The following is a 454,746-nucleotide window of genomic DNA, read 5'->3' on the forward strand; positions in this document are numbered from 1 at the left end:
AAGGAGGATGTATTGAGTATCTTAAATTGCATTAAGGTAGACAAGTCCCCGGGTCCGGATGGCATCTATCCCAGGTTACTGCGGGGGGGGCAAGGGGAGCAATAGCTGGGGCCTTAACAGATATCTTCACATCCTCTTTGACCACAGGTGAGGTTCCAGAGGACTGGAGAATAGCAGGGACAATCCAGCCAATTATAGGCCGGTGAGCCTGATATTAGTGGTGGGGAAGCTTTTGGAAAAGATACTGATGGACTGGAGGAATGCACATTTGGAGGAAAATGGACTAGTTAGTGACAGGCAGCATGAGTTTGTACGGGTAAGGTCATGTCTCACCAACTTTTATTTTGTTCATTACACAAAAGTTTATTAACTTCTTATTTCTTCTTTAACTCTTTGTTACATTTTTTCTTTAAATCTGTTATTAGTACAGTAAATCATAACCATGCCTATTTCTTCCATTGGCTTCCATCTCCCCAATTCTTTTTTTAAGAAATATTTTTATTCTCCTTTTTCACATTTTCATCAACATTTACAACAAATAATTAACAATAACAACAAATACAATGGCAATCCTCTAGCCAACAATCCACTCATCCCACCCACCCTCAAACAGCTCCCCACATTTTGAATACAGAACGCCAATGAAAATGAATCATCATTAATTTATACATTTAAACATCCCCCCCTCCCAACCCCCCCTAATGTTCGATGTCATCCAATTCATGAATATGCATGGTGAACAAGGCCCATGAGTTGTAGAACCCTTCCATCCTCCCCCTCAACTCAAGCTTTACTTTCTCGAGCGTTAAGAACTCCAGCAGTTCCCCCCACCACGCTGAGGCACAGGGGGGAGAAGCCGATCTCCACCCCAACACAATCCGCCTTCGGGCAATTAGCGAGGCGAAGGCTAATGTCTCAACAACTTGATTGAGTTTTATGAAGAGGTGACAAAGAAAATTGATGAAGGAAGGGTTGTGGATGTAGTTTATATGGACTTTAGTAAGGCATTTGACAGGGTCCCACATGGCAGACTGGTACAAAAACTAAAATCACATGGGTTTTGGGGTGGGCTGGCTTGATGGATACAGAACTGGCTTGGTTATAGAAGACAGGGTAGCGGTGGAAGGGTGTTTCTCTGAATGGAGATCTGTAGCTAGTGGTGTTCCACAGGGATCAGTGCTGGGACCTCTGTTGTTTGCAATATGTATAAATGATCTGGAGGAAAATGTGAATTGGCTGATTAGTAAGTTTGCAGATGAGACGAAGATTGGCGGAGTTGCTGATAGTGCCGTGGATTGTCAGAGGATATAACAGGTTATAGATAGATTGGAGACTTGGCAACAAATATGACAGGTGGAGTTTAATCCGAACAAATGTGAGGTGATGCATTTTGGAGGATTAAATCTAGGTATGAATTATATTGTAAATGGCAGGACCCTTAGGAACATTAACATACAGAGGGATCTGGGTGTGCAGGCCCACAGTTCCTTAAATGTGGCAACACAGGTGGCCAAGGTGATTAAGAAGGCAGATGGCATGCTTGCATTCATCATTCGGGGCATTGAGTACAGGAGTTGAGAAATCATGTTGCAGCTGTATAAAACCTTGGTTGGGCCGCATTTGGAGTATTGCGTGCAGTTCTGGTCACCGCATTGTCAGAAGGATGTGGAAGCTTTGGAGAGAGTGCAAAGAAGGTTCACCAGGATGTTGCCTGGTCTCGAGGGTGTTAGCTATGAGGAGAGGTTGTATAGACTAGGATTTCTTTCACTGGAAAGACGGAGGCTGAGGGGAGACCTGATAGAGGTCTACAAAATTATGAGAGGCATAGACAGGGTGGATAGTCAGAGGCTTTTTCCATGGTTGGAAGTGTCAATTACGAGGGGGGCACAGGTTCAAGGTGAGAGAGGGAAAGTTTAGGGGAGATGTGCAGGGTACGTTTTTCACGCAGAGAGTGGTGGGTGCCTGGAATGCACTGCCAGAGGATGTGGAGGAAGCAGGCACATTAGCAACATACAAGAGGCATCTGGATGGGTACATGACTAAGGAGAAAATAGAGGGATACGGACCGAGTAAGGGCAGAAGGTTATTTTTTTAGTTAGGGCATCATGATCGGCTCAGGTTTGCAAGGCTGAAGGGCCTGTCCCTGTGCTGTACTTTTCTTTGTTCTTTTGATCCCCGCCATGGGTTCCCTGGCAGCAGAGAGTGTGAACAACGGGAAACCCCATCGGCAACAGCAGGACCGGGAGATCCCTCCACTAGCCAATGGGGGGCTGCCTCTGCCACGCCAATGTGGTGGGTATGTAAAATCCCACTCTAACAGCGTAAAAATGGACGTTTTCTTCAATTCACTGATTGCATATGTATTTCACTCGGGGAAACTTTGAGAGTACATCCTCCAGAGAAACATGGAGGGTTGCATTTTTAGCCCCTGCTGCGTAACCAATTAACCTTATTAAAGGCCAATTAAGGTCCATTAATGGAGGCAAGCTGGGATTTTCCATTCACACTCCAGATTCCTGGAGATGGCAAGGAGGGGGGAGGACAGTTTAGCTGCCTGGTGACAGACTGAGGGAGCCAGCGTTCTGAGCAGGCTTAGGGTCCTCGCATGCCTGCGTGTGGCAGTAATTGCAGCCCACCCTGCAGAGGGATCCTCCTCCCCGCCCCCACACCAACTCAGTATGGTCTGGAGCACCCTCTCCTTTACCTTCCATGGCGTCATCTGCTGCTTTCAAGCTGAAAGGCTTCTGATTGGCCCTCCAGCTTAAGAGTCCACCCACCACCCTTAATTAGATGGCAATAGACAGGCAAAGGCCATGACATCGGCCCCCTTTCCCTCCAGCAGCCCCAGCTCCTCCAAAACCCCAAAGATCGCCACCATAGGATCCAGCATAACCTCGGCCCCCACTATCCTGGATAACGTCCCGAACACCTCCTCTCAAAAACTCTTCAACTTCTCACAGCCCCAGAACACGAGAGCATGATTCGCTGTCCCCTCCCGTCCCAACCCCCACACATCTCACACCCATCTGTTACCCCCTGGAAGAGCCCCCTCATCCCAGCCCGAGTCATGTGTACCCTGTGCGCCACTTTGAACTCAATCAGGAGGTTGAGTAACTGAATGAATATTAACAGCCTTGCCTGACCCACATTCACGGTGGCACTAAGACTAAATTACTCCAAAAGGAATATAATACTCTCCTCTGACTCCTGTGTAGTACTATAATAAGATTAACACACTTCTACTCAGAGCAGTACTTTTGTGTAATAAAGACTCAACAAACCGGGCAGCATCTGTGGAGAGAGAAAATAGGACTAATAGTTCAGGTCACGGTTTTTCTGGTCCTCAATGAAGAAACCTAATGCTCCATAAATATAAAATTAGAGTTTCAGAGTCGGTGAGGGTGTTTAGCGTAATTCCGAATTAGGCACGCTGTTAAACATCCAGTTACATCACATTCTGAGGCACCCAACTAATGAATTAACTAATTAGCTCGGAACGATTATGAAGCGTTATTTTCAAATTATAAATTTCCTTGTTCACATGACTCCGTGTAACGTCATATATATGTCATGTGGAACTCAGTTGAGGTTTTGCAGTTAATGCACCTGAGAGTCAGTCTAACGGTAACATACTCATCTGCCATAACTGACTGCCATTTAATGAACCTGTAATTTACTCAATTAGCAACAGGTCCAGCAAAACTGGTAGCACAGTGGTTAGCACTGTTGCTTCGCAGCACCAGGGACCCGAGTTCGATTCCCGGTTTGGGTCACTGTGCGGAGTCTGCACGTTCTCCCCGTGTCTGCGTGGGTTTCCTCCGGGTGCTCCGGTTTCCTGGCGACGAGGGGATTTTCACAGGAACTTCATTGCAGTGTTAGTGTAAGCCTACTTGTAAAGATTATTATTATTAAAACGAACAGAATCAGCTGTCAAGAAGACAAACCTCACACGTGGGCCTCCTTTGCAAGCACCAGCAGCCCAATCTCTCTCAATCACCTCACTCTGAAGAAATATGAATAGGACGCACCCAATCAGACTGAATGCTGAAATGACATGTGAGGCATGTAAGCACCAGTGAAACATTTTGCAGACACCAAGAGAAGGAACTTACACACCTGTGCCCCAGCAAAACCTTCAAGTAAATTTTGTTCAATGCATAGCCGAACTGAGGGCTCTAAAACATCATCATTACCGGAGAAAATACCTTCTGCTGTCTCACGTTTCGAGGTATTATATTCCCTCGGAAATATGCAATCATGTCCAGTCAGTTCTGGATGCTCTGATTAAAGAGTACTATCATCAATAATGCAGACCATACAGACAGTGAGGTGTTGTGTGGGAGAGGAAACTGACATTTCTCAGCAGTTACCATAAGAGATAATGGAGATTCAACCTCCCGTTCACCAATGCTGACAAGGGATAGAGTCCATCCATACAGGAACATTAAAATAGCCTTCAGCGGCCCTGTAGCAATAGGAAGAATTCACGTTTTGGTGATATACACTGTAGAAAGCAAACTGTTCATTGTAACACACCATGCACTGATAGCACAGCATGCAAATTATAACCCAAACATATAATTCTATCTTCACACTCAATTTCCTTGATCTCGTCAGCTTATGCTTATTAACGCAAATGTGTTGGGTTTGATTTAATTATTCGAGGGACTTAGTTTAATTTAATTATATGAGGCACTATCAGTAAGTAAAAACAGCTGGGTCTTTGCATTAAACCTTTTCACCTCTGCAGCTGACAAACATCAGATGCATCATCTTTCTGAACACACTCTTTAATATTTGTCATCTGCCCTTAATCCCGAGTTTTGAATAAAGAATGCTTCTGGACAGAAATAGCGATTATTGGTTACACAACCGTTTTATATTCCAACAAACGATCAGGTTTGGACTGGTATGACGTGGATTGATCAATGATGAAACAAAATTATCAAGTGAATGGCCGACAATGACCCAACATTGACCAGACTGAGAGTTCCGTCATCACGCCAGTTTACACCAAGTGGTTTGCAAATTGAGTTTATTTTGGTATCTTTTCTCCTTGTGTGAGAAACCCGTTTTCGCCGTCAGTGAGAACGGCCACGCGGATGGAAAATCGGGAGAGAATCGGGAAACGCGATTCCTGATTTTTCCCACCCCTCACTGGTGACTTCACGAGGCCCACAAAGTCGCGGCCGATGGCTGGGCGGAGAATCCAGTTTGACACCGTAATCGGACAGGCGCCAGTTCACCGATTCTCCGGGAACCGAAAGTCGGCGTCACCAGGGAGTACGCCGCGCCGCCGGGGGCCATTTCCAGATGCCCGCTCAGCAATCTTCCGCCCCCGACCGGCCCGAGTTCCCGACAGCGTGGAACTAACGGGTTGTTACCGGTCGGGATGCTCGTGTGGAGGCTGCGGACTCAGTCCGCGGCCGCCCTGGTCCAGGGCAGGCGGATCGGAGGCCAGGGGGGGCCTTATAGGCAGCCGGAGAATTAATGTGCGGAGTTTGAGGGTCAGACGCGCGGCCGATAGGGGGTCTTCTTTGTGGGTCTACCTCCGCTGTCCGAGTCCGCCATGGAGCACGGCACGGCCGCTGGAGACCACCTGACTCGGAGGTGTGTGGTCCCGTATCTGCAGCAAAAACTGTGAGATTCCTTCCAAGTCCCTGTTAGCCGCCTGCAGGGCTGTGAATTCATTTCACGTTTTTGCAGGATTTTCAGGAGTAAAACTCCACCAATTTGACGATGGCGTGGATACATAGTCTCAATAATGGAGAAACCAGCCCCTCATTTTAATTGATTTGATTACATTTAAATGTCATGACCAAGCCGCCGGCCACATGATCCCACCTCACTGAATATTCAAACCTCATGACGAGACGTCACGTTGGTGAGGTTTACAACAGCTTTTGGAAAACCAGATTCCGTGGAGGGTAAGTATAGTCCCCAAAGGGGGAGGGACAACACTGCCCCCCGCACTGCCCCATCACAGGTTGGCACTGCCAGGTTGGCACATGCCAGGCTGGCAGTGCCACCCTGTGACAAGGGGCAGTGACAGGGGGCAGTGGCAGGGATGGGCTCTCGTGAGATTCCCCTTGGGTGGGGAGGGGGTGGACTTCCAGTTATGTGTGGTGGTGGAGGAGAGTGGGCAGTGAGGGGGGAACTTGCAGGCAGGGGAGTGGGGATTGGGAAGCAGCCACTGATTCTTCCACGGTGATGGGGAGAGTCCCTGATGATTGTTGGGGTGGGGGTGCAGGAGTCCCCGATGGTTGTTTGGGGCGAGGGAAGCAGAGCCCCGATACCTCTGTGGTTGGGGGGTGGGGGCTCCCGATGGTTCTCTCGGTGTGGGGGGAGGGGAGTTCCACTTCAGTGTTGATCGGGGTGCCCGTTGCAGATGGCGTCCCCATCCCTGTGGAGCCGGGTGCCAGCTCCATCTGGGCCCTCCCCGCCAGAGTGACAGCATTAACCAAGCCCAATCTTTTTTTTCTCAGCGAGGCCCAAGGTCTGGAGAGAAAACTGGTCCGTGCAGCTGGAGAGCTACATGCCGGTTTTCAGCCGGAGTCTGACACTTTGGAAAAACTGTGGAAAAATTGTGTCCTGCATTTGCGTCGGTGCTTGATGGCATTCACCTGTACCACTGTGGGGCATTGGCGGGGGTTGCGGGGGAGGGTGTGTGTGGGGGTCAAGATCCCTTCTCACTTGCCTGGAGCATCTACAGTGTGTTCCTGAGACCCTCACACAAAATCTGGCCTGTGAGATTGTTGAGGTCAGGACAAGGTTCTCCCATCATCCCTCATGCACTAGTGCCCAATATTCGTAACTGGGGGAAATCTGAGGCAGGGGACCAGGAATTGCCTCTCTCCCCTCATTATAATGACAGCACCGGTCATCTTGTCCACTTACCGCATTCAAGTGGGGAAAATCTGGGGTAGGACAATGCAGCCGGAGGCGTAATGCGATGGGCCTCTGCTCTTTTTTGCCTTTTCACCGTAACTGGGGGCAAGGCGGCGGCGTCAGCTCTCAAGATAGAAGGAAGGGGAAAAATCTACCCCACAAATTATTTTCATTCTTTTTGGCCGCCATGTATCCCCCCTCAACATTCTCAAACTTGGGGCGACCTCAGTCAGTCTTAGCCCTTCGATGGGTGAATTCACTGGGGGAAGCTGAACTTCTCTCTCTCTCTCTGTGCTCCAGTGTGCTAATGGAACAAAACGCTTTCAAGATGCCTTCCAAATGGAAAGTCAGGTTAAAAAAAAAAGTCATTGGACGGTCCACCTTTTGAACCTGGGTGCGGCCTGCGATGGTGTGGAAAGTGTCTTTGGCTTTTCACAGTCTGCATTCTTGTTTAATAAGGTTAACTCTGCGAGCCCTCCCCCCCACCCCCTCCCCCTCCCCCCACCACCGCCACCCCCCCTAATTTTATCCAGGATTCAACAATTCTGACCTTCTTTTGACTTCAGCCACAAAGATGTGGAAAGTTTTTTGCACTCCAACATAGCTAAGCCTCGTCCTGACCTCCTGAAAACCCTCCGCTCTCTGTTCCCACATCGCCACATTAAACCCATGCTACAATTTCCGTTTATTTTTTCAGGTGAGCAAACTTTGTATCATGTACCAGAATGTCAGTTGCTTTTAATTAGGCTTCTGAGATCCCGCTTTCATCTTGAACTCTTTCTGCGTCAGTCCGCTCGGTCCATTTTTAGTTGCAAAGGCAATGTATTTACACTCAGCTAATTTGGGGGAATGCTGAACAAAAGATAAAAGGCTAATTGCTGCAATTTGGGTTCTTCATTTGGCGATACAAAACCAGACATTTTGGTCCAAGGTGACCACATCAAAACATTGCCATGGTGACGACCAGTTAATTGAGCAAACTCATTTTGTTTTTTGGGGGGGCGGGGGGAGATACGAAAATGCAAATCGCATCCTCAAATTAACTATTCATTAAAATAGCCACTTCCAGTGCACTTGACACAATTTGCTTCTTATGACACTCCCTCTTTTATGTATGGCTTTGAATTATGAGGGAATATGCGGTTACAGGCCACGATCGAAACCAGTAGCGGAGATTTGTGTCAGAAACAACAACTTGCATTCCGATGGTGCCTTTAATGGAATGAAATGTTCCAAGGTACTTCACAGGGACTGTGAAAATTTGCCACTGAGCCACTGAAGGCAATATTAGGGCAGAGGGTCAAAACCTGTTCAAAGAAGTAGGCCCTAAAGAGGGAAAAGTGAGGTAGAGAGGTGGGAGGTTTAGGGAAGGAATTCCAGAACGTAGGCCCTGTCATGATATTCAGGTAAACATCATGGTGCAAACATACATACATACTGATGGACAGATCAACGGACCAATCAATACACACACTACACCACAGGCAATCACAGGCAAGAGCATACACACTATAAAACAGGGAACACGACACTCCCCGCTCATTCCAGCAAGAGACAGCTCAGGGCACAGCGCTCACAGCAAGCCACTCAGACACCACCATGTGCTGAGTGCCACTCCAAGATAGTGTTAGGGATAGGTCCACAGATTCAAGGGTAATGAACGAACCACAGTAACCAGTTTACCATTGTAAACATTATTAGTAATAAAACTGAGTTGTACCATCCGCAACCGTGATGGTTCGTCTGTGTAGCAGAGCACCGAACACAACAGGCCCTCGACGGCTGAAGTCTCGGCCGTTGGTGGTGGGACGACTAAGTTGGATGCTCGTGGAGCCAGATTGAGTATCCTTTATCCGCAAATCTGAAACCCAAGTGCATCTGGAAATTGTAGTTATTTTAACTTCGTCGACCTTCGGCACGGAAAGTCTAGTTATTTGTGTGCACTGCTTACCTTGTGAATTTTATGGTGAACCTGTCAAAAATAAACTTTTTCAGGTATTTATTATTCAGTGACACATCTGACTTTTTGTGGCGATTTTCCCTTTACGGGCAACACAGCAGAGTAAGGGTCACCTGGTCTGGGTGGTCAATCAGGATGTTAGATTGGGGAATCACCCCAGCAGCAGGAGTTCTTTTAGTCAACGGGCCTTCCGGAACTAGTTGCAGATATGTTGCTGCTCTTGTAGACACTCGTAAACAAATCCTTGTTGTTCACTAAAGAAGGCGTTGAAAGTGCCCCATTTCACTTTTCCAGCCATTTTGTTTACTTTAGACTATGGCTAGCCTAGGCTTAGGCTTTCGTGTTGTAGGATTATATGTGGTATCTGAAAACCAAAATGATTGGCGGCAAGGTGGCACAGTTAGCATTGTTGCTTCACAGCGCCAGGGACCTGGGTTCGATTCCCAGCTTGGGTCACTGTCTGTACGGACTCTGCATGATCTCCTCGTGTCTGCGTGGGTTTCCTCTGGGTGTTCTGGATTGCTCCCACTGCCTAAAGATGTGCAGGTTAGGTGAATTGGCTGTGCAAAATTGTCCTTTGTGTCCAAAAAGGTCAGGTGGGGTTACTGGGTTACAGGGATAGGGTGGAGATGTGGACTTGAGTAGGGTGCTCTTTCCAAGGGCCGGTGCAGTCTCGATGGGCCCCTTTCTGCACTGTGAATTCTATGATTCAATGATCTGAAATCCAAAATGTAATTGGCCCCGAGAGTTTTGCATGAAGGATACTCAGACTGTATCTTGGATGGCTGAGGGCTTGGAGGGGATTACAGAGAGTTAGGGAGGGGCAAAGTCATGAAGGGATTTGGAAAAGAGGATGGGAATTTTTTAATTGACCGAAGTCAATTTAAGTTAGCAAGCAGAAGGTTGATAGTGGAATTGGCATGCAGAAGAACACAGCTGCAGAGCCGTGAATGAACCCAAATGGCTAAAGAGAAGCTTGAATGTTTTTAATCTAGCCTAAATCTTCAGGTTGGATCGTACCTTTGCTGACAGCCGATAGCTTTAATGTAGAAGCAAAATTCTGAGGTGCTGGAAATCTGAAAGAAAGATAGAAAGGGCTGGGAACGTTCGGAAAGTCTGTTAGCATCTGTGGAGAGAAAAAGAAAGTTAATGGGTGTGATTCAGCCAGAAAAGAATTATATCCGGTTTCGGGTGCGATTAGTGGGGTGTTTCTCGAGGGCTGCTGTGCCGAGGAACACCCTGTTATTCAACGGTACTTTGCCGTGTTTTTGGCTTTGGAGAGTTTCTCTCCGCCGAGGCCGCATTTGAGTCATTTCCTGCTGGCAAACCCAGCAGGAAAGGCTCCTTGCAAATCGGGGCGTCATTTTGTCTGGCTGCCCCAATTCCACCCCCCCCCCCAATTTTCAGCCCCCCCCCCCCCCCCGTTTTTTGCCCCCCCCCCCCACTTCCCCCCAACCTCAGTAAGGCCCCCGAGAACACCCACTGAGCCCCTCTCTGCCTGGTAGGGACCCCGCACCGTCCCAGACCTGATTCTCAGCAGTGCCAACCTGGCACCCAGGCACCTTGACACTTCCAATCTGATCCCCTATCAGTGCCCTGTCAACCTGGGAATGCCAAGGTGTTCGGGCACCAGAAGGAGTGCCAGGATGCCACCTGTCCTGTCCCCCAGAGGACTCTAATGGCCTGGGAGCTACCCCCCCCCCCGCCCCAGGTTCCATTCTAACTGGTCCACATTTGTGGAAACCAGTACTAAATAGCGTCCCAGCGGTTAGGTCCCGGGCACTGGGAGAATCCACGAACGATATGAAAATGATCCATTCGGAGATTTGGACCACGCCCTCTCGTGAGGTTCAATAGCCCCATCCTGACACCCAAGTCGGGCCCGAACCGCGCCCAAAACATTTCAGGTCGATGAGCTTCCGTCAGTTTTCAGTTTTACCCTCTCCACAGAAGCTGCCGGAACTGTTGAGACTTTTCTGTTGTTTTTTTTTTAATGTGTTCAGTTTCAGCTGTTCATCAAATATTGTTGCTGCACCAACTATGGATAACGGTGTCTGAAAAGATTATCATCCAAATAGACACATTGTACTAACAATCTATTGATAGGAAAATGAATGCAGTTGAATCAGTGGCATAAATCTTACCAAATGTTTCCACCTTCCAAACTGATATGCTGCAATTGGAAGCATACATGGTCAAACCAGAAGCAGCTGGAAGACTAACACATTCTCATTGTTCTTAGGTGTGAATTCGGATGTTTGAAGAACTTCTGGACCCTGAAGCCTGACAACAATGAGCTCCTGCCCCTTGACCATTGCTGTTTTTCTTGGTCCCTAGTTCTGCTTTCAGGGGCTCACAGGGTGTAACTTGGTGTTTTGTGTATTCGTCTTGCATTCGAAAATCCAAAAGAGGAGTAGATGTTCATGGAGCTGCTTATGTTGAGCTCTGCGCACCAACTCCCACTGGAGGGCGCAGAGAGGGCTGGCTGCCAGGTTTCAGCCTGGCACATGGACGGAGGGAGAGAGAGCACACAGTTTTATTGAAAGCGACACAGGGGGCTCTGTTGGAGGATGCTCAGAGGGGGGAGATGGCACTGCAGGGATGAATCGGTCCCCTTAATTGTCCCTCCCGTCCATCTCCGCTGCAGCCTGGCCTCATTGTCTCCTCTCACCTCTTCTTCTGGTCAAGGGGGACCCCTAATAAGATCCTCCCTTCTCCTGTTGACACCTACAAGATTCCCAATAAGGTTGAGTATCACAGCTCTCACCCTTTTTATCTAAAGTACTTGGGGAATTTCTGAGTTAAATGTTGACAGACCATTGGTGACGTCTTGACAAAGTGCCGCACAACTTCTCCTGATGTGCTTCAAACGTTATCTTCAAACCTCCCATAGCAAGTAAATAGGATCCATTTATCCTGACTCCCTGGCAGGAATCTCCAGTCCCGTCAAAGTCAACTGGGATGTAATTGCTCACTGTCACTGCGCAAGGATACTTGCCAAGGCCAGGCCGGAACATCCTGGTGTCTTATTCCCATTAGTTAACTAATCCTTTATCTGTGCTAATATATCACCCCCAACACCACGAGTTCTTATCTGATACGGTGATCTTTTATGTGCCTTTTTGAAATCCAAATACATTACATCCACTGGTTTCCCTATATCCATCCTGCTTATTACATTCTCAAAGAACTGTAATACATTTGTCAAGCATCACCTCCCTTTCACTAAACCATGTTGATTCTACCTGATTCTATTATGAATTTCTTAATGCCCTTTTCTACCTCCTTGATAATGGATTCCAGCATTTCCTCAATGACAGCTGTTAGACAAACTGGCCCATAGTTTCCTGCTTTTTGTCTCCCGCCTTTCCTGAATAGTGGTGTTGCATTTGTAACAGTGGTAGAGATGGAGGATGAGGTGGAGGCAGGAAGGATGTATCCACAAATTCCTTTAATTGGGCTGTTTGTCAGAGAGCAGATTATTGGACTCAATGGTACAATATAGATTCATCATTGCCACATCCATCTCAGACACTCCATCACAGTGCTCTTCGGCCAACATCCACCGTGAAAAGCCATTACAAAACCTCTCCAGAGCATCCTTATCCCGCAACACATGCAATTGCTGAAGGTGTACCCATAGTGATGTTTGAGAGGTGTTTCCAGGATTTTGACCCAGCAACAGTGAAGGAAAGATATATATTTTCAAGTAAGGGTAGTGTGTGACTTGGTGGGGAACTTGCAAGTGGTGGAGACCAATTTGTTTGCTGTCCTTGTTCTTCTAGATGGTAAAGATTATGGTTTTGGAAGGTGCTGCCAAAGAAAGCTTGTTAAGTTATTACAATGCATCTAAGGTACACTGTAATGGAATCTGTGATCAAAGCTTGCATTTCTTTAGACAGATTCTAACATAAAAGGGAAACTGAAAAGCGAAAGTGAGGAAGGAAACAGAAAGGAAACTGACCGTCCCCCTAAGTTGCTTAGGAAACAGACTGAAACTGAAATTGGAAACTAAAACTTCTGATTGAAACTATACAAAAGTAGACAGAGCCATCAGAGCTTTATTGATTATGAATCCTATGGTGCAGTACAGGCAGGCCAAAGATGACAGAGGCTAGGTCCAGAAGCTGAGAAAAAGCAAAGCGATAGTTGCTGCAGCTGTTTCTGTGACCTGAAGAAAACACTGGGGATCTGGACCATCCAGGCATTACAAACAGAGTTGAAGAGGTTGTGCAGATGTGTACCATTTCTGTTGTCCAGGGATTAAGTTCAATCTTATAAGAAGAGGAGCTGAAATTCTTTCTGAGGAAGACAAAGTTCTGAAGAGCTTTGCGACTGACATTGAAGACCTATATTTAGACCTATATGCTGAATGCACAGCCAAACCATTTACTAAGATCTCTCTTAATTATATCTGCCATTTAACGTGGATTCGACTATAATTGGCTGTAATTTGTCTGGTAATTCATATTTGACTTATGTTGATTCTGGATTTTAGAGTATAGTTACATTTAGTGTTTGCTTTGTTTGACTATTGTATAGTTAAAAAAAAAATTTAAACCATGAAACTTTGTAGCTTCATTCTTTCAGTAAATAAATGAGATTTTGGATGTTTTCTTTTTTTCAAATTACTGGCCTCGACTGGGATCATGACACATTACTGCCATTTGGGGGGGGTCAGTGGTGAAAGGAGTAATGGTGTAAGGTGGAGGATGGGGTGCCCGTCACGTAGCTGCTTTGTCCTGGATGGTGTTAAGCTTCCCTCATCCAGGCAAATGGGGAGCATTATATCAGGCTGCCTTGAAGGTGGTAGGCAGACTTTGGGTAGTCAGGAGGTGAGTTACTCATTGCATCCGCAATATTTTCTTTTATTTTCCCAATCTCCGACCTGCGCTTGTAATAACTGTATATATGTAGTTGGACCAGTTAGATTTCTAGCCAAGTGGAATATGATGGTGGCTGATTCAATGATGAGTGTCAAGCAAAGCTGTTTAGATGCTCCTTCGTTGAAGATGGTCATTGCCTGGGACTGATGGGGCATTAATGTTCTTTGTACATTTTGTCCAATTTTGTTTGACAATGTTCCTGTGAAGAACCTTGGACTAATTTATCAAGCTGGAGGAATTGCACATACACAAGTTGTTGGTATTGTTCATTGTGCTGCGATTGAGAAAATGATTCTAGCACACCCCAATTAACGTTTACCTGGACAGGAGGTGACATACGCCATCCGTTGCTGAGAATGCTACATTGAAGGATGTACCTTTACCCTTGGAGTCAAATCCACTAAATGAAGATTTAACCTTACTCATGTCACTAATGATGCTGGGAAGCCTCGTAGTTCTATGACTTTTTGAATTTGCCTTCTCAGCCTTCAGTGTTCAGTGCTCTTAGTCACTTCCAGTTCATGTCCACTCAACAGAAAGGCAGATTTAACTTTAAGATGGTCGGCCAACCAATGGTATGACTCATTCCAGCTGTGGCTCACTCTGGATTGGATTGGATTTGTTTATTGTCACGTGTACTGCGGTACAGTGAAAAGTATTTTTCTGCGTGCAGCTCAAACAGATCATTTAGTACATGAAAAGAAAATACATAATAGGGCAACACAAGGTGCACAGCTAGACACTGGCATTGGGTGAAGCATACAGGAGTGAAGTTTTAATCAGATCAGTCCATAAGAGGGTCATTTAGAAGTCTGGGAACAGCGGGGAAGAAGCTGTTTTTGAATCTGTTCATGCATGTTCTCAGCCTTTTGTATCTCCTGCTCAATAGAAGTTGTAAGAGTGAGTAAGCCAGGTGGGAGGAGTCTTTGATTACGCTGCCCGCTTTCCCAAGACAGTGGGAGGTGTAGACAGAGTCAATGGAATGGATGCGGGTTTGTGTGATGGACTGGGCGGTGCTCACGACTCCCTGTAGTTTCTTACGGTCTTGGGCCGAGCAGTTGCCATACCAGGCTGTGAAGCAGCCAGATAGGATGCTTTTTATGGTGCACTTGTAAAAGTTGATAAGAGTCAATGTGGACATGCCGAATTTCCTGAGTTTCCTGAGGAAGGATAGGTGCTGTTGTGCTTTCTTATTGGTAGCGCCGACGTGGGTGGACCAGGGCAGATTTTTTGTGATGTACACACCTAGGAATTGGAAGCTGTCATCCATCTCCACCTCTGCACCACTGATGCAGACAGGGGTGCGTACGATACTTTGCTTCCTGAAGTCATTGACCAGCTCTTTAGTTTTGCTGGCATTGAGGGAGAGATTGCTGTCCTTACACCTGGAGGCTGTGGGTTGACGTCTCACTCCAGAGAGGTGAGCACACAAATCTAGGCTGGCAATCCAATGTTACTTGCATTCTGATTGTTACGTTAAACTGAGGTCCTATCTGACCTCTCAAGTAAATGTAAAATATTGCGTGGCACCAGATTGAAGAAGAAGGGAAATTATTCCTGGTGTGGACCAACCTCTATCCCTCGACCAACATGACATAAAACAGACTATGTGGCCACATATTCGTGTGAGCCTGCCATGTATAAATTGGCTGCCATGTTTCCTGCATTACGACAGGATCAATGCATTAAAAGTGTTCATTGGTTGTAAAGTGCTTTGGGATGTCCTGGGGCTCTGAAAGGGGCTGTAAAAATATAAGCCTTTCCTTTCTTTTGAGTGAGAAGGCAGGAGCCATTTAAAAAGCCTGGCCCCAATTAAATAGGAAAGGCAAACTGCGGTGAATGGGCATGTGGGTGCAGCCCACTGGATAGACTAGTGGCTATCAGACAGCCATGTGCTAACCTAGCCTGCAGTAAGCCAGAGTGAGAGGCTGTGATCATGAACCCAGTTTATCCACCTGACACCTGTCATGTACTGCATTTCTCAGCTTCATCTTACTTTCTCTATTTATTGCCATCCGGGGAGCTCTGTATTTGTTTGCCACAAGTGGGAATATACCTAGACTACGCCCAAATGATGTTTTCTTTAAAGGGAGACCATTGTTCAATTACAGTTTTTCCTGTGAATGTTTGATTTCAATTTATCTGGGTCATTGCTGTTCTCACACCATTGAAGTCCTCCACCGCCCGTCACCCCCATTCATTATCCTCATCCTTGTCCTTTTCTATAGACATCCTAAAACTTACGATACAATGATCACTCTCCCCTAAATGTTCCCCCACTGACGCTAGATCCTCGTTCCAAAGAATCAGAGACAACATTGCCTCATTTCTCATTGGATTGTAAATCTTTTGGTTAGACTGGAACTGATTTTACAATACCTCCATAATTGTTTCATTGACTTAAAGCAGTAAACCGTTCGATGCTTCCATACAGATAAACAGTCGAAGGACTGTGTACAAAAACTGCAACAGAGAAATGGGCTCCCTTTAAAGAAGAGATAGGATAGGTGCAGTCAAGGTACATTCCCACAAGGGGGAAACGCAGGGGAAACAACCGCAGAGTACCCCAGATGACAAAAGACATGGGGCGAGATTCTCCGACCCCCCACCGGGTCGGAGAATCGCTGGGGGCTGGCGTGAATCCTGCCCCCATCGGTTGCCGAAGTCTCCGGCACCCGAGATTCGGCGGGGGCGGTGATCGCACCGCGCCGGTTGGCGGGCCCCCCCGCGCGATTCTCCGGCCCGTATGGGCCGAAGTCCCGCCGCTAAAATGCCTGTCCCGCCGGCGTAAATTAAACCACCTACCTTACCGGCGGGACAAGGCTGCGCGGGTGGGCTCCGGGGTCTTGGGGGGGCGCGGGGCGATCTGGCCCCGGGGGGTGCCCCCACCGTAGCCTGGCCCGCGATCGGGGCCCACCAATCCGCAGGCGGGCCTGTGCCGTGGGGGCACTCTTTCCCTTCCGTCTCCGCCATGGTCTCCACCATGGCGGAGGCAGAAGATACTCCCTCCACTGCGCATGCGTGGGAAGCTGTCAGCGGCCGCTGACGCTCCCGCGCATGCGCCGCCCGGAGATGTCATTTCCGCGCCAGCTGGCGGGGCACCAAAGGCCTTTTCCGCCAGCTGGCGGGGCGGAAATTCGTCCGGCGCCGACCTAGCCCCTCAATGTTGGGGCTCGGCCCCCCAAGATGCGGAGCATTCCGCACCTTTGGGGCGGCGCAATGCCCGTTTGATTTGCGCCGTTTTGGGCGCCAGTCGGCGGACATCGCGCCGTTACCGGAGAATTTCGCCCATGGAAAGTAATGGCAAAGCTGAAAAGGGCTCCATCTGACAGACAACGGGTAAATAATACAATTGAGAATCAGTTTCAAAGGAGAAAGCTCAGAGGGCAATTGAAAAAAAAACAAATCAGTGAAGCAAAGAGAGGGTATGAGAAGAGGTCGGCAGCTAACATAAAAGGGAATTCAAAAGTATTCTACAGGCATATAAATAGTTTAAAGGCAATAAAAGGAAAAATGGGATTGAACAAGGACCTAAAAGGGGAATTACACATGAATGAAAATCACTTATTGTCACAAATAGGCTTCAAATGAAGTTACTGTGAAAAGCCCCTAGTCGCCACATTCCGGCGCCTGTTCGGGGAGGCTGGTACGGGTACATGGAGACACGGGCATGACAGATTTAATAAATTTGTCCTTTGCATCAGCTTTTACTATGTCACGGTGAAAGAGGTGGTAGTTTGAGACACTTGATAGGTTTAACATTGAAAAGGAAGAGGTATTAGATAGACTGGCTATACTTAAAAGTTGATCATTCACCAGGACCAGATGAGAATCATCCAACGGTGCTGAAGGAGGTGAGGGGTGACGGTGGATATTGTGGAGACACTGGCCATAATTTTTACAATCCTCCTTAGACACTGGGTTAATGCCACCACAGGACTGGAGAATTATAAACGTGTTCGAAAAAGGGTATCAGGAGAATCCCAGCATCTTCAGGGCAGTCAGTTTTACCTCAGTGATGGGGAAAGTTTCATAACCGATAATTGAGGACACCTGGGAAAATGCAAGTAAATTAAGGAAAGCAAGCACAGGGTTGTTAACGTCAAATCCTGTATAGCCAACTTGCTGAAGTTTTTTGATGAGGTAACAAAGAGGGCTGCTAATGTGGTGTACATGGACTTCCAAAAGATATTTGATAAAGTGCCGCCCAAAAGACATGTGAGCAAAGTTATAGCTCGTGCAATAAAAGAGACAGGAACAACATGGATACGAAATTGGCTCAATGACAGGAAACCGAGTTGTGGTAAATGGCTTTGCTTTTCAGGCTGGAGGAAGGTTCATAGTGGAGCTCTCCAACGCTTGGTGTTAGGGCCCCTGTTCTTCTTGTGCCCATGACACAGCTGTGGGCGACATGAAAATTGGGAGTACTGCGAACTGTGAGGGGGCGGTTATGTTAATATTCACAAGTTCACAGACAGGTTGGTGAAATGGGCGGACAAATAGCAGCTGATATTTAATGCAGATTTGTGTGAAGCGATTCATTGCGGTCAGGAAATCGAGGAAAGGCAATACAAAATAAAGGGTACAATATAAGGGGCTCAATTCAAAAGGTGTAGAGGAACTTGAAGGTGGCTGGGCAAGAAGGTGGTTAATAAAGGATACATGATGTCCATGGGGCATAGAGACGAAAAGCAAAGAAGTTGTGCTGAACTTTTATAAAATATGGCTTCAGCTGGAGGATTATGCCCTGTTCTAGGCACCACACATTCGGAATAATGTGTAGATATTCAGGAGGGTGCAGAAGAGATTCACCAGAATGGTTCCAGGGATGAGGGACTTCAGTTATGTGGAAAGATTGGAGAAGTTGAAACCGTTCCTCTAGGAGAAGTGGAAGCTGAGAGGAGGTTTGATTGAGGTGTTCAAAATCCAGAGGAGCCTGGATAGGGACAAACTGTTCCCATTGGGGGGAGGATTGAGAACCAAAGGGCACTGATCTAACGTGATTGGCAAAAGCCTCCATGGCAACGTAAGGAAAAGCCTCTTTGCGAGGCAATGACTAGGATCTGGAGTATGGGGCAGGCAGATTCAATCGTGGCTTTCAAAAGAGAATTATCTAAAGAGGAAAACTTTGGAGGGCTACAGGGAAAAGATATGGGGGTGGCACGCGGTTCGTTGCTCTTGGAGAGAGTCAACACAGACACGATGAGCAGAATGGTTTCCTTCTGTGCTGTAACCACTCAATGATTCAATGATTCAAAACAGCGTTTTCACAGAATGGACTTGTTTCGGCTTCACAACTTGCTTCCTGTCGACTTCTATATACGTTACACTTCAGAGAAACACTAAGAAATTCATGGAAAATCACTTCAGCCCTTAACAGGAGTGCTCTGTACTCAGCATCTCCGCACAGTCCATATGGCTAAAAGCCAAGCTGCTTTTTTTTTTCCAAGTCACAGATATAATGGCCTGACTTTGAGAAGTGCTGTGCCAAACCGGTGCCAAATTAACCAGGTGGATAAGAGCTGCAGTGAAAATCTAAACACTGAGCCTCCTGAATACGGTTCATATAATAGAAAGGAACAAATTCCACAGAATTCTCCAAAGGCTGTATGACCTTTGAGAACTTTCATGATAGGCTCCCCCAGTATTTCATATCATTGTGGTGAAAAGTGTGGTGTTGGCGGGGAAAACAAATAGCAAAAAAATACGTTTCAAGCAACAAACCCCAACGCAAAGAGAAAACGACATTCTGAACAAGATAGCAAGTAAGCTATTTTATTGGAAAGCACCGCTGTGCCCCTTCAATATCGGCCTGTTCATTTGTCAGGTGGCATGGGGCGAGCGTGTGTTGGAATTCAGATGTGCTGCGCCATGGCAAAGGGGCAAACATATCTGGTACCCCTGTGAAGGTGGATTTTTAATATCAGTTGTTTTGCCATGGGGAGGCATGAAATGATGGTGGGGGTGGGCACTCACGTACTGGCGCACAGTTCCCAGCTGCTGGTTTACAGTGTGACAATGGGGTACCGGGAGCTGGTTCTGATAAGAAAATGAGAACATAAGCAATAGGAGCAGGATTCGGCCTTCTGGCCCCTTGTTCCTGCTCTGTCACTCAGTAACGTCACTGCCGATTCTCTGCCGCCATTTCCCCACCTTAGCCCCAGAGCGCTTGATTCCTTTAGTGTCCAATTTCAGTGGTTGAATCTTCCTACGATGGAGAGCCTCTCCGTCATGGTGAAAATACGGGAAATGGCCTGGTTCTTAGCCTTGCCTCCGAGCATGGTATGTTCCATTTTCACGGAGGCAGGAGTGGAGACCGGCTGGGGTTCCCGCGCCTGGGTGGTTTAAGAGGGAGATGGCCATTTAAATCACCGGCCGATCTGCTGAAATGGGATTTTGGTCGGCCATGCGTGTGAAAGCTGGAGTGTGCAGATTGACGACCTTGGTTGTGGGTTGATCCATTTTCGTGGCCCCCATCTCCTACAAAATTCTGGTGAACACCAAACCGGCTCTGCCAGGTATCTTTACTTGGTCAGCGTTTGTGGGAAGTGTGGTTGGGGGAGGCAAATTCCCATGGCTCCATTGTAGAGCTGAGCCACATGTTAGTGGGTGGGGGAGGGGGGGAACAGTCACGGGGAGAGGTTCATGGGCAGGAGAGCAGTGGTACGAACAATTCACTAACACAGACGCCTACCTGGATTTAGTGAGGTCTGCTTGCCATGGTTCCTTCAGGAACTGTCGATTAGGCAGCTCTGTGCCTCATATCAATGGGCTGAACATGCACAATCCTCTCGCCAGGACCTCAAAATTGCTTCAGGGCCCGATTTGTGAAGGCCCTTGTGAAGGCTGTGATGAGCGGGCCAGTGGGAAAATTGAGATGAGGAATGGGCTGGCAAGTTTAGTCCCGCGTTTTCTGAATCGCTGCCAACCCATTCCTGACTGATCGAGGCCTTGGAAATCGAGCCCTACATGATTTTTCTTTCTGGTTTAGTTGCACTGTTGACCTCTAGTGGCAGAAAGAACTTGCCATTGGTCAGCCAAGGTGGGTTGAACAAGTCAAAATGAAATGAGAGTCCGGCTATTATTTGCAGTATTTTAAGAATTAAATCCTACAGTTTTGTCCGCTTTTCTGTGAAAGCTACAAGTCTTTGCCTTGTACCTGGCACTTCCACGTGCGGGCCTTCTGGAGAGCCCCTTATGGGTGGGTGGGGGGGAAGCATTTTTTTAAAAATGCAGATCAGCTCTCTGCACAGCTGGCAACTGGCTCTATCAGGCCCACACCGACAGCGTGACGGTGTCAGAGATGCCTGCAGCATTTTATTTCTCCAAATAGAACCGTAGAATTCCTACAGTGCAGAAGGAGGCCATTAGGCCCATCGAGTCTTGCGCTGACCCTCTGAAAGAGCACCCTACTGAGGCGCACTCCCCCAACCCATCCGCATAACCCCACCTAACCTGCACATTTTCTGGACACTAAGGGGTAATTTTTAGCATGACCAATCCAAATCAATGACTGGGAAAAAGGGGCTGAAGGAATGGTAGCTCAATTTGCTGATGACGCAAAGATAGTTAGGCAAGTAAGTTGTCAAGAGGACATAATGAAAATCGCTTATTGTCACAAGCAGGCTTCAAATGAAGTTACTGTGAAAAGCCCCTAGTCGCATGGTACAGGAAATGAACCATGCTTCTAGCCTGCCTTGGTCTGCTTTCAAAGCCAGCGATTTAGCTCTGTGCTAAACCAGCCAAATTATCTACAGAGGGATTTAGAATAGTTCAGTGTGTGGGCAAACATTTGGCAGAGGGTGTGCACTCTGGGAAAATGTGAATTTGTCCACTTTGGGAGGAAGAATAGAAAATCAGTATATTATTTAAATGTAGAGAGATTGCAGTTCTCTTCAGTATAGTGGTATCTGGTTGTCCTGGTACATGAACCACAAAAAGTTGGTATGCAGATGCAGCAAGTAATTAGGAAGGCAAATGGAATGTTACAAAGGAAATGGAGTATAAAAGTTGGAATTTATGCTACCATTGTACAGGCGTTACTGAGGCCACATCTGGAGTACTGTCTACACTTTTGATCTCCTTACTTCAGAAAGGATATAATTGCATTAGAAGCAATTCAGAGAAGGTACACTCAATTCATTCCTGGGATGAAGGATGTATGAGGAAATGTTGCCCCTGTACTCTTTGGAGGTTACAAGGATGGTACGTGATCTTGTTGTAACAGCTAAGATCCTGAGGGGACCTTGACAAGGTGGATGCTGAGAGGATGTTTCACCTCGTGAATCAGGGATATAACGAGTAATTCAAAATCTCTTGTAAAATTGTTGTAGAATTTATTTGTTCTTATTGAAATAATTTCAGGTGTAACCAATGACCAGTGATGGGGTTGAAATCATCAACGATGATGCTATTTATGTACCCATCACATGTAGCAGCATAGTTTTTGTTGTGTCCATATGGTTCCACGTGTGCGGCTGTTGTGCGCAATTATCAGCAGCTATATAATCAGTTGGTGGCTTTTGTCACCCTGTAGCTACCATTTCATTTGCATTGCAGCTGAAATGCGGTTGGCCCTGTGGACTGCAGCAGAATAAAGGCATCACGACTGCTGCCAGAATACCAGGCATTGACCTGTATAATTCCCTGCTGTTAAGAATTTGCCTAGCAACAGCAGTAAATCGAAGTGAACAAAGCATCATAGGATGTGAGATATCCAGCAACAGGTAGAAATCTGCCTAGAGACAGTAGTAGATAGTATTCAAAAAGCTCCATTGATATGTGTCTCTCCCAATAACGAGATTAGAAGACTGTTCAGTTAAGAATTAGGTGTGAATGTCTTGAGGTGAAACAACTTATAGATGATTTGGAAGGATTTGGATATGTTAATGTATAGTAAAGAAAGCTGATAGGGGCAGTCAGCCAAATACACAGAAGGCATAATCAAAGAGGAACAAAGGTATAATTGACCAGACCCTAATAAGCCTGGGAGGAAGTTAACATTCAGCAGGCTCGGAAAGCAGACAGGCCGGATTTCAGCCACCCAGCCTGAAGGCCAAAGTTTTCCAGCTAGCAGCCGAGGGGGCAAGTTTACAGGAACACGCCTCCAAGTCTCAGAGCCAAGGCAGTGCAGAAAAGCTTCGTAACGGCAGTTTTAAATATCTTCGCTGGACCAGGAAAAGGCGTTTACCAGACTTGAGTATCATCCCTGCGTTCTGCGGTAACCATAAGCTGGTTATTTAATTTGGATGTTGTTTGGGGAAATGGGGGAAATCTTACAGAGTTCAGGAGCGAAATTCTCCATCCCGCCCCGCCACATTTCTGCCCCAACCCGCTGGCGGGAGTCTCCGTTACACCGGCCGGTCAATGGGGTTTCCCATTGTGGGGCAGCCCCACGCCGTCGGGAAACCCCCGGGCGCCGGCAAAACGGAGACTCCTGCCAGCGGAGAATGACGCCCCAGGTATCATGGATATATCTTGGAACAACGGGAATGTTCTATATAAACTGTGTGATTAGTAATTCATACATCTTAATTGCATGAGAGTGGAATAGCCCTGTTTGCGTGCATTTGTCTTTTCTTTAATAAATAGTTTTTAATAATTGTTACACAATGACTGGGCTGTGTATTCTCACTGCAGTTTCACTGATTTCCTCACACCAAAGTAAAATAAAACAGTGCACCCGACCCATGAACCAGTGTTCGAAGTTGGGATACACTCGCAGAAGGCATCAGTGTGCTTAGTGACACTGTCTATAAATCAAACATCAGTGGTAAGCTGCGGGAATGGGATCCTTTTGCTCCCAATGTAGGACACAGTTGACTTGCATCGCACTCCAAGGTGAAGTCAATGGCACCCTTCAGCATGAGGAAACACATTATAGCAAAGCCCAATGCTCCCTTCACCTGCTTACTATGGATAGAATAACAATGTGTTTTGTTTTCAATTAATAATTCTCAATGAGCTATGAGAAATTATAAATATCTCCAGCATTAGCCTGGAAGAAGTTAAATGCAGAAAGTTCATTGCCGCAGTCACCTTCACTGCCGTTGGCAATACGGTACTTGCCCCACTCTGACGTTCAACAGGTACCAGATTTCAGTGAGGCCAAATCAGCTGAAGCAAAGACATCTCATACATTGTTGGCTGCTGAGGCTTAGGTCCGGGTATTGCTCCCTGAACACCCCGCGCAGACGTGCCCTCCTGAGAACCCTTCACCACCCCTCGTCCTCCGTCTCCCACCAGCTCGTCTCGCTCCGCATGGTCTCTGTTTATTTGCCGAGTCAAGTTACAATCCCAGGGGAGCACCTGACGGTGCATACAGACGTAGGAACCACTGATGTCTGTAAAGGTTTCTCCAGAACATGCCATACCACCTGCTGCAGACTTTTGCAACTTGAAAAACTATGGAAAGCACCAAATAAAGGGGGGGGGGATCCTTCCTGCTGCGAATGCTTGTATAGCTGTGCAAGGTTAAGCGAAGGTGTTGGCTAGAGTGTGAAGCTGCAAGAGTGTTGGCATCAAGCCAGCATTGCATGTCAATTGGTGTCATGATCTGTCCGCACTGCCTTCCTCGAGTCGTTCACTGTGTGCAAGCTATCGCACTCCTCAACGGTGCCTGACACGGTTTGCCCCAAAATTGTTCTGCAGATGCCACTTTGAAGCTCTAAGGGTACAACAATCAGGCACAAAAAAAATTCCAATTTCTTGCCCCAGAAGGTTTATTCAGAACAATCATACTGCTGTAAAAAGCTTGGCTCCTCCACCTCAAAAGAGAAAACCTCACATGGCTCTGAAATGTGTACATTTGAGTAGTCCACTAAGCTGGTGACATAAAGGGCACATTACAATGAGGGTTCAGTGTTGAAGTGACATTTAAAAGTCTTGAAACCTGACGCCAGTATATCCTAAAGGGATTGCACAGTCGGTGCTGCCAGTTATGAAACACCATCAGCATTTTAACTATGACATATAAGCAGCACGCCCGGCACTCACTTGCAAGTAACATTTTATACGAGACAGTTATCTGTTGACAGCCTGGCCTTTATGGCAAGTGTACAGAACGCTCTCCAGTTTCTCAACTGAGGCACGCAACATTATTCACATTCAGAAGATATTTTGAATAAAGATATCAAAAAAACATGCAATATTGTAACAGAGGCTGGCTTGGCATGCTCCCTCCAATTTGACTGAAATAAAGTAAACATGGCAAAAAAACCATAAAATAAAACACATTAATGACCTTTCAGCTCCTGGAGGCGCTAAATTAACCCACTTGTTTCCACAGATTTCAAGTGTTTTCACTATTTCTGTTTATGCTTTCCTAAAATTCATTAAAAGCATTGCTGGACAGAAAAAAGTCAAAAGTCTCGGTCTACATGATATCGATAACACCCAAAGTCTCGGTCTACATGATATCGATAACACCCAAAGTCTCGGTCTACATGATATCGATAACACCCAAAGTCTCGGTCTACATGATATCGATAACGCCCAAAGTCTCGGTCTACATGATATCGATAACGCCCAAAGTCTCGGTCTACATGATATCGATAACGCACGTTCAGCAGACTTCTTTCAATATCAGGATGCTAATACTAATCTGTTTTCACAGCATTTATATTGTCACATCAATTCTACTGGTTTCATTAAATGTACAAAAAAGGATGCAGTTATTCACACTTAGTAAATAGATCTGTGCACTTATGAAAAAGAAATGTAACTCTACTATGTATTAAGGCGGCACAGTGGCTAGCACTGCTGCCTCATAGCGCCAGAGACCTGGGTTCAATTCCGACCTTGGGTGACACTCTGTGTGGAGTTTGCACTTTCTCCCCGTGTCTGCGTGGATTTCTTCCTGGTGCTCGGGTTTCCTCCTACAGTCCAAAGATGAGCAGGTTAGATGGATTGGCCATGCTAAGTTGCCCCTTAGATGGCTCTTTAGTCCAAAGATGCGCAGGTTAGGTTATGCGGATAGAGCGGGGTGGATGGAGGAGTGGACATGGGTAGGATGTTCTTTCAGAGGGTCGGTGCAGGTTCGATGGGCCGAATGGCCTCATCCTGCACAGTGGGGATCCAATGATTTTTTAAATCAAACTATGCAATAATCAGTTTAAACTGCAACAATCATTTTGCAAACACTTGCAAAATGTATATAGCATGCCTCTACATACAAAATAAATCTTTAAAGCAGCTTTTAGCTATCACAAGAACTTTGCCATATTACTCAACAATTAAAGATCTAAATATTGATTTGAGCATCTCAACGAAATTGCAAACGGGAAAAGGTAAATTGATAATATTTGTACAACTCCATTAACACCCTGGTAAGCAACAGGGTTCACAGAGTCAAAATAATCAGATAATCCGCAGTTAAAATACAGTGAGATTAGAGTGGAACGTTGAAATATTATATTTCAAGCCAATTGCTCTTCACTAACAATGTCTCACGTTACAGTAGCTTCGAAAACATTGTTACAACTCAATTTGCTTGTTTCAGTTTGAATTAGAAAGAAAATATGAAGCGGGGACTTTAATTTCTTTTTCAAATTGAGGGGGACAAAATAGCTTGCAGAGGGCCAGACTTTGCACTTTATGGATACCTGTATGAGATGCAAATTGGATATATAATACATTTAAAATAAAATATCAGAAGTATAACTGTTTTTATACCTTTTAAGAGCCAGGCGCTAAAAATTATGTTGTCGTAAAGACACTTGCACTAAATACAGTTAAAATGTTTTTAAAAATTAAAACTATTCAAAGTCGCAAATTTCCATTTAAGATTTTACATTAAAAAACAAAAAAAATTGAACGATGATATTTTATGACCTTAGTGTACTTCAAATTAATTGCATTTCGCTCACCCGCTCACCCTTCCAACTTTCCTCAGTGATGTTTCCCCATGTGCTCTACATCATTTCACAGAGGTAAACCTGCCAGGTGAGCAGCCCAGGATGACCCAGGTCAACTCACTGCCTCATTTCTGATCCCTCTCAGTGGGGAAGGGTATTTCATCATTCTCACAAGCAGACAGGCTACGTGAGCAATCACCGCACCTTACAAGACCCAAGGTAGCACTGTGAGCGGTATAATTTGAACAAAGCCGTCCTCGCAGGGATAAAGTAGTAACATTTTCCACCCACTGATTCGGAATGGGCAGATAGCACGGTTTAATGTCAAAGTCATACTGCCTTTAGTGCAAACAAATCTTTATTTTCATGATATCCCATTCATGGAGTGCATATCTTAAGATTGATACTGGTGCAGCTTTCTTCTTAATGCCCACTTGCACCAGGGCGGGAGAGAACGTCGCGTTTCACATTTTAGAATTTGTGTACATACTCAGTTCTGAATATTGTTGAGACTTCCAAGAGTTGGTTTGCAAAAAGCTGATCCAATAGCCCTTTTCCTGTTGGTTACATTCGTGGAGAAGTCTGCCTTAGTGTTTTTTAGCTGAAACTTTAAGATTTAAGTTTAAAATGTTGGGGGCAGCAGGCAGAGAAAATATTGGCAGCTCATCATTTTCAGGTAGCCCTTTTCCCCCAAAGATAACACAGTGGACTTTTGACAACTAGTTTCAGTGGCTCTCTTCATGCAGCATGCAGTAACACTGCGGCGAAAGAGCAACACCGCAAGATCAAACAGCTTTACTTCAAACAAAAATCACAAGGAGTCTATTCAGCTACTTGCTAATGGAACTGAGAGTCCAACTATCTGCAAGTGTCTCGCATAACGGGGCTGTAAAACAGTAAAATCGAAAAGTACGGAAATGTACAAGAGGGTAACAGTACCCCAGTCCGACTGCTGTCAACTGCATTATTCCAAGGCACAGAATTACCCTCGAGTCGACGAACTGGAACTTTGAAAATATATTTGAAAAAAGCCTTGCGGGCAATCTATCTGTTTGAAGGTTTTCCAGATCCACAGAGAATTAAGCCAAAGAAATTTAGGAATCATAATTTAAAAAAATATATATTTCATGGGATGTGACATCATTGGCAGGGCCTGGCTTTATTTCCATCCCTAATTGCCCAAGGCGGCAGTTAAGAGTCAACCACTTTGCTGTGGGTCTGGAGTCACATGTAGGCCAGACCAGGGAAGGACAGCAGATTTCCTTCCCTAAAGGACATTAGTGAGCCAGATGGGTTCTTACGACAAATGGCAATAGCCCCACGATCGTCATTCGGCTTTTAATTCCAGATTTTAATTCAAATTTCAACACCTGCAATTCATTCAATTAATAGCTTCTCCAACCTGATGTTTCACTGTTTTTTTCCCCCTTCATTGTTTCACGGGACATGAGCGTCGCTGGAAAAGCCAGCATATGTTGCCCATTCCTAATTACCCTTGAACTGACCTAGGCCATTGCAGAGGGCAGTTAACATTGCTGTGGATCTGGACTCGCCAGGCCGGGAAACACCTCAAGGGCACCAGTGAACCAGATGGGTTTAAAAAAAAAATCACAATCGATGGTAGTTGCCATGGTTATCATGGCTGAGATTTGCTTTACAACTCAGATTTATCAATTACATTAAAATTCCACTCGCCACTGTTGTGGTATTCAAACCCACGTCCGGATTCAGTGACATTACTGCTACACCACCATTGCCCGTCCCCTAAAGGATAAGAAACCTTAAATACTGGGGTGTTTCGAATTTGATGAAAATTCTGCTGTCTCTTGCGCTTAATGTTCGACGTCTAAATGATAAATACACTTTACACTGGCCATGAAATTAATATAGACATTGAGATCTTAATAAAATAGCTACAATCACACCACAACTGCACCCCCTTCTTAGAAAGATTTTTTTTTAAATCCAAAAGACACCCATAAATTTTTATGAATGGCAGTTCTGTTGCTCAAACTTGGCATCTCTAAAGCAGAACCTGATTGCATTGAGAGTTGAAGAGTAAATGAAGGCATTTTGGCAAAGGCTGCGAGGAAAATCCTGTGTGCTGCTGTCCTGGAAGGAAAGGAGCACTTTGGTCATTGGTCCAGTCACAGACGCTCAGAATTCAATGGAGGCCAACGTCCCAGAATTGAGCTTCTTCAGTCGATTTGCAGCGGTTACCGCATAGTAGTTCTTCTACACAGAAAGAAGAATAAAATGAGATTTACTTGTTTTCCCCCCTTTTGAAATCAGTCCGTGCCAGAACTGTGAGAAGATAAGACCCGTGGCTCATTATTGATGTGAAGATGTCACATTTTGGCAATCACTCCTGACATGAACTGACTGCATCGCCGTGTATTAAACTACAGATATCACGCGACCCCCTTTAAATAGGTCCACAATCATTACAGCTCAGCTATATTGAAAAAAACACAATGGCGCATTCATTCAAACTGGAGTGCACCTGGCAGGATGAGAACACAGGCTGGCATCTCAATCTGTTCTCCTCTCCATTGTAACCTGCTCCTTGCTTGTTATGCAATGATATATTTTCTTGTGGGGTGGCAGTGATGAGTGATAGATCACTCGGGGAGTCTGGGTTGTGTGGCAACATACACTTTTGTAGCATATCATAGTCTGGACTTAGGCATAGGGATCACATGGACAATCAGAAATCGCTCCCACTCTTCCCACCTGCTATTGGCACGTGTTGAACCGCTTTGCAGGTCAATAGTCAACCTGCTTGACCACATTATGACCTCACCTGCCTTGGCCAAACCCAGAGCCTCTGACCCAGAGGTCGAGATGCCCCCCCATTGTGTCACAAGACCTCCACTGGGCCCACTGCACCGCAAAACCTCCACACTAATCAAAAGGAGAAGCTAATAAATAGTCTCCCTTTTCCTTGATATCTGCGAGCTCCGAGCTGCCCACCTAGCCTGGTAGCAGCTGTGTAACCTATTCATTTGATTGATTCTGCCTCGACCTTCTTCCGCAAGACTTTTGGTTTAAAAAAAAATAAAACAGGATTGCCAGAAACTTCAATAAACTTTCCATTCACTCGATCAGTTCAACCTCCAACAACACGCAAATGTTCCTCAGTCAGAAATGTAGGACAAGTCGCTCATCAACCAGAAATTAGGAGGGCTGTGTTAGAATACTTGAATTCATGAATCTTGGAAAATGTAGCCAATACTTTACTTCTAAAGGTAGCCCTTTTCAAGGAAGTAATGATTTCTGTTTCAAATGGCTCAATATTCCTGCTAAAATAATGGGTGGAGGTTGGTCCTCAAATGATTTAATCATTTATCTGCTAATATTGGCCACTGTAAATTCTAATCTGTAAGAATGTTAAAGGTAACTTTGAAAGCATAAACTTTACAAGACATCTGGGAAGATAGATGGGATTCTCCGATAATGGGGCTATGTCCCCACGCCGACGGGAAAACCGGTGCCAACCACTCCGGCGAAAACAGCCCCCGAAGAATTCTCCAAATGTTCAGGGGCTATTTTGACGCCGGAGTGGTTGGCGCCGCTCCAGTCAGCACCGCAGGGCAGGCGCGAGTTCACGCATGCGCTGACCGGCTGGCGTATTTCCGCGCATGCACGGGGGGGGTTCTCTCCTCCGCGCCGGCCCCCGGGCAATATGGCGGAGCCCTACAGGTGCCCGGCGTGGAGGAAAGTAGGCCTCCACGGAAACAGCCCGCCCACAGGATTCGTAGGCACCGATCGTGGGCCAGGATAACCGTGGGGACCCCCCCGGGGTCGGATCCCCAGGACCCCCCCCGCACACTTACCTGCCAGTTCCCGCCGTGCGTGAGGTGAGTAATTCACGCCGGTGGGACTGGCCAAAACTGGACGGCCACTCGGCTCATCGGGGCCCAGAGAATCGCCGGGGCGGGGGGCGCTGTCAACGGCCCCCGACCGTCGTGGCGGGAATCCCGCCGGCCCCCGAAAAATGGCGCCGGAGAATAGGGCAGCCGGCGTCGGGGCGGGATTCTCGCCTGCCCCCGGGGATTCTCCGACCCGGAGGGGGGGGTCGGAGAATCCCGGCCTTGGTGATCAACAGTGATGATTCTTGATTCCCAATGTTGAAAGCCATTCTCCCATTTATCTGCATTGCAGTAGAGCCAAGGGGTGGTCTGAAACCATTGTGTATTCGTTGGAAGGGCTTATCAGGCATAAATGATGGCATAAAGGTGGAACTAAGTTGGCTTGAGTTTGACTTCTGACCTCACCCTATGTTTAAATTTACCTTTATTCAGGATCAGTTTTGGCAGTTCTCGACTAAGCCTACAATGAAAGGCTGAATAAAGCTTTGCATAGGGAGGAGATTGGCAGGCATTAATTTCAAAGGGACTGAACCTGAATCTTAGGCAAGGATGCTGAGGTGCTACCATTTTGTCATCTAAGTTTTATGCCTCAGAGACATTTTCAAAAAATTAATTTACGGGATGTGGGTGTCGCTGGTTAGGCTAGCATGTGTTGTCCATCCCTAATTGCCCTTCAGAAGGTGGTGGTGAGCTGCCTTATTGAACTGCTGCTGTCCTTCAAGTGTAGGTACACCCACTGTGCTGTTAGGGAGGGAGTTCCAGGATTTTGTCCCAGCGTCAGGGAAGGAACGGTGATATATTTCCAAGTCAGGGTGGTGAGTGACTTGGAGGGGAATCTCCAGGTGGTGGGGTTCCCAGGTTTCTGCTGCTCTTGCCCTTCTAGATGGTGGTGGTCATGGATTTAGAAGCTGCTGTCTAAGAAACCTTGGTGAGTTACTGCAGTGCATCTTTTAGATGATACACAAGGCTGGCACTGTTCGTCAGTGGTGGAGAGTTTGAATGTTTGTGGAAGGAGGAGCAATCAAGTGGGCTGCATTGTCCTGGATGGTGTTGAGCTTCTTGAGTGTTGTTGGAGCTGCACTCATCCAGACAAGTGGAGAGTATTCAATTACACTCCTGACTTGTCCCTTGTACATGGTAGACAGGCTTTGAGGGGTCAGGAGGTGAGTTACTCGCCATAAGATTCCTAGCCTTTGACTTGCTCTGGGAGCCACAGTATTAATGTGGCTAGTCCAGTTCAGTTTCTGATCAATGGTCACCCCCAGGATGTTGATTGTGGAGGATTCAGCGATGGTAATGACATTGGAGGACAAGGGGCGATGGTTAGATCCTCTCTTGTAGGAGATGGTCATTGACTGACACTTGTGCGGTGTGGTAACTTGTCACTTGTCAGCCCAAGCCTGGATATTGTCCAGGTCTTGCTGTATTTGGACAAGGACTGTTTCGTTATCTGGGCAGTCGCGAATGGTGCTGAACATTGTGCAGTCATCTGCAAACATCCCCACTTCTGACCTTATGATAGAAGGGAGGTCACTGATGAAGCAGCTGAAGATGATTGGGTGATGGATAACAAACAAAGAAAGAGACTACTGATAAGCTAAAGCCGTGCAAGATGTACATATACTGGAGGATGTTCTGTGTATCCTTCACAGGTAGAAAGACAAATGAGGAAGTTCTGAAAATGGCTGGAGGGAAGAGGAAATTCATGTATGACCATTAAAGACAGAAAGATACAATACTTCAATCACATTATTACAACAACACATTATTAGATGGTGGAAGCATGGGAGAAAATGGATGACAGATATAATGGACTGGATACTGTTGACAAATAAGGAATAGGGGAGAGAAGCACAGGACGGGCTGCTTGGAAGAAAATGACACCAATGGACAATGAATAATTGGGTTGGGAGTACAGAAGTAAAATTAATCCCAAATGCAAGTTTACAAAAGATACATTTGTAATGACATTGTAAGCTCAGAAACAAATTCCATTCAACATTCATTAAGATTGATGAATGTTGTAATGCAAGAAAAGTTCCTAGAATATATAAAACCTAAAATTACACAATTTGCCAAATTTGTTACTATTGGTGCGAGGCTTGGAATATAGTTTAAAATATAATGTGAATAATACAAGAGCCAGATAGTAATGCAGGTTGAAGTATGGCCCATAGATTTCAACATGTGCTTTTTTCCCCAGGTGTTCAGATTTCAGTACTGAAATTATTTAGGTTAAACATTAGAACATTATGTTACCAGCATTTTATTTGGAAAAGTAAGCTACCCCGAATAAACCACAGACACTTGCAAAACAGATAAGTTAGGGGGTAGAAATTATTGTTGGTCATGTTATTGCATCAACACTTTGTGTGCTTGTACTAAATCCCTACTTTATTGAAGCCATGGCTCAGTTAGTAGCACCCCCGGCTTCTCATGGGGTCAAGTCCCATTCCAGGGCATGAGCTCAGAAATCAAAAGCTGACACTCTACTGCAGTACCAACAGCATGCTGCACTGTCAGAGCTGCCGTCTTTCGAATGTAGACGTTAAGCCAATCAAGGCCCTGTCTGCTCTCTCAGGAGGTTGTAAAAGATCTCATGGAACTATTTCAAAGAAGAGCCAGAGGAGTTATCCCTGGTTTTCTAAACAATACTCATCTCTCAATCAACATTGCAAAAAACAGATTTGGGTCATTATCACATTGCTGTGTGCGAGTTGGGTGCTGTGCTTCCCACATTACAGCAGCGACAAACGTCCTGTGGTCATGAAATGTGCCAATATAAATGCTAGGTTTTTTTTAAGATGCAGTGGGAAGAATTCGCAAAGAGTCTGATGATGATTTCTATGATAAGGCAGCCAATTTTCCGGATCTTTACCCCTACGGAAAGCCCAATTCCTGACCATAAAGTCAGGAAAAATGGTAGGGACCCATTTTGCTGATCTCACTTTCCTTCACGTTGGGTGTTTCATTGAAGAGCAACTATAAATGGGAGTTGTGACCACTGCCAAGTCCCTGGGGTGCTGCAGTACTGTCCCAAGGACAGTCTCAAGATGCTTTGATTCAGTTCAGACTCTCCTCTTCCCCATTGATAATGTTTCAACTTTATGGCCTTCTGGCTTCTGCTCCCCAAAGGCCTGCACCTGTGCTAGAACTTCCACCAGCTGTTGGCGGTACTACGCCCTGCCGGGAACAGGTCTGCCCTGCGGTGTTCCTCGGCCATGTTAATCGTTTTGAGTCGGCAATAGCAGAGTTTCTGAGCATTGACAGGAAGAGTGGACTTGTGGAGCGCCAGTCAGGGCGGAGAGGAGAGGGAAAATCAGCAGCTGAAATCCCGAAAAATAATTTCTGCGCCGTAGCCTCTTGAAAACTTGCCAGAACAGCTGCACATGCCGCCCACTGAGACACCCTAAAAAGTACAAAGCATTTTCGTTTTGGCTTCTAACAATTTCAAATCACTTTTTAAAATGGGCCACACTTCAGATCCGTACTCCGGTTTGGAAAAGGGGGAACACAGAAATGGAAAATGCTTCATCTAATGCCATTGTAAGCTATCGTTGTACCTTCCACAGCCGTCGCACCATGTATTTCTGAAGAAGGATCTGGGACTTGAGACGAACCTTACATTGTTTAGCTTTCTCTGCTACGTTATTTAGCCATGGTTGTTTCAGGCACTGGGTGGCGCTGGCTCTTGCACTGTAAAGAGAAGACAAGGATCCATCATGTTTCTGTGAATTGGGACATCTTAGGATGCAGTTGTGGCAAATTTAATCAGTGCACTTAAAGGCTTTCAGCTGTAGTAACGATAAAAGTAACAAACTCACACATGCACACCCCCCCACATGCACACACGTACACACAAATTCCCATGCATCAGGTCATATCGATGCCTCCATGGTGATTCACAGAGTTCTAGTCAAGGCATGTAAGCTAAGAACAAGAACGTTGTGTGTCTTTAATACATGCCTAACTGGTGCCCTCAGCCAACCTCGGGAGAAGGTAACTGATGAGTGCCAGTAACACAAGCAATTACTTTCCTACACGCACACCTTAAAACCAAAATAACCTCAAAAATGTCTATGGCCGGGAACATTTTGTGATATATCTATTTCCAATATTATTTATTTCCAATAGGAAAAACAGTAAAAAGAAAAAAGGGTAATAAGAGTCCAGGCCCAAACTGGTAAATTCTGCCAGGCAGCTTGAACCAGAGGGTCTTTATCTGACCGTTAACATTTGTATGTTCACGATTTTCTTGGCGTGTCTCCCACTCTGCCATCAAAACCAGGCTGGAAGATAAAATAAATATTGATACATTTCCATTGCATTTGTGGTGATCTTGCAGCAGAGGGGGAGGGTACAGCACCAAGGTCCCACAATCCAAATTATACCAAGTTAATAATTTTGGGGTTTCTTTTCTTGTGGAAGAAAATCAGTTTTCCAGGTCATTTACTCGTGGTTAGCATTTTGGGAACTATAGAGTCATCGGCTGGAATTTTCTCGGTTGGCTCACAATCCTAACATCGGGACTATATACAGGTCCCGAGACCCCACTTACCAGCATGGCCTTAAGGGTGGCAAGCCAGTTAAATGGTTGCTTCCATGTTCACTGCCCTGTTAAGGACGGCAGGCAGGAGCGCACCCGAGGCAGGAAGCCCACAGCATAAGATGGCTGGCAGCTCCACTGGAAGAGACGGGGCGAGGCTGAGGCAGAGAGGCAAGCCTGAGGGAGCCTCAGTAGGTGGGCATTCTCTTCTGTAATAAAGAGGCCACACGCTGGTAGGACTGCCTCCCCAACATTGGTTTTGGCTGCAGATATAGCTTTTAACCTTGGTGGCCCCTTAATTGGGGAAAGGGGCCTCTGGCTCCGGCAACCCCCCCCGGCCTGCCACTGGGAGGCAGCCCCCGTAGAGCTGCAGGAGTCCCCACTTAAGGGACTGCTCCGATCGTGGGAAACTGCCCCTAGGTGGGGCCCAATTGTCTTCCTGTCTTTATAGAGCTAGCTGCCAATGTTGTTCCCAGTCCTGGATCCCCTGGGAAGTTCCTCCATTGGAGGATGACATTGGGGAGCCAGCCTGACTCGCCTTCCCACTACACTATTTTCCCAATTCCAACCCGTCTCCAAGTGGTCAAGAAATCTCCCCCCCCCCCCCCCCCCGCACAAAATCGTACAGCAATGATTGAGGCCATTTGCCCCATTTTGCCCAGAAAGAGCGATCCAATCGTGTCAACGCCCACGCCATTTGTCCCATTGCCCTGCTAATATTTTCATTCCAACTCTACATTTCATTCCCTTTTGAAGGTTGCAGTTGAATCTGTTCCATCGCCTTTTCAGCCAAGCTTTCGTGAAAAAAAATACTTTCCAGTTTTCAAAAAACGATGGAAAATATGAAATCGACCCATCTAGTAAATCTAACTGTAAATGTCCTCAATAAAAGTGCTTTCAGGTTTATGGGAATTCTTGAATTTAATGAGAAACCTGACACAGACCCTTAATGCAGCAGGAAAATGGAAGGCCCTTATTAAACGTGAGGTTTCATGCTGCCATTCGCACTGCCTGTTAGTCAAAATTACGACAGAGATTCTTCAATTGTCATTTACATAGACCGCTGCGCTAAGGAGCAGTACAAGCGCTGACATGTCCAGCTACGCAGACTGAGGGAACAAGAATAGTAACAAAAGGCAAAGGAAAGGCAGTGACAAATAGCAAAAATCATGCTTTTGTGAGAGATATGAGTGAGAAGAAGGAAGAGAGAGAGAGAGAGAGAGAGAGAAACAAAAGCAACAGATGAAAAAGTAGATAGCATCCAAAACCGATTAAATATCGCCAAAGATTAGGTAGTGAGGCTTTTATAATAAAGGATTCTGATAAACTAAACCTACTCCTGTCTCCAGTCTTCTCTCTGGCTCATTCAACTAACAAGAGTTGAGTACACTGTGTGGGGAATGTATAGTGCTAATAATTCACCAGTGCATTTGTATCATGTTCTGCTGTTGTGATATGTTGTTAACCCTGTGGGCTCCACCTATGGGCCATTGTGTGGCTTCACCCACAGGGGGATATGTTGGGGCATGTACAGGCTCCGCCCATGGCTCCTCCCCTTAAGAGGAAGTATAAAGAGCAGCTGACCTGCAGGTAGTTCCCAGTATTGTACCCGTCGCAGGCAGGCACTGTTCTAAGCTGATTAAAACCACGGTTTACTTCTCCTCGTGTCTTTGAGTGAGTTGATGGTCGCATCACAGTGTAACCCTATTGTACTTTGCCTCTCTATTTCCAGAACAACAAATGTTTAGTTAAAAAGAAATTCCTCCAGAAATAAATATCACAACAGAGGAACAAGGATGAAAGACAGAGCAGAGAGGGAAACTTCAGTCAAAACAAAGAAAAAAACCAAGTAGGTTAAACTATGTGAGCAGAATTGAACATTTTATGTGCCTTACTCATTGACTCATTTTCAGAGTTCTCCACAGTGATTAAACCACTCACTGACATTGCTTCGTATAATTTAGACCCTACAGCAAACTGGAACGCAAAAACTGCTTCCCAAATTTACCAACAGCAACTTTGGGCTGGATTGTGCGCGCCCCGCTTACAGGTTTGAAGGTGAGGGGGTGGGGGTGCATCCAGCTGATGATCCTCCTGCCACCTACCCGCCCTTGACCTGCATTGTGTAGCCTACCCACCCCCGAGGCTATTGAGGCCTTTAAGTGGTCAATTAATGAACTCTTAAGGGCTGCATTTCCCCCCTCCCCTCTCCCTCATACCAGTATTTTCCTGCGGGGGTGGTGGGGAGGAGGGGGTGGAATGGGCCCACACCCTGAGCGAAGCCTGGAAGCTCCAGCTGTGCAGGCTGGTGGTGTTGAGCAAGTGGTGGGGAGGACCTCCTTTGGGCCCCCTTGGCCCTTTAACCCTCTCCCAGGCTCTGGAACCCGGGCACCAACCCACTCACCCATTCTTGTCCCCAGTCATCCCCGCCAGACCTACTTGTCAATCCTGGCTCCTCAACATTGGCAACTGTCTGTAGTACCAACAGTGTCCACCGCTCCTGGTGGTGCTGCTGGAGCCAAAGAACTTCCAGGCAATCAGATCAGGCAGCTTTCCATGGAAGGCGGGGGGCGGGGAGGGGGGGGGGGGCAACTCCCCCACAAGAATGGGGTGGAAGTGTTGCCTTGAAGCTATTAATGATGCTCCCACTGTTAAATTTTTGCGTGGGGGGGGGGCAACTCCCCCCACAAGAATGGGGTGGAAGTGTTGCCTTGAAGCTATTAATGATGCTCCCACTGTTAAATTTTTGAGTGGGGGGGGGGGCAACTCCCCCCACAAGAATGGGGTGGAAGTGTTGCATTGAAGCTATTAATGATGCTCCCACTGTTAAATTTTTGAGTGGGGGGGGGGCAACTCCCCCCACAAGAATGGGGTGGAAGTGTTGCCTTGAAGCTATTAATGATGCTCCCACTGTTAAATTTTTGCGTGGGGGGGGGCAACTCCCCCCACAAGAATGGGGTGGAAGTGTTGCCTTGAAGCTATTAATGATGCTCCCACTGTTAAATTTTTGCGTGGGGGGGGGCAACTCCCCCCACAAGAATGGGGTGGAAGTGTTGCCTTGAAGCTATTAATGATGCTCCCACTGTTAAATTTTTGCGTGGGGGGGGGCAACTCCCCCCACAAGAATGGGGTGGAAGTGTTGCCTTGAAGCTATTAATGATGCTCCCACTGTTAAATTTTTGAGTGGGGGGGGGGGGCAACTCCCCCCACAAGAATGGGGTGGAAGTGTTGCCTTAAAACTATTAATGATGCTCCCAGAGTTAAATTTTTGCGTGGCTGCCGTTGCGATCGTGGGCAGTTTACTCCCAGACGGTTTAGCTGGAGGTTGAGTGGGGTGGGGATCACAGCTCCCAGTAAAACATACTCCTTCATTCCAGTGCAATGCAGTTCTGTGAAATTTGTAGTGATCTTTCAGTCTTAAGTGTAACAGAATGGGGCAGCACGGTAGCATTGTGGGTAGCACAATTGCTTCACAGCTCCAGGGTCCCAGGTTCGATTCCGGCTTGGGTCACTGTCTGTGCGGAGTCTGCACGTCCTCCCCGTGTGTGCGTGGGTTTCCTCCCACAGTCCAAAGATGTGCAGGTTAGGTGGATTGGCCGTGATAAATTGCCCTTAGTGTTGGGTGGGGTTGCTGGGTTGTGGGGATAGGGTGGAGGTGTTGACCTTGGGTAGGGCCTCTTTCCAAGAGCTGGTGCAGACTCGATGGGCCGGGTGGCCTCCTTCTGCACTGTGAATTCTATGAGAACTGCAGTTATCAATTTTTATCATGAGCGGAAAGCTTCTGAGGTCCTGCGGAAGTCCACTGAGTTGGTTGCTATGGTATATCTTGCTGTAACAGGGGTCTGAATGTTTCACACGTAGCTCATCAATATTTACTGCGCTTTCCATTTAAATCAAACAACTTTCACGTGTTCCATGATATGACATAGGAACAGAAGTAGGCCATTCTTCCCATCGAGCATGTTCTACTATCTAATGAGATCATGGCTGACCTTTTTCCGAATTCCATTTACCCGCCTTGGGGTCTTGCAAAAATCTATCGATCTCAGATTTGAAGTTGTTCATTGAGCTAGCGCCCACTGCTTTTTGGGGGAGCAAGTTCCACACTTGCACCATCCTTACAAAGAATAAATGTTTGATAACCATCGTCCCAGATAACCTAACTCTGATTTTAAGGTTCTCAACTCCTCCAGTGCAAAATGTTTTGTTTTAGCTTTTTAATCATTTCGTTTCATAATCCTGAATGTCCCCTATCTATCCAGTCCTGAACCTTCATATATTCCAGGACATACAAGCACAGGTTATGTAATCCCTCTTCATAACCTAACCCGTGGGGACCTGCTAATAGTTACAAGTGCCAGGCAATGGCCATTTCTAACAAGGGAGAATCTAACCATCTACCCTTGACAGTCAATGAAATCACCATCATTGAATCCCCTGCCATCAACATCCTGGGAGTTGATCAGAAACTGACTGGACCATAAATGCTAGAGCAGGTCAGAGGCTGGGAGATCTGAGGCGAATAAGTCACCTCCTGATGCACCAAAAAATGTTCACCTGCCAATAGGCACTAGTCAAGAGTGTGATGGAATACTCTCCATTTATCATGAGCTTGGTGCAGCTCCAACAAGCATTTGGGAAGCTAGATATCATCCAGCCTGTTTTATCAACACCCAAGGCACCACCTTAACAATTCACCCCCTCCACCTCTGATGCACAGTGGCAGCAGTGTGTACCAGGTACAAGATGCACTGCAGCAATTCATAAAGGCTCCTTCAAAAGCACCTACCAAACCCGCCACCTCTACCACCTAGATGAAACATAAATACATTCCATAGAATTTACAGTGCAGAAGGAGGCCATTCAGCCCATCAAGTCTGCACCAGCTCTTGGAAAGAGCACCCTACCCAAGGTCAACACCTCCACCCTATCCCCGTAACCCAGTAACCCCACCCAACACTAAGGGCAATTTTGGACACTAAGGGAAATTTATCATGGCCAATCCACCTAACCTGCACATCTTTGGACTGTGGGAGGAAACCGGAGCACCCGGAGGAAACCCACGCACACACGGGGAGGATGTGCAGACTCCGCACAGACAGTGACCCAAGCCGGAATCGAACCTGGGACCCTGGAGCTGTGAAGCAATTGTGCTATCCACAATGCTACCGTGCTGCCCCATAACAATCGCTTATTGTCACAAGTAGGCTTCAATGAAGTTACTGTGAAAAGCCCCTAGTCGCCAAATTCCGGCGCCTGTTCGGGGAGGCCGGTACGGGAATTGAACCCGCGCTGCTGGCCTTGTTCTGCATTACAAGCCAGCTGTTTAGCCCACTGTGCTATTTATCCAGCCCCATGACAAAGGTGTCATGTATAGGGCTACCACCTAGACGAATAGGGGAGCAAACCATGGGAACACTACCACCTGCGAGTTTCCATCCTTGCCACAGACTATCCTGACTTGGAACTATACCGCCGTTCCCGCACTCGATCAAAATCCTGGCAGTCCCTCCCTAACTGCGCCGTGGCTACCCTTACACCACATGAACTGCAGTGATTCAAGATGGCTGCGCACCACCACCTTCTCAAGGGAAACTAGGCAAGTGCAACAAATGATGGCCAAACCAGTAGTGGCAACATCCCAGGAAAGTATTTGTAAAAATTCTGATGAATCTGCACTCCTTGCCTTTTCAAAGTTGTAAAGCCCAATGCAATACATTATACTCCAGAAGTGGTCTAACCCGGGTTGTGTATAGCTGTCGGAAACATCCTTTATATTCTAATCTGCATGCATTAAAATCCAACAATCTATTATCCTTTCTTATTTTTTTCTTTCTTCCTGACCGCTGCATTTTGGTGATCTGTGCATATGGGTCCCGAGACCCATTTGGGCCTCACTGTTCCTCGTGTGAGACCATTTAAAAATGATCAGAACTATCCTAGAACTCCATTTGCTGCGGTTTCTCCCATTCCCTTAGTCTGTCAGTGTCTGTGCAAAAAACACAGAAAATGCTGGATAAACTCAGCAGGTCTGGCAGTATCTGTGGAAAAAGAAACAGAGTTGATGTTTCGCATCAGTATGACTCTTCTTCCGAGCTGAAGACGGGTTGAAATGTGATGGATTATATAGTTGGAGATGGGGTGGAGTAGAATAGAAGGTCAGGGATAGGTGGGAGCTAAGGAGAGATTGACAAAGACGTCATGGACACAAGACAAAGCTTTTCCTCCACAGCTCTGAAGAACAATGATCTGGACTTGAAACATTAAAGGTGGCCCAGTGGTTAGCACTGCTGCCTCACAGCGCCAGGGACCCAACCTTGGGTGACTGTGTGGAGTTTGTATGTTCTCCCCGTGTCTGCCTGGGTTTCCTCTGGGTGATCCGGTTTCCTCCCACAATCCAAAGATGAAATGAAATGAAAATCGCTTATTGTCACAAGTAGGCTTCAAATGAAGTTACTGTGAAAAGCCCCTAGTCGCCACATTCCGGCGCCTGTTCGGGGAGGCTGGTACGGGAATTGAACCGTGCTGCTGGCCTGCCTTGGTCTGCTTTCAAAACCAGCGATTTAGCCCTGTGCTAAACAGCCCCTGCGGATGTGCAGGTTAGGTGGATTGGCCATGCTGAAATGCCCCTTACGGTCCTAAGACGTGCAGGTTAGATGACAAGGCTGCGGGGGAGTGGGCCTGGTTAGGGTCCCCTTTCGGAGGGTCGGTGCAAACGCAGTGGGCCAAATGACCTCCTTCTGAACTGTATAGATTCTATGATTAACTCTGTTTCTCCCTCCACAGATGCTGTCAGATCTGTTGGGTTTGTCCAGCATTTTTTGCTTTTATTTCAGATTTACAGCACCCACAGTATTTTGCTTTTATTCAAATGTTTCTTTGCAATTACTGCTCCCAACCAATCCTGTGTCATCAGCAAACATGGATGTATGTCTCTCTATTGTGTTACCAAAGTCATTTGTCCCTAGCACAAATCGTAGTTGGACACCTCTAGTGAGTTCCTTCCAATTCAACGACATACAAATATCCCAACTCCCTGTCCTCTATCATTGAAGCAACCTTCTAACCAGCCCAGCAGTTTGACTTCAGATTTAATTTTAGCTAAAAAAGCCTTTAATGTGACAGGGTGAACTCCACTTGATCCTGTGCCAGACTGAGTCTTATTCAGTTTAAGGTATTGCACAGAACGCATTGGATCAAGGCGAAGATGAATGGGTTCTTCCAGGATGTGAAAGACAAGTGTGATTGTTGCTCGCTTGCATTAGCTAACCACACTCACATGCTTTGGTCTTGTCCCAAACGTGCTAGCTACTGGTTTCCTTTTTGAATATGATATCTAAGATTCTACGGGTAGCCTTAAAATCATGTTTATTAATAGCCATATTTGGGATCCTCACCGGCATTTCATTCTGGGGTGTGGGCAGACATTCTCGCCTTTGCCTCTTTAGGGGTCAGGAGGTGAATATTGCTTAGTTGGAGGTCTCCCACGCCGCCTCGTGCATCCGCCTGGTTGGGCGATTTGATGTCATTTCGACACTTGGAGAAAATCATCAAGGGATCGGTGGAGAGATTCTACCTGAGGTGGCAGCCATTTATCTAATTTTTTATAGACCTAGACACCTTCAACTGTTGGGGTGGGGAGGGGGATGTTAGTTTATAGTAGGGTAAAGTTGTTTGTTACATTTATAAGGACAGATGTATAGATAACTTTTGATTCTGTGTTTTTAGTTCTTGGCTGTACAATTGTTGATAATATGGTTAATGTTTATTTATGAAATTCAATAAATACATTTTTTTTTGAAAAGCCTTTTATGTGGAACCTTATTGAATGTCTTCTGGAAGTTCATATAAATGGCATATAAATGGCATCCAGAGACATCCTTTCCTCTGCCTTAGGTACTTCCTCTTCAAATTCAATTAGGTTCATTGGAGATAGAATATCCTTAGAAACCCAGGTTGGCTCCCTGTAATCAGCTCAAATTTATCCTGAGTGTGCAGTTCTTAATTATAGATGCCAATAAAGTTCCACCAACAGAATATTCGACTGACAGATATGTAATTTTTTTAGCTGCTTTCCCACCAATCTGGCTGGCTGTAAGGCTGGAAAGTGTTTGAAAAAACAAAGAACAATACAGCACAGGAACAGGCCCTTCGGCCCTCCAAGCCTGTACCGGTCATGATACCAACCTTTGCCAAAACCCTCAGCACTTCCTAGTGCCGTATCCCTCTATACCCATCCTATCCTTGTGTTTGTCAAGATACCTTTTGAACGCCGTTAATGTATCTGCTTCCACAACCTCCCCTGACAATGTGTTCCAGGCACTCACCACCCTCTGAGTAAAGAAACCTGCCATACACATCTCCTCTAAACTTTGCCCCAAGGACCTTAAACCTATACCCTCTGGTGACTGACCCCTCCACCCTGGGAAAGAGTGCCTGCCCATCCACTCTATCCATGCCCCTCATAATCTTGTAGACCTCTAACTATGTCCTGCTATATCTACTGAAAATCCTCAACACTATCTGACACTCCACCAACCTTGGTGTCATCCGCAAACTTACTAATCAGACCTGCTACATTTTCCTCCAAATTCCTTATGTATACTACAACCAACAGCGGCCCAAGCACAGATCCCTGTGGAACACCACTAGTCACAACATTCCATTCAGAAAGACACCCTTCTACTACTACCCTTTGCCTTCTGTGACCGAGTCAGTTCTGTATCCATCTTACCACCTCACCTATGATCCCTTGTGACCTTTTGTACAAGGCTGCCATGAGGCACCTTGTCAAAGGCTTTACTGAAGTCCATGTAAACAACATCCACTGCCCTTCCCTCATCAATCATCTTTGTCACCTCCTCAAAAAACTCGATCAAGTTAGTGAGGCACGACCTCCCCTTCACAAAACCATGCTATCGCTTATGAATCCATTTGTTTCCAAATGGGTATAAATCCTGTCCCTGAGAATTCTCTCCAATAATTTATAAACTACCGACGTGAGGCTCACCCGCCTATAGTTTCCAGGATTATCCCTGCTACCTTTCTTAAACAGCAGTACCACATTAGCTATTCTCCAGTCTTCTGGGATCTCACCTGTAGCCAATGAGGATACATAAGAACATAAGAACTAGGAGCAGGAGTAGGCTATCTGGCCCCTCGAGCCTACTCTGCCATTCAATGAGATCATGGCTGGTCTTTTGTGGACTCAGCTCCACTTTCCGGCCCAAACACCATAAACCTTAATCCCTTTATTCTTCAAAAAACTATCTATCTTTATCTTAAAAACATTTATTGAAGGAGCCTCAACTGCTTCACTGGGCAAGGAATTCCATAGATTCACAACCCTTTGAGTGAAGAAGTTCCTCCTAAACTCAGTCCTAAATCTACTTCCCCTTATTTTGAGGCTATGCCCCCTAGTTCTGCTTTCACCTGCCAGTGGAAACACCTGCCCGCATCTATCCTATCTATTCCCTTCATAATTTTACATGTTTCTATAAGATCCCCCCGCGCATCCTTCTAAATTCCAACGAGTACAGTCCCAGTCTACCCAACCTCCCCTCATAATCCAATCCCTTCAGCTCTGGGATTAAGCTAGTGAATCTCCTCTGCACACCCTCCAGCGCCAGTACTCAGGTAAGGAGACCAAAACTGAACACAATACTCCAGGTGTGGCCTCACTAACACCTTGTACAATTGCAGCATAACTTCCATAGTCTTAAACTCCACCCCTCTAGCAATGAAGGACAAAACTCCATTTGCCTTCTTAATCACCTGTTGCACCTGAAAACCAACTTTTTGCGACTCATGCACTAGCACACCCAGGTCTCTCCGCACAGCAGCATGTTTTAATATTTTATCATTTAAATAATAATCCCTTTTGCTGTTATTCCTACCAAAATTGATAACCTCACATTTGTCAACATTGTATTCCATCTGCCAGACCCTAGCCCATTCACTTAACCTATCCAAATCCCTCTGCAGACATCCGGTATCCTCTGCACCTTTTGCTTTACCACTCATCTTAGTGTTGTCTGCAAACTTGGACACATTGCACTTGGTCCCCAACTCCAAATCATCTATGTAAATTGTGAACAATTGTGGGCCCAAGACTGATCCCAGAGGGACACCACTAACTACTGATTGCCAACCAGAGAAACACCCATTAATCCTCACTCTTTGCTTTCTATTAATTAGCCAATCCTCTATCCATGCTACTACTTTACCCTTAATGCCATGCATCTTTATCTTATGCAGCAACCTTTTGTGTGGCACCTTTTCAAAAGCTTTCTGGATACAAAGATGTCAGTCAAGGCCCCAGCAATTTCCTCCCTTGCTTCCCTCAGTATTCTGGGGTAAATCCCATCCGGCCCAGGAGACTTATCTACCATAATATCTTTTAAAAGACCCAATATCTCCTCCTTTTCGATGTTACCATGATCCAGACTGTCCACACACCCGACCCAAGAATCATCTTCCACAAAGTCCCTTTCTTTGGTGAACATTGATGCAAAGTGCTCATTTAGTACCTCGCCCATTTCCTCTGGCTCAATACTTAGATTTCCCCCACTGTCCTTAAGTTTCCCTGGCCACCCTCTTGCTTTTTACATATGAATGAAAAGCTTTGGGATTCACCTTAATCCTACTTGCCAAGGACTTTTCATGACCCCTCCTAGCCCTCCAAATTTCCCGCTTCAGTATCTTCCTACTTTCTTTCTACTCCTCAAGGGTTTTGACTATTCCCACCCTTCTAGATAGTACAAAAGTCTCCTTTTTCTTTTTGACGAGGTTCATAATATTCCTTGTTATCCAAGGCTCCCTAAACTTCCCATATTTATCCTTTGTTCTTTCAGGAACATGACTTTCCTGAATCCTATTCAAGTAGCGCTTGAAAGATTCCCACATGTCCGATGTTGATTTACTATCCAACAGCCGCACCCAATCCAAATTCTTCAATTCCTGTCTAATGTTATTGTAATTTGCCTTGCCCCAGTTTAGCACCTTAATGTGAGGGTTAACCTCATTCCTGTCCAAAAGTACCCTAAAACCTGCTGAATTGTGGTCACTACTCCCAAAATGCTCCCCATACTGAAACCTCAACCACCTGTCCAGGCACATTCCCCAATACCAGATCCAGTACTGCCCCTTCCCTAGTTGGACTATCTACATATTGCATCAAGAAGGCTTCCTGGATACACCTTACAAACTCTGCCCCATCCAAACCCCTAGCACTAAGTGAGTCCCAGTCAATATAGGGGAAATTAAAATCCCCTACCACAACAACAACCGTATTACTATCCAAAATCACACTACCTATCTGCTCCTCTATCTCTCACTGGCAGTTCATCAAAAGATGTGCTGTGGTTAATTTCTGCAAGAGAGCCCCTGGGTGCCTCTGGCTCTGCTCTTGCCAGTGGCACCCACACGCACAACAACCAGCATATTAAATGGTTACATGTCTGTTATAATCTGAAAAGTGGGAGTTGTGCCAATCAATTTCTGGGCCTTTCACTTTCAGCTGTCGGTAAACTGGATGCTTTGAAGACGTGGATTGCCAGCAACAACTTCTGTTTATCTAGCACCTTTCACGGAATAAACCATCTCAAGGTGTTTCACAGGAGCATTACAAGGCAAAATATAGTATAATATGCAGGTTAGATAAGGAGGTGTTAGGGTCAGATGGACACAAGCTTGGTCAAAGTGATAGGTTTTAAGGAGTGTCCTAATGAAGGACAGTGAGGTAGAGAGGTGGAGTTGGGGGGGGGGGGGCTTCCACGAAGGCGGAGGGGACTGGTGGGGGGTAGCCAGGGGATGGCCAGGGTTGGCCAAGGGGGCACTATCTGGCAGGTCGGGTTCGCGCACGGCCTGCGCCACGTTTTACGGCACGGCCGCTGCAGGTCATCACCATGCACGGCCACGGACCCGGCCATTCTCCAGCCGTTTTTATCACGGGAGCCGGGTGTTTTACGCGGCAGGGCTGCTAGCCCTTCACCGGTCGAAGGATCGGTGAGGGGGCGCCGTCGATTTTTTGATGTAAAACTCCATGGATTCTCCGCATTTAGGCTCAAAAACGGTGAAACCAGCCAGTGTTTTCGATACGATTACAGAGGGTGGAATGAGGGTAACAGAGGCATGAATGAGGGTTTCAACGGCAGATGAGTCGAACCAGGGGTAAAGTTACGCCATGAAATAGAGGTGGAAATAGGCAGTTCTGTGATGGCACAAACTGTGCCAACCGAACAGGCGGCGGAATGTGGCGACTAGGGGCTTTTCACAGTAACTTCATTTGAAGCCTACTTGTGACAATAAGCGATTTTCATTTCATTTCATTTCACCTGAAGATGGAAACTCGTCTTGGGGGTCAAGTGTGGCATCAAGGTTGGGAACAGACTGGCTTAGTCATTAGTGAGTGTTTCCCTCACTATTGCCAGATAAATTCACTGAAGCCACCGGTTGTGCACCTGGGGTGATGGTTTGAGCCTGGAGGGGGTAACGAAACTGCAGCCAAAGTGTTCCCTGGCTACAGGATCATAGGTGAGATACCCCACCTAGTGGTCTGGCCGATGATGAACATATTAATGCTCATAGATTGCAATAAATTCAAATCACATTCACTGTGAGCAGTGAGAGAAGTGCGATTTAAGTTTGAACATGGGGACACATTTTTGAGTGCTGTTGTATTGCAAAAAATGTAAGTTTGGATTTGCGATGCATCAGACAAGGAAAGTAATTAAAGTCAAAAGACAGCCTCACAGTAGTTCAAAGTCTGTTCTGAAATTGACACGCATAATCCCCAGACTGTAAAGGAAGATCTGTAGGCTGTTGTGGCATACATGCTTCGCAACTGGTAACTTTAAAAAGGTACTATGTGCCCCATTCATAAAGTTTTCAATGTCATGCAAACAGCAATAGTGGAAAAACTGCAGCTCAGCCACAATATGAATGGGTCTCTATATGTTTCTTTTAGCTCATTAACGTCTCGTCCACAACTGGTCGAAACCCCATATCTTTGAGTGGGCTTACAGGATGTTCAGTTCGCAGGCCACATTTAAAGAGAAATCTGAATTTGAAAGAACACACCACCCATTTCTTAACATTTCAAATGGAAACCTTTCTTCAAACTACTCTTTCTTTCTAAATTGGCGCGCTGCCATGCTGTATAATGCGGCATTCAATCAGTTCAAAAGGTCAATCACAATCATTGTAATTTTATAAACATGGATGAGCTGAAATATGAAGCAGAGTAAAACCTGTTCCGTTGAAAGATGCAACGGCAGCAACATTGTGCAATTTATAACATGTCGAACTGCATGCGGGCATCAAGCCGCTAATGGTCCTTGATGGTAATATTAGACTTCTTTTGCTATTTTATTTACGAGCTTCATGAACGCCATCCTCAACCATCACTCATGCCAGATCATCATGCATGCTATGCAAGATAGGGAGGACCAGGGCATCAAAAGTAACATAGCCCTGCTTAAGTAGCAAAACAAAGTTGAACATGTTTCCTTGCGTCGAGGCCCACATTCACGAGACACAGGAATGAAACAAGAGTATCTCTGTATTCGCATTAAAGTCCATGATCATGTGCACCATGCAACCTTCAATGAATGTGGACAAGGCCAGCATGACAAAGCCAAAGGTGCACAGTTTTCATGATAATTGTAAATAAGACAAGGACCTTGGAACTGAGCTTGTAGTGGAGGTTGTAGTCTGACAACCAGGGATCTTTAAGGGCCACATGTGCACTTATCCTCCAGCTAAAGGAAAATAAAAAATAAAACAACAGCAGTTTATGCACAGTCGATGTTGACTAGAGCTAAGTAATTTGACATCGCTGGGATGGTTACGGGTGCAATGTATTTATCAGACCTATTTCATTTTATTTGGTTCTTGCAAGAAGATTAGATAATTCTCAGATTTCACATTTCCAGTATTTTTGTATTAGATCACTCTTCTCACGTTTAATTTTAATGAATTGTTAGACTCGACACTTTAAGAGCAAATTAATACCGATCCCAAAACAGCAATGGAGCATGCAATTCAAAAACGTTAGTTACACTATCGATACGAGGGCCTGATTCTTCTTCATCGAACTAGCAATATAACTTCCCCTGAAATCTAGCATCAACTGCCCTCCATTTCTACAGGGCAGTTTCACCAGAGCTAATTCATTCACGGTGTGTGAATTGTATAAATTGTACAGATCTCAAAAATATTCCATCCGCCACTTGCTCCTTGCGTATGTTTCAGTGACCTGACCATTTTGGTCTTACATATGCTGCCATTTTAAGTTAATTCACGTTTTTCTGCTATCTTCACAAACTGCACCTGTGTTCCACTTTGTTTGGTTTAAAAATGCTCCTTTGCACTGGTCATTTATTCGGCCATTTCGACCTCTCGATGTTTCGTTCTAATTCTCTCGTTAACTTGCTGGTATTCAATGCTCCTATTAAGAATTGCATTTATTCTCGCCTTAAGCTTTTTTTAGCCTTCGTTCAACTTTAGGGCTTCTTTCATTGGCCATTTTATTTTCATAGCCAGATTAGTAATCTAGTGCATTTAAATTGCATGTAAATATATTGCAGAATTTCATTTTAAAATGCCACTCATGGTCAAAAAACTATGAACAACAATATGAAGAGAACGAGTGTGATGAACGGTTACTGTATTACTGCACCCTTGTCATCATGTAAGGTGATGTCCCCTTTAAGACCGGGCTTGGAACCCTGGGGGACTCCGCCTCTGGCTCCGCCCACCTGGGAGCCGTATATAAGGGGCCGCCTTGTGAGCGGCAACCAGTTAGCACCCGTCTCGGCACCAGACTAGTTCTTAGCTTATTAAAGCCTTCTTTACCATTTTACACTCTAAGCGTCGTTATTGAGGGGACAACAATGAGCATGTGAAATGTAACAGTTTTAGTTGAAGCTGTAGCACAAGCAATGCGTACCCCTTTTCCTTGACGAGGAGCTTTGATATGAATTCTTTGGCATCTTCAGAGACATTTTCAAACTCCTCCTCATTCAAGTCCCACTCGCACGCAAGAATGTTATTGAGGGTTTCATTATCGTCTTCCCCAAGGAATGGAGACAATCCACTCAGCCTTCAGTTAATAAAAACAGGAAACGCATAGTTAGGATTAACTAATGGCCGATGGGAAAAATACCAGTCTGACCAAACAGAATAGAACATTTGAAATTTTTTTTTGTAAACCCAATACACACTCAGCTGCAAACATTTTTTTAAACCAAGGAAGGATGATAAAGGTAACTAGAGAGAAGATTAAAGAATTGGAATATTTGTCCAGCGATTCACACTGAAATGATTATAGATCATAGAATTTACAGTGCAGAAAGAGGCCATTCGGGCCATCGAGTCTCCACCAGACCTGGGAAAGAGCACCCTACTCAAGCCCATGCCTCCACCCTATCCCCATAACCCAGTAACCCCACTTAACCTTTTTGGACACTAAGGGCAACTTAGCATGGCCAATCCACCTAACCCGCATATCTTTGGACCGTGGGAGGAAACCGGAGCACCCGGACGAAACCAACGCAGATACGGGGAGAACATGCAGACTCCGCACAGACAGTGACCCAAGCCGGGAATTGAACCTGGGGCCTTGGAGCTGTGAAGCAACTGTGATAACCACTGGGCTACCATGCTGCCCACGTCCAGCGATTCCATCGTGGAGGAAACAGCAAAGTCCTAACCACTCACAGTATCGCACACTGGTCTATTTTATTCATCAAGCATATATATCAGTGCATGAGAGCTCTCAGGCAACACAATAACACATGAGGATTAGACATGGGGAGTTCATTTTGTCACCTGGTATAGCAAACTCATAAATGCAAGCGTAAGGCCTCAGTTAATCCACAGTTAACAAGCAGGGTGTATTCTCACCATTGTGAAGAAGGAGTACTGGGAAATGTTGAATAAATTAATAAACAAATGCCCAGAAATGGAAACCAAAGACGCTCTGTCACCAGCAAGGTTCTAGTTCGATCAAAATTTCTTTGGGGACTACAGGAAATAAACTTAATTCCTCGATGTACAGAAATTGAGGACCCCAGGAAGGATAATGGCCATGAATTTACTGTCCAAATGATGGTGAGTTTAATGGTCCTCACCATTATTAGTGTGTAAATTGTTCAGCTGCTTGTGATGAATCGACACCCTGTGAGCTGTGAATCATCACAAGTTGTTGGATGATTTGACGGCCTCTATTATTTATTCTCTTATTGCACCTTTAGCTCAATGACTAGCAGCATATCCTCAACTTCCTCTATTAATGACCTATTGCACTCACCTGCTGGGGCCGGTTTAGCTCAGTTGGCTGGACAGCTGGTTTGTGATACAGAGTCAAGGCCAACAGCACGGGTTCAGTTCCCGTACCGTCTGAGGTCATTCATGAAGGCCCCGCCTTCTCAACCTTGTCCCTCACCTCAGGCATGGTGACCCTCAGGTTAAATCACCACCAATCATCTCTCCCCCCTCAAAGGGGAAAGCAGCCTATGGTCATCTGGGACTATGGCAACTTTACTTACCAAACTCACGACAGAAAGCCAGGGCTAGTACTTAATCCTTTTGATTGAGGAGAGTGGCGTTCCCATAATGGCAGTCAAATTCTCCAGTTCATAAAGGGATTTGTTAAACTAGAGTTTCACGCTGGAGTTTTGTCTTCCAGATTTTTTTAAAAAGCTACTTTTCTATTTCATTTCTTTCCCTCTCATTTATCTTCCTGCATCTGATTTGAATCGAATGCACCCACCTTATCTATTGTTCTTTTCTAAATTGTTAAATCTCATTGGCTATGGAGAGAGGTGTTGTTTGCCAAGCTCCCAGAAGCCCCTCTGTCCTTTATTATCAGCTCACACTCCCAGCGACTTACAGGACACAACACGTCCAAATTGAAGAGTGAGGCAATTCACCTAATTAACGGGGCACTCTATCAGATATATTGCTCTAGCAAATTCTCGCCCTTTATATAATAGTCATCCGGCTTCTTACCCCTGGCTAGATTCCTCCAAGGATTTCTGCAATATGAAAGCTATTCACAAACGAGTTGAACAAGCAAGTTATGGTTGTAACCAGCCCTCTAAACACAGAAATCTGCTAACTCACAGTGAGAAGTGTCTGAGAAGCCAGGTATTGAGCGAGCAATTGATGAGGGTTTTGGTAGTTAGGACTGTTGATGAAAACTAACACCAGGTGATGGCACTAGCGCCACAGAGCAGATCCTATATTTTCAAAGACATCAAGATATTATGAAGGGGGAACATTTGCTCCTGGCGTGGAATAAAACAGCATGTGTGTTTATAAAGTGCAGGTCTATGCTTCTATTTTCATTGTTCTGTTTGCCGACATCCTGAGCTCAGGTCTACACAACTCTTACTCATCCAGAGGTCCATTGCCCACATCCTCTCCCACATTATTGCTGGTCATTCCTTTTATCCCTGTCAGTATGATCTGCTCTGGTTCCCCACCCTCAATCGACTGACCCCTAAATGCTTGCCCTCATCTACAAATCCCTCCCTCCCTGGCCAAACCGTGGTCCACCTCCGATATTTCCTTTAACCCTACATCCGCGTTTGTGTTCTCCCAATGCGAGGCAAGGGGGACAGAAACACGTAAAGGGCTAATTCAGAACAGGTAGCATGATATTCTCGATCATACCAAGGAAAACCTGGAATGGTTCCTAACTCTGGAATCGTTCAAGGAGACAGGTAAATGCTGTGTTGTGAGGATATAATTGTAGGTTTCCACAGAAGTATGGGTTAGATGGGCCAAATGGCCTCCATCATTCATATGTATCCTTGTGATATTTGGGGTGAACAGCATAAGAGGGAAAAACTTTATACAGGAAGGCAAGATCTAACAAAATAAATGCAGTTCACAAATATTTTAATCCCTTCTCCTCTCCTCTAACTCCTTTAGGGCAGCATGGTAGCTCCTCAGGTCCTTTAGGGAAGTACAGTAGCACAAGTGGATAGCACTGTGGCTTCACAGCGCCAGTGTCCCAGGTTCGATTCCCGGGTTGGGTCACTGTCTGTGCGGAGTCTGCACATTCTCCCCGTGTCTGCGCGGGTTTCCTCCGGGTGCTCCGATTTCCTCCCACAGTCCAAAGATGTGCAGGTAAGGTGGATTGGCCATGATAAATTGCCCTTAGTGACCAAAAAAAGGTTAGATGGGGTTATTGGGTTACGGGGATAGGGTGGAAGTGAGGGCTTAAGTGGGTCGGTGCAGACTCGATGGGCCTGTACTGTATATTCTATGTTAACAACCATTTTGTGTTATACTTACAACATGTAGGTAATCACCCCAAGGCTCCACATATCCGTAGGAAATGAAACAAAGTCATAATTCACAACTTCAGGAGCAAGGAATTCTGGAGTTCCAAAATGTATTTTTAATTTCTCTCTTGGTTTGTATCTAACAGAATAAATGGAAAAATTGTAAATTAGGTTGCTTTTTACACCTAAGTTCATTCATTATTGCGAGACTACATAAAGGTATCAACACGTAATTCAAGCATTCCGGCAAAACCCCTGCAAAATCAATGTTGAAGGACTGGACACTAATGTCCGGATAGTGGAAAGGTCTCTCTCCTGCCAGGTCCTGTCTTCTCAACTGGTCAGTGTTCCAGTGAGGACAGAGAAAATACTTCATAGACACTCTGAACCTCTCCTACATGCGTGGCAGCATTGGAATTAATGACTGGCAGGAGCTCACTACCAATCATATAAAGTGGCAACCATTTTGTCTATCAGGCTCCATCATGCTTTAAGTCACAACATCTTAATGATGAGGCTCAGTGAAAAGAAAAAGAAAGACAAGGAGGCAAATCCTGCACATTAAATCCCATGACCTCATGGGGCATCCTGCCCGTGTGTCCAAAGATTTGCCAGTCGAGAATTGGCTTGTTCGCTCTCAGGCAGACCCTTGGCAGACCCCCTACAGCCCTTTTTGCAAGCCAATCTCAGCTAATTCCACTCTTTTGCCTTTTCCCTGCAGCCCTTCAAACCTTTCTTCTTCAGATAACTATCCAATTATCTTTCGAAAGCCACGATTGAAGCTGCCTCCACCACGCTCACAGGAAGTGTATTCCAGATCCTAAACAGTCACGGGGAAAAAGCTTCTTCCTCAAGTCACCTTTGCTTCTTTCGCTACTCATCTTAAATCGATGTCCTCTGATTCCTGACCCTTTCCCCAACAGGTACAATTTCTCCCTGTCTACGCCAACTAGACCTCTCTAGATTTTGAACTCCGCTATCAAATCTCCTGTCACCCTTTTCTTCTCTAAGTCCAGCCACACCTAGAACCACTCTTGTAAATCTCTTTGCATGCTTTCCAAGATCTGTACATCCTTTTCAAAGGTACAGTGGCCAGAATGGGACACCATACTCAAGTTGAATCTGAACCAATGCTTTATCAAGGTCCACCATTACTCCCCTGCTTCTGATAAGGCCCAGGAACCTGTCTGTCTTATCAACCCTTTTTATTCAATCTGCCCAGCCTATTTCAATGATTTGTGCACATATACCCTCAGGTATCTCTGCATCTGTTTGCTGATACCTTGCAAAAACAAAAGCGAAGATGTCATCTTGGACACTATAACGTTTCATCAATTTGTCACACTAACCAACTCAATGTAATATTGAACAAGGCTGGACCATATCGTGTCTTCTGCACAAGGGCAGGTCCTTGGCCCATTGCCTGCTTCAACCTCAGCTGTTTTTGGCAGTGGTGGCTCACCATTTCCTTCCACTTTCAGGGGCTGGGTGAGGTAGCAGGTTCCAAGTTTACCTTCGTCAGTACATGACTTAAACCCACGCTGCTGGTGCTATTCTGAACCGCACTCTCGGCATCTAGCCAACTGAGCTACCAGCCTGTGATGAACGGTTACTGCCTTATCATCATGTAAGGTGGTGTCCCCTTTAAGACCGGGCTTGGAACCCTGGGGACTCCGCCTCTGGCTCCGCCCATCTGTGAGCCATACATAAAGGGCTGCCTCATGGGCTGTGCAGCAGTTAGCACATGTCTCAGCTCTAGCATAGTTCTTAGTCTAATAAAGCCTTCTTTACCGTTTATACTCTAAGCATCGTTATTGAGGGTACCTCACAGCCCCATCAGAAAACAACTGAGTTTGAAAAAGCTCCCGAGAGGATGATAATCCAAGCTTGGATAGATTAGCCACCCGCATGCAACAGTATTGATCCAAATTTAAAAATTGGGCGGGGGGGGGGGGGGAGGGGGAGCTCAGAGTGATTTCTCTGCATCTCTCGTTCAACCAAATAGAATTTTTAAAAAGTATTGAAGCTTACATTGAGACTTTGGAGCATTTGTTTTCTTTCTAATACTCTCCCGAAGCAATGATAGAAAATCGAATTTGAGAATGCTGCTGATTTGTCACACTGTCAGCAGGCTACAGCCAGCGGGGGATGACATCCGCGCCACTTAAAACTACTTTCCATAACATACATTCTTTTCCACCCCCGTCGGAAACCCTGAGACGTGGGCCTGCGCAGATTAGAAAGGAGGGGGAAGGGGGTTCATTATCCACAAATCATTTACCTTCTTGCTAAGCCAAAGTCGATTATCTTCACTTGGTTTGCTTCCCGGTTGACACACAAAATATTCTCAGGCTGAAAATGTATAATCGAAAAAGTCAAGGATGAGAAAAAGGTATTTGACTGACCTGTCAGAGCTCACTCCTCTACGAAATTAACCATTCATACATGAATTCTAAATTATGCATTCTTTTTGGCCCTGTTGCATTCCTTGATGGAAGTATCAAAATGAGCAAAGAAGCTTTTGCAGATGGGTGCGGTGGCATAACGGTATTGCCACCGAATAAATAGTCATTCAGAGGCCCAGGGTAACAGTCTGGGGACCCTGGTTCGAATCCCACCACAGCAGAGAGTGAAATTTGAATTCATTAAATATCTGGAATTAAAGTCTGGTGATGATCATGTCAAACTAGTTCACTTACGTCCTTCAGGGAAGGAAATCTACCACCCTTACCTGGTCTGGCCTACATGTGACTCCAGATCCACAACAATGTGGTTGAATCTTAAATGCCCCTTCGAATGGCCTCAGTTCAAGGGGCAATTAGGGATGGGTAATAAATGCGGGTCCAGCCAGTAACCATGAATTTAAAACTTACACTAAATTCCTTTAAAGTTCTCCAGTTCTATAGTGTTGGTGTAATACCTTGGCTCCACCAGTTAGGAGAAACAACGAACGTTTATTTATGCAATTGCTATTTGCAGAGTAGTGCAGCCTTGATGCTGCCAGTCTGCCTCCCAGATCGAAAACGGAGCCAAAGCCAGCGATCTGCTTGGCGATTTCGTTGGGTACCGTGGGATGAGTGGGTCACATGACCTTTCAGAAGGTCACCCCTTAAAGGGGCCAGCTAATACATCCCACCCCCTCGAAGTTCCTTAATGCACAGAATGATAGCGAACTTATACAGTTCCTCATAAATTTCCAACAATGGATACTTTTAATCAGCCCATCAAAACCTCAGTCTCTCTGGTGACTGCCGCTTCCTCGTAGAGCAGCGTAGCTCCACCGGCTGGGGTGCTTCTGTCGAAATGGTCATACTAGATCACTCTTCTGGAACTATGGCTTCAACCTTCTCTGTTTCAGTCGGACCAATACTCTCCCCCATCACAGGCTGATTGGAAATTTCACTCCTCGGGCAGTCAACAACACCTCCAGCTGGCAACAATGAATCAGGCCGTAACACGGGCTCCCGGAACGACTCTCGACCAGGCAGATGGCCCACAGGTTTCCTCATAATCCTGTCTTGTAGACTCACTTCTGTCATGTGAGAGTACCTTTAAGAAATGGGTGTTTATAAATGAGTCTGTAAATAAATATCTGCAGTGAGAGTACCTTTAAGAAATGGATGTTTATTACTGCAGTAGTGTCAGAGAGTGAGTGGAGCTGGGCTGTCTGTTAGCTTTTTACTTTCGTTTTAGGCTGTTTGCTGCAGGGTGTTTTTTAGTTTCGTTTTCAGTGTTGGAGCTGAAGCCAGACAGAGCAGGTGTTCTGTTGTTCTCTCTGCCATGAAAAGACTATCTCTTGATCATTTGGTGAATTCAGAATTATAAATGTTTTCAGTAGTGAATGTAAACCTGATGTGCTTCTGTTAAAAGTTGTTTCTTTGGTCTTCTGGGTGTTTGGGAAGTTATTAAGGATTCTTTGGGGGTTGTATTTGAATTGATGGTTGCTACGATGTTCACTGTATGTTTTAAAAAGGTTAACTGCAGTTCATAGAATGAACATTGTTTTGCTTTAAAAAATACTTTTCCATTTCTGCTGTACCACACCTGTATGGGGAGCACATGGGCCATGTGCTCCCCATACCACAATCTATTAAAAGTTGTGGGTCAGGTGAACTCCATGATACACTTTGGGGTTCTCTTAACCCTGGCCCATAACAAATTGGGGGCTCGTCCATGATAAAAGTCTATCTATTGGATTGGCTTAGTGAACTTAAAGACAGTGAGGGGTGAGCATATTGTGGTTGCTTATCAGGTGTGGTATTCTAGGACTTCCGATGGCGGCCATGGAGGGGTAGGTCGCACAATTGATAGCTCCCACCTGTAACGGACTTTTGGACCTTTTTCCCCCGTTTATTTTTGGATTTTATGGGATAAAGCAGTGAAGCGTGAGACAGTAAGGAGAAATCCCCCTCTGGTGTGTGGAGAATTGGACCAGAAGTGGCCGTGAGAGACGACAAAGTCCTATAAGGGAGACGCAAGCAGAGCTGGTAACACGGGACAGCATGGCGGAGGGCAAGGGCCGCGGGGAGATGGCACGGTGGTCGACGGAGCAGCTGGTGAAGTTTTTCGAGGATTGCTTCGCCAAGCTGGAGAAGGACACACTGGATCCGATTAAGGCTTCGATTGATCAAGTGGTTCAGAATCAGGAAACCCACGGGAGAGCGATCCAGGAGGTCGAACAAAAGTTGTCCGAGCATGAAGAGTATCTAACCGTGCTGGAAAGCAAGGTGGGGATGATGAACGACCGCCAGAAAAGAATGCAGGAGAAGCTGGAGGACCTGGAGAATAGGTCCAGGAGGCAGAATCTCAGAATTGTTGGCCTCCCTGAAGGCAGTGAGGGATCGGATGCGAGGGCCTATGTGAAGGACATGTTGGAGAGGTTGATGGGGGCTGGGGCGTTCCCTCAGCCCCTGGAATTGGACAGAGCACACAGAACCCTCGCGAGGAAGCCCAAAGGGAACGAACCGCCGAGGGTCATGGTGGTACGTTTTCACCATTTCCTGGACAAGGAACATGTTTTGAGGTGGGCCAAGAAAGAACGGAGCAGCAAGTGGGAGAACTGTGATTTGCACATTTATCAGGACCTGGGAGCGGATTTGGCCAAGAGGCGAGCTGGGTTCAATCGGGCAAAAACAACCCTCTTTAAGAAGGGGGTGAAGTTCGGGTTGCTGTACCCAGCCCGTCTGTGGGTCACACATGAGGAACGGGACTTCTACTTTGAAACGCCAGACGAAGTATTGACCTTTATTAAAGAAATGAAGCTGGAGGTGAATTAAAAGACACTTAAGCCTTGGAGAAGTACTGTGGCAGCAATTTATGGTGCTGGATTGTAAAAATTTAAGCAGCTATGTGAAATAATGGGCTGTGTGGATGGTTAAAGGTTGATCTGTCTTGCAGGGACCTATTTAAAAAGGAGGAAGGACTTTGAATTTAGTTCTGCTTTTTGGGTGACTATTTTTCTAACGTGATTGTTTCTTCACTGTTTTTTCTTTCCGTTGCTGGTTTACTGGGGAATGTGATGCTTTTAAAATGTTTATTCATGTGGGGGGGGGGGGGGGGAAGAGAGGAGAGTACAATAGGGAGACAGACTGCTTGGTGCCAGGGGCGGGAGCTATCGAGTTAGCATGGGTCAGCTGACTCTCGGAAGCGCAGTGGGGGATGGACAGGTGTTAAGCTGGAGCTTGACTTGGGGGATTGGGTTTTTAGTGTTGTTGCTAGGGGGTGAGGAAGGGGCGGGGGGAGATGCTTTGCTGACAGGGGAGGAACTGTTACTAGGGGACGAATGGGATGTCGGGAACGGCGACAGCCCGAGTGGGGACTCGAGGAAGCAGAGGGCTCGAGCTCGAGTCTGGCCTAAAAAGGGTGATGGCTAGTCGGCAGGGGGTGGTTGAAAGTGCCCCGTCCAGGCTGACCACATGGAACGTGAGAGGACTGAAGGGGCCGGTCAAGAGGGCTCGCGTGTTCGCGCGTTTGAGGGAACTGATGGCGGACGTGGCAATGCTACAAGAGACACGCCTAAAGGTTACAGACCAGGCGAGATTGAGGAAGGGGTGGGTTAGCCAAGTGTTCCACTCAGGACTGGACTCAAAGACCAGGGGGGTAGCAATCTTGATCAGCAAACGAGTGGCATTCGAGGCAGGGAGAATCGTGTCAGACAAGGAGGGTAGGTACATAATGGTGAGTGGGAAGCTGGAGGGGGTGCGAGTGGTACTTGTGAACATATATGCTCCGAATGGGGACGACGTGGAATTTATGAGGCGAGTGTTAGGTAAGATCCCAGACTTAGAGTCACATAACCTGATCATGGGAGGGGACTTCAACACAGTCCGAATGGACATCGCGTGACAATCACCAGGCAGGAATGTTCCCTTCCAGTCGGGGAACACTTCAGCAGTCAAGGGCATTCAGCCTCTGATCTCCGGGTAAGCGTTCTCCAAGGCGGCCTTCAGGACGCGCAACAATGCAGAATCGCCGAGCAGAAGCTTATAGCCAAGTTCCGCACACATGAGTGCGGCCTCAACCGGGACCTGGGATTCATGTTGCATTACATTCATCCCCCACCATCTGGCCTGCGAAATCCTACCAACTGTCCTGGCTTGACACAATTCACACCTCTTTAACCTGAGGTTACCCCATCTCTGGATCTGTAAAGATTTAATCACCTGCTAATGCTCGCATTCCAAGCATTGTCTGGCATCTTTGAATCTGTCTATATATATGTTTCTCGAACATACCTCTTCATTCACCTGAGGAAGGAGCAGCGCTCCGAAAGCTAGCGACATCGAAACAAACCTGTTGAACTTTAACCTGGTGTTGTAAGACTTGAATACAAAAGGGAGGAAAAAGAGAGAGAGCGGAAAAAGAAAGAGAAAGAGATAGAGAGGAAAAAGAAAGAGAGAGAGAGGAAAAAGAAAAGGAGAGAGAAGAAAGGAGAAAAGAAAGAATAGCCTTAGCAGAACAAAAAGAAAGAGAAAGGGAGATACAGATCAGGGAAAAAGATAAAGAGAGAGAGTTTGAACTTCAGAAAATGGCTATGAAACATGACAGTCAGTTAAAATTGGCAGACGTGAAGGGAAACGTACAGTTGGTGGATAGTGATGAGGATTGTGAGAAGGAGCGTCATAGTCGAAGGCTTAGTGGGGATCTATTTAAATATGTCCAAGCATTGCCAAGGTTTGATAAGAAGGAGGTAGAAGCCTTTTTCATTTCATTTGAGAAGGTAGTTAACCAAATGAAATGGCCACAGGACATGTGGGTATTATTGATTCAAACAAAGCTGATAGATAGGGCTAGTGAAGTGTTTGCATCACTACTGGAGGAGGTATCTGGGACGTATGAGGAGGTGAAAAAATCCATCTTTGGTGCATATGAACTAGTGCCTGAAGCCTACAGACAAAGGTTTAGAAATTTAAGGAAAGAATTTGGTGAAACATACATGGAATTTGAAAGGCTCAAACAGAGTAATTTTGATAGGTGGATAAGGGCTTTGAAAATAGACCAAACGTATGAAGCTCTCAGAGAAATTATGCTTTTGGAGGAATTAAAAATTCAATTCCTAATGTAGTGAGAACTCATGTGGAAGAGCAGAGGATTAAAACTGTGAGATTAGCAGCAGAAATGGCAGATGATTATGAATTAGTACATAAATCAAAGCTTAGTTTCCGACATCAGTTTCAGCCTGTGAATGTCGCAAAGTCACAGGTTAAGACAAGAGGAGAAATCAAAGAATGAAGATGAAGTTGAAGTGCAATTATCAGAAACGATTTTTGGTCAGATGGTTGTAAAAGAACACGAACAGTTGGAGGATGAGGTGGATATTTTTAGTTCAGGAAAATTGGCGGAGTTACAACAGAAAGATGTAGAAATAAAACGGATGTATCAGAAAGTATAGACGGGACAGGAATCTGAGTGTATACCAGAGTGTTATTACCGTAAAAGTGATGTCTTAATGAGAAAATGGAGACCTTTACATATGCAGGCGGATGAAAAGTGGGCAGAAGTTCATCAAGTAGTATTGCCGGTAGTGTATAGAAAGGAGGTGTTACGAGTTGCACATGAGGTACCAGTGGGAGGTCATTTGGGAATAAGGAAAACTCAAGCTAAAATCCAGAAACATTTTTACTGGCCTGGACTAAATAAAGATGTAGTTAAATTTTGTCAATCATGTTACACATGTCAAGTGATAGGGAAACCTCAAGCAGTGATAAAACCAGCGCCCTTAATATCTATTCCAGCATTTGAGGAACCTTTTACAAGGGTTCTAATTGATTGCATAGGACTGCTTCCGAAACAAAAAGTGGGAATCAATATATTTTGACTATAATGGATGTGTCTACTAGGTTTCCAGAGGCCATTCTAGTACGTAATATTACGGCTAAAAAGATTGTGGAGGAGTTACTTCAATTCTTTACTCAATATGCACTACCCACAGAAATACAATCGGATCAAGGATCAAATTTTACCTCAAGGTTATTCAAAGACGTTATGGTTAGCTTAGGAATAAAACAATTTAAATCAACTGCGTACCATCCAGAATCGCAGGGAGCGTTAGAAAAGGTGGCAACAGACATTAAAGACAATGTTGAGGGCTTATTGCCACGATATTCCAGAGGATTGGGATAAAGGAATTCCATTCGTACTGTTTGCAATTAGGGATGCACCTAATGAGTCAACCAAATTCAGTCCTTTTGAACTAATTTTTGGTCATGAGGTAAGAGGACCACTTAAATTGATTAAGGAAAAATTGGTGAGTGAGAAATCAGAACTTACATTATTGGATTACGTGTCAAATGTTAGGGAACGATTAAATAGAGCAGGTAAATTGGCTAGACAACATTTAAAAGTTGCACAAAATGTGATGAAACGGGTAGCGGACAAGAAATCCAAAGTTCGTAGTTTTGCCTGTGAAGATAAAGTTTTAGTATTGTTACCAGTGGTAGGTGAACCTTTAAAAGCAAGGTTTTGTGGAACTTATCAGATTGAAAAGAAATTAAGTGAGGTGAATTATGTGGTAAACACACCAGATAGAAGGAAGACACACCGAGTGTGTCATGTGAATATGCTTAAAAGACACTTTGAAAGGAAAGGAGAGAAAAAGGAGGCGGTATTAATGATTCTAACTCAAAGTGATGAACCAAATCCAGATGACTGTGAACTTGACATATCTCAAATTAAATTGGAAAATTAGGACGTTCTTAAAAATTGGAATAAATTGTTGAAATACCTTCCAGAGGAAAAACAAACTGACCGGAAGGAGTTATTGATATCACGTGGGCAAGTTTGTCGAGATAAATTGGGAAGTACTAAAATGGCTATACATGATGTAGATGTGGGAAATGCTGTTCCAATCAAACAACATCCAAATAGACTTAACCCTTTAAAATTGGCTACGGTTAACAAAGAGATTGAGAGTATGCTTAAAAATGGCATATTTGAAGTGGGTTGCAGCCAATGGAGCCCACCTATAGTGATGGTACCAAAACCAGACGGTACCCAACGGTTGTGTGTGGACTATAGAAAGGTTAATGCAGTTACAAGAACGGACTCTTATCCTATCCTACGTTTGGAGGATTGCATTGAGAAAGTGGGACAATCAGTTTTTATTTCCAAACTGGATTTACTTAAAGATTACTGGCAGGTACCTTTATCCGAAAGGGTGAAGGAGATTTCAGCTTTTGTGACTCCAGATGTTATATACCAATTCAAAGTTATGCCATTTGGCATGAAAAGCTCCCCAGCCACATTTCAACAGTTAACTAACAAAGTTGTTTCAGGATTACCCAATTGTGTGGTATACATCGACGATCTGGTAATTTTCAGCCAGACATGGACAGAACATTTGAAACATCTGATGGAGTTATTCGATCGACTTCAGGAGGCAGGTTTGGTGATAAACCTACCAAAAGTGAATTTGGAAAGGCCCAAGTCACTTTCCTTCGCCATACAATTGGACAGGGTCGAATGGTCCTACGGGCAGGGTCAAATGGTCCCACGGGAAGTGAAAACAAAAGGTATTGGGGAATTTCTGATACCCTCGACATGACGGGAAATAATGCGATTTCTTGATATGAGTGGATTTTACCAGAAATTTGTCCCGAATTTTAGCAGTGTGGTCGCTCCACTGATGGACTAGCTCAAGAAGCGCAACAAATTCCAGTGGACAGCAGAGTGTCAACAGGCATTTGACGGCCTGAAGGCTGTGTTAACCACTGCTCCTGTGTTAGCCATCCCAAATTGTACGAAACCATTCAAAGTTGCGGTTGATGCGAGCGATGTGGGTGTAGGTGCGGTGCTTCTAGATGACGATGACGAAGGGCTAGAGCAGCCTATTGGTTATTTTTCAAAGAAATTGAATTCTCACCAGAAAAAGTATTCCACGATTGAGAAGGAGACTTTGAGTTTGGTGCTGGCCTTGCAACATTTTCACATTTATGTGACCAGCAATCCATCTGACACCGCTATATATACTGATCATAATCCGTTTTTGGAGCGATTCCGGAATAACAATGCACGGCTGTTTCGCTGGAGTTTATTGTTACAGCCATTTCATTTAAAAATAGTACATGTGGCAGGACGAGAAAACGTGCTAGCCGATGCTTTGTCACGAATGTGATGAACGGAAGCAGTTTCAGTTGGAGGAAGAAGAACGGGGAAAAAAATGGACTATATTATTATACCTGTTTGCGTGTGTTGTTCTTTGAAACGAAAAAGTATATTTACTGTGTGCATTTGTTAAAGGATAGTGAAAAGGTGAAAGATGAAACCATCTTGAAGTTGATGGTTTATTTTCTTTTTCTTGGGGGGAGGTGTCATGTGAGAGCACCTTTAATAAATGGGTGTTTATAAATGGGTGTGTATATAAATATCTGTAGTGAGAGTACCTTTAAGAAATGGGTGTTTATTACTGCAGTGATGTCAGAGAGTGGGTGGAGCAGGGCTGTCTGTTAGCTTTTTACTTTCGTTTTAGGCTGTTTGCTGCAGGGTGTGTTTTAGTTTCATTTTCAGTGTTGGAGCTGAAGCCAGACAAAGTAGGTGTACTGTTGTTCTCTCTGCCATGAAAAGACTGTCTCTTGATCATTTGTTGAATTCAGAATTATAAATGTTTTCAGTCGTGAATGTAAACCTGATGTGCTCCTGTTAAAAGGTGTTCATTTTGTCTTCTGGATGTTTGGGAAGTTATTAAGGATTACTTAGTGTTGTATTCTTTGGTGGTTGTATTTGAATTGATGGTTGCTAAGATGTTCACTGTATGTTTTAAAAGGGTTAACTTGAGTTAATAGAATAAACATTGTTTTGCTTTAAAAAATACTTTATCATTTCTGCTGTACCACACCTGTAGAGTGGGCCCGTGTGCTCCCCATACCACAATTTATTAAAAGTTGTGGGTCAGGTGAACTCCATGATACACTTTGGGGTTCTCTAAACCCTGGCCCATAACACTTCGTAAGATAGCGGTCCTGTCTTGGCCACAACAATGGCCTGGAAAGTGCATTTCTCTCTTGTTAGGTGAACGCCTGCCTCTTGAATTCTTCTTAGTACTTCTTCAAGATTATCCAGGTATTCTTCTCCAGTTGCACCGGCAGTCGATACGTCATCCAAATATACAAGGCATGCGGCAATCAGTGTAATGAACTTTCCATGGTGCTTTGAAATACGGCGCAAGCTGATGAAACTATGCAAGGCATGCGTGTATACTAATATGATCCTGTATGGGCATTAATAGTCAAGTATCCTCTGGAAGCATCATCCAACCCCAACTGTTGATATGCATGACCCATATCCAATTCGTATATGTACGTCTTACAGCTAGTCTTGCATATAAATCCTCTATCTTTGGGATAGGATATCTGTCCAGCTTTGCTGCTTGGCTTAGTGTTAATTTTTTGTTCCCACATGTGCAGACCTGTTTATCTGGTTTAACCACAGGTACTAAAGGGGCTGCCCATTCAGCGAACTGGACTGGTTGGACGCTACCCAGTTCTTTCGTAAGCTTTTCTATGTAGGTTACAATGGTCTACCCTGGGGCTCTCTCCGTGGAATTGAATTTAAATCATTGCAAAATCATGGGGCGCTTTGGGTGGTATATCATTTTGCTAAATTGACAATCTCTATTATCAAGCTTGCATCAGGCGCGTTTGAGGCTATGGATTAAATTATAGGTTTGGCTTCTACACGCACATAACAATAGGTCCTTCTACTTCCCCTCCCCCTCAACTCCATTTGCTCTGAAGAAACATTCTAATCGCTCAACGTTCTACACCCAATCTTCAACAGAGGCATTGAAGGGATCCAGTCTACCAAATACAGGCATCTCTGCAGCTTGCAATCCACTTTGCAAGCTTGACTTCGACTGGACCAGGTTCTGAGCTGAAGATCTTGCAAGAGCACTTGCTGGTTTTGCTTTTTACCTCATCGCCAAATGTAGTAACTTCGCTCCACCAGTTAGATACAAACATGAACGCTTATTTATATAACAGGCTATTTACTATTTACAGAGTCGTGCAGCCTCAGTGCTGCCAGACTGCCTCACACATGGAAAACCGAGCAAAAGCCGATGACCTGTTTAGAAGTTCTGCACGCTAGGTACAGATTGGACAAGCAGGTCCAAAGACCCTTCAGAAGAGCGTCCCTTAAACAGGCCAGCTACTACAGTTGGCATATTTGGAAGTGATGATTAAGAGTTTACCTTTCTTACTAGAAAATAGGGACAGGAGTAAGCTCTATGCAGCCTCTCGAGACTGTTCTGCCATTCAATTAGGTTATCTCTGATCTGTACCTCAAACACCATTAACCAGCATTTGCTCCTAATCCCTGAAACACTATAGGTGCGATCTACCGGCCACGTCCTACCGGAGGTGCAACGCAATGCGACCCGTAGATCTGGGAGAGGCTTGGCTCATCACGCCTCATGAAATCCAACGGGAGTTACCACAGACATGGAATCTAACTGGTTATTACTGGTCTCCACAGGGCATCACGGTGGCACAGTGGTTAGCACTGCTGCCTCACGGCGCCGAGGTCCCAGGTTCGATCCCGGCTCTGGGTCACTTTCAGTGTGGAGTGTGCACATTCTCCCCGTCCTTGCGTGGGTTTCACCCCCACAACCCAAAAGATGTGTGAGCTAGGTGGATTGGCCACGCTAAATTGCCCCTTAATTGGAAAAAAAGAATTGGGTACTCTACATGTGTATTAAAAAAAAAAGTGCCGGTCTCCACAAAAGTGGAGCTGGCGCACCGGCACTTGGTGGGGTCTCCCATGGGACTGGGGGGCCCTGGTTGGCTGGGCACTGGGCAGGGTGACACTCTGGCACCCCCCCGATGCCACCTGGGCATCCGAGCGCCGCGGAAAACCCGGCTAAACGCACTTGAGACGGGACTCATTTCCATTAGATCGCGCCCTATATTATTTAATATTTAGTATCCTTAATCATCTTTCTTACAGTCTGCCAAACTCCTGTCTATCAGCTCAGCAATGACTCTTTCTTGATTGTACTCTTTAATCATCTAGCACTGGGATTACCCCTTGTTCTTCTTCCAAGCATCTTAGGAATGCAGATCTCCCACACAGAGGGAAGAGGAGTATTTATCTCTCTCGAATAGTAACTTTAAGCATTTAAAATTTGCTTTGAACGACAATTTCTTCAGATAAACTACATAATTTTATTTCACAAACCTCCTGTGACAGGCTTTACCTTCAGATCTAGGTGAAGGATGTACCTCTGATGCATATATTGGAGTCCTTCACAAATCTGTCGAACAAAGAGGATTGTGTCCATTTCTGTTAAATTGTAGCTTTCGTCTATGATCCTGTCAAAGAGCTCCCCCCCATCGATACTATGGAGAGAAAAAAAATAAACAGCACAGAATTAATCCCTCACAATTTATTGAACCATTTCCTGTGATAATTGAGGGTCAGAAAAATGGGGGATTCCTGGGTTTTGACTAATTCGCAGACAGACTGATTCTCATTGAGTTGAATGGGATGAGTGCAGCTGGACACTGATTAGAATCAGACCTTGCTGCACATTGTCCAATTAAAATGTCATTATATTGGCCGCCCCTCTACCTCCCACTGGTTAGACACATTGAGGGTAATTTTCACTGTTGCCCACTTACATAACCTGGAATTTATTTCAATGCAATTGGCTGGCCCTATCCTGCCCACCCGATGCAATTTTTACCCAATATTTTACAGCTGATAAGCGAAAATGTGGAAAGGAAATATTTTTAAAAAGCAATATTTATAATACCCTAATGATTTTTCTCCCAGATTTCTCATAGTGCCTTGAAATTAATATTCAGTTTATGGAGTCTCCAGCGCTGACGAGGAGGTTGGCAGCTCTAACTGTAACTGCTTATGGATGTCCTGATTACTAATGACTTAACAGTGAATTATAAATGGGATATTTCTGTCATCGCTCACTGAAAATAACCTACTGTATGAATGAAATATCTTTCTGTGTAACAACATGGAGGAATGTAGGAACATAGGAACAGGAGGAGGCCATTTAGCCCTTGGATTCTGCTCCACCATTCAAAAGACTCCAAATCATCACTTCTCCAATGGGCCTACTTTGGCCTCCCTCTTCCTTTTTATATGTTTAAAGAAATTCTTGCCATCCATTTTTATATCACTTGCTAGTTTACCCTCAAAGTTTATCTTCTCCCTCTTATTATTATTTTGGTCATCTTTTGTTGATTTTTAAAACTTTCCTAATCATCTGGTTTACCGCTAATCTTTGCCACATTGTATGTTTTATTCTTTCAGTTTAACCTTTTAGCATTCCTTTGCCTTACAGGCTTCTCCACACACTTTGAGATCCATCCACTGATTTCCATAATTATTTTAACTCATGTTCCACAGACTGTAGTAAAATCTCACAAACCTGAAAAACACTTCACATGTCTTTCTGGTGTCTCACCTTTCCTCTTAACTCTGTGTGTCTTTATTGAACAGATCTTTGTTCTAGAATCTTTTGCCTCAGACTTCTTGGAAACTCCCTCTAGTTTCCTTAACTGGCTGACCGTTACTCCATGATATGGTTTTTATTGTAGCAAAGCTGAGAGAGATGATGCCGCTCTCGCATTCTAAACCAATTGCATCTAGTAGAGCTATGAGAGCTGTCTTCTCACTCTTTACATATCTCTAACTGCTCTGGCTTTCAGTTAAAACTAAGAACAAAGGGAAACCCCACCCTCTGAAAAGTGGCCTCCTATTGCTATGCAACACCACTACTACTACTATTTATTCTTCACGCTGCAGCCCTCTCTCAACATAATAAAAATACATTTGTAACTTAATCAACCCAACACATCAACACCTTTGTCCAGCATGAATCTAACTATAGGTTTTACCTTTACAGGCACAGATACATTAAATTAAACGCACTTAAAACTTATTTCTAATGTTTACCAATACAAATATAAATCCCTTAAACTGACCTTTGTTTTCTGAACCTGGTAAAGTTAATAAAATATATAATAATCAAGATAAATAAGTGCATAATATAATTAAGAAATTAATTAAGACTTTTATGTTTGGTCAGTCAGGCGATGTGTCAAGGCTGCAATATGTGGGACCTCCTGGATATAATTGTGATCCAGGCCAAACACATCTGCAATAAGTGTTTGTAGCTAGAAGAACGTCAGGTCAGAGTCATTGACCTGGAGGCTGAGCTGCAGACACCGCAACACATCAGGGAGGGAGAAAGTTACCATGATATTTTGTACAAAGAGGCAGTCACACCACTTTGCATATAGTTTTTTGATTTATTCAGTGGTCAGGGACAGAAGGGTGAGTCTGAAAATGAAGCAGGTGAGGGCCTGAAAAAAGAGTAAGGATTTTATGCTTCTGTTATACAGGGCATTGCTGAGACCATATCTTGAAGACTGTGTGATGTTTTTGGTCTCCTTATCGGAGGAAGAATGTAAATGTGTCAGAGGCAGTTCAGAAGAGGTTTACTAGGTTCACACCTGGAAGAAACAGTGAGGATAGGTTGGACAGACTGGGCTTCTTCCCACTGGGGTTTAAGAATGAGGGATGATTTAATCAAAGTATACAAGATAGACGTGGAAATGATGTTTCTACTTGTGTGGGAGTCCAGAACAAAGAACACCAGAGCACAGGAACAGGCCCTTCGGACCTCCAAGCCTGTGCCAATCATGATGCCTGCATAAACTAAAACCTTCTGTACTTCCAGGGTCCATATCTATCTATTCCCATCCTATTCATAGATTCGTCAAGATGCCTCTTAAACATCGCTATCTGCTTCCACCACCTCCCCCGGCAGCGAGTTCCAGGCACTCACGACCCTCTGTGTAAAAAAATCAGTCTTGCATTTCTCCTCTAAACTTTACCTCTTGCATCTTAAACCTATGTCCCCTGGTAATTGAATTTTTCACCCTGGGAAAAAAGGTCTGACTATCCGCTCTGTCCATGCCACTCATAATTTTGAAACATCTATCAGGTCACCCTTCAACCTCTGTCGTTCCAGCGAAAACAATCAGAGTTTATCCAACATCTCCTCATAGCGAATATCCTCCAGACCAGGCAACATCCCTGCAAACCTCTTCTGTACGCTCTCCAAAGCATCCACATCCTTCTAGTTGTGTGGTGACCAGAATTGTATGCAATATTCCAAATGTGGCCTAACTAAGGTTCTGTACTGCTGCAGCATGACTTGCCAATTTTTATACTTAACACCCTGACCTATGAAGGCAAGAATGTCTTCTTGACGACCTTATCCACCTGCATTGCCACTTACAATGATCTGTGGACCTATACACCCAGATCTCGCTGCCTGCCATTGACTGTATGATCCCACCTGTATTAGACCTTTCCAAACTGCATTACCTCACATTTTGTCCAGATTAAACGGCATCTGCCATCTCTCCGCCCAAGTCTCCAACCAATCTATATCCTGCTGTATCATCTCACAGTCCTCATCACTATCCGCAACTCCACCAATCTTTGTGTCATCCACAAAATATACTAATCAGACATACTGCATTTTCCTCCAAATCATTTATATTCTAGGGAACCCCATTGTAAAATTAAGGGTAGCCCTTATAGGGCAGAGATGAGGGTGGAAGCGGGATCACTCCTGAATATCTTTAACGCTGAGGTAGGTCGATTCTTGTTAGGCAAGGGAATAAAAGGTTGTTGGTGATAAATGGGAATGGGGAACATAAAATACAAACAGATCAGCCACAATCTTATTGAACGGCATCGCAGGCTCGAGGGGCCAAATAGCCTACCTCTGGTCCTATTTTATATGTTCAAATGTTCATCAGACAATCCCTTCATTGAAGGAATAATGAGACAACTGAACCTTTTTTTTTTAAACAGAGGCCAAAACTCTACTCCAGATGTGGACTCACCAAGGCCCTGAATAACTATCTGCAACTTTTATATGCCATTCCTCTTGCAATAAATGCCAACATTCCAATTGCCTCCCTAATCACTTACTGTAGCTGTGTACTAATTTTACTTGATCCATGTACAAGTACATCCAGATCCTTCTTCTCCATTTAAATAATTTATAATATAAATAATATAACTATTTAAAACAAATATTATTGATTTAATCCAGCAATCTTTCATTAAAATTCACATCCCTGTTCCCTTATAGTTAAATGTTTCACTGACAACAAACTTTCCACAGTTCAGAGGTCTTGTGTTGAGGCCCCATGCTAGAATCTGAGTGCATAAGCTAAGCTGACACTTCAGTGCAGCACTGCCAGATGTGCAGTTTCTGGATAAGACATTAAACTAAGGCCCAAGTTGCCATTTTAGGTGGACGTAAAAGATACCACTGCATCATTCAAAGAAATGCTGCAGAACTTTCCTGTTGTCCAATCCAGCAATCACATTTCATGCAACACCACTAAAGTAGATTGTCCAGTCACATATCTTATTGTTATCTGTGGGAACTTCCTGTGTGCAAACTGGCTCCTTGAAGTTCCTACATTAAAATACCAACTACACTTTATCATTATGATGCGACTTGTGCATGAGTATTATTCATCTTTAATTTTAACGACTGATCAAACATGTGTGCGGAGTTTGCACATTCTGCCCTTGTCTATGTGGGTTTCCTGTGGGTTCTCTGATTTCCTCCTACACTCCAAGGATGTGCAGGTTAGGTGGGTTGGCCATGACCAAGCAACTTTCCCCTTTATAGCTTGTAGTTCTGCATGTGTGGTGTGTATTACGAAGGTCAAGCATGGGGGTTCATCTTTTTCTTATATCTTTCCATGGTAAATTTGTTAATCTCACAAAAAGTAACCCCTCTGGCATGTTAAACTCAGGAAAGATGGCCAGACTAGTTTCTTTACAATCAGCAGGTAAATAGTTACGCACAGACACGGAGTACATAGCTTTGTCCCCTCTAAATGCTAAAACAAACCTTGTCACAATCAACCAAGGAGTTCTGATACATGTCCTCAATGGTCGTAACAACTTTAAAAAGCAATTAACTGGCTGGGATTTAGAGAGGTTCATGAAAACCTCCATATAAATACTTTTCTTTTTCCAATGTAGGCAAATGTAAAGGGGATTCCAGGGACAACCTATGTAGTCAATAATTAACGGAATTTATTTTTGGCATGGCTGAAGATGTTAGGTTGCTCCTAAAGCTTGGATAAGATTCTGTTGCATTGCCCGCTGAGACGTTTTGCGTTGGCTTGACTTTGTTTTATAATAAAGATTTAAAGGACTAAATAGATTAGGAACATTAGGGTTACCAACTCTGGTTGGACATATTCCTGGAGATTTGCGCGCATGAGTTTGTGTTCCCCCCTCCCCACCTTTCCTCTGCTTTTCGTCCAACAACATGTGCATCCCTGCAGCACCCCACTTTCCATTTGTCAAATGAGAATTTTTTTTAAAACCTTCACTAAACCTGGTTGGATGATTCTCCTTCAAACAGCAATTTAACCGTCCTTCGATTTTAAAAAAATTGCAACTTAGAGATGAAAGAAGATTTTAAAATGCAGACAATCCTTTTTGTCCCCCCTATCTTATTTCTCCTCCCTGGGTTACTCACAGCAGAGCCCTGCAGATCAGTCTTCAGTTCCTAATGATTCCTGGAGGGTTGGCAACCCCAGGGCAGATGCAGTCAATGTTCTGGTCGCATAATTGAGCCTGCTACCACATCCATAAGACTACCGTTGTGAATAAACTTTCGAAAATTGTTACTTCAAACGATGGCTAACACCAGTAAAAATCGCTGGTACTTACTATTCCATGATGAGAATTATATCATTCTTTGACTCGAAAGCATCGTAAAGCTGGATGAGGTTGGTGTGATTGAGCTGGTTCATGACTTGGATCTCATTCTTTACCTCCTCCTGCTGACCAATAACAATGTGTAGAATGATACAAGAAAAATCAAACCATCTCCATGGCAGAGGACCAGTGTTAGTCAGAATGACCATACCTTTTGCTTTGCTGCTCTGGTTTTAATAATTTTGGCGGCTAAAGTAAGACCTGTAGATTTTTCTACACATTTGTGGACTTGTCCAAACCGTCCTCTGTAACAAACCGTTAAAGACAGATGTACAATTTTTAAAAAATGATAGGCCAAGCAGCAGCTACATTTTTACTTAAAGAAGCATTTCCACAATAGGAACATTATTATCACTGAAAGAGAGACATGTTTCCAAAGGACAAATGCAAGAATGCAGCATTTCAAACAACCACACTTTATACTAGATGAGGGTAGGATGCTGATTACCTTAGTATTACTTAGTAAATCGAACATGACTGCAAGAACAATGGCAAAGTGTACATTCACCTGGGTTTAGTGGTATATGTTAAAGAAAACATTTCTAGCTGACCTATTTCAGAAACAAAATTGCAATATCAAAGGACCCTTTCAATGTCCACCCACAGTCTTATTTTATTCATATAATTGATGAATTAATATACAGGCAACAACCATAACAGTCCGCATATAGGACTTTATTTGTATTAACTATAGTGTTTTTATCCACCCAGGCGACAGTCTCCGCAGATACTTGAAAAGCACAGAACTCATTGAAGTGGGAAAGTGGAGATCTTCGGGCTGATGGGTTTTGAGCTGTGTGGATGATGTAACATAAAATATATTCTGTACTGTGCTGTACAGTTCTATGTTCTATGTTCTATATTATCAATACTGTGACAAAATGATGTAGCTCCAAATGAAAAACCATCACCACATTCCCGCACAGCTGTTCTCTCACTAACACTCCTCTGATACAGAGATAATTGTCCCGATATTTCTGGAAGGTAGGGAGGGTTTGGGGGAGCCCAGTAGCTTAAGACATATCCAACAAGGTCAAGGACAGGGAAATCCTGCTTAATTTAAGGACAGATCTTATTCATTGCAGTGTTAATGTAAGCCTACTTGTGACACTAATAAAGATTATTAGATTATTGCCCAATTTGCCTCTGGTTCCTGCTCTGCAGCTGCCCAGGTTGAGAGGCAGACTGACCGTTAAGTGTGAGAGGCTTTGGTAGATGATGGCAACTGGAGACCATTGGGGTCTGTCCTTGATAATTGGAAATATTTCACGTTGGTTGGAACTGGACCGCTAATTGTGAGAAAGTGTGTACTAGGAGCAATTACTGCTTTGGAGGGACATGGTGCCCGGGTGTTCGATAAATGTGGCAGAAGGTTTGCCTGACAGTGTGAGTGAAGGAGCACTCCTGCTCCTTCAGGCCCACAAGCAGAGCTGGAAAAGCACCCACCAGCTGGATGCAGCTGCTTTTCCCACAGCTGAAAATTTCCCGAGCCCTGAGCAATCTGGCCGGTCATATTAAATTCAACTGCCTGCCAAAATATCAGGAGTGGAGCCGCATTTACATCTTATAAATGGTGAACTTGCCTCTCCAGAATGGATTGGATGCCCGAAAACTCACTTGGGTTAAGACAAGCAAGTTTGGCATTGGGTGTCGCAAATTGCCCAGATATTACCCCCAACCAGCTCTCTTCCACTCATCGTGGAGATGTTGGGGGGTGGGGTAAAATTACCCCCAGTGCATTCTTAACAATCGATCATTTTCCGATGAACATGAAACAGAACTGACCCTCCAAGGATTTCCGATTTGTGTATTGTATAGTAATTGCTGATTTGGGCCGTGTTTGCTGACACAATCCGATGTTCGAATGGAGCAGGTGGCGTAGGACCATCATCTAGACCAGGAAGGATAAAATACAGAAATAGTTTGCCACTTGTGCATCTGTTGTAAAGAAAGAGGTCATAGGACACAAGAAGATTGACATTAACTGCTCTTAGATTGTACCGTAATGTTAACGGCCAAATTAATAAATCAAAGACTTATTGGATTACATTGAAAACTTTCGGAACAGTTGATAAGATATTGGGCAAAATATGGCCATAGGGAATGACTGTAACGCTGTCTGCAACACAGACCCATTGTAAAACAGGAGGTACAGGAGCAACTGTGGCATTTCCTCCATCCATTGCCATTTCAAAATATTAGCCTCGATTTTAACCAGGGATAGAGATCAGATGGGCAGAGGGCATGGTGTCCATAAAAACCCCTGCCTTCAGCAACAACAATTGCCTGTTGCCCAAAGCGGGCAGGAATTGTTAGCCAGAGGGTGGGTGGTGGGGAAATTTGGGGTGGCAAGAGGCTGCCGGTCAGCACCACATATTTCATCACCAGCAACAAGAAATATCACAGGGCAGGGTTTGGAAGGGCCTCGTGATTCAAAAAAGGGTGTAGCTGAAGTGGGGCGTGCTAACCTTTCCTGGCCAAACCCACAGGAAGAGCTCTCCAGCTCCCTCTGGTCCTACAGGGAAAACCTAAAAGTAAAGAACTTACTTATGGCCACCTCCAGCCCAGACTTCTCTTCCCAATGTTTTCACTTGGTCGGAAAGCCACAATGGCTTCCCCAATTAGGTCATGAGTTCAGATTGCAGGGGAGCCCACTCATTACATCATTCCGTTATTTAGCAAGGAAGGTAGAAGCCATGAAGCTACAGATGTATCAGTTCCATGTCAGTTTCGGGGGAGTTACTAGAATCTATGATTGATACAGATTTGCACATATTTAAGGTGTTGGCTTAGTCTGCTTGTGTGTGCTTCATGAATAAACAACTATTATTAATAGTCGTTTGGGAGTACAGAACTTGAGTGTTACTGAAAAAAGGACATTTTATCAAAGTTTTTCATCTTGCACCCATCAGGACAATCGCAATGTCAGGGGAAACAATTTTTTACCGCGTGAGAAGAGGGTGCTGATTGGTTGGTCAGTGAACTCTAACCTGGGAATTTGGGGAAGCAGATTTGGGGTAGTCTGGAAGTCCCAGACTTGGGATTGGTGAGGGGGGGGGGGGGCGGTATGAGGGGATAGTTGTGGGGAGTTGAGGGTGTCATCTGGGGAATTGGGGGTGTCCCTTGGGAGATCAGTGTGGGCCTGTGCAATAGTCACCCAGAAGCTAGAAGAGGTTTTTATTCTTCGAACTTCTTCTGGGTAACTATTGACGTAACCACAAAGATGTGCTGGGGATGCCCCCCAGACATTTCCTGGTATGCTTTGCACAGCTGTTGCCTGGAAGTGCAGACTTCTCCTGGGCAGTTTCCCAGCACTGGGAGCCAACTGAAAACCATCCTACTTTGCCACTTGAATCACATTTTCAGTTGGGTCCCAGCAGAGCAATTGCCCAGGAGAAGTTTGCACTATGGGCAGACAGATGTGCAAACCTTATCAGGAAACCTCGCCTCTCCAATACTACAGCCTAGAGTTCAGTTAACCTATGGTCCAGTAACTCAATCTACTTCTCAACTGATTGCCATAAGAACAGATATTTAGTAATGAAATGAGGCAACTCGAACAGATTCGGTCAAACCAGTTAAATGCAAACAGTAGGAATGGTGGAAGATTGGATTGATTAGACATTTTGGATGTAGAGAAACAGAAAAGATCAAGTTGAGGGGATCACATAGAGAGAGAGAGAGAGAGGGAGAGGAACAGCATCAGAGATTAGAACTAAATCAAAATAAAACAGAACTAAATGGAGAAATAACTCAAAGGGAGACGCTCCGGGAACAGCAGCAGGTTAATGAATTGGTTAAGAACATGAAGATTTCCGATGTGTGCTCGAAGTTGTGAAATCATGAATTCATTGGGAACGTTTTTACAATTTCATTATACCTTACAAAGCGGAACTTCCTCTTGGATATCAAATTTTTATTCATAACAGTTTGTAACCCAGGACGTAAGATGTAATGCTATATTTTGCAAACCGTTCAGGGCTTAATTATAATAGAAAAAGCAAATAATACAGCGAATGCTGAAAATATGAAAGAGAACCAGAAGATTCTGGAAACACACAGCAAGCCAGTCAACATCTGTGGGAGCAAAGTGAACTCCGCAGAGGACTTTACCTCGGTCTTCACATTCAATTCGCATTCCACAGGTTTAGCGTCAGTTAAACTAGTTAACACCAGTGCTAGTCTTGTACAGTGAATGCACTGTAAAATGCTCAGTAAATATTTATTTATGAAGCACATATTAAGGCCCCAATTTCCCTCTCCTGTGAACTTGGAAACTGCTCACACGAATGGAAGCGGAATATCGGGGCCTAAAACTCTTGGTGGCGTGATGGTTCAAGTGCGGCCTGAATCCAGAGTTAAAAACCCACCTGACATTGGACTGAAGAGCAGGAAGTCTCCTGAGAGGAGCTCGTCCTATTCCGCTTCAACTCAGTGTCAGATTAGGCTTTGATACCTGATTTATATTCCAGGCGTTTAGCACTTGTGCCACTTCGCATTGGCACTCACCTTCTCAAGCTCTCAGAACAACAAGATATAAGTCGGTCTCTACTTGCCAATCACAGTGTGTGGATTCTCCTCTTTAGTCTCCTGATTATTTTCTTGCTGGGCAGCAGTGGGGGTGGCTGTGCTCTGACACGCCGCAGATTCGGACGTGTTTTCCTGGGCAGCAGAGGGGGTGGCATTGCTCTGACACGCGGCAGGTTCAGACGCGCCTTCCTGGCCTTTTTCCTCCACTCTGCTCTTTTTGGTGTCATCTTTAAGCGAATCTTCCCCACTCCCTCTTCTTTTATTGGCGGTGCTCACATCTTTGAATTCATGTTGTTCAGTATTTTGTGCTGTTCCTTCCTCCAGGTCTGCTGCAGCCGCCAAGAGAGCTTCAGCCTCTCTTTCACTATCTTCGTATCTTTCAAAAGTAACAAAGTTAGACAAATATATTTTGTTTCAAAAGCAAGGACACGATTGAGTATGCAAGCCTTAATCTTTTGGGTTCCAGCTCTGGAGTGAGACTTGAAACTTGTCCCTCCCAGGCAAGAGGACTATGAATTGATACTTAATCAATGCTTGGCAAACAGTGAAATCATTCCCATTTACGAACTGAACAAAACAAGGCGATCATTTAAGATTTGGTTTGTTTTCAAAATTCAATTCAATTTGTCTTTCTAAAAAGAATGCGAATTAAGATGAAGAAAGACACTCTCTATAAATTTCTCTCCTTGTTTCTTTTCTTCCTCCTCCTCTCAGCCTCCCCCTCTCTGTCTCTTACATTTCCTGCTTTCCTTCACCTTTCCAATGTTTCTCCTTGCCTGAAAGGCATGGGTAATTAGAATGCTCAGGGGATAGGTTGAATTACATTGTCGTGAAATGTGTAATTGAACCAAATTGTTTAAAACCTTATTTGGGACATTTGAATTTTTAAATGCAGAGATTTAAAAAATGGCAAACATTTTTTTCCAAAAGGTACATTCAGTAATTAAATTCATTCACCGACAAATCGTGATTATGACTATTTATATATGGTTTTACCATTAAAAAGTCTTTACTCCTTTATATGTGGTTTACCTATTACAGGTTTTACTCCTTAGCAAGAGATTGGGAGGCCCTGATGTCTGGAAAAATGGTGCGGAATGGTGTCCGGTGGGTGAGTATGGAATCTTCCCACCGCAATGCCATTTTGCCAGCAGCTGGAAGAGTAGCCGCTTACTGGGAGCCCACATGAGCCACTTCAGTAGCCAACTAATTTTTTTTCCAACATCATGTTGGGGGGTTATGTTATGTACTCGTTACGTCTACTGCCACATGGGGTGACCACCCTGTGAATGAATCCCTGCCTGGCTCTGATATGCTTCAACCCCACCTCCCCACCCCACCCCCACCCTTCTTCAAGGGCGCCTTGGCCATTGAGGCGTCCTCCCCTCACAGTTGTAGCCTCAGCACTGGCCACCACTATCAGTGGCGCTTTTGAGATTGATCACCTGCCTGCCCTCCTATTGGGTCAGAAGGGTCTTGCAGGTGGCCTGCCAACCTTAATAGAGCCAACAGCTCTGGCAGCAGCCATTTAATTGGCCGGCAGCACAATTATGTCTCCTTGGGTTCCACTGGTGGCCAAAGTGGGGCTGCTTCCCTCTTTCAGCCCCAGGAATGGTGGACTTCCTAGTCCTGACCAAACTCAGCACAGTGTTCTTTTTACCCCGTTAATACCATTTTCGTCGCTGGATTATTCCCAGTGGCTGTGCCAAGTGAAGTTGGGGACAGTGAGGTTTAAGCAAATTAATTCATGGCAGACAAAATGGTGCAGGAGCGAGGGTTTCATTTTCCTATGGCATTGGGACCTGTTCTGGGTCAGGATGGACCTGTACAAGATGAATGGGTTGCACCTCAATAAGGCTGGAACCAATGCCCTTGTGTGAGTGCTAATTAGCGCCATGGGGGCAGCATTTAATCCCGATTACAGTGGGGAGGGGAACCGGGACGAAGCAGCAGAAATATGCACCACTGTCTGGGAGAGGCAAACTGCATTATGACGAAGAGCAATTCACAAATCAGAGGGCACAGACAGGGAAGAAATTCAAAAGAGACTCCGATGGGTTTGGAGTGCATGTGTGTAAATGTACAGAGCGTGGTGATTAAGGTTGGGCAGCTGCCATAACTAGTTGTCCCTTAGGACTGTGGAGTAATGGCATTGCAGAGACCTGGTTCAAACAAGGGGGAGGAATGGGAACTTAACATTTCAAGCTACAATGTAGTTTGAAAAAAATAAAGAAGGAACGAAGAAGGGGCAATGACAGTACTGATTAAATGTATCGTTAACAGCTCAGGAAAGGGACGATACACGTGAGATCAAGACGGACTCTATTTCGGTAAAAGTATAAGGAACAGAAGGAAAGTCGGTCGGCTGCTCTTTGTATGTTATCGGACGCCAAATGCTGTAGTATGAAGGAGATAGGGGAGCAAATTTGCAGATGAATTTTAGAACAATGAAGAGTATAGTGGTGTGGTCCTGGGGGTTGGTGTTAAGACCACTGCTCTTTTTCCGATATATTATTTGCATGGACTTGGTTTAATTGGGGATTCAAAGTTTGCCCTGGCAGTAAACCTCAGAAAAATAGTCAACAGTGAGGTGGGCAGTCTACAAGAGGGCAGGACCTGCTGAAATGGACAGAAACCTGAGAAAATGAAATTTAGGACAGGGGTGAAGGGTTTGCACTTTGAAAGGAGGAATGAGCAGAGACCTAGATGCGGGTACAATATTAAAGGGAATGAGAACAGTGCCCCCTCCAAGGCACACACCATTTCGACTTGGACTGATACCGCTGTTCCTTCATCACCACTGGGTCAAAAGCAAGGTGCCTGTTCTCTCTGCCTACCAGCATCACAGAGCACTTACTCCATACAGACTGAAGTGGTTCAAGAAGTCATCTCACCATTCCAGGGACCTGTTGGGGGCAATAAATTCTGGTCTTGTCGGCGACGCCCACACCCGAGAATGAATTTTTTAAAAGAATCAAAAGCAGTTCAAGAAGCACTGCCAAGGTCCTATGAAAATAATCAATTAATAATCAGCAATTAATAACAAAGGCTTGCACCAAAAAAGGAGGCCGATGAGGTTTTTCAAAGTAATTTGTGAAAATCCTTTCACCCTGCTGATTGTTTACCTCCTTATCCTGAAAGAGAATTTGCAATATGAAAGACATTGAAAAATATTGTTCGCAAGAAACATACTTTTTTTGCTTATGAAATGCCTTCAATGATTTCTGTTGAGGCCTGCACCTAAGAGGCCTGAGGCTAGAGTTTGTGGTGCGTCCGAGAGCTATTGGATGGAATTCTTTGGCCACTCGCTGGCAGCAGGTTTTCTCTGGTCCCGTCGTCAGTGCACCCCTGTCCCCGGTTTTCCCGGTGATGGGGGGTAGTTTCAATGGGAATTCCCACAGACAGCGGCGGGAGCAGAGAATCCCGCCACCAGCGAATGGTGCGCCGCCTCCCGCTGCCGAGGAGCACGCGCCCTGGGAAGGCCGGAGAATCCCACCCGATCTCATTTTCAGCTGAAGAGTTTGCCCCTCGGGTTAACCATGCACATCTGTGCCTACAACGACCAGAGCTAATTGATGATTGATACCCAGTTTAGCATTTAAAGGAGCATGTCAGAAGCAGCAATTAGTGTGGCTGCTTCCTTCGCTGCAGCCATGCATGAATGGAAAATCACTGAAGACTAAACCTGCCGGTGAATCAATTTTGATGAGCAGCGAAAATAAATAGTCGTTAGCAGGTTTGTACAAAATATTAAAACAAGTAAAGTGTCTACTTTTGTTTGGATCACACTGCTGAAACAAGGATAAAGGTTACAAGGTTTAAGGGTTGTTTATTTAGGAAGTGTCTCACGTTAAATCAGTGGCAAATGAAATTCTGCACTTGGAAATTTTGAAACATGCGTTTCCGTAATATGTGTTAAATTGTCAAATTTTGTAACCCGTCATCGAATGAGAAAATTACTGTTATCAATGGTCAGTTTTGAAAGGGCTGTATTGTTATTGAAGTTGTAAAGGGGGATGGTGAAAAAAATCGTGAACTTACAAAGTTACTCATTGAAGCAAAGCCCTTTGAGCAACATTAGTGTCGCCAGCTCCTGCTGGAACTATTCTGGGAGCTGTTGGCAGATGTGATGCCAGAGGATCCTGGCTAGTGTGGAGCCCATTCCGGGGGGACGGGGTCAGGTCGAAAGCCCTAGGGCCGGGTCTCTCCAATCCCGCGGACACGTTCTGACATCGGTGTGAAAAGGCGTCAACGGGAGTCGAGTGTGCGGTATTCATCCCTTCCTAGGGGGCTGGTACAGTGTCAGAGTGGTCTCCGCTGCTCCGGCGCCCTAAACCCAGTGCGCCACGGCCGGCGTGAGTTTGCGCATGCGCGTGGGTTCCCGTCTCCACGCCGGCCCCCAAGCAATATGACGGAGCCCACAGAGGCACGGCGCGGAGGAACATAGGCCCCCCGCAGAACTAGCCCGCGGAACGGTAAGCCCCGATCGCGGGCCAGGCCACCGTGGAGGCCCCCCCCCCGGGGTCGGATGCTCCCCCCCCCCCCCCGCCCCCAGCAGGACGGCCCCCGCAACATAAACTCCGAGGTCCCGCGGGGTAGGACCATATGTAACCTACTCCAGCAGGGCTCGGCCTAACTCGGAGGGCACTCGGCTCGTCAGAGGCCCGGAGAATCGCCGGGGGGGTGGGGGCACTTCCAACGGCCCCCAACCAGCACGGTGGCGATCCTGCGGGCACCGAAGAATCGATGCCGGAGAATCGGCGCAGGGTCGGAGATTCCTGGCCCTGGACACTAATGGGATTGGAATGGGAGCTTTGGTTCACATAAGTGAACAAAAGTACTTTGTGTTAGTACCCTTGTTGAGAATTGGCTAGTTTAGCCAATTCTGTGCCCGGGCGCCCGCTGAAACTGATCAACTGCTACCGAATCTTCACACCCCCCTCACCCCTCACCAGCTCAAACCACCGTCTCTACATTTGCCCGTCTCCCTCTCTTTCACACACACCTGAAGGATGGTCCTCTCACGCACAGAGGTGAGGTGAGAGTGATTGCTCCTGACACCAATGCAACATTTGACCGAATATGGCATCAAGGAGCTCCAGCTAAACTGGAGTCAATGGGAATCAGGGGGAAAACTCTCCGCTGATTGGAATCATACCTGGCACAAAGGAAGATGGTTGTGGTGGTTGGAGGTCAATCGTCTCAGCCCCAGGACATCTCTGCAGGGGTTCCTCAGGGTAGTGTCCTAGGCCCAACCATCTTCAGCTGCTTCATCAATGACTCCCTTCATCAGAAGGTCAGAAGTGGGATGTTTGCCGAAGACTGCACAATGTTTAGCAACTTTTGCAATTACTCAGATAATGAAGCAGTCCATGTCCAAATGCAGCAAGACCTGGACAATATCCAGGCTTGGGCAGACAAGTGGCAAGTTGCAATCGCGCCACACAAGTGCCAGGCAATGACCATCTCCTACAAGAGAGGATCTAACCATCACGCCTTGACATTCAATGGCATTACCATCACAGAATTCCACCACAATTAACTTCCTGGGGATTACTATCGATCAGAAACTGAACTGGACTAGCCATATCAATACTGTGGCTACCAGGACAGGTCAAAGGCTAGGACTCCTCCGGCAAGTAACTCACCTCCCGACTCCCAAAGCCAGTCCACCATCTACAAGGCACAAGTCAGGAGCATAATGGAATACTCTCCTCCTGCCTGGATGAGTGCAGCTCCAACAACACTCAAGAAGCTCAACACCATCCAGGACAAAGCAGTCCGCTTGATTGCTACCCCTTCCACAAACATTCAAACCCTCCACCACCGACGAATAGTGGCAGCTGTGTGTACCATCGACTTCAGATGTATGTGTATGAGTGTCTGAAAGGGACCATCCTTCAGGTATGTGTGCCTGAAAGAGACCATCCAGTAACTCACCATGGCTCCTTCGACAGCACCTTCCAACCACACCACCACGACCATCTAGAAGGACAAGAGTAGCAGATACCTGGGAACCCATCACCTGGAAGTTCCCCTCCAAGTCACTCACCACCCCTACTATAACGCTGTTCCTTCACTGTCACTGGGGCAACATCCTGGAACATCCTCCCTAACAGGACATGAGTGTACCTACACCTCAAGGATTGCAGGATTTCAAGAGGGTAACTCAGCACCACCTTCTGAAGGGCAACACGGGACAGAAATGCAGGCCTAACAAGTGACGCCCACATTCCATAAATTAATTTAACATGTTTTTTAAAAGTACACACGACTGAAGGATGTCACACCTGAAGGAAAATCTCTCTCAGACACACACACACCTGAAGGATGGTCTCTTTCAGACACACACACACCTGAAGGATGGCACTCACACATACACCTGAAGGATGGTCTCTCTCAGACACTCACACCTGAAGGATGGTCTCTCTCAGACACACACACCTGAAGGATGGTCTCTCTCAGGCACACACACACACACCTGAAGGGTGGTCTCTCTCAGACACACACACACACACCTGAAGGGTGGTGTCACAGACACACACACCTGAAGGATGGTCTCTCTCACTCACACACACCTGAAGGATGGTCTCTCTCAGACACACACACACCTGAAGGATGGTCTCTCTCAGACACACACACACCTGAAGGATGGTCTCTCTCAGACACTCACACCTGAAGGATGGTCTCTCTCACTCACACACACCTGAAGGATGGTCTCTCTCAGACACACACACACCTGAAGGATGGTCTCTCTCAGACACACACACACACACCTGAAGGGTGGTGTCACAGACACACACACCTGAAGGATGGTCTCTCTCACTCACACACACATGAAGGATGGTCTCTCTCAGACACTCACACCTGAAGGATGGTCTCTCTCAGACACACACACACACACACCTGAAGGGTGGTGTCACAGACACACACACCTGAAGGGTGGTCTCTCTCAGACACTCACACCTGAAGGATGGTCTCTCTCACTCACACACACCTGAAGGATGGTCTCTCTCAGACACACACACACACACCTGAAGGGTGGTGTCACAAACACACACACCTGAAGGATGGTCTCTCTCAGACACTCACACCTGAAGGATGGTCTCTCTCACTCACACACACCTGAAGGATGGTCTCTCTCAGACACACACACACCTGAAGGATGGTCTCTCTCAGACACACACACACACACCTGAAGGGTGGTGTCACAGACACTCACACCTGAAGGATGGTCTCTCTCAGACACACACACACACACCTGAAGGGTGGTGTCACAGACACACACACCTGAAGGATGGTCTCTCTCAGACACTCACACCTGAAGGATGGTCTCTCTCACTCACACACACCTGAAGGATGGTCTCTCTCAGACACACACACACACACCTGAAGGGTGGTGTCACAGACACACACACCTGAAGGATGGTCTCTCTCAGACACTCACACCTGAAGGATGGTCTCTCTCACTCACACACACCTGAAGGATGGTCTCTCTCAGACACACACACACCTGAAGGATGGTCTCTCTCAGACACACACACACACACCTGAAGGGTGGTGTCACAGACACACACACCTGAAGGATGGTCTCTCTCACTCACACACACCTGAAGGATGGTCTCTCTCAGACACACACACACCTGAAGGATGGTCTCTCTCACTCACACACACCTGAAGGATGGTCTCTCTCAGACACACACACACACACCTGAAGGGTGGTGTCACAGACACACACACCTGAAGGATGGTCTCTCTCACTCACACACACACCTGAAGGATGGTCTCTCTCAGACACTCACACCTGAAGGATGGTCTCTCTCCGACACTCACACCTGAAGGATGGTCTCTCTCAGACACTCACACCTGAAGGATGGTCTCTCTCAGACACACACACACACCTGAAGGGTGGTGTCACAGACACACACACCTGAAGGATGGTCTCTCTCACTCACACACACCTGAAGGATGGTCTCTCTCAGACACTCACACCTGAAGGATGGTCTCTCTCAGACACGCACACACACACCTGAAGGGTGGTGTCACAGACACACACACCTGAAGGGTGGTGTCACAGACACTCACACCTGAAGGATGGTCTCTCTCACTCACACACACCTGAAGGATGGTCTCTCTCAGACACTCACACCTGAAGGATGGTCTCTCTCAGACACACACACACCTGAAGGATGGTCTCTCTCACTCACACACACCTGAAGGATGGTCTCTCTCAGACACTCACACCTGAAGGATGGTCTCTCTCAGACACACACACACCTGAAGGATGGTCTCTCTCACTCACACACACACCTGAAGGATGGTCTCTCTCAGACACACACACACCTGAAGGATGGTCTCTCTCAGACACACACACCTGAAGGATGGTCTCTCTCAGACACACACACACCTGAACGATGGTCTCTCTCACTCACACACACCTGAAGGATGGTCTCTCTCAGACACACACACACACACCTGAAGGGTGGTGTCACAGACACACACACCTGAAGGATGGTCTCTCTCAGACACTCACACCTGAAGGATGGTCTCTCTCAGACACTCACACCTGAAGGATGGTCTCTCTCAGACACACACACACACCTGAAGGGTGGTGTCACAGACACACACACCTGAAGGATGGTCTCTCTCACTCACACACACCTGAAGGATGGTCTCTCTCAGACACACACACACCTGAAGGATGGTCTCTCTCACTCACACACACCTGAAGGATGGTCTCTCTCAGACACACACACACACACCTGAAGGGTGGTGTCACAGACACACACACCTGAAGGATGGTCTCTCTCACTCACACACACACCTGAAGGATGGTCTCTCTCAGACACTCACACCTGAAGGATGGTCTCTCTCAGACACTCACACCTGAAGGATGGTCTCTCTCAGACACTCACACCTGAAGGATGGTCTCTCTCAGACACACACACACACCTGAAGGGTGGTGTCACAGACACACACACCTGAAGGATGGTCTCTCTCACTCACACACACCTGAAGGATGGTCTCTCTCAGACACTCACACCTGAAGGATGGTCTCTCTCAGACACGCACACACACACCTGAAGGGTGGTGTCACAGACACACACACCTGAAGGATGGTCTCTCTCAGACACTCACACCTGAAGGATGGTCTCTCTCACTCACACACACCTGAAGGATGGTCTCTCTCAGACACTCACACCTGAAGGATGGTCTCTCTCAGACACACACACACCTGAAGGATGGTCTCTCTCACTCACACACACACCTGAAGGATGGTCTCTCTCAGACACACACACACCTGAAGGATGGTCTCTCTCAGACACACACACCTGAAGGATGGTCTCTCTCAGACACACACACACCTGAACGATGGTCTCTCTCACTCACACACACCTGAAGGATGGTCTCTCTCAGACACACACACACACACCTGAAGGGTGGTGTCACAGACACACACACCTGAAGGATGGTCTCTCTCACTCACACACACACCTGAAGGATGGTCTCTCTCACTCACACACACCTGAAGGATGGTCTCTCTCAGACACACACACACACACCTGAAGGGTGGTGTCACAGACACACACACCTGAAGGATGGTCTCTCTCACTCACGCACACCTGAAGGATGGTCTCTCTCAGACACTCACACCTGAAGGATGGTCTCTCTCAGACACACACACACCTGAAGGATGGTCTCTCTCACTCACACACACCTGAAGGATGGTCTCTCTCAGACACACACACACCTGAAGGATGGTCTCTCTCAGACACACACACACGCACCTGAAGGGTGGTGTCACAGACACTCACACCTGAAGGATGGTCTCTCTCACTCACACACACCTGAAGGATGGTCTCTCTCAGACACTCACACCTGAAGGATGGTCTCTCTCACTCACACACACCTGAAGGATGGTGTCACATACACACACACACACCTGAAGGATGGTCTCTCTCAGACACACTCACACCTGAAGGATGGTCTCTCTCAGACACACACACACCTGAAGGATGGTCTCTCTCAGACACACACACACGCACCTGAAGGGTGGTGTCACAGACACACACACCTGAAGGATGGTCTCTCTCACTCACACACACCTGAAGGATGGTCTCTCTCAGACACTCACACCTGAAGGATGGTCTCTCTCAGACACACACACACCTGAAGGATGGTCTCTCTCAGACACACACACACGCACCTGAAGGGTGGTGTCACAGACACACACACCTGAAGGATGGTCTCTCTCACTCACACACACCTGAAGGATGGTCTCTCTCAGACACTCCCACCTGAAGGATGGTCTCTCTCAGACACTCACACCTGAAGGATGGTCTCTCTCAGACACACACACACCTGAAGGATGGTCTCTCTCAGACACACACACACCTGAAGGATGGTCTCTCTCAGACACACACACACGCACCTGAAGGGTGGTGTCACAGACACACACACCTGAAGGATGGTCTCTCTCACTCACACACACCTGAAGGATGGTCTCTCTCAGACACACACACACCTGAAGGATGGTCTCACATACACACACACACACCTGAAGGATGGTCTCTCTCAGACACACACACACCTGAAGGATGGTCTCTCTCAGACACACACACACACATGATGGACAGTCCCCTGAATGCATGCACACACACAAGCATGCACACCAGGTGCTGACACGCTGCCGCTTTAGGTCCCACTCTCTGACCAGTAGTGACATTGGCCTGCTCCCTCCTGATGGTCACCTTAGCAGACTGGCCATTCTGACATGTACTGTGTGCTATCCATCTCTGCGAATAAGTAACATCTTCCCGAAAAGAGCCCCTGCTCACACCACGCTGACCCCACAAGTCAGGAGCAGCAGCTAAGCAGCCGCTGAGCCCACTACAGAGGAAACCAACACCCAGGGACATGATGGTTGCTATTCTGTCATGTATACTATACAACTACACGTGAGAGATTGGTCTTTAACCTTCTCAACAGGAGATAACTGGCAATGATATTTATGAGCGTGGTACACATATGCGACGCACGTCAGCACCGATTTCTGGAATATTAATCTCATTGCATAAAATTATATTTCAAACCCTGACGGATTGCTTTCAATAGCCACCAGGAGATTGATGCCAATTCCTGGAGATTCCTGACCATTCCCAACAACACTAAGCTCCATCCAGTACTGTTCAGAAATACTTTAAAAAGGAAAAATGCAAAATGGAGGAACACTTTCTTAGATTTCCGTATCTGTTGTCTCTCACTTTAAAAACCCCATTTTCTAAACTGGTGTGCCAGAGGATCAAGCAAGTACTCTGGTAAAGGTTTGGGGCAAGATCTTCCGGCTGTTCACACACCGATGGGTCTTCCGGTCCTGTTAACGGCCTTCCCGGCGGCGTGGGGTGGATTCAATGGGAAATCCCAATGACAACGATGGGACCAGGGGCCAACGGTGGGCTACCTCCTGCTGCCGAGAAACATGCGGGGAGGCCAGGGAATTTCACCCTTGATATCCAATGTGGCTTATTTATTGACCTATCTGTGCTACGCAAGGGGAACTCATTTATTTCTCCATTTGCTATGGGGTCAGAAAATTACTCTTGTTTTCCAAGGAAAGAATCAAGAAGCATTTCATTCCTTGCCACTGAGTTCTCTTTAAACCTTTTCAGCAGCGATAATGCACTGGTTTCCCACTCCGAGACACCAACACTTCCATTTTACAACAGAATAAGCGTCAACTCATTCTGAATAACATCATGGGAAACCTGCCATCCTAATCACTCTCCCCTCCTAATCACTCGCCCCCTCATTCATCCGGCATTTCAAAACAACTGGATGTGTCTTTTTAACCTCTTTTCATAAATGGAACAGGAAACTGAGTAGGTGAGGAGTGCTCCTTCCCAACTAGATGAGAGACTGAGGAATGTCGATAACGTGGATACTATTGTCCCTTCTGGAAGTGGTTTTAGCTCTGGGTTGAGGAGCCAGGGGCCTATTTTCTGATTCCAAAATAATGGGATGCCCTTTCTCGGATCGGGAGAAAATCAAATAACTCGAATGGGAAAATAACTCCTCCCTCTCAGAGCATTTTGTTCCTCTGAGGTACTTGTCTGGCTATGTATTTTCATAATGCTTTTCAAGTGATCCACCAGAAATGTGATTTTCATAAAATGTACACACTGTGGATAACCTAGTTTGATGGAGTTAAATTACCTGTTCAGCAAAACAGTGCAGTTCTTGCCATGACAGACAATATGTTGTTCTTCAGGTTCTTCTACCTGTGGCACGATGACTTTGGGGTCCTCAGTTATAGTAAGCTCTGTACCTTCAAGGCTGGCGTCATCAACCACTCCAATGCTTTCATCAACTTTTAGATCATTTTTTTCTATTTCTTCGTTTTCTTCACCGATTAATTCCTCCTTTCCATCTCCAGGCTCTGGTTCAGTCATTACGTCTTTCTCAACTTTTTCATCCTCCTCCTTCTCTTGTAATTTTTCCGGGAGCCTGTTCTCTCCTATTTTTTCACACAAGGCATCGCTTTTTTCCGTCCGTTCGTCATTTTGCCCATTGGCCCTTGATTGGTCCTTCGCCGTGGCAAAAGCCTCCCTCGGCTTTCTGTCACTTTGTTCCTCCACGACTACACCTTCCTTCTTTTCATCACTGGCGGAACTGTCCGAATCGGCTTCAGCAAACTCTGGAGTAAGAGCGGAGGAGGAGGTGCTCTCTGCTGCTCTGGGAGGCTGAGGTTCGAAGGCTCCAGCATCTTCTTCGATTGGCTTTCCTTGTAATTCCGATATGCTTGTGTGCTCTGCTGGGTCTTTGACACTGCTCTGATCCTCAAAGTCACTTGAGTTGTCCGCATTTTCTTTATTCAAGCTCTGGATCTTTTGGTGGGAGAAGACGTCGAGATCCTTCTGAGTGGATGGCTCTGGGAAAGCAAGATGGAGATATTAAATGGAGCGTTCTTTATTTTGTGTACCGTGCCATACTGACGAGGTATTTTTGCATACCTGTAGAATCAGGAGGTTTTGTCTTCTGATGGGACTTTATTTCTTTAATATTTAAACTTTGTTTCACTTTCACATCACTGGGCCGCTGATCTTTCACCTGCACAACGAGAAGAATTAATTAAACTTCCATCAAACTGGCGACCAGGGGAAACCTGTGCACTTTACAAAAGACCTCAACATTATAAGCTTTCATGCACGGTAATCTATTATAGCCACATTGATCATCAAAGATAAACGTCTAAAAACCTGGGGCAAAATTCTCCGGAAACGGCGCGATGTCCGCCGACTGGCGCCCAAAACGACGCCAATCAGACGGGCATCGCGCCGCCCCAAAGGTGCGGAATGCTCCGCATCTTTGGGGGCCGAGCCCCAACATTGAGGGGCTAGGCCGGCACCGGATGAATTTCCGCCCCGCCAGCTGGCGCGGAAATGACATCTCCGGGCGGCACATGCGCGGGAGCGTCAGCGGCCGCTGACAGCATTCCCGCGCATGCGCAGTGGAGGGAGTCTCTTCCGCCTCCGCCATGGTGGAGACCGTGGCAGAGGCGGAAGGGAAAGAGTGCCCCCACAGCACAGGCCCGCCCGCGGATCGGTGGGCCCCGTTCGCGGGCCAGGCCACCGTGGGGGCACCCCCCGGGGCCAGATCGCCCCGTGACCCCCCCCAGGATCCCGGAGCCCGCCCGCGCCGCCTTGTCCCGCCGGTAAGGTAGGTGATTTAATTTACGCCGACGGGACAGGCATTTTAGCGGCGGGACTTCGGCCCATTCGGGCCGGAGAATCGAGCGGGGGGGGGCCCGCCAACCTGCGCGGCGCAATTCCCGCCCCCGCCGAATATCCGGTGCCGGAGACTTCGGCAACCAGCGGGGGCGGGATTCACGCCAACCTCCGGCGATTCTCCGACCCGACGGGGGTCGGAGAATTTCGCCCCTGAATCAGAAAAATTACAGTAGGTTTCCTTGAATGTTTTGGGTGACTTGGCCAGAAATGCAACAACAGAATTCAATTTTCCCGTCTGACGTTTGCCTGAATTTTGTACTCAGGCAGATGAGAAATGTGCAATTTGCCCTGTTTTGGGCAATAAAGTTCAGCACCAAACATTCCTGACTACGTGCAGAGCAGCAGTTCCTCTGTCCCAACACTTTTTAAAAATTCTTTCATGGGATCTGGCCGTCACTGGCACAGCGATTGTGGCCCATCCCTAATTGCTCTTGAACTGAGTGCCTTGCTCGGCCATTTCAGAGGGCAGTTGAGAGACAACCACATTGTCGTGGGTCTGAAGTCACATGTAGGCCAGACCAGGTTGGGAAGGCCAAAAAAACAGATTTCCTTCTGTAAAGGACATCTGTGAACCAGATGGATTTTTACAACAATCAACAATGGTTTCCTGGTCACCATTACTGAGACACCCTTTTTTAAATTAAATATTCCACATTATTGACTGAATTTAAGGTCCATCAGCTGTCATATGTCCCCAGATCTTTACCCTGGGCCTACGAGATTATTAACCCAGTTTTGTCAGGGCCATGAAGAATCCAGCAAGTAACTTTATTTCCAACGAATGGAAGTAACTAAAACAGAAAGTAACTTTATTTCCAACGATATGTGCACAGTTCTGGTACCACACGGGCCAGCTCTATTTATACAGCTGCACTGCTAACGATTGCCCCTTCCCCCTTCATTGGGGAGCTCATATTCTTCAAGGAACAATTGCCTCGCGGAAATACCCACCGTGCATCTTCGCACTGCACGGAGGTGTTTCCTGTACGGGCTGCTGCTGCACACATTCCACCGCTTTGCCCTCATCCGCCGTCCGGACATGCCTTGGCGCGCCTCGTTACCATCTAGCAACGGAGGTCCGCACTGGATTAGGGAGGTGTCCTCTCCCTAAATCATGGGGATCTGGGGTGGAGGGTGATGCGCGCAGCAGTACCGTGTAACCACCATTTGCACCGGTTCGCGGGTGCCTAAGAACACCGCCGTTCTTGCGGTCTTGTGGAGTCCGTGAACCATGCCTATGTTGAATGTCCTAGGCTGCTCTCCCTTTTTACGTTTTTGACAACGTTGTTGTTGATGTTCTGTTTGCACTTCAGCCCCGCGCTCCTGGTCTACAGGCACCAGGTGCAGGGAAGGTGGAGGATCTGCTTGTGAACCTGCTCCTGGGCCTGGTGAAACTTGCCATAAACAGGTCCAGGCAGCGGGCGACCAAGGGGGTCGTCCAGCCGGACTGCCTGCCCCTCTTTCCCGGCTTCATTCGCAGCTGGGTGTCCCTGGAGAGGGAGCATGCGGTGTCCATGGGCACTCTCGAGGTCTTCCATGCCCGGTGGGCACCGCAGGGTTGGATTGCCTCTTTTCACATTTTGATTTGATCTTTGCGAACTTTCCGTTGTTCTTCGTTACTTTCGGGCAGTGCCCCCACCAGGAACAGCCCCTTTTAATTTGTCCCTGAGTTAATTTCTTTTATTATATTGTGTTCGATTGGACCCTAAAATATAACAATTGTCCCCATCCAATAGGATTCGGGCAGGTCCCCCTCATTGGCATTGAGCAGTGGGTCCACCTTGGACTCCTGAAATCGGGAGGGGGGGGAGAGGCAGGTCTTCGCTGAGTTATCTTCATGAGTGTGTGGTGAGCTTAAAAACACTTCCAGCGGTCAGGCTCCGAAGCGTTAATTCTGGTCCCAGCGGTTACATCACCAATTGTGTCGGGAATTGCTTCCAATTCTCACCAGCAGCCTGCACGTCCTGGATCGCGGAACGAATAGCACTCCCAACGGAAATCCAAATCTCTTCATGTTCAGTCCCGGCGGGAACTCTTCGGGCAAGATTCTCCGGTCCTCCAGCACCCTGTTTCTCAGCCTCGCGCCATTCACTGTCGGCGAGATTTTATCTTCCCGCCGATTGTCCATAGAATTTTCCATTGTAACCACCCCACTCCGCTGGGAAACCCGCTGACGGGGCTGTGCCGAAGGCAGGAAAAGTGAATCGGAACAGCTGGAGAATTCGGCCTACGTCTCCCAGATAGAGAACCCAGTCCATTGTTTCCCAATCATGAGGATGAATTGGCTAAGAATTAAACATTATGGGCGCAATCGAACGGTCATGCTGCGCCCGAAAAACAGCTCGTCAAGGCGCAGCGTGGCCGATAGAAGCCGAGGGACCCCTAAATCTAATGCTATCTCATGTGACATTACGATGTGAATCCCGCCTATTGTGGCCGGATCACTTTTTGGCAAATCTGCATATTAAAGCGAGACAGCTAGTCTAACTTAAATATGCAGTCTCCCGAGGTACCCCGAGGCTGGGATCTATCCCCTTCACCTCGGAGACCTTGGACACGTGCCGTTCAGTGCTGGTCTCCCCAAACAGGGACCAAATGGAACAACACTTATGGGGGTCTCCCAGGGGATTGGGTGCATGCTGTTTGGGCAGGGTGGCACCCTTGCACTGCCAGCCTGGCTGTGCCACTTGGGTGCCAGGCTGGCATTGCCAAGGTGTCCATGTGGCACTGGCAGGGGCATTGCCGGGATTGTCGGGATACAGGAGGGAGATAGAGAACCTAGTGGAATGGTATAATGACAACAATCTCTCCCTCAATGTCAGCAAAACTAAAGAACTGGTCGTTGACTTCAGGAAGCAGGACACACCTCTGTCTGCATCAATGGTGTCGAGGTGGAGATGGTTGACAGCTTCAAATTCCGAGGTGTACACATCACCAACAAACTGTCCTGGTCCACCCACATCGACGCTACCACCAAGAAATCAGAACAGAGCCTATACTTCCTCAGGAAACTATAGAAATTCGGCATGTCCTCATTGATCTTACCAACTTTTACAGGTACACCATAGAAAGCATCCTATCGGGCTGCATCACAGCCTGGTATGGCAACTGCTTGCACCAAGCCAGGAAGAAACTACAGAGAGTCGTGAACACAGCCCAGTACATCACACAAATCTGCCTCCCATCCATCGATTCTGTCTACACCCCCCGCTGCCTTGGGAATGCGGGCAGCATAATCAAAGACCCCTCCCACCCGGCTTACTCACTCTTCCAACTTCTTCCATCGGGCAGGAGATACAAAAGTCTGAGAACACGTACGGACAGACTCAAAAACAGCTTCTTCCCCACTGTCACCAGACTCCTAAACGACCCTCTTACATACTGATCTGATCTCTTCACACATCTTCTCTACTGAGTAGTACCTGTATGCTTCACCCAAAGCCTGTATATATGTATTTACATTGTGCATTCTTTGTTTGCCCTATTATGTATTTTCTTTTCGTGTACAGAATGATCTGTTTGAACTGCACGCAGAATACTTTTGACTGTACCTCAGTACACGTATAAACCATTCCAATCCAATCTAATCCAGGGTGCAAGATGCAGTTGGGCTCGCCATCTCCCAGAGGCAGATTGGAGGCATCCTGGTTGTTTGGTAACTTTTACGCCCTCTAAACATCACCCCTCACACCCTGTCACATTCCCTATACTTCCTATGCCCAGGCTTTTAAGCAGATTATGTGAATAAGTTTGTTTCCACAGCTGCAAAGAGCTGCTGATTGACAACTTAAAGCGGCTATAAGTTACTTTTCTCTCTTTTGCCAATATCTCCGAGCTTATTTGTCAGGATTAAGGGTTGTGAATTGTTTAAAGCTTCTGCTGTTGATAGTTTAATGGTCTATGCGATTGACACATTTATAGCGTTGCAAAAACACCAGTTCCTTTCAAAGAAAATGAAGAGCTTCTTTTTTCTAAATAGTTTCACACATGCCATTATTATTGTCAAGCTCATTGGTTCTATACTTGGTGTATACTTGGGGAATGGGCATTGAACAACCATGAGTTGGCATGGAGGATATGGGGGCCATGGGGGTGGGTAGGGGCATTGAGATGGCATAAGAGCTATAAGGAGTCATGGGGTGGGTATGGGGTCATGTGTTGGCATGGCAGGGACATGGGTGAGATTTTTTGACCTTTCCTTTCAAATGGTTCCTGAATCCAGGCTGTAGTTTGTGGGCTGGATTCTCCGACGCCGAAATCACTCCAACTCCTTTGAAAATATCATTGTATATCCGCTACCGAAGTTTCATATTATGTATTACCTGAGAAAGGACGCACTAGCGCTGGAGGGTGTGCAGAGGAGATTCACTAGGTTCATCCCAGAGCTGAAGGGGTTGGATTACGAGGAGAGGTTGAGTAGACTGGGACTGTACTTGTTGGAATTTAGAAGGATGCGGGGGGGATCTTATAGAAACGTATAAAATTATGAAGGGAATGGATAGGATAGATGCGGGCAGGTTGTTTCCACTGGCGGGTGAAAGCAGAACTAGGGGGCATAGCCTCAAAATAAGGGGAAGTAGATTTAGGATTGAGCTTCGGAGGAACTTCTTCACCCAAAGGGTTGTGAATCTATGGAATTCCTTGCCCAGTGACGCAGTTGAGGCTCCTTCATTAAATGTTTTTGAGATAAAGATAGATAGTTTTTTTGAAGAATAAAGGGATTAAGGGTTATGGTGTTCGGGCCAGAAAGTGGAGCTGAGTCCAAAAAAGATCAGCCATGATCTCATTGAATGGCGGAGAAGGCTCGAGGGGCCGGATGGCCTACTCCTGCTCCTAGTTCTTATGTAAGCAATGTGGTTTTTTAATGTTGCAGTGGTGATGCTCATTGATGAGGTCGTGAGGCTCGTGAGTTTAAGCATAACATTTTTTATTGATCGGTTTTAACTATGTACAGTTCCCAATATGTTCTTGCATGGAGTTGTTCCATGTATTACGGGCCAGGGTTTAGAGAACCCCAAAGTATATCATGGAGTTCACCTGACCCACAACTTTTAATAGATTTTGGTTATGGGGAGCACAAGGGCCCACTTTACAAGTGTGATGCAACAGAGAACTAAAAGTAGTTTTTAAACAAAAACAATGTTTATTCTATGAATTGAGTTAACATTTTATAATCACACAGTAAACATCTTATCAACTACCAACACACGTAACCCCACAGATACAATACTCTATTGATAACCCTTAACAACTTCCCAAACAACATCCATAAGCTAAACCCTTTCAAAATAAAGATAGCAGGTTTAAATGCTCTACAGAAACAGGTATTACTTTGTAATCATCAATGAACTGAAGACATTCTCTAGCTTGTAGAGAGAAAGATCATTTTACATATCTACTTGCTTTGACTGCAGCTCTCCTACTCTGAAAACTAAACTAAACACACTGCAGCTGCCAGCTCAAAACAAAAGTAAAAGATAGACAGACAGCCCAGCTCTACCCACACACTGACATCACTGCAGCTATTCGATAAACACCCATTTCTTAAAGATACACTCCCATGACACATGCAGGCTTGCTGCTTACCAAGTTCTGTCCTAGACTGTGCTCCGACCATGTGACTACTTACATACATCACCCTGTGGACAGTGCCACACCCCGGTCACACATTTACCCTATCACTGCCAAGCACCTTACATTGTAATGCATGCCGGCACATATCATCGCAACACAACAAAGTCTTGGCATGGATTTCTCCATTCTGGAGTCTAAGTGCTCCTGCCAACTGGTCTCTGCTGGCAAAAGGAGCAGCGCCCAGGTGCGAATCTCTCTCCTTCATTGTGCAAATTTATGCATAGGGAAGAATTCACCAGATTTCGTCAGAGGCCCAGTATAGGGCCACCATTTTGAGTGGACAGCCTAATACTGAGGTCCAGCGGTGGGCCCCCTCCCCCACCATAACGCAAATCCAGCACACCATCTCTCCCCAGCCACCCCCCCACCCCCACTGACAAGTCGGAGAATTGACCCCCACCATCACAGGAATAATGGGCCACCCCCAACCCCACAGCATGCACGCATGAGGGTGACCTGACCCTCCCATGATCCCCCCTTCCCCCAGCCCCCCACGTCAGAACCCTCATCAAAGAATCCCAACAGAGATACCTCCATCGGAACATCCATTGGAGAACTCCAGAGACCTCTATCAGGGACATCCATCAGAGACCCCCAACACTGACCCCCATCAGACCCCCATCAGAGAACCCCCATTAAAGACCCCCAACAGAGATCCCCCAATAGAGACCCCCATCAGAACTTTCATCAGAGACCCCCCAGATACTCATCAGAAACCCCCCAGAGACCCCTAGAGCAACTAAGTGCTTTCACTTCCTCTTTTTCACAGCAGAAAGCACTTAGCTGCTTTTGATGTGTTGAGAACCTGTCAATCATAGCTTCAATGTTTGTAAATATTGTGGTTAGCATCAAAGCAGGGTACTTGAGATGAAGGGAAAGATAGATCAACAATTCACCAAGCATCTCTCTATGGAGTAATAGAACTGTCAATTACTGACTAATGCGATGTATTGCTGTGTGAAACTGAATGGAAGATTTGCATTTCAAAGGCTGTCAAGGGATTCAAAGCCCTGTGATGTATACTTGGCTTTCAAAGAGCCTTTGACACTTGGGCGGGGTGGGGGGGTGTGGGGGGGAATGGAGGCTCAGGCTTCCAGCCTGTTAATGAAATGGAGATGGGTGCAAATCACCAATTTCTAGCATCCCACCAGAGCGGGGCAGCTAGTGAGCTGAGGCCACCAGCAGTGAATCGGAGCATCCTAACAGGCGGCACCGAATCCATTTTTCCCTCAAACTCCATTCTCTGCCCTATCGAGAATCCCAATACCGGCGATGGACAATCCACCCCCTTATGTCTTCCCAGTGTCTTCACAATCTCGGTCTGCCACGTGCGAAGGAATGGTCGTGATACTCCGTTTCTGGTACTTGGGTCGCGTGATGAAGTTCCTTCTCTTTCCAACATTTCAATTCAGCATCATTTTCATCGGCCATTTTATCGTATTGGTTCTCGTGCTTTTCTATTAACGTGACCATTCCAGCAATCTAGATAGGCCGGAATTCCCCGGACGTTGTGATTTTCTGTTTGTGCCAGCAGCATACCCCACCCGTGGATTTCCCTGCAGAATGGGATGTCTTCAATGGGAAATCCCATTGACAAGCGGCGAGAACAGAGAGTTGCCACCACCAGCAAATGACACACCACCGGAGAATCCAACCCATAATCTCAGTTTCTTCCTCTATCTGAATTGTTGATTCTTCTCAATTTCAATGTTTTTACCTCTTCAGTTAGTTTCTCACTGTCAAGCTGCCCTTCTTCAAGGTCTTATCTTCCAATTCAATTCTTCACTGGACTTTTCATTTTCTAGCTGCTTTCCCATGGAGTTCATTAATTTGTCTCATTAATTTCTCTTTCTGTTTGACTTCATTTTGTATATTTTTTGCAACTTTTTTTTCAATTTTGTCAATCCCTTCACCTTGTTCTTCTAATGTCTTTAGAGCTTTAACTTTTTCCATTGATCCCTCTTTATGTTCAGTAGTTCCTAGTTTCTTTTGAAGTCTTTGATTTCTGCGTTTCTTCTGAGGGGAATCTGTCACATTCTTACTGGACAGTTACATTTCACAAACGGAACCTACATTTCTACTGGTCTTTACTTCAGCCAAACCCTTTTGATTTCACTGTTGGGTCAGGTCTGTCTCCGAAAAAGCGTTGACGTGTTTCCATTCTGCAACTCCCTCGTTGACCTTCTTGCAGGATCTCTTGTTGCCCTCCTTCTGGGGTCTTTCATTACCCTCCTTCTGGGGTCTTCATTTGATCATTTCCTCGGGTCCTCTATTGTCCCATTTATGATGTCGTCATTGCCTCTTCTTTGAGGTCTTCAGAGCCTAAGGCCTTTTTTTGAGAGTTCCCTCTATCTGGGGACTTCTCTAATTTTCCTGTCCATAGCCATTTGTTCCTTCTTGAGGTTGCCGCTTTAAGTGTATTGCCACTTTCAATGTACTGCCACTTTATTTTTCAGCAGCCTACAGCAGCTGCATGTATCTGTGCCTAAAGAGGACTCTACCCTGCGCCCCCCCCCCCACCACCTCCTCCCCCCTCCCCCGAGGTGATTACCCACTCTGAGTCCCAATTGATCATCCAGGCCAGGTGACCCTTATTCTGCTGTGTTGCCCTTCAAGGGACAATCACCACAAATCACTGCAGTTATGGTGACAGAACAATGGAGGTGCTCCAAGTTACATAATTACTTGTGCTGTCTGACAATATTTAATGGTCCTCAGAGCTGGGCAGTGCCACCTTTCCAAACGGCAGTACAGAGGGCTAATCATAATCTGGGTGTCGACTACACGTTAGAAGCAGGTGTCATTGGCGCAACCTGGAGATGAAGGTGTGAGCACATGAGAAAACGGTGATCATTTTATAATTACATAACAAGTAATGTTACCAAAGGCAGATTTACAAAACACTTCACTTAGCAACAGATCCATCATTCAGAGTGTCCACAGTGATGCTCTAATTCTCAAACTTCTTGTTGAAACATGGGCCCAACGTCGGTTGATCTTTTAGTGTAACACCAGAATAATCGCCTGAACACAGCATCTCCACCACAATTTTACACGAGACATTAACTGGAGCAAGGGCGATCAATATTGAGACAAGTAATCACTCAACAAATAGTGAGCGGAACAGATGGTCATTGCTAAAAATAATAAAGTTTTACAATGTTCATTCCGTAATTGAATATGTGTGCTCGAACCTTATGGCAGAAGTTTGAAGTCATTTTTGGCACCAGAGTCGGTTTTCCGCAATTCACAGCATCTCTTTAGTCGTTTGGAAATACACTGTGAGGGCGCAGCAGATTGGAGTTTGTTTCTGCTTCAAGGCTATCTGCTTCTTTTTGGCCAACTTAATTTTAAAGAAGTGATACTGCTTGAATTAAAAACGAATGTTTGTTTTCATGGGAAATAAAAGAAATTAAATATTTAAATCCCTGCGACTGGAGGAGTCGGTGTGTGTGTGTGTGTGGGTGGGGGGCACACATAAAATATAAGGGGTGACAATTCTATCACTTCCCCGGGCACGCCCAAGCTGCTCCCATGGATCAGTGGGTGGGCGTGTGTCAAAGTTGGAGGTCACACCCCCACACCACCCCCCCACCTCCCCCGGCCCATATTTAAATAACTTATTAAAGGTCAATTGGCTTCTCAGCAGCAGATAATAAGCAGCCCCCAGAAGAAAATGTTTGGATAATTGAGAAGGAGAAGGGGGTGCATGATTCAGGGGCTGCCCTTTGCACATTAGAGGCACCCCCTCCAAGATTTTATCATCCCCCTTTTGTTCCTCCCCGCCTCATCTTCAAAACATGTCACCCCCACTTCCCTCTCACCACCTCACTACCCCCCCACCCCCCCACACCCATGCCACTTGATTCCCTTCCCACCCAAGACCTCTGACCTCTGACCTACCACCGACACCATGGCTGGCTACCTCATGGGTCTTCTTTCTGTTCAGGCACCGCCCACTACTCAAGTTGGTGCTGCTGGCCAATCGGGCAGGCCGACAGCTCTCGAGAGCGGGACATCCTCGCACTCAGGGGCTGAAGCCCCGTTTTTGGACTGCTCGGACCGCAGGCTGAATGGCTGGCTTCTCCTCGGTGCAGGCCGATTCTTGTGACGTTGGGGGTGTGGTGGGTGGATGGCGAGTAGTCTGCAACCACCACCCCCCACCCCCCCACATCACCCCCCCCCCCCCCCTCCCACCCCCCCACTCCATAAAATCTAGCCCGAACAGTTTGTTTTCAGGAACTTCCATTGAACTAGTTAGCTTCTCAAAAATTATTTGGAGCAGAATTGTTGCGACATAATTCAACAAAACTGTGCTTTTTATTTTCTCTCCAATCAATTCTCCAATACTTTATCTACACAGGTTATGCGAACTAAGGTTCCATCTTTGGACAGCTACCGTAGGCTTCCTGAGATACGAGGCTCCTGACGGTAACGAGGAGGTATATAGTATTCACTTTTAACCATAGAATAGAATCCCTACAGTGCAGAAGGAGGCCATTCAGCCCATCGAATCTGCACCAATCGTCCGAAAGAGCACCCCACTTAGGCCCACTACCCCGCCCTATCCCTGCCATCCCGTAACCACACCTAACCTTTAGAAACTAAGGGGCAATTGATCATGGCCAATCCACCTAACCTGCCAATTTTGGACTGTGGGAGGAAACCGGAGCACCTGGAGGAAACCAACGCAGACACGGGGAGAACATATAAACTCCGCACAATCACCCATGGCCAGAATTGAACCCGGGTCCCTGGCGCAGTGAGGGAGCAGTGCTAACCTGTGTTCTACTGTGCCACCCTCTTTTCTGAGTGTTGTAAAATGCAGAGGTCAATAAGGAAACTATAATAAGAAAGATAACATCGGGGCAGCACGGTGGCGCAGTGGGTTAGCCCTGCTGCCTCACCGCGCCGAGGTCCCAGGTTCGATCCCGGCTCTGGGTCACTGTCCATGTGGAGTTTGCATATTCTCCCCGTGTTTGCGTGGGTTTCATCCCCACAACCCAAAGACGTGCAGGCTAGGTGGATTGGCCACAGTAAATTGCCCCTTAATTGGAAAAATAAATAAATGAATTGGGTACGCTAAATTTATTTAAAAAAAAGAAAGGTAGCATCAATTCTGCTGGTTTCTCCCTATTCCGTTTCTACACCAGTGTCAAATACAACAGTGAATGTATCATCATTTCACAATGACCACATACCCGGGAAACTGGTAATAATGCAAGAGATCAGGATGCACAGCTGGAGACTCCCAGGACTGGCCTGCGTCCACGATGGGAGGCTTGGCAAGGAGCAGGATTGCTCTTTCATGATCTGCACTTGTGATGTTTAAAACATCAGTAAAAACAATAATTTGGGTCTGCTGTTATAATTTGGTCATCGTAGAACTGCTATAACTGCTGCCACAGTTAAATATCAGGGTCTAGAAAGACCACAGGCGGGATTTGCCATTAGCTGAGTCTGAAATTGCGGAACGCGATTGGGAGGAGAATAGGTTCCGACGCTAAAGTCAGGGCGGGCGCCAATTTGACGGCAAATCACTATTCTCTGTCGCCTTGACAGCGGCATCAACGCGGTCCAGGACGCACATGCAGTCAGCACCGTTTGGATATCAGTAGCGGGCCTGACCCTGTGTTCTCCGAGTCCTCCGCGATGCTCCACCTCCGATAGGCCGAGTCCCCGATGGCGCGGTTCACTTGTGCTTTTACAAATCGTGAAACTGGCGTGGCGGCTGCTGAGGGAGGGAGAGGGGGTACGGAGAGTGTCCAACATCGTCATAGTTTGCTGACAGTTGTGCCACTGGCTGCGGGGTTTCTGCCAGGACTGGGGGTAGCAGGGGGTGGCCAGGAGGTGGGCTGCTGGGTCAGGGCGGATGGACACAGAACACCATTGCCGCAGCCGGCAAGGCAGCCATGCAGCTGCGGACACCACTGACAGCCCACATTGAACTTAGAGCTACGGGTCCCCCCCCACCCAGGCCATCCCTCTAGGTGCCTGAGATACCCTCAATTACAACTCGAGAGAGATGATTGGTAATACAAAGGCTTTAATTAGCAGAGAACCAGTCAGCTACCGAGAGGTGTGCTCACTGCACACTGCCCACTGGACATTACCTTATATATGGCTCCCTGGGGGGTGGGGCCGGAGGCGGAGTCCCCCAGGGTTCCAAACCCGGTCTTAAAGGGATCATTACATTAAAGGTGCCGTAACCATTCATCACAGTGCCCTCTGGCCCCAGCTGACCCAACAGCTGTATGGGAGCGCTCCAGCGCAGCCAGTGCCATCTTGTTGGCTGGGATGAGTGTGTGTGTGGAGTGAAGTGTGTATGTGCGGCTGCAGCTTGTCAGCCTCCTGAGTGCCAATTGCGGACCCGGTGAATCCCGCACCGTTTCTTATTGGAATCGATTGTGTTCCCCGTGGCGCCGGTGCGAGCCCCTCAATGGTAGCTGAATCAGTCCAGGTTCGGCACCAGTTTTGCTGTCGTGAAAGTCCACGAATCCTGACCCAGTGTCAACACTTAGTCTCAGGAATGGAGAATACCACCCCACAACTTTAAACCAAGGGAGGACAGTCTGGCTTCAGTACGGAGTCTGGAAATGCTGCTTTTTTCACCCACCTACGAGCCGGTCATGAACCATAATGCACATTATCACTGCTGCCACCTAGTGCCTGATACACAGGTAGAACACAGGGGTCAACGGCAGCTGGTTTACCGGATCAACAGTAATTAATGGAAACAGAAGGTGGTGAATGGACTGTCCAGACACTTGAGACTAAATTGCCCCTTAGTGTCGAGGGATGTGCAGGTTAGATTATGGGGATGAGGGCGGGCTGAGCGGAGGAGTGGGCCTGGGTAGAGCTCTCTTTCGGAGGGTCGGTGCAGACTCGAGGGGCCAAATGGCCTCCTTCTACACATAGATCCTATGATTCTACAAACCTCCGCAATTTAAGAGGACATTAGGGAGATATCCAACACGAAAGTCAAATGAGAGATCTCGATAGCGAATTTTTAGTCAGGTGAACTGCCAAATCACCTTTCCTTGTTCATGCACATGATCATGTTCCAATGAAAGGGCTGCTGTTTGCAAATGTATTTGTTTTCATGGGTGGATGTGGATGGTGCTGACAAAGTCACATTCAGTCTCTGTACTGAGTGGGCTGGATTTGTACAGGGGGATAGTGGGACTACCTCTCTGATGGAGGCAGAAGGCCCACCTCAAGCCAATTCCGACCAATCAAATGGCCGGTAGCTTTATGTACCCAACCGAGCCATGGGGGGATTAGTGGCCATTGCTGAGACTGCAGCCAGGCCCAAATAAGGCCTGCTGCAATGCAGTCTGGGCATTAAGGTAATTCAGGAATTTTCTGGGGCCAGGCTGAGGTGTTCAGGGCAGGGGGTGGGGGGAGGGGGTTGGGGGAGGGAAACATGGAGGTGGACAGGCCTTGGGACCAGCCTCCATAAGCACAGGAGGCTGGAAAAGGTGCAAACCACCACCATCTTGACCAGCCATCCGCTCATTCATTGAAAGCTGTCAAGCTGGACAGCAGCTTCCAGCCACCAGGGGTAAAATCCCCATGACAGTGGGAGGAGGCCCTTAAGTAATCACTAATTGACCACTTGGAATGGTGCCTATGACATGACACCCAGTTCTGGGGCACCTCCTGCTTGCCAACCTAGCCCAGATGGCCGTGAAATCCTGTTGAGTTACCCTCTAGTAAAACACCTCATGGTGATGGTTCAAAGGTGCATTGCAAGCAAAGCATGTCACTGCGCCACATAGGTCGATATGAGGTCAGATAAACAAAACCGTGGTCACGGAGTTATGCTTTAAGGGAGGTTTGTTACAGTGAGAATGTGGGGACAAATCTAAAGGTGATTAAGAGTCAACCACAATGTTGTGGGACTGGAGTCACATACAAGTCAGACCAGGGAAGAACTAAAAGTTGACTTCACTGAATGACATTAATGGGCCACTTGGTTTTTACGACAATTCAAAAGCACAGCGAACTTCATCAGCACTTTGTTTTAAAGAGTGGTAACTTGCACCCAATGATGTAAACTGATGACTGGGTAGAATTACATGTGTTTAAAGCACCTTGACCAGCTCCTAATTCTAGGCTCCACTAGCTACAGCTGCTTGGGACCTGCAGTGAAAGAGTCCCCACAGGCCACAGTGTGATGCAACACCGGCAAGCTTAGGGAGGCCACGAGCGGGTGGGGGGGAGGGATTCTCTAGGCCCAGGCCAGGCCGGAAATCACCGGGATGGGCGCGAATCGTGCAGCACCGCCCTAACGCTGGTCCGCCAATTCTCCGGAGAGCAGAGAATCGGCACCCTGGGCGCCGGCGCGGTCGGTGCGGCGCCGGTCGGGGGCCACTCTACGCGGCCCCCCTGCCGATTCTCTGCCCGGGATGGGCCGAGTGGCCACGCAAAAAATCTGAGTCCAGCCAGCGCTGTCCACGTGTGCTCTTACCCGGCGGGACCTCGTTGTGCATACATCCGGGGGCGGCCTGGTGGAGGGGGGGGGGGGGGGGGGGGGGGGAGGGGGTCCGACCCCAGGGGTGGGGGGGCCTCCACTGTGGCCTGGCCCACGATCGGGGCCTACCGATCGGCAGGCAGGCCTTTCAGGCTGGGGGCCTCTTTTGTTCTGCGACGGCCCCTGTAGCCCTACGCCGTGCTGCGTCGGGGCCGGCGCGGAGAAGGGAGCCACCGCGCATGCACGCGATCATGCCGGTCCCACTGCGCATGCGCAGACCCGCGGCGCCCATCTGATGCCGGGATCGGCAGCTGGAGCAGCATGGGTCTTTCCAGTGCCGTGCTGGCCCCCTGTAGGGGTCAGAATCGCTGCTCCTGAGGGCATGTTGACGGCGCCGAGAAACGCGACGGTGTTTACGACGGCGTCAACACTTGGCCTCAGGATCAGAGAATCTCGCCGACTGAATTTTCCCTCAGTGTACCCGAACAGGCGCCGGAATGTGGCAACTAGGGGATTTTCACAGTAACTTCATTGCAGTGTTAATTTAAGGCTACTTGTAACAATAAAGATTATTATTATTGGGTCAAGATGAGTCGGGGTGGGTGGGGAACTGGCCTGTGAGTTGTGCGGGGGGGGGGGGGGGGGGTCGTGTGATGGTTTAGAAGATCCCTGTGCTGCTGGAGTGAATCTCATGTTGTGGGGGGGAGAGGTTAGGAATATCTTGGGGGTTAATTACGCGGAGGGTGGGTAGCCCAGAGTGTGGTGTACGTCTTGTGCAGGGCTCGGGCTTGATGTTTAAAATAGTTACTCTGGAGTTAGAGGTGGTTTTATTTCTTCTAACTCTTTCAGGGTAACTATTGGTACAAAATTGGCAGAACCATCTGAAGTTAGTGATTTAATTGCGCTGTCAGGTGGTTTCCAGCGCAGCGCAATTGTCCTGGGGAGGCTAGCCCTTCTGGACAATTGCCACATAAACCCTTACCCAGGCACTTACAAGGGGGATTCCACAGCGTATCTTTGGGGGAGCTCCCCAAATCCAACCCTGGGGAACCAGGACGTTACGGGCCAATAACAGTGGAGAAATCATTCTCAGTTTTATTCCATCGGAGCTCTCAAAACTATACTCCTCGCAGTTCAATCGTTAATTGGCAGCCTTGAAGCTTTCAAAGAGGCAAGGTATGGAGAATATGTTTAATGCAGCAACTTGTCATGTTTGGAACATGATATGACACCTGAGAGAGTAGTGGAAGCAGATTCACGGATAGCCTTGAAAAGGGCTATGGGGACAGAGCTGGGAAGTGGGACTAAAGGAACAGCTCTTTCAAAGATGTGGCACACACAATAGGCTGAGTGATGCACACCTGTGCTCCGTTATTCTATGATTTTATATGTTCCAATCCAGAAATAAAAGTCTTGTTCAATAACACAAAGGTTGCTATCATGTTGGTCAGAACCTTACTGAAAGCTCATACTTTTTTTTCTACAGGTATTTTTCATTCTTCTTAAGGGAAGTGGAGTCAATGGATAACTCAATGCACACTGGGCTTGTTGGGATGGCTTTGCAAAACACTAGAACCATGTGTTTTTGCGATGCTTTGATAGGAATCATGAGGTTATCCAGGGTCCTGCCTGCATAGAATGGAGTTTGTAGCATATTTGTGAATTATTGAAGAAAAGTTGACCAAATTCATAAAAGCTGATTGATCTCCAAAAAGCTGGCAGCTCAAGAACAGCCCTACATGTGGGCCTTAAGACGGGAAAAGTCTGCACACAAAAAAGAGTTTGCAACAGTGGTGGATTTAGAAAATAGTTAGGGTAGCTTCCACTTCCACCTTTCGAGTCTGATCGGCATGGGCCCATCTCCTTTGTCTTCCAGGTGATCGGATTGGCTGGTGCTTTTGACAATCTCTGTGGGAAAGTGGTGGGGAGCCACTGGGTTACAGAACTGTAGGAATTCAGAAGCTGCAGAAATTGGTGTTCCCTTTACAATTTGGCGTCCTTGCGATTCTGTCCTGTTGAGTGCAAGGTGAAAAGATCCGACGACCTGTCTCTTTTTTTTCAGCAATACTCGAATGGAGAATCTTTTGTCTGCACCTTCCATGGATTGCTGCCTGAATAGCAGAATGCAAAACGGGATCGAAAATGAAGGTGACGTTACCAGAATTTCCCTCGGTGGGCATTCTTTGGTGGAGTTTGTGTAGCATCTGTGGGGTGTGGTAGGTTTTGGTGATTAACCTTGAGTTGTGTTCTATTAGAGGTCATGGTCTGGCAGCTCCTCCCATACATCTTCCCATTCCTCTGTATGATCTAATAACCCAGGCCTTGTTCCCAGGCCCCCAACAGACTTTCTGCCTTGTCTTTTGATCTGAAGGCAAAAATAGTTCAAAGAATTCCCATGATAACTACTGTACTTGGCTTGCCGCAAGCGAAGTATGCAGCTGACAGCTAAACTCGTACAGGAGAAGCAGTGGAAAAAGCACTCTCCAATACAAATAAATAACTAGGGATGAACTACTGCAGAAAATAATGTAAGGCTCAAAATACAGGTCTGTAATGCAAAAACAGAATGAGACCATGAATAACAAATCCAGCACATCTTTGAGAGATGAATTTCCAAAAATTAGTCCATTAAATTGTTTCAGTGTCCATTTCTATACATAGATGTATGTACATATTATACGCGAATGGCAATAATGGAATTAAACAAGTGAAAACAAAATTGGTGACCGAGGTGTGGCACCAATTTATGGAGCATTGTTTCAAATTAACAAATCAAATGGTGATTGGCTCAAAAAACAGAGGGCGGGATTCTCTGTTCCTGAGACTAAGTGTTGATGCCGGGACAGGACTCGTGGACTTTCACGACAGCAAAACTGGCGGCGAACCTGGACTGATTCAGTGACCATGGAGGGGCTAGCACCGGTCCCACGTGGAACATGGGCGATTCCAATGAAAAATGGTGCAGGATTCGCGGGTCCGTGAATGATACTCAGGAGGCTGATAAGCTGCAGCCGCATATACACATTACACTCCCCACACACACTCATCCCAGGCAACAAGATACCACTGGTAGGCAGTGCCCTGGTGGAAAACCTATATGACCCATGGCCACAAGTTCACAGTGGACTGTCAGTGGCGTGCGCAGCTGCATGGCTGCCTTCCCGGCTGCGGCAATGGTGCTCTGTGTCCGTCCACCCTGATCCCACAGCCCACCTCCTGGCCACCCCCCACTATGCACCCCCCCCCCCCCCCCCCCCCGGCTCTGGCAGAAGCCCCTTGACCAGCGGCACACCCATCAGCAAACTATGGCGATGTTGGATACTTTCTGTACCTCCTCTCTCTCCATCAGCAGCCACGACACCGGTTTCACAAGTTTTAAAAGCACAAGTGAACCACGCTGCCAGGAACTCGGCCCATTGGAGGCGGAGTATCGCGGAGTCCCTGGGGGTTACCGGGTCAGGCCCGCTAATGATATGCAAACAGCGTCTACCGCCTGTGCATTCCGGACTACATTGATGCTGCTGTTGAGGTGACAGAGACTGGCAATTTGGTATTAAATCAGCGCCCGCCACGATTCTCGCAGCGGAACCTATTCTGATGCCGCGATTTCAGCATCAGACAAACAGAGAATCCCACCCCTGGTCCCCCCCAAAAGTGAAAACATCTTCTCACCATTGTCAGCAAACCTTTTCATAATCGGAAAGATTTCTATCAAGTTGCCTTTCAGAATTCCCTTTTCGAGAGAAAAATTCACAGCCTATTAAATCTTTTCTGATCATTCTCATAATGTTTTGCTCCTTCCCTCGTGTCTTCATGTCAATTTTATAATAAAGTGGTCAGAATTGTTAGCAATTTGGTCCAATCAATGTTGTCCGCAAGTTGAACTTAAATTCTGTTTTTCGATTCTATCCAAACAGAAATTTACCCCAATTCTTTGTTTGCTTCTTCTAAAAGCTTAATAACGTTTGTACTTCAGTATTTAGTGGTCCAGTGGACAATCTGCAGCTTTTACAATGTGTCTTTGTGTCAGATTGGAGTTATACTGCACCCAGTACTAACTCAACGGGAATGGGAAGTTGCCCAGAATAATCACATGGTTAAAGCACAGATGAACGCCATTTGGCCCATCATGTGGCCAGCTCTGTGCAACATCAACACACCTAGTCCTACTTGCACAAACGGAGAGCTCATACACTGCCTGTTTTGAAGTGCCTGAGATGGGAATCTTGAGGTGTACCACAAATTAATCGTAGTTTGTACCAGAAACTGCCTTTGGCTGATGTGGAAACGATAGTGTACTTGCCCACTTAAAGACAATTTGTCCCCGTACGGTCTAAATGTTCTGTTTAACAAAGTGAGCTTAACTAATTGACATTTCATAAGTTCATAAGATATTGGAGCAGAATTAGGCCATTCGGCCCATGGAGTCTGCATCTCCTCCCTAGAACACAAGACCTATGAGCGGGACGAGGCAATCCCGAGCCTCACACCCTCAATGTGATCATGGCTGATCGCATCCTGGCCTCAACTCCACCGCCCTGCCCATTCTCCATAACCCTTCAACCCATTACCGATTAAAAATCTGTCAAACTCCTCCTTAAATTTACTCACTGTCCCAGCATGCACCACACTCTGGGGAGCGAATTCCACAGATTCACAACCCTTTGGGAGTAGTTTTTCTTCAAATCTGGTTTAAATTTGCTCCTTCTTATTCTGAAATTCATTCAATGTCTTCACCCCCCTTTTTTGAGTTGAGATTCTGGATGATATCTGCTGCCCAGTGTGTGTGAAACACTCAGCCGCCCATTTAATGATGTTTTTTAAATGTATTTTGGGGCTGTGGCACCACGAGCAAACTGCATGGTCTAGCAATGTAGCTTGCTGGACCATTCAAGGGTCAACCGCACTGCTGTGGGCCTGGAGTGACCTGTAGGCCAGACCAGGTAAGGACGGCAGATTTCCTACCATACTGGACATTAGTGAACAGATGGGTTTTTACAACAATCGGTGATAATTCATGGTCACACTACTGCGATTAGTTTTCAACTCCAGATTTTAGTCCAGTGACATTACCCGGTGTCTCTTTGCCCGGTGTCTTCCCTCCTTCATTCCCAGCTGCATTACAGATCCTTGGCCACCAGTTATCAATGAATGTCACTCCCTAATGGACATTTCCAGATGACCCGCAGTGGTAAATTATTTGACTGCAGAGAACATCACAGTTGAGTCCAATATCATCCTCATCTGCCATTCACAAACATCTTCCAGTAACATTGTGGGCAGCATGGTAGCACAGTGGTTAGCACAGATGCTTCGCAGCTCCAGGGTCCCAGGTTCGATTCCCGGCTTGGGTCACTGTCTGTGCGGAGTCTGCACATTCTCCCCGTGTCTGCGTGGGTTTCCTCCGAGTGCTCTGGTTTCCTCCCACAGTCCAAAGATGTGCAGGTTAGGTGGATTGGCCATGCTGAATTGCCCTTAGTGTCTAAAAAGGTTAGGTGTATTTCCTGGATTATGGGGATAACGGGAATAGGGTAGAGGCGTGGGGCTTAAGTAGGGTGCTGTTTTTAAGGGGCGGTGCAGACTCGATGGGCCGAATGGCCTCCTTCTGCACTGTAATTTCTATGATTCTATGACTCAGGAGTTGGCACCTGGCCTCGCCCCGCACAGAATCAGTGAGATCCAAGAGTAAATCCTTTATTTCCACCCCAGCCGAGCTTGGCTACGTCTGGGTAAAGTGAGGCTAGAACCTTGGACCTTCTAGTCTGTTATTCGGTTTCATCCAGCTGGAGCCTGGGTACATTATTTTCAAGTATTAAATGAGCTCACTGGCAAAAGAGAGCGAGGATATTATTGCTGGTATTTCTAAGTGTTAAAAGACCTCTGAATTGGCCAGAATGGGGGTCTTGAGCTGAAATGTTGGGTTAGATCACATTTTAGTGCAGGACGCCATTTTGATCAGGAATTGAAGTGCAGGAACAGCCAACTGGACGATCGTTAAGGGGCCAATTGCCTCCCAGCACTCGTTAACCAATCTGAACTGTATTTTGGTGGATCGTGCTTGATCTAGTGACTTCACCAACCAGCTGTTAGTTGATTGGGAGCAAACAAAATATTATTGAGTATTCGTGCAGAAGTATACCCCCTTTTATTGTTCACTTGCTGCTTGGGGTTTGAGAAGACACTTTGGTACGGTTTGTGAAAGAATCCATCAACATTTGAGCAAAATTTATACTTCAATTTCTCTGGGGATTTTGCCAAAAAAGTGAAAGTGCTGTGCTATTCCATTGATTGGCCACCTCATAGCAGTCAACCAGGGTGCTTCATAGAACAATTGTTTCATAGACTCTCTACAGTACAGAAGGAGGCCATTCGGCGCATCGTGTCTGTACAGACCCTCCAAAAGAGCACCCTAGCCTAGCCCCACTCGGCAGCCCTATCCCCGCCTAACCTTTGGACACAAAGGAACAATTGATCATGGCCAATCCCCCTAACCTACACATCTTTGGACTGTGAGAGGAAATCGGAGCACCCGGAGGAAACCCACGCAGACACAGGGAGAACGTGCAAACTCCACACAGTCACCTGAGGTCAGAATTGAACCTGGGCCCCTGGCGCTGTGAGGCAGTTGTGCTAACCACTGTTTCATTTTTGGTATCTTTCTGGAGGCCCTCTTGGTCTATAACAGGAATGGGAAAAGGACATGAAGCAAGGCAGAACAGCACCAGTTAATGCAGGAGAGAGGAATGGAAGGAATAGGAGAAAACATGGACCCCTTCACGCCCCCCAGCCCTCCCCTGCTCCTAAACCAGGACATCCCTCTTCGTTTGGACCTCCCTCACCATCTCCAGTACCACATTCAAGAACCTATGTTCCCTCTCCTTCAGACCCTGAGCCATCCTGAACACCGCTGTCGTACTTCGGCCAGCATCCTCCATGCCTTCAGCTCCCATAAACTAATCTGCAAAAATTGCTTCTAATCAGCCTTTGAGTGCTAAACGTGCAGTTGTGTTTTTGTGACTCAGGGCGTGTTAGAATTATGGTAACTGGCAAGTAGCACCAAACTGCGAGCTAAATCTAGACTTTCAAACTGGCATGGTTAATCGGCACAGCACTATTTTCGCACCTGTTTTCACCCTTTCACTAAGATAATCCCCAGTAAACTAGAATGTTAAGAAAACACAAGGCAGCAGTGCTGAAAATTGCAAAGACAGAGGCTTCTGTAACTGTACAATAAATGTGACATTTTTGCAGTTCATACAAAACAATTTTCTGTCTCCTTACACGATGAGATTAACATTATTAAAGAATTGGTAAGTGTGTTAATGTCTTTACCTTCTCCTTTTTCCTTCTCAATACCAATTTTTCGGAGGTAATTCTCTTTTTACAAGTCCGCTGCTGATCGCTGCCCGTTGTCCCTTGCTGTCTTGATGTGAATTGTCCTTTGAGAATAAACTCAGCAATTTTGGAATTTTTAAAAGTCTCCCCTAAATAGTTTATGACTTGCTGTACTCCCAGGAGCACGTTTTCAATCCTATCGATCTTCTTTGTCTGCTCCTTTGAACTCCGATTCAGCATGGACAACATGTCAGAAATGTCGACAGGGACACTCGCATTTTGATTTTCATCTTCTTTAGGGCTGCCGGTCTTTCTCGTTTCCACTTCCTCGGCCGTTAGCATTTCCACCCTTAGGCCAATCTTGTCAACGTCTTGCGTTATGCCGTCCAGTTTCTGAATGACCTTTTCCTGAATGCCCAATAGTTTATCGACAGTTTGGCTTAAAGACTCCAGCTTCACGTCCATCACATTGAAAGCATCCCCGGAGGTGCGCCGGTTGCCATCGGAAAGTCTCCTGGAGGGTCCCGTGATTGCCGGAGGCCCTTGGCTTTGGATGGCATTCGAGTCGAAAACTTTGGCGAGAGAATGGACCAGAGTACTAGAGTTCTTCCTGGGCGGCGTATTCATTGTGGTCCTCAATACAGATATAAGGAAAACAAAACCCTGTAGGGCCGAGAGGAGTAGCACAGTCAGAGTGGCTCACCTCAGAATAAGGTCAAAAGAATGAATCACTCGATTACAGCTGAGCGTCCCTTCAAAAAGACACAAAAAATCTCGCTGTTGTGTTTTTCTGCTTCAGGAAGGTACTCCGCAAGGTTCTTCGAGCACAGCCTGCAAAATATTTGTCAGAGCATTGGATATCAGGCTTGATGAATGCATCAGGGACTTTGAGCTGTTTGAAACCACACAGCAAAACTCTTGTCATTCAAATTCTTGCAGATGATTCCAACAGGCGTCCCAGACAAATATAGTTTTGGCTGTAACCTTAGTGACCACTGATAATCCTTTCTGCTCACTTGCCTGCCTTTGTTCATTTATGTATTCTGAAGACGCACAATGGCTACATTTAGCAAACTGACATTGAAATTCCCCCCCGCCCTCCCCAACCCCCAGCTCTCTCCCCCCCGCCCCCTCATTCCAAATGTATTTTATCCTGTGACGTTAGCACTGAAATAAATAAGGCTATTTGGACACTTGTGGCATTTGGCAACACACATCTTGCTTGACATTTGAGATGTTTGGAAATGCAAAGTCATTTCCACAGCACTTTTGCGAAGAACGATGACAGTCTGATGCACAATATGATTTTTCTTTTTTTTTTATTTGATCAACTTTCACCACAATTGTGATTGGCCTTGAATATCAGACGCAAATAAAATCAGAAAGTGCTCAGTTTTAAAATTCCAAATACCTCTTTTCCTTCTTGGAAAATGACAAAATGCGAGATTTATTTTCACACATTTGACAGGAACGTGTGTCTAGTGAAGGCAGACTCTTACGATGGTTAGAAATTGGGTTCCAACTCTCATTCTCCACACTTTAACGTGTGAACCTGCCTGACACATCAGTGCGGTACCGAGGGAGTGCAGCGCTGTCAGATGTGGCATCCCTCGGGTCAGATATCAAACCTGTTCTCTCAGGTGGATGTAAGCGATCCCAAAGCATTTTTCAAAGAAGAGCAGGATATCTCGACTGACGTCCTGGCCAGTACTTATCCCCAACTGACATCACAAAACCATTTGACCATGCAGCAATTCGGGACATCCTAAGGTTTGTCTGAAGTGTAGTTACCGTTGTAATATGGGGAAACGTGACACCTAATCGGTGCACAGCAAGATCCCACAAATATCAATTAAATAAATGACCGGATAACTCTCTCCATTCCTACTGGTACACTTTCTGAAATCCCTCGTGAATTCACATGGATGCTCTTTCATCCTGCCAGCCTAATTAAGCTGATTCTCTTATTTTGATTAGTGGCAAGTTGGCTCTGATTGGTTGAGACATTGCCATGGTGAATGCACCAAGGAGCTGTTGTACCCTGCACTTTTGTTGATCATAATGGGGCGGGTGGCAGCCTGGCAAGCTGATTCAACTGGAACCAGTGTAGCTGGCGCTTGGCCAGCTGGGGACAACCGAAGTCGGCACAACTGGTCTCAACTGGATCCAGCCTTCCTGGATCGCAACTCGTTCCAATATCCAACTATGTCCATCTGGGCCAGTTGGACTTCCTTTTTCATCATGTTACGTTACCGCCAAGTGTCCTCCAAGTTTATTTAAGTTACGCCCAAAGGCTAAATAGGCTTAAATTGGAAATTAGGGGAAAGATCAGGATCCAAGAAAATTTAAGCTTCAACTCATTTAACAATCCATTTGACCATCATCCATTTAGAGCAGGTTGTAGAGTCAGCAACCAGCAATGACCATTTTTAATGCGATTTATATTTCGGTCTGAAAAATGTATCAAAAGAAATTGTAAATACAGAGTGGGGCTCACTGAGGGTCAAGAAAGCATTGAAAAATTAAAGTGGAAAGGTCAAACAAATGCTCCATTTCCTGCTTGTCCTGAACGTCTGATCGCAATGTTGGGAAAGCACCCCCTCCACCCCAGAACAAGCTCAGCTGGAGGTCACTCGATTTTGATATCTGGACAGTGGGCAGTTTAAGGGGCAGAGATTAGTTCAGACATCAATGGTCCGATGTGAAAAATGGAGCCTTATATCGTTCTCCATGTTCTGCACCTACAATTCCCACAAGCTATTAAACTACGTAATTTGTTTTTCATCCAGATTATGGGTGTGCCGAATGCAGAGGACACTGCAGGTCCGGAATTTCTATTGGCCGTCTGCAACTGTACATACTGAAAAAAAAATGTGGCTCCACATAACTCACAGTTCACTACTTTAACGGCGCTATATCAATGCAAACCGTTGGGAGAATCCAAAGAGCTTCTACAAATACATATAAGGGCAAAAGAGTAACGAGGGAGAGAGTAGGGTCTTTTAAGGATCCAAAAGGTCATCTATGTGCGGATCCACAAGAGATGGGGACGATCCTAAATGAATATTTCTCATCGGTATTTACTGTTGAGAAAGGCTTGGATGTTAGGGAACTTGGGGAAATAAATAGTGACGTCTTGAGGAGTGTACATATTGCAGAGAAGGAGGTTCTGGAAGTCTTAAAGAGCATCAAGGTAGATAAACCCCAGGGCCTGATGAAATGTATCCCAGGACGTTGTGGGAGGCGAGGGAGGAAATTGCTGCGGGTTCCCTAGCAGAGATATTTAAATCATCGACAGCCACAGGTGAGGTGCCTAAAGGTTGAAGGGTAGCAGATGTAGTGCCTTTGTTTAAGAAGGGCCGCAGGGAAATGCCTGGGAACTACAGGCCGGTGAGCATAACGGCTGTCGGGGGTAGGTTTTAGAAGGTATTCTGGGAGACAGGATCTACAGGCATTTAGAGAGGCAAGGACTGATTAGGGAAAGTCAGCAAGGCTTTGGGAGTGGAAAATCATGTCTCACTAATTTGATTCCGTTTTTTCAAGGGGTAACCAAGAAGCGAGATGAGGGCAGTGCAGTTGATGTCTTTAGCATGGACTTTAGCAAGGTCTTTGACAAGGTGCCGCATGGTAGGTGTTCCAGAAGGTTAAATCTCATAAGATCCAGGGTGAGGTAGCCAATTGGATGCAAAATTGGCTTGATGACAGAAGACAAAGGGTGGTTGTGAAGGGTTGTTTTTCAAACTGGAGGCTTGTGACCAGCGGTGTGCCTCAGGGATCGGTGCTGGGTCCACTGTTATTTGTTATTTATATTAATGATTTGGATGGGAATTTAGGAGGCATTGTTAGTAAGTTTGCAGATGACACCAAGATTGGTAGCATAGTGGAAAGTGAAGAATATTATCTAGAATTACAACGGGATGTTGATCAATTGGGCCAGTGGGTCGGTGAATGGCAGATGGAGTTTAATTTAGACAAATGTGAGGCGATGCATTTTGGTAGATCGAATCAGTGCAGGGCCTACTCAATTAATGGGAGGGAGTTGGGGAGAGTTACAGAACAAAGAGATCTAGGGGTACAGGTCCATAGCTCCTTGAAAATGGAGTCACAGGTGGACAGGGTGGTGAAGAAGGCATTCGGCATGCTTGGTTTCATTGGTCAGAACACTGAATACAGGAGTTGCGCTGTCTTGCTGAAGTTGTACAAGACATTAATAAGGCCACACTTGGAATACTGTGTACAATTCTGGTCATCCTATTATAGAAAGGATATTATTAAACTAAAAAGAGTGCAGAAAAGGTGAACTAGGATGCTTCCGGGACTTGATTGTTTCAGTTATAAGCAGAGGCTAGATAGACTGGGGCTTTTTTCCCTGGAGCGCAGGGGGCTTAGGGGTGATCTTATAGAGGTCTATAAAATAATGAGGGGCATAGATGAGGTAGATAGTCAACATACTTTCCCAAAGTTTAAAGGTGAGAGGGGAGAGATACAAAAGGGTCCAGAGGGGCAATATTTTCACACAGAGTGGTGAGTGTCTGGAATGAGCTGCCAGAGGCAGTAGTAAAGGTGGTACAATTTTTTCTTTTAAAAAGCATTTAGACAGTTATGTGGTAAAGCTGGGTATAGAGGGTTATGGGCCAAATGTGGGCAATTGGGACGAGCTTAGTGGTAAACACTGGGTGGCATGGACAAGTTGGGCCGAAGGGCCTGGTTCCATGCTGTAAACCTCTCTGACTCTATAACAGTGACACATTTGAATGCTTGGCTTTGCATTGGGTAATGATTCCTTTGGTATTCCTGAGGCTTTTGGTTGCTTTGCCCGGGATTCTCCGTTGCGAATCCGGCCCGTGACCACTGCTAGCGAGGTCGGAGAATCAGCCAAATCTCCCATTCACCACAGCGGGAACTGAGAATCCCCGTACCGTTACCAGATGGAGAATCCCATCCTTTTATGCTTAGCCAATTTAGGGGTCGGTAACTTTAACTGGTCATTCGAGGCAATTGTAATTTTTGGCCTTATGGACTTGTAGCCATGTAAGTGTAGCACCTCTGAGCACACCATTGCAAGTGTGGTAGTAGGCATCTCTCCCAGATACATGGTTTAGAATTACAGGGACGATTTTGAGCCTGTGTTGAGGGGCATGCCAGGCACTGCCTCCGGAACCCTAGCACTGCCCCCTTGCACTGCCCCCATGGCAGTTTCCCTGTGCCTGGGATGGGGAGGGGGACAGGTTTGTTTTAATGCCGATTGGGGCGCTTTAGCTCCGATCTTTGTTGTTAGGAAAACAAAGGTAGTTTCAAGGGATATGAAGTTGCATTGGTAAACGTTAGAAATAAGGTATAGTTTTAAGTGGGTTTAATTCAACTTTTCTGTGCCTGTAAAGGTGAACTCTCTAGTTAGATTCATGCTGGACAAAGGTGTTTGGATGTACGGGGATTGGTTCAGTTCAAATGGTGTCTCTATTGTGCTTGGAGAGGGCTATGGTGTGAAGAATAAATAGTAGAGTGGGAATTCCTGGTCAGCCATGTGATGGGAAGAAGGTCGGAGCTTCTGCCATCACTATCCATACCTCCAGACGGCAATGTGCATGTTGCCACGCCAACTTGAAATTCCAGAGTGAATGAGAACACCACTATCAACTCGTATAAAAGTCAATCAGCAATAAATCTTTCCCCTGTAAGAAAATTGACTTCACAGGTGGTACATGAAGGGATCCCCCAGCTTTTAAAAAAAACAATCATTAATTCAGTTTTACTAATGAGGCATTTGCCGCATAAATCATATGGAGGTAATTACATGGGAATGAACCAAGGAGACATGGTTCTGAGTTGGAAAACTAAATAAATGGGTTAAAGTTCAAGGTAGAGTCGATTTTAAATGATATATTGAAAGAACAGGTATAATAGATCAAATGGTTTATTCTCATTCTGTGCACTTTTACATTCTATATTTGCTGGATCATAAACATGGATATTGTCGACATTTGCAAGGATTGTAATGTTCAGATACACAGAAGAAATCCAAAGATGACTTGTTGACCTGTTGGCAATCTTTAAGATTAGATACTGAATAAGCAATATTTTGACCACTTCAGTTAGCTGCCCCATGTTCTAATGTAAAGTGAAGAAAATCTGCTCCTTCCCATTCAGAACTGACTTGAGTAGCGATGGAGAAGGAGCTGACTTAGAGAAGTGTGTCATCTCCACCATGACCTTATTTCCCTCTGCTATCACTGCCAGAAATGCTGCTGACCGCTCTTGCCGCGAGCAGGGTGGGCAGGGTCTGTGCTCAAAGACTATTTCCTGCCTTTCACCCTTGTTCCTGCCATTCCCAGGAACACCATGTGAACCACATCACGAAGGCTGGGCCAAGAACGAGATGGTGCCAAATATACCAAATGGAGGGAGAGGGCCTTGCAATTGCCTTTTCCCCCTTCAACCTTCTGCTCCGTCGTAACTCCTGAAGATCTTGGCCTTGGCAGGGGCCCTCAGAGAACATCTTGGGTCAATCTTTATGGTCCAATGGCCTTGAAGAGGTCTTTGACCATTCTCTGCTAGCTCTCTGACAGTTCCAATGCAGTTGTGTCTTCATTGTCCTGAGAAACCAGGCTGTGATCATGCTAAAGTGCTGCTGGGAGACCCGTGCCAGCTTTGTCGAAACAACCTTTGGAAAACCTTGCCCGTAAGAGTCCAAACCAAGCCTGAGAATCAAACTAAGGAGTTAGGGCCCAACCTTTGATAACTACCAGCTACGCATGTTTTAAAATAATTCAAAAATTCAGTTGCAAACATTCTTGGTTACCAGCGAATCTGAACATAATTTAAAGTCGATTTGTTTTAATAACTATACTAACTTCCCAAAGAATAAGTGAAACTTATACAGCAAAAGGTTAGGGTTCATTTCTTTCCCCAGATGTTCCGTACAAAATTGAGACTTTCCACGCAACGATTTAATGTCAGGATCAGATGGCTGTACTTTTCCACCTGCTTGGGGAATGTTTAAATACCCATTGCTTTTTCCTGGATGTGTCGGATGTGTTGACGAGTCTTCTATCTTGTTGTTAAGGTGTATAAACTGGTTGATGTTTTAAATCAACGTGCAATTGGAAATTGAAATCTTCTTCGCGAGGTTTTTGGTTATTGCCTGGAATTTGCAAAGCAGGGGACGGTGCTTTCATTCAGTTCTGGATATCATTAACCTACAGATATTAACATTTAAACAGAAAGGTCATGTAATTCAATTTGAACAAGCATGGATCTCATTTGAAAATTATGCGACTGCCAAAAGGGGAAGGAGACCACCCTGATATCATCTGGAGATAATTAGGACCAAATAGACCAACAGGTACAGAGGCTGGATGTGAGGCAAGAGCTACCAAGTCAGAAAAATAACAGGGTGTAATGTAAAGTGTTAGAATATTGCTATTTTGCTCCATGTGGCACAATCGTATTGCATATTATTGCTCTTCACCTCTGTTAAAATGGCGATAGAATTAGGATGCTGAATACAAGGTTATTCTTAACCCGCCCCTCGCCTGGTGTGTGTTGACCCTCAGGTTAAATCTTCATCACAAAGGAATCATAGAATTTACAGTGCAAAACAAGGCCATTCGGCCCATCGAGTCTGCACCGGCCCTTGGAAAGAGCACCGTACCTAAGCCCACACCTCCACCCTATCCCCATAACCCAGTAACCCCACCTTCTCTTTTTTTGGACATTAAGGCCAATTTAGCATGGCCAGTTCGCATAACCTGCACATCTTTGGACCATGGGAGGAAACCGGAGCACCCGGGGGAAACCCACGCAGACACAAAGAGAACGTGCAGACTCCGCACAGCCAGTGACCCAAGCCGGGAATCAAACCCGGGACCCCGGAGCTGTGAAGTGACAGTGCTAAGCACCGCGCTACTGTGCCGCCCTGGATAGCAGCTTACGGTCTATGGCGACTTTACCTTTACCTGAATACGAGTGAAGGGTTAGTAAGCCATAACATTTTACTCAGTGCCAGGGAATGAAAGACTTACATTTATGTAGCACCTTATCATGTCTCCCAAACACACCTCAAAAGGTTTCAAATGCAATTAACTGCTTTGAAGCACAATTGTTTCTTTTACAGTTCAGCGAAGAAGCCATTTTGCACTCATTATGCTAGCACTGCAGCAACAAAACAAATGTTGGGTTTGAAATGAGCTCCGTCCCAGTTTGTGTAACTCAGTTGGCTAGATGGCCATGTGGTTGAGAATAGTGCCAGTGGTGCGAGTTTGATTCCTGTTCTGCCAGGGGGGGACTTGGAATCTGCCTCCTGCCCCTCAGCGTGGAAGGCAATGGCAACCTGCCAAGAAGAATGGTAAGGAGCCAGGGGCCTGCTTTTGAGCATGGCGCATGCGGAATGGAATGGAGTCAGCAGTGGACACGTACCTGAACTGGATTTAGTCCTGAGGCCGCGGTCACATCAGGCGGAATATTCCTCTCTTACCATCAGCGGGATTCGTGGTGGGCGGGGGCGGAAGATACGGCAGGGAGTGAAAAATCAGTTTCCCCACATCAGGAAGCCAGGTTCAGGATCGTCCCCTCCTGACATCCATGGCGGGTTGATGTCGGCGGGTCAAGTCTCCTGCTGAAGCTCGGCGCAAACCCACTTTGCATCTCAGGCCTGCTCATTAAAATCCCAATGGACAAGGATCCTGCGCCCCTGTCGCATCTTCCACCCCCACCATCAGGAATTTGCGCCACTCCATAACCTGACTGAACATGTGTGGCATGCACCCAGCGAGGGAAGATTTTTCACACACTTACCTGAAACTGCAGCTGGCCGCAGCTATGGTGTGTGGAAAAGATGAATGTGGGCGGTCTTGGGTGCAAGACCTGAAGGTGGGCGTCCAGAGGAGAGGGAAAGGGGCACAGGAGAGGGAGGGGTGGGGGGTCCAGATTAGAACAGTTGGGGAGTCTGGATGAAAACAAGGGGGATGGTGGATGGAGTGAGTGGGGAAGGAAGACAGGAAGAGGAAGGAACGAGAGGTGGGATGGGGGCAGGCCCCAGAGAGGGGTCAGTCGAGTTGACATTGATATCCTGAGGGAGCGAACTGGGGATGTTGTTGATCGGAGGGGATGGTGACTGTGAGAGGGGGAAGTGACACATGGTAGGGTGCGAGGGTCAGATAGGGTGTTATGTTTCTCATCTCAGAGATCGTTGATGAGGACCAGGACGGTGACACTATTCACGGGAGTGAGGAGGATCAGGGCAAAGGAACATTGACTGGGCGGACTCTGCGGGGAGAGAAGGCATATCACTTGATAACAGGGAACTCCTCCAAAGCAGAGAACCCCCCCAGAACAAAGAGCCCTTAGGGTCACTGATGGGGGTGTCTCTGATGGGTGTCAGGCCACCCCCATGAGGCAATACTGGGGGGGGGGGGGGGGGGGCGGGGGGCGAGGGGTGGGGGTTAGGTGAAATCCAGCAATTCCCATGGCGAGTGAGGGGGGGGGCAAGATACCCCTACTTGTCAGTGGGGGGGGGGCAGGAGTTGCATTGCGGGGAGGGGGGGGGTGGTAAGCTGCCGGACCTCGCTATTGGATTGCCCGCTCAAAGTGGAACTCAATGCCACAGAAAGTCGAGAAGAGTAAAGAAAGAGGAGGGGGGAAATCAAAAAAGAAGTTCGGAAAGCAAAGAGAGGTGCATGAAAGAATATTGGAAAGTAAAATCAAGGAGAACCCAAAGATGTTTTATCAATATATTAAGAGCAAAATGGTAACTAAGGAAATAGTAGGGCTCATAAAAGACCAAAAAGATAACCTATGTGTGGAGGTGAAGGATATGGGCTGTCAATGAATACTTAGTGTCTGTCTTCATAAAAGTGGGGGACAATGCAGGCATTGTCGTTCAGGAGGAGGAGTGTGAAGAATTGGACGTGATAAACAAAGGGAGACAGGAATTATTAAGGGGATTAGGTTCCTTGGAAGTGGATAAGTCACAAGGGCAGGATGAAAAGTACTCCAGGGCGTTAAAAGAAACCCGGGGGAAACATTTTCAATCCTCACTGGATTCAGGTGAGGTGCTGGAGGATTGCAGGCCTACTAATCTTGTACCTTTGTTTAAAAAGGGAGCGGGGGATAGACGGAATAATCACAGGCCAGTCAGTCTGACCTCGGTCGTGGGAAAATTACTGGAATCAATTCTGAGGGACCGGATAAACTGTGACCTGGAAAGACACGGATCAATCAAGGACAGTCACCATGGATTTGTTAAGGGAAGCTCATGTGAATGAAAAATGAAATGAAAATGAAAATCGCTTATTGTCACAAGTAGGCTTCAAAATGAAGTTACTGTGAAAAGCCCCTAGCGAGGGGCTTTTCTGACTAATTTGATTGAATTGTTGAGGAAGTAGCAAGGAGGGTTGATAAGGGTAGTGTAGTTGACGTGATCTACATGGATTTTAGCCAGGTTTTTCTCAACCTGCCAAATAGCAGACTGATTAATAAAATAGAAGTCCATGGGGACCAGGGGAATGTAGCAAGCTGGATATAAAACTGGCTCAGTGGCGGTAACGGAACGGAACTCAGTGGGGTTCTGCAGAGCTCAGTATCACAGAATCACAAAATTGTTACGGTGCAGAAGGGGACCATTTGGCCCATTCTGTCCGCACTGGCCCTCCAAACGAGCATCATGGTTCTGTGCTATTTCCCGGCTTTTTGTGCTATATATTAATAATTTGGATGTAAATGTGGTGGGAACGATCAAGGCGTTTGCAGACACAGAAATTGGCCACATGGTTGTTAGCGAGGACGATTGCTGTAGACTGCAGGAAGATATCAGTGGATTGGTCAGGTAGGCAGTAAAATGAAATACAACCCAGAGAAATGGGCGCTGCATTCGGATAGGTCAACCAAGGAAATGGATTACACAACAAATGGGAGGCTACTGAGAGTAGAGGAAGTGAGGGTCCTGATGTGTTAGGCAGGTTGGTTCGATGTGGACTGCACTCGATGCAGGGAAGCTAGAAACAGACGTCTAACACTGGAGAAGATCCGACACTGTTTTATTCAACGATAGAACTGATATACATATTTAGCTGTGGGTCGACACTATACGGAACTGACTGGAGACCTTGTAGTAGCCTGACCAGATTGCTAGCTACCGCATGGTATTTGCACTTGCTAGCTCGTGGACTCTGACTGTCTCAGTGGCTGTGACCCGAGAGAGCGGGAAACCTAGTGCCCTCTGGCTTTATAGTGGTAGTGTCCTGTCTGGTGATTGGCTGCACTGTGTTGTGTGCTTACTGGTCATCCTGTGTGTCAATCACTGCCTGTCTGCATCTCCTTATATACATGAGTGGATATTGTGACTGGTCCCTGGAGTGAATGTCGATAGGTCCCTGAAGGTTGCAGGACAGGTAGCTAAGAAAGCACATGGAATCCTTTTCTTTCTAGACAAGGCACAGAATATAAGAGCAGGGAGTTTTAGCTGGAACTATATAAAATAATAGTTCGGCCACAACTTGAGTACTGTGTGTCATTCTGGTCACCTCCTTACAGAAAGGATGTAATTGCATTAGAGAAGGTACAGGGGAGATTTATGAGGATATTGCCAGGACAGGGAAATTGCAGGTATGAAGAAAGATTGGATAGGCCGGGTTTGTTTCCTTCGAACAGAGGAGGCTGAGGGAAGATTCATAGAATTCCACAGTGCAGGAGAAGGCCATTCGGCCCATCGAGTCTACACCGGCCCCTGAAAGAGCACCCTACCTAAGCCCATACCTCTACCCGATCCCCATAATCCAGCAACCCTACCTAACTTCTGGACAGTACAGGGCAATTTAGAGACAACCAATCCACCTAACCCGCACATCTTTGAACTGTGGGAGGAAACCGGAGCACCCGGAGGAAACCCACGCAGACATGGAGAGAATGTGCAGACTCCGCACAGACAGTCACCCAAGGGTGGAAATGAACCCTGGACCCTGGCGCTGTGAGGCAGCAGTGTTAACCACTGTGCCGCCAGCCACCCTGGATTTAGTTGCCTAAACTTTTGAGGAGCCTGGATAGATTGGACGGGAAGTGCCGATTTACTTTAGCAGAGAGGTCAGTAATGAGGGGGGGCATAGATTTAAAATGGTTTTAGAAAGATTAGAGGGGAGATGAGGAAATTTCTTTCCACCCAGAGAATTGAGGGTGTCTGGAATTTGTTGCCTGAAAGGATTACAGAGGCAGAAATCCTCAGTTTATTTATTCGGTGGCCGGACGTGCAGCTTAAGTGCGGTAACCTACAGAGCTACGGCCCAAATGCTGGAAAGTCGGATTCGGCTGGGTGAGCTCGCCTTTCCGGCCAGCGCGGACACAGTGGGCCGAGTGGCCGCTTTCTTTCAAACAAAATGCCCGCGCACTCCAAAATGAACACTGATCGGGGCCGAAAAGATGGGGCAGGTTGTCCTGGAGCGCGCCCATACAGCTGATCGGTCGGCTGGGGCCAGAGGGCACCAGGCGGGTGCCCCTAGGTGGGGGGGGTTACCTGTACGACCCAGGGCACCAGGTTTAAAGCGGGCTGTCAGCGGCATGCACAGCTGCATGGCTGCCTTGCTGAGTTGCAGTAATGTTGTTGCGGATCATTCCACCCCGACCCCACAGCCCACCTTCTGGCCAACCCCCCACTACTCCCCCCAGTCCTGGCAGAAACCCCCCTGCCAGCGGCACAGCTGTCGGCGAAGTATGGCGGTGCAGGATACTGTCCGTAGGACCTTTCTCTCTCTCAACAACCACCACGCCAGGTTGTGAGAGCACACGTGGACCACGCGTCGGGAACTCGGCCCATCGGAGGCGGAGAATCACGGGTGGGCCCACTAATGATATGCGAACGGTGTTGCAACTACGCATGGCGTGCGTCACATTGACGCCGTTTTCGGGGAGGCGGAGCATCGCGATTCGGTGTCAAACCGACGCCTGCTGCGATTTCGGCGTCGTGAGCTATTCTCTGCCTGATCGCAGGCCCCGCCTTCGGTGTTGGCTAACGGAGAATCTGCCCAGGGAGCACATTGCCTACTAAGCTCCTAGAACACTGCGCTCCTCCAATTCCAGCCTCTTGCGCGTCCACAATTTTCATCATTCCCATTTTGCTGGGTATAACAAATGTCGAGGCAGAAAGTGTTGAAATCCCTCCCTGAGCCGCTATGCGTCTCTACCCATCTTTCTTTAAGATGTTCTTCAAAACACACCTCTTTGCCAAGCTATTGGTCCCCTGTCCTAATTTTCTAATTCATTTACTGATGTGGGTGTGACTTGGCTGGGCCAGCATTTGTTACCCATCCCTCAGTGCACTCGAGACGGTGGTGAACCGCTGAAACCCCCACCATGTAGGTACACCCACAGTGCTGTTAGGGAGGGAGTTCCAGGATTTTGACCCAGCGACAGTGAAGGAATGGCGATATATTTAGAAGTCAGGGTGGTGAGTGACTTGGAAGGGAACTTCCAGTTGGTGGTGTTCCCATGTACCTGCTGCCCTTGTACTTCAGTGGGCATGGGTTTGGAAGGCGCTGACTACGGGACATTGGTGTGTTCCTGCAGTGCATCTTATGGCTGGTGCACACAGCAGACACTGTGAGTCGGTGGTGGAGGGAGTGCATGTTTGTGGAAGGGCTGCCTATCAAGTGGGCTGCTCGTCCTGGATGATAGGAAGGCAGATCATTATTTGAATGGGTGTAAATTGAGTGAGATGGATACTCAGCGAGACCTTGGGGTCCCCGTGCATCAGTTCCCGAAAATAAGCGCGCAGATACAGCAGGCAGGCTTCCATAGCAAGAGGATTTGAGTACAGCAATAGGGATGTTTTACTGAAATTGTATAGGGTGTTAGTGAGGCCATACCTGGAATATTGTGTGCAGTTTTGGTGTCCTTATCTGAGGAAGGATGTTCTTGCTATGGAGGGTGTGCACAGCGAAGGTTTACCAGGCTAATTACTGGGATGGCAGGACTGTAATATGAGGAGAGACTAAATCGATTAAGATTATATTCATTGGAGTTTAGAAGAGTGAGAGGGGATCTCATTGAAACTTACAAAATTCTAACCAGATTAGACAGGGTAGATTCAGAAAGATTGTTCCCAATGGTGGGGGAGTCCAGAACTAGGGGTCATAGATTGAGGATAAGGGGTAAACCTTTTAGGATTGAGGTGAGGAGAAATTTCTTCACCCAGAGAGCGGTGAATCTGTGGAATTCGTTATCACAGAAAGTAATTGAGGCAAAAACGTTGTGTAATTTCAAGAGGCATTAGATATAGCTCTTGGAGTTAAAGGGATCTGGGGATATGGGGGGAAGGCGGGATCAAGTATTGAACTTGAGGATCAGCCAAGATCATAATGAATGGCAGAGCAGGCTCGAAGGGCCGAATGGCCTCCTCCTGCTTCTACTTTCCATGTGTATTTCTATGTATGGATGTGTAAACTTCATGACAAAGAATGTAGGGCCAAACAGCAGCCGAGAGTATTTGCCTGAGCAATTTGGCCGTGTAGCTGTGACACAGGCAATGGGGGTAGGGGTGGGGGGGGGGGTTTGCAACATAATCCTGGGTGCTTTCTGGATGTGCATCTGTCAGGTCACATATATAACCTTCTGGACAGCTGGGAATTCACCCAATCTGGGCTCGCAGAATGCAGCGACATGATAGGACCATTTGGTTTAATCGTGTTGCTGGCTCTCTCAATGTGCGACCCATGACACTCGTATTGCAGGGCGAGCTCCCACGGTTCACCCTTCGAAACTCCTCGGCAGAAAAGGGCACCATTCTGCGACTAAGCAGATAGTCTGGCAGCTGAGCCAAAACAGGTCTGCATGTGAATGGTCGGTTTAGAAAACACTTGCTACGATGTATTTTTACCCAGTATCCGACCTCTGATCTGTTAAGGAAAGAGAAAGAGAGAGAGAAAAACAGGTGGCTTTTGAACAATAAGTATGACCTTTTGATTCTAAAGATCAGGGGCGTCATTCTCCGACCCCCCGCCGGGTCGGAGAATGGCCGTTGGCCGCCGTGAATCCCGCCCCCGCCCCCGCCGAAGTCTCCGAAGGGAGAAAAGTCGGCGGGGCGTTAATGGCGCCGCTGCCGCGGAGAATGTCACGGGTCTGCGCAAGGCAGCCGATTTTCGGCCTGCCGATATTCTCCCTTCCGGATGGGCCGAAGTCCCGTCGACGTGATGACCGTTCACGTCGACGTGAATCAAACCTCCTTTTCATCGGCGTGACCCGGTGCTCCAGGCTCACGCCGACCAGCGAGGAGGTGAGTGACGGCCTGGGGGGTTGGCTCTGGGCAGGAAATGGCGTGGCCGCAGACTGATTGCGTGAGGAGAGGTGTGTCTCGGCTTGTGTGTGTGCGTGTGCGGCGGGGGGGGGGGGGGGGGGGGGTGGTTACAGTAGGCTGGGCTCCGGGGGAGTGCCGGGAGGGGGTCCGTGCTGGGGTGGAGGTTGGGGGTTGGAGGGGGTCCGTGCCGGGGTGGAGGTTGGGGGGGGTCCGTGCTGGGGTGGAGGTTGGGGAGGGGGTCCGTGCTGGGGTGGAGGTTGGGGGTTGGAGGGGGTCCGTGCCGGGGTGGAGGTTGGGGGGGGGTCCGTGCTGGGGTGGACATTGGGGAGGGGGTCCGTGCTGGGGTGGAGGTTGGGGGTTGGAGGGGGTCCGTGCTGGGGTGGAGGTTGGGGAGGGGGTCCGTGCCGGGGTGGAGGTTGGGGTGGGGTCCGTGCTGGGGTGGAGGTTCGGGGTTGGGAGGGGGTCCGTGCCGGGGTGGAGGTTGGGGAGGGGGTCCGTGCTGGGGTGGAGGTTGGGGAGGGGGTCCGTGCCGGGGTGGAGGTTGGGGGGGGGTCCGTGCTGGGGTGGAGGTTCGGGGTTGGGAGGGGGTCCGTGCCGGGGTGGAGGTTGGGGAGTGGGTCCGTGCCGGGGTGGAGGTTGGGGGGGGGTCCGTGCTGGGGTGAAGGTTGGGGAGGGGATCCGTGCCGGGGTGGAGGTTGGGGGTTGGGAGGGGGTCCGTGCCAGGGTGGAGGTTGGGGGTTGGAGGGGGTCCGTGCTGGGGTGGAGGTTGGGGTTGGGGGGGGTCCGTGCCGGGGTGGAGGTTGGGGGTTGGAGGGGGTCCGTGCTGGGGTGGAGGTTGGGGGTTGGGGGGGTCCGTGCTGGGGTGGAGGTTGGGGGTTGTGGGGGGGGTCCGTGCTGGGGTGGAGGTTGGGAAGGGGGTCCGTGCCGGGGTGGAGGTTGGGGGTTGGGAGGGGGTCCGTGCCGGGGTGGAGGTTGGGGAGGGGGTCCGTGCCGGGGTGGAGGTTGGGGGTTGGGGGGGTCCGTGCTGGGGTGGAGGTTGGGGGTTGGGGGGGGTCCGTGCCGGGGTGGAGGTTGGGGGTTGGAGGGGGTCCGTGCTGGGGTGGAGGTTGGGGGTTGGGGGGGTCCGTGCTGGGGTGGAGGTTGGGGGTTGGGGGGGGGGTCCGTGCTGGGATGGAGGTTGGGAAGGGGGTCCGTGCCGGGGTGGAGGTTGGGGGTTGGGAGGGGGTCCGTGCCGGGGTGGAGGTTGGTGAGGGGGTCCGTGCCGGGGTGGAGGTTGGGGAGGGAGTCCGTGCTGGGGTGGAGGTTGGGGAGGGGGTCCGTGCCGGGGTGGAGGTTGGGGGTTGGGAGGGGGTCCGTGCCGGGGTGGAGGTTGGGGAGGGGGTCCGTGCTGGGGTGGAGGTTGGGGGGGGGGGGTCCGTGCTGGGGTGGAGGTTGGGGAGGGGGTCCGTGCTGGGGTGGAGGTTGGGGGTTGGAGGGGGTCCGTGCTGGGGTGGAGGTTGGGGAGGGGGTCCGTGCTGGGGTGGAGGTTGGGGGTTGGAGGGGGTCCGTGCCGGGGTGGAGGTTGGGGGGGGGGGTCCGTGCTGGGGTGGAGGTTGGGGAGGGGGTCCGTGCCGAGGAGGGTGATGGGAGGGCAAATGAGTTGGTCCATCTGGCCAGGTGCCAGCCTCCAACAGTTGGACCCATGCGGTCCATGCCACCTGGCTGGGGGGAGGAGGGGATATGGGCAATGATGACATGTCGTCGTTCCCCTCCCCCCCACCAGGCTGTCATGTTTTCAGATCATCCAGCGATGTTGGCCGCCGTGGTGGCAGCCGCTCATGTCTATGTTGCCCTGGATGAGGAGGAGGAGGAGGAGGAGGAGGAGCGTGCCAGAGAGGCGGCGCAGGCTGCCGCAGAGGGGCAGGCGGCAGCCGCCCAGGCTGGAGGGACACCTGACCGACAGGACGAGGAGGGGGAGGAGGGCGTCGCGGCCCCACGGCAACGGAGGCACCCGAGGGCGCCCCGTGTGTACCGGCCCCGCCAGTCATACCAGGACCTTACGGACCGGGAATGCAGGAGGAGACTCCGGATGAGCCGGGAAACCGTGGCACACATCTGCCACCTGCTGGCACACCTGTCACCGCGTGGCACTGGCGGGGGACACCCTCTCCCCGTGTCCGTCAAGGTTACGGTGGCCCTGAACTTTTATGCAACGGGGTCATTCCAGGCACCGAGTGGGGACCTGTCCGGCATATCGCAGACATCGGTGCACCGGTGCATCCGGGCAGTGACAGATGCCCTTTATGCCATGGCGCACCGCTACATCCGCTTCCCCGTGGACCGGGCCAGCCAAGATGCCCGGGCCGTGGGCTTCTCTGCCGTGGCCGGGTTCCCCATGGTCCAGGGCGCGATCGATGGGATGCACGTCGCCGTGCGGCCACCTGCAGATAACAGGGCCATGTTCACGAATAGGAAGGGGACCTATTCGATGAACGTACAGGTGGTCTGCGACCACCGCATGATGATCCTGCACGTCTGCGCCCGTCACCCAGGCAGTGTACACGACTCATTCGTGTTGGCGCGGTCATCCATCCCCGGCATGTACGAGGGACGCCATCCCCGGCTGAGGGGCTGGTTGCTGGGCGACAGGGGCTACCCTTTACGATCGTGGCTGATGACGCCTAAACGGAGGCCACGCAATGAGGCGGAGAACCGCTACAATGATGCCCATGTAGCGACAAGGGGAGTGATCGAGAGGTGCTTTGGCGTGCTGAAGATGCGTTTCAGGTGCCTGGACCTCTCTGGGGGCGCCCTCCAGTATCGGTCAGATAGGGTCGGCCGCATCATTGTGGTGTGCTGCGTCCTGCACAACATAGCCCAGCAGAGGGGCGATGTGCCGCAGGCAGAGGAGGGCGGAGTGGAGGAGCAGCAGGAAGAGGCACAGTCCTCCCCAGATGAGGGGGATGGGGGCAATGGTCAGGGCAGACGGGGTAGACACAGGCGGGTGGCTGTCCACTGTTACCGGCTGGCCCAGCGGGCACGGGACAGACTGATAGCCGCCCGCTTCACTGACTAGATGGGCGTGGGAATCGGGTAGTATGGCCACAGACCGCACACCATGGCAACAGCCGACCACCCACACCCCCCACCCATCCACCCACCCAGCACCCTCACCCCCCTCCCCAACCCCACCCACCCCACCCGCATGCACACCACCCCCCCCCCCCCATTGCCGATCCTCCGGCGGCACAACGGGCCGGGCTCACCCAGTTGCGGGTGGACGCGTGTCTATCGCAGGCCATGGAGGATGATGACAACCCGCCCTGCGGTGAGCTCCTGGCTCTACATCGTTGGACTATGTCTGACCCATGGCCACAGTACCACCATCCACCCGGACCATCCCTGCATGCGGCTGTGACACTGCAGCGCACGGTCCCGTCCTCTGCCCGGGGGATGTTGATGGCGGCCCAGGGGGAAGGGGGCAGACTCACCTGGGGCTGAGGTAAGACCACCCCTCACACACACACTTGCGCTCAACGTACATGACACGCCCGCACACTTTGGACAGAGCACAAAGGCAGCTTCGGTAGGTGTAACATTGACTTTCATAACCAAAGGAGTTCATGCACGTGCCCTAGCCCCTAAAACTCATCTGTGCCCTGCACCCGTGCCAACTTACTCAGTGTCTAATTGTTTGGCCTTACGGGCCCTTTGACTACGTCTACGTGGTTCCCCAGATGGTACAGCAGAACTGGAGGTGGACTCCTGTGATTCCTGCCCTCTGACACTGGATCCCTTTGGCGGCCGTTTCCTGGGGCGTCCTGGCCTAGATGGGCCAGGCTGTGGCCCGGGCGACTGGGATGGCGAGCTGCCAGCCTGACCTGCCCGTTGCCCACCCGATGCACCTGGGACGGAAGGGGGGGAGTCCGAGGTGTCGTGGTGTACCGGGACCTCCCCTACAGAGGGAGCCGGGACGGACCACACCACCTCCTCCTCCCTCGGGGTGCCCGATGGCCCCCAGGCCTCTACATGTGTGGGGGATGCGAACGGACTGGCCATCCGACGCCCCCCCGACATCTGGCGCTGCCAGTCCTGGAGGCCCGTGCTGGTATCGACAGGGGTCTGCAGGTTTGCAGCCATGGAGCCCAGGGTGTTGGCAAACCCTGTCTGTGACTGTGCGACACCGGCTCGCACATGGCCACTGGCGCCGATGCCCTCAGCGATGGCCTGCTGAGACTGGGCCATGGCCTGCAGAGACTGGGCCATGGCCTGCAGAGACTGGGCTATGGCCTGCTGAGACTGGGCCATGGCCTGCTGAGACTGGGCTATGGCGTTGAGCGCCTCTGCCATCTGGCGCTGGCACTGGCTCATGGCCCCCTGTGAGAGGGCAGCCATTTCCTGGGCCACAGACGCCGCCTGCACGGAAGGCCCCAGGCCTCGCAAACCGTTCCCCATGTCTGACACCGTCGCAACCATTGCCTCCACCGCGGACGCCACCCGTGCGGTGTCAGCCTGGGTGGCACGCATGACCGGGACCACTCCCAGCTCCTGGACACGGGTGGACTCCTCCACCTGCGACCGCAGCCGCCGCAAGCCACCCGTCACCCTCTTCGCTCGTCTCCGGGTCGGTGGTTGCATCGGATCTATGTGTGGGTGTGGTAACTGCAGGAACCCGGGATCCATCTGGGCGGCAGATGTTCGCTTGGCCTGGGCTGCCCTCCGACCGCCCGGTCCCTCTGCTGCTCCTACCTCCACCTGCTGTACCGGGACGGCTGTGTTGTGCGCACCAGTGAGTGTACCAGACGCCTCATCACTAAAGTGCCCAACCGTGGTGAGTGTTTCTGCGATGGTGGAGGGTGTTGGTGACAGCAGTGGCGTTGTGTCGTGCTCTTCGTCCCACTCTGACTCCATGGCACTTTGGGGTGGGGGTTCGTCTCCACCCATCCACTCTGAGTCACTGTCCGGTATTTCGTCTTCCCGGGTAGGGGTGTCCTGGGTAGTGCTGTCCCGGGTAGTGCTGTCCCGGGTGGGGGTGTCCTGGGTAGTGCTGTCCCGGGTAGTGCTGTCCCGGGTAGGGGTGTCCTGGGTAGTGCTGTCCCGGGTAGGGGTGTCCTGGATAGTGGTGTCCTGGGTAGTGGTGTCCTGGGTAGTGGTGTCCTGGCTCGGATGTGACGGGGGCCTGTGGCTGCCCCCCTCATCGCTGGGTGGTCGCTCCCGCACGTGACGGGGGTGTCGTCTCCCTGTTGCTCCAGGTCTCTCCGTCTCCCGTGGTGTGGGAGGGGCATCCTGCGGGCGTCGCATGCTGGAGGGTCCGGGTCTCTCCGTCTCCCGTGGTGTGCGAGGGGCATCCTGCGGGCGTCGCATGCTGGAGGGTCCGGGTCTCTCCGTCTCCCGTGGTCTCCGAGGGGCATCCTGCGGGCGTCGCATGCTGGAGGGTCCGGGCCTCTCCGTCTTCCGTGGTCTCCGAGGGGCATCCTGCGGGCGGTGTGCATCTGCGGGGATGGGTGCCTGGACGTTTGGTCCTGCGATACACAATGAAGCATGCATGGTTAGACATCAGGCAGTGATCAGGTGATACGGGGGAGGGGGATATAGGGGAGGGGGGATATGGGGACGGGCTGTCGGTGGCTCACTTGCTGGTGGGCCCCCGGCCTCTGCATCAGCAACCTCCCGGTCCTCAGGTCCGCCAGCCAGTTCCAGGGCCCTTTCCTCGTGTACGGTCAGTGGCCTCTCATCAGCGGGCCCTCCTCCAGTCCTCACATGCTCCCTGTTGTTGTGTGCGCGCTTCTCCTGTGGGGGGGGGGGGGGGGTGGTGGCAGGGGTAAAAGGCAACAGTGTTAGGCAGGTATATGAATGCACGCCATCGGTTGCGCGTGCATTGCAGAGGTTAAGGTTAGGGCTGGATTCACTTGGGGATATGGGGGAGGGGGGATATGGGGGAAGGGGATATGGGGGAGGGGGGATATGGGGGAGGGGGGATATGGGGGAGGGGATATGGGGGAGGGGGGATATGGGGGAGGGGGGATATGGGGGATATGGGGGAAGGGGGATATGGGGGAGGGGGGGATATGGGGGATATGGGGGAGGGGGGATATGGGGGAGGGGGGATATGGGGGATATGGGGGAGGGGGGATATGGGGGAGGGGGGATATGGGGGAGGGGGGATATGGGGGATATGGGGGAGGGGGGATATGGGGAGGGGGGATATGGGGGATATGGGGGAGGGGGGATATGGAGGAGGGGGGATATGGGGGATATGGGGAGGCTCACCCTGCCTGCTCTGACGAGGTCGTTCACCTTCTTGTGGCACTGGGTGCCTGTCCGTGGTGTCAGGGCCACAGCGGTGACGGCCTCTGCCACTTCCCTCCACAGACGCCGGCTGTGGCGTGGGGCAACTCTGCGGCCGTGCCCGGGATACAGGGCGTCCCTCCTCTGCTCCACCGCGTCCAGGAGCGCCTCCACATCGCGTGACTCAAACCTCGGGGCTGAGCAACGGCCAGCCATCCAGTCGGGTGTTGCGGTCGGGTGTTCCGGTCGGTTGGGGGGGAGCTGCGCGGCCTTATGAGCCGTCACGCCGTGCAGCGCGTATGACGCTGCATGGCGTGAACCACTGCGCAAGCGCGGATCCCGTTACGTCGCTGCTAGCCCATTTCGGGCCGGAGACTATCGACCCATTTTTATGACGTGACGCAAGTGGGATTTGCGCCGTTTTTTGCGCCGATCGGCGGACTTTCCGCCGATAACGGAGAATTTCGCCCCAGGGGCGTCATTCTCCGCCGGCAGGAGTCTCCGTTCTGCCGGCACCGGGGGTTTCCCGACGGCGTGGGGCTGCCCCACAATGGGAAACCCCATTGACCGGCCGGTGTTACGGAGACTCCCGCCGGCCGGTCGACGCAGAAATGTGGCGGGGCGGGTAGGAGAATTTCGCCACAGAGCAGCAAAGGGGTGAGAATAGGAGCTGAAGAGCACACTCATTCTAATTTGAACGGTCTCTGAAAGGATTGTAGAGTCGTAACGGGTAATATTACACTCAGCATGGCTGCTCATTTTACCAGTCACAAATGGATTAGTTTGGGTCGTGTGGAGAAGATAAAATTTTAATACGAGGGGTTGGGGCGGTGACCAGCTAGTTATAAACCCAGATACATTGCTTGGCGAGTTCACCGCATCAGCCATTATTAGTGTGTTAGAAAACACAGCGATTTGTGTCAAGGAAGAGATATGCCGCAACTTTAGAATTACTTCAGTTGGTGGAAAATTTGCGCCACTCCAACATTCACTTTGCAAAACTGGGGCCTGCACCATCCACCTCCAAATGAGATTCAATACATTGCCGGATTTGTGTTGTAAATACGAGTGAATCTCATCGCATATATTTTTAGGCTGTTAATTCGTGTTGTAAAGCCCCTGTTAACGATATGATTTATGATCCTGTCATGAAACTCAACCTCTCCGCCCATGAAAGGGATCAGTTCAATTTCTGCAGGTAGTGAATTATATCTCGAGGTCTCTGAAATGTTTAAATTCCTTTCTTTTTTCAGACTCACTTCTCTGCCACCTAGTCCAACCTTACTTTCCCTCTCTTTATTTCGCTTTCTGTATCTAACTTGACTCTAGTTCATCCCATTTCCTTCACCGACCTTCTCTCGCTACCTTTACATTTCATTAGTTAAGGGCTCGACCATTGGAGCCAGCATTCAGGAAATTCCCGATGCTCATTGACCTCATCACCAATTCCCAGCAATTTGCAATGCAAAAGTCATGTGACATAAAGACAAAAGATGCAAATAGGATTCACGGTACTCGCCATGAGCTGCCCCACTTCATCGATTTGTGGCCCATTACATTTCTGTTCCAAGGAACTGATCAATGCAACAGCTGCTCCTGCGGGACCATAATGTTTACATGTATGTGGTGATTGTACATTTAAGGGCAACACAGCAGAGTAAGGGTCACCTGGTCTGGGTGACCAATCGTTACACAGGGGGCTGGATTCTCCAGTCTCCCAGCCGCCTGTTTCTCAGCGCCGCCCTGTTCGCTGGCTGCGGGATTCTATCTTCCCGCCGCCTGTCAATGGGATTTCCAATTGAAACGACACCCCGCCGCCGTGAAACCCAAGGGCGGGGTAGCGCTGCCCGCAGAAAAAGAGAATCCCAACGGCCAGAGAATTCTGACCAGGGTGTGGGATCATTCCATGGTGGAAGAGGCTCCAAGGCAGAGACACTTTAGAAACCAGCCCCTGCCCGTGCGACTGACGTGTAATTCTTATTAATAAATACCTTCTGTGTTCACTGATGAAATCTATGAAAGTGCATCTTTACAAAGTAGCTTCTGCCTTTCGATCTAGTTTATGATTATTTGCATTATGAACGGGGCTAATTGAGGAATCCGTAAGTTTTATGAGGCAGTCACAGTAAATTCCTACCATTGCTTCTTCACTTGCCAAACCAATAAACACATCTGTTGAAGCCTCTGTCATTACACTATACGGGGGCTCAGTGATGATATACAACACAGCTTAATCAGTTTAAAATGCAGTTGGTCACAGTCAAATGTGAATGTCACTGGCCCTTCTCCGAGTGTGCAAACTTTGTATGAATTTGTACAGTATTTGCAGATAGATATATATTTCCAGATAGCTCTTACCACCCAGTTGCCTTCTTCTAGTTGGTGCCCGCAGATAAAGATGGCACAATAGAATGAAAGGATTGAGAATGCTGTAAGGAAACAAGGCATTGACCAGCATGATGCCTTGACCTTTATTGCAAGGAGGGGTGGAGTATAAAATAGGGACGTCTTGCTCCAACCGTATCGGGCATTGGTAAGACCAAACCTGCGCAAGTATTGTGTAGTTTTGGTGTCCTTTTCTGAGGAAGGATGTTCTTGCTATGGAGCGAGTGCAGCGAAGGCTGGGATGGCGGGACTGTCATATGAGGAGAGACTAAGTCAGTTAGGATTATATTCACTGGAGTTCAGAAGAGTGAGAGGGGTCTCACAGAAACTTACAAAATTCTAACCGGATTAGACAGGGTAGATTCAGAAAGAATGTTCCCAATGGTGGGGGAGCCAAGAACTAAGAATCATAGTTTGAGGATAAGGAGTAAACCTTTCAGGACTGAGCTGAGGAGAAATGTCTTCACCCAGTGAGTGGTGAATCTGTGGAATTCGCTACCACAGAAAGTAGTTGAGGTCAAAATATTGTATCATTTCAAGAAGGATTTAGATATAGCCCTTAGGTTAAAGGGACCAAGGGATATATGGGGGTGGCAGGTTCAGGGTATTGAACTAGATGATCGGCATGATCTTAATGAATGGCGGAGCAGGCTCGATGGCCTCCTCCTGCTTCTATTTTCTATGTTTCGATGTGTACAGGTCTCTTTATTTAAGGAGGGATTTACTCGCATTGGAGCCAGTTCAGCGAAGGTTCACTAGATTGAATCCTGGGATGAAGGGGTTGTCTTTATGGGGCAAGGTTGAGCAGGTTGGGCCGATACCCGGAGTTTCGGAGAATGCAAGGTGATCTTATTGAAACATGTAAGATGTAGAGGAAGCTCGACAGCGCAGACGTTGAGCAAATGGTTCCCGTTGTAAGTGAGCGTAGAATTGGAGGGTACAGTATCAAAATTAGGGTTCTTCCATTTAAGATAGAAGAATTTCTTCTCTGAGAGGGTTGTTAACCTTGAGTTAGACAGAGTTTTTGATCGACAAATGGACATGGGGAACAGGCAGGAAAGTAGAGTTAAGGCTGTGGTCAGCTGTGATCTTCTGGAGTGGCTGAGCAGGCTCAAAGGGCCAAATAGCCTTCTCTTATTTCTGTTCTAATAGAGACATAGAAAACACATGCACGTGTAGGCCATTTAGCCCTTCAAACCTGCACCACCATTCAATATGATCATGGCTAATCCTGCAAATTCAGTATCCCACTCCCTCTTTCTCTCCATACCCCTTGATCCTTTTAGTCGCAAGGGCCATGTCCAGCTCCCTCCTCAACATATCCAACGAACAGGCCCCAACAGCGTTCTGTGGTAGAGAATTCCACAAGATCACAACTCTGAGAGAAGAAGTTCTTCCTCATCTCAGTCCTGAATGGCTTAGCCCTTATTCTTAGGCTGTGACCCCTAGTTCTGGACGTCCCCAACATCTGGAATATTCTTTCAATATCTAGCCTGTCCAGTCCCATCACGATTTTATATGAGATCCCCTCTCATTCTTCTGAACCCCAGTGAGTACAAGCCCAGTCGATCCAGTCTTTCTTCATATGTTAGTCTTGCTATCCCGGGAATTAGTCTGGCGAACCTTCGCTGGACACCCTCAATAACAAGAATGTCCTTCCTGAATCTAGGAGACCAAAACTGCTCACAATACTCAAGAACTGGCCTCACCAAGGCCCTGTACAACTGCAGCAAGACACCCCTACTCCAAAACTCAAATCTTCTCGCTGTGAAGGTCAGCATGCCATTAGCTCTCCTCACCGCCTGCTGTACCTGCATGGCAACCTTCAGTGACTGTTCCACCATGACACCCAGATCTCGTTGCATTTTGCCTTTTCCTAAACTGCCACCATTCAGATAATAATCTGCTTTCCTGTTTTTCCACCAAAGTGGATAACCTCACATTTACCCACATTATATTACATTTTCCAAGTATTTGCCCACTCAGCCAGCCTGTCCATGTCATCCTGCAGCCTCTTTGCATCCTCCTCACAGCACACACTGCCACCCAGCGTAGTGTCATCTGCAAATCTGGAGATATTGTATGCAATTCCTTCGTCCAAATCATTAATGTATATTGTGAACAGCTGGGGTCCAAGCACTGAACCCTGTGGTACCCCACTAGTCACTGCCTCCCACTCTGAAAAGGACCCGTTTATCCCCACTCTCTGCTTCCTATCTGCCAACCAGTTCTCTATCCACGTCAATACATTACCCCCAATACCATGAGCTTTAATTTTGCTCACTAATCTCTTGTGTGGGACCTTGTCAAAAGCCTTTTGAAAGTCCAGATACACAACATCCACTGGTTCACCCTAGTCCAATCTACTTCCAGAAGATTTGTCAAGCATGATTTTCCTTTAGTGAATCCATGGACCGATCCTGGCCCTGTTTTCCAAATGCTCAGTTATTTCAACCTTAATAATTGACTCCAGCATTTTCCCCACCACCGATGTCAGGCTAACTGGTCTATAATTCCCTGTTTTCTCTCTCCCTCCTCTTTAAAAAAAATAGGGTTACATTAGCTACCCTCCAATCCATTGGAACTCTTCCAGAGTCTATAGAATGCTGGAAAATGATCGCTAATGTTTCCATTATTTCTAGGGCCACTTCCTTAAGTACTCTGGGATGCCGAGCATCAGGCCCTGGGAACTTGTCGGGTTTTAATCCCATCAATTTCCCCAATACAATTGCCTGAGGATTTCCTTCAATGTCTCTTTCATGCTAGACTCTTTGTCCCCTAGTATTTCCAGGTTATTTGTGTCCTCCTTAGTGACGACAGATACAAAGTATTTGTTCAACTGGTCTGCCGTCTCTTTGTTGCCCATGATGAATTTACCTGATTCTAACTGTAAGGGACCTATATTTGTCTTCACCAGTCTTTTTATCTTCACATACCTGTAGAAGCTTTTGCAGTCCGTTTTTAAGTTTTCTTCAAACTTACTCTGGTATTCTATTTTCCCATTCCGAATTAAACCCTTTGTCCTCCTCTGCTGAATTTTAACTTTCTCCCAGTCCTCAGGCTTGCTGCTTTTTTGGACCAATTTATAGGCCTCCTCTTTGGCTTTAAAACTTTCCCTGATTTCCCTAGTTAGCCATGGTTGAGCCACCTTCCCTGTCTTACTCTTGCACCAAACTGGGATGTACAATTGTTGAAGTTCATCCATGTGTACTTTAAATGTCTGCCATTGCCTATCCAACGTCAACCCCTTAAGTATCATTTGCCGGCTTATCCTAGCCAATGCACGTCTCATACCATCAAAGTCAGCTTTCTTTAAGTTCATATGCTGAGTATGGTTACATACCGGGTGGGCTTTATGGGAGTGAAATTCCTTTGGTTTGTGGTTAACGTGTAGCACTCACAAGGCAAAGTGCTCCCAGTCAATGGTGCCTTACACCATGGGGAACCTTGCAATCCTTATGGAATCACCTGGTTACTCTGCCTGGCTTCTCCCTGGCAAGAGAGAATGAAATGTACTTAGCCTCATCAAAGAACCTCAGTGACATCCCAGTGGACAACAAACAAGGTCCAAAGTGAAGTGTACATACCCGACGCATCGTTCCTCATTGAACTTCAGCTCAGGGAATTGTTTCCTGAAAAGGGGCACGATCTGATGGGAGAAGCACAAAGTGCGGTAGCGAGCGCGACTTGCCGGGTGCTTCCCCACGGCCGATCTGGCGAGACTGCGACTGGATCTAACGTCAATTAGGGGCACAAATGATTCCCCATGGGCTTCACGATAGAAACGGCTGTCCCGCCAGCTGATTCACCTGGAACGTGCCTGCCTACTACCCGCTAACAAGGCGGAGCCGTACATAAACCGTTCCCTCCGAAAAAAAACTCCGGGCAGCACACAGCCATGGCACCACGGAGACCTGCCCCAGGTTTCAGAGATGCCAACCTGGCCAGGCTCCTGGATGCTGTGGAGTCGGGATGGGACACCCTGTTCCCGTGAAGAGGTTGGCAGATCAGCCACAGGGCCGCCAATGCCAACTGGGAAGCAGTGGCAGCGGCCGTCAATTCGGGCAGCGTCACGAGGAGGACAGCAGTCCAATCAAGAAGTAGCTTAATAAACTCCACAGGGCCGCACGGGTGAGTTAACATCGGCCCCCAGGCATCAGTCACTGATCACATGTCCATTCTCTCGCAGGGTCTGCATTGGATGGGACCTGGCCCATCCGGTGTGGCCGCCACCCCCACCCGCCTTCCAAGAGACCATCGTCGAGGAGAGCTCCGAGGATGCCACCATCAATGTGTTACAGCTATCTGCACCACCTTCCACCAATGCAGAGACACACACCTCGGTGGGCGACATTAGTGGACAGGCTTCTGGGCACAATCTGGTGAGCACCACACAGTTGCTGATGTGTACATCAGGTGGAGGCAGGAACAGCCAAGGGTGCCATCAGTCGGAGGTCTGCTGGATCCAAAGTCACAGCTGGGTCTCAGCCAGATGTTGAGCCTCTGGACAAGGTTCGCCCAGAGTTGATGCAGATGCTGGGGTGTGGCCGTGAGATTCAGGAGAGAATGTTACCGACACTCCAGCATGTCCGTAGCTGATTGGAGGTGTCTCAAAGGCTACGGGCTCAGAAGGTGGCACCGGCAATGCGTGGCTCTGAGGCCAACATGCTCGGGTGACGAGATGGTGGCACAGTGGAACAGTGTTTGCACTGCTGCCTCACAGCGCCAAGGACCCGGGTTCGCTTCTGACATCGGGTGACTGTCTGTGTGGAGTTTGCATGTTATCCCCATGTCTGCGCCGGTTTCCTCTGCGTGCTCCAGTTGCCTCCCACAGTCCAAAGATATACGTGTTATGTGAATTGGTCATACTAAATTGCCCAAAGGTTAGGTGGGGTTACGGATATAGGGGCAGGCGATGTAGGGCGTAGGTAGGGTGCACTGTCGGAGCAAGGGCCGGTTCAGACTCGATGGGCCGAATAGCCTCCTTCTGCAGTGTAGGTATCCTATTCTATGACCACAGTGGAAAGCCTGGAGCACGATGCCTGTGCTGTGAGTGGTGCTGCCCAAGGCATGGCTCAGTCAGTGGCGGCCATGGCTGAGCTCCTTGACAGTTTCTGGGCGACGTGTCCCAGACGCAGGTGGACCTTGCCGAGGTGCTGCCGGGCATGTCCCAGTCGCTGGAGGACATGTCCCAGACGCAGGTGGGCGTTGCCGTGGCTCTCCAGAACGTGGCCCAGTCACAGAAGAGCATCGCTGAGGGGTCGACACTATGATGCAGACAATGGGGTGGCGCCAGGACCGGCAAAGCCGGATGACGCAGGGGCCTCTGGAACTCTCTCCATTTGCCCCTCCATCCCATGGAGCCCCCCAAGCCTCTACGGGCCCTGTTCGGGAGGAGGGAGCGCCGGGGGTTGACCCGGAGCCTTCCATCAGGGGGACGCCGTGATCTCCCGGGTCCCCCCCTTCGAACCCCAGTGCGCCTCGAGGTCAGCGGGCAGAACAGGGTGGCACGGCGACGCCAGTGTCACTGGTAAGGCGGCCGAGGTCCTCTGGCCCCCAGGCCTCCAGAGGACACGTGCCAGGGGCATCAAAGGCTACAGGGCGCAGTAAGCAGCAGGCTGCATCCTGGGGGCACACCTAGACGTAGCGGCAGAGCGCGGAGACTTGAGGATCACTGAGTGGGCACTGGGGAAGGGCACCATCTTTAATGAAAGACAATTAGGGTTTTGAATGTTCACAATTAAAACATGTTACACTCGATACATGTGAAGCCTCTGTCACGTTATTCCACATTGCAGGCCAGCCTGCACCCCTACCCCCTGTTGCCCTCAGCTCTCCCCAGCCCCTTAGGGACAATGGTCCAAGATCTGGAGCCCCCTGAGGCAGACCACGTGGTGTGGGTGATGGGTGTGCTCGCACTGTCAGCAGAAAGACAGGAGTCAGAGTAAGGCATAAATTGAGGAGATTACCTCACAGCAGGTTATCCTGACCCTCCTGCCTTGTATAATGACCCGCTGGCAGTGTCGACAGAGGCCCATCACCCTGGAATAATGTTACACAGACCCTGGGAGAGTGGAACAGGGTAGCCGGGGTGGGGGTGGTGGGCAATGGGCATGGGCGTGGGCAATGGCGAGGGGGTGTGAATGGGGATGAGGGTCCGGGGAAGTGGGGGAGGGGTGAGATGATGGGCAAAGCCTCATCTTATGAGAAGCGGGTAAGGATGAGAGCCTCTCTTGCCCTCCGGGCATGTCAGACCCTCACTGCCACCTGTCCTCCTTCTTCAAGCTGCTCCCGTGGGTCCTCCCCGGACTCGTCCTCCAGCACCCCTCTGGTCCAGTCCCTCATCGCCCTCCTCCTCAGACGAGACTTCATGTCTCTCCTCTTCCATCTCTGGCACATCACTGCGCTGCTGTGCCAGGTTGTGGAGGGCACAGCAGACCACTACAAAGCGGGCGACTCTCTGGGGGGGTATACTGCACTGCACCACCAGAGCAGTCCAGGTATTGGAACCGCATTTTCAGCAGCCTGATGCACCACTCAATGACAGCCCTGGTGGCAATATGGGCCTCGTTACATCGGGTCTCCGCATCGATCTCCGGCCTCTGTACTGGCGTCATCAACCAGGACCTCAGCGGATACCCCTCATCCCCCAAGAGCCAACCCATCATACTGGTGTGGTCCTCGAAGGCGCCGGGGATCTCCGAGCGTCCCAGGATATAGCTGTCATGCACACTCCCTGGGAAGTGTGCACACACGTGCATGATCCGACGGTGGTGATCGCACACGAGTTGAACATTCAGAGAGTGGAGCCCCTTACTGTTAGTAATGGGCACTCCCTGTTGCCCCGGGATTCCAAGGGTGACATGCAAGTCATCAATTACCCCCTGAACCTGGGGCATTCCGGCAATGGTGGAGAATACTGCTGCCTGGGCACCTTGATGGGCTTAGTCCAGCTCGAAGTTTATATAGTCTGATGCCCGGACATACAGGGCATCTGTGACTTCATGCTGTAGATGTGCAGTGCTGCTCAAGAACCGGCTCAAGCCCTGGAATGAACCAGTGGCTAAGATGTTATGGGCTGCGGAGACCTTCACGACCATCGGGAGCGAGTATCCTCCTTCTCAACGTGCTGCCAAGACCACAAGGACGTGGCACAAATGCCGCGCCGTCCACTTGTTGAGGCGGAGCCTCCTGTGGCACATGCCATCCGACATCTCCTCAAACAACCAACACCGCCTGTACACCTTAGGCTGTCGCTGGCCTCCCCCTCTGAACCCCCTCCCCAGCCTGATGGGCGGCGGGGTTCCCGGGATGTGTGGCGGACCCCTGCACATAGGCCGCTGCCTCAGGCCTGCGGCAACGCTGCTGCCGCCACCCTCTCCGGTGTCTAGCCGTCTGGACTGCCACCAGCATCACCAAAGCAGCTGCCGCGGGGTCTATGATGCCATCCATAATGTGATAGCTGTAAGGAATTGGAGAGGGTGATAGACCAACAATCAGTCATAGCTTCCACCCTGGGACACTTAAATCCCCCAAGCCTCCCCCACCCTCATGCTTCCCGCCTTCTCTCAGGGTGCCATCCAACAAGCCGGTTGTGCTGGGGGACCCCACCCTGCACATGCACCACCCGGCCACAGCAGGTGCCTCTGTACCCCGGACCCCTACCGGGAACACTACCTGGCTCGGGTCCCTCCCTGATCCACACACACTCACCCTCTGGCCGTGTGGATATTCCCAGTGCTGAAGCCCAGCTCCTGGGTGTTTGGTTGTTGGCTGCTGCCTCTGTGTTGTTGATGCCTCCAGGGTTTAAGCAGAGTGTTCAGGCCCCACATCTTTTTAGGGATGCTAGACAATAACACTCGACTGTGACATGGTACGTGTACCCAGGAGATTCCACCCGAGAGCTATCAAGCGCTCGTATAACTAACAATGCCAATTCCCTATTAGCAATCGCCTTTAGCTGTGCAGCCAGAGGCTGCTCACAGTCAGAAGGAGTTACAGTGGCCTTCACCATGTTACCACGGACAGGGCTCTGTCCTGGAGGTGTTCAGTGGGACAGGCAGGCAGCAGCTGAATTTTGCCTGTTATGAGTAAACACAATCCGGGGGGGGGGGGCCTGAAGGACCCCCAGATGCTGAGCCGCTCACCCCACACCCGATGGCATCCAGCCCCCTGACCAGGCCCGTTTCCCCCGGGGGAACAGCTGCTCCAGTGCTGTTGGGTTGCATGCGCATTTTGGGAGATGGCTACTCACCTCCTCCGATCCCCACAGCAATCATTGCACTTAGCTTCCTCTTTTTAACTAGGTGTGCTAAAGGGCACCCACGTGGCTTCCAGCTGGGGAGCCGGTTAGATCTCAAGAGGGCATTAGATAGGGTGTCCATCCCATTAATGAGATGGAAATTGCCCTCAATTGGTGTTAATTGGTACTTTGCCACGTCTAGGCAGAATCCGGAACCCACCAGGAGTGGGCCGGTTAGATCGGAAACCGAGCACGTCTGGCGCAGATCTTGATTTCGGCCTCTCCTGCGATCTCACTGGCTCGCACGGATCCACGCCGGGTGTACCGTGGCCGTTAGATCGCGCCCATGATCTCCCACTGAGATCCTTTCTACCCCTACTCCCTCCTCCAGCAACTTGTCCTGCTCTGCGTTGCCTCTGTTCAGTCTTTCTTTCATGCTGTGATCCATACGTAGCACGGTAGCATTGTGGATAGCACAATTGCTTCACAGCTCCAGGATCCCAGGTTCGATTCCGGCCTGGGTCACTGTCTGTGCGGAGTCGGCACATCCTCCCCGTGTGTGCGTGGGTTTCCTCCGGGTGCTCCGGTTTCCTCCCACAGTCCAAAGATGTGCAGGTTAGGTGGATTGGCCATGCTAAATTGCCCTTAGTGTCCAAAATGTTCTTAGTGTTGGGTGGGGTTACTGGGTTATGGGGATTGGGTGGAGGTGTTGACCTTGGGGAGGGTGCTCTTTCCAAGAACCGGTGCAGACTCGATGGGCCAAATGGCCTCCTTCTGCTCTGTAAATTCTATGATAATCTATGATACTACTCCAACCAAGACTGAGAGAATTAGCGTCTGGAGAATTCTTTGGTTCAGGACAAGGGGCGAAATTCTCCTACCCGCCCCGCCACATTTCTGCCCCGACCGGCCGGCGGGAGTCTCCGTAACACCGGCCGGTCAATGGGGTTTCCCATTGTGGGGCAGCCCCACGCCGTCGGGAAACCCCCGGCGCCGGCAAAACGGAGACTCCTGCCGGCGGAGAATGACGCCCAAGGTCTTAGAGCATGTACTACACCATTTCCCATAGACCTCAGTTAATTTCTCTGGAGATCGCCACGCAAGCCAATAGAAATCAATCAGCTACTAACCTGCCATGCTGGGGGAGGAGGCTGATGACCCCTTTGAACTGAGCTGAGGGAAGCTGCCTCCTGCTGTTGAATGAATGACATGTTTCAGAGATACCTCCAGCTGGAAAGTGGAGGGTCAAAATGGCAGCCTTGAGGTCAAATTATCATGACATGTTAATTGACATCATAATCTGCCTACTCCACATACTGCAAGTAGACATTCCCTGCGTGCATGACAATGACCTCACCAAAATGGCTTCCAGAAGAGTACATGTGTGCTGGCGGATGCCAAATTTGAGGTAAAGTGGCTTATGTGGTGCTGAAAAAAACAGGCAGTACGGAGCAACATTTCACAGTCACATTCTTTCTTTTCCCTTTAAGGGTTAGCTAACCCGATGCAAAGAAACAGTAACAATGTCACTGCATTCGACATGTTCAGAGACAAATTGGGTGTTAGGAATGGAATGATCAGAGAAAGGAGGAAGAGGGTGTAAGTAAATAGATACATTTTGGGAAAGGGCAAAAATCTTTTAAACTCGGCATTTTGAAATTTGAAGGCCCTGTACGGAGCGCAGATATCTGTATCACCCTGGCTTTGAATATCCAGCACTTTGATCGTGAAACTATGTATACTAACAGCACAGAAGGCAGCCCACGATGCTGAAGCCTTTTTGGGAAATATAACAATGGGATTTGGACATATTTTGATATTCTTAGGTGGCAGAAAGTGACAGTGACACCAGCGAGTCTGCATCATATTGACAACAGCAATATCAGAACAGAAATTACCAAAAGACTGTCTCAGAAAGGCTTGGCTCCTCTCCTTACCCAAATACCTGTTATTCACTGACAATTATAGACTTTGATTCCATGATGCACAAACCTTTGTCTCTCATTTTTCACATTATGCAATCTTTCATTACGTTGGCAATAGTTACATAATCTCAAGGGCACGCCACACGTGAATAGGGCATGCGTTATTTAAACAGGGGGTTTTGTAGAACTCAAAATGGTATCGGCACAAATAAAGACCCTGCTGACATGCTGCGGTGAACACAATTCTATAAATAAGTTACTCTTTTGCTGCACGAAGCTTGCGTGTATATCGTCCCACAGTTCAGGACAGCTGCAGAACTATTTCTTTCCTTCATATGAACTTTTGTCACAAAGTAAAGCACAAGAAGTCATCAATTTCACAAAGCAGGCTGTGCCAATATAGCCTCCCGGATTGAATGAGAATTAAACATTTGGCTAGCTACTGGGCAATTATAGCGAGCATCATTCATTTTAAAGGATGCAATAAAAAATATTCATCTGCCTGACCCTGGTATGACTGGCATGGCTGCTGGAATCACACTGTTCTGTTAAACAAATAGCTCAGGGTGGATTTATGCTCCATCTGTAGCTTTGATGCGAAACAGTTTGACTCGAGACTTATTATAGGGTAAATGCAGACAAAACCAGCCTCAAAATAACACCAGAGCAAATTGTGATCAGATTTTCTGGAGAAGAGAGCAACATTATTCTTCGCTTCGGAGTCAACCTGACTTACAGAACAAACCCTGCTTTGTACAGTAGAAAGCGTGCAGTGTAACCGCAGCCGGCATCGCAAAGCTAATTTAGCAGAATTTCTTTGGCTAGAACCTCCACCTTTATTGAGAAGGCAAGGGTTGGTATGAAAAAAAAGCAACCCGCGGAGGGCGGCACGGTAGCACAGTGGTTAGCACTCTCGCTTCACAGCGCCAGGGTCCCGGGTTCAATTCCCGGCTTGGGTCACTGTCTGTGCGGAGTCTGCACGTTCTCCCCGTGTCTGCGTGGGTTTCCTCCGGGTGCTCTGGTTTCCTCCCACAAAGTCCCGATAGTCCTGCTGTTAGGTAATTTGGACATTCTGAATTCTCCCTCACTGTACCCGAACAGGCGGCGGAGTGTGGCGACGAGGGGGATTTAACAGTAACTTCATTGCGGTGTTAATGTAAGCCTAATTGTGACACTAATAAAGATTATTATTACTTAATGCAATTCTCCTGCACCATATAATCCTTGCGGTAAAGAAGGAGGCCATTCAGCCCATCGGGTCTGTACTGACCCTCTGAAAGAGCACCCTACCTAGGTCCACTCCCCTGCCCTACCCCCATAACCCCTAACCTTTGGACACTAAGGTGCAATTTAGCATGGCCAATCTACTTAACATGCACATCTTTGGACTGTGGGAGGAAACCGGAGCACGCAGACACGGGGAGAAAGTGCAAACTCCACATGGACAGACACCCGAGGCCGGAATCGAAACCAGGTCCCTGGAGCTGAGGCAGTTTAGGATTCCAGGTACTCACCACCACCTTCTCAGGGACAATAAAAGTCGGGCAACAAATGCAGCCTACAACCCGTGAATTTATTCCTACATTTAATTCGCATGAGGTGAACCAGAGCATGAAAATCTTGCATTCTACCCAAATTCATCACACTCCAGAAATTATACTTTAAAATGCAACAAAGAAAGAATGAATAATTTCATGCAGTTGAAGATTTGAGACAAGTTTCGCCAATTTGCACCATTTTTCCACAGAGGGAAATGCTTGCATATTTGAAGTCTGTTTAGTTGCAACTGGATGAATTTCCTGAACCGTAAAATATTTCTTCCTTCTCAATGTTTTCTGAACAAATTTAAAAATATGCTTTCATTTTTGTGTGAGAGAGTTTTCGAAGTCCTCAAAGAACTTGTGGAGCATCGGCAATGATATTTTAAAAATAGTTTTATATCAACATAGAAAATAGAAGGGCAGCACAGCGGTGCAGTGGTTAGCACTGCTGCCTCACAGCGCTGAGGACCCGGGTTCGATCCCAGCCCCGGGTCACTGTTCGGGTGGAGGTTGCACATTCTCCCCATGTCTGCGTGCAGCTGACCCCCATAACCCAAAAGATGTCGGCTCGTTGGTCTAGGAGTATGATTTTCAGGGTGGCATGATGGCACAGTAGTTAGCACTGCTGCTCACACCTCCAGGGCCGGCCCCGGGTGACAGTCTGTGTGGAGTTTGCACTTTCTCCCCATGTCTGCCTGGGCTTCCTCCGGCTGCTCCGGTATTCTCCCACATTCCAAAGATGTGCAGGTTACGTTTATTGGCCATGCTAAATTGCCCCTTACAGGCAAAAGGTTAGGTGGGTTACTGGGTTATGGGGATAAGGTGGAGGCGTGGGCTTAAGTAGGGTGCTCTTTCCAAGGGCTGGTGCAGACTCGATGGGCCGAATGGCCTCCTTCTGCACTGTAAATTCTATGTTCTATGTGCAGGTTAAGTGGATTGGCCACACTAAATTGCCTCTTAATTGAAAAATAATAATTCGGTACTCTAAATTTATTTTTAAAAGCCATAGAAAATAGAAGCAGGAGTAGGTAATTTGGCCCATTGAGCCTGCTTCATTATTCCGTGTGATCATGGCTGATGCTCAAACCCAATGCCGCTGACTTCCCTTAAACCTTTAGTATCTAGAAATCAATCTATTTCTTTCTTAAATATATTCAGTGACTTGTTGCTTTGGGCAGTGTTGTACCCTCAATAACGACATGAGAGTGTGTAATGGTAAATGAAGGCTTTAATAAGCAGAGAACTAGCCAGTTACCGAGACGTGTGCTTACTGAGTGTCGCCTACAAGGCACCACCTTATATACGGCTCCCTGGTGGGCGGAGCCGGAGGCGGAGTTCCCCCAGAGTCCCAAACCCGGTCTTAAAGGGGCATCACCTACATGGTGTTAAGGGTAAAGTAACCATTCATCACAGGCAGGCTAAATGATCCTCTGAAAAATGTGGAATATGTTTTCATCTGGTCATGTATGTTCAGGGAGTGGGTCCTCTGCCCAGCCCAGAGCAGTCCCCTGCCCTTACTCCAGTCCTCAGGTTATGTGTATGAGGGTCGAAGGCTCCCAGCCCTGTCATGGGGAATGATTCATAAAATGGGGCCAGAAACCTCTTATGGAAACGTCAACGATTGTTACAGTGGGAAAGAAGAGGCAGTGTTAAGTTGCCATCAAAAAGAAAAAGGAAATTGTTTTGTTCAGAAAAATTGCTTTACATCACTCTTGGCATGTGAGCATCACTGGCTCGACCTATCCCTAATTGCCCTGAAATTGTTGGCGCAGAATAGAAAGTCAGGGGCTTGAGGTCAGGAGAAATAAAATGACAACTGTGTCATGGACACGAGACAGCGGGAGTGGTCATGATAGTGTTAAAGACTAAACCGGGTATTAATAGCGGCATAAAGGTCAGATAGTAGAATGCGTTACTAGAAAGACAACGTCGACACATTCTGGAAGCAAAACCAGAGAGGTTTATTTAACAGCAATCCGGAAATCTCATTATTAATACTAATATGAACATTTTATTTCAGATTTATCAATTGAATATAAATCTCTCCGGTACCCTGGGGAGATTTGAACCCATGGCTGAAGAACATTAATCTAAGTTGCTGAATTACTAACCCAGTAACATTGCTACTGTGGTATCATCTTGGGTGCCAAGGGTGCCCATCAGGAACTTCAGTCAGAAAACATGGTAATTACAGTTTTAATGATGGTAATCTAGATTATGTGAGAAGTTCCGAATAAACTTTTAAATTGTAGCTGTTCGTGACAGAAGGCAAACAATAATGTCCTTCCACATATAAACATTTAGCCAGAAAATGGGCACTACAGCTCCATTGTGGAAATAGTTTTTATACTGCAGTGGCTAATTTATAAATTTCAATTCCCAGCGCCTGGTTTATTTCAGCAATACAAACCCCTGTTCACAGATTCAGATACTTCAAACGCAATTCTGAAATAAAAACAATGCCTGCTGAACACTTGAACAGTAATTTCCTTCTGCCTCTCACTCTCTGCCATTTCTTGTCGACGTAATCTTCAATTCCCGTTTTTTTAACCCAGTTCATCATTTGCCTTATATTTTTCTTGGCACCTTTTAAAGGAAGACCAGGGGCACTTTCCCAAACTCAGGCCAGTTGGCAGCTCCCTCACCTGCAGCGAGAAGGTTACAGGCTGAAGTCTCACCAGACTGGAACTACTCTTCAATAGTAAGGTATTGGCCAAACACCAGTTTGGGATGTCCTGAGGACATGAAATGCTGAAAATGAACGCAAGTTTGTGCGTTGTTTTGTTTTGACAAAACCGTATTGAGCAAGATTCCCCCTTCCCTCGGCATGTCTTCCGGCAGCAGAGGTAGCTTGCCATTGACCTGTGGCGGGATCTTCGGGTCTTGTAGGACAAAAACATGAAGGTCTTGCCCACATTACAAGTGAAAAAGCACTTCATTGCCTGCTGAACTTTGGGACATTTTGATGCTCTGCCAATGAGCATTCATCTTTCTTTTCAAAGCTAATCAGCCAACTCTTGCATTAAAGGCAATTCAACTTGCAAAGCAAGTGAATATAACTGTTGTTTTCATCGAGTTGCGGGTTAACCTAAATTGAAATGCCAGACAGAGCTACAGGTACCACTATCTGCTTCCAGACCGGTATAATCAATCAGCCAGACATTAATCCCAGCCACTGAGTGGAATGAAATCATGACAACCTTGAAATGACTACTGGTGATTATTAGCAGACAAATATTTCACACCATTTTATGGCATTCCTTTGCACACCAGGCTAGTAGAAGCATTAATCCATTTAAAATGGATACAGTCACCAGTAATTCATTTCTGAGTCCTTAATTTAAATCCAAATGCCTCAATACGATTGGATGACCATCTCTTTGTTAGCTGTAAGTGTGGTATTATCGTAAATGTAAGAACTGCAAGGGTTAATGAAATGTCTAGATCAGCCACTAGATGGAGGTGGAGTTACATGTATATAAGACATTGATGCTCAGCCTTGTGGGGAGAGAAGTGAAGGAGTTAGCTAGAGACAGGTTGAAGGAAAGATAGTAAGAACAGGGGAGGGATTCTCCCCTACCCGGCGGGGCGGGTGGTCCCGGCGTGATGGAGTGGCGGGAACCACTCCGGCGTCGGGCCGCCCCAGAGGTGCGGACGTCTCCGCACCTTTAGGGTCCAAACCCTCACCTTGAGGGGATAGGCCCGCGCCGGAGTGGTTTCCGCTCCACCGGCTGGCGGGAAAGGCCTTTGGCGCCACGCCAGCCGGGTCCGATAGGTCTTCACCGGGCAACGCGGTTCTGCGCATGCGCAGGAGCGTTAGCAGCTGCTGACATCATCCCTGCGCATGCGCAGGGGAGGGGGTCTCTTCCGCCTCCGCCATAGTGAAGTCCATGGTGAAGGCGGAAGAAAAAGAGTGCCCCAAAGGCACAGGCCTGCCCGCGGATCGGTTGGCCCCGATCGCGGGCCAGGCCACCGTGGGGGCAACCCCCGGGGCCAGATAGCCCCGCACTCCCCCCAGGACCCCGGAGCCCGCCTGCGCCGCCTAGTCCCGCCGTTCAAAAGGTGGTTCAATCCACGCTGGCGGGACAGGCATTCCAGCAGCGGGTCTTCGGCCCATCGCGGGCCGGAGAATCGGCAGGGATGGGCCCACCGACCGGCGCGGCGCGATTCCCGCCCCCGCCGAATCTCTGGTGGCAGAGACTTCGGGACACGGCGGGGGCGGGATTCACGCGATATCCCCCGGCAATTCTCCGACCTGTCGGGGGGAGGGGGGGGGGGGGGCCGTAGGAGAATCCCGCCCCAGATTATAGTTTATAATAGTGCAGAGATTAGTCGTAGGTGAGTGCAGATTATACATTAATTATCAACTGTGTATTATTTAGGAGTACATGTCAAATCCAAATTAGTAGTGTTAATAAATTTGTAGCTTTGTTCAAGTTCAAGCTATTTTGTGGTCTTTGTGAACACTACGCCAACCATCTTGAATTTAGCAACACTAAGAAAATCACAGTAAGAATTCTCACAAATTGAATTTGGACAGTTTAAAATCAGTGTTTAATAAACATGATCCTCAATGCAACACAAAGTTGTCACCTCATGGGGAAGATCATTATGGGTAAAGCAAATGTCACTCTGGACGAATGAGTTTAACCAACCAACTGGATGCATTATGTCTGACCTGGAACTATGACTGGAATCTAAAGGTGGTAAAATTGCTCCCTTCCCCCAACACAGAAAGCTTACTAAAAAATATAAATTTTAGTCGACAGTCAATGTAAGTAAGGAACTGGAGTGACAACCCTCATGTGTTATAGCAGTGTTTATCAAACTTTTTTACCCAGGACACAAAACAACCGGCCACCCTTCAGGACCCACACTGGCCAACCTTCGTGACCTATCATTTTCACTTACCTTTAATGTGACAGGTGAGCCTGCTCGGTCTCAGGATTCCATTTCATAGAATCATAGAATCCGTACAGTGCAGAAGGACATTCATCCCATCAAGTGTGCACCATCCCTCTGAAAGAGCACCCTACCTAGGCCCAATCCCCTACCCTATCCCCCTAACCCCACCTAGGGGCAATTTAGCTGGCCAGTCCATCTAACCTGCACATCTTTGGACTATGGGAGGAAATCGGAGCACCCGGAGGAAAACCACACAGACAAGGGAAGAATTCGCAAACTCCACTTTGTTATTCCATGTTACATGACTTCAGCTGGTCAGTTAAGATCTCACTGCATCCGTTGAAAAAAGTCAAGAGGTTAGGCCTCAAACTCGCTATGTTCAGTCTTCAAATGCCTTTGAGGTTTTGAGGGTTTTAAACTTTCATTTGTCAGTACTTCCCTGCATATAACACACATGAACTTTGACTCTTGATTTGCAATGGCACAATTAATAACCCACACCCCAAGTAATCACCTTCACGCTGCTTTGTTCCTGTTTTCAGCTTCTTCTTCACGAGTTATTCACCAGAGGCCCTGGAGCACTGCGGGCAGCTGTAAAATGGAGGAATCTCTCTTGCACCCAGAGTGACATCAGCGTGACCTGCTGTCTGCCACCGCTGCAGGCAGGAAGACTCCAACGATTTTAAAAAATCAGAAGGGGGGCTAGCATTGCCGAACTTCAGCAACTATTACTGGGCGGCCAACATAGCGATGATAAGGAAATGGATGGTGGGTGCGGGGCCAGTTTGGGAGCGGATGGAGGCTGCTTCGTGCAGGGGCACTAGCTTAGCAGCCCTGGTCACGGCGCCTCGGCCACTTCCGCCAGCACGGTACTCCACCAGCCCGATAGTGGTGGCGCCTCTTCGGATCTGGGGCCAGTGGAGGAGGCATGTCGGGGAGGTAAGAGCATCGGCGTGGACCCCAATATGCGGCAACCACCGATTTGCCCCAGGGAACATGGAGGGGGGATCGACTGTGGAGGAGGTGGGGATTGTGAGGATAGGGGATCTGTTCCTGGAAGGGAGCTTTCCGAGCATGAGGGCGCTGGAGGAGAAGTTTGGGCTGACGAGAGGGAACGACTTTAGATACTTACAGGTGCGGGATTTTGTACGCAGACTGGTGCCGTCCTTCCCACGTCTCCCGCCGAAGGGGAGGCAGGGCAGGGTAGTTTCTAGGGGAGAGGGTAGAGTTGCAGACGTCTACAAGGAACTAATGGGAGCTGAGGATATGCAGACCGAGGACCTGAAGCTTAAGTGGGAAGAGGAGCTCAGGGGGAGATGGAGGACTGTATCTGGGCAGAAACCCTGAGCAGAGTAAACACGACCGCAACATGCGCCAGGCTCAGCCTGATCCAGTTCACCGGGCCCACATGACGGTGGCCCAGATGAGCAGATTCTTCGGGCTGGAGGACAAGTGTGCTAGATGCGCCGGAGGGCCGGCTAACCATGTACACATGTTCTGTTCGTGCCCTAAACTCAGGGGGTATTGGCAGGGATTCGCAGATGTCATGTCCCAGGTGTTGAAAACTGGGGTGGTAATGAGCAATGTGGTGGCAATCTTTGGAGTTTGGGAGGACCCGGGAGTCCAGGAAGAGAGAGAGGCCGACGTTCTGACCCTTGCTTCCCTGGTAGCCCGGCGACGAATACTGTTGGCATGGAGGGACTCAAAGCCCCCCCGAGGGCTGAGGTATGGCTATCGGACATGGCGAGCTTTCTTGGCCTAGAGAAAGTCAAGTTCGCCTTGAGAGGTTCGTTACTAGGGTTCGCCCGAAGGTGGCAGCCATTTATTGACTTCTTCGCAGAGGAGTAAGCGTCAGCGGGGGAGAGTGGGGGGGGTGGCTAGGGTAGAGTAGAGCAGAGTAGGGGGATATTGAGGCAGGTCCGTGCGTGAACAGAGCCGTGGTTTGCACTATGTTCCATGTGTAATTTGTGTCTTGACTTCTTTTTTTGTTTGTACTGAACAATGTCATTTTTTTCTATATGCCTAAAATACCTCAATAAAATTGTTTGTTAAAAAAACAAAGATGATCTGGTCCTGGGTCAGCACCGTACAGGACCATACAGCCGGTGTCACTCTGCAGAACCAGGGACAGGGACCAAGGTGGGTGGTCAGTGGGGTGCGCAGCAAGATGGCTGCCTTGTAGGCCGCAGCAATGGTGGTCCGTGCTTGGACACCGTCCACTGACCCAGTCCTGGGGGGGGGTTCACCCCGGCCCCATGGCACGTCTCCCAGCCAGTGTCAGGATTGGCAGCCTACAATTGCGCCTCTGCCTGTCCTACCTCCTCTCGCTCCCCCTCATCAGCCACGGGCCTGTTGCCCGATTTTTAAAAGCACAAGTGAACCTCGCCATCAGAATTCCCCTGATGGAGGCAAGAGCATCATGGAAGCCCTGGGGAATACCGGGTCAGGCCCGCTGGTGATATGCAAACGGTGTTTACTGTACGTGCGTTCTGGAACGCATTGACACCGCTGTGGAAGCACCAGAGAATTGGGATTTTGCGTGAACCCAGCCCCCGCCACAATTTCGGAGTCAAAACTGATTCTCTGCCCAAACGCCTTTCCCAATTTCGGCATCGGCCGACGGAGAATCCCATCCCTTATTTTTAAACTGCGTCAACTCATTCTAGTACCTCTCTACAAGGGGAAACATCCTCTCAGCAGTCACCCTGTCAATTGCCCTCAGGATCCAAGATGTTTCAATGATATCACCTTTTCCTTCTAAAGTCCACTGGATGCCGGACTAACTTGTCCAAACTTCTATCATTAGACAAGCTCTTCATCCCAGGAATCATCGAGTGAACCTTCTCAGAATTGCTTCTAATGCAATTTTCACCATTCTTAAATAAGGAGACCAAATCGGTGCATGGGACTCTAGATGCCCTGTACAAGTGTAGCTATATTTCCTACTTTTATATTTAATTCTCCATTCAATAAACACCATCATTCCATTTTCCTTCTTGATCACTTGCAGTACCTGTGTACTAACTTTATGTGATTAATGTACCTGGACACCCACATTCCTCTGTACTGCAGCTTTCTGCCATCTCTTACCATTTAAATAATATCCTGCTTTTTGTATTTCTCCAGTCTCAATGGGATGGTCTCCTCACGTCCGACTTGGCATCGGGACAAGGCCGCTGAATCTCGCGAGGGGTAAAGGCCTCGCCAAATTTAATAGTCTCGCGAGGCGTCACAATCTGGATCTTGCCCTCACTGGGCATGATCAAGATCAACATATTTAAATGCGTCATGAGGCTAATTTAAATATCTACTCGCGGGATTCTCCCGGCGCCCGGGACCTAGAAATGACTCTATGTGCAGCCTCAGCAGAGAGAAACCCCAAAGCCAAAGAAAACCAGCAAAGTGCCGTTGAATCGCAGAGTGTTTCTCGATGCTGCAGCCGTTGTGAAACCCATCCAAGCCCGGACATTGAGATTTTTCCTGTTAAATCACGCCCTATATGCCTTTTATTCTTCCTGCCAAAGCAGACAAGTTCACATTTTTCCTCGCTATGTTCCATCTGCCAAATTTCTGCCCACTCACTTAACCTATCTAGATTCCTTTTGTAGACAATTTATGTCCTCCTCAAAACTTACTTTCCAAACTATCTTTGCGCCGTCAGCAAATTTAGCGACCATACGTTCAGTCCTTCATCCAGGCCGTTGGTACAGATTGTTAATAATTAAGGCCCCAGCGCTGAGCCCTGTGACGCTTCACTTGTTATATTGTGCTAATCTGAAAGTGACACATTTATCCCAATCTCTGCTTCCTGTTTAGCTGATCAATCCCCTGTTCATGATGATATGTTACCCCCTACGCATGAGTTCTTATTTTGTGTCGTCACCTTTGATGTTACAGCCTCTCAAACACCTTTTCCCAATTGTTACAATCCCCACAGAGGACTACTTTATGTAAAAAAAAGAGATGAAATGCCCAACGATAATGGAAATAAACCAAAGGATAAGATTTTGTATTTTACAAGCAGGATTTTCTACCCTCTCCCACCCTCACCATGTGTCTTGCAGCGCGGAGGTGGCCCGCCATTGGCCGGCGGCAGGATATTCCATACCGCTGCTGTCAGTGGGGTTTCCCACTGTTCGCACCCTCCACTGCTGGGGAACCGATGGGGCTGTCCTCGGCACGACTGGAGACCCAAAGATCCCGCCCAGGGCTTTACAGTTATACATAAACTAAAATCCACAGAAATCAAACGGTACTTAACAGGTGACTAATATATCAAACTGAAGAAAAGGTTACTTTTACTAACTAATGCAGTCAGGATATGTCTAACCATTTCTTTCACTGCGCACCCATCTCTGACATATATATAGCATTACAAGAATGAGACCCAGGTTACTTCCAACATGACAGCTCACTTCTCCCACACCACGTTGTAGCTTCCAATGTCTTTCAAAAAACCTGTCCACTCATCCTGAAATTTTCAGAACCGACCTCTACCACACGGCCCATCTTAGTGACTCCTTGTTTCTTAAATCTTCACGAGATCCATCTGTTCTATTCCAGACAACCATAGAATTGCTACAGTGCAGAAGGAGGCCATTTGGCCCATCAGGTCTGCATGGACCCTCCGGAAGAGCACCCCACCCAAGTCCACTCCCCTGCCCTATCCCCATAACCCCACCTAACTTGCACATCCCTGAACACCAAGGGGCAATTTAGTATGGCCAATTCACCTAACCTGCACATCTTTAGACTGCGGGAGGAAATCGGAGCACCCGGAGGAAATCCACGCTGAGGTGGGGAGAAAGTTCAAACTCCACACAGACAGAAACCCAAGCCAGAATCAAACTGGGTCCCAGGTTTTGTGAGGCAACAGTGAAGCAGCGGTGCTAACCACTGTGCCACCGTGCCGTCCCTTCCTCCAAAATATTGTTTGTCTTCCATAAATTGAGGTCATCTAAAACTCTGTTGCCTCATGTCTTTGTCCATGCCAAGTCTTGCTCACCCATCACCGTTGTTTCAGCTGAATTATGCTGGCTCACCGTTATAAGCAACTTTAGCATTCTCAGCCTTCGTTAGTAATCCCTTCATGATCCCAGCCCTGCCTATCTCAGTAGCCTACTCCAGGCCTCCAACCCTCTTGAGGTATCTGCACTGCTCCAATTCTGGCCTTGTGCGTGTCCCAGATTTTAATCGCTCTGCCATTAATGACCATGCGATGGTCCTAGGCCTAGAATACCCTCACAAAATCTTGAGACACTCCTTGAAACTTACCTCTAGGACCGAGCTTTTACCCATCTCCTTTAATATCTCCTCATTTGGATGTGTGTCAAATTCTGCTTGCTAGCCCTTCTGTGAAGTGTTTTGGAGCATTGCGTTGCATTAATAGTCTCTATAAACACAAGCTGCTGTGGCATCAATATTGGAATCAAGTGGAATCCTCTATTCTCATATTTAAAGATTAATTTATCAGATAAGCATCAACTGCGACCGCGTGTGGTGTTTCTAACACCTAAACAACACACATACATTTCGGGCCTCCGTAATCAGTTAGAATTCCCTACAAACAGCAGTTTTCTATAAATGGAGCCTCATTTTAGGATGTGAACTTTGAGGCTGATTGGAGATTAGCTGTTCTGATCCAAAGTTAATGCGGCCACCGCAGTGTAAGCAAAAGTCAAGTACACCAAAAGTTACTCATAAATACTTCCCCTTTTGACCTGTACACTCTGATCCACATCATAAACAGACTCATTGGTGCTCCTTACAAACATTGCTGTGTTTATAGTCTTAAAATACATTCCTCTCAAGAGTTCATAATCTGGAACTGCAAGCTGCAATCCTAAACCTTTCAAAACAATTTTATTGGCGTTCTGCGCACGTCTCAAACCACTGCCAAAAACTGTGAGAGCACTATGCGAGTCAGAATCTTTCATTAACATTTATGAGCTGTGGTTGCCAGAATTCATCAATTCTGATCTAGCACATCATTGTATATTCCCAGAGCGACATGAATGTCCTTACAAAGACACCAGGAACCTATTTTCAGATTGGGCCTAGGTATAAATTGCATTTTCCCGTTCCTCCGGCTAGTATTGGTTTCTGCACAAATTTGCATTTACAGAAATGTTGCAGCTGAGTTTTGCCACATCTAAAATATGGAATAGGTGATGGCAGTGTTTCTCACTGGAGGTCAGACACATTTGGAGGGCAAAACGAGACACGATGAAATGCCAGTGGTATTTTTAACCCTCTGTGGAACAGAAACTTCGATGTCCATGTTGGCCCCCATTGTCCTGCCAATCTTTTATGTCAGACAGGGTCCGTCTAATGCTTTTTGGCTCTGCTTCAAAAGACATTCTCATTAAAGGTCTTCTCCGTAATGCTGACTCATGGAGTATAATTCATTGGGCATTTGCTGCCGTCCATAGCCGCAACTACATATCTAAGAGAACACAGTGTGTGTCACCAGCTATTTGATGATGGAGAAGCAATTGCAACTGATATCAAGACATGAATATTTTCCAATGGAAGCGAGGACTGATTTTTCTCATCCCTGCATCGGTCTCATTCCTGAGAATAATTGTAACACCTCAAGTGGCACCCCGCATTAGTAAACTCATCACAACTATCGGTGAAACTTGGAGAATTTCTGGACTCAACTGCTCAGTTGACAAGAAATAAGTCCATGCCCCTGATTTTCAAGGCCTTCACCCAGTAGGAAAGTGGTAAAGACAGGGGGCTGGAGCATCCACCCGTTTCAGAATGGAGGCAATCTTAATGGGCAAGTTGGGGGTCAAAGCCAGATCCAAGACTCTAAATACAATTTTTCCTTAACAATGGCTGACATCAAGCGCTCAAAACAGTTCTCCTTAAAGGAACTTCTGCAGGTCATTCAAAAATGAATGAGGCCAATTGCTTTCTTGAAAAAAACGGTTCTTGTGAGAATAGACAATATGTGAATGATCCCCACCCCACGTCACCATGGTGCCCCCCACAACCTTCCCCCCACCCCCTCAACATAAGGGCCTACAGCTCACCCACACACGATTGCTTCTCCCAATCTTTATCATCTTCAAACTGGGCTCCATGCAGGAGCTGTCAGAATCTTTGCATTCAGACAATCCAAAGTGCAAAACCAACTGTAATGTGTTTCTTTTAAATAATTATAATAGGGTCAATTTCTCAGGTTACAATTTCTTCTTTATCTCTGCTATGAACAGAATATGTTGCGATTGTGGAGTTCATGGGCGGGATTCTCCGACCCCCCACCAGGTCGGAGAATCGCCGGGGGGTCGGCGTGAATCCCGCCACCGCCGTCCTCCTAAATCTCCGGGGTTCTTGGAGGGGCGCGGGGGGATTTGGCCCCGGGAGGTGCCCCCACGGGGGCCTGGCCCGCGATCGGAGCCCACCGATCTGCGGGTGGGCCTGTGCCGTGGGGGCACTCTATTCTTCCGCACCGGAGGCTGTACCGGTCCACCATTCCCGGTGCGGAAATGAAGCCCTCCCGCACATGTGCCAACTCGCGCCGGTCGGCGGAGGCCCTTCGGCGCCGGTTGGCGTGGCACTAAGTCCCTTTCCCGCCGGCCGGCGGGGCGCAAACCACTCCAGGGGATTCCGCACCTTTGGGCGGCCCGACGCCGGAGTGGTTCACGCCACTCCATCCCGCATGGACCCCCCATCTCGCCGGGTAGGGGAGAATCCCGCCCCATACTCCACCTAAAGTTAACCCAGCTATCGGTTAACTTGAGCCAGCTGTTGGCAAGTACGAGGACAGCTGTACTTCTTTTGTGTGTTCTGCGTGAGAGGCTTTTATTGAACTCATCTTAAGATGTCTGCCCCAGAGGCAGCGTCACAGCATGGTCACATGACTATGGAAAGACTGAGGTTTCAATCAGACTGGTTACATTTCAAAACCCAAACAACCCCCTTTCGTATTGAACTAAAAATAGAGGGTTTTGAAATTTTATACACTTCATATATACCATTCATTTGGGGTTCAACGTGTGCATTCAAGACTTTCAAAATCTCTGTCATCTTTCTTCTTTGCTTCTCTGTTAGATGCAGGGTGGTATATATGGTATATACTTTTTAGCAGTCCCTCTCCAGCAATATCAAATATGTAGCCATTCTTATCATTTCAGGCTTCCGAATTAAGTCTGCAATCCCCTTGTTTTACCATTATATAGAATTTACAGTGCAAAAGGAAGCCATTCGGCCCACCGAGTCTGTACCGGCTCTTAGAAAGAGCACGCTACCCAAGCCCACGCCTCCACCCTATCCCCGTAATCCAGTAACCCCAACCCACCTTTTTGGACACCAAGGATAATTTATCATGGCCAATCCACCTAACCTGCACATCTTTGGACTATGGGAGGAAACCGGAGCACCCGGAGGAAACCCACGCAGACACGGGGAGATCGTGCAGATTCCGCACAGACAGTGGCCCAAGCTGGGCATCGAACCTGGGACCCTGGAGCTGTGAAGCAACTGTGCTAACCACTGTGCTACCGTGCTGCCCTAAATGGAAAAACTGCCAGTTTTGCCATGCATCAGTTTTTAACTGGACTAGAGACGGGATTGGAAGATTTACTGCAGCCATTTTTACTCACTCAGGATTTACTTGCAGCCCCCTTTGTTTGCGTTTCACTTTTCTCTGAAGCCAATAATTTCACTTGCAAACTGTGTGTGGGTTTTTTTGTCCCCTTTTTCTGTTGCCAGTAATTTCACTTGCAGCCTGTGTGTGCTTTTCGTTTCTGCTTTTCAGCAGCTTTTACATTCTCTCAGTGTCAGCGTGGATTTCCTCTGGGTGCTCCGGTTTCCTCCCACAGTCCAAAGATGTGCAGGTTAGCTGGATTGGCCATGGTAAATTTCTCCTTGATGTGCAGGTTAGGCTATGAGGTTACGGGGATAGGATGGGGTGGATAGGGGAGTGTCAATGAGCAGTTCATTCAAAAGGGTCAGTGCAGACTCGATGAGCCGAATCGTCTCCTTCAGCACTGTCGGGTTTCTATGATTCTATGATTCTACGAATAAAGTCACAAAACCCTTTTCCTAAAGCAATCAACTTGATAACTTAGATATGGCAAGATAATTCCTGACCTCCGTAAGCATCCAGTGTGCATTTTTGAAACAGATGTTTATAACCCCTCTCTACTTCCACAAAATTGGACTGTGCAGTTTCTTTCAAAATTTGTTGGTCAAATCAACACTCCTTAAAGGAAGTAAACTGACCTCCAAACATCCACTTTAAATCCAAAATAGTCCCACATTCTTACACATTTTACATCCCATAACCTATGTTTGGGAGGTCGCTTAGCTCAGTTGAGCAGACGGTCAATATATCAATCAGATTTACACGACTAGTATGGGGCTCAATCCATATTCCAACTGAACTAAATTCTGCCTCCTTGCCAGGAATTAGGTACATAAAATCACAGTACTTTGCTGCGGTCAGTCAAACATTCGCCCAGGACCTGCCTCTGGGCAGGGAACTAAAGAAGGGCAACTTAAGTTCACCCCAGTCTCTGACATAAAGGGCTCAAATTTGCATTTTAGCCCGAATTACAGATTTAATTTTAAAATACATAGACATAAGCATAGAACATACAGTGCCGAAGGAGGCCATTCGGCCCATCGAGTCTTCACCGACCCACTTAAGCCCTCACTTCCACCCTATCCCCGTAACCCAATAACCCCTCCTAACTTTTTGGGTCACTAAGGGCAATTTATCATGGCCAATCCACCTAACCTGTACGTCTTTGGGCTGATTGTAAATAATATAATAATAATCTTTTAAAAATGGGGATGATGTGAATCAGAAAGCAGTAACTAGAAAACAGAAAGCTGGGGTGCTGGGATTTAATGAGGAAATAGAAAATAGGAAAGGAAGGTGTTCGCATTTGCACAGTTTAGAGGTGCTGGAAAAGAACAAATTTGAGTAGGACACCGTACAGTGAGCTGATTTCCACGCAGTGGGGTGGAGGTGATAGAGGCGTAGCTATAATCGTATGTTTCCAGCTTAGATGGAACAAGCGAGCCAATTTCAGAGGAAGGCTGGCTGTCACAGTAATGATAAAATTGAGGAAGGCAACAAAGATTATAACAGAGGGAGAGGGAGAAGTTGGTGGATTGAGACAAGAGATGGAACGTTTATCACTTAACAGGCTTTTACTTATAACTTATCGAGGGGTGCGAGAGTTGGGTTAGGAGAGCCTTTTTTGATAATAGAGCAGGCATGGAAGTTGATGAATCTTTGCAGTGAAATCATCGTTGATTTCAATGACTGACATCATTGACTGCCTGTCGGATTCTGTGGAGGAGGTGATGGATAGGAAGATAGACAGATAGGGTGACCACTGATTGACCTCGGGAATACCAAACATTCTTGCCAGCCCCCACGCACACAGGCATGCGCACTCTTCGTTGTTAAGATAAAATACAGAACATAATGAACCCACCCAGAGGGAAAAAACTGCAAAAACAGGTAAGAATAGTGAACCGAACTGGTCTTGTATACCTTAAAATGGAACACCAGTAAAAATTGGGAAATAAGAATGTTGGTCCGACTTTTTTTCTTGTTAGGAATGTCTGAGAGCAAGTTGAACTTGAGCGATTGCACATTTCCAGTTTATGAAGAAACTTGGAGGAGCTAATGCAGGTTAAAGTAATATTAGCAAAGCTTTTGATTTGTTTTTTTACTGTGCTGCTGTTGTGCCCCTCACACCCTCTCCTCGGACCTCATTTGCAGATTTTTCAGTGGAGAGCACTGCACTGCATCTGTGCACTTGTACGACATGGAGTGTGAGGACGTCGTAAACAGACACACACTGGGACACTGGCCCTCACTCCAAACACAGTCAGGTCCCCAACCCCACTGCCAGCCTGGATGGCCTGAGGATCTTTGTGGAGCTAGTACAATAGCCCACAGGCAATAAATTTGACTTTAAGTACTTCCCGAGAGGCTGAGGCCATAGGCACTTTAAAATAATCAGACAATAAGGAATCCAATTCAAAATGGGTACTGCACAGGAGACGGCTCACCGCACACTGAACTGTCTGGTTTAAATCTGGCCGAATGACTACTCTACAGACAGATTTAGGAAAGATCTAGCATTTTTGGGAAAGGTAAGATTAGTGGGAAAAGAGTCAAGGGTAAATTTTGCATTATAATACTTTGGGCGGCACAGTGGCACATTGATTAGCACTCTTGCTTCACAGCGCCAGGGTCCCAGGTTCGATTCCCGGGTTGGGTCACTGTCTGTGCGGAGTCTGCACGTTCTCCCTGTGTCTGCGTGAGTTTCCTCCGGGCGCTCTTGTTTCCTCCTGCAAGTCCCGAAAGACGTGCTTGTAAGGCGAAATGGATATTCTGAATTTTCCCCCAATGTACCCGAACAGGCGCCGGAGTGTGGCCACTAGGGGATTTTCACAGTAACTTCATTGCAGTGTTAATGTAAGCCTACTTGCGACACTAATAAAGATTATTATTACCTTTCTACCAACACCCCCAAGCTCCTCTACGCACTCCCCTGGGTCTCAGGGTGAGGGTCTCACCACTCCCCCTCACCCTGAGACCCCAACATTTACTTGGTCCTGGACTCCTGGCGGGCCTACTGATCGGCAGGTTGGCCTCTCGGGCTGGGGGCCTCCTTTCTTCTGTGCCGACCGCTGTAGCCCGACGCCATGTTGCGTCGGGGCTGGGGCGGAGAAGGGAGCCACTGCACATGCGCGCGTTGGCGCTGGTGCCACTGCGCGTGCGCGCGTTGGCGCTGGTGCCACTGCGCATGCGCGCGTTGGCGCTGGTGCCACTGCGCATGCGCGCGTTGGCGCTGGTGCCACTGCGCATGTGCGCTTTGGCGCTGGTGCCACTGCGCATGCGCAGACCCCGCAGCGCCCAGTTGACGCCGGGATCAGCAGCTGGAGTGCGAGGGTCACTCCACTGCCGTGCTGGCCCCCTGTAGGGGCCAGAATTGCTGATCCTGAGGCCATGTTGACGCCGTCGGGAAACGCAACGGCGTTTCCGACGGCGTCAACACTTAGCCTCAGGATCACAGAATCCCGCCCCCCCCATACATCTGATCATGGATTAGGCAATAGCGATGAGTGATTTGGGTGCTAACATCAGCTTCGAGAAGTTTGAACACGTTTGAGGTTGAAATGGGAGAAAGGGAAATATACTCCTACATTAAGGAAACAATATACTAATGCTGATGAACTTTCTAAAACATATCAAAAATGTGTTGGCTTAGAAGGATTAAACTCAATAGGGAAGTTGTGGGCTGGAATTCTCCGCATGTTTGCTGGCAGCGGGATTAACTGATCCCGCCAGCAGTACATCCCCTCCTGCGGGTTTCCCGGCAGCGTAGGGTGGCTTCAGTGGGAAATTCCATCGACAGCAGCGGGAGCAGAGAATCCCGCCGTCAGCAAACAGCGCTCCACCTCCAACCACCGAGAAACACGTGACTGGGAGGCCAAAGAATTCCAGCTGTAGTTGGATTGTACAAAATTGTCATGCTGAATTTGCAAGGCTCCTCAGTGGCAAGGGCTGCTCTGCCTGTAGCTCCATCACTGCTGTTACTGCAGGTACCTTTCCTACATCACCTCCTTGCACCAATGAAACAAATAGAGAGCAACATAAAGATCTCCCCTTGGCAATGCAAACTCCATCAAGCATACAGTTGGCTATTACTGTCTAATGCAAGCCATTAATTGTACACCGCTGCCACCAGTATTTAAGCACATTCATGACATGTGTACTGTCACTCAATAAAACTGAACTGATGTATCAACTGATTGCTCAGTCCTATACTTAACTTTTCTCTTTGTAAGTAAATACATCAATGAAGGACACAAATCTATAAGTATGGGTGCAAAATAAATTAAGAAATGTAATATATAGTTCAAGGTAACACTAGTGTTTCCATGAATGGAGTGCTCACAGGTTTTTGATCGCAACTGCACTGCAGCGATACTACTGCAGGAATGATTCACATTCAACAAAAATACATTGTTTGGAGATGAATGCCTTTTGGGAGAGCACAGAGCAAAGTATCATTGAGGTTCTATGTTCTAGTCAGGCAGGACTTTGACTATTCCATTGTGGCCTGCCCATGACAGTAGACTGGCCTGCATAAGCTGAAGGTTGACATGGATCTGCCCGATTGAATGGCATCACTCACCACTGCCAAACGTTCCTTTCCTGATGACGATAATCCTACTCCAATTCCTGCGATCCCCGACAGCAGGATTGTGTTACAGCTATAGTCAGTTTGATTTCCATTACTGTCCCTCAGTGAGCTAGTGAGGATCCCAGAGCGGGTACTATACATAATCTGATAAAGGTAAATACGTATGGTGTAGCAAAAGGTTGGATCGGATTGAATGATAAGCGAAGTGGCTCATTAATGTGAAGGAACAGAGCCCTTGGATTCACATGATCCTTGCATAACAGCTTCTTGCTGCTATTCTGTTGCTCTTAGAAATTGAATCTCAGGGAGTCAATGGAATCTATGTTCTGTAACATTGCAAAGTTGACTACATGTGTTACAGGGAAAAGTTAACAAAATCTTGGAATTCCCTCCCTAACAGCACTGTGGGTGTACCTACACCTCAGGGACTCCAGAGGTTCAAGAAGTCACCTCACCACCACCTTCTCAGGGGCAACTAGGAATGGGCAATAAATGCTGGCCTAGCCAGCAACGCCCACTTCTCGTATATGAATAAGTAACAAAAAAGATTTGCCATTGTAATATATTGAAAACTTTGGATATCAACAGCAGACATGCTTCATCGACCTCTCTGTTGCTGTCTTCTTTATATCGCCAGCATATAATTCTGTATTTCGTTCTTTGAGATTGAGTTCCTTCCTTTCAAGCAACCTCTTTTCGGGTTGATCTCCTAGTTTGGGGGTTTTCGGGGATTGACACTTGTTTCAAATATGCAACAACCTCTGGTCCTGACTTCCTCCATCAGCATATCTATCCAATGTCTGTAATCTGACTTCCCGGATTCTTTTACCCTTTTCACGTATAGGATGTCACGCTCAGCTTGTTACGCTGTTTATCGTGGTTGTCACTGGATTTCCTTAACTGAGTATCTTAGTGGATGATCAGAAATTGAAGCGACCTTACACAGTTTTTGTTGCACAGTCTCAGTTTGGCTCAGTTGTTAGGTTTGAGGCTTCAAGTCCACCAATAAGCCTGAGGGCACAATATGGTCTAGCACGTGGGTGCAGCACTGAGGGAGTGCCGCATCGTCAGAGGAGCATGTTTCAGGCAAAACATTTAGTCACTGTTTATTGTTATGACATTCTGGGCTAGAGACGGTCAATTCCAGCCCCACGTGACCCAGAGTCGCAACACAATTGAAATGAACTTTTAATCCTTCAAAAATACACAAAGTCTTTGCTCTTCAGCTGCCCAATAACTGCAGCCATCGGGTTTGTGAATTTAAACACAATTAATTGTTACTAATAATAATAACTGTAATTAAATAGGCAGCAAATAAAACTGGTTAACTATTATCTAATTCCAAACCTCTCTCTTTAACTCAGCCCACTCTCGACACACACAAGACAGACAAACACAGAGGAGAAAGAGGGATGTGTAGGAAAATTATACGAAAAGTAAAAAGGATAAAAGTTTCTGGACCCGATATTCCCAAAGAATGTCCAAGTTCCCTTGTGGTGGTTTTTTCAGGGAGTTTCCCGTCGGCTCTGCCGGCGAGTGCCCCACCACTATTCAATGACACTTAGTCACTTTTTTGGGTCCTGGGGAGTTTCTCAATGGTTTAGCCAATGCTTGGAATTTTATTTAGCACTAGGAAGCTGAACTCAGAGATTGGGCCTATATTTTGAAAGGGTGTCCCAATCTCCAAGTGTTTTGTGGGTCCCTCACGCCCCCCACCCATGGGCAATGTCACCCCCCACACACATGAGCAGTACCCCATACCCCCCAAGTGAGCACCCCGCTATAGAGTCCCAGGAGGTCCCCCCTCTTTAGGCCCCCATCAAGCCCCCTTACAGCACACCCACCCTTCCAGGGGCCCCTACTTACCTGCCATGCACACCCCCACCCTTCAAACCCACCCTCCACCCTCCTTTCATGGGCATGGCCCCCCTCACCCTCATGACCCTTGGCAGTGCCACCTTGGCACCTGGGCACTCTTGCACTGCCATCCTGGCACCTGGTCAGTGCTCCTGCCAGCTTGGTAGTGCCATCCTTGCACCTTGGTAGTGCCAGGGTGGCAGTGCCAAGGTGACTGTTGGGCAGTGCCAAGGTGCCCACATTCCAGGGGAGGACCAGGATGCCACCCTGCACTTACTCTGCCCACTCAGTGGTCTCCAATGGCCCGGGAGACCCCCCAGGTGCCGTTCCACCTGGCTCACTGGGGAGGCCGGTAGATCCCGCGATGTCGGTGGATGCTGAGTAAGTTCACCAAAGCCGTTTGTAAACTGGCTGCGGTGCGCACTATTTGGTCCCACCTCTTTGGGCAGGATTCTGACTCCAACACCGGTATATCGCGCCCTCTGTTTCAGACGGACATCATCCAATATATCTTTTAGTCTAGACCTTCAGTTGGAGGTTCTTGCTTTTAGTCTGTAATGGTTTTCACTGGGGATTCATCAAAATGGTGAAAATTGGCATCCAGAAAATTTCTGTTTTTTGGGTCCACCTGACTGAAGCCAATCATTGTCCATTACCAGGCAGACTATGGTTTTTGGCCAATCCATTGACCGCCAGCCAACTAATTGAACCGAATTGCTTCAATCTCTCAGGTGCCAGAGAGTCTGAGTTCTTCAACTTCATAGCACAGTGTGCTACTTTGCAACTTTTGAGTTCCTCACCTCCTCTGTTCGACTTAAAGGTATATGTCCATTAAATATCCATGGATCAAAATGATAACGACAAAGTAAAACAAATGGGAAATAAGGCAATCAACAGGGAGGTCTTGCATTACGCAGATAATCTTAAAATGATGCGATGGCAGAGAGTTGCCATGGTAACCAGGTCAACTTTCATCCATCTACCAAACATCAACAAAAACATTATTTGCTCATTTATTAATTTGCTGTTGTGTGATCTTGCCGTGTAAAGTCTGCCATATTTTCCCTACATAACTATAGCAATTGCCCATAAAAGTGACTCATTTGTTGTAAAGATGTCCTGAGGACATGATAAGAAGTTATGTCTAAAGCTTTCTTTCTGTTCTTATTAAAGGCTGTACATTGGAAAAAGCCATTTACAGAAAGATTAATGGTGACTTTAAAGAGCTATGGAGCAGTTTTCCCATTCCTAGGCTAATGTGTCTAGAATTCCCTAACTCATGTCTCATTGCACTTTAAAAAAAAACTATTTGTTGAAAATACTCAATTCCCATCCTTATGTACAAAGTGCATTATTATATTTACTTTCTTTCATTTCTTTCAGTATTCAGGGCATTTCCTTTTGATTTTCAGCCCAATGCAAGCATTACAAGCTTCTCCACCAGACTTCAGAGCCAGCCTGATGCCATCTGGAATTTGCTCATGTTCTTCACTCAGGAAGACTGATGTGAAGAGCTCCTTTGGCACGTCAGACATTTCCTGACAATCGCTATTTCTGTTCAGTGATCCTTTAAGGAGCTGTCTGACTCTTAACTTTGCCCACGTTATAAATAATGAAACAATTATTCCCACAGTTCAAACCACCTTTCTGTTTCCCCTCTTATCCCCACTTAACACTCATTTTAGTAATCACAACCGACTGCATCTGCCGTCTCCAGTTGCGGTCTGCTCCTGTTCCTTCTGTTGTTTTTAAAGGCTGCTCTCTCACTGTGAACACGGTTCCCGCAAAGGCTTATTTTCTTCATCATTCCTTCAATTGCTCTTCATTAAGCCATGTCTGTTTTTTCCCTTCTCGTTATTTTCTACAGGCCGAATAAGAAAGTGGAAGAACCCCGACAGTGTAAATGGGCTGGTGCGGAAAGGGAGGTGAGGCTCTTCACCTTGTTTTCCAGCTCACTGCCTACTCCAAGTGTTAAAACTTGGAGTTTTTACCTGGGAGATGGTGATGGGGACAGGGTCGGGGATGCTACTGGCAGTCTTCAGTCATGACCCTGCGCACAAGTGGGCTCAGTGTAATGATCGCTCTCCACAGGTCAGGGCAGATGTGGAGCTCCTGCCCTCCCAGACTTGGCCGAACTTTCCGGCTGCTTTTTAGCTGCACACCGCTACTTTCCACAATCTGGGGAAGAGGGTGAGGAGCGACCTGAACCATCCGTCCTCCATGCACCTGCCAGGTCACCCCTTCTGGTTGCTCACCAATTACTGCGATCGAAATATAAAGAAACTCACACTCAAAGGACAACTGCCAGATGGTCATAATCTTAGAATAAGAGGTGGCAAATTTAAAACAGATTTGAGGAAAAAAACTACTTCTCCCAAAGGGTTGTGAATCTGTGGAATTCACTCCTCCAGACTGCGGTGGATGCTGGGACAGTGAGTAAATTTAAGAAGGAGTTAGACAGATTTTTAATTGGAAGTGGGTTGAAGGATTATGGAGAATGGGCAGGGCGGTGGAGTTGAGGCCAGGATGGGAACAGCAATGATCACATTGAGGGTGTTCGGCTCGGGATGCTAAATTGCCGACTCCCGCTCCTAGGTCATGTGTTCTAGGGAGGAGATGCTCTGGCTGATTTCACAATCCAGCTCTTGGCCTGTAACATTGTAGGTAGCAGATGAGGAACATATCAGCCATGATAGAATGGTGGAGCAGACCTGATGGGGCGAATGGCCTAATTCCGCTCCTATATCTTATGAATTTATGAACTTATGACACTTGGCTCCTGGAATGTAATGCGAGGCCAGAGTGTTGAACAGCCCCTGTAGCCAGGACGTTGGCAGGGACAATACTGATGGAGCCATTCTGAGTGAAACAAGGTTTGCAAGAGGAGTCTCATCGTGAGGATGTATGGGCAGACTACATATTCTACTGGATTGGCACGTGCAATGACCAACCTCACCAACAGCGATGCCATTCAAGCTCCATTGGTCAATCTACGAGAGATGAAGAATGGATGCAGGGACATCACATCTGCTGAGCTTCTGGAAGCTGCCGGAAAGCTTGACCTGAAGGTTCTCCATGCCGATACCGATATGTCTGTGGCCCCAAAACCAACCTCTCAGCAGCTGGCAACCTGCTCCTAACCAACAGGCATGAGGTTCCTTCTTTTTTTTTTTCAATTAAGTTTAGAGTACCCAATTCATTTCTTCCAATTAAGGGTCCAATCCACCTACCCTGCACATCTTTGTGGGGGCGAAACTCGGGGAGAATGTGCAAAATCCACACACACACACACACAGTGACTCAGAATCAAACCTGGGACCCCGGCGCTGTGAGGCAGCAATGCCAACCAATGCGCCACCGTGCTGCCAGGCATGAGGCTCTCTCTCATTGGGCAGAACCCTTTCAAAATCTCCTGAGACGAGAATCCACAGAGTGCGACGCCACCTTTGAATCAACTCCTCAGCATTGGGTCCCGGTCCAGCTTATCCTTCATCCATCTCAAAGTGAAGTCACACCAAGATCATATAGGAACTGTCTGTTTAAGCCTCCAATTGCATTCCATTTGAAGTATACGGAGGAGTGGGTATGGATAGCAAACACACTGGTCTCTTCTGCTTAATCTGGAACCAGGATATGGTGCCCCAAGATATCAAACACTCAAAATGGAGGGAAATAAGTCCATCTGTGACAATCATTGTGATGGTTCACTTCACTCCACAGCAGGAAAGATTCTTGTTGGGATTATTCTCAAGACGAATGTCACTCATCTTACAGACCTGGTATACTCTGAATCACAGTGTGCTGGATGAGGAATGGCCGATATGATCTCTGTTGGGACGCAAATTAAAGAGAGGTTCTGTGGACAGAATAAGGACCTCTACATGCTCTTTGTTGCCCTGACCAAGGCCTTCACCACAGTAAACTGTGAAGGCCTGAAGGTCTGTGGAAGATGTGCAAGCATGCCAAGAAAAGATGATTGGGATCATCCACGTATTTCCTGATGGAGTGACATGCAGTACAATGCAGATTGGTGCCTTAACAGATATCTTTCCTGTCACCAATAGCATTAAGCAAGGCTGCATCATGACTCCAGTCTTGTATGACATTTACCTTTTGGCCATGCTCTTTTATGCAATCAAAAATCTCAACAGAACAGTTACTGAATTAACTTTTGTTTTCTCTCATAACACACAGTCCAGAGGACATCCAGATGCTTTTAGACACTATTGCGCAAGCCTCGGAACACTTTGGCCTGACACTAAGTAAGGAGCGGCACGGTGGCACAGTGGTTAGCACTGATGCCTCACAGCACCAGGGACCGAGGTTCAATTCTGGCCTTGAGTGACTGTGTGGAGTTTGTACGTTCTCCCCACGTCTGCGTGGGTTTCCTCTGGGTGCTCTGGTTTCCTCCCACAGTCCAAAGATGTGCAGGTTACGTGAATTGCCCATGCGAAATTGCCCCTGAGTGTCCAATGGTTAGGTAGGGTTACAGGGATAGGGTGGGGGAGTGGGTCTATGTAGGGTGCTCTTTCAGGGGGTCAGTGCAGGCTCAATGGGTCAAATGGCCTTCTTCTGCACTATAGGGATTCTAAGTCTGAAAATGACAGAGATCCTGTACCAACCTGGCCTTGGCCACTAAGCCACAAACAACAGTACACCCATCAACTCAATTCAGAGGTTCTGCTACCTTGGGAGTATCCTCTCCAACAACGTCATATTCAATGACGGACTCACCCATCGTCTGACATAAACACACGCAGCCTTCGGCAACCTCACGCACAGACTTTGGAGAGAGCATGCAGTTAGTCTCAAAAGCCAGGATTCGGGTCTACCAGATAGTGGTTCTCACCTCAAGGGCTGGATTTACGCGCCCCTACCAGGTGTGTTTTTGGTGGGGGAGGGTATGTAAGATAGAGTGGACACCCAGCCCACAACCTTTCCCGCACCCCACCCCCAAGCTCAACCCCATAACAGGGTGGAAGGGCCCTGGAATCGACAACCCACCCACCATATTTAAATAAATAATTGAGTTCAATTCAGCTTGTTAACAGGCCAATTGACCCTGATAATACACAGCTCAGGCCACAAAACTCCTGGGCAGGAGTGGGCAGGTCATTGTTAATGAAATATTTTTAAAAGGGCAGGAAGGAAGGGGAGGTACTATCATCGTGGAGGTTTCCTTTGTACATCCCATCACCTCTCCCTCAGCTTGCCAAACCCACTCCACCCACTACCCTGGACTTACCTCATTCTGGGAACCATTGGGCCTTCCACCTGGCCTTGCTTACAGTCCCAGCAGCACTCACGAATAAGCTCTTGGTGCTGTTGGGACTGCTGGAGTTGCTGGTCAATCCACCCGGCCAGCATCTCCTGAAGGCGGGACCTCCTCCCACCCTCCACCAAGTTATCCTGCCCGCGGTGTATTATGGTCATGGGGCTGGCTGGCATGGAGCACGTTCCCTTCCGGCCAACATTCCTTCCAGGGGAGGTTTGAGCCATTCACCATCGTCCCCACCCCCGCACTCAGCCCCCACTGTAAAATACAACCCCACCTCTATGGGCCAAAAGTCCCAAAGTTCATGCAAGGTTCTGCATACCTGGTATTGACAGCATGGCCCATCAGAGCTCAGCTTTGAAGATTTGGGGCATCTGATCGACATGAAGGGTTCCCGCATGTAAAAGGCATTATTCTACAGCCAGCTGAGCAGGGGAACCTGAACGATAGCACATCCCGAACTTAGGTGTAAAGACTGCGGTATTATCAGGTATTGCTGTACCTAAGAGGCTGATGACCATTGGTTAAACCTAGGAGTTTACCATTGGCTGTTGATACGTAGCTCCGCCCTGACAGGCGGAGTATAAGAACCGGTGCTGTCCCAGCAGCCTTCACTTTCTGTACCGAAGCTGCTGGGGAACAAGTTCTAGTCGATTAAAGCCTTCAATTATGAAGTCACTTAGTCTTGAGTGTAAATGATCGCGCATCAAAGACATTCTGAAGGCCAACCATAGAACCTGTAGGTTGCAGCCCACTCCATGAGAAAACCCCCCCAGACATGTCCGATTGGAAAAGTCTCTATCCTCAAGGGATCTTAGCATTTTAAGTAAATGGGACTGCCAAGCACATCGCAAAGCCATTCCCTTTCTATGTAATGTTGTACAACTGGATCCACAAACCAAGATTTAGGCTGGGACTTTTCTCTGCTGCTCCCCCAGGGTGTGTTTTCCAGGGGCGAAGCTGGTTTGCCATTGGGAGCCAGTGCGATCTTCCAGTCCCTCTGAAGTCAGCGGAGTTTTGTGGGGCTCTCCTGCCCCGCTGGCAGGTTAACCGCAGCTGGGGGTCACCTTCGGCAGGACCGGAAGATCCCTCCGACGGGAAAATCCCGCCCGTAATTTGATATCACATGTGAGGTGACACCAAGCTGGACGGTGAACAGCTGGTCTCTTTGCTGAACAATAATCTGTCAAAGCGAGAAGGGAATCCTTCGATTTCCATTTCTGGAACCCCAAATCAGCTCTTCCCGAGAGGGGAAAAATGGGGTGCAGGAGTGGACTGCAACTCCCCCTCCACAGAAACCACGTCGACATCGAGCCAACACACTCCACAGCGACCCATCCCCCAGCCCTTTGGGATTTACGCCGCTCGTTTGGATGGAGTCCCGCCTTCTGCAGCTGCCAGCCAATCTGATTGGCCGGTAACTCCATCAGTTCAGGCAGCACCAGGAAGGTGTCAATGGCAGCTGCCAGGACTGCAACTGAAGAGAGGGGCCCGGGGCCCAGGTAAATCCAGAATCCAGACTGGGTCTTGGGCTGGTGGGGTCTGGGAGTGTTAGCGAGTGTCCAGGCAGAACGGCAGCACAGTGGTTAGCACAGTTGCTCCGCAGCGCCAGGGAACCAGGTTCGATTCCCGCTTGGGTCACTGTCTGTGCGGCGTCTGCACGTTCTCCCCGTGTGTGCGTGGGTTTCCTCTGGGTGCTCCGGTTTCCTCCCACAGTCCAAAGATGTTCAGGTTAGGTGGATTGGCCATGCTAAATTGCCCTTAGGTTAGATGGGGTTGCTGGGTTACGGGGATAAGGTAGAGGTGTGGGCTTGAGTAGGGTGCTCTTTCCAAGAGTCGGTGCAGACTCGATGGGCCGAATGGCCTCCTTCTGCACTGTAAATTGTATGATTCTATGAGAGAGAGCAGTGGGATGGATTTGGTAATGGATGGATTTGAGGCAGGGAACGAGTAGGAAGTGGGGGGTGGGGGTGGAGGTTGGGTCTAACGAGGGGAGCCCCACATTCGGCAAAAGGGAAGCCCCCAAAGAGTGAACCCCTTTTCTACCTGCCCTTCCATGTAAAATACTGAATTCCTGCTCCCACCGGAATAATCACCAGAACACCTTCACCCTGTTTACTCTGCCAGCAAAACAACTTATCAGATAGCAAAGCCTCTTCAAAGAGTGTATTTTCCTCTATGTGCTAAGGTATAGTTATATACTCTACTGGTTTATAATAGCAGTTGCATAAAAGAGATTTTATTTAACTTTGCACTGAGGAGAATGCACCCCAGGTTTAATCTGGTGCGACTGTCCATCATTACATTTTCTAAACGTTTAACTAATAATATTTTTTTTAAATCTCAGGTGACAAAATACCAAGAGCGACTGTTAATCAGAATAGCTCACAGACCCTGAGCATAGAAGAAAACTGACAGAGTGCATCAACGTTTCTGCTTACTTGCAAGGCAATTTACCAAAAGATGTCCCTTTGATTCACCTACAATTATACATCACATTTGACTCAAATGATTAAGCTGGAGCCTCCATTGCATTACCGTGCGCAATGGACGATTTCTAACTCCTGCCCGTGTATTTCAACGTTTCCTTTCAATCAATACTTGGCACCATGCCTGCTAGCTTGGTTTAATCAGACTTGCATTCGTCACCTACCCCAAAACCCAAAAAGTAGGGAACGCTAATTATTCTTGCTGCCAATCACGCAAATCCTAATTTTGAGACCGTTTCTGAGAGATTCAACAGTACGGTTTCTGTTCGACCTGTACAGCAGGTTAGATCATAAAGCAGCACACTGCTATAAAATTCGCACCTTACCGCGGACAGAACTACAGCTAGAAACAAAGCCAATTCTTCAAACATGCAGTAAAAAGATCAAGCACTACCTGTGGCTCTTGGCATGAATGTTTCTGTCTGTGTTGTTTGTAGCTAATCAATGTCCGGAACTTGTGCCAAAGGTAACCTAAAAGGGAAAGGCTGACTCCCAGCCAGAATGATTTCACTTTGCAAAATACATCCATCGCTCAAATCAGGCTGCTTCTCGCCTCGTGCATTTGAGTAAGGAGTGCACTGTTAAGTATTCATTTTTGTTCCTAACAGATAAAGAACCATGTAGCTTTAATGAAGCACATGTATAAGGCACAGTCTCTGTGACAAGTCACACGACTCTATGCAAGCCGACATTGCCAAGAGCTGTACCTAAAAGGAATAAAAATGCATTGGGCCTGTGACAAGTCTAAAACAGGTGCTGAGCAAGATGTCTGTGGTAATCCTTGATGTGTCGTGTTGACATGTTAGCATATGGGTATACTGTATCATCGTGCACAAGGAACATTGAGGGCTGGAGTTTACCAGCTCTCTGCAGATGGGCCGGGGTGGCAGCTAGGCTCATGAAATGGCAGCGGAAGGCTTCGGGAGGGAAGCCAGACCTCTCCTCGCTGCCAAGAGATATTTCTAGATGCAGGAGCCGGAGGCAGGTGGCCAATTAATTCAATTAAGTGGCCAATTAATGGACACTTTCCGCTCCTGTCATTTTCTGCTATTTGGCTGGGTCCCCCTTGTGTTGGGGAGGCCACCAGGTGAGGGGTCCTTCATTTTTAGCTGCTCCACGGGCAACGGAAGGGAGCCCACCCTGGCAACAATGCCCCCTTCCCCCGCAGATCCGCTGCTGCCGCTGAAGTGTTCAACGCCCCCCATCACCCAGAGCCTACCTGGTCATAGTGTGTAGCACCCTCAATAATGACACGAGAGTGTGGAATGGTAAATGAACACTTCAAGAAGCAGAGAACTAGCCAGCTACAGAGACATGTGCTTACTGTGTGCCGCCTACAGGGCGCCACCTTATATACTGCTCCCTGGTGGGCGGAGCCGGAGGCGGAGTCCCCCAGGGTTCCAAACCCGGTCTTAAAGGGGCATCACCTACATGGTGTTAAGGGTACAGTAACCATTCATCACATAGTGTTTTTAAAATATTTCTCCCAGCACCGTGCAGAGCTCCTCAACATGGAAGCACTCTCTCCATCTCCTTGCAGCCTCAGCAGTGGCCAGCTCTATCAGCAGCTACAGAGGTCTTGGCTCTCTGAATGGGCAACAGGTCTGAGAGGCAGGAGCCATCCTTCATTGGTATGGCTGCCGTTGGTAACATTGCCCCACAGTCCTGCCATCTATCCACTTGAGGGAGATGGGGTTCGGCAGGAACTACTTTTGGTTCAAGCAACGGGACCTCCTGACTCATTAAGTGAGCCGTTTAGAGTCCGGAACAGGATCCAGAAAAAGGGCGAAGAGTAGCTCAGAGTGTAAACCAGTCTCTTTCTTTCCCAGCAAACAACAAGAAATTATGTTATTTTGGGACAAAGAAAGGTGTCACTTATTGGCTGAATTTCCTCAAACATTGCACTTATATTCAATATACCTAATCCACTCCCCTCCTTCCTACTTTCCATCCATCTAAAATTGGATCACAGTTGAGCGGGGACATGATCTGACCCCCATATATGGCTGTATGCATTGTGGCAATGGTAGAGGAGGGCTTTGTAGACCCCAAATGAGTAGATTTAGGAAAATTTGGTTTATTAACACATACTAGTGTTTACAATATTGTCATGTGAGAGTACCTTTAAGAAATGGGTGTTTATAAATGGGTGTGTATATAAATATCTGTAGTGAAAGTACCTTTAAGAAATGGATGTTTATTACTGCAGTGATGTCAGACAGTGGGTGGAGCTGGGCTTTCTGTCAGCTTTTTACTTTCGTTTTAGGCTGTTTGCTGCAGGGTGTGTTTTAGTTTCGTTTTGAGAGCTAGATAGCTGCAGTCACAGCCAGAAGGTGTATTAGAGTTTCTCTCTCTAATCTAAAGACTGTAAATCGATCCTGGGGTGATTTAAAACTAATAACAGTAGTGACTTTAACCTGATGTGCTTCTGGTAAAAGGTATTTTAAATCTTATGGATGTTAAAAGGAAAGCTTAAAGGATTACTTAGTGTTATATTCTTTGGGGGTTGTATTTGAATTAATGGTTGCTATGATATTCACTGTATGTTTTTAAAAGGTTAACTTGAGTTCATAGAATAAACATTGTTTTGCTTTCCCATTTCTGCTGTACCTGAAGAGTGGGCCGTGTGCTCCCCATACCACAATCTATTAAAGGTTGTGGGTTAGGTGAACCTCATGATACACTTTGGGGTTCTCTAAACCCTGGTCCATAACAATATAGACCAGATCCCAACCGAGTCTGAACCATCGGGACCATATCTGGCCAATTTTATACAGACTTTAACTATGGGTGATTTAGGGTTCCCTGCCCCTATAGTGGGGGAGTTTGTATGCAACGTGAATGACTGCTCCAACCCTGTAGGTCTCGTGCGGGTGATAACAGAGGGAAATATGTTACACAGTGTATTTCCTATCACTTATTCTTGAGCAATGCTGACACCTATCTATCTATCAACATAATGTAGTCAGCAAAATAACAACCAGACAATTCAGCAGAAACTTCTTTACCCAGAGAATGTTGAGAATGTAAAATTCACAACCACATTGGGTGGTTGAAGTGAATAGGATAGATGCAGTTAGGGGGAGGCTGGATGGACATGTGAGGGAGAAGGAGATAGAGGATTATACTAATGGTGTTAGCTGAGGAAGAATGGGAGGAGGCTCAAGTTGAAGCATAAACGCCAGCACGGACTGGTTCGACTAAATGGTGCTGCATGATCTTCGTAAACTATGTCACACTATGCAACTCTACGTAATCACTAACAACCTGCTGGATCCCTCAGTGGCCATAAGACCATAAGAAACGGGAACCAAAGTAGGCCATTCAACCCTGTCCCGCCATTTAATAAGATCACGCTGATCTAATGCTCACCAAGTCCACCTTCCTGCCTTCTCTCCGTATCCCTTAATTCCCCAGGCGGGACAGTGGGAAGGCATATCAATTTTAAATGGAAATTGGTCATTTTCAACGGGGGAAAGGAGGGGAGTTTTAAAATATACAGGACACAATAAATTGACTCAGGACTATGGCTTCAAATTGTAACATGCTGCTGACAGCTATTTACCCTCTCCTTCACCTGGGGGTGAATATCCCCGAGCACCCACCAAAAATGCTTAAGTGGCCCCCAATCCCGGGAAACGGGAAGAGATCCGGGGTGCAAGTTGTGAGCAGGCAACATACCTGTCGCAGCATACTTTCAAGGGGCATGGTGGGTCAGAGGACATTTAGGGTCACCATGCTTAGGTTACACAGGGTAACAGATTTGAGCTAGCAACACTAACTGTTGATGTCAATCTGATGAGGGGTTGAATTGCCATTCTTGGTCAATTTATCTACCGACAGTGGATAAATCGATCAGGCGAATGAAAGGACCTCAAGGGGGCATTCTCACCTCTATTCAGGTTCACGCTGATCATGATACAGCGGGAAACATTATGAAAAATAATTTAAATTCAAACACGAAGCTTTGGGGGAATTGCTTTTATGATTTTAATATTATGGCCCTCCTAAAGGACATTTGGTTCAATATAGACAGTTTGGAATCGTGACAGTATCAACAAAAGGAACAAAGATAAAGTGGCAATATTACTACCCAAATCCAAGAATGTATTGAAAATACCCTGAACTATTGTATTATTCATCATCAGTCTCCTTTACCTTGTTGACCAGTTTTTAGAGTTTCCTCAATATCAGAGCAGTGAAGCTTGCAGCATAAGTTCAGTTCATGGCCCTTGCATGTTAATAGACAATGATGCCAATCTGGTGTCAAATCCACAACATATTTTTACAATAAGTAATATTTTTTTTAAAGCATGCTGACAAAGTTATCAAGGATAAGGTGGTAGCGTTAAGCGGGTCTCCCCAGAGCGGCTGACTGGATCGGAGCAATATTGCAGGGTTTGAACAGTCCAAACGCCATCCCTGCTCATTACCCTCACCAATGGTGAAATGATTGCATGAGGGCAGCACGGTAGCATTGTGGATAGCACAAATGCTTCACAGCTCCTGGGTCCCAGGTTCGATTCCGGCTTGGGTCACTGTCTGTGCGGAGTCTGCACATCCTCCCCGTGTGTGCGTGGGTTTCCTCCGGGTGCTCCGGTTTCCTCCCACAGTCCAAAGATGTGCTGGTTAGGTGGATTGGCCATGCTAAATTGCCCATAGTGTCCAAAATTGCCCTTAGTGTTGGGCGGGGTTACTGGGTTATGGGGATAGGGTGGAGGTGTGGACCTTGGCTGGGGTGCTCTTTCCAAGAGCCGGTGCAGACTCAATGGGCCGAATGGCCTCCTTCTGCACTGTAAATTCTATGATTCTATGATATGATTGCTGCCACCAATCAGCACCATAATGGCCAAGAGGCATTGCCTGCAGTTTCTGGCTAATCCGGTCACAGCCCATTTCTCAATGGCTGTTAGCCGTTTCTTTTGGCCTCGGCAAGGAACGACCCGCCAAGGCCAAACTTTACATAATTTCCTGCACTGACGAGTTCAGCTTTAAAACCCATCTTTACAACCAGTTACAATGGAGGCGATGGAGTTTCTATGCATCTGCTGCCACTATCCTTCTAGGTGGCGGAGATCACGGGTTTGGAACGTGTTGAAGAAGACGGTGAGCTTCTGCCACATCTTGAAGGTAGCACACACTGTAGCCACGGTGTCCTGGTGGTCGGCGGGGTGAATGTTTATGGCGGTGGGTGGGGTGCACTGCAGATCAATTGGACTGCCTTGTCCTCTGTGGTGGTCGACTTACTCTTGAGTGTTGCTGCAGCTGCACCCATTGAGGCAAAGAGTATTCCCTCCCATCTCTGACTTGTGGATGCTGGAGAGATTTTGAGGAGTCCGAAATTGAGCCACTTCCTGCAGAATAATCAACATCTGACCTGTTCTCATAGTCACAGCTGTGTGTCCTATTATTAACCTCCTCATCTGTAAGCCTGGTTTCAGTTAAACTAACTCCTTTTGAATTGAAAAAACAATTGTTTGGATCAGGTTCATCCATCCCACCCAGCTACCGCGACTGTAAAGTATTCAAATCAATAAATGTGTACAAAACAGTTAGTTTCCCCTTTTTTCAGAGCTTGGTAGACATACCGAAGCGATATTCTGCGAATATTTTGTTACATATTTTGGCGTTCTTGTATCTATGGACTGTAAAATAAAGAAGGAGTGACAGTAAATGGGGTTAGCCTTGCTCTTGGTTCTGAATCTCCAGCAGAGATTGAACCATGCTGGAGTACCCTAAACCACACTATTGCAATAGCATCTCATCAACACACCATTCCCACTGCTGGGTCAAAAACAATCTACCTGTAACTGGAATCATCAAGTTAAATGACACCTTGGATATAGATTCCTGACTCATTAGGCAGGGTCCCAGGTTCGATTCCTGTTGGGTCACTGTCATTGCGGAGCCGGCACGTTCTCCCCGTGTCTGCGTGGGTTTCCTCCGGATTCCTCCCACAAGTCCCAAAAGACGTGCTCCTTTTTATTTTTTTAAATTTAGAGTACCAAATTCCAATTAAGGTCCAATTTCGTATGGCCAATCCACCGACCCTCCACATCTTTGGGTTGTGGGGACGAAACCCCACGCAAACACGGGGAGAATGTGCAAACTCCACACGGACAGTGACCCAGAGCTGGGATCAAACCTGGGACCTCGGCGCCGTGATGCAGCAGTGCTGATCTCTGCGCCACCGTGCTGCCCTAAGACGTGCCTGTTAGGTGAATTGGACATTGTGAATTCACCCTCGGTGTGCCCGAAGTGGTGCCGGAGGGTGGCGACTAGGGGGTTTTCACAGTAATTTCATTGAGTGTTAATCTAAGCCTACTTGTGACAATAATAAAAGATTGTTAATATTATTAAAACTGCCAGCTCTAGTTACTGCACATGCCTTTACCAACATTAAAAATCTGCCTCTTTAAATCACATCAGTGACAGTGACCACTATATAAACCTGAAATACCCAGTTGCAATTCCTCCAGAACTCAGTAACAATTTGATGGGTAAGATAGTACAGTTTTTGCAGTCCAAATTTGGACAACATTTACATATAACTCCTGTACCTCACCAAGTGACTTTGATATGCTATGCCTTGTAACAGTTTTGTTGCACTGCATTTCAGCAGAATAAATCAGCCCATTTGAGTCACTGAACTCAGCGAGGAATATTTGGGAAACAACACATTTTTTTTAAGGTTAGGACAACTTGCCAACATCCACTGGATTTGGTTGGAGCAGGAAGCATTGAGAGAGCCAGCTGCACAAAGAGGGTTCTCACAGTGTTGGACTGCGGCCCTAAATGGAACCTCAGGAGTCCAGTTGAACTTCTGAAACTCAGCTACGTGTTGAAGAAACAAGCACACGCCCAGGCACACTTAGGATGGTTATAATCACATATGACACAATAGAGGCAAGAATCCCACTCTCCATCAAGTTCATTAATACTTCACAGAATCACTCTTGTCTCAAAATGTTACGGTCAGAGGTTCAAGTACCATTTCAGTACATAAGCATAACCATCTAGGCTGATGCTTCAGTCTGATACCGAGGGACTGGTATACTAAGGAGATAACTTAAGGTGAGGCCCCATCTGTTCTCTTAGATGGATGTATAAGATAGTATCATCATAGTATCATAGAAAATACAGCACAGGATGACACAAATTAAAGAAGGTCAGATGAATTCTCCCAATGCCCTTACCAATATTTATCCATCAAACAATAGTATCAACGCAGATTCCCTGGTCATTTATTTCGCTGCTGCTTTTGGGGGTTTGCTGTGTACAGATTGTGACATTATGGGAAATGTTCAGAATACAAAGAGTTAATGTCATATCATAAGTAACCACTAGATGGAGCTTGATGCAGAACTATATAAAGCACTGACTCACAGGCTTCTGGGAGAGAGCTGGAGAAGAGCTAGAGAGAGCAGCGATAGAGAAGAAAGTGCAGTTATAGAGTGTAGAAAATAGTGTTAGTTGAGTGTAGATTGTAGATTACTAGACTACTGTTTACATTAGAAGGAAGTGGTCGAGCTTAATTAAGTAGTGTAAGTAAATGTTAGCTTTGTTAATGAACTTAGCTTCTGTGGTCTTTGTGAACACTACAACATCCATTCTGAGAACAAGAATCACAAAGAACGCCACACAGATTGACTGCATTACAACAACGATTATCCTTCATGAAATATTTCATTCACTTTGGGATGTCTGAGGTTATGAATGTGGATTCATAACAAGCAACTTATTTCATTTATGATACGAAAGATTTTTTTGTGAAGCCCTGTTGGATTTAGTCTGCTGTGGCTGGTCCTGACCACAGCTCTAAACAGGATTTGAACATTCTGCTATCTGGTTAATTTTCGACGGCATTTCATTTGTGTCAATTAATCCATACGTATAACAGAGTATAAAATAATTGCAAACCATGCATACAAGATGAGCATTTTTTAAAAATTGCCCGCTAGCAAAGTGCGTCACAGGTGTCTCACATTGTGTTTGGTACAGTTGAATCTGAGAGGCAGCGTACAAAGGTCTTTAATTAAGCTTGCAATGCCCCGGACTCTCGTTGCAAATGGAAGCTGAGGTTTATATTCAGGAATAAAGCTTACCTCATCGTCTTCAGTGTTACCATCTGGCTCGCTGGTTTTTTGTTCCCAGAAATTCCTCATAGTTTCCACTCTTTCCAAGTAATGAAAAAAAGCCATTTTCCCGAACCTTCCACTGCTGGACCTCTTGTTGATTTCCTTCAGCCTAGCCATCTTCCATGATTTATTAGACTCCATCAATTTTATATCTTCGTATCTCGCCTGTTCGTGACCACCTTTCATGTTTTTCCATAATTATCTCACTTTACTGACTTGCAGATGTTTCCTCTTGCGCTCTGCGAACGAACAAAAGAACATTTTTCTCTTGTTTCTGGCTGAAGTTATCCAACACATTTTGAGGCAAGTAAAGGATTGGTCTCAGAAGTGAAAACTGAAGAAAAAAAAATCAAGTTTCGCCACTTCTATTGAAGTCATTTTTATTTTATTATGTTATCTTTATTTTATTTTATGGCAGCCACACCTTGGTACAAATCCAACTTGCGTTTGTGAAATATATTTTTGAAAACATGCTGTGAGGAGTTATATTGAATACCAGTAATTTTACTGGCCAAGTCCTGCTCGTTTGGATGCAGGTGGTTATAAAGTAAGTTAGCATTACGCTATATTTCAGCAAGGTTAGAAACACTGGTCATTAAAAATACCGGTGAACTTTGGCAATTTTCCTCAAGAAGGTGTACAGTAGACAAACACAATTACAAATCACCGCACACTAACTTTTCCAAGCACCAATTGACCAAGCTCAAGTTGCACACTTCACTATCATTAGCTGTCGTCAGCATTGATGGAGCAACCATTGACCGGAATTTTATGCTATGTCTAGAATGAGCTGGCAGGCAATGGGTGTAAAATTGGGTGGGATAGCAAGGGCTGTTCTGGCACAGACAGCCTCCTCAACAGGCGGAGCCACTTCCTCTGGGAATCCCCTGCTCTGACTCCCGACCAATGACTGTCATTTTGCCAGCACCTACTTGACAGGCCCAGGCGAAGCCACTCCACCTGATTTGAACTTCAGCCTGCAGACACACTCCTGCTCGGGGAGTGACTGCAGTCCCAGCAGTGGCCACCGCTCCCAATGGCGCTGCTGGGACTGGAGAGCTGTCAGCAACCTGAGAGGCTGGGAACTCTTGGAGGTGGGACATCTTTTCACAAAAGGGTGAAAACCATCACCCCAGGCAATTAACAGCCTGAATCACGCGAAACACGTGGCTTCCTGGGTCAGTGGAGGAAGCCTCAGCCTTGGCTATCCTGCTGGCGGGGCGGGGGGGGGGGGGGGTGTTACACAGCTTCCACTTAAAATTAAGCCTATTATTCATGCTCTCTTTGCAGATAATAGGCAAAGTGCAAACACAGAAGGCAGGATGGAGAAGAATTGTAAAACGCCGAAACTGATGGCATCGATAATTCTTCTGTGAGAAGCAAAGTGGACGTGAGAGTACCTTTCAGAAATGGGTGTTTTTTTATCGAATAACTGTAGTAGGTGTATCTTTAAGAAATGGGTGTTTATAACTGCAGTGATGTCAGAGAGTGGGTGGAGCTGGGCTGTCTGTCTGCTTTACTTTCGTTTTTGAGCAGGCTGCTATAGAGTGAAGTTTTAGTTTCGTTTTCAGAGAGAAGAGCTGCAGTGAAAGCCAGCAGATGTGCATGGATCTCTCTACAAGCTAAAGAGTGTTCATTTGGATAATTTCAAAGGGATAACTGCTCTCATTAGAGAATTTAAACCTGATCTCTGTGTTAAAAGGGTCTTTTGTAGTCTGGATGTTGTTTGGGAATTTATTAAGGGGTACTCAGTGTTGTATTCTTTGGGGGTTGTATTTGAATGGATGGTTGCTAAGATGTTCACTGAATGTTTTAAAAAAGGTTAACTTGAGTTCATAGAATAAACACTGTTTTGCTTTAACAAATACTGTTAGATATCTGCTGCATCACACATGTAGAGTGGGCCGTGTGCTCCCCATACCACAATCTATTAAAAGTGGTGGGTTAGGTGAACTCCATGACACACTTGGGAGTTCTCTAAACCCTGGCCCATAACAAATTGGGGGCTCGAGGGGGATAAAAGTCTATCTATTGGATTGGCTTAGTGAACTTAAGGACAGTGAGGTGTGAGCATTTTGTGAATGCTTTTCAGTTGTGGTATTCCAGTTTAAGTGGGGAGTGTGTTGTGGACAATGGCTCTTTCAGAGGCTCAGAAGTTTTTGGGGGTGGAGACGGTCGCACGCAGTACCTTATGGACAGAGACTAAAAGCAGACTGTTAGATTTGGCAAAAACAGTGCCGTTAACATTACCTGACAAAATGAGAAAAGGTGAGGTAATTATGGTGGTGGCTAAGCATTTAAAGTTGCCTGAGATACAGTTTGACTCATTGGAAATGTCAAAAATTCAGTTAATAATTAAACAAATGGAACATGAGAAAGAATTAAAGCAGCTTGAATACGAAAGAGCGAGGAAGGAAAAAGAGAGAGAGAGGAAAAAGAAAGCAAGAGAGATAGAGAGGACAAAGAAAAGGAGAGAAAAGAAAGGAAAAAAGAAAGAATAGCCCTAGTAGAACAAAAAGAAAGAGAAAGGGATGTACAGATCAGGGAAAAGATAAAGAGAGAAGAGCTGCAGTGAAAGCCAGCAGATGTGCATGGATCTCTCTACAAGCAAAAGAGTGTTCATTTGGATGATTTCAAAGGGATAACTGCTCTCATTAGAGAATTTAAACATCTCTGTGTTAAAATGTTATTTTGTCTTCTGGATGTTGTTTGGGAATGCATTAAGGATTACTTAGTGTTGTATTCTTTGGAGGTTGTATTTGAATTGATGGTTGCTAAGATGTTCACTGTATGTTTTAAAAAAGGTTAACTTGAGTTCATAGAATAAACATTATTTTGCTTTAACAAATACTGTTAGATGTTTGCTGCACCACACCTGTAGAGTGGGCCGTGTGCTCCCCATTACCACAATCTATTAAAAGTGGTGGGTCAGGTGAACTCCATGATACACTTTGGAGTTCTCTAAACCCTGGCCCATAACAAAAGGCTCTTTTTTTCCTTATTGGGGAATTGATCCAGGTTTTAAACTTCTGGGCGTTGCAGATGATGTAGGTGTATAGGTAATTTGATTTAGTCTGTCACTGCAGCACTGGAAGATATGATCAGGAGTAGACTATGTGCCCCTCATTCATGTTCTATCATTATATGGGACCATGCTTGATTTTCCAGCCATCTCCAAATACCCATCTTTACCCCATAAACATTTGGGGCAAATACATTTCATTAACAAAAATCTATCCATTTTTAGATTTAAAATTAACAATTGATTGACCATCAATTACAATTTGCAAAAGAGAGTTTCGAACTTCTCCTGCCCATTTTGTGTGGGAAGCTTGAACAATTAACAAGATAATTAAGGCGAGCAGGCATGGTAGCACAGTGGTTAGCACTGTTGCTTCACAGCACCAGGCACCTGGGTTCAGTTCCGGGCTTGGGTAACTGTCTGTGTGAGTCTGCACGATCTCCCCGTGTCTGCGTGGGTTTCCTCCGGGTGCTCTGGTTTCCTCTCAAAGATGTGAGGTTAGGTGGGTTGGCCATACTAAATTGCCCTTAGTGTCCAAAAAGGTGAGCTGGGGTTACTGGGTTACGGGGATAGGGTGGAGATGTGGGCTTAAGTAGGGTGCTCTTTCCAAGGGCCAGTGCAGACTCAATGGGTCGAATGGCCTCCTTCTGTACTGTAAATTCTATGATTCTCTAAGAACTAATGTTTAATGCTAATAAGCTTCACATGTGACTGGAGACCAGAAGATTGTTCTTTTCTCCATGCAGTAGTAGATTTTTCCTGAAAATCTATAGATATTTGCAAATCTTTGCCTCAGAAAATTAAATAAATGGGTAAAATGGATGATATGTGAGATTGCACATGGACCTTGTTGGGGGAAATTTGGTTAGGCGGACTGTCCTTTTTTGCTACATTCTTGTGAATGACCTGGTTGCAGTGATCTGCATATCTGCTGGTATGTAAAGGGTTAACAATTGTATCATAGTGTTAGACAACCACTAGATGGCAGCTCTAGATCCATGTATATAAACTGAACTCAGAGGATCTTCCTGCTTCTTCGAACCAGGAGTGACTAGACAGCAGACTGGTAGAGAGATATAGCTTAATTGGCACGTGTAGTTAAACATAGTTAATACTTCTTCTGATTTACTTTATCATCAGTTATAGTTGTGGAAGAGTGAACGAACCCATTAGTATTTATATTCGTTAGTCATTAAATGTTACTTGCTTTACATTGAAGATCATTCTGGGAGTAAGCAAAGAATAACAATGTATTACAATCACGTAATACAACAAGAATTTAAATATAACATTTAAATATAACACTGGTTTCATCAAAGCATGCAGTGCATTTGGAAGTTCACATATCCCCAAGAGGCTGAACCATGGAGGATATGTAAGTGTTGCCTTAAACTTTGGAAAGATCTTCAGCGATTTGAATTGCATCAAAGCAGTCACCTTCTCTTGGGTTTCATTCACCAGAAGAAGACAGACTAAGGCAGGCCAGCAGCACGGTTCGATTCCCGTACCAGCCTCCCCGAACAGGCGCCGGAATGTGGCGACTAGGGGCTTTTCACAGTAACTTCATTTGAAGCCTACTTGTGACAATAAGCGATTTTCATTTCATTTCATTTCATTTCTGATTGTGCAGGAGGGTCATTTATGCGAAAACTCCAGAGGTCAGGCAAATTCATTAATTTCATTTCTTACACAGAGAAATAGTTGATCACCATACATATTTTACACCATTGCTGATTATCTTTTCTCATTGTGGTAAACCAAATCAATATGGTGATATGGGCATCATCATTTAATCCACTGGGGCAAAATAAACTGCATGGGCTTCAATTGTCCCCAAAATGCTGTATATTCATGATACCTAGAAGATGATCCTCCTGGTGACCAAGATAACAGAGCGAATATGTAATTGCATTTTTCCTCAACAAATTTCTATTCTTGGGTTGCCTGAACAGGACAACTGCTAAGCAGGGTTGCTTTCTCCAAAGCTATAACCTTAAACTGGGATTTATGACTCATTGCATAGTTTGAAAAAAGATATGAAGCTGGATGCTCCATTTCAGCGGCTAAGTGCCAGCTCAAATGGAGAATTCGCAGGAGGTTTACAATAACAAAATCGGCGCCAACCCTACACTGATCCCTACACGGGATCGGTGAGGGGATCGCAGCAGCGGCGGGTGAAACTCGCGGCTCCCGCGCCAAAAACGGCTGGGTCCCTCACCTGTTATGGGCCAGGGTTTAGAGAACCCCAAAGTGTATCATGGAGTTCACCTGACCCTCAACTTTTAATAGATTGTGGTATGGGGAGCACACGGTCCACTCTACTGGTGTGGTACAGCAGAAATCGAAAAGTATTTTTTTAAAAGCAAAACAATGTTTATTCTATGAACTCAAGTTAACCTTTTTAAAACGTACAGTGAACATCTTAGCAACCATCAATTCAAATACAACCCCCAAAGACTACAACACTAAGTAATCTTTTAAGCTGTCCTTTTAACATCCATACGACTTAAAACACCTTTTACCAGAAGCACATCAGGTTAAAGTCACTACTGTTACCAGGATCGATTTACAGTCTTTAGATTACAGAGAGAGATTCATACACCTTCTGGCTGTGACTACAGCTATCCAGCTCTGAAAATGAAACTAAAACACACCCTGCAGCCTGCCTTAAAATGAAAGTAAAAAGCTGACAGGCAGCCCAGCTCCACCCGCTCTCTGACATCACTGCAGTAGTAAAAACCCATTTCTTAAAGGTACTCTCACTACAGATATTTATATACACACCCATTTATAAACACCCATTTCTTAAAGGTACTCTCACATGACACCTTTCCCCAAGAAAAGAAAAACCCATCAACTTCAAGATGGTTTCATTTTTCACCTTTTCACCACCCTTTAAGAAATTCACATAGTAAATATACTTTTTTGTTTCAAAAAAACAACACACGCAAACAGATATAATAATATAGTCCATTTTTTGTTTCTTCTTCCTCCAACTGGAATCCTTCCCGATTGACAGTCTCCTTGAACAAGAAGGTCTCTGCACGATCCGTCCATTTCTCTACGCCTCAGCATTTCTCTTTAAAGTCAGATACTTTAGTTCAATCTGATCACAGAGTCTCTTGTAATTCTCCAACACAGGAGCATTGGTTATCACAGCTTTCAGGCAATCAAATGCCCGTTGAAAGTCCGCTGTCCACTGAAATTTTCGACGTTTCTTCTGCAAGTCCATCAGTGGAGCTACCACGCTACAAAATGTTTGCACAGATGTTCGATCAAATCCACTCATGCCAAGAAATTGCATTATTTCCCGTCGTGTCGAGGGTATCGGAAACTCCCCAAGGAAAGTGACTTGGGCTATTCCAAATTCACTTATGGCTAGGTTTATCACCAAACCCGCCTCCTGAAGTCGATCGAATAACTCCATCAGATGTTTTAAATGTTCTTTCCATGTCTGGCTGAAAATTACCAGATCATCGATGTATACCGCATAATTGGGAAATCCTGAAACAACTTTGTTTGTTAACCGTTGAAATGTGGCTGGGGAGTTTTTCATGCCAAATGGCATAACTTTGAATTGATATATACCATCTGGAGTCATAAAAGCTGAAATCTCCTTCGCCCTTTCAGATAAAGGTACCTGCCAGTAACCTTTAAGTAAATCTAGTTTGGAAATAAAAGCTGATTGTCCCACTTTCTCAATCCTCCAAACGTGGGATAGGATAAGAGTCCGTTCTTGTAACTGCATTCACCTTTCTATAGTCCACACACAACCTTTGGTTACCATCTGGTTTTGGTTCCATTGCTATGGGTGAGCTCCATTGGCTGCAACCCACTTCAATTATGCCATTTTTAAGCATACTCTCAATCTCTTTGTTAGCCTGTGCCAATTTTAAAGGGTTAAGTCTGTATGAATGTTGTTTGATTGGAACAGCATTTCCCACATCTACATCATGTATAGCCATTTTAGTACTTCCCAATTTATCTCCACAAACTTGCCCATGTGATATCAATAACACTTTCAGGTCAGTTTGTTTTTCCTCTGGAATGTAACTCAACAATTTATCCCAATTTTTAAGAACATCCTCATTCTCCAATTTAATTTGAGGGATGTCAAATTCACAGTCATCTGGATTTGGTTCGTCACTTTGAGTTAAAATCATTAAAACCTCCTTTTTCTCTCCTTCCTTTTCAAAGTACCTTTTAAGCATATTCACATGACACACTCGGTGAGTCTTCCTTCTATCTGGTGTATTTACCACATAACTCACCTCACTCAATTTCCTTTCAATCTGATAAGTTCCACAAAACCTTGCTTTTAAAGGTTCACCTACCACTGGTAACAATACTAAAACTTTATCTCCACTGGCAAAACTACGAACTTTGGATTTCTTGCCCGCTACCCGTTTCAGCACATTTTGTGCAACTTTTAAATGTTGTTCCGCCAATTCACCTGCTCTATTTAATCGTTCCCTAAAATTTGACACGTAATCCAATAATGTATTTTTCCGATTTCTCACTCACCAATTTTTCCTTAATCAATTTAAGTGGTCCTCTTACCTCATGACCAAAAATTAGTTCAAAAGGACTGAATTTGGTTGACTCATTAGGTGCATCCCTAATTGCAAACAGTACGAATGGAATTCCTTTATCCCAATCCTCTGGATAATCGTGACAATAAGCCCTCAACATTGTCTTTAATGTCTGATGCCACCTTTCTAATGCTCCCTGTGATTCTGGATGGTACGCAGTTGATTTAAATTGTTTTATTCCTAAGATATCCATTATTTCTTTGAATAACCTCGAGGAAAAATATGATCCTTGACCCGATTGTATTTCTGTGGGTAGTCCATATCTAGTAAAGAATTTAAGTAACTCCTCCACAATCTTTTTAGCTGTAATATTGCATACTGGCATGGCCTCTGGAAACCTAGTAGACACATCCAATAACGTTAAAAGATATTGATTCCCACTTTTTGGTTTAGGAAGCGGTCCTATGCAATCAATTAGGATCCGTGTAAAATGTTCCTCAAATGCTGGAATGGGTATTAAGGGTGCTGGTTTTACCACTGCTTGAGGTTTCCCTAACACTTATGTGTGACATGACTGACAAAATTTAACTACATCTTTATGTAGTCCAGGCCAATAAAAATGTTTTTGTATTTTAGCTTGAGTTTTCCTTAATCCCAAATGACCTCCCACTGGTACCTCATCTGCAACTCGCAACACCTCCTTTCTATATCCTACCAGCAATACTACTTGATGAACTTCTGCCCACTTTTCATCCGCTTGCATATGTAAAGGTCTCCATTTTCTCATCAAGACAATACTATTACGTAATAACACTCTGGTATACATGCAGATTCCTCTTCCGGAGATGCTTTCTGATACATCCATTTTATTTCTACAACTTTCTGTTGTAACCCCGCCAATTTTCCTGAACTAAAAATATCCGCCTCATCTTCCACCTGTTCTTTTCCAACCACCTGATCAAAAATCGTTTCTGATAATTGCACCTCAACTTCATCTTCACTCTTTGATATCTCCTCTTGTCTTAACCTGTGACTTTGCGACCTTGTTACTACACAATCCTGAAAAATCCCAGAATATTTGCCCTTCAACATTTCAGTTGTCTGATTTTCCACTGGCTTATCAACCACAGTAGGCATCACTCCCACCTGCGATCCAGCTATATATCATTACCCAAGATAAACTGTATTCCTGGACAAGATAGTTTCTCTATTACTCCTACTACCACTTCACCACTCTTCACTGGACTTTCCAACCTTACCTTATATAATGGAACGCTACTCCTCTCACCCTCAATTCCACATATTACCACCTTTTCTGGCAACATTCTTCCCAAACTACATAACTCCTCATCTCTTACCATTAAAGATTGACTAGCTCCCGTATCTCTTAAAATTGTGACTTATTTACCTGCTCCTCCTGATACACATGAGTAAACTTTACCCACACAAGTAAATTCTTTAAAGAGATCTGGCACCTTCTTATCAATCACCACTTGATCAGGCTGTACAATCTTTTGCACCTCCTTCACTTCACTTGGGCTTTCCTTTACCACTTTAACAAACCCCACTGCCTTATCCTGTTTTACCACATCAGCCTTTCCAGTGCTTTTCTTCAACCACCAACACTGTGACTTTACATGGCCTAGTTTATTACAGTGAAAACATTTGATATTTTTTATTTCTTTTCCACCGTCCTGGATTTCTTTTTTAGTCTGAGGTACACTCTCCTTATTATCTCCCATCAGATCACCTTCACCTTTACCACTTGAGTATTTTGCATGTCCCCAGTTTCTATCCCTCACAGGCTGAAATTGATGTCAGAAACCAAGCTTTGATTTATGAACTAATTCATAGTCATCTGCCATTTCTGCTGCTAATCTCGCAGTTTTAACCCTCTGCTCTTCCACATGAGTTCTCACTACATCAGGAATTGAATTTTTAAACTGATCCAAAAGTATAATTTCTCTGAGAGCTTCATACGTTTGGTCTATTTTCAGAGCCCTTATCCACCTATCAAAATTACTCTGTTTGATCTTTCAAACTCCATGTATGTTTGACCAAATTCTTTCCTTAAATTTCTAAACCTTTGTCTGTAGGCTGCAGGCATTAGTTCATATGCACCTAAGATGGATTTTTTCACCTCCTCATTCATCCCAGATACCATCTCCGGTAGTGATGCAAACACTTCACTAGCTCTACCTACCAGCTTTATTTGAATCAGTAATTACCACATGTCCTGTGGCCATTTAATTTGTTTAGCTACCTTCTCAAATGAAATGAAAAAGGCTTCTACCTCCTTCTCGTCAAACCTTGGCAATGCTTGGACATATTTAAATAGATTCCCACCAAGCCTTCGACTTTGACGCTCTTTCTCACTATCCTCATCACTATCCACCAACTGTATGTTTCCCTTTACGTCTGCCAATTTTAACTGACTGCCATGTTTCATGGCCATTTTCTGAAGTTCAAACTCTCTCTCTTTATCTTTTTCCCTGATCTGTATCTCCCTTTCTCTTGCTTTTTGTTCTGCTAGGGCTATTCTTTCTTTTCTCATTTCTTCCCTCTCCTTTTCTTTTTCCTTTCTCTCTTTCGTATTCAAGCTGCTTTAATTCTTTCTCATGTTCCACTTGTTTAAGTTCTGACTGAATTTTTGCCATTTCCAATGAGTCAGACTGTATCTCAGGCAACTTTAAATGCTTAGCCACCGCCATAATTACCTCAGCTTTTCGCATTTTGTCAGGTAATGTTAACTGCAATGTTTCTGCCAAATCTAACAGTCTGCTTTTAGTCTCTGTCCATAAGGTAATGCGTGTGACCGTCTCCACCCCCAAAAACCTCTGAGCCTCTGAAAGAGCCATTGTCCACAACGCACACCACACTTAAACTGAAATACCACACCTGAAAAGCATCCACAATATGCTCACCCCTCACTGTCTTTAAGTTCACTAAGCCAGACCAAAAGATAGACTTTTATCCCCCTTGAGCCCCCAATTTGTTATGGGCCAGGGTTTAGAGAACCACAAAGTGTATCATGGAGTTCACCTGACCCACAACTTTTAATAGATTGTGGTATGGGGAGCACAAGGCCCACTCTACAGGTGTGGTACAGCAGAAATGGAAAAGTATTTTTTTAAAAGCAAAACAATGTTTATTTTACGAACTCAAGTTAACCTTTTTTAAAACATACAGTGAACATCTCAGCAACCATTAATTCAAATACAACCCCCAAAAGACTACAACACTAAGTAATCCTTTAAGCTTTCCTTTTAATATCCATACAACTTAAAACACCTTTTACCAGAAGCACATCAGGTTAAAGTCACCACTGTTAATAGTTTTAAATCACCAGGATCGATTTACAGTCTTTAGATTACAGAGAGAGATTCATACACCTTCTGGCTGTGACTGCAGCTATCCAGCTCTGAAAACGAAACTAAAACACACCCTGCAGGCTGCTCAAAAAAGAAAGTAAAAAATCTGACAGACAGCCCAGCTCCACCCATTCTCTGACATCACTGCAGTAGTAAACACCCATTCCTTAAAGGTACTCTCACTACAGATGTTTATATACACACCCATTTATAAACACCCATTTCTTAAAGGTACTCTCACATGACACCTCCCCCCAAGAATGCGCACGGCTGATGACCTGCAGTGGTCGCGCCGCATAACATGGCGCCAGCCGTGCACGGGCCTGACCCGCCATCCGTGACCCCACAGGCCACCGCCTGGCCATCCCCCCACCTGTCCCCCCAGCCCTTGCGGTAGTCCCCCCCGACCAGCGGCACAGATCCCGGCTGAGTGTGGCAATGCTGGACACAGTCCGCAGATGCCACGCCGGGTTTCCGACCACTGAGTCCACACGTACTCTAGGGAACTCTGCCCATCGGTGGCCGAGCATCACAGGAGGGCTGGCTGATGACGCGGCAACGTCGTTGCAATGGCGCGGGATGCGATTATGCCATTTCCGTGGGGCAGAGCATGGCTGACCAGCGTCAAACCGCCGCCCAACGCGATTTGGGCGTCGGAGTCGATTCTCTGCCCATACGCTAATTACAATATCGGCATCGGGCAACGGAGAATCCCGCCCATGCTTTTGAAGCTTTTCACCTTGTGCTCAGAAAAACTGTTCACAAGAATACTACTAATAAAGAGAACAGCAATTTATATTGCATGTGCAGAGGGTGCTGCCTGGTTGGCAAGTAGACTGATTGGTAGAGGTGTTGTCATGGGAAATGCACCAGGGAACAATTAAATACAAAATTATTGTTCAAATTCAAACCAGACAGGTCGACTCTGATTCATCAAGGCACTGCCATGGGGAATGAACCAGGGAATGACTGCCCTCCAAACTTTTGTTTAGTTGAAAAAGGTACAATGCATGGGTACACGCCTTCTGTCTGCGAAGGGCACGGCTCTGTGAGAATATATATATGGCTTCTAGAATGAGTAAGTGAGCCACACTGTGAACCCGACTGATAATCTTATACTGGTTGTCAGTGTAGTTCTTAGCACAATCAGGATTGCTTAGCAAATGTTGTCCAATTGCAGAATCAAATCTGATGTTGAACACTGTGTTTTGAGTTTTGCAAGCATGGGGTGGTAAGGTACGGTCTGTTTTTGTCTGTTTCAAACAGCTGAAATAACATGTTTTTTGATATGATCCATCAGTCATTGGGGCATACGACCTATGAACCTGGCATCACACCAGCACTGAAATTCATATACCACATCACAGTGCTGATTCTATTATCCCTTTTTTAATTTACTGGCCTAAAATTGTTCACTTCTCTAGCAACAGTAAATGTCCTAATATTATTATTTATTTTGAGTTCATTGATGAAGCAGCTAAAGATGGTTAGGCCCAGGACACTACTCTGAGAAACACAGTGATGTACTGGAGCCGAGATGACTGACCTCCAAAAACTACAACCATCTTCCTTTGTGCCAGGTATGACACCAACCAGTGGAGACTTTTCCCCCTGATTCCTAATGACCCCAATTTTACTCGGGTCCCTTGATGCCACACTCGATCAAATCTTATTAATAAAATCATAGCACAAAAGTTAAATCCTGCAAACTGTACCATATGCTTTAAGACCATAACAATTAGAAACAGAAGTCGGCCATTTGGCCCCTCGAGCCTGCTCTGCCAGTCAATGGCTGATCCGACATTTCTCACGTCCACTTTCCTGCCCATTCCCCGTAACTCTTGATACTCTTACCTGATTAAGAATCTATCTATCTCAGCCTTAAATATACACTAAACTCTGTCTTACGAATGCCTCTACTAAATTCGAAATAAAATTAGTTGCATGTTTTGTTACTTAATCTCAGCAAAATACCCCAAGTTGCTTTTAAACCATTGCAAAGATATCCTCTGCAGTAACAAACCAAGAAGAATCTTACGTAACCATTTAATACCTGCACCAGTTTAGCAACCTGCAAGGTGCACACATTTTTCATCAGCTGAACTCAATTGGTGATACTCACTTCAAGGCCAGAGGTTTTAGTTCAGATTCCACCCCTTGGGTCTGTAACACAGGTTTTTATCCTATGGGGCTATCCTTCAGATGAGACATCAAAGGAAGACCTGTCCACCCGCTCGGGTGGTTCAAGCCCACGTGAAAAGTCCAAGCTGCATCCGAAGAACAACAAAAAGTTGTGTCTGTGTCTCGGTTATACTGTAAAAGGTATTTATCAGGTGTCTAACAGAACTGCAGAAAGCTCAGTGAACTTAAAATGTTAACTCTGGCCGCGATCTGTCAGTCTTGTCGTACCCGACCTGGGGCGCAACAAGGCCGCTCTCGCGAGATTCACCGGCCTCGTCACGCCTCTCGAGATCTAATGAGAGCTCGCGAGGTGTCGTGATCTAGATCCTGCCCATTGAGGGTGGGAACCAGATTTGTGTATTCATGAGCAGTTTGGCTCACTTGAATATGTCTGCATAGTGGGTGCCGTTTAGCACTGGTTTCCACAAATGGACCAGGCATACCGGCACTTGCCATATGATCGGGGCCCTTGGGTGGTTGGGCTCAGGGCAGCAGTGGTATCCTGGCACCCTGGCAGTGCCAAGGTGCCCAGGTGGCATCTTGCCTGTGCCGGGGATTGAGCCCGGTGATGTCCTGCCCTTAGATCGGGGCGCCATCTCTTCCTGCACTGGCGAGCTGAACTCGTTCGTGCAGGAAATGAGTCTAAGTGCAGCCTTGGCAAGACGTTCTTCGCCAAGGCGCGGAAAAGAAGCAGAGTCCCGTTTAATAGTGGGGTCGTTCCCGGCGCTGCAAGTTTCGGGAAATACCCAGCTAAACTCTCCCGAAACGGGACTTTGTTTCATTTCCATTAAATCACACCCTCTGTTTCTCTCTCCACAGATGCTGCCAGACCTATTGAGTTTATCCAGTATTATCGGTTTTTATTTCAGATTTTCAGCATCCAAAATATTTTACTTCAATTCATTTAAGAAATTTAGAATTTGAACTCTCTCCTATTGGTCGGAAACTGAGCAGATCGTGCCAAAAATTGAATCGACGCACCACCCAATTTTGCACTTAATTGGCTTCAATAGAGAGTAATATCGCACCTAGTGTAAGACAGTTTTCAGGTTGATCCATTCAGATTTCTGCCAAGCAGGTTAGATTACAACTCCCTCCATTTCTTTTGTCATAGACTACAATAGATTACTCCAGCATTCTTGGAGTGTTGTTAGACTGGTACCTAGGCCTTTGTTAAACTTACAATGGAGTCTGGAAGAAATTTAAAATTCCCTTTTCTGCGAAATCTCATTCAAAATGAACCTTCAATAGTAAAAATTGTAGCTGGTCTTTGGAAAGAGAGGACAGTGTGTTGAGAAAGTATTTTGCGTACTTACTTAATTTTAAAAAATATTTGCTTATTTTCTATTGTATTACTACTGTATAATAGAAAATATGTGTTGTTCTGCTCTCCTCAATTGTGCCTCTCTCTCTTTCTTCAACCGTCTAAATTCCATCTCCTTCTTTCTATCTGACTCTGTGGCATGGCGACACTACCATAATTGCCTTTATGCGAGAAGCTCATTGACCTCTTGTAGAACCAGATCGATTTTTTTTGATTCATTGCAACTAATGGAATAAAACCCAAGCGGGTGCTGTAAAGGATGGACAATCTACCCTGCCAGGTTAAAACCCTAATATCTATGTATGTGTTTCAACTCTGTATGTGTTTCTAAGTCGTTCTCCTTCTTCATTTCCACAGTATGTCCTTGTCTCCCCTTTCTAATGTTAGGAACCTACTGCCTAAAGATATCTATTATACAATTTGCGTCGATCACGTTATTGATCTCTGCATGCTTTTGTCTGTTTTTCCTACTGCTCTGAGTGCCTGACAAACCTTCTTCTTCATTTATTGTTGCTGCACGTTCTTTTTAACCTCTGCTTTCCTTTGGTTTTGCTGATCTAATTGCCCTTCGAATCCACTGCCACTAATAAGCTCTTTTAATTTAGCTTTCACATTCAATTCCCAAGCCTGACTCCGCACCCCCACTGATAGACTGTGTGGATCAGGATCTTGGCGTTCAGCCGTTTTGGGAGAGGAGTCTCTGGTGCCGCAACACAGAGAGGATGAACAACACAGAACCAGGGCATGTAAGAGCAACATTTAAAAAATAATAAGGCAAAGGCACGGAAACAATTTAAAAATAATCCTAAAGAACGCAAAACGATTGAAAAACGGAAAGCTAAAAGCGAATGTTAAATAATTTAAAACAGGGAACTAGGACAAAAATAGAAATTGCAGGCAAGGAATAAAAATGTAAAAAAATGTAAATGCCTCAGCATCTTTGTGAAAGTCATTGTTGAAATGTTATTGGCCAATAACAGTGATGGACTAGTGAGCAGACAGCATGAATGGCCCTCCGTCTTTACACATGGGACACGAGATTGAAATCAGGCATGTTCACTAAGACCCTTGAATAAGATGCATTTAATACACAACGAATATTTCATTACAAGTTATAGAAAATGCTTAACTATTCGTATATTAATGGGAGTGTCATCAACTTCAAATGGACTAAACAGAAGTCATATTTACACCTGATTGGGCACAGAGCAAGTGCACGGTTCTCACAGTCAATGTTGTGAGAAATCAGCACCTCACCTCCCTTGCCCTGCTTTACCTGCACTTGGATCACTGAGTCATACTGGTGGGGGAAAAAGCTACGTGGATGGAAACCAGGGAATACACATAGACATAGACATACATATAGAATTTACAGTGCAGAAGGAGGCCATTTGGCCCATCGCGTCTGCACCGGCCCTTGGAAAGAGCACCCCACTTAAGCCCACACCTCCGCCCCATACCCGTAACCCCACCCAAGCCCTGTGGACACTAAGGGCAATTTATCACGGCCAGTCCACCTAATCTGCACGTCTTTGGACTGTGGGAGGAAACCGGAGCTCCCGGAGGAAACCCACACAGACACAAGGAGAACGTGCAGATTCCGCCCAGACAGTGACCCAGGCTGGGAATTGGACCTGGAACCCTGGAGCTGTGAAGCGACAGTGCTAACCACTGTGCTACCGTGCCGCCCGAATGTGGCAACTTTGCGTGTGAGCAGCAGTCAACAAAATGCCTCATGGGCCACAGGTTGCCCACCACTGGTCTGTAATGATGAGATGATCATACAATCAGCAAGGCTGGAATCATTCTACAACCATATAGTGATGCATATTTACAGACACAGAACATTTGATCAGATTTGTGTTCAATAAATGCTGAATTCTACTATTATTTACAAGGATAGCAATAAACTAATATGTTTTTTACTTTCTTTTTCTGTAAGATGTCAACCCAACACTGAGGTCATAATTCCAGTTTGGAATACATGAGATCAGTGTGAAAATCACATTACGCTACCAAAATCAGAAATCCAGAAAGATTGTTTTATTGCAGTACATCAGCTCCACAATGTTTCCACTCTAAAGAATATGTGATGTCTGTTCATTAACAATTCCAATAGAGGAGGCCAAGGGCCCTGGTTTCTAATATTCAATATGTTTCTAGGCAAACAGTCTGGAATGTCGCCGTGATGAAATGAAATGAAATTAAATAGACATGAAAGGCTCGCAACAAATAAGTGGAGTTAGGAAACCGTGGCCAGCGTCTGGATAATTCTTCTCATCCAAACTCTCCAGATGAAGCACGCCGTGAATGCATTGAATAAACTTGTAGCAAACCAACACATCAGGGATCCGTCACTTAGCCAGAATTAGGAAGTGCAGATCAAAACCTTCAGAGCCCAGAAATTAAAACCAAATGCATTTCAACGGATCAAGTAGCATTGAGACTATTGCAATTTCTGCAAACAATAAATCAATTCTGATTAGGAGTATCAGAATAGAGAACGGACTAGGACATTCCAATTACTTGGTGCATTTCTGGATAATTATGTTGCTAAACCGTCCAGTTGTGGCCATGAAGTTGAATTTTCATTAAAGTGAGATTAAAGTGAATTAAAGTGAGATGGAGACCCAGGGCTGGGATGTTGTACTCCCGTTCACAACAGGCACAAATGGCAAAGGATGTGCAATATCTCATGTGGGCTCAAAACATGTTATACTTCAGCAGAAATTCCTTGTCTGACTGCACCCCCCGCCCCCCCCACACACACTCCCGCCAGGGACATAATGGGATTATCGGCATTCAACTTCTGGAACACTATTAGGACAAATTTAAATCTACTTATCAGGTCTCTACACCTGATAATCCTGCCCCCCTCCCATTAGATCCACTCACCATGTGGCGGGGAGGGTCATGCCCAGGCACTGATTAGCCATTTTTCCATCAATGGAAGGTTAGGTGTATACGAATTGCATGGTTCTGGTCTTTTGTGTAAACAGGAGTGGGCAATCAAGCAGCCCAGTCTGGACATTGCAGAGGAGGAATTTTGTCTGAAGGGCTGGACGGAGTTTAGAGAGAGAAAGAATCAATTTGGAAGAGAAAGGAGAAAGGATATATACAGCCATCGAAGAGGTCATGAAGAAGACACAGAGAGAAGGCTTTGACAAAGGGTTCTGAATGAATGCCCCTCACAGAAGAAAGATTGTTTTCTAAATGCAAGTGTTGCTTTTGCCTGTATGTGTAAGTGGAATGAGAGCTGTATTTTCATGCAAATGTTTAATGGGAACTAATGTTAAGGTTAAGAAACTGCATGTAATGTGTTAGTGTTAGAACTGTGAGGAAAAAGTTTCAATATTGTTTTATTTTCTTTTGTTTTAATAAAGTTTGTTTATAAAATAATAATTCTGAGGATAGATTGGAGAGGTTGGGACTGTTCTCCATGGAGAGAGGAAAGCAGAGAGATTTGATTGGGGTGTTCAAAATCATGAGGGGGCTGGACAGAGTAGACAGGGAGAAATTGTTCTCACTTGGAAAAGGAGCAAGAACAAGAGGACACAGATTTAAAGCGATTTACAAAAGAAGGCAATGAGAAAAAAACTTTTTCAGCCAATGAATGGTTCGGGTCTGGAATGCACTGCCTGGAAGTGAAGGGAAAGCAGGTTCAATCAAGGCATTCAGGAGAGCTTTAGATGATTATTTGAATAGAAACAATGCTCAGGGCTACGGGAAATGGCAGGGGGATGGCACTAAACTATAATGCCCGCTTGGAGAGTCAGTGCAGACATGATGGGCCAAATGGGCTCATTCTGCGCTGTAACAATTCTGTGATTCTGTGAACCATTCCTACGGATAATCAAGTGAATTGTGTTCCAATCTACACCGGCAGCATCCTTCAGTTCCTGCCCTGATCAAGTACGTTACCTGACTTCGTCTTGGAAAAATTGAGGCAAAATAATGGGTACGATTCAGCAGAGAAAAGTTAAAGCCCCCTTTCGGGAGCGTTTGGCAGGGTGTTTTGCGGCAGCTGCAGTGCCCAGATTCATCCCTCTGTTCACTGGCACTTTGCCGTTCCTTTGGGCCTGAGGGAGTTTCTCCCGGCTGAGTCCACACTTAGGCAGCCGTCCTGCGCTGGCTTGCTGATCTCACCAGCAGGACCGGCTGCTTGCCGTTTAGGGCGTTAGTTTGGAAGGCAGCTCCAATCACTAGGCCCCCCCTTTCAGCCCCTCCCTCCCCCGGCTTTCAGGACCCCTCCCCCAACCTTTTATGGTGTCCTAGAACCCCCCCCCCCCCACCCCCAATCCCCCCTCTTATGGACAAGGCCCGCCGGGTAAGACATACGGCACTGCCAACCTGGCACCTGGGCACCTTGTCACTGCCAGCCTGGCACAGTGGTAATGCCAGGCTGGTACTGCCACCTTGCCAGGCTGGCAGTGCCAAGGTGCCCAGATGCCAGGGGAGTGCCAGGATATCACCTTGCCCTGTCCCCTACTACCCAGGGGTCACTAAAGGCACGCGAGACCTCCCCCCACCCCTCCCCCCCGAAGTTCCATCATGCCTTGTTTATGTTTGTTGAAACCGTTGCTAAATGACATCCGATTGGGGTCTTGCAGGTGAGGCCGTTGTCTCCCTGGTGCTGGGTGCAGACAGTGTCTGGGTATTTAAATGGTTCCAATGGCTAATTTAAATTGCAAATCTGGATTGGCGCAGCGAGGGTGAGATCCAGATCGTGCCTGGCGGAGCAAGTTGGGTGACTGGTGATGGGCCCGACACCCAGCACGGAACCCAATTTTGGGCTCTGGCCCAAATCACCCATTGCACCCAGATCTGCACCGGGCGAAATATCCTTAGCACTTTGGCAGCCTGTATGGCAATAGTTGTTCTGTCCTCATCCATCAGTGCCCTCACCTTACCCCTTGTTTTACACTAACTATTAATAAAACTTCTGTTGTCGTATTAAATGTAAGAACTTTTTGAAAATAGAATCATAGAATTCCTACAGTGCAGAAGGAGACCATTCGCCCCAAGGAGTCTTCACCGACCCTCTGAAAGAGATCCTACCTAGGCCCACTCCCGCACCCAATCCACATAACGTCACCTAACCTACACATCGTTGGACACTAAGGGACAATTTAGCATGGCCAATCCACCTATTCTGCACTTCTTTGGACTGTGGGAGCTGTGGTGATGTGCATCAATGTAAATGCATGTAGGCTAGCTAGACACTAGAGGGAGCACCAGTGACATCACACACACACACTCAACCAATAGATCAAGTAGATAGGATACGACCAATAGACATTCACGATACACAAGGAGGTGACATGACCACAGGGGAGCATTACACCAACCCATATATAAAGGACACCACACACATGTTTAGCCTTTTTCCAGTGGAGACAGTCAGTGAGTACAGACACAGGGTTGATTCAATATTACACCCACCACGTGGATTGCAGCAGCTGGTTAGTCAGCCTGGGTAGCTATAGTAGGATTAGCAGTAGTGTCGAACCCGAGTAATAGATGCGTAAATAGTTTAATAAACGTGTTGAAGTTATCTCCACGTCTGAACCTTCCTTTGTCAAGTGCACCACAAGGAAGCCGCTTATGTTACACCTAGAACATAACAAATCATGGTACCAGGACTGAACTGTTTCAATCCAGATAGCCATACCTCAGCGTACAGTGACAACCAACAATACCCACGCAAGATGTTCGAGATCCAGGTTCCGCAGCAGCTCCAGTGCCACGGCGATCTCCGCGAAAACTGGCGGGCATTCCGGCAAAGGTTTGAAATCTTCCTGGTGGCAGCCGAACTAGAAGAAGTGGCCGATCCTGAAAAAACAGAGCTTGTCCTCACCATCGTCGGTGCCAGAGTAGGAGAAATCTTTTAAAAATTCAAGTTCTCCAAGGGGCAAAACAGGAGCGACTTCCAGGCAGTCCTGAACAAATTCGGCAAATACTGTGAGGAAAACACACTCCAACCAGCAAGACAAGGTAAAAGAAGCGCCAGTACTCACCACGAGGCCAAGATCCCGGAGCAGAGAAGAGTTTTGATCGGTGGCCATCTTTCTAAAGGGTCTGCACTGGCACAGTTGCGCGAGAAGCGCACAGAACGGGAAGGTCCGAAAACAGCCATCGGTAAAGGAACAGCAATCTGCGCATGCACAATCGCTTCCTACATGCTACGTCACGCGCGCCATGATGTCAGAGGCCTCAGATCACGCCCATTGAAAGGGGAAACGTCCCAAATCAAAGAAAAAATCTTTAAAGCCGTAAAACAACCTTCCTTCACCTTGAATGACAGCACAATGCCTCAAATTGAACCAGGAAATGAAATTAACCTCCGAAGAACCCTGCAACAAGCAGTTACCTACACCCAAACCAATGATTCCGACCTTGAATACTTCGACACCGACCTTTACATTTTCTCTGGACCTCGTGAGCCCAATGCCAGCTCCGACGCAAACAGTGATGATATGGTCCTAGAAGACTACGACTCGGATGAACCTTTCATCTTGGGAGGCTACCCCAGTACCAAATCTGAACCGCAACTAGACGTGTTGCACATTGACGAGCCCCGTATTGACTCCGACGCAGACGCGGATTCGTTCTTCGGATTTGAGGATCTTCATCCCAGCAGATATGACATCCCAACTCGTGAGTGCAGGATTACGCTGCGGCCTGAAACCAAGAGACAGAGAGCGGTACAAGCCCACAGAGAGCGGCCTGCTGCCACACAGAGCGTGGTCAATGCACCACTCAGGGTTCCCGACTCGACGAAAGGAGACACGCAAGACTCCACACCGCAGTACTCCAGTGTCACAAGCCTCCACAGTGAGCTCATGGACAGACTCCACAATTGCAGAAACGAAAGACTCCAGCGCGCAGTCCTTGCACGAACAAGAAGTGACTCCAGTGTCACACGCCTCCACAGCGAGCTCGTGGACAGACTCCACGATAGAAGAAATGCAAGACTCCGACGCGCAGTCCTTGCATGAACAAGACCATGAGGGTCTAGCAACCTCCTCTGACCAACTAGCAGCAGACGATGCAAGTCTGCCATGCTCAAGTAAACAGCAAGAAGACTATGAAAGTCTACCATGCTCCAGTGCACAGCAGGACTACCATGACGGTCTATCATGCTACAGTGAAGAACAAAGCGACGATGACAGTCCAAGCCCAAATGAAGGACAACAGCAAGACAATGACAGTCCACCCACATTGTTTGCGCCACCAGATGAAGACTCTAACAATTTCCCCAACCCAAGTGAACAACAAACAGCTACTGAGGCTCTACCCACGGTATGTGAGACAAGTGACGACAGCATCCCACTTCCCATGCAAGATGTGCAAAGTGACAGACCTCAGCTAGTGTGTACAGAGGCACTCGACGATCACTGTGAGACCACTGGTGACTCCGGTGACACCACGATACGTCCACCCTCATTCGCTCGAACCTCTCCACAAGTCAATGCATTCCTGCATGTTCCGACTCCAGACGTGCAGCTTCAAGAAATCTCAGCTAACTCCAGTGAACCTGCTAAGACTCCGGACGGGGAGCATCAACAAACCAACACTGACTCAGTTAAAACAGACCAGACTCCAGATGGGGAGCAACCAAACGCCAACTCTGATTCACGTAAGCCGGACTTTACTCCAGACAGGGAGTCTCGCAATCTCAGTGATGGCACGCTCAGGGTGACAGCAGATGCCACAATGACAGGAGATGGATCACTTAACAATTACACTGGGTCAGTAATAACAAGCAGCGGCTACAGTCCAAGAGGATACACCAATATTCACCACAGCTATATCCACACATTGTTTCCACACCAGCAGTGCAGCCAATGACAGCTCATGCTGGACAAACCCAGTATTCAGGCATGCAGCAGCCAGCAGTCTATGCAGCATATTCTCAAACAGGCCAGCACTACGGATTGCCCACTAATGGAATCCAGACCGAAGGAGGACTACCGCAAGTGCAATCTGCACTACAGTCTGGATGCCTTAGTTACAGCCCAGGATTTGCTGCACCCCAGCCTGGCCAGACGGCATATTCCTATCAGATGCAAGGTTCTATTTTCACACCATCACCAGGTATTTATGCGAGCAGCAATTCTGTTTCCAATTCGACAAGCTTCAACGGTTCTCAGCGAGATCACCCTTCCAGCACAGCACGTGGCCAGAACCAGTATGTACAGTCTTATCCAACTTCAACATATGGCACATCCATGACCTCGAATGATACTGTTGATGGTACCTCTTCAACGTCAACACCTTATCAGCTACAAGATGCCATCCGACAGCACCATCACAAACATCGGAAAAAGACAGGGATTCCAAATCAGACAGCGAAGTGATTTGACCACTTCTTGGTTCCTGTGGCACAGGGACGTTGATGGTGTTCATAACCAAGAGAGACATTTGACCATGATGATTGATGGTTTATGGACTCACACGAATGATATGGACTTATTGTTAATCACTGTCCCCATGACTTGTATATATCTTACCTTATCAACCTGTTCTTTGTTCAATTTTCTTAAAGTGTACAGAAAATATGAACATATAAAAAAGGGGGGATGTGGTGATGTGCATCAATGTAAATGCATATAAGCTAGCTAGACACTAGAGGGAGCACCAGTGGCATCACACACACACACTCAACCAATAGATCAAGTAGATAGGACACAACCAATAGACATTCACGATACACAAGGAGGTGACACGACCATAGGGGGGCATTACACCAACCCATATATAAAGGACACCAAACACATGATCAGCCTCTTTCCAGTGGAGACAGTCAGTGAGTACAGACACAGGGTTGATTCAATATTACACCCACCACGTGGATTGCAGCAACTGGTTAGTCAGTCTAGGTAGCTATAGTAGGATTAGCAGTAGTGTCGAACCAGAGTAATAGAAGTGTAAATAGTTTAATAAACGTGTTGAAGTTATCTCCACATCTGAACCTTCCTTTGTCAAGTGCACCACAAGGAATCCGCTTATGTTACACCTACAACATAACAAATCAGGAGCAAACCGGAGCACCCGGAGGAAACCCATGCAGACACGAGGAGAACGTACAAACTCCACACAGACAGTCGCCCAAGGCCGGAATTGAACCCGGGTCTCTGGTGCTGTGAGGCAGCAGTGCTATCCACTGTATCACCATGCAGCCACGTACCACGTTCACCATTTTGCCACCCTTTTTACATTCAGGGCAGTCTTTTCAATATTGAATCAGTCGTGGTGCTGTGCCATTTCCAGAAATGGCCTCAAATGAATTGAACCTGTTGCTCCATTATCTAATTCTTGCAATTTGGTTAGAGAAGCTTACAACCTACTTTTCTATAGTCTTTATGATCTTGTATACCTGTATAAGATCGGTCCTCAGACACTTCCTTTGAGTAGACAAAAGTTCAACACTTTCTTCGTAACTCAAACCTCTTAATGCAAGGAATCAGCCTTGAGCCTTTTCTCTGTACTGCCTCAGGCGCTTCAATTGGTGGCAAGGTCTAGACAAATAGTTCCAAGTATGGTCAGATCAGAATATTTTACTGTACAGTTTGAACATGAATTGCTCTGAATTGGACTCCACTGTTTTGGCGTTGTTCATTCCATAGAATCATAGATTTGTACGGTATAAAAGGAGGCCATTTGGTCCATTGAATCTGCTCTGACACACTCGAAGAGAAATCCATGTGCTGCCCACTAATCTGCCGTTACCGAATAATTGCGTGATTCCCAATGTTGGCCGTCTCATGAACTGACTTTTTTAACAAACAATTTTTAATGTGGTATTTTTGGCATAACAAACAACCGCAGTACAAAAACAATAATATCTGTTGCCAGGATACCAAGGAGGAAAAGGCCAGAACATCCGCCTCTCTCTCCTCCTGGACACCCGGGTCTTCCAACACCCCAAAGATCTCTACCCCTGGACTCAGTTTCACGATTGTCTTCAATACTCTGGACATGACATCCGCAAATCCCTGCCAATATCCCCTAATTTTGGGGCATGCCCAGAACATGTGGACATGGTTCGCTGGTCCTCCCGCACACCTGACACACTTGTCTTCCACCCCAAAAAATCTACACATCCAGGCCGCTGTCATGTGCACCCGGTGCACCACCTTAAATTGGATCAAGCTGAGCCTTGCCATGTAGGGGTCGTGTTGACCCTGCTCAGCATCTCCGCCCATAGGCCGTCGTCCATCTCACCCCCCAGTTCCTCCTCCCACTTATGCTTCAGCTCTTCTATATGCGTCTCCTCCGTCCCCATTAATTCTTTGTAAATGTCCGAGACGCTCCCCTCTCCCACCCATCCACTAGACACTACCCTATCCTGGATCCCCCTTAGTGGCAGGAGTGGGAAGGATGATACCTGCCTCCGCAGGAAGTCCCGCAGCTGAAGATATCTAAAATCATCCCCTGCTGCCAACCCAAACTTCTCCTCCAGCGCCCTCAAGCTGGGGAAGCTCCCTTCCAGAAACAGGTCCCCCATCTTCTCAATTCCCGCCCTTTGCCATACCCGAAATCCCCCATCTAGGCTCCCAGGAGCGAACCAATGGTTGTCACATATTGGGCACCAAACCAATGCACCCACTGCACCAACGTACCTCCTTCACTGACCCCAGATCCTCAGGGCCGCCACCACCACGGGACTGGTAGAATATCTCACCGGCGGGAACGGCAACAGTGCCGTTATCAGCGCCCCCAAGCTGGTGCCCCTGCATGAGGCTGCCTCCATCCGCTCCCAAGCCGCCCCCGTCCTCACCACCCACTTCCTTATCATAGCAATATTGGCCGCCTAGTAATAATTACTAAAATTTGGCAGGGCAAGCCCCCCCTCCCCCCGATTCCTCTTGAGCATCACTTTTTTCACCCGTAGGGACTTACCCGCCCAAACAATGCCCAAAATAATTTTGTTGATATTCCTAAAAAAGGACTGCGGGATGAAAATCGGGAGGCATTGGAACACAAATAAAAATCACGGCAATATCGTCATCTTAACTGACTGCACCCTCCCCGCCAGTGACAGCAGGAGCGCATCCAATCTCCGAAACCCGCCCCTCATCAGCTCAACCAGCCGGGACAAGTTGTGTAACCGGCCCCAGTCGCGCGCCACTTGTATCCCCAGATATCTAAAATTGTCTCCTACTAACCTGAACGGTAACTACCCCAGCTGGCCCTCCTAACCTCTTGCCTGGACTACAAACATCTCACTCTTCGTCATATTCAATTTGTATCCCGAAAACCGGCCGAATTCCCCCAGAATCACCATAATCTCCCTCATCCATAGTGAGGGGGATAGATAGGAAATTCTGTGGGAACGAGAGAGACTCGCGGTTAGTGTGTTGCCTCCCAGGTGCCAGGGTGCGTGATGTCTCGGATCATGTTTTCGGGATCCTTAAGGGGAGGGGGAGGGAGAGCAGCCCCAAGTCGTGGTCCACATCGGTACCAACGACATAGGTAGGAAAAGGGATAGGGATGTAAGGCAGGAATTCAGGGAGCTAGGGTGGAAACTTAGATCTAGGACAAACAGAGTTATTATCTCTGGGTTGTTACCCGTGCCACGTGATATCGAGACGAGGAATAGGGAGAGAGAGGAGTTGAACACATGGCTACAGGGATGGTGCAGGAGGGAGGGTTTCAGATTTCTGGATAATTGGGGCTCATTCTGGGGTCGGTGGGACCTCTACAAACGGGATGGTCTACACCTGGACCAGAGGGGTACCAATATCCTGGGGGGAAATTTGCTAATGCTCTTCGGGAGGGTTTAAACTAGTTCAGCAGGGGCTTGGAAACCTGAATTGTAGTTCCAGTATACAGGAGGTTGAGAGTAGTGAGGTCATGAATAAGGTTTCAAAGTTGCAGGAGTGTACCGGCAGGCAGGAAGGTAGTTTAAAGTGTGTCTTCTTAAATGCCAGGAGCATCCGGAATAAGGTGGGTGAACTTGCGGCATGGGTTGGTACCTGGGAATTCGATGTTGTGGCCATTTCGTCGACATGGATAAAGCAGGGACAGGCATGGTTGTTGCAGGTGCCGGGGTTTAGATATTTCAATAAGCTCAGGGAAGGTGGTAAAAGAGGGGAAGGGGTGGCATTGTTAGTCAAGGAGAGTATTACGGTGGCAGAAAGGACGTTTAATGAGGACTCGTCTACTGAGGTAGTATGGGCTGAGCTTAGAAACAGGAAAGGAGAGGTCACCCTGTTAGGGGTTTTCTATAGGCCTCCAAAAAGTTCCAGAGATGTAGAGGAAAGGATTGCAAAGATGATTCCGGATAGGAGCGAAAGCAACAGGGTAGTTGTTATGGGGGACTTTAACTTTCCAAATATTGATTGGAAACGCTATAGTTCGTGTACTTTAGATGGATCCGTTTTTGTCCAATGTGTGCAGGAGGGTTTCCTGTCACAGTATGTAGATAGGTCAATGAGAAGCAAGGCCATATTGGATTTGGTACTGGGTAATGAACCAGGACAGGTGTTAGATTTGGAGGTAGGTGAGCACTTTGGTGATAGTGACCACAATTCGATTATGTTTACTTTAGTGATGGAAAGGGATAGGTATATACCGCAGGGCAAGAGTCATATCTGGGGGAAAGGCAATTATGATGCGATGAAGCAAGACTTAGGATGCATCGGATGGAGAGGAAAACTGCAGGGGATGGGCACAATGGAAATGTGGAGCTTGTTCAAGGAACAGCTACTGCATGTCCTTGATAAGTATGTACCTGTTAGGCAGGGAGGAAGTGGTCGAGCAAGGGAACCGTGGTTTACTAAAGCAGCCGAAACGCTTGTCAAGAGGAAGAAGGAGGCTTATGTAAAGATGAGACATGAAGGTTCAGTTAGGGCGCTCAAGAGTTACAAGTTAGCTAGGAAGGACCTAAAGAGAGAGCTAAGAAGAGCCAGGGGGGACATGAGAAGTCTTTGGCAGGTAAGATCAAGGATAACCCTAAAGCTTTCTATAGATATGTCAGGAATAAACGAATGACTAGGGTAAGAATAGGGCCAGTCAAGGACAGTAGTGGGAAGTTGTGCTTGGAGTCCGAGGAGATAGGAGAGGTGCTAAATGAATATTTTTCGTCAGTATTCACACAGGAAAAAGACAATGTTGTCGAGGAGAATACTGAGATTCAGGCTACTAGACTAGTAGGGCTTGACGTTCATAAGGAGGAGGTGTTAGCAATTCTGGAAAGTGTGAAAGTAGTTAAGTCCCCTGGGCTGGATGGGATTTATCCTAGGATTCTCTGGGAAGCTAGGGAGGAGATTGCTGAGCCTTTGGCTTTGATCTTTAAATCATCTTTGTCTACAGGAATAGTGCCAGAACACTGGAGGATAGCAAATGTTGTCCCCTTGTTCAAGAAGGGGAGTAGAGACAACCCAGGTAACTATAGACCAGTGAGCCTTACTTCTATTGTGGGCAAAATCTTGGAAAGGTTTATAAGAGATAGGATGTGTAATCATCTGGAAAGGAATAATTTGATTAGAGATAGTCAACACGGTTTTGTGAAGGGTAGGCCGTGCCTCACAAACCTTATTGAGTTCTTTGAGAAGGTGACCAAACAGGTGGATGAGGGTAAAGCAGTTGATGTGGTCTATATGGATTTCAGTAAAGCGTTTGATAAGGTTCCCCACGGTAGGCGACTGCAGAAACTACGGAAGCATGGGATTCAGGGTGATTTAGCAGTTTGGATCAGAAATTGGCTAGCTGGAAGAAGACAAAGGGTGGTGGTTGATGGGAAATGTTCAGACTGGAGTCCAGTTACTAGTGGTGTACCACAAGGATCTGTTTTGGGGCCACTGCTGTTTGTCATTTTTATAAATGACCTGGAGGAGGGCGCAGAAGGATGGGTGAGTAAATTTGCAGATGACACTAAAGTCGGCGGAGTTGTGGACAGTGCAGAAGGATGTTACAAGTTACAGAGGGACATAGATAAGCTGCAGCGCTGGGCTGAGAGGTGGCAAATGGAGTTTAATGCAGAAAAGTGTGAGGTGATTCATTTTGGAAGGAATAACAGGAAGACAGAGTACTGGGCTAATGGTAAGATTCTTGGCAGTGTGGATGAGCAGAGAGATCTCGGTGTCCATGTATATAGATCCCTGAAAGTTGCCACCCAGGTTGAGAGGGTTGTTAAGAAGCCGTACGGTGTGTTAGCTTTTATTGGTAGAGGGATTGAGTTTCGGAGCCATGAGGTCATGTTGCAGCTGTACAAAACTCTGGTGCGGCCGCATTTGGAGTACTGCGTGCAATTCTGGTCGCCGCATTATAGGAAGGATTTGGAAGCATTGGAAAGGGTGCAGAGGAGATTTACCAGAATGTTGCCTGGTATGGAGGGAAGATCTTATGAGGAAAGGCTGAGGGACTTGAGGCTGTTTTCGTTAGAGAGAAGAAGGTTAAGAGGTGACTTAATTGAGGCATACAAGATGATCAGAGGATTGGATAGGGTGGACAGTGAGAGCCTTTTTCCTCGGATGGTGATGTCTAGCACGAGGGGACATAGCTTTAAATTGAGGGGAGATAGATATAAGACAGATGTCAGAGGTAGGTTCTTTACTCAGAGAGTAATAAGGGCGTGGAATGCCCTGCCTGCAACAGTAGTGGACTCGCCAACACTAAGGGCATTCAAATGGTCATTGGAGAGACATATGGACGAGAAGGGAATAGTGTAGATGGGCTTCAGAGTGGTTTCACAGGTCGGTGCAACATCGGGGGCAGAAGGGCCTGTACTTCGCTGTAATGTTCTATGTTCTATGTTCCATGTTCTATGTTCATCCCTGTCCCTGGATCTGATACATATAGGAGTAAGTCATCCGCATACAGCGATACCCTATGCTCCACTGCCCCCCCCTAACCAGTCCTTTCCAGCCCCTAGAAGCTCTCAGAGCAATTGCCAGCGGCTCTATGGCTAATGCAAACAGCAGTGGGGAGAGGGGACATCCCTCCAGCAAACAATCTTCAATCCTGGAGGCCAACACCTTGGTCAGCAGCTTAGCGTCCACATTAAGCAATGAGATCGGCCTATAGGACACACAAAGCTCCGGGTTCTTGTCCCGCTTCAATATTAACGAGATGGTGGCCTGTGACATCGTCGGGGGCAGCACCCCTCTATCCCTTGCCGCGTTAAAAACATTAACCAGCAACGGCCCTAATATCCCCGAAAATTTCTTGTAAAATTCCACCGGGAACCCGTCTGCCCCCGGAGCTTTACCCGACTGCATCGCCTTCAAGCCCTCAGATATTTCTTCGGCCCTAATCGGAGCGCCCAACTCGCCACCAGCTCCCCTCCACCCTTGGGAAAGTCAACCCGTCCAGAAAGCATTTCATCTCCTCGGGGCCCGTGGGGGGTTCTGAGCGATAGATCTGCTATAAAAGTCCCTAAACACCCTGTTTAGCCCAGCCGAGTCCCGTACCAGGTTCCCATCTCCGTCGACCACCTTATCAATTTCCCTGGCCGCCTCCCTCTTCCTCAACTGCTGTGCCAGCATTCTGCTGGCCTTCTCTCCATATTCATACAGCGTCCCCCTTGCCTTTCTAAGCTGCTCTACTGCCTTGCCCATGGACAGTACCCCAAACTCAGCCTGCAGCCTCCGACGCTCCCTTAAGAGTTCTGCCCCTGGGGTCACCGCATACCTCCTGTCTACCCGTAAGATCTCCTTGATCAGTCGGTCCGTCTCTGCCCTGTCTGTCCTGTCCCTATGAGCTCGGATTGAAATCAACTCCCCTCTCACCACTGCCTTCAGCGCCTCCCAGACCACGGCTGCTGAGACTTCCCCTGTTGACCTGCAGGTAGTCCCGCATGCACTTCCCTACTCTCTCGCACACTGCCTTGTCTGCCAACTGGCCCACATCCAATCGCCACTGCGGGCATTGGAAGCTCTCCTCACTGGCCTGCCGTTCCACCCAGTGTGCGGCATGGACCGAGATAGTGATGGCCGAGTCCCCCGTGTCCACCACCCCCGCCAGCAGATCCTTGCTCAAAATGAAAAACCCAATCCGGGAATACACTTTATGTACATGTGAGTAGAAAGAAAACTCCCTGGTCGTCGGCTGCCTAAACCTCCATGGGTCGATCCCCCCCATCTGCTCCATGAACCCGATTAGCTCCTTTGCCATCACTGGCACCCTCCCCGTTTTCGAGCACGACCGGTCCAGTCCAGGGTCGATAACCGTATTAAAATCCCTTCCTATCACCAGCTTGTGCGAGACCAGATCAGGTATCTTCCCCAGCACCCTCTTGATGAATTCAACATCGTCCCAGTTCGGCGCATAGACATTAACCAATACCACTTTCCTCCCTCCCCCCAGCTTACCGCTCACCATAACATAACGTCCCCCCCGTCCAAAACTACACTGCCCGCCTGGAATTGCACCCGCTTATTAATTAAGATCGCCACCCCTCTCGTCTTGGTATCCGGCCCCGAATGGAAGACCTGACTGACCCAGCCCTTCCTCAGCCTAACTTGGTTTGCCACTCTCAGGTGTGTCTCCTGCAACATCACCATGTCCGCCTTCAGAGCCCTCAGATCCGCGAACACACGGGCCCTCATGACCGGCCCATTCAGCCCTCTAACGTTCCAGGTGATCAGCCTGGATGGGGGGCACCGCGCCCCCCCCCCCCACCCCGCCAATCAGCCATCCCCCTTTCTGGGCCAGCCCCCCACCCATGCGCCGCGCCGCCATCTGCCCGCCTCCAGGTGGCCCCCAACCTCGACCTCCTCTCCGTCCCCAAACCCAGGTCCCTCCCTCGTCAGCAGAGTATCTCCACCCCTCCCCCCCCAGCCCCCGTACTGAACCAATGCACACCCCCCCACTGGGCTTCCGTGGACTAGCTCACCTAGCTAGCCTGGTGACCCTCGCTTCCGGCGCCACAAAGTCTCCCACCTATTGTTCCCTACTCCCCTCCCCCGCGCCCATTGAAACCGCTTCCCGCATCAAACCAAAACCGAACAATCTCCTAATTACCAGAGGAGACAGCCCCAGAGAGACAGAGACCTCCACAAGAAAACCCCTCAATAATACAATTTAAAGTAATACAAAATAAAAAATAAAAACCACGAACCATCCCCATCAAAACACCGAAAAATACAACAAAACCCGAATATCTTTTACTCCCCCGTCTTCACCCAAACTTCAAAGAAAAAGGCAACAATCAAGCCATATATACATTGTTCAAAAAAAAGGAGAAAGATACCGCCGCTTAAGTCCAAAAGGTTCTCAGTTCTGCGCCAGACCCTTCTTCTTGGCAAAGTCCATTGTCTCTTCGGGCGACTCGAAGTAATGGTGCTGGTCCTCATGAGTGACCCAGAGGCGCGCCGGGTAGAGGAGCCCGAACTTCACTTTCTTCTTGAACAGGATCTCCTTCACTTGCCTGAAGCCGGCCCTCTTTCTGGCCACCTCCCCACTCAGGTCCTGATGGATGTGCAATATGCTATTGTCCCACTTGCAGCTCCTGGTACGTTTGGCCCACTGGAGGACACACTCTTTATATGAACGATTGAATAGATAGAGGGGAAATGTTTAGCCATCGAGCCTGTCGCAGCACTCTGAGTGAACTATCTGAGTAACCACACTCCCTCGCTCTTTCCCCACAACCCTGCTGTTGTTTTTTTCTCCTTCAAGTATTTACCCAATTCTCTTTTGAAGATTAGTGTTAAATTTCTATCCATCACTCTACCACGTACAGCAGTGAATTCAAAATTCTAACCTCCCATTGAGTAAAATCAGTTTTCTTCACCTCGCCTCTGCATCTTTTGTCAATCATTCTAAATTCGTGCCAGCTCAACTTTTCAGCCAGTAGAAGCAGTTTATTTTCTATTTATTGCATCTAACCCCTTCATAATTTTCAACAGCTTTATCAAATCTCCTCTTAGCCTTCATTGCTCAAAGGGAAAACATGTTGAGCATCAAATCTCCGCAGACCCTAGATCTTGTTAAACCTCAAGCTCAGTTGGCACTACATGACGTGGAGGTATCACACATTATTCCTTCCTAATGCAGCTCTTTGCACTTTGCTAAACTTGACCTGCCATTGCTCACCTATTGACATCTCCTGTTCAACTCATTCTGTATTCTCAGCTGATTCCTCTGAAGTCTCTGTCCCTCCAAGTTAGGCAATCATCTGGTGTTTGACCGAAAAAAGAACAGGGGCGGAGGGGTGGCCCACAATCCAAAGATGTGCAGGTTTGGTGGATTGGCCAAGCTAAATTGCCCGTTAGTGTCCAAAAACTTAGATGGGGTTACTGGGTTACAGGGATAGGGTGGAGGCGTGGGCTTAAGTAGGGTGCTCTTTCCAAGGGCTGGTGCAGACTCGATGGGCTGAATGTAAATTCTCTGACTCTAATCTGAAGATGCTGTAAACCTGAAACAAAAGCAGCAAGTTCTGAAACACACAGTTGTTCCAACCGGCGGGAATTTCCGGTCCCTTCAGCGACCCTGGCGACAGGGGGTGCAGAAAATGGGAAGCCTGGGGCGGGATTCTCCGGTTATCTGTCCGCGTGTTTCTCGACGGTGCGCTGTTCGCTGGCGGCGGGATTCTCTCTTCCCGCCGCTTATCAATGGGATTTACCATTGAAGCCACGTCACGCCGTCAGAAACCCGTGGTCGGGAGTGCGCTGCCGGCTGAAAAAGGGAATTCCAGCGGCCAGAGAATCAACCACCTCTCTCACACTGAAAAATGGAATGCAGACAAAAATGTTCAAAATAATCTCTTGCCCACTCTATACTTAAATCCTGCCAAGGCGATTTTCAATATCTAAATCAGAGCCCAATGGAGGGCCCCTGATTCTACTCTCAAGTCGCTCAGTGGGCTATACAGTTAGTTTGTGATGCAGAACAAGGCCAGCAGCGCAGGTTCAATTCCCGTACCAGCTGAAAATTTTGAATTCCCCTCTGTGTACCCGAACAGGCACCGGAATGTGGCGACTAGGGGATTTTTGCAGTAACTTCATTGCAGGGTTAATGTAAGCCTACTTGTGACAAAAAAAGGTTGAAAAAAAAGTGCCAATGGGTGGAGTCCAACATTGCTCCATCGACAGGTGTTGGCTATGGAATGTCTGATCAAGTGTGGCCTTACATTTTTTGAAATGAATGTTTCAATAATTTGAAATCTTAACTCCCTCTCCCATCTTCTCCAGTAATGAGTGGCGGGTATACCGCCACTTCCAGAGGTGGGACAATGGAGCTGGTGAGTGCTTGGGAAGATACCCCTCATTAGAATATTGTGCTAATAGCTTCACGTTGTGATACTTTGAGGGAAGGAAGTTGAAGAGGAAATTTATTTGTGTGAATTCTTAGCCATCCCTAAGCAGTGATGGTTTAGAAAGACATGTGGGGCAGGATTCGCCGGTAACCGACTCCGAAATCGCATTCGATGATCGGCCGGAGAATTCCCATTCACGACTAAATCGGGGACGGCACCGCTTTTGCGATGCCCCCCCCCCAAATGCGGCATACTCGGAAAGTACACCACGCGCCGTACCGACAGCATCAGAACATTGCCTGAGGCCCAACCCCCGATGCTCCGTCCCCGACCAGCCATGTTCTCGTTGGCGTGGGTCTCTCATCGTCTCCACGCTGCCGGCGTGCTAGCCCCCAGCTACATGGAGGATCAGTTGCCGTTTTGCATCGAACATTCAGGCGTAAAATGCCACCGTTCCCACACCAGTGTGAGGACATAGCCTCACAATTGGAGAATCCAGCCCATGGTACCAGTCAGCAGAGTGCAACTGCACACATCAGCCAGAACTAAATCCCACAGCCCTTCATAATTAAATTAGGTAATCTGGAAAGGATAAAAATAACTTTTAAAATGAGGGAATGTGGTTTTCATTTCATATCTTGCTTATATCTACTGATTATAAAATGGCCAAATGAATATATAAGGGTAATCACACTAGATTAGGGTTGGCATAACCGACTAAGATTTGTGAAATCCACGGTGATCGGCCGAGATACAGGCCTTTTCTAGCAAAGGTCAATTAACAAGTGAAAACTTGTCATTGGTAAAATAGACTAGCAATATTCAAAGCATTTTGAGGAGCAAAAGGTGTTTATTTCGCTCTGGGTATATGCTTTAACAGTTATAAGCCTGACTGCGTATAGTAATGAGCTTCATCTGGGTTGCTTATAGAATCTGCTTCGCACGTGGATCATAACGGCAAAAATATATTTGGGGGGCTGTTATAAGATGTGACAATTACATGGACCTATTAAAGTGTGCGAATGATGAGTGATGTGCTGGACTGATGGCGTTTGGTGTGCTGAGCAATGAAAACATCAATAATTGGGGAACATTTCATGCTTAAACCTGGATAATACATTTAGCTGTTATGCCCAGGTGAACATTGCTGTGTAATGGGAGAGGATGGGAAGTGATTTGGTACATTGGAATTCCGCACTTGGAGTATGCACGCGTACATGTGCAACTGACTGAGGTTGTTTCTGTTTTATTCTTCGCAATAAAAAACTGTTTGATTTCTGCAGAGAACGGTGAATTTCTGCAATGACAAACAGTACCATTGTGTGAGATCTGCTGATTTCTGTATTATTTCATTGTGGGTTTCTGTGTAAATGTCAATTCTGTAGGAAATTTTCTGACATGGAAAACCTTGGAATCATAACCATGGGCTTAAATTCTTCATTATAGACACACAGTGGGCCAAAAATGTTCTGTCTCATTTACAAAAAAAAAAATTGGATGTGTAATTAAATGATTACAGGGTAAAGGCCTATTTAATGACCTCCATCTGGACATCTAATCAATCATCAAACTTTAAACAGTTGCCCTGAAATACATCCACCATGACGTGATTACCAAAGACATGTTTTACAGATGGTTTAGAGCAGATTTTCAAGTATTCAATTGAAGGGTCATTTGTCAATTAGGTGTTAGAAGAAGAATCTGGCTGCCATTTAATACTGCTTTTGCTTGCAATCGGCAATTATCCCTCACGTGAATCTTTTTAGTCAGACCTAAAATAACTCATGACTAAGCCTCCCCCCCATAGGTTCCTCTATTTGGTGTTATTTCTACTGTTGAGTAACATATCCGTCAAATAAAGGCCAAGATTTGTTGGCCCCCACCCTCCCAGCGGGGTATTTAAGTCACGCCCATCTGAATGGAGATTTAAATGACTCGCCGCAAAGTTAACTCAGCACAGGTAATGCAAAATAAAACACTGTCGGGTTGGGAAGGGGGGACCCCCTCTCCCTGCACTCCACCCCCCCCCTCTCCCTGCACTCCACCCCCCCCCTCTCCCTGCACTCCACCCCCCCCTCTCCCTGCACTCCACCCCCCCCTCTCCCTGCACTCCACCCCCCCCCTCTCCCTGCACTCCACCCCCCCCCTCTCCCTGCACTCCACCCCCCCCCCCTCCTCGCCACACAGCATGTTTTTCGGCAACGTAGGTGGCTCGACATCGGGATCTTCCACTCTCACCCATGTCTACGGCCTTTTGCGTGGCTCGCCTGTCCCGCCACCAGCCAGGGAAAACTCAGCCCAATGTTTATTTTGCTGATGTTCATTTGTAAAAATCCAAAATAATGATTCATATTTTCATTTTTGCGGAAACCATTACGGGGGCAATAAGAGTAACAACAGCAGAGGCTGTCACAACAATGGTGGTGGCTGAGGTGATGTGATGTCCAGGTGTCAGCCATACCCATCTGATATGATTTCACCTGAAAACCCAATAGTCAGCAATGTCGCTGACTTGAATTGGCGCTTGGAAAAGATTGATGTAAATACATTTAAAATTCTAACGTTGAACGCACAAGTGCAATTCCCTAATAACTACTGTAAGAAGTCTTACAACATCAGGTTAAATTCCAACAGGTTTATTTGGAATCACTAGCTTTCGGAGCGTAGCTCCTTCATCAGATGAGTCACCTGATGAAGGAGCTACGCTCTGAAAGCTAGTGATTCCAAATAAACCCCTTGGACTTTAACCTGGTGTTGTAAGACTTCTTACTGTGCCCTAATAACTAGGCATCCCTGCCAATGTCCTATTGCCACTTGTCAAGGCTCCTTCAACAACACCTTCCCAACAAATGACCTCCACCACCTAGAGAAGCAAGGGCAGCAAATGCTTGGGGAACCCTACCAACTGCACGTTCTCCTCCAAGTCACATGCCGTCCTGACTTTGCACTGCTGGCATACCCCACTGACACTGGGTCAAAACCCTGGAATTCCCTTCCTAACAGCACTTTGGGTGCACCTAAGCCACATGGACTCCAGCAGTTCAAAAAGGCAGCTCCCCACCTCCTGCCTGCCTCGCCAGCGGCGTTCACAATTCAAGAACTTATAAAGCAAAAGTAGAAATGAAATGATGGTTAGTTTTGCACTCTGCCAACAAAATTCGCCCATTGCAACAAGGGCATCCTCAATAGATGTCTGGGTGGGACGATGGGGAGTTAATTGGATACTGGAATGATGCAGGTTTTGTCAGATGAACACCATAAAGGTTATAAGTGGGTCCTGTGCCCAAGGCTGGGAATTTCCTCAGAGTTAGTTCACCAGACGTGCGATGGGAGTCAGTGCTGCTGAAGAAAGTGACCGAGAACGTGCATCTGGCATTGAGTGTGAACAGGGGTTCAAGGAATGCTGCATGTCTCAGAGATATCTGTAATTGTGGCAGGATCAGAAGCACGAGTGTTGGAATTTCAGTTGGAATCTGCATGGAATAAGCCAGAGACGCAGACATGCTGAGGAGGATGTGGCTGCGAAAACACGTTTTAATGAATTTGGCCTAACACAAGACGGGAAGTAGAAATAAATGAAGGTGAACATGAGAGAAGAGACAAATGGAAATCCCACGGGAGAGAAGAGCAGACCTTCTAGGACCAGGGTCACTGTTTAAAAATAAGGGATCTTTCCTTTAAGACAGAGATGAGGAGAAAATGTTTCTCTCAAAGGTCGTGAGTCTCTGGAACTCTTTTCCTCAAAAGCCCGTTGAAGCAGAGTCTTTTTAAGGTCGAGCTAGATAGGTTCTTGATTAACAAGGGGGTGAAAGGTTCGAGGGGCCGACACCTGCTTCTAATTCATGCGTTCATTTAACTTTTTCAAGATTGGCATTTGTGAAAGCGAGGCAGGTGGCAGTGAATTAAACAAGTAATAGAAAATACTGTGGATGTTGGTCTTCTAAATAAAAGGTAAACGACCTGAAATGTTAACTCCATTTGCTTCACCACAGATGTTGTCAGACCTGCTAGGCAGTTCCAGAAATTTCTGTCTTTATTCTGACCTATAAAATGGTTCGGTATACAGGAGCTTGTAAAATTATTTTCAGTGATTTTAAATCAGGAGGCTCAAGTTATTATTGAATCTGCTCGAGCACCTTTTGGGAGGAGCGTTCCGGATCATTAACAACTTTGCGGTGTAAGTTCATGTCTCCTTACTCTGGCTCAGGTTCCTTTATCAATTGCCTTAAATTGGCATCCCAAGGTATCGACCCAGTAGAAACAGTCATTACCCATTTACTTTATCAAAACAGTTTGTGACTTTGAACATCTGTGTTAAATCTTCTCGCAATCTTCTCTGTTCTAAGGAGAACAATCCCAGCTTCTCCTATTCTTCTGTATCCAAGTTCCAAATTATTTAAGTGAAGTATGTTAATCTTCGAAGCTACACACAACAGTTTCAATAGCGTTATGCCCATGAACTAAGGAGTGCATGTGCTAATGCCTACAAACCTTTCAACGATTCTGCATTTAGAACAATTTCCTCTGGATAAACTTTAAAAGTTGTCATGTGGCGGTATGGCTCGAGGAAACGCTACAATTCCTAATACGCAAAGTTACCAGTATTTGCTCCTTTTATTTCCTTTCCATGATAATACTCAAAACAAGAGTGTTAAAAATGGAAATAAAACGTCATCATTCTGAGTTACTTTATGGTTTAATGAAATACAGCATGCACTTGAAATAGCTGAACATTGTCAAGGGAAAGTGTCTGACTGTTCCACTAGATGTCCCCATTCATTGACGCACTCCCTGCTCTACCTCGGTCATGCAGGCATAAGGCACTGAGTGAAATGTTGCCCTGTGAGGCACAAAGAGACACAGGGCGCATTCTTGAATATTTACATGTTCTAATCGTTTCACAGCTTCCGGTGGACATTCTGTCCTTCCCAGAGTAAAGAGAGAGAGAGAGAACGGCTCAGACGGAAAGGAAAATAATAACGGTTCAGAAAATTTAAAAAAGGGAGGGGGACCAAATGCAGGTTAGGGTTAGAGTACCAATAGTGTTAAGTGTCTCGGTGGTGCAGTGGTTAGCATTGCGGCCACACAGCGCCGAGGTCCCAGGTTCGATCCCGGCTCTGGGTCATTGTCCATGTGCAGTTTGCACATTCTCCCCGTGTCTGCATGGGTTTCGCCCCCACAACCCAAACATGTGCAGGGTAGGTGGATTGGCCATGCTAAATTGCCCCTTAATTGGCAAAAAAATGAATTGGGTACCCTAAATTTATAAAAACAAATAGCGTTAAGTGTAATATAAGTATACCAGGAAAGGTATAAGAAATAATAACAAAATAACTGATCGATGTACAACGGAAGCCGTAAAAAACAAGGGGGGAAATTTTATGAGGCACCGGGGGCCAGAAAAATCAGGACAAATCCAGGACAAATCATCAGGACATTAAAACATATTGGACTTCTTTCTCATCTTCATCACATTTCTCTTTACCAGATTTAAAAAGTATTAAAAATGGGGGGAAAGGACTGTTTGACGGACCGTCAAACATCATCCGATTGGGTAACAAGTCTTTTTGCTTTCCAATTGGCATGGGAAGGCTTTGCGTCAGATGGATGGACGTGTTGGCCGAGCAATGGTGGGGCATGTGGGCAAGTCACATGAAAGACCTCCCGGAATATATTTAAGCAGAGTTAGCAACCCTATCCGTCACGTGTAAATTTGGGGAGGCGGGGTGCTGGCAGGGGTGAGGGGGGCATGTGTGCATTGCAACCTCCCCCCCGCCCCACCCTACCCCTGCCGGCCAACCCAAACCCTGGAGAGCATAAAATTCAGCCCAGGGAATGTGAGGAACTAAGACGAATGTTAAAAACACCAGAGCACAAGGGCAGGGCAGGGTCTATTGGCCAATTAGCAATTCTATAAATTAATGCTGGTGGTATTCGAAACAAAACAACTGCACTTGCAGCTCAACGTCAGTGTCTGAGGCAGGATTCATCACCGAGATCTGGCTACAAGCTGGGTGTCATTGGGTGATACATACTCCGGGTTTTAAGATCTTTAAAAAAGGTCAAGAAAAGAGGGAGCAGCAATATTGGCAAGACAGTGTTGGAAAGAGAGGATATCAGTAAAGGCAGAATTGAGTAAAAATGAACGCAAGACTTTGGGGGGCGTTGTTTATGGGCCTCAGGATGGACCTCAGGATGGACCTCACGATGGACCTCACGATAGCCGTGACAAAGTAGTGGGATACATATTCGGCGGAGAAAAGAGAAGCTTTTTGTACAATCAGAGTAGTTTGAATGAGAGTAAAAGGCTTTTATTTGAAGTTTTAACGGGGGATTCAATCAGAGTGGAGGAAGCGAAAGAACTCAAGGCCCGAAAGCAGCAAATCTCTGGGGCAGGATTATCCATCAGCCGAGGCTGGAATCACAAAACGCGATTGGATGCAGACTCGGTCTTGGGATTGTGGCCGGCGCCAGGTTCACGCCGAATCGCGATTCCCCGGCGCCTTGACAGCGGCATCAATGTGTTCCAGAACAGGCGTACAGTAATCGCCTGTTGCTTATCATTAACAGGCCTGACCCGGTATTCGCCAGGGCCTCCGTGATTTTCCGCCTCCACTGGGGGGAATTCCCAATGGCGCGGTCCTCTTGTGCTTTTTAAAATCAGGGAACGGCCACCGTGGCGGATGAGGGGGAGAGAGGAGGTGGGACACGCAGAGGCGCGTGTCCCATTGAAGTGGCCAGGAGTGCAGAGATGGGGGAGATGTAGCCCATTGGACCTGGTTGGGCACGGGGGGTACGCACCATGCAAACATGTCAGCCTTTCATCCCCTGCAGACGATCGATATTGGAATGCAACCAGGAATGGTGGTCTTCCTCCTAGTCGCCGCAGCCCTGGGGGATGCACTGCGGCTGTGCGAGGTCAAGGAGGAGGAGGAAGCTACAGCAGCGGAGCATGCCCCAAAGGGACAGGAGGCAGCCACTGAGGATGGGGAGCCGGCCACCCAATAGGCTGAGGAGGAGTTGGGAAGGAGGCGTCACATGAGGCCTCGTGTGTACCGGCAGCGCCTGTCATTTGAGGACCAGCCAGACCGGGCTTGCCATCGAAGACTATGGCTGAGCAAGGCGACCTTGCAACATATTTGCCAGATCATAGCGCATCTGGCACCGCGGAGGAATGGGGGAGGACACCCGCTCCCAGTGGCCATCAAGGTGATAGTCACCCTTTTACGCCGTGGAGTCTTTCCAGACACCGAGTGGGATCTGTCCAGGATCTCACAGAGCTCGGTGCACAGGTACGTCTGCACCGTCTCGGACAGCCTATATGCCCAGTCGGCACAACACCGATGTGGACCGAGCCTACCAGGATGCTCAGAGAGCGGGGTTCGCCGCCATCGCTGAGATGCCCCAGGCCCAGGGCGTGATCAACGGGATGCAAGTCGCCGTACGAGCACCTGCAGATGACAAATCAAAAGGGGTTCCACTCGATGAATGTGCAGCTGGTGTGTGACCATCAGATGCACATCATGCACGTCTGCGCCTGATACCTGGGCAGTGTGCACGACACCTTCACCCTGGCACACTCGACGGTTCCTGGCCTCTTCAAGGCACCCACCCGGCTGGGGGGGGTTGGCTCCTGGGCAACAGGGGTTATCCACTGCAGTCATGGCTGATGAGGCCTATCCAGAGGCATTAGACCGATGCAGACGCAGAGACCCGCTACAACGATGCCCATGCAGCGACCAGCGGCATGATCGAGCGGTGCTTCAGCATCCTGAAGATGCGGTTCAGGTGCCTGGACAGCTCTGGAGGAGCCCTCCAGTTTAGCGCTCAGAGAGTCTCCCCCATCGTGCTGGCCTGCTGCGTCCTCCACGACTTGCGCAGCAGAGGGGCGACGTGCTGGAGGAGTAGGATGAACGCCAGTCCTCGTCTGACGAGGATGCGGAGGAGGGCGAGGATGGGCAGGACATGGAGACAGGGCATCACGGGAGGCCGCACAACATGTGCTCCAGGTCCAACGTGCATGGGACGCTCTAATCAGCCACAGGTTCACCAACTAGGGGGCCTGGCCAGCGACACAGACGTCCCATCCTAGCCCTACTGCCCCCCGCCCCCAGCCAACCACCCAATCCCAGAAACTCCCCCGTCCCGCCTTGCGCAACCCTCACTCCATCATTCCTACCTGTCTGACTCCTGCCCATGGTAGCATTTTCCACCGTCCACCTGGGTATTCCCTGCATGCGAGCTGCCCATTCCATCACAGGGTCTCACCGAATACCGGGTGGCGGGGCACGGGAGTGGTGAGCGCTGGCTGTACTTGGGTCAGTGTCCCAAGCATCACCACCCCCCCCCCCGCCCCGAGCATCCGCACAGCACCGCATCCCCCCCCCCCAGCGCACCCTCTGCAGCCAGTCTAGCCCGTCCCTCATACCCTTCTGACAGAGCACCCGAGCAGGTTGTTAGATAGTGAACATCTGTTTATTGTGAATATATATGTACATGTTTGTGCCCTAGCCCCTATTGCAATCTTAGCTGCACCCCTGCCAACCTAATTGGCATCTACCTTTCTGGCCTTACAGGCCCTAACTCTACATCCAGGTGGATTCCCAGGTGGTACACCAGGAGTGGAGGTGGCCTGCCGCGATTCCCGCCCTGTGACCTGGGTCCCCTTTGGCGGCCGTCGTTCGGAGCAACCAGGACCAGATGGGTCGGCTGCTGCTCGGGTGCCCCAGGTGGCATGGTGCTGCCCTGTTCTGCCTGCTGCCCTCCAAATGCGCCATTTCCCTCTGTGACTGGGCCACCTCACTCTGTGCCACGTCGGCCAATGCCCAGACAATGCATCGACACCCTCAGCCAAGACCCGCTGTAATGTCCAGGTGGATCTGGTACATCACTGCATGTGATAGGGCAGCCCTGTCCTGGGCCTCAGCCACCGCCTGCACAGATTGCCCCAGGCATTGGACATCGTGCCCCATGGCTGAAACCTTCGCCCCCAAGGCCTCCACCATGGACGCCACCCATGCGGTGTTGGCCTGGGTGGCACGCATGGTCAGCCAAACTCCTGCTCCTGCACGCGGTTGGACTCCTCCAACTGCACCTGCAGGTTCTGGATGCTCGTCAACAACCCCTCAAAAAGTCCCTGGCTCTGCGACTGCATCGCCACAATCGATGGGATGATCCGTTCCAGAAGCCCAAAACCCGTCCGGAAGCAGCTCGTCCCTAGGGACTGCCCGCCCTCCGACCATCCAACACCTCGGGGGTCCTACCTCCACCTGATGTACTGCAGCATGTGTGTGATGCGCACCAGACAGTGCCCCAGGAGCCTCTTCACTAAAGTACCCAACCAAGGCGAGTGTCTCTGAGATGGTGGAGGGTGTTGGAGACAGCTGTGAACGGGAATATGTGTCATCCCCGGACTCGAGCTCTGGGGTCACTGGAAAAGGGTTGAGTGCTCCCGGCAATGTCCATGTCCTTGTTGTCACTGTTCTTCACTCGTGGTTGTGGTTGGGGTCGGTGGACACCAGAAGGGCCCACGCTGTCACCAACAGCTCCTGCAAGGCACAAGACAAGACGCATGATTGCATCGCAGGCTGGGGAAGTGTGGGGGTGGGGTGATGTGTGTGGGGAGGGGGAGGGAGAGGTGGCGGAGAGGGGGGGGGTGGTGCTGGTGGAGTGGGGGGGGCACACGTGCCATGGGGAACTGCAACTCAGCAGGGTCTCATTTCCTCGCCTGATGCCGACCCGCGAACACTGGAAGACTTCCTCTACTGAGGAAATCCCAGATACAAGGAGACGAAGAATTGTCAAGACATGGAGTGTCTTGAGAAGGGATTTGACTCGTCCCTCACACCTTCCCCGCCACTTGTGGAACTGGAAAATCCTCCGCTGTGTTTTTGATTCCATTGTATAAATCATTCATATAAATTGTAAACCGCAATTGTCCCAACGCTGATGCTGTGGGACTCCATTTCCTGCCTTCAGCCACTCTGAATTGTTGTATAAGCCAAAGGGAACATCCAGGGCTGTGGGTTCTAGCATCTCAACTAGGAGAGGAGATAGGGGACACTTCACTACTTTTATACTCTATTCCTTTATCCATACAGACCAAAGTTCCAGTTGTTTTCCTAATTATCTGTTGTACCTGCATGCTAGTTTTTTGCAATTCCTGCAGGAGGACACCCACATCCCTCTCCACTGAAGCATTTTGAAGTTTCTCCCCATTTAGATAATGATACGCCATCAATAACACACGACGAGTGATGAACGTAACTGAGGCTTTAATACACTAAACAGCAAGCCTCCTGCCTCTGGACCACTTCCTTTGAGATCCTAGGCCATCGGGCCTTGGGGAGGTATCTGCCTTCAATCCCAATAGATTGTTTTGTACTTTTTCTCTATTATCTCTGAATTACCCATTCCTCAAGAGATGGTACTAGTGTCCTCCACCGTGAAAACTGAGGCAAAATATTGTTCAGCATCTCCGCCATTTCTGTGTTCCCCACCATTAACTCCCAGGTCCCATCCTCCAAGGTTCAACATTTACTTTAGCTGTTCTTTTCCCTATTATATACTTATAGAAGCTTGTGTTATACTTTAAAAAAATATTTTGTGCTGGTTTTCCTTCATAATTTATCTTTGCTATTTTTATTGCCTTTTTAGTAACCCTTTGTTGATCTTTAAACGTTTCCGAATCTTCCAGCCTGCCACTGACCTTTGCAATATGGTATGCCTTAGTTTTTGTCTCTATGTTATCTTTCACTTCTTTCCTTGGGCATGGATGTTTTTATTCCTCTCACAATCTTTGCTCCACTCTGGAATATATTTTAGTTGGGAGGAATCAAATATCTCCTTCAACAACTGGCAAAGCTCATCAGCTGTCCTACCTTTTAGTCTTCCCTTCCCGCCCACTAGGGCCAAATCTGTCCTTATGCCAATGTCATTATCTTTGTAGGACTCCAGACCGCTAGTGTGGGACTCCAGAACAATAGTGTGGGACTCCAGAACGCTAGTGTGGGACTCCAGAACGCTAGTGTGGGACTCCAGAACCCGAGTGTGGGACTCCAGAATGCTCGTGTGGGACTCCAGAATGCTCGTGTGGGACTCCAGAATGCTAGTGTGGGACTCCAGAACCCGAGTGTGGGACTCCAGAATGCTCGTGTGGGACTCCAGAATGCTCGTGTGGGACTCCAGAACGCTCGTGTGGGACTCCAGAATGCTCATGTGGGACTCCAGAATGCTAGTGTGGGTCTCCAGAACCTAGTGTGGGACTCCAGAACACTAGTGTGGGACGCCAGATCACTCGTGTGGTACTCCAGAACGCTTGTGCGGGACTCCATAACATTAGTGTGGGACTCCCGAATGCTATTGAGGGACATCAGAAGGCTCGTGTGGGACTCCAGAACACGAGTGTGGGACTCCAGAACGCTAGTGTGGGACTCCAGAACACTTGTGTGGGACTCTAGAACACTAGTGTGGGACTCTAGAACGCTAGTGTGAGACTCCAGAACACTAGTGTGGGACTCCAGAACGCTCATGTGGGACTCCGGAACGCTTGTGTGGGACTCCAGAACGCTAGTGTGGGACTCCAGAATGCTAATGTTGGACTCCGGAATGCTAGTGTGGGGCTCCAGAACACTCGTGTGGTACTCCAGAATGCTCGTGTGGGACTCCATAATGCTAGGGTGGGACTCCAGACGGCTCGTGTGGCACTCTAGAACGCTAATCTGGGACTCCAGAACGGTAATGTGGGACTCCAGAATGATAGTGTGGGACTCCAGAATGCTAATGTGGCACTCCAGAATGCCAGTGTGGGACTCCAGAACACTAGTGTGGGACTCCAGAATGCTAATGTGGGACTCCAGAACAGTAGTGTGGGACTCCAGAACTCCAGAACGCTTGTGTGGGACACCATAACACTAGTGTGGGACTCCAGAAGGCTTGTGTGGGTCTCCAGAAAGCTAGTGTGGGACTTCAGAATGCTAGTATGGGACATCAGAACGCTAGTATGGGACTCCAGAACACTTGTGTGGTGCTCTAGAACGCTAGCGTGGGACTCCAGAATGCTAGTGTGAGACTCTAGAACACTTGTGTGGGGCTCCAGGAGGCTCGTGTGGGACTCCAGAACACTAGTGTGGGACTCCAGAATGCTAGTGTGGGACTCCAGAACACTCATGTGGTACTCCAGAAGGCTCGTGCGGGACTCCATAACGCTAGTGTGGGACCCCAGAAGGGTCGTGTGGGACTCCAGAATGCTAATGTGGGACTCCGGAACGTGAGTGTGGGACTCCAGAAGGCTCGTGTGGGACTCCAGAATGCTAGTGTGGGACTCCAGAACGCTAGTATGGGACTCCAGAACACTAGTATGGGACTCCAGAATGCTAGTGTGGGACTCCAGAACGCTAGTGTGGGACTCCAGAATACTTGTGTGGGGCTCTAGAACGCCAATTTGGGACTCCAGAACACTAGTGTGGGACTCTAGAAGGCTTGTGCGGGACTCCATAACGCTAGTGTGGGACTCCAGAAGGCTAGTGTGGGACTCCAGAAGGCTAGTGTGGGACTCCAGAAGGCTAGTATGGGACTCCAGAACGCTAGTATGGGACTCCAGAATGCTAGTGTGGGACTCCATAACGCTCGTGTGGGACTCCAGAATGCTAGTGTGGGACTCCAGAATGCTAGTGTGGGACTCTAGAATGCTAATGTGGGACTCCAGAACGCTAATGTGGGACTCCAGAACGCTAGTGTGGGACTCCAGAACGCTAATGTGGGACTCCAGAACGCTAGTGTGGGACTCCAGAACGCGTGTGTGGGACTCCAGAACGTGAGTGTGGGACTCCAGAAGGCTAGTGTGGGACTCCAGAATGCTAGTGTGGGACTCCAGAACGCTAGTATGGGACTCCAGAACGCTAGTATGGGACTCCAGAATGCTAGTGTGGGACTCCAGAACGCTAGTGTGGGACTCCAGAATACTTGTGTGGGGCTCTAGAACGCTAGTTTGGGACTCCAGAACACTAGTGTGGGACTCCAGAACGCTCATGTGTGACTCCATAATGCTCGTGTGGGACTCCAGAATGCTAGTGTGGGACTCCTGAACACTAGTGTGGGACTTCAGAATGCTAGTGTGGGACTCCAGAACACTCATGTGGTACTCCAGAAGGCTTGTGCGGGACTCCATAACGCTAGTGTGGGACTCCAGAAGGCTAGTGTGGGACTCCAGAACGCTAGTATGGGACTCCAGAACGCTAGTATGGGACTCCAGAACGTGAGTGTGGGACTCCAAAATGCTAGTTTGGGACTCCAGAACGCAAATGTGGGATTCCAGAATGCTAGTGTGAGACTCCAGAACACGAGTGTGGGACTCCAGAATGTTAGTGTGGGAATCCAGAACTAGTATGGGACTCCAGAACCCTAGTGTGGGACACCAGAAGGCGCGTGTGGGACTCCAGAAGGCTCGTGTGGGAAATTCTATTATGCTATGGTCACTCTTCTGTGGGGAGGATCGTTGACGATGAGGTCATTAATTAAACCCTCCGGATCACACAATGCCAAATCGAGAATAGCCTGCTCCCTGATTGTTTCTCGGAGCAATATGTTGTGGAACCAATCTCTAATACATTCAATGAACTCTCCCTTAAACTACCCTGTCAATTTGATTAATCCAGTCTATATGCGTTTTAAAATCACCCATGGTTATTGCCGTACCTTTCTTACAAGCCCCCGGTATTTGCTGGTAGATCCTGTGTCCCACTGCGGTATTACTATAGATTACTCCCACCAGGCTCTTCTTTCCATTGTTCTTTCTTATTTCTATTTGGACTGAGACCATGCGTAGATCTCCAGTGCCAATACAATTTCTCTTACAACACTGATCCCTTCCTTTACGAGCATAGATATGACACGGATATTTAATAGCTTAGATATTACACTCCTACCTTCTCCTTTAACTTGGATTTTCTCATTTTCCATGCAACCAACCCCCACCCACTACCATTTAGATTAAAGTCCTATCTGCAGCCTTAGTTATGTGATTCTCCAGGACTCTGGTCTCAGCATGGTTCATAAGACCATAAGACATAGGAGTAGAATTAGGCCACTAGATTTCATAGAATTTACAGTGCAGAAGGAGGCCATTCAGCCCATCGAGTCTGCACCGGCTCTTGGAAAGAGCACCCTACCCAAGATCCACACCACCACCCTATCCCCATAATCCAGTAACCCCACCCAACACTAAGGCAATTTTGGACACTAAGGGCAATTTAGAATGGCCAATCCACCTAACCTGCACATCTTTGGACTGTGGGAGGAAACCGGAGCATCCGGAGGAAACCCACGCACACACGGGGAGGATGTGCAGACTCCGCACAGACAGTGACCCAAGCCAGAATCGAACCTGGGACCTTGGAGCTGTGAAGCAATTGTGCTATCCACAATGCTACCGTGCTGCCCTAGGTCCATCGAGTCTGCTCCACCATTCAATCATGGCTGATATTTTTCTCGTCCTCATTCTCCTTCATTCTCCCCATAGCCCCTGATCCCCTTATTAATCAAGAACCTATCTATCTCTGTCTTAAAGGCACTCAGTGATTTGGCCTCCACAGCCATGTACTGCAAAGAGTCCCACAGATTCATCACCCTCTGGCTGAGAAATTCCTCATCTCAGTTTTAAAGGATCGACCCTTCAGTCTAAGGTTGTGCCCTCGAGTTCTAGTTTCTCCTACTAGTGGAAACATCCTCTCCACCTCCACTCTATCCAGGCCTAGCAGTATCCTGTAAGTTTCAATAAGATCTCCCTTCCTCCTTCTAAACTCCAATGAGCATAGACCCAGAGTCCTCAGCCGCTCCTCATACAAAGAGCCTCGCTATCTGTTCTCTTTACTGAAGTCTCGCTCTCTCTGTGCTCTTTATTTAAGTCTCGCCTTTCTCTCTGCGCTCCTTACTGAAGTCTCGCCCCTTCTTTGCGCTTCTGCACTCTTTACTAAAGTCTCACTACTCTCTTTGCGCTCTTTACTGAAGTCTCGCCTCTTTCTCTGTACTCTTATTGAAGTTTTGCTTCTCTCTGTGCTCTTTTTTGAAATCGTGTCGCTCTCTGAGCTCTTTACCAAGGTCTCATCTCTCTCTCTGCGCACTTTACTGAAGTCTCGACTCTCTCTCTGCGCGCTTTACTGAAGTCTCCTCTCTCTCTGCACTCTTTATTGTAGTCTCGCCTCTCCCTCTGTGCTCTTTCCTGAAGTCTCACCTCTCTGTGCTCTTTACTGAAGTCTCGCTTCTCTCTCTGTACTTTTTATTGAAGTCTCACCTCTCCCTCTGTGCTCTTTACTGAAGTCTTATCTCTCTCTCTGCGTTCTTTACTGAAGTCTCGCCAATCTCTCTGTGCTTTTCATTGAAGTCTCGTCAATCTCTCTGGCTCTTTACTGAAGTCTCGTCAATCTCACTGTGCTCTTTTTTGAAGTCTCGTCTCTCTCTCTCTGCGCTCTTTAATGAAGCGATGCCAAGAATGATAACTGGTAGTTTTGAAAATCTTAATGGTGATTCACAAGAACTTGTAGGTCAGATAAACCTGTTGAATCTTGGGAGTGGATATGGATAAAATTTTAGGAGGGAATACATCAAGAAGGAATCTATAGTGTTTTTTAAACAAAATAATTTTAATTAAAGTTTTCACAAAATATCAACAACAAAATGCAAAAGGAACCCAATAAAATTAAATACAAAACAAAACCAAACAACCCAGTGACCCCCTCCCTCCGATACATAAATAATAAATTAACACCCACCGAAACACATAGCAAATATATACACCCCCTCAGATCCCCCAGTATAGACAGACAAAACTAAATAAAAATTAAATTAAATAAATAAAATAGAACCCACCCACCCCCTCCCCCCCGGGTTGCTGCTACTGCTGACCATTGTCTACCGTTCTGCCAGGAAGCCCAAGAACATTTCCACTGCCTGAAGAACCCTTGCACCGATCCCCTTAAGGCAAATTTCACCCTCTCCAATTTAATAAACCCCGCCATATCGTTGATCCAGGATTCCACGCTTGGGGGCCTCGCATCCTTCCACTGAAGACGAATCCTTCGCCGGGCTACCAGTGACGCAAAGGCCAGAATACCGGCCTCTTTCGCCTCCTGCACTCCCGGCTCCTCTGCAACCCCAAATATTGTGAGCCCCAGCCCGGTTTGACCCTGGATCCTACCATCCTCGACACCATACTCAGATCTCCTCTTGTTCGCGACCATACTCACCATCGGGACCTCGTACAACAGCCTAACCCACCTGATGCACCCCGCCCCAAACCCGAACCTCTTCAGCACCTCCCACAAGTACTCCCACTCTACTCTATCGAAGGTCTCCTCAGCGTCCATCGCCGCCACTATCTCCGCCTCCCCCTCCCTCGCCGGCATCATAATAACGTTCAGGAGCCTCCGCACATTCGCGTTCAACTGCCTCCCCTTCACGAACCCCGTCTGGTCTTCGTTGATGACCTGTGTCACACAATCCTCAATTCTCGTGGCTAAGACCTTCGCCAGCACCTTGGCATCTACATTTAACAATGAAATCAGCCTGTAAGACTCACTCTGCAGGGGATCCTTGTCCCGCTTCAGGATCAAGGAGATTAGTGCCCGGGACATCATCGGGGGCAACGCCCCCCCCTCCCTTGCCTCATTGAAGGTCCTAACCAGCAACGGGCCCAGCAGGTCCACATATCTTTTGTAAAATTTGACCTGGAAACCGTCCGGCCCCGGTGCCTTCCCCGCCTGCATGCTTCCTATCCCTTTGATCAGCTCCTCCAACCCATTCGGGGCCCCTAATCCCGCCACCAGTCCCTCCTCCACCTTCGGGAACTTCAGTTGGTCCAGAAAGCGGCCCATCCCTCCCTCCTCCAGTGGGGGCTCGGACCGATACAGTTCTTCATAAAAGTCCCTGAAGACACCATTGATGCCAACCCCACTCCGCACCACACTCCCCCCTATCCTTAACTCCCCCAATCTCCCAAGCTGCGTCTCCCGCTTCCGAAGCTGATGCGCCAGCATCCGACTTGCCTTTTCCCCATATTCATAAATCGCCCCCTGGGCCTTCCTCCACTGCGCCTCCGCCTTCCTGGTGGTCAACAGGTCGAATTCGGCCTGGAAGCTACGCCTCTCCCTCAACAGTCCCTCCTCCGGCACCTCTGCATACCTCCTGTCTACCCTCACCATCTCCCCCACCAGCCCCTCCCTCTCCCTCTGCTCCTCCTCTCCTTGTGGGCCCTAATGGACATCAGCTCTCCCCTAACCACCGCCTTCAGCGCCTCCCAGACCATCCCCACTCGGACCTCCCCGTTATCGTTGGCCTCCAGGTATCTCTCTATGCTTCTTCAGACCCGCTCGCTCACCTCCTCGTCCGCCAACAGCCCCACCTCCAAGCGCCACAACGGGCGCTGGTCCCTCTCCTCCCCCAGCTCGAGGTCTACCCAATGCGGGGCGTGATCCGAAATGGTTATCGCCGAGTACTCGGTATCCTCTACTCTCGCTATCAGCGCCCTGCTCATAACAAAAAAATCGATCCGGGAATAGGCCTTATGAACGTGCGAGAAGAATAAAAATTCCCTAGCCCCCGGCCTTGCAAATCTCCAAGGGTCCACCCCTCCCATCTGGTCTATAAACTCCCTCAGCACTTTAGTTGCTGCCGACCTCCTACCCATCCTAGACCTGGAGCGATCCAGTGCCGGAGTCAACACCATGTTAAAGTCCCCCCCCATTATCACTTCCAAGTCCGGGATCCGACCCAACATGCGCTGCATAAAACCCGCATCGTCCCAGTTCGGGACGTACACGTTGACCAGCACCACCCTTTCCCCTTGCAGCTTACCACTTACCATTACGTACCTGCCGCCATTGTCTGTCACAATGCTCGACGCCTCGAACGACACCCTCTTTCCCACCAAGATCGCCACCCTCCGATTTTTGGCATCCAGCCCCGAATGAAACACCTGGCCTACCCACCCCTTCCTCAATCTTACCTGGTCTGCCACCTTCAGGTGTGTCTCCTGGAGCATGGCCACATCCGCCTTCAGCCCCCTCAGGTGTGCGAACACCCAAGTCGGCTTAACCGGCCCGTTCAGCCCCCTTACGTTCCAGGTTATCAGCCGGATCAGAGGGATACCCGTCCCCCTCCCCCGTCGACTAGCCATAACCCCTCCTCGGCCAGCCACGCGCCCGCGCCGCACGTCCGGCCCGTTCCCCATGGCGGTAGGCCCCCGTCCCAACCCCCTCTACTCGCTCCAGCTCCCCCTTGACCATACCAGCAGCAACCCGGTTACCCCTGCACCCCCACCCCCCCACCCCCCAGCCAGGACCCCTCCTAGCTGCATTGCTCCCCCCATTGCACTCCCGCAAGTCAGCTGACTCCTGCTGACCCCGGCCGCTCCTGCCTCTCCTTCGACCCCTCCCATTCTGGGACCTCCCCTCCCCTTCCATTACCCATCAGCAGGCTCTCCGCCTCCCCCTTCCATCCCAAGCGCGGGAAAAAACCTGCGCTTCCTCGCACCGGCACCGGCCCCGCCCCCTCCAGCCTTCAGCGCGGGAAAAAGCCCGTGCTTTCCACCTGTCCGGCCCCACCTCCTCTGTCGCAGCTCCTTTTACAGGCGCAGTCCCCTTACCCCCGACTCGGGCCTCACCCTCCCCCGCGGGGCCCCATCCCCCCTACTGACCATCCACGCCCTACTCTGTTTACTTCCCCCCTCCAAGAGCCCACCTGACAGACCCAACCAAATCAGTGCCCAACCCACCCTAACCACCCACACCGAACCAAAACTAAACAAGAACAAAGAACCCCCCCTCAAAATGTAACACAACAACAACAATCCCCGACCATCCCCACGCCCGATCCCCCATCCCAACCCTCAGTTTGTGTCCAGCTTCTCAGCCTGAACAAAGGCCCACGCCTCCTCCGGGGACTCAAAATAATGGTGCCGGTCCTTGTAGGTGACCCACAAATGCGCTGGCTGCAGCATGCCAAACTTCACCCCCTTCCTGTGCAGCACCGCCTTCGCCCCGTTGTACCCAGCCCTCTTCTTCGTCACCTCCGCGCTCCAATCCTGATATATTCGAACCTCCGTATTCTCCCACCTGCTACTCCTCTCTTTCTTGGCCCACCTGAGTACACACTCCCGATCAGCGAACCGATGAAAACGCACCAGCACCGCCCGCGGCGGCTCGTTAGCCTTGGGCCTCCTCGCCAGCACTCTATGGGCCCCTTCCGGCTCCAGGGGCCCCTGGAAGGACCCCGCTCCCATCAGCGAGTTTAACATGGTGACCACATAGGCCCCCACGTCCGGCCACCCACCCCGCCCCTCCGGGAGGCCCAGGATACGCAGATACTTCCGCCTTGAACGATTCTCCATCGCCTCGAACCGTTCCTGCCATTTCTTGTGGAGCGCCTCGTGCGCCTCCACCTTTACCGCTAAGCCCAAGATCTCATCCTTGTTATCTGAGATCTTTTGTCAGACCTCGCGGATCACCACCCCCTGGGCCATCTGGGTCTCCAGCAGCTTATCAATAGAAGCCTTCATCGGCTCCAGCAGGTCTGCTTTGAGCTCCCTGAAGCAGCGCTGGATAACCTCCTGCTGCTTCTGCGCCCACTGCATCCACGCTGCCTGGTCCCCGCCCGCCTCCACCTTGCTCTTCTTCCCTCGCACTTTCTTTGGCTTTACCACCACTTTTTTAGTCGCCCCGCTCCTGGTCCAAGCCATACACTATCGGGGGAATGTTGCAGTCTTCTTCCCACACCGGGAAATGTCCAAAGATTCCGCTGGGGGCCCTTAAAAGAGCCCAAAAGTCCGTTCCAAGCAGGAGCTGCCGAACGTGCGACTTAGCTCTGCATAGCCGCAACCGGAAGTCCAGGAATCTATAGTTAATGAGGGAAGATGAGTTAAGGGGTGAAGTAAGATATGCTGCATTGGATGAGGAGTTCTGTCAGAAAGGTAGGCTGGAATTTTCCATCTGGAGTCTAAGTTTGGTGGCTAGCGTGGAGGTAGGAGTGGCTTCTGCTGGGGAGGTGGGTGGGGATGGCAAGACGGCTTACCATACACAATCTTGCACTGTTCAGCTAATTATATATGTAACCATGAGGAACTCTCTGGTTCCCGTGACGCGGGAAGAAGCCACCATCCTCCCCATTACCTCATGGGGTCACGGTTCGGACACCATATTTAAAGGGCACCCAGCCCTTCCACCTTTGCCCGGCCACTGCTCCAGCCTTTCCCGTTAACCCTTCCTCCCTTCCTCGGTCATCAGTCACCACCCAGTCTCAAGCAGAGTCTGCCATTCACAGACACTAGATCCCCTGCAGCCCCAACTCACCGTTCATCATGCAAGAAGTCTACCTTGCCAGATGCACGGCACTTAAACTGTAATTATGGACATTACGATTTTTCACCGGCAGGGAAATTGATTCCAGCGAGCTGGCCTTCGAATGAGCATGTGTGACTTGCAAAAGGGCTTCCTGTCTTTAAAATCCTGAGAATGTAATTGCTCAAGTCCGTCCCGGGAAGCTGGTGTTTTTGGCCTCACGCCAGTTTAAGGCCCACTGCCCACACTCGCCAAGCCTCCCACTGCTGGCAGGACCAGAAGATTCCGCCAACAGTGACATTTATGAGAAAAGGTCAAAACTAGCTAAAGAAATCAGCCAATGAAATTTGGAGATACTCTGAAGGAAGCATCACAAACGTCACATCCCCCTTATTTTGAAATTGTGCCCCGTGGTTCTGGACTCCCCAACCAAGGGAAACATCTTACCTGCATCTATCCTGTCTATTCCTTTAAGTATTTTGTAGGTTTCAATGAGACCACCAGAGAGTCATGAACACAGCCCAGTCCATCACACGAACCTGCCTCCCATCCATTGACTCCATCTACACCTCCCGCTGCCTGGGGAAAGCGGGCAATATAATCAAAGATCCCTCCCACCTGGCTCACTCACTCTTCCAACTTCTTCCATCGGGCAGGAGATATAGAAGTCTGAGAACACGCACAAACAGACTCAAAAACAGCTTCTTCCCCACTGTCACCAGACTCCTAAATGACCCTCTTATGGACTGACCTCATTAACACTACACCCTGTATGCTTCATCCGATGCCAGTGCCTTTGTAGTTACATTGTATATGTTGTGTTGCCCTATTATGTATTTTCTTTTATTCCCTTTTCTTCTCATGTACTTAATGATCTGTTGAGCTGCTCGCAGAAAAATACTTTTCACTGTACCTCGGTACACGTGACAATAAACAAATCCAATCCAATCCAATCATTCTTTGAAATTCTAGAGAATGCAGGCCCAGTTTGCCCAACCTCTGTTCATAGGACAATCCTACCATCCCTAGAACAAGTCTGGTGAACCTTTGTTGCACTCCCTCTATGGCGATAATGCCCTTCCTGAGGTAATGGCATATAGTATCACAGTCTAAATGCCACAAACCTTCCATCGCACTTCAACGGTGCAAAGCAATCTTGAAGAAGAGACAGGAAAGACGATCACTGACCAAAATTCGGAAAGTAACAATTTATCAGTTTTGAGAGGGGGAATCTCAATGTCCACTCGCCCCATATCGAGGGACCATTATTTGAGTTGATCTCACCCAGAATCATAGAAATCTATTGTTATCGGGATTCCGAGAGAATACTTGAGCATCGGTCTCAAGGGTCATGGCCAATATCCAGCAACCTGAGAGACAAATACCCTTTAGGCCACAAACTGCTCATGGGCAAGCAGGCAACATCAACAAAATTAAAAACTCCAAAACAAGACACACATTTCACTGTCTTTGCTGGAGTCTCCCACAAAGCTCTTTCCAAATTATTTTACTCAGGACTTCCACTCCCATTCACTCTTCCATCCCTTTCAAACACATAACCTCAAGTTCACTAGGCACAATACTGCAGAAGATCTTCTAAAAATACAATAAAGATCTCCATACCTGCATTTCTCACCTGTCATGTCACATTTTGCGGTTACATTTAACCAAAGATAAGCTTATCTTAGTCAAATTTCTTCCAACACACAGGTTTATTTCAATGATCTTTGAAAAATAAATCTAGTCATTCGGAACGCACATAGCATGTACCCAAAGTTGTTGCCGAAGTCAAGAAATCCTGCAGCCAATGACTTTAGAAAGTAGCCTTTGGACGACTTCCGGTGGCGGCTATGGAGGAGTAAGTCGCACATTTGGTGGCTCTCGATCCGGTCGGACTTTTGGACCATTTTCCCCGATTTGTTTTGTACTTTTGAGCGCTGGATCTGAAGGCATAGGCACACAGGCACTGACTCCAGATATAGGTGTATGGAATTAAGAAGCAGAAACAATCACAAACAGCTGAAGAAGTGAGCAAACAAGGGCAGTGTGGAAGCTGCTGCTGAGGACAATATGGCCGATGTCCGGAACCCGGTGCAGACAGCCCAGCCAACGACGGAGCAGCTGTTGAAGGTCCTCCATGAAGGCTTCACTGCGCTGAAACGGGACAGCTTAGACCCGATTCAGAAATCAATCGAGCGCCTGGAGCATAGGCTAAATGCCCAGGATCGGACGATCCAGAAGCTGGAAAAGGCGCTGGAGGAGCGGGAGGATCACCAAACGGTGGTGGAGGCGGAGGTGGAGAGGCTGAAAGATCAACAAAATAGGGTCCGGGAAAAGGTGGAGGACCTGGAAAATAGGTCCCGTCGGCAGAATTTGAGAATCGTTGGTCTCCCGGAGGGGGCTGAGGGAGAGGGTGCCGCAGCGTATGTGGCGGGCATGTTCCAGAAGCTGTTGGGAGATGATGTCTTCCCGCACCCAGTGGAGGTGGACAGGGCGCACAGGGTGCTGGTGAGGCAGCCGCGAGTGCCCCCCCCCCCCCCCCCCCCCCCGAGCGATGGTGGTCAGGTTCCACAGGTTCCTGGACAAGGAGCAGGTGCTACAGTGGGCCAAGCGCACGCGGAGCTGCCATTGGAATAACAGTGTCTTGCGCATCTACCAGGACCTGAGTGTGGAGGTGGCCAGAAGGAGGGCAGACTACAGGCAAGTCTAAGAGATTCTGTTTCGAGCAAGACCCCGAGGGTAAGGAGGGGGTTCCTGGAGCGTAGCAGTGATAGAGGAGGGCTGGCATTGCCGAATCTGGGTGGCTACTACTGGGCAGCCAATGTGGCGATGATCCGTAAGTGGATGATGGAGGGAGAGGGGGTGGCATGGAAGAGATTGGAGATGGCGTCCTGCAAAGGAATGAGTCTGGGGGCGCTGGTGACGGCACCGCTGCCGCTCTTGCCGAAAAGGTACACCACGGGTCCGGTGGTGGCGGCAACGCTAAAGATCTGGGGGCAGTGGAGACGACACAGAGGTGCGATGGGAGCCTCGGTGTGGTCCCCGACCAGAGATAACCATCGATGTGTCCCAGGAAGGATGGACGGGGGGTTTCAGAACTGGCATCGGGCAGGGATTAGAAGAATGGGGGACCTGTTCATCGATGGGAAGTTTGCGAGCGTAGGGGCGCTGGAGGAGAAATTTGGACTACCCCCGGGAAATGCCTTCAGGTACATGCAAGTGAGGGCGTTTGTGAGGCAGCAGGTGAGGGAATTCCCACTGCAGTGACTACACTGGGGCTGGTTTAGCACACTGGGCTAAATCGCTGGCTTTTAAAGCAGACCAAGGCAGGCTAGCAGCACGGTTCGATTCCCGTACCAGCCTCCCCGAACAGACGCTGGAATGTGGCGACTAGGGGCTTTTCACAGTAACTTCATTTGAAGCCTACTTGTGACAATAAGCGATTTTCATTTCATTTCATTTCACTTCAAATGTACTTCCTCGGTTTGGGCCACCATCAAAGATGTTATCTAAATGCTTCTTTGATCTCACAGGTGAGTTCGGACTCCCTGAGTTCCACTGCCTCTCTTCAGCCAGGTCGTTTGTTCAACATCAAATGTTTGATAGATTACAATTTCCTGGACATTGAGCATGGTAAGTCTGAAGCCATCATCTTGTGCCTCTGATTCCAATTTATCTCTGGCCATTGTTTGACTGTGAGATGTGGCAAGTCCGGGAGGCTTCCAGCGTCCCGGATGGCTTCATCTGCAGAAAGTGCACCCAACTGGAGCTCCTCACAGACCGCATGGTTCGGTTGGAGCGGCAATTGGATGCACATAGGAGCATGCAGGTGGCGGAAAGCGTCATAGATCGCAGTTATGTAGATGTGGTCACACCCAAGGTGCAGGCAGAGAAATGGGTGACCACCAGAAAGGGCAGGCAGTCAGTGCAGGAATCCCCTGTGGTTGTCCCCCTCTCGAACAGATATACCCCTTTGGATACTGTCGGGGGGGATAGCCTATCAGGGGAAAACAGCAGCAGCCAGAGCAGTGGCACCACGGCTGGCTCTGATGTTCAGAAGGGAGGGTCAAAGCGCAGAATAGTAATAGGGGACTCTATAGTCAGGGGCACAGATAGGCGCTTCTGTGGACGTGAAAGAGACTCCAGGATGGTATGTTGCCTCCCTGGTGCCAGGGTCCAGGATGTCTCCGAACGGGTAGAGGGCATCCTGAAGGGAGAGGGCAAACAGGCAGAGGTCGTTGTACATATTGGTACTAACGACATAGGCATGAGGTCCTGCAGCAGGAGTTCAGGGAGCTAGGAAGAAAGTTAAAAGACAGGACTTCGAGGGTTGTAATCTCGGGATTACTCCCTGTGCCACGTGCCAGTGAGGCTAGAAATAGGAAGATAGAGCAGCTAAACACGTGGCTAAACAGCTGGTGTAGGAGGGAGGGTTTCCATTATCTGGACCACTGGGAGCTCTTCCGGGGCAGGTGTGACCTGTATAAGAAGGACGGGTTGCATCTAAACCGGAGAGGCATAAATATCCTGGCCGCGAAGTTTGCTAGTGCCACACGGGAGGGTTTAAACTAGTATGGCAGGGGGGTGGGCACGGGAGCAATAGGTCAGAAGGTGAGAGCATTGAGGGAGAACTAGGGAATAGGGACAGTGTGGCTCTGAGGCAGAGCAGACAGGGAGAAGTTGCTGAACACAGCGGGTCTGGTGGCCTGAAGTGCGTATGTTTTAATGCAAGAAGTATTACAGATAAGGCAGATGAACCTAGAGCTTGGATTAGTACTTGGAACTATGATATTGTTGCCATTACAGAGACCTGGTTGAGGGAAGGGCAGGATTGGCAGCTAAACGTTCCAGGATTTAGATGTTTCAGGCGGGATAGAGGGGGATGTAAAAGGGGAGGCGGAGTTGCGCTACTGGTTCGGGAGAATATCACAGCTGTACTGCGAGAGGACACCTCAGAGGGCAGTGAGGCTATATGGGTAGAGATCAGGAATAAGAAGGGTGCAGTCACAATGTTGGGGGTTTACTACAGGGCTCCCAACAGCCAGCGGGAGATAGAGGAGCAGATAGGTAGACAGATTTTGGAAAAGAGTAAAAACAACAGGGTTGTGGTGATGGGAGACTTCAACTTCCCCAATATTGACTGGGACTCACTTAGTGCCAGGGGCTTAGATGGGGCGGAGTTTGTAAGGAGCATCCAGGAGGGCTTCTTAAAACAATATGTAGACAGTCCAACTAGGGAAGGGGCGGTACTGGACCTGGTATTGGGGAATGAGCCCGGCCAGGTGGTAGATGTTTCAGTAGGGGAGCATTTCGGTAACAGTGACCACAATTCAGTAAGTTTTAAAGTACTGGTGGACAAGGATAAGAGTGGTCCTAGGATGAATATGCTAAATTGGGGGAAGGCTAATTATAACAATATTAGGCGGGAACTGAAGAGCATAGATTGGGGGCGGATGTTTGAGGGCAAATCAACATCTGACATGTGGGAGGCTTTCAAGTGGCAGTTGAAAGGAATTCAGGACCGGCATGTTCCTGTGAGGAAGAAGGATAAATACGGCAATTTTCGGGAACCTTGGATGACAAGAGATATTGTAGGCCTCGTCAAAAAGAAAAAGGAGGCATTTATCAGGGCTAAAAGGCTGGGAACAGACGAAGCCTGCGTGGAATATAAGGAAAGTAGGAAGGAACTTAAGCAAGGAGTCAGGAGGGCTAGAAGGGGTCACGAAAAGTCATTGGCAAATAGGGTTAAGGAAAATCCCAAGGCTTTTTACACGTACATAAAAAGCAGAAGGGTAGCCAGGGAAAGGGTTGGCCCACTGAAGGATAGGCAAGGGAATCTATGTGTGGAGCCAGAGGAAATGGGCGAGGTACTAAATGAATACTTTGCATCAGTATTCACCAAAGAGAAGGAATTGGTAGATGTTGAGTCTGGAGAAGGGTGTGTAGATAGCCTGGGTCACATTGAGATCCAAAAAAGAAGAGGTGTTGGGTGTCTTAAAAAATATTAAGGTAGATAAGTCCCCAGGGCCTGATGGGATCTACCCCAGAATACTGAAGGAGGCTGCAGAGGAAATTGCTGAGGCCTTGACGGAAATCTTTGGATCCTCGCTGTCTTCGGGGGATGTCCCGGAGGACTGGAGAATAGCCAATGTTGTTCCTCTGTTTAAGAAGGGTAGCAAGGATAATCCCGGGAACTACAGGCCGGTGAGCCTTACTTCAGTGGTAGGGAAATTACTGGAGAGAATTCTTCGAGACAGGATCTACTCCCATTTGGAAGCAAATGCACGTATTAGTGAGAGGCAGCACGGTTTTGTGAAGGGGAGGTCGTGTCTCACTAACTTGATAGAGTTTTTCGAGGAGGTCACTAAGATGATTGATGCAGGTAGGGCAGTGGATGGTGTCTATATGGACTTCAGTAAGGCCTTTGACAAGGTCCCTCATGGTAGACTAGTACAGAAGGTGAGGTCACACGGGATCAGGGGTGAGCTGGCAAGGTGGATACAGAACTGGCTAGGCCATAGAAGGCAGAGAGTAGCAATGGAAGGATGCTTTTCTAATTGGAGGGCTGTGACCAGTGGTGTTCCACAGGGATCAGTGCTGGGGCCTTTGCTCTTTGTAGTATATATAAATGATTTGGAGGAAAATGTAACTGGTCTGATTAGTAAGTTTGCAGACGACACAAAGGTTGGTGGAATTGCGGATAGCGATGAGGACTGTCGGAGGATACAGCAGGATTTAGATTGTTTGGAGACTTGGGCGGAGAGATGGCAGATGGAGTTTAATCCGGACAAATGTGAGGTAATGCATTTTGGAAGGTCTAATGCAGGTAGGGAATATACGGTGAATGGTAGAACCCTCAAGAGTATTGAAAGTCAAAGAGATCTAGGAATACAGGTCCACAGGTCACTGAAAGGGGCAACACAGGTGGAGAAGGTAGTCAAGAAGGCATACGGCATGCTTGCCTTCATTGGCCGGGGCATTGAGTATAAGAATTGGCAAGTCATGTTGCAGCTGTATAGAACCTTAGTTAGGCCACACTTGGAGTATAGTGTTCAATTCTGGTCGCCACACTACCAGAAGGATGTGGAGGCTTTAGAGAGGGTGCAGAAGAGATTTACCAGAATGTTGCCTGGTATGGAGGGCATTAGCTATGAGGAGCGGTTGAATAAACTCGGTTTGTTCTCACTGGAACGAAGGAGGTTGAGGGGAGACCTGATAGAGGTATACAAAATTATGAGGGGCATAGACAGAGTGGATAGTCAGAGGCTTTTCCCCAGGGTAGAGGGGTCAATTACTAGGGGGCATAGGTTTAAGGTGAGAGGGGCAAGGTTTAGAGTAGATGTACGAGGCAAGTTTTTTACGCAGAGGGTAGTGGGTGCCTGGAACTCGCTACCGGAGGAGGTGGTGGAAGCAGGGACGATAGTGACATTTAAGGGGCATCTTGACAAATACATGAATAGGATGGGAATAGAGGGATACGGACCCAGGAAGTGTAGAAGATTGTAGTTTAGTCTGGCAGCATGGTCGGCACGGGCTTGGAGGGCCAAAGGGCCTGTTCCTGTGCTGTACATTTCTTTGTTCTTTGTTCTTTGTTTGTTTGCTCCCGGCACAGGGAATTCAAGACAGGGTGATTTCGGGCGTATGGGTCGGAGAGGGCAAGGTGTCGGCGATATACCAGGAGATGAAAGAAGAGGGGGTGGCTTTGGTAGAGGAGCTGAAGGGTAAATGGGAAGAGGAGCTGGGGGAGGAGATTGAGGAGGGTCTATGGGCTGATGCCCTAAGTTGGATTAATTCCTCTTCCTCATGTGCCAGGCTTAGCCTGATACAATTTAAGGTTGTTCACAGAGCGCATATGACTGGGGCGAGGCTGAGTAGATTCTTTGGGGTGGAGGACAGATGTGGGAGGTGCTCAGGAAACCCGACGAACCATGTCGATATGTTTTGGTCATGCCCGGCACTGGATGGGTTCTGGAGGGGAGTTGCAAGAACAGTATCTAAGGTGGTGAAAGTCCAGGTCAAGCCAAGTTGGGGGCTACCACTATTTGGAGTAGCGGTCGAGCCGGGAGTGCAGGAGGCGAAAGAGGCCGGCATTCTGGCCTTTGCATCCCTGGTAGCCCGGCGAAGGATCTTGCTAGTGTGGAAGGATGCAAAGCCCCCCAGTGTGGAAGCCTGGATAAATGATATGGCAGGGTTTCTCAAGTTGGAAAGGATAAAGTTTGCCTTGAGAGGGTCTGTGCAGGGGTTCTCCAGGCGGTGGCAAACGTTCCTAGACCATCTCGCGGAGCGTTACATGGAGTTCGGTCGACAGCAGCAGCAACCCGGGGGGGGAAAGAGCGGGGGGATATCTCTTTCTGGGGGGGGGGCGAAGAGGGAGGGATAGGGAAGGGGGGTTCTTCGGGGGGGCAACTGAGCAAGAAAATACATAAACAATCCGGAAAACTGATGTGTACGGGAGGAATCCAATGTAAAAGTTCTGTATCATATTGATTTGCCATGTTTATGTCTTGCTATGCGAGTTTTTTCTTATTTTTTGTTACCGGGGGTGGGGGGGGGGGTTTGTTTATATGGTTGAAAGTTCTGTTAAAAATTCTTAATAAACATATTTTCCAAAAAAAAAGAGATTCTGTTTAAGAAGCAGGTGAAGTTTGGGCTGCTCTACCCAGCGCGCCTGTGGGTCACACACAAAGGACGGCACCATTACTTTGAGGAGCCCGAGGATGCGATGGACTTCGCCAAGAGAGAGAAGGGCTGGTACCGAACTGAGGACTTTTTGGACTTGCATTAAAAAGACATTAAGCGATGTTTACACATTTTTCTTGTGTTGTGTGTTTTCTTTTTTCTCTTCTGTATTCGAGTTTTCGCTGGATAAAGAGGGTAGTTAAGGTATTTGGTGCTGGGGGCTTTTTGTGTTCTGATCGGGTGGTTGGAAGTGCCTATTACTTATTTTGTTTTATTCGATTTGCACTAGCGTCGGGGTTTTCTTTGTGCCTTATTTTCTTTCCAGGGCAATTGCTCGAGGGTGGCTGGTTTGGGGAAGTGGTGTTGATGGGCCGGGGGGGGGGGAATGGGTCAGAGGGAACAATAGGTGGTAGACTTGTTGGCGCCGGAGTCGAGCGTCACCAGGCTAGCTGGGTGAGCTGGTCTACGGAAGCCAGGTTGGGGGTGTGTATATAGCTAGATTATGGCAGGGGTTAGGTTACAGGGTGTTGTTCTTTGCACACTGCTTTGTATTGTTGTTGTTTACTATACCAAAATGCCTTAATAAAATTGTTTATCAAAAAGTAGCCTTTGTAGTCAAAACATCCCATTTTTAAGAGGAAAGGCTGACATTTCATCAAGGGCTCTGATTTATGGCTGAACAGTTGTTCTTAGCGGTTTACATGCAGTCACAATTACTGAGGCCTCCTCGTCACAAGAGGTTTAATGACGATAGTTAACAATGGTCATAAAGGGACAGATACCTACAATTATATTTAAGAAACCCATTAACAGCATTACGGACAATTTACTAGCATGCAGAGGAAGTTCAAGAATGGGTACTAGCTATATTAATTCCTGGTAATCCATTATAGATTCCCTATTAAATCCGCAGGAATTACAATAAAAGCATTGATCATAATTTTGCACATTGTAATGCATTACCCAAATAATGCAATTTAATGATATTGACTGGGTTCACAGCACTGGCTGCTAAATTACACTTGCACCCAGATACATAGACTCGAAGGTCAAAAGCCATTTCCAGTTTCCAATGGGTGAAATATACCCCAGTTCTATCGAGGAAGGTTACTGACTGACAATGCATGTGCAAATTCCCCTCATTGTCCAATATTGTGTTATGCAGTGAGGATCGCCAATTTGACTCAGGGACGTTGACATCTCACGAGCACTCTGTATTGGTTGCAATGGGAGAACATTGGTCAGAAGTACATAATAATAATCTTTATTAGTGTCACAAGTGCCTGGATGACCCGCGCCAGTCTGGGGTGCAGGCTTCAAATCTGTAGCTGTCTAGTGACAGAGTGGTTCAATTCCACCTTTCGGGCAGCGCTGCCTTTGCTGAAGACCTATTGCTCCAGCAATGGCAAGGCAGCCTTAAATCTCATTAGTGTCACAAGTAGGCTTACATTAACACTGCAATGAAGTTACTGTGAAAATCTGCAAAGTTACACTTTTTTTTGGGGGGGGGGGGGGTGGAATTAAGTGGGTGGACAAATCATGCAAACAAATGAGCAATTTGCAGGACATGCAGCAAAACAAGAGAGAAAGGGGGAGGGCAGTGTGGGGTGTGGTCACACGTGCAGGCTGAAGGGATGGCGCTGGATCAGAGGCAGGGGGGGAAGCCGGCAGTGCGGTGCCCTATCTGCTCACAGGAGATGCAGAGTTTCAGGATCAATGCCCACCTGGACCAGTGCCTGGGCACCCAGGGGGGAGCGGAGGCCGCTGCCGAATGCAGCGGCGGCGAGAGGGAGCCCGGCTGCAAGAGGGCGCGCCTGTGGCCGGCGCGGGCCGATGGAACGTTGCCCGGAGAGAGCGGGCGCGAGGCCGGCGGCTCCCCGGGGCCGGCGCGAGCCGATGGAACGCGGCCCGGGGGCGCCTCGCCAACCGCCGCCTTCTTCGGGCCCCGGCCCTCCGCCGCCGCCGCCTCCTCGTCTCCCGGCCCCCCGCTGTCGCTGCAGCAGCTGGAGGCCAGGCCCCTGGCGGAGATCATGCGGCCCAGTGTCCTGGCCGAGCTGATCGGGCAAAACAAAGTCCTGGGCGAAGATACTCTCCTAAGGACTCTGCTGGAATCGCACGAAATCCCCTCCATCATCCTGTGGGGCCCGCCGGGATGTGGGAAAGTAAGTGGTTCCCTGTCAGGATTCCCCTGTCCACACCGCTTTCTCACTCCATTCACTTTGCAGCAGCAGTTTCTCAGCCTTTCTCAGTCTATTGCTCTATCACCAGTTTGGAGCTCACTCAGTCTGTGTGGTGACTTGACTATGACTACCCAAAAGGGTAGTGGAAACACGTAAAACAACAACGTTTAAAAGGCAGCATGGACTCAAAAACAGGAGCAGTTAGCTAAACATTGAATTAGAACTAACTTATAATCTTTATTGTCTCAAGTGGGCTTACATTAACACCGCAATGAAGTTACTGTGAAAAGCCCCTAGTCGCCACACTCCGGCGCCTGTTCGGGCACACAGAGGGAGGATTCAGAATGTCCAATTCCCCTAACAAGCACGTCTTTCGGGACTTGTGGGAGGAAACCGGAGCTTGTGGGATGAAACCGGAGCACCCGGAGGAAACCCACCCAGATACGGGGCGAATGTGCAGACTCTGCACAGACAGTGGCCCAAAGCCGAGAATCGAACCTGGGACCCTGGCGCTGTGAAGCCATAGTGGTAACCACTGTGCTACTTGGCTGCCCCATAACGGTGGTTAAATGGGAATATACACCAGTAACAACAAATAATGACCTTGCAGCACCTACTGATTGATGACTGGGTGAGTTTAAGCAAGAAGATGCATAATAATAACATGACTTCCCCCACAAATTATAATCCCCTTTAAAGACATACACTGAAACTAATGCCTTAATTATAGGTCAATCTTCAGGAGCTTTGCGCCTACGCTGTGATCTGCGCAATAACACTATTGACTCCATCAACTCCTCCTCCACTTTGCCTTTCATGGCGTAGCTGTTTGAAAAAGCAAGGAGTAGCCTGAGGGGCTACAAAAAATTTAACTGCAGTGCCCCGCAATGTACTCTGTTCATCTTTGAAAACCTCAAGATGTTTCTGAATGACATCCTGTGTCACCTTGTGTGCTTTATCTCACCTCAGTTCAACTGAATTATCCTGAGCTAATCACATCTGAATGGACTAAATCCATGCCTTTGTGCCACCAGGAGGCATGCTCTTAGTTCTTGGCTGTTATGTGCAATGTCTATCATTAACGCCCCCAAGCAATGGTATAGTCTCGCCAGTATATGTCTGAAGGTTGCTTCTTGCCGAAGGGCTGATGCCTGCTTAGAAGTCCTAATCTTCCTGAAGGTCTCCCCACTGACTACCGTGTCCACCTCCCATCTTCATTTTCTCTCCACTGACTTCCACTACAGCATAAATAGGGTTTGCACGCCCCTCTGCCTGGGCTGAGCTTTCCAAGTGATGCACCATTGACTGAACCTTCCTTGCATTTGAAGTTCCTGGCTCAGCCTTCGACTTTCTCTTCGCACTCCAGCATTTTTTCACTAAATGCCCCTTCTTGTTGCAGTGGTGAGAAATACTATCCATAAACTTAGAATGATTCGCATAGTGTGACCCTCCACACCTAAAACATTCCACTACCTTCACCTTTTTACCTGCAGCTTATCTTTCTACTTGATGCAGTGCACCTGCCTGAGTGCCGCTATTGGCCTTCTGAATAGTTTTTGCATTTCTGGTAGCCATTTCCATGCCCTGAGAAATTTCTAACGCCTTCTTAAATGTGTGACTTTTCCCAGCAAATGCTGCTGAATGCTGTCCTCGTTAATGCCACAAACTAGTCTGTCCCAAAGCATGTCTTTCAAAACTGACCCAAACTCCGAATGTTCAGAGAGCTGCCGCAATTCAGCAACAAAATTAGCTACAGACTGTCCCATCTTCTGAAAATGCTTATGGAATTTGAAAAGTTGTACAATTACTGAGGGTTTAGGATTGTGGTGAATCTGAATGAGTGTAACTAAATCCGCAAATGAAATGTACTCCGTTTTCCATGGTGTAACTATATTTCTTATTAGCTTGTAAGTGTTCACTCCGCACATACTCAGGAGAATTGAATGCTTTCTAGCGTTGTCTGCAATTCCATTTGCCAAGAAAAGGTTTTCCGACCTTTACACTTATTCAGTCCAGCTCTCGCTCCCTTCCACAAACTCACTGGTAGACCATGGTGCTGCTAACTTGCCTTCCGTCGATAAACTTAGCAAAACTTTGTGTTGAACGTGCTGAAATTCGAATATTTTTATTCTCGTTGCCAACAAGATGTGGTAACTTGACCACAAAAAGGTAGTCGAAAAGCATTGTTAATAAAGTTAATCTTTAATAGATAAAAATAACAAAGTTTAAAATACAGTATTGACTTAAGAATGGCTCAGCTAGTCAAAATAACAGTAACAGAATAGAATTAGAACTAATGGCAGTTAATTACGAATATACGCCGGTAACAACAATTAATGAAGTCATCACACTTACTGATGACATTAATGGATTTCAATAAGAAGATGCATAATAATAACACACTATAACAGTACGTTTGGTAACAGAAGCCAAACTGATGACCATACACCATGGTGCACAGCTCCTTGAAAGTTGGAATTTTCTCATCCAAATGTTTAGTTTTGAACCATGCTGGACCTCATTCCGTTATGAAAGCCGTGGGTGTCTTGATTTGGGAAGCTGTCTTAGTTATAGGCTCGGTTGACTACTTGCAGACCTAATCAACTGCCAATGATAGAAACCAGCCGATATTCATTTTCGTTGCCTTCAGTGAATGTCTGAGCAGTGAATTTTACATCTGGAAATCAAAACTGCAAACTAAATATTTACGGGTATGTGACTTTTCGTAAGGAGAGGCAGGAAGGAAAGGGCGAGTACGAGATGGAATAAGCACAATAGCAAGAAATGATCTTGGATCCGAAGATGTAGAATCCATGTGGGTGGAGGTAAGAAATAACAAAGGAAAGAAGACACTAGTGGGAGTAGTCATTAGAGCTCCAAACAGTGGCCACAGTGGCCATATTGTAAGAGGAGAATAAATCAGGAAATAATAAATGCATGTAAATTGGGAAAATCAAGTTGGCAGAGGTAACCACGAGGAAGAATTCATAGAGTACATTTGGGACAGTTTCTTTGAACAATATGTTGTGGATCCATACAATGATCAGGCTATTTTGGATTTGTTAATGTGTAATGAAGCCGGTTTTATCAGCAACCAGAGTAAAAGATCCTCTACAAAGTAGTGACCATAACATGGTAGAATTTAGCATTCAATTTGAGAGTGAGAAACTTGGATCAGAAATAACTGTGCTACACTTAAATAAGGGTAATTTTAAAGGAATGAGGGCAGAGTTGGCTGGAATGGACTGGAAAAAAGTTTAGCAGGAAAGACAGTTGATCAGTAATGGCAGACGTTTGTAAAAATAGTACATGACCCACAACAAAAATATATCCCAATGAGGAAGAAGGATTCTTGTAAGGAGATAAATCAACCATGGTTAACCAAAGAGGTGAAGGATAATATTAAACTGAAAGAAAAACATATAAAGTGGCAAAGATTAGTGGTAAACCAGAGATTTGGGAAAGTTTTTGAAACCAACAAAAGATGACCATAACCGATATATAGGGAGAAGGTAAACAATGAGGGTAAACTAGCAAGTAATACAAAAATGGACAGCAAGAGTTTCTTTATATAAAAAGGAAGAGAGGCCAAAGTGAACATAGGCAATGAGACTGGGAAAATATTAGTGGGGAATGAGGAAATGGCAGAGGAGTTAAACAAATACTTCATGTCAGTCTTCACTGTGGAAGACACTAATAACATTCCAAGAATACTAAATTAATCAAGGAGCAGAGGGGAAGGGGGAAATAAATACAATAACAATCACTAGGGACAAAGTACTAGGAAACCTAATGGGGCCAAAGGCCGTTAGGTTCCCTGGACCTGATGGATGGTATCCCAGGATATTAAAGAAAGTAGCTACGGAGATAGTGGATGCACTGGTAGTAATCTTCTAAGAATCATTACAGTTTGGAAAAGTCCCAGAGGATTAGAAAACTGCCAATGTAACATCTTTATTCAAAAAAGGAGGGAGACAAAAAAAAGTAACTATGGGCCAGTTAGCTTAACATCTGTCATTGGAGGGCAACACGGTGGCGCAGTGGATAGCATTGGTGCCGAGGTCCCAGGTTCGATCCCGGCTCTGGGTCACAGTGTTTGCGTGGGTCTCGCCCCCACAACCCAAAGTTGTGCAGGGTAGGTGGATTGGCCACGTTAAATTGTCCCTTAAATTGGAAAAAATGAATTGGGTACACTAAATTTAAAAAAACAAAACTTCTGTCATTGGTAAAATGTTAAGAGTCCATTACAAAGAATGCAATCGCAGAACATTTAGAAATGCATAATATAATCAACCAGTCTGCATGGCTTCATGAAGGGAAAATCATACCTGACAAATTTGTTAGAATTCTTTGAGGTGGCAACGAGTAGGATAGATGATGGGGAATCAGTAGATGTAATATAGTACTTGGATTTTCAAAAAGCGTTCAATAAGGTACCGCATAAAAGGCTACTTAATAAGATAAGGGCCCATGGTGTTGGGGGTAGTATATTTGTATGTATAGAGAATTGGCTAAATGTTCGAAGACAGAGGTGGAATAAGAGGGGCATTTACAGGATGGCAACCTGTAACTAGTGGAATGACGCAGGGATCCATGCTGGGCCACAATTATTCACAATATATGTTAATGACTTGGACGAGGGAAGTGAATGCACTATTGCCAAATTTTTGCGGATAACACAAAAATAGGTGGGAAGGCAAGTGCTGAGGATGATACTCCAGAGGCATATAGACAGGTTAGGTGTGTGGGCAAAAACTTGGCAGATGGAATATAATGTATGAAAATGTGAAGTTATGCACTTTGGCAGGATGAATAAAAGAGCTGAATATTATTTAAATGGAGAAATAATGCAGAAAACTGCAGCACAGAGGTATTTGGGGGCTCTTGTCCATAAATCAAAAAAAGCTAGCATGCAAATTCGGCAGGCAATAGGGGAGGCAAATGGAATGTTGGCCTTTATTTCAAAGGGAATGGAGTAAAAAAAAAAGAGAGAAGTCTTGCTAAAACTACAAGGCACGTGTTAGACCACACCTGGAATACTGTGAACAGTTTTGGTCCCCTTATCTAAGGAAAGATATATTGGCATTGGAGGCAGTCCAGAGAAGGTTCACTAGGTTGATCTCTGGGATGGAGTGATTTTCTCATGAGAGGTTGAGTAGTACTCATTGGAGTTTAGAAGAATGATAGGCAACCTTATTGAGACATATAGGATTCTCAGGGGGCTTGACAGGGTAGATGCTGAGAGGATGTTTCTTGTGGGAGAGTCTAGGACCAGAGGGCATAATCTCAAAGTAAGAGTTTGCCTATTTAAAACAGGTAGTGAATCTGTGGAATTCTTTACCGCAGGGGGCTGAAGAGGCTGGGTCACTAATTATGTTCAAGGCTTGGGTAAAGGATTTTTAATTAATAAAGGAATCTAGGATTATGCGGATAAGGAAGGAAAGTGGAGTTGAGGGTTTTATCAGATCAACCATAATCTCATTGAATGGCGGAGCAGAGACGATGGGCCGAATGACCTACATCTGCTCCTGTGTCTTATGGCTGGCACATTGGAAGTTGACTCTAACCTCCATCTAAAATTAGTCAGATTTGTATTTGCAGATTGTATCAATTTAGCACAAGTCTATAATTGTAGACCGATTGATTTTGCTTCAAAGGTAGATGGGGTGTTCAATGAGTAAATGCTATATTCTATGAAAGTACTACATGTTTCTATTTTACCCATTTCATTATCACCTCAGCTACGCAATGACTCGTTAATATTACATTATTAACTGATTTGTTATTTTATTCCTTATGGAAGAATTCTGCAGTTGTTGAATATGCACCAAATACAGAATTTGACACATTCAGACACCACAAATCATTGATCATTGCATTATGGGTGAATAACTGGCACATTAGTTTTAATATAGATTATGCTGGTGCATATTTTTGTAAGAGGAATAAAAAGCCTACTCATTCCTTGGGCAGGTAGATGCGCAAAGGGACTGAGGGGTACAGAGACACAAATCATTAAAAGTAGGAACAAACCCATTACAAAGATGAAAAAGAACTGGGCTGAATTAAAAAATATACACCGAACCATGGTGATAATTCCAACAAGAATACCATTTAAAAGCAGGAAAGATATGTTAAACTTTGTAAAAGAAACTTGATCCGACCACACTTGGAATATTGTGTACAATTCTGGTCACCATATCACAGAGGCACTAGAGAAGATGCAAACAAGATTTGCAAGGGTAATACCAGAACTGGGATATTGTAACTACTGGGAAAGACTGAACAGGCTGGAGCTCTTTTCTTTGAAGAAAAGGCAAGGGTGAGCGGGGGCCTAGTGGCGATCTTTAAAATTATGAATGGATTCCTTACGGTAGACATTGGGATGAGTGAATCCAAAACTAGGGGGTCATAAGTGCAAGATAGTCACCAATTAATCTAACAGGAAATTCAGGAAAAACTTCTTTGCCCATTGAATTGTTAGAATGCAGAATTTGCTAGCACGTGCAGCAGTTACGGCAATTAAGGAAAAGTAGATAAGTATGTGAGGAAGTATATGTTGGATAATAATCTTTATTATTGTCACAAGTAGGCTTACACTGCAATGAAGTTACTGTGAAAATCCCCTGGCTGCCACATTCCAGCGCGTGTTCAGGTACACTGAGGGAGAATTCGGAATGTCCAATTCACCTAACAAGCATGTGTTTCGGGACTTGTGGGAGGAAACCCACGCACACGGAGAGAACGTGCAGACTCCGCACAGACAATGACCCAAGCCGGGAATCGAACTGGGACCCTAGCGCTGTGAAGCAACTTTGCTTATCACAGTGAAAAAATAAGTTGGGAAGACCCATGTAGAGGATAAACACTGGCTTGTGCCAGTTGAGTTGAATGGCTGTAAATTCCATGTAAAACTTTCTTAACAAGCATCAGAGATCATCAAGCAAATGATGGGGTAGTTAGTGCCAAAACTAAAGTAATCAAATGGACCAAGATGTTAGTGACTGTCTAATAAAATGAATAATATAGATTATTGCAGGAAGTTCAGCAGTGGCTAAGGTAGCAATCTTAATTGCGTGATTTGTCTAAAAGTTGAACTGAAGTTTTGCTTTTCTGTCCCTTCATAGAATTACTATCTAGTCATCACTTCATCATCATATGTTATTTGTATTTGATATAAGGTGTTAAGAATGAGCAACTGGAGGAATATTTTAAATGCACTTGCAGTCAACGTTCTAAGTTTTGTCCTTTTACATAGCTAATTTTTGTGTGGCCATGTTGTTAGAATATAGTCAAAACATGATGCATTGGCCTTGCAGTAGTGTTATGTTTCATGGGGCTTATTTTTATCATTTTAATAGGTGTCGTTGATGGATTTATGTACTTTGTTAAGCTATGTATGCTCAATCTATTTCGACAGATCCAACGATACAGAAGCCCTTTAATTTTTTCACTCATTGCTGTGAAATTACAAATGAATAGTGTACTTTTTGTTTTCTTAAATGCAAGTCAGGTAAAGATTTATGTTAAAGAAGGTAACTCTTAAAATAAGTGCGGCCTAAATGTCCCATTATGCTTTAATATTCAGGATTATGTTTCGTGTTCGTGCACTCACCATAGAATTTGAATTATTCCTAATGCCCAACTCTCGTTTTTAAATAGCTATATATTCCATTGGCATTAAACAATGGAAAGATCTAGCATTGATTATCCTGCCTTTGTTTACAGTCTGTTTATTTTTACAGTAACCCACTGCTTTTCAAAAGCTGAGGATTCTATGAGGCAATGTAAAGGAAATATTTAAAAGGATTAGAACTGCAACCATCTGTGTGAAGTACTTTCCCCTGGAAATATCCTGGGTAACCATTTGATCTAACCATATGTCCAGTGAATGCTGACAGTCCATGACTGACTGGTTCTCTGACTCAGTTAGACCAAATGGAAGGCATTCGAAATGTCCAATTTGGCTGACTTGACCCATCTAATTAAAAGATAGTTTGAGCAGCAGCATAATATGAAAGGTCAGAGGTTTGTCTGTAAATTTCCCCCATTAATCAGCAGTTCCTAATCTCAACCACATTGTGGGGGAGACCCAGAAGGATGAGGAAAAATCTGGAATTGTCATTCAGTTGCCTTCATGTACCTAGTACGATTAACAAGGTACCGCTGTTGAAGGAATAAGTCATTTTCTGGTCAAAGTTCCTTTGTGAACCAGGGAGATAGGATTGGGAGTGGAGCTGAATGGAATTTAGAAAATAACTTGGGGGTGAAAGAGGGTGATGGCGGCGTCATAAAAAGGGATGGTTAAGCTTCTGTCCCGACCACTACTTAGAAGATTTTTTTTCTCAGACTTTTTTAAAATTCATTCATAGGATATGGATGTTCCAAGCTAGGACTACATTTATTGCCCACTCTAATTGCCCCTTGGGAAGGTGGTAATGTACTGCCTTCTTGAACCGGTGCAGTCATCGTTTTGTAGGAACAGTGCTGTTAGGAAGAGGTTCAGGATTTTAAACCAATAACAATGAAAGAAAGGTGATATATTTCCAAGTCAGGATGAGGTGTGGCTTGTAGGATAACTTGTAGATAGTGGTGTTCCCATGCATCTGCTGCTCCTGTCCTTCTCGGTGGTAGAAGTCATGGATTTGGAAGGTGCTGTTGAAAGAGTCTTGGTGAGTTGCTGCAGTGCATCTTGTAGATGGTGCACATGCAGTCAAATGCTGCCTTGATGCCAAGAGCAATCATTCTCACCTCACCTCTGGAGTTTAGAGCTTTTACCCATGTTTGAACCAAGGCCGTAATGAGGTCAGGAGCTAAGTGGCCCTGGCGGCACCCAAACTGGACATCATTGTGTAGGTTATTACTGAGTAAATGGTGCTCAATAGCACTGTTAATGACTTTTTCCATCGCTTTACTGATGATCACCAGGCAGTAATTGAGTGGGTTGGATTTATCCTTTTGTGGACTGGCCATAGATGGGCAATTTTCCAGATTGCCAGGAAGATGACAATGTTGCAGCTGTACTGGAACAGCCTGTCGCGGCTAGTTCTGGCGCACCATTCCTGGAATGTTGCTGGGGTCTGTAGCCTTTATTGTATCCAGTGCCTTCTGTCATTTCTTGATATCTCGTGGAGTAAAATCGAATTAGCTGGAGACTGACATCTGTGATGCTGAGGACATTAGGGGGAGGCCGAGGCGAAGCATCTGCTCAGCACTTCTGGCTGAAGATGGCTGCACATGTTTTAGCCTTCTCTTTTCTCCTCAAATAATAATTGTAAACGATAAATCTGCCCAAGAATTGAAATTTTTTCCCAATATCTTAGGAGCACTTCTCTCACTCATGGACAGGATACAAGAAACTTGACCTAAATGGATCACCTGTCTCACAACCTTTATTTTATCAATACTACAAAGTCAGTGCTGCTTTACATTTCCCTTTGCAACTGCAATACATTACAGTCGAGCCTCATTACACACAGTTTGTTAATCAAATTTTTTTCAAAGCTCAAAATCTTGAAATTGCTCCTGCTGATCTCTCACTTCGATAATACGGGTATAATATTCAAAATGACATTTCCCGCCTTCCCTATTATCCATGGTGACATGCATTGTTGAAAGTCCACATCATATAATAGATCCAGATGGTTGGTTCTTGAACAATTTCTAGGTCTGTACCAATGTGGAGGGAAGTTTGACTGGGGCTCTCCAACTAGAAAATGTTATTTCATTACTTGGCAAGTTGTGCTGCACACCTTCTGATCTCCACGTTCCTAATATTATAACAGCAGATTCCTGAGTATTCATTTGAGTTTCCAGTGGTTAAAGGCATCTTGATTGTCACAATGGAGTCAGCTCTTTTAAGACAAGAATATCAAGGCAATCTGAATTTTTGACCCACGTTGCTGTGATCGCCTAACAGCTGTAGGATTTCTATTCATTGACGTATCTTTCCATCAGAAGTGCCTGAGATACCTATCGAACTCTCAAGGTAGTTAATGTTGTCAACTATTTCTGTGATTTTGTTGTTCACAGTGGTGGAAGCCTGAGGATTTGCAACGCTGAAGTGTTGCACATTTCTGCCAGTTCAGTTCAGGGCTTAATGAATTAGCCTCACCTTTGAAAATACTCGGTCACTGATCTACTCTGTCTACCATTACCACAAGAATTGCAATGTTATCCATATCCATGTAGTCAAAGTGAGAAAGATCTACTATTGGGCAGGATCAACCTCTCGATCCAATTTTGAAGAACACACTTTTTATTCCCCAAATGCACTCAATTACACCTTTTTATTTAGGAGTCAATTAAGTAGGACACGTTTATTGGAAGTACCACTCACTTTAGAAGTAATCAAATTGAATTCCTTCCCACCATGTCAAATGCCGCCTTGAGGTTGAGGCAGGCTACCTATAATGAATTTTGTGTTCTCTTGATCATAGAAAAATCATAGAATTTACAATGCAGAAGGAGGCCATTCGGCCCATCGAGTCTCCACTGGCTCTTGGAAAAAGCACTCACACCCCCACCCTGTCCCCATAACCCAGTAACCCCACCCAACACTAAGGGCAATTTTGGACACTAAGAGCAATTTAGCATGGCCAATCCACCTAAACTGCACATCTTTGGACTGTGGGAGTAAACTGGAGCAACTGGAGGAAACCCACACACACACGGGGAGAACGTGCAGACTCTGCACAGACAGTGACCCAAGCCGGGAATCGAATATGGGACCCTGGAGCTGTGAAGCAATTGTGCTAACCACTGTGCTACCGTGCTGCCCCTGATGTTCAGGACGCTGGGAAGTTCCAAACTTTGGTCAGAGATGGACTTGCCTGATGTGAATCCAGTCAACTGCAGTTGTATCTTATTGAGGAAAAGCATTTAAATAGTGTCTAGAAAAACTGAATAGGCTGGAACTCTTCATGCAGAAAAGAGAAACACGAGTGGTGACCTAGTAGAGACCTGGTGCAAGAGCTGTTGCTGGTGCAGTTAGATTTCAATACTACTTTGTTTTGTTTGGTGTCTAAAAAGCCCAGTTCTAACAGTTGTGATGAAGAATTCTCCTTCACTGCCATTACAGCAGTGTGCGTCTATGTTACCATTCACTCGACCAACCTCTCTTTCTCCACGATGTAAAGGATTTCTTGCTTTGTTCATTCATGATGTATTTTCTTTGTGGTTCTAAGGGCGGAATTTGGCAGATTGCATTGGTTCTGATTTGAACATGGAACACTGCATCTGTTATCATTCCTCGTGTAGTCTGTCTCCAATGTCTCTCATACATTCTGTTGGTCGTCCTATAGATGACGCTTTTCCTTTAATGCTGAAATGCACTGAGCAAGTGAAGATTTTCAGTGGCTGGAGCAACCCTCGGCGATAGAATCAGTAACTTTTCATAGAAACCCAAGTTCGATCTCTGCTCTGGGTCACTGTCCGTGTGGAGTTTGCACATTCTCCCCATGTTTGCGTGGGTTTCGCCTGCACAATCCAAAGATGTGCAGGGTATGTGGATTGACCATGCTAAATTGCCCCTTAATTGGAAAAAATGAATTGGGTATTCTAAATGTATATTTTAAAAAAAAGAAGAAAAAAAAACTTATCATAGAAACAGAAGTAGGTCATTCAGCTTCTTGAAATGTCCCACTATTCGGTTAGATGGTTGATCTGTATCTTTGCTCTAATCTGGGGCTAACTAGATACCTCTTCAAAAGAACCAGCATAGATTCAGTAGTTCAAATGGTCGTCTCCTGTGCTATACTATTCTATGATGCCTGCCTTGGTCCTGTAACCTTTGTATTATGAACGTGTATCGGTGTCAAGGTTCCAGATTTCCACTTTTCCACCATCCTTTGTGCTTTATGCTATTTGACTCTTTCACTTGGAATTCCTTACTTTTTAAAATGAATGGACAAAAATCCTTAGGGACCTGCCAACCTTTGTTCCCGCTATGTGCTCCTAAGCTGCAGACTAGGCAGATCATAGAAGTGCACAACACAGATGGAGACCATTTTGTCCATTGAATCTTTCAAACGTTAGAATATGGAAGTCAGTTCTCGTCACTAATTTCATTTACTGATGTGTCCGCATATTAACCTGTTCTTTTGAGCAGGTGAAGAAGAAAAGAGAGACCCTACCTTCAATAGGCAAAATTAGTCATAGAATCCCTGCAGTGCAGAAGGTGACCATTCGGCCCATCGAGACTGCACTGACCCTCTGAAAGAGCACTCTACCTAGGCCCATTCTCCCGCCCCGGCATGTGTAGATGCCTACACATCTTTGGACACTAAGGGGAAATTTAGCATGGCCAATCCACCTAAGCTGCAATCTTTGGACTGTGGCAGGAAACCGATGCAGACACGGAGAGAATGTGCGAACTCCACGCAATCAGCCAAAGTCTGAATCGAACCTGGGTCCCTGGCACTGAGGCAGCAGTGCTAACCACTGTGCTGCCCCAATTATGGCATCAGGTATTGATTTGCAATGTCAGGCAAATCCTGCCATGAGTCAAATCTTGGGCCAGAAATGGTGCTGAAGATCAATATAAAATTATTTCCCTGGTTTACTTATGAGGCAGGGATGATTCTCCGAGCCTCCCAAGGATATCTTTGTTTCCTGCCCCCCAACCAGTTTGCTCCCTTGATCGGCAAGACCCATTGTCACAATTGTGGCTTGTTTGACCTGTCAACCTGCCTTTCGATCTGTCAGGCAGGAGACTGCAGCATTTTCTATAAATGAGGCCCTGTTGTTAAAGTTAACAGGCTTTCTGTGTTCTTGGCATTGTTGGCTTTCCAACATGCTATCAACCTGCACCCCTGCCAAATCTGAACCCACCCCCCCCCAATTGATTACAGAATTATGCACTTCCTTTAATTTAGTATATCTGATTAATACCGCACTTTTATTTAATGCTTAAAAATGAAAAAGTTCTTCCACAGACCTCAAGCAACTTCTTTTTTTCAGACCTCATTAGCCCATGTTTTAGCCAGCAACAGTAAGAAGCAAAGCAGTACAAGATTTGTCAGCCTTTCTGCTACAAGTGCATCCGTAGACATAATTCGAGAGGTTGTAAAACAAGCTCAAAATGAACGAAAGCTACTCAAAAGAAAAACAATAGTATTCTTTGATGAAATTCACCACTTCAATAAAACCCAACAGGTAAGCACATTTGTTTGCTATCTGAAACCTTGTGAACAGGCGTTTTAAAATATTTGTTTTGTATTACAAATTAATATTTCACAATTCAAACATAGAAGAAAAATATTGGTCTTCTGTTGGGGGCATCAAAACCAATTCCTTTAAATAATCAGTACAAATTGAATACTTCACCGAAGCATATTTTGATGTATAATTTTGGCACAGGCTGGTATGCCAATTTTCTTGCAAGATCAATTTACATTTTCTCCAAATCACTTTTATTTAAGCTCTTTCCTACTTGCTATGGATAAAACAATTGTAAACCATGGAAAATAAAACTTACGTGTTGCGTCTCTTGTATGCTAACAACTCTCTTTTCTCTTCCTCAAGAACACTTTGCTGCCTCACGTCGAGTGTGGAACAATCACACTGATTGGCGCAACAACAGAGAACCCTTCCTTTCAGATCAATTCAGCATTACTGAGTCGCTGCCGTGTCATCGTTCTTGAGAAGCTGTCAGTAGAGGCTATGGAAACTATTCTGTTACGTGCTTTAAACTCCTTTGGGATCAGTATACTCGGACAGGATAAAGAAGCCGGCTCAATGGATGGCAGTAAAGAGACTGAGTAAGTCCCTTTAGAACATAACTTATAAAAACAGAATGTCCTGAATCTAGTGGCCAGGTGCCAGTAGGGGACAGTACTGTAATTATTGTAGAAGTGGATAGGAGTAAAACTAGGTTTCCAAGGAAGAAAAACTGCACCAAAATGTGCTGAGGCTGGTATGATATTCTGACTTGAGGACTCACTCACTGAGTGTTTAGCTTTTAAATTTCCACCTACAGGCTGAAGATTTATCATTTTGTTGCCTGTAACCCAAGCCAGTAATGCTCATTCCAAAGGGCATTATTAATTAGAAGCATCTCGAGTGCAGGTTATTTTGCTTGAATCACTTAAACTTAGGCTGCTGTTTATGCACCAGAAAAGAAAATCATTTAGTTCAGTTAATCATTAACTTCCCAAATATTGAGTGGAAACTCTTTAGATCAAATAGTTTGGATGGGGTGGTGTTTGTGCAGTGTGTCCAGGAAGCTTTTCTAACACAGTATGTAGATTGTCCAACCAGAGGAGGGGCAATATTGGATTTAGTACTGGGTAATGAACCAGGGCAAGTGATAGATTTGTTAGTGGGGGAGCATTTTGGAGATAGTGACCACAATTCTGTGACTTTCACTTTAGTAATGGAGAGGGATAGGTACGTGCAACAGGGCAAGGTTTACAATTGGGGGAAGGGTAAATACGATGTTGTCAGACAAGAATTGAAGTGCATAAGTTGGGAACATAGGCTGGCAGGGAAGGACACAAGTGAAATGTGGAACTTGTTCAAGGAACAGGTGCTACGTGTCCTTGATATGTATGTCCCTGTCGGGCAGGGAAGAGATGGTCGAGTGAGGGAACCATGGTTGACAAGAGAGGTTGAATGTCTTGTTAAGAGGAAAAAGGTGACTTATGTAAGGCTGAGGAAACAAGGTTCAGACAGGGCATTGGAGGGATACAAGATAGCCAGGAAGGAACTGAAGAAAGGGATTAGGAGAGCTAAGAGAGGGCATGAACAATCTTTTGCGGGTAGGATCAAGGAAAATCCCAAGGCCTTTTACACATATGTGAGAAATATGAGAATGACTAGAGCGAGGGTAGGTCCGATCAAGGACAGTAGCGGGAGATTGTGTATTGAGTCTGAAGAGATAGGAGAGGTCTTGAATGAGTACTTTTCTTCTGTATTTACAAATGAGAGGGGCGATATTGTTGGAGAGGACAGTGTGAAACAGATTGGTAAGCTCGAGGAAATACTTGTTAGGAAGGAAGATGTGTTGGGCATTTTGAAAAACTTGAGGATAGACAAGTCCCCCGGGCCTGACGGGATATATCCAAGGATTCTATGGGAAGCAAGAGATGAAATTGCAGAGCCGTTGGCAATTATCATTTCGTCCTCACTGTCAACAGGGGTGGTACCAGGGGATTGGAGAGTGGCGAATGTCGTGCCCCTGTTCAAAAAAGGGACTAGGGATAACCCTGGGAATTACAGGCCAGTTAATCTTACTTCGGTGGTAGGCAAAGTAATGGAAAGGGTACTGAAGGATAGGATTTCTGAGCATCTGGAAAGACACTGCTTGATTAGGGATAGTCAGCACGGATTTGTGAGGGGTAGGTCTTGCCTTACAAATCTTATTGAATTCTTTGAGGAGGTGACCAAGCATGTGGATGAAGGTAAAGCAGTGGATGTAGTGTACATGGATTTTAGTAAGGCATTTGATAAAGTTCCCCATGGTAGGCTTCTGCACAAAGTAAGGAGGCATGGGATAGTGGGAAATTTGGCCAGTTGGATAACGAACTGGCTAACCGATAGAAGTCAGAGAGTGGTGGTGGATGGCAAATATTCAGCCTGGATCCCAGTTACCAGTGGCGTACCGCAAGAATCAGTTCTGGGTCCTCTGCTGTTTGTGATTTTCATTAATGACTTGGATGAGGGAGTTGAAGGGTGGGTCAGTAAATTTGCAGACGATGCGAAGATTGGTGGAGTTGTGGATAGTAAGGAGGGCTGTTGTCGGCTGCAAAGAGACATAGATAGGATGCAGAGCTGGGCTGAGAAGTGGCAGATGGAGTTTAACCCTGAAAAGTGTGAGGTTGTCCATTTTGGAAGGACAAATATGAATGCGGAATACAGGGTTAACGGTAGAGTTCTTGGCATTGTGGAGGAGCAGAGAGACCTTGGGGTCTATGTTCATACATCTTTGAAAGTTGCCACTCAAGTGGATAGAGCTGTGAAGAAGGCCTATGGTGTGCTCGCGTTCATTAACAGAGGGATTGAATTTAAGAGCCGTGAGGTGATGATGCAGCTGTACAAAACTTTGGTAAGGCCACATTTGGAGTACTGTGTACAGTTCTGGCCGCCTCATTTTAGGAAGGATGTGGAAGCTCTGGAAAAGATGCAAAGAAGATTTACCAGGATGTTGCCTGGAATGGAGAGTAGGTCTTACGAGGAAAGGTTGAGGGTGCTAGGCCTTTTCTCATTAGAGCGGAGAAGGATGAGGGGCGACTTGATAGAGGTTTATAAGATGATCAAGGGAATAGATAGAGTAGACAGTCAGAGACTTTTTCCCCAGGTGGAACAAACCATTACAAGGGGACATAAATTTAAGGTGCAAGGTGGAAGATATAGGAGGGATATCAGAGGTAGGTTCTTTACCCAGAGAGTAGTGGGGGCATGGAATGCACTGCCTGTGGAAGTAGTTGAGTCGGAAACATTAGGGACCTTCAAGCAGCTGTTGGATAGGTACATGGATTACGGGAAAATGATATAGTGTAGATTTATTTGTTCTTAAGGGCAGCACGGTAGCATTGTGGATAGCACAATTGCTTCACAGATCCATGGTCCCAGGTTCGATTCCGGCTTGGGTCATTGTCTGTGCGGAGTCTGCACGTCCTCCCCGTGTCTGCGTGGGTTTCCTCCGGGTGCTCCGGTTTCCTCCCACAGTCCAAAGATGTGCGGGTTAGGTGAATTGGCCAATGATAAATTGCCCTTAATGTCCAAATTGCCCTTGGTGTTGGGTGGAGGTGTTGAGTTTGGGTAGGGTGCTCTTTCCAAGAGCTGGTGCAGACTCAAGGGGCCGAATGGCCTCCTTCTGCACTGTAAATTCAATGATAATCTATGATTAATCTAGGACAAAGGTTCGGCACAACATCGTGGGCCGAAGGGCCTGTTCTGTGCTGTATTTTCTATGTTCTATGTTCAGTGACAGAACTGATAAAACTTTGCAGGAGAATTTTCTCCTGATAATGTCGGCCATACTTTCTGGATGAATTCCTTCTTTACTGACAAATGGGTGGATGTTTGCGTCTTTTCCTATATGGTTAACAAAATTACACGCTGAGTAACCATACACTCTAAAGCTACACCTTCCTTTTTTGAAAATTATTTTTTTCCAATTAAAGGACAATTTAGCGTGGCCAGTCCACCTACCCTGCACATCTTTGGAGTGTGGGGGTGAGACCCATGCAGACACTGGGAGAATGTGTAAACTCCACATGGACGGTGACCCAGGGCTGGGATTGAACCTGGGTCCTCGGCGCCATGAAACAGCAGTGCTAACCACTGTGCCATCCTGCCGCCCTGAACTACACCTTCCTTAATTAATGAGTCATCAACTAGCAGCTGTTTGTTGCCAGAAAGAAATTCCCTTCTCATTCTTGTCAAAGTAAGATCATGTACAATTTTGAAAGCATGTTGGAGATAATGGACCAGATTTTGCTGAGAAGCTAATGGAATCCAAATGATGGATGCTGTTATTACGCCAGTCAGCCAGCAGCTTGTGATAAGGAAGAGATTCCCCATGAATTGTAAATCCCCACAAGTCATTGGACAATTTGCGCTACACCACTCAGCTTCACCAAAGCAGCATTTCATCCAGAACCCCTCCATGATTTTTATAGAGTTGCTGCATTTGCATATTAATTGCTCATTAACTTCGTCACTGAGCATTAAGCCCAGTAATTAACAGGAAGTAAAAAGCAAAGTTGCCATAGTCCCAGATGACCATAGGCTGCTTTCCCCTTTGAGGGGGAGTGCTGACTGGCAGTGATTTAACTTGAGGATCACCACAACTCGAGCAAGGGGCAAGGTACAAAAGGTGGACCTTCATGAATAACTTCAGCCGGTACAGGAATTGGCCCCGTGCTGCTGGCCTTGCTCTACATCACAAACCAGCTGTCCAGCCAACTGAGAATTCGGAAAAAACTGCTTCACACGGAGGATGATGGGAACATGGAGCTCAAAGTGAATAGTAATGATGCATTTAAGGATAGGCTGCACAAATTTATGTGAGAGATGGGATTTGAGGTTATGCTGATAGATTAGATGGAGAAAGATGGGAGGGGACTGGAGTGGAGCAGAAGTGCAGGTGTGGACTGATTTGTTGTCAAATTTCTACCTCTTCAGTTCTGAAGAAGAGTCAAATGCACTCGAAATGTTAACTTTGTCAGACCTGCTGAGGTTTTTCAGCATTTTCTGTGTTTATTTCAAGATTTTGCTTTTATTCTTATGCCGTGTGTACTATGTAATCTTTCTTTCCCTCTCTTTGTTTCTCTTTCTGCAGCTGATTTGACGTTGATTCAGCCATTCTAATACACCTTTCTCCTTATTTCCTTTCTGTAAGTGGTTCTCAATCCTATAATCTCATCGTTAAGAAGAAATACTATTTGTCCAATTGTTCACCAGGGTCCCTTTTACTCTTTATAATAAAAGCAAAACTACTGCGGATGCTGGAAATCTGAAATAAAAAACAGAAAATGCTGGAACGATTCAACAGGCCTAGCACCATCTGTGGAGAGAGAAACAGAGATAATGTATGGGAGTCTATGACTGTTCCAGAGCTGTTATCTGCTCATACTTCCAGCAATGTTCTGTGCAAAAAAAAATATGCAGGAGCAAGTTTAGCTAACAAGGCACACCACAAAGTACACTACCCCTGCAAAATCTGGGTCAATAGCTTTTCCAGAATAAAAATGAGAGCCCTTGTGCAAGACAAATTCTACAGGATTTCCAATTGACGTAGTTTTGATGATCATGAAAGCTTCAGTGTAACATGAAAAGATTAGTTGTATAAAGGTCATATAGTAATTAATCTGCTAGAGCTTTGGAAGATAACAAGCATTGTAGTAAATAATCATGGTAATAAGGGGCAAAAAGTAATAAATCTAAGGTTAAAAGGGACATTTGACAGCGTGATACATATGGAGATATCATTTGTTCGTAGTTTCATGCTTACAAACTGCATATCCGTTTCAGAGGGATGCTTATGGATTTAAGAGCTTATGTGTTTGGATTGTCATTGGAATTCAAATATGCGAGGCATTGGAGATCAGATTCTTTACGAGATTTTTATGCTCTTCAGCCTCTGCCAAACCCCCTTTTTACTAGCTGTTTGGAGGCGCATTATGTCCACTAGTTTCATATTGTACTTTTTCCCCCTTTATTTCCTGATGGTCTGGTTGATATTTTTTTCTTCTTGGGATATGGGCGTCGCTGGCTAGGCCAGCATTTATTGCCCATCTCTAATTGCCCTTGAGAAGGTGGTGGTGAGCTGCCTTAAATGGCTGCAGTCCATGTGATGTAGGAACATGCATAAAGTTGTTAGGGAGGAAGTTCCAGGATTTTTGATCCCGTGCCAGTGAAGGAACAGCGATTATAGCTCCAAGTCAGGCAGGAAACTGAATCACTTGGAAGGGAGCCTCCAGGTGGTGGTGTTCCCAGGTATCTGCTGCTCTTGTCCTTCTAGATGATAGTGGTCGTGGGTTTGGAAGGTGCTGCCTAAGGAACCATGGTGAGTTCCTGCAGTATATCTTGTAGATGGTACACACTGCTGCCGTTGTTCGTCAGTGGTGGAGGGATTGTGGAAGGGGTAGCAATCAAGTGGGCTGCTTTGTCCTGGATGGTGTCCAGCTTGTGTTGTTGAAGCTGCACTCATCCAGGCAATTGGACAGTATTCCATCACACTCCTGACTTGTGCCTTGGTGGACAGAATTTGGGGGTCAGGAGGTGAGTTACCCACTGCAGGTTCCTAGCCATTCACCTGCTCTGGTAGCCACAGTATATTGATACGGCTAGTCCAGCTCTATTCTGGTCAATGGTAACCCTCAGGATGTCATTAGTAGGGGATTCAGCGATTATTATGCCATTGAATGCCAAGGGGCAATGGTTAGATTATTTCTTGTTGGAGATGGCCATTGCCCGGCTTTTGTGTGGTGTGAATGTTAATTTGCCATTTATCAGCCCAAGATATTGTCTAGGACTTGCTGCATATGGACGTAGACCTCTTCAGTATCTGAGGAGTTGCGAACGATGCTGAACATTTGTGCAATCACCGGTGAACCACTTAATGATGAAAAAAAAGGCCATTGATGGGCCTAGGAAACTACCCTGAGGAATTCCTGTAGTGATGTCCTGGAACTGAGATAATTGCACTCTCTAACAACCATAACCACCTCCCTTGCATTTGGTATGACTCCAACCAGCAGAGAGTTTAACCCTGATTCCCATTGCCATACTCTATCAAATAATGCTTTGATGTCAAGGATATTCATTCTTACCTCACCTCTGGTGATCAGCTCTTTGACCATGTTTGAACCAAGGCTGTAATGAGGTCAGGAGCTGAGTGGATTGTTTAAAACTAAACTGAGCCTCAGTGAGCATGCTTTTGCTAAGTAAGTGCTGCTTGATAGCACTGTTGATGACCTGATCACTTTACTGATGATTGAGAATAGGCTGATGGGACAGTAATGGGCTGGGTTGAATTTGTCCTGCTTTTTGTGTACACGACATATGGACAAATTCCTACATTGCCGGGTAGATGCTGGTGTTGAAGGTTTGCGGTGTAGCAAAGTTTGCAAATCTGTCATCAAACCCAATTTACCACCTTGGCTAGGTGCTTGTGTTGTTGCAATATCATGCGCAAATACACCTTTGTGTATGGGATTCTGTACATATCTAAGCTGAGGTACATTCCCACAAAGGGGAAAGTTTGGACAAACAAAACCAGAGTTTCTGCATGACAAAAGAGATAGAGAGTTAGATGAAGCAGAAAAAGAATGCATATGCCCGATGCTAATACTCTCCTAAACCGGGCTGAATATAGAAATCTCCGAGGGAAGTGAAAAGGAAATAGGAGCAGTAAACTGAGAGTATGAGAACAGACTGGCAGCTAAGATAAAAGGTAATTCCAAGTCTTGTATTGTCATATAAATAGTAAATGATGAACTGGAGCCAATTAGGAACTAAAAAGTGGATTTACGCATGGAGACAGAAGGCAAGACAGGAGTGCTAAATGAGGGCTTAGCACTTAACTTTACCAAGGAAGAAGATACTGCTAAAGGCATGGTTAAAGAGAGGTAGTTAGACATTGGATGGGCAAACAGGTTATAAAGATGCAATAGTAAAAAGGCTGGCTATTCCTAATGTTGATTAAGTGACTTGGACTGGATAAGATATATCTGAGAATACTGAGCGACGCAAGTGTGGAAATTGTGGAGGCAAGGCCATAATCTTCCAATACATCTTAGAAACAGCATGGTGCCAGAGGAGAATGACAAATCTGGCACCCTTGGTTCTAAGAAAAAACAGTTAAACCCAGGAAACACAGGCCAGCCAGTTTAACCTTTTAGAAACAATGGTACAGGACAAAATTAACATCGCTTTGAAACTTGTGGATTAATTAATGAAAACCAGCACAGAGCTGTTAAAGGCAAACACTGTTTAACCAACTTGAGTGAGTTATTTTAGGTAAGAGAGGATTGATGAGTGTAATGCAGTTGATGTGGTACACATGAACGTTCAAAACACATTTGATGAAGTGCCATATAACAGGCTTGTTGGCAAAATTAAAACTCATGAAATAAAAGGGACAGTGGTAGTTTGGGTACAAAGTTGACTGAGTGACAGGAAAGAGGGTAGTGAAAACAGCCTTACAGACTGAAGGAAGGTATACGATTGGGGGGGGGGGGGGGGGGGGTCGGTGTTGTGAAGTGTGAGGAGCTGAGTAATAGACTTTAAATGGGCAGGCAAGTGGTAGTTGAAATTTAATGCCGAGAAATGTGAAACAATAAATATTGAGAGATTGGTCAGAAGAAAGAGAGAAGCAATGTCAAATTAAAGTAGAAACAATTCTAAAGGGTGAGCAGGAATAGAAGAACCTGGGGTACATGTGTACACATGGCTGAAGGTGGCAAGGTTGGTTTGGAAAGTGGCATAAAACATACAGGTTCCTGGCTTTGTGAATAAAGGCATACAAAAGCAAGCAAGGAAGTTATGGTCAACCTTTATAAAACACTGGTTCACTGTCAGTATTGTGTCCAAATATAGGCATCACACTTTAGGAAGGGTGTGAAGGTATTGGAGAAGGTTCAGAAAAGATTTATGAAAATGGTTCCAGAGATGAGAGACTGCAGTTACAAGGATAGATTGGAGACACCGGGGTTCTTTCATAGAGAAGAGGGGTTTAGAGACTATTTGATAGTAGTGTTCAAAATTATAAGGGGTGTTGGCAGAGTAGGTAGAAGAAACCGTTCCCATTGACGAAGAGTCGAGAACCAGAGGATATCATGATTGACAAAGGAACCAAAGGTAACCTGAGGAATAGCTTTTATGAACAGCATGTTGTTAGGCCCTGTAATGCACTGCCTGGGTGCTGTGGGGACAGATTCAATCATGACTTTCAAAAGTGAATTACATAATTATATGAAGAGAAACTTCAGGGTTTTTGCTTGCATGGAACAGGGATGGGGTGTTGAGGTGACGGAGGAGTGGACCGCCATGTTGAGAAGAATTGTCCCTTTGGAATACTGAAAGGGGAGGAGGGGAGATGTGCTTGTTGGTGATATCACCCTAGAGGTGACAGAGAATAAACTGTTGAATATAAAGGCTGGAGGGGTGGAAGTTGAAGGCATGGGGTTCCAGGACGGTGCGGAACGGGTGAAAGCAAAAAGAGGTGAAATGAATAGAACAAACTGACACAACACAGTCAAGAGCTCTGTCACCCGTGGTGATGGGGAAAACTTGGTTGAGGTAAAATGAAGACAAATCTGAATTCCTATTGTGCATGTTTGCACCATCAGACCAGATCCAATGGAGGCTGAGAAGCTGGACTAATGGAAAAGAATCTGCAGGAAACTGGATGTGAGGAAGTGTTATCCAGGTATCTGTGGGAGTCAGTAGGCTGACAGTGATATGGCACTGATATAGATGACATTGTACTGGAAAAAAAGTGAGGGACGGGGTCTGAATACGATTGAAAGATAATATTCCACATATCTCACAAAAAGGCAGGCCGAACTAGGATCCACGCATGTCCCAGCAACACCTTTTATTTGGAAGGAGCAAGTGAAATGAAGGGAGAAGTTGGTCAATGTGAGAAAAAGTTCAGCCTGTTGGAGGCTGGTGGATAGAAACTGTTTGGGCAGTGGCCAAACTAATTGGCAGTAGTACAGTTTCTGGAGTCAATAAGTTCAACGGGTTTAAATGTAATTTCTGCCTGTAATATATATTAACAATATGTCAATGAGGCAAGAGTAGTGACATGAACACATTAAGTCCTAATGCTGATCTTTTATATTTTAATATTGCAAATGTTGTAGTTTTGATTAGTGCATCATTTTAAAGAGAACTTAAAATGCTAGATACAGAAATGTAATTTTCCTGATGTGATTTATTTTTAAGAACTAAGCTGGAGGATAAATATAGAATGGCCACTAGTGTGTTCAGATGGTTTATCTAATCTAATCTTGGGGTTCAGGTTACAACGTGAACAGCGAGGACACATGTAGTTTTTATAGTGACCCCTGAACCCTGAGATTAGATTACAGCTTTAAATGCCTCAACTATTATTAGTATTTGTCTCTGTTGTTTGTCATCTTGTCATCAAGTTTGTTGGACTAACCATTTTCTTGGCAGCGGCCATGCCCCTGAATGTTTTTTATGTTTTAAATGTTGATAACTTTTTTTTTTAGAAAAAGGGTGTGTGGGTTAACCTTACCCCCACACCCCACACTCCATATCGCAGTAAATAAAAACTAAATTAAGGAATGTTTGTTTTATTTCAATAAATAGACATCGACTGCTAATTTTAAAAAATGATATTCTAAGTTTCTGCAGTAAACTGTAGTGCTGGGTAGTAGAGGATAATTATTAGAAAGCAATTGCCGGTCACACCGAACGGAGCTGAATGCAAATTGATGGAGAAAATACAGTGGGCAGGATTCTCCATTAGCTGACGGCAAAATTGGGAAACGCGATTGGCTGGAGAATAGGTTCCGACACTGAAATCGCGACAGGTGCCGATTTGATGCCAAACCACAATGCTCCAGGACCTCGACAGTGGCGTCAGTGCCGTCCGGAATACACGTACAGTAAACACTATTTGCATATCATTAGCGGGCCCGACCCAGTAATCTCCGGGGCCTCCGTGATTCTCCTCCTCCGATGGGCAGAGTTCCCGATGGTGTGGTTCACTTGTGTTCTCAAAAATCGTGAAACCGGCGTGGCGGCTGCTGAGGGAGAGAGAGAGGGGGTCCGGAAAGTGTCCAACATAGTCAGAGACTTTTTCCCAGCTTAGAGGGGTCAATTACTAGGGGGCATAGGTTTAAGGTGCGAGGGGCAAGGTTTAGAGGAGATGTATGAGGCAAGTTTTTTTTTTACACTGGGTAGTGGGAGCCTGGAACTCGCTGCCGGAGGTGGTGGAAGCAGGGACCATAGTGACGTTTCAGGGGCATCTTGACAAATATATGAATAGGATGGGAATAGAGGGGTACAGACCCCGGAAGTGTAGAAGATTTTAGTTTAGACGGGCAGCATGGTCGGCACAGGCTTGGAGGGCCGAAGGGCCTGTTCCTGTGCTGTACTTTTCTTTGTTCTTTGTTCTAACATCGCCATAGTTTGCTGACAGTTGTGCCGGGGGGGGCTTCTACCAGGGCTGGGGGGAGTAGTGGGGGGTGGCCAGGAGGTGGGCTGTGGGGACGAGATGGATGGGTGTGGAACACCATTGTCGCAACCGGCAAGGCAGCCATGCAGCTGCGCACACTGCTAGCATCTCCCTTTGAACCTAGTGCCATGGGTCATATAGGTGTCCCTCTGACCCCAGCTGACCCAACAGATGTATGGCTGTGCTCCAGCACAATCGGTGCCATCTTTTTGGTTGGGATAAGTGTGTGGGGAGTGTATTGTGTATACGCGGCTACAGCTTGTCAACCTCCCGAGTGTCAATCATGGGCCCGGCGAATCCCGCACGTTTTTCATTGGCATCGATTGTGTTCCACACGGCACCAGTGCCAGCCCCTCGACGGAAGCAGAATCGGTCAAGGTGCTGTGCCGGTTTTTCTGTCGTAAAAGTCCACTGATTCTGCATTGGCATCAACACTTAATCTCAGAAATGGGGAATCCCGCCCATTGGATTTACTGATGTTTGCTTGTTTTTAAATGCCAATTGCTTTTATTTCATTTATAAATACCAATTACTGCATTTCTGCTGTCGCTGTGTTTGTTTCCATTAATGTACTGCATGCTAATTGACAATTCTAATGCTGTTAGCTAGCAAATATTTTTTCAGAATTCCATACTGACTGAATTCTGTAAGTTGTCAACTCCACTTAACCGATTACATGATAAATCCTTGTGTCTTCTTTGAGTGACAAGAATTTGAAAGCTTGTTCCTTATTCTATTCATTTTCAAGCACCAGTAATGCTCCATGTGAAAAAAATTCCCAATATCCTTTTACTTGCTCTCTGTGATCCTTTTAAATCAATTAGCCTTCACTATTAATCCCCTAGAAAAGAAAGTAATCTTTTCCTATTCACTCTTCCCAAATACCCTTCAAAATTATTTTTTTTAAATATTTCTGAAGCTGCTTTTGCTGCAATGAAAGCTGAGAGGTCCATTGGAAGCTGTCATGGTGAGCTTCATGGATGTGCCTATGGAAGTGACCACCCTGTGCCACGTTGATTCTTGATGACTCCATGCTCCTTGACATTGTGCACAGTCTTTCTGTCAGACTTTTCAGTGCACCAAGAACTGGGTCGTATATACCCATCAGCCTCCTTCTCTAGCCTGTTCCACTCATGTCCTTGTCTGAGTTCTTTGCAGTAAAACTCGTGTGCGACCTCTTCGCTCCAATGATCTGCCACCTGCTTTATCCTTTCCTCCTGCTCTGGCTCTTATGTGCTTAAGCTCAGTGTTTCATTGTGTGCCAAACATTCCTCTGTCCTCGTCTCTAAAGTACTTGCTGTGTCAGTACCTGAGCTGGTGACTGCAACTATAAGACCAAGTGATGGCATCTGTTCATTGTTACTTGCTACTTCCCCATCCTCTTCTTCCACTAACTGGGCAGGTTCCAGTTCTTGGGTATCAGAAATGGCAAAGGGACAACAATTATTTTTGGATAGGGGAAACAAGAAAGTACGAAATCTGTGCAAACACCTCTGTGGCTTCTCAGTCAAGAGATTGAGGGATGGAATGAGTGAAGAAGAATTAGGTATGCTGATACCACCACCATTGATTGTTTCAGTGCGGCACGGTGGCACAGCGCCATGGTCCCGGGTTCAATTCCAGCCTTGGGTGACTGTGTGGAATTTGCATGTTCTCCCCGTGTCTGCGTGGGTTTCCTCTGAATGCTCCGGTTTCCTCCCATAGTCAAAAGGTGCGCAGGATAGGTGGATTGGCTATGCCAAAATTGCCCCTTGGTGTTCAAGGTTGTGCCAGAAAGGTAGGGTTACAGGGATGGGGCGGGGGAGTGGGCCTAGGTAGGATCTCTTTCAGGTGGTTGATGCAGACTTGATGGGCTGAATGGCCTCCTTCTGCATTGTAGCGATTCTATGCTGTTACACTGACCCTTCAAGTGACATTGTCTCCTCCATGATAGTTAAAACATGCAAGCGGACTTCCGGGTGCGGCGATGACCAGCTAGGTTGCACGTTTCGGCACCTCCTGTTTGAACGGACTTTTGGGCTCTTATTGGGAGCCCCAACGGCAATTTTTGATGGCTAAACCCATTGTGCGGTGAAACAGAAGGGAACCCCCCCGGATGTACATGGAGAAAGGAGATAATAGTGGCCGGATTGCAGAGGATCCTCTGGAGCAGCGGCAAGGAAGGGAAGTGAGAAGCAAGATGGCGGCGGAGGGAGGCCGTTTGGTATGGGGCCCGGAACAGCAAGAGTTCCTTCGGAGATGTGTTGAGGAGCTAAAGAAGGAGGTGCTGGCACCGATGCTGCAGGCGATTGAGGGGCTAAAGGAGGCGCAGAAGACGCAAGAATTGGAGCTTCGTGACGTGAAAGCAAAGGCTGCCGAAAATGATGACGAAATACAGGGCCTGGTGGTGAAGACTGAGACACACGAGGCACTGCATAAGAGGTGTATGGAGATGCTGGAAGCCCTGGAAAATAGCTCGAGGAGGAAGAACCTAAGAGTTTTGGGTCTTCCCGAAGGTGCAAAGGGAGCGGACGTCGGGGCATATGTGAGCACGATGCTTCATTCCTTAATGGGACCGGAGGCCCCGACGGGCCCCTTGGAAGTGGAGGGAGCATATCGAGTCCTTGCGAGAAGATCGAAGGCGGGAGAAATACCTCGAGCTACAGTGGTGAGGTTTCACCGCTATAAAGACAGGGAGATGGTCCTTAGATGGGCGAAAAAGACACTGAGCTGCAGGTGGGAGAACGCGGTGATCCGCGTGTACCAGGATTGGAGTGCGGAGGTGGCGAGAAGGAGGGCGAGTTTCAATCGGGCCAAGGCGGTGCTCCATAGAAAGAAAGTTAAATTTGGTATGCTGCAGCTGGCGAGACTGTGGGTTACACATCAAGGGAAACACCACTACTTCGAGACGGCAGAAGCGGCGTGGACATTCATTGAAGAGGAGAAGCTGGACTAGACTGGAGAGAGAAAGAACTTTTGTAATAAAGTAGTGGTGTGATTGCGTGGGACTGGGAATCGGAAGGGGGGGGAAATTTTCTCTTTCCCCTCGATGGGGGGGGGGTATGGTGAACTGTGGGCGCCGGTGGGGAAGGAGAGGGAGAAGGAGAGAGGGAGCTGCGCCATTAGGGGCGGGGCCAAGTGGGAAGCGCGGGCTTTGCTCCCGCGCTATGGTAATTGTGGCGGGAAAAGGGGGCGCAGGAAGGAAGGAGCCTTACACAATGGGAGGCTGAGGATAAACGGGGGAAGCCGAGGTCAGCCAGATTTTGCTGACTTCTGGAAGCAACATGGGGGGAGCAATCACGCTAGAGGGAGATCTAGCAGGGTGGGGGGGGGGGGGTGTAACTGGGTTGCTGCTGCTAAGGGGGAGCTGCTACGGGATGGGATGGTCGGGACGGGAAGACACCGTTGGGGGGACAAGTGGGTGCGTGGGAACCGGGTGAGGAGCTGGTCTAAAAAAGGGGATGGCTAGTCGACGAGAGAGGGGGGGGGGGGGGCGGTAAAAGAGCCCCTCAATCCGGTTGATCACGTGGAACGTGAGAGGGCTGAATGGGCCGATTAAGAGGACAAGGGTACTTGCGCACCTAAAGAAATTAAAGGCAGATGTGGTCATGCTGCAGGAGACGCATCTGAAACTGGCGGATCAGGTCAGATTACGAAAAGGATGGGTGGGACAGGTATTTCACTCGGGCTTGGATGCGGAAAATAGAGGGGTGGCAATATTAGTGGGGAAACGGGTATTGTTTGAGGCGTGGACCATAGTGGCGGACAGTGGGGGTAGATACGTGATGGTGAGTGGCAGATTGCAAGGTGAGGCGGTGGTTCTGGTGAACGTATATGCCCCGAACTGGGATGATGCCAACTTCATGAAGCGTATGCTGGGGCGTATCCCGGACCTGGAGGCGGGAAAGTTGGCAATGGGGGGAGACTTCAACACGGTGCTGGATCCAGGGCTGGACACCGGTCCAGGTCTAGGACCGGGAGGAGGCCGGCAGCGGCCAAGGTGCTTAAGGACTACATGGAGCAGATGGGAGGAGTGGATCCCTGGAGGTTTACTAGGCCTAGGAGTAAAGAGTTCTCCTTCTCCCTTGTCCACAAGGTGTATTCTCGGATAGACTTCTTTGTCCTGGGAAGGGCGCTGATCCCGAAGGTGGCCGGGACGGAGTACTCGGCTATAGCCATTTCGGACCATGCCCCACATTGAGTAGATCTGGAAGTAGGAGAGGAAAAGGAACAGCACCCACTGTGGAGATTAGATATGGGATTGTTGGCGGACGAGGGTGTGTGTGTAAGGGTAAGGAGATGTATCGAAAGGTATCTGGAGATTAATGACGATGGAGAGGTTCAGGTGGGAGTGGTCTGGGAAGCACTGAAGGCGGTGGTCAGAGGGGAGCTGATTTCCATAAGGGGAAACAAGAGAGCAAAGAGAGGGAGAGATTGTTGAGAGAAATTTTGAGGGTGGATAGGCAGTATGCGGTGGCCCCGGATGAAGGACTATACAGGGAAAGACTAAGGTTGCACACGGAATTTGATTTGTTGACCACGGGCAAGGCGGAGGCACAATGGAGGAAGGCACAGGGAGTGCAGTATGAGTACGGAGAGAAGGCGAGCCGGTTACTGGCCCAACAACTGAGGAAGGGGGGCGGCGAGGGATATTGGAGGGGTTGGGGACGAGGAGGGTGAGATGGAACGGGGAGCGGAGAGGGTGAGATGGAACGGGGAGCGGAGAGGGTGAACAGGGTGTTTAAGGCATTTTATGAGAGGCTGTATAAGGCTCAGCCCCCGCAAGGGAAGGAGGGAATGATGCACTTCCTAGACCAGTTGGAATGCCCGAAGGTTGAGGAGCAGGAGAGGACAGGACTGGGAGCACAGATTGAGGTGGAGGAGGTGGTAAAAGGGATTGCGAGCATGCAGGCAGGGAAGGCCCCGGGACCGGATGGGTTCCCGGTGGAATTTTATAGGAAATACGTGGACCTGCCGGCCCCGCTTCTGACGAGAACCTTTAATGAGGCCAAGGAAAGGGGGACGTTGCCCCCGACGGTGTCGGAGGCGACGATATCGCTGCTCTTGAAAAGGGACAAAGACCCGCTGCAGTGCGGGTCTTACAGGCGTATCTCCCTCCTGAATGTAGATGCCAAGCTTCTGGCCAAGGTGATGGCGACGAGGATGGAGGATTGTGTCCCGGGGGTGGTTCACGAGGATCAAACGGGGTTTGTTAAGGGGAGACAATTGAACACTAACATACGGAGGCTGTTGGGTGTGATGATGATGCCCCCGCCGGATGGGGAGGCGGAGATAGTGGTGACGATGGATGCAGAGAAAGCATTTGATAGAGTGGAGTGGGATTACCTGTGGGAAGTGTTGAGGAGATTTGGAGAGGGGTTTATTGGATGGGTTCAGCTTCTATACAGGGCCCCGGTGGCAAGTGTGATTACAAATAGGCAGAGATCTGACCACTTCCGTCTATACAGAGGGACAAGACAGGGATGTCCTCTGTCCCCGTTACTGTTTGCGTTGACAATTGAGCCACTGGCCATAGCGCTGAGGGGCTCTAGGAAGTGGAGGGGAGTACTTGGGGGAGGAGAAGAGCACCGGGTGTCACTATATTTGGGGCAGCACGGTAGCATTGTGGATAGCACAATTGCTTCACAGCTCCAGGGTCCCAGGTTCGATTCTGGTTTGGGTCACTGTCTGTGCGGAGTCTGCACATCCTCCCCGTGTGTGCGTGGGTTTCCTCCGGGTGCTCCGGTTTCCTCCCACAGCCCAAAGATGTGCAGGTTAGGTGGATTGGCCATGATAAATTGCCCTTAGTGTCCAAAATTGCCCTTAGTGTTGGGTGGGGTTACTGGGTTATGGGGATAGGATGGAGGTGTTGACCTTGGGTAGGGTGCTCTTTCCAAGAGCCGGTGCAGACTCGATGGGCCAAATGGCCTCCTTCTGCACTGTACATTCTATGATATACGCGGATGATTTGCTGGTGTATGTCGCGGACCCAGTGGAGGGGATGCCCGAGATAATGCAGACACTCGGAGTTTGGGGAATTTTCAGGATATAAATTGACTATGGGGAAGAGTGAGCTGTTTGTGATGCACCCTGGGGAACAGGGCAGGGGAATAGATGATTTGCTGTTGAGGAGAGTAACAAGGAATTTTCGGTACCTAGGGATCCAGATGGCCAGGAACTGGGGAACCTTGCATAAGCTAAATTTAGTAAGATTGGTGGAGCAGATGGAAGAGGACTTTAGGAGATGGGGCATGGCGGGTAGGGTGCAGGCGGTTAAAATGGTGGTCCTTCCGTGGTTTCTTTTTGTGTTCCAGTGCCTCCCTGTGATGATTACAAAGGCCTTTTTCAAGAAAGTGGATAAGAGCATTGAGTTTTGTGTGGGCTGGGAAGACCCCAAGAGTGAAGAGGGGGTTCCTGCAGCGTAGTAGGGATAGGGGGGGACTGGCACTGCCGAGTTTAAGTGACTATTATTGGGCCGCCAACATATCAATGGTATGCAAGTGGATGGGGGAAGGGGAGGGAGCGGCGTGGAAAAGACTAGAGATGGCGTCCTGTAGGGGAACCAGCCTAAAAGCATTAGCGACGGCGCCTTTACCGTTCTCCCCGAAGAAATACACCACAAGTCCAGTGGTGGTGGCAACGCTGAAAATTTGGGGGCAGTGGAGACGGCATAAGGGAGTGACGGGTGCCTCGGTGAGGTCCCCGATAAGGAACAACCACAGGTTCGTCCCGGGGAAGATAGATGGGGGATTTAAAGCTTGGCAGAGAGCAGGGATTGTGAAATTGAAGGATTTGTTCCTAGGCGGGATGTTTGCGAGTCTGGGAGCACTGACAGAAAAATATGGGTTGCCACCGGGGAATGCATTTCGATATATGCAACTGAGGGCTTTTGCGAGGCAACAGGTGAGGGAATTTCGGCGGCTCCCGGCGCAAGAGATTCAGGACAGAGTGATTTTGGGGGCATGGGTGGGGGATGGTAGGGTGTCAGATATATACAGAGAAATGAGAGACGAGTGGGAGACGATGGTGGAAGAGCTGAAGGGAAAATGGGAAGAGGAGCTAGGGGAAGAGATTGAGGAGGGGCTGTGGGCAGATGCCTTGAGTAGGGTAAACTCTTCGTCCTCATGCGCCAGGCTCAGCCTGATACAATTCAAGGTTCTACATAGGGCGCACATGACTGGAGCAAGGTTAAGTAGATTTTTTGGAGTGGAGGATAGGTGCGGGTGATGCGCGGGAAGCCCAGCGAACCACCCCCACGTGTTTTGGTCATGCCCGGTACTGTATGGGTTCTGGGTGGGGGTGGCGAATGCGCTTTCAAGGGTGGCGGGGGTCTGGGTCGAGCCAGGCTGGGGGTTGGCGATATTTGGGGTTGCGGACGAGCCGGGAGTGCAGGAGGCGAGAGAGGCTGATGTTTTAGCCTTTGCGTCCCTAGTAGCCCGGCGAAGGATATTACTTATGTGGAAAGAAGCTAAACCCCCAGGCGTGGAGGCCTGGATAAATGACATGGCGGGGTTTATAAAACTGGAGCGGATAAAATATGCACTAAGAGGTTCGGCTCAAGGGTTCACCAGACGGTGGCAACCGTTCCTCAACTATCTCGCAGAACGATAAGGGAAATGGGAAAGGTAGCAGCAGCAACCCAGGGGGGGAGGGGAGGGCCCATCCGGGCCCTCAGGGGTTTTGTACAGGTGTTTGTATGAATTATTTATATTGGTTTTTGTGACTTTATTATTTTGGATATTGGCTAGTTTTTATTTTTGTTGCTGGCAGTTGCCGTCTAGTTAATATATTATTTATTCTTAAAAAAAAAAACGGTCATCATCGTTATTTATATTGTTTTAAAGTTGCAAAAGGGGAACATTTCGTATTGTCTTTGTTTGACCGAAAAATTTGAATAAAATATATTTTATTTTAAAAAACATGCAAGCGTGCTTGTCCTCCTCCAGAGCTTTGCTGAGGCTCGCTATTATGCGCTTCCTTCATTGCAAGAAAAGAAGTGGATCAGTTAGAGTCATACAATATGCTTTGGTGATGTGGCTTTCATGGTTGAATAGCTGTCAAGTGTTTGAGAATTGCGGATGCATGTGTTAATTGTGTGAGGGTGAGATAAAGTGTCTGAATTGGAGGGTTGGGTACTTGTGGCTCGAAATTAGTGGTAGGTGGCAGATGGGGGTTCAGTGAATGGAATAATAGATTAGGCTAGAGGTGCAATTAATATAAGCTCCAGTAGATATACTCCGCAGACCATGATAACTCATGTGAGATCATTGAACTTCTCGCACTGCATCCATGTTCATGGAGAAACACTCCTCTAATTGATCACCACTACTTCCCTCTACCTCATGGGTATTTGGAGGGTCTGCTGCCTCACTGCAGATACAGGACCATCTCTTCCACCATGATCTAAATTGCAGTGTCTGAAAACCTTGATGCAAGCTATCTCATGTTCAGCCATTACTCAATCTGAGAGCACAGAAGTTGTTTCCAAATGGATCCGCTCCCACTTCCTGCTTCACAGTCCACCTCCCCTTTAAGAAATTAAATCTTTCCATAGCACTAGCCACTCATGAAATCAGGACCCTGCTGATGTATGCAGTCAATGAACAATTTGATTTGTGTTGGTTATATGAAGCAATAATGTAAAGCAGCAGGCAGCACAAATGTATTATGCTGCCTGCAACACAATGGCCGGACATGGGTTAATTGATCCCAATGCCTGTTTGGGGGTTTAGTAATTTCTCCACCATACAACCTTGGGTGCATTATCATTTCCCACTTTGGCCACATGCATTTCATATTGTGTCATTCAGCAGTATTTAATTTTTTTCTGACTTAATCTTGTATGTTCGCCAATCACTCTACAATTATAGTTGTGTTCAGCACTAAAGTTCAAATATGCACCAAAGATTGTCAAGTGTAATTTTCTTAACATTTCTCTCCTAGACCCAACGACCGTTGTAGCCTTGTCCTTGGACTTTGCAGGGTATAGCACCAGTTGTGAATCAGGAGATTTTTTTATTGTAGGAGCACAGCTGTTCGTTTTTTTTTACCACAGTGAGAATTTGGATGGTCTCCTGTTCGAAAAAGATATGACTTCATGACAAGTTCAGCTGCACTGCAGAAAAAGGTTATGCTTTATGATCAAAGTGCTTTCCTTTCCCGTGCAATTTGTCAACAGTAAGCTCTGTAATCAGATATGAATTTTGATCAATGAGCTGTCTGTAATGGGACTTGGGCTTTGCCATAGATTAGTACCCAGGAACCTAAAAATTCATGTTTGTGACATAGTGGCAAACATGCAAAAGTTTATGAGCTATTATTCTGTCCAGTATTTTAATAGAGTAGTTACTCAATTAAAATGAGAGATTAATACCTAAAATAATGTACTATGGATTTTGTACCAGCTAATACCGCTGGTGACTTACAAAACGTTTTACTCATGATGCCTTGTTTTAAAATCCTTTACAATAACTGTGTGACAGTCTTTCGCTGTCCAGTTGCAAAAATCTTTACAGAAAATGTGATGGTGGTTGAAAAGTTAATGAAGACTAACCCATAAGATTAAAACCACAGGAGTATTAATTAACAGTAAGCAGTCAAACATGAAGAGAACAGTACCAAAATAGGATATTTTGTTAGCTTTTCACTTAGTATAAAATGCACTTATAACTTTCCTATTGGTGCATTTCTGGGCACTGTTGAGTTAGTACTTTATCCATTCGATGCTATATGGCATTTGATCGGAGAATAATTGATGTCACTGAGTTCAATGAGTATAAATGTTCCATTCCTCTTTTTGCATCCTCTATCAGTTTTCTAACGTATAGATTTTAAATGAGCCACATGTGGAGCATGCACATGACTATACAGTAAAATGTTGCTGCAAATGTTCTCTCTGACTGATTTGGTGGATAAATTGAAGAAGTTGTGCCAGTTCATTTTGACTTGAAACCAAGCTAACGCTAATTAATCTCTTTGCACCCCTCCCTTCAACACCACCAACCTCCCTCCCTGCTGCTTTCCCAACCTCCCCTGTTCCCACAACCAACACCACTAATGGGGGCAGGAAGGCAGGGCTTTGAGGAGGTTTTGTATAATTTAGAGAATACCATACCTGTTTATTCTTTCAAACAAACATACAATAAGGAACAGAAGTGGACCATTCAGCCCCTCAAGCCTGCTCTACCATTTAATACAATCCTGACTGATTGTACCCATAACTCCACAATCACATCTACCCATGAATAACATTTCACGCCCTTGCTTATCAAGAATCTATCTACGTCTGCCTTAAAAATGTTCAAAGACACTACTACCACTGCTTTAGTTAAAGGCTCACAACCCTCCTGAGAGAAAATAATTTCTCCTCATCTCTGTCTTAAACGAGCATCCCTTCATTTTGAGCATTCTTTCATTTTTAAAAAGTGTCCCTATTTCTAGATTCTCTCACAAGAGGAAACATCCTTTCCACATCCGCCCTATCAAGACCCTTCAGGATCTTGTGTTTCAATCAAGTTGTCTCTTACTTAACTCTTCCAAACTCCAGAGTATAAAAAGCCTAGCCTGTCCATCCTCTCCTTGTAAGACAACTTGCCCATTCCATGTATTAGGCTGGTAAACCTTCTCTGAACTACTCCTTTAATAATCATCCCTTATTGTGATAAATGGAAAGCTGACACAAAAGACAAAACAAGTTACATCTGGCTACATATAATTTGAAAAGGAACCTCAATACCTTAATGTTATTGACAACCTTTTAAAAGTAATGAGGCCTCCAAAGTAGCTCAACAAATATTGCCAGTGAGGAGATATGCTGTAGCAAGTGTTTACTTTCATAGTCTCTAACTATTATATAGGTAAATACAGCAGCCGTCCTGCATACACTGATCTCCAACAGCAATGGGATGAACTGCCAGTTAATCTATTTGTTGGCAGTTATATTGATTGAGACAAGACTATCAACAACTATCACACCGACCACCCATTTAGTATAGAAAAGTGTAAGGCAATTTAGAGCGATTTGGAGAATCTGGCAAAAGTATAAGATAATAAAAGGGTTGCTGGGGCGTGGGTTTTAAGGAGAGTCTTAAAGGTGAAGTGGGAGATGAAGATTGGAAGAGTTTGGGGAGAATGTTCCAAAGAATGAGATTCAAGCTGTTGTTTTCCTTCTCCATGGATTTAATTAGTGCATAAACATCAAGGCACCAACCACGCATAAGGGATTGGTTAATGTTAAAATGCATACATTTATTATGGATCTGAGGAGTTCATTGCAGTATTACACAGTTGGAGAACTTGTACACATGTCTGAGTTGGTAGCTTCCTCAGAACATGCTGGAACTAATTACCATAAGACCATAAGACATAGGAGCGGCAGTAAGGCCATTCGGCCCATCGAGTCCACTCCGCCATTCAATCATGGCTGATTTCAACTCCATTTACCCGCTCTCTCTCCATAGCCCTTAATTCCTCGAGAAATCAAGAATTTATCAACTTCTGTCTTAAAGACACTCAACGTCCCGGCCTCCACCGCCCTCTGTGGCAATGAATTCCACAGACCCACCACTCTCTGGCTGAAGAAATTTCTCCTCATCTCTGTTCTAAAGTGACTCCCTTTTATTCTAAGGCTGTGCCCCCGGGTCCTAGTCTCCCCTGCTAATGGAAACAACTTCCCTACATCCACCCTATCTAAGCCATTCATTATCTTGTAAGTTTCTATTAGATCTCCCCTCAACCTCCTAAACTCCAATGAATATAATCCCAGGATCCTCAGACGTTCATCGTATGTTAGGACTACCATTCCTGGGATCATCCGTGTGAATCTCCGCTGGACCCGCTCCAGTGCCAGTATGTCCTTCCTGAGGTGTGGGGCCCAAAATTGCTCACAGTATTCTAAATGGGGCCTAACTAATGCTTTATAAAGCTTCAGAAGTACATCCCTGCTTTTATATTCCAAGCCTCTTGAGATGAATGACAACATTGCATTTGCTTTCTTAATTACGGACTCAACCTGCAAGTTTACCTTTAGAGAATCCTGGACTAGGACTCCCAAGTCCCTTTGCACTTCAGCATTATGAATTTTGTCACCGTTTAGAAAATAGTCCATGCCTCTATTCTTTTTTCCAAAGTGCAAGACCTCGCACTTGCCCACGTTGAATTTCATCAGCCATTTCTTGGACCACTCTCCTAAACTGTCTAAATCTTTCTGCAGCCTCCCCACCTCCTCCATACTACCTGCCCCTCCACCTATCTTTGTATCATCGGCAAACTTAGCCAGAATGCCCCAGTCCCGTCATCTAGATCGTTAATATATAAAGAGAACAGCTGTGGCCCCAACACTGAACCCTGCGGGACACCACTCGTCACCGGTTGCCATTCCGAAAAAGAACCTTTTATCCCAACTCTCTGCCTTCTGCCTGACAGCCAATCGTCAATCCATGTTAGTACCTTGCCTCGAATACCATGGGCCCTTATTTTACTCAGCAGTCTCCCATGAGGCACCTTATCAAAGGCCTTTTGGAAGTCAAGATAGATAACATCCATTGGCTCTCCTTGGTCTAACCTATTTGTTGTCTCTTCAAAGAACTCGTTAACAGGTTTGTCAGGCACGACCTCCCCTTACTAAATTCATGCTGACTTGTCCTAATCTGACCCTGCACTTCCAAGAATTTAGAAATCTCATCCTTAACAATGGATTCTAGAATCTTGCCAACAACCGAGGTTAGGCTAATTGGCCTATAATTTTCCTTGTTCCCTTCTTGAACAGGGGGGTTGCAACAGCGATTTTCCAATCCTCTGGGACTTTCCCGGACTCCAGTGACTTTTGAAAGATAACTAACGCCTCCACTATTTCTTCAGCTATCTCCTTTAGAACTCTAGGATGTAGTCCATCTGGGCCCAGAGATTTATCAATTTTTAGACCTCTTAGTTTCTCTAGCACTTTCTCCTTTGTGATGGCTACCATATTCAACTCTGCCCCCTGACTCTCTGGAATTGGTGGGATATTACTCATGTCTTCTACTGTGAAGACTGACGCAAAGTACTTATTTAGTTCCTCAGCTATTTCCTTGTCTCCCATCACAAAATTACCAGCGTCATTTTGGAGCGTCCGAATGTCAACTTTTGCCTCCCGTTTGTTTTTAATGTATTTAAAGAAACTTTTACTATCATTCCTAATGTTACTGGCTAGCCTACCTTCATATTTGATCCTCTCTTTCCTTATTTCTCTCTTTGTTATCCTCTGTTTGTTTTTGTAGCCTTCCCAATCTTCTGACTTCTCACTACTCTTTGCCACATTATAGGCTTTCTCTTTTGCTTTGATGCATTCCCTAACCTCCTTTGTCAGCCATGGCTGCCTAATCCCCCCTCTGATAACCTTTCTTTTCTTTGGGATGAACCTCTGTACTGTGTCCTCAATTACTCCCAGAAACTCCTGCCATTGCTGTTCTACTGTCTTTCCCACTAGGCTCTGCTCCCAGTCGATTTTCGTCAGTTCCTCCCTCATGCCCCTGTAGTTACCTTTATTTAACTGTAACACCTTTACATCTGATTCTACCTTCTTTCTTTCAAATTGGAGATTGAATTCTACCATATTATGATCACTGCCTCCTAAGTGCTCCCTTACTTTAAGATCTTTAATCAAGTCTGGCTCATTACGTAACACTAAGTCCAGAATGGCCTGTTCCCTCGTGGTTCCCTACGTGCTGTATTGCGCATTTTCCCTCTGGTGCTTTATACAGAAATCTATCCACACCCACTTAAAGATTAGAGGGCAGCACTGTAGCATTGTGGATAGCACAATTGCTTCACAGCTCCAGGGTCCCAGGTTCGATACCGGCTTCGGTCACTGTCTCTGCAGAGTCTGCACAACCTCCCCGTGTGTGCGTGGGTTTCCTCCGGGTGCTCTGGTTTCCTCCCACAGTCCAAAGATGGCCATGGATAGGTGGATTGGCCATGATAAATTGCCCTTAGTGTCCAAAATTGCCCGAAGTGTTGGGTGGGGTTACCGGATTATGGGGATAGGATGGAGGTGTTGACCTTAGGTAGGGTGCTCTTTCCAAGAGCTGGTGCAGACTCGATGGGCCGAATGGCCTCCTTCTGCACTGTAAATTCTGTGAAAGATGCACCGCGACACAAGGCATGGCCACTGTTATATTTATTCGTTGCTGCAAAGAGAAAAGGTATGGAGGTGCCCCCACTCTGGATTCTTGCCAATCACGATAAGAGGTTTATTAAGGATGTTGCTCAAGCAATCAAGATGGTAATCTGCCCAAAACCTGTGCAAACACTCTGCTGACTTCACTACACATCACATGATGCATAACCAGCAGGAATGTATTCTCATACTTCGTTAGTGCAGTGACAACAGGTAACATTTATACAACAGATTAACTATGCATTATTTCTATGCACACATACAATTCACTCAGTAGCTCTCTGTGGTGGACATCTATTCCTCTTTGGTAGAATTTGCCGTTCTTGAACTTCGTTACTTGTGACCTCGGAAGCATCCTCATTCCTTCCTGTAGGTGGTACTTCTCGAGTAGTTATTTCAGTGTCTGTCCCTTTAGGCATTGAAAAGTCTTCAGAAACAGGATCTGAACTCCCTAATGTCTCTGGTCTCTAGATTTTCCAAAGTTACAACCACTTGAGAGGTTTCTGCAAACTCAACTAATCCGCATGATATCGCCAAACTCTCATCATCTGTCTATGCAGTTATTGGGACTGTCTTTGCAAAGGTCATAGCAGGTTTCTCGTTGGTAGTGTAGCTCCTAACCAGCACTCTCTTTCCCTGGTTGAATACTCATCTTAAAGAGATTTTCTCCCTCCTAGTAATTTGTGCTTGTTTGTTGTCGTTTGACAATCTCTGAAATATCAGGTGGAGTTAATCAATCAAACTGTGTTCATAGTTTCCTCTTGAACAACAGCATTGCCAGTGAACTTTGCATGATAGCATGTACAGTGTTCCAATAAGATATTAGAAATTTGATTACACTTCTTGATAATGTCCCCATGTCCTTCAAAGCTTTGATAGAATGCTTTATGATTGCACAAAATAATTTGATCTTCTCTCCCCCCCCCCCCCCCCCTCCCTTGTTTCTGTTGTTAAAAACAATGTGGTTTATTCATTCTGTCACTTCATGAACGCTGCCATCCATCCCCCTGCCACTTATAAATAGTCCACTATTTCAGATTTCTTTCACTCTGCTTAGTTTACTTTTTGGCATTTGCTTGATTTTACAGTTCTCCCTGTCTGTTCATTCCTGATAAATTTCCAAATGTGTTCTTCATAATTACCTCCATAAACTGGTCCTGTGTTTTCAGACAGCACTTGCTGCTGTGACTTGCAAATGAATAATGCCCACTTGGGCAAGAAACTGGAAGGGTCTGGCGCCTGTGGAACTCTATAATCTGCAACGAGACACTTTCGGAACAGGAAGCAGTGAGGAAAAGTATTCTGTAAACAAGGAATTGTTTGAAGAAGAAAAGGAGATTTGAGAATAGTGATTGAAACATGATATAGAAAGGGGAACCATTGATGCTGTTGTAAAATTATGCCATTTTTCTTTTGTTTTCGTTTTAACTTGTGTGTTTGTTGGTTGTTGCAGCAGTCACAGTGAAAAACCTGATGCTGGACTCTGTTGGACCTTGTCTGTCTGGTTTCTCCTGGTGTATTTACGATCAGTTGTCTGAATAGGATATCTGTTAGGGAGATTGTGTATGTATTTGATGTCTTCACCATTTTCATATTTGCCAGCTCCCTCATGCCTACCTGATTAACATCACATACTTAAATATAAGTACAAGTGTGACATCTTAGAAGTTTTGTTTCAACATTATACATACAGCTCAAAAGACCATGGTGGCGGATAGTGGGGGCAGATACGTGATGGTGAGTGGCAAATTACAGGGGGAGGCGGTGGTCTTAGTGAACGTATATGCCCCGAACTGGGATGATGCCAACTTTATGAGGCGCATGCTAGGACGTATCCCGGACCTAGAGGTGGGGAAGTTGGTAATGGGTGGAGATTTTAACACTGTGCTGGAACCAGGGCTGGACAGATCGAGGTCCAGGACTGGAAGGAGGCCGGCAGCAGCCAAGGTGCTTAAAGGCTTTATGGAGCAGATGGGAGGAGTAGACCCATGGAGATTTAGTAGACCTAGGAGTAAGGAGTTTTCGTTTTTCTCCTATGTCCACAAAGTTTATTCGCGAATAGACTTTTTTGTTTTGGGAAAGGGCGCTGATCCCGAAGGTGAGGGGGACGGAGTATACGGCCATAGCTATTTCGGATCACGCTCCACATTGGGTGGACTTGGAGATAGGGGAGGAAAAAGAACGGCGTCCACCCTGGAGAATGGACATGGGACTAATGTCGGATGAGGGTGTGTGTCTAATGTTGAGGGGGTGTATTGAAAAGTACTTGGAACTCAATGATAATGGGGAGGTCCAGGTGGGAGTGGTCTGGGAGGCGCTGAAGGCAGTGGTTAGAGGGGAGCTGATATCAATCAGGGCACATAAAGGAAAGCAGGAGAGTAGGGAACGGGAGCGGTTGCTGCAAGAACTTCTGAGGGTGGACAGGCAATATGCGGAGGCACCGGAGGAGGGACTGTACAGGGAAAGGCAAAGGCTACACGTAGAATTTGATTTGCTGACTACGGGTACTGCAGAGGCACAGTGGAGGAAGGCACAGGGTGTACAATACGAATATGGGGAGCAGGCGAGCAGGTTGCTGGCCCACCAATTGAGGAAAAGGGGAACAGCGAGGGAAATAGGGGGAGTGAGGGCTGAGGAGGGAGAGATGGAGCGGGGAGCGGAGAGAGTGAATGGAGTGTTCAAGGCATTCTATGAAAGGTTATATGAAGCTCAGCCCCCGGATGGGAAGGAGCGAATGATGTGTTTTCTGGACCAGCTGGAATTTCCTAAGGTGGAGGAGCAGGAGAGGGTGGGACTGGGAGCACAGATCGAAATGGAGGAAGTAGTGAAAGGAATTAGGAGCATGCAGGCGGGGAAGGCTCCGGGACCGGATGGATTCCCAGTTGAATTTTACAGGAAATACGTGGACTTGCTCGCCCCGCTACTGATGAGAACCTTTAGTGAGGCGAGGGAAAGGGGACAGCTGCCCCTGACTATGTCAGAGGCAACGATATCGCTTCTCCTAAAGAAAGAAAAAGACCCGCTGCAATACGGGTCCTATAGGCCTATTTCCCTCCTGAATGTAGACGCTAAGATTCTGGCTAAGGTAATGGCAATGAGGATAGAGGATTGTGTCCCGGGGGTGGTCCATGAGGACCAAACTGGGTTTGTGAAGGGGAGACAGCTGAATACGAATATACGGAGGCTGCTAGGGGTAATGATGATGCCCCCACCAGAGGAAGAAGCGGAGATATTGGTGGCGATGGATGCCGAGAAAGCATTTGATAGAGTGGAGTGGAATTATCTGTGGGAGGTGTTGAGGAGATTTGGCTTTGGAGATGAGTATATTAGATGGGTACAGCTGTTGTATAGGGCCCCGATGGCGAGCGTGGTCACGAATGGACGGGGGTCTGCATATTTTCAGCTCCATAGAGGGACGAGGCAGGGATGTCCTCTGTCCCCATTATTGTTTGCACTGGCGATTGAGCCCCTGGCAATAGCACTGAGGGGTTCCAGGAAGTGGAGGGGAGTACTCGGTGGAGGAGAAGAACACCGGGTATCTCTGTATGCGGGCGATTTGTTGTTGTATGTGGCGGACCCGGCGGAGGGGATGCCAGAGATAATGCGGATACTTGGGGAGTTTGAAGAATTTTCAGGATATAAACTGAACATGGGGAAAAGTGAGCTGTTTGTGGTGCATCCAGGGGGGCAGAGCAGAGAAATAGAGGACTTGCCGCTGAGGAAGGTAACAAGGGACTTTCGCTACTTGGGGATCCAGATAGCCAAGAATTGGGGTACATTGCATAGGTTAAATTTAACGCGGTTGGTGGAACAGATGGAGGAGGACTTCAAGAGATGGGACATGGTATCCCTGTCACTGGCAGGGAGGGTGCAGGCGGTTAAAATGGTGGTCCTCCCGAGGTTCCTTTTTGTGTTTCAGTGCCTCCCGGTGGTGATCACGAAGGCTTTTTTCAAAAGGATTGAGAAGAATATCATGAGTTATGTGGGCCGGGAAGACCCCGAGAGTGAGGAGGGGATTTCTGCAGCGTAGTAGGGATAGGGGGGGGCTGGCACTACCGAGCCTAAGTGAGTACTACTGGGCCGCCAATGTCTCAATGGTATGTAAGTGGATGGGAGAAGAGGAGGGAGCGGCGTGGAAGATATTGGAGAGGGCGTCCTGCAGGGGGACTAGCCTACAAGCTATGGTGACGGCGCCGTTGCCGTTCTCACCAAAGAAATACACCACAAGCCCGGTGGTGGTGGCTACTCTGAAAATCTGGGGGCAGTGGAGACGGCATAGGGGTAAGACGGGAGCCTCGATGTGGTCCCCGATAAGAAATAACCATAGGTTTGCTCCGTGGAGAATGGATGGGGGATTTGGAACATGGCAAAGAGCAGGAGTAACACAATTGAGAGATCTGTTTGTAGATGGGACGTTTGCAAGTCTGGGAGCGCTGACCGAAAAATATGGGTTGCCCCAAGGGAATGCATTCCGGTACATGCAACTGAGGGCTTTTGCGAGGCAACAGGTGAGGGAATTCCCGCAGCTCCCGACGCAGGAGGTGCAGGACAGAGTGATCTCAATGACATGGGTGGGGGGCGGTAAGGTATCAGACATATATAGGGAAATGAGGGACGAGGGGGAGATTATGGTAGATGAGCTGAAAGGGAAATGGGAAGAGGAGCTGGGGGAGGAGATTGAGGAGGGGCTGTGGGCTGATGCCCTAAGTAGGGTAAACTCATCGTCCTCGTGTGCCAGGCTAAGGCTGATACAATTTAAGGTGTTACACAGGGCGCATATGACTGGAGCACGGCTCAGTAAATTTTTTGGAGTAGAGGATAGGTGTACGAGATGCTCGAGAAGCCCAGCGAATCACACCCATATGTTCTGGTCATGTCCGGCACTACAGGGGTTTTGGGTGGGGGTGACAAAGGTGCTTTCGAAGGTAGTGGGGGTCCAGGTCGAACCAAGCTGGGGGTTGGCTATATTCGGGGTTGCAGAGGAGCCGGGAGTGCAGGAGGCGAAAGAGGCTGATGTTTTGGCCTTTGCGTCCCTAGTAGCCTGGCGCAGGATACTGTTGATGTGGAAGGAAGCCAAGCCCCCGGGTGTGGAGACCTGGATAAATGACATGGCAGGGTTTATAAAGTTGGAACGGATTAAGTTCATCCTAAGGGGATCGGCTCAAGGGTTCACCAGGCGGTGGCAACCGTTCGTCGAATACCTCACAGAAAGATAAAGGGAATGGAAAAGAAGAAGACAGCAGCAGCAACCCGGGGGGGGTGGGGGAGGAGGAACCATAAGGACTCTCAGGGATGTTAGTGTATATGTATAATATGTATAGGTTGTTGTTATAGGTAATTGTATATTGGACTGCTAAATTGTATTTTTGGAGAGTATTTATTTGGGACAAGGCAGTTGCCATTTAGTTTTGTTTTTTAATTTCAATGTTGTTTATATATTATTTATTTCTTGCTTAAAACTGGCCATTGTTATTTATATTGTTATATTACTGTGTAAAGGATACACAATGTACTGTCATGGTTGGCCAAAAATTTTGAATAAAATATATTTATAAAAAAAAAATACATGCAGCTCAAAGATGTGCAGGTTAGATGGGGTTAAGGGGTTAGGGCAGGAGAGTGGGCCTGGGTAGGGTGCTCTTTCAGAGGGTCGGTGCAGATTTGATGGGCTGAATGGCCTCCTGCTACACTTTGGGATATGGTTTTCTATGTGTTTGCTCTGAGGTTTAAAATAAAATGGACAACCTGCCCACTCTTGGTTTTAATGGGGGCTGGTTAGAGGGCAGCAGCCAATCTGCCCTTGGGAGTTAAGAACATAAGAACTAGAAGCTGGAGTAGGCCATCTGGCCCCTTGAGCCTGCCCTGCCATTCAATGAGATGATGGCTGATCGTTTTGTGGAATCAGCTCCATTTATCCACCCACTCACCATAACCCTTATATTCCTTTCCTGCTCAAAAATCTATCAATCTCTGCCTCAAAAACAATCAGCGAGGTAGCCTCAACTGCTTCACTGGGCAGGGAATTCCACAGATTCACAACCCTTTGAGTGAAGAAATTCCTCCTCAACTCAGTCCTAAATCTGCTCCAGGTGCATTGGTCCTTTAAAGTGTCCCCATTTTACTCTATAGAATCCCTACCGTGCAGTTAAGAACTACTGGTTAGGCTTCCAATTGATGACGAATTTTGATTATGGTCCTAAAACCATCTATTTGTACATTCAAGGCACCTAGGCCTGCTTCATGGGTGGCCTGAACATTTGGAAGCCACCAACCTGGACTCTTGCAGAAATGGAGTGCCAAACGTTATCTATGGAACATAGAGTGTTATGGTATTGGGTGCATAAAAATAAAAACTATTGAATTACAAGGTCCAGTAACACAATTCAAAAGGAGTCTTAAAGGAGTAAATTGGAACAAAAATCAAACTTCTATCGATGCAGAGTATGCAGATCACAAAATGGAAGCTGATGTTTGCAATCAAAGACTTCAGAAGGAGTTCTATAATATAAAGGACCTGAAACTCTTATACACCATTGAAACTCTACTTGCATGGGGCTTTGACTTTATGTCCCAAATATAATTGCCCCCCCCCCCCCTGCCGAAAACCAATCTTGGTGTTCGACTTTATCTCCCAATAAAAGCGAGCAAAAAACGGATGGGTAGGAATTCTAATTTCACATCCCCTGGAACCCACTTATTCTGCCATTGTTCTTCCTGCAATTTTCATTAACCTAAAGAGGGGCTGATATCGGTGAATGGGAAGGGTAATTATCCCGGCACAAATGGAGAAATTAAGTTCAGTCCCAGCTTAACTGGATGAATAATGTTACCTGAGGACATAAGGATGTGCCATTTAAGAGGGTCGCATTCCATTTGGAAAAATCAAAATGAAGCCTCTTCTATTATTAAAGATATAGAAATGGCCCACTCTTCGGTTATGTAAGCAAATTAAATACAGTACCTGTGGTTGCTATATTATGTAAATTAAAAGTGGTTTTACACTGCAAATATTGATTTCAGACTACCCCTTGCCTAAAGTGATGTCCATCTACCTACTCATTGGCTAATAAAACAGAACACTCGAAATCACAATGTCATTATAAATACAATGAAGAGTATTATTGAACTGCATCATCCTTTAATTTTAACTTTTTATAGAACTTCCTTTGAATCGTTTTTTCTGAAACAAAATGATGTGTGTTTTATTAACTGGGCAATTCTAGGCAATGGATTTTTAAAGTAATTTACAGCTTGAAATACATATTCAACTTGCAGCTATAATCGAAATTCCAACTTCTGTTTTCAGGAAAGTTGATTTAAGACATTGTTTTTATATTCTGAAATAGAAGTGCTACTGTAGAGTGGTATATTAACTATTAATTTTGCATGTCTGCAATGCTTTGCTGTTGCAAAGTAAAGCATTAATTGTCTCAACTGCATGCTAAATTGCTGTGCTTTTCACTGTCATTGAGTTGAGACTATTGCAACTTTATTAACATTTTAAAATTTGAGTAACATACATTACATTCTGAATGTAGCTGCACTTGACATCTATCCAGTTTACCCCTAAAAACATAATTTGTCCCAAATCATCTGCACTTCTCCTTTCCTGAAGATGTAAACTCACTGCAATGAGATTTGAGAAGTGGCAGTAATCCTTGTGTACAAGACCCAGATCGCAAGTGTTGACAGGTAATTTATCCTTGGTGCAGTCTTGCTGCTGAACCAGCTTCTGTTTTCACTCCATGCTGATACATGCATACTTTCCATTGGCAGTCACTGGAGAGCAATCAAGAGTTTGGTTGCTCATTTATCTGGAGGAAGAATATCATGTGTGTAGCAAGAAACTGGATCAAGTGTCTTCAATTTCTGCTTTTGTATTATAGGTTGCAGATTTCTATTGAACCAGAAGCAATACGCAGCATTGCCTACTTATGTGACGGTGACGCGAGGACTGCATTGAATGGGCTTCATCTTGCGATTCAAGCAAAGGTTGCAGAAACTAAAAAGGCCCAGAACAATAATGTACATAATACTCCGTCAAAAAAGATTGTAATTAAGGAAGTTCATATAAAAGAAGGACTCCAAAGGTCTCACATATTGTATGATCGAGCAGGTAAATTATCTATATAGTGGACTGAACACACTTCTCAGTAAAATGAAACACTTCATTCCAAAGATGATAATACTTAATTCAATACAGAAGATTCTTAAAACACTCAGCAAGTCAGGCAGCAACTGTGGAGTGAAAAACAAAATTTTCATTTCAGGCCTGTGACTTCTCATCAGACCAAAGAAATTTGTCCCCACAGATGTTGCGTGGGCAGCTGCGTATATCCAAGATTTCCTGTTTTTATTTTGAATTACCAGCACCTGCAGTATTTTTTTGCTTTTGAGTTCTCAGTTAATGCTGTTAAAGTATAACTTTTAAGCCTTTCTGCGAAACAATTTTATTTTTGCTTGCAATCGTATTTATTACTAATCTAGCAGAATTATCAACTAAAAGGGCGGCACAATGGTTAGCACTGCTGCCTCACGGCTCCAAGGACCCGGGTTCAATTCCGGCCTCGGGTGACTGTGGAGTTTGCATTTTCTCCCCATGTCTGTGTGGGTTTCCTCCAGGTGCTCCGGTTTCCTCCCACAGTCCAAAGATATGCAAGTTAGGTGGATTAGCCGTGCTAACTGCCCCTTAGTGTTCAAAAGGTTAAGTCGGGTTACGGGGGTAGGCTGGAGGCATGGGCTTAAGTAGGGTGCTCTTTCCAAGGGCCGTTGCAGACTCGATGGGCCGAGTGGCCTCCTTCTGCATTGTAGATTCTATGATTCTATGAAAGTAAAGATTTCTGCTCCTGATAGCTATCACTGACCACTGACATCGGTATGGTGAATAAAAGCTCCGGTTTGGCTGTGCTACCCTCCTAAAGACAATCTAACATTTCCCTCAAATAATTTTCCACAGCACCAATCAACAAACAGCAATTGCCTCAAAATCTCATGCTTCTCAGTTTTGTTCAAGTTGTTATCAACGACATTTTTCTTCTTTTCACAGGTCACTAAAATTTTAATTATGCCATGATTTATTAAAACAAAATAGCCAATGCTTGAACTAAATAGATCAATGTGCTTATAAAATTAATAATGTAGTGGTAGAAATACCTGGGGCAAAAAACGTGCTTCTCACTCCTGAGACTTGGCTCATTGGGTCAGGAAAGGAAATAGAATTCTGGAAATGTTTAGACTCCTTCCTCAAGCCTTCATGGCAAATCTATTAATGGGTAACAAAACAGGTCAGGTAGTTGAAATAAATGTGGGTATGCACCTCCAGTAATAGTGATCATGTTATGATTCCTTAAATGTTCATGGGGAAAAGGTTAGAACAAAGATAAGGGCACCATTTTGGGATAGGGCGTATTTTAGAAAGGAAAGGAGTGAGCTGGCTGAAGTGAAAAGGGAAATTGATACATGTAACTGTGGACCAAGACGGGATTGGAAGGATGCAGAATAAATATATATTCTTTAAAAATATTATTTCATATTTTAGGATATGTGGACAACCAAGCACCAGCAACAACTGCATTTATGTAATGCTTTTTACCTAGAAACATATATAGAAAACCAAAGCAGGTGGAGGCCATTCGGCCTTTCGAGCCTCCTCCGTCATTCATTATGATCATGGCTGGTCATCAAGTTCGTGATCCCGACAGAAACATGCATTAAAGGTGGAAAAATGTGTCAATCCATCCCAAGAGGCATTATCAGTCAAAACAAAAATGGACATTGAGCTAGAGAGTATATTAGCAGAGGTGACCAAAAAGCTTGGTCTGAGGTGGGTTTTAAGGGGAGCCTTGGAATGGGGAAAGTAGTCAGGCGGTTTTGGGGAGAGAATTCTAGAATGTGAGCCCGGACAGTTGAAGCCATGGGCGGGATTCTCCGACCCCCCGCCAGGTCAGAGAATCGCCGGGTGCTGGCGTGAATCCCGCCCCTCTGGTTGCCGAATTCTCCGGTACCAGATATTCGGCGGGGGCGGGAATCGCGCCGCGCCGGTTGACGGCCCCCCCCCCCGCCCCCCCCAGGCGATTCTCCGGCCCGGATGGGCCGAAGTCCCGCTGCTGGGATGCCTGTCCCGCCGGCGTGGATTAAACCACCTCTCTTACCGGCGGGACAAGGCGGCGCGGGCGGGCTCTGGGGTCCTGGGGGGGGCGCGGGGCGATCTGGCCCTGGGGGTGCCCCCACGGCGGGCCTGTGCCATGGGGGCACTCTTTTCCTTCCGCCTTCGCCACGGTCTCCACCATGGCGGAGGCGGAAGAGACCCCCTCCACTGCGCATGCGTGGGGATGCCGTGAGCGGCCGCTGACGCTCCCGCGCATGCGCCGCCCGGCAATGTCATTTCCGCGCCAGCTGGCGGGGCACCAAAGGCCTTTCCTGCCAGCTGGCGGGGCGGAAATCAGTCTGGCGCGGGCCTAGCCCCTCAAGGTGAGGGCTCGGCCCCTCAAGATGTGGTGGATTCCGCTCCTTTGGGGCAGCGCGATGCCGGACTGATTCGCGCCGTTTTTATCGCCGGTCGGCGGACATTGCGCCGATTGCGGAGAATTCCGCCCATGTAACCAGCGATGGGGTGAAAGGAGTGGGAATAGGCAAAAGAACAAATTCAGAGGAAGGATAGTTCAGCAGGCAGTTTTAGATCTGAGTGGATTACACAGATGGAGAGGAGTGAGCACATTAAGAGTTAGACTTGGGTGAGAATTTGAAATTCCAATGAAAACAGCCCAAAATGTTCAAGTATTTCCCTGTATTTGCATTTCCTTGTACTAGGCAACAGGCTAGTGAATCTGTCCTGTATCCTTTTTTTTTATTGCCTCTACATGCTTCCTATAGTATGGAGCCTATAATTCCATAAGAACTAAAAAATCAATTGTGTGAAATACTGGGGAAAAAACCTCTTAATCAAGTAAATAACTGGTTTTAAATAATGATTTGGGTAAGGGAGGAAAGTATAAACAAGTCAATGTCCCATTGAATTCCCTTGAATATTGGAAATACACTGGAAAGTGAGGCAAAAATCTGCAATGTAAATGACCGCAAATGACGTTTTGCGGAGGAAGAACAGTTACTTGTAACAGAAACAAAGGGCTGGATTCTCCGATTCTGGGGCTATGTCCCCACGCTGGCGTGGGAACGGTGGCGTTTTACGCCAGAACGAAATGGCGCAAAACAACCACTGGTTTCTCGATTTGCTGGGGGCTAGAAGGACGGCAGCGTAGAACACCTGGCTCTAGCTGCCAATACGACCCGGAGAATTGCCGGGTCCGTGGCTGCGCATGCACGCGGCGGCGCCTGCAGCCGCCGTGCCATGCCACATGGCGGAGGCCACTCGCGGACCCGGCCCGCAAAATAGTTTCTCTCTCTTCTCCCCCCCCCCCCCCCCCCCCCTTTTCGGCCAGCTCGCGCCCCCTCCCTCACAAGACTCCCAGCCCCAAATAATGTCATCCGCCCACGGATCGCCCCCCCCCCCCGACTGGCGGTACTGGGTGAGACCATGAGAGAACCAAGCCGTCGGGAACTCGGCCAGTCATTGGCGGATCATTGGGGGGGGGGCGGTCTTCAGGCAATGGCCTGAGGCCGAGTACGCCACTTTGGAGGGGGCGGAGCATCGCGACCCCGATTTGGTCGTGAACTCTGATTCTCCGGCTGTTCGCCGAACGCGATTTTGGTGTCGCCGACCAGAAAATCCAGCCCCAGTTCTTAGATCATTGGTATTATAAGTACATTGTGAGGAACTGCGTCATGCAACTTCAGTGAAGCATATAAATATTTTACCTCCAGTCAGCATGTGATATATTTGGTTAGATGTTCAAATAACTACATCACATGCAGTGGCTCTTGAAGAAACTACACTCCAGATACTGAACAACATAATTGGAGGTATTGTAATATAATATTATCTGCTGGTTAATCAGCATGGAATACCTGTTTTATTCTCAGGTGAGGAACATTATAATTGCATATCAGCACTGCACAAGACCATGCGGGCCTCAGATGAGAAGTCTTCCCTCTATTGGTTAGCAAGGATGCTAGAAGGTGGTGAGGATCCACTGTATGTGGCACGGAGACTGGTGAGGTTTGCCAGTGAAGATGTAGGTAAGGCTTCAGAATAGCACTGCGGAATATTTCTTCCAGCTGTTCAAAATCTTTGATTTTTGGCAATGGTTGGAAAGAGAGTGGAAAGAAAAATTATTTGTTGCAGAAGGCACAGACTTCTGAGTTTCCTTTTTTGTTATGAAATCCAGATTTTTGCTACAACTTTGTAGCATTTACCACTAAATTTGCAACTTATTGCATAATTGTTTTTAAAAAATCATTGTAATTTTTCTTCTACACCAAATCTTGCTGGAGTGGAAGACCTTGGGTTGTATATTGCTAGTTAGACAGTTTGCTCTACTCTTCAGCTCAAAATTTTGTCTCGTGACTTAGATTTTGGGCTGTTCAAAGCGCTTTTGGGATCTTTGATTAATGACCTAATTGATTAATGGGCCTAGTGACTTTGTTAACCATGACATTCAAGGTTGCAACAGGAACTGAGAAGGAAATAGAATTAATTAGAGCCAAACGAGGTATATGAAGAGAAGGATTGATTAGATTGGGAAGCAAAAAATGTCAAAAGAAAAGTAAGAGGAAAATTGTTTTTTGTAAAATCTCTGACAACCATTTACTACATGATGAAATGAGACTCCACAATTTAAATTGTTGTCTTTCAGAAGCGGACAGATTGATCGGCGACGCCATTAAAAAGCTATAGATTTAATTAGGAACCCTGACTTTGTGGCGAGTTTAGCGGATATATGTGCAAATCCATAACTTCTTTAGAATAGCGGGATGGCCAAAGGTGAAATGCTTTTGTGAAGAACTGTGTAAATCAAGTAGCTAGTCCTGACGTTTCACACCTTCTATCCTACTTGCACGTTAATAACTGCATAATAAACATGCCATTTTTTTTCAGAAAAGATTTGGCCCATTATGTTGAAATGTAAAATAATGTAAAAACGATAAATAAAATTGATACTTATTTTCCTCGCGTGGACGAAACTAATATTGTAAAAAGTATCCCTTCTAAATATTGAGTGAAATGTTTTAACATGATTTGCTAGCCAACAAGGATGGGTTTGCAGTTGGAGCCTAGATGGAGGTGAAGTGTGCAGATTGGTTTCTCGGGGCCTCCTGCGGGAGGTCCTGCCCCAGGAATTATCAGTACACCCGTATAATGTCGCAGTGAGAGGTCTGTAACTAGTGGTGTTCCGAATGGAGGTATGTAACTAGTGGTGTTCAGCAGGGATCATTACTGGGACCTCTGTTGTGTGTAATATATATAAATTACTTGGAAGAAAACGTAGCGGGTTTGATTCGCAAGTTTGCGGATGATACTAAGATTGCAGGAGTTGCAGATAGTGATGAAGATTGTCAGAGAATACAACAGGATATAGATAGGATGCAGAATTGGGCGGTGAAATGGCAGATGAAATTTAACCCGGATGCAAGCTGATGCATTTTGGTGGATCCAATTCAGGTGGGAGCTGTTAAATAAATGGCGGAACCATCAGGAGCATAGAGACACAGAGATCTGGACGTACAGGTCCACAGATCCTTAAAAGTAGTAGCACAGGTGGAAATGGTGGTAAAGAAAGCATATGGCATGCTTGCCTTCATAGGGTATCGAGTATAAAAGCTCGAAAATTATGTTGCAGTTTTTTGAACCTTGGTTAGGCCACATTTGGAATACTGTGTCCAATTCTGGTCACCACACTACCAGAAGGACGTGGAGGTTTTGGAGAGAGTACAAATAAGGTTTGCCAGGATGTTGCCTGGTATGGAGGGTATTAGCTATGAGAAGAGATTGAAGAAACTGGGATTGTTCTCCCCAGAGAGACGGAGGCTGAGGGGCATCCTGATAGAAGTTCATAAAATTACTAGAGGTATAGAAAGGATGAACAGTTGGAGGCTTTTCCCAGGCTAGAATTGAAAATTACAAGGGGGCACAAGTTCAAGGTGAGGGGGGATAGGTTCAGTGGAGATGTGCAGGGGAAGTTTTTTTACACAGAGGGTGGTGGTTGCATGGAATGCACTGCCAAGTGAGGTAGTTGAGGCAGATACCTTAGCGACCTTTAAGACTTATCCGGATAGGCACATGAACAGACTGCGCATCGAAGTATACAGACGGTTGGTCCAGATAGAACACGTGATCGGCGTTGGTTTGGAGGGCCGAAGGGCCTGTTCCTGTGCTGTATTGTTCTTTGTTTCAATGTGGCAAGAGAATGGTTGTAAATTGGGAGAGATGAGTGTGCAGCGGGACCTGGGTGTTCTTGTGCACCAGTCGCTGAAGGTATGCATGCAGGTGCAGCAGACGGCAAAGAAGACTAATGGTATGTTGGCCTTCATTGCGAGAGCTTTCGAGTACAGAAATAGGGATTTGTTGCTGCAATTTTACAGGGCCTTGGTGAGGCCACACCTAGAATATTGTGTGCAGTTTTGGTCTCCTTTTCTGAGGAAGGATGTTCTTGCTCTCGAGGAAGTGCAGCGAAGGTTTACCAGACTAATTCCAGGGATGGCGGGACTGTCATATGAGGAGAGATTGACTAGGTTAGGATTGTTCTCGCTGGAGTTCAGAAGAATGAGAGGGGGAATCTCAGAGACTTATAAAATTCTAATAGCACGAGACAGGGTAGATGCAGGGAAGATGTTCTTGATGGTGGGTGTGTCCAGAACCAGGGGTCACAGTCTGAGGATTCATGATAAACCATTTCGGACAGATATGTGGAGACATTTCTTCACCGAAAGAGTGGTGAGCCTGTGGAATTCATTACCACAAGAAGTAGTTGATGCTAAAATATTGAATGTATTCACAAGGCGGCTAGATATAGCACGTGGGGAGAATGGGATCAAAGGCTATGGGGAGAAAGCAGGATTAGGCTTGAGTTGGATGATCAGCATGATCATGATGAATGGCGGAGCAGGCTCAGAGGGCTAAAAGGCCTCCTCCTGCTCCTATGTTCTATGTATCTATGTATGTAATCCCGCCCAAACTCAAGCAGAAGAGGTTTCATGGGCCAGGGTGCTAGGTCTTAAGTCAGATATAGTTCATAGGCCACAACCAATGGTATGGATTTATTACAGAACACCTTAGTCTGAATATTTGCAAAAATACACATTTAGCTCCCACTATTTTGGTGGAGTTGTAGTTCTTCTGGCATTTTCATTATATTTTCAGTCATCCCTTCTGTTGTGTAAAGTTTTTGCTGACTGGTCCTAATTTCCATGCATATTCTAAAACTTTTGCAGAATACCAGTAGTAAACGTAAGGTTTCAGAGACTGAAACTATATTTACTTCAACCTCAGCAGTATAACTGGCTTGTATAAATATATGCGTATTTAGTGAAGTTATAATTTCTGAAAGATGATATGCTAAACTCAGCTGTTGCTTGTTGATCTTTTATAGGACTAGCAGACCCTTTGGCTTTGACCCAGGCAGTATCTGCTTACCAAGGATGCCACTTTATAGGGATGCCTGAATGCAAGGTATTTTAATATTTTATTCTTGTCTGTGTATTTATATCTGGATTACAATAACTATTTTGCACGTTTTGAAATTCCATTGTTTTATGATTTTTAATATGCTTTTTAAGGACATCTGCAGATCCTGTTCTGTGCTCTAATTTCAAATTGTTAATAGATGCAAAACGTTTTATGCAGCAGCTTAAACTTCCAGTAGTGCTGCAATATTTAGTATCGCTACTTAGAGCAAGATAACTAGTGGCTTTAGGACATTGTACCATACTATTTCCCAGTATGTTTGAAGCTGTGCAGGGCCAAATTTGAGTTTGGTCTTGACGATGACCCAGGTATAATTCTTATGGGCCAAGAGGATGGTGAGTATCTTGAACCACGTGAACTTGTTCTGACTGAATCTAACTTAATGAGTTTTCACAGTCACTTGCAAGAGACTTGACAGCAGCAACGTCCAACAGGGAATGTTGTTTAATTTTGCCGGTGGCTCCTGCAGTTGCTCAGCACCTCCTTCTGATCTGACCCCAAGCATGGGATATGGTTGCATAAGCATGACCCCACCACAATCAGGAACCACTGCAAAATGCAGCCACCTACAGCAAATCTGCAAACTCCAGCCAGGATGCAGGCTAGGCTTTTGACCATTAACGGGCAAATGATGTGTATATAAAGAAAATGTTTTATTCCGTATTCAGAAGGGATGGTTTTTACAAAATGATTTTAGTTTTCATTCAGAAAACTGAATGGTTCAGTTCAGTGCATTTTATTGTAAGTTTCTAACGTAATGGTTCAGATCTTGCTGGAAAAATAGTGGCATATTAACAGCGCGTGCTGTTATTAATTCACAAGTCGGCCAGCGAGTTCAGGGGGGTGAAGAAATTCTCCATGAGGTATGAACTTGCTAGTCGATTTACACCATTCCGCTGCTTTCCGCAAATGGCATATTGCCCTTTGCTTTCCTGAAATTGTAAAGGACATGCTGTATTTGCACTTCAACTGTCCGTTAAACTCACCATAGAAAGTTAGGGATGATGATTAATAGTGTTGAGTGCCTTTTTTAATGACATGATGATTGTCAATGCAGAAGCATTAATCTTAATCTTTCAAAGCTTTCTTAATTCAGGAATTGTCACTCTATTGGAAATTTGTTAATTTCGCTCTGCTGTTTAAGAAGTATGGCACAGAGAACAGATAACTAAAGCCCTGTGCTGGTTACTTCAGTTGTAGGAAATCTGCTAGAATCTGTTATTAGGAATAGATCATCTGAGCTGATCAAGAGACAGGGTGTGCTTGTTCAGGCTAAGGCACACCTAACTGATCTAGTTCAATTCTTTGAGACGGTGGCAAATAAGGTAGATCAGAAAGTGTCTGGATGTTGCATATCGGAACTTCCAGAAGTTATGCGATATAGTTCTGCACATAAGTTATTACTAAAATTGAGACTGCACAGCAGGGCTTTTAAGGCAACGGCGGGGGCTACAGGCGTAGTTCGGCTTGTTAACCACAGGGAGGGCGGTGGAGCAGCTGAGAAAGGCGAGGGGGGCGATCTATGAGCATGGAGAGAAGGCCAGCAGAATGCTTACACAGCAGCTTAGAAAGAGGGAGGAAGCCAGGGAGATAGGGAAAGTAAATGTTGGAAATGGGAACCTGGTTGGAGATTCAGCAGGGGTGAATAAGGCGTTTAGGGATTTTTACAATAGGCTGTATGAGTCGGAACCCCCAACGGGGCCGGAGGGGATAAGGCACTTCTTAGGGGAACTGAATTTCCCAAAGGTGGACGGGGTGCTGGTAGAAGGGCTGTGGGACCCGATCGGGTTGGAAGAGATAGTGGAGGGTCTGAAGGCCATGCAGTCGGGTAAAGCCCTGGGGCCAGATGGTACTCAGTGGAGTTCTTTAAAAAGTTCTCTGGGATATTGGGACCATTGTGGATGAGGACGTTCAATGAGGCAAGGGAGAGAGGGGTGCTGCCCCCGACAATGTCACGGGTGATGTCACACCACACAACCCTGCCATGGCAATCTCTGCAAGATGTGCCAGTTCATCCACATGGATGCCACTATTACACGTGAGAACACCACCCACCAGGTACGCGGTCCATACTCGTGCGACTCGGCCAACGTTGTCTACCTCATATGCTGCAGGAAAGGATGTCCCGAAGCGTGGTACATTGGCGAGACCATGCAGACGCTGCGACAATGAATGAACGGTCATCGCGTAACAATCACCAGGCAGGGTACCACCACCATGTACCCTTCCAGTCGGGGAACACTTCAGCAGTCAAGGGCATTCAGCCTCTGATCTCTGGGTAAGCGTTCTCCAAGGCGGCCTTCAGGACGCGCGACAACGCAGAATCGCCGAGCAGAAACTTATAGCCAAGTTCCGCACACATGAGTGCGGCCTCAACCGGGACCTGGGATTCATGTCGCATTACATTCATCCCCCACCATCTGGCCTGCGAAATCCTACCAACTGTCCTGGCTTGATACAATTCACACCTCTTTAACCTGGGGTTACCCCATCTCTGGATCTGTAAAGATTTAATCACCTGCTAATGCTCGCATTCCAAGCATTGTATGGCATCTTTGAATTTGTCTATATATATGTTTCTGGAACATACCTCTTCATTCACCTGAGGAAGGAGCAGCGCTCCGAAAGCTAGTGACATCGAAACAAACCTGTTGGACTTTAACCTGGTGTTGTAAGACTTCGTACATTGAAAGTAGGGAATGGACTGCATGGGGACATTTAAATTCATCCCTTACCTTTGATAATGGCAAAGTTACATGGTCACTCGGGCGCCTTAAAAGGAGTGATCTTGCTCAACACCCAATTTGGGCAACGGACAAAAATGACTGTGGCCTTTTGAAAATGGCACCAGCATCCTTCACTGAGTACCACCACCATGTACCTTACAATATCCCATTAATGCCTCCTCAATTGAGGGAATTTTGCCTGTCGTACAGCAATTGGAAGAAAGAGGGGTTTTAATTAAAATTCACAGTTCATCAAACAGTCCAGTGTGGCCTGTCAAAAGTGCTAATGGCACATGGTGCTTGACTATTGATTGTCGGAAAGCCAATGAGTGCATTGACAAAAAAACTCCTTTGGACAAGCCTTCTACAATCTTTAATGCCTTAACACCAGACCTTGAATGGTTTTCAGTTATAGACATGGCAAATGGCTTTTGGTCAGTACCACTGGCTAAGGAAGTGCAACCATGGTTTGCTTTCACAGTTAACCAACAACAGTACACATGGACCAGACTTCCACAAGGATTTCACAACAGCCCTACTGTTTTTCACATGGCTTTACAGGACCACCTGAGGGAACTACTTGATATGCCTTCCACCATTATCCAATATGTGGATGATGTTCTGCTAGCCTCCATTAATGTGGATGATCATGAAAAAGACTTGTCTTCCCTCTTAGACCACCTTTGTCACAATGGACCTAAAGCAAGCCTTGCCAAAGCACAAATTTCCCAAGATGAAGTTATTTACTTCGGTCAGACAATCTCCAAAGGTAAAAGAAAACTTAACCAGGACAGGACAGCAGCAATAAGAGACACCAAAGAACCTACAACTGTCCAGGAGGTGAGGTCATTTTTGGGACTTTGCAATTTCAACAGAAATTGGATTGATTCCTTTACTCAGCTGGCTCAACAATTAAATGATCTCCTAAAAGGCAACCGGAAATCAAAAGACTCAGTTAAACTCACATTGGAACAAAAAGAGTCATTCTTGAACCTGTAATGTGCTTTGTGCACAGCACCTGCACTTGGCATTCCACACAATGGAAGGCCTTTCACCATGTTTGTTCATGAGAAAGACAGCTACATGACAACAGTACTAGCCCAAGAACATGGTGACCAGTCAAGACCTGTCGGATATTACTCTGCCAAACTTGACAATGTAGCACTGGCGTATGGCAGCTGCCTCAGAGCATGGAAGCAACCTGTTGAGCTGTAATGACTACAGCAGGCCTTGTCTTAGACCAGCAGTTTCAAACTTCCCGCTCCTACCACCAAGGGGGATTCAGGACAGGGTAGTTTCCAGAGGGTGGGTAGGAGAAGGGAGCATCTCTAACATTTACAAGCAACTTATGGGGTCAGAGGAGACGCAGACTGAGGAGCTGAAGCGCAAGTGGGAGGAGGAGCTGGCAGGAGAGATAGAGGATGGTCTATGGGCGGACGTGTTGAGTAGAGTCAACGCGTCCACAACATGTACCAGGCTCAGCCTGATACAATTCAAGGTCATTCATCGGGCTCACATGACAGTGGCCCGGATGAGCAGATTCTTTGGGGTGGAAGACAGGTGTGCAAAGTGTGCGGGAGAGCCAGCGAACCATGTCCACATAAGGGGATCAGGGGTTATGGGACGAAGGCAGGAGAATGGGGATGAGAAAATATCAGCCATGATTGAATGGCGGAGCAGACTCGATGGGCCAAGTGGCCTAATTCTGCTCCTATGTCTTATGGTTCTGGACATGTCCGAAGCTTAGGGGATTTTGGCAGGGGTTTGCAGATGTCATGTCCTTGGTGTTAAAAACAAGGGTGGCACCAAGTCCAGAGGTGGTGGATTTTCGGGGTGTTGGAAGATCCGGGAATCCAGGAGGATAAAGAGGCAGACGTTCTGGCCTTTGCTTCCCTGGTCGCCCGGAGACGGATACTATTAGCTTGGAGGGACTCGAAGCCCCCGAAGTCGGAGACCTGGCTATCTGACATGGCTAGCTTTCTCTGTCTGGAGAAAATTAAGTTCGCCATGAGAGGATCAGTATTCGGGTTCACCCGAAGGTGGCAACCGTTCGCCGTCGACTTTGCGGAAAATTAATTGTCAGCAGAAGGGTTAGTTTAATTGAGACTGCACGAGTTTTGAGGTAGCTTTTTTTACTTGAATTGGAACTTGGTTGGGAGTTGGGAGATAAAGTGGTGATAAAGCCTAAATACCCTTTAGGAAACTTTCTGGGCCTGAACGTTTCACCAAATTTGTCAATGACTTGGGTGAAGGGATAGTGTTGTGTGGCAAGAAAAGGGAGACATAAGAGACCATTCGGGGCAAAAACACTTTTTCCACATGAAGCGCAGGGGAAACCTTGAAGGCTGTGGATCCTGTGCCAGTTGGAGTTTTCAAAGTTAAGATTGATCATCTTTTACTAAACTAAGGTATTGGGGGATATAGAACAAAGGTGGAATAATGGAGTTGAGGTGCAGATCACAATGATCTAATTGAATGCCGGAGCAGGATACTTCAGCTCCTAATATTCCTATATTCCTAGAGCATTAAAGCGTATGAGGAATGCTTTCAGTCGGTGGATAGTACAATTCTTACAACCTCGATCAGTCATCCTGAAAACGACTTGCATTTATTTTGCACCTTTCACATTCTGAACATCCCAGTTACATCCAATGCAGTCAATGTTGTAGGAAGCAATTTATAGGCAGCTGTGGATGGACAACACAACAATATGACAACAAAGATAATCTGATCAGTAAAAATGTTACTAAGCCAATCAAAAAATGCAATTAAATATTCTCTAACATCTAAAGAACAGAAAATTGATATTTAATGTACTTTCTGAAGCAGAAGAGAAGAACACATGGCAAATAAATCAATGTAAGCAGGCAGGTGGCTGATTCTCCTGTTTTGTATAGCAAGCTTTGTTGAGGTGTGCTTCAATTTATAAAATGATGATTGGTAATTTTACAAGTTAATAATCGCCTTTCTCTCTTATCCTACAGGTTATTTTAGCACAGTGTGTAACATATCTATCTAGAGCACCAAAGTCTGTTGAAGTTTACATGGCATATGAAGCTGTGAAGGAGTCTCTGAGGAACCACAAAGGCCCATTGCCTCCTGTCCCACTACACCTCAGAAATGCACCTACAAAACTCATGAAGGATCTTGGTTATGGTAAAGGTTATAAGCACTGTTCTTTCAGCAAGCCAGAGGACAGTTCCTGTCCAAATAAAGAGTAGGTGCTTCATCGCAATGGGCTCCTTTTCCACCCAAGCCCCTCTGCCCATCATGTAATCAAGACAATTGCATTTTCTTTGTCTAACAGCAGGAAATATTACGATGAAAGAAATTTCAGCCAGCAAAAGAAAGGAAACTGATGTACAACTTTCAGTCATGTTAATTCTGTCAGCACCTTCTGCCAATTGTATCTTGGGAGCATAGTCCTTCAAAAAAAATGAAGAAAATGGAAGAGAAAAGTTTAGCAGTAAGAACAATAAGCCACAGCCTAACTTTGGCCATTCCATTTCTCCGAGGGGTCCCCCCCGGTGTCGCAGTAATTAACAGCCAGCAACTAGTTGAACTTCTATCTAATTATCACATCAGTGTGGAAAATATGGATATTTTACTAGTTTAACGAGGATAAACAAGTAACTGAGTTTTCACTATTTCTCTTACTTACGCTAGTTGCTAGTTTTTTTTTTTTTGTCTAAAGATGCACAGAAAAGGCTAAACCAAAGATGAACCTCAAAGCTGGAAGTGCCCTGTATTTCTCCCTGAATGCTACCTCGGAGGTGTGGGGTTATCACTATCTCAGACCATTCTAAATTCCTTTAAAAAACAATGATTATTTTGAAGTGCACTCGCTGTTATCACAGGATCACAAGGCCCCAGAAACAAAAATATATTAACACTGGGCAAGAGTATAGATGCCTAAAGGAGATTAGATGAATAATTCATTAAAATGGTAAGATCACATGCAGCAAAATGTCTGCTTTTCAATGGGCTTTCTTCTCTAGAAACTTTAAATTCTACACAAATGCACATGATTCAAAGTTCCCCATCATTGTAAGCAAATTACTCATCTAGAGAAACATTACGATTGCGTTTGGAAATTGAAATCTTTTTTCGTGTAGCAGAGGATGAAATGAGATCGAGAGTCCTTGTTAAGGCAGATTAGGATAGCTTTCGTGTGCATTTGCATTTGCCTCTGTATTGTGTGTCACCTAGCTGGATCTTGATACCCATGAGGTTCCAGTCTCCAAACCAGACATTCCTCACCTTGATCAACACCAAACTCCATCAAATAATTGCATCTGTTTTATTGAGATGAAATAATTCACAAAGTGGGCTCACTGATTGCATACAGGTGGTGGAAGATACAGTGAGAGGAAAAGGTCAATGTTGTGATTGTAAAAAATGTGTTTAAAAAAAGATTTCTCAATTTTCAATGATTTTTCTGAATTGTAAAGTATTTATACACTTTTGCAAATTGTACATGTTCTGAACAGTTACAATATGTATATATTCTTGGTTGGTTTGCAAATATAAAGTTTTTCATTAAATATTAGCTGGTTATCCTGAAAGTTTTCTTCCATCCATATTGTAGAATTTTGATCCAGGTTTGTAAATAATATAAATAAAATTGAATTGTCAAAAATGTAAGGAAAACGTTTAAACTATATGCAACAACACCTAGATTTATATAGCATCTTCAACAATTCACACGCATGTTAACAGAGAAAATTTTGTTTGTAAATATAGTATGAAACTCCTATTCACTAACGTGAACGGTATGGGCCAATTTTACACTTGTAGGCTGTCAATAAAACTGCAACTTTAAAACACAAGATCCAAGGACAAGAAATAATGGAAAACAAGGAAATCTTTGTGTATGGTCTTTTAAAATAATTGATCATTTTAGCTAATTGCAAACCTTCCCAGCTCACGGTAATGATTCTCTTTTGGGATCTAGTTTCATGGATATAAGCAACCTTCAGACCCTGGTCCCTTATTTAAGCAACCATTTTTCACAAGTAAAGTTTGACGGTCAATATTGCCTGACCTCCAATTTGTTGGGTGTGGGTGATGTGCAGTCCTGTTCTCAAATTACTTGCGCACCTATAAATCGCAGCAGATGTCACTGGGCCATGATAAGTGGAAACCCAAGCTTCCCTTTCCCTGCCCCCAAGGTGAACCCAAATGTTGTTCCTTTACTGGCCACGTTGCAAAGCTTGCACAGCATAGAGTGGGAACGTTCTGTTCTGCAGAGTCTAGTTACTCTTTAGATGAACTTTACTAAACCATTGGGAGCTGATCAATGTTGGAGCTTTTCGATTGAATTCAAGTGATCTATTTTCCCTGCAGAATGGAAAGAAAAACATGTATCCTCCAAATACTATCGTGGCTAAAAGCAGCCTGTTCCAGCGGAAGTGCAAAATGAATGGTAGGAAATCAGCAGCCTAGTTTAAGCAGCACTCTATTTTCTCTCTGAAGTGCCCACTTTTCCCAAACGCTGAAGATCAAATTCACACCCTTATTCTCTGCTACGTTTGCTGATCTCTGCTGCATCGCCCGTTGAAGAAAGTGTGGCTTTCCTCAGGGCAAGGGGAGAAAAGTTATCCAGTGTTTCTCCACTGGAGAAAAGTAAATGGAACAACATCTTTGCAGTTTAAACACGACAAAAGGAAATATTTGAAGCAGCACCGAGCATGATAGTACTAATAAAATGGAGATGAACAGAAAGGTTATGAGGAGTTGCTGAATGAGGTGACTGGCTTGTCCGTGCCTATGTTCAGGAGTTCGAGGAATGCTCAAAGTATTCCTTCAAGGCTCAGAGAACCAGCAGGATAAAAGGAAGACATGTGTCTCATTGTGCCTGACAGTGATATAGTTATCCAATTAGTCCCAGAGCCCTGTGATTTTTTTTGCATTTCAAGTTGTATCCAATTCCCTTTTGAAAGCTGCAATTAAATCTGCTTCTACTATCCTTTCTGGTAGTGAACTCCAGATCATCATCATATGTTGCTTTTGTCTTCAATCTGTACCCTCAGGTTACTGGAATATCTGCTGGTGCCAACAGTTTCTCACTATTAAATCCATTAAAGGTAGCTAATTCTTCGATAGCCTCTTTAAACTCAATCAAACTGATCTCAGAAAATCCTGCTGATATGATTGTAGCTTTTGAAACTCAACCAAGCATTCATAATAACATAATAAGCTCTTGGGGGAAATTAATTATTCTTTTGTAGCATTCTAGCAAATCTGCACCCACTCAAAGGCTTTGATGACTCTCCTAAAGTTTGGTGTCCAGAATTGAACACATTTTCAATTAAAGCTTAAGTAGCAACGGCGTAGTGTAATATTTTTCACTTTTTTATTCTAAGGGCAGGGCTTTTCACTACCGAGGTGGATAGCCCATGTCTGGAAGTTTCCTGACTATAGACCCACCTCTGTCCATATTTCACTCCAGGAAGGGGAGGGTGCAAGAGAGTCAGGCCCGCTGACCTTGGAGGCAGATCCTCAGTGGCCACAGAGGTGGGCGAACGCCCAGGTGGCCTGTCTCGGTTCTTTGTAACTTTGTCTCATCTGTGTTAGAAACTTAGGCCATCTAGCCCTCATTCCTCCTCTCCTCTCATGCTAACTGGATGCCAAATTAAGCCTCCACCCATACCCTATGGTCTCTCCATTGACACTCACCCAGTATCCACTATTGGCAGACATCAGCCTTGGGGAGTTGAAATATTTGAACAATCTCAGTTTTCACCCCTATGTACTTGATGTGGGGGGGGGGAGGGGGGAGAACGAGTAACATAAAACACAGTTCATTCTTCAATAGCCTCTTTAACTCAAACTAATCTCAGCAACACGTAAAATAATTAGAGCTTCTGGAACTCAATCAAACATAATAGCACAGTAATAATAAGCTGGGGGAAATGTCAAAAGAGCTTTATTGAAACTTCACAACCAGATATTTTTTCTAACCTACACCAGATGGTCTGTAAATCAAAGTAGTGCAGCTGATTTTGTTTTTTACCCTCATGACTACGTCAGCCTGCTTTTTCATGTTTAAAGATTGGGGTATTAAATCCAGGTGGCTCGGAAATAGGAGGCACTGCTTAAGCTTAATCTATCCCGTTTGGTAGAGCAAATGGAAGGGGACTTTAAGAGATGGGACATGCTCCCGTTGTCACTGGCGGGGAGGCTACAGACCATGAAAATGACGGTCCTCCCCAGATTTCTGTTTGTCTTTCGGTGCCTCCCCTCTTCATCCCGAAGGCCTTTTTCAAGCGGGTGAACAAGATCATAGGCTTTGGACGACTAAAACCCTGCGGGTGATGATGTGGTTGGAGCGTAGTGGGGGAGGGGGAGTTGGTGCTGCCGAACTTCTGCAACTACTACTGGGCGGCTAACATAGCCATGATTAGGAAGAGGGTAATGGAGCGGTCGGCATGAGAGCGGTTGGAGGCGGCGTCATGTAAAGGCGCCAGTCTGGGAGCATTGATAACGGCACCTCTGCCTTTCTTGCCGGCCCGATACTCCACAGGTCCAGTAGTAGTGGCGGCACAGAGGATCTGGGGGCAATGGAGGAGGTATAAGAAGGTGGAGGGTGTGTCGGTCTGGACCCCGATTTGTAACAACCACAGGTTTGCACCGGCAGGCTGGATGGCGGGTTCCAGAGCTGGCAGGAATTAGAAGGATGGGGGATCTGTTTCTAGACGGGAGCTTTCCCAGCTTGAAGGCACTGGAGGATAAATTTAAACTGCCGCCAGGGAATGGTTTTAGATATTTGTAAGTGCGAGACTTCCTGAGAAAGCAGGTGCCGGCGTTTCCGCTGCTGCCACCACGGGGGATACAGGATAGAGTAGTTTCTGGTACCTGGGTGGGGGAGGGGAAGGTGTCGGATATCTACCAGGAGCTGTTGGAGGTGGAGGAAACCCCGGTGGAGGAACTTGAGGGCAAATGGGAGGACGAGCTAGGAGGAGAGTTAGAGGCGGGTCTATGGGCGGACACCCTAGCAGAGCCAATTCCTCCTCTTCATGTGCCAGGCTTAGCCTAATACAATTTAAGGTGGTCCACCCGGCACATATGACGGCGGCGAGGTTGAACAAGTTTTCCGGGGTAGAAGATAGATATGTGAGGTGTGCGGGAACCCCAGCAAACCATATCCACCTGTTTTGGGCATGCCCGAAGCCCAGGGGGTTTTGGCAGGGGTTTGCGAAGGCAATGTCCATGGTACTAGGAACTCGGGTGGTGCCGAGTTCAGAGGTAGCGATCTTTGGAGTATCAGAAGATCAGGGAGTGAAAGAGGCCAATGCCCTGGCCTTTGCCTCCCTAGTAGCCCGGAGACAGATCCTTTTAATGTGGAGGGACTCGAAGCTCCCGAGTGTAGAGACCTGGGTTAGTGACATGGCTGGGTTTCTCAGTCTTGAGGAAGTAAAGTTTGCCTTAAGAGGGGCAATGTTGGGGTTCTCTCGGAGGTGGCAGCCGTTCATCGACTCTCTCGGAGAAAATTAAAATGTCAACAGAAGCAGCAAGGGGTGGGGGGGTGCGGGTGGATAGGTGTTCGATGGTTGAGGATTGGGTCGGGTGGGGAAATGTTTATTTTACCATGTTAATGTTGTTGCTTTTGTTATTGTTATAAAAATGTTGCAAATACCTCAATAAAAATATTTTTTGAAAAAAAAAGATTGGGGTATTAAACTTAGGATCATGATAGTAAACAATTCTTATCTGCCCTTTAAAAACATTTATGTCTACTCCATCAATTTAAGATTCCCACACTGAGTAAAGGCTCTGCAACATCCAAAATGGGACCTATTTGAACTCGGCAAGTTCAAATGGTTATGAGGTGTGATTTAAAAAATATATATATTTTATTATAATTTTTTGGCCAAACAAAACAATACAAAGGTTTTCCTTTTTACAACAGTAAAACAGTATAAATAACAGTGGCCGTTTTTAACAAATAAATAAATAATATATAAACTAAATGGCAACTGCCCTATCAAAAATAATAACTCTCCAAAAATAAAATCAAACAATCCAATATACATAGCCTAATACAAATATTTATACAAAAAAAACACCCCTGAGGACCCGCCCGGGCCCTCTCTTCCCCCCCCCCCCCCCCCCCCCTCCCCCCCCCCCCCCGGGTTGCTGCTGTTACCTTCCCATTTCCTTTATCGTTCTGCGAGGTAATCAATGAACGGTTGCCACCGCCTGGTGAACCCTTGAGCCGAACCCCCTTAGTGCAAACTTTATCCGTTCTAGTTTTCTAAACCCTGCCATATCATTTATCCAGTTCTCCACGCCCGGGGGTTTGGCTTCCTTCCACATAAGCAATATCCTTCGCCGGGCTACTAGGGACGCAAAGGCCAAGACATCAGCCTCTTTCACCTCCTCCACTCCCGGCTCTTCTGCAACCCCGAATATAGCCACCCCCCAGCTTGGCTCGACCCGGACCCCCACCACCTTCAAAAGCACCTTTGCCACCCCCACCCAGAACCCCTGTAGTGCCGGACATGACCAAAACATGTGGGTGTGGTTTGCTGGGCTTCTCGAGCATCTCCCACACCTATCCTCTACCCCGAAAAATTTACTGAGCCGTGCTCCGGTCATATGTGCCCTGTGCAAAACCTTGAATTGTATCAGGCTTAGCCTGGTGCACGAGGACGACGAGTTTACCCTACGTAGGACATCAGCCCACAGCCCCTCCTCAATCTCTTTCCCCAGCTCTTCTTCCCATTTCCCCTTCAGCTCATCCACCATGATCTCCCCCTCGTCCCGCATTTCCCTGTATATATCCGACACCCTACCATCCCCCACCCATGTCCCTGAGATCACTCTATCCTGAACCTCCTGCGTCGGGAGCTGCGGGAATTCCCTCACCTGTTGCCTCGCGAAAGCCCTCAGTTGCATGTACCGAAATGCATTCCCTTGGGGCAACCCATATTTTTCCGTCAGCGCTCCCAGACTTGCAAACGTCCCGTCTACGAACAGATCTCTCAGTTGCACAACCCCAGCTCTTTGCCATGCTCCAAATCCCCCATCCATTCTCCCCGGGACAAACCTATGGTTATTTCTTATCGGGGACCACACCGAGGCTCCCGTCCTTCCCCTATGTCGTCTCCACTGCCCCCAAATTTTTAGTGTTGCCACCACCACTGGACTTGTGGTGTATTTCTTCGGGGAGAACGGCAACGGCGCCGTCACCATTGCTTGTAGGCTGGTTCCCTTGCAGGACGCCATCTCCAATCTCTTTCATGCCGCTCCCTCCCCTTCTCCCATCCACTTACACACCATTGAGATATTGGCGGCCCAGTAGTATTCACTTAGGCTCGGTAGTGCCAGCCCCCCACCCTATCCCTGCTACGCTGCAAGAACCCCCTCCTCACTCTCGGGGTCTTCCCGGCCCACACAAAACTCATGACACTTTTCTCAATTCTGTTGAAAAAAGCCTTCGTGACCATCACCGGAAGGCACTGAAACACAAAGAGGAATCTCGGGAGGACTACCATTTTAACCGCCTGCACACCACCCACCAGTGGCAGGGGCACCATGTCCCATCTCTTAAAATCCTCCTCCATCTGTTCCACCAATCTTGTTAGATTAAGCCGGTGTAAGGTTCCCCAACTCCTGGCTATCCGAAACCCTAAGTACCGGAAATCTCTTGTCACCTTCCTCAGCGGTAAGTCATCTATTCCCCTGCTCTGCTCCCCCGGATGCACCACAAAAACTCACTCTTACCCATATTCAATTTGTACCCCGAAAATTCCCCAAACTCCCTGAGTGTCTGCATTATCTCAGGCATCCCCTCCACTGGGTCCGCAACATACAGCAATAAATCATCTGCATACAAGGATACCCTGTGTTCTTCTCCTCCCCTGAGCACTCCCCTCCACTTCCTGGAGCCCCTCAGTGCTATGGCCAGGGGCTCAATCGCCAATGCAAACAGTAACGGAGACAGGGGACACCCCTGCCTCGTCCCTCTATGAAGATGGAAGTAATCAGACCTCTGTTCATGACCACGCTCGCCACCGGGGCCCTATACAGCAGCTGTACCCATCCGATATACCCTTCTCCAAAACCAAATCTCCTCAGCACCTCCCACAGATAATCCCACTCAACTCTGTCGAATGCTTTCTCAGCGTCCATCACCACCACTATCTCCGCCTCCCCCTCTGGTGGGGGCATCATCATTACCCCTAGCAACCTCCGTATGTTCGTGTTCAGCTGTCTCCCCTTAACGAACCCAGTTTGATCCTCGTGGACCACCCCGGGGACACAGTCCTCTATCCTCGTCGCCATCACCTTGGCCAAGAGCTTAGCATCTACATTTAAAAGGGAAATGGGCCTGTAGGACCCACACTGCAGCGGGTCTTTTTCCTTCTTCAAAAGGAGCGATATCGTTGCCTCTGACATAGTCGGGGGCAGCTGCCCCCTTTCCCTAGCCTCATTAAAGGTTCTTGTCAGAAGCGGGGCCAGTAAGTCCATATACCTCCTATAAAATTCCACCGGGAATCCGTCCGGTCCCGGGGCCTTCCCGCCTGCATGCTCCCAATCCCTTTTACCACCTCCTCCATCTCAATCTGTGCTCCCAGTCCCACCCTCTCCTGCTCCTCCACCTTAGGGAATTCCAGCTGATCCAAGAAACACATCATTCCCTCCTTTCCTTCCAGGGGCTGAGCCTTATATAACCTCTCATAAAATGCCTTGAACTCTCTCTCCGCTCTCTCCGCTCCCCGTTCCATCTCTCCCTCCTCATCTCTCACCCCACCTATCTCCCTCGCTGCTCCCCTCTTCCTCAATTGGTGGGCCAGTAGCCGACTCGCCATCTCTCCATTCTCATACTGTACACCCCGTGCCCTCCTCCACTGTGCCTCCGCCTTACCCGTGGTCAGCAGGTCAAACTCCACATGTAGCCTTTGTCTTTCCCTGTACAGTCCCTCCTCCGGTGCCTCCGCATATTGCCTGTCCACCCTCAAAAGTTCTTTCAGCAATCGCTCCCTTTCTTTACCCACTTGTTTCCCTTTATGTGCCCTTATGGATATCAGTTCCCCTCTAACCACCGCCTTCAACGCCTCCCAGACCACTCCCACCTCAACCTCTCCATCGTCATTAAGCTCCAAGTACCTTTCGATGCACCCCCTCACCCTTAAACATACCCCCTCATCCGCCAATAAGCCCATATCCATTCTCCAGAGTAGGTGCTGTTCTTTTTCCTCTCCTACCTCCAGGTCTACCCAATGTGGAGCGTGGTCCGAAATAGCTATGGCCGTATATTCCGTCCCTGTCACCTTCGGAATCAGTGCCCTTCCCAAGACAAAAAAGTCTGTCCGTGAATATACTTTGTGGACATGGGAGAAAAATGAGAACTCCTTACTCCTAGGCCTACTAAATCTCCAGGGATCTACCCCTCCCATCTGCTCCATGAAATCCTTGAGCACCCTGGCCGCTGCCGGCCTCCTCCCGGTCCTGGACCTCGATCGGTCCAGCCCTGGATCAAGCACCGTATTGAAATCTCCCCCATTACCAGCTTTCCCGCCTCCAGGTCCGGGATACGTCCCAACATACGCCTCATAAAATTTGCATCATCCCAGTTCGCGGCATATACGTTCACCAGAACCACCGCCTCCCCTTGCAATCTGCCACTCACCATCACATATCTACCCCCGCTATCCGCCACTATGGTCTTTGCCTCAAACAGTACCCGTTTCCCCACCAAGATAGCCACCCCCCTGTTCTTCGCATCCAAACCCGAATGAAACACCTGCCCCACCCATCCTTTACGTAGTCTGACCTGGTCTATCAGTTTCAGATGCGTCTCCTGCAACATAACCACATCTGCCTTTAATTTCTTTAGGTGTGCGAGTACCCGTGCCCTTTTAATCGGCCCGTTCAGCCCTCTCACGTTCCACGTGATCAGCCGGGTTGGGGGGCTCTTTACCCCCCCCCCCCCCTTTGTCGACTAGCCATCCCCTTTTTTAACCCAGCTCCTCACCCGGTTCCCACGTACCCATATATCCCCCCGACGGCGCCCTCCCGCCTCGACGACCCCATCCCATAACAGCTCCCCCTTCTCCTTAGCAGCAGCAACCCAGTTAATCCCCCCCTCCCCCCCACCTCCGCTAGATCCCTTCCTAGCATAGTTGCACCCCCCATGTTGCTCCCAGAAGTCAGCGAACTCTGGCTGACCTCGGCTTCCCCCCTTGTCCTCGGCCCCCACTGTGCGAGGCCCCCTCCTTCCTGCGTCCCTGTTCTCGCCATAATTACCATAGCGCGGGAACAAAGCCCGCGTTTCCCACTCGGCCCCGCACCTAATGACCGGCACCCACAGTTCCTCATACTCCCCCCCCCCCCCCCCCCCCCCAACATGGGGAAGAGAGAAAAGTTACAGGATCGCAAGATTAACAAACTGAAAAATCATTCCCCCCCCTTTTTCCTCACCCCACATAAACACCCCACCACTTTGTCCCAAAAGTTCTTTCTCTCGCCAGACTATTCCAGCTTCTCGTCCACAATGAATGTCCACGCCTCTTCTGCCGTCTCAAAGTAGTGGTGCTTCCCTTGGTGTGTGACCCACAATCTCGCCGGTTGTAACATTCCAAACTGGATCTTCTTTGTGTGAAGCACCGCCTTAGCCCGATTAAAACTTGCCCTCCTTCTCGCCACCTCCGCACTCCAATCCTGGTATATGCGGATCACCGTGTTCTCCCACCTGCAGCTCCGAGTTTTCTTCGCCCATCTTAGGACCATCTCTCTGTCATTATAGCGGTGAAACCTCACCACTATGGCTCGAGTTATTTCTCCTGCCCTTGGTCTTCGCGCCATAACTCGATAAGCTCCCTCCACCTCCAAAGGGCCCGTCGGGGCCTCCGATCCCATTAGCGAGTGAAGCATCGTTCTCACATACGTCCCGACGTCCGCCCCTTCTACGCCTTCGGGAAGACCCAGAACCCTTAAATTCCTCCTCGAATTATTCTCCAGTACTTCCAGCCTTTCCACACACCTTTTGTGCTGCGCCTCGTGCGTCTCTGTCTTCACCACCAGGCCTTGTATTTCATCTTCGCTTTCAGCAGCCTTTGCCTTCACGACCCGAAGCTCCTGCTCTTGGGTCTTCTGCTCCTCCTTTAGCCCTTCAATCGCCTGTAATATCGGGGCCAACAACTCCTTCTTCAATTCCTTTTTCAGCTCTTCCACACAGCGCCGCAGGAACTCTTGTTGGTCTGGGCCCCATAACAAACGGCCACCTTCCGATGCCATCTTGCTTTGAGCTTGCCTTCCTTGCCGCTGCTCCAGAGGATCCTCCGCAATCCGGCTGCTATCCTCTCCTTTATCCATGCGTGTCCGGGGGAATTCCCTTCTAGTTTACCGCACAGTGATTTTGGCCGTTTAAATTGCCGTTGGGGCTCCTATTAAGAGCCCAAAAGTCCGTTCCACCGGGAGCTGCCGAAAGGTGCGACTTAGCTGGTCATCGCCGCACCCGGAAGCCGAAAGAGCACCCTACTTAAGCCCACTCCCCGCACCCTATCCCCGTAACCCCACCTAATCTTTTGGGCACTTAAGCATGGCCAATCCACCTAACCTGCACATCTTTGGACTTAGCTTGGGCCTTTGGCATTACTAGTCCAGTGACAATGCCATCGACCAGTCTGTGGGCTGCAATGTGAATCTGTGGGAAGTTAATCCTAGAGTGCATGTTATTGTTGTTGTTGTTGCAATGGTGTCAGGTCAGCAGCTCCTCCCCCTGCCGCGCATCATGAGGTGTGATTTTTAATGACACAGTTTCTAATTTTTATAACGACGGTAATGCCATTGAATGTCAATGGGAGATTGTGACATTATGCAAATATACAGCATGTGAATAGTTAATGAAAGAAAAAATGCTGGACAATCCCAGCAGGTCTGGCAGCATCTGTAGGGAGAGAAAAGAACTAACGTTTCGAGTCCGATGACAGCTATTCATGTGAATAGTTAATGTTATGTTAAAACTAGCCACCAGAGGGAGCTAAGGGACAGTATGATAATTTGCGCTGACTCTTAGATTTCTGGGAGAGACGAGAGAGTGAGCTGGAGAGAGTCCAGGAGAGTAGAGTAGAAGAGGTAGAAGATTGTTAAGCCTAGAAGACATCAGTTGTTTATTTGAGAGTTCTGTAGTTAGAGATAGCATAGTTTAATATAGTAACCTTATACTTTAGGAATACGTACGTATCTGATTTAGTAGTGTTAATGAATTAGTTTTGTTCGTTAACAAAGCTTGTTGTTCTTTGTTCAACACAACATCCAAATCATCCAGGTAAAGCAAAGCAGAGAACAACACATGCTACCAGGAGTGGATATATTAAGGTTCCACATACAACACATGGTACCAGCTCTGGTTCCTGAAGTAAAATAGTAAGGTTTCGGGAGAAATTTTTAAAAATCTCCTTTCGAAGAAAACAAAACTCGCAGGGAAAAAAAATCTCAAACAGACTCCAGCAGCAACAACCAGCAACATCGAAAAAGAAATACCCAGTCGAAGCTTCATGGCCAGTCTGCAGACTCCAAGTCATTCAGGACATCGGGTAAAGTAGATGTGAACTGGAAAATGTTCAAACAAGAGTTTGAACAGCACCTCTTAGCCTTAAAACCTCGAAACGGTCAGTGAGAAATGAAAGATTGCGCTGTTACTAAATTTGGCTTGTATTACTCATTACACTTTGAGAATAAATTTGAGAAAAATAAGTTTAATGTGGTAATTGAAAAATTTGATGGCTATTGTGAGCTCAAAAGAAATGAAAAGCTGCGTGAATCACTGTAAAAGTAATGCTAGAAGATCCTAGTATTATATCCCGTGTGAGCAAAGTAACTAAAAATAGATGTTCCGAACAATTCTCTGGGGACAGTGGCGCGGAAATCCACATCGGGGCTGACTGTTGAAGCTATGGCGCAGCTAGAAAAATAACGCACTACATAAGAAGGCCAGTTTGCGCAAGCGCACTTGGGGAACAAAAGCGTGCTTCGGAAGACAGACGTTTTGTGCATGCGCAGTTGAAAAAAACATGTGATCCGGACGTTGACCGTTCTGTGCATGCGCACTTGAAAAAAGAGCACACTGGACGACGACCGTTCCGCGCATAAGACGTTTGCACATGACGTCAAGGGTGTGATGACATGTACGCGTTGTGGCTACACTCACTAAAGAAAAAAATGCCCAGCTTTCGGAAAAATATGTTTAAAGTGCAGCAAACTAAACCATTTTGCCTCGAAATGCAGAAGAGGGATGAAATTTCAACGAGCAGCTGAACAAGCTGTTTTCAGCATAAAACAAGAAGACAATTTTAACAAATATAAGAATACAGAGGATAATCCTGTCATTGAAGAATATTACTTAGATATGGAAGATATATTCAGGTTAGATGATTATTGCGTTAGTAACACGATTTAAAAAAAATAGACAGTACTCCTCTAAAGACAGGTGGAACAAATAGATTGATGGAATTGCATACGTTGTGATATCGGATAGTAGTAATCTGACAGATGGTGATGTTGATACCACTGAAGACAAATGGACAATTCTGGTGATGCTGAATGCCATATTAATCAACTAAGCTTGTCACCGGAACAAGTGATCATTTCCAATTTCCTCAGCCTTTCCAATTTGAACCGCTTGAGAGTTCCACCAACAGTTTTTGATCGAATTAAACAGCTGATTACCTACAGTGCCTATAAATTGCACTGACTCTTAGATTGCTGGGAGAGGTGAGAGAATGAGCTGCAGAGAGTCCAGGAGAGTAGAGTAGAAGATGGTTAGGCATAGGAGACATCAGTTGTGTATTTGAGAGTTCTGTAGTTAGATATAGCATAGTTTAATTCAGTAACCTTATACTTTAAGAATAATTACAAATCTTATTTAGTCGTGTTAATCAATTGGTTTTGTTTGTTAACAAAGCTGGTTCTTTGTTCAACACCACGCATCCAAGCCATCCATGTAAAGCAAAAACAACATAGAGATGATTTGATTCTCTCTTGTTGAAGATGGTCATTGCCTGGTAGTTGTGTAACGTGAATGATACTTACCACTTATCAGCCCAAGCCTGAGTGTTGTCCAGGTTTAGTTGCGTAGGGCCAGGGACTGCTTCTGTATCAGATGAATGATGCTGAACATTGTGCGATCATCAGCGGACAACCCCAAAGGGAAGGTCATTGATGAAGCAAATGAAGATGTCTGGGCCTAGGGCACTACCCATGGGAACTCTTAAAACTCCTGCAGTCCTGGGACTGAGTGTGTGTTCTGTGTTATTGCAATCAATAACATTTAATACCAAATGGTATTAAGCATGGAGCAGTACAGATTCTTCAGCTCAGGAATGATCAGTAGGTGGTAATCTACAGTAAGTTTCTTTCTTCATGTTTGACGTCAAGCTGAGACTTCATAGGTCTGGAGAAAATATTATATACTAACCATATACCACTGTGCTGCCACCTCTATCCTATTGGTGGAATAGACTGGACCCTTTGTTGGTAAGTATGATTCAGTGAGTATGGCGACACCAGGCCGATGCTGGGATAGAAACAGAATGTGCTGGGAAAACTCAGCATTTCTGGTGGTCTCTGTGGAGAGAGATACAGAAGTAATATTTCGAGTCTGTGTGATCCTTCTTGACGACCCCGAGTCTTTAACTCTGTTTCCCTCTCCAAAGCCAAGGATGCAAGATGATACTTTGAATGCCAGTCTTTGCAGGTAATTAAGTCTTTACAGGTCCAGACGGTGCGACTGGAGAGAGGGATAATCACAGGTTAAAGAGGTGTGAATTATCTCAAGACAGGATAGTTGGTAGGATTTCGCAAGCCCAGGCCAGATGGTGGGGGGTGAATATAGTGAGACATGAATCCAAGGTTCCGGCTGAGGCCGTACTCATGTGTGCGGAACTTGGCTATAAGTTTCTGCTCGGCGATTCTGCGTTGTCGCGCGTCCTGAAGGCCGCCTTGGAGAACGCTTACCCAAAGATCAGACGCTGAATGCCCTGACTGCTGAAGTGTTCCCCGTCTGGAAGTGAACATTCCTGCCTGGTGAGTTTCAAGATGCCCTCGATGTAGCCCGAGAGGTATTCACACAGAGTCCCATTGCCTTAAGCGATAGGATGGCCTGGTGTGTTGGCCTTGTGTATTTTTCGGAGGCAGTAGAGATCTCCGATGCAGGGAGTATGTGGGATGACAGCACGTAGGGTGCTCTAAAGGTCTGGCTCAAAGGTCTTGATCAGTCTGTTGAGTTGGCGGGTGTGTTCTTTGGTCAGATCTCCGGATAACTAGTGTTCTTGTTGTTGAGTTGTCGGTACACTTCATTGCAGTAGTCCGTTCTGTTCAATATGACGATGGCCCCTACTTTGTCAGCTGGTTCGATGACAATGTTGCGGTTGGTCTTGAGAGCGCGGATGGCGTAGCGTTGTACTGGTGGAGGACATTAGTGAACCAGATGGGCTTTTACAACAATTGGCAATGGTTTCACGGTCATCGCTAAACCTTTAATTCCAGATTGTTTTATTGAATTCAAATTTCACCACCTGCCGTGGCAGGTTTGAACCAGGGTCCCCAGAATGTTACACGGTAGCACAAGGGCGGAACGGTAGCACAGTGGTTAACACTGTTGTTTAACAGCTCCAGGGTCCCATGTTCGATTCCCGGCTTGGGTCACTGCCTGTGCAGAGTCTGCATGTTCTCCCCGTGTCTGCGTGGGTTTCCTCCGGGTGCTCCGGTTTCCTCCCACAGTCCAAAGATGTGCAGGTTATTTGTCCATGCTAAATCGCCATTAGTGTCCAAAAAAAGGTTAGGTTGGGTTACGGGGATAGGGTGGAGGGGTGGGCTTAAATACGGTGCTCTTTGCAGAGCCCAGTGCAAACTCGATGGGTCGAATGGTCTCCTTCTGCACTATAAATTCTATGATTCACTGGGCATCTGCATTAATAGTCCAGTGACAATACCACTGCGCCAACACCTCCCCAAATATGTCCCAAAATTGAGAAATAAAGCTCATGAAATTTGGCTTTGTTGCAGGTGCAACACTGATACCACTAGAGGGCAGCCATTAATAAAGATTGTAGGCCTCTGTCACATAGTGCCAAAGCAAAGCAGTTAAATATTTGTTTTCATCTGCTCATACATCACTGATGATGCTTGTCTCTTGCGATAGTTTTTTTGCAGTTTTACATAAATTAAATCACTGACTATATTGGCCACGTGAAACAGGGGCCGGGATTCTCCGAGCCTCTGCGCCACAATCGCGCCCGGCGCGGGGGCGGAGAATGGGGGTCCGACGCCTTCCCGGGATTCTCCGGTGACCAGAGAATCGCCATCAGTCAAGCGCGCGCAATCGACGCGGCGCCGGTCAGAGGCTGTTGAAAGAGGCCCCCGCAGCGATTCCCCGCAGACGACAGGTCGAGTTCCCACCGGCGTGGTTCACGTATGGTTCGACCCGGCGGGAGCTTGAAGATGCGGCTGCGGTGGCCGTCGTGGTGGGAGGCGTGGGGGTGGGGGGGGTGATGGGGGTGGGGGGGGGGGCTCCATGACGGCTAGGCCCGATCGGGGGCCACTGATTAGCAGGCGTGTGCGATCTGGGGGGGGGGCAACTTCTGCGCCGCCGGCCCGCTGTGTGAGTCCGCCGTGTTGCGCAGGCCCGCGCTGCCACTGCCGCGCTCACGCGGACCCGTGGCCAGAAGTGCAGGGCCTCGTAGCGATAGCCGGAGCTGCGCGGAGCCCTGCTAGCCCCCTTAAAGCCGGAGAATCACTCCGGACTTTCTAGAAAAAAGTCCGGAGTGATTCGCGCCCATTTTCTCGCGGGGGTGGGGACATAGCCCCATTATTGGAGAATACCGCCCAGGATGTCCCATGAGGTAGTGGGCTCCGCAGTGCCAGATATTTCTTTCCTTCCCTGTCACAGTTGTGCCTCGTCATTAAGGTGTTGGAAGTTAAAATGTTTTACAGCTTGATGGACAAGTTGTCACCATTCTGAACGATTTGTTGCAAACTGCTCCCGGTCGATAAGGTTGATGCTGTTGATCCAACGCTGAATCTCATCATCAGTGTTGGCCTTCTGAGGCAGGTTACTGCTAAGGGAGTGCTGAACACATGTCCGTGTCTCAACTTCCACATGCACAGGGGGGGTGGGGGCTGGAATATTTGTCTAACCAGATGTGGGTTGACAGATGGGTCTTCTTTTGGCAGCATTCAAGGTCAGATCAAGCCTCTTGTTTGTAGAATTGAAAAAATCGAAAGAGGCTTGCAAATCCGGTGCAAATCCGTTGGCAATGACGCGGCAGTCATCCGCCAGTTGTAGATCATGTATACTGTAACCTGTGGAGGCAACCGAGATTTAAAGAGTTTCCTATCTTGATGGTGTTTAATACTGACACCAGTCCTCAATGGCAGAACAGACAAAGATTGCATATGGCCAGCTGTGAAGACAGAAGAACACTGTACCTGACAAGGTGGTCACAGTCATTGTGAACTGATATGTCCCCATAATCTGACCACCAACCCATCATGATCCCATGCAAAATGATAGTGCACCAAGGTTTCCCACATTAAACAAAGTAATTTAGTTAATAGAGTAAACCTTTTCTCCCCCTCAGTGATGCTTGCGAGACTGAAGAAACGATTTAGATGCGGAGAAATGGAAAACTGCTGTGCTGTTGAAAAGCATGTGATCTGAGTCATTGGCAGTACTGTCTGAACGTTAATAAGGTATTCACTTGTAAGAACCTCGAAAGCTATTTTCTGAATCCTTGACCAACATTCTGGAAATAACAGGCATTGCACATATTGTGTGACAACTAATGATGAAAAGTTTTTTTTTAAATGTTCTTATTAGAGTTTTTCTTTTATACACAACAAAGACAGAAATACACAAGTCTGTACAAACCCATTATTGTTAGCCAAAGCCCGTATTGGAGTTAGCCTCCAACACCTCCCCCCCCCTTGCTCTCCCTAATCACCCCTCCCTTTTTCCTTATACATTATATTTTCTTTATTGGTTTTCATTGTTGTGCATAGTAGGGGAATGGGGGGCACGTAGGGTGTGGTCAGCCTATGTGCCTCCTTATTTACTCCCCCTCACCCCTCCCCTCCCTCTCTCTCTTCCTATTCGTTGCTGTTTGTGGTCTCTCTGTGATTTCCCACCCATCCCCCCCCCCCCCCCCCCCCCCGGCCTCGCTCTATTGGCTGTTGGCTACAAACAGGTCCTGGGACAGGTTGGTGAATGGCGTCCACATCTTGTGGAAGCTCTCTTCCAACCCCCAGGTGGCGAATTTGATTTTCTCCATTTGCAGAAGTTCCGCCAGGTCTGCCAGCCAGTGTGCAGCTGTGGGTGGTGCCGCTGATCGCCAGCCGAGCAGGATTCTCCGGCGGGCAATTAGGGAGGTAAGACTTGGCCATCGGCCACTCTCTCCATAAATAGTTCTGGCTGGTCCAATACCCCGAAGACTGCCACGTTTGGGCACGGCTCCACCCTCACCCCCACAACCTTGGACATCGCCTCGAAGAAGGCTGCCCAGAACCCGGACCTCCCTGGCACCATTCGCATTTGTACTCCACTTCCGGGAAGAACAAGTTCATTCGGGGTCTGGTTAAGTGTCCTCTGTGTACCACTTTCAGCTGCATTAGGTTTAGCCTTGCGCATGTGGAGGTGAAGTTGGGCCTGTTCAGTGCTTCGCTCCAGAGTCTCCACCCTATTTCAAACCCTAGCTCTTCCTCCCATATTTCTCTTGGCTCATCTAGTGTGGAGCATGCCTTCCCCAGTAGTCGCCCGTACAGGAGTGTGTGTGTGTGTGAGTGTGTGTGTGTATGTGTGTCCAAGTTGCACATGTCTAACAGTTATTCCAATAGTGTTTGTCTCAGCACCAGTGGGTATGTCCTTGTTTCCCGACAGAGGAAGGGTTTGACTTGCATGAGTCATAACTCTTTGGTCAGTTGGAGCCTCTCTGTCAGTTCTTCTAGTGTTGTCAGCCTTTGTCCATGTAGAAGTCATTAACTGTCGGTGTCGGTTCCCCCCCCCCCCCAAATCCTGTCTCCACCTTTTGAAGATGGCATCCATGTTGGCTGCGGTGAACTTGTGATTGTTATAGATGGGGACCATCTATTATGTTAGAGAAGGCTTTGGGGATTAGATCGGTATGGATCTAAACAGGAAGAGGAACCTGGGCAGTATGTTCATCATAGATCATAGAATTTACAGTGCAGAAGGAGGCCATTTGGCCCATCGAGTCTGCACCGGCTCTTGGAAAGAGCGCCCTACCCAAGCCCACACCTCCACCCTATCCCCATAACCCAGTAACCCCACCCAACACTAAGGGCAATTTTTGGACACTGAGGGCAATTTATCATGGCCAATCCACCTAACCTGCACATCTTTGGACTGTGGGAGAAACCGGAGCACCCGGAGGAAACCCACGCACACACGGGGAGGATGTGCAGACTCCGCACAGACAGTGACCCAAGCCGGAATGAAACCTGGGACCCTGGAGCTGTGAAGCAATTGTACTATCCACAATGCTACCGTGCTGCCCCCATCTTGTAACTATTAAAAGTTAACAACTAAACATGACAGGTCGAATTTTCCCGGACCCTTGGATGTAGGTGTGGAGGCAGAGGGTTCAAACAAATATTGAGATAAAGGTGGTTTCCAAGAGTTCGTGCCTCTGACACTTTCCCCTGCTGTGCGCTGCAACCATGCTGAAAACCCACACAACCACAGTGAGATGCCAATTAAGGTTGTTGCGTGACTAATCATTGGCATCTAGCACACCACAAGACGGTTTTACCAGGACTATGTGGGCCCCTCGCTCTGCCAGGTGCCCAGCAACTAACAGGAGGCGGCTTCACAGCACGAGGTGGGAGCTGAACGGGAGCTGAAGGAGTTTTAATGGTTAACGCTGTCTTCCCCTCTCACAGCTTCAGCCTGGAGATGGATATCTCCAATTGCCATGGATTAACACAGTGGCAGCAGCTCCCTTTGTATTGATGCTGCCTCCATCACCTTCATGCTGCCTCTGCCGCTTGCCGTTCGGTGACACAGCGAGGACTGCCAGCCTTCTGTGCGGTGGGGCAGAGCTGAATTCACCTCCGGAGCCTTCCCACCATCCCTAATTGGATGGCAAAAGTGGAGGCAGTCTTCTAATTGGCCGCTAACTGTAAAAATTAAGCCGGCAGGCGCAGTGTGGCAGTGAACGGAGTTGGGGCCCACAAATGGCCCTGCCTCCCAAATGCTTTAAAAGTTGGGAAAATTCAGCCTATTTTTTATAAACTTAGAGGACCCAATTATTTTTTTTTCCAATTAAGGGTCAATTTAGCTTGGCCAATCCACCTACCCGCCACATCGTTGGGTTGTCGGGCTGAAACCCACGCAGACATGAGGAGAATGTGAAAACTCCACGGACAGTGACCCAGGGCCGGGATTCGAATCCAGGTCCTCAGCGCCGCAGTCCCAGTGCTAACCATTGGGCCACAGGCCGCCCCTGAAAATCCAGCCTTAAATGTTGAAAATAAATAGATGTGAACCATCTGAATGGTTGCATTTATCCGCACTGAATAACTCTTGGGTTATTGGATAAAACAGCTCTGTGTAAAAGTGAAAAAATGATCTCCGTGAAATGTGCTTTGTGGAGCACAGAGTCAATAGACAATACAGCGATACAACGAACCACAGGAACGCATTGACTTTACTATTATTATTATGTTATGGTGTAACCTATTCATTGACTAGTAACATTGCTTTATCGTAAAGTAGAAGGCAAAGGTACCCATTGGAAGGTGAAAATTGCAAATTTACTGAGAGAGATTATGACTTTGATCATAGTACTTTATCCACTCAGCATTCTGGCATTTCATTTAATCAATTCAATAATCATAACATCACAGGAGGCCCCCAGCCCAAGCCAGCTCTCTGTGGAGCTGGAACAATCCATCCACCCCGTCCCATTCTTCGACTCTACCCTTGAAGCCCTGCAAGTTAATTGATTGAACTTAAATTCCCCAGCAGGCATGGTGAGATTTCAGTTTGGATCTTTTGTGTTAATGCTCTGGACTGCCAGATTTCTAGTGCACTAGTACAACGCAACGTTAAATAGGAGGGGAACTCAATGAGATTTGAACCCACAGCTCTGGTTTCTGAGACCTTTGCCCTTAACGCCTGATCTCTGGAGTCACTTGCCCCCAGTTAGCCACTGTGATTTAGCTAATGTCAGCTTCTGTCGCAGTGACCACACAGTGATTCACACAACGTCCTTTTCATTGTCAGATGCTGATTCATAGTTCTTCCGCATTTCCTGACCCTTGACAGTTGAACCCGAAGCTGAATTGCCTGGCTATAGTTGCAGAGGGCACAAAAGGCCTGGAGAATTTGCACTGAAAACAACAAAACCCTAGTTCATCGATTTATTGTAGCCTTACTGTGTGTTCCAACAATTTTGGTTTGACAAAAGATGATAAACAACGGTTTACATTTACTGTGTAGATTGCGTTAGCGCAAGGGTCCCAGGTTCGATTCCCGGCTTGGGTCACTGTCTGTGCGGAGTCTGCACGTTCTCCCCGTGTCTGCGTGGGTTTCCTCCGGGTGCTCCGGTTTCCTCCCACAAGTCCCGAAAGACGTTCTGTTAGGTGAATTGGACATTCTGAATTCTCCCTCTGCGTACCCGAACAGGCACCGGAATGTGGTGACTAGGGGCTTTTCGCAGTAACTTCATTGCAGTGTTGATGCAAGCCTAGTTGTGACAATAAAGACTATTATTTTTAACATAGCAAAGCACCTCAAGGCACTTTATAAATGGGAGGCAAATTTGAACAGGGAGAATTAAGGGGTGGTCGGAAATGCTGTTAAAAAAGCACATGCACACATATGTAAATATGGCGGTATGGTAGCACAGTGGTTAGCACTGTGGCTTCACAGCGCCAGGGACCCAGGTTCGATTCCTGGCTTGGGTCACTGTCTGTGCGGAGTCTGCACGTTCTTCCCCGTGTGTGCGTGGGTTTCCTCCGGGTGCTCCGGTTTCCTCCCACAAGTCCCGAAAGATGTGCCTGGCAGGTGAATTGGACATTCTGAATTCTCCCTCTGTGTACCCGAACAGGCGCCGGAATGTGGCGACTAGGGCTTTTCACAGTAACCTCATTGCAGTGTTAATGTAAGCCTACTTGAGACACGAATAAAGATTATTAATGACAAGGCAGGAGAAGATCATTCAAACCTGCCCAAACCATGATGGCCCACATCATGAGCTGGACACTTCCTATCCCCCAGCACACATGTAATCTCCCAGGAGAGGAAAAGGTCACTCAAGAAGAGGTGGGGGAATAATGTAGAAATTTCTCTCCAGCCCTCCCTCAGGTAATTCAAACAAGTCCAGGAGATTATATTAATTATGCTTGTGTTAACAGTTGACTTAGAACATGGAATTGCAATAGTGCAGAAGGAGGCCATTCGGCCCATCGAGTATGCAGCAGTCCTCTGAAACCACCATCATCCAGCCTACTTCCTACCCATGAGCAGTTTAAGTGCATGACCTCTGGATAAAAGCGAGTGAGGAGAGCATTCAAAAAGTTGTGTTGGAGACTCCCGGTGGCGGCCATGAAGGAGTAGGTCGCGCATGTGGTGGTCCCGCTCGGGACGGACCTTTCCCCCGATTTTTTCTCGGATTTTACTTGGAAAATTGATAGTGGACGCGACCGTGAGGAGGAGTCCCACACCGGTGCATGGAGAGGCGGACCAGGAGTGCTCGCAAAGGAAGAAATAGGCGAACAGAGAAGGCCTGGGTTGAAGCTGCAGCGGGTAAAAGCATGGCGGAGGAACGGAGTCCTGGCTCGACGACCCAGCGGTCGACGGAGCAGTTGATGAAGTTTATCCAAGAGGGCTTCGCCAAGCAGAAACAGGAATGCTTAAACCCAATTAGGGAATAGAGGCGGGAGAGAAAATGGGGACAGGAGCAGGGGAAAGAGGGACAAAAGAGGGATATATGGGTGATGGGGAAAAAGGGGGAGGAAAGGGAGGGACTGGGGGGGCACAGGGGGGGGTGGAACACAGGGTCGAAGGGACAAACAAGGCTAGAAAAAGAACAGCAATATTGCTACAGAGTGCCGCAGCCAAGGGCTCGGAACAAGGAATCGCTGCAGCATCCACCCAGTACGGCCTCTGGGCGAAGGGAAACCCCAGAGTGTCGGGGGCTACCCGCGTGTCGGCCGCACAGCAGGTGACCAGGGCGGGGGGCCCCCTGGGCGGAGGGAAGCCCCGGAGCGCAGGGACCCGGCCGCATGGAGAGAGCAGTGACAGCGACCATCCTGGACGGCCCCCTCACAAAGGGGAACCCCAGAGGGCAGGGGCGCATCCACCAGGTGAATATGGTTAATCCCACAGGAGCGGGGGGACAGAAGCCCCTCACCAGGATAGTCACCTGGAACGTAAGGGGACTCAACCAGCCCAGTGAAAAGATCCAGAGTCCTCAACCACCTAAGAAACATGAAGGCAGACATAATCTTCCTCCAAGAGACGCACCTGAGAGAGCAGGACCGACTGCGGGTAAGAAAGGGCTGGGTGGGACAGACCTACCATTCCTGTTACGGGACGAAGGCCAGGGTGGCAATACTGGTCAGCAAATGGACGATGTTTAGGGCGACAAAGACGGTTATGGACCCAGGGGGACGGTATATCATGGTCAGCGGGCCCTGGATGGGGCACCGGTAGTACTAGTTAACGTGTACGCGCCCAACTGGGACGACCCAAGCTTCATCAAGAAGACCATGGCAGAAATCCCTGACATAGCGACGCACCGGCTAATCACGGAGGGGGACTTCAACTGTGTACAGGACACAACGACTGACAGATCAAACCCCAAGATGGCGAAAACCTCAAACATGGCAAGGGAACTCGGTCACTTTATGGAGCAGATGGGAGCAGTGGACCCCTGGAGGTTCGCCCGCCCAGGGGAGAAGGAGTTTTCCTTCTTCTCCCCAGTACACAACGTATACACCAGAATTGACTTCCTTGTGGTGGGGAAAACGGTGCTTCCGAGGATAGATAAGGTGGAATACTCCGCTATGGTGATATCAGACCACGCTCCACACTACATGGACGTGAGGCTGGAAACGGGCAGGGCCCAACGTCCCACATGGAGGTTGGACATTGCCCTACCAGCTGACAAGGCCTTCAACGTTAAGATATCGCGGGCCATAGCAGAATACACGGAGAATAATCAGAACGGGAAGCGCTAAAGGCTGTACTAAGAGGGGAAATCATCGCTTTCAAAGCACGAAGAGATAGGGAGGAAAGGGCGGCTAGGCAGCAGCTGGTCGACTCCATACTGGAGGTAGACCGTAAATACTCCGAGGCCCCGACCTTAGAGCTCCTGGCGGAGAGGAAAGAGTTACAAAGGAACTTTGATCTGCTCTCCACCAGGAAAGCAGTGCTTCAACTCCACTAGGCACGTGGGAACCTATACGAATGCGGAGACAAAGCCAGCCGCCTGCTGGCACACCAGCTGAGAAAGCAGGCAGCCACCAGAGAAATTGCACAAATCAGGGATACTAGAGGCACATTACAAACAGAGCAAGAAAAGATCAACAAGGCATTCAGGGCCTTTTACCAAGGGTTGTACACCTCAGAGCCCCCAATGGGGGAGTCCGGGATGAAACGGTTCCTTGATGGACTGGACATACCAGTCATGGGGGAGGGCAGAAAACGGGGCCTGGAAGCACCACTAGCACTGGGAGAGATCATGGACAGCATTAACGCCATGCAGGCGGGGAAGGCACCGGGACCGGACGGATTCCCGGCGGACGTCTACAAAAGATTTGCGACAGCACTGGCCTCGCACCTGCGGGAGATGTTCACAGACTCGCTGGCTAAGGGCACACTGCCACCCACGCTAGCACAGGCCTCAATCTCGCTGATACCTAAGAAAGATAAAGACCCAACGGAATGTGGGTCATACAGACCCGTCTCACTGCTGAACGGAGATGCCAAAATACTGGCCAAGGTTCTAGCCAAAAGGCTAGAGGACTGCGTGCCAGAGGAGGTCGCAGAAGACCAGACGGGCTTTCTCAAAGGTAGACAGCTTACCTCCAACATAAGGCGCCTGCTGAACGTGATAATGACCCCCTCCGGGGAGAGAACACCAGAGGTGGTAGTCTCCCTAGATGCAGAAAAGGCCTTCCACAGAGTTGAATGGAAACATCTCATAGAGATACTGGAGCGGTTCAGGCTTGAAACAGGATTCACCTCCTGGGTAAAACTCCTATACAACGCTCCCATGGCGAGCGTACGGACAAACAACACCAACTCCCGATACTTCCAGCTGCACAGGGGCCCAGACAAGGATGCCCACTGTCCCCGCTGCTGTTCGCCCTAGCGATCGAGCCACTAGCAATTGCGCTCAGAGCGGCAAAAAGCTGGAGGAGGATCCGAAGGGGAGGCAGAGAGCACAGAGTCTCACTCTATGCAGATGACCTGCTCCTCTACATTTTGGACCCACAGAGCAGCATGGACGGAATCATCGCGCTCCTGAAAGAGTTTGGCGCCTTCTCGGGCTACAAACTCAACATGAGCAAAAGCGAGATCTTCCCAGTACACCCACAAGTAGGGGCGGCAGCACTAACGGGACTGCCGTTTAAACAATCCCGACTCAAATTCCGCCACCTGGGGATCCAAATAGCCCATGACTGGAAAGGGATCCACAAAGGGAACCTCACCAGTCTGACAGAGGAAGTAAAAAAGGACCTGCAAAGATGGCGCACACTCCCACTCTCCCTCGCGGGGAGAGTCCAGATGATCAAAATGAACGTGCTGCCCAGGTACCTCTTCCTATTCAGATCCATCCCGATCTACATCCCCAAGGCCTTTTTCAAAGCACTAGACAAACTAATCATGGCGTTCGTATGTCGGGGGGGGGGGGGGGAAGAATGCTAGGATCACAAAGAAGGTCTTACAAAAAACAAAATCCAGCGGGTCTAGCCCTCCCAAACCTACAATTCTACCACTGGGCGGCGACTGCCGAGCGAATAAGGGGATGGATCAAGGAGCCTGAAGCCGAGTGGGTGCGCGCAGAAGAGGCCTCCTGTAAGGGGACCTCCCTCCGGGCCCTCGCTACGGTGGCACTCCCATCCCCACCTAATAAAAACTCCAGCAGCCCGGTGGTGATAGCCATCCTCCAGTCCTGGAACCAGCTACGGCAGTAATTTGGCCTGACCAAAATGTCAGACAAAGCTCCCACCTGTAACAACCATAGGTTCACACCAGCACTGACTGATGCCACCTTCGAAAGGCAGAGACAGGACGAGGGGACACTGACCTATACACCGACGGCAGGGTCGTGACACTGGACGAACTGACAGAGAAATTCCAGCTAGCCGGGGGAACGAGCTAAGGTACCTGCAGCTCAGAAACTTCCTACGAAAGGAGACAAGGACTTACCCATAACCGCCACGACAGACATTACTGGAAGAGTTACTGGACGCAAGCATATTAGAGAAAGGAAACTGTAGCGACATGTACGACCGACTGGTAGAAAGGGCCGACACTGTACTGGATGCAACAAGAAGGAAATGGGAGGAGGACCTGGGGGTCGAGATAGGGTGGGGACTCTGGAGCGAAGCACTGCATAGGGTCAACTCCACGTCCACCTGCGCAAGGCTCAGCCTGACGCAACTAAAAGTGGTACATGGAGCCCACTTAACAAGAACCCGTATGAGTAGGTTCTTCCCGGAGGTGGAGGACAGATGTGAACGGTGCCAAGGAGGCCCAGCCAACCACGCCCACATGTTCTGGTCTTGCCCCAGACTCGCGGGGTACTGGACAGCTTTCTTCGAGGCAATGTCCAAAGTGGTGGATGAGGGTGGAGCCATGCCCGAAAGTGGCGGTCTTCGGGGTATCAGACCAGCCAGATCTATTCCTGGGGAGGAGGGCAGACCCCATTGTCTTTGCCTCCCTGATCGCCCGCCGTAGAATCCTGTTCGGCTGGTGGTCAGCAGCACCACCCAACGCGGCAGACTGGCTGTCCGACCTCTCGGAATTTCTCCAAATGGATAAAATCAAATTCGTCATCCGAGGGTCAGACGACGGCTTCCACAGAACGTGGGAGCCATTCACCCAATTGTTCCGGGACCTGTTTGTGGCCAACAACCAAGCAGAAGAATAGCCAGGAACCAGGGGAAAGTAGCTAAGGTGTGAGAGGGTGAGATAGACTGGGAGAAGGGGGGGGGGGGACAACTCAGTCTAAGAGGAAGGAAAGGCGAACCACAGGGGGGGGGCGTGGAGGAGGAAAGGAAAGGCGAACCACGGGGGGGGGGGGGGGGGGAGCGACGAGACAGGGAACAATAGAGGAGAGCCGGGGAGGGGGGGGGGGGAGAGGCAGGGAAACATTAACCAACTTGACATCCACAGTAACAGAGAAAAAGGAGAATACAGGTGGAGGAAGGGAGGGCCAGCTGAAGCGGCAGCGTGCACGAGAAGACAACGGCGGCGAAATCCAACCGGGAGAAGCGAGGGGCAACACCGGCACCAGACTCACTCGAGGATTGACCTCTGGAAGTGCCTCGCTGGCACAAACTGATGCCTACTTATATATATATATATATATATATATATATATCATATCCTGTGTACATAATGGCAAAATATACTCTGTGTAAAAGTCCAATAAAAAACATTTATAAAAAAAACTGGGCTGGGAATGTTTTCTCAGAATATGTGTGTCCGAGCGGGGGAGGGGGGAACAATAGGTGGGAAAATGTTTGGCGCCATGGATGGGGGCTACCAAGCTAGCTGGGCTGGCTGGCTCACAGAAGCACAGTGGGGGGGGGGGGTGAGCAGATGTTATGCTTATTGAAGGGGGCTGTTTGTACTGTGCTGTTATTGGGGGGGGAGGGGGGAATTGCTCTGCTGACAGGGGAGGGACTGTTGCCGGGGGACAAAAAGGAGGTCGGGGACAGAGGCTGTCCGGGCGGGCCTGCGGGTACGCAAGCTAGAGCCTGGCCTAAGAAAGGTGATGACTGATCGGCGGGTGGGGGGGGGGCGGGCGGGGGGGGGGGGGGGGCCTGACCAGGCTGATCACATGGAACGTTAGAGGGCTAAATGGCTAAATGGGCCGGTTAAGAGGGCACGCGTGTTCGCGCTTTTGAGGGGATTGAAGGCGGACGTGGCAATGCAAATGTTACAGGAGACGCAAATTAGGGTAATCGATCAGACTAAGGAAGGGATGGGTCGGGCAGGTAATTCATTCGGGCCTGGACTCTAAGACTAGAGAGGTCGCGATCTTGATTAATAAGCGAGTGTCATTCGAGGTGGGAAGAATAGTTGCGGATGTGGGAGGTCGGTACATCATGGTTAGTGGGAAGCTGGAAGGGCTGCGGTGATCCTCGTGAATGTTTGCGCGCCAAATTGGGATGATGTGGAGTTTATAAGGAGGATGTCGGGGATGATCCCGGACCTGGACTCGCATAAGCTGGTCATGGGGGGGGGGACTTGAACACAGTCATTGACCCAAGGCTAGACCGGTTGAGCTCAAGGACAGGCAGGGTGCCAGCAAAGGCAAAGGAGCTCAAGGGGTTTATCGAGCAGATGGGGGGAGTGGACCCATGGAGGTTCGGGCGGCCAAGACTGAAGGACTTCTCTTTCTACTCACACGTACATAAAGTGTACTCCCGGATCGACTTTTTCATCTTGAACAGGGCTTTACTGATGGACACTGAGTGGGGACTGAGTACTCAGCGATCAGTCTCGGATCATGCCCCGCACTGGGTGGACTTACAGGTGAGCAAGGAGTGTGGCCAACGCCCGCATTGGAGATTGGATGTCAGACTGTTAGCGGATGGTGAGGTGTGTGGGCGGGTGAGGAAATGCACCCAGAACTATCTGCATGTTAATGACACGGGGGAAGTCTCGGCAGCAATGATCCGGGAGGCGCTGAAGACGGTGGTCAGAGGGGAGCTGATTTTGATACGGGCCCACAGGGAGAAGGTAAATAGAGCAGAGACGGATCGACTGATGGGGAAATACTTCGGATCGACAGGAGATATGTGGAGACCCCAGAGGCAGGGCTTTTAAGGGAACGACGGAGGCTACAGGCGGAGTTTGGCTTATTAACTACAGGGAAGGCGGTGGAGCAGCTGAGGAAGGCGAGGGGGTGCGAGCTATGAGTATGGAGAGAAGGCCAGAGAATGCTTGCGCAGCAGCTCAGAAAGAGGGAGGCAGCCAGGGAGATTGGGAAAGTGAAGGACAGAGACGGGAACTTAATCGGAGATTCAGCAGGGGTTAACAGGGCGTTCAAGGAGTTTTTTAGCAGGCTATATGAGTCGGAACCCCCAGCTGGGCCGGAAGGGATGAGACAATTCTTAGGGGGGCTGAGGTTCCCGAAGGTGGACGAAGGGCTGGTAGAAGGGCTGGGGGCCCCGATAGGGATTGAAGAAATAGCAGAAGGGCTGAAGGCCATGCAGTCGGGTAAAGCCCCAGGATCAGACAGGTACCCAATGGAGTTTTATAAAAAATTCTCTGGGTTACTGGGCTCGCTGCTGATGAGGACATTTAATGAGACAAGGAAGAGAGGGGGGGCTTCCCCCGACGATGTCACAGGCCACTATCTCATTGATCCTGAAGCAGGATAAGGACCCGGAGCTATGCGGGTCCTACAGACTGATCTACTTATTAAATGGTGGCGCCAAACTGTTGGCCAAAATCTTGTCCTCTAGGATCAAAGACTGCATTCCGGATGTGATTGGGGAGGACCAGACGGGATTTGTTAAGGGCAGGAAAGTTGGCGGCCAATGTTAGAAGACTGTTGAATGTGATCATGATGCCCCCAGAGGGTAGGGATGTAGAGGTAGTGGTCGCAATGGACGCAGAGAAGGTATTTGATCGGGTGGAATGGACCTATCTGTGGGAGATGCTGGGGCGGTTTGGGTTTGGACGGGGCTTCATCGATTGGGTTAGGCTGCTGCATCAGGCGCCTGTGGCGAGTGTCCGTACGAACAGGTTGACAACGGGCTATTTAAGGCTGCACCAGGGGACGAGGCAGGGATGCCCCCTCTCCCCACTCCTGTTTGCGCTGGCCATAGAGCCGCTTGCAATTGCGCTGAGAGCCTCAAGCGGCTGGTTCGGAGAGGAGTGGAACACAGAGTCTCGCTATACGCAGATGACCTGCTCCTATATATTTCTGACCCACAAGAGGGGTGGGAGAAATTATGAGGGTTCTCGGGGAATTTGGACGGTTTTTCGGGTTATAAATTGAACATGTGGAAAAGTGAGATGTTCACGATCCAGGCAAGGCGGCAGGAGGGGCAACTGGGGGAGTTGCCATTTAGAGTGGTAGGGGGAAGCTTTCGGTATCTAGGCATCCAGGTGGCGCGGGAATGGGAACGGCTGCACAAGCTAAATCTGGCCCGACTAGTAGACCAAATGAAGGAAAACTTCCGAAGGTGGGACATGCTCCCGTTATCACTGGCTGGGAGGGTACAGACGGTGAAAATGACGGTCCTCCTGAGATTCCTGTTTGTGTTCCAGTGTCTCCCCATCTTTATTCCATGGGCCTTTTTTAAACAGGTAAACAAGGTGATCTCTGACTTTGTATGGGCGGGCAAGACCCCGCGAGTAAAAAAGGGGATGCTGGAGCGGAGCTGGGGGGAGGGTGGATTGGCGCTGCCGAACTTTAGCAATTACTATTTGGCAGCAAATATAGCCATGATTAGGAAGTGCGTGGTGAGGGGGGGTCAGTGTGGGAGCGAGTAGAGGCGGCATCATGTAAGAGCACGAGTTTGGGGGCATTGGTAACGGCGCCTCTGCCGTTCCCGCCGGCGCAGTATCCACCAACCCCATGGTGGTAGCGGCCCTGAGAGTCTGGGGGCAATGGAGGAAACATGTGTGAGCATCGGTCTGGTCCCCAATCTGCAATAATCATCGGTTTGCCCCGGGGAGGCTGGATGGAGGGTTCCGGTGATGTCAAAGAGCAGGGATTGTGAGGATGGGAGATATGTTTATAGCGGGGAGCTTTCCCAGCCTGAGGGGGTTGGAGGAGAAATTTGAATTGACGAGAGGGAATGAGTTTAGGTACCTGCAGGCGCGGAACTTCCTATGCAGGCAGGTCGCAACATTCCCGCTTCTACCACTAAGTGCGATACAGGACAGGATAGTTTCCAGAGTATGGGTGAGAGAGGGGAGGGTTTCGGACATCTATAAAGAACTCATGAGGTCAGAGGAAATGCAGACCGAGGAGCTGAAACACAAATGGGAAGAGGAGTTAGGAGGAGAGATAGAGGATGGTCTCTGGGCGGATGCGTTGAGCAGAGTCAACGCGTCCACATCATGCGCCAGGCTCAGCCTGATACAGTTTAAGGTCGTTCACTGGGCTCACATGACAGTGGCCCGGATGAGCAGGTTCTTTGGGATAGAAGACAGGTGTGCAAGGTGTGCGGGAGGACCAGTAAACCATGTCCATATGTTCTGGGCATGCCCGAAGCTCAGGTGATTCTGGCAGGGGTTTGCAGATGTCATGTCCAAGGTGTTAAAAACAAGGGTGGCACCGAGTCCAGAGGTGGCGATTTTCGGAGTGTCGGACGATCCGGGACTCCAGGAGGAGAAAGAAGCAGGCATTCTGGCCTTTGCCTCCCTGGTAGCCCGGAGACGGATACTATTAGCTTGGAGGGACTCAAAGCCCCCGAAGTCAGAGACCTGGCTCACTGACATGGCCAGCTTTCTCTGTTTGGAGGAAATCAAGTTCACCCTGAGAGGGTCAATGTTAGGGTTCGGCCGGAGGTGGCAGCCGTTCGTCGACTTCTTTAGAGAAAATTAATCGTCAGCAGAGAGCGGGGGAGCGGATGGGGTTATCTGAGATTAGTGTGTAAGAAAGGTGGGAGCTGTGAGGGAGGAAGACGGCCTTTGCACTATGTTTATATTTGCATGTACACTGCTTCTTCTGTTATTGTTACAAATTCACAAATACCTCAATAAAAAGGTTTATAAAAAAAAGGAAAAGTTGTGCTTGGGTATAGCATTGAAAATGACAGTCTAAACAGAATTAAATTGTTAAAAATGGGGATTTTAACTGGGGCTGCTTTCGCACTGTGGCTGGTTTAGCACAGTAGGCTAAATAGCTGGCTTGCAATGCAGAATAATGCCAGCAGCGTGGGTTCAATTCCCGTACCAGCCTCTCCGAACAGGCGCTGGAATGTGGCGACTAGGGGCTTTTCACAGTAACTTCATTGAAGCCTACTTGTGACGATAAGCGATTATTATAATGGTCAGTAATCATCTCCTGTACAACTTCTTCCCTCATATTTTTCCTTCCCGAAATAACAATTGGATGCCATGCCTGATATTCCATTACCATCACAATCCAATTCCAAATAGTGTCAGAGCAAACTTTTAACCCCCATTGGCATGCAACCCTTAAATTTTCATAAATTTCCAAGTCCATTTGGTGCTTTTGAAGTGGGAAATGTGTGGTGATTATGACAGATGAGTTAAGCATGTAGATGAGGAGAGAGGGGACATGAAGAGCAAAGATAGGATTCAGGATAGGAAGAAATCAGCGCTGCGGAGATGGTGAGCACTGACAATTGCAGCTGGTGGATGTCAAAGACTCGATGGCAGATGTGCCCAGCTCACCTCCATCAGTGAGATTTCCTCCCCACTGATTTGCAAACGCTAGCAGGCACGGGGGGGAAACACCCTGGCACCAGGATTGCAACGTACCAGGCAGATGAGAACAGGACCTGAGAGCGCTTTGCACGCCCCAGGTTGGTGGAGTTGGTGGCTTAGTGGTGGTGTCACTGCAGGCCCAAAATTCTCTGGGGTCACGGGTTCAAATCCCACGGCAGCAGCGGATGGAATTTAAATTCAATTAATAAAATCCGGAACTGAAAGATATTCTCAGTAATGGTGACTGTCACCAATTGTCATAAAACCCATCTGGCTCACTAATGTCCTACGGGGAAGGAAATTTGCCGTCCTTACCCGGTCTGGCCTTCAGGTGACTGCAATGTGGTTGACTCTGGACTGCCTTCTGAAATGGCCCAGCAAGCCACTCGCTTCAAGGGCAATTAGGCACGGGCAACAAATGTTTCTAGACATGCCTTTCTTTTCAGCAATATTCACCTTTCGGCAAAAGTAAAGCTACATGTGTCTTGTTGGAACAGGGACCCAAATGCACAGTCGAAAATGGCGTCCGTGTGATGAAACGTTTGCCCAAATGTTGAAAAGCACTTGCTCCCATTTACCATTAGCAAAGTGTCTCTGTGCCCCAGGTAAGGTAAAGTCGTCATAGTCTCAGATGACCGTAGGCTACTTTCCCCTTTGAGGGGGAGAGCTGACTGGTGGAGATTTGACCTGAGGGTCACCACACCTCAGGCAAGGGGCAAGGCTGAGAATATAATAGTATGAAGGCAGGGCCTTCATGAATAACCTCAGCCAGTACAGGAATTGAACCCGTGCTGCTGGCCTTGTTCTGCGTCACAAATCAACTATCTAGCCAACTGAGCTAAACCAGGTTACCTGAGCTCCAGGTAAATGCATCAGTGTAAGACAACCTGGTGGCACTTTGCAGGTACTGCACCAAGAGCTCAGCTCCATGGCTCCAGCATCAGGGTCAGATAACATTTAGTGAACATGACCACTCAAAGCATCACCTACACACCCAAAGATATTAGAATGTTGCAATCACTTTTAATATAAAATATAATAGAATATGACATGGTAAAACATTATAAATGTGAACATAAGCAACTATTTCAACTTATTCTTGCAATGTGGGCTGGTCCAGCATTTATTGCCCATGAACCTAAATTCCCTTGAACTGAGTGGCCTCCTGGGCAATTTAGAGAACCACATTGCTGTTGATCTGGGGTCACATGTAGTCACAACCAGGTAAGGATTTTCTTCCATAAAGGGCATTAGTTAACCAGGTGGTTTCTTAATGACAACCAACAATCATCATTAGACGTCTAATTCCAGGGTCAATAGGAGCCAGTGTGTGCTGTACCACCCCTCGGGCCTGTTTCACTATTCAATTAGATTGTGGCCAACCTGTGACCTGAATCCACTTTTCCGCCTTATGCCTGTATCCCTTGGTTCCCTTAGCATCCAGTTGGGATAAAGTTGTCACAAAAAACTGATTTAAAATGTGATGTTCGATCAATCTCAGATACAACTGAGGCTTTATTGCTCTAAGATGTGTGGCCTCCCACAGCAGCTGGCGAAATGGCTGCTGAATGGAGGACACACATATTTATACTCTGCCTACTGGGCGGAGCCGGCAGGCAGGGACTACCGGCGAACCTGCAGTACCTTACATCACCTAATATAGATGCAACAGTGCTTTACCACATTCACCCCCTGTTAAAATTGAGTCCGGTGGGGGTGGTGGAGAACTATACACAGCAATGAATCTATATTTACAGTATTTGAGCAGAAATAAAATGTCTTTTGAAGTCCGGCGGACCAGTTAGAGATTTAACCGGTCCGGTGCCTTGATGTTCCGCTAGGAGCGACGTAGTGGTGGCGGCGATGTCGGTGGTGGCGGCGATGTCGATGCTGGCCCGATGTCCGGAGCCTCCGGGAGCGTGCCGAAATCCTCCATCCTCGGGCGTGGGCAGGGGAAGGACGGATGGTCCTGGTGGGGTTAATGCTGGGAGCGCCGGGGGAGGGGAGGGTGGCGCCGGGCTGGAGGGGTGTGTGTGTGGGGAACCTGCTGGTGCCAGGTCCCTGAGGGAGACAGTATCCTGGCGGCCATCAGGGTACGCCACGTAGGCATACTGGGGGTTTGCATGGAGCAATTCCACCCTCTCCACCAACTGGTCCGCCTTGTGGAGTCAGATGTGCCTACGGAGCAGGACTGGTCCTGGAGCCGCGAGCCAAGTCGGGAGCGACACCCCGGATGTGGACTTCCTGGGAAGGCAAAAAGACGTTCATGGGGTGCGTTGTAAGTGGCGGTGCACAGCAGTGACCGAATGGAGTGGAGTGCATCAGGGAGGACCTCCTGCCAGCGAGAGGCTGGGAGGTTCCTGGACCGTAGGGCCAGTTGGACGGCCCTCCATACCGTCCCGTTCTCCCTCTCTACCTGCCCGTTTCCCCGGGGGTTATAGCTGGTCGTCCTGTTGGACGCTTTATCCCTGCTGAGCAGGAACTGACGCAGCTCATCGCTCATGAATGAGGATCCCCTGTCACTGTAGATGTTGGCGGGGAAACCGAACAGAGCGAAGATTGTGTTTAGGGCTTTGATGACGGTGGCAGACGTCATATCGGGGCATGGGATGGCGAAGGGGAATCTGGAGTACTCATCGACCATCCTGAGAATATACGTGTTTCGGCCAGTGGAGGGGAGGGGCCCTTTGAAATCCACGCTGAGGTGTTCAAAGGGGCGGGAGGCCTTCATCAGGCACGTACGGTCCGGCCGGTAGAAGTGCAGCTTGCACTCTGCGCGGACCTGGCAGTCCCTGGTGATTGTCCGTACTTCCTCGACAGAGTAGGGAAGATTGCGAGCCTTGACAAAATGGTACAACCGTGTGACTCAAGGGTGACAAAGGCTGTCGTGCAGGGCCCGGAGTCGGTCTACTTGTGTGCTGGCACATGTACCTCGGGATAGGGCGTCTGGGGGCTCGTTGAGTTTGCCGGAGCGATACAAAATCTCGTAATTATAGGTGGAGAGCTCGATCCTCCACCTCAAGATTTTATCGTTTTTGATCTTGCCCCGCTGTGTGTTATTGAACATGAAGGCTACCAACCTTTGGTCAGTGAGGCGGGTGAATCTCCTGCCGGCCAGGTAATGCCTCCAATGCCACACAGCCTCAACAATAGCTTGGGCCTCTTTTTTGACGGATGACTGCCGAATTTCTGAGGCTTGAAGTGTGCGGGGGAGGAGTGCCATGGGTCTGCCTGCCTGATTGAGCGTGGCGGCTAGGGCGACGTCCGATGCGCCGCTCTCTACTTGAAAGGGCAGTGTCTCGTCTACTGCGTGCATCCCGGCATTGGCGATATCGGCTCTGATACGGGCGAAGGCCTGTTCTGCCTCGGCCACCGGGGGAATGTGTGTGGACTGTATGAGTGGGCGGGCCTTGTCCGCATAGTTTGGGACCCACTGGGCGTAGTATGAGAAGAACCCCAGGCAGTGTTTGAGGTCCTTGGGGCAGTGGGGAAGGGGGAGCTCCATGATGGGGCGCATGCGGTCAGGATCGGGCCCCAGAACTCCGGTCTGGACCACATAGCCAAGTATGGCTAAGCGGGGTGTGCTAAACACGCACTTCTCCTTGTTATAGGTGAGGTTGAGGAGAGTGGCGGTGTGGAGAAATTTGGCAAGGTTGGCATCGTGGTCCTGCTGGTCATGGCCGCAGATGGTGACGTTGTCTAAGTACGGGAAGGTGGCCCGCAAACCTTACCGGTCGACCATTCGGTCCATCTCCCTTTGGAAGACCGAGATCCCGTTAGTGACGCCGAAGGGAACCCTGAGGAAGTGATAGAGACGACTGTCCACCTCGAAAGCGGTGTATGGACGGTCCGATTTACGAATGGGGAGCTGGTGGTAGGCGGATTTGAGGTCTACCGTTGAAAAGACCCTATACTGTGCAATCTGATTGACCATATCAGATATGTGTGGGAGGGGTTACGCGTCGAGCTGCGTGTACCGATTGATGGTCTGGCTGTAGTCCACGACCATTCTGTGTTTCTCCCCAGTTTTAACTACTACCACTTGGGCTCTCCAGGGGCTGTTGCTGGCCTCGATGATGCCTTCCCGAAGCAGCCGCTGGACCTCGGACCTGATGAAGGTCCTGTCCTGGGTGCTGTACTGTCTGCTCCTGGTGGCGACGGGTTTGGAATCCGGGGTTTGATTTGCGAAGAGAGAAAGCGGATCGACCTGTAGGGTTGCAAGGCCACACACAGTGAGGGGTGGTAGGGGCTCGCCGAATTTGAGGGTTAGGCTCTGGAGATTGCACTGAAGTCCATGCCTAGTAGTAGAGCAGTGCAGAGGTTAGGGAGGACATTGAGGCGGAAGCCGCTGAATTCTACGCCCTGGACCGTGAGTGTGACCGTACAGTACCCCCCGGATCGCGACGGAATGGCCAGGGAGATTCTTTGGTTGGCGGGGTGTACCGCGAGGGAGCAGCGCCTTACTGTATCCGGGTGTATGAAGCTTTCAGTGCTCCCAGAGTCCAGCAGGCAAGCGGTCACATGGCCGTTGATTTTCACGCTGGTCGATGCGGTGGCCAGGTTGTGCAGACGTGACTGGTCGATTGTCACTGAGGCGAGTTGTGGTCCGTCGTCGCTGGCGTCGGTTGATGGGGAGCCTGGGGGGACCAGGTCCTGGAATGCTGTCAGTGTCCATGCCCCGTGGGGGAGACAAAATGGCGGCGCCTGAAGATCCTGCGGGGGACAAAATGGCAGCGCCCATGGGCCGCACGTTGCGGGGATTGGACAAGATGGCGGCGCCCATGGGCCGCACGTGGACTGGGGAGGAGAAGATGGCAGCGCCCACTGGCCGCGCGTGGTCCGGGGAGACGAAGATGGCGGCGCCCATTGTGTGTAGACTAGGAGGGTGGGGGCGATAGCGGCGACTGCACGGGCCTGGCACACCGCGGTGAAGTGCCCCTTTTTGCCGCAAGCCTTGCAAAGGGCAGCGCGGGCCGGGCAGCGTGGCGAGGGTGTTTCTACTGGCTGCAGAAGTAACATCGGGGACCCCCGGGGTGCGCGGGCTGGCATGTGGCGCAGGTGTACTGGCTGGGTAAGGCCCCCACTGGGGCGCCCGTCTGTGTGCTCCACGAGTGGTAGGAGGGGTGGGCCGCGCGGCTGGGGGGGTAGGCCTGACTGTTGCGCAAGGCGACCATCATAGAGAGCGCTAGCTTCTTTGTCCCAGCTAGATCGAGCGTGGCCCCTTCTAACAGTCTTTGGCGTATGAGGTCCGACCCAATCCCTGTAACGAACGCGACCCGCATAAGGAGGTTCGAATGTTCATTGGCCGTAACGGCCTGACAGTCACAGTCCCGGACGAGTGGGATTAGGGCCCACCAGAAGTCTTCTATGGACTCACCAGGGAGTTGAGACCGAGTGGCGAGTACGTGCCTGGCGAAGAGTGTGTTCGTCTTCTGTGCGTAGTTTTCTTTGAGAAGCGCATGGCGTCGGCGTAGTTCGGGGCGTCCTGAAACAGCGGAAACACGTTGGAGCTCAACCTTGAGTACAGGATCTGTATCTTCTGATCCTCCAGGAACAGGGGTGGTCGCTGAGTTGATGTACGCCTCGAAACAAGCTAGCCAGTGGATTAAAGTCCTTTTTGACGTCACTTGATTGCGGATCCAGCTGCAGGCGATCTGGCTTGATGCGGAGGTCCATCTTTTAGAAAATCATAGAGCAATAAATTGATGCACGATCAATTGAACAAAGTCTAGAGTTGGATACAACTGAGGCTTTATTGCTCTAAGATGTGTGGCCTCCCACAGCAGCTGGCAAAATGACTGCTGAATGGGGGGTCACACATATTTATACTCCGCCTACTGGGCGGAGCCAGCAGGCAGGGACTACCGGCGAACCTGTAGTACAGGTCCTACCTTACATCACCTAATATGAGTGCAACAGTGGTTTACCACAAAATGTGACAGCAGGAAATCGAGTACAGACTTGGAGTGTACACAAACATTAAAGCTCTGAATCCCCGCAGAGGTTCTGCTGATACCTGCTGTGGCTTTAGTGGGAAATTGCTGGAACCCCTGGAGAAACAGCGGACCTCACCGTCTTCAAGTATTGGTACCGTTTATCCCGTGATTTCTCAGACGCCCGCCGAAACTACCACCTGATGAAGGAGCTGCGCTCCGAGAGCTAGTGATTCCAAATAAACCTGTTGGACTTTAACCTGGTGTTGTAAGACGTCACACTGTGCTCACCCCAGTCCAGCGCCGACATCTCCACATCATGACCAAAACTATGGCAGAGAGCCAAGATAAAATACCTCAAACATTCTAAGTGCATTTAGAAGCATTTTTTTAAAAACCTCTTTTTTACTCTTCTGAGTCCTCCTCGATTTGTTTGCAGGTGGATTTTGGTGGTAATTAGAGTGGCCCAGACACCCAGCCCAGATAGATCACACCCTCGCTTGCTGAGGGAAGAAAGAGTAGAAATTGAGCAGGTCCAGCAATAATAATCTTCAGAGGACTGGATGATTGCTCCGGCCTTGTTCAAAAAGGATGAACTTGACAATCACAGGCCAGTCAATTTAGCATCAGTGGTGGGGAGGACGTTGGAAACAATAGCAAGTTATTCATTTCCTGGGCAATTAGGAATGGGCAATAAATGTTGGCCTTGCCAGAGATTCCCACGTCTCATGAAAGAAGAAGAAAAATAAATTAGGGAGTAGATTAGCAGCTACTTGCGCAAACATACATCAATCATAGAATCATAGAATATACAGTGCAGAAGGAGGCCATTGGGCCCATCGAGTCTGTGTTAGCCCCTGAAAAGAGCCTCCACCCTATCCCCGTATCCCAGTAACCCCACATAACCTTTTGGACACTAAGGGACAATTTAGCATGGCCAATCCACCTAACCTGCACCTCTTTGGACTGTGGGAGTAAACCGGAGCACCCGGAGGAAACCCACGCAGAAACAGGGAAAACGTGCAAACTCCACACTCTCAGTCACCCAAGGCTGGAATTGAACCCGGGTCCCTGGTACTGTGAGGTAGCAGTGCTAACCACTGTGCCACCTTAATAAAGGAGAACAGGCACGCATTTACTAAGGGCAACTGTATTTAACTAACTTGGTAAGGTGACTTGTTCAGATAACAGACAGGGTGTGTCTCTGAACTTTCAAAAGGCATTTGATAAAATACCACATATTCGGCTGCTTTTCAAAATTGCAGTCTATGGGATAAAATAGGGAGGAGAAACATCCAAACTGGTAGTGTGGGTAACATTAAGGTGAAACTTCAAAGAGGGAGCTTTACTCTGTTCCTGATGACTGGATGACAGACAGTGAAGTCCCTTAACATGATCAGCATAGGAATTGGCAGAAAGTCCAAACAAAAATAATGACCAGCTCATTATACCAGAACGTATTAATATAGATCACATGAGGTAATGTAAAATACGACCGTAAATTTATTTGACGAAAGTCGTGTTCGCAAAAGAGATTCTCGTAACGAACATGACATGTAACAAGATGTCCGTGAAGATTTCCTTCTTAGTGACAATGGTGAAACACAATAAGGAGTCTTACAACACTGGGTTAAAGTCCAATAGGTTTGTTTCAAATCACTAGCTTTCGGAGCACTGCTCCTTCCTCGGGTGAATGAAGAGGTAGGTTCCAGAAACATATATATAGACAAATTCAAAGATGCAAGACGATACTTTGAATGCGAGTATTTGCAGGTAATTAAGTCTTTACAGATCCAGAGATAGGGGTAACCCCAGGTTAAAAAGGTGTGAATTGTCTCAAGCCAGGATAGTTGGTAGGATTTCGCAAGCCCAGGCCAGATGGTGGGGGATGAATGTGATGCAACATGAATCCAAGGTCCCTGTTGAGGCCGTACTCATGTGTGTGGAACTTGGCTATAAGTTTCTGCTCGGCGATTCTGCGTTGTCGCGTGTCCTGAAGGCCGCCTTGGAGAACGCTTACCCTGAGATCAGAGGCTGAATGCCCTGGACTGCTGAAGTGTTCCCCGACTGGAAGGGAACATTCCTGCCTGGCGATTGTCCTGGACATTAACCTGGTGTTGTAAGACTTCTTACTGTGCTCACCCCAGTCCAACGCCGGCATCTCCACAGTGTCCAGTTAGACAGATGGACTTGCTCCTGATTCACAGACAAGGCAATGTGGCTGCATTTCACTGGTTTCAATACAGATGTTCCTCTCAAAAGGATGTTTATTTATCAAACAACACAGCAGAATAAATTTACCATATCTCCCATGGTATTGCACTGGACTTGAAACTATAATCTACAGGTTCAGAGGTGAGAGTTCTAAAGGCCGACATAATCTTTTGAAGTGCTTTATTACATTTGGCAGAATTTTCCCAGCAAGGTGCAGGGAGGTTCAGGTATGTGAGGGCTGGGAAAGTCCCGGAATTGATTTTGGGCTGATATCTGAGCATGACCCTGCCATCTTCCGGTTTTCCTAGGATGAGATTGATGGCAAGTGGGGAACTCCCCTGCATCTGTTGGGTAAGTAATTAAGAAGTTGATGTGGTCATTAAGAAGTCAATAATGAGCTGCTTTAATGCTGAATCCTGGATTTCCCATTATATTCCCAATATGTCAGCAATTCGCCTGGGCCACTGACGCAAATGCACAGCGGCAGATCTCCTTCAATGAAAGTGACAAGCTGGGAAGGCTTCGATCACTGAGGAGCTCCAGCCATGGCCATTGAGAGAAAAGAGAGTGCCCTCACTGCATGATTAGCAACTTCTTGGAGGACATTTCCTCTGCCCAGCATTTCACTGCACTTACCTGCTGCCAGTCTTCACCGTGGCAACGGACCAATTGAGGGACAATCTTCCCAGGTCTCGTCTCCAAGCCGGTGATTGTAGCAGCCTCAAAAATACAAGTGCTGGCGAGCTCTTGAGAGCCAAGCCTGGGTTCCATTAAAAATCCTCCCTTTCTCAGAATGGACACTTCACCGCAACTGGTTGTCAAGCTCAGAAGCGGATTGTCAAATGGTTTTCTCTGGACACAAACTGGAGAGCCAGGTTCCAATCCTGGAAATGATCAGAGACCACGGTGGAAAGGTTCTGCCCATTCTTTTTTAAGTCCTAAGAGCGACAAGGAAATGGGCTTTTGAAATTCATGAAGCTGTTCCTCCCTGATTCTTGTCAGTGAGCGCACAAGCTAGCGATTAAATCTATGGCAATATTAATTCTACAGCACAAACATTTACCTTACACCATTAAATGAGCTGAATCTTTTCCTTCAACAGGGCTTTGCACTATACCCAGCAACAGCTCTGGTAAAAAAATGTACAGTATAATCAAACTTTTGCCTGGTGACAGAATGCAATCAATGGGCTGAATGGCCTCCTTCTGTGTTAGAAATGACTCCATAAGTGGTCAAATATCCAATACATTTCTATAACATCTCCAATAATGGAACTCTGCAAACTTCTACCGAGATTGTAGAGTTGCTTTAGGAAGATTATAAAGTCATAGGTCATTGCTGAACTCATCATGTTCGTTCAGTTAAACCGTGGTTGATTTTGGTGCAGAACCACCACTGACATTTTATAATGTTACACCCAAACTTAAAGTAAATATTCGAGACAATGTGAGCATTTGTGGTAAAATCCGCCTTAATCCAACATAATCGCAATTAGCTTCAAACTTTAGTCAACCGTAAAGAAATAAAATCAATACCATTATAGCTGGGAGGTGGAATGCTGTCATACCAGATTGTATATACTGTCTGTATTTAGTGCTGGGATAAGCTTCAGTGACACATTCAAAGTTGAACATCGTCGTAATCCTCAATAAAAGTTCATTCCTTGGGTGCAATTGTTCAGCTGTTGTTCCTCAGGAGGCTATTGACCATCCCAAATCCTGGATGTGTCAGACCCTCCCCAGGACCCTGTCTTACCCCGGTTAGAGTTTACAGTGTTGGGTGCAGCTGTAATTTGACAAAATCCAACCTCCCGGTGTACAGTGTCAGGTTTGAGGGACTGATACTGGGGAATTTTGATGTCCATTCCACATTAAACAGTGTCCATTGAAAGTAATGGATTTAGAATCACAAATTCCCAATATATGAGCAACGAAATTCTGTAAATTCACGTCTTACACAACCCCAAAACAGGTCTCGAGATAATAAAATCTTTGCTAAAAACATGGGGAGAAATTCCTCAGGGCTCCGCCGAATCCCTGATTGTAACTTTGGTAGAAAACCTGAAGGAATGTCAGGGAATTGAGGAACTCCACAAAAATCCCATCCTGTTAAGTGGTGATAGTTTCTTGAATTAAATGTCAGATGTAGTCGGTGAGATAAATTACAATGGATTCTGTGTTAAAGTCAGATGGGAATTTATATCATAAAATTTGATGCACCCATCCACAATTAGCCATGGTCCGAGAGGGAATGTAGGTGTCTCTCGATGTTAGAGGGGGACAAGTAGTTATTGATTGAGTGGCCCCATTTTACATCTAAGGCTGACCGGGAATCGCTCCTGATCTTACCACCTACCATGGGTATTTTGGAAAGATTAGCAGGTCGATTACCAACCTGTCTGGCCGCCTCACAAACGTTCTTTCCACAGGCCCTTGGCTGGGATTTTCCAGCCCCACCGTGGTGAGACCTGCCCCAGAGGATGTGGCCGGCCAGCCAAAATTCCATTGACCTTTGGCAGGTCCAGAAGACCGGCAGACAGGGCAGGAAAATCCCGGCCCTTGAGTCGGACCTGAACCCAGTATTTCTGGCTCAGAGGCAGGGCAGCGATCCACTGAACCACAGGCATATTTAAAGATTCAGAGTACCGGATATAACAGGCAATGGCGGAATTTCTCTTAAAGCTCCTCCAGGATTCGTAAAAATAGTTTTGGGGCCATTTTAACGTGGCTGTTCGTAATTCCTTTACCCACCTCTGGTTTTGTCCTCTCAAAACCAAACCACATGAACAAACCGCGTGGATAGCTCATGCACTACCATTATGGACATTAAAAATTGCAATAACGGTCCTACCTACCATTTAGGAACCCCAATTTACATATTAAAGGGTGAACCAGACAGAACACTAATGAAGACAATTATAAAATTGGCAGCGACCGGATGATCTGTTTTAAAACCTTTTTGCAACAAATTAATCATTCATCCTAATACTTGTTCTCGGTATTTGAATTTATACAATTGTCAAACGTATACAATTTCAAATCAGTATTTGCTCAGGACCAATAACTCTTTTGCCATTTCTTTACAATTGCAAGAGGTGCTCTCGGAACTGGAACGTTTGTTGCTAAGACAACCCCATCTCTGATGAGATCATTCTTCAGTTGCCCAAACTCACAAGATTCGGCTGAACATCTCAACAGAATCACGTCCTGGTCAATATGTTTTACCTTTCTTCTGGTGTTCTGCCTTTCAACACGTAGGGCGGGATTTTTCCGTCCCGTCCCACCGGCAGTATCTTCCGATCCCGCCCAGCTCGACCCCCCGCCATGGGTTCTCCGGCGGCGAGACGGGTGAGCCATCCGGATTGCCATTGATTTCTGTGCGGCCAGAGGACCTTGCAGGCAGACAATGGGGAGCCACCTTTGCCATGGAAAAACCTGCCCGGGGGAGGGGGGGGTGGTTGAAAGTGGGCCTTCAAGACCTCCAAAATTTCACACGTTGTTTTTCTGCTCCAAAGTGAGATCTAGGATGCAAATAGAGCCAATAATGTTTCCTCCTTTTCACTGATAACAGAGTTGCTACTATGTTCTATGTTCTTGTTGTCAGTTTCTTAAAAAAAAACTCTGTGGCAATCTCATTCATAACGCTTGCATTGACGCTGGAAGTATTTCCAGTTCATTCTTAAATCATAGAATTTACAGTGCAGAAGGAGGCCATTCGGCCCATCGAATCTGCACCGGCTCTTGGAAAGAGCACCCTACCCAAGGGCAACACCTCCCCCCCATCCCCATAACCCAGTAACCCCACCCAACACTAAGGGCAATTTTGGACACTAAGGGCAATTTATCATGGCCAATCCACCTAACCTGCACATCTTTGGACTGTGGGAGGAAACCGGAGCACCCGGAGGAAACCCATGCGCACACGGGGATGTGCAGACTCCGCACAGACAGTGACCCAAGCCGGAATCGAACCTGGGACCCTGGAGCTGTGAAGCAATTGTGCTATCCACAATGCTACCGTGCTGCCCCCTGCATCTCCAGAGGAGCTGGTAATGGAAAATCCAAAGACAAATTGACACACCCATTGTCCGGTACAAAGTTGAAACCTGAAGTTTTAATTCATCTCTGCTATTTTTTTGCTGGCTTCCTAACAGTTATCAAAATCCACTCAATCCCAGCTGAACACTTCTCACACCAAGTTTTGCAAGGTGTATAAAATGGCTACAGCCCTCAAACCTTTATTTACATATCTTGACCTATCTGGGTAAGCCCCAGTGAACAAAGGTATTTATCCAAACACAGGACAAGGTGGCACACTGCCGCAGCATGCCCCCTGTTGGAGGACAGGATGAATGTCCTCACCTCCATGGAGGAGACGGTGCCCACTATAGCTGGAGCAGCCTTTCAGGCTAAGACCAGAGAAGGTTTTGCGACCGAGTTCGCCTTCTCATATCACACTACCCTCTCACCTCACAATCCCTTCTGATTTACAAGCTGCCAGGATAGCGCCAGGAAGCAAATGCCACTTTGCCCACCCTTCCTTGACAGTGCCCCACCTTCCCCCACCACCGTACCCTTGTGCCTTTCTCATTCCTGAAACCACCTGGTCAGGCAGTAGGACAATAAATGGGAATTAAGCTGATGAGAAGAAGGGCCCTGGCGGTGAGTGGCTGATCTCCTCTGACTGGTGCCCGCCTCTCCCACCCCCTCGCCCAATTGACTGAGTCCCCCACTCTGCTGGCCCCAGCAAAGCTGAAGTTCTCATATCAGTTGAATAAATCTGATTTGCAGAGGCAGCCTGCTTCCCAGGGTGAGTGAAGGGGCGATAATGCAGGTGAAGCCACACCTTTCCTTTACGTAATCCAACATGCTGTGAGATAGACTTGTGGGAGCTTGTAACTGCCTTACTTAATGAAATGAACCATTCCTGATTGTGTCAGAGAATTGCAAAGAGAATTGCAATTCAACTGACAAATGCCACAATGATTATTTCTCTGTGTGTTTTTCGATACATTTCATTTTAATTCTACATTCCAGGCCAAGGTCAATGAGACGATTGCTCATTAGCCCATGTAATGCAGTGTGGGCTGCTTTTCTTTAGATAGAATTACAATGACGGGGATATTGATTTCTGTCGCGACAGGCTTTGGACTGTGATCTGTGTGATCTTCCTCTGGAGATGCGCCTGGTGTAAAAATACATTTCAACAGAAATAACGGGATCAGATTCCTTGGTATTAGGGTCGAACATTGATCCCCACTCAAATGTGTGACATTAAACATAGAACATTTAATGCAGAAGGAGGCCATTCGGCCCATTGAGTCTGCACCGATTATTATTTGATAAAATTTTATAGCAATAGAACTTTGGACAGATGGCGACTCCATACTTTCCGACACCAGAAGACTTCACCTTCATCCAACAGGTTCCATTGGGGGAGCGTGTACGAGGGCCAAAGGGACCCAAAACCATTTTGGCCATTTTTGTCAGCAGCAAACAAGGTAAGAGAAAATGGTGGGTCGTGAAGGTCGGCCAGCGTGGGGCGCGAAGGTCGGCCGGCGTGGGTCGCGAAGGTTGGCTGGCGTGGGTCGCGAATATCGGCCGGCGTGGGTCGCGAAGGTTGGCTGGCGTGGGTCGCGAAGGTCGGCTGGCGTGGGTCGCGAATATCGGCCGGCGTGGGTCGCGAAGGTCGGCTGGCGTGGGTCGCGAATATCGGCCAGCGTGGGGCGCGAAGGTCGCCTGGCTGGTAAAAATGGGTCCCCGGAAAAAAAGTTTGAAGAACACTGGTCTAGAACACTCGTTTCTACTTTGTTGAGATTCTGTGCATTTATCCCAAAGCTGCCCTTTTTATTTATTTATTTTTTTAATTTAAAACAAATTTGTAACATTTCCAAAGAGATCACAGGGCCGATGCAAAGCCCCCCCCCGCCCCCCCCTCCCTCGGGTTCCTGCACCGCTCCCCGAGAGTCCGCAGCGACTCTCCCCCTCAGGGGATCCCTCGACACCCCTCCCCCTTGCCCCTTAAGTCTCCTCTGCTCCCCTTCCCGCCTGCCCCCCCTAACCTCTCTCAGGGGATCCCTCGACACCCCTCCCCCTTGCCCCTTAAGTCTCCTCTGCTCCCCTTCCCGCCTGCCCCCCCTAACCTCTCTCAGGGGATCCCTCAACACCCCTCCCCCTTGCCCCTTAAGTCTCCTCTGCTCCCCTTCCTGCCTGCCCCCCCTAACCTCTCTCAGGGGATCCCTCGACACCCCCCCCTTGCCCCTTAAGTCTCCTCTGCTCCCCTTCCCGCCTGCCCCCCCCTAACCTCCCCCACCCCCCCCGAGGACTGACCTGCCAGGCCAGCCCCACGCCTGGCCCTAGCCCGCCCCTCCACCTACTCTCCCTGGTGCCCCCTGACCTACGCTAGCTACGCTGACCACTGCCCTTGGCGCCTGTCTGTCTCCCACCCGAGAGCTCGGGCCCTCCCCCCACACACCAAGGACCCATTAACCTGATTGTATCTCCCCGTGCCCTTCCATGTCCCCTGACCAGCCCCTAGCCCATCCCCCTCTCCGAGGCCCCGATCTCCCACCGAAAGGTACCAAGCACGGGACCCCCTTTGCAGGACCCCTCTCTCTAACCCCCTCCCCCCCCCCCCCCCCACCCCACCCCCCCCCACCCTCGATGCAATCTCCAACAAACATCCCACACAATGCGCCCTCCAACCCCCGCTCCCTGTCCCGGCTGAAACAATCTTGGACAGAACATTACAGTACAGGATAATGTAACAAACCGCCGCCACACAAAAGCTCTGAGAGCCCAGAGTCCTTTAGTTCAAGTCCAGCTTCTTCTTTCAAAGAAATAAATAAAATCACTCCTGATCAGAGCAAGTTAGGTTAACAGACTGCCGCCACTGTACAGCACTGAAAAAACTAAGTGCCCTTTAGTTCAAGTCCAGCTTCTTTTCTTTGATAAAAGACCAAACCTGCTCCGTGTCATGATATTCAAACACACATCACAACACACACATCATGATAGACAGACCAACAGACCAATTAGCACACATAACACGACAGCCAATTACAGACAAGAGCAGACACAGTATAAGACAAGAAACACGACACCTGCTGGCCAGTCCATCTGGAGACAGGACAGGGCCAGGACGTCATTAACAAGACACTCACACAGTCACCACATGCTGAGTACCAAGTCAGATGTGTAAATAACTAGTTGGAATAAAACTGCGTTGTACCAATCGCAACCGTGTTGGTTCATCTGTACCTCAGAGCACCCAACACCACACTCCGGTGTCTCAAAGTAGTAGTGGAGTTCCTCAAAAGTAACCCACAGCTTCGCAGGATACAGCATTCCAAACCTCACCTTTTTGTAGAGGGCTGCCTTTACCTTGATGAATCCTGCACGCCTCTTGGCCAGCTCCGCTCCCAAGTCCTGGTAAATGCACACCTCGCAATTCTCCCATCTGCTGCTCCTCTCCGCCTTGGCCCATCGCAGCACATGTTCCCTGTCAGCAAGCCGGTGAAAGCGAACCACCAAGGCCCTCGGTCGGTCACCCGTCCTGGGCTTCCTTGCGGGGGCTCTATGCGCCCCATCCAACTCCAGGGGCCGGGGGAAGGCCTCCGGCCCCATCAGCGCCTCGAACATACCTTTCATGTATGCACCCGCATCCGATCCCTTGCAGCCCTCGGGGAGGGGATCCTCAAATTCTGCCTCCTGGCCCTGTTCCCCAGCTCTTCAAGCTGCTCCTGCATCCTCCTCTGGCGGGCGTTCAGCTCCGCCACCTCGTGCTCCAGCTCCGCCACCGTGTCCGCCTGGTTGGAGAGCTTCCCCTTGACCTCCCTGAGCGCCTTCTCCTGGACCGCCTGCGCTTCGACCATTCGGTCCATCACCGCCCTCATTGGGTCCAACGTGTCGTTCTTCAATTCAGCAAAGCAGTTCTTAAAAAACTCCATCTGCTGCTCCCTTGGCCAGTGAGCCTCCGCTCCCTGGTCCCTGCCGTCCGCCATGGTTCACCGCCTGGCCTGGGGTTCCCGCTGCTCCCGCTTCGAGCCCTGCCGCTCCACTCGACCACTTCTGGTCCAGCTGCTCATACCCTGGGGGTGGGGGAAGCCTTTTCCCTATCGTCTCCTCAACCTACCAGGGCGCAGGTTCCGTAAAAGTCCGTTTAAAAGGTCCGTTTACCCATCGCGGGCGGGAGCGATCCGACCTGCGACCTGCTTCCTCGAGGGCGCCACCGGAAATCAAAACTGCTCTTTATAGATGGATTCTGGTTATTGTTACCTGTACATGAGAATATTGAAGGATTCTTTCTTCAAGGTGAACTGTTTGAAGAATGGCACCATTTGTACTCAGGTTGGTGGATTATCATTTATAGAATCATGGAACCAATTGGTTCATTGGTGCCCTTGCCGCCTCTTTTGTTAAAATGCATAATTACTCCTTATACAGAAAAGGTGTGTTATTGGGCGTCCCATGGAATTTTCATAACGCGGGAGAGGAACATGAGAGCAAAAAGATTGAGAACTCTTGCTTTCAATGGGTAATGTGGAGGGAGGATCTAGAAGTTGTGATTCGCTGGACATGCAGGTGCTCCAGCCAGGGCAGGGGGGAAGGGTAGCATGGGTACCAGCTCTCCAGCGGGTGAGGCCGCACATCAGCTCTGCTGCAGACCACTCAGGTGAGGGCTGATTTGGGACGGCATTCAGGAAAAGGCGGATGGACATTGATCGGGCTGCCAGGAAGCCTGCTGTCACTGTCACGGAGCATGGAGCGGTCTGCCTCCAACTCGACACAGGCCTTACTGCAGAGCTTGAAGCCCAACTCCGTTAGAACTGTGTTGCAAACCCAAAGATGCTGTATCGTCTGGACCAATGTCACAGCTTCCATTGCAGCACAGGGAAACCAACCATCACCTGAGAGCTGCAATGAAAACTCAGATGGAGATTATGTGGTCTGAGTGTGTCGCTATAGGGAGGCTCAGACTACTGGGATCAGAGCCGCAGATACAAGTACTTAAAAGGGGCTTGGAGGGGCCTCGCAGTTGTCCATAAATCTGTACTCCAGCAGACTATGTGGATTGTGTGTGTGTGTGTGGGGGGGGGGGCACCAGTCAGCACTTCCCCGCAAAGGGAAAGAAGCCTATGGTTATCTGGGACTATGGCGGCTGTAGTGATATCATGGCTGTGTTATAATTCACCGGCTGACCACTAGGAGTCTCATTCGTATATGTGAATACAAAGAACAAATAATACAGCACAGGAACAGGCCCTTCAGCCCTCCAAGCCTGTGCCGGTCATGATACCACCCTTGGCCAAATCCCTCAGCACTCCCTAGTGCCGTATCCCTCTATACCCATCCTGTCCATGTATTTGTCGAGATGCCTTTTGAACATTGTTAATGTATCTGCTTCCACAATCTCCCCTGGCAACTCGTTCCAGGCACTCACCACCCTCTGTGTAAAAAACCTGTTTCACACATCTCCTCTAAACTTTGCCCCACGGACCTTAAACCTATCCCCCCTGGTGACCTACCCCTCCACCCTGGGAAAGAGTGCCTGCCCATCCACTCTATCCACGCCCCTGATAATCTTGTAGACGTCTATCAGGTCAGCCCTCAACCTCCGTCATTCTCATGAAAACAGTCCAAGTGTATTCAGCCCCTCCACATAGCTAACACAAATGTTAGAGTCAGGTGACCTCAGGCTGACTAGAGAGCTGGGAGAGAGAGGTTGCTTTTGCATGATCATACTATTATTCATCTGTTGTTTTGTATTTATTTGACCACAGTTAATATTAATAAACCGTTTATAGCTTTAGCTACAAGTGTTCTTGTTATATAAATCAGGCCACCCGACAAGAACATTACAGCGACTTTACTTCGACTTATTGTATGGAATATCAGGGGCAGGATTCTCCGGTCGACAATGGGGAAATCACATTCAGCGATCGGCCGGAGAATCCCTGTTTATCACCGAATCGGAGGCGGCGCCACTTTCACGATGCTCCAATCCTCCAAAGTGGCACGCTCTGCAAGTACGCCGTGCGCCATATCGACGGCCTCAGGACATTGCATGATGCACACCCCCCGATGCTCCGCCCCCAACCGGCCGAGTTCCCGCCGGTGTAGGTCACATGTGGTCTCATCCATCGGCAACTCGGCGTGGCGACTGCGGACTGAGTCCCGGGCCGCCACAGCCGAGGGAGGGCCGATCCGCAGGCAGGGGGGATTTTGCCAGGGGCTGGGGACACTGTTGGGTGGTGGTCCGGGGCGCCCGAGCCGGCTGAAGGGGGCGGCACTATTTCGCAGGCCGGGTCCGCGAGCGACCAGCGCCATGTTGCACGGCCCGACGGCTGCAGGCGCCGCCGCTGTGCGCATGCGCGGCCACGGATCCGGCAAGTCTCCAGGCCGCATCGGCAGCTAGGGCCAGGTGCTCTATGCTGCTCGGCGGCTAGCCCCCAGCCAAACGGAGGATCGGTGTCTGTTTGACTCAATTTTTGCTGTCGTAAAACGCCATCATTCCCACGCCGGCATGGGGACATAGCCTCACAATCGGAAAATCCAGCCCCAAATGCTTTGTTGGATAAAGTTGGAATGGAAAATCTGCATTGTGGTGTCATTTATTCCAGCTTGGTGGCCAAGAGAACAGTACGATGGCTTGGAACAGGAGGGCACTTGGGTGTGGGTTTGCACTGACTCTCTAAAAGAGCACCCTACCTAGGCCCAGTCTCCTGCCCTATCCCCACCGAACCTGCACATCATTGGACACTAAGGGGCAATTTAGCGCGGCCAATCCATCTAACCTGCACTTCTTTGGGTTGCGGGAGGAAACTGGAGCACCCGGAAGAAACCCACGCAGACACGGGGAGAGCGTGCAAACTCCGCACAGTCACCCAAGGCTGGGATTGAACCCGGTTCCCTGGCGCTGTGGGGCAGCAGCGCTAACTACTGTGCCACCATGCCGAGCAGAGTGTCCCACTGCCAGTAACCGGTGCGCCACCTCCCATCACCAAGAAACACGCAGCTGCGAGGCCGGAAATCCCACCCACTGGAAATGTTCGAGCCGCCGAGCATTGCCACAGTTTTGTGTTTTTCTTATTTTTGTCTGTTCTGTCCAAGATGCTTCCTGACTTGCAGAAGTGTCAGATTTCCAAAACCTGGAGCTTGTTGCTTGTAAAACAGTGCAGAGCTGGACTGTGTAACCGCACCAAAGGTCTTGAATCATATTCTCCTTCATACGCACCCGGGAAAATGCTGGGAATCTGAAATAAAAAGATAACACGCTGGAACTAGGTCAGCAGCATCTGGCATGAATTTCACGTGCGACTCCATTCTGTTGAAATGAATGTCGTGTTGGGTGCTCTGCTACACAGACGAACCAACACGGTTGCGAAAGGTACAACTGTTTTATTACTAACAATATTAACATTTGTAAACTGGTTACTGGGGTTCGTTCACTACCCTCTAACCTGTGGACCCAGCCCTAACACTATCTTGGAGAGGCACTCAGCACATGGTGGATGTCTGAGTGGCTTGCTGTGAGATCTGTGCCCTGAGCTGTCTCCTGCTGGAATGGACCGGAAGTGTCGTGTTCCCCGTTTTATAGTGTGTCTACTCTTGCTTGTGATTGCCTGTGGTGTTGCGTGTGTATTGATTGGTCCGTTGATCTGTCCATCAGTGTGTATGTGTGTTTGCACCATGATGTTTATCTGAATATCATGACAATGAACATATCTTTGGATTGTAGAAGCTGATTGGGTTACTAACCTGGAGCCTGATAAATCCAGATTACCGTATATTTCTGCACAGAAAAGTTCATCTGAAACTTTAAACTCTAAAGGCAGAGAGATTAGTATAGAACAGGTAATGTTTGTACAAAAAGACACAGTGGCACAGTGGTTAGCACTGCTGCCTCACAGCGCCAGGAACCTGCGTTCAATTCTGGCCTCAGGTGACTGTGTGGAGTTTGCACTTTCTCCCCGTGTCTGCGTGGGTTTCCTCCCAAATTTCAAAGATGTGCAGGTTAGGTGAATTGTCCATGTTATTGCCCCTTAGTATCCAAAGGTTATTTGGGGTTGCAGGGTTATGGGAATAGGGTGGGGTGCTATTTCAGAGGGTTAGTACAGACTTAATGGGATGAATGTCGCCTTCTGCACCGTAGGTATTGTATGTTATTTTATTCCCATACCTCAAACCACCTTTGGAATAGAAGCTACTTTATTTTAAAACAGTGGACTGAGATAATTGGACACTGGGAAACTCATCATTCAAGCTGTTTTGTAATTAGCATTTGAGGCAAAAGAAACCCACCGGATGCTCCACCTTTTTCAAGCAACTCAGACCCCTAAACCTACAGCATGAGGGCAGGTTTGAAGGTGGATCTGAAATGTCAAAGTTTGCAGTATATTTTACAATGGTGGCTTATCAATGATAATGTAGTGACTGGTAACTGACCATTGAGTTAGTGAAGCACAAGGGGCTGGATTTAACGCTCCTCTGTGGATAGGTTCGAAGGCAGGGCTCGGGGCACTTTAAATCCAGCAGGTGACCTGCCCACCCACCCGTGCCCCTACCACAATTATACCAGGGGTAATGGCGTTGGGTGGCTTGTCCGCCAGTGGGCCAATTGAGGCCTTTAGGTGGGCAGTTAATGCTCACTTAGGGGCCCCATCCCACCACCGTTAACTGGCGGCTGGAGAGGCCCAGAGCAAGCCGCAACCTGGCAGCTTCCCCCTGTGCGGGATGATGTCAGGCAAGGAGAGAGGGCACCTCCTTAATGTGTCCCCTGAGCCCATTTAGGCCCGCCAAGGTGCAACGTTGACAGATTTCCCTCACCCATCTGGTTGTGTGGCCCCGACTTGCACCTGCTCCGAACCCCTTGTGCCCCCCCCCCCCCCCTCACCCATTCCCCCCATCCCTGCTGCCCCATCCTGCCGACAGTTGCTTCTCTCCAGGGATCCAACAACAATCCCATTTGGAAGCCCCGGGGGTAATGCTGGACAATAATCCTTCCGGTGGTCCTGCCAGTACCGGAGAGCGTCAGAGTGACCGGCAGCTCTCTAAGGTGGGACTTCCTGCTCCTGCAGGGGGGATATCCGGCCTCCAGCCTATTAATGTCCAGTCAGGGGCTTAGGCCCCTCATTAAATCCAGCCCACAGAGTTGATATGAATTCAATTTTGTTAAGTTAGTGATGGTTGTCCTTAATATTTCATGCAGCTACAGGTTGGAAAACATAGCTATCGGTAACGTGCTTAATTGGCACTTCATCCACCACTTTACGCATTCGCTTCCACCACCGGCACATATTGACATCAGTGTGACCATTTACGAGGTATACTGCAGTGACGTGCCAAGATCCTTTGTGAGTACTTTCCAAACCTGCCACCTCTACAACCTGGAAGGACAAGGGCGGCAGATGCATGGGAACAATTACCCCTCAAAATCACACACCATCCTGACTTGGAACTATACTGCCGACCTTTCACTGTCGCTGGGTCAAAGTCCAAGAACTCACTTCCTAACAGCACTGTGAATATACCCACTCCCCACAGACGCCAGTGAGTCAGGAAGGTACGGCACAGTGGTTAGCACTGCTGTCTCACAGCAGCAGGGATCCGGGTTCGATTCCCACCTTGGGTGACTGTCTGTGCGGAGTCTGCACGTTCTCCCCGTGTGTGCGTGGGTTTCCTCCAGATGCTCCGGTTTCCTCCCACAGTCGAAAGATGTGCAGGCTAGGTGGATTGGACATGTTCAATTTAGGGTGAGGTTACAGGGTGGGGGATAGGGCCTAGGTAGGGTGGTGTTTCAATGGATTGGTACAGATTCGATGGGCCAAATGGCCTCTTTCTGTACTGTAGGGATTCTATGAATATTTATCCCTTAACCAGCATCAGTAAAATCAAAATTCTGGTCATTATCAGAGTTCTTTGGGGCGGCACATTGGCACAGTGGTTAGCACTGCTTCCTCACAGCACCAGGGACCTGGGTTCAATTCTGGCCTTGGCTAACTGTGTACAGTCTGCCCTTTCTCCCCGTGTCTGCGTGAGTTTCCTCCGGGTGCCCCAGTTTCCTCCCACAGTCCAAAGATGTGCACGTTAAATGAATTGGCCACGCTACCGGGGCAGCACGGTAGCATTGTGGATAGCACAATTGCTTCACAGCTCCAGGGTCCCAGGTTCGATTCCCGGCTTGGGTCACTGGCTGTGCGGAGTCTGCACATCCTCCCCGTGTGTGCGTGGGTTTCCTCCGGGTGCTCCGGTTTCCTCCCACAGTCCAAAGATGTGCAGTTTAGGTGGATTAGCCATGCTAAATTGCCCTTAGTGTCCAAAATTGCCCTTAGTGTTGGGTGGGGTTACTGGGTTATGGGGATAGGGTGGAGGTGTTGACCTTGGGTAGGGTGCTCTTTCCAAGGGCCGGTGCAGACTCGATGGGCCGAATGGCCTCCTTCTGCACTGTAAATTCTATGATCTAAATTGCCCCTTAGTGTCCAAAAAGGGGAGGTGGGGTTACGGGATAGGGTGGGGGCTTGGGCCTAGGTGGTATGCTCTTTCACAGACTCAATTGGCCAAACGGCCTCTTTGGGGACTCTATGGTTTTAAGGCGGCTCACCACCATCTTCTCAAGATCAATTAGGGACGTGCAACAAACGCTGGGTGAGCCCGTGACACTAACCTCTCATGATTGCGAAAATAAAATCTATCCTTAAAGATCCAAACCAAAGGACTTCCGGGTGCGGCGATGACCAGCTAAGCCGCACGTTTCGGCAGCTCCCGTTGGAACGGACTTTTGGGCTCTTGATAAGAGCCCCAACGGCAATTTTAAACGGCCAAAATCACTGTGCGGTGAAATAGAAGGGAACCCCCCCCGGATGTTGATGGAAAAAGGAGAGGATAGCGGCAGGATTGCAGTGCATCCTTCGGGGCAGCGGCAAGGAAGGGAAGCTCGAAGCAAGATGGCGTCGGAAGGTGGCAGCTCGATATGGGGCCCGGAGCAACAAGAGTTCCTGCAGCGCTGTGTGGAAGAGCTGAAGAAGGAGGTGTTGGCCCCGATGCTACAGGCGATTGAAGGGCTAAAGGAGGCGCAGAGGACCCAGGAGCTGGAGCTTCGGGTCGTGAAGGCAAAGGCTGCTGAAAATGAAGATGAAATTCAGGGCCTGGTGGTGAAGACAGAGACGCACGAGGCGCAGCACAAAAGGTGTGTGGAGAGGTTGGAAGCCCTGGAGAATAATTCGAGGAGGAAGAATCTAAGAGTCTTAGGTCTTCCCGAGGGCGCAGAGGGGGCGGACGTCGGGGCATATGTGAGCACGATGCTTCACTCACTAATGGGATCGGAGGCCCCGACGGGCCCTTTGGAGGTGGAGGGAGCTTATCGAGTTATGGCGCGAAGACCAAGGGCTGGAGAAATACCTCGAGCTATAGTGGTGAGGTTTCACTGCTACAACGACAGAGAGATGGTCCTAAGATGGGAGAAGAAAACTCGGAGCTGCAGGTGGGAGAACGCGGTGATCCGCGTATACCAGGATTGGAGTGCGGAGGTGGCGAGAAGGAGGGCAAGTTTCAATCGGGCTAAGGCGGTGCTTCACAAAAAGGTGAAATTTGGAATGTTGCAGCCGGCGAGACTGTGGGTCACACACCAAGGGAAGCACCACTACTTTGAGGCGGCAGAAGAGGTGTGGACATTCATAGTGGACGAGAAGCTGGAATAGTCTGGCGAGAGAAAGAGCTTCTGGGGCAAAGTGGTGGGGTGACTATGTGGGACGAGGAAGGGGCGGGGGGGATGATTTTTCAATTGTTAACTCTTTAATCCTGTAAATTTTCTCTCTTCCCCTCGTTTGGGGGGGGGGGGGGTATGAGGAACTGTGGGCGCCGGTGGGTAAGAAAGCGGGGCTGAGTGGGAAACGCGGGCCTCGTTCCCGCGCTATGGTAATTAAGGCGGGAACAGGGTGCAGGAAGGTGGGGGCCTCGCACAGTGAGAAGCCGAGGGCAAACGGGGAAGCCGAGGTCAGCCAGAGTTCGCTGACTTCTGGGAGCAACATGTGGGGGTGTAATTATGCTAGAGGGGGATCTAGCGGAGGGGGGGGGTGGAGTTAACTGGGTTGCTGCTGCTAAGGGGAAGGGGGAGCTGTTATGGGGCGGGGTGGTCGAGACGGGGGGGCACCGTCGGTGGGATATACGGGTACGTGGGAACCGGGTGAGGAGCTGGGGTAAAAAAGGGGATGGCTAGTCGACAAGGGGGGGGGTAAAGAGCCCCCCAACCCGGTTGATCACGTGGAACGTGAGAAGGCTGAATGGGCCGATTAAAAGGGCGCGGTTACTCGCACACCTAAAGAAATTAAAGGCAGATGTGGTTATGTTGCAGGAGACGCACCTGAAATTGACAGATCAGGTCAGACTACGTAAAGGATGGGTGGGACAGGTGTTTCATTCGGGTTTGGATGCAAAGAATAGGGGGGTGGCTATTTTAGTGGGGAAACGGGTACTGTTTGAGGCAAAGCCCATAGCGGCGGACAGTGGGGGTAAATACGTGATGGTGAGTGGCAGACTGCAAGGGGAGGCGGCGGTCGTGGTGAACGTATACGCCCCGAACTGGGATGATGCAAACTTCATGAGGCGTATGTTGGGGCGTATCCCGGACCTGGAGGCGGGAAAGTTGGTAATGGGGAGAGATTTCAATACAGTGCTTGATCCAGGGCTGGACCGGTCGAGGTCCAGGACCGGGAGGAGGCCGGCAGCGGCCAAGGTGCTTAAGGACTTCATGGAGCAGATGGGAGGAGTAGATCCTTGGAGATTTATCAGACCGAGGAGTAAGGAGTTCTCATTCTTCTCCCATTTTCACAAGGTATATTCACGGATAGAGTTTTTTGTCCTGGGAAGGGCACTGATTCCGAAGGTGACAGGGACGGAGTACACGGCCATAGCCATCTCGGACCACGCTCCACACTGGGTAGATCTGGAGATAGGAGAGGAAAAGGAACAGCACCCACTCTGGAGAATGGATATGGGCCTGTTGGCGGATGAGGGGATATGTCTAAGGGTGAGGGGGTGTATCGAAAGGTACTTGGAGCTTAATGACAATGGAGAGGTTCAGGTGGGAGTGGTCCGGGAGGCATTGAAGGCGGTGGTCAGAGGGGAACTGATATCCATAAGGGCACATAAAGGGAAGCAAGAGAGTAAAGAAAGGGAGCAATTGCTGAGAGAACATCTGAGGGTGGACAGGCAATATGCAGAGGCACCGGAGGAGGGACTGTACAGGGAAAGACAAAGCTTACATGTGGAATTTGACCTGCTGACCACGGGTAAGGCAGAGGCACAGTGGAGGAGGGCACAGGGAGTGCAGTATGAGTATGGAGAGAAGGCGAGTCAGTTACTGGCCCAACAATTGAGGAAGAGAGGAGCGGCGAGGGAGATAGGTGGGGTGAGGGATGAGGAGGGAGAGATGGAATGGGGAGCGGAGAGAGTGAATTGGGTGTTTAAGACATTCTATGAGAGGTTGTATCAGGCTCAGCCCCAAGAATGGAAGGAGGGAATGATGCATTTACTGGATCAGCTGGAATTCCCGAAGGTGGAGGAACAGGAGAGGGCGGGACTGGGAGCACAGATGGTTGTGTAGGAGGTGGTAAAGGGGATTGGGAGCATGCAGGCGGGGAAGGCCCCGGGACCGGATGGGTTCCCGGTGGAATTTTATAGGAAATATATAGACCTACTGGCCCCGCTCTTGACAAGAACCTTTAATGAGGACAGGGAAAGGGGGAGGTTGCCCCCGACTATGTCGGAGGCGACAATATTGTTACTTTTGAAGAAGAATAAAGACCCGCTGCAGTGTGGGCCCTACAGGCCCATTTCGCTTTTGAATGTAGATGCTAAGCTCCTGGCCAAGGTAATGGCGACGAGGATAGAGGATTGTGTCCCGGGGGTGGTCCATGAGGATCAAACTGGGTTCGTTAAGGGGAGACAGCTGAACACGAACATACGGAGGCTGCTAGGGGTGATGATGATGCCCCCACCAGAGGGGGAGGCGGAGATAGTGGTGGCGATGGATGCCGAGAAAGCATTTGACAGGGTGGAGTGGGACTACCTGTGGGAAGTGTTGAGGAGATTTGGTTTTGGTGAAGGGTTCATTGGATGGGTACAGCTGCTATATAGGGCCCCGGTGGCAAGTGTGGTCACGAACAGGCAGAGGTCTGACTACTTCCGTCTTTATAGAGGGACGAGGCAGGGGTGTCCCCTGTCTCCGTTATTGTTTGCATTGGTAATTGAGCCCCTGGCCATAGCACTGAGGGGCTCCAGGAAGTGGAGGGGAGTACTCAGGGGAGGAGAAGAACACCGGGTATCATTGTATGCAGATGATTTACTGCTGTATGTTGCGGACCCGGTGGAGGGGATGCCTGAGATAATGCAGACGCTCGGGGAGTTTGGGGAATTCTCGGGGTACAAATTGAACATGGGGAAGAGTGAGTTGTTTGTGGTACATCCGGGGGAGCAGAGCAGGGGAATAGAGGATTTACCGCTGAGGAGGGTAACAAGGGATTTCCGGTACTTGGGGATCCAGATAGCCAGGAGTTGGGGAACCTTTCATAGGCTTAATTTAACACGATTGGTGGAACAGATGGAGGAGGATTTTAAGAGATGGGACATGGTGCCCATGTCACTGGTGGGGAGGGTGCAGGCGGTCAAAATGGTAGTCCTCTCGAGATTCCTTTTTGTGTTTCAGTGCCTCCCGGTGATGGTCACGAAGGCTTTTTTCAAGAAGATCGAGAAAAGCGTCATGAGTTTTGTGTGGGCTGGGAAGACCCCGAGAGTGAGGAGGGGGTTCTTGCAGCGTAGCAGGGAGAGGGGGGGACTGGCACTACCGAGCTTAAGTGAGTACTATTGGGCCGCCAATATTTCAATGGTGTGTAAGTGGATGGGAGAAGGGGAGGGAGCGGCGTGGAAGAGATTGGAGATGGCGTCCTGCAAAGGAACCAGCCTACAAGCACTGCTGACGGCACCGCTGCCGTTCTCCCCGAAGAAATACACCAGAAGTCCAGTGGTGGTGGCAACACTGAAAATTTGGGGGCAGTGGAGACGGCGTAGGGGAATGACGGGAGCCTCGGTGCAGTCCCCGATAAGAAATAATCATAGGTTTGTCCCGGGGAGAATAGATGGGGGATTTGGTGCATGGCAGAGAGCTGGGATTGTGCAACTGAGGGATCTGTTCCTGGACGGGACGTTCGCGAGTCTGGGAGCGCTGACGGAAAAATATGGGTTGCCCCGAGGGAATGAATTTCGATACACGCAACTGAGGGCCTTTGCGAGGCAACAGGTGAGGGAATTCCCGCAGCTCCCGACACAGGAGATTCAGGATAGAGTGATCTCAGGGACATGGGTGGGGGATGGTAGAGTGTCAGATATATACAGGGAAATGAGAGATGAGGGGGAGAACATGGTGGATGAGCTGAAGGGAAAATAGGAGGAAGAGCTGGGGGAAGAGATTGAAGAGGGGCTGTGGGCAGATGCCCTACGTAGGGTAAACTCTTCGTCCTCGTGCGCCAGGCTTAGCCTGATACAATTTAAGGTTTTGCACAGGGCACATATGACCGGAGCAAGGCTCAGTAAATTTTTCGGAGTAGAGGATAGGTGTGGGAGATGCTCGAGAAGCCCAGCAAACCACACCCACATGTTTTGGTCATGCCCGGCACTGCAGGGGTTCAGGGTGGGGGTGGCGAAGGTGCTTTCAAAGGTGGTGGGGGTCCGGGTCGAGCCAGGCTGGGGGCTGGCTATATTCGGGGTTGCAGAAGAGCCGGGAGTGCAGGAGGCGAGAGAGGTTGATGTTTTGGCCTTTGCGTCCCTAGTAACCCGGCGAAGGATACTGCTTTTGTGGAAGGAAGCCAAGCCTCCGGGCGTGGAGACCTGGATAAACGACATGGCAGGGTTTATAAAACTGGAACGGATAAAGTTTGCACTAAAGGGTTCGGCTCAGGGGTTCACCAGGCGGTGGCGGCCGTTCATTAACTACCTCGCAGAACGATAAAGGAAATGGGAAGGTAACAGCAGCAACCCGGGCGGGGGGGGGGGGGGGGGGGGGGGAGAGAGGGCCCAGGTGGGTCCTCAGGGGTGTTTTTGTAAAGATATTGGTACTTGGTTATGTATATTGAATTGTTGATTTTATTATTTGGGAGAGCTATTATTTTTGTTATGGCAGTTGCCATTTAGTTTATATATTATTTATTTATTTGTTAAAATACGGTCACGGTTATTTATATTGCTTTGCTGTTGTAAAAGGGGGAAAAACCTTTGTACTGTTTTGTTTGGCCGAAAAAGTTGAATAAAATATATTATATTAAAAAAAAGATCCAAACCAAAAAATCAGGTCTGACTAACAGTCTATCGCCCTGCAACATTAACTCTGCTGCTCTTTCCATATTTGCGGCCAGAATATTTTCAGAAGATTCTTTTCATATTTTGGATTTTCAGCAGTTTTCTTTTGCCACGTTTTGTCTTTTTTTGAACTGGTAGTTTTTATTTTTAAAGTTTTATTTGTGATTCAGAAGATTATCACGGGGAATACATTAATTTAATTTATCTTTGATCACCTGTAAATTTATTCTTTTACATTTACACATGAAGGATCTCCACATTCCGCTTTCCGGTTTTCTCATGCAGCATTAATAAGAGCAGAGTTCAGGGAGATGTGTATCGACCAAAGAACAGAATGTTATTTGTTTTGTTGTGCCTGATGAAAAAGAGGAAGGGGTGGTCGGCAGTGAAGCTCTGTGGTGGGGTGTAGCACAGAGTCACAGCGATTGTCCCTGTCGCAGCTGCTGCTTCAGTTCCTTCCTCATTCACCTCCACAAAAGACTTGTGCGCAACTTTGGACACGGATAGGTCACGATCTCCAGACATTCCAGATAGATCGGCCCTCGAACGATCAAAAAGATCCCGCATGCCTAAACTGGACAGGGGCCGGATAAGGTCATATTCTTCTTCCAGTTTAAATTTGGGGAGACGAACATCAACTTCCGGCTTCCGCATCTGGTTGGGAAGAGTCCACTCTTGTAGTTTCTCTAATGTAAGTGCCTGCTCCAGCTGATGGAGCAAAATAAAGAGATTTCAGTTCGAGACCAACACAAGACAAGCTCAGTTATAAAGATCAGGACCACACGATCTGCTGGACTAGTTTTGATTCCATGAGAAGTAAGGCATTGCTTTGTTTATTTTCCCCCCCAAAATTGGCATGGGTGGGGTTTTTTTGTAAGTTTTTATTCCAATTTTCAATATTTTCCAATAACAAAAAACATATTAAACCCCCGACACAAGAAGAATCCGCCCCCCCTTAATGGTTGATGGTAAGCAGCTCTCCAAAATACAAGATGAACAAATCCCAACTCTTGTGGAACCCATCATTGTCCCCCCTTAGGACATATTTCACCTTCTCCAGCAACAAGAAGCCCATTAGATCCTCCTGCCACACCGAGGCACAGGGTGGAGAAGCTGACCTTCACCCCAAACAGAGCCTGCCTGCGAGCAATCAGCAAGGCGAAGGCTAACGTATGTGCCCCCGCACCCATCCGCAACTCCGGCCGGTCCGGCACCCCGAATATGGCCTCCAGGGGACCGGGCTCCACATCTACATGTAAAACCACTGACATGGTGCTGAAAAGTGACCTCCAAAACCGTCCCATCTTTGGGCAAGATCAGAACACATATACATGGTTAGCAGGACACCTCCCACACTGCTCACAGATGTCCCCTACCCCCTCAAACAGCCGGCTCATCCTTACCTTTGTCAGATGCGCCCTGTGCACCAGCTTCAGCTGCATCAGCCCCAGCCTCGCACACGAGATTGAGGCATTCACCTTCCGCAGCACCTTGCACCATAATGCCTCCTTTAATGCCGCCCCAATTCCTCTTCCCACTTGGCCGACTCTCTCTCCCCCCCCCCCCCGCCCCCACTAACAGCACCCCCACCACCACCACCTCCTCCAACGACAAGGAGGCAGGCACTATTGGAAAGGTCGGAAAGACCTTCGCAAAGTCCCACACCTGGATGTATCGAAAGCCAGTCCAAATTTCTCATTCAGCTCCTCCAATCTCGCAAACTACCCTCCCTCTTCGTCTCCCTGACCCCTCTCCCCTCCCAACCCCAGAATCTCGCATTCAACCACCCCAGCTCAAATCCGTGATTTCCCCTGATTGGCATCACCCTCGACGCCACTCCCAACCAAAGGTGCTGCCAGAATTGCCTCCAAATCATCAGCGTGGCCACCACCACAGGACCTCCAGAATGCTTCCCTGGAGCCAAAGGGAGCGGTACCGTCTCCAGCGCCCACAACCCCGACCTCCTGCACAAGCCTGTCTCCATCCTTACCCACAAAGGGTGTACACCACAAATTCTGGTGCCTTTATTGGACATTGTCTGCAATGAGCTCCCGCAGCACAGTGTGCGGTCTGAGTCATGGGGAACTTGACATCATGGGGAACTTGAGGATTGAACCATTCACTGTGGTGAACCTCAAAAACACGAATACTTTTACTCTAAATACAAGGGTATAGTTTGCAGATAGAGACAATAAAATCAGTGTAAATTTTACACTGGAGTACAGATAATTTACCTGTGAATTTATACTCTATAAATAAAATTCAGTCTGAATACCAAATTATTTTGGTCATTAGCTCCTCAATTCATGTTTCTGTTTTTCTGCCAAAGTTGCCGAGTTTTAGAACACAGAGCATATCCGGCCCGTCATTGTGCCAACTGAAGGACCGGATATATTTCCAAGTCAGGATGGTGAGTGGCTTGGAGGGGAACCTCCAGGTGGTAGTGTTTCCATGTGTCTGCTGGGTGGTAGGACTGTGGGTTTGGAAGGTGCTGCCCAAGGAGTTTGGAGAGTTCCTGCAGTGCATCTTCTAGATGGTACACACGGCTGCTACGGTGCGTCGGTGGTGGAAGGAGCGAATGTTTGTGGAAACATAGAAAATAGGAGAAGGAGGCTATTCGGGCCATCGAACCTTCTCCATCATTCATTATGTTCATGGCTGATTGTCCAACTCAATAGACTGTTTTGCCTTACCCCCATATCCTTTGAGCCCTTTAGCCCCAAGAGCTATATCAGATCAGCAGGCTTGGGGTGACAGGTCAGTGAGTTCGGGGTCGACCAGTCAGTGAGTTCGGGGTCGACAGGTCAATGAGCTCGGGGTCGCCAGGTCAGCGAACTCGGAGCCGACAGGTCAGCGAACACGGCGCTGAAAAGTCAACGAGCTCGGAGCCAACAGGTCAGCGACCTCGGGCGGACAGATCAGTCAGCGCGGTCATGGGGCTGGGATTTGGTGAGTAATGATGCAGGGATCAGAATTTTTGATCACCTGAAGTTAGCGGGGACCATAAGATGTAGGAGCTGAAGTAGGCCATTCGGCCCATCATGTCTGCTCCACCATTCAATGTGATCATGGCTGATCTGATATAATCCTCAACTCCACTTTCCTACCGTATCCCCATAACCCTCGATTCCCTTACAGATTGAAAACCTGTTTACCTCAGCCTTGAACATACTTCACGTGGGTATAATGTGGGTGTCCAGCAAAGAGTGCATTGCAATAGTCAAGTCCAGAGAAAGCAACGGCATAAATTAGGGTTTCAGCAGAAGATGAGCTTTGATGGGGAGGCTGGGGCAATGTTGCAGAGGTGGGAAATAAGCAAACGTGGCAATGTCACGGATATGTGGCTGGAAGGTTATCTTGTGATGCAAGAGCACGACAGGAGTCTGGTTCATGCCAAGAGTCTGGTTCAGCCTGAGACAGTTGCCGGAGAGAGGGATGGAGTTGCTAGCTGGGGTTTTCCGGCCCTCAAGGGTTGCCTCCGGTGGGAAGGGCCGGAAGATCCCGGCCAGTATCTAGGGAATGCAGTTGTGGTGGGGGAGGGGAGTCTGAGGACAATTTTCTAAACACCCTTCCAGCATCGAGCTGTGAAACACATCTCTTTAACCAGTGGGTAGTCAAGTTAAATTATTCAGCTGCTCTGTAAATACTTTGCATTGCTCAGAAAATCTTAGAAGTGTTGTAAATGTAAGGGTATTCAAGCTTCATACAGCCCGCAGAGTAAGAGGTCCGACATCTCTGTGCGAGATCTCAGACATCACGTAAAGCATGTCAACAGTTTAAATGATGAAAAGATACGGTACCTGCTTGAGACCGGTGGAATCATCCATGATGTCATCTGGTAATAAGATAATCATGCTTAAGTCATTATCAACATAGGGAAGCTCAAGAATCTGGAGTTTAAATTCAGGAACGGGACGGAAAAAGAATTTGTTTGTTTGGTACATCATCTTCACTGGCTTGCTTTCGTTCTGTGAACAGCAACATTTAAGGTGCTTTGTTATTTAGTTTATTTGAAATAATGCATTGAAGGATAAAACTATGGGAATTACTCAAAAGAAACAAAATAAGTCACACGATTAAAATATAGGAACCAACACAGTTAAGGCAGTAAACTGCTAAAGAAGCACTTTGTTGTAAATGTGTATTATACTCGTTCTAAATAAACTATCAGAATTGTCCAGATTCACTGCTCAATCTAAGTAGCAACATTAGTAGTGTGGGTGGAACATACCATGATTGTCTCTCTGGGCTGGATTTTTGTTACCGAGGAGGGTAGCCCAAGTTGGGAAATTTCCCGACCTGGCAGACGTGCCTCTATATAAAAGGCCCTGTTACACACAATTTCCACTCCAGGGACACGGTGCCATGATCGGGTCAAGCCTGTTGCGACTGGAATCAGTTTGGAAGTGGCAATGGAGGCGGGCGAGTGCCCTGGCAGGCTGGTTAGAAGGCCCACCTCAGCTTTCCGAGACTTCGGCTTAGTTTTATAAAAGTTTGTTAGACGTTTTAAAAAAAAATTTAATTCTCCTTTTTCACATTTTCTCCCACATTTACATCCATCAACAATAAACAATAATCAGCAAGATATGTCAATCCCCATAACAACAATCCCATCTACCCACCGACCCCCAAACCTCAACCCGCATGTTTACATAAACAAATGACAAAAAGGAATCAGGGATTACCCGTAGTCACCCGTAATCTACACAGCTACCCCCCACCCCCCCCAAGTCTCCAGCTCCTCCCGTCCAATGCCTCTTGTAAAACTCCTCCTCCCAACCTCGGTTCCCTCCCCTCAACTTTCCACCCCGGCTAGACCACTCGGACCCTGTTCTGCCAGGCTCCGATGGCCGCAGCCCCTCCCCCACCTCACTCCCGTTCACTGGCCGGCTTAAACTGGCCAGCGTGGAGGCCCCCGCCCGGGTCACTTTCCCCCTTGCCCGGCCCTAGGAAAGCCCAGAAATCCCCTTTTAGCACATAAACCCCGCATATCCACCTACACCCCAAAGAGCCCTCATTTAAAGTGAAAGTCCCGTCCCTTCCCTTGTCCAAATATATACGTCCAAATATATACAACATTGGCTCCTTTAGCCTCTACACCCACACGCAGTGATACAAAAAAGAAGAAAATACAGTCATGAGGTTACATCGGCACATGACCATTCCTCAATTTCTCAGTTCTGCCACAGTCCTTCTGCTTTCGCAAACTCCTCCGCTGCTTCCGCCGTTCCAAAATAAAAGTCCCTGAGCTTGTAAGTCACCCTCAGCTTCGCTGGATATACAATGCCGCACCGCACCTTGCCAATGTACAGTGCCCTCTTCACCCGGTTGAAGGCAGCCCGCCTCCTCGCCAGCTCCACCGTAAAGTCCTGGTATACACGTATACCAGCTCCAGCCCACTGCACCACCCGCTTGTGCTTGGCCCAGCTCAGGACCTTCTCCTTCACCCTGTACCGATGGAAGCACAGTCACTGCCCTTGGCGGCTCACTCGCCTTTGGTACAGGCCTCCACGACCGATGAGCCCGATCCAGTTCATATCATGAGGGATCCTCCCCCTCCCCCAATAGTTTTGCCAGCATCACGGCAAAATACTCAGTCGGCTTCGGTCCTTCAACTCCTTCGGGCAGCCCTACAATCCTCAAATTCTGTCGCCTGGATCTGTTTTCCAGGTCTTCCATTTTTCCTCGCAGATCCTTGTTAGTGTCCATCACCTTCCGCATCTCTTTCCCCATCGAGGCAAGTTGATCACCGTGCTGCAATAACGTCTCCTCCACTTCCTTCAGCGCCTCCCCTTGCTCTCGCACCTCCGCCACTGCGCTCGCCACCTCCGTCCTCACCGGGGAAACCGCCTCCTCCACCAGCACACTCAAAACCTCCCTCATCTCCTTCCTCACCGTCTCCATGCATTTCGCAATCTGTGCCAACTGCTTTTCGAATTCCGCAGCCATCACCTTAGTTATTTCTTCAGCCGTAAGCAATGCGGCCTCCCCTGGTGCTCCAGCCTCCATTTTCCTTGGTGACCCCACGGTGACCTTTCCACTCCCCGACGGACCTTCAGCTGTTTTGTTTACGGCCGTTTTTTTGCTCACCCTCGACATTTTTTTTTACTGTGCCTTCTCCCTGCTTTTGCCGCCTCCGTGGACCCTGGGACCGGGCTTAAAGCCCCGAAAATGCCGTTCCCGAACGGGAGCCCTCCATTGTGCGGCTGCCTCCCGCCCGCCGTCACCCTAGGCGCTGTAGCCTTGACCTTTCAACCTCCTTATTCCCTCCTTGGCCACCTCATACACCCCTTGCAACCGCTATAGCCATCCCACGGATATCCATTTGGGGGCAGACCTCCGGAGCCATGTGAAGATGGGGAAAAAATTCTGACCCTCTTGAGAGAGCTCTCATTTATGTAATCCATTCAAAGATTGTAAATCCCCTAAAGTGGTCAATTACTATAAAGATAAACAAAAACAGCTAATCTTTTAATAGCCATCAACTAAAATGTGAACAACCTACCTGCTGAGATCAGTGGTTTTTGACATTTTAAAACACAGTCAAACATCTATAATGGGTTCAACAGTAATAGCAGTCCTTGGAAAATAACAACAATGAAGTCTATTAAAACTGCAGGAAGAAATGGTAATGGTTTTTCTGAGCTACACCGTATGGCCTGTCAATCAATGCACTCCATACTTGATGGCAGATCTGAAGCGGTTTGGGATTGGACGAAGATTTGTGAACTTGGTAAAGCTACTATATAAAGGAGCAGAGGGTGAGTGTCCACACAAACACCATCAACTCGAGATACTTTTCTCTCCACCATGGGACTAGGCAGGGATGTCCTATGTCCCCCCTGCTGTTTGCACTCACGATTGAGCCGTTGGCCATCGCATTAAGAAGTTTGGGGGTATGGAAAGGAATAGTCCAGGGGGTGGATAGAGCATAGGGTGTCCTTATATGCCGATGGCTTGCTGTTATACGTGTCGGAACCGAGTGTGTCGATAGGGGGAAATTGGAGCTGCTTCGAGTGTTTGGGTCTTTCTCGGGGTACAAACTAAATCTAGACAAGAGTGAGTATTTTGTGGTGTCTCGGCCGGGGGTGGGGGGGGCTGCCATTCTGTAGGGCAGGGACTCACTTTAGGTACCTGGGGGTGCCTAGGCCGGGAGTGGGGGGGGGGGGGGGGGGGGGCTCCGCAGGTACAACATTTCTAGTTTGGTGGGGAGAGTGAAAGCTGATCTGGCAAAGTGGGATGGTCTCCCTCTGTCACTGGCGGGTCGGGTACAGGCGGTTAAAATGAACGTGTTGCTGCGATTTCTGTTTATTTTTCAATGCCTGCCGATTTTCCTGCCAAAGGCTTTTTTCAGAGAGATTGAGGGAGGATTACCTCGTTCATATGGGGAGGGAAGGTGGTCAGAGTTAGAAAGGTGCTACTACAGAGGGGAAGGGGTTTGGTTCTTCCGAACCTGATGTATTACTACTGGGTGGTGAATGTGGAGAAGGTGCAGAGCTGGGGCAGAGGGGTTGATTCCCAGTGGGTCAGAATGGAGGAGAGTTTGTGCAGGGGGTTGGGATTGAAAGTACGAGCAACAGCGCCGCTCCCGATAGCCCCAGGGAAATACTCAGGGAGTCCGGTAATAATCGCTTCATTGAGAATTTGGAGGCCGTTTTGCCAACACTTCGGGTTGGGGGCAGGGTCAAGGGAAATGCTGATTCGGGGGAATCACAGATTTGAGCCAGGGAGATGGGATGGAAATTTTCGGTATTGGGAGGAGAAGGGGATCAAGACACGAAAAGATTTGTTTCTTAGGGGTCGGTTTGCAGGATTGGAACAGCTGGAAGCGAAGTATGGGCTGGAGCAGGGGGAAATGTTTAGATATATGCAGGTTCGAGATTTTGCCAGAAAGGTGATATAGAGCTTCCCGGTGGAGCCGGCCTCCACATTGCTGGAGAAGGTGTTGACGACAGGGGGACTGGAGAAGGGGGTAGTGTCAGCGGTTTACGGAGCTATTTTGGAAGAGGGGAAGGCACCACTGGAAGGGATCAAAGCAAAGTGGAAGGAAGAGTTGGGAGAGGATATGGAGGAGAGGTTCTGGTGTGAGGTGCTCCGGAGAGTGAACGCCTCCACCTCGTGCGCGAGGTTGGGGCTGATACAGCTGAAGGTGGTATACAGAGCACACCTCACGAAGGCGAGGATGAGCCAATTCTTTGAAGGAGTAGAAGATGTGTGTGAACGTTGCGGGGGTGCCCCGCTAGTCACGTTCATATGTTTTGGTCCTGTCCAAAGCTAGAGGATTACTGGAAGGAGGTTTTTAGGGTAATCTCTAAAGTGGTGCACGTGAAACTGGGCGCGGGCCCCCGGGAGACTATATTCGGGGTGTCGGACCAGCCAGGGTTGGAAACGGGCGCGGAGGCAGATGTTGTAGCCTTCGCCTCGTTGATCGCCCGAAGGCAGATCCTGATAGGTTGGAGAGCAACCTCTCCACCCTGTGCGCTGGCGTGGCGGGGGGACCTGTTGGAATTCTTTTATTTTTTAAATATGTTTATTAACGTTTTTTAACACCATTTTTCACCCTTACAAACAATAAACCCCCCCCCTTGTAACAAAATAGAAAGAAAACGCACATAGCAAGATATATACATGGTAAAACGATATGTTATACACTGGCTCCCTCACGTACCTGCCAGTTTCCCAGATCTTTCATGTGTTGTCTTGCTCAAACACCCCCTAGGCAAACCCCCCCTTCCCACCTGCCCCCCTCCCTCCTCCCCCCCCCCCCCCCCGCCCCCCCCCCCCCCCACCCCTCCTCAAACTGGGTTGCTGCTGCTGCTGACCGACCTTCCTCTAACACTCTGCGAGTTAGTCTAGGAACGGTTGCCACCGCCTATAGAACCCCTGCGCAGACCCTCTCAAGGCAAACTTTATCCTCTCCAGCTTAATGAACCCAGCCATGTCGTTTGTCCAGGCCTCCACGCTGGGGGGCTTCGCCTCCTTCCACATTAGCAAGATCCTTCGCCGGGCTACTAGGGACGCAAAGGCCAGAATGCCGGCCTCTTTCGCCTCCTGCACTCCCGGCTCGTCCATTACTCCAAATATTACTAGCCCCCAGCTTGGCTTGACCTGGACTTTCACCACCTGAGATATTGTTCCCGCCAATCCTCTCCAGAACACCCCTCCAGTGCCGGGCATGACCAAAACATATGGACATGGTTCGCCGGACCTCCCCGAGCAACTTCCACATCTGTCCTCTACCCCAAAAAACCTTACTCAACCTCGCCCCCGTCAAGTGCGCTCTGTGAACAACCTTAAATTGTATCAGGCTAAGCCTGGCACACGAGGAAGAGGAATTAACGCTACTTAGGGCATCAGCCCATAACGCCTCCTCAATCTCCTCCCCCAGCTCCTCCTCCCATTTACCCTTCAGCTCCTCTACCAACACTTCCCCCTCTTCTTTCATCTCCTGGTATATTGCCGACACCTTGCCCTCCCCGACCCATACACCCGAGATCACCCTGTCTTGAATTTCCTGTGCCGGGAGCAACGGAATTCCCTCACCTGCCGCCTCACAAACACCCTCACCTGCATGTATCTAAAAGCATTTCCCGGGGGTATCTCAAACTTCTCCTCCAGTGCCCCTAGGCTCGCAAACGTCCCATCAATGAACAGGTCCCCCATTCTTCTAATCCCTGCCCGATGCCAGCTCTGAAACCCCCCGTCCATCCTCCCTGGGACAAACCGGTGGTTACCCCTGATCGGGGACCACACCGAGGCTCCCGTTGCACCCCTGTGCCATCTCCACTGGCCCCAGATCTTTAGCGTTGCCCGCCACCACCGGACTCGTGGTATACTTTGACGGCAAGAGCGGCAGTGGTGCCGTCACCAGCGCCCCCAGGCTCGTTCCTTTACAGGACGCCATCTCCAACCTCTTCCATGACGCCCCTTCTCCCTCCATCACCCACTTACGGATCATCGACACATTTGCTACCCAGTAGTAGCTCCATAGGTTTGGCAGCGCCAGCCCTCCTCAGTCCCTACTGCGTTCCAGAAACCCTCTCCTTACCCTCGGGGTCTTATTCGCCCACAACAAATCCCATAATACTCCTACCTACTCTCTTGAAAAAGCCCTTGGTGATCACGATGGGAAGGCACTGAAACACAAAAAGAAACCTCGGAAGGACCACCATTTTGACCGACTGCACTCTACCCGCTAGCGAGAGCGGTAACATGTCCCATCTTTTGAAGTCCTCCTCCAACTGTTCCACCAACCTCGTCAGATTCAGTTTATGTAGGGCCCCCCAACTCCTGGCTATCTGGATCCCCAGGTACCAAAAGCTCCCCTCCGCCCTCCTCAGCGGTAGCTCGCCTATCCCCATTTCTTGGTCCCCTGCCTGTACTACAAAAAGCTCACTCTTCCCTACATTGAGCTTACAGCCCGAAAAATCCCCAAACTCCCTTAAAGTCTGCATGACCTCCACCATCCCCTCCACTGGATCCGCCACATACAGCAACAGGTCATCCACATAAAGCAACACTCGATGCTCTTCTCCCCCTCGGACCACCCCCCTCCATTTCCTAGACTCCCTCAATGATATGGCCAAGGGTTCAATCGCCATTGCAAACAGGGGGGACAGGGGGCACCCCTGCCTCGTCCCACGGTACAGCCAAAAATACTCCGACCTCCGCCGATTCGTCACCACACTCGCCACCGGGGTTTTGTAAAGGAGCCTAACCCAACTAATAAACCCTCCCCCGAACCCAAACCTACGCAGCACTTCCCAGAGGTACTCCCAGTCTACTCGGTCAAAGGCCTTCTCCGCATCCACAGCTGCCACTATCTCCGCCTCTCCCTCCACCGATGGCATCATTATCACGTTTAAGAGCCGCCACACATTGGCGTTTAGTTGCCTGCCCTTTACAAATCCCGTCTGGTCGTCGTAGATCACCCCCGGGACACAGTCCTCAATTCTCGTAGCCAGCACTTTTGCCAGCAACTTAGCATCCACATTGAGTAGCGAGATCGGCCTGTACGATCCACATTGCAGTGGGTCTTTGTCCCGCTTTAGGGTCAAAGAAATCGTCGCCTCCGACATTGTCGGGGGCAGGGTCCCTTCCTCCCTTGCCTCATTAAAGGTCCTCACTAGAAGCGGGGCCATCAGGTCTACGTACTTCCTGTAGAACTCCACCGGGAACCCATCCGGTCCCGGGGCCTTCCCTGCCTGCATACTCCCCAAACCCTTGCTCAGCTCCTCCAACCCAATTGGTGCCCCCAAACCAGCCACCTCTTGCTCCTCCACCCTCGGGAATCTCAATTGGTCTAGGAATCGTCTCATCCCCTCTTCCCCCGCTGGGGGCTGGGATCTGTACAGCTCCTGATAGAAGGCCTTGAATGTCTCATTTATTTTCGTCGCACTCCGCACTGTGGCTCCCCTTCCATCCTTGACTCCCCCCATTTCCCTCGCTGCCATCCTCTTACGGAGCTGGTGTGCCAGCATCCGACTGGCCTTCTCCCCATACTCGTAGGTCGCCCCCTGCGCCTTCCTCCACTGTGCCTCTGCCTTCCCTGTGGTCAACAGATCAAACTCCGTCTGGAGACGTCGCTTTTCCCCCAAGTAGTCCCTCCTCAGGGGCCTCTGCGTATCTCCTATCCACTCTTAAAATCTCCCCCACTAACCTCTCCCTTTCCATGCCCTCTTTCTTCTCCCTATGAGCCCGAATGGAGATTAGCTCTCCCCTGATCACCGCCTTCAGCACCTCCCATACCACCCCCACCCGCACCTCCCCGTTGTCGTTGACCTCCAAGTACCTTTCGATGCACCCCCTCACCCTCCTACACACCACCTCGTCTGCCATCAGTCCCACATCCAACCGCCACAGCGGGCGTTGGTCCCTCTCCTCTCCCAACTCCAGTTCCACCCAGTGCGGGGCGTGATCTGAAACGGCTATGGCCGAATACTCCGTTCCCTACACTTTCGGGATCAGCGTCCTGCCCAGAACAAAAAAATCTATCCGGGAGTAGGCTTTGTGGACGTGGGAGAAAAAAGAAAATTCCCTGGCCTGCGGCCTGGCAAAGCTCCACGGGTCCACTCCCCCCCATCTGATCCATAAACCTCCCTAAGCACCTTGGCCGCCGCCGGCCTCTTTCCAGTCCTCGATCTGGAGCGATCCAGTGCTGGGTCCAACACCGTGTTGAAATCCCCGCCCATTATCAGGCCTCCTACCTCCAGGTCCGAAATGCACCCCAACATGCGCTTCATGAATCCGGCATCATCCCAGTTCGGGGCGTATACATTTACCAATACCACCCACGTCCCCTGCAACTTACCACTCACCATCACATATCGCCCTCCGTTGTCCACTACGATATTCTTGGCCTCAAACGACACCCGCTTCCCCACCAATATTGCCACCCCTCTATTCTTTGCGTCTAGCCCCGAATGGAATACCTGTCCTACCCACCCCTTTCTTAACCTGACCTGGTCCGCCACCTTCAGATGTGTCTCTTGGAGCATGACCACGTCTGCCTTCAGTCCCTTTAAGTGCGCGAACACTCGGGCCCTCTTTACCAGCCAATTCAGGCCCCTCACATTCCACGTTATCAGCCGGATTGTCGTCCCCCCCCCCCCCACCCCCCCCGACTAGCCATCTCCTTTTCTAGGCCAGTCCCGTGTCCGCGCCATCCTCACCCTCCGGTCTCCCAGCCGGGAGACCCCCGCCCCAACCACCTCTTCTATGTCCCATTCCCCTTCGGCCAGTGCAGCAGCAACCCTTCCCCCCCCCTTCCCCCCATCTATAAGACCATAAGACATAGGAGTGGAAGTAAGGCCATTCGGCCCATCGAGTCCACTCCACCATTCAATCATGGCTGATTTCAACTCCATTTACCCGCTCTCTCTCCATAGCCCTTAATTCCTCGAGAAATCAAGAATTTATCAACTTCTGTCTTAAAGACACTCAACGTCCCGGCCTCCACCGCCCCCTGTGGCAATGAATTCCACAGACCCACCACTCATTGGTTGAAGAAATTTCTCCTCATCTCTGTTCTAAAGTGACTCCCTTTTATTCTAAGGCTGTGCCCCCGGGTCCTAGTCTCCCCTGCTAATGGAAACAACTTCCCTACATCCACCCTATCTAAGCCATTCATTATCTTGTAAGTTTCTATTAGATCTCCCCTCAACCTCCTAAACTCCAATGAATATAATCCCAGGATCCTCAGACGTTCATCGTATGTTAGGCCTACCATTCCTGGGATCATCCGTGTGAATCTCCGCTGGACCCGCTCCAGTGCCAGGATGTCCTTCCTGAGGTGTGGGGCCCAAAATTGCTCACAGTATTCTAAATGGTGCCTAACTAATGCTTTATAAAGCTTCAGAAGTACATCCCTGCTTTTATATTCCAAGCCTCTTGAGATGAATGACAACATTGCATTTGCTTTCTTAATTACGGACTCAACCTGCAAGTTTACCTTTAGAGAATCCTGGACTAGGACTCCCAAGTCCCTTTGCACTTCAGCATTATGAATTTTGTCACCGTTTAGAAAATAGTCCATGCCTCTATTCTTTTTTCCAAAGTGCAAGACCTCGCACTTGGCCACGTTGAATTTCATCAGCCATTTCGTGGACCACTCTCCTAAACTGTCTAAATCTTTCTGCAGCCTCCCCACCTCCTCCATACTACCTGCCCCTCCACCTATCTTTGTATCATCGGTAAACTTAGCCAGAATGCCCCCAGTCCCGTCATCTAGATCGTTAATATATAAAGAGAACAGCTGTGGCCCCAACACTGAACTCTGCGGGACACCACTCGCCACCGGTTGCCATTCCGAAAAAGAACCTTTTATCCCAACTCTCTGCCTTCTGCCTGACAGCCAATCGTCAATCCATGTTAGTACCTTGCCTCGAATACAATGGGCCCTTATTTTACTCAGCAGTCTCCCGTGAGGCACCTTATCAAAGGCCTTTTGGATTGGGTAAATGGAGTTGAAATCAGCCATGATTGAATGGTGGAGTGGACTCGATGGGCCGAATGGCCTTACTTCCACTCCTATGTCTTATGGTCTTAAAATGGGATCTCCTTTTTATTCAACAGTATTTTCAAATGGGGAGTCGAGCAGATTCATGTATCGTACACCTTCCCCTTATCAGCAAAAATTGAAAAGTGCATCGGATGGAACTCCACACCTGGGTTCTTCCCACAACTTTTATAGCCTTCAGTGTTTTCCCAATGCCACAAAGTCCCAATCCTCCAAGACCCACACCCGTAAGAAAGTGATCCAGTGCTGGCACTCTGTTCAGGATACCTTATTCAGTCTGAATGGCATCTCCTCTGTATAGTTCACATCAAACTTCGCAGCCCAGCTTCCTTTGAAGTAGATGGCATTCACCAACACGAGTCTGGTATCACTGTCCAGTGAGCCTTGAGCCAGCAAGTCTCGGATCTTACCTGAATGGAAATAGATTCAGCACATTGATATAGTGCACATCAACAGAAAAAAAGGATGGGCGAAATGTTCAACATTCCTTCATTTATTTTTGTAAATTTAAAACATCAGAGAGAGAGAGAGAATAAAATATCAAAATTAACCGTCCCCAAATATTTTAAGGTTGATCTTTAAATAAAAAGATTTCTGAAACAGGGGTTTTTCCTGCAGGGCATCAATTAAACACACTCATTTTTAAAAAAATAATCTTTATTGGCACGTATAGGCTTACATTAACACTGTTAGTGTGAAAAGCCCCTAGTCGCCACATTCTGGCTCCAGTTCGGGTACACGGAGGGAGAATTCGGAATGTCCAAATTACCTAACAGCTCGTCTTTCGGGACTTGTGGGAGGAAACCGGAGCACCCGGAGGAAACCCACGCGGACACAGGGAGAACGTGCAGACTCCGCACAGACAGAGACCCAAGCCAGGAATCGAACCTGGGACCGTGGCAGTGTGAAGCAACAGTGCTAACCACTGTGCTACCATGCCATCCTCCTTGAAAGGCCTTGTTCTGTGCATTAAATGTCTACAAATCTATGAATTTTTCAACAGATTAATAACCAAGTTAAATTAGCCTATTGATTTACATAGACATGCAGCACAGAAACAGACTATTCACCCGAAATAGACTGTGCTGGAGTTTATAATCCACACACTTCTCTCTTCCAATTTCATCCACATTGAGCTGTATTTACAGGTCCTATCCAGGCATTTATCTAATGGGGCTGAGAGGCACGTAAAATAGGGCAGATGACACCCTCAACACCCACCCCTGGGTTCACCTCTCTAATATGGGGGGGGGGCATGGCAGCTATTTTTACATGGGTAATCAAACGCCAATTAGGCTTGTTACCAGGCCAATTGACCCGGATAATTTGCTGCCCACACCATTAAATGTTTAGCGTAAACTGTCAGGCGGGGATCAGGAAGCCGGATTTCTTAACTACGTCCCTCAAAGGGCAGGAAGGAAAAGGGAGTAGGGGTCAATCTTCAGGAGCTGCCTGTTGCAATTCAGGTCACTGCCCACCTAATATGGACCCTCCCTTCCCTCCTAACCACCCGTTGCACTCCCAACAAAGCCTTAAACCCAGCCCCCCCCAAATCGCTGACCGACTGAAACTCTCCCCGACAAGACCCCAGACCTGCTGGCTTCAGGGATCTATGGGTCTTCTTACTTCTCTTCTGGGATCGGCAGCAGCCACAAACATGCTCTTGGCACTGATGGAGCTGCAGGCCAATCCCGTTTGCCAGCAGCTCCAGAGGGCGGGACCTTCACCCCAGTGAAGAGTGGAAGTCCCACTTGGCCTTTGTTAAGCCCATCCACAGTGCGTTATGGCTGGAAGGATGGGTCCTTCCTTTGGAGGGCAGAGCGAGGCACCCTCCCCAACCTACGATATTATTCAGCTCCTACACTCAGCAGTTCCAGAGTCTTTATATTCCTTTTTCCGCCCCATTTACTCTTCAAGCTTAATTTTTAAAGCATCTGAATGAAAATGAAAATCGCTTATTGTCACAAGTAGGCTTCAAATGAAGTTACTGTGAAAACCCCCTAGTCGCCACATTCTGGCGCCTGTTCGGGGAGGCTGTTAAGGGAATCTAAGCTATTTGTCTCCACCACTTCCGAGTTCCGCATTCTATCCACTCTCGGTGAAAAGGAACAGCGTGACAGAGAAAGTGTCAACCTGTTTAACCTTTCCCGATAGCTCTAATGTCTCAGTTAAGGCCCCATCCTTCTCTTTGCACTTTCTCCCGTGCTCCTACATCGGTTCTCGAATATGGAGAACAGAACAATGCAGCCCTGTGGGGCCTGACCAGGATCCTATACATAACCTGACTTGTGAATTCCATATCAATTAATCCCAATGGACCGTTGGCGTTTTGAGTTGTTTTCCTAACCTGATTTTAGTGATGTGTTCACCTGTATCCCTAGATCTATTTGCTCTTTCCCCTCATTCATTCAGTTTCTTATTTTCTATGGTCTAGGTGACTCTTCTATTCTTGCTACCAAAGAGCATTACTTCACATTTATGTATATTCCAGGTCCCAACCCAACAGCTGCCTGGTTTCAACATTCCCAGGAAAGAGTGACCCACACTTAACAGGTTCAGGACCAGCCACGAGCCCTGCTTGGCCAACCTCTACAGATGGGGCCTTAGTGCCAGCCCCGGATTTGACTGTGGGAGGGAACAAATGATGCACCACATCAGAGAAGAATGTGTGATACAGACTCAGCAGAGGCCTATCCACACTCAAGACAGGAGAACCAGAAGACACGGCTTGGCTTTGGGACTTTGCATTCGATAAATAAATAAAATGAAAGGTATATTAATCTTCATTCTCCATAGCACAGTTAGGGGGATAGTCTGTGGTTACTAATTACTAACCAATTATCCAAACTATTTTTTTTAAAGAGCTATCTTACAAAACCTTGGCAATTCCCAGGTTACCAACAAGTACCAAATGACAGGACTAACCGGATGGTCTGTCGGGGTCTTTTCCTGTGTTCCATAAGCCTATAGTCCTTACAATACCATTTATTGCTGGTCTTTCAATAGTTACAAACAAATCCATTGAAGTGGAGAATGTTTACAAGCAGTGATAACATTGAAGGCGCAATTCTCCGGCCTCGCTCGAGCGAAACGAGGCCGGTGAATAGCGGGGTCGGTCGGAAACGAGAACCGCTCGTTCGGGATTCCGCCGTAGCGAGGCGAGAAACCAATTATTACCACTTAAGTCCCATTTTCATACAATTAACGAGAGCGACCCCATATCCAACGGCCTCCAGAGACTCATCGACCTCCCCAGCAAGTGGTCACGCTGGCGCCGATCAGTTCTCCTTTTTAAAACCGTGAACCTGATGGATGGGCTTGTGCGGGGAGCCGAGGAGGTGAGTAGCCATCTTTGCTCACAGGCAAAGAGCCCAAGGGTGCTGGGCTTGCCACCTCAGTCCTCGGCCTCAGCTGGGGGGGGGCACCCTCCACAGGGGTGAGCCACCATGAAAATGTGGGGGAGGGAGGCGCTGAGGGGGGCAACCGCACGCGGCACCGCCATGCCTACCCCTGTTCCGGGGGCAATAAGCTGAACAGTGCCGAGTTGCTTATGTAAAGATGAGACATGAAGGTTCAGTAAGGGCGCTCGAGAGTTACAAGTTAGCTAGGAAGGACCTAAAGAGAGAGCTAAGAAGAGCCAGGAGGGGACATGAGAAGTCTTTGGCAGGTAGGATCAAGGATAACCCTAAAGCTTTCTATAGATATGTCAGGAATAAAAGAATGACTAGGGTAAGAGTAGGGCCAGTCAAGGACAGTAGTGGGAAGTTGTGCTTGGAGTCCGAGGAGATAGGAGAGGTGCTAAATGAATATTTTTCGTCAGTATTCACACAGGAAAAAGACAATGTTTACAAGGAGAATACTGAGATTCAGGCTACTAGACTAGAAGGGCTTGAGGTTCATAAGGAGGAGGTGTTAACAATTCTGGAAAGGGTGAAAATAGATAAGTCCCCTGGGCCGGATGAGATTTATCCTAGGATTCTTTGGGAAGCTAGGAAGGAGATTGCTGAGCCTTTGGCTTTGATCTTTAAGTCATCTTTGTCAACAGGAATAGTGCCAGAAGACTGGAGGATAGCAAATGTTGTCCCCTTGTTCAAGAAGGGGAGTAGAGACAACCCCGGTAACTATAGACCAGTGAGCCTTACTTCTGTTGTGGGCAAAATCTTGGAAAGGTTTATAAGAGATAGGGTGTATAATCATCTGGAAAGGAATAATTTGATTAGACATAGTCAACACGGTTTCGTGAAGGGTAGGTCATGCCTCACAAACCTTATTGAGTTCTTTGAGAAGGTGACCAAACAGGTGGATGAGGGTAAAGCAGTTGATGTGGTGTATATGGAATTCAGTAAAGCGTTTGATATGCAGAAAATACGGAAGCATGGGATTCAGGGAGATTTAGCAGTTTGGATCAGAAATTGGCTAGCTGGAAGAAGACAAAGGGTGGTGGTTGATGGGAAGTGTTCAGACTGGAGTCCAGTTACTAGTGGTGTACCACAAGGATCTGTTTTGGGGCCACTGCTGTTTGTCATTTTTATAAATGACCTGGAGGAGGGCGTAGAAGGATGGGTGAGTAAATTTGCAGATGACACTAAAGTCGGTGGAGTTGTGGACAGTGCGGAAGGATGTTACAAGTTACAGAGGGACATAGATAAGCTGCAGCGCTGGGCTGAGAGGAGGCAAATGGAGTTTAATGCAGAAAAGTGTGAGGTGATTTATTTTGGAAGGAATAACAGGAAGACAGAGTACTGGGCTAATGGTAAGACTCTTGGCAGTGTGGATGAGCAGAGAGATCTCGGTGTCCAGTTACATAGATCCCTGAAAGTTGCCACTCAGGTTGAGAGGGTTGTTAAGAAGGCGTACGGTGTGTTAGCTTTTATTGGGAGAGGGATTGAGTTTCGGAGCCATGAGGTCATGTTGCAGCTGTACAAAACTCTGGTGCGGCCGCATTTAGAGTATTGCGTGCAATTCTGGTCACCGCATTATAGGAAGGATGTGGAAGCATTGGAAAGGGTGCAGAGGAGATTTACCAGAATGTTGCCTGGTATGGAGGGAAGATCTTGTGAGGAAAGGCTGAGGGACTTGAGGCTGTTTTCGTTAGAGAGAAGAAGGTTAAGTGGTGACTTAATTCAGGCATACAAGATGATCAGAGGATTGGTTAGGGTGGACAGTGAGAGCCTTTTTCCTCGGATGGTGATGTCTAGCTCGAGGGGACATAGCTTTAAATTGAGTGGAGATAGATATAAGTCAGACGTCAGAGGTAGGTTCTTTACTCAGAGAGTAGTAAGGGTGTGGAATGCCCTGCCTGCAACAGTGGTGGACTCGCCAACACTAAGGGCATTCAAATGGTCATTGGATAGACATATGGACGATAAGGGAATAGTGTAGATGGGCTTTAGAGTGGTTTCACAGGTCGGCGCCACATCGAGGGCTGAAGGGCCCGTACTGCGCTGTAATGTTCTATGTTCTATGAGTGGATGATCTATCTCGGTCTCCTCCGGAGGCCCCACCATCACAGATGTCGGGCTGCATTCTCCGTTCCTGAGGGTAAGTGCGACGCCAATGGAGGATCTGTGGTGTTTCACAACGGGAAAATCGGCAAGAAACCCTCACCGATCCAGTGAGGGGTTAGCACCGGTGCCGTGTGAAACACCTGTGGATCACACAGAAAATGGTCGGAGAATCGCCCGATCCCGTACTGCACGCAACCGCACACGCCTACAACCCCCACACACGCACCGGTCGTGCCGGAAAACATGACGCTGGCCGTGCTGGTCCACATACCCACCCACACCGACCCACAACCCACCTCCTGGTCTCCTCTCACCACTCCCCAGCCAGCAGCACGGATCCTGACCGAGTGTGACTGCGCTGGACACTGTCCGCAGCCACCACGCCCGGCTTCCGACCTCTGGGACCACACATGTCATACGCCATCGGGAACTCAGCCCATCGGAGGCAAAGCATCACAGGTGCGCCAGCCGATAGGTTCAAACAGGGTTGCGACTGTGCGCGGCACGCGTCCCAATGCCGCCAATGTGGAGCATTGCGAACCAGCATCAAACCAGCGCCTGCCCCGATTTCGGCGTCAGGAGCCATTTTTCATAGCCCGATCGGTGTTCTTGATTTCGTCATCGGGCTACAGAGAATTCCGCCTGTCAATCTTCAGCCAATACAATTCACTCCACATGATATCAAGAAATGGCTGAAGGCACCGGGTACTGAAAAGGCTATGGGTCCTGATAATATTCCGGCAATAGTACTGAAGACTTGTGCTCCAGAACTTGCTGCGCCCCTAGCCAAGCTGTTCCAATACAGCATTGGCATCTAGCCGGCAATGTGGAAAATTACCCAGGTATGTCCTGTACACAAGAAACAGGACAGAAATCCAGCCAATTACCGCCCTATCAGTCGACTCTCCATCATCAGTAAAGTGATGGAAGGAGTCATCAACAGTGCTATCAAACAGCACTTACTCAGCAATAACCTGCTCACTAACGCTCAGTTTGGGTTCCGCCAGGGTTACTCAGATCCTGACCTCATTACAGTCTTGGTTCAAACATGGGCAAAAGAGCTGAACTCGAGAGGTGAGGCAAGAGTGACTGCCTTTGACATCAAGGCAGCATTTGACCGAGTATGGCATCAAGGAGCCCTAGCTGAACGAATCAGGGGGAAAACACTCCGCTGGTTGGAGTCATACCTGGCACAAAGGAAGATGGTTGTGGTGGTTGGAGGTCAATTATCTCAGCTCCAGCATATCACTGCAGGAGTTCCTCAGGTTAGTGTCCGAGGCCCAACCATCTTCAGCTGCTTCATCAATGACCTCCCTTCCATCATAAGATCAGAATTGGGGATGTTTACGGATAACTGCACAATGTTCAGCACCATTTGCAACTCCTCAGATAAATGAAGCAGTCCATGTCCAATTGCAGCAAGACCTGGACAATATCCAGGCTTGGGCTGAAATGTGGCACGTTACATTCATGCCACCAAAGTGCCAGGCAATTTCCATCTCCTACAAGAGAGGATCTAACCACCGTCCCTTGATATTCAATTGCATTACTATCACTGAATCCCCCACAATCAATGTCCTGGGGGTTACCATTGATCAGAAACGGAACTGGACTAGCCACATTAATACTGTAGCTACCAGGGAAGATCAAAGGATAGGAATCCTATGGCAGGTAACTCACTTCCAGACCCCCCCCCCCCCCCAAAGGCTGTCCTCCATCTACAAGCCACGAGCGTAATGGAATATGCTCCACTTGCCTGGATGAGTGCAGCTCCAACAGCACTCAAGAAGCTCAACACCATCCAGGACAAAGCAGCCCCATGGATTTCTCCCCCTTACACAAACATTCAAACCCTCCACCACCAACGAACAGCAGCAGCCGTGTGTACCATCTATAAGTTGCACTGCAGTAACTCACCAAGGTTCCTTAGGCAGCACCTTCAAACCCACAACCACTACCATCTAGAAGGACAAAAGCAGCATATAACTGGGAACCCCACCACCTGGAGGCTCCCCTCCAAGTCACTCACCACCCTGACATGGATATATATTGCCGTTCCTTCACTGTCGCTGGGGCAACATCCTGGAACTCCCTGGTCTCATTGTTCAACTGAATTCAATTTCTCATTGGATAAGCTACAACAATACACTGAATAGGACATCGAAACACTGCTAATCTGACTCAAGTCCCAGCCAGTTAATCTACTGTCGATTTGGGAAAGTTTCATTCTATATGATACATTTAAATATTCACACTGCTATGGCTGGGGGTAGTGAATTAATAAAAACTTCTCCACCTTCTTTATTAATTTTTTTTTAAAATATACCGATCAAATTACTGGCACAAAGATTTATACATCCTTTGAATTTAAAAATAATGATTCTTGCTTCCCCCTCAGCTTGGAAATGATTAAATCTGGAGGACAACATACCCTCAGTCTGCACCTCCACCCATTTGTTGATCTCCTCTCTGGTTTTATCTGCTGCAGTTTGGAAATCAACTGGTAACATCGCTGCTCCATAGAATTTCATGGTTGATTTACAGAATTCCTGAACAGTGAAAATAGGGAAAATTAGTTACACTGTCCAGTTGGGAAACCTTTGAAGATCTGCTTTAAAAATGATTAGTGGATCACCAGAATTGGTGCATTGTCCAAACCAGCAATGTCCAAATATTGACAATAGGGTCAGGGGTCAGCTCTGTCCTTTGAGGGGAGTATTGGGAGGAGTCAAGTACAATATAATTGACATGTGTCTTCCAGCTTGGCTCCTGAGCACTGGAAGAACCTGGGAACAGGTGACTCACCCACGACTTACTTCTAGGAAGTTGTAGCTCTTCTCCCCATATAATCGATTGGCCACTTTCAGCAGATACGCGACATCAGCTCGATTAATGTCTAATTGCATTTTCTCAAATCCAGAGTGGACATCTCCAACTTGATCAAAATGGAGAGCCTGTATTGAGAATAAATGCGTAAAACAAACATCAAACAGTGAATTAAAAAAGGAGCTAAAGTTATAATCAGCTACGTTTTTCCCGTCATTTTGTTATCCGCTAGTTCTCTTTGCCCCCTCTCCATTTCCTGCAGATATTTATTCTGTGCCTGGATATCATTCTGAACACACTGGCCACCTTCCAGAATCGTACCTAAGACACCTTAGGTCTAATCCTGGAGGTTGAGTGTCAATAGGTTATTCAACCACTTGGGCACATCAGTTAATATCAACACTGCTCTCGGCCAACATCTGCACACTCATAGTAGAGGGTCACTGAACAGGGATTACAGGGCAGGAACCCTGGTGGACTGTCACCACCAGAACATTACAAATTTCATTTGGGTCAGTTAGCTCACTGCAGACCGAGCATTGAACCGAGGATACTCTAATTGTGTGAAGTTTTGCTCCTCATTCCTGGATTTAGCTACTCAACTTGGAGAAAGGAAGGAGGCATGCAAAAATGCATGGACAAAACACTTAAAAGAATATTTCAGCCACATCTTTTATTCAGGGTAATTTTATCCATACCTTTGCCATTTCAGATGCAGTGTTATTTCTTGCACCAAGGTAAACCATGGCCAATGCGGTGGAGATACTGAATGGAGAAAAAAAGATGTTGCCGGCTTCATTTTCCTCAATCAGCTTTCTGAACAGATCAAGAGTGAAACGGCAATTTGCTTTGCTCAGGCTGTCCATTGTTCTAAACTGCAAGAAAAATAAATATAAAACACAGGTGTCCAAAGTAATTTGATGTTTCTCAAGAAAGTTAATGAATCACCAGGATTTGCAACTGAAGATAAGAATGAGCTAATGATGAATCGCAAGTCGAGTGTTTGTAATGAAACATTCACAGCCTTGCAGCAAAACGGGACACAAGCTTTTACTCTTTATATTTCTAAGGTGAGGTTGCTTGTTAACTGCTGAATATTTGAGGCAAAGACCTCTTGTCTTAAGGCACATTTAGCAAAACCAGCTTTTCAACATACAATTCCCCAGTCAGCCAAAGTAAATTGCTTAACCATCAATAAAGCACTAATTGGAAACAATTACAAAATAAAGAGGAAAGGTGAGGCCTGGTACAAATTCCTGAGACAGTTGTCATAAGTATTGCATTATATGCTGTTAAAAATTAACATTAAACCATGAAGTATCAGGTCACCTAAATCACAAACCATATATATACACCTCCCTCAACATTGCCTGATAACATATTTAAAACAGAATACAAATAATATCCCAATGGATTTTTCTACAGCAGCTATCAATTCTGATCTGCAACCAACCAAGAAATGGTGCAAGGTAAAATGCACTGGGCATTTTGTACATTTGGCTTTTCCTCCCCAGACCACACACACGGGAGCATCCCAACTGGATCCATCCAGTCCATGTAACAATGCACAAAGCTCACACAATCAAGGTACAAAGATTAATGCAGCCATTGTAACAGAAGTGACTATTCAGCTCTTCGGCCGGTGTCATCATTCTGATTGCGATGAGGTCATCAAACAGATTAGTCATACAGGACTCACTCAATCGTATCATATTCCATCCCATTGTCTGAGATTATCAACGTTGCAGTCAATGGTCAGCGACCATTGTTCATGTCTGGCTCCCTGCTCAGTCTAAAATACCTGCTTGTACACCACTGAAACTGTCAAGACGTCTGCTTTTGTCCAGTGAGCTCATTGTGTGCTATCTTGAGGTTAAAGGGTTTGAAAGACAACGTGCAGACGTACACGTTGCTATCCGAGGCTATGTAACCTCTGTTATCCAGCCCATAATGCTAGCATCTACCATTGGGCCTTGGTTTCAGGGAAGAAATTAGATGGAATACTTCAACATACAAACTCAATGGGCTGAAGGGCCTCTTTCTAAGCTGTAAAACTCTGTGACTCCATGGATAGTATGAATGAGTCTCCATCATCATCTACAGTTCTCCCAATGCAGTATGGAAATGTTGCTGAAATGCAGCCTGAGTTTTCATCTGTACTGCACTATCATATCTGTAAATGTATACTAATAATTGCTCACTCTTTACAGTAATAGGAATTCACTGACATCAGTCCTAACGGCACTTCTCTATATTTTGCACCTTTTAGGTGTTTTGGTCCAGTTCCCATATTCATTTATTCCATAACATTTACTGTTTCATGTGCCTCTATGTTTTTTTTTAAATTCCCAGACCACAGCACCAGGGATCAGTCTTGTTGACCTCCTGGCTTCGGCCTTCAGTACTAGAAGGTCTGACTGCGTGTTCGGTGATCAGAATTGGATGGAGTTGTTAAACTGTGATCTAACCGGAGCAATTACACTGTGACCACAACTTGTGATTTCTAGTCAACCATTTTGACTACGTTGTTCAACATTCTCTTCGGTTTGCTGACTGTTGCACTGCCTACATGTTTAATATTGAGTCTGCCAATACACCCAGCTCTTTCTATATCATTCATGAGGTATCTGTGATCTTTAATTTAACAGAGCATTTTACAGAAACAAGCCATTTGGCCCAACAGGTTTCTGTTGCACACACGTTTCCTCCCATCTTAGCCCCTCCCACCCTATCAATATAACTTTCCCTTCTCTTCTTCCACATTTACTGGTCTATTTTTCCTCTAAATGCATCTGTGCTCTTTTTTTGCAACAACCCCATGTTGTTCCATATTCTCACCACTCTGAGCAATGAAGCTCTGCCTGAATCCCTCATTAATGATGTTGTATTTACAACTCTCCAGCTTTGGCTCCCTGACAAGTGGAAACATCTTTTTTTATGTCTCCCATATTGAACCGCTTCATAATATCTCTCCTGGGTCCACCTCTATGGCTGCTCTTTTCTAGAGAGCAGAGATCCAGACCGTTCAATCGTCTCTCATAGTGTCAACTCTGTTCTGGTAACATCCTTGCAAATCTTTTTTTTTTTTTAAATATTTCCTCTGGTGCTTCTATGTCCTTTTAAATATGGAGACCAGAACAATACAGTATTTCAAGTGTGGTTTACCGAAGTTCTCTAAACATGTAACATACCTCTCCGTTTTTGAATGATTTTGCACCTGTTGCTTTCTACTCTTCAATTCACTTTATTCATTCATACGATTTACTCGGAATCCCTATCGTTTAGAATTAAACTTACAAGTTTACACAAGGAATTTTGTCAAACGTCTCTTGGAGTCGAGATACACTGTACCATAATGAGTTGCACAGTACACTTGAGCTGTTTCTTCCTCCAAGCAGGTGAGCAGGCCGGTGAGACATGATCGTCCCCTTCTTAGTCTGTTGTGTACTGTTCAATCACTTATTGAGAAGGAAAAATGGTTCTCAAATTTACCTCTGCAGTGTGAATGGAGGTTTTAATACCGCTGTCTAGTTTATCCCCTTTTCTGAATACGGGCTCCACTCTGACCCATTTCTAACCTATTGGTCCATCTCTATTGTCCACCAATAGTGGGGCATTGAATCGGGGTGGAGTGCTCTTTCGGAAGGTTGGTGTAGACTTGATGGGCTGAATGGCCTCCTCTGCACTGTAGGGATTCTATGATCCGATGAACACTTTACCAAAGGACAACTGGATTACATTGAAAGGAATAATGCTGAAAGTTTTCAATACTTAGAGAAAACTGTTCGTGTGATGAATGTAGTAATTTTTAATGTATATTGTATCATAAATGTGTGGCAGTAATGTTCTTGAAAGAACTTAGGTTAAGGTATCCAGATTATATATCTGTTAAAGCTGTAGGTTTACCCAGATTATATGTCTGTTAAAGCTGTGGGTTAACAGCTAGGCAGTCTAAGATGTCACTCATGGGAGAGCTGGGTCGGTTTTTCAGTTTTGTTTTCAGCCCTGCCCCGTGTCTGTTTTTAATTTCATTTTAGAGTTCTGCTCTGGGTTCTGAGGAAAGGAGTTCTAACTTCTGAAAGCCTCTCTCCAAGGACTTTGTGAATAAATCTGTAAGCCACTGAGTGTGAACTTTATTATTTTTTAATTTTATTTTTTTCTTATATTTAGAGTACCCAATTCATTTTTTCCAATTAAGGGGCAATTTAGCATGGCCAATCTGCCAACCCACATCTTTGGGTTGTGGGGGTGAAAGCCACGCAAACTACGGGTAGAATGTGCAAACCCCACACGGACAGTGACCCAGAGCCGGGATCGAACCTGGGACCTCGGCGCCGTGGGGCGCCCGTGCTAAACACTGCACCACGAGTGTCAACTTTATTAATAAGGGGCATTTGACTTGTATCTGGATTTTGCTAAATTGAAATTTTAGAAGTAGTTAGGAAAGTGAACTCAACAACTTTTTTTAAAAACTGTTTAACTGTTAATTAAAAGGCTGGGTTTTTTTGTTCTTGTATGTCAATGGGATTAATTGTGTGTTAATAATAGTTTGTGAAAATACAAAAAAATGCCTATTCTATACAAAAAACCATCTGATTCACTACTGTCCTTCAGGGCAGGCAATCTGCCGTCTTTACTTGGCCTGGCTGCATGTGTCTCCAGACCCACAGCAGTGTGGTTGACTCTTAACTGGCCCCTGAAATGACCTAGCAAGCCACTCTGTCCTAGGGCAATTAGGGATCGTCATCACCTGCTGTGCGTGACAGTGATGCCCACATCCAATGAAAGGATAGCAGTGGACAGTACCTCACAAATAACCTTCCTAGACTCTTTCTGGGGGAAATACCATCTACTCATAGCGATTTGTTAATAGGGAGGACATGCCTGTGACTTTAACACGTTTCTCAGATCCTCCATCCAGAACACTTGCAGCAAGTTAACACACGATATTGTCAATTCTCAGCTTTGCCTCTACTTACATATTTTATCTTTTGTACTTGTTCCCTGACTACCTTGTTACCGCCACAAAACTGAAAGAAGGTTTTACTATTACGTCCAAACCTCTGCTGCTGCCTTTAATGTGGGCTGCAAATGTTGGTCATCACCGCGCAGGTCCGAAGGCCAGATGCCCCGCAGTCATTTTATGCTGGGAGCAGCGTTATTTGTCTCAGGCTGAGACTTCCAACCCTATCCAGAGAGGAGGTCCTGCATTAAAGAGCAGCCAGTCAATTATTCTCTTTGCCCCTGCAAACCTTGTTGACTGGTTTCTGAATTTAACTATGGGCTAGAGTAACCTTTCTCTGCAATTTTATGCTGGGCCTGGCAAGGCCTGTCTGCCTTTTGGAGTCCATAAGTTATCAGCCCACAAAAGTGACCCTATTCAGACCTCGGGCAGTAAAGTGGGGAGAGGGGTGGCATCAGCAACCTGCATTTAACGTGTGTGTCCTGTCCCCACACCACCCCACCCCACCCCACCCCTCAGACACTCAACCAACACTCCCAATATCCGCCCTGATCACTTCCCCAGGCCTCATCTCCCCTGCACTGGGACCACCAAAACAGACCTGGTCCTGATCTCTCGGGACATAGACTTTTGGGACTGCTTGCAGTCCCACTCCTGTCCACTGCCGCTTCTGGCACTGCAGGGACATTGGGAGCTACTGGCCAATCAGATTGGCCGGCAGGTCTCCCGAGGCAGGACTTCCTCCTGAGCAAGAGGAGGATGTCCCATCTGAAGCCAATTAATGCTTGTTAGAACGTTAAAATCATTGTGGGCCAGACATATCAGAATATGTTTATTTTGCACTTCGTAATTTTCTGTAAGTATTGCGCACTTTCAGCATTATTCCTTTCAATGTAATCCAGTTGTCCTTTGGTAAAGTGTTCATTTGATCATAGAATGCCTACAGGGCAGAAGGCAGCCATTCAGCCCATCGAGTCTGCACCGACCCTCCGAAAAAGCACTCTACCCAGATTCACTGCCCCATCTTATCCCTGTAACCTAACCTGCACATCCCTGGACACTAAGGGACAATTTAGCATGGCCAATCCACCTAACCTGCGCATCTTTGGACTGTGGGGGGAATCCCACACAGACATGGAAGAGCGTGCAAACTCCACACAGACAGACAGTCACCCAAGGCCAGGATTGAACCCGGGTCCCTGGCGCGGTAAGGCAGAAGTGCTAACCACTTTGCCGCCCCTGTTGAACATACTTCAACAACCTGCAGGCATTAATTGTTCCGTCATTACATTTATCTTTTGTAATCTCCTGGTTTGGGTATATCATACTTCCTGATGATGCAACTTCATCAAACTACCGTTACTACGCCCAGGAGGTGGTATAACTAGAATTTCTTGTACCTTGATTCAATTCTTTACAAACACCAGGTCAAATCAAGCACGGTTACCAATCCTGAATCAAAAAAACTTCTGTGTTCCTATTATTCTTTGGACGATTGAGGTCTCCTGTTAAAATAACCTCTTTCGAACATATTCTTCATATTTCTTAATACAGAAATTTGTCTTTCGTTTGAGAGTTTGTATTTTACCCCAGTGCTAGCCAGTACTTCATGCATTTGAGACGTTTACCCAGAACGGACCATTCTGTTGCTTTTCTTGAGCTTCTGCGAGAGCGGGCAGCGTGTCTGTGAGTGGGGTGCAAGATATTTGGGTGTCGTGGTTGCCATGGTGGAATAGCTGACTCTGTATGTAAGCTATGGGATGTGGATGGGAGGGTGGCAGTGCTGAGGGACAGCTGCACTGCCTGACGTGGCGTCTTTCAGATGTGATTGGAAGTGTAGGCTGTATTTGTCTTCTCAGGTGGATATAAGGGATCACTTGTATTAAAAGGAAAGCAGGGGATTCTCCCTACAGTCTTGGCTAATAGTTAATTCTCAATTAACATCATTGAAACAGGTCATCTAGTTATTTATTTCACTTCTGACTTTGGAATCTTGCTGTGCACAAATTGGCTGCTGCGTACCCTCCGTTACAATAACAACTAAATTTTAAAATGCATCTTTGATTGTAAAGTATTTTCGGTCAGCCTGAGATTGTGATAGGTGCTATATAAAATGCAAGGTGCTTTTTTTTCTCTCCAATGACATTCCCTGTTAAAGATGTCACCTGGGGTCCCTCAAGTCCTTTGTGGGTTACACAAACACAAAGCTTGGAACTTATTCAGCATCATATTTCTTTGCCTCAGGATATCCTAAGGTGTCTTATCGCCATTACTTGTACAACAGGCTGTGGCGTTGTGTTATTGTCACTGGACTAGTAAACCAGAGACTCAGACTAATGCTCTGGGGACCCAGGATCAAATCCTGCCACTGCAGATGGTGAAATTTGAATTCAATAAAAATCTGGAATTAAACTAAAGTCTAACGATGACCATGAAACTGTTGTTGGTTGTCGTAAAAACCCCACTTGGTTCACTAATGCCCACATCCCATGAAAGAAAAAAAAAAAGACTTGCTTCTGGAGTATTTGCATAATTTGGGATATTTAGCCACCCAGGCCCGTTGGCCAGGTCATTATTACATTGTTCCCTCATTACCTTTATCTTTTGTAGTCTCCTGGGATTTTTAGCCACCCAGGGTGCCTACAGCTCTCAGACCCGCTGGCCTACTGGTCATTATCACATTGCTGTTGTGGGATCATGCTGTGCCGCAATTGGCTGCCATGGAAAGACCTGGAAAACCTGCCTTGTCCAAACTGGTGTCGGATACCTTAAAATGGAACTCCAGTATTACTGGTGCCAGTTTGAGTGATTGTTCTTTTCACCGGGGTTTGAAACATTTTGAACTGGATTTTCCTCCTGTATCACAATTCATTTCAATACTGACTACCAAGTGCTTGGTGACCTCCTGGGGTCATGAGAGGCGCCACATAAATGAAAGTCGGAGGTTGTTGTTGTGTTGAAAAGGGGCTTGTTTCTGGTTGAATTCTTTTTCCTGAACATGGGCAACACCCACTGACCGGTTACCAACCTACTGGTGCACCCCCCCCCCCCCCCCTTCACCAACTCCCTCATCACACAGTGAGAGCCTCGTCACAACTACCCTCCCGGGACTATTGCAACATTTGGGGGGAAATAGCAAACTTTCCCAGCGATTTATTCATTGGCAACCTTTGCAGCTGGGTTAGGATTTGAGAAATGGTGACTTTTTGCTGGGTGCTTGCCTCTCTTTGCAGTGGACATGTTTGTTCAAATGCAGCCACACTGCAGACAATAACCATTATCTCCCAGTAACATGGCCACGCCTCAGTTTGACTTTTGCTGCCAGATTTGATGGTTTGACATCGCAAGTGAGCATCTGGGTGAGAATTGGTGAAGCGGAGGCGGGTGGATGTGCCTGTGGCCGCTGCTGTTTACTGACAGTCCACTGGGAGAAAGGAGACTTTGTCCATGAAGGGGCTGCTGTTTCTCTGAATGGCTGAGAGGGGAATTGGTGAGGAAGTTAGCGAAGGTTTGCAGCGCTGGCGGGGAGATAGTGCAGGGAGAGCAAAAACCCTGGGTGAGATCGAAAGACACTTACCTTGAGCGCTGCTACCTTTCAGCTGCAACACTTGATGTCACTGTGTTCACTTTGTGTGTGTGTGTGCAGTACCTCAGGGTCGGATTTTAACCCAGAGTCACCGCCCCACCCACCCGGGAAGGGGCGGGATGGTAAGATGAATTGACAGGGAAGAGGAGGCGGAACACAGAGTGATGCAGGAAGAGAGGGAACCTACTTCAGAAGGGTGGGAGATAAACTGGGAAATTATAGTCCTATTAATCTAAAGTGATGTGTGCCCAAGTTCCTATAATAAGAATAATCTTTATTATTGTCACAAGAGGCTTACATTAACACTGCAATGATATTACTGTGAAAATCCCCTAGTTGCCACACTCCGGCGCCTGTTCGAGTACACGGAGGGAGAATTCAAAATGTCCAATATACTGAACAGGCACATCTTTCGGGACTTGTGGGAGGAAACCGGAGCACCCGGAGGAAACCTACGCAGACACAGGGAGAGCGTGCAGACTCCGCACAGTGATCCAAACCGGGAATCGAACACGGGTCCCTGACGTTCTGAAGCAACAGTGCTAACCACTGTGCCAAGGTGCAGCCCAAACCTGTCATGAGGGATGGAGTGACTGAGCACTGGGACAGATAGGGACTGATCAGAGAGCACCAACATTGGGTTGTTCAGGAAAAATCATGGCCACAATTCTCCGCTCGTTCCCATTCACTTTTCCCGCCGGCAGCACAGCCCCGTCAGCGGGTATCCCGGCGGAGTGGGGTGGTTACAATGGGAAATCCCATTTCAATTGTGTAATGGAGCCGAGGTTGGACAATTCGAGTCCTAAGTCAACAGGGAGGTCGAGAATGGCCCGAGAGTTGGGAGGGTTTATGGAGAGGATAGGGATGGTGGACCCGTGGAGGTTCAGGCAGCCAGGAGAGATGACATTACTGCAGTGCATCTTGCAGATGGTACACACGGCCGCCACTGTTCATCGGTGGTCGAGGGCTTAGAGATTTGTGGGGGATTCAGCGATGGTAATGCCATTGAATGTCAAGGGGCGATGGTTAGATCCTCTCTTGTAGAAGATGGCCATTGCCTGGCACTTGTGTGGCGTAAATGTAACTTGCCACTTGTCAGCCCAGCCTGGATATTGTCCAAGTCTTGCTGCATTTGGACATGGACTGCTTCATTATCTGAGGAATTGTGAATGGTGCTGAACATTGTGCAGTCATCTGTGAACATCCCCACTTCTGACCTTATGATGGAAGGGAGGTCATTGATGAAGCAGCTGAAGATGGTTGAGCCTAGGACACTAACCCGAGGAACACCTGCAGTGATGTCCTGGAGCTGACATGACCTCCAACCACCACAACCATCTTCTTTTATACCTGGTATGACTCCAACCAGAGGAGAGTTTTCCCTCTGATTCCCATTGACTCCAGTTTAATTAGTGCTTCTTGATGCCATACTCGGTCAAATGCTGCCTCGATTTCAAGGGCAGACACTCTCACCTCACCTCTGGCATTCAGCTCTTCTATCCATATTTGAACCAAGGCTGTAATGAGGTCAGGAGCTGAGTGACCCTGGCGGAACCCAAACTGAGCTTCCGTGAGCAGGTTATTGGTGAGTGAATGCTGCTTGATAACACTGTTGATGATTCCTTCCATCACTTTGCTGATGATGGTGAGTAGGCTGATAAGGCGGTAATTGGCTGGGTTGAATTTGTCCTGTTTCCTGTGTACAGGACACACCTGGGCAATTTTCCACATTGCCAGTTTGAAGCCAGTGTTGCGGCTGTAGTGGAACAGCTTGGCTCAGGGTGCAGCAAGTTCTGGAGCACAAGTCTTCAGTACTTTCACCGGGATATAGTCAGCGCCCACAGCCTTTGCAGTATCCAGTCATTCAGCTGTTTCTTGATACCACGTGGAGTGAATCGTATTGGCTGAAGATTGACATCTGCCTCAGCTCTGTCTTTTGCACATATGTACTGGGCTCCTCCATCATTGAGGATGGGGATATTTGTGTGACAGGACTACAGAGTTTAGATTTGATGCATTTGTTGTGGAATCGCTTAGCTCTGTCTATTACTTGCAGCTTATGCTGTTTGGCACACAAGTAGTCCTGTGTTGTAGTTTCACCAAGTTGACACCTCATTTTTCGGTATGCCTGATGTTGCCCCTGGTTACCCTTTTAGGACAGAGATGAGGAGAAATGTTTCCTCTGAGAGGGTTGCGCGACTTTGGAACGCTCTGCCTCAGAAGGCGGTGGAAGCGGGATCGCTGAATATCTTTAGGGCAGAGGTAGATGGATTCTTATTGGACAAGGAAATCAAGGGTTATCGGGGGGGGGGGGGGGGCGGGGGTGTTTGGTGGGAATGTGGAACTCAACACAAACACATCAGCTATGAACTTTGTAAATGGATCAGCAGGTCTGAGGAGCTGAATGGCCTACTTCTGCTCCTATTTTGTATGTTTGTAACATGGAACTATCAACAAAAATTAAACTGCTTCCCCAATGTAACCACTGAGCACGAGGTCTAAGGTGGCACTTCAGTGAAGAGCTGAGGGACTGCTACAGTCAGGTGCACCCTCTTTTGGATGAGATGTTAAACTAAGGGTTCGTCTATCTGCTCTGATGAATGAAAAAGAAGAGGAGCAGGATTCTCCCTGGTGTCCTGGTCAATGATTATCCTCAACTATAATCACCAAAACAGAGAATCTGGTCATTTATTTCATTCCTGGTTTGTGAGCTTGCTGTGCACAAATTCTAAGCTGCATCGCTTGTGTTACAATCATGTTAACCGTTCAGAAGGTATCGTTGATTGTGAAGTGCTTTGGGACTTCCTGAGGTTGTGAAAGGTGATTGTATCTGAAGACTTTAATCTTTCTATCAATTAAACACATTCCCTGTTAATAAGGTCACCTTGTGTTCCCTAAAGCCTTTACGGGGTTATAAAGAAAGAAATAACTTCCCAAGAAACAACATCCCAAAGCCCTTTACAGCCATTGAAACTCTTTGAAAGTGTGCTCACTATTGACAAATAGAGAACACGGGAGCAGGTAGCTGAACACAGGTTCAATTCCTGGTTCGTGCTGAGATGGCTGTGCCGAATAAAGACAGCAGGTGAAGTATTGCAGTTGGTGTAGCTCAGTTAGTGATGGGAAATCTAGATGATCATTAGACCAACTTCACTTTCCAGAACTTCATACTGGGAGCTGGAAGTTGCAACATCGATCGGAGACATTGTTCGAGGCTGACTATAATTTTCAAATTTGCCCATAAATGGCTTAGGATAAATAGGAGTGGGTGTGAATCATCACATTTAAGTGTCAAGATTTCAGGAATGAACAAAGAAACCTCAAGAGGAAAAAGTTGGTAAGCGCCCCACTCTGCTCCATAAACACCTCACTTTAAGTGGGAAGGGGACTTCCAATTGGGGTTATGTAGGAGAAGGACACGCACAAGTTGGCTCCCACTAGAGCTCTGCACATTTTGTCCTTTTCCCAACGTGCTTTATTCTCCCAGGCGACAAAGATTTTCTGTTTTTCTCACATGTTCATCAGGTTTACTCGCGGATCGATTATTTTCTGGTGGATAGGTCTCTCCTCCCTTCAGTGGTGGGGGCTGAGTACTCAGGGATTGTGATTTCGGATCATGCCCCGCACTTTGTGGATTTGACGCTAGAGTCAGGTCCCTCCCAACCTCGGCCATGGAGGTTGGACACAACATAACGAGTGGACAGGAAACTCTGTGAATGAATGTCCACTGCCATTGAGGACTTTATAAAATGTTATGAAAGTGAGTCAATCTCACCTTCCACGCTGTGGCAGACCCTCAGGGTGGTCCTTAGGGAGGAAATTATCTCCCATAAAGTGCACTTGATGAAGACAGTGAGGGAGGAGCAGCAAAGGCTGATGGACTCCATTCTTGATGTGGAGCACCTTTACCCACTTGCCCCTCCTCCGGAGTTGTTGGCAAGTAGGAAAAAGCTGCAAACACAATTCGATCTATTATCGACAGATCGAGCAGTGGGCCAGCTGCGAAATTCGAGGGGCATGTTTTATGAATATGGGGAGAAGGCCAGTCACCTTTTGGCTCACTAGTTTAAGAGGCAGTTGGCTTCCTGGGAAATCATCCAGGTACGGAACTCTAGTGGTAGCCTGGTTTCTGCCCCACCTCAGGTTAATGCTGCTTTTGAATCGTTTTCTCGGGATCTTTATAGATCGGAGCCTCTGGCGGAGGGTTTGGTCATGACTGCTTAGTAACCGGCAATGTTGCTGATGTAAGCACTTTAACGATTACTCTGTGGATCTTCCCATCAAAGTAAAAGAGAAATTACATGGAAAACACTTGGCTCTGACTCGGAAATTGTTGCACAATCAGTCAAGGCCCCACATTCATGCTTAACGTCAGTTTTCGTGCCAATGTGTATATGTGGCACACCTGGCATGTTCATTCAGCACCAATGCTGGATTTACTTGACAGGGTTATAATTTTCTCTTTCCCAGAATCTGGAGTTGTGTGAAATACAGAATCCTTCTCTTAGTTCCTTGTTAAAATATGAATAGCTGGAAGCATAAAGTACGTGCGAACATGATCAGGTCTCACCCTGATTTTTGTTTTGATGAAGGTTTAGCTGAAATGTTAACCCTCTTTCTCTCTCCACAGATGCTGCCCAGCCTGTTGAGTGATTCTCACATTCTGAGTTTACAATTCGAGTTTTCAATTGTTCTCTGAAAACCGCACTCATTTCGATCAATTTATGTTCCCGGACACCTCCCTTGAAGCTGGGTTTTGATCCGTTCCATGAACCAGCCCTGAACCAAATTAACCCCCCAAACTGAACCAAATTACAGCCAAATACTTTGTTGGTTGATTTTGGGTTTATTGCAAAGTGGAATTTGATTTTTGAACATGAACTGTCACGTTATGTCAATAAGATTCGGGGACTTCTGGTGGTGACACGTAGATGGAGGTCACACATTGGGCGGCTCCAACTGGAGCTTTCGTTTTGAGGCCCTTTTCACCCCGATGTGGGGGAGATTTTATATGAACGGTCTTCAGTAAAGTTGTGGTAAGTAGAGGTTGTTGAAAACCCAACGGAAGAATACAGGATGAAAAGGAACGAGCGCTAGTCCGCCTGAGAGCTCGAGATCGGTGCGGGTTCCTGTGGGAGGACAGATGGTGGGAGCAAGCTCGCCAGGTGGGGCTGCGCCCATTAGGGTGGACACAATGGCCGAGGTGATGGCGGTGGAGTTTGAGTGGCAGTTCACTATGAATTCTGAGCGGCATGGGAAGGAGATGCTGGGTAGGCTCAAATAATCGGTGGACAATATGCTGACCCCGATAAAGGAGGCTCTTGGAAAGCCGTCACGGTGGTGTGTGAACAGTGAACGGTGTTGAGGGAATGGAGGGGGCTTGGCGCGGCACAGCGACCAGCTCGCATCGATGGGAGAGGAGCTGCGGAAGGTGGAGGAGGACTGAGAGCCAAAGTGGAGGACCTGGAGAACAGTTTGTGGTGGCGGGTCCCGTGGAGGGCCAGAGGTCATCAGTGTACTTTTCGGAGATGTTCGCCCAGTTGTTGGCAGAGGAGGAGAACACCTCCCTCTTTGAGCTGGATAAAGCTCATTGGTCGCTCCGGCTAATTCCAAAGGCGAGTGAGCCACCCAGAGCTATGATCGTCTGTTTTCACAGCTATCAGATGAAGGAGAAGGTGCTGAGATGGGCCAAGCAGAATTGAGAGGTGAGGTGGGAAAGCAGTGATATTGAAATATACCAAGACGTCACGATGGAGCTGGCAATACGGCGGGCGGTCTTTACTAGGGGGAAGGCAGCGCTTTACAAGAGTAATGTGCACTTCTGGTTGGTCTACCCAGCGAAGTTGAGAGTCACGCATAAGTTTGTGACAGTGGAGAAGACGGAGGCATTTGTGAGGGCGGCAGGATTGGGACTGAACTGAGTTTGGACTTTGTTTTTGTTTGTTGATGGTTTGGGGATGTTGGGATAATGTGTTGGGGTTTTTCCCCCTTTGTTTTGGGTTTATCATGTTTGGTGGTATCAGGTTTTTGTACTAGCTATGTGGGGGCAGGGGACTCTGGCAGGGGACACCTCGCTCACAAACCTAAGTTGACTCGAGAACAGGAACGAGATGGGGGATGGACGGTGCTGGCCGGGCATGTGTAGATAGGTTTTGATGGGCCTGCGAGGTGTGGTGTTGCTAACTTTTGGTTGGTTCAATTGGCTCTGTTTTATAACCTTTGCTCTAGAGTCGGCAGGTAACTTTATGACACCGCCACGAGGTTCAAGTTCAAGTAATGATCAATAACTCAACACATCAATTAGTAAGATTCAAATCAAAGCACATTTATTATACACAGTAAATCGCTACTCATGCATAAACTCTACTTTCTAGGCTATTTCTATCACTAACAGGCCTATACTTAGCTTCGGACTGGCCCACCAGGTCAGGGGAACAAATGGCCTTTCGTTCGGGTTCTGAAACTGCGGGATTCAAAAGCTGGTATGGACTGGTAGCTAGGAGCGCCTATCTTGTAGCGAGCGTCGACTTGAGACTTACTTCCTTGGAGGCCGTTGGACAGTTCACTCTCAGGGGTTGCTTCGCGTTGCTGAGTGACCCTGTCAAGAAGGACGATTTGAACTTGGGGGCTTTGCTTTATAGTCCCCAGGGGCTTCCCGCCCTTCGGGGCGGACCCCGCACCTGATTTCAAGTGATTGGACTTCGTTCAAATCGCTTGGTTCGATTTCTCCAATACTGGAGCTGTTTCCTGATCGGTGGGCGGTCTTTAAGTGTCCGTTAACCTCTTTTGTGTTGGCTCCTGCTGGCGCCGAGGAGTCTGGCTTGGCCTTGTTTACCTTAAAATGTTTCGATTGTTCCCGGGGATCGCTCATTACTATGTAGATGGCTGCTACATTACTATGCAGATGGCTGCTTGTATTGATGCTGTCTGGGTTTCTGCAGAGTCTAATACACAGTAACCTTGCACCTGCTAGTTTTTGCCTGTGTTGACTGAATTTCCCTTCAGCCTTTGCGGTTCTCCATTTTAAGTCGGGAAGTGGCCAACTCAGGTGGCTACAGTGGATAGTGTGGGGATGGGGAGAATGCAGAGAGAAGTGGTTTTGACATTTTCTACTGTTTACTTTTTGCTGAAGGCATTTTTTATGGGGGCGGAACAGTTGATATTCCCATTTGCCTTGGCTGGTAAGGTAGTGGAGATTCGGAAGACAGTGTTTCAGAGAGGGCGACATTTAGAAGGTTTGGCGCTTCAAAATCTGGTGTATTAGTATTGGCTGGTGAACGGCGAGAAGGTGAGGGGCTGGGATAGGGAGCCGGGGGCAATGTGGATGAGGATGGAGGCAGACTCGTGTAGGGAGATGGGCCTGCGGGCGCTGACAATGGCGCCGCTCCCGTTTGCCACGAGGAAATATTCGGGTAGTCCGGTGGTGGTGGCCACGCTGAGGATCTGGAGGCAATTTCGGCAGCACTTTAAGTTGGGGGCGGGGTCGAAGTTGATATCGGTCCGAGAGAATCATGTGTTTGAGCCGAGGAGGCTGGATGCTGGTTTCTGGGATGGGAGAAACAGGGGTTGATGAAAATAAAGGATATTTTTGGAAGTGCTGCTTGTGCGTTTGGAGGAGTTAACAAAGAAGTTTGGGATACTGTGGGAGGAGACCTTTAGCTATATACAGATATGGGACATTGCAATGAGGGTTTTCCCCACGTTGCCGGTGACAGCAACCTCCTCGTTGTTGTAAGGGTGTTGTCGTTGATGGGGTTGGATGGGATGGACACCTAGCCGATTTATGGGAAAATTTTGGAGGAGGATATGGCGTCCCTGGAGGGGTTGAGGCCAAGTGGGAGGAGGAGCTGGGAGTGGCGCTGGAGGAGGGGTTGTGGAGTGAGATGTTGCAGAGGGCGAACGGCTCAACCTCATGTGCGAGACTAGGGTTAATACAATTAAAGATGGTGTACAGGGTTCACCTGACAAGATCAAGCATGAGCCGGTTGTTTGAGGGGGTGGAGGACATATGCGAGCGGTGCAGCGTGGGAGAGGTCTGGGCAATCATGTACATATGTCCTGGTCTTGCCGAAGTTGGAGAACTTTGGGGGGTTTTCAGCACCATGTTAGCGATGCTGCATGTGGATTTGGAGCCCAGTCCCCTGGGAGCCATATTTGGGGTGTTGGACTTGCTGGAGCTCCAGACAGGAGCGGGGCAGGTGTTTTAGCCTTCGCCTCGTTGATTGCTCGCAGGCAGGTCCTGTTGGGGTAGAGATCAGCTTCTCCGCCCTGTGCCTCAGTGTGGCTGGGGGTCCTGATGGAGTTCCTGAATTTCGAGAAGGTTAAGTTTGTTTTGAGGGGGTGATTGAGGGGTTCCACAGAGATTTCTGCGGATCAATTAATCATTTCACTGTGTACATCCCAAATTTAACATGCCGAAGTTCACCAAATCTCCGCACGCATTGAGAATTATTTGAGATAATCAAGTCGTAAAAAAATAATCCTAAAATTAAAGTCCGTTATTGCTGGAGCTTTTGTCATGGGAAATGTTCCAGAACTATCAGTAAATAATGCCAATATCCTGGCGGTGTGTCAAGGGCATTCATTTCTACTTTATTGAGATAACTGATGGTTTTTGTGTGTATTTGTTCCAAAGCCATTTATTTACCTGCTCTTTATAGATGGATTCTGGATATTGTTACCTGTCCATGAAATATTGAGGGAAACGGTTTGAAGGATGGCACCATTTGACCGGAGGTTGATGGATCACCATTTATAGAATCTTGAAACCAATTGGTTCATTGATCCCCTTACGGATTCCTTTAATTGAATAAGTAATCCTTATACAGGAACGGTAATTGTGTTATGGGGGTTCTTGTGGAACAATCCAATCTGTCCCATTCCCTCACTCCCTTCCATAACCCTGTTGATTTAATTCCTGCAGATTTATTTCTTGTGGATTTATTCCCTGTAGATTTACCCATGTGTCTGTATGGGTATCACCCCCATAACCCAAAAATGTGCAGGGTGCATGGATTGGCCACGCTAATTTGCTCCTTAATTGAAAAACACTTTTTGAAAAGATTTATTTCCCTCAAGTTCCCATTCAATTTCATTTTGAAATCATTGATCATTTCCATCTTCCTCCTAGCCCGTGAGTTCCAGACCATTGCCACCCACTGTGTAATAAAGTTCTTCCTCAAATCCCCCTCATAAATCTTGTCCGAAATGGGATTGCATTAGATCCCGTGAGGTGTTGAGAGCCAGGTTGATCCCAGGAGTGGGTCTCCCGGTCTCTATGGGCCCTGGCGATCTGCCTTTCGGGCGCAGTGTGGTCATGAACTCGCGCCTGTTAACTCTGCTGCTGTCTCCATAGATGCAGCCAAAGTATTTTCAGAAGATTATGTTCATATTTTAGATTTTCAGCAGTTTTCTTTTCCTTTAATGAACCGTGTTTTGTATTTGCTGAACTGGTAGTGTTTAATTTTAAAGTTTTATTTGTGATTCAGAAGATTATCACGGGGAATACATTCATTTAATTTATCTTTGATCACCTGTAAATTTATTCTTTTACATTTACACATGAAGGATCTCCACATTCCGCTTTCCGGTTTTCTCATGCAGCATTAATAAGAGCAGAGTTCAGGGAGATGTGTATCGACCAAAGAACAGAATGTTATTTGTTTTGTTGTGCCTGATGAAAAAGAGGAAGGGATGGTCGGCAGTGAAGCGCTGTGGTGGGGTGTAGCATTGAAGCACAATGATTGTTCCTGTCGCAGCTGCTGCTTCAGTTCCTTCCTCATTCACCTCCACAAAAGACTTGTGCGCAACTTTGGACACGGATAGGTCACGATCTCCAGACATTCCAGATAGATCGGCCCTCGAACGATCAAAAAGATCCCGCATGCCTAAACTGGATAGGGGCCGGATAAGGTCATACTCTTCTTCCAGTTTAAATTTGGGGAGACGAACATCAACTTCCGGCTTCCGCATCTGGTTGGGAAGTGTCCACTCTTGTAGTTTCTCTAATGTAAGTGCCTGCTCCAGCTGATGGAGCAAAATAAAGAGATTTCAGTTCGAGACCAACACAAGACAAGCTCAGTTATAAAGATCAGGACCACACTGATCTCCTGGACTGGATTTGATTCCATGAGGAGAGGTTAGACATTGCTTTTCCCCCTCCCAAAATTAACATGGGTGTTTAATCTGCTTTATCGCCTCTTCCAGGAGTTCAGAGTATATGTTGTGTGATACACAAGTTGTCTCTCACAATTGTGAGAAACAGACTGGATGGAGCAAAGGATCTCTTCCTGCCGGTCATTGTTCCTGCATCCGAATAATATTACACCACAACCTTCTGGTCCCGCCGCTGTCAATGGAATTACTCACTGAACCCCCCCCTGTCGCCAGGAAACCCTTGGGGGGGTGCACCGTCGGCGGGGCTGGAAGATCCCGCTGCCGAGAAGCACCGAACGTCTGACGACATTTACTTTCTTTGCCTTGTCTTAGAAATGCTGAAAAGGTTTTGACCCGAAATCTTGAGCTGAGAGTTTCTCTCCTGAAGGGAGTGACTTTGTGCTGGGGGATGGTGCTTACCCACTGGTTACATCGACAACATTCACATGTGGGCCTGAACTTCAAGAGTAGGCAAACTGAGTGGAAACGCAGAGGTGTGATTGAGGAGGCTGTGACAGACAGCAATCACAGGGACAATTCCTGCCTGATTTCCCTCTCCTCGGCCAGAGTTGACACAGAGAGGCTTTTTAAAATGACTGCTGCTTGAGATGGGAAGGGGGTGATGGGAATTCTGTTGCCTTTATTGGACATTGTCTGCAATGAGCTCCCGCAGCATGGACAGTGTGCGGTCTGAGAGGTGTCACTACATCATGGGGAACCGGAGGATTGAACCATTCACTGTGGTGAACTTCAAAAACACAAATACTTTTATTCTAAATACAAGTTAGCGCAGGGCTAAATCGCTGGCTTTGGAAGCAGACTGAGGCAGGCCAGCAGCACGGTTCGATTCCCGTAACAGCCTCCCGAACAGGCGCCGGAATGTGGCGACTAGGGGCTTTACACAGTAACTTCATTGAAGCCTACTTGTGACAATAAGCGAATTTCATTTCATTTTCATTCAAGAGTATATTTTGCAGATAGAGAGAGAATAAAATCAGTGTAAACTTTACGCTGGAGTACAGAGAATTTACCTGTGAATTTCTGCTCGATAAATGAAATCCAGTTTGATTACCAAATTATTTTGGTCATTAGCTCCTCAATTCATGTTTCTTCTTTTCAGCGAGCACGGGCATGAGGTCAAGTGGTCAGTGAGCTCGGGGTCGACAGGTCAGTGAGCTCGGGGTCGACAGGTCAGTGAGCTCGGGGTCGACAGGTCAGTGAGCTCGGGGTCGACAGGTCAGTGAGCTCGGGGTCGACAGGTCAGTGAGCTCGGGGTCGACAGGTCAGTGAGCTCGGGGTCGACAGGTCAGTGAGCTCGGGGTCGACAGGTCAGTGAGCTCGGGGTCGACAGGTCAGTGAGCTCGGGGTCGACAGGTCAGTGAGCTCGGGGTCGACAGGTCAGTGAGCTCGGGGTCGACAGGTCAGTGAGCTCGGGGTCGACAGGTCACAGGGATTTGGTATGAGTTATGATGCAGAATTTTGATCACCTGAAGTTAGCGGGGACCATAAGATGTATGAGCAGAAGCAGGCCATTCGGGCCCTTCATGTCTGCTCCGCCATTCAGTCTGAGATAGTTGCTGGAGAGAGGGATGGAGTCGGTAGCTGGGGTTTTCCAGCCCCCCATGGGTTGCCTCCAGTGGGAAGGGCTGGAAGATCCCAGCCAGTATCTAGGGAATGCAGTTTGTGGTGGGCGGCTAAAGGCAATTTCCTGAACACCCTTCCAGCATCGAGCTGCGAAACACATCTCTTTAACCAGTGGGTCTTTAGGTTAAATTATTCAGCTGCTCAGTAGTATGGTGGATAGCACAATTGCTTCACAGCTCCAGGGTCCCAAGTTCGGTTCCGGCTTGGGTCACTGTCTGTGCGGAGTCTGCACATCCTCCCAGTGTGTGTGTGGGTTTCCTCCGGGTGCTCCAGTTTCCTCCCACAGCCCAAAGATGTGCAGGTTAGGTGGATTGGTCATGATAAATTGCCCTTAGTGTCCAAAATTGCCCTTGGTTTTGCATGGGGTTACTGGGTTATGGGGATAGGGCGGAGGTGTTGACCTTGGGTAGGGTGCTCTTTCCAAGAGCCGGTGCAGACTCGATGGGCCGAATGGCCTCCTTCTGCACTGTAAATTCTATGAAATACTTCGCATTGCTCAGAAAATCTTAGAAGTGTTGTAAATTTAAGGGTATTCAAGCTTCATACAGCCCGCAGAGTAAGAGGTCCGACATCTCCGTGCGAGATCTCAGACATCACGTTAAGCATGTCAACAGTTTAAATGATGAAAAGATACAGTACCTGCTTGAGACCGGTGGAATCATCCATGATGTCATCTGGTAATAAGATAATCATGCTTAAGTCATTATCAACATAGGGAAGCTCAAGAATATGGAGTTTAAATTCAGGAACGGGACGGAAAAAGAATTTGTTTGTTTGGTACATCATCTTCACTGGCTTGCTTTCGTTCTGTGAACAGCAACATTTAAGGTGCTTTGTTATTTAGTTTATTTGAAATAATGCATTGAAGGATAAAACTATGGGAATTACTCAAAAGAAACAAAATAAGTCACACGATTAAAATATAGGAACCAACACAGTTAAGGCAGTAAACTGCTAAAGAAGCACTTTGTTGTAAATGTGTATTATACTCGTTCTAAAGAAACTATCATAATTGTCCAGATTCACTGCTCAATCTAAGTAGCAACATTAGTAGTGTGGGTGGAACATACCACGATTGTCTCTCTGGGCTGGATTTTTGCGACCGAGGATGGTACTCCAAGTTGGGAAATTTCCCGACCTGGTAGAAGTGCCTCTATATAAAAGGCCCTGTTACACACAATTCTCAGCCCAGGGACACGGTGCTATGATCGGGTCAAGCCTGTTCCAAACTGATTCCAGTTGTAAGGGGCCATGGAGGCGGGTGAGTGCCCTGGTGGGCTGGCCAGAAGGCCCACCTCAGCTTTCCGAGACCTCGGCTCAGTTTTATGAAGGTTTGTTCGGCCCTGTAGCTTTGACCTTTCAACATCCTTATTCCCCCCTTGGACACTTCAAAACACCCCTTGCAACCACCATAGCCATTCAACTGATATCCATTTGGCGGCAGACCTCAGGAGCCACATGGAGATGCAAGAAACCTTCTGACAATCTAAGAGAGCACTCATTTACGTAATCCATTCAACGATTATAATTCCCCTAAGTGATCAATCGTTATAAAGATAAACAAAAACAGCAAATCTTTTAATAGCCTCTCAAAAATGTCAACTAAAATGTGAGCAGCCTACCCGCTGTCTTAAGTGGTTTTGGACATTTTGAAAGAAATCCAAACATCCATAATGGGCTCAACTGTAATAGCAGTCCTTGGAAAATGACAACAATGAAGTCTATTAAAACTGCAGGAACAAATGGTAATGTTTTTTCTAAGATATAGCAGATGGCCTGTCAATCAATGCCCTCCAGCAGTTTGTGGTTTTTTTTACTCCAACTGACAGGGCAGCCTAGTCCTTTTTTCATTGTTAATGCTTTGGAATTGGAATAAGGCCAGATCATGACACTGAAGCAGACATCATCCATCCTTCAAGAACGTTTACATTTCCTCCAGAAATATGGGACTCCCAAGGGTTAAAGTGCAGGGAACAATAAAAATGGGATCTATTTTTATTCAGCATTATGTTCAAATGGTTGAGCAGATTCATCATTCATACTCCTTCCCTTATGAGTGAAAGCTGCATCGGATGGAAATGGGGGGCCTCCACGCCTGGGTTCCTCCCACCCATTTCAATCTCCCCCATTTCCTCCCCCCCCCCTCCGTAAGAAAACAAAGCATCCAGTGCTGGCACTCTGTTCAGGATACCTTATTCAGTCTGAATGGCATCTCCTCTGTGCATCTCACATCAAACTTTTCAGCCCAGCTTCCTTTGAAGTAGATGGCATTCACCAACACGAGTCTGGTATCACTGTCCAGTGAGCCTTGAGCCAGCAAGTCTCGGATCTTACCTGAATGGAAATAGATTCAGCACATTGATATAGTGCACATCAACAGAAAAAAAGGATGGGCGAAATGTTCAACATTCCTTCACTTATTTTTGTAAATTTAAAACATCAGAAGGAGTGAGTGAGAAAAAAATATCAAAATTAACCGTCCCCAAATATTTTAAGGTGTATCTTTAAATAAAAAGATTCCTGAAACAGGAGGTTTTTCTACAGGGCATCAATTAAACACACTCATTTTAATGGCCTCCTTATGTGTAATAAATGTCTACAAATCTATGAATTATTCAACTAGATTAATAACCAAGTTAAATTAGCCTATTGACTTCCATACACCATTCACCCCAAATAGACAGAGCTGGAGTTTGTTTATTTATAAATTTAGTGTACCCAATTCTTTTTTCCAATTAAGGGGTAATTTAGCGTGGCCAATTGACCTACCCTGCACATCTTTTTGAGTTGACCCACGCAGACATGGGGAGAATGTGCAAATTCAGCACGGACTCTGACCTGGAGCCGAGATCAAACTCGGGTCCTCGGCGCCGTGAGGCCACAGCACTAACCACTGTGCCATCGTGCTGGAGTTTATAATCCATACGATCCTCTTTTCCAATTTCATCCACCTTGAGCTGTATTTACAGGCCCCTTCTGGGCATGTAAATAATAATAATAATAATAATCTTTAGTGTCACAAGTAGGCTTACAGTAACACTGTAATGAGGTTACTGTGTCAAGCCCCTAGTCGCCACATTCCTGCACCTGTTCGGGTACACAGAGAGAGAAGTCAGAATTCGCAGCTGGCACGGGGAATTGAAACTGCGCTGCTGGCCTTGTTCTGCATCACAAACCAGCTGTCTAGCCCACTGAGCTAAACCAGCCCCTATGGAGATGGGGAGGGGGCACGTAAAATAGGGCAGGTGGCAACCTCAACACCTCTCCACCCATCACTGAGCTCACCCCATGAGGGATAGAGGGGGAGGGGCGTGTCAGCTACTTTTAAATAGGTAATCAAATGCCAATTAGGCTTGTTACGTGGCCAATTGACCCTAATAATTTGCTGCCCACACCATAAAATGTTTGGCGTAAACTGTTAGATGGGATCAGGAAGCCTGATTTCTTAACTACGTTCCTCAAAGAGCAGGATGAAAAAGGGAGTAGGCGTCAATCTTCAAGACTCCTGTTGGAGTCCACCTAATATGGACCCTCCCTTCCCTCCTAACCACCCGTCGCACTCCCCACCGAAGCCTTAAACCCAGCCCCCACCCCCACTGCCATCCCCGTCCTGCTGAAACGCTCCCCGACAAGACCCCAGACCTGCTGGCTTCAGGGATCTATGGGTCTTCTTACTCCTCTTCCTCTGGTATCGGCAGCAGCCTCAAACATGCTCTTGGCTCTGATGGAGCTGCAGGCCAATCCCGTTGGCCAGCAGCTCCAGAGGGCGGGTCCTCCACTCCAGTGAGGAGTGGAAGTCCCACTTGGCCTTTGTTAAGCCCATCCACAGTGCGTTATGGCTCAGGGGGATGGGTCTTTGTTTTGGAGGGAGGAACGAGCCCCCCCCCACCAATATTATTCAGGGAATATTATTCAGCTCCTTAACTCAGCATTTCTGCAGTCTTTATATTCCTTTTTCCCCCCCATGTATTCGTTGAGCTTTACTTTTAGATCATCTAAGCTATTTGTCTCCACCACTTCCGAGTTCCACATTCTACCCACTCTCGGACAAAGGGTACTGCCTGACAGAGAAAGTGTCAACCTGTTTAACCTTTCCCGATAGCTCTAATCTCTCAGTTCAGGTCCTATCCATGTGAGCCATCTCTTTGCACTTTCCCCAGGTCAGCCTTCTTGACAGGACTCGTACCGCGGGTGGGTTGAATAGATCAGCATGAAATGGAAGGTCGGAGGCATTGCGAACTTTTGCATCATTTGTGGGTTGTTGCAAGTCGACGGATATTTGGAGGATTGATGTCTGCCGGGACAGTGTGTGTGTGTGTGTGTGTGTGATGATCTTGACCAAACGGGGTCTAGTATTGTGCTACTGAGTAGGAGAGTGCGAGTGATGAGGTTTGGAGGGTGGTAGTAGCAGCTGGACAGATGAATGGGAAATATTGGACAGGCCAAACAAGTCCCTGGTCTCAAACCCAACCCAACAACTGCCTGGTTTCAACCTTCCCAGGAAAGAGTGACCCACACTTAACAGCCATGATGCGGAGAGGCCGCCAATGGACCGGGGCCGGCGATGGACCTGGGTGAGCTCAGTAAGAAGTCTTACAACACCAGGTTAAAGTCCAACAGGTTTGTTTCAAACACTCGCTTTCGGAGCACTGCTCCTTCCTCAGGTGAATGAAGGAGCAGTGCTCCAAAAGCTAGTGATTCGAAACAAACCTGTTGGACTTTAACCTGGTGATGTAAGACTTCTTACTGTGCATACTTAACAGGTTCAGGACCGGCCACGATCCCTGCTTGGCCAACCTCTACAGATGGGGCCTTAGTGCCATCCCCGGATTTGCCTGTCTGATGCAGTACATCAGAAAAGAATATGCGATCCTCAGACTCAGCAGAGGCGTATCCGCACTCCCAGAAGATACTGCGTGAATAAGGGACTTAATAAATCAATATATTTATCTTCATTTGCCACAGCACAGTTAGGGGATAGTCTGTGTTACTCATCATTAACCAATTATTCTTAACTATTTTTGAAAGAGCTATCTTACAAAACCTTGGCAATCCCCAGGTTGCCAACACATGCCAAGGACTAACCAGATGGTCTGGAGGGGTCTTTTCCTGTGTTCCATACCTCTATAGTTCTTACAATACCATACCATTTATTGCTGGTCTTTCAATAGTTACAAACAAATCCATTGAAGTGGAGAATGTTTACAAGCAGTGATAAATTAAATTTGGGTATAGTCAGGGTCGGATCTACTACAAAACTAATGAAGGTTAAGCTTCAGGGCTTAAGCTTCAGGGGCCCTAATCCCGGAGGGGCCCCAGAAGTGACTTTAGTCCACATTGCTTAAAAATTTTGGGTCTACTGTATGAGAAGGGGTTTTAAAAAAATAATAATATTAATAATTGTGTAATTCAATACAAAATAAAAATTTAAAGATTAAAGTATCATGTAGACAAGCCGTAAACGAAAAAACATTCAAATTAAGGATGTTTCATTCTAAATATATTTAATATAAAATAATTATAAATAATGGAAAATGCTGTTAATATTTATGACAGAAATACAAACAGTAGATGAAGTATAGTAAAAAAGGGGAGCCGTTGAAAAGGCAATCACATTGCTAACGTGTATTTTCAACGCGATAGCACTCGTGATAGCGATCTAGACAAGAATTTTTTTCAATAAAGTGTTCATAAGGATACAATATTTTAATTACCCCTACTCAAAAATGTTATATTTAGAAAAGTAAGGTAAGTAATAAAGGTGAAATAGTGTTAGATTAGCCTAAGCCTATTCTTTTTATGACGAGGTGAACGGAAGGTAGGCTACGACCGCATAGCCTAGGCTAATACTATATTACTTATTTATGAAAAAGTAATAAAAGGGTAAATTTGTGTTAAATTACAGGTGTTTATTATGAAAAGTTCAAATAATGGTAAAATTGTGTTACAATTCTGAAATTGAAGAAGACAGTATTAAACTTATAATATCGTATTACAAATATGATATTGACCATAAATTAGTAAATGAGTGTTATCAGTTCAAAGAATATTTGCACCTTAGGAAATCCCAGCACACAGAAGAAAACACGCCATCTAACATGCAATGCGCAGAAGTTCTTCAGCTTATTTGTGAGCAACACCTAATTGAAGTGTTCCCCAATATTACTACTGCGCTTAAGCTGTACTTGACAATGCCTATCACAAGCTGTGAAGCAGAAAGGAATTTTTCAAAGCTATCCTTTATAAAGAACAAATTTCAGTCTACCATGACTGAAGAGCACTTAAGTTCTTTATGCATATTGTCTCTAGAAAATGACATTGCAAGGAAGCTCTCATATGACAAAACTGTACGTGAATATGTTGCAAGAAAAAACAGAAAAAAAAGAGTATTTTGTAAAATGTGCTTCATGTAGTATGTATACAACATTTCCCTAATTTTCATCCCCCCATAACTCAAAAACTATAAGGCATAGGAAATTTTTATTCACACCAGTGACTTTGATATGTGAGATAATCCAGAACAGCAATTTTAATCAAAATCTGAGATGGAGTGGTTAAAGATTTGTGGTGATCTGTCGTGGAACAACCCCATTGAAGACGATAACAGTGGTTACCCAGACCTCGTGCTAGTTGCGAAGGAGCCCCCATAACAGTTCAAGCTTCAGGGCCCCCAAAATGTAGGTCCGCCACTGGGTATAGTGTAAAATCTCTGCAAATCTTTTCACTGAAATTCAGCACTGACCCATAGTTAGACTGTTGTCTCTGCACGAGTTTGGGGCAATTAGGTCAATGTGTGCAGAATTCAATTACATTCGCTTTCTGTAATAATGAGGGCATCGTACACAAGGACAGCATTTAAGCAGCACAGTATATATACACACACACACACACACACACACACACACACGTGTGTTTTTGTACATGCACAGTGTTCCAATGTTTGGGTAAAATCAGCGTGCACTCAACTGTGTACTTGAGCTGCACCATGGAGGTCTCATTGTTCAGCTGAATTCAATTTCTCATTGGGTAAGCTACAATACACTGAATAGGACATTGAAACACTGCTAATCTGACTCAAGTCTGAGAAAGTTAACCTACTGTTGATATGTTTTGGGCAAGTGTCATTCTATATAATGCATTCAAATGTTCACACTGCTGTGGCTGGGGGTAGTGAATTAATAAAACCGTCTCAACCTGCTTTATTAGATTTTTTTTAAATATACCGATCAAACTTTTAAATTTCCTTTGAAATTAAAAATAATGGGCAGGATTCTCTGATCCTGGGGCTAAGTGTTGACGACGTCATAAACGCCGGAGCGTTTTATGCTGGCATAAACAGGCACATAGGAGCAGCGATCCTGCACCACACAGGGGGCCAGCCTGTGGAGAGCCTGACGCTGCTCCAGCTGCCGATACGGTTGTCGGAACGGGCCGCGGGTCCGCGCATGCGCACTATGGCCGGCACGAGTTTGCGCATGGGTTGCCTTCTCCGCGCCAGCCCCAATGCCACATGGCGGAGAGCTACAGGGGTCCGGCGCGGAGGAACATAGGCTCCCACCAGGATAAGCACGCCCGCCAATCGGTAGGCACCAATCGCAAGCCAGGCCACCGTGGAGCCAGCCCCCCCCCCCCCCCCCCACCCCACCAGAGTTCGGATATCCCCTCCCCTCCCACCAGGCCGCCCCCCGCAACATGAACGCAGAGGTCCCGTCGGGTAGGACCACACATGAACGGCGCAGTCGGGACTCGGCCTATCTCGGCGGGCACTCGGCCCATCGCGCACGGAGAATCGCCGACCGCGTCAATGGCACCGATTCTCCGGTGACCGGAAAACTGGCCGACCGGCTTCAGGGCGGCGGCGCGTGAATCGCGCCCCCAACCCCCCCCCCAGGAAATTCTCCGAACCCGCCCAATGATTTTTGCTTCCCCCTCAGCTTGGAAATGATTAAATCTGGAGGACAACATACCCTCAGTCTGCACCTCCACCCATTTGTTGATCTCCTCTCTTGTTTTATCTGCAGCAGTTTCGAAATCAACTGGTAACATCGCTGCTCCATAGAATTTCATGGTGGATTTACAGAATTCCTGAACAGTGGACATAGGGAAAATTAGTTACACTGTCCAGTTGGGAAACCTTTGAAGAACTGCTTTGAAAATGATTAGTGGATCACCAGAATTGGTGCATTGTCCAAACCAGCAATGTCCAAATATTGACAATAGGGTCAGAGGTCAGCTCTGTCCTTTGACGGGAGTATTGCGAGGAGTCAAGAACAATATAATTGACATGTGTCTTCCAGCTTGGCTCCTGAGCACTGGAAGAACCTGGGAACAGGTGACTCACCCACCACTTACTTCTAGGAAGTTGTAGCTCTTCTCCCCATATAATCGATTGGCCACTTTCAGCAGATACGCGACATCAGCTCGATTAATGTCTGATTGCATTTTCTCAAATCCAGAGTGGACATCTCCAACTTGATCAAAATGGAGAGCCTGTATTGAGAATAAATGCGTAAAACAAACATCAAACAGTGAATTGAAAAAGGAGCTAAAGTCAGCTACTTTTTCCCGCCATTTTGTTTTCCGCTGGTTTTCTGTGCCCATCAACACCACCGCACCGCCCGCCCCCCCACCCCGCGCATTTCCTGCAGGCATTTATTCTGTGCCCGCATAGCATTCGGCGCATGCTGGTCATCTTCCAGAATAGCACCTTCGGTCTAATCCTGGAGGTTGAGTGTCAATAGGTTATTCAAACACTTGGGCACATCAGTTAATATCAACACTGCTCTCGGCCAACATCCGCACACTCACAGTAGAGGGTCACTGAACAGGGATTACAGGGCAGGAACCCTGGTGGACTGTCACCACCAGAACATTACAAATTTCATTTGGGTCACTTAGCTCACTGCAGTCCGAGCATTGAACCGAGGATATTCTAATTGTGTGACGTTTTGCTCCTCATTTCTGCCTTTCGCTACTCAACTTGGAGAAAGGAAGGACGGATAAACAAATGCATGGACAAAACACTTAAAAGAAGATTTCAGCCACATCTTTTTGGCCTGTATCGAGAATAAATGTGTAAAACAAACATCAAGCAGTGAATTGAAAAAAGAGCTAAAGTTATAATCAGCTACGTTTTTTCTGTCATATATGTCTCCACTAGTTTTCTCATTTCTGGATTTAGCTACTCAACTTGGCAAAGTGAAGGACGGATGAAAAAATGCAAGGACAAAACACTGAAGGAAGATTTCAGCCACATCTTTTATTCAGGGTAATTTTATCCATACCTTTGCCATTTCAGATGCAGTGTTATTTCTTGCGCCAAGGTAAACCATGGCCAATGCGGTGGAGATACTGAATGGAGAAAAAAAGATGTTGCCGGCTTCATTTTCCTCAATCAGCTTTCTGAACAGGTCAAGAGTGAAACGGCAATTTGCTTTGCTCAGGTTGTCCATTGTTCTAAACTGCAAGAAAAATAAATATAACACACAGGTGTCCAAAGGAATTTTCATACAATAAGCTTCGCAAGAAAGTTAATGAATCACCAGGATTTGCAGCCGAAGATAAGAACGAGCTTATTCTTTACGTGCCTAAGATAAGGTTGCTGAAGTAACCTTGGTCAAATGCTGAATATCTGAGGCAAAGACTTCTTGTCTCAAAGCACATTTTGCAGGGCAGGCAGTGGTGTAGCGGTATTGTCACTGGACTAGCAATCCAGAGACCCAGGGTAATGCTCTGGGGACCTGGGTTCGAGTCCCACCAGCGCAGTTGGCGGAATTTGAATTCAATAAAAATCTGGAATTAAAATGTTAAGGTGACCATGAAAACATTGTCGTAAAAACCGGTCTGGTTCACTAAACTGCTGTCCTTACCTGGTGTGACCGACATGTGACCCCAGACCCACAGCAGTGTGGCTGACTCTTAAATGCCCTCAGCAATAAATGCTGGCCATCATTCCATGAACAAAGGAAGAAAAAAATCATCTTTTAAATCAACATAGAATTCCCAGTCAGCCAAATTAAATTGCTTAAAGAATTCTGAAAGGCGAGGGGCCCGGGTACAGATTCCTGAGACTGTCTCAGTCCTGTCCACTGCAACTTCCGGCACTGCAGGGACATTGTTAGAACGTTAAAATCACTGCGGGCCACACATTGCAGAATATGCTTGTTTTGTACTTCTGTGAGTTTTCTATAACTATTGTGCATTTTCAGCATTATCCCTTTCAATGCAATCTAGTTTTCCTTTGGTAAAGTGTTCATAGGATCATAGAATGCAGAAGGAGACCATTCAGCCCATCGAATCAGCACCAACCCTCGGAACGAGCACTCCACCCAGATTCACTGCCCCACCCTATTCCCTTAACCGGCACATCCCTGGACACTAAGGGACAAGTTAGCATGGCCAATCCGCCTAACTTGTGCATAGACTGTGGGAGGAATCCCACACAGACACGGGGAGAGCATGCAAGCTCCACACAGTCACCCAAGGCCAGAATTGAACCCGGGTCCCTGGTGTGGTAAGGCAGCCTTACTAACCACTGTGCTGCACCTGCAGGCATTAATCCCTCATTACATTTATCTTTTGTAGTCTCCTGGGATTTTTAGCCACCCAGGGAGCCTACAGCTCTCAGACCCGCTGGCCTACTGGTCATTATCACAGTGCTGTTTGTGGGATCCTGTGGTGCCGCAATTGGCTGCCAGAAAGACCTGGAAAACCTGCCTTGTCCAAACTGGTGTTGGATACCTTAAAATGGAACTCCAGTATTACTGGTGCCAGTTTGAGTGATTGTTCTTTTCACCGGGGTTTGAAACATTTTGAACTGGATTTTCCTCCTATATCACAATTCATTTCAATACTGACTGCAAAATGCTCGGTGGCCTCCTGGGGTCATGAGAGGCGCCACATAAATGAAAGTCGGAGGTTGTTGCGTTGAAAAGGGGCGGAATTCTTTTTCCTGAACATGGGCAACACCCACTGACCGGTTACCAACCTACTGGTGCCCCCCCCCCCCCCTCACCAACTCCCTCATCACACAGTGAGAGCCTCGTCACAACTACCCTCCCGGGACTATTGCAACATTTGGGGGGAAATAGCAAACTTTCCCAGCGATTTATTCACTGGCAACCTTTGCAGCTGGGCTAGGATTTGAGAATTGGTGACTTTTTGCTGGGTGCTTGCCTCTCTTTGCAGTGGACATGTTTGTTCAAATGCAGCCACACTGCAGACAATAACCATTATCTCCCAGTAACATGGCCACGCCTCAGTTTGACTTTTGCTGCCAGATTTGATGGTTTGACATCGCAAGTGAGCATCTGGGTGAGAATTGGTGAAGCGGAGGCGGGTGGATGTGCCTGAGGCCGCTGCTGTTTACTGACAGTCCACTGGGAGAAAGGAGAACTTTGTCCATGAAGGGGCTGCTGTTTCTCTGAATGGCTGAGAGGGCAATTGGTGAGGAAGTTAGCGAAGGTTTGCAGCGCTGGAGGGGAGATAGTGCAGGGAGAGCAAAAGCCCTGGGTGAGATAGAAAGACACTTACCTTGAGCGCTGCTACCTTTCAGCTGCAACACTTGATGTCACTGTGTTCACTTTGTGTTGTGTGGGTGTGTGCTCCGCCTCTGGGGCGGATTTTAACCCAGAGTCACCGCCCCCCTCACATTGATAGGACTCCTGTTACCCTCACATTGATAGGACTCCTGTGTTGTCCATCAGAACGGAGACTCGCCTCTTCTGAGACACACAGGGATTTCCCTGCTTTGGATTTTAAAAAATTTGTTGTGGAAGTAAAAGCTTGTGGGAAATGAACAGGTTAATTTAGCAAAAGCTGACAGAGCCCCGGAAAGTATAAACACTCCTGAATCCAGATAATGACATGTAGTTACACTGGGAGTGCAGTGGAACACGGCTGTGAAAAGCTGCAGACGCACAACACCCAGTCCATGGGAATTTCCTCCACAGGTCCCATTGGTCCGCCTTCAATGAGACTCACAGCAGCTGCATTGGAGCTGGAGAACCCCTTTGGAAATTCACCCTTCATCTCCCTCACTCCTGACTCCGACTCCTCCCCACCCCTCCCCCTGGCTGCTCCCTCAGACTGAAGCAGATTATAGAAAACCTCACTGCCCAGCTCCACACTGAACTCAATCTTAAACCAGGATGAGCCACTCCAGACCCAGGTTGCCAACTCTGGCCTGGGGGCCTTTGGATAGTTACCCAAATTTCTGAAGTTGGGCAGCATGGTGGTGCACTGCTGTCTCACAACCGCAGTGTGGTAACCCACTATTGTATTGTACTGTTGTATTACATGCCTGGGCTTGTCCCTGCTGGCTCCAAACCACTGTAGTATATAATATGGGTGTTGTGGTAAACTGCCACTGTATTACATGGAATGTGGTAAACCACTGCCTGATGGCTCCGCCTTCCCTCGGGCTCCGTATAAACGTGGCTGGGTCTCCGCCTCCGCTCCAGTTCGGTATCAGCGGCCAGGAGGCTTTCTGTTTAGTTTATTAAAGCCTCAGTTACGTTCACTACTCATCTCGTGTTCGTTGATGGCACATCAGGCAGGGAGCCGGGTTCAATTCCGGCCCTGGGTGAGTGACCTTGTGGAGTTTTCACGTTCTCCCCGTGTCTGCGTGAGTTTCGTCCGGGTGTTCCAGTTTCCTCCCACAGTCCAAAGATGTGCAGGTTAGGTGGATTGGCCATGCTAAATTTGCCCCTTAGTGTCCAACGGTTAGATGGGGTTACGGGGGATAGAGCGGGAGAGTGGGCCCAGATTAGAGTGCTTTTCGGAGGGTCGGTTCAGACTCGATGGGCCGAATGGCCTCCTCTACACTGTAGGGATTCTATGATTCTGTGGTCGGATAGATTAACAAAATCAGAAAGCATATGGGAACCTTGATTCTATAATATAAATATCAGGAAATCCGATATAAACACGGGTTTTCCCCAAGCTGCGTCTGATGCACGGCGACCAAATCTCACAGCATGGTGTGCGCCCGGACGCAGACAAAATCCAGGCCATTGAGGCGATGAAGGTCCCCGAGGACAAAAGACGGTGCTGTGCTTCTTGAGTATGGTCAATTTTCTGGGCAAGTTCATTCCAAACATAGCCACACACACCACGGCCCTACGCAACCTGGTGAAAAAGTCAACTGCCTTTGAGTGGAAGGCGGCACACCAGACAGAGTGGCTGGAGCTGAAAGCCAAGCTCACCACTGCACCAGTCCTGGCATTCTTCGACCCGGACCGGGAGACAAAGATATCCACAGATGCGAGTCAGGATGGCATTGATGCTGTGTTGCTTCAACAAGATGACACATCACCCTGGGCACCAATAGCCTACGCATCAACGGCGATGACCACACAGAACTTTTAATCCGGGACGTATTCGATGCAGGAATGCTGTCCTCGCAAATCCATCAGCGGCTGCTAGTGAAAGAGACACGAGGCCTCAAGGAGGCACGGGCCCTTGCTAGCTCCCTGGATGTGGCCTCCCGAAACGCCCGCGCGTACGTCCCCGACCGCATGGCAGCCCCTTGGGAAGGGTGGAACCCGCCCGTGGCCGACCCCCATCCCCCACTACCTTGCGGCTACCAGGTAACCCCGGGGGGCCCCGCTGTTATTTTTGCGGGTAAGCCAAGCACCCCCGGCAGCGCTGCCTGGCCCGCTCCTCCACCTGCAAAGGGTGCGGCAAAACGGACCATTTCGTGGTGGTATGCCAGGCCCGAGCGGTCGCCGCTGTCTCCGGGGGCGAACCGGGACCACCACCAGAAATCTCTCCACGGGTCACGTGTGGGCAGCGGGCGCCGCCATCTTCATTTCCCGAGCCACGTGCGGGCCCCGGGCGCCGCCATCTTGTTCCCCAGGGACCACATGCAACGCGTGGGTGCTGCCATCTTGCCTACCCCCAGCCATGTGCGACCCATGGGCGCCACCATCTTGGCTGGAGTCTCAGGACCCCGATTCGGATGACCACACACCGCCCGAGGAAAATCTTCAACTTTTACCACGACTCGCCTCGGTGACCCTGGGCCAGTCTCGGCCCCGAACACGACTGCGACGACGACCGTGCTCATCAACGGGCGGAAAACATCCTGCCTGATTGACTCTGGGATTGCACAATACAAGGTCTTTTCCACGGTGGACCTCAAATCCGCCTACCAACAGCTCCCCATCCGCCCGGACGACCGCAAATACACTGCATTCGAAGCAGATTGGTAGCTCTACAACTTCCTAAGGGTTCCCTTCCGTGTCACAAATGGAGTCTCGATCTTCCAACGGGAGATGGACCGAATGGTTGACCGGTACGGTTTGCGGGCCACGTTTCCGTACCTCGCAATGTCACCATCTGCGGCCACGACCAGCAGGACCACGACACCAACCTCCGAAAAATCCTCTATACCGCAAAAATCCTTAATCTAACCTACAACAAGGACAAATGCGTGTTCAGCACCGACCGTCTAGCCATCCTCGGCTACGTAGTGCATGATGGAGTGATAGGCCCAGATCCCGAACGCTTGCGCCCCTCATGGAGTTTCCCCTCCCCCACTGCTCCAAAGCCCTGAAACGCTGCCTGGGATTTTTTTCATATTACGCCCAGTGGGTCCCCAATTATGTGTGCAAGGCCCGCCCACTAATCCAATCCACGGTTTTTCCCCTGTCGGCAGAGACCCGCCAGGCCTTCAGCCGCATCAAAGCAGACATCGCAAAGGCCACGATGCATGCAATCGATGAATCTCTTCCATTCCAAGTCGAGAGCGACGCGTCCGACGTAGCTCTGGCGGCCACGTTGAACCAAGCGGGCAGGCCCGTGGCCTTCTCCTCACGCACCCTCCATGCTTCAGAAATCCGTCATTCCTCCGTTGAAAAGGAAGCCCAGGCCATAGTAGAAGCTGTGCGGCATTGGAGGCACTACCTGGCCGGCAGGAGATTCACTCTTCTCACTGACCAACGGTCGGTTGCTTTCATGTTCGATAATGCACAGCGGGGCAAGATAAAGAACGATAAGATCTTGCGGTGGAGGATCGAGCTCTCCACCTACAACTATGAGATCTTGTATCGTCCCGGGAAGCTAAACGAGCCTCCTGGTGCCCTATCCTGCGGCACATGTGACAACGCACAAGTGGACCGACTCCGAGCCCCCCATGAGAACCTCTGCCACCCGGGGGTCACTCGATTCTTCCACTTCGTCAAGACCCGCAACTGCCCTACTCCATCGAGAAGGTCAGGACTGTCACCAGGAACTGCCAAATCTGCGCAGAGTGCAAGCCGCACTTCTACAGGCCAGAGAAAGCGCACCTGGTAAATGCTTCCCGTCCCTTTGAACGCCCCAGTATGGACTTCAAAGGGCTCCTCCCCTCCACCGACCGCAACACGTACTTCCTAAACATGATTGATGAGTACTCCCGGTTCCCATTCGTCACCCCCTGCCCCGACATGACCGCAGCCACTGTCATAAAAGCCCTCCACAGTATCTTTACACTGTTCGGTTTTCCCGTCTGCATACACAGCGATAGGGGGTCCTCCTTCATGAGCGACGAACTGCGTCAATTCCTGCTCAGCAAGGGCATCGCCTTGAGCAGGACGACCAGTTATAACCACCGGGGAAACGGACAGGTAGAGAGGGAGAATGGAATGGTCTGGAAGACCGTCCTACTGGCCCTACGGTCCAGGAATCTCCCAGTCTCCCGCTGGCAGGTGGTCCTCCCCGATGCATTTCACTCCATCCGATCATTGCTGTGTACCACGACCAAAAAAACACCTCATGAACGTCTCCTTGTCTTCCCTAGGAAGTCCTCCTCCGGGACCTCGCTTCCAACCTGGCTGGCAGCTCCTGGACCCATTCTGCTCCGCAGACAAGTCAAACCCATTGGTCGAGAGGGTCCACCTCCTTCACGCTAACCCTCAGTATGCCTACGTGGTGTATCCCGACGGCCGACAGGATAAGGTCTCCCTGCGGGACCTGGCGCCCGCTGGATCCCCACCCACACCTACCCCACCCTCCCTCCCACCGGCGCACCCCACAGCCACCCCCTTCCCAGGTGGATCGGTTCTCCCACTGGTCCCACCCAGGGGTGATGAAGCTACCGAAGAAGCTGAAGTCACGCTCCCGGAGTCACGGATGCCCGAGCTGGAGCCTGCATCACCGCCAAAACTGCGACGATCACAGAGGACGACCAGGGCCCCCGATCGACTAATTGCTTCATTTTGATATGTACATGTAAATAAATACTGTAAATAGTTGTGACATGTAACAAGGCAAAACACTGTACTAATGTATACCGGGTACCACCATAACCTCAACCTCTACCACTGTATAACGCGAGACCACCACCCCCGCTGGACTCTTTTTTTTAAACAGGGGGTGAATGTGGTAGTCGGTATTTAGGGGCATTACGGTACCCAGGTTGATGCTGTAAGACCATTGGTATGGGAGGTATCTGAGACAGCAAGACCATTGGTGAAGCCTGACTGCTGGTTCCGCCCAGTAAGGTGGAGTATAAGAGTCTGTGTCTCCCCAACTGCTGCATTCTGTACCTGCACTGCTGGGGGAAACATCTAGTCCAATAAAGCCTTCAATTGTCATCCAATCTCGCTTCTGGAGTCATTGATCAAGGATCAGGGTGCACATTGTGAAACAGCTCATCTGCAAGGCCGCAGACTCTGCTTCCGACATACACCTTGCACTGCTCATGTACAGGGCAACTCCATTGTTCACTGGCATGTCGCCGGCTCAACTCCTGATGAACAGGGACCTGCGGACGGCGCTTCCAGCCATACACCTGCCCAACCTGGATCACCTCCCGGTGCTGCAGAAGATGCAGCAGCTCAGCAACCGTCAAAAGCAGGGCCCCGATGCCCATGCCAGTGATCTGGCTGTGCTGTCCCCGGCAGACACTGTCAGGATCAAGATACCGGATGGTGGGTGGTCTGCCCCGGCCGTCGTTGTTCGACGGGCCGCTCCCCGCTCTTATGTTGTACATATGGCTGATGGCTCCATCGTGCGAAGGAATTGACGGGCACTGCGTAAAGTTGCCTGCCCGCAACCACTTTCTCCTCCACTTCCATATGTTGAATTGCCACCTCCTGATACCCCGCACCGCGAGGCCACCAGTCAGGCTTCCATCCCTCCTGTCAAGGCGCTGTCGTCCACTCCGCCACCTCTCCGGCGGTCGACCAGGATCAGACGCAAGCCTCAGAGACTTGACTTGTGAACGTTTGTTTTGTTTGCTCTGTTCTGTTGTCCTCCGTCAGTCACGTTAGACAGACTCATTCACATGTAAATACATTCGCATGCGCCAACAAAACATTAGAAAAAAGGGGGCGATGTCATGATATGCAAACATGCAGTTAATGAACATATAGAATAGGACACGACCAAGGAGCAGTCAGGACACTCAGGGGTGGTATCTCACTATAAAAGGGATGAGGCACTCACACCCCGCCTCTTTCCACAGACCAACATCTACAGAGTGAGACAGGGTGTATCCTCAGCATCACACCCCAGCACGTGGCTTTGAGCAAGGCTCAGTTAGACTGAGTTACTACATTTACATTAGCAAAGAGTCAAACTCATTGAGAACTGTGCTAATAGTTCAATAAAACACATTGCGCTCACTTCAAAGTCTGGAGCATCTTTTACTCAAAACTGCATCAAGTGGCAGCTTGTGTTATTCCAAATTACATTCCACAACACAGTCAGTACTGAAATGAATTGTGATACAGGAGGAAAATCCAGTTCAAAATGTTTCAAACCCCGGTGAAAAGAACAATCACTCAAACTGGCACCAGTGATACTGAAATTCCATTTTAAGGTATCTGAGACCAGTTTGGACAAGGCAGGTTTCCCAGGTCTTTCCATGGCAGCCAATTGAAGCACAGCAGGATCCCACAACAGCAATGTGATAATGACCAGTAGGCCAGCGTAGGCACCCTAGGTGGCTAAAAATCCCGGGAGATTACAAAAGATAAACGTAATGAAGGGCCAATTAATGTCTGCAGATTGTTGAAGTATGTTCAACTGGGGCGGCACAGTGGTTAGCACGGCTGCCTCACCGCACCAGGGACCCAGGTACAATTCTGGCCTTGGGTGACTGTCTCTCTGTGTGGAGTTTGCACGCTGTCCCATGTCTGTATGGGATTCCTCCCAGTCCAAAGATGCGCAGATTAGGCGGATTGGCCATGCTAACTTGTCCCTTAGTGTCCAGGGATATGCAGGTTAGGTTACAGGGATTGGATGGGGCAGTGAATCTGGGTAGAGGGCTCTTTCAGAGGGTCGGTGCAGACTCGATGGGCTGAATGGCCTCTATGATCCTATGAACACTTTACCAAAGGAAAACTGGATTCCATTGAAAGGAATAATGCTGAAAGTGCGCAATAGTTATAGAAAACTATAACTACTGCCTGTGGAAGTAGTTGAGTCGGAAACATTAGGGACCTTCAAGCAGCTATTGGATAGGTACATGGATGACGGTAAAATGATATAGTGTAGATTTATTTGTTCTTAAGGGCAGCACGGTAGCATTGTGGATAGCGCAATTGCTTCACAGCTCCATGGTCCCAGGTTCGATTCCGGCTTGGGTCATTGTCTGTGCGGAGTCTGCACGTCCTCCCCGTGTCTGCGTGGGTTTCCTCCGGGTGCTCCGGTTTCCTCCCACAGTCCAAAGATGTGCGGGTTAGGTGAATTGGCCAATGATAAATTGCCCTTAATGTCCAAATTGCCCTTGGTGTTGGGTGGAGGTGTTGAGTTTGGGTATGGTGCTCTTTCCAAGAGCCGGTGCAGACTCAAAGGGCCGAATGGCCTCCTTTTGCACTGTAAATTCAATGATAATCTATGATTAATCTAGGACCTGTTCTGTGCTGTATTTTCTATGTTCTATGTAAAACTAAGAAGTACAAAATAAACATATTCTGGGACTAGGTTAGTGATAGAAACCGGGCGGCATGGACAAGCTGGGCCGAAGGGCCTGTTTCCATGCTGTAAACATCTATGATTCTATGATATATCTGGCCCCTAGCGATTTTAACTTCTCACAAGCGTTAATTTGCTTCAGGCGAGATTTCCTCCTCTTGCTCCCGCCTCAATGAGCTGCCAGCCAATCTGATTGGCCAGCAGTTCCCATTGTCCCTGCAGTGCCAGAAGCTGCAGTGGACAGGACTGGAACTGCAAGCAGTCCCCAAAGCCTATGCCCCAGGAGTCCAGGATCAGATTAGTTATGGTGGTCTCAGGGCAGAATAGGTAAGGCCTGGGGAAGTGAACCAGGGTGGGGTGTCGGTTGAGTGTTTGAGGACAGTGGGGCAGGTGGCGAACTCCCACAGGGGTCAGACCTTTTTTTAGGGGGTGGAGGGGGGGCGGTGGAGCACCCGATGTTAAATGCAGGCTGCTGATGAAGGCCCCCTGCCACCCCTCTCCCCATATTCCTGCCTGAGGTCTGAATAGGGTTAATGTTGTGGGCTGATAATTGGCCACTTAAGGACCTTAATTGGGGAAAAGGCAGACAGGCCTTGCCAGGCCCAGCACAAAATTGCAGAGAAAAGTTAATTGAGCCCATAATTAAATTCAGAAACCAGTCAACAGGGTTTGGAGGGGCAAAGAGAATGATTGACTGGCTGCTCTCTAATGCAGGAACTCCTCTCCGGATAGGGTGTGGAAGTCTCAGCCTGAGACAATAACGCTGCTCCCAGCATAAAATGACTGTGGGGCATCTGGCACTTGAATGTGCGGATTCACAACCAACATTTCCAGCCCACGTTAAAGACAGCAGCAGAGGCTGGACATATTCTTAACTGTCTCAGGAATCTGTACCAGGGCCCCTCAGCTTTCATCATTGTTTAAGCAGTTTAATTTGGCCGACTGGGGAATTCTATGTTGGTTTAAAAGCTGGGTTTTTTTTTCTTTATTCATCCATGGGATGTGGGCCAGCATTTTTAGAAATGGTCTTTATAATGATCCAAATGTGACCATCAAACCATTGTCGTAAAATCCCATCTGGTTCACCAGTAGGCTTACAGTCTCATTGCAATGAAGTTACTGTGAAAAGCCCCTCGTCGCCACACTCCGGCGCCTGTTCGGGTTCACGGAGGGAGAATTCAGAATGTCCAATTCACCTAACAGCTCGTCTTAATGACCCCTCCCTGAGGGCATTTAGGAGTCAGCCACATTGCTGTGGGTCTGTAGTCACATGTGGGTCAGATCAGGTAAGGATGACAGATTAGTGAAACCAGATGGGTTTTTGCGACAATGGGTTCATGGCCACCTTTAAACTTTTAATTCTATTTTTTGATTGAATTCCAATTGCTCCAACTTCCCAGGCGGGGCTCGAACCCAGGTCCCCAGAGTATTACCCTGCGCATCTGCATCATAGAATCACTACAGTTCAGAAGGAGGCCATGCAGCCCATCAATTCCGCACCCGATCCACTCCGCCCTATATCCCTAGCCGATAACCTAACCTGCACATCCCTGGACACTTAAGGGGCAAGGTATCACGGCCAATCCACCGAACCTGCACATCTCTGGCTTAATATATTTCCACATTCTACTCTGTCCACATGGAAATACTTGACCGTCATACATAAAATTCATAAAGACGTCAGCCACCTGCTGGTCACTCTGCCCCCGTACTATTTGTGCACACATTTTCCTTCCTATTTTTTGCTCCTGTACTCGGTGTACAAATCCTTCCTGCTTCTACTTTTCTCCAGCTTCTCATTTCATTGACCTCGTTTTAAGATTTACAACTCCAACTGGCTTTCCATGTTACCCTGCGCACTGACTTGGTGTGACCCAATTCAGTACAACGAACACAGCCAACTTTCCTCATGTTTCTTATCCCCTCAGCACTGTCTGTTTTCTTTTGAGGTGAAGTATCTTTGGAATTTCAGCCACTCCCTCTCTGTCTGTTCTCGCGCCTTAAATCTTTCTCAGATTTAAAAGAGTATCAAAAGAAAATCTTTGAACTGTGAATGAACTCACAATTATCAGCAAGTGTGCCTCGCAGTTTTAACCCTTTGTTCCTCCATAACTCGTTACCATTGTAGGTAACAAGTCTTTAAATTCTTCCAACAGATTTACTTCTCGAAGGGCTTCAGCTATTTTTAATGCACTCGCCCACCTCTGAAAATCGCTTTGTTTAGCCCTTTGAAATTCAATATAAGTTTGTCCAGACTGTTTTCTTAAATTTTGAAGCTCTTGTCTGCAAGCCTCGAGTGCAAACTCATAAGCACTCCGCGTAGCTCTCTGCACCGTCTCATCTTTCGTCTGATAAAGATACATAGGCTTCACTCGCCTGACCTACATGTTTATTATTTAAAAGCAGCATCCAAATACCTTGTGACCATTTCATCTGTTTAGCTATTTCCCGAAGGCTTTAAAAATTGCCTCATCATGTGTTAGGCAGGTAGGTTCGATGTGGACTGCACTCGATGCAGGGAAGCTAGAAACAGACGTCTAACACTGGAGAAGATCCGACACTGTTTTATTCAACGATAGAACTGATATACATATTCAGCTGTAGGTCGACACTATACTGAACTGTCTGGAGACCTTGTAGTAGCCTGACCAGACTTACTAGCTACCGCATGGTGTTTGCACTTGCTAGCTCGTGGACTCTGGCTGTCTCAGTGGCTGGGTCCCGAGAGAGCGGGAAACCTAGTGCCCTCTGGCTTTATAGTGGTAGTGTCCTGTCTGGTGATTGGCTGCACTGTGTTGTGTGCTTACTGGTCATCCTGTGTGTCAATCACTGCCTGTCTGCATCTCATTATATACATGAGTAGATATTATGACATCTCCCCTTTTTTTTGTAGATAAATAAATACTAAGGTAAGCGTGCGTATATATATATATATATGCCTGACTATATACAAAAGGTGTCTAAATAAACGTATATACATAGGAAGATGTCGATGGTGCAGATACATCGCAAACGAAACAATATTTACGGAGATTAAATCGATGAAGTCTTAAAATGTACAAAAGTTCAGTCTACAGATTCCGTCTTTGTGGTGGGCGACGAATTCTTGTCGATCGCCGCAGAGGTGGATCAGGAGCCGCCTGCACGTGGATAGACGGGATCGCTGCCATAGTGGTGGTCGCATGGGCCGGCAGGATTGCTGGTAGATCGGTGGCCTCGTGGCAGGGTGCATCCGGAGGAAGCATCGTAGGTGGCGGGGCACTTCGGTCAGGTAGCGGGCGTGGAACTCTTCGCAGTGCCCGTCTGTTGCGCAGTAGCAGGGAGCCATCAGCCATGCGGACAAGGAACGATCTTGGGGCCACTTGTTTCATCACAACAGCTGTGGCTGACAAGCCGCCCTCAGGCAACTGGACACGAACATGATCAGTTGGGGACAGCTCGGGTAGATCCGTGGCATGAGCATCGTATGTGGCCTTCTGTTGGGCCCGTGACTACTGCATTTTCTGTAAGACCGTGAGGTGGTCAAGGTCTGGAACATGGATGGCTGGAACTGTGGTCCTCAGAGTGCGATTCATGAGCAGCTGCGCTGGAGACAACCCAGTGGACAGTGGGGTTGCCCTGTATGCCAGCATCGCCAGGTTGAAGTCAGAGCCTGAGTCTGCAGCTTTGCACAGCAACCGCTTTATAATATGGACCCCTTTCTCGGCCTTCCCGTTTGACTGCGGGTAGTGGGGACTGGAGGTTACGTGACGGAAGTTGTAGGACTGTGCAAAATCAGACCATTCCTGACTGTAAAAGCAAGGATCGTTGTCGCTCATTACCGTGAGCGGAATCCCATGCCTGGCGAACGTTTCTTTGCAGGCTTTGATTACTTCAGAGTAACTGAAGAAGTAGCCGACCAGGAGTACGTAGTCACGCCCCTTGGCGTGGAAAAGGTCTACACCTACTTTGGACCACGGAGAGGTCACGATCTCGTGCTGTTGCAGCGTTTCCTTGGGTTGAGCTGGTTGAAACTTCTGACAGGTAGGGCAGTTGAGGACGGTGTCGGCAATGTCCTGGCTGATGCCCGGCCAATAGACCGCCTCCCGAGCTCTGCTTCGGCATTTCCCGACCCCAAGGTGACTCTCATGGAGTTGGCCCAGCACCATAGCCTGCATGCTCTGAGGAATTACGATCCTGTCGAGTTTCAGAAGGATTCCCTCCACCACCGTCAGGTCGTCTTTTACGTTATAGAACTGGTGACATTGCCCCTTCTGCCAGCCATTGGTAAGGGGCTGCATCACACGCTGCAGCAGAGGATCCTTGGCCGTCTCCTCACGAATTTGGACCACCCGTTCGTCAGAGGCCGGAAGGTTGGTGGCACACAATTGCACTTGTGCCTCTATGTGGCAGATGAAGTCACTTTGTTCACACGGTGTGGTGATGGACATGGATAGGGCATCTGCAACGATCAGCTCTTTGCCTGGCGTGTAGACAAGTTCGACGTCATAGCGGCGTAGCTTAAGAAGAATTCGCTGTAACCGAGGTGTCATGTCATTTAAATGCTTCTGGATTATATGGACTAGAGGCCTGTGGTCCGTTTCTACCGTGAATTTTGGCAGGCCGTAAACGTAGTCGTGAAACTTGATTGTCCCTGTCAGGAGGCCCAGACATTTCTTCTCAATCTGAGCGTACTGTTGCTCAGTGGGCATCATGGCCCTGGAGGCATACGCCACTGGAGCCGAGGACGAGGAGTCATCTCGCTGAAGGAGCACCGTCCCAATGCCGCCTTGGCTTGCATCAGTTGATATCTTGGTTTCCTTGGTTGGGTCGAAGAACGCTAGAACCGGGGCTGTGGTGAGCTTTGCTTTCAGCTCACGCCATTCCTCTTCATGCGTGGGCAGCCACTGGAATTCCGTCAACTTCTTAATGAGATGGCAGAGGGCCGTGGTGTGGGATGCCATATTGGGAATGAATTTCCCGAGGAAGTTGACCATCCCGAGGAAGCGGAGGACCGCCTTCTTCTCCTCCGAGGTCTTCATGGCATTGATCACCGAGACCTTGTCGGCATCTGGCCGCACGCCCTGCTGCGAGATGTGGTCACCCAGGAACTTAATATCCGATTGACCAAATGAGCACTTGGCCCTGTTGAGCTGGAGACCAAGTTCATGAATTCCCTGGAATACCTTCTTGAGGCGAGCGATGTGTTCCTGGGGCATTGTGGACCAGATCATTATGTCGTCAACGTATACTCGCACCCCCTCGATGCCCTCCATCATCTGCTCCATGATGCGGTGAAATACTTCGGAGGCAGATATGATCCCAAAAGGCATCCGGTTGTACCAGTAGCGACCGAACGGGGTATTGAATGTGCACAGCTTGCGACTGGACGCGTCCAGCTGTATTTGCCAAAAACCCTTGGAGGCGTCCAGCTTAGTAAAGAATCTGGCATGAGCCATCTCACTGGTCAAATCTTCACGTTTTGGTATCGGGTAATGCTCCCGCATGATGTTGCAGTTTAGATCCTTAGCGTCAATGCAAATGGGAAGCTCCCCTGACTGCTTCTTAACGCAGACCATGGAGTTGACCCAGTCTGTTGGCTCTGTGGCCTTCGATATGATGCCCTGGCCTTGGAGGTCCTATAATTGCTTCTTCAGACAATACTTGAGGGGTGCCGGCACCCGGCATGGTGCATGAATTACAGGGGTGGCGTTCGGCTTGAACAGGACTTTATATCGGTATGGGAGCTGCCCATTCCATCGAATACGCTGTGGTACTGCGTGATAATGTCATCTATGTCGACTTGCAAGTTTCCATCAGGCGAGGCCGTCGCCGGTGATGATGACATGGTGTGGACTCGCTGAACCAGGTTCAGGAGCTTGCAGGCCCGAACACCGAGCAGGGACGCTCTGTCAGGCCCGACGATTTCAAGCCGCAGTGTTGCCTTGATCGCCTTGTTGGATACCCCTAGTTAACAGGAGCCACTGGCAGCTATGGCATTGCCATTGTAGTCAAGGAGCTGGCAGGCCGGTGGAAGAATGCTTGGTCTGGCGCGGAGTGTGTCGAGGTCGGATTTTGAGATGAGGTTCGCTGACGCGCCGGTGTCCAGTTTAAATCGGATGCGAGCCTTGTTAACTGTGAGGACAGCACACCACTCGTCGTCAGGATCCACACTGAGGATCGAGAGGCGTTTCGCCGTTGTGGTGGAAGGCAGCGCATGTGTAGTTATGATGCCCACCTGATCTGGAGACTTGCGGCAGTCAGCGTCAGGGTCCGTTGGGCTGTCGGGATCGGAATCTGGCATGCCTTGTTGTATTGAGCGGACACTTCAGCGCCGCAGCTGGGATCGCTGGCTGCTGAGCGGTGGAGCGGATCTGCAGAGGGCTGCATAGTGGCCAAGCTTGCCACACTGGAGACACCGGCGTCCTTTTGCCGACATTGCCGCTTTTAATGGGCGGAGCCACAATTTGGACACATCATGACACCGATGTCAGTGCGTTCCGTGCGCCATTGCGCATGTGCAGTGCAGTCGGTCGACGTACGCACCTGCGCAGTCGGGTTATCGGGCTCGTCGTCCACTCGGCCATGGCGCGCATGCGCAGGGACCCGGGAAAAGCACGCAAAACGGCCACTCTCCTCGATGCTCAGGCCCTGCATTTGTGCAATGGCCTGCACCTGTTCCGCCTCGGAGGCCAGCTTTGCAGTTTCTGCCGCCCTGATGTGGGAGTAACGATTCTTAGCATGCTCATGGACAACGCACGTCTCGATGGCGATAGAGAGGGTCAACTGTTTGGCTTTCAGGAGCTGCTGCCGAAGGGAGTCGGAGTGGACCCTGAAAACGATCTGATCCCGGATCATGGAATCAGCCGTCGAATCATAGTTACATGACTGCACTACAATGCGGGGATGGGTCACGAAGGACTGAAAAGGTTCATCCTTACCCTGAAGCCTCTGCTGGAAAACGTACCGTTCAAACCTCTCATTTACCTCAATGTTGCAGTGGCTGTCGAACTTCAGCAGGACTGTTTTGAATTTTGTTTTGTCTTCGCCGTCAGCGAACATAAGGGAGTTGTAGATGTGGATGGCATGGTCCCCCGCGGTGGAGAGAAATAGCGCAATCTTCCTGGCATCCGATGCTGCTTCGAGGTCGGAGGCCTCGATGTACAAGAGGAACTTCTGCTTGAAGATTTTCCAATTGGCGCCAAGGTTGCCGGAGATGCGGAGCTGCGGAGGAGGCTGGATGTTTTCCATTTCACCGGATGGCTGCTTGCTGGTCAATGCTGATTCACTCGAGGTAGGTCCGTCAAGATCAGTATCACTCCGGTACCATGATGTGTTAGGCAGGTTGGTTCGATGTGGACTGCACTCGATGCAGGGAAGCTAGAAACAGACGTCTAACACAGGAGAAGATCCAACACTGTTTTATTCACGATAGAACTGATATACATATTCAGCTTTGGGTCGACACTATACTGAACTGACTGGAGACCTTGTAGTAGCCTGACCAGATTGCTAGCTACCGCATGGTATTTGCACTTGCTAGCTCGTGGACTCTGGCTGTCTCAGTGGCTGTGTCCCGAGAGAGCGGGAAACCTAATGCCCTCTGGCTTTACAGTGGCAGTGTCCTGTCTGGTGATTGGCTGCACTGTGTTGTGTGCTTACTGGTCATCCTGTGTGTCAATCACTGCCTGTCTGCATCTCATTATATACATGAGTGGATATTATGACACCTCGGTGTTCCGTTCTTTACATTTTAGAAGTGCCTGTACAAATCTAAATATCTCCGGGCAAGATTCATCTCTGGAACTACTTTCTTCTTCAGCCAGCTCTGCTGTTTCAGCTGCAATTCTCTGCATTTTAATTTAATGCTCTCTCTCATTTTGCCTGTGTGCCATTGCTAACTTCTGCAGGGCCGGTATAGCTCAATTGGCTGGACAGCTGATATGTGATGCAGAGCGAGGCTAGCAGCGGGCGTTCAATTCCCGTAACGGCTGAGGTTATTCATGAAGACCCCATCTTCTCAATCTTGCCTGAGGTGTGGTGTGGTGGTCCTCAGGTTAAATCACCACCAGTCAGCTCTTTCCCTCACAGAGGAAAACAGCCTATGGTTGTCTGGGACTATGGCAACTTTATCTTTATTTCCAATTCCCTTTGGAAAATTCTCTCTTTTTCTCTTTCTTGCACTTCTAATTCCTTCATTTTTATTTCTCCTTGTAATTGAATTTTAGCTAATTAAATTTCCCCACTTTTTTTTTTAAGAATATTTTATTGAAAATTTTTGGTCAACCATCACAGTACATTGTGTATCCTTTACACAATAATATAACAGTATAAATAACAATGACCTGTTTTATAAACAAAGAATAAATAATATATAACAAAAACGAAAACTAAAACTAAATGGCAACTGCCTTGTCTCAGATAAACACTCTCCAAAAATATGGTTTAACAATCCAATATACAATTATTTATAGCAACGACCTATACATATTATACATATATATTAATAACCCTGAGACTCCTTCTGGTTCCTCCCCACCCCCCCCCCCCACCCCCTCCCCCCCGGGCTGCTGCTGCTGCCTTCTTCTTTTCTATTCCCTCTATCTTTCTGTGAGGTATTCGATGAACGGTTGCCACCGCCTGGTGAACCCTTGAGCCGATCCCCTAAGGACGAACTTAATCCGTTCCAGCTTTATAAACCCTGCCATGTCATTTATCCAAGTCTCCACCCCCGGGGGCTTGGCTTCCTTCCACATCAACAGTATCCTGCGCCGGGCTACTAGGGATGCAAAGGCCAAAACATCGGCCTCTCTCGCCTCCTGCACTCCCGGCTCTTGTGCAACCCCAAATATAGCCAACCCCCAGCTTGGTTTGACCTGGACCCCCACTACTTTCGAAAGCACCTTTGTCACCCCCACCCAGAACCCCTGTAGTGCCGGACATGACCAGAACATGTGGGTGTGATTCGCTGGGCTTCTCGAGCATCTCGCACACCTATGCTCTACCCCAAAAAATTTACTGAGCCGTGCTCCAGTCATATGCGCCCTGTGTAACACCTTAAATTGAATCAGGCTTAGCCTTGCACACGAGGACGATGAGTTTACCCTACTTAGGGCATCCGCCCACAGCCCCTCCTCAATCTCCTCCCCCAGCTCTTCTTCCCATTTCCCTTTCAGCTCATCTACCATAATCTCCCCCTCGTCCCTCATTTCCCTATATATATCTGACACCTTACCGTCCCCCACCCATGTTTTGAGATTACTCTGTCCTGCAACTCATGCGTCGGGAGCTGCAGGAATTCCCTCACCTGCTGCCTCGCAAAAGCCCTCAGTTGCATATACCGGAATGCATTCCCTTGGGGCAACCCATATTTCTCGGTCAGCGCTCCCAGACTTGCGAACTTCCCACCCACAAACAGATCTTTCAATTGCGTTACTCCTGCTCTTTGCCATATTCCAAATCCCCCATCCATTCTCCCCGGGGCAAACCTATGGTTGTTTCTTATCGGGGACCCCACCAAGGCTCCCGTCTTTCCCCGATGCCGTCTCCACGGTCCCCAAATTTTCAAAGTCGCCACCACCACCGGGCTTGTGGTGTATTTCTTCGGTGAGAACGGCAATGGGGCCGTCACCATAGCTTGTAGGCTAGTCCCCCTACAGGACGCCCTCTCCAATCTCTTCCACGCCGCTCCCTCCTCCTCTCCCATCCACTTACTCACCATTGAGATATTGGCGGCCCAGTAGTACTCACTTAGGCTCGGTAGTGCCAGCCCCCCCCTTTCCCTACTACGCTGTAAGAATCCCTTCCTCACTCTCGGGGTCTTCCCGGCCCACACAAAACTCATGATACTCTTTTCGATCCTTTTGAAAAAAGCCTTCGTGATCACCACCGGGAGGCACTGAAACACAAAGAGGAATCTCGGGAGGACTACCATTTTAACTGCCTGCACCCTCCCTGCCAGTGACAGGGATACCATGTCCCATCTCTTGAAGTCCTCCTCCATTTGTTCCACCAATCGCGTTAAATTTAACCTATGCAATGTACCCCAATTCTTGGCTATCTGGATCCCCAAGTAACGAAAGTCCCTTGTTACCTTCCTCAGCGGAATGTCCTCTATTTCTCTGCTCTGCTCCCCTGGAGGCACCACAAACAACTCACTTTTCCCCATGTTCAGTTTATATCCTGAGAATTCTCCAAACTCCCGAAGTGTCCGCATTATCTCTGGCATCCCCTCCGCTGGGTCCGCTACATATAACAACAAATCATCCGCATACAGAGATACCCGGTGTTCTTCTCCTCCTCTAAGTACTCCCCTCCACTTCTTGGAACCCCTCAATGCTATTGCCAGGGGCTCAATCGCCAGTGCAAACAGTAATGGGGACAGAGGGCATCGCTGCCTTGTCCCTCTATGGAGCCGAAAGTATGCAGATCCCCGTCCATTCGTGACCACACTCGCCACTGGGGCCCTATACAACAGCTGCACCCATCTAACATACCCCTCTCCAAAACCAAATCTCCTCAGCACCTCCCACAAATAATCCCACTCCACTCTATCAAATGCTTTCTCGGCATCCATCGCCACTACTATCTCCGTTTCCCCCTCTGGTGGGGGCAACATCATTACCCCTAGCAGCCTCCGTATATTCGTATTCAGCTGTCTCCCCTTCACAAACCCAGTTTGGAATTTCCCCACTTTTTGATTGCTAGTCCAGAGACAATACCACTATGCCACTGCCTCCCCTGCAAAATGTGCTTTTAGACATGAAGTCTTTGCCTCAGATATTCAGCATTTGACCAAGGTTACTCCAGCAACTTCATCTTACGCATGTGAAGAATAATTTCATTCTTATCTTCAGTTGCAAATCCTGGTGATTCATTAACTTATTTGAGAAACTTATTGTGCTGAAATTCCTTTGGACATCTGTGTTTTATATTTATCTTTATTGCAGTTTAGAACAATGGACAACCTGAGCAAAGCAAATTGCCGTTTCACTCTTGACCTGTTCAGAAAGCTGATTGAGGAAAATGAAGCCGGCAACATCTTTTTTTCTCCATTCAGTATCTCCACCGCATTGGCCATGGTTTACCTTGGTGCAAGAAATAACACTGCATCTGAAATGGCAAAGGTATGGATAAAATTACCCTGAATAAAAGATGTGGCTGAAATCTTCCTTCAGTGTTTTGTCCATGCATTTTATTATCCGTCCTTCACTTTGCCAAGTTGAGTAGCTAAATCCAGAAATGAGAAAACTAGTGGAGAACAATATGACAGAAAAAACGTAGCTGATTATAACTTTAGCTCCTTTTTCAATTGTTTGTTTGTTTGCTTAATGTTTGTTTTATGCATTTATTCTCAAAACAGGCTCTCCGTTTTGATCAAGTTGGAGATGTCCATTCTGAATTTGAGAAAATGTAATTCGACATTAATCGAGCTGATGTCTCGTATCTGCTCAAAGTGGCCAATCGACTATATGGGGAGAAGAGCTACAACTTCCTATAAGTAAGTGATGGGTGGGTCACCTCTTCCCAGGTTCTTCCAGTGCTCAGGAGGCAAGCTGGAAGACGCATGTCAATTATATTGTTCTTGACTCCTCCCAATAATCACCTCAAAGGACAGAGCTGACCTCTGACCCTATTGTCAATATTTGGACATTGCTGGTTTGGACAATACACCAATTCTAGTGATCCATTAATCATTTTTTTAAAAGCAGAGTTTCAAAGGTTTCCCAATTGGACAGTATAACAAATTTTCCCTATGTTCACTGTTCAGGAATTGTCCATTGTGCAGGCCATGTACACAGTGGAGTGTAGACTCATTTTACCCAAACATTGGAACACTGTGCATGTACAAAAACACATGTGTTTGTGTGTACAAACTGTGCTGCCTATATGTTGGCCTCCTTGTGCACAATGCCCTCATTGTTACAGAAAGCGAATGGAATTGAATTCTGCACACATTGACCTAATTGCCCCAAACATGTGCAGAGACAACTGTCTAACTATGGGACAGTGCTGAATTTCAGTGAAAAGAATTGCAAAGATTTTACACCACACCCGAATTTACACAGAAGAGCTCTTGCGTGACTGCTTAGAGACAGTGGACTGGTCCATATTTAAGAACTCAGCGACCAACTTAAATGAGTGTGCCACCACCGTCACAGACTTCATCAGCAAATGTGTGGACGACTGCGTGCCAAAGAACGCAGTACGTACGTTCCCTAACCGGAAACCATGGCTCAATCACGAGATTGACTCCCGACTGAAGGACAGGTCTGAGGTGTTCAAGTCAGACGACCCTGACCTAGACAAGAAATTCAGGTTTGACCTCCACTGAGCCATCCGAGATGATATTTTATTATCCATCCTTCACTTTGCAAAGTTGAGTAGCTAAATCCATAAATGAGAAAACTAGTGGAAAACAATATGACAGAAAAAACGTAGCTGATTATAACTTTAGCTCTTTTTTCAATTGTTTGTTTGTTTGCTTGATGTTTGTTTTATGCATTTATTCTCAATACAGGCTCCCCGTTTTGATCAAGTTGGAGATATCCATTCTGAATTTGAGAAAATGTAATTAGACATTAATCGAGCTGATGTCTAATCAAGAGAGAATATCAAACCAAGCTAGAGTCACAGGCAGACTCTCGGCGACTGTGGCAAGGACTAAACAACATAAAGCTGTGATGGTGGGTCTGGGTGTGTTATAGGCTGCTGGGGCACTCAACAGCGGATTGTTGGTTACCTGCTCGAACCGAACATAGAATGCATTGAGTTCATCGGGGAGGGGTGCGCTGCTGCCAGAGATACTGCTTCGCTTTGGAGCCCGTTATATTCGGATGCATGAAGAATGGCCGGCAGAAAGAGATTTTCTGCTCCATCCAGCCTGTTTCTCACAATTGTGAGAGACAACCTGTGTATCACACAATATATACTCTGAACTGCTGGAAGAGGAGATAAAGCAGTTTAAACACCCAGGCCAATTTTCGGAGGGGGAAAAGCAATGTCAAACCTCTCCTCATTCAATCAAAACTAGTCCAGCAGATCGTGTGATCCTGATCTTTATAACTGAGCTTGTCTTGTGTTGGTCTCTAACTGAAATCTCTTTATTTTGCTCCATCAGCTGGAGCAGACACTTACATTAGAGAAACTACAAGAGTGGACACTTCCCAACCAGATGTGGAAGCCGGACGTTGATGTTCGTCTCCCCAAATTTAAACTGGAAGGAGAGTATGACCTTATCCGGCCCCTGTCCAGTTTAGGCATGCGGGATATTTTTGATCATTCGAGGGCCGATCTATCTGGAATGTCTGGAGATCGTGACCTATCCGTGTCCAAAGTTGTGCACAAGTCTTTTGTGGAGGTGAATGAGGAAGGAACTGAAGCAGCAGCTGCGACAGGGACAATCGCTGTGACTCTGTGCTACACCCGACCACAGAGCTTCACTGCCGACCATCCCTTCCTCTTTTTCATCAGGCACAACAAAACAAATAACATTCTGTTCTTTGGTCGATACACATCTCCCTGAACTCTGCTCTTATTAATGCTGCATGAGAAAACCGGAAAGCGGAATGTGGAGATCCTTCATGTGTAAATGTAAAAGAATAAATTTGCAGGTGATTAAAGATAAATCAATGTATTCCCCGTGATAATCTTCTGAATCACAAATAAAACTTAAAGAATAATAATTACCAGTTCACCCAAAGACAAATATAAACAAATATAAAGCCAAAGAAAACTGCTGAAAATCTAAAATATGGACAGAAGCTTCTGAAAATAAATCAACATTAAATAAATCTACAGGAAATAAATCTACATGAAATAAATTTACATGAAATAAATTTACAGGAAATTAATCTACATGAAAAATCTACAGGAAATAAATCTACAGGAAATAAATCTACAGGGAATAAACCTACAGGAAATAGATCTACAGGGAATAAATCTAAATGAAATTGATCTACAGGGAATGAATCTACAGGGAAATAAATCTACATGGAATAAGTCTACAGGGAAATAGATCTACAGGGAATAAATCTACAGGAAATAGATCTACAGGGAATAAATCTACAGGGAAATAAATCTTCAGGGAAATAAATCTACAGGGAATAAATCTACAGGGAAATAAATCTACAGGAAATAAACCTACAGGAAATAGATCAACAGGGAATAAACCTACAGGAAATAAAGCTACAGGAAATAAACCTACAGGAAATAGATCTACAGGGAATAAATCTACAAGAAATAAATCTACAGGGAATAAACCTACAGGAAATAAATCTACAGGGAATAAACCTACAGGAAATAAATCTACAGGGAATTAACCTACAGGAAATAGATCTACAGGGAATAAACCTACAAGAAATAAATCTACAGGGGATAAATCTACAGGAAATAAATCTACAGGGAATAAACCTACAAGAAATAAATCTAGAGGGAAATAAATACACAGGTAATAAATCTACAGGGAATAAATCTACAAGAAATAAATCTACAGGGAATTAATCTACAGGAAATAAATCTGCAGGGAAATAAATCTACAGGAAATAAACCTACAGGGAAATAAATCTACAGGGAAGAAATCTACAGGGAAATAAATCTACAGGAAATAAATCTACAGGGAATAAACCTACAGGAAATAGATCTACAGGGAATAAATCTACAGGGAAATAAATCTACAGGGAATAAATCTACAAGAAATAAATCTACAGGGAATAAACCTACAGGAAATAGATCTACAGGGAATAAATCTACAGGAAATAGATCTACAGGGAATAAATCTACAGGGAAATAAATCTACAGGGAAATAAATCTACAGGAAATAAATCTACAGGGAAAAAGATCTACAGGGAATAAATCTACAGGAAATAGATCAACAGGGAATAAATCTACAGGAAATAAATCAACAAGAAATAAATCTACAGGGAATAAACCTACAGGAAAAAGATCTACAGGGAATAAACCTACAGGAAATAAATGTACAGGGAATAAACCTACAAGAAATAAATCTACAGGGAATAAATCTACAGGAAATAAATCTACAGGGAATTAACCTACAGGAAATAGATCTACAGGGAATAAATCTACAGGGAAATAAATCTACAGGGAAATAAATCTACAGGAAATAAACCTACAGGAAATAGATCTACAGGGAATAAACCTACAGGAAATAAATGTCCAGGGAATAAAGCTACAGGAAATAAAGCTACAGGAAATAAACCTACAGGAAATAGATCTACAGGGAATAAATCTACAAGAAATAAATCTACAGGGAATAAACCTACAGGAAAAAGAGCTACAGGGAATAAACCTACAGGAGATAAATGTACAGGGAATAAACTTACAGGAAATAAATCTACAGGGAAAAACCTACAGGAAATAGATCTACAGGGAATAAATCTACAAGAAATAAATCTACAGGGAATAAATCTACAGGAAATAGATCTACAGGGAATAAATCTACAGGGAAATAAATCTACAGGGAAATAAATCTACAGGAAATAAACCTACAGGAAATAGATCTACAGGGAATAAACCTACAGGAAATAAATCTACAGGGAAATAGATCTACAGGGAATAAATCTACAGGAAATAGATCAACAGGGAATAAATCTACAGGAAATAAATCTACAAGAAATAAATCTACAGGGAATAAACCTACAGGAAAAAGATCTACAGGGAATAAACCTACAGGAAATAAATGTACAGGGAATAAACCTACAAGAAATAAATCTACAGGGAATAAATCTACAGGAAATAAATCTACAGGGAATTAACCTACAGGAAATAGATCTACAGGGAATAAATCTACAGGGAAATAAATCTACAGGGAAATAAATCTACAGGAAATAAACCTACAGGAAATAGATCTACAGGGAATAAACCTACAGGAAATAAATGTACAGGGAATAAACCTACAGGAAATAAAGCTACAGGAAATAAACCTACAGGAAATAGATCTACAGGGAATAAATCTACAAGAAATAAATCTACAGGGAATAAACCTACAGGAAAAAGATCTACAGGGAATAAACCTACAGGAGATAAATGTACAGGGAATAAACCTACAGGAAATAAATCTACAGGGAAAAACCTACAGGAAATAGATCTACAGGGAATAAATCTACAAGAAATAAATCTACAGGGAATAAATCTACAGGAAATAGATCTACAGGGGATAAATCTACAGGGAAATAAATCTACAGGGAAATAAATCTACAGGAAATAAACCTACAGGAAATAGATCTACAGGGAATAAACCTACAGGAAATAAAGCTACAGGAAATAAACCTACAGGAAATAGATCTACAGGGAATAAATCTGCAAGAAATAAATCTACAGGGAATAAACCTACAGGAAATAAATCTACAGGGAATAAACCTACAGAAAATAAATCTACAGGGAATTAACCTACAGGAAATAGATCTACAGGGAATAAACCTACAGGAAATAAATCTACAGGGAAAAACCTACAGGAAATAGATCTACAGGGAATAAATCTACAAGAAATAAAACTACAGGGAATAAATCTACAGGAAATAGATCAACAGGGAATAAATCTACAGGAAATAAATCTACAAGAAATAAATCTACAGGGAATAAACCTACAGGAAAAAGATCTACAGGGAATAAACCTACAGGAAATAAATGTACAGGGAATAAACCTACAAGAAATAAATCTACAGGGAATAAATCTACAGGAAATAAATCTACAGGGAATTAACCTACAGGAAATAGATCTACAGGGAATAAATCTACAGGGAAATAAATCTACAGGGAAATAAATCTACAGGAAATAAACCTACAGGAAATAGATCTACAGGGAATAAATCTACAAGAAATAAATCTACAGGGAATAAACCTACAGGAAATAAATCTACAGGGAATAAACCTACAGGAAATAAATCTACAGGGAATTAACCTACAGGAAATAGATCTACAGGGAATAAACCTACAAGAAATAAATCTACAGGGAATAAATCTACAGGAAATAAATCTACAGGGAATAAACCTACAAGAAATAAATCTAGAGGGAAATAAATACACAGGAAATAAATCTACAGGGAATAAATCTACAGGAAATAGATCGACAGGGAATACATCTACAAGAAATAAATCTACAGGGAATTAATCTACAGGAAATAAATCTGCAGGGAAATAAATCTACAGGAAATAAATCTACAGGGAAATAAATCTACAGGGAAGAAATCTACTGGGAATAAATCTACAGGGAAATAAATCTACAGGGAATAAATCTACAAGAAATAAATCTACAGGGAATAACCCTACAGGAAATAGATCTACAGGGAATAAATCTACAGGAAATAGATCTACAGGGAATAAATCAACAGGGAAATAAATCTACAGGGAAATAAATCTACAGGAAATAAATCTACAGGGAATAAACCTACAGGAAATAGATCTACAGGGAATAAATCTACAGGGAAATAAATCTACAGGGAATAAACCTACAGGAAATAGATCTACAGGGAATAAACCTACAGGAAATAAATGTACAGGGAATAAACCTACAGGAAATAAAGCTACAGGAAATAAACCTACAGGAAATAGATCTACAGGGAATAAATCTACAAGAAATAAATCTACAGGGAATAAACCTACAGGAAAAAGATCTACAGGGAATAAACCTACAGGAGATAAATGTACAGGGAATAAACCTACAGGAAATAAATCTACAGGGAAATACCTACAGGAAATAGATCTACAGGGAAATAGATCTACAGGGAATAAATCTACAGGAAATAGATCAACAGGGAATAAATCTACAGGAAATAAATCTACAAGAAATAAATCTACAGGGAATAAACCTACAGGAAAAAGATCTACAGGGAATAAACCTACAGGAAATAAATGTACAGGGAATAAACCTACAAGAAATAAATCTACAGGGAATAAATCTACAGGAAATAAATCTACAGGGAATTAACCTACAGGAAATAGATCTACAGGGAATAAATCTACAGGGAAATAAATCTACAGGGAAATAAATCTACAGGAAATAAACCTACAGGAAATAGATCTACAGGGAATAAACCTACAGGAAATAAATGTACAGGGAATAAACCTACAGGAAATAAAGCTACAGGAAATAAACCTACAGGAAATAGATCTACAGGGAATAAATCTACAAGAAATAAATCTACAGGGAATAAACCTACAGGAAAAAGATCTACAGGGAATAAACCTACAGGAGATAAATGTACAGGGAATAAACCTACAGGAAATAAATCTACAGGGAAAAACCTACAGGAAATAGATCTACAGGGGATAAATCTACAAGAAATAAATCTACAGGGAATAAATCTACAGGAAATAGATCTACAGGGGATAAATCTACAGGGAAATAAATCTACAGGAAATAAACCTACAGGAAATAGATCTACAGGGAATAAACCTACAGGAAATAAAGCTACAGGAAATAAACCTACAGGAAATAGATCTACAGGGAATAAATCTACAAGAAATAAATCTACAGGGAATAAACCTACAGGAAATAAATCTACAGGGAATAAACCTACAGAAAATAAATCTACAGGGAATTATCCTACAGGAAATAGATCTACAGGGAATAAACCTACAAGAAATAAATCTACAGGGAATAAATCTACAGGAAATAAATCTACAGGGAATAAACCTACAAGAAATAAATCTAGAGGGAAATAAATACACAGGAAATAAATCTACAGGGAATAAATCAACAGGAAATAGATCGACAGGGAATACATCTACAAGAAATAAATCTACAGGGAATTAATCTACAGGAAATAAATCTGCAGGGAAATAAATCTACAGGAAATAAATCTACAGGGAAATAAATCTACAGGGAAGAAATCTACTGGGAATAAATCTACAGGGAAATAAATCTACAGGGAATAAATCTACAAGAAATAAATCTACAGGGAATAACCCTACAGGAAATAGATCTACAGGGAATAAATCTACAGGAAATAGATCTACAGGGAATAAATCAACAGGGAAATAAATCTACAGGAAATAAATCTACAGGGAATAAACCTACAGGAAATAGATCTACAGGGAATAAATCTACAGGGAAATAAATCTACAGGGAATAAACCTACAGGAAATAGATCTACAGGGAATAAACCTACAGGAAATAAATGTACAGGGAATAAACCTACAGGAAATAAAGCTACAGGAAATAAACCTACAGGAAATAGATCTACAGGGAATAAATCTACAAGAAATAAATCTACAGGGAATAAACCTACAGGAAAAAGATCTACAGGGAATAAACCTACAGGAGATAAATGTACAGGGAATAAACCTACAGGAAATAAATCTACAGGGAAAAACCTACAGGAAATAGATCTACAGGCAATAAATCTACAAGAAATAAAACTACAGGGAATAAATCTACAGGAAATAGATCAACAGGGAATAAATCTACAGGAAATAAATCTACAAGAAATAAATCTACAGGGAATAAACCTACAGGAAAAAGATCTACAGGGAATAAACCTACAGGAAATAAATGTACAGGGAATAAACCTACAAGAAATAAATCTACAGGGAATAAATCTACAGGAAATAAATCTACAGGGAATTAACCTACAGGAAATAGATCTACAGGGAATAAATCTACAGGGAAATAAATCTACAGGGAAATAAATCTACAGGAAATAAACCTACAGGAAATAGATCTACAGGGAATAAACCTACAGGAAATAAATGTACAGGGAATAAACCTACAGGAAATAAAGCTACAGGAAATAAACCTACAGGAAATAGATCTACAGGGAATAAATCTACAAGAAATAAATCTACAGGGAATAAACCTACAGGAAAAAGATCTACAGGGAATAAACCTACAGGAGATAAATGTACAGGGAATAAACCTACAGGAAATAAATCTACAGGGAAAAACCTACAGGAAATAGATCTACAGGGAATAAATCTACAAGAAATAAATCTACAGGGAATAAATCTACAGGAAATAGATCTACAGGGGATAAATCTACAGGGAAATAAATCTACAGGGAAATAAATCTACAGGAAATAAACCTACAGGAAATAGATCTACAGGGAATAAACCTACAGGAAATAAAGCTACAGGAAATAAACCTACAGGAAATAGATCTACAGGGAATAAATCTACAAGAAATAAATCTACAGGGAATAAACCTACAGGAAATAAATCTACAGGGAATAAACCTACAGGAAATAAATCTACAGGGAATTAACCTACAGGAAATAGATCTACAGGGAATAAACCTACAAGAAATAAATCTACAGGGAATAAATCTACAGGAAATAAATCTACAGGGAATAAACCTACAAGAAATAAATCTAGAGGGAAATAAATACACAGGAAATAAATCTACAGGGAATAAATCTACAGGAAATAGATCGACAGGGAATACATCTACAAGAAATAAATCTACAGGGAATTAATCTACAGGAAATAAATCTGCAGGGAAATAAATCTACAGGAAATAAATCTACAGGGAAATAAATATACTGGGAAGAAATCTACTGGGAATAAATCTACAGGGAAATAAATCTACAGGGAATAAATCTACAAGAAATAAATCTACAGGGAATAACCCTACAGGAAATAGATCTACAGGGAATAAATCTACAGGAAATAGATCTACAGGGAATAAATCAACAGGGAAATAAATCTACAGGGAAATAAATCTACAGGAAATAAATCTACAGGGAATAAACCTACAGGAAATAGATCTACAGGGAATAAATCTACAGGGAAATAAATCTACAGGGAATAAACCTACAGGAAATAGATCTACAGGGAATAAACCTACAGGAAATAAATGTACAGGGAATAAACCTACAGGAAATAAAGCTACAGGAAATAAACCTACAGGAAATAGATCTACAGGGAATAAATCTACAAGAAATAAATCTACAGGGAATAAACCTACAGGAAAAAGATCTACAGGGAATAAACCTACAGGAGATAAATGTACAGGGAATAAACCTACAGGAAATAAATCTACAGGGAAAAACCTACAGGAAATAGATCTACAGGGAATAAATCTACAAGAAATAAAACTACAGGGAATAAATCTACAGGAAATAGATCTACAGGGGATAAATCTACAGGGAAATAAATCTACAGGGAAATAAATCTACAGGAAATAAACCTACAGGAAATAGATCTACAGGGAATAAACCTACAGGAAATAAAGCTACAGGAAATAAACCTACAGGAAATAGATCTACAGGGAATAAATCTACAAGAAATAAATCTACAGGGAATAAGCCTACAGGAAATAAATCTACAGGGAATAAACCTACAGGAAATAAATCTACAGGGAATTAACCTACAGGAAATAGATCTACAGGGAATAAACCTACAAGAAATAAATCTACAGGGAATAAATCTACAGGAAATAAATCTACAGGGAATAAACCTACAAGAAATAAATCTAGAGGGAAATAAATACACAGGAAATAAATCTACAGGGAATAAATCTACAGGAAATAGATCGACAGGGAATACATCTACAAGAAATAAATCTACAGGGAATTAATCTACAGGAAATAAATCTGCAGGGAAATAAATCTACAGGAAATAAATCTACAGGGAAATAAATCTACAGGGAAGAAATCTACTGGGAATAAATCTACAGGGAAATAAATCTACAGGGAATAAATCTACAAGAAATAAATCTACAGGGAATAAATCTACAGGAAATAAATCTACAGGGAATTAACCTCCAGGAAATAGATCTACAGGGAATAAATCTACAGGGAAATAAATCTACAGGGAAATAAATCTACAGGAAATAAACCTACAGGAAATAGATCTACAGGGAATAAACCTACAGGAAATAAATGTACAGGGAATAAACCTACAGGAAATAAAGCTACAGGAAATAAACCTACAGGAAATAGATCTACAGGGAATAAATCTACAAGAAATAAATCTACAGGGAATAAATCTACAGGAAATAAATCTACAGGGAATAAACCTACAGGAAATAAATCTACAGGGAATTAACCTACAGGAAATAGATCTACAGGGAATAAACCTACAAGAAATAAATCTACAGGGAATAAATCTACAGGAAATAAATCTACAGGGAATAAATCTACAGGAAATAAATCTACAGGGAATAAACCTACAAGAAATAAATCTAGAGGGAAATAAATACACAGGAAATAAATCTACAGGGAATAAATCTACAGGAAATAGATCGACAGGGAATACATCTACAAGAAATAAATCTACAGGGAATTAATCTACAGGAAATAAATCTGCGGGGAAATAAATCTAGAGGAAATAAATCTACAGGGAAATAAATCTACAGGGAATAAACCTACAGGAAATAGATCTACGGGGAATAAATCTACAGGAAATAAATCTGCAGGAAATAAATCTACAGGGAATAAATCTACTGGGAATAAATCTACAGGAAATAGATCTACAGGGAATAAATCTACAGGGAAATAAATTACAAGAAATAAATCTACAGGGAATAACCGTGCAGGAAATAGATCTACAGGGAATAAATCTACAGGAAATAGATCTACAGGGAATAAATCTACAGGAAATAAATCTGCAGGAAATAAATCTACAGGGAATAAATCTACTGGGAATAAATCTACAGGGAAATAAATCTACAGGGAATAAATCTACAAGAAATAAATCTACAGGGAATAACCCTACAGGAAATAGATCTACAGGGAATAAATCTACAGGAAATAGATCTACAGGGAACAAATCTACAGGGAAATAAATTACAAGAAATAAATCTACAGGGAATAACCCTGCAGGAAACAGATCTACAGGGAATAAATCTACAGGAAATAGATCCACAGGAAATAAATCTACAGGAAATAGATCTACAGGGAAATAAATCTACAGGAAATAAATCTGCAGGAAATAAATCTACAGGGAATAAATCTACTGGGAATAAATCTACAGGGAAATAAATCTACAGGGAATAAATCTACAAGAAATAAATCTACAGGGATTAACCCTACAGGAAATAGATCTACAGGGAATAAATCTACAGGAAATAGATCTACAGGGAATAAATCTACAGGGAAATAAATCTACAGGGAAATGAATCTACAAGAAATAAATCTACAGGGAATAACCCTACAGGAAATAGATCTACAGGGAATAAATCTACAGGAAATAGATCTACAGAGAATAAATCTACAGGGAAATAAATCTACAGGGAAATGTATCTACAAGAAATAAATCTGCAGGGAATAACCCTACAGGAAATAGATCTACAGGGAATAAATCTACTGGGAATAAATCTACAGGGAAA

The 454,746-nt window shown here is 47.4% G+C and overlaps 4 protein-coding genes, 1 long non-coding RNA gene, 1 other non-coding gene and 1 pseudogene across 17 annotated transcripts; 4 read left to right on the top strand and 3 right to left on the bottom strand.

Annotated features, from left to right (window-relative positions):
- Window positions 1-24,431: 24,431 nt before the first annotated feature.
- On the bottom strand, window positions 24,432-262,267 carry mylk4b (myosin light chain kinase family, member 4b). Of its 10 annotated transcripts, none has more exons than XR_011947879.1 (14): window positions 112,349-113,412; window positions 90,130-90,226; window positions 89,333-90,047; window positions 77,146-77,495; window positions 74,375-74,480; window positions 72,741-72,834; window positions 72,542-72,654; window positions 66,993-67,134; window positions 55,584-55,654; window positions 53,313-53,441; window positions 49,957-50,109; window positions 48,688-48,766; window positions 34,024-34,156; window positions 24,432-28,823 (listed from the first exon to the last, which is right to left on the bottom strand). XR_011947879.1 is itself a non-coding variant. In XM_072509930.1 (14 exons), exons 2-14 carry the CDS (start codon window positions 184,023-184,025, stop codon window positions 28,746-28,748), a joined length of 2,400 nt encoding a protein of 799 aa, XP_072366031.1. In that variant the 5' UTR covers window positions 184,026-184,078; window positions 262,140-262,267; the 3' UTR covers window positions 24,432-28,745. The 10 variants fall into 10 exon arrangements, 8 of the variants coding, with proteins under 8 accessions (XP_072366031.1, XP_072366027.1, XP_072366029.1 ...); XR_011947880.1 differs by having other exon boundaries at window positions 72,542-72,651; window positions 112,349-113,411; XM_072509930.1 differs by lacking the exons at window positions 48,688-48,766; window positions 112,349-113,412 and adding exons at window positions 183,807-184,078; window positions 262,140-262,267.
- On the top strand, window positions 36,743-176,570 carry LOC140425530 (uncharacterized). Of its 2 annotated transcripts, none has more exons than XR_011947882.1 (3): window positions 36,743-36,855; window positions 107,079-107,164; window positions 175,560-176,570. It is a non-coding gene; the product is annotated as an uncharacterized lncRNA (long non-coding RNA). The 2 variants fall into 2 exon arrangements; XR_011947881.1 differs by lacking the exons at window positions 36,743-36,855; window positions 107,079-107,164 and adding exons at window positions 163,296-163,379; window positions 169,805-169,862.
- Window positions 247,764-247,850, top strand: trnastop-uca (transfer RNA opal suppressor (anticodon UCA)). Its single transcript has one exon. It is a non-coding gene; the product is annotated as a tRNA-Sec (tRNA).
- On the top strand, window positions 248,084-310,312 carry wrnip1 (WRN helicase interacting protein 1). Its single transcript, XM_072509932.1, has 7 exons — window positions 248,084-248,644; window positions 261,623-261,817; window positions 262,187-262,422; window positions 295,344-295,573; window positions 299,437-299,592; window positions 302,943-303,022; window positions 308,748-310,312. Exons 1-7 carry the CDS (start codon window positions 248,117-248,119, stop codon window positions 308,982-308,984), a joined length of 1,662 nt encoding a protein of 553 aa, XP_072366033.1. The 5' UTR covers window positions 248,084-248,116; the 3' UTR covers window positions 308,985-310,312.
- Window positions 310,313-370,076: 59,764 nt separating this feature from the next.
- Window positions 370,077-400,897, bottom strand: LOC140425531 (leukocyte elastase inhibitor-like). The gene is made up of 7 exons (XM_072509933.1): window positions 400,772-400,897; window positions 392,930-393,106; window positions 392,222-392,359; window positions 391,837-391,954; window positions 384,166-384,308; window positions 373,682-373,849; window positions 370,077-370,589 (listed from the first exon to the last, which is right to left on the bottom strand). Exons 2-7 carry the CDS (start codon window positions 393,095-393,097, stop codon window positions 370,185-370,187), a joined length of 1,140 nt encoding a protein of 379 aa, XP_072366034.1. The 5' UTR covers window positions 393,098-393,106; window positions 400,772-400,897; the 3' UTR covers window positions 370,077-370,184.
- A 9,341-nt stretch (window positions 400,898-410,238) lies between these two features.
- On the bottom strand, window positions 410,239-424,269 carry LOC140425532 (leukocyte elastase inhibitor-like). 2 transcript variants are annotated; one of them, XM_072509934.1, is made up of 7 exons: window positions 424,112-424,269; window positions 421,864-422,040; window positions 420,932-421,069; window positions 420,547-420,664; window positions 414,771-414,913; window positions 413,219-413,386; window positions 410,239-410,806 (listed from the first exon to the last, which is right to left on the bottom strand). In XM_072509934.1, the coding sequence occupies exons 2-7, from the start codon at window positions 422,029-422,031 to the stop codon at window positions 410,402-410,404; spliced, it is 1,140 nt and encodes a 379-aa protein (XP_072366035.1). In that variant the 5' UTR covers window positions 422,032-422,040; window positions 424,112-424,269; the 3' UTR covers window positions 410,239-410,401. The 2 variants fall into 2 exon arrangements, with proteins under 2 accessions (XP_072366035.1, XP_072366036.1); XM_072509935.1 differs by lacking the exon at window positions 421,864-422,040 and having other exon boundaries at window positions 424,112-424,241.
- Window positions 424,270-442,414: 18,145 nt separating this feature from the next.
- On the top strand, window positions 442,415-445,067 carry LOC140425876 (leukocyte elastase inhibitor pseudogene; annotated as a pseudogene).
- Window positions 445,068-454,746: the final 9,679 nt, after the last annotated feature.

This window comes from Scyliorhinus torazame, chromosome 6 (assembly GCF_047496885.1).
Source record: "Scyliorhinus torazame isolate Kashiwa2021f chromosome 6, sScyTor2.1, whole genome shotgun sequence".
In the NCBI taxonomy this organism is placed as follows: Eukaryota; Metazoa; Chordata; class Chondrichthyes; order Carcharhiniformes; family Scyliorhinidae; genus Scyliorhinus; species Scyliorhinus torazame.

Coding starts and splice junctions, on each gene's coding strand:
- wrnip1 (XM_072509932.1), top strand. CDS start 248,117: ATGGCGCTGGATCAGAGGCAGGGGGGGAAGCCGGCAGTGCGGTGCCCT. Junction 248,645..261,622: donor GCCCGCCGGGATGTGGGAAA/GTAAGTGGTTCC, acceptor TCTTTTTTTCAG/ACCTCATTAGCCCATGTTTT. Junction 295,574..299,436: donor CATATTGTATGATCGAGCAG/GTAAATTATCTA, acceptor TTTTATTCTCAG/GTGAGGAACATTATAATTGC.
- LOC140425532 (XM_072509934.1), bottom strand. CDS start 422,031: ATGGACAACCTGAGCAAAGCAAATTGCCGTTTCACTCTTGACCTGTTC. Junction 420,665..420,931: donor AGAGCTACAACTTCCTAGAA/GTAAGTGGTGGG, acceptor TCCACTGTTCAG/GAATTCTGTAAATCCACCAT. Junction 410,807..413,218: donor ATTCCACCGGTCTCAAGCAG/GTACTGTATCTT, acceptor TTGCTCCATCAG/CTGGAGCAGGCACTTACATT.
- mylk4b (XM_072509923.1), bottom strand. CDS start 112,978: ATGAATACGCCGCCCAGGAAGAACTCTAGTACTCTGGTCCATTCTCTC. Junction 90,048..90,129: donor AAAACCTCCTGATTCTACAG/GTATGCAAAAAT, acceptor TTGCTTTCCCAG/AGCCATCCACTCAGAAGGAT. Junction 77,496..89,332: donor TGCACTGTTTTGCTGAACAG/GTAATTTAACTC, acceptor TACTTTTGAAAG/ATACGAAGATAGTGAAAGAG.
- LOC140425531 (XM_072509933.1), bottom strand. CDS start 393,097: ATGGACAGCCTGAGCAAAGCAAATTGCCGTTTCACTCTTGATCTGTTC. Junction 391,955..392,221: donor AGAGCTACAACTTCCTAGAA/GTAAGTCGTGGG, acceptor TTCACTGTTCAG/GAATTCTGTAAATCAACCAT. Junction 384,309..391,836: donor GGTGGAGGTGCAGACTGAGG/GTATGTTGTCCT, acceptor ATTTCCATTCAG/GTAAGATCCGAGACTTGCTG.